The sequence below is a fragment of the Ambystoma mexicanum genome, chromosome 1p (assembly GCF_040938575.1).
Source record: "Ambystoma mexicanum isolate Mex_15411 chromosome 1p, UKY_AmexF1_1, whole genome shotgun sequence".
NCBI classification, from domain to species: Eukaryota; Metazoa; Chordata; class Amphibia; order Caudata; family Ambystomatidae; genus Ambystoma; species Ambystoma mexicanum.
Window position 1 is genome coordinate 1,452,209,927 of NC_090921.1, and position 546,991 is coordinate 1,452,756,917.

The 546,991-nt window shown below is 45.9% G+C and overlaps 1 protein-coding gene and 1 long non-coding RNA gene across 3 annotated transcripts; one reads left to right on the plus strand and one right to left on the minus strand.

The window, feature by feature from the left end:
• Positions 1 to 66,718: 66,718 nt before the first annotated feature.
• LOC138455172 (fatty acyl-CoA hydrolase precursor, medium chain-like) lies at positions 66,719 to 485,736 on the minus strand. Its single transcript, XM_069607090.1, has 13 exons — positions 485,327 to 485,736; positions 404,011 to 404,215; positions 400,767 to 400,905; positions 347,147 to 347,280; positions 303,774 to 303,927; positions 282,275 to 282,388; positions 251,858 to 251,962; positions 213,657 to 213,797; positions 167,348 to 167,434; positions 126,525 to 126,672; positions 86,673 to 86,822; positions 85,810 to 85,882; positions 66,719 to 67,162 (listed from the first exon to the last, which is right to left on the minus strand). Exons 1-13 carry the CDS (start codon positions 485,403 to 485,405, stop codon positions 66,985 to 66,987), a joined length of 1,707 nt encoding a protein of 568 aa, XP_069463191.1. The 5' UTR covers positions 485,406 to 485,736; the 3' UTR covers positions 66,719 to 66,984.
• Positions 316,672 to 320,386, plus strand: LOC138455156 (uncharacterized). Of its 2 annotated transcripts, XR_011261808.1 has the most exons (4): positions 316,672 to 316,927; positions 317,019 to 317,122; positions 317,231 to 317,451; positions 317,543 to 320,386. It is a non-coding gene; the product is annotated as an uncharacterized lncRNA (long non-coding RNA). The 2 variants fall into 2 exon arrangements; XR_011261802.1 differs by having other exon boundaries at positions 317,231 to 320,386.
• Positions 485,737 to 546,991: the final 61,255 nt, after the last annotated feature.

A 546,991-nucleotide genomic window follows, 5' to 3' on the forward strand; every position in this document is an offset into this window, starting at 1 on the left:
CATACACCAACACAGTACCAATAAGGTACACATTGCCATGTTAAAAATGTTCATTGGCATCAGACAATGATGCCTGACATGGAATCAGATGACATGACTGACCAACAATCTCCCACCCAAAATAAGTCATTCCCAAATGCATTACAAAAGTTGTAGACGTAAGATAACAATGAATGCCTGTCTACATGCACATTGTGCATTGCAAAATCAACACTGCAGCTTCTGTGTGCTGTGTCCAACTCCTGCAACACACTGCTCAGCGCACAGCAAAGTGAACAGCTATTGTGTGTGATGCACACCCTGAGCATCACATCTAAGCGACAAACCACATCAAAAAGCAAATTAGGCATGTACAGGATCCATAATTGGTCACAGAACATGTGCTGCAGGGACACAGTGGGCACCAGAAGGCAAACAGAGTGTACACGTGGATATCCAAGGGTGGTTGTACATGTAGTGCATCATAGTGCGAGTGTGTGGGTCAGTAAGGACATGCACTCAACATATGCATGTGCAATCAAGTGAACATCAGTGTCTTCTACACATCACATGTGAACATTCACCATGTCTACACCCCAGCATGTCAAACCACAACTATCCCCTCACACCTGAAAGGTGAACACAACACATGAACAGGCATTGATCAGCAGAACACAACATGTACATAGGATACCACAATTAAAATGTCAGGGTTCCCATCACACTGCAGGACAAGGCAACTATCAACAACAAAACACCCTCCCTCCCTTAAAAATTGACCATGACCCACTGAACAACTGCACCTGGGTCATGGAGCCTTTAACCCTCAATTTCATCTGGCCAAAGGATTACCCTTCCCCTTCGTCACCATCTCCCACCTTGTGTGTAAAAAGGTGCCTGCACCCTCAGAGTCCACCTTCATTTGCAAAATCACAAAATCCAAGGCAGAAAAACGAACCAGAACAGCCTCCAGTAGATGACTTGAAGTAGCAGACCCTCACAAAGGCCAAGTACTACCACAATGATGTAACAACCAAGGTAGCACAGTAAAACAATGTCACAACAGGATGTGAACCATGTGTGATACATAACATAGAATGATGCACCACAAACAAATGTGTACTGTCACAGGTCCCGTGTACAGGCGCAGGAGTGGCACGAACCAAACACCCCCACCGTGGCCCGGGTGCCTGCAAGGTCAAACTCACACAGGCCTCTGCGACCCTGGTGGGGAAGGAGGGTCAGGGATATGCAGTCGGGACAGGCGTTGGCACACTGGATAACTGGAATGAGTGGCAGGAGAGGGGAGGAGGAATGACACATGAATGCACGAAAATGTACTACCTGCATGAACACATACACAATCCGAACAAACTTGTACATCATTGTCAGGGCCTTCTGGAGTCCAAACTCAGGAGTGGCACGAACCAACCACCCCCTCTAGGGTTTCGGCGCCTGCAAGCTTGGGGCTTACACAGGCATCCGCAACCCCAGCAGGGAAAGAGGGTTAGGGAACGTTGCTTGGATAGGTATGGGAAGCAGGAACACCGGGTAGAGAGTACAGGGTTTAGAATTGGATAGGACTCCGGGTGATAAGGGGAAAAAAAACATACCAAATTGAATTACACATTCATCCATGCATTAGTGCACCCCCCAGCAAGCCTATGCAGAGCAGTTTGAAAGAAAAACAACAAGACACTTAGCTCTGGTTTTGAGTGCTGGCCTCCTGCCTGCGCACTCTCAGGTCCGGTTACAGGAGCATTTCAATGTTGCAAAGAGAGCCACAGTTAATAATCTGTGCGTGCCCATAACACAAAAACACACCACCAAATATGCCCCATAGCAACAAACTACTCTACAAACAGACAATCTGGTGTGGATGCTTCGTACCCATATGTAACATTACCCCTGTGATGGGTCATACACAGTCAATGCAGTAAGTCAGCCGCCGGTGGGTGCGTAGCAAATGGAACACCAATGTGTCAAAATTCACACAACATGCAATGTTCCCTGGGTAAGCAGACAGACCCATATAGCAAGGCATGACTTTAGAACAAATCGTGTTCCACCATGACCGAAACAAAGTAGGAAGTGCATGTTTCAAAATGTACATGGAAATGAAATGCACTGCACCCGAGTATGTCCCTTGCTGTATGTCCCTGTGAGCTGCTCCTTTCCATGTCTCGGAAGGCGACATGGGTGATACAAGTGCCTCACTGGACCTTGGTGTACCGGAGGGTATGTGCCACTGCCCCTGCAGGTGCCCCAGACAACCTTACAATCAACAGCCATCAGTCCACCAACACATCTGAGCTGTATTGTGTGCTTCAACACCAATATTCGTCCAAGCTCACCCTCAGTGCTGCTACTAAGCCTGCATGTGCAACTGGCCTGGTGGAAGCTTTGCTGTGTTGTGGCCCCCCTCTGCTGCTCACCTTGCCTGGAGTTCCTTGGAACACGTCAGCAGTTCTAGGATGTAGGTTTGCAATCCCTGTGCCTCTGCTTGCGCACACATGTGCATGTGGGCACCAACAAACGTGTCCAGAATCCAGACGTCCAATGGACCATGTCTGCTGACCAAGGTGGTCTGGAGGCTCATCCCCCTGCAGAAAGGGCATGAAACACATGATTAATGCTTTAAAGTCATCTGTGTGTGTCTCTTCAGGCATCTCATTACTGGACCATGTCAGAGACTTACATCAGAAATCACACCATCAGTCCGTCTTTCACATCCAAAGTGTGGAACACACTATCTACGGCATGAATTGCAACAAGCACGTGTACAGTACAGATAAGAAACATACTACACAATGCATGACAATGAATGTACACATTTATCATGAAACACCCCATCTAGCAAAAGCCGAACAGTGGTCAATAACACTGCAATCATCCCCACTAGGGGTGTTAACACAAGTTACACAGCACCAGACATGCCACAAATATGACAGTCCAAAGCCCTTGTGTAATAGGCTGTCACACCGAACCATCCTTGCGAGCCCATGTATAAGGGAGGCATGAGTGGCATATGTGAGTCAAGGACCCCAAGCAGCAAACACATACACAAGACAAGCCTGAAGGGCCCAGCTGGAACAGACAATGGATGCTTTCAAAAGCCACAAAGCACTGCACTGTCACATGAAAGCACAATAGACAAGCAATTTTAAACTATATTAACTAATTACACTAACTATGAAATACCTACATTACCTAATTAAACTAACTATCAAACAGAAACTTAACTAACTAAACTAAAAGAAAAATCAAAAATGGCCACATACGACCCGGGGGGGGAGGGGAGGCACCCAGGAAGGGGGAGGTACAGGATGCTGCTCAACACCCACATGCGATGATGCTGAGCCAAAAAAAAAACCTCCATGGGCTCAACGCCTGCACAGACCGACCTATGTGGGAGATAGATGTTCGTCCGAGTCTGGCTCATCCTGGAAAGGAGGACGTGGCACAGTAGCCTGGCCACGACTAGCCGCAGCTTGCCCCTCATCGGCAGCAAGTCTGCTGGACAGGTGAGCCTGGTTCTGTGTGGCGATGTGACGTACGTCTGCATGCAGAACCTCACGTGATACACGTGCTTCCTCTTGCAAGGTAGCATGTATAACACAGAGTTCCTCCTGCAAGGCCTGGCTGGACAACCGCTGCATCTCCTGGCAAGCCTGTAGTTCAGCCGAGATGGTACGCTCAAGCTGTGCAAACCTCTCCTCTGCCCGCTGCCTCTGGGACATCATAAGGACACCCAGAGTGGATTTGAGGGAAGCATACTCCTCCCTCAGGGCATCCATGTGCGCCTCTGCGTGAGCAGCAATTGCTTTACGCAGAGACGACATTTCAGCCTGGCGTGCCCTGTCTGAGGCCGCCAATGCCCAGCCTGAGCGAGCGGGCCGTGGACTGTGCCGCCTGCTGCTGGAGAAGCACCTGCCTAGCAGGGGGGAGCACAGATCGGGCCACACGCTCCATGCTCTCAGCGATGTTCTCCATTGCTGCCCCCTGCCGTTCTGAATTGGCAGTCATGTCTTGCTCCCACTCAGTATACTGCGGTTGCGTGCGGCGACCGCGTTGCTGGGCTTGACCCTGCGGGACCCAAGGACCGGGTGTCCTCGCTGTGTTGGCACCGCCCGCGGCTGCACGACTACATGCCCCTGTCGACGTGATGTCCCAGGCACATCAGTGACTGGCATGGAGGGTGACCCTGAGTCCCGATCCACCACGGGCGGAGGAACCAAGACTGTCTGATCCCTCAGTGCAGGTGTCGCGGACAGAGGAGTGCCCACATCAGAATCACTCACCCCTGACACATGGACTTTATGCTCATCCAACTCGATATGGATGTCAGAGTCGTCATCAAGGCTGGACTCATAGGCAGCCAGAGACAAGAAGGACTGTAGCACTTGGGGGTTTTCGTGGCCTACAACCCCACGACCCCCACTTGTGCCGGGTTGATGTAGTGGTAACAGCCCTGTGTCTGGCATGACAACACCATCCTCCGCCTCCATTGCGTCATCACCTGAAAAATAGAGAGAAAAAAGGTCACTACACAAGTCAGAAGCACACAACACACACACACACTGACAACAAACACATCAGGCAGACATGTGACACACAACATAGAACCTGGCATGCATGCTGGGTCAACTTTGAATTGCTTATATGATCAGACCTGTTGAAAGGTGGCAGTTTGCATGGAAGTGGGTCTATGCAGTGCAGAAAATGTGTATGTCACTCACTAACTACATGTACAAGGACTCCATGGTGTGTGTCAGGAAATGTGAAGGCAGTGCAAGGTCAAATTCAGGCATCACGTGCACTGTGCATTTAATGGGTAGCATATCTACAAGCAAAGCACCCCTCCACCCAAGTACAAACGCAGGGATGCCTAGCATGCTATCAAAAGGCTGACCATAGACCTGTGTATTGACACGCAGTGTTGACTGGCATCAACAGCTTAATGTGATTCAATTGACAACACTGCAAATGATGATGGGACAGTAAGCAGGACACATGATGAAAACTCTGGAGGCCGCCCACGTGTGAAGAAGACACTACAAAAGTCGGACAGAGTCATTGGCCATCAAACAGGCAGAGGTCTGTGAGCCACACAGATTGTCAGAACCTAAACATGTGTGCAACGCAGTACTGAGCCACAGTTGACATGGGAAGGCTGATGAGATGCCATGCAATGTATGTCACCCAGGACTTGTATTGCAGTGATCATCCAGTCAAGGACACATAGGGGCATGCGTCCAATGCACATGGAGCATGAATGGGCACTCATGTCCCTGCGGGACATCTGACCGATGCACAGTACAAGTGAGATACCCTGCATCAAGTACTAAGGCTGTACCACACGACATATGTCTGGCAGATTGTACGCTGGAAGTTAGCATGTACACAGGACGCATGAACAGGAAAGTACACAATGGCAAGATTGAAGCAGACCAGTGCAAAGGTGGAACTGGGGTGCAGAGTGGCGGAGGAGGGGCAAGGGAGCATGCCTACATGGAGTACCCGCATGCAGGCAGAGGACACATGCACGTCAGTCATGCAATGACATTGTGCCTGGGCTGAGAGGAAGGTCACCCCAGGCCACATTCAGAAGGGCCAGTGAGCTGGAACATGGACCGGAGGGGCATACTTGTAACCAGCATGTGAGTAGGGTGATGCGGACAGTCCCCGTCTGCTCCACATGTCCAGCATCCAGCTGAGCAGACATGCATCATGGAAGCATTGCATTACTTACACATCAGAACCATGTACACATCACATGTAGTGGCAATCATGCACAACACATCCCACAAGTGAAACGCACACGTCCTCAACAAACACGCATCAACACTCACTGGACTGGGCATCAAAGTCCAGGATCTCTCCCACTCCTTCGACCAATTCAGGTGGTATGAACTCTGCAATGAGTGCCTCATGCGGAGTGAGCTCTTCCTCCTCTGGTGCAGGCCCACCGCCAGTCACCAGAGTCAAGTTGTATTTTGAGGCACGCTTAGCCTTAGCGCTGCGTTTGAGGTCATTCAAATGCTTTTTGCACTCTTGCGCCATGCGCACCTCATGGCCGAATGAACTGACATGTTCCGCAACATGCTTCCAGTGGGTGTCACGGTGGGCAGCCGTAGTCTGACTATTGGCACCCACTACCATGTCACGGCTGTGGCCCCGCACGTAGTCCATGAGGAAGTCCAGTTCCTGCTTGCAGAAAGGCTTCTTCCTCGACGTGCAGGAGGTCGTGGCTGTGTGTGGGGTCCCAGCCTGTGCTGCAGGTGCAACCTTCCTCCTCTTGGACTGTGGCGCAGACCCTGGCTGGCTAATGCCGCCCTGACCAGTATGGCCAGTGGGTTCCGTGGATTGAGCCAAGGGAGTGGCAGGTGGAGGGACGACCAAAGGCCTGACTTGTGTCAGTGGCATCTGGGTGCCCTCTAATGGAACCTGCGCAGCAACATCCGCTGTGGCAGGGTCATTGACCACAACGGTCCTGGTTGGCAGACTCACAACCAGGATGTTGTTGGGTGCATATGCCCCTGCACTTGCCAACACCCGGCTGTTCGGGGCAGCAGATGACATAACTGCCCCAGGGACACATGTCTTGGTCAGAGCAGCCCTGCGTGCCCCTATGGTTTCCCTCCTGGCCTGTTGGAAATCTACCAAGGGCTCCTCAAGTGCCAACGCAGCCTTCGCTGGCAGACCCTGAGCCTGGGTGGCAGTGTCCACAGCTGCACCTGCAGCTACCACTACCCTTGGGCCCGAGGCAGTCGATGGAACGGACTGCCGGGTCACACAGGCGCCAGTGCCAAATGCAGAAGCTGCATCCCCCGGAACCACAGGGGGTGGTGGCATGACTGCACCAACACATGGCACAACATTGTGCTCAAGTGGTGCACCCCTGCCTCTTCCCCCTCTGTGGCCGCCCTGTACACCCTGGAGTCCCCCTACTCCCTGGTCACCACGGCCACGTCCCCGACCACACCCGCCACGAGGAGTACGCCCAGCTGAGGCGCCCCTCACCTTTGGTGTCCTCCCAACCATGGCACAGATGTAGTAGTGCCGGCACAAATGGAGTAGTGCCAATGGGAGGTGTACACCACAATTGACCTGGGCAATTGGGGTGAAGGGGGTGGGAAGCAAGATGTTAACAGCCCCCCTGCACCTGCAAGGCTGTATGTGACCCCGGTGATGTAGTGATGGGTCACGCAACGCTCAGGCACCCCAAAACTGCAGTAAAACCGTGTACGCAACCCTGCAGCCTATGTGCGTGGAATCAACCTCCCGCAGTACGCGGTGGCACCCAGTAACACGAATAACGCGTACGCGTGGGACACGCAGGCTACTATGACCTCAAAAATGGGTGCGATACACAGGGGCACCCGCAGTAGGAAAAATAGCGTGTGCGACTCACCGTCTGACTAGCGCAATGCAGAAAAACACGCGTAGCCAATACCCCCGCCAAAAGAAGAGATACGTCCTTGATAGCTATGAAGTTGTGATGGTGTGCGAAACAACAGGAAGCAGCAACACACGTCAGTCCCCACGAAAGGCACGTACAGCGAACTGCTGCCCCCGCTCACCTTTAACCCGTGCTGTGGGAAACGCCCGCGCGCATCACGTCACTTACGCGCATGGGCCCTTTCCTCGGATTACACGCATTCCCACGCGGACGTGCAGTTTTTCACGCACGCTGAAATGCCCATGCACGCCCGTGTGCGTCACGTCACAGAGGCGCTTACGCTTGAAGGGCCTTCAGTCCAATGAAATCGCGTCTGCGTGCAGACGCGCTTACGCGCTAAGGGTCTTTCCTCGAATTACACACTGACGTGCAGAATTTTCATGTGCCAAATCACTCCGTATCAAGCTGGCCATGCGTAAGCACACGGAAGACCATTCTCCTGCCCAAAAGGCCGAATTACTGCCCCCCAGAGCCCCGAGCAGCCTCCCACGAGCCATCTGCTGCTCCCTGCCTGCCTGCCTGCCTGCCTGCTGCCACTGTGCCCTGCCATTTGGTGCCTGCACATCAGCCATCTGCAGGGGTCCAGTTGCGGTGCCCACCCCTGCTGGAACAGAAGACTCCCGACTGGGATACCATCGCTCCACAGCCCAGCCCCAGGACCCAGTTGCCCACCCACGCTTGCCTCGTGGGTGGGCACCCGCAGTAGGAAAAATAGCGTGTGCGACTCACCGTCTGACTAGCGCGATGCAGAAAAACACGCGTAGCCAATACCCCCGCCAAAAGAAGAGATACGTCCTTGATAGCTATGAAGTTGTGATGGTGTGCGAAACAACAGGAAGCAGCAACACACGTCGGTCCCCACGAAAGGCACGTACAGCGAACTGCTGCCCCCGCTCACCTTTAACCCGTGCTGTGGGAAACGCCCGCACGCATCACGTCACTTACGCGCATGGGCCCTTTCCTCGGATTACACGCATTCCCACGCGGACGTGCAGTTTTTCACACACGCTGAAATGCCCGTGCACGCCCGCGTGCATCACGTCACAGAGGCGCTTACGCTTGAAGGGCCTTCAGTCCAATGAAATCGCGTCTGCGTGCAGACGCGCTTACGCGCTAAGGGTCTTTCCTCGAATTACACACTGACGTGCAGAATTTTCATGTGCCAAATCACTCCGTATCAAGCTGGCCATGCGTAAGCACACGGAAGACCATTCTCCTGCCCAAAAGGCCGAATTACTGCCCCCCAGAGCCCCGAGCAGCCTCCCACGAGCCATCTGCTGCTCCCTCCCGCCTGCCTGCCTGCTGCCACTGTGCCCTGCCATTTGGTGCCTGCACATCAGCCATCTGCAGGGGTCCAGTTGCGGTGCCCACCCCTGCTGGAACAGAAGACTCCCGACTGGGATACCATCGCTCCACAGCCCAGCCCCAGGACCCAGTTGCCCACCCACGCCTGCCTCGGGGGTCGCCATGTCGGGGCAAACACCATCTGAGACCACTGGCGACCCCCAGCCAGAGGGGCAGAGGGCCACCAGCTTCAGTCGGAAGGAAGTTGGTGTCCTGCTGGAGCTTGTCCTGGGGCATTATGATGCCCTCTTCGGATCATCACGCGCCGACAAGGAAGGACGGGACAGGATCTGGGACGACTTTGTGGTTGCCATCAACGCGGAGGGGGTGGCAACCCGCAACATCCAGCAAGTCAAGAAGCGCTGGGAGGACTTCAGGTCCAGGACCCTCATAAAGGCCCGGCACCTCGCGGAGGGGGGCCAGGGCAGCATGAGTACCATCCAGCTGAGGGTCCTGGAACGCGTACGCCCAGCGCTCCATGCCCAGATCCTTGAGATGCAGACCCGTCTGGAGTCGAGCGGTAAGTGGCCAAGCATTGCTGTGTGAGACAGGGCATGTTGCAGTGTGCTGGTTGTCTGATACTTGCCTGTATGTGTGACATAGGCCATGTACGCGTGTGTGTGTGCAGGGACATCATGGTCATGCATGTGAGACCAGTAATGTGTGAAGCACACAGTTGGTGTATGTGTTTAAATGCTACATGGGGAGCCCTATGCGGAATGGACACATGAGAGCATGCCAGTCTCTGTTCCTGGACATGGGTGGGGGTGAGGGATGGGTGCTGATGCCATGTACATGTATGGTGTCCATGTCTGTGTGTCTGACCTGCGTGTCTGTGACTTGTGAATGCCATGGATGCATGACACATGTCTGTGACAATGTTCAGATTCACTGATGCAGCCTAGTTATCCTTGCATCCACTGTGTCTGGGGTGTACGAGTCCAGATGGATGAAAGTACGGTGAAGTGTGTGCATGTGATAAGCATGACCCATGATGCATGTGAGTTCAAAAACAACATTGTATGTTTCAAGAGTCCCTTGGACATGTTTGCTAATGTCCATAGCATGCGCCATGCCTGTTACTGCATGTGTTTTGCCTGCACTGACCCATGTGTTGTGGAGGGACATGATGGAAGTGATCTTTGACAGTGCCACTCATCTGCTATTGCTTCCTGTCTAGGGGAGCATTGTACAGTACCCTGATGCTTGTGTTCTATGTCTCCCTCTACACAGCGCAAAGTGAAGAAGAGGGCGGAGACGGCGCTGTGGAGCAAAGCGGCGGGGATGCCCCCACGGCTGCAGCAGAAGGGTGAGCCCCCACAGGGGCTTGCAACGGCAAAAGACGGGGTGGAGCCATCCAGGTTGGTGGTTTCCACAGAGGAGGAGGAGGCCGCTACTGAGCCACACATGGGGCCTGGTGGGGGTATCCCTGCTGGTGCAAGTGGTGCAGTCCAGGGGCAGGAGGTAGCACCGGTCGCTGTGGAGGTGCCTGTGCATGTCACTGTCCCTGACACTGTGACTGCACCACCATGCACCAGCAGGGATGCCCCAGCCCAGGCCCGTCCGCAGGTAGGGGGGATGTCCATGTCATCTGACTCCCCTCCACCTGCGGACGAGGGGACCCCTGGCCATATGGAGAAGGTCCTGCTTGGTGTCGCGTTGCGCACAGGTGTCATTCATGATGAGGTGCGTGCTTCCCGGGGGGAGCACGTACGTCATCACGAAGAGCACCGTGCCAACGTGGCCCAGATGGGAGCAGCCGTGGTCGGGGGTTTCGTACATGTGTCGGGCACTCTGCCGACCCTCTCCTCCTCTGTGGAGGCTATGCGCCAGTCGTTCTCCATGCCGTCTTCCGGCCCAGATGCCACCAGAGCCCCTTGTGGACCTGCCCCGACCAACGCAGCCAACTCGGTGGGGATCCCATCCCTGCCACAGTCGGGAGTCGGAGGTCCAGCAGGGGTGGACACACCAGCAACTGGACCCCAGCAGATGGAGGATGTGAGGGCATCATCGGGCAGGGCACGTGCACGATGGTGTCGGTGGATTCCATCAGCCTGGATGGCGTCGTGCTGGCACAGGCAGCTGCGTCAGAGGCAGCAGCAGGCTCGACGTGGGAGGCATCATGGCTCGGGGCCATCAACATCATGGGGGCAGGCATCGGCCGGAGGGCAGGAGAACCCTGGAATGGGAGTGTCTTCCGTGTGGGAGCGGTTGGGCCAGCAGATAGGTGCGGAGCGGCAGCAGGCTGAGGAGGAACGGCTCACAATGGTCAGGGCGGAGAACTCCATGCAGAGGGAGCTGAGGCGGGCTGAGTGCCTCAAGGGTATTCGCAGGGAGTTGGAGCTGGACACTGCATTATCCCTGCGAGACCTCGGGGCCAGGGAACATGCCCACCTCCAAGCCATTGAACAGGAGTTCGATGATGCCCTCGCCCATGACAACAACCAGTGAGCCGTCGGACTAGCCCGTGGCCCTTGTAAATAGTTATGTAATTAGTGTTAGGTTTCCTTTGCTTTTTTATTTATTTTGGACCTTTTGGACAATGGACCACATTTTTGTATATAGTTTTTTTATTAGGTAGTATTTTTAGATAGGTTTCATTTCTTCAGTTGGGATCATGGACCCTGGATTGTTTATCTGTATATAGTTGACTGTTGGATTATAGTTTTTTTTTTTGGGATTTATCCATGGAGCAATGGTTTTCGGTTTCTAATTCCATTTATATTGCTTTTAATACATTTTTTTCATCAAACTTCAATGTGTAGTATCATCTCATTGGTTTCATGCATATCATGATATGGGTTTTGACATTCACTTACAACCATTGTGTGTATGTGAGGGACATGTGTTCATTTACATACTTGACATTGGGGTTGTATCATGTAATTGGCATTTCTAAGTGGGTGGATGCAATACTTGGGTGGGTGTTTGGAATGTGGAGGCTGCCCATAAGGGCCAGGGATCTAGATTGTGATGACGTGTTGGCTGGGGCTCATGTGTCAGGGCCTGCTGGCAGGTGCCCCACAATGCTGGGGGGTGGGGGTGCAGGGGGACATGAGTGGGACATGAGTGGGGGCCTGCTGGCAGGTGCCCCGCAATGCTGGGGGGTGGGGGTGCAGGGGGACATGAGTGGGACATGAATGGGGGCCTGCTGGCAGGTGCCCCGCAATGCTGGGAGGTGGGGGTGCAGGGGGACATGAGTGGGACATGAGTGGGGGCCTGCTGGCAGGTGCCCCGCAATGCTGGGGGGTGGGGGTGCAGGGGGACATGAGTGGGGGCCTGCTGGCAGGTGCCCCGCAATGGTGGGGGGTGGGGGTGCAGGGGGACATGAGTGGGGGCCCGCTGGCAGGTGCCCCGCAATGCTGGGGGGTGGGGGTGCAGGAGGACATGAGTGGGACATGAGTGGGGGCCTGCTGGCAGGTGCCCCGCAATGCTGGGGGGTGGGGGTGCAAGGGGACATGAGTGGGGGCCTGCTGGCAGGTGTCCCGCAATGCTGGGGGGTGGTGGTGCAGGGGGACATGAGTGGGACATGAATGGGGGCCTGCTGGCAATTGCCCCGCAATGCTGGGGGGTGGGGGTGCAGGGGGACATGAGTGGGACATGAATGGGGGCCTGCTGGCAGGTGCCCCACAATGCTGGGGATGGGGGTGCAGGGGGACATGAGTGGGACATGAATGGGGGCCTGCTGGCAGGTGCCCCGCAATGCTGGGGGGTGGGGGTGCAAGGGGACATGAGTTGGTGATCAGTAGTGCAAGGAGGCATGTGCCTTTGCTGGGGGGCATGCCCATGTTGGGTGGGCTGCCTGCGGGACATGACCAGGGATGCAGGGTAGTCCCCTGTGGTGTAGGCTGCCTGCAGGGGCCGTGAAGGGTGTACAGGGAACACCTGGGAGGACCCACACTGCCAAATCACGCGTGGGACTCCCTGGCACCCCCGAAATACACGTACCCTGCTGAAATCGCGCGTGAAACTTCCCGTGCACCCCAGTAATACACGTACCCTGCTGAAATTGCGTGTGAAACTTCCTGCGCACCCCAGTAATACACGTACCCTGCTGAAATTGCGTGTAAAACTTCCCGCGCACCCCAGTAATACATGTACCCTGCTGAAATCGCATGTAAAAGTTCTTGCGCACCCCAGTAATACACGTACCCCACTCGCACAGGGCCAATCGCGTGTAAAACTTCCTGCGCACCCCAGTAATACACGTACCCTGCTGAAATCGCGTGTAAAACTTCCCGCGCACCCCAGTAATACACGTACCCTGCTGAAATCGCATGTAAAACTTCCCGCGCACCCCAGTAATACACGTACCCTGCTGAAATCGCGTTTAAAACTTCCCGCGCACCCCAGTAATACACGTACCCCACTCGCACAGGGCCAATCGCGTGTAAAACTTCCTGCACACCCCAGTAATACACGTACCCTGCTGAAATTGCGTGTAAAACTTCCCGCGCACCCCAGTAATACACGTACCCTGCTGAAATCGCATGCAAAACTTCCCGCGCACCCCAGTAATACACGTACCCTGCTGAAATCGCGTTTAAAACTTCCCGCGCACCCCAGTAATACACGTACCCTGCTGAAATCACTTGTAAAACTTCCCGGGCACCCCAGTAATACACGTACCCTGCTGAAATCGCGTGTAAAACTTCCCGCGCACCCCAGTAATACACGTACCCTGCTGAAATCGCATGTAAAACTTCCCGCGCACCCCAGTAATACACGTACCCTGCTGAAATCGCGTTTAAAACTTCCCGCGCACCCCAGTAATACACGTACCCCACTCGCACAGGGCCAATCGCGTGTACAACTTCCTGCACACCCCAGTAATACACGTACCCTGCTGAAATCGCGTGTAAAACTTCCCGCGCACCCCAGTAATACACGTACCCTGCTGAAATCGCATGTAAAACTTCCCGCGCACCCCAGTAATACACGCACCCTGCTGAAATTGCGTGTGAAACTTCCCGCGCACCCCAGTAATACACGTACCCTGCTGAAATCGCGTGTGAAACTTCCTGCGCACCCCAGTAATACATGTACCCTGCTGAAATCGCGTGTAAAACTTCCTGCGCACCCCAGTAATACACGTACCCTGCTGAAATCGCATGTAAAACTTCCCGCGCAACCCAGTAATACACGTACCCTGCTGAAATCGCATGTAAAACTTCCCGCGCAACCCAGTAATACACGTACCCTGCTGAAATCGCATGTAAAACTTCCCGCGCACCCCAGTAATACACGTACCCCACTCGCACAGGGCCAATCGCGTGTAAAACTTTCCGCACACCCCAGTAATACACGTACCCTGCTGAAATCAGGTGTAAAACTTCCCGCGCACCCCAGTAATACACGTACCCCACTCGCACAGGGCCAATCACGTGTAAAACTTCCCGCGCACCCCAGTAATACACGTACCCTGCTGAAATCGTGTGTAAAACTTCCCGCGCACCCCAGTAATACACGTACCCCACTCGCACAGGGCCAATCGCGTGTAAAACTAAGCGCACCCCAGTAATACACATACCCTGATGAAATCGCGTGTGAAACTTCCCGCGCACCCCAGTAATACACGTACCCTGCTGAAATCGCGTGTGAAACTTCCCGCGCACCCCAGTAATACACGTACCCTGCTGAAATTGCGTGTGAAAGTTCACGCGCACCCCAGTAATACACGTACCCCGCTCGCACAGGGCCAATCGCATGTGAAACTTCCCGCGCACCCCAGTAATACACGTACCCTGCTGAAATCGCGTGTGAAACTTCCCACGCACCCCAGTAATACACGTACCCCGCTCGCACATGGCCAATCGCGTGTGAAACTTCCCGCACACCCCAGTAATACATGTACCCTGCTGAAATGGCATGTGAAACTTCCCGCGCACCCCAGTAATACACGTACCCCGCTCGCACAGGGCCAATTGTGTGTGAAACTTCCTGCGCACCCCAGTAATACATGTACCCCGCTCGCACAGGGCCAATCGCGTGTGAAACTTCCCGCGCACCCCAGTAATACACGTACCCCGCTCGCACAGGGCCAATCGCGTGTGAAACTTCCCGCGCACCCCAGTAATACACGTACCCCACTCGCACAGGGCCAATCACGTGTGAAACTTCCCACGCACCCCAGTAATACACGTACCCTGCTGAAATCGCGTGTAAAACTTCCCGCGCACCCCAGTAATACATGTACCCTGCTGAAATCGCATGTAAAACTTCCCGCGCACCCCAGTAATACACGTACCCTGCTGAAATCGCGTGTAAAACTTCCCGCGCACCCCAGTAATACATGTACCCCACTTGCACAGGGCCAATCGCGTGTAAAACTTCCCGCGCACCCCAGTAATACACGTACCTTGCTGAAATCGCGTGTAAAACTTGCCGCGCACCCCAGTAATACACGTACCCCACTCGCACAGGGCCAATCGTGTGTAAAACTTCCGGTGCACCCCAGTAATACACGTACCCTGCTGAAACCACGTGTAAAACTTCCCACACACCCCAGTAATACACGTACCCCACTCGCACAGGGCCAATCGCGTGTAAAACTTCCCGTGCACCCCAGTAATACACGTACCCTGCTGAAATCGCGTGTGAAACTTCCCGCGCACCCCAGTAATACACGTACCCTGCTGAAATCGCGTGTGAAACTTCCCGCGCACCCCAATAATACACGTACCCAGCTGAAATCACGTGTGAAACTTCCCACGCACCCCAGTAATACACGTGCCCCGCTTGCACAGGGTCAATTGCATGTGAAACTTCCCGTGATCCCCAGTGATACACTTTCCCCGCTTGCCATGCTGGTACAGGGTTAGCGCAGCCCTTTGCGGTTGATTGGGGATTTTGATGGCTTTTCCCTGCGCGAGGGGCATTCTTGGGGGCGTAACTGGCGCTGCTGCAGGGTCGCTGCGCCACTGTGCGCCATGGCTGGTTTTGGTAGCTGGAATCCATGAATACGCTGTGCGCGGAAATGTATTTTAGCGCACGCGGCTGGCGCAGGGATTCGCACGCGCACACTGTGCGCCAGCCGCGTGCGCCACTTGTGCGCTAAATTCTATGAATTACCCCCTAAGTGTGGTGCATGCTGAGAATCATATATGCTAATAATCACATTTCTGAGATTCCATCTATGTGTGGCATATGCTAACAATCACATTTCTGTCTAGATGCGACACAGGCTAAATTTGAGAAATTCCATCTAGGTGTGGCATATGCTAATAATCATATTTCTGTCTAGATGCGACGCAAGCTAGGTTAGGAATTCTAAGTGTGGTGCATGCTGAGAATCATATATGCTAGCAGTCACATTTCTGAGATTCCATCTAAGTGTGGCATATGCTAACAATCACATTTCTGTCTAGATGCGACGCAAGCAAGGTTAAGAATTCTAAGTGTGGTGCATGCTGAGAATCATACATGCTAGCAGTCACATTTCTGAGATTCCATCTAAGTGTGGCATATGCTAACAATCACATTTTGTCTAGATGTGACGCAGGCTAAATTTGAGAAATTCCATCTAAGTGTGGCATATGCTAATAATCATATTTCTGTCTAGATGCGACGCAGGCTAGGTTAAGAATTCTAAGTGTGGTGCATGCTGAGAATCATATATGCTAATAATCACATTCCAGTCTAGATCTGGCGCAGACTAGGCTTGAGAAATTCCATCTAAGTGTGGCATATGCTAATATTGCAGTTATGGGATTCCATCTAGGTGCGGCACATGCCGACTTTCAGACTTCCATCCAGAAGCGACAGAAGCCAAAGTTCAGAATTCCATACGAGTGTGGCACATGCTAACAGTCACATTTCTATCTAGATGCGACGCAAGTTAGGTTCAGAACTCTAAGTGTGGTGCATGCTGAGAAACATATATGCTAACAGTCACATTTCTGAGATTCCATCTAAGTGTGGCATATGCTAACAATCACAATTCCATCTAGATGCGACGCAGGCCAATGTTCACAATTCTATCTAAGTGTGGACATGCTAACATTCACAATTCCATCCAAGTGTGGACATGCTAACATTCACAATTCTATCTAAGAGTGGACATGCTAACATTCACAATTCCATCCAAGTGGGGACATGCTAACATTCACAATTCTATCTAAGCGTGGACATGCTAACATTCACAATTCTATCTAAGAGTGGACATGCTAACATTCACAATTCCATCTAGATGCGACGCAGGCCAATGTTCACAATTCTAAGAGTGGACATGCTAACATTCACAATTCTATCTAAGAATGGACATGCTAACATTCACAATTCCATCTAGATGCAACGCAGGCCAATGTTCACAATTCTATCTAAGAGTGGACATGCTAACATTCACAATTCTATCTAAGAGTTGACATGCTAACATTCACAATTCCATCTAGATGCGACGCAGGCCAATGTTCACAATTCTAAGAGTGGACATGCTAACATTCACAATTCTATCTAAGAGTGGACATGCTAACATTCACAATTCCATCTAGATGCAACGCAAGCCAATGTTCACAATTATATCCAAGAGTGGACATGCTAACATTCACAATTCCATCTACATGCGACGCAGGCCAATGTTCACAATTCTATCTAAGTGTGGACATGCTAACAATCACAAATCTATCTAAGAGTGGACATGCAAGTATTATGGCACTCTATGTTATTGGTAGGTAAAATAGAGTGGCTGGGGTTTTCTGGATTAGAGTGATTGCTCTACTCCCCACCCATGCCACACTCACGGTTTTTGTTGGTGTCTGTTGGCTGCTGGCTTCCTTGGCGTCCCCTGCAGACACCTGCAGACACATCTTGGAGCCGCCAATGTAGGAGCCGTCCTTGGCCTTGGGGTCCTTAGCCACAGGGGCTGCCGGGCAGAGGGCTGCCCTGGGAGGGTTTATGATATGTGGCCAGGAGACCAATCAGGGTGCCGGGGGAGGGCTGGGAGGCGGGATTGGGCTGGGGAAGGAGGGTGGGAGGGAGGAAGAGGACTGGAGCACCGAGCGCGCTGAAAGCCATTTTCAAACACTTTTACAGTGTTTGAAATGGTTGTGGGGCCATCTGGGGGCAAAACTCACTGTAGGCAGCATCTTCCAGTGTGATGGAGGTGGCGAGGACGCCACGCTTGTTTTGTTTCCGTTTTTTTTTTTAAAGAGTATCTATTAGTACATAAATTTAAAAAACCAACTTAATACCTACTATGCAAATAAGCCATCAACGTTGGCAGATCTTTGTTGGTATGAAGTAGCAGAACACTTCATATCGAAAAATTGAAGCAAACTAAGACAGAGGATGGTCTGAAGTATATGGATGTACTGGTTGCCTAGAAAGACATGAGAAGCCAAGTCTCATCAACCACATGAAGCTGTCTTGCCAAACTGCAGAAATAAAGGAATTCTTTTATTTTTGGTTTCTGCAAGTGTTCTTCCCATGGCAGGCAGAGAGTGATTTGCTTGGAAGGTTTCAAACATTTGACCAATCATTTTTTGCCACAAAATATTATTTACATATCCGAAGTTCAAACAGTACTTAGAGTTACTGTAAAAAGAACTACGCCAAGAAGAACTTTTTGCAGCTGAATTGGCAAAAGAGACTCCAGAGGTCAGTCTAGATTCTGCAGTAAGAAGTCAAAATGTCTTAGGCAAGACAATTATTCAGACTGATGTTGAGCTCATCATGGAAGAGGAAGAAAGTGCAAAGCAACAGATTAAAGTTGCACATGTAAATTATCATACATTAGTAAGTAAAGTTAATTTAGAGCAAAAGGAAGTTTATTGTAAAATCAAAGCTGGGCTCTTACACGGTTTACAACATGACAAGCATGAAGCTTCTTGTGTCCAATACAGACCTCTATTGATGTATGTTAGTGGGCAAGCAGGAACGCTAACATCTTTTTTAATTCATGCATTGTGAGCAATGATACAAAATGCTACTGATTGCTCTTTGCCATGTATTGTAACTGCTCCAACAGGTTTAGCAGCATTCAACATAGGTGGTGTTATTTTACATCGATTGTTGATGCTACCAGTGGAGCATGACAATAAACAACTTGAATATAGAAAACCTGTATCAAGTGCAGCAAAAGAAGCAGAGAAAGTTCTAAAAAAATGAAATACCTTGATTGTAGATGAAGTAAGCATGGTGTCTAACTTGATGCTATCTTTCATTCACTTGCAAATGCAAGAGCTCTTGAGGACTGATTATGATGTTTTGTTTGGAGGGATATCATTGTTTTTGGAGATGTGTTACAGTGAATTCCAGTGAAAGGTCAACCAGTCTTCAAGATGCTGTAATCTAAAGATAGGAACCTACCATTAATATGAGACAATCTGCACATGCAGAAATGCTAAATAAGATACTTATAGTATCAATGAAGAGAATATGAAAACAGTCTTAAATGGGAGACTGATTTCTAACATGTTTCATGCATGTTTTAATGGACCAGATGTCATGTTGTCTCTGGAAGAAAAGAGCATTTCATGTGTTGTTTTGATGTGTCATGAATCTTATACGCGGATGACATGATACTACTGGATCAGACGCTGATAGGTCTTCAGCGATAGCTAGACAACCTTGCCAAATACATGACAGCTAATAACCTTATGATAAATAACAGAGAGACCAAAATCATGATTTTTTCTAAACCTCAACAGTCTCGGAAAACGACCAAAACTTGGTCGGTGAACAAAACACAAATTGAAGTTGTCCAATACATTAAGTACCTTGGAGTCATCACCGACGGGTCATCGCATGAGAACAAAATGCAACCGTACCTATGGGACAAAACCAAAAATCTCACTTCACAAATGAGGCTGATCGATCAAAAGTTTGGCAAATTCTCGCTCCTACCAGCTATCAATTTCTATAAAGGCAAAATAGTACCGGCCTTAACATATTGTATGGAAGCAACAATCACCATGCCTAACTCTATCTGGTCGAAACTCGAAGGATATGTCTGGAAATCGGTACTTGGCCTCCCTAAATCAGTACCGGAGAGTGTCACAAGTTCAACTGTACAATGCTGCTATCTGAGAGCAAGACATTGTAGAGATACATTTGTGTGATGTTTCAGAGGGTCATCTTATGCCACTAAAGTTAGATAAAAAAAACAAAAGCATGATTAATTCAATTAGACAGTTCGATTTCTAAAATAGCAGGTCTAGAATTGGCTTTAAAACTGTGCATCAATGCACGGGCAGTGTTAAAGAGGAACTTGAATGTAGAAATGGGTCTATTCAATGGAGAAATGGGAAGAGTGGTTGCAATTCACACTTTTCCACACAGTACAAATATTGAACATATTCTTGTAAAGCTTGATTGTGTTGAGGAACCTCATTTGATTTCTCTGACCTCTGAAAAGTCGTGCTGTTTAAGGATACCTTTGTGAATTTAGTATACATAAATCATGAGGGATGACTTTAGAAGCAGCACTGATTGACATTGGTCATGCAGTGTTCAAAGAAGGAATGTCATACTTAGCCCTGTCATGCGTACACAATATTGCAGGTTTATTTTTAATGAACAGTGATGAATTGAAAGTGACAGCTGACACTTGATGCACTGCACTGAAGAATATAATAGATTATGTGTACTGTATGTTCCTCATCTTGAACTTGTACCTCTTCCTGCTAAGATTATAACAAGAAAAAATAAGCAACAGGTGAAGCTACAGACAAATAAAGTGGTTCCTCTTAACTCTGCAAAATAAGAAAATCTAGCAGCGTTGGAATGTCAAACAAATATGACACACTCCCACTGTAGAACTAGTAATCAAACAGGAGTGGAATGCTATTCAAATGCAGCTTTCTGTATGTTGTTTCAAATGTCACCACTGTAGCAAGAAATAGTTTAAACAGTAGAGAAACAGCTATGTGTGGAAGTTTCAATTCTTAATGTAGCTGTAATTGAAAGACCACACAACACACATTTGGCAATGTCAATCCGAAAATGTAGTAGCTGTTGCGAGTGGAAGGGAACATTTCTCTCATAATACACAGGAAGATAGTCTCAAGAGTTTTTATTGACTATGTTTGAGGTGCTGGTGCAGGAAACAGTTAGTGTAGATATCTATGCAGCAATGTCTTATGAGTGGAAACATGAGTGCCAACAATGTTAAAAACAGCAGTAAAAAAAGTAAACCATGATATGCGATGCAGCGACTTTGGTTGTAATTTACAGTCAACACTGAAAAATCTAGTTTTTAATAAGCACCTTTTAAAAATGTTTCAGCGATATAGCATAGCAAATTAGCACTCTGGTTTTGAATTTTGTAAACAGTCAAGTTTCTATTTGCAAGATAAGTTTTAAAGCATGCAAAATAGTTTTTCATGAGGGAGCAGCCATTCACTGTGGACATTTAACCACATGGGTGTGTACAGAAGTAGATTGGCTTGTCTGCAATGACTTTAGTCACACACCAAACTAGATTGCCAAATGGTTTAATGAATGCTTACTTAATGTTACTAAAACCTAAGTTAAAAAATATGCTGTATATTCTTTGTGAATATAAACATGCCATATGGACATTTAAAAGGGGAAAGTAGGTAATAAGTTACTTCTGTAAATAAAAGGATAGACATTTACTAGGGTGCAATATATAATCACTGCAAAACGAAAAGAGGATTCCACACTCCATGTTGGGCCTCTGGTGTTGTAAAAACATGTATGTGGATTTTGTTTACAGGTCATTTTTTCTCCTGAACAAACAAGCTAAGTGGTAGTTCTGATTGATTGCAAAGATGCCCATTTTACATGGCCCTTTCAGCTACCCTACTTGTGTAACACTGCAAGGTTTAAACATCTGTTGGTGGTGTTCCTGAGGTACTTCAAAAAAGTGTTTTACTATTTGGTTGAAGACTTGAGGGTGGTATTCCGCAGGTATAATCAAGCCAATGTGCAAAATCAAAGTATAAAAGAACAATAGAATTTTAAAGAAAAACTGTTAACGTTAAAGTGTATATTCGGAAGTGTCATTATTATTTTCTATTGTGTGTAGGTGGGCAAAACAAGGACATGCACAGATTTTACAAGAAGTATTGAAGTGACGTTTCAAAGATGTTGTAACTTGTAGTAAATATTAATGTATTGTAAATACACGGAACTTGTTACTGTCTACCTACTATTTAATATAATGGTACAACTTGACATTAAAAAGGTGTACACTCAAAATAATTGTACAATGTTGTACAATGTTGCCATGTCTCTATATTTTGTAAGCTGATGACATTGTTAGGTTATATGTCTCAGTTTCAAGATCATTCATATCAAAACAACATAACTGCAAATTCCCAGTTCACGCTACAGCTGGGAATTGTTACCCTGTTCACAGGCTTCTCATTCCCTTTAAAGTTCACTGTCTTCTGGCCTTTGCACATGCCTTCTCAATTTCATTACACTTCAGTATTCACAAACCGCTCCATTCATTAATTTCAGCCTTTACGTTAGTCGTTACTCATCTGTACTTTACATTTGGACCAGCAATCCCATTGCCTCTGCTGTCTTCTGCTCACTCGCAAGCGGTTCGTCCGGCATTCACAACGCGGCTCACACCACAGTGTCCCGGAGTCACTCAGGCTGAGTTGACTCACGCTGTCTTTGTGTGCTCTCCTCTCCTTCGGTCGGCTCTTTGTGGCTGATGCTGCTCCCGGCTCGACACTTCTCTCTTCCTGGGCCTCTGACACCTCAGGTTAATGGAGAGGGAGCCCTCTTGACTCCGGTAGGTCAGCAGCTAGACCCTGCCACCAGAGACCTTCAGAAAATGCCCACCACACTCTGCTTCCGCTGAAATGGCTCTGCAGCACCTCAGCGCTTCAGTCACACGTTCCCTGCCTTCACCTCTGGCTTCTCCATCTGCAAGAGTCCCACAGGGGATCTCCTGAGCCTCACCTCACCGGGCCACTTATACCACCCTTCTGGCTTCAGGTGCAGGCTATTCACTTTAATTGCACAACATTCTTGGTGCTCGGCATCCCTCTTCCTCGTCCCAATACCAGAGTTGTGTCTTTGTATGTCCGAGTCAATAAAAGATTGATGTATGTTTCTAAGTTATCTCTTCCATGTCTCAGTACAATAGTGATATGTATTGGGAGATGGTTTGCTAACACTATAGGAAAGGGATTGACAATACCCCATAAAAGCCTGGGATACATTTAATTCCTTATGAAAGGGAAATGGGGATACCATTTCTTACCCAAGGGCGCCACATCCCCATTTCCAAAGTCTCCTGCTCCCAGGTGACCCTCCCTCGCATATCAACCCCCAGGATCAGGATCCAAAAGCGACAGCCTTTCCCTGGCCACCTGGGGGGAGCATATTTTGAGGAAAGAAGTGAGGACACCCTCAGATTCCCCCCACAGTATATAATTACTTATTTTTATGATATTATTATTGTATATATTTTCTGTAAAAATAAATGTATATTAGTACCTTTGGCAGGTGCATGAACCAATGACATTGCTGCAAATCTATTTGCCCTACTCATGCAGTGTTGTTTTTTGTCTTTTACTGACTCTTCTCCCTAAAGCATCCTCTGCACATCCCTTCTCCTAACCTCCATTATTATTAAATGTAGGGAGCATAGTTTCCATGGCATTGCTAAAAATGTAAGTGGGGCTATTATCAAATGCCTTGTTTCTATTTCCATAGCTTTCCTGACTCTCTTAAGTTGCTGTTCAAAATATAGGATGCTAATATCAATAATAATTCATTCTATGTGCTACATTGATGAAGGGATAGAATGAAGAACTGAAGTTAGGGTTCTCCCTTTCCTTCGGCTTGTAATTTGTGGCGCATGTTGTTAATGGTCAATGTAAGCTTATAATGGGGATTTATTGGAAAGTTAACATATTCAATGAGTCTGCCATCCAGTGAAGTTTCTACAAACTCAGACACAACTTAATTTGCGTGTACATATTTATTTTATTAAGGATAATCATGTATAGAAAATTAACGTATTAGCAATACTTACTGTATATGTAGTAGTGATGTTTTTTTATGAAATGTTATACAATTAAGTCATGAGTTTTGATAATATTGTTTTAGATTATTAGTATCATACAAATAGGAAACAGTTTAGATGCAAAAGTAGGTTTTAACCACACATTTCAGTTGAGTGAGCAGAGTTTTTTTTTCTTTCTCCCATGAGAAGTTATTTTCGTCAACAAAAACATGATTAATAGGCACATCCTTTATGGAATGAGTACTATGAATAGATTTAGTATTCATAAAGGACTATTATGAAAAAACAACAGTTTTTTAATATTTCCTTTATGACATACATTCCATTTTCATTTACAGATGTTTTGGTGAGTAAGCAATTAAAATGGACAGAACACTGAAAAAGGTAAGTAACAAATATTTCAAAAACTACTTTGGTTTCTGAAGTGTTATCAATTATTTCTTTGCACAATAAGTATTGAATTCTTTTACAAAGTATTAAAAAAAATATATAACACATACAATATATTTGGTATGACATAAGAAAAACTTGAAATTCAAGGAGAAAAATGTAGTTGCAAGGGCGTTAAGGTTAGAACTTAACACAACAAACCCCTGAAATTCAGCTAAAGCCACCTTAACTTCACGGCCCCTTTTGCACAGTCTATGAGCACAGTGACGACATCACAGATGACATCCTGATGACATAATTGGTGACATCACTAATTACATCATCTATGATATCACTGATGGAATCACTGATAACATTACAACTCTAACCAGCCATGTCCAGTTGCCATAGCCTTCGGCCGTGCCCACAGTATATTTTACATATTAAGGGGTCACAAGCTATGACCTTTGGCCATGCTCACTGTATATTTTAAAACACTAACAAGCATTTGGTCATGCCTACTGTCTATTTTAACACGTTAAGGTGTCGAAATTGATATAATATTGTTTCGTCTCCATTGTATATGTTGGCCTATGCCCAGTCGCTTTGCGAGGAAATCCACATCGCAAGGTCGTGACCTTAAGTTAATCAAGCCTCCATTTTAGGTTAAAGCCGCCATTTTGGCTTGTCGTGCAAAGTCACCCTGTGGCCTAAAATGGCCGACCTGTGTTCTCTTGTTCTTACTTTAACCTCTTCAACCTCTGTAGGCGAGTTAATGTCCAACCTGCCTGCAGGCTACATGTTAGGGTCACGTACACCTTGTCCTTTGTTGACCTAGGGCTCAGGGGATTATTCGAATCGGCGATGTTAACCTACAAGTATGCTATTTAAACATCATATGCGAAACATCTGTTTGACCTGCATTGAAGTAAATGTGTAAAGAGTGTAAAGTCAAATCCAGAGAATAGTAGTACTTGTTAGTAAATGTATTAAGAAGTAAACCACATGCACAAGTTATGTAAATTAGGAATGAACCTGGCGCGAACCCTAGCCCAGTACATGATTAACTCGTAAGAGGCTGGACATCGTTACAAAGAAACTGTATAAATATGCTGATGTCCAGCTAGGAATTCCAGTTCACTGCTCACATTGAACCTGCTGGTGGTCTCTGTGAAGTACTGACGGCCAAATAGCTATTTGTGTACTTTGTTTTGTAAACTGTTCAGTGTTGCAATAAAGATTCTGGGAATCTTTACAAGCCTGTGTTGGTGTATTTCTCTTTGCATGGTGTAAAAGCCTTAATATTGTATTCTCTGATTCCACAAAGGGGCCACTAGCCATGGCTTTCATCCATAGCCAACAGTAGACTACATTTCAACACGCTGCATTCATGCAGCGGTCTATGCCTTGCAGATTTTGTTGAGACACTGTCACCTTCAGGCGGTTAGAGGGTGTGGGGGTAAACAAATCGCTCAAGTTACTCCATTCCATCATAGTGGTAGACTGCACTTATATAACGCACTTCGAATTGCGTTTAGCACTTGCACTAATTAGCTGGGATTCCATTGCACAGAGTTAAAGTGGGTAAATTCATTCTTAGCAGATTGCACCCAGAGAGTTGCTTAAGGGGCCCAGTGTTCTGAGGATATAAAGATAGTTTTGTACATAGCCCCTTTGACAGACCTGATACAATCGCTTGGCTATTCATTTTATACCTATACAGACAACAAGCAGCTAATTGTGCAAACAACCGGTGGACACAACACCAGACATGGTGCAATTACCGCATTTGTGAAAGCCTTTAGCTGGTGTGAGCCAATTGTTACTTGTCAAGGGTAATTGTTTATTAGTATCCAGATGTGATGGGTAAAGATAGTTTTTAATTGTTCTTGCCCTTGTATAGACACATGTAGGTTTATCGGACAGAAAGGGTGCGAGATCTTTGTCCAAAAGTAAAATCTGCCAGTGTTTGAGAACTAGTTTGTATAGTGAGTTTGTGTCTGATGAGCATTTAGTTATAATACTACGTTTCTGATCATTTATCTTCTTAGAAGATGCAGTGGTCAGTAAACTGACTCTCTCTATGCTCCTGTATTTATTCAAGGCTGCATGAATGACCTTGCGTCGATAACCTCGATTTAGAAATCTCGTATTGAGTGTCAAGCATTCATGATTGAAGTCATCTGCCAGACTACAATTATGTCTAGCTCGATAAACTTCCCTGCAAGAGATGTTGTCGATGGTCGATCTGAGGTGGCAGCTCCTAGCATGCAAAACAGAGTTAACCTCCATAGGTTTGCGAAAAGTATTTGTGTGGATTGTTTTGTTCTTAATGAAGATAAGCAAATCAAGAAAGTTTACACTGTTAGGATCGCAATGACCTTGTAGCTGGATACCAAAAATGTTATTATTCACACTGGTTACAAATTGCTCAAAAGAGTCTGGGGTCCCCTGCCAGATAATGAGTACGTCATCTAGAAAACGTTTCCACAACACGACATTTTTTGCTAAAGTTACATTACTCAAAACATGGGTTTCCTCAAAGAATGACATAAAGAGGTTTGCCAATGACGGCGCAAATTTAGCCCCATTGCAACGCCTCTTGTTTGGATATAATATGTGTTTTTAAAGATCCATGCATTATTTCTCAATGTAAATTTCAAACATCTTAAGCATTTCTATATGTTTGGCATGCGATGCTGAGGATTCCCGGAATGCATAGTCCACTGCCCTTAAAGCCAGATCATGATCGATGTTAGTATATAGGGTGACCACATTCAAAGTTGCAAGGAGAAAGTCATCCTGCCAGTCTTAGAGAGGTGTTCCAATACACTTGTAGTATCCCTGATATAGGAGGGATTTCTTTTTTAAGGACGTGTGGTTTGAATGCATTATCTAAATATTTAGAAATGCCCTTGGTTGCCGATCCTATCCCACTTAATATGGGTCTCACCTCTGGAAGCGTTGTATAAGGCTTATATATTTTGGGCAAAAAATACAGAGTCGGCATGATAGGGTACCTAATGTTTAAGCTTCTTTCATCTTCAGTAAGGTAGCCAGAGCATGCCAATCATTTACCAAAACTTGTAACTCTTTCACTACCCTCTTGGTAGGATTGCCTGTTAGTTTAACATAACAGCAAAGATGGATGAATTCCAAGCTCTGAATGCAGTTGTCGAATATCAAGATGATCCTCACTATTTAAGGAGAGAAGTAAGTTAATCTCCTCTACGTCTTTAATCGTTTGTCTGCTCAAAGGATTCAAAATTGGTTTAGAAAAAAACGTTCTGGTTTGAGTAGCAGAAGAAGGTGCAAACGACAAACCTTTATTAAGTGAGTCATGCTCAGGTTTGCTCAGAACTCTGTCCGAAAGATTAATGACTAGATCCTCTTCAATTATTTGGCCAGTCACATTTTGGCACTGGAACAAGTTAATATCCCTGTTAAACTATGCTCTTCGTCGAAGCTCCTGCTTCCCATTCATCCCCCTCCCCCTCCTGCCCCTGGCATGCTGTGTAGTGTTGGCATGTTGGAAACGAGAGGTTTTTGAAAGCGTACCTACTTGAAATGTACTGCTGAGCCTTTGCGATATCTGCGGATTTGTTCTAAAAAACCCTGCTTGTTCTAGAGAGCAGTTCCTGAGAGGTACCCCCTGTCTCTGTTCTGGATGAAGGCTCCCCTTCCGACTCCGGTTCGGAACTACCTGGAGTAGTATTGAGCGTGATAGTAGGTGTATTTCCATTTGATTTAGTCCCCATATTATCATATTTTGGTTGGAACGTATAAACTTTATCATTCCTGTTGTCCCTGTTGTCTCTGAAGTATTTTCTAGTCTTCCGCAACTTAATCTCATCCTGGTATACATTGAGAATTTCATTCATTTTGCCATAATTTTTCTGTTTAGTAGCATCAGGATTAGGCATGCTCACAATTTCATTTTTAAGTTCCTCAATTTGCTTAGTAACTCTGAGATGTTCCCTTTGAGCATGCATGATGAGAATCTCGATCCTGCCCTTTGAGCTCAAATTAAGGTTAGCTTCCCATTTATTTGCTAAATCCTCATCCTCTTGATTGTCAAAGTTTGGGAAGATCAGTATACGCAAACCTCTCAGAATGAAAAGATTGCCTTGGTAGTTAGTAAGGGATACCTGCTCCCAGAACGTATTATTTTCTTTTTTAGAAAGACATTCCAATCGAATACATTTTTGTTTGAGAGTCTCAGTGTTAGATGTTTGAAATGCATTTGTGGTGCTGCACCTGGGTAGGTACTTTTTGGCCCAATTCTAATCTATTGTGATTAATGATTTGGACATGAAGATGGTTGATCAAAGAATGCAATTTTCTGCTTTCTTTTTGTCTCTCTTCTGCTTCTTTACCAAAATCCCCCTCTTATCACCAATCGTATGTATTTTTTCTTTATTTTCATTGATTACTGCACTACCATACAAATGGACAATTGGCTTTTTTCTGTTGAATTGGTTTATGTTATGTACTGTTCTTTTATGTGTGATGATTATTTTTTCTTTGACTGTAATACCTGTGTCAATATATTCAACTTGAATTGTTTCCTTGTTTATAAATGATCGTCAATAGCCTTGAGGCTGACCAAGTGTTGGTCTAAACACGTGTTGGCTTTCTGGAACACCCATTAAATACGAACATACGTACTAGTGACTTAATGAACATATTTTGCACACAACGACGCAGTTAGAGCGCTGACAATACCAGACCTTACTCTAAGTCTTTGCTGCTACTATTTAAGAGGCTATACGGGTGGTTCTGTGGCTCTTGGTAGTCGCTGCCCCCCTTACCGATTAACATTGGTTAATTAACTGCTTATCAGCGTTTTAGCGCCTTCCCATCTTTTGGATCGCACCCGTTACCTGACTCTTTACCCTGAATGAACAAAAACTTTATGCACGGCTACAGGCCGAACAGCTGGACGGATTTTCACCAAATTTGTGGCAGAAGTGGGGGCTTGTGTCAGAAAGTGTGTTTTTATGTGTTTGGTGGAAATCCGAACATTATTTTGTTGCAAAGAACTGAAGAAATGTATGTCTCCAAAAATGTGTGATATCTGTGTCTGCTACGCGGACCCATTTCCCTGCTCGCTCGGCGGACCGAAGTCTCAGTGGCTTGTGGTACGCCGTTATGTCGGCGAACAGTGGACGCGGCCGGTGGTTGGCTGGAGGGAAGCGTGCTGTGCATCAAAGTTTTTGGGAAATGCCACCATGGTGTATCAGAGGATAGTGTTGCGGTGTGTGTGCCAAGGCTGTAAGAGATAGTGTGCATGGCTGGGCCCCTTTTACGTATCAGTGTTGCCACTAAAATTAGTCATATATCGCTGCGATCTGGCGTCCCATTTCCCTGTTCGCTGAGCGGTCAAAATTTTAATTGTACTGCAGTGTGCGGTGACGGGATGTGTCTGAAAATGTTTCCATGACACTGGCATGTTGTATTGGAAGAAAATGCTGTGACGAAAGGTGCTGAAGAACATAGTGCACTGCATCAGGTGGTGGGATGAAGGGATGGAAAGAGTGCGGGAGTGAGAAGTGCTTCATGTGATATATCTCTTTAGAAGAAGACGGCGGTGTACCAACAGTATCCGTGCATAGTGCCGCAATGCGCCATTACCTCAACAGGCAACAATCTTGTGTGGTCATTGCAGGCATCCTTCGGTATGGCATGCCAGCTGCAGCGGCGATGTGTTTCTGTGATGAGTGGTGGCAGGCACATTCGCAAAAGGGGAGTGCATTCTGCAAGACATGAGCATTTAAACATAGCGTGCACTATGGTGTGCTGTGTGAGTTAAGTCTGTAGCCCCTTCGATGCATGGCTGCAGTCCTAGCAAAGGAAAGTTTGTCCACTTGCTGAAAAGTTATGTCCACTGGTTGAAAATAGGTGCCATATTGTTGCTTTGTGTGTGTGGTTTGGCTGCATTGTACACATTGTTGGTTGCATGAGTGTGGTGATTGGTAGAACAACCTACAGTTGTATGCACATACTAGAGTGTTGGGAGCAGTCCCAATGTTGTGCAGATTCTGCTCCTTGGTTTCCATGCTTACAATGCTTTGTGATTGGAAGTGGGTAGCGGTGCCAAACACAGTGATATGTTTCTGCATTACGGTAAGTGGAACACGTGTCCTTGCATCCCTGCTTCATGGTGCGGCGGTTGGGTGGAAGTGCTCGTGCCTATGTTGCCTTTGTCATTTCTGGCACATGCGTACATGGTGGTCTGCATGGCTCTGTCAAGTTGTGGTGGGTGTGGCCAAGGCCTAGACTGTTGGGTGCATGGCTAAAGGCAGTAGGCCATGTACCCAGCAGCCTAGGCCTTCATCACAGCCACCACAACATACTGTAGCCATGCAGTTGTCACTCTGCATGCATTTCAATTAGTGAGGTGCACAGAATGGTTGCGGAGGAAATTGTACACTTGGTAGAAGAGCAGAAATGAGCTGCTATGCATACATTAGCATATGGTGTTCATGATATTGCATTTGCTATGGGTAGGCCCTTATAAGAGCCTTGCTTGAGGAAGTGTTTTAACACATTGCCCCATGAAAGGGCATCATCAGCATCAGAAAGTTGCAATATGGACAATGGACACAGCCACTCACATACAGTTTAGCACAGGCATCATGGAGCCATGCATGTACAGATGTGGCCAGGGTGAAAGTTGTCAGGTGCAATTGCAGTTGGGGAGTGCATTACACATGACATGAGGAGTAAAACATGGGTTGTGCTAGGGTGTGCTGTTTGTGATGATTCTCTAGTGGTCAATGATGGTAGAGCAATGGCAGAAGGGGAGTACTAAGAAACTTGAAACGTTCGATGAATGGGTCCCCATCTTGCAACGCCAAATCTGTGCACTGGGGTGAAGTAGATTTCACATTGTTGCTTTCGGTGTGTGGTTTGTGATCATTGCATAACATGTTGGTTTCATGGTTGTGGGGATTGGTTGAAATTCATACACTGTGTAGTCCATGGCTGGGCCTGATGGAGTGACTACTACTCTAGTGTGTCCTGGGGGTGCAGTGGTGAAGTAATGGATGCTTAGAGGTGGCTAGGGGTGACCGGCATATATCTGGCCACTTGTTCACCTGCATGATTCTGTTAGGTTGTGCTGGGTGTGTCCAAGGCCCACACTGTTGGGTCTGTGCCAAAAGGCCATAGGCCGTAGGCCAGGCACCGAAAAGCATAGGCCTGCCCAATAGCACGCCACCATAACAAAGACATCCAGTTTTAAGTATGCATGTCTCCGATGGTGGTGATGTTGAAAAAATGGTCCTGCAGGACCTTGTAGATGTGGTAGAACGGCACAAGTGACCTGATATGAGTCCAATACCATATGGTGTAGATTAATGCACCACCTTGGACATTTGGGAGCCATATGACACTATTTGCCCTTTGCACCACCCATCCTATGTCACGTTTGTGGATTGTGGTATGTGGCAAATGTTCCCCTTCCGGAGGCCATTATGTTGTGCCTGGTGTGGGCAAGGCCTAAACTATTGGGTGCATGGCCAAAGGTACCATACATTCCATGCTGCTGTTGGTGGCATATTTTTATGATTTATGTAGGCGGTGGGTTAGTGGGGAAAATATTTTGTGACATTGTCGGGAGGAAATCAGGGAGATCCTGTGTGGATATTAGAATGTATGATATGGGTAAATGATAATGTTGCACGCACATCTCATTGAAGTGCCACTTGATGGTAGGGGATGGGGAAAAAAGTATGCTTTTAAAGAACGTAATGGCCGCTCAGTGGCACGTTGCCAGTGGCACTTCTAACACAGTAATAAACATACTGCAGAAAATGTTTTCGTACCTCCATTTTGTGATGCTGGATGCTCATGTGGATGAATGTGGATGCACTAATCTTGCAATATTTTACTGAACTTTCTAATGGACATGCTGTCCAGTGACAGCACACTAGCATGCTGAATTTGTAACGGTACCATGAAGTGTTGTGCAGAACTGACACTGTTAGATGCTAACGTCTTTGATGTCATTGGTGGAATCGTGTGTGCCTATTTACTCATATCCAATGAGGTAGTGGTGGACAAAAGGTAGTGGAAAGGAAAGAAGGACTGCTCCTGCTTTACTGAGGTGTGGCCCTCACAGTACTTTGAGCACCGCACGTGCCACATTCTGTGCTTCTCACCATGCTGGCCAATGGCCATGGGACTTTCGGGATTATCCAATGAGGTACTGTGGGTGTGGTTCACAGGAAGGGGCAGTGAAACTGTTGTACATTATACTGTGAGAAGTGAGGATGGCTGACATGATGAAACGCATTGTGTTGTCTATAGGTGATGCCTTTCTGATAGATCTGCACAAGTATGCCCTGGAAAGAAACTTTGATGGCAATTTCAGCTTGGAAGGAGTGGACGCATTGTGGAACGGTGTATACGAGCACAGTTTTGCCGACATGAATGCACTTTGAAAGACTTGGCCGCTTTTGCTAGAGCTGATGTTATTGTCATCCACTACTGTGGCATGCATATGGGTTACGTGTCTTATTTGGGTTTGTTCCGTTGACTGAGGAGGTTTGCAAAATCTATTGAAGAGGCTTTTTCCTACTGGGAAGGTGCTTTTATCATCCATAACACTACGAAGAGTTTGGGACAATGCTCCTCAACGTTGTTCAGAGCCAGAGGCAGGAAGGTGTCTAATGAACAGAACCATGTACATTTTTTTATCTACTGCTGGGATATTCTTCTTCAACAATGACCTCATTAGTTGTAGCAGTCCGGAATTTTTCGAAGCAAATGGCATTTCTTTGTCGCCCATTGGCAATGCTGTTTTGTTTGCCCATCTACAAGATGCAGTGAAGAGTTTACTGTAACAATGTCCGCACAAGAAAACACAAAATCAAATAAAAAACTAAAAAAGGTGTTTCTCTAGAAGCATCTAAAAAAATGGCTCTTTTCAGAGCCGCCTCTTGAAACGACCTCCGCCAACCCTGGTTGCAAGTTATTCCCCCATGCCCGCACACAGCACGAAAGTCACATCCGGGGATTTTCAGGATGCTGGCCATGGAGCCACAAGGATTGCGCAACAACGTTTCTGGGTGTGGTGTGTACACAGAGGACTGTTGTACAGAACAGATACTGTTACATGGTGAGCTCTTCAATATCATTGGTCGAAGCGTGTGCAACTTTTTAACGGTACGCAATGACGGGGTGCTGCAAATAAGATACTTGAAAGGGAAGAAGGAATGTTTATGCTTCATTGGGACACGGCCCTCGCTGTCCTTGGGGAAACGCACATGTTCATACTCCCTTTTTCTGCAAGCTACCCATGACATTGGGACAATGGGGACTATCGCTGCTGCTGGTGCGGGTCACAGCAAGGCACGTTCATAATTTTCTCCATTACTGTGCGTACTCAGCCAGAGTGACACGGTTGCTATTAGTTGCAGATGCACTGTAGCACAGCAGATTTGGTGCACCATTACTTACAGGGCAAACCTAGGTGGCCTGCTACTCTGTTCAGAAAAGCTGCAAACATATTGCACAGCACCTATAGGGTGTGGCCTTTTGTAGGGCTGCTGTGGACATCTTTCACCCGGAAAGCAGGCCTACATTGTTCCAAAACATACATACATGTGCAACAGGACATTGTGGTGTGTTTGTAAGCATGTACTTTCCAAAGAATACTCTGTACATTGCTCAACCCTATACTTTGCCGCTGTTCGAGAGTCTGGCTCCTGTCCCTGAAACAAGGGCCCACGCGCAGCATGGGTGTGGTCACATGGTGATGTCGCCACTGTTCTCCTTTGGGACGACCTCACCGCTGGACACATTTTGAGCGGACTACGTTGTGCGCATGATCATGGGTGTACTATGCACACCGTTGCCAATTCTCTACTGAGTAATAGTAATGTATTCTAAACGTTGATGAACTCTTTAGCGAATCAGTGTAAGAATTAAACTTTATACAACGTGTGCGCTGTTTACGTCTCGTGCCACGTTGGTAAAACGCAGTGTCGTCCTAACAATTTCTGCTGCTGTGATAATGGTGGATACATAAAGAGTCCTGTGTTCTAGCACGGATGATGTAGACTGAAGAAAATGCGTGTATCACGTGACGCATACATACAGGTCGTTCACCATATGAATGAAGTTGAACTAGCCCCGTATATTTAGAAAATAGTAGTAGAATACCACGCACTATTTTTCTCAGTAATCTCTGTTGCTGAGATAATGTTGGTGACACAAATAGTTCTGTGCACCAACACAGATGGTGTAGACTAATGGTATTATGGAATGCATAGATATAGGTCTCTGACTAGAAAGATGAGGCTGAATTAACCCTGTATGCTTAGGAAACAACAATATAGTGGAGAATGATTAATTAGCGTCACAAGTATACAACTAAGAGATAAATAGAGCTATGAAGATTTTTTCTACTGCTATCACAGGACTATTACTACTATTATTACATCACAGATTGATTTTATTGATATGCTCTTTGTGTTACCACAGGACTATCATCATATTTTGACACAGAGGATGAGCTGCGCAAGCCAAGAGTACTTTTTAAGGTAGCGTATGACTAAATTCTAAAGCGTATGGTTGTAAGTATGATTATGTTATTCTAAATAGATCTCGAACTAAGGGTCTTTTTTATGAATAAGTTGGCTGATAAACTATCCTTATTACAGGATATCAAGTAATATACCAGAAGATGATGGCCCTGCGTTAATTCAGAGATTCAACTGGGCTATGGAGAACCCCTCTCAAATTTGTTAAAGATATTTTTGAGCGAGAAGATAAAGATAATAAAAATGCTGTGATTGGCGTTTGCTAGTAAGTATCTGTAGTATTTCAAATTTCTAAAGAGATTCAAGAGAATTTAGGTTTGAATAAAAAGTAATTTTGCTGTTTGTTTGCATTTCTTGTAGTAGGATGAGACCGGTTGATTCATATAAGGAGGTGCAAATAGGATTAATCCTAATATCTCTTTTTCTGTTATGTATAGTTATTACATCCAGAGATAGAGGCTTAATGATTACTAATCAGAATCATGTGTGTTTACAATCATAGTACAAATTAAATAAGTAGGGGATGGTTAAATGTGTATATCTCTCATATGGTGTATTATTTTTGTATCTTTTAGGTGGTGTAACTCACCCTACTTGGTTAAATGGGAATGATTTAATTCAAAAATTTGGTCGTGAAGAAGGTTGCTTTATCAAGTGGACGAATTTATGGCATTCCAAATAGTCAACCGAAACATATGTAGACTTTTTTGACTCTGTGGAATTGAATAAACACAGATAGTACCATCTGCTAGGGAGGTGGAGGACAATTCTACTGTGAATTAAATTGTATGTTGGCCAATGGGTTAACAAACCAAGTGTGATTTATACATGTTTTAAGATATTGAATGGATGGTAGGAGTGAATGTGTGTGAGTTGAATAGGAATAAGATTTTGAGATATGTTTTTAGAAATGGTATTTTATATTTGTATATGATAATAAATTAAATTGGAATTTAAAGAGTCACATTTATTGGTATTTATGAAAAGATAAATGTATCATATGTACCATTCCCTATCCCACTGGTCCCTTTTGTGATTTATTGTTGCATTAACATGCTGCCAGCAGTTTCACTATGTTGCACAGTTCTTCTTTACAAACTAAGGGTATCCTGCTAAAAACCAATGAAATTCACTGGCAAAAAACGTTGTTAAAGGAACGTTATGATTTAGTTGCACTAGTAAAAACCTCCAATCCAATGGACAAATGTTGTTAAAGGGATGTTATTGTTACAGGTAAAACCGAACAATTCCAGAAATTCGCCAGTTATTGTAAGCTAAGCAACCATAACTCGCGCCACCATGGTGCACTGCTACGACTCACAATCATGGCATCTAAGATGACATCACAAATGCCATTGTTCGACATCACTGATGACATCACATGTCTGACTCCCTCTTTTTTTGTGCACTGACTTATCTAGGCCAGGTGGTTTTCTGCCCTGACAGTCAGCAACTACACAGTCAAAAGGTACTGTATTTGTAGCAGCTACCCTTCTCATATGGTCTTGCACTACTTTCCTGATAGTTCAGTGACATCATTTGATACATATGTATAGGGGAAGAAGTAAGACTGAAACACAGCAATTATTTGTATTTTGTATACATGAAGACAATTAGTTAGGTTATATCCACTTTCTGGTAATAATGCTGCTTTTTTCCTGCCTTTAGTTTCCATGTGTTCTCATATTCAGTGTTAGGTACTTATTAAATATTCACAGTACGCAAAATTCTGAAACTAAAGCATTAATCATTTTACTATCGAACATGGCAAACATTGGATTATGGCCCCTGTATGGTGCATGCTGCAGAGAATGCCTACGTTTTTTCATGAGTTGTTTCCTATACTGGAAAGAACTCTTTACTGCAATGGTGTTTATAGCAATGGATTGTGTAATGAATTATGTATGTCGCAATAGTTCTCCAAATGACCTCTGACAGTGTTCTGACAACATTATATTGACAATCCCTTGTGGAGGCTTTTTGCCAGTGAATATAAATATATATGAGGTATTCATTGCAATTAAAGCAACTTGTCCAAACCAGAATCAAATTAATGGGCTAAATGTTGCCCCAAGTGGTTGCGATATGAAAACGTAAGTTGGTGGTAAACTGCCATCAAGTCTTCAGATGACAGAAATTCAATTAAATATGTTCCACCTGTTTTACATGCTATCATGACTAGCATGGAATGGAGCAGACTCAAAAGGCTTATTTTTGCATTTCTCATTTCATACAGAGAACTTAAAATATGACATGGAGTTCTACTGTGTGTCCTGTTAGAAAGTGACTCTCTGCATTACTTCGGTTGCAAAATAGAGAGAGTAATATTCAAGAACATGAAAGCAGTTTCGCAAATGCTAATTATATCTATACCTAGTCAGTCAGCCCCACTGCAGTCAGTCATTAGAGTTATGGAATAACATTAGAAATATTTTCTGGGCAGAGAGGACAGACTGGGGGAGTCCTGGTGACTTGCTACGGTGGTTAAGCGGGGAGTTTTATGGGGTCATCCTACTCCTGTACATGGTGTTTCATTATAGGGCAGCAGAAAAATGTAGCACCCAATTTGGCCCTAGTCTTTCTCTGACAGAACATTTTATTGCACAGAGTGAAGATTGTGAGATGCTTTCTAGCTTTATCCTGTAGTATGAAGAAATTGCAGACTTTGACCTTTTTGCCAGAGCAACAAGGCATGACTTCCCGTGCTCCACCGGAAAAGGAAATGCCACTCGAGGTGACAGAGATGGTTTTATGGCAGCTACATGCTAACACTGTGCACATTCATATCAGGCAGGTTTTCTTTGAAAGACCCCGTAAAAAGGTGGACGAGTAGCTTTCGTCTTCCTCTCTTCTCTATAACTGGCCTTTTTCCTCATCCTTTTAATCAATGGTTTTCAAAATGATGTGTTGTGGGGGCTTCAACTCAGGTAGTTGACTACATAAATCATGGTCATTATCATCACCATTACCCTCAGACTCTTCAGGGGATGGGGGTGGTGGTTGTGTAGAGCAGGAACATCACACAACCTGCATAACTGCATTTTTTCTGCCCAGCTCATTAACAGTCTATAACTCTGCTCCCTCTTCTGGCCTACAGAGAGTGGGCTGAGCAACCTCCACATGCCTCACTCTCCACTGGACACTTTGAGGAGCTGACATGTTGGCATTCAAAATGGTCACTTCTCTGTAGCCACAAGAAGATGGCACACTGAAGACTGGATTACAGCCACTCCACCCATTTACTAATAACTAGTATTAGGCTACTAGGACATACCTGGAAGTGTTTGAAGATCATGAGGAGATGTTGGACTATACCAGAAGGAGGATATGGGTGAATATAAGGACAATGGCGATTATCAGGAGCAATTGGGTAGGAAGTCGAAAAGTTTTCAGACATTGGAAAAGATAGTTTAGAGAGGAGAGAGGAGATGGGAAGGGAGAAAGAGGTGGGTGTAGAAGATAAGGAGCAGAATCCTCAGAAGTGGCAAGCAGAAATGAGAGGACAACCGAGAGTATCAGGAGGTGGTTCAGGAGAGGAAGGAGGAGGTTGAAGAAAGATAGGTAGAGGTAGCAGAACCAAGGATGCCAAGATATAGTCAGACTTCAAAGGGTTCAATGGGCCCAGGTGGGCCTAGGCAGCTGTTGGTGATGGGAGACACACCTCCTCAAACAATTGGGTAACATCACACACTCCATTTGATTTATATGAGTAGAGGTATAGTACCATGTGTAGAGAAACGTATATCCAATTCTTTCATTTGAACAATTCTGCTTGAAGCAGCAGTCCGGGATCGTTATTTCTCTGTTAGGTTCTTCCCTATGTCTATTTACCATCTTCTCACAAAGGACAGTTTTGCTGACTAACTTTAGTTCTGTAGATCACTTCATATAACATGCTAGCTGGTTTTGTTGTCCCATTTTGAGTGAAGAGACATGTTTCAAATGGAGTGGGTGGACAAAATATACCCTTGTTCGTCGCCAGACTCATCACCCATTGACAAATTTTCAAATAATAAAACATAGCTTAATCAAAGGCAAAATCTGATTTACATAGCAGGGAAGATTTTATGGTTCCACAAAATAGTAATTCATGCACTCTTTTGCAGCCTTCTTTCCCCCCATCGAGAAAATGCCCTATTGCCATTAGCGGGAGGAAAACTTGGATTTGAGAAAATTGGTGTACAGAACCATGAGACACAGGTTACGTCTGTTTTAACTGTTTTCACACCTCAAATCTCTAAAAACAAGTTATAGTGATAGGATTCTGGTATACGCTGATAGGTCTGTGAGACCTGGGAATCCACAGTACAAAGCCGGAGAGGAATCTATGAAATATAGGATTCCATATACCACTAACATTGCTGAGAGAAGGTTTTTTGCCATTCCCTTATAATACTTAATTGGGCAGCCCAATATTACTTAAAGGGAACGCCAAAACTCTTCTTATAACCGGGCAAGAAAGAACCTTCTAGCTATCCCAGTTTTTTCCCCACCCAAGCATATGACCAGATATCCTTTTGTAATAATTGTAGGTTCCCTTTTGAAATTTGAATAGGAAACAAATAAAACCATTGTTGTCACCTGCCAAGCCATTACAAAATGGAAAGGACTACATGCAAATTAGGTTTAGCCCACCTCAAAATGGGCAGTCCAGTCCAAACTGCTTGGTCACATCCCTTCTGGACGAGACCACAAGCATCCCCAGACATGTTTTGTCTTCATTTGGCATCATCAGTGAGGAGTAGCTTGGGCCTCTCGGCCCAGGACCCACGTCTGGTCATACCCGTCCCACTCAGGATGACTATAGTAAAACAAAAGAGGGGAGGCATGGCCGAGCTCATGTGGTAGGTCACGGCATATGAGGAGCTCCCGCTGCAATCCCTTCTACGATCCTTCCTGCAGCAGCAATATTGCACACCAGTACATTCTATCAGCCGTCTCAGACAGATAAACCTGTTGTCCACTCTCCGGATTACAACCCGGCTGCAATTAAGACCCTGTTTGGCTGTGATTTTGTGTCTGAAGCTGAACCCCGGCGTTCAAAGATGGGTGCTGTGATGGCCCTGTGACTTCCTGCGGGGGCCTGACATTGTGCTGCATGAGGGATAGAAGGACGACTGTGACACAGCCGGACGTGCCTGACTGTCTCTGATCCTGGAGCGAGCAGCAGCGAGACACCACTGCACGCACTGAAGCGAGTGGACCCAGTGGGGCACTCTGCTTGCCAGAGCAGCTACAAGGGGGCTGGGTTTGTGGATGCCCTGCTGCCGTGCTGTTGCTCCCCATCCATGACTCAGCTCCTGCACTGAAAGCTACTTGGTGGCGCGCCTGCTGAAGAAGCCGCTCTGACACCACTGACTACCGCTGTGCATAAGGTACGCATGCTACGGCACCCGGGTCGAAATGGCATACTAAATCCTTTGGCTCAGCTGAGAATGACGCATTATCCACGGCACGACGTCCTGGGAGAATATCCTCTGTGCCCTCAGGGAGCATACCTCGCCTGTTGCATTTCATTTCACATGGGGAGCCTGATTACACCTGGACTTTCCCCCCTGAGTAATATTGAGGTTTGGAATCTGCTAATAGCCACAAGACACAGATAAACATTCCCTTTGGCGCTGACTCCTGCTGGGAGTGACCTTGATCCACACATTTGTCACTTTGGCCCCAAGGGAATCTGAGCACTTCGAAATTGCGCATGACGGGTGGCCCAAGGAGTTCTGTTTTTAACTAATAACAGGATCGGAGTCTGTTGGATGCGGTGGAATGGGTATCTTGCCTGGCATTGACCATCATCCTATGTCATGTCACCCAGCAAAAATAAAGGGAAGCCAACAATCATGGACTTGGTTGCGCAAAGGTAAAGCAAGGCAACACTCTACAAGCCAGAAGTGAGGACCAACTGACAGAGGCCATACAGGACCCACGTGAAGATCAAGTCCTAGCGGTGATTGCAGCCCTGCGCTCCTCACTTGAAACTTGGATTGATGACGTCAAAGTGGATGTACAGCTGCTCAGATGGAATGTCAGACAATTAGCAGAATGGGTCACCACTGCAGAAGGCCTATTGAAGGAAACTACAACTACCACCAAGGACCTGAGGCAAGAGTCAAGTCACTAGAACAATGGAACGCATCACTGGAGCTTAGGGCAGAAGACGCTAAGGGCAGATCATGCAGAAACAACGTGAGGGTGCTAGGCTTACCCGAGGGTGCTGACGGCCATGATCCGACCACTTACATTGAGAATTGCTGCTACATGAAATCAGTCTTGGTAATCTGTCACAGAGATTTGCGGTTGAAAGGGCCCACCGGTCCTTACAAAAGAAACCTCTACCGTGGTCACACCCTATACCTGTGATCGCCAAGATCCTCAACTTCTGTGACACAGAGATGATACTGAAACACTCCAGAGAGGGTGGCGAGATACTGCAGGGCAGCTCCAGGATTGCCATATATCCGGACTACACTCCGGCGGGTCAATGTGCTAGGAAAACATATGTGCCTATAAAGTTGCGGCTCCGGCAATTGGGGGTCAAGTATATGCTCCTATACCCAGCGAGGTTGAAGATAATACACAATGGCAGGATGCAGTTCCTAAATAGACCGGAAGCTGAATCCATGTGGATGGACCATAATAACCTATTCAGCGAAAATGATCCTGACTAGTGGCCCTATTTGTGGTTACTGGTCCCCGCCATAAAGCCTGAGCCCCGACTACAGGCAACCACTCGTCACCTGGGGACTACACTAAGACAATGCAGATAATACTGCCAAACTATGCGTGGGGGAGGGCCGGGACCCCCCCGGGTTCTTATTTCAGTCACTACCGGATAAAGCACAAACTGCTGCAGACTGCATCTTATCAAGTACAGTGGGAGTTTGACCCAGCTGCCCACACTTGGTCTCTTGCCCGCTCACAGTTGATACTGGACACTGGCCTGTTGCCAGCACCCCTACCTGTTACACAATGATCGCCGATGTCCTTGGAGGTATGGGGTGACCCTAATGACTTACTGTTGTTGAGTCACAAGTTAACATTGGGTTGCCAACAACTAGAACAAAGTTATGGCAGAAAAAGTCACAAGTTCACAGCGCTTGTACAGTGATTAAGAAAATAAACATCAAGGCTGCGGGTATCTGGGCGGTGTGGGTGTACTGCCAATACATTTCCACAGGAATAGTTGAAGAAAAACAAAGATGTTCCCAGTCTCACTGCGCCAAGAAATTATAATTAGTTGTTTGTGCAAAGAAAAGCCTTTATTGTTTGTGCGAAGAGAAGCCTGACACGTGTTTCAAGCTGTGTACAGCTTTTCATCAGAGGCTTAGGTTGCAGCAATAAGAACTCCACATTTAGAGTAGGACAATGCCAAATACAGTTCTCAAAATGCCTCGCAGTTGCGGAAAGCTCAATGACCGCTTGTTTCAGTCTACTCGTGTTACCATTGCAATGGTAACGAGAACTGTATTTGGGATTGTCCTACTCTAAATGTGGAGTTCTTATTGCTGCAACCTAAGCTGTAGCACGGTGACATCTGCTGCACTGATGTGGAATTCACAGGGATTCCAGAAGGGAATGTGGAAGGAAAAGGGAGAACATTCAAGGGACTGTTGGAGAGACTGAGGATCCCCCTTCAGAGCCTCCCTATATATTTATCCCCTTTTTAATACCTATACTCCTACATATTTGTATTAATAAAATCCCAATTACATTTATACAACTGTCTCCTCCTCCTTGATGCTACATTGGCGACGAGGAGTTTTGGAGATCGAAGCTAAGCAATCTATGGTTCGAGGTGAGCGTGAAAGTGCCCTGCCTTCATGTGTTTTGAGGATATGATTGAATTGCCATTGCTGCGTTCAATAAGTTCGAAGTTGACCGTGTAGGAGTGCATTTATATTTTAATTGGACTCACGGTTGTGCCTGCCGTGCGCGCGTGTATCTTGAGCTGCATCTCGAGCTGCGCAACGGAAGTAAACATTCGCTGCTTGTCGCGAGCCTGTAGCAGTGGGGAAGGCTCCGCGCTTTAGAGTAAAGGACCCGCACGTTGTGACGCACGTCACGCTAGGACGGCCATCTTGAGTTAGGTCCCTCAGTTACAGTTACAGTTGCAAGCACGAACATTGTAAAGGCCCTGATTTCACGGAGAAAGTGTAGATGACCAACGATTTTCAATTATAAGGACAATGCAAGTGATGATGCATATTTACAAGTAAAAAAAAAAAAAAAAATTGAAAATGAGGATTGGGCGATCCATTGATGCTCCTACTCGTCCCAGTATCTACATAAAGCAATAAGAACCAACAATAGTTATATTATAGGGATATATGTGACACTCAAGAATCTGCGCACCAAACACACAAGGAATGTATTAGATGTGGAAGAAGAAGAGCCTTGCAATTAAATAACAAAGAGGTCTGCAGCAATCATTAGTAACAGAGGAGCAGGTGACCAGTCTGTAGCTGGCAATATGGCAATACACACTGTCCCACCACCAGCCATGTTTCTGCTTGAAGCTGGAGAACCGAACTTACCATGGAAAAGATGGTTGAAGTCGTTTGAGCACTATGCTTCAGTGGTTTGTGGAGCAAATTACAGTGTAGAGAGAAAGAAATCACTGTTACTTCACTGTTTGGGACCGGCAGGACAAGAGAAGTATGAGGACTTGTCGAACTTAACTGATGATGAAGGGGATATGAATGAATAAGAAAAATGCATTGCTAAATTGAATAAACACTATGAGAAGAAACTGAGTACAATATTGGAAAGGTATAAGTTTGGCAAGAGGTCGCAAGAGAGTGGAGAGAGTGTGGAACAATTTATAACTGTCCTGAGAAAATTAGCTAAGAATTGCAAATTCGGACCACAACTAGATGAAAGGCTCAGGGATCAGTTCATGCTGGAGTGTAACAGCGCTAAAATTAGAGAGAGACTATGGGCTGAAGACGACCCGGATTTGGAGGTGGTACTGCGCATAGCCAAAGAAGTTGAACACATGGAGAATTGTGTCAAGACGCTAGAGGACAGAGTGAAGAGTACCACTCTGAAGCCAGAAAACGCTATCAATGCTATTCAAATGACAAAAGTTGATAATGCGATCAGTCAAAATGCTGTGGCAAAACGGAAAGAGGAACCCAGGTTTCAAAATACGTATAGATACAGTAATGATGTAAGGAGTAGAGGATTTGCACGAGGATATGGGGCATACAACAGAGGACGGTTCGTAAGCAATAGACGACCTCAAATGAGTCAAATGAGCCAGAGGGGCAGAGGAAGGATCAGGACATGCTTCAGGTGTGACAGTTCCATGCACTTGGCTAACAGTCCTGATTGCCCAGCTATCCACATCATATGCAAAAACTGCAATGGAAAAGGCCATTTGGCCAGATGTTGTAGAGTTGATAAAGGAAGCATGAATTGGATTGGAGGTCCAGAAGAATATGAAGAAGAAGAATGCGTCTTTGCTGTGAGTGATTCTGCAAATGGTATGGAACTGGAGAGTCCCAAAACCATCATTATGATAAATGATGCTCCAGTAAGAATGATGACTGATTCAGGAGCAAAGTACACTTTGCTGCCCGAGAAGATATGGAGAAGAATGGGTCCAAGATGGCTTAATGAGTCAGACATTAATCCAAGTGCTTATGGGGGTGTGAAAATAGATATTGTTGGATAGTTCGAAGCGAAACTAGCCTTTAAGGATAGAATTGCCAAAGGAAAGGTCTATGTGTCAAGAAAAGGAACAATGCCTTTACTGAGCTGGATGCATCAGGCATGGCTGAAGGTCAGATTAGATGCCAGTGCTGAGGAGTCTATATATATGATTGAATCTAAAGAGATGTCTATAGAAACAGTGAAGAAGGAAGTGTTCAAAGACGAAATAGGCTGTGTGAAAGGGATTATGCACAGGATACAACTCAGAAATAATTGCAAACTATTTGCACAGAAACTGAGGAATGTGCCCTTGGCCATGAGAGATGACGTCAAAAGTGAATTGAAGAAACTAGAAGAACAAGGCATAATTGAAAGGATTGATGCTTCAGAATGGGTATCACCATTGGTAGTGGTGAGGAAGAGTTCTGTTAAGGTTCGAGTGTGTATTGATCTCCGAGAACTAAACAAGTGCATCATTCCTGAGAGACATCCACTTCCCAACATTCAAGAGTTGCTATCAACAATGGGGTCGGCAAAAGTGTTTTCGACTTTAGACCTTACCTCTGCATATCACCAAATCAGATTGCACAAAGACTCAAGGCATCTGACAGCATTTATAACCCCGGAGGGTTTATATCAGTATAGGAGGATGCCATTTGGTCTTATATCGGCAGCTTCAGTGTTTCAGAAGACCATGCATCGAATTTTTGATGGTGATGAGGGCATTATTTTCTTTCAAGATGATATTCTTGTATTTGCTAAAGACCAAGTAGAACATGATAGAATTCTGGATGGTGCGTTGAGAAAATTGCATAAGATGGGCATGACATTGAGCAGAGAGAAGTCGAAGATTCATAGGAAGGAAATTGAATATCTTGGTCATGTTATTTCAGAGCAAGGGATTACACCTAAGCCGGATTTGATGTCTGCAATCAATAATATGGCTACACCGGGCAATAAGGAACAATTGAGAACATTCCTAGGAATGGCCGAGTATTATTCTAAATATGTGAGAGGATTTGCAGATCACACAGCTGTATTGAGGGATCTCACCAGGATGAATATTAAATATGAATGGAATGAAAATTGTGAGAAGGAATTCAAATATATAAAGAATGCTCTGACGACTGCACCTGCATTGAAGAACTTTGTAAGAGGACAGCGTACGATAATCACAACGGATGCCAGTAATGTGGGTCTGGGTGCAGTATTGGCGCAACTACATGATGGAGAGGAAAAAGTAATTGCATTTGCTTCAAGGCTGTTAAAGGGAGCAGAAAAAGTGTATGCAACTATCGAAAAGGAGGCCTTGGCTATTGTGTGGGCAGTGGACAAATTCAGAAGTTTTGTCTGGGGGTCACAATTTGAGATAAACACAGATCACAAACCACTTGTGGAATTATTCATGAACAAAGGTTTGGACAAAGTGTCAGCAAGGATACGAAAATGGGTTCACAGAATGCAGGAGTTCAATGTAGTGGTGAAGTATATTCCAGGAGTGAGGAATTATGCTGCAAACTGTTTATCTAGGCTTACGAATGTCCAAGAGGAGAGTGGAAATGGAGGTGATGAGCATCAACAAGAAATGATATGTATGTTACAGGATACAGCCATTGCTAAGGAAGAATGGTTGGGTGCCATGAACAAAGATGTAAAATTGCAGTTTATGATGGAAAATATAAACAAGAGACATGTTCCTGTCAATAAAATCAAGGAGGCAGATGTGCAAGGATTATGGAGTGTCAGGGACGAGCTGAGTGTACAAGATGGATATTTGTTTAGAGGAGACAGATTGATTCCACCTGAAGATGTCAGGAATAAAATAATTGAGCTGGGACATGAAGGCCACCAAGGCATTTCCAAAACAAAGTGTCGGATAAGGAATACGTACTGGTGGCCTGGATGTGATGTGGAAATCGAGAGGAGCATAAGAAACTGTATCCTTTGCAATAAGTCTGATAAGAGTTGTGTGGGCAATGAGTATCCAATGGTTATGACTGATGTGCCGATTAGACCATGAATGAAAGTAGGGATTGATATAATGGGTCCGATATGGAGTGAAGGAAGTCAAACGTTTTGTGTGGTTATGATTGATATTTTAACAAGATGGGCAGAAGTGAAAATGATGCCTAGTGTTACGACTAAATATATTATCAACTTCATAGAATAGGTATGTGGTCGGGAAGGATATCCTGGAGTTATTCTATCTGACAATGGTCCACAATTTGTCTCGAGAGAGATGGAGGATTTTTTAGAGAAGAAATCGATTAAACATCTGACTAGTGCACTCTATCATCCAGAGACCAATGGTGTAGTAGAAAGATACAATAGGATTCTGAAAGATGCCATTAGATGGGCATGGGCTAATGGGATGAGTTGGAAAGAAGCTGTTAGAAATGTCATTACGGCACATAGGTTTACTCCGCACAGTTCTACAGGTGTATCACCATTTGAACTGAGCAGAGGTAGAAAAGCGATCACCAAATTGTGTCCTGGATGGATGGGTGAAGTGGTAAATATGGAAGTGGTAACCAGTAATGCTGTTGGTATGATTAGACTGAGACAAGGTAGAAATAAAGCATGGCATGACAAGAAAAGATTCAAGAGTAATGAGGCATTGGAAGTAGGTTGTTTTGTGAGAGTGAAGTTGCCAGAAGCTTTGAGAGTGAAAGGGATTAAGTGGTCAGATCCCATTCAAGTTATTGAAGTGTTTAAACATGCTGTACGAACAAGTGATGGAAGGGTTTGGAATAATGGAAGAGTGATGGGAGTGAATAGGCAAATTATTGGTGATAGTATGGATAGAAGTGATGTTGTTGAAAATAGAGAGAACCAGAACATTTCCTTACCAGCTAATTCCATATATGTACCAACTGTGATGAAGACTTATAAATCAAGGTTTGGAAGAAGGTACCAGAGACCAATGTACTTAACTGACTATGGAGAGTAATGACTTGTCTAGAAAGAAGAGGGATGTGTAGCATGGTGACATCTGCTGCACTGATGTGGAATCCACAGGGATTCCAGAAGGGAATGTGGAAGGAGAAGGGAGAACATTTAAGGGACGGTTGGAGAGACTGAGGATCCCCCTTCAGAGCCTCCCTATATATTTATCCCCTTTTTAATACCTATACTCCTACATATTTGTATTAATAAAATCCCAATTACATTTATACAACTGTCTCCTCCTCCTTGATGCTACATAAGCCTCTGATGAAAAGCTGTACACAGCTTGAAACACGTGTCAGGCTTCTCTTCGCACCAACAATAAAGGCTTTTCTTTGCACAAACAACTAATTATAATTTCTTGTCGCAGTGAGACTGGGAACATCTTTGTTTTTCGTTGCCAACAACTATGTTGCTGACCCTTAGTTTGGGACGCTGTTGTTTGATTGTGTTTGGTTACTGTTGAAAGGCTTATGATACACTATGGCTGCGAGGGGAGTAATGTGCCTGAGGGGGCACTGTATGTTAGTTTTGCATGCATTGTCTCCAATGGCAAGGTGGATGGGAGACTGGTGTTTCTGGTTGGTTTGTGGTCCCCATGGGGTGAGCCAAATTGGGACAAAAAGGATGTGACTCAAATCAAGGTATTAACTTGGAATGTGAGGGGCCTGGTGTCATCATGCGAAGGAATAGGGTAAAATCCTACCTGATCTGCAGGAAGATTAACATAGTCCTACTTCAAGAAAGGCACTTGCTGGCTGCAGACCAGGATGCTATTAATGCCGGCTGGGGAGTTCTGGTTATGGGGCTTCATACTCCAGGTTTGCCTGAGGTGTTTTTATATGGATAGACAAACCGTTACTATTTCAGCTGTTAGAGGTAGTAAGAGACACAGAAGGGAGATACTTGATCCTGCAAGGTCACCTTGAGCATAGAGAATTATGCATAGTTAATTCTTACTTCCCATACCAGAAGACACCAGACCACATATGTATGCTGTGCAGTCATATTGTGCCCAGAAAGGACACCTTTATTACAATGGGGTGGAGATTTTGATTGTGTGAAGGACCATGTGCTTGATAGAACCAACACTAGCCTCTCTGGTCCCTCACTGGCCTCTACTGCCTTGATTGAGGCACTGTCTGAACTTCACCTGGTGAACGTGTGGAAAGAATTGCACCCCAACACAAAGGTTTACTCCTTATGCTCATCCCCCCATAAATAGCACACCAGGTTAGATTAATTTTTTGGTCGGTGCTGAGCAACTGGCTGACTTTGTTAGCACAGAATACATGGGCTGCACAATTTCGGATCATTCTCCCTTGGTGGTACTATGGAAGTTTAGGGGACCACAGCCCCCCTTTCCCGATGTGGTGTATGCGACAGAGGCCCTGGGAGAGGTGCTCTTTAGGGACACTCTGCAGGATATTATAGTTAATTTCTTTAAAGAAAACATCGGCAGTGTGAGCAACTGGGGCACGGTCTGGGAAGCCATGAAGGTGGTTGTAAGGGACGAAATTATTGCTGGTGCAAGGGTAATCTGCAAACAACTGAAGGGGGAACTGGAAACCATGGAAAATATGATAAAGACGTTTAAGACCGTGCACCCTGAGCGTTAGCACATTCCCATATAGAAGGTGATACATCTGGGAAGACTCTGGCCTGGTTGTGCAGGCGCGACAGACCTAGGCTCCAGATAAAGCTGTTGAAAGATGATTGTGGTGAGCTATGGTGCACCCAAGCAGCGATTAATGAGGCCTTCATTACCTTTTATGCCCGGCTGTACACACACAACACTCAGGTGCCCCCAGATAGAATATTGGAGGTTATTGCCTTGATCCTTCTCCCAAAACTTACTGCAGATCAGAGCGATTTTGATTTGATTGTTTATTTGTATAGCGCCTATACACAAAGTGTTTCAAAGTGCTTCAAGGAGGGAGGGAACATGGGAGTAAAACAAAAACATTCCTAACAAGTCCTTGAAACAGATCAGAATGTGAAAAATAACTATCAATCATAACAGATAGTACAAGTGCATGGAACAATAAGGGAGAGGTGGGAGAGGAGAACAAAACTAGCAGTAACATTACTATGCGTGACGACAATTGTTGCAGTGCAAGATTGACAAGAGGTGGGGGAGGAGGGAGGTGAGGGGTAAAGGAATGGAGGCGGTAGGGAGAGGAACAAACAAGTGACTATCCAAATTAGTTAGACTATACGAGATAGTGCGGGGGGAGAGGGAGGATAAAACAATCAATTATCAGAGGTTACAGGGAACCAATAATAATAGTAAGTGCTACAAACAAGGAGGTAAGGAGGAGCTGTGGGGGGGGGCAGGAAGGGTTCAAAGACAAGCGGCTATGGATTACTATGCCTAACGGCAATTGGGATAGTGCCAGAATTTGACAGAGGAAGGAGAAGAGGGTGAGGGGAAGAAGGGATGAGAGAGATGGAGGAGAAAGGAGGGACAGGGAGTAAGGCAGGGAATGGAGTCAGGGGGAAAAGACAAACTAGCGGTGGTCAGGGGGTGACAAGAGGACAGTGGTGAGGGTCGGGGGGGCACAAGAACACACTGGCAGGGGGTAGGGGTGACATGAGGATGCTTGAAGGGGTGGGGTGACATGAGGATACTTGAAGGGGCCAGGGGGGCACAGGAACACACTGGTAGGGGTGACATGAGGACACTTGCGAGGGTCAGGGGGGCACAAGAACACACTGGCAGGGGTAGGGGTGACATGAGGACACTTGAAGGGGTCAGGGGGCACAGGAACACACTGGCGGGTGCAGGGGTGACATGAGGACACTTGCAGGGGTCAGGGGGACACAGGAACACACTGGCGGGGGTAGGGGTGATATGAGGACACTTGCAGGGCTCAGGGGGCACAGTAACACACTGGCGGTGGTAGGGGTGACATGTTGACACTTGCAGGAGTCAGGGGGCACAGGAACACACTGGCGGGGGTAGGGGTGACATGAAGACACTTACAGGGGTCAGGGGGGCACAGGAACACACTGGCGGGGGTAGGGGTGACATGAGGACACATGCGGGGGTCAGGGGGCACAGGAACACACTGGCAGGGGGAGGGGAGGGGAGGAGGAAAAACAAACTCACGGTACCGGAGAGGAGAGGCTAGTGGTGTACCGTGGTGGACAGGGGTAGACAGGGCCTTAGGAGTGGGCCTTGTGAGGTGGGCCGACCAAGTCTGCCGGCCTTCCCATTGGCCCAGATGAAGTAGGCCAGGCCCAATGACAGGGCCTTCGCAGCAAGGGAGAAGGCACACCAGTGCAAGAACGAAGAAAGAGCCATCATGGAATGGCCGTCCCTCAAGGAACAAGTGAAACCGGCACTATGAGCACGCACACAGCAGACCCACGAGTCTGCCAAATAGTTACACAAATTACATGTGCCGGATGGCAAACGCACAAAGTTCATATCTAGCAAATTTAGCAGTCAACTGTAGCGCAATCATGCACCGGGAACATCGAGCCCAGTAGGGTGCCTCCCTAGACCAACCTTTCACGGTGGCAGAAATTGGTAAAGCCTCCCTCTCCACTGGTAAAACGCCCCGAAGCGACAGCTTCACGGTGGAATTTTATAAAGAGCATAACTCTGCCTTGGCACCAGCCTTATTGAACATTTTTGAAGAGGCTTATGAAAATGGATTACTCCCACTTAGCATAAAGAAAACCTTAGTAATACCCATTCTTAGGCCAGGGAAACCCACAAAATGATGTGACTCCTATCGCACCTTGGCTATGCTAAACTGTGACGTCACACTGCTCAGGACAATACTGGCCACCCGGTTGCGTAGGATCATTAGCTCCCTAATACATGTGGACGAAACCGGGTTTGTACCTGGCTGCAACCCTGCCCTGAATCTCAGCTGCTTACAGCATTTCATAAACTAACAGTACCTGGAAGCAGGTATCCGAATCAGTGACACTACACACCTTATATCACTATACGCCAATGATGTACTGCTCTATCTGTGTGAACCCCAGCACAACCTGCCTGTTGTGCTCAACGTCTTAGAAGAGTTTGCTGCGTTGTCTGGGATTCTTTTTAATAAAAATAAATCCTGTCTCTTTCCCTTAGCCGGGGTGCGCTGGCTCGGTGAGGGGACTCCCCCTGATTTAGGATTGCCATGGGAGCAGTATTGCATTCGATATTTGGGTGTTCGCATCAGACACACTCTCCGAGAAACACACACCTGCAACACACTTAGAGCAGTAGATGGTGTTGTGAACTCTATGATTTTCTGGCCCAAATGACTACTCTCACTTATGGGCAGGGTAGCTATTGTTAAAATAATCATTCACCCCATGTTGCTGTATTTCTTCCCCATCGTCCACTATTACATTGAGGCTGCTTTCTTTTGCTCCCTGGACGCTCTACTGAGAGATTTCTTGTGGGCCGCAAGGCAACATAAATTGCTACTGAAGGTGTTGTGCTTGCACTATAGCGATGGTAGGGTGCAATTGCCAAAATTTGAACTCTACTACCTGGCCACTCAACTGAGCTTTGTCGCAAAATGGCTGTCTGACGACCTTACCACTGAATCCGAACTCCTACTACCACTAGTGAGACCCGCCTAGCTCAGGGAGGTCCATTGGATTCCCATGCACTATTCCACTCCCTACCCTCTACTGGTGGACCTGGGAAGCCGGGTTTGTGCCAGAGTGCTGAAGTTACAGGAGTCTGTCACCCCTATTCACCCAACGCCCCGATCATAGTGGGAGAAAGCTTGGATATGAGCGAGCTGAGGGTCGTGTGGTCCTGGGAGTCCTTGGGTATATCCATCTGGGGGGATATGTATGTTTACGGGAAGTTCAGAGAACTGGATAGCCTGCTCTGATTGGAAGGTCTCCCCGGGGGTCAGTTCTTGAGGTTCATGAGGGTGATGAGGATTTCTAAACGTCAGTGGGAATCACAGCCTTCTGAACCAGAGGTAAATCCACTCTTGTCCCTCCTGTACAGCATTGAAGATGTCTGAAGACCTGTCACTAGACTTTATGAGTGTTTGTTAAAGGGGACTAGCAAGAACCAACGCATTAAAATTGCACTGGGATGTCGATGTTGAGTCCGAAATATCTGACACGCAGTGGGACAAAGCGCTTATTTTTACCAAACATGTCTTGCGAAATGCTAGATTCCGACTGCTCCAGGTAAATGTGTTGCATCATACCTACATTACCCCTTGCAGGGTGATTAGATTTAATCTGAATACTACATCGTCTTACCCATGGTGCGAACGAGAGGGCGCTGACATGATCCATATGTTTTGGAAATGTGTGAAGGTGCAAGGGTTCTAGGCTCAGATCGGAGAGGCTTTCACTGCAGCTGGAGTCACTATGTACCACTGGAGCCCACTTGAATGCTTGCTGGGTTTGTATCCCAGGCCTAGTAAACATAAACATGTTGTTAAGTTTATGGACCTGGCGTGCGTCCTGGCAAAAAGACGCATAGGGCCTCATTACACGGATGGCGGAGAACCATGGCGCTATTAGCGCCATGGTTCATGCCGGTAAAATACCGGCACCGCCTTGGTGGAAAGGGGAATTACCACCCCATTCCAAGGTTGGCGGGGCGGTAATTCCCCCTTCCACCATTGCCCTTCCCCATTCCCATTTTTGCCCCATAGGGCATAATGGGAATGGGGAAGGCGCTAATTACGGTACCACAAATTGCGGTACCGTAATTAGCTCCCTGGGTCCCTTTGCGGGTTGGTTTTTAACGCCTGCAAAAAGCAGGCGTTAAATTCCCCAAGCCGCAAAGGGACCTCGTAGTAAGGCGGTAAGGATTTACCGGTACCGGTAAAATACCGGTACCGGTAAACGCTTACCACCATCCGAGTAATGAGGCCCATAGACATGGTTTCAAACTCAAAAAAGGGCCACAATATGCAATGTGGCTCCTTGATTTTCGTCTTTGAAGTAAGGCTAAAACACAGGTGTGGTTTAGTGCAGTGCAACTCCATGATAGCTCCACGGACACTCTGGAAGTCTGGAAGCAGCTCACCTTAACAATGTTCCATCCCTCCGATGATAAACCTCCCTGAATGCGATACCATATCTGTTTGAGATACTGTGCTTGATATGTATGTAGCAGAGCACTTGAGTTTTACCTCCCAATTAAGATCGGCTGAGGGGCTCTACCGCACCTCAGCCTCCCTGGCATTCCCCCCATACTGCAGAGATTATTTGTTAAAGTATCGTACATTCAAGCCTTAGTTACATGTTTATGTGTCATTGTTTGTATTAATTTTGTTCATGTGGAATAAGGTGCAATTTAATCCTGATGTAATGTGGTAACCAAAAATACCAATAAAGAGACTTTGTAATAAATAAATAGCAAAACAAAAGAGGTAATGCCTGGAACTTTTCAAATTTATCTTAACCTCTGGCATTGCTCTGGGAAACCCTCCAGACATTGTTCTTCACTTGCCAAGCCATTGCAAAAGGGGAAACACCATATGCAAATCAGGTATGGGTATGCCCAGAGTTGGGTCCTGTGCCTTCTGGTCCTGGAGACTCAAGCTTCTTCTCACTGGTGATGCCGGATGAGGCAGAAACATTGCTGGGGATGCTTGTGGTCTTGTGCAAAAGGGTGTGACCAACCTGTTTGGGCTGGACTGCACCTTTTGGGTTGAGACCAAGCCTGATGTGCATATGGTATTTCCCCTTTTGTAATGGCTTGGCAGGTGAAGAACAATAGTCTAAACGGTTGCCCAGAGCAACGGCAGATGTTAAGATTAATTTTAAACTTTCCAGTTACGACCTATTGTGTTTTGCTATAGTTATCCCGAGCAGGACTAGTGGGACGGGTGTGTCCAGATGTGGGTCCTGTGCCTGCTAGGCCTAGAGACCCAAGCTACTCCTCACTGATGATGCCCAATGAGGGAGAAACATGTCTGGAGATGCTTGTGGTCTCGTGCAAAAGTGGTGTGACCAGACAGTTACGGCAGGACTACACCCTTTGGGCTGGGACAAAGCCTGATGTGCATATGGTCTTTCTGCATCTGTAATGGACTGTCAGTCTGAAAAACGATGGCCTAGAGGGTTGCCCAGAGATGTGTCTGTGGTTATGATTGATTTAAAACTTTTCAGCTATCACATTTAGGTTATGCTGAAGTCACCCTGAGTGGGACGGGTATGACCAGGTGTGGGTTCAGAGCATTCTGGGCCTAGTGATCCAAGCGCCTCCACATTGATGATGCCCAATGAGGCCGAAACATGCCTGGGGATGTTTTTGGTCTCGTGCAAAAGGGATGTGGCCTATCAAGTTGGACTGGGTTCCCCCTTTTGGGGTGGGACCAATCCAGATTTGCATATGGCCTTTCCCTGTTTAGATGACTTGGCAGGCTGAGCAACTATGATCTGGACGGTTGCTCAGTGCTGTGCCAGTGGTTCTGTTTGATTCAAAACCTTTAATTTTTCCGATAAATGGACAGCCTGCCAGCCCAGTGAAAATCAGCTGTCAGAAGGTCCTTCCTCAGATACAGTATTCAGGTAAGGGGAAAACCCTCTGTTGCAGAAAACCCTCTCTTGAGATTGCAGGGTGTCATTGAGGTAGCAAGAAGATATGATTTCTGGTTTGGAATTGCCATAGAAGAGATGCAGGAATATAGGAAGTCAGTGGTGAACAGACAGTATCCACAAAAGAGGGCACCAAATAGGGGGAGACAAGAAGCAGTTTGGTGCTGGGAATATATGAATGAGGGTCAGGAAGAAGGGAGATCAGGACTGAGAGAGAGCTAGAAACAAGCAGAAAGATGACAGAGAAGGAATCAGTGAACTTAAAGGCTTTGGAGCATCTGCTGGCGGACATGAAAGCGTTGTAATGCAAGGTACCCAGAGTCATATTGGACTAAGGCTTCTCCGTTGTGATGTGATGATGCGCTGCATGAGAACGTAGCTTCCTTAGAATGCTAACGCAAGCTGCGCCAGAAAGCTAGCGGGAACACAGAAGTTCTCTATAATGGGTGTTAGGCAGAATTACATGTAGTACCTTTTGGGAACACTACAAACAATTAAGACTACAGGTGTAAGCACAATCACACCTTTGGTATAAGTCTGTACTACACAGTTTTGTGGAAGCAGGGCTGAGCAGCCAGGCTTATCTCAAGAGGGATGTGAGCAGTACAAGGTGTTACATAAAGGCCCTGCAATCACAGTGGTTCAGACAAACACTTACTCAAGGTTTCTTGGTAAAACAATATTAATTTATTTACACAGTCATTTAGAAAAAATTCCACTAGTAATAAGCACCTCAATATCACACTATAATACACTTCAGTACCAAACCAATAAGTTTCTGAAGAAGTTAGGCTCCCCGGAGGTGAGAGCAAAATGGCACTTCAGTAACTTTTAAATGGGAGTGGAAGACACAAGTTATAAGAATTAAACACAAATACTTTCTCAGGCAGGGCAAATAGTTTCAGTTCACTACAAGAGGCAGTTTAATTCAATAGGCCTGGGCCAAAGTCAATGAATCAGTGTCTTGGATAGGATAGCACAGTTCTGGTAGTAAACGATTAAGTCTTTGCCAATGTTCTTAGAAGTAGTTTGCACGAAAAAGAGTTATATGTCGGATTAGGAGTGAACAAGACTCCAAAGTTGGGAAAGTTTCACGAACTTTCACCGCAGCAGAGAGGATTTCTCAATCGCGTTTGCACAGTACCTTGGTAATGAAGAAAAGCTGTAGCTGAGGCAATTGTTCCTGGCAGTTCCTGCAGATCTCGCTGTTCCTGGGCCTCAGTCATGGGGACAAGAGGGAGGACGTCGGGAGGTTCCTGAACTGCACGGGGACAGATCCACAAGCTTGGCAAAACATCGGTTTAAGGTGTGAGTGCCTTCAAGTCCAAAAGCTGGTATCATTTTCACTGGCTATCCGGTTTTCAACAGCACTCTGAAGAAAATTCAACCAGTACGGCGATGGTTTCCAGGTGGCTTGTGAGTTGGACCTGCAGCAGGGCTTCATCGAGCAAACCAAGGGTCCAGGAGTTGCAGCAGTCGTCTCCCTTCAGCTCGTCTTTGGTTCTTTCGTTCCAGTGGCCGACTCTGCCTTCCAAGTCCCAGAGACCTGCCTTTTAAACAGTTTTCTCCAATTCATTCCAGCCTAGCTGCCACTCACTCAGCAGGGTGGCTGTCCTTGCCGGACAGTCAGCCAGCCAATCATGCCAAAGTGCATTCAGGTCTCCTCGGAGACTAATCACAGGGAGTTTCGGGCACCTCCCTCACTTCCTGCCCACCCCAGACACTCAGGGGCCAGAGGCGGTCTTCAGTACTGAAGTCAGCCAAAGGCAAATGAACAAAGTGACCAAACCTGGTTTGGCACGCAGAGACAAACACTAGAAGGACCTTTCAAAAAGAAATGACGAAAAAAGTCGGCCGAAACCTGATTTTACAGAGGGGGCTTAGGCGCCATCGTGCAAAACATGGCTCCAGTGGATTTTAGCTACCGGAGCGTTTAAACGGGTCGTGGTAAGGAAAATCATAGTAATACCACTGCCACCAGCCATTCTGAGAGGAAAGGGTAGCATTTGAGTGCTACATGAGTTTTCTAGGCATAGCGAATACTAGGTATTCCCTCCAGCACTCTGCTGTAAGGCAGGGTGTGCTGGGTCTAGAAATTTAAAAAGACTAGCAAAGTCAATTTAACTTTACATTCACTGGGAGACAGTAGTCAATCGCACAGAAGGTATTTAAACCTTAGGAAGTCTGAAAGACACCTGTGCCACTGCACTGAGGGTGCTGTGTGACACGCAAGAAATAATGATGCCTATGGAGTTGGCTAAAACTCCATATCCAAAGAACACAAAAGTAAAACACACATAAAAAGATATGAAATAGTGGGGGGAAAAAGGCTCACACTCTTGCCAGGTAAAAATGAAAGTCCTAAAAATCCAGCAAAGTTGCTGGGGGTCTCAAAAGGAAAGGGAAATTAGCACATTTATAAGAATTCTCCCTAACACCTGTCCCCCCAGACTAAGGGACAGGGGGATTTAATCCACTATTGGATGAATCTCCTTACTCCAGTCGGTCAAACATCCTGGAGAGACCATCAGCATTTTGGTGGTTACACCCTGACCTGTGTTCAATGGTTATATCAAACCCTTGCAGGCTGATTGACCATCTCAATAGTTTAGGATTTTCCCCTTTCATTTGCATCAACTATCTCAAGGGTTGGTGGTCAGTCTGAATCACAAAAGTAGATCCATAAAAGTATGACCTAAACTTCTTCAGTGACAACACAATGGCAAAACATTCTCTTTCAATGGTTGCCCACCTTGTTTCTGGTTCCTTCAGCTTCCTGCCGATGAAGCAAATGTGGTGCTCCCTACCTTTCTCATCCAGCTGACTCAGAACTGCACCTATACCTGTATTGGAAGCATCTGTTTGCACAATGAAGGTTTGGTTGTAGTCAGGAGCTCTTAAGACTGAAGCTTGACAAAGGGCTTTCTTAAGTCTTTCAAATGCTTGAGTGCACTCCTCATTCCACCTGACCTTTTTGGGAAATTTGGGTGAGGAGACTACAGTCCAGGGAGAAGCTATGGTCCCATAGTTCTCTATGACGTTCCTATAGTAACCAGTGAGGCCTAGGAAGGCTCTCACTTGAGTTTGAGTAGTAGGGGTGGTGCAGATTTGTACAGCATCTACCTTGCTAGGCACTAGCCTGATTTCACCTCCTCCTACCACATGTCTAAGGTAGACCACGTTACTCTGACCAATTTGACACTTGCTTGCCTTTATGGTCAGACAGGCCTGCTCCAGAGCCTGCAAAACATATCCTAAGTGGTCAACATGCTCTTTCCAAGTAGAGCTGAACACTGCAATGGCATCCAAGCACGCCATGCAGAAGTCCTCCATCCCATTCAGAACTTGATTAACCATCCTTTGGAATGTTTCAGGTCCATTCTTTAGTCCAAAAGGCATTACGTTAAACTAGTAGAGGCCTGCTGGGGTGGTGAATGCAGTTTTCTCCTTGGCATGGTCTGTCAGGGCTACTTGCCAAAAGACTGACGTGAGATCAAATGCACTGAGGTACTTGGCTGAACCAAGTTTGTCCACCAGTTCATCTGTCCTTGGTAAAGGATGGGCATCAGTTTTTTTTTGTGACTGCATTAAGAGCTCTATAGTCCACACAGAATCTCAACTCTTTGGATCCTGCCTTTGGCACTGGTACAACTGGACTAGACCATGGACTGGTAGATGGCTCTATTACCCAGAGATCAAGCATCTTGTTGACCCCTTCCTTTATGTGGGTTCTTACATGATCTGACATCCTGTAACCTCTGCTTTTAACAGGTAAACTGTAACCAGTGAGAATATAATGATGGTGTCATGATCTCTGCTTCCAAAAGATCAGGACTTGCCCGACTCCCTTGGAAGCAGACCCATAACCCCGGTTCCGAGTGCCAGCCAGTCCCAATTGGGACCTTTTGGACCCTGTCTTGGCGCCAGTGGCACCAGGCTCATAAAGATGCCCAGTCCCAGCGCTGGAAGCGCCGGGCTCATAATGCTTGGGTGGATTTACCTGCAGCAGACCATGCTGCTTACTTACCTGCCAGTTGAACCCCTGATCATCTTCTGTTTGGGACTACTTTTCCTGTTGGGTGGGGCAGGAGCCACTTCCTAGGTTCAGAACACTGGAACTCTTCTGGAAAGCAGGAACTCTTTTCTTACCTAGGCGTGGCTGTGGAAGGAGATACCTAAGCACTACAGGAGGCTATTTAAACCACACCCGATGGATGAATCTTGCTTTGCGTTATTCTGCATTCTCTGCAGCAGAACGCTCATCGTGTCTTCTGCTTCTGATCCTGGGCCTAAGGGAACAAAGGCTTACCATCCTGGAATCCAGTCTTCAGCAGCACCTGTAAAGACAAAGAAAGAACAGGTTAGCACTACGGTCTTCAGTGGCAGCGCATCTCTTACCTGGTCCATCGGCTGTCACCAACGCCTCGCGCTGCATTTCGGCATCTGAAAGACAAAGGCTTACCTACTCTTCGCATGCTCCGGAGGTCTTCGCACTGCATTCCGGCATCTGAAAGACAAAAGCTTACCAGCTCTTCGCACGCTCCGGAGGCCTTCGGCGCTGCATCCCGCATCTGAAAGACAAAAGAAGGTGCGTTTAAAGACATTGGGCAACTTTATTACTCACGTGCCATTACTCCTTCCCACGCCGAATCCAGTGGGTATTCCAGCACCCTTCAGCTTCTCTAAAGCTCCGAACTTGTACCTGCAAGATAAAAGGGACAGTTAGTGCGCATCGTGAAGCAGGCTACAAGCGCTTCCTTACGTGCTTCCAGGCGCTTCTATTCCTCACGCGGGTTCGATCCTCAACTCTCATCAGCCCGCCATCCGCCATCGCCGGAACCCTGCAAAACAAGATATATCATTACAAAAGACTTTTAAGACATTTGAAGTGCCCAGAACTTACCGTTCGTGCAGTTAACGACGGACAGCAGTCCTCTGAGGTCAAGAGGCCTGCACCCTTATCCAGTGAAGAAACTGGTTACGGCACCCTGCCCCGAGGCAGATGGAGAGCTGGGCGTTCACTTACCTAAGGTGAGGGCGTTAACCTTTGGGGTTCTACAGGAGAAGAGAAAGGGAAGAGGAGAGAGGCACCCAATAACCCCAGTTCATTAATCCCATATTTTCTATCTGCAGACATCTTACTCTTCGAGTCAGACATACAGTGCACAGAGGTCCAGCCCAAAGAGCCAACCGTGTGTTACACATCACCTTTGAAGATACGGCATTCACCCAGTCAAGACCGGCGCCTCTGCGGGAATCAGGTGAGCGTTACAGATGGCCCCAAGTGGTCAAGCCTGGTGATAGTGAAAACAGGGAGGCAAACTGATGTAACAGAAACTTGCACTCCTGTTGTTCCAGTGTCAGATTAGAAGAGAGATTGACTCCTTCTATCTTCTCATCTAAAGGCTGTCCTCTGAGTAGGTCAAGTAGAGGTTCACTCTCCTCCTCCTCTTGAGCTGAAGCTAGAAGCAAAGCTCCTACTTCTGGTCTTGAGCCATAAGCGTTTATACGGTTGGTGTGAAAGACTCTGGGAGCCTCCATAGGATTGCCTCAGTCCACCAGATAGTTGACTTCTCCAAGTTTTCCAACAACCTTGAAGGGTCATATCCATTTGTCCTGTAAGGCCCTCTGCCTTGTGGGTACCATAACTAAAACATGCTGGTCTTGAGTAAACTCAACCATGTTGGCCTTCTGGTCATGCCAATGCTTCACCAGAGCCTGACCTGCTTATAAGTTATCTGATGCTTCTGCCATCATGTGTGACATTCTCTTCCGGAGACCTATCACATAGTCAGTGACCCTCACTGGCTTGGGGGAAGGAGCACTCTCCAACCCCTCCTTAATTAGGGCCAGGGACCTCTAACTGGATGGCCATAGAGAAGCTCAAAGGGACTAAATCCAACTCCCTCCTGAGGGACTTCTCTACAAGCAAATAGAGGGCATGGCAGTAGAAGGTCCCACTTTCTCCTAAGGGGCTCCTCTAAAGCACCTATCATGCTCTTCATAGTACGGTTAAACCTCTCTAACAAAACATTTGTCTGGGGATGGTAGGCAGTTGAAAACTTGTAAATCACTCCAGAGTTCTTCCACATGGCCTGCATGTAGTAGGACATAAAATTGGATCCCCTATCAAAGATGACCTCCTTAGAAAAACCTACTCTGGTAAAAATAGCGAGTAGGGCCTTAGCAACAGCCTGAGCTGTAACAGTCCTCATAGGTATGGCTTCAGGGTATCTAGTAGCATGGTCTACAACAACCACGATAAACCTGTTGCCTGAAGAGGTTGGAGGGTTTAAGGGACCAACAATGTTGATTCCTACCCTCACAAAACAGACTCCCACCACTGGGAGAGGCAGCAAGGGTGCCACATTCTTGGCTCCACTCTTGCCAGATGTCTGACCAGTGTGATAGCTCCTACAGAATGTATCTACATCAGACCCTAACTTAGGCCAGTAGAAATAAAGAGAAAGTCTTTCCTTAGTCTTCTTGAAACTCAAGTGACCAGCCAAAGGAATCTTGTGGGCTAACTGTAGGATCTGGTGTCTAGTCTCTACAAGCACTAAACGTCTCATGTAGTCCCCTGGGATAGACTCAGTCGGTTCACTGTAGAAGAGGCCATCTTCCCAGTATAACCGATGCTTCCCTGGCTCTTGCCCTTCCAGCTGGGAAGCTGCCTGTTGGTGAAGGCCTTCAAGAGTAGGACACTATCTTAGACCTCTGCTGAAGTCTGCCCTACAGGGGCCACCTTCTGCCAGTAAAGACTGCAGCTCAGGGTGGTCTGCAGTATCCAGATCTCCAACAGAGGGAAGGTCTTCTTCCAGCTCTGAATCTTCTGCAGCTGATTCAACCAGTCGTGGTTGTTCCTCACACTCAGCCTCAGCTGGTGGAGGAGTCACAGGTGTGACTTTGGAAAGGCCTCTCGAGGATGTCCTTGTAGGTAGCACAGGAGTGTTTGCTGACTTTTTCTTGGAGTTTTTAGGTTTCCCCGTTTCCTCCTTATTCTTTGAAATAGCTGTCAGTAATTCCTCTGGACTGGGGGGTTATAGTTTCATCTATAATTTCCCCTAGATATCTTTTTAAGGTACTCTCTCTGGCCTCCCTTGTCTGCTCCTGTTTTCTTTTGTTGGGAGGCCTAGGGGTGCTTGATGCAACTCCAAGAGTTTTTAAGTCATTCCCCAACAAGACTCTCCCAGGTACTTCCCTCTGCACACTTACAGGTATCTTGCCAGTCATGTCATTGCACTGGATGAGAGCTGGTAACTGTGGAAGCATTTGGACAGGGCCTCCAGCAAGCTTAGTGAGGTATTTGGGTGCCTTAGCAACATCCTCAACCTTGAAAAAAGATTTATCCACTACATTAATGCTGGCCCCAGTGTCTCTAATGGCAGGGGTCTCCTGACCATTCACAAGTACACTGTCTATGAAATGTTCTTTGGTATTGTCTGGGAGGGAATTATAGACATCTAAGTTCTGTTGTTCCCACAGACGTAGGGACACTAAAGAAACACTGGCTGAGACTCTCATGGGTTACTCAGCCAGTAGGTGAATGTTTCCACTTGCCATTTGAACTTCTTCCTCTGGGGAGAAGGCTAAGGAGACAGTGTGGATCCCTGATGGTGTACCCTTACATATGGGATCCCATTTCACATGGTCAGTTGACCCACAAGCAAAACATTTCACAAATGGTTTGATAAATGGGGGTTTGGGCTGACCTCCCTCTGGTTTAGCACCAGATTTCACTAGCCTGATTCGGTTTCCCAGGTGGCTTACCCTTCTTATGTGTGTGGCCCTCTGTTGGATTAGAGGTATTGGAATTCTCTTTGTTATCTTTCTTGTTCTGTTTTCCCTCATCCTTCTTCTGAGTTGCCCCAGAATCCTTGTGAGTAGCCTTGTTGGCAATCCACAAGTCAGCAGCCTTTGCTAACTTTTTTGGATCAATTTCCTTGGAATCAGCCAAGTGCTGTCTGAGCTCAGGAGAGCAGTCATCATAAATAGACTCTAACATGAACAGATTTCTCATACCTTCATAAGTGTTAACTCTGGAACCCTTAAGCCAACCATCTATGTTTTTCAAACATTCACAGACCCAGGTAGCCCCAGGGGTAACATCATGCTTTTTGAGGGTTCTAAACCTCTTAAGATACTGGGAAGGAATTTTCCCCAACCTAGCTATCAAAGCCAGTTTCACATTTTCATACTCCATCCTGTCTATTTCCCCCACCTCCATTACAGTATCAGTTGCAACCTGGGGTAGCCTAGACAAAAGCCAAGCAATCAGCTGATTCCCTTTAATTTCCTGAATCCCATAGTTATATTCAAAAGCAGCCAACCAATCCAAAATATCAAGCTTACCCTCATACACACTTACTGCATCTTTGGGCATGCAAGTCCTCTTGGGACTGGTAGAATTAGAAGACTCTGGGAGAGAACCATTCTCAAGAGACAATTTCTTCATTTCAAGAGCATGTTGCAAATCCATTTCCCTTAGTTTAAGTTTTTGATGTTTAATTTCAGTTTGTGCTTGGAACCTTTTGAACTCTAACTCAAGTCTCATCTTCTGAAGAGAGACAAACTCTGGACTCAGTACTGGACCTTGTAGGGTCCCTGTGGCTAAAGGCTGAGGCCTAAGAGCTGGTAGAGGTGCCGTAGGGCCTACATCTTGAGACTCCTCTGCCTCTTCTAACTCATCAATAACATTTGAGTTGGACTCTGAAACATTATCATCCTCATCATCATTTTCCACATTTGCTCCAGTAGTAGGTGTAGCAGACCTACTTCTCAGACTTTGAAATTCCAGCAATCTTTCTATCAATTAATTATTTTTGCCTTTAACAGTGAGTTTCCTAGTTTTACAAATTTCCTTTAGTTGATCAACTGTTAAAATGACTAGGGCCTCTTGTCTGTAGTTATCCATACCAGGCATGATAAAACAATTGTTTCTCTAGTGGTGCTTAGCCTTGTGAAGGTTATTTGAACAACAGTAAGAACAGCACTCTCAATGTAACAACTGTACTTTATCCTCACCACTTGCCACCAGTGTTAGGCAGCATTACATGCAGTACCCTTTGGGAACACTACACACAATTAAGAATACAGGTGTAAGCACAATCTCACATTTGGTATAAGTCTGTACTACACAGTATTGTGGTAGCAGGGCTGAGCAGCCAGGCTTATCTCAAGAGGGATGTGAGCAGTACAAGGTGTTACACAGAGGACCTGCAATCACAGTGGTTCAAACAAATACTTACTCAAGGTTTCTTGGTAAAACCATATTCATTTATTTACACAGTCATTTAGAAAACATTCCACTAGCAATAAGCAGCTCAATATTACAATATAATACACTCCAGTACCAAACCAATACATTTCTGAACAAGTTAGGCTCCCCAGAGGTGAGAGCAAAATGGCACTTCAGTAACTTTTAAATGGGAGTAAAAGACACAAGTTATAAAACACAATACTTTCTTAGGCAGGGCAAATCATTTCAGTTCACTACAAGAGGCAGTTCAATTCAATAGGCCTAGGCCAAAGTCAGTGTCTTGAATAGGATAGCACATTTCTGGCAGTAAACAGTTAAGTCTTTGCCAATGTTCTTAGAAGTAGTTTGTGCGAAAAAGAGTTATATGTCGGATTAGGGCAAACAAGACTCCAAAGTTGGGAATGTTTTACAAACTTTCACCGCACCAGAGAGGATTTGTCAACCGCGTTTGCACAGTACCTTGGTAATGAAGAAAAGCTGTAGCTGAGGCAATTGTTCCTGGCAGTTCCGGCAGATCTCACTGTTCCTGGGCCTCAGTCGTGGGGACAAGAGGGAGGGCGTCTGGAGGTTCCTGGCCTGCACAGGGACGGATCCACAAGCTTGGCAAAATGTCGGTTTACAGTGTGGGTGCCTTAAAGTCCACACGCTGGTATCCTTCTCACTGGCTATCCGGTTTTCAACAGCACTCTGAACAAAATTGGACCAGTATGGCGATGGTTTCCAGGTGGCTTGCGAGTTGGTTGTTCCCACCAGCTCAAGCGAAGAAGTCGTCCTTGAAGAGGATTCTCTGTCGAGGGAGTTTCATGCTATTCAGACCTGCAGCGGGCTTCACCGGGCAAACCAATGGTCCAGGAGTTGCAGCAGTCGTCTTCCTTCAGCTCGTCTTTGGTTATTTCATTCCAGTGGTCGACTCTGCCTTTCATGTCCCAGAGACCTGCCTTTTAAACAGTTTTCTCCCATTCATTCCAAGCTAGCTGCCACTCACCCAGCAGGGTGGCAGTCCTTGCTGGACAGTCAGCCAGCCAATCATGCCAAAGTACATTCAGGACTCCTAGGACACTAAGCACAGGGAGTTTCGAGCACCTCCCTCACTTCCTGTCCACCCCAGACACTCAGGCGCCAGAGGCAGTCTTCAGTACTGAAGCCCGCCAAAGGCAAACGAACAAAGAGACCAAACCTGGTTTGGCGCGCAGAGATAAACACTAGAAGGACCTTTCCAAAAACAAATGGCGAAAAAAGTCCATCAGAACCTGTTTTTACAGAGGGGGCTCAGACGCCATCTTGAAAAACATGGCTCCGGTGGATTTTAGCTAACGGAGCTTTAGATGGGTCGCTGTCTGGAAAATCATGGTAATACCACTGCCACCAGCCATTTTGAGAGGAAAGGGTAGCATTTGAGTGTTCATGAGTTTTCTAGGCATAGGGAATACCTAGTGTGCTGGGTCTAGCAATTTAAAAAGACTAGCAATTTAATTTTACATTCACTGGGAGACAGTAGTCAGTCCCAGAGAAGGTATTTAAACCTTGGGAAGTCTGAAAGACATCCCTGTGCCACTGCACTGAGGGTGCTGTGTGACACACAAGAAAAGATGATGCCTATGGAGTTGTCTAAAACTCCATACCCAAAGAACACAAAAGTAAAACACACATCAAAATACAGAGTGGGAAAAAAAAGGCTCACATTCTTTCCAGGTAAAAATGAAAGTCCTAAAAATACAGCAAAGTTGTTAGGGGTCTCAAAAGGTAAAGGAAATTAGCACATTTATGAGAATTTTCCCTGACAATGGGGAATCACGACATCTGTAGTAGTGCAGTACCAAAATGATGGTCCATCCTATTTCAGTGTCTTACATGTCCTTCGACTAAACCCTATTTCGATGTTCTACTTGTCCCTCACAAAAAAAATGATTTCAATTTACAGCCTTTCCCGCAACGTAATCCTATTCTTTTCCTACCTCTCTCTCATCTAACATTTTTCGCTCAAGTAATCTAACAGCCTTCTTTCTCATTCTCTGCCTTCCAAGAGTAATCCCAAAATTGAACCATTCTACCCTATTAATACTATTTTACACAATACACCAAATCAGTGTACCGGAACCACTGACATTGTTTGGAACAACTCGATTTGCACGAAGTGCACAAAATTTAGGTGATTCATTTAATGTCCAAAATGTTAAACCCAGTATCTTTATTATCTGGGGTTTTAGTTTCACCTTAACAGCATCTTGCACAAGGTACATTTCTAATTCAAGCACTATTAAGTTTACCACTGTCATTGTATGAAATATATAAGAAATGGTAAGGGGTCACAGGGGACACAAGGAGTAAGAAAAAACAACATGTGTGTGTTAAACTATATCTGCATTATAACCATTCTTTATCTTTTTTAAGTGACACATTAACTTTTGCTAATGCGATTTTAGGAAGATCTGATGATTCCATGTAACCGGTATAGCACAACTCCTGTCCTGGGCTTTCTGACTTCAAATCATTAAGATGAATTGCTTCAGTCCAGTTGTTTGATTGAAGTGAACCAAGAGGAATAGTGTGTTGGAAAATGTGTGTCTGGGTAACGTGGAGTTGTCTGACCACTGTGATGTACTGTGATATAATGTTATTACAGTTTCCAGCATTTGGCTTTTGTCACATATTTAGGATGATCATCATTTCATGATATAATGTATGAGTTCTTTATTAGACTGGACTGTTTCTCTAATCCACATTATTACAGTACAATATTCTGTCTGAGGACAGATGCATTATTTATAATTTTTGTTACAGAATGATGCACGTCAAAGAACATGCTAGAATGTATCAGACATCAAAAACTATATTTTGTAAGAGCAAACAACAAATAAAACACTTTTTTTAAACTAGTTTAAAAAAAATTAGTCATTCAAAAAACAAACGACACTTTTGTCTATTTGATCAATTACAATTCTGCATGCTCTTCCTTTTGGGCATCAGATTTTTCAGAAAATATTTTGTTCAATAAAGTCATTCTTTGTTCCTTGAGATGTTTTCCTATCTTCGGTTCCAGGTTTATCTCAAGAAATTGTTCATCAACGTCATAAACTGGCCATATAGGCAAACCTTTGCTGTTAGGGTTTCTGTTCAAAGCAGAAAAGACATGAATATTTTTTTTAATTAGGTTTATAGTTAAATTCAGAACTTTTACCTATGCTTACAAGTAACTTCACACATGGTTTAAAAGAGCATAAAACAATAACACGGCATACAATAATGTGCAAAAGAGCAGAATAAAATTCTTCATGATTGTTACAGTGTAATAAGTGTAAATTCATCAAAACTACGATAAAAGCTTATCAAAAAGCTTACCAAGATTTAAGACCAGAACATATTTCACGGCCACTATTGTTAATGATACATATCAATCACTTAATAAAATATCAAGCCATTTGTCACAAGTCAGTAATAAGTGCTGAGATTTAAAAGTGTTGAAAACGGAAGCCCATAGGACTTTAAGTGCAGTGCAGTCCTCAAACAGATGGCTCAATGTTTCCAGAGCAAGCTGGCAGTATCTACATTTACAATCATATAAGGGATCTTTAGATCGACTTGCCAGAAGATCCAGAGTAGGGAGTAGATTCAATCTGATTCTTAGGAAAATATTTCAAATTTTCTGACTCTGGAATTTCCCTAAATAGTTTGGCAAAACATTGAGAGCTTAAACTTCTTGAGTAAGATTTTTATATGGTTTATAGTTTTCGCAATCTGCCTTAGTAGAGAGCCAATCTGCTACCCATAATTTAAACTTTGCTTTATTGGGATTAGACAGTAAAAGATCCACGGAAATGTCTGCCTAAGTCATAATCTGTACACAATCTCGATCAAGGAGTCTGCTATATTTTCCAAAGTGTTTTTGATTTCATAAAACCGCAAGCCCGGGGTAGCTGACCAGCATTTTCTAAAAAAAGCGTTGTTTCCAGCCAATTATGGCAGTCAAAGAAAGCAGACCTAGCTCATAACGAATTATAGGCACTTGAGTGCTCTTGGGAAGAGATAAAAGTTGCTTCCAGGACATGCCCTCTAGATAGTGCCACTTCACTAGCTTGTAGTTAATCAGGGCATCGGCTCCATAAGTAATAATTGGAACCACTTTTTGTTTGTAAAATAAAAGAAGGGGACATAATGAGTACGTTTCATATTTCTTGTTAATAATCGAGGCTTTAGCCACTAAAATTAATTCTGAGACCAACCTCTCGATATACAGCGAGTCTCCCATTTTGTTACTCTAGCAGATGCCCAGATATCGATAGTTTTGGACCACTAGCAGTGGCTTGCTGCTCAAAGACCAGCTAGACCCTTTAAAATGTCCCCTATTATTAGCTCAGATTTTCATTGCATTAGACCTAGTAATGTGGATGGTCAAGCCCTTAGTTAGGTATATGAGGAAAGAGCATCCAACTGCCTCTGAAGGCCAATGGGTGTTTGCTCTATCAAAACCAAATCATCCACACAAAGGAGCCATTGGATCTTGCTGGTACCAATTCTTGGAAGACAGGCTCGAGAGTATTGTAAATGCAAATTAAGATCAACTAAAAACAGATTTAAAAGTGCTGGGGCCAGTGGGCATCTGTGCTTTAGCGCCATGAAGGCAGGGATTTGGGCGACAGCTCACCCTGCTGATTAAGACGAATGGCAACCGTAGTATTAGTATACAGGGCTTGTATTCATTGCAATAGCTCTTCCCAACAAGCCCAAGATTTTCATTTTTTCCAAAGAGCACCTCTCGGGACGCTATCAAAAGCCAACTTAAAATCAATACAAGCGAGGTACCAAGGCAATTTAGATTTAAAGGCTCAAGCTTTAAAACCAGCTAATAAAAAACAATTCCGTGATGTACCCACCGATTCATAAAACCAGACCTGCTACGATTATAGATTTTAGAAGCTAAAATCCAGTTAATCAATTTAGCTAAAAGCAGTAAAGCCAAACTTCTCCCTGGCGGATCTAAAAGCACTATTGGGCGATAATTTGATGGTAAAAGATGATCCCTTTAAAAAGAAATAGTGATAATAATCGCTGCAGCCCATGAAGCTGGAATATGTTTAGCAATCATTATTTGTTTAAAAATCAAAGTTAAAATATTGGTCCATAATTCAGAGTGGGCTTTTAACATTACATTAGATAGACCGTCTGAGCCAGGTGCTCTTGAGGAAATGCTACAGTTAATTAACATTAAAATATCATCTTTATCTATTACCATAGACCATACAGCAGTTGCGGCCCAGCTATGCGATTTGCTTGCATTGATTTTGACCTTAAACAATTCAGTGAAGTGAGCTATCCAGACATCAGAAGGCACTAGATTAATTTGGAGGGCTATTTGTGGGAAATCTTGCAGTTTAAATAGTCTCCAAATGTCAACTTTGCTGCTGGACCCCATTGCTGCCAGCATCGCTTTAGCATCATGTTGGAGCAACATTGCCTTATGATCCCCCAACCATTGTGAGCATCTTTGTTTGATCTTTAACATTCGGGCCTGATAAGAGGGCCAGTTGCCTTTTGGAAGATTATTTATCTCCCTCCTATTAGTCGTTTTTGAGTCACTACTTCCTCATCATATACATGTTTATGGGAGAAAGTAGGTCTAAAAGCCCTAGGGACGGAGGAGGTAAACAAATACATAGCATTGACATAAATATCCTTCAGCCACACTCCTTGCCTCAATGCTAGGTGGTTTATTGAGGTCAGGGAGAGGTAAAAGGATTGCAATTTGGGAGGATCCCAACTCAAACGATTTCAACCTGAAGATAGTTGCAGATTATAAGAATACCATTCTCCCCTAATTCTTGGAAACTGCCAACTTAAAGACAATGGGGCATGATTACAACAAATAGAAAAACAGAAAAACAGCTTGACATATCCACCAGGTTTGATAGGCAAGTAGATGAAGCAAAAACAAAGTAATTTAATGTATTACGCCTCCAGGTAGGCTTCCCTGGAGTATCCCCATTAGTAGTGTCATTAATCATTGATAGGTCTCTAGAATCCCTTAAAACATCAAAGCTTCACTCAAGCTCTGGCAGTTAACCAACCCTTAGTTTGAGCAGGGAAGGCATCATCTAAATTCACTCAAGTGGCATTAAAATCACACTCCACAATGACAAATATAATAGATTCATCATGAAGGCAATTTTCTAGAACCGCTGCTAGGCCTTTTATTGAAGGCTCTGATAGAAAAGCAGAAGGATTCCAGTATACATTACAAAGTGCTATGAACATCTTTAAATTAGTTCCACCAATGTGCCAAGATAGTTTAAACAACTGGATGTACGGATTTGGAGCCTAAAGAATTTCAAACTGCAGTTAAAAGGCCTGAGGCCGGCCTACCTATAGACCCTTGTATTGCTGGAACCAAAGGCACCGAAAAAACATCCATCAAGGGAGGGTAGGTGAACTAGATCTCCAGGACTGGTGCAAGGTATTTTGCCACCCTAGGCAAACTGTCAGATTGGCGCCCCCCCCGACCCCCACTCCACTCCAGATCCTAACCATTCTCAACCAACCGTCCTCATTATTCCATATTTTAGACTAGCTCACAGCTGCTCTAAATGTTGGTGGATTTCCTACAAGCACTTTCAAACTAGTTTTCCATTTGGAGCTACCTGCTCCAGGGCACTGGGCATTATACACATGGGCCATGCCCCATCCTCACGTGCCCTGAACTGCCATTCCTCTTCTCGGGGTATTGGATGGAGTGCCTCGGTAGTGACGCTGACTTGGATGACGAGCTTTGAGAGGAGTAGGCAGTGCTGCCTTGGGCCGGAAGCGACTTTCAGGTGCGGAGGGTAGTTGTACCTCTTGGAGTTTTGCAGCAATTTTGGAAGGCAATCAGTGACTCAAAGGGGGAAGGGAGTGACTCTGGGGTTGTTCTGGGCAGGAGGTGGTTTTGGGCTGGTAGGTGGTGGACCGAATGTTGGTTGTAGCTGGGAAGAGCAAGGAAATTGTCAGGTGTAACTTGGGACGGGAGGGGCTATGGTTTCCCTGGGGAGCAGGAGGCTTCCGAGGGCCAGGTGGTGGCTTGGATTGTTGATGAATACCCTGGCGGTGTAGGTAAAGTGGTGGTGCAGAGAATCCAACTATTCTCTAGGAAGGTCATTAGTAGCTGCTACAGCTGGAGTTTGCGGGTAGGTAGCAGACAGCAGCAGGAACTGCGGCATAAAACTGGCCCGGGCACCAATGAAAAAGTGGGCCACAGTTGCAAATAGCAATGCATTCCTTTTGTGATGCACTGTTTCAGCAATAACTAATTGTTTGATAAAATATGTTGCAAATTCTACATTTGAAAGGATATTCTTTCAGTAACACTATTCAAAACTATTAGTCGCATACTGAACTAACTAATCAAAGTGGCCCACTCTGGCTAAAACACTATCCCATTTTGACCAATAGTATGTTGGACCTGCAATTCGGGCATTGCCATTTAGGCTAGTCCGAGCCTGGAAAGCAGCTCTGAGGGCAGATGATGTTTCTGAGGGGCATTTGGTGAATAGGTGGTGCATCTGGCTATGGAGGGGGCATGATGACGCTCTGTTTGAAGGGTAGTAGCCCTGAGGGACAGGTGGTGGCTTTGGGTGCAAGTGGTGACTTTGTCATGGAACAGGTGGTGATTTCGGGGGTGTAGGGCAGCAAGAAGCTCTCAAAGGGGGCAGGTATTTTTGTTGCATCCTACTCTTGCATTCCTCGGCGCATGGCAGGGGTGCTAGCAGTCTGTGGGTGGTATCCGCTGACGGCGTCTGCATTAAATGATCTGCAGACTGCAGGTTAATATTAAACCTCACCCTGGACAAACTCAGCGCAATGCCTTTCTTCAACCACATCCACCTGTAAGTACCCAAGGGGTCCCCCTGGGATTTTAAAAACAGAACTGGGGCTCCCTCTATCTGAAGCATTTCATTGAGGGTTGGGGTGCTTGTCACACGTGTGGGCAAGTGAGTGGCAGTGACCCTGGGGTCACACTTTTCAGTGGTGTTCAGTGGTCAAACACTCCGGAATACTGAGACACTGACAACTGGCTCTTTAATCATATCACATTTTATAGCGGCTTTATTAGCTGTCCCCTCCAGTTTATCCGCCGGGAATGATGCATTCTGCATTCAAGTGCACTGTTACTTCTACTTCTAAAAAGTAAACGTTTTATGAGGAATAAAATGTATCATTGTTTGATTTCAGCTGCATTCGTAAAGGTTCGGATCTCCCTGCTGTGACACAGCCCCCTGTGTCGCGGGTGCACTTCCTGGTGGCCCGGCAACTATTCTCTGTGTTTTTTGGGGCATATCATATGCTGCTGTGTAGTCTGGGTACAGTTACCGTTACAGTCCCATATATGTCTCAGGCAAACCCCACTGGGTGTCACAGGCACTACCTCCTAGGCGACAAAGGGCGCATTCTAGGTGTCGCCCTCTCCACCTCCTCCGTACCCGATCCCAGCTACGCCACACCGAGTATCTCAAGCACAGTTCTTAGCGGTGCTCAGTTTCCCGGTTATATTCAAACTGTGCTTCGGGTACGTTTCTTTTTGTGTATCTCAAGCATAGTCTGCTGGGTGACCTTGGAACAGCCCGATGGCCTGATACATTCATTTTCAGTGACCATGCAGAAAGTTCTAAATCACCACAACAGTAAGTGACAAAGTTACTAACTGTGATGGACTATATGCATTTTAAAGTAAGGTTCCCACTTGGCAGAAACCTGCAAGACCACAGACCCAAAAAAAACACAGAAGGTTAGGAGAGAGAATGCCCGCCCGTGCCGCAGAACGGCAGAGGCTGAGCCTCGGTCGCTGGCGCCCCATTTTTTGCCCTGACTGGTTGGTCATGGCCTTGGCAGCAGCCAGAGCCAGAGAGAGAACGAACATTGCATTTCATTAAGTGCCCAGTAGTCTGTACAACAACGAATTAGGTCGTCAGACTGGACATCTCCTCACTCACCTGCGTCGGTGTGTCTCGACTCGAGAACCGACCAAGGTCAGGACAAGGCCTGCCCTGGCCTTCTTGCTATGTACCACTCACGGAGGTAAGGATGACGAGTGCTCGGGTACTCAGTCCTCTAAAGCAGACTACGCAAGCACGCCTCCGCCCCTCGCTCGCAAACACGAGCGCCTAACACCCCACCCCCTCCCCCAAACCACTTCCCGCGTGACCCACCTTATGAAAACACAACATCTCACCAATGGAGCCACAACCACAGGCAGTGCAAAATGCCACAGAGCCAGAGCCCGGTGCAGTAGCTAACAGCTTAGGCAAGCACAGCAGTGCGCACAGAGCACTGGACGCCCCCTTCAGAGAAACAACCATAACTACTCCCGCCCCTCCCTTAAGAGACACAACCATTCACTTTATGGGAGCACCACCGTCCAATATAGCCTCTTTTAACCGCATGGCACCTTTCACAAACATACATAGACCCTCCAAGAAAAGCCTCCTCCCGCATCAGAGAGGTCCTCATCCCAAAAAAACAGCTGCATCCCTCTCTTGAAAAACACGCCCCATCGAAACAGCCACCCATAAAAAAAAAACATGCCAACGTCACAGGATTACGACAGCACCTCACATAAATGTGCATTCTTCCATGTGGACCACATCACTACAATAACCCCACTCCTCTCCGAACTCCCTAACAGCCCCATAACCATCCCACCGCAAAAGAGAAGCAACACAGCAGAAAAATACACCTGCTAAGGTACACCATCTACTTCCACTAGACTGTAAAATGTTTCACTGTTGGCCAAACCCATCCTACCTGCATTAGCCATATACCTATATATACCCCCGCCCTTCCTTGCCCTCAGAAATGCACCTATGCAAATGCCAGGCTCTTTCACTCCCCATCTCCATTCCAGCCCCATCCTCTTTGGCTGGGCATCTCCCGATAGGCCTTCTGATGCGGCCTACCTGACAGCAGCTTGGATTTTTTCCTCGTCCTCTGCCTACCATAAGGAAGGCTGTGCTGCTGCAGACAGACGTTATGTGGTGGTGGAGGCGCTAAAATGCCAGCTCGGCACGCAGCAGCGGCCTCCGCTGTCACAGTCAAACTGATCGACTCGTCTCACGCGAGCGGTCACGACGAGGGTCAATGGCACGCACTGCAGGTTCAATGTTAATGCGCAGGTGCGAGGCGAGCACCCGCCACACCCTGGCACTCGTACCCAGCCCGGCCAACCCCAACCTCCTCAGTCACGGTGCCTGCCTAACTTTGCCTGCTGCGGACTGTGAGTGACTGCTGCACAGAGTGCCCCGAGAGAATAGTAAACATAATTTATAAATATATTTATTTTTTATTTATACAAAATGATTTGGCGCCGGCGGAAATGCCGCCCCTAACATTTACACATTTAGGCAAGTCTCCTGCAGTAGCAGAATATTATAGCCCACCAACACAGTGGTCTCGGGTTGCAAGAGATCAGAAAAGCCTCCACAAACTCATGCTTATGAGCAAATCAGACGTGTGTGCCAGCTAAACTGCAGGATTACCATTCACCAGGACTCCTGGGAGCCAGGACCAAGCATTAGGTGCCTGTTGAAGCAAACGATGCATATCACAATCCAGTACGTGATTCCCCCCCCTCCCCCTTAGACAGTTTAGTAATCTGTAATGGAGGATAGTACCTTTGGTGAATTTGATCAGAAGAAGCCTTCACACAGTGATTAGTAGAGGCAACATTTCACTGTGGACCATCTTCTTAAAATCATAACCTATGGGCAAAAATAATGGGGCCATATCAAAGATTAATTTTAATATCATCCTTGAGTCAACAATGCCCAACCTGTCATTAGAAATACATTTCACCTGCTAAATGTTGGCTGATTGAATGTTACGTAATGAGGGGATAACCCCTATCAATATCAAAATATTTGAAGAATTTAGTGTCAATTGATCAGTCGAGATAGGTAGCCTTACAATTAACAGCCAATCTGGTTCCTCAATAACTTCAGAACTAGTATGAGGTACTGGTTGGACTTTACAGGCGAGCCATTTTGACTCAAGATGTAGACCCAGTCATTTTTGTTCCATGGTAAAAAACCATCAGCTGGAGCCGAAGCTTGAACCGTCAGTATAGGACGAGAATGAATAGACCTAGAACACACTGCCACAGGAACTTGAGGGGTCGATACAACTTGTACAGAGATAGGGACTCAGTGGAAATCAGTACTCATGAAAACTGGAGGAGGCGCTGCTGGAGGCTGAATAAGAGCCAATGTTGGTTAAATAGGAAATTGAGAGATCTTGGAAGATTGAGTAGAAATCGTGATTCTTGAGGAGTAGAGATCACAATCACTGCTGATATGATCACTGAATGTTAAGTAAGGTTCATTAGAACTTCCATATTCTCATCATAATGACTTTGAAGAGAAATTTCAGCCTGTGTTCGTGGCTGAATGCGGGGTTGCTGCTTTTTACAGTGATGTCTGGGTAAGATTGTAATAGGAGTAGTTAGAGTTTGTACAAACGTCCTGGAAGGATAGCTTAGGGGCAACATGCTCGCCTTGGAAGCAAGACGACACGGAGCAAGACAGGTTTGATCCCACAGGTTTGATCCCCGTGTCGGTGCTTAAAAGCCTCTGGGTATAAAGCATGTTATAAATAACCTATCATTCATATCATAACTAGTAACAGAGTATTTTGGAAGATTCTTTAATTTCTTCACCACCTGCTGCTGAGAGTTCCTATCTTGATTAAAAATAGAAAAAAATCATCAAATGAAGAGAATCCTCCTCCTGCACCATCAAAGGGCTGATCAGAGAGGTATGAGATGGATGGAGACTGAGATCTTGAACCTCATGGGCAGAAATAGTCAACTTTAGGGGAGATAGAACTCCTAATTGAAGTATCCAAGTCAATCACATCTCCCGTATTAAGACACAACAGGACCAATGGATTTGGCACAGAAACAGGAGGAGCAAATGGCAGAAAGTTTGCAGGGGGCTCTTTACTTTACAAGCAGGGCAAATTGTTGTGGCTAAAGGCAGTAAAATAGCCTTCAGAGAAGGAAACTTAGTGGTAAGTGTTGAAATAATTCCTGCGTGCTCAATAATTTTAGAATTGATACACTCATAAAGGCAACATAGGCAGGCATCCTGTCTTTTGTCCCATTTACTGAAATGCAGACAGTCAAGCTGCCTGAAATCCAAACATAATCTCATAGCTGTTCAAAGCTCACAGGGTGGTCACTGGTATGATTCCAATTTGGTGTAGCTTCAATAATCCTTTTCTATCAGTCACCATACTGAAGTCAGTTATAGATTCACCTGCCACAAAACTGATAGGTAGGATTATGATATTTTATATCAGATGTGCTGATGTTCATGCAGCCCCTACATGCCTTGTGCTCCAGCGGCTGTCAAAAAAACACATGTGACCTTTGAACCATCTCTGTGCCACTGGAGTGTAGGTGCTGATGCTCCAAAATCTATCCAGCTCATAGGCACATCTGGGGTGACACTGCTGTGGATCAAGGGCTCTCTGCTGCCTGTTCACTGGAACCAGGATCATGCTCACTGGAGGTGAAGGAACTCCTGTACCTGCCACACAGTCTTTCTGGAGTGAATGTGCAGTACAAAGGACTTACCCTGTCCCTGGTTACCCTGCACTGGGCCTCTCAGAAAACCAGTAGTGCAGAAGCAGCTCAATAACCTGTTTACTATTATGAGACATCTTTGGCTCAACTACTCTTGACTTACTTTGAGCCAATGGGGTGCTGCTTTTGGCACTATAAGCTCTTCAAACTGTGTATCTGCTTTTCACGACGCCCAGACTCGACCCACCAGGAGCCCACATCGCAGACTAAGAGTCTACACTGAGTTGCCAATGGTAAAAGTATTTGAAGTCTATTGAGGCAAGAGCCCAGCTCGGAGCGTAGTATTCAGGATTTACTATCGATAACCACTGTATTGAGGTAGTACTGAAAATGAAAACCTTAGGCGTCTTTTTCAAAGCCTCTATGAGGACGGATTCACATATAGATAAAGTAATGAAGAAGTCGCAATATCATCTGAGGATGCTGTTGTTGGGTAAGCCATACGTTTCTATAAATAATTGTACAACACTGGTAAGAGCAACTACAATGCTGAGGCTTGATTAATGCAATGCCTTGTTTACTGGTGCAGGTAAGGGCTGCATAAAAAACGTCTGATTTTACAGAATGGTGCCCGTTAAAGGAGTATTAAAACATATGTTTATACATAGAAGGGACCTGCGTTGGCTGCCAGTCGCAGCCAGAATCTTGTTCAAGGTCAATGTTTCGACACATACATGTCTCTACGGTCTGGCATATTTAAGTGTGAAATGTACACAGCAATATTGTACAGGAGTTACCCACTCTAGTGATGCTGTGTATCTAACTTGTCCTCAAAGCAAGTTTGCTAGAGGTAAAGGTCAAACCTTTCCAGTCCAAGCAGCTTCGGCCTGGAACAATTCGCCAGTTGACCTTCGCAGGGGAAAATAATCTGTGGGCGTTCTGTAAATGTTTGAAGACGCCATTATTCATTTGATTCTTCTGTGAGGTCCTTTTCTGATGTATTGTTTTGTTCTTGTGTACCTCCGGTTTTCGGTGCAAAATAAACAAATAAATAAAATGAAGACACCCCATCTCCCTGGTCTGCCTTAAAGGACCATACTGACTTTTGAGCCCTTGACATTGCTCCTGAAATCTTTTGCCCATGCACCGCTGTCTATCAAAGTACATTACCTTTTATTCTCAAAGCCTACATTCTCTGTGTATCCTCTTCAAGTTATGTTCATTGTTTATTGAATGACTTGATTGGACATTCATATATCTTTGTAGCATTGTTCTATTGTTTGTGTTGCAACTGTATCAACTTGCACCCCTCCTGACGAATATAGTTTGCCGTGAGCCTGATTTACCAAAAGATACGATGGAGGTGTACCTGTCGGGATGTGCCGACTTCACCACTATGATTGGGATCACTACTAGTTCAGTAGTAGTGTGGGTCTGATTAGGCGTTTTAGCTGCTACTCTTCTCTGTACTCTTGCAGAATAGTAGTCATTTCATCACAGGGGCCTTGTAATCCACGGAACGACAAGCATGAAATATTTACTACAGTGTGTGAAATTTCCACAATAGCTATGTTCACTGTTTGGGGCATATTCTGCACTCCTGGAATCTTCTCAATAATGTACAATTTTAAGGGTACCTGAGGGCAGACTGTCAAAACCTGTGCAAAGAAAATTGACCAAATAAATGTACCACCTGTTGTGCTGCTTAGATAATACAGAATGAAGCAAAAACCAATGTGTTTAAAAAATGTTTTGATGTGAGCTAAAATGAAAGAGGCTGCTTTATTTAGGATGTTGTTAAGCAGCAAACATAGTAAAAAAAACAGTCTGCTTTATTTTTTCCAAATGTGACAATTCCAGATTTGCAAAAATCTTACGTCCATCTGCACAATCGGGCGATAGTTCTTAGGGTCATTCCGCGGACCCTTTTTATAGTTAGGCAAAACATACGATGTACGCCAAGAATTCTGAAAAATATTTGTTTGCAGAATGTTCTTAATGAATATTTCCAGCGTAAATCATCACAATTAAAGCCCATTTCGCATTGACCCCCTATCTTCTGGCGCCATTTTTGTGGCTCAGCGTCAGGTGTTCTGATGGCCTTTAAGAAGGCAGCTCATTCCTTTTCTGAGATACAATTTGCCTGCATAATCACTTGACTTGTTCCCAAGCTAGTCACTGTATAAAAGAAACTAGAAACATCAATTTTGTGTACTATCTTTAACATATTTTCACTATCATTTTAAATCGATCTCCAACAATATGCTTTCAACCAATTATGATACTTTTGTTTAAACTTCTTGATAGTGATAGCCCTTGTTTTTAGCGTGCCCTCAAGTGTACGCCGGGACCTCAATTCTTGTTGCATTACCTTTTTCCTATCTTTTATCTGTTGATCATACACAGGGCAGTGCGTCTTTGGCCTAGTTATTATAAGGTTTCCCAACCTCTACAACAGAAATGTTTCTTCATCATCTCCTTTAAATTTGCGTGAAAACAATCATGTCCCACAAATTGCTGTATCCCTTCAGGACTCGTCCCACCACAACCTTCTGCAAACCTTTGTTAAACAACCTCATCTTGTTATTATCTCTTCCAGGGTTTGCAGTAAAAAAAACAGAATTTGCTCTCTTATCCCCACCATCAGTATTGCAATATCCACTGTCACAATATTATGATCACTAAGGCACGGGTTTCTGATACATTCAAAAACGTGGCTGATCTTTTCAACATCTGCAGGGAACTAGACAACCCTTCCGCAGTCTCCTCCTCCCATTTTCCTTCCCAGGCACTCTGCAATGCACTGGCCATACACTTCGCCACTAAAACTTTGGACTTCCCACCACAACCTTCTGCAAACCTTTGTTAAACAACCTCATCTTGTTATTATCTCTTCCAGGGTTTGCAGTAAAAAAAACAGAATTTGCTCTCTTATCCCCACCATCAGTATTGCAATATCCACTGTCACAATATTATGATCACTAAGGCACGGGTTTCTGATACATTCAAAAACGTGGCTGATCTTTTCAACATCTGCAGGGAACTAGACAACCCTTCCGCAGTCTCCTCCTCCCATTTTCCTTCCCAGGCACTCTGCAATGCACTGGCCATACACTTCGCCACTAAAACTTTGGACTTCCTGAACACCTTTGCTACCCACCTTCCCAACCCATTTTGCCTCCTTTGGCCCCTCACCCTCCTCTTTCCTCCTTCTCCCCTGTCACACCTGAAGAAGTTACCAGAGTGTCCGCTCCATGAAGGTCTCTTCTAAACAGGTTTCCCCTTGCTCATCAAGGTCCATCAAGGATAACATTGGCTCTCTTGCCCCTGCCCGCGCTGATTTCTGCAATCACTCTTTTGACATTGGATCTTAATCCTCCTCCTTTAAGCACTCCCTTGCACGCCCACTGCAGAAAAAACCTTCAGCAGACTCTACCTGCCCTACCAACTACTGCCCTATTTCCATTTCCCCTACTTCCTGGGGATGCTGCTGGAGAAGTTGGCATTGCCCCAACGCAACTCACACAGCAAACATGTTGATGGCCTCCACGATCATCAACCTGGATTCCAAGCATCCAGAGGCACAGAAACTGCTCTTCTGAACACCCGTGAAGAACTGCTTGAATCTCTGGACTCCAACTCCCCTGCTGTCCTCATTTGTCTCTCCTCTGCCTTCCCATCCTCATACAAAGGCTCCACAGTACCCTTGGTATCTCGGAATGAGAACTGGACTGGCTGGAATTCTTCCTTATAGACCGCTCTTTCCAAATCACCCTGGGTACCTTCTCCTCTCCTACTTCCTTCTTCAACTGTGGTGTCCCCCAGGGTTTTATCTTCTCCCCTTGACTCTCTACCTTGCTCTGCTTGCACGCCTCATCTCCTCCTACTCCTCCAACTTCCAGTGTTACACAGATGACACACAGCTCTTTTTCAAACTTCCTGCTGACCCTCTTGCACCCTCCATCATCCCAAACTGCCTATCTGCCATCCAGTCCTGGTGCACCTCCAATGATCTCTGCCTCAACGCCTGTAAAAGTGAGATCCTTCCCATTGGAACCCCTGTTCGCTCCTTCTTTCCTTCCCTCTGGCCTTCCTCCTTGGGTTCTCCCCCTGCTCCTTCTTTTGTAGCCGGAAACCTTGAAGTCATCTTCGACTCCTCTCTCTGCATCCTCCCTCACACTCAGGACATTGCCAAGAAGTCCCACTTTCAGCTCTTCCTTCTCAAAGGAATTCTCCCTTTTCTCACTTTTCCCCAGAGGCTCAATGTTACCCGAGCAATGGTTCTCACTAGGCTTTGCTATTGCAATAGCCTTCTCCTGAATCTACCTTATTTCACTCTGCGACCCCTCCAGCTAATCCAGAATAGGGCAGTGAGACTTATGCTTGGCCTTAAGCCCAGGGAACACATCTCTCCTGCCCTAAAATGTCTTCATTGGCTCCCGATTGCTGCACAGATTAAATTCAAATCCCTCTTCATCTTCCACAAGGCTGCCTGGTCCAAACGGACCACACTATCTTCAACTCTATATTACTAAATACTCTTGCTGTAGACCACTATGTTCTTCTGTCACCAACTCTTTGTGTGTAAAGCGTTTTGCTAAACAGAGGGTAGGTAGTCGATCGCTTTCCTCAGCTGTCTCCCTCCTATGGACAGCCCCCCCCTGCCTCTGCATCTTGAGCAGGTCTTTCTTAAATTCCAAAAGCTCCTCAAAACTTTCCTCTTTACCTCCACCTTCCCTGTTACGCTCACCTGGTGTCCACAGGGTCACCGAACAAAGCTGGACGGTAACTGTCTCCACCAGCGTCACACGTAGCAGAGTGATGAATGGCTCCACGTGCCTTCTCTGTTTTGCCCTTCCGCCACGAAAGAAGATTTGCCTAAAATGTTGAAATTAGATGTTAACTAGCCGTAAGGAGGAGGACCGACTCCCACCTCCCCTGATCTCCTTATGCACCCCTCTACTATGTCTCACCTTAGTGTTATGAATGGCGGACTCTCCATCCTGCGACTGTATGCAGAGGTGCGTAGCAGTTCAAGGATCTAGTTACTTCACTGATCCTGCAGATTACTGAAGAGTTCCAGACAACTATGACTCAGTGGGTAAGTCTTTATGCCAATACTCCTTGGTATCGATTACTTTAGAGTTCAAGTTGCTAAAAGTTCACCCCTGTGCCTTTTTCTTTGCAGGTTCCCCTTTGGTGCACCTAATGAAGAGTGACTCCTCTCCGAAAATGGTGAGCAGAATTCCAAGGTGAGTTTCCACGCTAACGCGATGCGATAATATCTTAACATACGGTATTGTTCTTCTGAGCAACTAACCTGCTGTTCCTTTTCTATTCTGCAGGTGCGGTGCCTCCGGAGTGGTGATCGTGTGATGGTGTCTCAAGGGACCGCAAGAGAGTGCAGCCTTCAGGCGAGTATTAGTGCTGCGTAAGATTGAAATGTCTTTAATGAGGTCTTTTCCCTTTTGCGCAGCTAACCTGATGCTTTCTTTTCTGTTCGGCAGGTGCAGCAGCTCCGGAGCGGCGATCGCATGATGGTGCTTCGATGGATCGCAAGAGTGAGCAGCCTTCTGGTGAGTATTAGCGGTGCGCAGTGTTGCAATGTCTTTAACGTGGTCCTTTGCTCTGCGCAGCTAACCTGGTGTTTTCCTTTTCTCTTCGGCAGATGCGAAGGCTCCAGTGTGATCGAGATGGAGCGTCAGGTAAGAGCATTGTTCTGTGTTCTCCTCTTTCTTCCTTTCCTTCCTTGCAGGCAGCGGTTCGTGAAGACCTGGACAGGCGTGGCTGAAGACCGGGCTGAAGCTAGCAGACACGGTGAGCGTTACACTGCAGGAGTGCAGATTAACGCTAAGCGTGTTCTGTTATGAGGGTGTGGTTTATATAACCTCAAGGAGTAGTCTCAAGGTGAAGTAGTCCCTCCAACCACACCCTATCAAAGTAGTCCAAGGTAAAGTAGTCCCTCCAGCATGCCTAAGACTGGGCTGCACGTGATTCCTCTACCCCTGCAAACTGCCTTGCTTGAGAGGGCAGTATGAGCCTGGTGCCAACAGCGCCAGGACTGAGTCCAGGAAGCCCTTAGGCAATTCTTTGGGGCCTTAAAGGTCCCCATAGGTGCCAGTACCTGGGGCAGGCTGGTCTGCTCCCGATGTCTGGGGCAAGCACCGTGACAGCACTCCCCCCCAAGGTCCCTCCCAAGATGGTTTGTCTCGCTGGTCCAGGCTTGGTCGGGTGGTTTCGATGGAACTGGTTTACTAGACGTGGCGCATGAACGTAGTCACTTGGCTCCCACGACCTTGCTTGTGGTCCATAGCCTTTCCAGTCAACTATATAGAAAAGTTTTGATTTGACAAACCTTGAGTCCAGAATTTCTTTAACCTCGAATTCTGGTTCACCATCTACCAAGATTGGTTTTGGTGGTTTCGTTATTCGAGTTCCAGGTTGTACTGGTTTCAAAAGAGAAACGTGAAATACGGGGTGGACTTGCATGTTCGGAGGTAACTCCAATTTTACTGCCACTGGATTAATGATGGCTTTAATGGTGTATGGTCCCAAATACCAGGGATTAAATGTGTGGGTTCCTTTAAGTGGTATGTTCCTTGAGGCTAGTCAAACCTCATCTCCAATCTGGTATTTTGGAGCTTCACTCCTATGTTGATATGCAGATTTTTTGTATCTTTCCTTAGCTTGCTTTAAATGTTCGGTCGCCTTCTTGAAGGCTTGTTTAATGGTAGTGTGCAGACTGCTTAAGGCTGGCATTTCAGTTAAATCGAATCACCTGTTTTCCTTTTGTATTCAGTAAAGAGAATGCAACATTATATTTTTGCTTTGAGCAGTCTTTTAATCACTGACCATGACAATAAATATACCTCAAGTGTTCGTGCCACAAATCACGTAGACACATACCCGCACGCAGAGCACATATGATTCTAATTTGCATGCATCAACACAAAAGAACAGAAATTCTGCATTTCTAAACTTTCTTTACAAACCAAATCCAGCCCCCTAATTTTGCAGATTCCATAGTGCCAAAAGATCCTCTAAACAGCAACAGTCAGCAGCATAAAACCCTATAGCATAACATAACATTGTGAGGAATTACCATCTGGTAAGGGTAACAATAATAAAATGATGGTAATTCCATCTGCTAATCAGACCCCCTTTCAGAAAGCTCCATGCCACAAAGCATAGTACACCAGTATCCTGATGTGCAGCTCCGGCTCTCCAATGGCACAGATCAGGTTCAGAGGTTACAGGACATTGTTTGACAGTCGCTGTGACAGTAAAGTCACTGCAGTGCAGAGGTTACTTTTAAAGTCTGCACCTCTGTTCCAAAACCTTAATAATTATGATAAACAATCACCTAGTGGCAGCATAATCTGGAAATATAAGCCCTGCTTCGGTTTTGGAACAGTGGTTGATAGTTCACATAATTAATACCACATCTGATTTGTTGCCTACCAGTGTCAACCCTCCGAGTTCCGACCAGCTATGATAGGCAAAGTGGATTCTAGACAAGTGACTGACTGCATTGCAGTGAATGGGACGCAAGGCAGGATGTCTGCCTCTGTTGAAACTCAGGGAGGATAGGTAAGTCCTCCCTGGAAGCTCACAGCAGGAGATCTCCTTGGATCCTAGCATCAAAGAGGCTATTCCATATCAAAGGCCTGCCTCACACTAAGCAATCGTACACCAGAGAGCCTTTGAAGCTGCAGAGTTTGCACACTCAGAGAGTGCTAGTGAGCTTGAACAAGGGTTCCTCCATCTTTATTTTCTATGGGTTTTTCTCTTTTTCCTTTCCCCTCCAACTCCTGTAATACAAGGCACTCTGGGTATGACATCAGGCGGCCAGGGTCACTTGTTTCAAGGATAGGGATTGAACCCCTTAAAGCAGACTTGCTTTCATCCATTCCCCTGTGTACTTTTGCCTATAAAAGAGGGTGTCTCTCACTCCTTAATGGATTAACTCTTGGACCGTCAATGACATCGGAAAGAAGGGACCCAGTTGGGAGAACAGTCATTTCCAAAGCCCTCTGGCCAGACGTGAAGACAGGTATCCCAAAGCAGAGGAAAGTTCTGCTCCTTACCCATCCCCAGTGCACATTAGAGTGACTCTGCTGTGGACCAAGGCCTACCACCCTGCTAGCAAACCTCTAGGCTGGCAGAGCAGAGACCGGCAAGGACTCACTTTTCCCTAGAGACCCCTGAAGTGCAACTCACAGCATCCTGAGAGTCAATGCAGCTAGCTCTCATGTTTTTGATTGTTTGAAACACATTTGAACAGGGTTTTGCTGCTTTCAAACCACTAGGACCAGCTTTGCTGCCTTTGGCACTCAGCTTCTAACCGCTGTTGCTGCATCTCCGAGTGGGCTTGATGCTGCATTCCTCCAGCAAAGCCTTGTCACCTGTCCAGCTGGAGCACCAGTGCACCGTGCATACAACTTCAAACAGCTGCATTGAAACAAGAATCAAACCGGCAGGACTTTGTATTGCATCTTGACTCAAACCGATGGATCATTGCATCTCTCATTGGCCCAAACCAGCAATAGTCAACATTTCAAACCATGTTCAATTGTCAAAACACTCCTGGTGATCCATAAACCTGCATTCAAACCACACGGAGTACTGCTCAAACCTACTCGATGCCAACTATCCACCTGAAATCAACATGACTTGCTACTCTTGAACCCGGGTTGACTCGCAAGTATCACATCTCGAAGCCCAGTTCCACCCTGTCGAACTGCCTAAGGTCTGGAATCAGGTAGTATTTTGAGAGGCAGTCCCCTCGGTCCATTGTTGGGGCGATAATGACTGGTTAAGCTGGGGGTCTCAAAAGGTAAGATACTGTAGCACATGTTGAGAATTCTCCCTAACAGTCAGTCAGCCTACACAGATTCAATGCAGTAAACACAGGTCTACTCATGGTTTGGATCTTCATTTCTGACCTAACAGAGTCATGCTGGAACGTGTTTCTGTGCAGAAAGCCCATGCATACTGCACATACCTAACATATGAGTTAAGCCTCACAGAGCAAAGAGTGAACACATTTCTATGGTACATCTTCTAAACTGGCAACACATGTTAAGGAATTTGAAGTTGAGATTCTATCGTTGTACGAGCATCATGGTGGATTCATTCGGCCACTGTATGATCATATGAAACATCACAAATACATTCTAGTTATTCTGTTACGTGGTAGCAAGATCCACTTACCCATTTCTTGCAAAGTTGGTCCAATATGTCATCATGGTTCTGCTCAGCTTCTTCTCCTCCTCTGTGACATTACCTGGAAGCGGGAAAAGCATCATATTTAATTACTGCTCAATACAATCGGATTCTGTAGGATTTCTATATGCATGCCTTGCGACCCATCCAAAATCAATAAAAGGGTCTAAGTGATACCTGAATACAAGGAATACATGAGCTGTATCAATGCCCCTCCCCAGACAAAGGCTAGCTCCAAACTCACTGAGCAATAAGGAGGTGCCCCATATCACAGCAGGTGGGGAAGTTCTGCTGATAAGACACCTTTTTTAGGCTTTGTGGTCCTGTTCACTCACAGACTGGTGTAACTAATGCACAAAAGAGTATGGGGCTTAGAGCTCGCTTAGAGTTTACGCTTCCAGGGTTCTTGTTGGCTGTAATTCCGCACTCACAACTGCAAGCCTCCCAGGATGGGATGTTGCCCTCACCTCAGAGTTGTAGATTGTCTCTTTGACAACAGTTTCTAGATTTATCAAGCTTGGGCAACTTTTAAAGAAATGAAACTTGTTGGCCCACACACAGTTTAGGTGCTTCAAAAAGCTAGCAGGAAGTTTCATTAAATGTTTAAACTGTTTCTATATCCTTTATGTCTCATGGGGCACATATTAATGACTAATAAGAACTGTCTCCTTTCATACTTACAAATGTTATAATCAAGTATTTCAGGTATTGTAGTAGTTCATGCTATTTTTAAAAGAAAATGATCCTGATTTTTAAAAGCCTGTTAAGCAACCCATGAATAATTAAATTGTTCCTGACAGCTGGGCTTTATACTGTATGTCCGCAAGATCTATATTAAATATAAAACTCACGCATAAAGCGTATGTCGCCATCCAGGAATGAAACACCAAATACATAACCAAGTTCATCCGCATGATCAGCTTTTACATAATCTGGTCTCAGGTCGCTATATTGGCTGGACCGGTGTTGGAATTCGTAAAAGTAGACTGGAAGGCCAGCATCTATAAGAAACAAAACCACATTTACGTTGAAAGCAAGCCTTCATTTTGTACAAACACTGCATTCTGCATTCTCAGGGCACCTTTATTATACATTGCGTTTTCATGTCATATGGGTATTGTGATTTCAAGCAAGCCAATTGCTCTGAAAGTTCATTAACATTGCAATGTCTGTCACAGGTCAGGCCCCGATGCTATAACTCGGTCCCTCTGAAGGCCCAGAGGAACTAAAGCTATGTGTAGTGTGGCGTTATTCCCCACACTGGTGGCCGGGCTTGGCCCTTACTACCGGCCTTCTAACCTGAGCCTACGGACCTATGTCTCATTCGTAGCCGGGCAAAGGGTACCCAATTAGGGGGCTGGAGGAGCAGGTGAGAATACACTGTATACTGCCCGCTCTTTCCAGTCACCGCAGGCTCGTCCCCGGGTGGTGCCATCTTGATTGTGGAGAGGCAATGCAGAGCCTCTCCCTGTAGTCTCCCCTCGGCCCCCAGAACAAATGATACAATTTCCCCACTCCCTCCTTCCCTCCACACTTACCTGCTGGACTGGAAATGTGTGCTCCGGTACCAGTGCTCCTTCCGCCCGTGACCACCACAGAAATGGAAAAGGGACTAATTTCCTATGGCTGCAGCCTATTTCCCGAAGAAAGAAAAATTAACCACTCACACCCTGGATGACTCCTGTGGTGAGAATGGCTATCACCCGCTTGACAGGGGGCGGACATGGCCTAGGCTCAGGCTGGTGGGCAGTAACCAGCCATGTCCACCCCCTGACACTGGAGTCTTTGCCATAATCATGCGGACATAAGAGCGGCACTGTGAAAGATTGATATCAGAAGTCCCGTCCACCAACAGGGTCGCTCTCTGCCAGCACATGATTTTCAGGACTTCCCACCTGCACCCTCTGTCCCTGCTGCGCAGCACTCCCATACAGCCTCCCACCCACCACATCCTCTCTGCAGCTCCACTGACGCGCTCCTCCTTTTGCCCTCCAGCGGCAGCCAGGGTGAATCGTGGTGTGCTTTTGCACGTCGGCCCCCACCCTATGCTATTTTGCCTGTTGGGCTTCACCCTTATGGCAACTGAACTGCAAACTGAGCCTACATAGGCCCGAATGAAGCGTGTGCCTCAATGAGGTCTGTGGCTCACTCTAGGGGGTTAGGTAAGTTGCCTCATGCATTTCAATACCATGCCTTGTTCTCTGGCATTGCCTCATCCTTGCAGGCATATCTTAGGCGGAGAGTGACCGAACACCGGGCCTGTTGCTGAAGAGCATAATGAACATATTTGCAAGTCTTGGTTAATGAGACAAGCAGCCGCCATTTGTTTTTCTTATTTTATGCAAGATACATTTGCGAAGAAAGTGTTCATATGATAGTGCCTCACAACTAGAAATGTCCATGATTTCCACAGACGGGTGCATACCTCTTAAGTGCATCTCAATAGCCGCTGTGCAAGTAGAACACAGTTTGCTGAAACACACTGGAGGAAAGGTCTTAATGCAAGTATTTGTATTTATTCACAGCCCTTGCATTAAAGCCTTTCCTCATTGCAGCTCTAAGAAGTCCAGAAAACGAGTACCTTTGAAATATTAACCAGAACATGGAATGGCTCTGGCATGTCTCAGGGTTAAATCATACTTTTTACCAACCTACTCTCTCAAAGAGGTTGTATGTATGATTGCTATATAAGTGCAGGTGTCACTATTTGAGGATAGAAATTTCGAGAGACCCGGAGATACTCTCTAGGGAGAATTATGAAAGGGCGGTAGATAAACTCATGGAACTATGAGAGATCTTCCTCGCTTTTGTTGCTGGGGCGGATTTCAATATTCAAAATGGTGATTTTCCCGAGATTTTGTACCTTTTTTTTAATATCGCTCTATGCCTCCTGATGCTATTTTTCACCCATTTTAGGGAGACTGTTTTGGGAATGTTTATGGGTGTGTAAACAACCAAGAATTAAATGGGAAAATGATCACAACATCTTGCAAATCGTGGCCTAGCACTCCTGGATTTTGAGAGATACTAACTTGCTGCACAAGCTAATTTTTGATCATTCTGGTACCCTACAAGATGATCTACATCTCATGTACACATTGAAAGGGCTATGGCGGCACCGGCTCTTCTCCGGACGGTGATAATGAACAAAGCTAAACACAGGGCCAAGACAAGGAGTACAGTCTCATGTACATGCGATTCCTGATAAAGGATAGCAGTTAAATTAGGAGTGGATGTTTTGAAGTCCCCCCACCCCACGATCTGGCCAGATATGTGTCTGGGATAGGAATAACGTTTGGGGACTTCTTTTTGGAGGGCTCCTTTCCGACCATAGAGGTCTTTAAATGGAAGGCAGGCAATACTAAGTTGGATATATTTATGTACTTCCGGATCAGGAATGTATTTATGGCACACTTTTCCTCCTTCCCTACACAACCGCCTACATTCTCACTATTACATGACGTCATCATGGCCCAAGGAGAGGGGAGATTGGCTTCGGGGATATACGAACTGCTCATGTTCGAGATTCCACATAAGAATGCATCCTTCAGAAAGAGGTGGGAAGACTTTTTAGATATGGATATTCCTGATGAAGATTCAGCAACATGTCACTGAATGCCTGATACAAACTGATCCATTTCAATTTTATACACCAACTGTACTACACCCTAGTCAAGTTGTATAAATACTATCTAGAGACATCATCGGAATGTACGCGTTGCAATGGGTCTCTTGCAAACTTTGTTCAATTGGCATGGTCCTGTCCCCAGATATCTGATTTCTGGAAGGAAGTGTTTAAGACTATATCCCTAGTGGTGAAAGAACAGGCGGGGATGGACCCGGTACTGACGTTGATGGAACTTACCCAGTGCATCCCGAAACAAGTGCATTGGTTAGCAGGGCTCCTTCTGGTCTTAGCTTGCAGAAGGGTTACAACAGCATGGAGGAGGGGACCGAGGCAGACGGTGACAACCTGGCTGGAAGACGTTGTGTACTGCTATGACATGGATATCGCGTACATACACACCACGCCGCAACAGGTCAGACCCCTCGATCTATGGGGACTGTACTTGCAATACCTGTTTTTGATGCTCCCCAACTGCACAGCCGCTCATGGGCCACTCAAGTGTTTTTGTTGTATGTTTTTTGTTAAACAAATACAATTAAAATATATAATAATAAGTGCAGGTGCTGAAGTAAATGTTGCCTTACTTTTCAGGGAACCCTGCAATTGTTCCCTTAGTGTTAGACACCAGGACTGCAAGGAAGGGCACCTTCTTTTTTTGTAACTTCTTCTCTACTGGGGATTTGAACCAGGGCACTGCCGGTAACATTTCATTGTGACATCCACAACGCAGTCGCTGGGTTGAGATTGTTTATGTCAGTGGTAAACAAAATACTTTTTCATACTAAGGGCCCTTCCCCTCTCCCTGCCTTGAGTAAAAATAATATTTGTTCTGCCCCCCCACCTAGGGGTTGGCTCCCTAAGGAGCTCAAAGGATGTGAAAAGACTGCTTGTGACCTTAAGACCATGGCCAGCCAAATAGCTCTGTTCCAGCCAAAAAGCCCCGCTCAGCAGTGCTCTTCCTTAGTCTCCTGTCATGAGGCATGAATTGCTGAAGGCACATCGGTCTAAGCCGTTAATGGGAGGGTGTGTGTGACTATAGTCCTGGACAGGTCCCTTAAGAAGAGGTGTGAATGGTGGGTGATTGGAAAGGGGAGGGTGCATGAAGCTGCATGCCGGGGGAGGCGGGAGCACAGTGACTGACACTAATGCTGGTAATTTCAATGTAGTATTTTATTTCACTGTGCTTTCTTTAGTCTTGATAGCAGTGCTGTAAAACAGTGTTGTGAGGTAGAGAGAAGGAAAGACAGGTATGGTGTTTGAATGGGGATGAGAGTGAGTATGGGGTCTGCGGGGAATAGGGCGGGTGGGTTTTTTCCCACTCCGACCCATGTATAAGTTTGATTGATTACCTGACAATTGGAGATTTCCTGTGCTAGCAGCATGTTTCGAACTGAAGTGTCAGGAATACTTTCCCCTTGCTTTTTTACCTGTAATATAATGTGTTTAGATTTTGAACTATAAATGCATGTACTTATTTATTAGCAATAACGTATGTGTTCATTCTTTACTTTGTGATGGTCGCCTCAAATGGAGCAAATCATTCCATGCACCAACATCTTGGGGGCATAAGAAGATTTTTGCAAAACACATAGTGGCCATTCCCTCCACTCTTTGGTCACCATATACAACACTAAGATAATTCCTCTTCAGTTATATGGTGTAGACGTTTTGGGGAACAGATTTATGAAAGAATTATATGAATTACAAAATGACTGTTTGCGCTGTATGAGTAGCAGGCCAACCAGTTTACCTGCAGATTGTCTATGGATAGACCTGGGTGTACAGACCATCCAATCTTTAGTCTTAAAAAGGCGTTTAAATCTATACTGGGAAATGGTAAAATCAGAGCCAAAAACTGGAATGAAGCCAGTGTTTCACGATCAAGAGGCCTTCGGATGCAATGAGGGTGTGAGTCTAGAAATTACCCTCCCATAGCATAGGCAATGTATTTTTTTGGCCCCAGACCAACCGCCTCATATATTCGGTATTAGTAATACATATTCATAAGCATGACCAGAGTACGTCCATTTTGATGGAATACAATTCACCATTTTGTCTAATTTTCGCTTCTTGCTTTCTGTTCAAACTGCTTTGCTGTAAGCTTATTCTATTCCATTATTTCATTGTTGCTCATGCATAGAGCAAGGCCACAAGATACATGTTGAAACACAACGCAGGCAATTCCGACAGCAATGCCCGGTCTCCTCCCTCACAAGTCCTTGGAAGTAAGCAACAAGGCATTTAATCACTATGCAGGTGCCAGCTAGTCTCGCTGATATGGTAGAAATGGTAGGAACGAACAATTAATGGCTTGAATTATGCTCTCTTTTACGGCCCCCCTTCACTGAGCCCTGTAGAGCAAGTTGACCCTTAGCACACAAATAGAAACTAGAAGATGGCAAGGCCTGGAATGTGTCTCTCCCCTGCACGTAGCTTGCTTGAAAGAACAGGAGCAGTGAGTTCCCTAAAACAAAGAATCACGTCTGCAAGTCTGCAGATTGCAAATTGTTGCTAAATGGATGTCTGAAGGTGTCATATTTGTCAAAATTGTCAATCATCAAATCCATTTCAAAGGAAATACATTATGGGCGGTATTGAACATGTCATTACTGATAGTCAGATGTTCTTTCTGTATATATGTAACTGTTGTAAAATGTTCTCGCTCTTGCGTCTTTCTGGGTCTGGAGACACACGTTGCGGGACGTGAGACCCAGTTGGCCAACTGAGACTATTTGCTTTGCAATGAACCCTAGCTTTTGGGAATTGAACCTCGTGTCTGGCATATCAGTTAGTGTGTGGTGATTGTGCCTTGTTTCCATACGCAAGGGTCCCCTAGGGGCCCCATCAAGGGTACTTATACTAGCGACAGCATTATAACAGAGGGGAGGATGTGGTGCCACGTCCTAAATATTGCTTCTACACAGATTTCAGTATTTAAATAAGAAGCAATGATCAAACGATATGTGGAGAAAAACAAAATTGTGTTAATCTTGCCACTATCTCACAAAGTAGGGGCTATATATATAACATATATTCCAACATATTACAACACCCTGGAATGTCTCAGAGCCTTCCCCAGCCATGCAGTTAGAAGAGAATATATGAGAATTATATTTAGTATTGCAGAGACTATGGAGATTGGGGGAGCAAAAGCCAGATTAAATACGGATCTGAGATGCTGTAGATTATGTGGCAGACATCAGAATGAAGCATGTAAACACTTAATTACAGCTTGTGAAGCTCTGATAGAATTACGGAGAGCACATCTGATGGACAATGGGCAGCAATACATTCCTCTGCCCAATACTTTATAACTTTGGGAGAGATTAATGCAGGGAAATGACTGCTTGTGGCAAGGATTTAGGATAGGGCTAGGTGAACACTAACGTTGGTACTTAGTGGGCTTAGTGAAGGTACAGGGACTGTGCAGAGGGTGTCCCGACTGGGATTGTTTTAAAGATAACTTAAGAAATGCAATGAATATTTTAATGAATTTAGAAATGAATACATTTGTATGTATCCAAGCCATGTGAGTGCTAGCCATTTATTTATTTGTATTTTTATTTATTGTATTTGTCTAACAGCGCAGAAATACAGTTGGTACAGTAAGTAAAAGGAGAAGGAGACACGAGTTTCTAGTCATATCTGTTAAAATGCCAGGTTTTTACCAGTTTTGTAAGGCTGTGTAAGATTGTTCAATTCTGATATGTGGTGACAGAGAGTTCCAAAGGGTGGGCCCTGTGACACAGAAGCTGAGCTCACCTGCTCTCTTCTTTCTGTCGCAGAAACAAATAGCGCTGTGCTGGATGTTGATCTTAATGAGCACAAATGCTGTTTCATGCTAATGGTCCTGTTCAGATATTCGGGGGCTTCTTTGTGTATGCAGCGATGTGCAATCGTCAGTGTTTTGTAGTCGGTACAGGCTTTAATGAGTAGCCAGTGTACTTCTCGTCTGGTCATGGAGTTGTGATCTGATCTGCGTAAGCCAAGTGGAGTGCGTAGAGCTTTGGTATGCGCCCATAAAGAGTACATTGCAATAGTCCAATTTGCTGATGATGAAAGCTCTAGCAAGTGTAAGGCAATTGTTAGGCGAGAGAAATTGCCTGCTAAGGGAGATGAGTTTGGAAGAGTGGTCCGTGGCTGATGCTAGTGCACTGATATATTTAGTCATGGACTGCTCAGCATCAAGGTGTGTACGCCTAATATTTTGACATGCTGAAGGACCGTTATGTCAGAGCCATCAATGCAGAAAGTAGAAAAGCTGTATTGAGGTTTCTTAGTTGGTGGGGAGAAGGTTGTGGATGGCCATCCAGTTTTGTATGATACTGTATGTACTGTTTATGGTCAAAGGGTCACATGAGTGATTGCCTGAGATGGAAATGAGGAGTTCTATGAGGCGTATCATCTGCAAAGTTTGTGTAGATGATACAAAGGCAGTCCAACAGATCGAAGAGTGGCTAAGTGCAGGTGTTGTTGATGGTGGGTGAGAGACAGGATCCTTGGGGAACACCGATGAGAACCAGGATGGGATCAGTGGCTGCCTATCCAATGAATACCCTTGATGTGCGTCACTGAGGAAGGATTTTATCCAAGATCTGGCCTGGAACGAGAAGTGAAAGTGGGAGCTGAGGTGCTGACAGAGTGTGTCATGATCTACGAGTTGAAACGCGGCAGAGAGATTCAGAAGGAGAAGTATTGCTAGACTGCCTGAGTCTCAGATGTTTTCCATTTGTATTTTTAAATCAAGCAGAGCTGTTTCAGTGCTATGTTTTGGCCGGAAGCCAAAAGTAATTGGTACTGTTTGAGGTGCAATTGTACTTGGGAATGGGCTGGCCTGTTTAGTATTTTGAGTAGGAAGGGGACTGTGGTGATGAGGCAATAGTTGGTGGGCATAGTCGGATTGAGTGAGGATTTTGTATGGAGTGGGGTGATCCAAGCTGAATTTATGCTGGCGGGGACCTCAATGGTAGTGAACAACATGTTCACAAATCGGTAATGATGGGGGTCAGAGAGGGTACACAAAGTTTGACTAAGTGTTCCGGGCAGGTGTAGCCATTACAGTTGGAGAGTTTGAAGGCTAGTAGGGTTTCTAGGACCTTCTCTTGGGTGACTTTGTCAAAGGTGAAGGGGGGGCACGGGGGCGGTGTGTTCATAAGTGGACACTCCTGTTTTGTGAAGCTGAAGTATTTAGTTGCAGGTAGTGCTTTTTTTGTAAAGATTTTCAAATGGAGTTGGTCATTATTTTTGGTAAGAGCGGATTGGACGGTGTAGTACTATGCCTTGTCGGTGTGGGTCAGGGTTGTCATGGGGCTGGGGTTTTCTAGCTCTCTCAGAATAGCAAAGAGCTCGTAGGAGTTGGTATGATATTAATTGGCTTTGTGTCGCACATCCGCTTTGTTATAAAACTTTGCTGCTTTGGAGAGTGCTTCCTGGTTATGTGGGGTGGGGTGTCTTCTGCAGAGATGCTTAAGAGCTCTTTTGTTCCTGCTAGGGTGATCAGTTCTTCCAAGAAACCAGATGTTGTGGGGTTTATGTACTTTAGGTACCTCAGATTTAGTTGGGGCATGCTAGTCCATAGTAAGGAGGAGGCACTGATGGTGGTGGTTTGCTAGTTATTGGGGGCTCATGGTGCAGGGAGTGGGAAGTGTAGTGAGCATGGTAGTGAGGGTAGTCTTAAGAGTTTCATGCGTCAGTTTGAGGGTTTTCCAGACTAGAACAGGCTGTAAGGGAGGGGAGGCTGTGGTGGCAGGTTTAGCGAGAGAGCAGTGAGGAAAGATATCTCAAAGGCAACGCATTTGTCTTGAAAGCAAGACAACGCAGCACAACACAGGTTTGAATCCCAATCCCACTATTAGAAACCACTCTCTGGTATTAAGTGCGTTAATAAAGAACAATTAATTATAATTACAACTCAATGAGGGAATGATCAGACCATGGAATCCTGATTACAGAACAGATGTTAATGATAGCATTGGCCGTTAGGATCCAATCCAAGGACCACCATTTCGCGCGAGAGTGTAGGGGATCAGTTGGGAGAAGTTCATGTCTTCAAGTGATTGCATGAGAGCATCAGCTTTAGGGTCTGGCAGGCCATTGTATCCATGATTTGAAATCACCAAAAACAATGAATTTGTTCAAGGGTTTCATCAGTAGGGTGATCAGGAAAGGAATATCTAAGTATGGTTGGCTAATGAAGTTAGGCTGGCAGTACAGGAGTAGAAAGTTGAAGGTGGACTGGGGATTGGAGGAGAGTACAAGTAGCAATATTTCATGGCCCAGCATGGGGGTGATGGAGATGGGTCTGATTTGAAGGGAGGATTTTGCAATGAAAGCAACACCACCCCCTGGGGTGTTAATGCTATCCTCTCTGTATATGGTGTGGTCAGGGGGATGGTTTGGGATAGCATAGGGCCTGAGGAGCTGTCTAGCCAAGATGTCAAGGTGGTGGTCGAGTAAGGTATCATGGATCTCAATTGAGTGGGCTTCCAATGAGCGCGCATTTATTAGGGCGCAGTTAAGTGCTGACGCCTGGATAGCTGGAGGTTAATGGACAGTGAGAACAGGAATGAAGGGGGCCTCACTAGAGGGGCATAATGGTGTGAGTAGTATGGGATGGAGGGCAGTGCGGGAGCTAGGTCTGGTAAGTCTGGGTTTGCCTAATATGGGAACAGAGGGGTTGACTAGCAGAGTTAGCAGGTGAGCCATTCTAGCATAGAGTTTGTGAAGTCTAGAAGTACCATTGCACGGGTAAGATAGGCCAGACTTTTTTCCTGTCAGTCTTTTTGGAACAGTATGCTTCCTGGTGAATTTGTCTGTGGATTGGCAACCTGTAAAGTAGTCAGGCAGGGTGTGCGATACAATGAGGGCTGGGATGGTCTGGAGGTATATGGTGGTGCTTCTGGTAAATAGGCTCAGGATGAAGGAAAATCCTACTTAGTCGAGTGCAGTATGGCTCGGAGGCTGATGGCTAGAGTAACAGCTAGGTTGTATAGGGCAGTGGGTGGTGGATCCAGTACTGCTGGTGGTAAAGACATTGGCCTATTTGGGTCATATTAGACTGCTTCTCAGTGTTGCATAGGTGCACAGACATGACTCTTGTAGAGAGAGCGGACATGCCTATGGGCTGCTCTTCGGCAGACATCTGGAGTAAATGATCTGGGTTCCTTTCCATTCATGTGTTCAAAGCATAGTCAGATTTGTAGCAGTATACAGTAAGCGGGCATAGATACTGATGCATTTGGTGCATATGCTGGAAACTGCATTGAGAGCAGTTACTTCAGATCTACATGATGTAGTGGTACAGCAGAGCTTTGGGAGGAAAGGAGTAGGGTTGGATAGGGCATGGCTGTGAGTAGGGCATCCAGTTGGGTGTTGGGGGGTTATGCAGTAAGCCAATATGTGGGTTGGCTGCGTCCGTCTCCTGGCGCTGTCTGATGGTTGGTGGGGATGCGCTTCTGGCAGGAATGGGTTAGGGGTGATGAGACAGTGAGGAAGGAGTAGACCGCTGGCAGAGAATAGGTGCTTGAGAGGCTTGAGAGCACTGGAACTAAGTGAGTCAGCACTGTGCTTGAAAAGAGGGTGATCATGGAAGCCTGGTAGGTTGAGGCAGGGGACTGATTTCATCGTCTTGGACCTGCGCATAGGAGTCCATATAAATTCCTGTTCGTGTTTCAGGCCTTTGTATTAGAGCTTTGTATGGGGTGGGCTTTGACTGCTGGCTCTGGGGATGTGAGGAAACATGAAGAGGTAATGGCCAATCCGCAGAGAGCGGAGGTGGGGCAGTTAGTTTGGTGCTGGTGTCTGCCTGATGGCATCCATATTAGAATGTAGAAGTCACTCTGAATTTGCAATTTAAAGCCCAACAAGGCTTACCTGTAATGTGGCATCGGGCAGAGACCTGCAGGGTGCAAGTGGGCGCTGTTGATCTTTTTTGGTGCAGGGATCCCAGACAGATAGGGGTTGCAGGCCTTTGTGTTAGGCCTTCCTGTGGGTCTGGCTTCGCCTGCTGACTCCGTGGATCTGGCCATACATCGTGAGGTAATGGCCAAACCGAAGCAAGCAGAGGCGGGCCAGCAGAGAGGCATCCAGTTGTGCTGCTGGACTCTGCATGATGGCATTCATATTAGAATGTAGAAGTCACTCTGAATTAGCAATGTAAAGCCCAACAGGGCTTACCTGTGGTGCAGCATCGGCCAGAGCCCTGCAGGGTGTAAGTGGGTGCTGGTGATGATCTTTGTGCGGAGATGTACACTGCAGCTCTGGGGTCCCAGCCAGACAGGGGTTGCAGGCCTTTGTGTTAGGCCTTCGTGAGTGGCTGGCTCTGGGACCTGGGGATACATGGTGATGTAATGGCCAATCCACAGCAAGTGGATGCAGGCCAGCAGAGAGGCATCCGAAGTGTGGTGCTGGCCTCTGGATGGTGGTGGCCATATTGCAATGTAGAAGTCACTCTGAACAAGCAATGTGAAGCCCAACAGGGCTTACCTGTAACACAGCATCATCCAGAGCCCCACAGGGTGCAAGTGGGTGCCAGTCATCTTCTTTTGTGCAGAGATGTGCACTGCAGCTCTGGGCTCCCAGCCAGATAGCTGTCATGAACCGTCACCTACGTCCTTTCTGGACTTCGTGGTGCCTGACCCATAGGGGATTGAATGCAGTAATCCTTCCAACATGGCCGCCTGATACGGAACGCTGCTTGCCAGTCCTTGCGCTCCACGCTCTGCGTTCTACTAAACAGACATGCCCCCGTGGCTCTGCGCGTCTCAATGCTACTGCTTGCTGTAGTTGGACGTGTGTTGCCGGAGTTCGCTCGGGGCTTTCTTCTGAATCCTGTTTCCCGGTTCCTTGAATCCCCCTTCCTTCCTTCCTTTCCTCAAAACTTACCTTTGAACTTCCTGGATTTTCGCCCGCGCTCGGGTCACCGCATTCCATGTCTCCGAGCTCAGACATTGTTCCTTCCTGGTCCCCGTCCTGGACATCTGAACGTATCATGGAGTAGGATTGTCATCCTCACACTGGAATCCGAAGACCAGCACACAGGTTTATACAAATCCCAGACCGTGCGAAAGAAGTCACCAAAGAAGGTCTCAAGCTAACAACAAAAACAGGTGAGAAGGGGAGAGACTTGTGACAACAGCGGTTGTAGGGCTTTGTGCTAGGCCTTAGTGAGTGGCTGGCTCTGGGATCTGGGGATACATGATGATGTAATGGCCAATCCACAGCAAGTGGATGCGGGCCAGCAGAGAGGCATCCGAAGTGTGGTGCTGGCCTCTGGATGGTGGTGGCCATATTGGAATGTAGAAGTCGCTCTGAACAAGCAATGTGAAGCCCAACAGGGCTTACCTGTAACACAGCATCATCCAGAGCCCCACAGGGTGCAAGTGGGTGCCAGCCATCTTCTTTTGTGCAGAGATGTGCACTGCAGCTCTGGGCTCCCAGCCAGACAGCGGTTGTAGGGCTTTTTTTGCAGGCCTTTTGCAATGACTGTACACTGGAGCAGAGCTAGAAGGGCAACATCAAGAAGTTTTTAAAGTTTTTGTAGATGTGTTGCATGATTCTGGAGGAACCATTATGCACACTTACAAGAGCGAAAAGTAACCTGAAGAAGAAAGCATTTATTTTAACAAGGGCTAATGTGATGGGCGCATCTTGATTATGGTAACAGAACTCTTCATTAGAGCCCAAGGCCCGAGCTGTACACAGGGAAATTATTTTCCAATGGGAAGGCAATTCAGGTGAACAAAATACAAACCTTCCGAGTTCAGAAAGAGTTTTTTTCCCATGTTAAAGCAAAACTGCTTCTTTCATTTAAGATTCATTTGTCGCATCATGCTATACCAGATGCACCATGATAGAAACCTGGCAGTCGTCGCCCTGATACTCTCAAGAATTGGGTCCACCTTTACCTAGGCCAACCAGACTGCCTGCTGCATTGTCTACAAAGAGTACAAAACTTAGCAGCAATTCCCCTCCTAAGATCCTGGCATTGTGGATCCCTCATTGTCTCTTCTTGAAATGTAGCAATCAGTTCAAAACTGTGTGTATTGCCCAATGTGCCTTGAAATGCACCAAGAAATGCACTCAATATGCGCCTGCCATAAAGAGCTATGATCCAGCTGACAGACTCTTTGGATTGTCCCACGCTTCTACAGGAAAGGCAGAGGAAGGTCCTACTTCTGCCAACTAACTTATGGAACTCCAAACACTAGTAACTCTGTACCTTGTGTTGTGTGTGGCCAGAATGCTCCTCTGGTCCCTGGGAGCCCCCGCAGCCAAAGAGCAGACCACAAGAGATGCTTTCTTTCCGGGCTCCACAATCGCACTGCTGTGGCCATGGCAACACCCCATTTATTACAAGCACACACAGCAGAGTTGCGTCACTGTGCTGCGTGTGTGCCCTTAAAGGGGCAAGCACCATACTTCTCCTTTTTCATAACAAACAAAAAAAGAGGTAAAGACAGACATTTCAAAACATTATACTGCACACGAGATAAACACCCCTTTAATTACTTCCTTCCCAGTCCCACAAGTCACTACACAGACTGTGGAATGGGCCCACCAGTTCAGGGGTCCAACACATAGTCACTGGGATGGACAGACTTCCCCCTCCCGACCCTTTGGGATATGTCCTGCCCGCCTCCCAGATGGGGCCCTCCTCACCTGTGTGCCCTCAACCTAGGGGACTTGGTGGATGGGCCTTGGCACAGTCTCTTCTCTGGATCCCCTCTGGCCTGGTCTTGCACACCTTCTTTAAAAAAAGGGCAATTCAGGTGACAGTGGCAGTCCCTTCAGATGCAGTCACCATTGAGCCACACACCTCCACCACGTCCATGGGATCAGGCTCATAAGTATGGGGGAGCTTGCCTTGTAGATGCCGGTTCTTCACGAGGACTTCATCCCACGAATCAGCTGCTGGGCCCAGAGCCCCCACCTGATACTCTTCCCCTCCGCTCACGCTCCACCAGGACATCATCAATCACGGCCGGTTCTTGCTCCCTCACCCCAGGGATTAGACCCCTTGGACACCGCCGAAACATTGCTTCCGCTGGTGCCACTCCAGTCTATGCATGAGGGCTGGCACTATATTCTCTCAGTACCTGGTACAGCGACCATTGCAGGCAGTGGCGCTGGCCATGAGCGATACAGAAAACCTTGTTCAGAGTCCTCATGAATCTCTCCGCTTCACCATTTGCCCGGGGCAAGACTGGCGTGATCTTCCGGTGTTGTATGCCATACTGCTCCATCAACTGGGCAAAGCTGTCCCCTTGGAACTGCGGTCCATTGTCAGAGCACAGAGTCTGAGGCAGGCCGTGGGTGGCAAAGATCATTTCTAGTGCAACAGCCACCTTGTCAAAAGACACTGATTCGATGAATTCGACCACAGAGTACCGTGGCCACTCGTCCACCACCACCAAGAAGTGAGTGTCACGGCCGGTGGACCCAAAGTAGGCAGGCACATTCTCCCAAGGCCCCGTTCCTCGGGGCATTGTCTCAATGATGGGCTCTCTCTGTGCTGGGGCAGCTGCCTGGCACCACACAGAGGCTGCCACAAACTCCTCCACCCATCTTTAGAGGTCAGGGAACCATACTTTCTGCCGTAGCCTTGCTTTCATCTTGGCAACTCACTGATGGCCCTGGTGCGCTAGCTCAATGACTTGGGGAATCTTGCACCTGGGTATCACGATATGGTCTCCCATGAGCAATAGTCCTGACTCAGCAAACTTCAACTCCTCTTTTACTCTCCACAGCTGTTCCAGCGCCACCCGCGCCTCTTGGGTCCTTTGTGCCAGCGTGTTTACCACCGACCTCCACGACCCTTGCCAAAGAGCCGTCTTAAGGATCAGGAAGCACTCATCCTCGGCCGCCGCCCTTTGTAGTTCTTGGAGCGCCACTGAGTTTGGGGTTGTTGCCTCCACAATTAGCCGCACATGCTCATCAGTCTCCTCCACACTGATGTCTCCACGTCCTTCCGCCCTGCCTCGGGGATGCCTAGACAGGTAGTCTGCGGCATTGTTGCTGCCGGGCCGATACACCAATGAGACCCCATATTCCAGGAGCGCCAGCATCCACCTTTCAATCCGGGCTGGAGGTTTGGATGACAAGCCCACAGTGATCGGCATCCGGGGTTTGTGGTCCGTCACCACTGTCACCAGCCATCCCAGCACGTAAAGTAGAAAGTGCTGACAGCCCCATAAGAATCCAGACATGGACCCCTTGCTCACTATTCTTAGAGAGGCACAGCTCCACCCTACTGATGAGGTTCAACCAGACCAAAACACGTGTCTGGGGTTGCTGTTGGTACTCTTGTTCAGAGGAGAATTGCCTAGCATTTCGGTGCGGGACTGCCCCATGGCAGGACAAAGACTGATATGTTTTGGATATTTCTCCTCTGTGAAATATAGTGTGCTTGAGAATCTGGGTAAGGCTCTTGTAACCAGGACTAATGTCTGGCAGAGGGACTCTCAGGACCCCGCCCTTGTTAATTTGCATAGTTTAAGTAACTTTGGGTCTCACCCTCAGTTACTAGGGGAATCCAGACGTGGACCCCTTGCTCACTATTCTTAGAGAGGCACAGCTCCACCCTACTGATGAGGTCCAACCAGACCGAAACACGTGTCTGGGGTTGCTGTTGGTACTCTTGTTCAGAGGAGAATTGCCGAGAATTTCGATGTTGGACTAAGACACTTTGGGCCTCATTACACGGTAGGCGGTGAGCCATGGCGCTATTAGCGCCATGGCTCATGCCGGTAAAATACCGGCACCGCCTTGGCGGAAAGGGGATTTACCGCCCCATTCCAAGGTTGGAGGGGCGGTAAATCCCCCTTCCACCATTGCCCTTCCCCATTCCCATTTCTGCCGCATAGGGCTCTATGGGAATGGGGAAGGCGCTAATTACGGTGCCGTAATTAGCTCCGAGGTCCCTTAGCGGGTTGGATTTTAACGCCTGCAAAAAGCAGGCGTTAAATCCCCCAACCCGCAAAGGGACTTCGTAGTAAGGCGGTAAGGATTTACCGGTACCGGTATTTTACCGATACCAGTAAATCCCTACCGCCATCCGTGTAATGAGGCCCAAAGACTCACATGTTTTGGATATTTCTCCTCTGTGAAAGATAGTGAGCTGAATAATCTGGGTAACCAGGAATAATGTCTGGCAGAGGGACTCCCAGGACCCCCCTTGTTAATTTACCCCCACAAGATTGCCAGGGCCTCCCTCTCAATCTATGAGCAGCGCTGCTTCATTTCTGACAGGGTCTCATCTCCCTATTATCGTCTGTTTGAGTGAGGATTGCACCCAGACCAAATGGGCTGGCGTCAACTACGATCTCAGATGTCAAGAACGGATCGAAGAATGCCATGGTGTGCTCAGCCGTCAGCGCTCCCTTCACATCTTCGAACGCGGCCTGTTCGAGCGGACCCCACTGCCATGTTGCCTCTTTCTTGCTAAGACTTCTCAGGGCTCAGACCTGGAAGCTAGGTTCGGGATGAACCGGCCACAGTTGGTGACCATCCCCAGGAAGCTTCAGACTTCAGATACATTCTCCGGGGGCCTCACCTCCACAATGTCTTTGACCTTTCGGGGGTTGGGTGACACGCCTCCTTCCTTGAATACGAACCCGAAAAACTCAATGTTTCTCTTGAGGAATTCTCATTTTTACTTATGCAAGGTCAGCTGCAACGCCTGCAACCGCTCCAGAGTCTTCACCAGCCACTCCATGTTTTCTGCCTCTGTCTTTGCAAACACCAGGATGTCTTCGCTGATGTTTACGACACCCTCTAGATCCGCCAGGGACCCACAAATGATGTTCTGGAACACCTTTGCTGCTGATGACACCCCGAAGCTCAGGTGCTTGTATCTGTATAGGCCTATGTGCGTGGTAAAGGTGATAATGTATCTTGAGTCCGGGTGCAACACCACTTGATGGTAGCCCGCCCATAGGTCAGGCTTTGAGAAGAATCGTGCCCCTGCAGTTCCACAATTATGTCATTGATCGTGGGTGTGAGGTGCTTTTCTCGCTTGATGGCATTATTCAGGAGCCTCATGTCCACCAAGATCCTCACTGAATCCAGTTGCTTTGGCTTCCTTGTGATGACTATTGGCGACACACACTTGTCAGTCCATCCACTTTCTCAATGATGTCCAACACCACCAAATTGTCCAGTTCTTTGTCTACCAGGTCCCGCAGATGAAATGGGACTCTGAAGTGCTTGAACGCAATTGGATGTATGGAGTCATCAATGTGCAGCCTCACAGGTTCGCCAGCCATATGGCCTATTCCTTCAAAGAGCTGACTGTACTTCACGAGAAGCCCCTGAACGTCTTCCACATACACTGAATAGGCAAAGCTCAAAATGCCCAACACTTCTGCTGCCGCACAGCTCAGGAGAGTGTTGCTGCTGACACTCGTCACATAGAATCGCGCCTTAATGGACGACTCTCCATGCTCAACCTTTGCCACAAATGCTCCGGCCAATGGAATGGGCTGCTCCCTGGCAGAAGTGAAGATTCACGCCCTGGGCTTCTGTAGTGTGGGTGGTGCCGCCATGGATCATAGTGCACCCTGGCCATTACGTTGACTGATTCCCGTGTCCACCAGCACCAGTACCGTCGACTCGTTGACCTTTACAAGGCACTGTGGCGGCCTTCTAGTGGAGGCACGTAGCACACTGATGCTGGAGATAAAGAAAATGTTCTCAACCTCATCCTCATCTTCTTCGTGAGTCACACCATCATCCCCCTGGTCTACTTGGGAAATATTGGGTGATCACTGTGGCCTGAAGAAACCTGCCCTTACCAGCTCCCTCTGCACCATAACCGGCACCGGGCACGCTGCAGGGTACGGAAGATCATACCCACCCTTGAGGCAGGACTCAAGGGTTCTGGCACCTCTGTCACGCTGGACCCCACTCGGACGTTGGGCTCCACTTCCTCCTTGACCTCGGCGCATGGCACACAACTCGTCTGTCTTCCCTGGCCGAATTGCTGCATCAATTTTTGACGCTTGCAACTCTGATACCTCATGACACTGGCCTAGCTCCAACATGGCGGGAAGCGTGAGTCCCGGTTCCCGCAGCACTTGCCTTCTCAGCTTTTCAGATGAACAGCCCTGTATGAGCTGGTTCCTGATCATGGTCTGGGGTTCTCCCAGGCACACAACAGTGACATCCGGTGCAGACGTCCATAGAATGTGTCCAGAGACTCATCGTCTTTCTGTCTGGCACTGCACATAACGAAGCAAGCATAGTCTCTGTTGGCCAGCGACATGAAGTGCTCGCACAGCGCATTCTTGGTCGCCGTGTACAATGCATCCGCTGGTGTCAGGGACTGAAAAACCTAATGCACTGCTCGTCCTGCCGAGTATAGGAGTATGGCCACTTTGCTGTCCTCATCTGTTTCACCTGTGGCCCGGAAGCACATGTCCAGCCGTACTATCGAAAGCCTCCATCTTGATCCAAGATATGACGGGGACCCAGAAATATCAAACTCAGGCATTGGTGTCAGTGTCCCTTGCTATCTCAGCGCACGCACACCCACTGGGCCTGCTGGTCCTGCCAGCACCACTGGAGCTCCTGCACCATCATCCTGGGCACCCATGGTGGTGAGCGCATGAGCACCCCACGTGAGTACTGGGGCCGCAACTGACAAGTGGCCCTCCTCCAGGCAGAATATACTGACATATTGAGCGTGCAGATGTTGGCCAACACTCCCCTTCGGGCTAGCTCGGGTGATTGCCCTTCCACCACTTCCACGCAGTCTTCTAGCGCCCAGTCCAGAATGACAAAGAAATTGGGCATGCAGTCACTAGCCACCACTCCACCCTAGGGCCTGCTTGTTGATAGCACCTCCACCAATGTCGAAATAGCCAGGAAAAATTGACTAGTGTCCCTAGGCTACGGGCCAGAAGTCCCCTAAATTGAGTGGGTAGGGGCCCAGGGGAAGAGAACAAACAGAAAAAAATGTAGGCCTCCCCTTTCTCCTCACCTCTCACTCGACGAGTAGAAAGTGTCCAAAACAATCCAGAATTATGAATCAGCAGCACAATGCTGCCCCCTGCACAAGGGGTTCCAAAGATTACAGGTGTGTGGCGCACAATCACTCCTAATAGGAGCCGCAAGTCTCACTACCCCGTAGACAATATGGCAGCCGACTTTCCCATGTTAAAACATTTTTGTAAATCATGCACTCGGTGTTGAAAAGACTAATTGAAAGTTTAATAAGACTGGTGATGAATGGCAGCGTTTTGTCACTTACTGTTACAGCCAGTTTACGATCATCTTTACTGTTCTACGTGGTTTCATCTACTTACTTTGTGGTAATTTACTGGTTTTAAGTGAATACATTGATTTTGTAAACTCGCTTTCTTCAAAGAGCGATTTAGAAAGACTGCTGGGAGACCGCTCTGAGCGGTCTTTGTAAATTTAACTGTCAACCTCTGCAACACAAACGAGTAATGTTTGGGGAGGGGGGTCAGGGAGCAGGTAACTGTAAGTGTGTGCGTGATTGGATGCCTGTTAGTGTGTCTGTGGTGGGAGGTGAGACAGGAGAACGTTTTTCAGCAGGGAAGGGGGGTGCAGAGGGTGAAAGGGGGATTGGGAGTGGGTGAAATCCCCCGTTTGATAAAAGGGGAGTGGAGGGGAGGGAAGGAGGGTGTTTTGGGGGTCATGTAATCTGATATTTCAGCATATTGAGGGCCGCACAAACTCGACCGAAAAAAAACGTGTTCGGTCTTCAATATGCGGAAATATCACATAGAACCAATTTACTTTGTGGGAAGTTACTCCCTTTGTTTTTTTCTACTAATCATGGTTCCCCACCTCATCACGCCAACCCCCCATCCTCCTCTCTTCTGCCCTTTAACACCCCAATATATCCTGCTACATAAATATATCTGTTTTGCCCCCACAAAGTAAATTACCACATAGAAAATTACCAAAAAGTTGTTTCCTTTCATCAGACCAGGGTACATGTATCTTTACAAATTCTAGGAAATGTGCTTCTGGTTATTGTTCAGGTATCTTCCATTTATATTATTCATCAGGGATTCTCGAGCACATATAATTGATCTTTTTTTTAATCCTGTATTGAATTATATTGATTGAAGGTTGATTCATGTTATGGTGTTGTACGCTCAAGGGAACAGACTCTTGACCAATAGTAACAAGACCGTTATATTACGGTTCTTCTCTCACCCAAATAACCCCTTTAAAATTACATGCACGGTAGATGGTCTTGCTGTGTCCCCTTCTTCAGAAATTAAATACCTAGGCATGATCTTAAAAGCCAACTCGAGGAAATCTGATAATGTGGGCCATCTTAAAGACAAGACAATAATGGGTGCTTCACAGCTAAAATGTTTGTACACAATGCATTGTAGATTTACCATCAGGCCTCGTTTACATTATGCCATCCCTGCTTTATGGGCAGGAGATTTCCTATTTGTCTCGAGAAATAAATGGTAATGCCATTGAAGGATTGGGTCTAACAACGTGCGTATCGATCGCAACTTTGCGGTTCAAATTGGTCCTCACTTCATTGGAAGGATGATATCACTGCAGAGTTCAATAATTCTTTGGGACTTTACACAAGCCCTCTAGGGGCTCACCGTTTGTAGACTTTCAGAGTGAAGTTCAGGCAAGGAATTTGTTGACCCCTATTGGGCGATTTTATTGTTATGCACTTAGCATTCTATACAAAATTCAAGCGAGCGTAGATTCGCTTATTGCAACCCCAATCCTGGTTAAGAAGCTACTCTTTAGAGTGGATTGGATCGGTACGATCCAAAAAAAGAGATCATGTACCGTGTATAAGGGTTTGACCTGTATTGATAAGCCAGTGAATGTGCTTCCAAATTATCTAGCACGATTTCCCCATCCATTTTGGTGTCAGCAGTTTCTGCGTTTCCGGATGAATCTGCTCCTGACCGGGGCAATCAGGTTGGGAGGGGTCCAACCTTTGAGGCCTGTGACCTATAACAGGTTTTGGGTACCAAGCAGACCAGACCACACTTGATTACAGGATGTATTGCTCTGCAGGAGTTAAGATCGAAGCACTTTGGTAGATTTGTCAAAGATGAATGTTGGATACAAAGAGTAATGTTTTCACAGAGTGGTTAGTTCTCATAAGGTGTCCTTGACTATTGCTGTGTTGAAGTTCCTCGGTGCAGTGGGTATAGTTCCAATGAAAGAACCACAGAATTCCTAAAAATATCATTTAAGGGATACACACTCTATCAAAGTAGAATTGGATATCATTCTGAAGCTTATTTTGCCTCATGGGAATGTACATATCAAAAGCGCTTACTTAATCCTTTGATTTAGCGTTTGAACAATGTTGGCGATGCTGCGATTTGCTGCACTTTGTTTTTAAAACATTCTTGATCAGATGAGGTATTTATAATCCAAGTCTAAAAGCGAAAGTCATAAGGTGCCTTAATACCGCTTTGCTTTGTAGTTTCTGTGAAATATTGCTTTGCCTAGTTGTTGAGATAGCTGGAGAAATCTAAATGAATCTGATTCATCTGGTTAGAGCGGGACATAACTTGGCTTATCACTTTAAGTACTGGAATGTATTTATAGTATATGATTTGTGGTTTTGATTTTGTGTTAATTATGTTATTGATTTAATGTATAATGCCAGGACTGGTCCATTTTTTATATAAGGCCGACTTCTTTTGGCTAATACATAAAAAAATGTAAAATAAATATTGATTTTGGGAGAGAAAATGTTTTGGATGCATACACTTTTCTTTATGCTTTGCATTGCTCTGGAGTGATCAGTTAGATTCTAATTTTCTTTGAGACGTTAAATCGATCTTCAACAGAGAATCCTGCATAATCTTTTAAATTAAGAGTACCATTTTTTTAGCATTTACTATTTGCAGGCTATATTTCTTTTTTAGATTTACCACAGAATTTCAAACCGATTGTTGGTTTCTAGCTCTAGTTCTTTACCACCAGTCTGTAGTTTGAATTTAGGGTGTGGTGCTCTGCTTTAAACAAATACCCTTTGAGGGTGTCTGCTTGTTCTGACTGTACCTAGGGGACACTGAGGGGTTAACATAGAGTCAAATTCCAAACTCTTTGTATTGATATGTACTGTGTCTTTTAATTCAAGATGCATTTACTTAAGACCGATATACAGGTGATACTTTGATTTTTCTTAGATATTCTTTGTTGCCCCGTGTTGTCTTTGCAACAGGGCATTATATACACAGAGCGTGGATACAAAGAATGAGGGCCCTGAAACAGGTGGTTCAAGAGAGAGCGGTGTAGAGCGGTGCATGCCCTCATAATGTCTGTGCCCACTCATGGGTAAATAGTCCAGACTGCGAGGCTGCAAGCATGCTCTCCTCGTATCTTGCTTTTCGGCAAAGTTGTAAATACTGAATTCCTGTGGTTCTGTTTGTAATTATGACATGATGCCCTTTCATTAGGATTGTGAGTTTGTTTTCTTCCCTCTTATTGATAAATTGTGAAATGCGTTTTAGAAATTTTCGAATAACAGATTGTAGACTGTCTTATTCATGTATTTATTATGATATTAGTATCTGTCCTCTATATCTTTACTTTTTGCGTACCCTGTGGAAATGTGTTTTTATATGTGTTTGCACTTGAAGGTTTTGAAAGTAATTTTACTGACTGGCCTCTCTAAGCTCCAGTGGTAAATCTTCAGACTGTTCTGGCCCCACCTTCCAGTTGAGACACACTTTAATTGGAGTTTTCACTATTAACCAATTCATTTCATTGGGCTCTCCATAGATGTGGATTTGGACAGGGCATGCTGGAATGCCTAAGTCATGTTCTGGTTCTACCTATCAGAGTCCTCTCACTAATAACACACATTCTCTATCTATTAATAAATGGTGATGCACAAATGTGGAGACCCTCACTCAACAGAGTGATAGTCACCCCACTGAAAATGCAGAGGTGACAGACACACACATCCTTTTGACTAAAGTATTGTAATAAAAGTCTTAACAAGCATTGGCATATATGATAGTTTGATTTTTGTAAAGGCAATGGATGGGCATTTACCAGGCTCTGGTCTTCAATGTCCAGAAACTGACACCATGTATCAATTGTTGCCATTTCATGGCCATGCAGTGGCACCTGGGAGACCTATGTGACCTGGGACTAGAAATGGAGTGTTACACTCCTAAGGACTGATGAAAGTGCAGAAAGAAGCAAAATAGAAGGCAACCAAGTACGAAACTTGAGACAACCAGTGCAACAAGGTGCCCATTGGGAGCCAGCATGAGCCACAGGGGAGCAACATGACAGCTGAGGAGCTTGTGCGGGTGAGTTGGTGTGCAGTGATCCATCATGCTTAAGGCCTGCTGGGTAACTGCCATACTCAGTTTTTCATAAACAGTGTTTTCCGCCCACACCAAAGATGTCCTATGCCCTCACTGAAGGCTGTGAAAAATTAATATATCTAGAAAGCATTTACTTTTTCAGACAAAACAAATAAAATAATACATGTATTTAATTGTTCTTCATGTAATGTTTCGTTTTTATTGTTTATATAAATTGCAATGTAAATGTTTGTACTGCTTAATCTTAGGTCTTGGGTCGCATTACTGGGATATTTTTAAATAGAGTCATAATTTGAAAATTGCACCAACGTTAGGTGGGAGAAAGCTAATTTCGAAAGTGGAAGGTTGGAGTGCAGAATAAAGATAAGTGAGGTGGTATTTATTGAGGAGCAGGACATAGTGTTTCACCAGGAAACACATAACTAGGAACAAACAGTAACCAGGTCAATCCCGCCAGCTTGTGCCTTACAAAAGCAATGAAAAGAAAAAAAAGGTTGATGTTAGTGGTAAGGTAGAATATGAACTGGGAACAAATCAAACAAACAGGGGTAGGAAAGGGATATTTGAAAGGGGATTTCCGTGTATGTAAAAAGATTGTGGGGGAGAGCGTGTTCATGGAATGGGAGAGGATATTCCTCAATAATAAAGGGCCACTTTTATTGCAAAGGGGATGGAGCTTGTGGACTGATTTGAATACTGGACATGGTATTTTATGGTTTAAAAGAAGAGAATGGTGAAAGAATGCACACGGTGGGGCAAGTGTTGGGGACTGAAAAGTAATTTAAGCAGTGAGGCAGTGTAGTGCTAGAAATAGTGATTAGCAGGGACGTGGTAGAGGCTGCAATGGAGGTCTTTGGAATGATGTTGGGCAAGCAGTAGTGCAGGCAATGGTGGCATGGTAGAAGCTAAGAAAAGAATTGGGAGAAACTGAGAGTAGTTTAGTGTTAGAGTAATCCATTCCTCGGAGCCGGAAGGTTAATGTGGTAAGGGAAGTGTCATGTTGAAGAATGGTGCATGTTGGGTAGTTCAGGAAGATAGCAGTGTTTGTTGAATAGAATTCAGTCAAAGTAGACACAAAGGGATATGGAAGCAAGACAGTAGGGAAGTATGAAGCGTAGTTACATATGAATTGTACAGACTGAGTGCAACCGTACAGTTCGTGGATATATGGTGTTAGTACAGTTTAAGGCATTGGCTAAAAGCAGCAGTAAAATAGAAGATGTGGAGTACAACATAGTAAGTGACGTGGGTTAAATGTAAAGAGTGCAGGGCATTAACCTTGACAATAGATACAGACTGAAACACATTCTACAGTAACAGGGGATGCATGGTACAGTTACTGAGTGAAGGGTATGGACTGCTGACAATGAGACAATCTAGAGTCAAGTTATAGTGTGCAGAATGCATTTATAAACCTGAGGGAAAAATAGGGCAACATGGCAGCAAGAGGTGTAGAGTGCATTCAGAGTGCAGAGCAAATTGATGCAGCTGGATACTAGGTAGGTGAATGCTCATAGAGTGGTGTGGCATGCATTTAGAATAAATGACACTGACGAATGGCCACAATGGAAGACACTTCTGCCATGACAAGAACAAGTACATCATAGAAATCAGCTGTGCCACCTTCACTCATACACACAGCTTAGCACAGACATCTGCAGTTCAATCTTCTTCAACAAACATGTGTAGCTTGGGAAGCAGAATTATACGCTTCTTTGATACACACAATACAGGTAAAGTGCTAGAAAAGGGCTTGCAAGATTCAGTCACATAGAACACAAACAATACAGGTTTGTAGTAAGGCATGGTTCACTAGCATCTTCAATCAAAAAACTCTTTCCGAAGTGCACAATCTGGTAAATGGTGCACAGAAAAAAGACATTCACAATCAGAATAAATTGGAAGATTGGACTGTCCACTACATAAATCTTCTGCAAAACCAGGCAAACGAGACAGTGCTTAATGTGGGACAATGTTTGCTAGGGCTGAGCCCCAGGACTTATTTTCCATCTATGACACCTGTCTCATTACTGTTATCATCACACAGCCTTGTTTGGACACTTTTCTGACAACGTCTGTAGACAACAATTAAGAAAAATAGAGACTGCTGAATCACAGCAAGTGGCGGGAGAAGTGTCTATTTATTCATGTACCAAGCACCCTAGTTTCTGCAAAATTTTAAATTAACAGTAAGACATGCTGAAAGCCACATTTCAATCAAAGCCCTCTTACAGAATGTATGTGTATGAAAGGCAAGGAAAAATATGACAGAACTGGTGCCTATTTCGACATATTATGGGAAATGTTGCCAACAACACAGAAACCCCAGCTTGTACCACTGTAATGTCTATTTTAAAAAAACCACACAAGCAAAGTATTTAAACTCTAATTTCATAACTCAACATGCCATGTGTTTTAAAGTGGAGCATAACATCCTTTTATACATAAATGGAATTACTTCTCTGAATCTTAAACTTCTTTCTGGAAGGATCGCTATATTTTTCAAAATTGACAAGTTTTAAATTCTGTAATGTATTTCAATGAAAGCATGTGAAATAATGTTGAATTTAAAAGTGATTCGTTCTCTGACATCAGTACAAATGCCCAGTACCCTGCCATTTTCTGTACAGAATTATGGGAGATAAATTGCTGTGATGCAGTTATAAAGAAGTATATATTTTAAAGCACACCAGCAATAAGTGGGTGTATTTAACATATGACATGATATGATATGATATGGCATTTATAACGCGCCTATACACAAGTGTATCAAGGCGCAACGCAGCAAGGGAGGGGGAACAGGGGGAAGACAGAGACAGCGGCCCTACTAGGCTGAGTGTCATTCAGATTGCGCAAGTTCAGGGGAAGCGGGAAGAGAAAAGTGCGGAGTGGGAGGTGGGAAGGGGACACTGCAGTTTAAGGGGTAATATAATAAATAACAATAAGAGAAGTAGGGCCAGCTGGTGGCAAGTGCAAGGGTAAGTATAGAACATCAGGAGGTGTCAAGTGCTGGTGGGGGACTGTAGGGATACAGAAAACAGTCCCCAAGTGCGGGGGTTCCCAGGGAGGCAGTGCACTTGTGTAGCTGGTGGGGGAGGGGACCTGGGCCCGAGATCAGAGGGTGGCCAGGTAACCAGTCCAGTTTCAGCCACAAATTCAGCAGGGGAGAGGAGGAGAGAAAACAGAAGCAAAGAGGAAGGTTTTGAGGTGCTTCCGGAACCGGAGATGGTTCTCCTCAAGTTTCAGAGAGGCAGGGAGACTGTTCCAGAGGTAGACCCCAGCTGAGGAAAGAGATGTACCACCAACTCGTTGGTTGGAGAAGCGACTGACCCTGAGGGAGTTGGAGGCGGATGAGCGAAGAGCTCGAGAAGGAAGATATTTAGGAAGAGAGAGTTAAAGGTATTGAGGCCCCAGGCCCCAGAAGGCCTTGTGGACACTGCAGAGGGTTTTGAACTTAATCCTCGCAGCCAGTGGGAGCCAGTGCAGAGATTTCAGTCCTGGAGGGATACGATCTCTGGGCTTGAGGCCAAGGACAGGTCTTGCAGTCCTGTTCTGGGTGAGTTGCAGAGGGCGCAGAGTACAAGCAGGCAGATTAAGAAAGAGGCTGTTGCAGTAGTCCAGCCTAGTAAGAACCAGAGCTCTGGAGACAGGGAGCTTCTGGGGGAAGGAGAGGAAAGGAAGTATACCTCTAAGGAGGTGCAGCTAGTAGTGTGACTTCCTAGAGACGTCCGAGATGTTAGGAGAGAAGGAGAGTGTGGAGTCGAAGATGACCCCGAGGTTTTTAGCCTGCAGGTGGGAGCAGGAATAGGGCCAAGAGAGGCCGGCCAGAGAGAGACCGGAAAGGAGGGAGCAGTGTGCCGATGAGGAGAATTTCAGTCTTACTGGCATTAAGGCAGAGATCATTGGCGGCACACCACTCCTGGATAGCAGACAGACAGTCAGAGATGAGAGACGAAGAAGAGGTGGCCAAAGGTAGCCTGAAAATGAACTGAGTGTCATCCGCATAGCACTGGAAGTTGGGGCAGAGAGAGGCAATGCAGTGGGCAAGAAGTGCCTGGTATTGGTTGAAAAGCCAGGTAGAGAGGTTAGACCCCTGGGGAACAACACAGGTAGAGATAAAGACAGAGGAGAGGAAGGACCCAAATTGGACCTTAGAGGGTCGATCAGAGAGGAAAGATGTCAGCCACACCAGGGCTTTCCCAGTGATACCCAGGTTATTACAGAGATGGTTGAGCAGGATGGCATGGTTGACCGTGTCAAAGGCAGAAGAGAGATCAAGCAAGATGAGGACACAGGGGGCGTTGGAATCAAGGTTTGAGAGCAGGTCTTCGCAGATGTTCAGGAGAGCAGTTTCCATGCTTCTGGCAGCTCTGAAGCCAGACAGATGGTCATGAAGACAACCAACAGATTCAGTGTGAAGATTAAGTTGGGGGATGGCCAGCTTTTCCAGGCGTTTGCCCAAGAAGGGAGTAATGGAGATTGGGCGATAGTTAGCCGGACAGGACGGGTCGGCATAGGATTTCTTAAGAAGAGGGTTCACAAGGGAGTGCTTCAGGGGAGATGGGAAGACTCCAGTGCTGAAGGAGTGGTGGCAGAAGTCGGCCAGAGCAGGAGCCAGGGAATCAATGTGGTCCTTGAGGCTTTTTGGAGGAACAGGGATGAACCTGTTTTGATGAGACTTTCATAGATCGGAATTGTCTAGAAACCTCGTCTGGGGAGAAGAGGGGGAAAGGCAGAGAAGGAGGGAGGGGATGTGGCCGAAGAGGGGCCAGAGGAAGAGCAGGGGATAAATGGGAGAGGGGGTGGTGAAGAGAGAGAGAGGACAGTATGTCCTGCGTTTTAGAGATGAAATGAGAAGCCCGATGCAGACGGCCTGGGAGGGGACAGGAGAGGTAGAGACTGCAGCAGGATTGGCCAGTTCCTTGCAGATTTTAAAGAGTTTGGCCGAGTTGTTAGATGCCGCAGAGACGTGGGCTTGGATGGGAGCTCTATTCTTGGTGCGTACAGAGAGCCAGTACTGCCTTTGGAGCAGGCAGAAGGCCAGTTTGTCAGAGGATGCACCAGAAGTATGCCATTTCTGCTCAGCAACCCTGCACTTGCATTTGTGGCAATGAGGTCTGAGTCGTACCAGGAATTGCACTTGGCTTTGGGCTTCAAGCGGATCCTCATGGCAGAGACAAGAACGTCGAGGGTATCAGATACAGCAGAGAGGAGCATGGAGAGGGTTGTGTCAGGGTGTGAGTCAGCCAGAGGGGGTGGGGGGTTGAGAAAGTGGCGGCAAAAGCCTCAACTGACACACGCTTCATGGGTCGGATAACCAAGAAGGTAGGTGGCAGTGCTGGAGTTGGCTTAGCCTGGGGGGAAGAGAGGGTGAGATGGGAAGAAAGGAGAAAGTGATCACTCCAGGAGAGAGGATTGGTGAGAGGGATAGAAAGGGGTAGGTCTGAGGAGATCAGAACATTCAGAGTGTGCCCTGCAGAGTGAGTCAGGTCAGGGGGGAGAATAGAGAGTGAGAGAGAGTCGCAGAGGTCGCAGAAGAGTCCAGCGGAAGGGCAGGGAGCATCCAGGTGGATGTTAAAGTCGCCAAGAAGGAAGAGTTGCATGGTCAAGACCAGGAGGGAAGAGGAAAGGTCCATTCAGAGAGGAAGGAGGAGATCTGACCAGGTGGCCGATATAGTTGCCACAGTAAGGGAATGGCTAAGAGAGAGAGATAGCCTGCAGACGAGGCATTCAAAAGAGGAGTAGGCCGAGTGTAGGAATGACAGAGGCAGGAATCCACTCAGGGAAGATTAGGGCTACACCCCCTCCGGAGCGGTTGGACCTTGAGGCAGAGAGGATCTTGTAGCCATCAGGGAGGAGAGTGTCAAAGCTTGTGACAGAGCTGGCCGTGAACCAAGTCTCGGTGAGACCGAGGACATTGAGGTCAAGTTCCTCCAGGAGACGGCAGATGTCATAGGAGTGTTTGACAGCTGAGTGAGAGTTAAGAGTGGCAATATGGAGAAGGTTGCCGTCCTTGAAAGACTTCCGGGGAGGGGTAAATCAGAGGTATGCCCTGCGGAGGTGTAGAACATATTAGCAGTTAGGCATATTTCAGTATTGGAGCACAAATACAAGTGTCCCAATGTTGGCTTTTGCTAAACTTATTTTACTGGCCCCTCAGAGTGTCTAATACAAGGTAAATCTCAGTCAAAATTGCATGGAAAAGACAATCGATACTGCCGGTCTGAGGGGATTAGCGTGGCCATCCGGAAAGCCAGTTCTCCATATCCAGTCATCAAAGAGACACATCAAGTCAAGTACAGCAAAGGGGTCATGTGGTCAAGGCTTTGCAAAATACCCATATACCGTACCCAAAATACCAATATATACATATATTGCATTCAAAATAAATTCAACAAATGGTCCCCAAGCTGATCAAATCTAAGGTGGTCACATAAGGAGAAAATCTTGTTCTTAGAATGACAGCATGATTTGATGCTTATAACAATATTGGCTCTAATGTTACAATGCACTCATTTTTTGAAAGGGGATAACTGTTCTGGCATTGTGTCTTCCCTTTGACGGGAGCCCAAACACAGTGTATTCATATTTATCATTATTTAGTTCATTATTTAAATATTAAAAATGTTCTCAAATTCCGTTGCACAAATTCATGCCGCATATGTATGGTTTCGGCTTGAGCATGGGAATCCTAAAATCCATATTTTATTGCTGGAAAAAATTCCTACCAGAAGATCTGGAACAAAATATGATTATGTGTCCAAACTGTACATAATGTGCCCTTGTAACATGCTAAAATATTTCTGACCTATTAAAAGAAAGGGTTTATTCTCTGGGAGTATCAATCTGTTAGGCCTGCCAATGGGCAGACTTAACCCATCAAAAACTGTATTGTCACATGACATTCTGTGGGAATAATTTGAGATTATATAAGCAGAAACGCATATGAAGTGGAGAGAGAGCTCTGGGATTCTGAAGGCTGCAGAAAGGGCAACTCCTCTCTAACTGGATGAGCACTAATGTGGGGTGGCTTCTTGAGGGTTGAGAGAGACTATGGGCCCTTTCAAAGAGGAACCATGAAGTAGGTTTTACCTGGATTGATACTTGATGTTCTTGATGCAGCACTGATTCCCAGTAGATCAAGTGGAGAGCTGAGGGGACTAGCTGACAGGGGAGATTAATTTGTGTCTGTGAGGGTCCATCCTGGCTCTGTGCCTTAACATCATTATCAAAAAGTGAGTATAAAAAGCCCTAATGCAGTTATATATATGCCTTCCAGAATCATTTCTCTGCCAAGTCCCTAAATGGGTGGAAGTGGGAGGGGGAGCAATTTGGAGAGGGGTGATTCCAAATAGAATGCTTTAGAATTTTAGTGTGAAATATACATTGCTTTCTCACTATATTAAACCCAAGAGAGATAGCCAAATAAATATGACCCTGCGTTTTCACAGCTATAGTCAACAACGGGGTCATGAACCAATGGTCAACTCTCCACAGCCTATCAGTGTATTTACAAATCAGGTCCTGTTAAAGCCGACTCATTTAAAAAGAGATATTGGAATGAAAGGGAGTTTAGCTGGGCCAATTACAATCACACATAATGATGTAATTTTAAATGAACAGTCAAATCTCCCCAATGACATTGGTTTGAAGTGAGAGGACTCTGAATTGGATACACCCAAATATCCAAAGGTAATTTGTGGGATATTGGTTGTTCGGTCAGAAAATCACAATTTTTGGTTAATACATAGGGTAAATTAACCAATATTCTGTGTGTTATTAATTCATAGCACAGCTTTTCTAAACCCAAGCCTGTAGAGTTAGTTACAACCCACCATTGCATGCATCTAACTTGTATGCACAAATGAGAGGAACTGAAAGTACCACACATACACAATTGGAGGAAATCCATATCGAGTGTATTTATATTAATGTTCATGTTTATGTAAACTTTCCCTTATACCAATACCTTTTATTGATATTGGATAAAATAAAGTGTTTTTAAGGATCTGTGATTCATAAAAAGAAAATAGTTTTTTTATGTATACACTGTGCAAGGTATTGAAAGACACTGGCCGACAAGAGGCAATGACACTTTGAATTACATTGTTCTACTTAGAAGTTGCATTGCATTATTTCAGATTGGAGATTTATAAATATAAATATTTGATTCATGCTAATGATTGTATGTGTTCAAAAGCTGAGTGAGATTTTTACAGGCATGCTGTATTTCTTCTGTAGACAACCTGCCTAGGTGTGTGAGCTACTGCAGAGACTTCCCCAGCATAAAGTTATGTGACCACCCTTGGTGGAAATAAAAAATTCTCCAATAAATAGGAGTTTTATCTCCAAATACAGCGCGTTTAATGTTCTGAAAATGTGGTGTGGGATTCGTACTAGGGGGTGTAAAATCAGAGGGTGTACCCTAGTGAAATAAAAACCTAAATTCATAGAAACTCTGACACTTGACTTAATGTATTTTTACTGTCACCGAAACTCAGTGTGTGCACCATCACTGCTGTGGCAGGCCCGCCAACATGGCAGCATGAATAGCATAGGAGCATATCTTCAATTTTCATTGACCCATTGAAGGTGACAGCATTAGTGGAAGCCATGCTTCAACATTGTACCAGTCAGCCTGCATCATTCAAGGTGCCACAGCTACTGCTTTAAAGCAACCAGTGACAATGAGGACAGTGCTGGGGGAGTGTCACATGTCACATGGCAGTCAGGCACATGGCAGTCAGGCAGACACAGTATCAGAGGAGTTTTTTCCAAGGGAAGGCATGGCTTGTGTGGATGTGACAGATGATGCCTACTATCACTCTTGTCCAGGTAGGGATGGGTCAGCTACCATTCATGCGCAGCAACTGACTGAGACTTTTCTCCTCCCCCGCAGTGTGGGATGATACTGGGGCACGTGCAAGGGCAATGCGAATGAATGTTAAAGATACTCTTGCATATTCAACATCACTGTTGGCCTGAGGGTGGCCAAGGAGAGGACATCTGCACCTTCATCACCAGGCAAGGCCAATTAAAAGGCCTCCTCCACTGAGGAGCATTAAAAGGCCATGCTCCTCAGTAGAAGGAGTGCAGAGTATGCGACCTACAATAATGGAACATAGAGTGCACTTTCTCTCTGACTCCAACCTGCATGGAACATGCTAAGATTGGGTACTTGGAACATTTGATTTTAAGTGACTCAACCAGAAGCCAAATACTGAGACTAAAAGCTGCTTTAAAATAGGAAATGTTCACAGATCACATTGACAGTATATGAGAGTTTGCATCACCTACACAGGAAGAATCCAGTGTGATATTTGTGGATTTATAGTGTAAGAATATGAAAGCATGTTTCACATACAGCTGGGAGCGCTAACAGTACATTGTAGGATTGCAGAGAAGAGGGTGATACTTTGATGTTGCTCAGAGCTGCCATCAGATTGGTTGGCATTCTCAAGCTTGGGTATTGTTAGTAATACAGGATCTGATCCATTCGTGTGACTCATGCCAAACCTCTTTATTGGCGAGAACTTCAAGCGCTAGTCTTGTTCCATTAATAATATAATAGGCTCACTGAGAAGTCCTAGCACTCTCCCATTAAAAACAGAGCAGTAGGTAGAAGTGCTCTTACATTCCCATTAAAAGCATTCAAACCCTGCTGAAAAGGCCATCTTTCTTTCTGAACAGTCAACATAACTTTATCAACAAATGTCTGATGATAATGAATGTATAAATTAGTCTTATTTACAAGTACTTAGAATAGTATTCCCTGTTTGCCTTTTGAGCTGGCAGTGGAAGGGCTGGTAACAGATGGAGCAAATGTGGGTGGGGCTGGCAGAAGTGTGATAGAAAATATTTGGGTCCTGGTACTTATTCTATGTGTACATTAAGCATTGGGTACTATGTTTAAAGGAGGGTTGTGGTTCCCTGTATTAGACACTCTGACAGGCAGTTAAAGCCCCATGTATGCAAGGGTTAAGCATCGGATGAAAAGGATTTTTTATTTTACATTTTTAAAGCGCTCACACATCCCATAGGCATCGAGGCGCTGTTACAGGAATTGTTTGTTTTTGGATGCGTAATTTTGTTTTTTTTTGTCTTAGTTGCGTATTTATAACGCGCTTAAACACCCAGAGGTTTCTAAGTGCGGACCCGGAGATGGAACCTGTGTTGCTTCGTGTCGTCTTCCTGCCAAGGCACGCACGTTGCCGCTGAGCTATCCTCCCAGGACGGAATGGCTCTTGGAACTAAAGTGTACCACCTGGTAGCAAAGAAGTCCCTGCACTGATAGTTCTACTACATTTAATCAATGTGTCTATTCCAAACATAGTCAGACTTCTGAACTAATACAAAAGATATGTTCTTATATTATCCATGGAGCATTACATCTAAACGGGGAAAGTGAATTCCATATTAAAAACAATATAATTCTTACCATGTTCCGATAAGTCCATGTAGACATCAGTTTAAATATGGAAACAGTAACTAAAACTATAAGTCAGCCCACACACAGACACACACACACAGACACACACACACACACACACACACACACACATGTCTCTTTGATCCCAAGTCAAGAGGGGCTGCAGCAGCCTGACAGAAGAAGACACAGGTGTTGAACAGGGAACCACTGTAATTTACCAAAGCAGCTCCTCAGCACACCAGACTGCTCAGTTATAGGCGACCCAGAGGGTGGCAAAGTGAAGCCATTCCCCCCTACCATCTGCTTTGCCTCCCTAATTGAGTCCCTTCCCTCACTCACTCAAAGAGTACTTTCAGTTATCTTAAAGGTGCTCCTTAGGACTGTAGTCATTCGTGCCTGAAGAAGACAGCATGGAAATAGATGGCCCTGACTATCATTAGGGCGGGGGCCATCTATGCTGGCAGCAGGCTTCCCACATGCTTCCCACATGCTGAGCACAACATTGTTTTCTAAATGTGCATCTTATAATGTCATAGAAACAAAATAAAAACCTGTCAAAAGTGAAACATGCTTCTAAGACTTAAATCCACCAGTTTGCTTTCAATTGTAGTTTTCTTTAAACTGTGTTTAGTTTTTAGTTGGACTACCCTATGACAAATCTAGCAATCTCGTCACTGATTCCCTGGAGGGAAGCTTGCCTTACATGGACAGTGAAGCTATCTGACTCTAACCCTGGGGGTGGCTATTGTGGGAGTAACAGGTGGAGGAGGACAAACTCCAGGGAGGCAAGAGAATATTATACTTAAATAACCCTTCAGTGATAAATCCTAATAACACCCAAGGATTTATATCACACTCCAGTATGGCGTATTGTACTGTAAAGCAAAACAAAAAAGGTGATGGCTGGAAGTTTTAAATTAATCTTGACCTCTGGCATTGCTCTGGACAAACCTTCAGACCATCATTCTTTGCCTGCCAAGACATTACAAAAGGTGAAAGACCATATGCAAATCAGGCTTCGTCCCACTCCAAAAGGGGTAGTCCAGAACAGGCTGATTGGTCACACCCCTTCTGCACGAGACCACACGCATCCCCAAACATGTTTCAGCCTTGTTGGCATCCTCAGTGAGGAGTAGCTTGGGTCTCTAGGCCCAGCAGGAATGGGAGCCACGTCTGGGCATACCCGTCCCTCTCGAAGTGATAAACCAAAACAAATAAGGTGATGGCTGGAAGGATTTGAATTAATCTTAACCTCTGGCATTGCTCTGCGCAACCCTCCAGACCATCGTTCTTCGCCTGCCAAGCCATTACAAAAGAAGAAAGACCATATGCAAATCAGGCTTGGTCCCACCGCAAAGTGGGTAGTCCAGCCCAAACTGCTTCGTCACATCCCTTCTGAACGAGACCACCAGCACCCTCAAACATGTTTCAGCCTTGTTGCGCCTCATCAGTGAGGGGTAGTTTGGGTCTCTAGGCCCAGCAGGCACGGGAGCCATGTCTGGGCATAACTATCCCACTCGTGGTGACAAAGCAACACCATTTAATTCTGCATATTACACATTGTGTGAAGATGCAGCAGTGGGTTAGTCCTGTGACTCGTATCCATTCCTCCAGACTGCTGTGATATTTCCAGGACTAAAAAGGTGTTGGAAAAAGGTGTCTCAGTGAAATGTAGTTATGTCGTCACTCTTGTCGACTGCACCCTTTAGTGATACACAACTACACACCTTTAAGGGCAGCCTGGGGCATAAAGGGCCTAGCAAACAAAAGATAATATTCATTACTTCAAAGGCAGGTATATAGCAATTGCTCACTAGAGAAAAATTAGGTTTAGTGAATCACATGCCGACTGAGTGCATGGGCAGCAGAAATGAAGGTTTTTCTCATGCAGAAGAGGTGCAGAATTGCAAGCTACATCTAAACCTACACCTTACCCGTCTCACCCTCCTTCTCCCCTTTCTCCCGCTGGCCAAAATCACCTCACCCAGCCAGCCAGCCCTCCAAATTAGGTGCATATTAGTACTTTCATTTTGTGGGTTCCAGTGTTATTAAAGCATCTTTAATCATGAAAATGCTTTTCACTTAGCTTAAGGACACAGGTAGTAAGTATTGTATGTAAAATGAAAATTGTCTTAAACAAGGGCTGTATTTCTGCTTAGTTGGCTTTAATTGAGGCAGCGCAGTTGCAGCAGGATGGGTATTTCATACTTTGTTTTCTTTTCATAACAGAAGCACACCAATTGGGTAGCTAGTCATGTGGTCTGAACTTTAACTCCCTTTCTGACCACCCACTCCAAGCAGGTATAATGGATACAGGTAGAAACAGTGCTGTATATATTTTCAGTGGCACAGATTGTACCTGTACCTCTCAATAGGACTGCTATATTCCGGCAAACTAGCCTAATTTATCAGCGGAGCTGCTATGCCATATGCATGTCATGGCACAACACCAAATATTCACAGCATGGCTGATTGCATAATGCCCACATTTCTTAGCAGGACTACAATGTTTTGGGACTGTATCTGAATTTCTTAACAGATCTGCTATTAAAGCACAAACATGTGTTGGCATTTTTAGCAGCGAGCTAAAGTACAGAGCAAGAAGAGTGTGCGAGGTCTTCCCACCAACCTCCGACAGTGTGGGAAGATGACATTGCTGTCATATACTTCAATGCCTTCTACTCGGTCTTGCGCTTTTCAAAATGTATGCTTCTCCAATGTCGGATTACTGAGTCCCACTGCCAAACATCTAGCCTCATTATGAAACTCCTGACTATTTTAGGATAGTCTAAACAGGCCATTTATGTCAGGCAAGCCTCACATGGAACTGCCAGTGCCGTAACCCTATTTGACTTTCAGTGTCAACAGCCTGTTGGGAAAGGCAGATCAGTGGGTCAATAACCCTGCTGCAGAGATTACGGTGTAACCTGTTAGTTCAAATCCTGTTAATAGGTGAGTTAATGAGTCTGCATCAGAGAAATACATTTAAGATGCAGGTAACATGCAATTGTAACACAGTTGGCTTAACTTTCAACTTATCAAAAGGACTACTAAATGTTCAATTATTCAAAACACACAATCCACGCCACCCTCAACTCCTCCATGCTGCTCACAAACAGAAACCACGCTGGGAGAGCTTCCTGGTTCCTGTATATGAGCCGCGAGGAAGTCGGAGAAGGGGTTGGAGCTGAACGTGGCATGTGGCACGTGCCACATGTCACGGTCAGCTCCAACCCATACAGAGAGCATCCATCTTGCACTACAAGCCTTCACCCTGATGGGTGCAGACTGGGCTAGGTCCCTCTAGACCTGGTGTGTCGGGGTCCCCGCACCACAAGTGGTGTGGTGGGCCCCGCTACCCCAGTACCCAGGAGCTTCCATTTAAAAATATATATTTTTTTTAATGCAGGGGTAGCAAGAGAGCCCACAGGGGTAGCAATGGAGACCACAGGGGTCACTGGAGCAAACCCTGGTGACCCCCAAATGACGTCCTTGTCTGCAACTCTGTCTCCTTACCCACACATCTGTGGACAATGAAGCTCCACTTTCTCACTAAACTTTACTCCTCTTTCGATTGCTCCTTCTCACCCTTCTTTCCTTCTCTACCCCTGTTTCTCTTGCCCTATCTTTCTCTCACCCCACCCCCCATGCCATTTCTCTTCACAGACCTGCTTGGCAATGCTTTTATCAAAGCCACAACTTGGTTTTGCCAATACGTGTTATAAATAGATGGTAGATAGAGAAACCCCTTTCTGTTGCACTTTTTAAGGGAGAGTGGAAGGAGAGGGAGGGCTATCTCTGTGCTGGCACAAAGATTAGTGTAAGACAGTGAGGGAGACACCATTGATCTTCTACGTGCTAGTTGATAATTACAGAAGAAGACAGCACGCTTTCTAGTGAAGACGACCTATGTTGCAAGGAGCAACTGCTGACGGCATCTTTAACCGTATTCCTAATGTTCAAAACAAAGAAAAGTGTTTAAACAAATTTGTTAACTAGAACAGCCTGATTCATCGTCTAACGGTTGGAAGGCCATTCCAATGATCCCTTCTATTTTCTTAATTTGACTATTGGAGTTTGTGGAAGAATCACTCTTCCCACTGAAAAAACTGCCCAATTATTGAGGCCACGTTTTTCCTCCCCTGAGGGATCACCTACACTTGGAAATTCAGGTAATTCATAAAACCTTGAATTTTTCCCTACACCTTAAGTGTGTTTAAAGAATATGAGCTAAATGCTGATTCTTTTCCTTTCTGGTCTTTGTCAACAGTTGCTCCTTTCACAGTGAACAAATGCTTCAACTAAAGAAGATTTTACTACTCTAATATTGTTAATAACTACTCATGAAGAAAGTCCCACCACCATCTAGTGGACTGAAACATGTTGAGTTCACAGTCCAGGAGTTACTCTAGACTGTTTAAAAGTATTTAGAGATCGTGATTGATCGAAAACCCTGACCTAATAGGATTTTTCCCTATAGGCAGATCCATCCATTAAAAATGTGAACATTTTTTAAGAAACATTGATTATGTGTTTTTGTCATTATTGTGGATTGTATTCTTAGAGTATTGTGATGAATATATGTAATATGTATTTATTTCTCTATTTTATGTGATATTTTATTCAGAAATTATCAAAAATAAATATATATTTTGTGAAGAAAGTATGAAATTCTCTTAATAGAGAGTAACTGTTGACATTTACCGTTGTCCTACCTTCCTCTGTAGTTAGATCAGATCTCAACAAAAACAGTAGACCTGGAGCCATTTGAATCAGATACCATTACAATTGATTGTGTTGTGCCACAGGGGTTGGATTTATTGTGGCTATTGTTTAACCTGTTCAATCTCTAGCTAAGCTTTTACATACTTTCTGTATGCATTGTTTTACCTATGCGAACAATACATAAATTCTACTTCGGCAGGATGATAGTTCCAGCTCCATCAACACATGTGCTAACTGCATGCCTGCAATCTGTGGCTGGTTGGACGCAACTAGATGAAACACTTATTCATGCCTCCAAGCAGAGGTAACGACGGGTCTTATTAAAAGTATGGCGATGCCATAGATGAAATTATCCCATCTTGTACGCCACCCACAAGAGTGGAGGTTAAGTGGAGGACGCAACTCCGGCGATTGGCTCAAGGTTTTCCCTAAAATATACCTCCAAGATATTGAAGAATTATCACTAGGGGAGCAATCACTGGAGATAACTTCTCCAAACTCCATAATAGGGAATAACACCAGCTCGGAATCCAGAAATATGCCTTCAGTTCCAAAGCAGTATTCCATTGGTAGCTGTAAATGAGTTTGAAAGATTTCCAAATGATAAATCCACCAAACGTGTGAGGTCAAATGCATTGGGATCCTACATAACATCTGGAAGGCCACCACCTTGTGATTAGCCATTCGATTTTCTCACACCGGAGCATGCAATGTTTGTGAGTGGTGGCACCATACTGCAATCAATCAGATCAAGCAATACAAGAATGCTTTGAGCAATTGTGCTATTCGAAATGATCATAATGTATGCTTACATGGATGCCATTCTTGATCACTGTAATACTGTTGATCTCGGATTTCAAAAATTCACTATAAAAAAACTCCAAAATGTGTAAAACTCAGAAGGCAAAGTGTCACTGAAGTTGTGAAAAGATCTCATGACTCCCTGCTGTTGATGTTGAGGCATTTGCGCTACTCCAGTGATGTAGCAAATTAGTAAAAACCTACAGGGAGTCCCTTGGGCCTTCCTTCAACCATGCTTGACAGCACATACATTTTCCAGGTATAATCTTTCTATAAGTTTACCCTTGCCAAAGGTTGTCTGGGATTCCATGAACCCGACTCTAATCTGACTGCTGCTTTTAGAATTCTCTACCTCAATATTGTAAGACTATTGATGCTCATCAATGCTGTAGAAAATCTCTTAAAACCTTCTTATTTATCATCGGCTCATCTCCATGGTGAATCTACGGGGCATATGCTGTGCTTTACAAGCTACACAGAACAGAAAACATACACATGAAACCACTATTTGCTGTGACTGGAGACACATCTGACACTGCAATACATACTTTTTAAAATTAAATTTGTATTCAGATTTTGGATTGCGTAACAACTCATAAGTAGCCACATTCAGAGTAAAAGCAAGAAGAACATGAGTCTAACCTATGTTAACACTAAAGCCTTCGCACCATCCTGCAAACTAATTCTGCACTAACATTGCCCAAATCCCAACCCAACCCCCGCCACTACCCCTTGAAAGCTACATAGGCTACATTAACATTAAGTGGCTGTAGACTCTAAAGTTGCTCTTTCTTGTCAGGAGACTTACCTCTGTGGAAGTTGGCCGTCCTCACAGATGGATAAACAAACATAATATCTCCAACCATGTCGAGGTAAGAGTCTCTGAGCTGGATTGGGTCCTCTGTGTCACCGAGATACTCCTCAATTATCAAAGGAAGAGAGTCTGACCTTGACCCCTGTGACAATGACAAAAGGAAATTCTCCATGCTTAACAATACTGGGGAGGAGTCTGACGACAGTATTATTTTAGTGAAATCCCACGAAGTTACACATTGGTGTGACGTCCTTTTGCCGACAGTAGTTTTTTTGATGGATTTTTTGACTGATAAAAATGTATCAAAAAACGAATTGAAATATATATGGGGGATGGGCAAGGGTATAAAAGGGGTGGGGAGGGATTTAGGGTGAGGTTAACAGCATAGGGAAATGGGGGGTTGGGGAGACTCCCCAATAAAAAAAAAAACATTATTTCAATTAGTTTTTCCAATGTATTTGTGTCCGTAAAGAATCAATCGAAAAAAACTACCATCGGTAAAATGACATAGAACCCACAAATTATAGTCTTTCACCGAAAGTTTATCTGTTCTGAACTGTCAAAACGACCAATGTCATCTTGTAGCCTATTGTTCAGATGTACTTGTGGTGTCTTACTTAAAAGTATTCACATTCAAAGACTGATAATGTAGAGAGACTATATTCAGGGTAATTTTATAAAAAATGAATTTTGCATGCAGTGGATCACCAACATTAGCACTTAGGAGTTGCAAGGTCGCACGCATGCAATTTTGAAGTTCACACGACAGATTAAATAGTTAAACGGGGCATTTTCCCATTTGCTCTTTAGTTTCGTCTCCCTTTTTGTAAAAAAAAAAAAAAACAGGCTACCTGCAAATTAAGCTTTGCAGGCAGCATTTATTAATGCATTCAATGGAATCCGGCAAGTCTTAGCAGGTGCTAAAGCAAGGCGTATTCCACTGGAGTCCATTAGTTTCACGTCTGCAGGATAATGTCATGAACGCACTGATAAGACAGTGAGGGAATGCACAGCAGAGGTCTGATCCCTGCTACGAGGCCCTCCTCCAACTTGCAGCCATTACGCCTTCCCTTCTTCCCTTTGCGCCCTGATGTACCACTCTGCCCCATGTGAAATTAGTCTGACTGTGTACATGCAGGCATTCTGTAAGATAAAGCTTCACAGCGTGTTGTGGTCGTGCCTTGAGCAGCTTAAATGACTGTTATTGTCTCACACTCTGAAAGGCAAGTGTTTTGATGGATCTCCTGAAGGATAGAAAAGCACAGCTTGAGTGACTAATATTCTGAGAGAGGGAATATCATAGATGATGAAAGGATTTGATAACACACTTGTACTTGTATATATAACTGCGCACAGTTGATAGATGCAAAAGACAACATTCTGGGTGTGGTAAGAATTGTTCAATTAACTGTATTCTTGGTTTTGGTGCATATGGTACCAACTGTGCCCTAAAAGACATGAAATAACGTGGGGTGTTGAGAAGCAGATATTTGGCAGGAAACGGGCATGGAAACTGGGAAGGCTGTGGCATGCACCTGCTGAAATACAATGGGCCTCATTATGAGTCACCCATGTCTGACCTGGCGGGTTTAACACCACCCGCCTGCAGGCGGACGTGGAAACACCGGAACAATCACGAGATAGTGCCGGTGTTTCCACTTCCCCATTCCCATTACTCAGTGAGAATGGGGATTTACAGAATTCCGCCTCTGGAATTCCCAGGTCACCGGGGTCGTTATGCCCTGGTAATTCCGGGAATCACGGAGGCGGAATGGTAATACGAGTCCGGCGGTAACCTGCCGGAATTTCAGACATGGTTACCGCCGGACTCGTAATGAGGCCCAGTGTGTTACTTTTCCGTTTTATCAGCATAGCAATAAAGGAGGGGTTGTAATACAAGATGGAGGCCAGTCAAGAGTTACTTTCCTAAATAATTATGTTTATCTCTGAATTAGCCCTAGACCTGTTGGCTTCTGCCTGGAGGTGGAGGACACAAATGTGGTCGTAAGGCAGTCTGGTGGGGGCGAGGATGTACACCTTCTAGTCGGTGGGGGAGTGCTTGGTATCGCCTTTGACTTGGGGTGCAAAGTTCCCATGTTCTGCTTCCTCCCGCTCTACCCATAGTCTATGGATTTATGAGAAAAAGCACCATTTGTACAGTCAAAATACATGTTTAACCTCATTTAATATCATTTGGAATCTAGGTTTTTGGCAGGTGTGAATGCATGCATTGCGTGTGTCGTAGGTTTCAAGGAAATGCTGAATGTTATTGCATCTAAAAGCAAGTTAGGCTGGATATTTGTAAAATTAATTTTAATTCACACTTGGGATTTTATTGTTATCCTCCCCATTGATAGTTAAGGAGTAGCAGGAAGGTTGCTAGTCCCCATTCACATATCCTATCATAGATTTCAGTGACTTTGCCAAGAATCACGGTATTCGCTTTAAATATTTTCAGGGAAATGCCTGCATTAATTACCAGCAATCTTCATTAATCTGAATCATTATCCTTGATTTCCCTCCCTCCACTCCACGCAGTATTGTACTATTTGACCGACTATAAAAGTCTGACCCCACCAAAAGACCTAAAACAAACACCACGAAAAGTTCGGAATACCAAAAGTCTGAACTTTTCGTCGTGTTTTTAGGTGTTTCGGTGGGGTCAGACTTGGTGCTGGGGGGGGTTGTCCGCCGCAACACCCCGCTCACTACAGTCAGCGGGGGTTGTGACGGACAACCCCCCAGACTCCTGCCAAATGAAGAAAAAATAAATAAATAAAATCCAGGGGCTGCGGGGGTGTCCCCCGCAATACCCCGCTCACTATGCTATACAGTATAGTGAGTGGGGTGTTGTGGGGGACAGCCCCGCAGCAAACCAGAAAATAAATAAATAAAATAAAACGGGGGCTGTATATAAAAAAAATAATTAAAGAAAGGTCCCTGTGATGCCGGTTCCTGTTAGGGAGAATTCTCCAGAAGGGCTAATTTCCCTTACCTACTGAGTCCCTCAGCAGCTTTGCTGGATTTCTATGATTTATTTTTTTCTCCTGGTAAGAGTGTGAGCCTATTGTTCCAATTCTTACATGTATTTTATTATGTGTGTTTAACATTTTCTTGTGTTCATAGACTGTCGAGCCTTACCTACTCCATAGGCATCATCTTTTTACTGTGTGTTACACAGCACCCTCAGTGCAGTGACACAGGGTTGTCTTTTAGACTTCCCAACTCCGACTCCATTTTTCTGGGACTGACTACTTCTCCCAGAAACATGTAAAGTTGCCATTGACTTTATTAGTCTCTTTAAAAATCCACAGACCCAGTACAAACAATCTTAAATAGAGGTCTGGAAAGGGTTAATACTTATCCCTTTTTATTAGTTTCTCTGGGAGCATTGTTTCGCTCCTTTTTCATTAAGACTTGGCTGGTGGCAGTGGTAACTACCCTATTTTTCCTACCGCGGTTATCTTAAATAGCCTTGGTATTGTTTTAGGCTGTCTTGGTAGCCTTGAACTTAAACCTGCTTGACCATATTGTTTTTAATGTGGTTTTGGCTTGGTTTATTCGCCATGTCTTTTTGAAAAAGTCTTTCTCATGTTTTACTTTGCGCGCCAAACCAGGTTTGGTTCCTTTGCTCACCGTCCTTTCACGGTCTTCTGCACAGAAGGCCTGCTTAGGCGCCTGTATGTCGGGGGGGACAGGATGTGAGGAAGGGGTTTAGGACTCCCTGCACAGGGTCTCCTTGGAGACCTATCTCGCACTCTGATCTGATTGGCTGTGGTTACCGTCCCGGCGGGACTGCCACCCTGCTGTGTGATTGACAGCCAGGCGGTGTGAATGGGGGAAAACTGCATAAAAAGCAGGTCTCTGGGGCTGGAAAGGCAGAGTCGCCACTGGAACTAGAGAACCGAAGAGGAGCTGACAGAAGAGGATGCCTACAACGACTGAACCACCCGGTGAAGCCCTGCTGCAGGTCCGCATCTTCATACTCCAATGACAGGGAAGATCTGCAAGGAATCTTCTCCCCTTGAGCTGGTTGGAACAACCAGTTCACCAATCTGCTCGCCAGGCCTCCCTTCTGTGGTCGAAATTGCAGTACAGAACTACAGTGAACCGAATAGCCCGGAGGAACGGACCCTGCTTCCGTTTTAAGGAGCGCACCTTTTATTCGTTGCTTTGCTCTGCTGCTGGTTTCTTCCCTGCGCAGTGCAGGACCCTCCAGTCTTCCTACTTTGTGTCAGTCCAATAGGTGCTTCAGGAACTGTGAGCCTGCAGGACCTGCCAGGAACGTCCGCCTCATCTACAGCCTTCTTCTCCATTTAAGGTACTGTTCAAATCTGGTTGTTCGTTTCGTCCAGCCGTGGTGAAGGTGTGTGAAGGTTCGCCAATCCGAGGGCTTGTCCTTCTCTAGTCTTTAAGTTACCTTTTCTACCGACCAACTTCGTTCTGAACTCTTGGCAAAGACTTAACCGCAAACTACCCTGAACAGTGTGATCATAAGCAAAAGACTTTGACCCATTGACTTTGGGCCAGGCCCTTTTTTAATTTGATTCCCACACTGTAGTTCCATTTTCTAGATTGCCCTGCTTACTTACTTGTTGGTGTTACTCAATTTCTGCCTAACTTTGTCTTTCCCTCTGTTTTAAATTACTGGGGTGCCATTTTGCTCACACTTCATTTTGAGCCTAACTTGTCCAGCATCTATTGGGTGTGGTGTAGTGTATTAAGAGTGTGATTTTTCAACTGCTTTACTTTAGTGAAATGTTCTACAACTGATGTGTAAATAAATGTATGTTCTTTTACTCAGAAACCTTGAGTAAGTGTTTGTTTGAATCACAGTAATTGTGGTCCTTTGTGTAACTATTGATACTGCTCACTTGAACTTGAGATAAGTCTGGCTGCTCAGCCATCGCTACCACTTTACTGTGTAGTACAGGCTTGTACCAAAGGTGAATCTGTGTTATCGCTTGTAGTCCTAATTGTGTGTGGTGTTCCCAAAGGGTACTGCATATAATTCTGCCTAACACCGGTGTACAGCGGTGAGGATCAAGTATAGTGATTACACTTAGAGTGCTGCTATTACCTTGGATCAACTAACCACAAGGCTAAACATCACTAAAAAGCAATATTAATCATTTCTGATATGGAAAGCTAGAGTCAGGAGGCCCTCCTTAGTTACACTGTGGATTACCCGAAACATCTGTGTAGAGAAAGGAATCTCTCTGTTAAAGGCAAAAAGTCTGAATTGATTGAAAGGTTGTTAGAGAAACAAAGTCTAGAGGGTGGGTCTGAAATACCTGACACCTCAGCAAATGTGGAAAATAATGAGGATGATAATGTGTTTATTATTGATGAGTTAGAGGAAGTAGATGTGTCTCACAATGTAGGCCCCACTGCTCTTTTAGCTGCTCAGCAACCTCAACCTTTGTCCACTGGGACCCCTACAGGTCCTACACTTAGTCCTGAGTTCATTGCTCTATAAAAGATGAGGCTTGAACTGGAATTTAAACGTATTAATGCTCAAACTGAACAAAAGCATCAAGAACTTAAGCTCAGCGAAATGGAGTTCAATCATGCATTAGAAATGAAGAAATTGTCCATTGAAAATGCTTCTCTCCCAAAGTCTTCTAGGTCTTCTAGTCCTAAGAGACCCAGTATGCCTAAAGAAATTGTGTGTATGTATGAGGTTAAGCTTCATATTTTGGATTGGTTGACAATGTTTGAATATAACCATGGGATTCAAGACCTTACAGGGAATCAGTTGCTTCCCTGGCTCTTCTCTAGGCTACCCACTGTTGCATCTGATGTTGTGATGGAGTTGGGGGAGGTGGATAGGATGGATTATGAGTGTGTGAAGCTAGCTTTACTTGCTAGATTTGGGAAGACCCCTTCCCAGTACCTTAGAGGTTTAGGACCTTCAAAAAGCATGATGGTACCCCCTTGGGCTACAAGGGTATGTGAATCTTTGAAAAACTTAGATGGGTGGGTTAAGGGTTACAAAGTAAACACTTATGAAGGAATGAGAAATCTTGTTATATTGGAGTCAATTCATGATGCCTGCTCTCCTGAGCTTAGACATCACTTGGCTGATTCTAAGGAGATAGATCCAAAGAAGTTAGCTAAAGCTGCTGACTTGTGGGTTGCCAACAGGGCTACTCACAAGGATTCCGGGCGACTCAGAAGAAGGAAGAGGGAAAGCAGCCAAAGAAAGATAACAAGGAGAATTCTAATACCTCCAATCCAAAAGAGGGCCACAAACAGCAACATAAGGATAAACCACAAGGGAAACCAAATCAGGCTTGTGTACCCTCTGGACCCAAACCAGATGGAGGTCAGAACAAACGCCCATTCATCAAGACATTTGGGAAATGTTATGTTTGTGGGTCAACTGACCATGTGAAAAGGGATCCCAGATCTTGTTGGGTGTCCTGACCCACGTTTAAGCTATCATGCTACAACATTTGGTGCTGTGGGCTTAGAAAATTCAAGATGGCGGAAAACCCACATGTGCGCCGAAATCCAGGAAAGCTGCGCAGTTTGTGCGCACACCAAAATGGTTGCCTCACTTGCCACCCACCAGTGCGAGAATGAAAGGCTGGGTTGCCATGAGGGAAATGGGTTTCCAAAGGAAAAACAGTAGCGCCGGTTAGCTTCAAAGCGCTTTAAAACCACCATTGGACTACCCGCACAGTAGTCTGAAACCATTGGGAATGGCAATGCTGATTGCCAAATGCAACCTAGAATTGTGGGGAATTCATTTCTTAAATCCCAAAAATGGGTGCAGTTCCAGTACTCACCACTATCCAAAAGCCGGCGTTTTAAAACCACCCTGTGTTTCTCTGAAGGCAGGCTCAAAATGCCTATTTTCAAACATTGCAATATGTGCAAAATATTCACTGAACACCAGCAGACATTTGGCAGAATGAGGTTTTGTGTGCTTACAAAATCTGGGAAATGAAGAGCCCAAAACAATGCTTATAACAAAACTGCTATGGAGTCAGCAGTTTAAGTTGCACTGGATTTAAAGACACTAAAATCGAAAATGTTTAGATTAAATGAGTGACCTATGTTTGGTGTCACATGCCTTTGTAACTGTTGAAATGTCATAGTTTTGCACTTAGAATCAGCATTCTAGCTGCATGTGTAAAATTGCAAGTTAATTTAAAAAGCAACAAAAAACATGACAGTTAGCTGAAAGTCTGGCTTAAGGAACTTGATTCTGCCTGGCAACTACCCCCATCAGGAGTGAAACTTGAGTCACAACTGTGTTCCCAGGCCCATCTGCCTTTTGCTGGCCACACTAAGGATATGCCATCTCTCTGATAATTGAATTAAGGGGAGCCCCACAGAATACAGGAGCTCTGAACAAAGCCTGTCTTGACTCAGGCAAAGGTTTTATTACAGCGGTCGTAAAATGTAGCTTCCTCTTGGCAGAAGCTGGGAGGGGCACTGCCTGTGAGAGCAAGCTGGCTTGGCAGAACTGGATAAACCCGTATTTCCACCATGTGACCTGGGAAACCACACCCCTTTGTAGCCAGAATATTGTTTAGAAAAAGATGAATAACTCATGGTGCGGACATGTGAAAATTTTATAAATGATACCATAATTCTTGTGATTTTTCTGCCCACAGTTTAAGAGGTTTTTAGAACCGGTGGTATGTTCAGGGGGTGTTAGCGGAAAAGTGGATATTACTCTAAATGTATGCATGTTAAAAATCTGAAACTTCATCAGTTAATGTCCATACTCCCTGCGCACATGTATGTAAAGTTGGGTCAATGTCAGAAATTGAAAAATCAGTTAAAAAGTCAATTATGTGCCATTTCTGAATGCAAGCTCTTAGAAACAGCAGATTTGGACAGAGACATGGCTAAATTCAGCCACACCATGTATATGTAATTTCAAACAACTGTGTAACTCTGAAATATGTATTTTGATCAAATATAGAATATGTGCAATCTGACAGGGGAGTGTCCTATCTGCAAGCCATAAAATGACATCACTCTGACTCACAGTTCCTTCCCCAATCAAGTGAGGAATGAAAGCTGGACCAATGACAAGTGAGAGGGGCAAGTTTAGTTATGACCAACACACACACCCACTTGCAGAACATATAAATGGACTACTGAAACTTAGGTAGAGACCTTCAAATCCATTTGCAGCTGGAAGCTCTGCCGGAAAAATCCATACTTACCTCCATCAAATTTCAAAGAGCCAACACTTAGACTCCAAGATAAACAGAGACTTCAGAACCTTAACCAGAAAGGCCACTGCCAGCAAGAGTATTTGTCAGCAGGCCTCAAAATATTTTTGCAACTGAACTCTTCAGACAGCCGGGCGAGCCGTCTGAATTTTGCCAAGAACTTTTGCAAGAACCCGGTGACAGAAATATCCAAAGAGAAGGCAGGACCCGACCCAGAGAACCGGTGCCTAGCAGAGACCAGGCCATTGTATCCAGAGTGCTGACCCCGATGCTGTGAGCAGTTCCAGAGACCAGACGCTGTGCCCAGAGACCGTCCGAAGTCCAGACCTGTTGACCAGATCGTGACAAAGCCGCCTTCCTGTTTAAAATCTCTTGTGAGTACCGCCAAACTGTACCAAACCAAAGCTCTTAGTTTAAATTCATTTAATTCAATCTATTTAACCTAAGTAGAACTGCCTGATAGCTCCAAATCTGTCACCTGTCATTTCTAGTAAAATCTGTCACTTGTCATTTTGAGCTTTTAAAATTTCAAATCTGAAAAACGACCTTCACAAAATCGCTCATATCTCCGCGACCGTTTGTCTTAGAGACTTGCAATAACTTCCATCTGAAAGCTTAGAATCATGGCTTTCCTACGTACCTAGAACCGCATTCCTACCCCCTATAGTTTTCCCGCAATCACGGAACATGCATCCGCAAATTTTACCGCGATTTGCAAATTTCTCCACGTGTAAAAACAGCTCCTGCTTGCCTTCCATTTGCCAGAAATTTGTTTAACCTGCTAATCATTCCTGAATCATTGCAAGAGTGAGCCTGAGCTAATATTAACTAGATACCACTCACCCTGAACCTCTAGAGGGAATCAAAAGCATTTTAGCATACTTTTCACTGAATTGCCAGCACATATCAAAGCATTTTGCCTGTGTTTTCAAACTTCTGTAGTCTAAGCTTGCTGGGGTGAACTGAATCACATTTGATTGCATTTCTGAGAACTGTGTGTTTTCCTTCCATTTCCTTGCATTGCATAAAGAGGGGGGAGTGAATAGCCAGAGAAAAGTGATTACATTGTTTGGGTGAAATCATATTGAGTATTTTCTGTACTGCATTCATTGAATATTGCATCCACCTGAGCTTACATAAAGCATTCTGTACCACCTTCTTCTTTTGTTCCTATTCACCTGTGTGCTACCTTATCCATTTCATGTCAACTCCTTATTGATTATAGAGAAGCGTGTTAGTGCCAGATGCTCCGTTGTTAATATTTATCATATTAGATTAAGTGTGATATTCAATTATTAATTTATTATAAAGTGTGATCTATATATCTATTGTTTAAATTATCAAATAAACCTTTTAACTTGCAAAACAGAACTACTTCTCGGCTCAGTGGGGTCAGGGGGATTCCAAGAGAGGGGTGTTATATAGGGGTAGTCATCCAGAACGCATGAACTGGACATAAAGATATATCAATAAGGGTTTTCATTCAGTATTATAGACTAGGCGTTGACTTAGCTGTAGTGTTGAATTGAATCCTCTTACAAATTGGGGGCTCGAGCCGAGACGTTGGGTTAGATTTACCATTTGTGCAGCTTAATACAGTGTGCTAACTGACGGGATACATACATCCGGTCGGATCACCACGCTGCATTACGCTGTGAAGCATTCCTCAAAAGGGACACTCCAAGAAAAGTTCTGTTCTGCAAAAATAAAATACTAACTTCTGTAAGTCAGGACAGAGACCAATCTCTAGAATGACGACCTTGGTAGATATGAAAATAGCCAGAGAGCACTTCTTTCATAAACTATTTGTGAGAGGTGAATGGGCTGAGCAGGGCCAGGATGCCTGGTTGCAGGCCATCACGCGACAGGTCACTGAAACAGGGTCAGACTTATGGAGAGATCAGGGTCCATTACATGTGGCCCTGAGTGAACTATATATGGCTCCTAAGGCCAAAGATGAACACGACAAGATTGTTAGGATAGCGGCATACCTGTACCTATACATGGGAGCCATACAGAATAAATGTGCTGAAGGCCATGATCTGGCAAAAAGGCAACAGATGGCGTTAGAGAAGGCCCAATCTGATCTGGACTCTTCTGAGCAAAGGCTGCACAGAAGCCAGGAGGCAGAAAATGAGACCAGGCAGTATATCATTAAAATAAAAGAAGACATGGATATACTGCAACAGGAAAAGACAGACCAGGATACCAGATTTCTGGCCTTGCAGAAGGAGCACCAAGACAATTTGAACTCCCTACTGCAGAGCCAGAAAAAGCTGGAGCAACAGATCAATTTCAACAGGGCATGCACAGAGCAGGTAGCCACCCTGCAAATCCAACTAGACAGAGAGAAAGAGGAGAGCAACAAACTAATTTTGAAAGACCTGGATACCCAGGCAGAGTTTGATGAGGAGCGCCAAAAAGCTGGTGCCTTTCAACGGCAAAGGGACGACCAGGCAGCACAGATGCAGGCTCTTAGTCAGGAAAGAGACACTTTAGGCCAGGAAGTCTGCCACTTAAAAAAGGAAATTGAAGAAAATCACCTGGCCCTCCAGGGGCTGGGTGATCTCCAAAAAGAAAACCAGAACTTGGTAGAGCACACCAGAAGGGTGGAAGATGCTCTAGCAAGAAAGGAGCAGGCCAATAGGGACACAGCTCAGGAGGTAAACCTCCTGCAGCAAAGACTGGCCCAGTTCTCCAGGACCAACCAGGAAGCACAGAGGGAAAATGAGGCCCTCTGTCAACACAATGATAGGCTCCGACAACAGGTAGCGATGCAGGAGAGACTGATAGAGTCTAGTAAGGCCTTAGCTGAGGAACTGAAGGCACAAATGCAGGCTCTTGCATTGCAACAGGGAGCAGGGGCGGATAGAGATGAGGTTCGCTGGGAAATGGAAACTCCGGAGCATAACCTCAGGAGCCCTAGTACCAGAGGCCCTCATACCTCTCAGTCCCTGGACTCTGCCACCCCCATGTCCCCTGGCGCACATGAGCACCGGGCCACAGGGATGGCAGATTACTATCCAGCCAGAAGCATGGGGCTCATAGGCCAGTACCTCCCAGGAATGGATGGGCGGGCATCTGGGCATGGGCACCCAAGCATGGTGCAATTCAGTGGGGAACCCCGGGAGAATAGGCCCATTAAGGGCATCCTGAAAACCTCTGCCCAGTTAGGTCAGTGGGGGGGGTACCCAGCAAATCCTGGCAGCAAGGAGGAATCTGAAGACTCCTCTGAACTGCGCAGGACACAGGAGACCAGGTCCCCACATTCTGCCAGCCATTCCCAGGCTCGCAGAATCCGGGAAAACCTGGAAGATCAGACAGGAACCTCAGGGAGCAGTGCCTCTGAGTCCGAGGACGAATGGACAAGGGTTACCCGAACCAAAAAGGCCAATAAGGCAAAAAGGGCCTTGCTTAAGGACCCCTTAAAGCAGATTAAGGCGATCAGGAGCGTCATCACGCCTTACCATAAGAACGCTAAGTATTCTGTTTGGGAGCACTTAGAGTTGTTTGAACAAATGATGGAGACTTTCCATTTGAAGGACAGCCAAAGCTGTATTCAATATGTAAAGTGGACCTTCTCCCCGGAATACTCCAGTTTCTTTGCGGGGCTGGAGGACCAAAATCATTTGAGATGGTCCACCTATAAGGCGGCCATCTTGAAACATTTTTCTGTTCACAGAAATCCTCAAGAGGCTCGCAAGGCAGCCTACAATTTGCAATGTGGGGAGGATCAGGCCCCACAAGAATTTGTGCAGGAGTTAAAGCGTGCTTTTGCACAGACCACAAGAAGGGTGCGCACGGATAGCAGAGAATTTATTAATACGTTTTTCCATGCCTTGCCCAAATATATCATGACCCAGCTCGTGAGGGATTTTCACGAGAAAAGATCTTTAGACTGGGTCATTGAACAGGCTACCCGGATCTATGAGGTGCAGAAACCGGTAGATAGCAAAAGTAATGCCCAGAAAAACCCCAAAGCCAACAGCACCCCTGCTGCTGCCAAGGTGGCAGAGGTAAAGGTCACCCCCGTTTTGGATTTGGAGATGGGGGGCCTAAAAACCTACCTGCACCTAATAATGCTAGGCCCAGAAGGTCCTCGGGCCAGTCACAGACAGGGAGCCAGGGAGGCAGCCCCAATGGGGTCCCTCGCTCTCCTGACTATGTAAGTCCTCGCTACAAAGGTAACAGTCCAATCCTGGGTTATGTGTGGACTCCCCCAGCCCAAGGGGGGGGGATCCAACCGAGCACCGAACCCAGGGAACTTCCCTCCAAACTTCCCACAGGAGGGCAGAAATTTACCAAACCCTGGGCAGAACTTTTTCCCCAGGTATCCACCCGACTTTCAGCCCCAAAACCATCCATCCTTCTTTCCCCAATTCCCTGAGCCCAGACCACTGAATCCGGGAGAGGGGAGGCCAAGGGTGGAGGGGTACCCAAATCTTCCCAACCCGGGGTATTACCAAAGGAGGGACAGCTGCCCTTCCCGGGATCAGCCCAGGGGAGAAAACAGGGCCCCGTATCAGCCTGAGTGGGTTTCCCAGTTAGAGCGCCAGGTTCAAAACATGGCGCGGGATCTGGGTCACATACTGAGGGCTCAGCATAACCCTCAGATGGGCGTGCCGGCGCAGAACGCACCCAACTCTGGACCTGGTGCTCCAGAACAATGACGGGGGCAGCACCCCGATAACTCACCGGTTCCCAGGGAGGAGGCACAAAGGGAAGGGGGGTGTAAAGCCTTGGAGGAAGCTTCCTTCCTCACTTGTAAACAGCCCCTGGAAACCCAGGAACCGGAAACAAAATCTCTTGCCCCTGAAAGTCTGCCTCCTAAGGAGCAGAGGGGGGGTAGGAGAAACAAAAGACCCAAACAGACTCAGTTTGAGGAGGAGGTACAGATCTTCCAATTTGAGGGAGAGGGATCCTCAGAAGATCCTGGGAAAAGGATCTTCTCCCAGGATCCTCAGAGGATCCTGGGAAAAGGATCTTCTCCTTCAGAGAGGGGGGAACTCCTCCCAAAGAAAAATGGGTCCCTAGGGATGCAAATCCAGACTGGGGAGATGTGGAGACTGAGCTACCGCCGCCCACCATCTCATCCCAGAACCAACAGCAAGAAAATCCCCTGGTTCGAACCCATCCTGGTGACTGCCTCCAAAAAGGGGGGGGCGGCCCAGAACCGGAGCCAGGGGAACCCACAATGGCTCTGATCTCCAGTTGCCAAATTTTTCTTTCAGATTTCCAAGGCTCTCCACAAGATTCTGCCCAAATCTCTTCGCTAGCGATGTCCAAAACCAGAAAATTAGCCCACCAGTTGTCCAAAAATGTACATTATCTGTGCCCCCTTGAGGAGAATGAGGGAAGATATTATGCCCCGGTACAAGTACAGGGGCAGGGTACAATCTCGGCTCTGGTGGACACTGGATCTCAAGCTACCCTTCTGTCCAGAAGGGCCTTTGACGAACTGAATGCAGGAAGGGGAGAGAATTACCAAATTCCTCTCACCTCTCTTCCTGGACAACTCCAGAACTTCGATGGGAAGGAAATTCCCGTTGAGGGGACTGCAGATTTGGACATTAAAATTGGGCGACACAAGTTGAAACACCCAGTCATAGTTGTGACTCCAGAGGGCACCCCTTGTTTACTAGGGAATGACCTCCTGAGAAGGTTGTCACCCCTAATAGATTGCGTAAACAAGGTCCTCTGGACCCAGACTAGCCGACCAATAAAATTAAAACGGAGTGTCAACCATGTTAGTTTAAACGGCACCTGCCACATGGTTGAACAAAAATCTGACCAAGTAGAATTTCACTTCCAGAATAGCCAAATTCCAGACGTGACAGTAATAACAGTAGGACAACAGACTGGTGATGGGGGGTCCTCTCTATTTCTGAAAATCAACTTGCCTTCCAGTCTAAAGTGGTACTCCACGCTGGAAGGAAACACTCTGAGATTCTATACTAATCCACAATCAGAAACTCCCACTCCAATAGTCCAGAAAGATGTGAAATCAGCTCAGAGCCTGGCTGATATTCAGCAAATTGGAGAGCAGTTGTTCATCCCTGTTCAGTTAAATGATGGGAAGGACTCTGTTCTCGCTCGAGTGTGTGTGAACAACGGTAAGAGCTTCATCAGCGAAGCCATGTTTCGCCAACTCCCAAAAGATCCAGCCATTCCCACCTTCAAACTGATAGACAAATGGGAAATGGACCTGGAAGCACCTAATTCCAAACATCTCCTGCCAAACAGGTGTATGCTCAAAATCTCCATTGGCAACAAGAGCATAGTCCATAATTGTTGGGTCGTGCGAGACGTCACTGCCGCCTTTTACTTAGGCAGTGACATTCTCAATCGCTTTGCCATTAGTTTGGACCTAATAAACTTCAAAGCTTGGTCCCGATTAGCGGATAATCCCATGAGCTTTGATGATCCAGAAAAAGCATTTAGGTCAGCTCAATTGCTACCTTATGCAGTTGAAATTCAGGTTAAAGAGGAAGTCACCATCCCAGAAAGGACCCAACAATTCTCCCTGGAAGTGAAAGCTAAAAGAGGACAATATTTGCAAAACCCTGATGCTTACATACATCTAAATGCTTCTCTCCAACAGCAAGGGTTGGGGGTAAACCCAACTCCATTAGTCAACATAGAACATGACACCATTCCAATAGAGGTGGGTAACAGCGACTTAAAGAGTATTACTCTAGCCGCAGGCACCATTATTGGAATGGCGGCTGATGACCGACATTTTTCCATCGACTTAGTAAATGAACTGTTAGGACCAATCCCCAAGGACTGTTTTGACAGTGACAGTGATGACAATACAACACCAGACAGGATCTTTACCCGGCATGGGGGGAACTTCCTGGTGTACACTTCCTGCCCCTATGGTAAGGAAGATGTGACTTGTGACTTCAGGAGGGATGAGGTGATTTTCCAGGTCCATGAGGGCTGCCTTTCCCACCTGAAGCCTCCGGTCCAAATCAGCACTCTGACCAGGGACTTCTCCACCCAGCTGGAGGAGGCAGCGGAGATAGCCAAACCAGAAGTCTTTCCAGGCTTCAGGCAGATGGTGGAAGAGAGAGTCAACCTAGCTGATGCCTGTGTGACTCTGGAACAAAAGCAAAAGTTGAAACAAGTTTTCTTGGATTTCCAAGATCTCTTTGCGGTAGACTCATATGACTGTGGTCGCACTGACATCCACACAACAACAATCCCCACGGACCCTGGCATGACTCTAGTGTTTGTGAAGCAATATCGCTTACCTCTCGCATCAATGGAGTCCCTTACTGAAATAATTAAGAACCTTGAGTCCCGGGGAATAATCCGTCCAGTCCACAGCACCTTCAATAATCCGGTGCTGGGAATATTGAAGCCAAACGGCCAGTGGAGACTCTGCGCCGACCTCAGGGAGCTCAACAAACGGGTCCATACTTCCCGATGGCCTCTTCCCTACATTGACCAAGGGCTGGCCCAGATTCAGGGGTCACAGGTATTCACTGCAATAGACCTGACCAATGGATACTGGACTGTGCCTGTCAGCAGGGAGGACCAATACAAACTGGCTTTTACCTTTGGGGGCCAGCAGTACACATGGACCCGGACTCCCTTCGGATACCTCAACTCCGGCAATGAATTCAACATTTTCCTACATAAGGCCATGCCCGACCTGGGTGCGAGGGGTAACCTGGCTTATGTAGATGATGTCCTCATCAAAAGTTCATCTGTGGAGGAACACATAGCGGAGATCCGTTATGTTCTGACACAGTTGAGGGCCGCCGGAGCAAAACTTTCCTTTCAGAAAGCACAGTGGTGTAGAACCCGTGTTAATTTCTTGGGGCATGAGATTACTCCTCAGGGTCTCTGTCCCCAGGAAAAGAAAGTGGAAGCACTTCAGAAACTGAAAGACCCCACAACTCTGCGAGAACTAAGGAGCCTCCTTGGACTGACTAATTACAGCAGGAAGTTCATTGAGGGCTACGCAGAGATCACCAGACCCCTGATTCATCTCCTGAAGGGGGGGGGTCAAGTGGGAATGGGGTCCAGAACAAGCCGAGGCAGTAAAACAACTCCAGAGAAGCCTCTCACAAGCGCCTTGCCTAGCTTACCCTGTCAGAAACAAGGAGTTCTTCCTGGAGACAGGGTTCTCTAATACGTGCTTGACGGCAGTATTATACCAAAAGCATGACAAGGTCAATAAAGTAATCTCCTATGCGAGCAAAACTTTATCCTCTGTGGAGGAGAAATTCAACGATTGTGAGAAGGCACTCCTGGCAACGGTGTGGGCATTGAAGAATTACCGCCCGTTTATCCAGGGGGAACACATCATAGTGGAGACTCCACACCAGCCTCTGCAATATCTCCAAAGTGACAGAATCCGGGCCGGAAATGTGAGTAATTCCCGAATTACTTCCTGGATTCTGTCAATGCAAGGCTTTCCTGTGGAGGTCCGATATGGCCAAAACAAGAAGAGTCCCCTCGCGCAAGGTCTGGCAGACTTGCATGATTGTGCCAGAGAAAACTGTCTCGAGGACGAAAGTCTAAAAATAAAGGACAACATGGAGGCATACCTTAATTCCCCCACAAAGTCTTTGAAGAAGACAAGTGTGAGGGAATGCCCACTGTCTATGTGGATGGATGCTCTTACCATGTTGACAACAACGGGGAGAAAGAACTGGTGGCCGGGGTAGGGAATGCATGGGTGAATGAGTCCCCAGAACCCTCCGCTGGATACAAAATTGGTCCCCGAAGTAGTCAGGTGGCAGAATTGATGGCTGTGCATCAGGCCATCCTCACTGCTGTCCAGCATCAACTCCACGAACTGGTCATAATCACAGATTCGGATTATGTACGGAACGGGTTCGTAGAGCACCTGGTTAATTGGAAAACCAGAGGCATGTTATGTGCTAACAACAAACCCTTGAAACATGGGAAGTTGATCCAAAACATTGATGATCTGGTCACCTCGAATGGGATGACCATCTATTGGAAAAAGATCAAGGGCCATTCCAAAGTAGAGGGACCAGACAAAACTGGAAATGACTTAGCTGATCAGCTGGCCAAAACCGGGGCCATCCAAGGGGATCTAATTGAGATTGAGTCCCTGTTGGGGGAAATCCAGGTCACTGCTATCACTAGGTCCCAGACAAATGCTCACAACGACCTTTCAATTGCACAATGGAGTAAGGAGACCCCTGATGCTGATTTGATTACAGCTCAGAAGGGGGATCCAATAATTGGTAAATTTTACCAGCACCTTGAGGACCCTGAGAACTTTCCCCTGACGGAAACCGATTACATTGGGAAAGAGGACCTAAGAGTGTTGATGAAATGTCCAAAAATGTTCCGGATCCAAGACGGTTTGTTGGTAAGGAAATCCAAAGCTGGCCACGACCAGTGGGTTGTTCCTACCTCATTCCGAAGGCTGATGTTAAGTCACGCCCATGATTCGGGCAACGCCGGTCATAGGGGGTTTCACACAACATTGGAAATCTTAAGAGAGGTTGCATACTGGCCACACATGGGGCAGGACCTCGACCAATACTTGAAGGGGTGTCTTGTGTGTGCACAGTTTCAGCCATCATCCCTCACGCACCGTGCGCCTCTCCAAAAGAGGGGGATGACACTGCCATGGTCAGATTTACAAATCGACTTTGTAGGCCCTGTGATTCGCTCGGCTAGGGGGAATAAGTACATGTTGACTGTGACATGCTTGTTTACCAAGTGGGTGGAATGTCTCCCAGCCCCAAATTGCAAGGCAGAAACTGCAGCTGCCTTGATGATTAACCACATCTTTTCCCGTTTTGGTCTACCTCAAAGGATTGAGTCAGATAGAGGTAGCCACTTCACCAATGAAGTAATGACAAAGATGTGGGAGATATTGGGGGTCAAGAGAAAGCTGCATATTGCTTATAGACCAGCTTCTTCTGGGGCAGTAGAGAGATATAACCGGACAATTGTGAGCATATTAAAGAAGTTTGTGGCAGATTCTGGGCCAAGTTGGGATATCCGATTACCTCTGGTCCTAATGGCCATCAGATCTACCCCTTCATCTGCAACCAAAATGTCACCATTTGAGTTGATGACTGGGCGCAAGATGGTGCTTCCCCAGCATTTGCTCTACAGGACCCAAGAGCAGACACTGATAAATGCCTCCACAACTCATGAGTATGTGGAGAATTTAAGGAAACACCTTCAACATGCTTTTGCTTATGCTCAGCGGAATCTAGAAAGATCAGCTGATAGCATGAAGACCCACTATGACCTGAAAACTTCCAGGAAGGAATATCAGGTGGGAGACCGGGTCTATCTATACAACTTCCAAAGGAACCAGGCCAAGCAGCGCAAATTTTTGCCTACATGGAAGGGACCCTTTGAGATCATCGACAAAATCTCCCCTGTGGCCTACAAAATCCACATCCCCAAAGGTCCTTTGGCAGCGGGGGAAGACAAGTGGGTCCACATAAACCAGTTGAAGTGTTGCCATCCCAGGCACGCTCTGCAACAACTGGAGGAATCCTCTGGAATCCTAGCGGGTACTGTCTCGGACTAATTCAGTTCCAATCATAAAACATACCACATCTAGTCTCTAAAATATTGTGATTTGCATGAAACTGTCTCTTAGTTATACTGTTTTTTATCAAAATAAGAATGTAATGTTTCGTCATGATGAAATGCATATGCTGTCCCACCATCTCAACAGTGGTGGAAAAACGTCTATGAGTAGGTATTGCCGCTCTTTCTTTGTCGTCCTAGGAGAAAGAAAGCCTGGAGACGGGCCAAGGAGGACGATCCGGAGACCGGGAGCAGAGACGCGATGGGCCCTGTGTACCGCCCAATACTCCCATCAGGACCGGCGAGGAGAACCGATCGATCAGTACCGGATGGAGAAGAAGATGCTGAACTGTGCCATCTACAGAGTAGGAAGAAGATTATGCGGACAGACCGGTGCGTGGGTCAAAACCCTTGGGCACGCGACTCCCCATCGACTCAAATTCAAAGTGCAGTCGCGTGGGGGGGCTTGTTGGGTGTCCTGACACACGTTTAAGCTATCATGCTACAACATTTGGTGCTGTGGGCTTAGAAAATTCAAGATGGCGGAAAACCCACATGTGCGCCGAAATCCAGGAAAGCTGCGCAGTTTGTGCGCACACCAAAATGGTTGCCTCACTTGCCACCCACCAGTGCGAGAATGAAAGGCCGGGTTGCCATGAGGGAAATGGGTTGCCAAAGGAAAAACAGTAGCGCCGGTTAGCTTCAAAGCGCTTTAAAACCACCATTGGACTACCCGCATAGTAGTCTGAAACCATTGGGAATGGCAATGCTGATTGCCAAATGCAACCTAGAATTGTGGGGAATTCATTTCTTAAATCCCAAAAATGGGTGCAGTACCAGTACTCACCACTATCCAAAAGCCGGCGTTTTAAAACCACCCTGTGTTTCTCTGAAGGCAGGCTCAAAATGCCTATTTTCAAACATTGCAATATGTGCAAAATATTCACTGAACACCAGCAGACATTTGGCAGAATGAGGTTTTGTGTGCTTACAAAATCTGGGAAATGAAGAGCCCAAAACAATGCTTATAACAAAACTGCTATGGAGTCAGCAGTTTAAGTTGCACTGGATTTAAAGACACTAAAATCGAAAATGTTTAGATTAAATGAGTGACCTATGTTTGGTGTCACATGCCTTTGTAACTGTTGAAATGTCATAGTTTTGCACTTAGAATCAGCATTCTAGCTGCATGTGTAAAATTGCAAGTTAATTTAAAAAGCAACAAAAAACATGACAGTTAGCTGAAAGTCTGGCTTAAGGAACTTGATTCTGCCTGGCAACTACCCCCATCAGGAGTGAAACTTGAGTCACAACTGTGTTCCCAGGCCCATCTGCCTTTTGCTGGCCACACTAAGGATATGCCATCTCTCTGATAATTGAATTAAGGGGAGCCCCTCAGAATACAGGAGCTCTGAACAAAGCCTGTCTTGACTCAGGCAAAGGTTTTATTACAGCGGTCGTAAAATGTAGCTTCCTCTTGGCAGAAGCTGGGAGGGGCACTGCCTGTGAGAGCAAGCTGGCTTGGCAGAACTGGATAAACCAGTATTTCCACCATGTGACCTGGGAAACCACACCCCTTTGTAGCCAGAATATTGTTTAGAAAAAGATGAATAACTCATGGTGCGGACATGTGAAAATTTTATAAATGATACCATAATTCTTGTGATTTTTCTGCCCACAGTTTAAGAGGTTTTTAGAACCGGTGGTATGTTCAGGGGGTGTTAGCGGAAAAGTGGATATTACTCTAAATGTATGCATGTTAAAAATCTGAAACTTCATCAGTTAATGTCCATACTCCCTGCACACATGTATGTAAAGTTGGGTCAATGTCAGAAATTGAAAAATCAGTTAAAAAGTCAATTATGTGCCATTTCTGAATGCAAGCTCTTAGAAACAGCAGATTTGGACAGAGACATGGCTAAATTCAGCCACACCATGTATATGTAATTTCAAACAACTGTGTAACTCTGAAATATGTATTTTGATCAAATATAGAATATGTGCAATCTGACAGGGGAGTGTCCTATCTGCAAGCCATAAAATGACATCACTCTGACTCACAGTTCCTTCCCCAATCAAGTGAGGAATGAAAGCTGGACCAATGACAAGTGAGAGGGGCAAGTTTAGTTATGACCAACACACACACCCACTTGCAGAACATATAAATGGACTACTGAAACTTAGGTAGAGACCTTCAAATCCATTTGCAGCTGGAAGCTCTGCCGGAAAAATCCATACTTACCTCCATCAAATTTCAAAGAGCCAACACTTAGACTCCAAGATAAACAGAGACTTCAGAACCTTAACCAGAAAGGCCACTGCCAGCAAGAGTATTTGTCAGCAGGCCTCAAAATATTTTTGCAACTGAACTCTTCAGACAGCCGGGCGAGCCGTCTGAATTTTGCCAAGAACTTTTGCAAGAACCCGGTGACAGAAATATCCAAAGAGAAGGCAGGACCCGACCCAGAGAACCGGTGCCTAGCAGAGACCAGGCCATTGTATCCAGAGTGCTGACCCCGATGCTGTGAGCAGTTCCAGAGACCAGACGCTGTGCCCAGAGACCGTCCGAAGTCCAGACCTGTTGACCAGATCGTGACAAAGCCGCCTTCCTGTTTAAAATCTCTTGTGAGTACCCCCAAACTGTACCAAACCAAAGCTCTTAGTTTAAATTCATTTAATTCAATCTATTTAACCTAAGTAGAACTGCCTGATAGCTCCAAATCTGTCACCTGTCATTTCTAGTAAAATCTGTCACTTGTCATTTTGAGCTTTTAAAATTTCAAATCTGAAAAACGACCTTCACAAAATCGCTCATATCTCCGCGACCGTTTGTCTTAGAGACTTGCAATAACTTCCATCTGAAAGCTTAGAATCGTGGCTTTCCTACGAACCTAGAACCACATTCCTACCCCCTATAGTTTTACCGCAATCGTGGAACACGCATCCGCGAATTTTACCGCGATTTGCAAATTTCTCCACGTGTAAAAACAGCTGCTGCTTGCCTTCCATTTGCCAGAAATTCGTTTAACCTGCTAATCATTCCTGAATCATTGCAAGAGTGAGCCTGAGCTAATATTAACTAGATACCACTCACCCTGAACCTCTAGAGGGAATCAAAAGCATTTTAGCATACTTTTCACTGAATTGCCAGCACATATCAAAGCATTTTGCCTGTGTTTTCAAACTTCTGTAGTCTAAGCTTGCTGGGGTGAACTGAATCACATTTGATTGCATTTCTGAGAACTGTGTGTTTTCCTTCCATTTCCTTGCATTGCATAAAGAGGGGGGAGTGAATAGCCAGAGAAAAGTGATTACATTGTTTGGGTGAAATCATATTGAGTATTTTCTGTACTGCATTCATTGAATATTGCATCCACCTGAGCTTACATAAAGCATTCTGTACCACCTTCTTCTTTTGTTCCTATTCACCTGTGTGCTACCTTATCCATTTCATGTCAACTCCTTATTGATTATAGAGAAGCGTGTTAGTGCCAGATTCTCCGTTGTTAATATTTATCATATTAGATTAAGTGTGATATTCAATTATTAATTTATTATAAAGTGTGATCTATATATCTATTGTTTAAATTATCAAATAAACCTTTTAACTTGCAAAACAGAACTACTTCTCGGCTCAGTGGGGTCAGGGGGATTCCAAGAGAGGGGTGTTATATAGGGGTAGTCATCCAGAACGCATGAACTGGACATAAAGATATATCAAAAAGGGTTTTCATTCAGTATTATAGACTAGGCGTTGACTTAGCTGTAGTGTTGAATTGAATCCTCTTACAATGTAAAGGTAAACCTTCAGCGGTCCAAACTGTCTCCTTAGCCTTCTCCTGAGAGGAAGAAGTACCTTTGGCAAGTGGAAACTTTCACCTACTGGCTGATAAACCCATGAGAGTCTCAGCTAGTGTTTCTTTAGTGTCCCTGGGTTTGTGGGAACAACAGAATTTAGATGTCCATAATTCCATCCCAGATAATACTAAAGAGTATTATAAAGATAGTGTTCTTGTGAATGGCTAGGAGACTCCTGCCATCAGAGACACTGGAGCCAGCATAACAGTAGTGGATGAATAATTTTTCAAAGTGGAGGATGTTGCCAAGGTACCCAAACACCTCACCAAGTTAGCTGGAGGCCCTGTGCAAATACTTCCCCAGTTACCAGCTTTCATCCAGTGTAATGATATGACTGTCAAGATACCTGTTAGTGTGCAGAGTGAAGTGCCTGGGAGAGTCCTGTTGGGTAATTATCTGAAAACTCTTGGAGTTATGTCAAGTACCCCCAGGCCTCCCAGTAAGAGGAGACAGGAGCCCACTAGGCCTGCACGGGAGAGGACCTTAAGAGGCTTTCCAGAGGACCTGATAGTGGAAACTATCACTCCCACTCCACATGAGTTGCTCACTGCTATTTCTGGAAAGAAAGAGGCAAAGGGGAAACCCAAGACCTCAAGGAAAAAGTCAGACAGCACCCCTGCGCTACTAACAAGGACATCCCCAAGATTGTCCAAGGTCACACCTGTGACTCCTCCACCTGCTGAGGCAGATTGTGAGTTACAACCTTGTGTGTTTGATCCAGTTTCTGAAGAGTCAGATCTGGAGGAAGACATTGTTTTGGTTGGAGATCTTGACCCTGTTGACAATCCTGAGCTGCAGTCTTTATTGGCAGAAGGTGGACCCAACAGGGCAGACTTCAGCAGAGGGCAAAGAGAGTGTCCTACTCTCGAAGGTCTTCGACAACAGGCTGCTAACCAACTTGATGGGCAAAAAGTTGAAAAACATAGGTTAAGCTGGGTAGATGGCCTCTTCTACAGTTAACTGAAAGAGTCTATGCCTGGGGACTGCAAAATAATTATAGTGCCCTTTGCCAACAGACTCCAGTTCCTACAGGTGGCCCATGAGATACCTTTGGCTGGTCACTTGAGTTTCAAAAAGACCAAGGAAAGGCTCTCCCTCTACTTTTACTGGCCTAAGATGGGTTCAGAAGTTGACAAATTCTGTAGGAGCTGTCACACTTGCCAAATCTCACAAGAGTGGAGCCAAGAATGTGGAACTCCAGGTGCCTCTCCCAGGGGTGGGAGTTCCTTTTGAGAGGGTGGGCATCGACACTGTTGGTCCCCTTTACCCTCCCACATCTTCAGGGAACAGGTTTATCCTGGTTGTAGTAGACCATGCTACTAGGTATCCTGAAGCAATACCTATGAGATCTGTTATGGCTCAGGCTGTGGCTAAGGCTCTACTTGGTATGTTTACCAGAGTAGGGTTTCCTAAGGAAATGATATCCGACAGGGGATCCAATGTTCTGTCCCACTAAATGCAAGCCTTGTGGAAAAAAACTGTGGTGTCACTTACAAGTTCTCTACAGCCTACCAGCCACAGACAAATGGACTGGTAGAGATGTTTAATCGAACTATGAAGAGATTGATAGGTGCTTTACAGGAACCCCTTAAAATAAAGTGGGACCTTCTACTGCCATGCCTTCTCTTTGATTATAGAGAAGTCCCTCAGGAGGGAGTTGGATACAATCCCTTTGAACTTCTCTATGGCCATCCAGTCAGAGGTCCATTGGCCCTGATTAAGGAGGGGTTGGAGAGTGCTCCTTTCCCCAAGCCAGTCAGAGTGACTGACTATGTGATAGGTCTCCAGAGGAGAATGTCACACATTATGGCAGAAGTTAGTGATAACTTAAAAGCAGGTCAGGCTCTGGTCAAACAAAACATAGGCATCAAACACTGGCATGACCAGAAGGCCAGCATGGTTGAGTTTACTCAAGAACATCTTGTATTAGTTATGGTGTCAACAAGGCAGAGGGCCTTGCAGGACAAGTGGATAGGACCCTTCAAGGTTGTGGGCAAACTTGGAGAGGTAAACTATTTGGTGGATTTAGGCAGACCTAAGGAGGATCGAAGAGTCCTTCACACCAACCGTTTGAAGGCATATGTCTCGAGACCAGAAGTGGGATCTTTGCTACTAGCTTCAGCTCAAGAGGAGGAGGAGAGTGAACCTCTACCTGACCTCCTCAGAGGCCAACCTTTGGATGAGAAAATAGCAGGAGTCAATCTCTCTTCTCAAATGACCTCTGAACAACAGGAGGAGTGCAAAGTTCTGTTAAATCAGTTTGCCTCCCTGTTTTCACTTTCACCAGGCCTGACCCCTTAGGGCCAGCACGATATTCTCACTGGTTTACCTGTGAAACCTCATACATAAAAACTAGAATCGGGGTAGTCCCTTAAAGCATACAGTGGATTGGGACTTGTGAAGAGTATGTATATTTTTGTTAAACCAACAGTATCCACTATGCTAATGTACAAAAATATTTGTTAATAAATTCAATCGACTTAATTTATTGTGTATCCTAAACAGCGGATATCACAATTATTCTTTGCCACTATATTTTTTCTGAAGACATTCCTTTTTGTTGTGCATTTTACAAAACTACATTTTAAAGAAAAACATGTTCAGATTTGAATACACAATCATAAATGATGAAAAAATATAAGACGGAAATACATTTGAAAAAGACTTTAACTCAATTCATATGGAAAAGGCTTGAAAAACAAGTGTCAAATTGTAAACAAGAGGTTTTAGAAACCAAAAGGGAACATTTCTTTAGAAAAATCCAAATCTTGCAAGTAAATAAATGCAGACAGTAAATGAACAAATAAATATGAATAATAAATAAACATATTAGGGAAAAAAACAGAAAAACAGAAAAAGACTATAGCAGCCCAAAATGTAGTATTGCAGGTTCCGCTATTTAATGAATGCAGGTTTACCTGTGAAAGCCAGAGGTTACAGAATGTCAGAACATGTGAGATCCCACATCAAAGGAGAGGTCAACAAGATGCTTGATCTCGGGGTTATAGAGGCCTCTACCAGTCCATGGTCTAGTCCAGTTGTTCTAATACCAAGGATCCAGGCAGGATCCAAGGAGTTGAGATTCTGTGTGGACTATAGAGCTCTTAATGCAGTCACAAAGACTGATGTCCATCCTTTGCCAAGGACAGATGAACTGGTGGATAGACTTGATTCAGCCAAGTACCTCAGTACATTTGATCTAATGTCAGGCTATTGGCAAATAGCCCTGACAGACCATGCCAAGGACAAAACTGCATTCTCAACCCCAGCAGGCCTCTACCAGTTTAGTATTATGCCTTTTGGACTAAAGAATGCACCTGCAACATTCCAAAGGATGGTCAATCAAGTTCTGAATTGGATAGATGACTTCTGCATGGCATACCTGGATGGCATTGCAGTGTTCAGCCCTATATGGAAAGAACATATTGATCACTTAGGATATGTTTTGCAGGCTCCTGAGCAGGCCCATCTGACCATAAAGGCAAGCAAATGTCAAATTCATGAGAAAAAAAGTCTACCTTGGTCATGAGCTAAGGGGGAGGTGAAATAATGCAATTGCCTAGCAAAGTACAAGCTGTACAAAACTGGGCCACCCCTACTACTCAAACCCAAGTGAGAGCCTTCCCAGGTCTCACTGGGTACTACAGGAATTTCATAGAGAACTATGGGACCATAGCTTCTCCCTTGAATGTTATCTCCTCTCCAAAGTTCCCTAAAAAGGCTAGATGGAATAAGGAGTGCACTCAAGCCTTTGAATCCGGAAGAAAGCCCTTTGTCAAGCTCCAGTCCTAAGAGCTCCTGATTATCATCAACCCTTCATTATGCAGACAGATGCATCCAATACAGGTATAGGTGCAGTCCTTAGTCAACTGGATGAGAAAGGTAGGGAGCACCCCATTTGCTTCATCAGTGGGAAACTGAAGGAACCAGAAACAAGGTGGGCAACCATAGAGCGTAAATGTTTAGCCATTGTGTGGTCTCTGAAGAAGTTTAGACCATACTTGTATGGATCTACTTTTGTGATTCAGACAGACCACCAACCCTTGAGATGGTTAATGCAAATGAAAGGGGAGAACCCAAAACATCTAAGATCGTCAATCTGCCTGCAAGGGTTTAAATTCACCATTGAGAACAGAGCAGGATGTCACCATCAAAATGCGGATGGTCTTTCTAGGATGTTTTTAACTGACAAGAGGTAGAGATTCATCCAGGAGTGGATTAAATCCTCCTGTCCCTTAGTCTGGGGACTGTGAGAGGGGGGCGATTGTTAAGGAGAACTCTCCAGAATGGCTAATTTCCCTTAGCTACTGAGTCTCTCAGCAGCTTTGCTGGATTACTAGGATTTATTTTTTCACCTGGTAAGAGTGTGAGCCTTTCTTTCCCACTCTTACATGTGTTTTGCTGTGTGTGTTTAACATTTTCTTGTGTTCATAGATTGTGGAGCCTCACCTACTCCATAGGCATCATCTTTTTACTGTGTGCTATACAGCACCCTCACTGCAGTGATGCAGGGTTTTCTTTTAGACTTCCCAACTGCGACTCCATTTTTCTGGGACTGACTACTGTCTCCCAGAAACCTGTAAAGTTGCCATTGACTTTATTAGTCTCTTTAAAAATCCACAGACCCAGTACAAACTATCTTACATAGAGTTCTGGAAAGGGTTAACACATCCCTTTTTGTCTGTTTCTCTTGGAGCATTGTTTCGCTCCCTTTTAATTAAGACTTGGCTGGTGGTAGTGGTAACTACCCTATTTTTCCTACCGCGGTTATCTTAAATAGCCTTGATATTGTTTTAGGCTATCTTGGTAGTGAGCCGCTTGACCATATTGTTTTTAATTTGGTACCGGCTGGGTTTATTCACCATTTCTTTTTGGAAAAGTCTTTCTCGCGTTTTACTTTGCGTGCCAAACCAGGTTTGGTTCCTTTGTTCACCGTCCTTTCGCGGGATTCTGCACATAAGCCCTCCTTAGGTGCCTGTATGTCTGGGGGGACAGGATGTGAGGGAGGGGTTTAGGTCTCCCTGCAGAGGGTCTCCTTGGAGACCTATGTCGCACTCTGATCTGCCACCCTGCTGTGTGATTGACAGCCAGGCGGCGTGAATGGGGAAAAACTTCATAAAAAGCAGGTCTCTTGGGCTGGAAAGGCAGAGTCACCACTGGAACGAGAGAATCGAAGAGGAGCTGACAGAAGAGGACCCCTACAATGACTGAACCGCCCGGTGAAGCCCTGCTGCAGGTCCAAATCTTCATATGACAGGGAAGATCTGCAAGGAATCTTCTCCCCTTGAGCTGGTGGGAACAACCAGTTCACCAAACTGCTCACCAGGCCTCCCTTCTCCGGTCAAATTTGCTGTACAGAGCTACAGTGAACCGGATAGATAGGAGGAACGGACCCTGCTCGCGTTTTAAGGAGAGCACCTTTCATTCGTTGCTTTGCTCTGCTGCTGGTTTTTTCCCTGCGCAGTGCAGGACCCTCCAGTCTTCCTACTTCGTGTCAGTCCGACAGGTGCTTCAGGAACCGTGAGCCTGCAGGACCTGCCAGGAATGTCCGACTCATCTATAGCCTTCTTCTCCATTTAAGGTACTGTTCAAATAGGGTTGTTCGTTTCGTCCAGCCGTGGTAAAGGTGTGTGAAACCTTTCGCCAATCCGAGGGCTTGTCCTTCTCTAATCTTTAAGTTAACTTTTCTGCCGACCAACTTCGTTCTGAACACTTGGCAAAGACTTAACCGCAAACTACCCTGAACTGTGTGATCATAAGCAAAAGACTTTGACCCATTGACTTTGGGCCAGGCCCTTTTTTAATTTGATTCCCACACTGTAGTTCCATTTTCTAGATTGCCCTGCTTACTTACTTGTTGGTGTTACTCAATTTCTGCCTAACTTTGTCTTTCCCTCCCTTTGAAATTACTAGAGTGCCATTTTGCTCACACTTAATTTTGAGCCTAACTTGTCCAGAATCTATTGGGTGTGGTGTAGTGTATTAAGAGTGTGGTTTTCAACTGCTTTACTTTAGTGAAAGTTCTACAACTGATGTGTTGTGTAAATAAATGTATATTCCTTTACTCAGAAACCTTGAGTCAGTGTTTGTTTGAATCATAGTAATTGCTGTCCTTTGTGTAACTATTTATACTGCTCACTTGCTCTTGAGATAAGTCTGGCTGCTCAGCCATCGCTACCACTTTACTGTGTAGTACAGGTTTGTACCAAAGGTGAATCTGTGCTATCACTTGCTGTCCTAATTGTGTGTGGTGTTCCCAAAGGGTACTGCATATAATTCTGCCTAACAGTTCCCGATCACTGAAGTGAAAGGGAACTGGCGCCGCAGGGACACAGCGTGAAGCAAAGGTAAGTAGGGTTTGGTTATGTTAGGGGTGTGGGTGGGGGTGTGTTAAGGGTGTGGTGGGGGTTAGTAGGGGTGTTAAATGCGTGTTTGCATGGGAAATGTACAAACCTTTTGTAGTTCGCACATTTCTCATGCAACTTTTCCGTTGCAGACTTTTCCGCGACGGAAAACTCACACAGATCCGCACACTCCATTCATCCTCTAATGTGAAGAAAGGGCCTGGCCAAACCACTTAGGCCACCTCTACATGGGTCACAGGACACCCAGACATCTTCTTAGACACCATGTCTGCAGCTCTACATCCACCGTCCATAGACAAGGGCACTCCTATAGCTCATGAGCAGAGCCAGCTATGACCCACAGAGATCTGATTCTGCTCTGGTACAAGCGGAAAGCTGTAACTCTCAGGCATTCCTGAACCTCTGGGAGTAAAATAGGCCAATCCATGAACACCTGTGAATGAAGAAGCCATGGGCCAGGGATTTACCCTTAGAGCAGAGACACTGCCATATACCACTAATGGGCAGGAAAAGCCAACCTGCTGGTAAGCGAGAGGCCAGAAGGACACCAAATTCACACCCACTGGGGTACCTTATGCATAACCACAACTGGTACAGATGGAAGGTGACTCAAATCCTGAGACTCATCACCAACAAAACAGGGAGGGGAGCACAATACACCCTCCACCTAAGACTGAGGTCAGCAGCTGGAGAAGGGCAGGAGGCAGAACCCAAAGAACACTCACGCCTGCCCCAACAAACCTTCTGCAACTCACAATAATGCCATGTGACTCAATCTGCTACAGCCACCATGGCAACAAAGAATGAGGCACAGCCGGGACATGCCAACAATCCAGCAGGCATCAAAACTTGGTGACAACTTAAAACTATGAAGCGGGAATCCAGCACCTACACTAGTCTGTGCACATCTCACGCAGTTTGCTCAAACCACAAACCCCAGATCCAGGGGGTCAAGGTACTACCCGAAAGGCTAACAGGGCTCGGACAAACCAACATCTTCACCCTAAGCCTTCACTAAGCAGGTTCTAACAACCAAGAGCCACACTGAGGAGGCTAGCAGACCCAGAGCTACACTCCTGGCCACAAGGCCCAGAACCAGACTACAGGCACTGTGAACCCAGAGAGCCACATACAGTAACCAACAAGAGAGGTCTGTCCTGTCAACCTCCGTGGTGCCATCAGAGTCCGTACCCTCTATGTTTCCAAGGAGATACTGCCATTTATTGGCCAACACACTACCATTCCTCCCCACTTCCAGAAGGATGGCAGCCTTACATAGATGCACCGCTCACATGATAGGTATGAAAAATAGTGAAACTAAACAGGTTTCTGTGACCTTTTTTTTTCTTTTTGTAATTTAAAGAAGCAGAATGCACAATTCCAAGATTCAACCCTGATTGGGAACTGAACGCCCAACTATGGGGCTCATAGGCCAATGCTGCAACCATCGTGCTATGCAGGTTTCACCCAAAACAGTAGCAGAATAATGACTTACATGGAGGTTTCACTCCAATTCCAATGTAACTGAGCAAACTTATTTTTTTTACTGAAAGCAAGACCTGTATTCCACATTCATGTTTGAATCGCAATAACCTTTTCCTTCGTAAAATACAGTATGTTTGTGGCCAAACAGATTTCTGCGAGAAGGAAAAAGGTAACACAAACACATGATTGGAAACCCCACTCCTGATTAGGATTCAAAACACATGGAAGGCGGTTGAATCACAAATTACTTTCAGCTGCCTGTTTGCAGAGTTACCATAGTAACCAGTGGAGAAAAGCAAGTCATTTGCAGGAACAGGCAGTTCTTACACCACATAGACAACAGCCTATCTCTGTTTATAGGAACCCAATTCCTTGTGCGGGCTGCACTGAAGAGAATCTCCACCTGCTTTCTGCTGTTATCCAGCTCAAACACGGAATGCCTGTAAAGAACTACAGGTACAAAAATAGGGGAGCGAGGGCGGGACAGAGGGAAGCCTACATGTAAGTATGCCTGTCAATCTCTTTCATTGGGTCAGCCCTGAAAGCCCCACCCACCTTGGGGGCATGGGAGGGGGATGGAACAGGAGACAGGGTTTTCACTATAGCACTGGGTGCCTGCCCTCTCTCCAGCCGAAGGGTTTACAGCAAAAATACCACTCACCTCCTATGACTGCCTCTTATTGATGCAACAGAGGGCAGCCAACCAGATCTGTGCCCAAATGAAAAGACTGGGAGCCTAGCAGACCTAAAAGAGATGTCAGTTTCAAACTTAAGATTTAGCAAACCTCAAGACCCATACACAGACTAGTGGCAACGATCATGAGACATGGAGAGTAACACAGTGATCGCGGTACAATTCTCTCCTACTCACTGTGACTTCAAGACTCCTTGGAGGGGCGTCTGCAATTCACAACTCACCATGCAGCACACCTTCCCTTAATTGGGGGATCTCTTTGGAGGGGTGTCTGCACTCCACAAATACTCATGCAGCATTCCTTCCTTAAGTCATGGCCAAGGTTTGAGTCTCTAGCGACCCTAGCGCTGATGATTTCAGGACCAGGGAGAGATGTCTGCAGTCACAAGCCTAAGCACCCCTTGCGCTCAGCCCATCAGAAAACTCCCAGGGTGCCCCATACTCACCAGACCTTGGACTTCCCTCCCCACCTAAATTCCAAGCTCAGCAGGAAGTGAGAGGGAAATCACAAACTAGCATTCTTAGGCCCAAACATCCTGTAATCGGCATCAATAGTTCTGGAAAACAAGAGACCAGCTCAGCTGGCCTCTCCAGGATACACTGTCCTGAAGGACAGAAAGCAAACAGTCCCTCTGCAGCCATCCACAAGCCTATGCATCCCAGATGCTCAGCCCAGCAAAAACTCCCGGGGTACTTCATACTCACGAGGGATGATGGGCCTTCCCCTCATGAAGTCCAAGCTCAGCTGGGACTGAGAGGGAAATCACCTAAAAACATTCTGAGACAACCAAAGCCGAGCAAAGGGGTCAAAACGTGAGGAAAACAAGGGAACAGCCCAGCTACCCTCTCCAGGGTTCACTCACTGTCCTGAAAGACACAAAGAAAACCAGGTGCTTTATACCCCAGGCTAGTGGCGGGGGGGCTAAAAGAACAAAAAGAACGGATTTTTGGGAAAGGGTTGTGTCAGATGGCAGAGTATCTTCATAGAGTATAGTACTGTGATGAGGAAGAATGCGGTAATGCATACTTTGGGCCTTACTTTAGGCCTTTCATATTGCACATTTTCACGCAAGGCAGCAGAAATCTTAGTTTCTCTACTTTAGAGGGTGCTCTGGTATTACAGATGGGATTTTGCAGCCCCTTCTGTGATACGGAATGTTATGATGAAATACAACACCAGTGCATTCTTAAATGACAATTTGGCCCCATGTCACCTTAAGCCAGTCGCGTTTTTTCACTTTGCATGTTATTTCATGTAGTTTTGTTTAACCCATTAGAAGAATAGGCCGACAAGCACCAGCATGAAAAGTGAAAATCCAGGGTTGCCTTGTTACACACGGCATCAGGCCATTTGGCAGTTATTTCCATTCTGAAAGGCAAGCACCCCCATTTCCATCAGTTTTTTTTGAGCACATGTGAAATTATGACAAATGCACCAATGGACGAGCAATACTGGGTCTAAGCGAATTCCACTGTGAAAAAACACTACTTGTGGCATTCCATTTGCCCACTTATACAGGAGGGCAAGGGGGTTGAAATATACAAAGGAGGATGATCAGGGTGGTAAAGATGGGTTGCCCCCTGTAAACAAGACAGAAAAAGGAAGCGGTGCTTTTGGTCTTTTTTAGCAGGGTCTATCAAATGCTGGCATCAACCTGCCTTCCTCTACCCCCCGCCTTCTGAAACTAATCTAGAATAGGACTGCAACACTTAACCTTGACCTCAAGAGGAGGGACCGCATCTCTCCAGCCCTGAAATCTCTCCATTGGCTCCTGGTGGATATAAGGATATAAGACCCTCTGCATCGTCCACAAGGCTTTCAAGGGGCTGGGCCTGAACTACATCCAACATTCTCTTCCAAAATGCCTTCCTTCTAGAGCCTTTTCCTCAGCTATCTCCAACTCTCTGAGGGTCTTTCGATTTTCCAGGCAGAGAATGGGCGGTAGATCTCTCTCCTCCACAGGTGCCTCCCTCTAGAACCACCTCCGTGCCCCCCTCAAAATTGAGCCGCACTACCTGAAATTCCAGCTACAACTAAAGGCCCTCCTTTTCTCCTCTGCTTTCTCTCTCTCACTCCCTTGCTGACCTACCTGTTCTGCTGCAACGACTGGTTGCTTGGTTACCATCAGAGTCTCACTCGGTACCAGGCACCTCCATGATCAGTCTCCCCTGCACTGCCTCTGGGCCTGCAGTGTGTGTAGGGGGCTGTAACTGTAACCCCTACAGTGCCCTGCCTCCATGCACTTACCCAGAGCCACACTGCCCGGCCACACCTAGGGCAATGCTGCCTGATTACACTCCCACTTCCCTATCCCTGGCACTGGCCACGCACTTATTCAGAGCTATGCCGCCCTGACTGAACTTGTTCCTTTCCCCCCGCACTTGCACGATCTGAATGACAGTAGGCCTAGTAAGATTGTTTGTCATGTCCTCCCTCTGTCCGCCCTCCCTCGTCTCATCGCGCCTAGAAACGCTTGTGTACAGGCGCGTTATAAATGACTTATCATATCACATGGACCCGGAAGAGCAGCATCCCTGGGAGAGCACAAACAATATGGTGTACCATGTCAAGGTTCTCAGAAGTTAACCTTTCCCGGGGTCCAGTAGGTCTCAGGGAGGAGACCTTTTATGGATATCCTCACCAAAGGGGACCCATTAAAGGGAGGTCAGAAAATACCAATGTATATATAGACAGCTGTTGGTAGAGAAAGGGTTGGGCACTATGTGCTGAATCTACTTGTGCAGCAGTAGGATAGATATGGCATGCTTTATGTGAGGGAGTTATAGATCTGCAGCAAGGTCACGGAAGAAGTGAAGTGTTGCCCTCTGGGTTAATATCAAGGCTATAGTAATCGGTTCAGTCATAGAGCAGGAGGATCCCCCATACTCAGACTACAAGCCCACAGGCCAGACATCTCAAGCCCAACCAGGCCCTGAAACTCCCTTTGGATAGTAGGGACAAAATTGAACCTCCCTTCAAACCCAACAAGAATGGATGAGAATCAATCCTCATCTGCCCAACATGGCAATCGAAATCCAACTACTATAGACTTGATAAGGACCTGGAGATGTGGAACCACGTATTGGCTGATCAAAACCTACTGGAAACCTGAAATATGTATTCTTTTGAGAGCTAGGTATGCAACTACCTACTATATACAGACCGCTTCAGCAGCTGCTAGAATGCCCACCCCCAAACCAGCAAGCAGAGCCCATGGACCACTCACGAGAATGGGTGCAGCTACACTTGGTAAAGCTAAACAGTGAATTTGGATTTAGTGATAAAAGTAATGTCAGCACAATCAGGGCACAGGGAGGATAAACTAATAGCATCCCATTTATACCTGAGGATCACTGGTAGGAATGGAATTAATGGTCTGCCGTGTATTTCTTTATGAAAGGTCCCGTGCTGAAAGCCTCTAAATCTGTTTTTCTTTATGATTTTTTTCTGCTATGTGTTGGAATACTAGTTCAACTAAAAATCATGAGTCACAGGAGATGGTTGGTGGGTATCCCTGTGTCAATATTCACCATCAATGCCGGACTTCCATTAGCCACTTAGTGTTCATACACAACTATTGATCGATATATGGATTCCACAATCGGGAGGAAATCAATCCGGACTGACGTACCTTATTACCTTTTCTGATAGGAATTATTGTGTGAGTGGCTTTTGACATCCACAACTTAATAATTTCAAGTTATTTTTTAAAATCTAATCACCATGGCAGAAACCAACCTTCTTTCACAGAATATCTTATAGGGAACCCTACATATTTAATTGGTGAATTCCTCATGTCTCTAGGCCCACACAGCATAATTCTCCTTAAAATAATGATGGGTAGCACATAGAAAGTTTCACACACAAACTAGTGGAATGGTCTTACAGGCCTGTAGATGTGAGAATTGGTCCAACTGCTGTTCATCTTGGGAAATGCAGTGCAGTGGTTCTCTTCTCCTTCGCCTGTCTTTGCCTCCCAGTCCCGTGGTGAAACAAAAGCAAGTTAACACCTTCCAGAAACATATGTCATCTCCATTCGGCCTTGGAAACCTGGGTAACAAGTCAGACTGTTTTTCCTTTGAAGAGCCCTCCAGTAAATTATATTTTCTCTCAGGATCCCATTCACGAAAAAGGAAATTTTGCGAGCACTGGATGAAGCCAATTCTCTGCAAGACAGGTGGACACAATAGGGACCACAGAGAGCAAATTGTCTAGGTGTTATATGGCCTCCCTGTGCATACGGAGAGTACCAGAACGTCATTACTGATTAAGGATCACACAAAACATACATTTTCTATCAAGTTTAAGTTAGCCTATATACTTTGTTGTTCATTCTTTTGGTAGCCGTATTCACTCTAAGATTCCCTCTGTGGTGTAGGCGCTGTTTATAAACTAAAGTGAGATTGCGCCACGCAAAAAAGTCATACTCTCGAGGCAGGCAGGCCCAAGAGGAACACAAGTAAATCCCAAGTAGATTGAAGGAACTATCTGTGCTTTTATTTTGTCCTCAAACACCATCTCAGTGACCACCTGACAATACAAGTGTTGACAATAATCAGAGATTTGTAAATGTAGAGGCTAAGACACAAAAAGCCTACCATTTGCAAAGTCAAACAAGTTTTAAAATTGTAGACCTGCCATTGAAGATACACGAATGCTTCCACTTCGTTATGTTCGCCTGATTGCTAAGAGCTGACATTCTCTTCCCAGCCGTGAAAAGAAAGGCTCCCCTAACACTTAAGATATAAATTGGCTAGCTGCCAAATGAGACTGGATGTCCATGTAAAAGAGGGATTTACATAAAGAGTGCTTACTGTTCTTCAACCGGTCATCTTTTAGCATATATCAGTGGGGTACGGAGAGCCCCGCACTGTATTTATATTCACCTTTTCATAGTTCAAAATCTTCTTTCTCCCAGCATCATTCTGAAGTTCTACTAGGCCCATCTAGAGGCCCTCCAATCTCCCACTTGTATTCTTAGGTGGGAGGCTGATGTTCTTCCGTCAGGGTATTTGTGTTCTTGCCTCCTTAGAATTCTCCTGCCATGCTACAGAGTGTAAAATACTTGAATTTAAGTTAATGTCCTTGTCTGGAATTGTGCTGCCTCAAACCCTGAAGTTCGAGGTTTGGCTTTGTTTTTCCAATCTTTCCACTTTAGTTTCAACCTACAGCTTTGGCACATGGTTGGAAGTTACTGGACTTTGGTAACGCAAAACTATCATCCCCACCAAACACACTAAATTGGCCTCCACTCGAGTTACCCTTACTTGTGCCACGGTTTTCTGGAGGTGAGGGCCTTTAATTTGGTTACCCTTGATAATAGTTTCCAATCAATAGCGTTTACTTTTTTCATGAAACACTTTAGTGATACCATGTGTGCGATTTAGTTTTTTATTTGTTTTCTGCCATCACTGCACCATTCTCCATTCAATGATATTGTGAAGTTTTAAGTCAATATTTTAAACAAGACTTCAATGGGGCTCAGAGGATAAGCATTTTTCTCCATGACTGTATTTTCACCTTGGATAACAGCCTCTTTTTTCATGGCAGTCTTCCCCAAATATTAATGTTTTCTGTAATCAATATCACCATGATCATTGTTTTGGTGACAGGGAATAATTTTTTTCTTTATAAAACCATTGTTATAAATGTTTACAAAACATTTCATCAGCAGCAGTTCTTACCAACATTTCCCTCCCCCCCTCTGGGTCTCCTCCCCCTCCTGTGCTCTCCATCCCGTATCATTGAACCCTCCTTTTCCAAGCCAAGCAGGCGGCTATTCTCGTGTCCCGCCCGTGTGGAGTCTCACTTCACCCACCAATTTTGCATTATAATTATTAAAATTATAATTGTTCTTTTATAACGCACTTAATACCAGAAATTGGTTTCTAAGGACAGAATCAGGATTCTGACCTGTGTTGCGCTGCGTTTTCTTGCTTCCAAGACAAACGTGTTGCCCCTGACCTATCCCTCCTCATCATTTTTGCCTCGTGTTAGTTTGGCAGATCCCATTTCTCCCATATTCGTTGAAATTTGCCTAAGCACCCCCTGTTCCTGTATATTATCTCCTCTAAAGCCCTATAGTGATCTATGCCTTCCTTCCATTTTGCCGCTATCGAGATCTCCATGGTACCCCATTTGGTCGCAAGATCTCTTTTGGTCTACTTACAGCGCTGTGTTTATTCGTTTTTTGTCCCCTTCCAAACTCACTACACCCCCCACTATGTTGAATAGGGTAATTTCTGGGGAAATGTGGTATCTTGTTACCCGTCACCTGGGTCACTGCTGTCAACACGCTTCCCCAGTAAGCTCTGGTTCTCGTGCAGTCCCATATCAGGTGGAAGAAAGTTCAGAATTCCCTTCGACATTTCAGACAGATATCATCCTCTGCCCTACCCATCCTGTGTAGTCCTACCCTTGTGTAGTACACTCTGTGTAGTATGTTGAGTTGTACCAGCCCTAGTCTTGTAGACATACTGGCTTCTCTCACAGCAATTTGCGTGTCTATCTATTCTTCATCTTCTAGCCTCCCTAGCTCCTGTTGAAATTTGGATTTAAATGATTCCAGCACTGAAGATGTATACTTATTTATTGTTTGATACATAATCAGTATAGCTTTCCTTTACAGCTTGTGTGTGAGAAGGATGGCTTCTAAGGGTGTATGAATCAGAATGTCAGTCTTCCTCCTAACCTGGATAAAAATGGCATAATTTAGGTGTATATGTGTGTAGAGGTCACCGTGTGCCAGCCCATATTTTTAAAAGAGTGCAGGAAAGATGCCTAATCTTTCCCCATCCAGGATGTCCCCATCTCTAACAATCCCTCTGGTTAACCATTGCGCTTGTTTCCTCAAATTGTTCACTTCCGGGATGTTCGGATACTCCCATAATGTTGATAGTTTTGTGATATTTCCCTTCCACCCCTGCCATTCATAACATCTTTCCTAATATCTATGATCCTTCGCCCCGCTGGTGGTAGTTTTTCCCCCTCTGGACTCGTAAAGTATTTGTAGTGGGGATCTGTCTCCCATTAGGGATATTTCCAACTTGTTGTGAGCTGCGTTCGTCCCTCCGAACTCCCATTAATGTGCTACAACCATTTGTGGCAATATCATTATGCTTTTGGCCCATAGGTCCATTATTAGAATGCATCTCCCTTGCTGATCCCTTTTAACGACTTCGCCCCTCAGAGGGGTGGTGTGTTTAATCAGAATAGCTACTCCTTTTGACTCCCAGTAGTATCCCGCATGTTCCACCCTCTTAAAGTGCCCCCTACCCAGGAATCCACATGAGGTGCCCATCAGGTATTTCTCTCATGGAAACACTACATCAGCTTTATGCCTGTTTAGATACTTAAAGACCAACAATAAAACGTAATTTTTCATTTAAGCCATTGACGTTCCACATGAGGCACTTTAACTCTCGCTTTCAATCACTATCACGCACACCCCATGTTTGCCATGCCCCAATGGTGCAAGCCTCCTGTTGTCACTGTTTATTTCGGGGCCCTGGGGAAGGTGAGACCTTTGTTTGCAGAGCAATTCCTGCCGCATGAACACAATCAATTAAGCACAAACCCTTTAAACCTCTGACAACTTGAAGGATCTCTCATCTCTGATTAAACAAAGCCTGACCCTCTCCATCCATGGGTGGGGGTCAAGCGTGATGGGGGCTGTGCAATTGCTTGCTCCACTGCAACTCTGCTGTGTCTGTGCTTGATTCCAGGAAAACGTCTTTTCCAATCAGTGGCAGGTTTTTTTCTACTCCATCAGTGCCTCCATTCTATGTCTCTCCCATTGCGACATGTATGTCTTCCTCAGGAAGCGGGTCCTCCCCTGTTGTCTGTCTGAATATTCTCCAGCCTTGTAATTTCTTTCCTCTCCCGTCTAGGCCCCTCAGTCTTCCGCCGTTGTTTGGGCTGATAGTCTTCACCCAGTCCAATGCCTCTGCAGGGTTTGTAAAGAAACAAACTTCTTGGGGGCCTACTTCTCTGACTGTCGCTGGATGTATTGTATCACATTTACATTTTTTTGCCCTCAGATTCTTTCGCACACCAGCAAATGATTTTGGGCTGAGTGCTGCCTTTCTGGGAGTCTTGTTGTCTTTCGTTGTCGTCTGGCCTAGGGTGCGCTTCTCTTTCTTGCACAGGCCTGATTGATGTCCACCACCGCTTTTCTTCCACCTCAATACCAGTGCTTACTATATTATCGCAGGAACGGGCGCTCTCGTCAACGTCCCTTTATCTTATTCCCCCTCTGTTAGCAGTTCAGGACTCGGGAGGAGGATGCACCTCACCCGACCTCAGTCACAAGGTGTCTTTCCTCCCCTTGCTGCTTTTTTTCTTTCTCGTCCACGTCCTGCGTGATGCAGTGCGGAGCTCCCATACCCTGGAACTGCATCTGCTTGTGTCAGCTCATTGTCCTCTTTTCAATCACCTTAGAGTGTCGTGTGCCATTTCACCATCTCGACTCCTGCTCCCGGTGCAGACTCTTCTCGAATTTCCACCCAATCTCTGAGTCCTCAGAGTCTCTTCCTCACTTTCTGGGTTCGCCCAGCTGGGGTGCCTCGTTGAACTGTTTGATATTTGGTGGTGGGGGTCGAAGGGCCTCTCATCCTTTACCCCTTCGAGGAGTTTGTTGGGATGCACACTGCCCCATCCCCAATCACCAGGTGTCATTCTACCTTCTGATCTTTTTCTCTGTCTGCCTCCTGTGCAATGCAGTGAGGGGCCCCTCGTCCCTGCAATGACCTCTGCGTATATTCTCATCCTACCCTCCATTCCACTTCTCTGGGAGGACGGTCGGCTTCACTGCCGTGCCGGCTACCAGCAGCTCTTCTCCCTACTTTTGTTCACCTTAGAGCATCATGGCTGCCATCTTGCCAATTCCCCTCCTCCTCCTGCCGTAGACGCTCCTCAATTTTGGCCCGATCTCGAGATCCTCTGAACCCCTTCCTCACACCAATATTATCTGTCTGGGTTCACCCAGCTGGACAGCCCTGTTGAATGTATCAAACCCATTTATGGACACTTTAATTTGCTTGCGGCCAGCTCCATAGGAGCAGAGAAAGTAGACTCTGTGTCTATTCCATTGCCCTACGCAACAGTGCCCCGGGGAATAGCTCTTACTCGTTTTTTTTCTTCATTGACCATGACCTTGGAATTGTTTGCTATTGATAAAACATAAATAAACACAGACACAGACACAAACACAATTTCATGTGTCTCCCACTCTACTGAGAGACTTATGGCCTCATTGGGAGTTTGCTGGTACGTAAAACAAGGGGGCTGGTAAGCTCACTGGCACCCTTGTTTCCGCATCAGCAATCTTTGTGTCTGCCTGAGGTGGCCGCTGTGGACAGGTCTGAGCCTGTCGGGCCCAGCAATTACGGTAGGCAGACTCTTCACAGGAGCACCAGCTAATGGTGCCAGTGCTCCTGTGTCTCCACGCCCAGGACTCTAAGGGAATGAGGACTAACTATTTACTGGCATCTGACTTTCCAGGCCACCAGACTCGTCATGAGCCGGTGGCACGGGAAGTAAGGCTCTGGTGAATTATTACGGGTCCGATGCAACCCGTAATGAGGCCCATAGACTGCCACAGATCTGAAAATGTTGCAAATGACAACTGGGACACAGTGCATAAACATATATGTGCGATATGAGGTTTTTACCAGTAGTAGTCCAATGCTCGGCATAAAAGACATCACCGATTCTTTGCTGAATCCTTCAATCAAGGTCGTTTTGGAAATATTCATTGCCTGCAAAATACAATGGGAAAACATATAAAAATATGGAATGTTCATGATTGAAGCAGTATAAGAACCTCTGAGCTCATGCTGTTAGAGTGTATTAACTATACAAGCTTGAATAAGCCTCTTTTTCCTGTTCAACTTTGTTCAGTGGAATGCCAAAGAGTATTATGATCTGTGGCCTTGGCTGAAAGGGGCTCTTTTGGAAAGATCTGTGTACAGAACTCATATTTCCTAAACTCAATATGGGAATGCCTTAATATTTTGTGGGACTTTTATCCAGAGCATATTCAGCATCACCTGCATCCTTGCAGTAAGGGAAACATCACTAACATGGTTGTTGTGGCGTTGTATGAATCCTGACCAACTGATATTAGAGAGAGTCAAGTCAAAGGGCCTCATTACACGGAATGCGGAAAGGGTTTACCGTTACGGGTAAGGGTACTGGTACCGGTAAATCCTTACCGCCTTACTACGAGGTCCCTTTGCGGGACCCGACCTCAATAGCTGGTTTTACCAGCCGTTAAGGAACGGGCCCGCAAAGGGACCTTGGAGGCCATTATGGTACCGCAATTTGCGGTACCGTAATTGCCGCCTTCCCCATTCCCATTGAGCCCTATAGGGGCTGAAATGGGAATGGGGAAGTGCCATGGTGAATGGGGAATTACCGCCCCCACACACCTTGGAATGTGGCGGTAATTCCGCCATTCACCATGGGTTCATTTGTATTCAAATATGTTTTTATGATGAAATTCAATCTTAATGCTCAAACTTGATAGACTTTTTTTGAGATATTTTCTACTTTGCATAGGAGTGCTGTATTTGATAATTTGAAGTTTGGAGAAAAACAATTCGATTATTTTTCGGTAATTCGGTGCAATAGCCGTATGTTAAGTTTTTGGACAATGCTTACTTTTTGGAGTTAGCTTTTTTCAAGTTTTATACTTTGCTTTTCTTTTTTTTCCTTTCAGGGGAGAAATATCCTATGACCCCTTTTTTTTAACATTTGTTCTTTCCATATGGTTGGTTTTCTCACTTCTTGCCTCAAATTTTCTTCGTTGTTTTAGTTAATCTTTTTTTTCTGAAAACAATGTTTTAAGAATACCAGCACTGAAACGGAATAGTTAAGATGAGTACAGCACTGTTGCAGGGTGAAAGCGAGCGTGCCACCTTAAATACTGGACCACCTTAAGTTAAAGAGGAAGGACCTGACACGAGGGACAGGGAGGAAGAGGAGGGGCTACTAGAGCCCGGGAAGGACAGATCCGTGTAGAGGGCAATAAAGGAGGTTGTTTCCTAAACTGTCTCCTGTGTGTCTTTGTACGAGAGGGCCCCCTCGGGGCTTGCAGGCGCAGAGGTGCATGTTGGCCCCACATGGTGGTCCCAGTGAGGAGTACAACAACTGGCGACGAAGCGATTCGAACCCTACGCTATGAGGCTGATGGAACTGGACTGATTGTGTGAAGCACAGTCGATGACGGAGGGTCACAGTGAGCCCAACAAGACGGGTGCGCAGAGCCCAGCAGCGTGACAGGCGAGGAGCGTCCAGCAGAGCCGAGCGGACAGGATAGCTACACGGGAGAGGAGGATTACTCTGCCGCGTGAGAGGTACCCCCGCAGGAGGAGAGGTGGGTTTGAGGAGCCCAGCAGCCCGTACCGCAACCCAGGAGCAGCCCACAAAGAGTGCCCGGCTATGCAGGCCACAGAGTACGTGAGGTGCAGGTGACGTCCCAGCGAAGAGTTGAGTGCGAGAGGAGCCCAGGGGACAGGATAAAGCAGTGAGCCCAACGTCGCAGGCTGCAGAGGAGGTGAGGTGCGCTTCCCGCACCAGCAGGCCGCAGAGCAGAAGCGGCGCAGAGACATTGGTACCGACGGGGACAAGAGCCCAGCAGCACGGCACCAAGGGGGGAACAACGGTCGGGGGGAGCACCCACTGAAGACCCTATGCGCAATGCGTGAAGACCCCCAGATGATGTGAGGATAGGAGCAGAGGGAAGGACACAGAGTGCCCAGCTGAGGAGAAACACACGACGCACTGGCCAGCGCGCCCGCCATCAAGAGTACGGGCCAAGCAGGCGAATAGATACACGTGTCTTCAAGGGACCCGGCACTGCACGTGCGACACCACTGGCCCTTGCATGAGAACCGAAACTACATGAGATGCAGCGCTGAGTGAGAGTCAGCCAAGCTTGGCAGAGCGCAGCGTGAGACCCAACACCGTGGGCGAGATCGACCCACAAGAGAGAGGCCACAGTATTGCAGGAGGGTCCACTGCACACATGTGATCCAGCGACCAGCGTTACGAGACAGAGGGAGAGACACCCGAATGGCATGAGGAGTAACACTATATGGCTGAGACACATCACAGTACCAGAGAAACCCGCACTACAAGTGAGGGAACACCACCTGAGTGAGACAGCACATCAGTGAACACCACTCTTTTAGGTGACAACACTGAAGGAGGCACTGCACCGTGCAAGCTAAAACGGCGCGAGAGGCAGAAGAGGCCCGTGTGCCACCAGTCAGAGCACGCAGGACCGGCGCAAGGAGAGGAGCGGCACAGGACGCTGCCAAGAAGAGGATCGTGTGCCCAGCAGAAGTGGCCACAAGGAGCAGGCATCGCTGCCTGTGGTAGAAGAGGGTAATCGGACCCTGCAGAGCCAAGGAAGGCTGTGGTCCCGGTGTGCCCAGCAGCGGAGGTGTAGCATGCGCTGCTACATCTAAGAGAGTCCATCGGGAGAGTAAGGGAGCCCAGCAGGCGGAAGAAGCACAGAGGAGCCCCACCGCAAAACGAAGACCGTAGCGGCCCAGAATGGGAGGCACCAGACACCGGTAAGGAGTCCACACCCCTCCCCCATCGGGGCATGTAGAACAAAGGCCTGCGCAAGCGTCGCAAAGAGGCCCGCGCCCCTCACCCACCGCCGCCTGCCAAACGAAGAGCAGCGCCAGCAGAAAGCACCACAAGCGCGCCAAAACACCCCTGTGAGCGTGAAAAAAAAAAAAAAAAAAAAAAAAAAACACAGAGCACACTAACTGGGACACCATCATCCCACCAGCCATGACGGCAGCGAACTGCCCGCAAAAGCGCCAAAACGCTCCCGCGAAGAAAGGAATGTTTCTATATATCAAAAGGGAACATACGAAACCAAACATACCGAGACACGACATTGTGCCAACCCAGGGGGTCCACATCATAAAACAGCACGAAACCGCAGAGCACGTGTCCAAGTGATAAAAGACACACACGACAAGTGCGTTACGACAAGACTCCGGAGGACACCGGCGCCATCAATCCTCAGGCTCACAGAGGGTTAACCAGAAGAAAGCCATAAGGGCCAATCACCGACCACCACTACAGCGTCCACCACACACCACGCAGACCACCGGTACTGCAAGTTGCCAAGCCCACAGAAGGACAATAACACGAGTGAGCAACACCACGAGGATAACCACAAGGTGGAAAGCCATCACGTCGCTCACACCACTGCTGAGGACCAAGGGCACGCATTTGTAGACTGCCAACAGCCCCAAAAGAGCAAAACCACGCCATAAGCCACAGCCCAGGGAACCATAGACACACGTAGCAGCCCATACAAACCACCTGCAATGGTGACAAGAACATGCTCACAACAGAGACTACCAGAGACTGCTCCTCTGAGTGCCACCAGCAACGCGGGAACGACTTGGGAGCTGGCAAGGGGAAAAGGCGGTCTGGCAACGCCACACACCACCCACTGAGGACCCAAAGGAGCATCAAGAGATCTCATGCAGAACTAAAACCCTGTGGAGGGATACCGCTTGAGACCTGCTGCTCTCAGCTGGCCAGCAGCTAGCCCAGTGAAACACAACATAGAGGGTCAAGCACGAACATTATAGTACAGCGTTGTCACAGAGGAACTAACACAGGGACGATTGCCACAGGAGATTTATGGCACATACAGCATGTAACAGACCACGGACGGGATGAGGACCAGGACGTAAAATGGCCGGCTACGAACCAGGAGCATACCGCCGGAGAACAAGGAGGAGAGCGGATTGACAGCGGGACTGGAGAACGACAGGATAGCAGTACCGCAAAGAGCAGGTGATGGAGGAAGATCTTGATGACCCTGAGGCAACAGCAAATGAGACAGCATCAAAAAAAAAAAAAAAAAAAAAAAATCACCCAAAAGGAGGGGGGCAAGGAAAAGCTAAGGGAAGAGGGGGAAGTCCACCCACAGTGGAAAGGGGACACTCCGCCCAACAGCAAGAAATGAGAGGAAGGCAGGGGGCAAGGAAAAGCTAAGGGAAGAGGGGGAAGTCCACCCACAGTGGAAAGGGGACACTCCGCCCAACAGCAAGAAATGAGAGGAAGGCAATTTGCCCACATAGATGGCAGCCCACTGCACAAGTAGCAGGAAGGCCCAAGAGACCCACAGCAGAAAATGGAGCCCAGAAAGGAGGGCAGCAGAAAATGGAGCCCAGAAAGGAGGGCAGCAGAAAAGGGAGCCCAAAAAGAGGGCAGCAGAAACAGCAGAAAATGGAGCCCAGAAAGGAGGGCAGCAGAAAAGGGAGCCCCCAAAGGAGGGCAGCAGAAAACGGAGCCCAGAAAAGAGGGCAGCAGAAAACGGAGCCCAAAAGGAGGGCAGCAGAAAAAGAAGCCCAGAAAGGAGGGCAGCAGAAAAAGAAGCCCAGAAGGAGGGCAGCAAAAAAAAGAAGCCCAGAAAGGAGGGCAGCAGAAAAGAGAGCCCAGAAAAGAGGGCAGCAAGAAAAGGAGGCACACAGGAAAGGAAGCCCAGGTGGAAGGGCCAGAGGACAGAACAGGAAGGAGTAGGACACCCGCAACAAAAGGAACCCAGAAAAGGGAGCCACCGGAAAGAACAAGACCGACTGCTGAATACCACAAAGGATAGCCCAAATACGCGACTACTGCACAGCAATCACATCAGCAAGGAGCACTGCAGGACAACAGTAGAAAAGGAGCGATCTGCGAGAACGGAGAGACCCAGGGAGGAGGACATAAGAGCAGCGGCTAACAAGACTAAAGCGCACACTGCAGCGACCACCAGAACGCAACACAAGTCACCGACCCCACAAAGATGTTAAGCAGGGGGGAGGTGTTGCAGGGTGAAAGCGAGCGTGCCACCTTAAATACTGGACCACCTTAAGTTAAAGAGGAAGGACCTGACACGAGGGACAGGGAGGAAGAGGAGGGGCTACTAGAGCCCGGGAAGGACAGATCCGTGTAGAGGGCAATAAAGGAGGTTGTTTCCTAAACTGTCTCCTGTGTGTCTTTGTACGAGAGGGCCCCCTCGGTGCTTGCAGGCGCAGAGGTGCATGTTGGCCCCACATGGTGGTCCCAGTGAGGAGTACAACAAGCACTTCGACGTGTGTTTATCAAATTGAGTACTCAAGCTGCTATTGCCTAACAGTAGGGCTCGCACCTGAACACTTCAACACTCAAACCATATGAAGAAAGAACTGTGCATATTCAATGTATTGATTCCCAAATGCTCGCATACACGTGTTTCACACTGTAAGGCGGACAATATTGCTTTAATTTGGTAACTTAAACCGTATATCTTGTGCTTCCAAGTCGATCCAAACAGGATGGACAGACCACCTCAGTTAATTCGTGTGCACAGCAGCATTATTATCTTGCCAACATCACGTTGATTATAATCAATATCACATTCATGAGCCAACATGCAGCCAGTGATTTCCGAAGAATGCTTGGATGACTATCTGGTTTAGTTAGATTATTACAGATGGTTTACAATCCATCAGAGTAGGCTCTGAAGCAGAATGCAATATAGCCAATATTGTCCAGCCTTTTAGTGTGAAACATGTGTATGCCAGCATTTAGAAATAAGTGTTGCATGTTTTAAGAACTTATTTGACGCCACGCCCTCCCCAAAGAAATTCCCATGTCCTAAATGATTTGGCTTTGGGGCATATGGTGGCGCTTGCATCCCATTTGTCAAAAATATTGCTAACGGAATGAGAAGAGAAGAAGGGGTGTTGAGAAGTATTGCAGTTGGCATGGCAACTGGCAATGCTTGTAGCATTCATCAGAAAACATGTCATATTGTGCCTATGTCCTCTGTATGAACCAGTAAGCTATCGTAATGCTACACAAGCACCAATCAGGATGTAAGTTGAGGGAAGGAGCTACTCCAAAGTCAGCTGGTGGCCTCTTGCAGTTGCATCTGCCCCTACCACATTCCGTACCTGCTTTAAACACCCTTTTCTATCATCTCAAAGCTTTTCAGTTTTTTGGAGGTTTCCAATATTAATATACCCACCCCCAGCCTCTTGTGGCTCCTCATTCCATTTTTTTATTTTTTTTAAAATTTCAAGTGTACTGACTTTTTGCCAAGAAAAAAAAGAAAGCACAGAACGGCCAAATGAAAAGACATCAGCAGAACATTACGGAAACTGCCAAAAAGAATGTATCCATTTGTACAAAAGACCGAAAAAGGCCTGTGCCATTTGTATGCATGGGAAAATACCGAACATGCGGAGCAGGGTTTGCAGGGGTGTCCCAAGCTCCCCATGTTTGGCATTTTCAGATTAAGGAAGTGCGGGGGTGACCCCTGCATAGGGGGCACCCCCTATGTAAAAAAAACGAGATGTAAAAGGAAAGTATCCTCCAGCGCCGGTTCCCGATCACGGAAGTGAAAGGGAACAGACGTTGCAGGGACACAGCAAGTCCACGGCACACAGCAAAATGTGCTGCCGCAATGTAAGCAGGTACGGGGTGGTCATGTATTTATTTTGGGTTATTTTACCTTGATGGAAAAAACGTATTTGCGGTCAAAACCGCTACAGTGTTTTTGGCCGCGTGATTTTCCGTCACTGTAAAATAACTCAAATCCGAACATTACAGGACCACTTTGGGAATGGCCTCCCGTATCACCCCCCATGGGTGTCATGCCCCTAGCCCCCCACACAAAGATGTTAATTCCGCCCTCTGACCCTGGGCAAACCCAAAATATTAAGGTCTGTCTCATCATCAGCATATGAAGACCTAGTTCTCCTCCAATCTCCTTTACCAAAGACCGTCTTCCCCCTTCCACACCGGTTGACACCGTGCCCATCCCCTTACTCTCCACAGCCTCCTCAATCTCCATCCGGGCCCCTTTTTTCATGATGTTTGATCACCCCGGCATGTATCCGGATTGGAATTCAGTCCTCTCAGAGTCGAGATTTCCCCCACTCTCATGTATCCCAGCTGTAATCCTTTCCATCACGTATATATTCCTGCCCACATTTATCCATTCACTCGTACCCGGGAACAATAGCCTTTTCCAGTGCATCGCTAAGCATGCCCTTCTAGCTAACAACAAACAATGAGGTAGATGCGGGAGGCTGACATAGTCCCCCTCATCGTTCTCGAAACCAAACAGCACCATTAACATCGGTTTAGCTCTGGAGATCCCGTCCAGCTCCCTGACCCACCCGGGGACCTCATCTCAGTAAATTTGGACCCTCACACATCCCCACCACATGTGCCAGTAATCAGCTCGCTCACCACATCCATGCCAGCAAAAGGGACTCAGATCTGAAAACATCCTGGAAAGGCGGACCGGGTCATACTGCCATCTGTGCAGCAATTTTATCGCATGGAGTTTGTATTAGTATGCAATGGAGACCCTAAATGTCCTATTACATATTTTGTACCATAGTGGATCATCAGGTTTGAGACCCAAGTCCCTGTGCCACCTGGTCCAGAGGTTTTCCGTACTCCATCCACCAACTTTCACCAAAGCCCTATACAGGGAAGAGATTGTACCTTTCATTTCCACCTGAGAATCTAAGACCTTTTCTAGGGGGGTTAAGTCTCTTTGCACCATTTCCCCCCATATTTCGGATGTGAGCACCCCTTTCAACTGTAGGTATGAGAAGACAGACAACTTCCCTATTCCCAGCTCCTTCCCTAAATCCACCATGGAGATGAATTGACCATTGCTACACAGCTGACCCACCCTCTTAAGCCCTGCCTCAAACCAGGTCAGAAATCTATCCAGATTCAGAATCCGGTCCATCACTCCCGGTGCCCTTACATGACTAAGGGGGAATGGCCAGGTTGTGATGCCCTTCATATCTGGGCCCTTCCACCATATATTCCAGATAACCCCCAAAACAGGATGTTCCCTTACTCTCTTTGGGAAGCGATCCCGCAGAACCCAAACCCATTCTCCATGGTCGCCTGTCTCCTATGGGCAATGTCCAACCCAACCCATTGACAAACCCCCAATTCTCTCAGGTGTGGGACTAGGAGCCTCAGTTGCATCGCCTTATAATACCGGTAGATGTCCGGGAAACCTACTCCACCCCTTTCCTTCAGGAGCACCAATGCCTCATACCTCATTCTCGATTTCTTCCCCTGCCATAAAAACCTCAGGAGGCGGGCCTTGACCTCGCAGAACATGGCATCTGGGATGTGAATAGGAAGCATCTGGAACAGATAAAGGATTCTGGGGAGTAAGTTCATCTAGATAGCATTTAGCTGCCCCAACCATGAGATCATTAATTTAGCTCATTTTTTCAAAGTCATGAAATAGTTTTTGCAGGAGTGGCAGAAAATTCACTTCATATCTATGTCTCTCATCATCTTTATACCCAGGTTTTGCAGCTGCTCTTCTTCAACCTTCATCCCCAAACTAGTCAAATTCTGTCTATCCTCCAAGCCCAGCTGTTCCAATGGGAAGAAAATAGATTTCCCTGTGTTTATCTTAAAGCACAAAAGGACCCCATACCGCTCTATTATCTCCAGCACCACCGAAGCTGAGGCAAGTGGATTCTTCAGATGCAGCAGAATGTCATTGGCATATATCGCCAGTTTGTATTCAACCCTTCCCACAGACATGCCTTCCACTCAGGGATCATTGCGTAATGTTTGAGCCAGAGGCTCCAGGGAGAGACCGAACAAGATCAGGGAGAGGGGACATCCCTGCCTTGTGCCTCCACTCAACTCAAACCAATGGGAGAAGTTGCCATTGGCAGAAACGCAGACACTTGGGCCCAAATCCGTAATTAGTAAGTTGCCTTCAGAAAATTCCAATGAACTCTGTCGAAGGCTTTTTTCCGCATTGACAGGTAAGAGCGTGGGGTTGCCCCGCTCGCCGGGACCCCATGATCAGATGCAGGGACTTACGCATTGTGTCAGAGCCGTGTCTCCCCCTTATAAATCCTATCTAGTCTGAGTGTACCAGTCGAGATATATTGGGTTCGAGACGTTAAGGAGAGTGATCGGACAATATGACCCGCAAGTTTGTGGATCACCAAATGAAGGCCTGTACAAAGGTCTTTGGGGCCCTACTAGTTTCTAGGATTACATTAAATAGTTTAACAAGGTTGGGGTCAGGACAGTGGCACACTTCTTGGAAAAGGTCACTGTATACCCGTCTTCCACTGGTGCCTTTCCTGGTTGCATATGGCATATTGCCTGTAATATCTCATCACCTCTGATGGGGCATCCATTTCCGTGACATTCTTCAGTGGTCAGTGCTGGTAGTGACATCCCCCCAGGTAGGCTACTATCTCTGCCATGTCTGTTCCCCCATCCCCTTTATATAGGCCTTTGAAGAAGTCCACAAATGTTTCAACCACACCTCTCACTGATGTCTCGAGGACTACCCCCGGCCCTGTACTCCAGATATCCATCTGTCGGGTCGCTGACTGCACAATTGCCCTGCCAGCAAGGCGTCTGCCTTGTCCCCTTTTCGTAGTTTTTCTGCTTCAGGAACTGAAGCTTTCGGGTTTTCTTACCTTCTTCCAACAATCTAAGTTCCTCCCTCTTACCCCTCACCACTTATCAAATCCTGACTTCTTCCTCTGTTTCGTGGACTCGCCTTCCCAACACCCTTATCTCTTCCTGCAGCTTGTTTTCCAGTAAGGTCCCCTCTCTTTTCCTTCCTGCTCCCTCTCTAATTAAGAGACCCCTCCATGCCGGCTTCCCTGCATCCCAGATGGTAGACTGAACCACTTCCCCTATATCATTCAAAGCAAAGTACTCCCATAGCACCTTCTCCAACTCCACCCCGAAAAACGGTATCCTTTCATAGAGACTCATTCATTCTCCACATTGTATTACGGGGGGCCAGGTCAGGCCAGGACAAGTCCAAGGATACCATGTAATGGCGGACCACAAGATTGGATGGATCTTTGCTCCCAGGGCCTCCTTAGAAGCTCTCTCGTGACACATAGGTAGTCTATACGAGTGTAGATCCCATGGGGTGCGGAGTAACAGGTGAACCCCCTATCATGAGGATGGAGGAAGCGCCATACATCGCACAGACCATGCAAGTCCAAGCATGCCTTTAGGCCCTCCCCTCCCAGCATAGGGGGTCCCGTCCAGGTCGGTTCTGTTGCCCTTCTATCAAGCTGTATGTTTGCCCACATACTGAGGTCACCACCCACCACTAAGTTTCCAGTGCCTTCCTTCAGGACCCTCACAAACATGCGTTGGAGAAAGCACAATTGAGCCTGATTAGGGGCATACAGCACCATAAAAGCTATCCGGACCCCTTTCATACAACAACAATAGTATAGCCCTTCCCGTGTCACACATCCATGTTTTCTCTAATTCCATTTTCTGTCTCTTGTGGATCAAAATACCAACGCCCCCTTTACGCGGTTTGCCCGATCCCCAATATGCCTGACCCAAAAGGCCGCACAGGATTCTCCTTTCCTCCCCCCATGAAAACCTAGCTTCCTGGAGAAAAAGGATATCTACCTCCAGTCTACGGAACTCCCTGACTATCAGGGACCTTTTGGTTGGTGAATTGAGCCCTTTCACATTTAGTGTGACCCTTCCCACCGTGTTCAGGTCAACCATAGGCTTATATCAAATCTCTCTGGCAGGACGGACCACCTGCTACACCAAACAATCTCCCCCTGGGGATTTCTGAGTAATTGCAAATGGAATAAACAAATGTAAAAATTCACCCTTACTTGCAAATATACTGTTCAAGCATTTCTAGGTTTAACAAAGAATTTGAAAGTTGACCTATTACCCCTTTATTGAAAATGTATAACCTTCAAGAAAGACAGGCAGCTGTATATGACTCTGAACTATAGGGCTATTGTAAATCAATTCTGGGATCTCTTACTGAGAATGGTTTTTTAAAGAAATCTGTAGGCCTATCTAAAAGCACTCCCAACTTGCCTTTACACAAGTTATACATCGAGACATGTTAATTAAACTTGCAGTTATCCTGCACTTTATAAATATAGAGAAGCCTTGCAGGATATTCTCTCACTGGATGGGGGGTTGTCTATTCCCTGATGCAAGCATGTTCAAAATCATTTTTACTCTGTTGACATGGATGAATTATGGTTGAATCCATCAAATATTGATATGACTTTGAAATCCAAGATTACATCTTCACTCATTAGATCGTATTGTTCATGAATGTCAGTGTTCTACATTGTCTCCAAACTTTTTCCAATATAAATACCTGTATATATATGAAGATTAGATTGACTTTGTTAAAGTTTCATTTACATGCTCGTTGTACATGAAATTTAGGCTGGGCATTCTACCATTGGCATGTTGGGGAATGTTTCAAATACTGAACATTGTTGTTATTGTATATATTACAGAGAATCCATTATGCATGTTATGTTTTTATGTCCTTTTATATTCTTTATATTGTAATTATACATTATACGGAGTTCCGGGCAGAGTTCCAGTCTGCTCCATCCCACACCACGAGAGGACGTGCGTGCTGCTTCTTCTGCTTTTTTTTTTTTTTTTTTTGCTTTGGCTGGGGCTGGGCTTTTGTAGAAAACAAGCCCAACCTCCATAAAAACCCTTCTTCCGCGCGGAGCTCCGGGCAGAGTTCCAGTCTGCTCCAGTCCGCTCCGGGAGCTGGGGCTGTCGGTCGGATTCACCAATACAAGAGAGCTGCATGAGAACTGCCAGGACACAGAGGTAGGCGTTCAGTGCCCATACCGCCCAGCGGAAACTCTCTCTTTGACCTGCATTGCCACTTATCTCTATCGGGTCTCCCTTATGTTCTGAACTTAATTTGAACTGAACGGAGCTGACATCAACAGAAACAGAAAACCGAAACGAGCGTGGGGTCTAAAAGTGAGCTCTGAGCCCCCCTTGGTCCTGCTTAGCCGACCGATCTTTGCTACCTGCTGACACTGACACCTTATCCTCCTGCTCCCCTACACCAGCCTCCCCATCCCACCCCACCCCATCCCGCCCCACCCGTTCCCTCCCTTCCCTTCCTCCCCTCCCCGGTCCTGCTCCTTCCCTTCTTCCCTTCCTCCGTTCCTTTTCCCCCTTCTCCTTTCCCCCTTCCCCCTTCTTCCCCTTCCAGCGTCCTTTATCTGAGATGGAGGAAGATCCAGATCAACGCTTATTAAGGAGCCACACGAAAAGGACCCCACTTACCTCGAGTCAGCCTCCAGCTTTCAACCACAAGGCCTCTTCAGTCTTAACTTATGGTCTTCTCCAAGACCAACGGCAAGGCCCGGTAGCACCACCCGGTGATGGCCGCCCCCCCCCACCGCTTCGGCGAGCGACCCATGCTGTGCGGGAGCCGGAGGGCCCCTGCCAGGGGGTCTGAGGGTGGCCACATCGCTGGCGGCTGCCGCGCACGACGTCCACTGCTCGACATCTTCGGTTACCACCTTAAAGCCGGCGGCCACCTTTGAAGCGCCTAGCACCCGAGATGAAACGGGCAGACGGGCATCAGCCCCGCTCGCTGCAGAAGCCGCGAACTCTACACTGCGGAACATCAATTCTCCTGATCTGGAGAATCCCTGCAACCGGCGGAAGAGCCCGTTCCTCCGGACCACTACGGCCCAGATCCACCTGGCTCAGGAAGCCCAACCGGGCAGACCTGGCACGGGTGACGCTACTCACTCACGGAACCTAACCACACCAAGGGACGCCGAAGAGACTACCCTACACCTGTCACCCAGTATATCTACGCCGCCTCTGATGCCAGTGACCACATCGCCCCCTTTAGACCCAACCGGATCTCCGGAAAACAGGGCCTATGATGTCACGCACTCTCACACCCATACTGACCCTTTGCTTGCGATTCCCCTGCATGAGGAGAGTCCGGATTCAGATTCCGACATCTCCCCTGACACACTGGATAACTCCAGCTCCAAACTTTCCACCAATCATCCTGCAAAAAGACCAACGCATAGGAATAAAAGCAAATTGACACTTAAGCCCACGGCGGTTGCAGCCACAAACTCCAAAGCTCTTTCGACAAAGAAACAGCAAAATCCAGCGCCCCGCTTTTATAAAGCTAGCAACCAGAATAAAAAGGTCGTTTCACAACAAATACAAAGGGCTATGCAAAACTTGCCCTTTCCACCCCGCGTTTGTCCAACGCTCTGATGAATTTTTTCAAGACACAAGGTAAAAGAAAATTATCCAATGACTCTGAACTATCAGATGCGGAAATCCCGGAAGTTTTTGACGAGATCCCTCCAGTGCCCAAATCCAGGAAAATTACAGCTTCAACCGGGCCTCATCTATCCTCAGTCGGGCAAACTCCGCCTCTGAGCACTCACCTCCTCGGATCCTTACCGGACGCACCAATTGATTCCCATCCGGGCTCTGACTGCCCGCCTATTGACATTTCGGCCACACCTTCAGACCTGCTGGCGAGGTCCCAACCATCACCCACCCCGGGACGGGTGGCATCCGCAAACGCAGATCCAATAAACACCACTAGATTGCCACATCAGGGCCTTACGGACATTCTAGACCTACTACAACCAATAGCTGGGCCACACAGAGAAACGCCCCCCCCACCTGCAGGTAAAGACCGTCTAAACCCCTGCCACGCCCAAGTCCAGTCACCTAGTCCCCGCACCCCAGTTCTCTTGTCGGGACGACCCCAACTTCCAAACGAGACCAGCAGCTTCAAGACCATCGTCTTCGCTGGATATTGGATCCACCAATCCCACTCGTAGACACTCTTTGGCGAACCCCTCCTCCTTAGGAACAAGAGACACGCCACTGAGGACGGGAAGAAGATGGGACCTTCCTTCATCGCCCCACAAAGAGTCCCCTAACAACAGAAAGGATCTGACCACAATTATGTCAGCCATAACCATTGCCATGGCCCCATTCTGCAAGCTGTATGAAACGTAAAGCGACGTCTCAAAGGGCAACACGGCCATTTTGGCGAACATACAGTCAAAGCTTACTGTGATGCTGGAAATGCATCAGAGGGACAGGGCCTCTGAATCCTTGTCCTTTTCTGCCTTTTATCGTGTGTTCTGTTATGTTTTCTGCCCAGGAGTCCATTTGGGACTCCTGGCAGTGCAGCTCTCTCTTTTGGTTTGGTGAACAGACCCATGGGATACCCTTATGGCACCCCTGGGTAGGGGTACAACCCTGTGCCCCTAGTGTATGTTTTTGGGCACCTGTGGGTGGCCCACAGAGCAGGGTATGGGCTGGTGGCAGCTCCATGCTGAATTGGACAGGTGCTCTGGGTGTCCTCCATTTTGGGATACCCAGGCCCTGCCATTGGGATCAGTTGATTCCTGATAGAAAACAAGATGGCCCCTGTGGCCTCTTGCTTTCTATTGCCTGTTGTCTTGTTTTTCCCAAAGTCCTGGGAAGCCCTGACTCTGTCCCTTCCCCCTGACTGGCTGTTGGGTGGAAGTTCCATATATGGTGTTGTTGTGAAGGCCCAGCTAGACTGACTGGAGCCTTCCCTTTGACTGTATGTTGTGGGTACCTCCTGTGGGTGGGACCTGGGTGAATGGAGTGTGTGACCAATATGCACTTCTTGTTGTGGTTGTCTGGTTTCTGGCATGTGAGACAAAGACTGAGACAGCCCTGCCCGAAACTGGCCTGAATGCAGTGTGTAGTGTTGAATGGCTGGGTACTTGTCCCAATCCACATTCCTTGTTGTGAGTGTCTGAAAGGGAGGAGTGTGGCCTGAATGCACTGTGTGCCTGATTGGCTGACTGACTGCATGAATGCCCTTCTGTGTGATTGGCTGCTGTGTGTGTGCCAGCAGTGTGGATGAGAGACAGAATAGTATATCTGGGGACCTCTCACCACTGGAAATTGTTCAGAAGCATTCAGAAGCTGAGTCTCCACTCAAGAGTAACTGGATTTGCTGATCCTCGACGTCCAACTGGAAGAAGAAGACTTGCTGTGGCATTTGCTTCGACAGAAACTGAAGGTTGTCGAAATCGTCGAGGACTGACCCGAGAGAGGACCTGGCTAGGCGCCCTCTTCCCGTGCTCCGAGGGACCATCGAGCACCGCTGAATCTTCGCCGAAGCGCCCTGGAAGTCAGACCCTCGAAAGGCTGCCGACCCGAGACGGGACCGCCGAGGAGATCGAAGTGAAGCACCCGGACCTCGACACTGTCGAAGTCCATTGCCGTCGACCAGGGTTCGCAGGTCTGTGTAACCGCTGGAGGCCCGTCGAAGTTGTGTTGCCCAGCCGTGGGAACCACTTGACGCCGTGCCGCCGACGACCGGAGCCGTCCGCTCCTTGCCTAAGAACATTTGAATCGAAGGACTCTCTCGTCCGCACCGTCGACCGCTTTTGTCCTGCCGGAGAAAGTCGAGGACGACCAACGCGCCGAGGAGAATCCGCCGGTGGGTTTCCCGCCACCTCACGACCCCAAAGACTCGAGCGACTCGACGCCCTTGCTGGGCCACCGTCATTCACAATCTTTGCGGTCCAGAACTAGTGTCGCCGAGGTGCCCCGCACGCCTCTTCCTCGCAGGACGCCGACGTCTCGACGCCGACGAGCACCGCTCGGATCGAAGCCTGCCGCCTCATCGACGCCGTTCTACCTCGTTTGTTGTCGGACGTTCGACGCCCCGTGTCTCCCGCTTGAAAGGGGAGGCATTCAAGAAGGGCCGTCGATTCCCCGACACCGAACACCGAGTTCTTCGACGCTTCTCGACGCCTCTCGACGATCCGTGACTCCTGCCTTAAAGGGGGTCATTCAAGAAGGATCTGTCGACGCCTCTTCGAAGAACTCGACTCCACCAGGTACATTGGGGGGGTAAAAACATTGTAGGAGAGAATAAGACTATTGGACAATATATGGACTGGGCTGGTGTTATATCTCTTTATTTTACAGGTTGCCCAGGTGGGGGGATCTCCACACAGAACTGTGTCCAGTAGCTAGGGCCAGTCTTCTGCCTATTGTTTCAACCATCTTTTATCTCTCCTCTCTCTATTGCTGGTTTCCTTCTTATTGATCTGTGTGCCATTTTGACAGTATTGTGAATGCACTTTAATGACGTCTAATATTAGTGGTACCACTTTAGAATTGTAGATATTTACCGTTATTGATTTTCCTGAGCACAAAGTGCGTTATTGTGATAAGTGTACATAACCCTTGAATATTAATTATGTAAAGACTGTGTTTTCAGTAATACAGTGTGTGGACATTCCTTTGTGGGGGCTTGGGGATACACTGTACTTAAGAACCAGCCTGCATCACCTCCTGAGAAGCTAGGCCTTGATTGCTCGGCCATTGCTACCAAATTAGAGAATCTTGGCTGGGGTCCTCTGTGCCTCTCCTCTACCATATAGAGAGCAGAAGTACAGACCCCCCCACCAGTCTTTACAAAGTCTGGTGGCCAGCGGTGGGATGCTTATGGTTTTAAGACTCAGTGTATAACCGTGCCACTTACAAAATATCCGCACTTTTATGAGATTAAGGTTCGGGTGTGTTCCAAATAACTGCATTACAAGCAATGGAGTCCATTGCAAATGGTAAATTGACTCGGATGAGCTTAGAGGCTCTCCAGAGTGCTTGTGAAGCCAGGGAGTTAGACTTTGTGGATAAGTCTAGGGCTGAGCTGATAGCTGCCCTGGTGGATTACCAGACTGATGGTGAAACTCTTGATGAAGGGGGGGATGCAACCAGTGAGGACTCTGCCCCTGGGGTTGTCGCTGAATCTGTTTCTGGGAATGCCACCATTCCTGCTGCCTCTGTTCCAAACCCCAGCAATTCCATGGAACTTGAGTTATTAAGGATGAAGTTAGCCTTTGAATATCGCAAGTTGGAAATAGAAGCTGAGCTTAAGAAAGAGGAGCTGGCACAGCAAGTGGAACTCAAGAATAGGGATCTTGCGCTCAAAGAAAAGGACACTGAATGTCAGAGAATCCAGTTAGAGAAAGCTCGAGTGGAGACTTCAGCTAGACCAATTGAGAGTGGCAGGTCCCCAGCCACCAAGTTTATGAAAGATTTGGTTGGTGTGTTTGTGGAGGGTTCAGATATCCTCCAATGGATTGAAGCGTTTGAAATGGCTTGTGCAATTCATGATGTAGATAAAAGAGATTGGGCTAAGTGTTTGTTAAGCAGAGTGCCTCAAACTGGATATGACTGTATTCTGAAGCTGAGTGTGGAAGAAAGGGGTCAGTATGAGTGTATGAAGTCTGCTTTGATTGCCAAGTTTGGCAAGACACCTGCCCAATACCTTAAAAGGTTCAGGGAATTTAAGAAAAGAGAGAATGTGTCTTGGGTTGACTGGGTGAGTACTGCGCACATGAACATGATGGGGTGGATTGATGGATACAAGGTGAAAACTTTTGCTGAGTTGTCCCACCTCTTGTTTTTTGAGCATTTTTCTGAAGCCTGTTCACCAGAGCTGCGTCAGTATGTGGCTGACCAGAACATTTTGGACCCCTTTAAGCTGGCTAGGTTGGCTGACAAGTGGGTCTCCCATCGGGTGTCCCCTAAGGACTCCAGTGGGAAGGACAAGGACAAAGAAAAGGGGGCCTCTCAGAAAGCTGAGGAGTCCCAAAAGCAGTCACAGTCGGGTAAACCAAAACCTTCCTCTCCTAAGACCCAAAAATCTAGTGGGGATAAGTCCTCTGTGGGTGGGAATAAGAGTAGTGGTCCACCTGCTGCAAAGCAGGTTCCCAGTGGTTCCAGTACCGTACCCCGCACTCCTGGCACTTGTTGGGATTGTGGGGCTCTGGATCACAAAAGGGGTGACCCCAAGTGTAAAGGTAAGGCACTTGGAGTACAGGCTGTCAGCCTGACCTACCCTTCCCCCGTGTCTGAGGTGGAGGCCACTGTCCTCCCCTCCTCTACCGGAATCACCTTTGGTGCTCTGGTAGAGATTTCCTTAGTGTCCCTTGGGGCCTGGGACCAGTACGCAGAAGTACTGGCGACTATCCCACAGAACACCCGTAGGTTTTTGAGAAGTGTCCTCTTGAATGGCCAGCCTTCTACTGGTTTGAGAGACACTGGGGCAAGCATGACAGTGGTGGACAGGACCCTGCTCAAGCCAGAGGACTATGAAGGTGCTCCTCTGCAAACCACCAGGTTAGCTGGTGGGCCTCCCAAATTATCACCTATAACCTTAGTCACACTCATGATTGGAGACAAGACAGCAAAGCTTCCTGTCCTGGTTCAGGACAATGTCCCTGCTAACATTCTGTTAGGTAATGATCTAGTGGAGTTGGGGTTGATCTCGGATGGTCTTCCCCTGACTGCTGCTGCGGTCACTAGGTCACAGGTGACACCGGGTCTGGCTGTGAGTCAGGTACCCGAGCCAAAGGCGAGGCCTAAGGCAAGAAGAAGGAAGACCAAGAAGGCCACCTCTGTGGAGGGAACACCTTCTCTTCCTGCTGTTCCGACAGCACCCATTGGGATCCATGCTCCGGACGGGCTGGGTCCAGTGGAAAACCCAAACTCAACTCCTGTGGGAGAAGAGACAGAAGACTCTCCTGTGGGAGAGGTTCTTAACCCGGAGGAGCACCCCGACCTTCAATGCTTGTTAGCTGAAGGGGGACCCTCCCGGGCAGACTTCTGTAAAGGACAGAGAGAGTGCCACTCTCTCGAGGGTCTGAGGAAACAGGCCCTGTCCCAGGCACAAGGTGAAGTGCCTAGGACATTCAAGATTTATTGGGAGGGTGAGCTCCTTGTTAGTGAGCCCACTAAGCCTGAACCTGGTGCCCGCAAGAGGTTGGTGGTACCCCAGGTTTACAGGCCCTTCCTACTGCAGTTGGCGCATGAGGTGCCCTTGGCTGGTCATCTTGGGACTAAGAAGACTAAGCAGAGGCTCTCTGCCCATTTCTACTGGCCAAGGATGGGGGTAGAAGTGGAGTCCCACTGCAGGACCTGCCCCACTTGTCAGTTGTCTGGCAAGACTGGAGGCAGGATCATTGCCCCACTGCAGCCATTACCAGTGGTTGGCACGCCATTTGAGAGGGTGGGCATCGACATCGTCGGTCCCCTTGACCCTCCCACTCCAGGTGGACATCGGTTCATCCTGGTCTTGGTAGATCATGCCACCAGGTACCCTGAGGCAATACCCCTTCGGACTGTTACTGCCAAGGTGGTTGCCAGGGCTCTCCTGGGCATTTTCACCCGTGTTGGATTCCCCAAGGAGGTTGTCTCTGACAGAGGATCCAACTTCATGTCTAGTTACATGAAAACCATGTGGAAAGAGTGCGGGGTAACCTACAAGTTCTCCACCTCTTACCACCCCCAGACCAATGGTCTGGTTGAGAGATTTAATAAAACTCTCAAGGGCATGCTAGGTGCTTTGGAAGAGCCCCTAAGGAGGAAATGGGATCTCCTCCTGCCATGCCTGCTGTTTGCTTACAGAGAGGTACCTCAAGAGGGTGTTGGTTTCAGCCCCTTTGAGTTACTCTTTGGACATCCCGTGAGGGGGCCCCTCGCCTTGATCCGAGAAGGCTTGGAAGCCACCCCTCCAGGTCCCGCCAAGCAAGTGGGGGACTATGTGTTAGGCCTCAGGCGGAGGATGACACAAATGATGGGTCAGGCAACAGCAAACCTCAAGGCCAGCCAGGAATTGAACAAGTACTGGCATGACCTTAAAGCTTCGCAAGTGGATTGGACTCCGGGACAGGAAATCCTTGTGATGGAGCCTACCAAGCCTAGAGCTTTGGCAGACAAGTGGACTGGACCCTTCAGGATCATCTCCAAGATGGGCGAAGTCAATTATCTGGTTGACATGGGAGCCTCTGGGGTAGCCCCCCAGGTATTCCATGTCAACAGGCTCAAGCCTTTCCACAGGCGAGCAGAGGTCTCATGTCTCTTGCTAGCTTCAGGGCAAGAAGAGGATGAGAGTGAGCCCCTTCCTGATTTGCTGCATAGCAACCCTCAGGATGGCTCAGTGGAGGGAGTACAACTCTCTCCCGATTTGACAACAGAGCAGCAGAGGGCCTGCAGGGCTTTGCTCCAGCAGTATGCCTCTCTGTTTTCACTGACACCGGGCCTTACACCGTGGTGTAAGCACGAAATTGACACTGGTGACAGTGTGCCTGTCAAGAGCAGGAGCTATCGTATGTCAGATACCGTCAAAAACCACATCCAGGCTGAGGTCGCCAAGATGTTGGATCTGGGTGTTATTGAACCCTCAACCAGTCCCTGGTCCAGTCCAGTGGTCCTTGTCCCCAAGGCAAGTTCCCAGGCGGGTACCAAGGATTGGAGATTCTGTGTGGACTACCGAGGAGTCAATGCCGTCACCAAAACTGACGCGCACCCGTTGCCCAGGGCTGATGAGCTCGTGGACACCATAGGTGCTGCCAAATTTGTGAGCACCTTTGACCTTACCTCAGGCTATTGGCAAATAGCTCTGACGGACCATGCCAAGGAAAAGACGGCGTTCTCCACACCTGAGGGACTCTACCAGTTTAGGGTCATGCCCTTTGGGTTGAAGAATGCCCCTGCCACCTTCCAGAGATTGGTCAACCATGCGCTCAGTGGGCTGGAAGCCTTTTGTGTGGCTTACTTAGACGACATTGCCGTCTACAGTTCCACCTGGGAAGAGCATTTGACACATCTGGATAGGGTGTTGCAGGCCTTGAAAAGGGCTAACCTCACTATCAAGGCCACCAAGTGCCAGATAGCTCAGGGGAAAGTTACCTATCTTGGTCATGAGGTAGGAGGGGGTAATATCCAACCTCTCTCCAGTAAAGTACAGGACGTACAGAACTGGGAGACTCCCACTACTCAAACCCAGGTGAGAGCCTTTTTGGGCCTCACTGGGTACTATCGCAATTTCATGGCAGACTATGGAACCATAGCTGCACCCCTGACAGCTCTAACTTCGCCCAAACAGCCTAGGAAGGTTAATTGGACTGAAGACTGTCAGAGGGCCTTTGATGGCTTGAAAGAAAGTCTGTGTAGGGCACCTGTGTTGTGTGCGCCTGACTACAGCCGACCCTTTATCGTCCAGACGGATGCCTGCGACACCGGAATTGGAGCTGTCTTGTCCCAGTTAGATGGCAAAGGGAGAGAACACCCTATCATATTCATCAGTAGACAACTCAAGGGTAGAGAACTTAGGTGGGCTACTGTTGAAAAGGAATGTTTTAGTATAGTTTGGAGCCTTAGGCGTTTTAGGCCCTACCTTACGGGGTCTACCTTCAAGGTCCAAACAGATCATAAGCCCCTGAAGTGGCTTATGCAGATGAAGGGTGAGAACCCGAAATTGCTCAGGTGGTCCATTAGCCTGCAAGGGCTAGACTTCACCATAGAGCACAGACCAGGGAAGAGTCACGATAATGCAGATGGCCTTTCCAGAAGGTATGTTGACCGTCTGGATGAGGGTGTCTATCCCGTGGGAGATTAGACACCCTCCACCTCAGTCTGGGGGGGGCGACTGTGATGCTGGAAATGCATCAGAGGGACAGGGCCTCTGAATCCTTGTCCTTTTCTGCCTTTTATCGTGTGTTCTGTTATGTTTTCTGCCCAGGAGTCCATTTGGGACTCCTGGCAGTGCAGCTCTCTCTTTTGGTTTGGTGAACAGACCCATGGGATACCCTTATGGCACCCCTGGGTAGGGGTACAACCCTGTGCCCCTAGTGTATGTTTTTGGGCACCTGTGGGTGGCCCACAGAGCAGGGTATGGGCTGGTGGCAGCTCCATGCTGAATTGGACAGGTGCTCTGGGTGTCCTCCATTTTGGGATACCCAGGCCCTGCCATTGGGATCAGTTGATTCCTGATAGAAAACAAGATGGCCCCTGTGGCCTCTTGCTTTCTATTGCCTGTTGTCTTGTTTTTCCCAAAGTCCTGGGAAGCCCTGACTCTGTCCCTTCCCCCTGACTGGCTGTTGGGTGGAAGTTCCATATATGGTGTTGTTGTGAAGGCCCAGCTAGACTGACTGGAGCCTTCCCTTTGACTGTATGTTGTGGGTACCTCCTGTGGGTGGGACCTGGGTGAATGGAGTGTGTGACCAATATGCACTTCTTGTTGTGGTTGTCTGGTTTCTGGCATGTGAGACAAAGACTGAGACAGCCCTGCCCGAAACTGGCCTGAATGCAGTGTGTAGTGTTGAATGGCTGGGTACTTGTCCCAATCCACATTCCTTGTTGTGAGTGTCTGAAAGGGAGGAGTGTGGCCTGAATGCACTGTGTGCCTGATTGGCTGACTGACTGCATGAATGCCCTTCTGTGTGATTGGCTGCTGTGTGTGTGCCAGCAGTGTGGATGAGAGACAGAATAGTATATCTGGGGACCTCTCACCACTGGAAATTGTTCAGAAGCATTCAGAAGCTGAGTCTCCACTCAAGAGTAACTGGATTTGCTGATCCTCGACGTCCAACTGGAAGAAGAAGACTTGCTGTGGCATTTGCTTCGACAGAAACTGAAGGTTGTCGAAATCGTCGAGGACTGACCCGAGAGAGGACCTGGCTAGGCGCCCTCTTCCCGTGCTCCGAGGGACCATCGAGCACCGCTGAATCTTCGCCGAAGCGCCCTGGAAGTCAGACCCTCGAAAGGCTGCCGACCCGAGACGGGACCGCCGAGGAGATCGAAGTGAAGCACCCGGACCTCGACGCTGTCGAAGTCCATTGCCGTCGACCAGGGTTCGCAGGTCTGTGTAACCGCTGGAGGCCCGTCGAAGTTGTGTTGCCCAGCCGTGGGAACCACTTGACGCCGTGCCGCCGACGACCGGAGCCGTCCGCTCCTTGCCTAAGAACATTTGAATCGAAGGACTCTCTCGTCCGCACCGTCGACCGCTTTTGTCCTGCCGGAGAAAGTCGAGGACGACCAACGCGCCGAGGAGAATCCGCCGGTGGGTTTCCCGCCACCTCACGACCCCAAAGACTCGAGCGACTCGACGCCCTTGCTGGGCCACCGTCATTCACAATCTTTGCGGTCCAGAACTAGTGTCGCCGAGGTGCCCCGCACGCCTCTTCCTCGCAGGACGCCGACGTCTCGACGCCGACGAGCACCGCTCGGATCGAAGCCTGCCGCCTCATCGACGCCGTTCTACCTCGTTTGTTGTCGGACGTTCGACGCCCCGTGTCTCCCGCTTGAAAGGGGAGGCATTCAAGAAGGGCCGTCGATTCCCCGACACCGAACACCGAGTTCTTCGACGCTTCTCGACGCCTCTCGACGATCCGTGACTCCTGCCTTAAAGGGGGTCATTCAAGAAGGATCTGTCGACGCCTCTTCGAAGAACTCGACTCCACCAGGTACATTGGGGGGGTAAAAACATTGTAGGAGAGAATAAGACTATTGGACAATATATGGACTGGGCTGGTGTTATATCTCTTTATTTTACAGGTTGCCCAGGTGGGGGGATCTCCACACAGAACTGTGTCCAGTAGCTAGGGCCAGTCTTCTGCCTATTGTTTCAACCATCTTTTATCTCTCCTCTCTCTATTGCTGGTTTCCTTCTTATTGATCTGTGTGCCATTTTGACAGTATTGTGAATGCACTTTAATGAGGTCTAATATTAGTGGTACCACTTTAGAATTGTAGATATTTACCGTTATTGATTTTCCTGAGCACAAAGTGCGTTATTGTGATAAGTGTACATAACCCTTGAATATTAATTATATAAAGACTGTGTTTTCAGTAATACAGTGTGTGGACATTCCTTTGTGGGGGCTTGGGGATACACTGTACTTAAGAACCAGCCTGCATCACCTCCTGAGAAGCTAGGCCTTGATTGCTCGCCCATTGCTACCAAATTAGAGAATCTTGGCTGGGGTCCTCTGTGCCTCTCCTCTACCATATAGAGAGCAGAAGTACAGACCCCCCCACCAGTCTTTACACTTACCTTCTTAGAAGGATATATAACAGCCATCGACCTGAAGTATGACCTAGCGTATACAACAAGACAGGAGGCAGTCCCTGTGTCGCCCATGGCCGCAGCTCCCTCCTGTTTGAAAAAAGGTTCTGCATCAGATATACCACTGCACAAATCAACTCAGACCTCCCACCCCAAAAACCTTAACGAATTCGCCACAATATTCACGAACAAGCTACAACCATCGTCAAGCACAAACACGGTCACAGCCAAGAAAGTTCTAAAATTAGCCATGACCGATCAATCACCTGCCCCACCCCACCAACGGCCCCAACGAAAGGATGAGTTTGGAGTGTTGACGCTCAACCATCACACCGATGGGGGACCTTCCGCTCGTGGCCCCATTCGAGCGAGTTGCATAACGGACCCATCCAAGGCCTCGGTCTTAACAGAAGACTCCCTAAACTCAAGTCTCATACTGATGGAATCATCTGACAACGCTCAAGCAGTGCCTGAGTCAGGTCCCTCCAAAGGCATTTTCTCACAATCATCGCCGTCTACCTCCAACCTCAAGCATTCAGAGGACCCCCAACTCCAATCACTGACGATTCAGAGTCCCCACAAGTCCACTCAGGGCGTTGGCAATACAGACCCTCCAAGACATGCGACGGCCACACAAAGAAGATCAAGACCAAGAACCAGATCAACGAGGTTGCCTATGTCAGGCGCCTGCCCTTCCCGACAGCAAGCACTACAATACGCTGACAATATGAGGGCCAACCCTACCCGCCTCTTCAAGCTAGAACAAATCTCTAGCAAAGACAAATACATCATCTTGAACAGAAGTACTGTCTTAAGGATAACATCGTCTATACCCTCCCTAAAGAACCTAAACTCGGCTGACTTTAAGTGGATTGAGCCTTATCACAGAGACAATAAGGCTAAAGCCTACCTCCACATCTACTCCTCCGCAATACAAGACATCTGCCGCCAAGCCGGTGAAGACTTAAAAGCTCAAGGCTTGTGGCTTTCGGAATTACCAACTCTGGATCCCAAGATCCCCATCAGAGAAACACACCATAATAAAGGAAGGTCAAGCGCCCACACTCCATCTAATCGACACGATAACCGAAGAATTGAATTGAAATCTCACTTCATACTTTCACCCGGGTCTCCGAAAACGCGCCCAGACTCCCCTGCCCGCTCGACACGCCCAGTCTGTGAACATTCCGAGCTAAACCGGTGACCACAGAAAAGCCACTATATTAGAAAACAAGATCCTGCTAAGACTCGCCCGCCCCATTCTCAAGTCCATAGACCACGTCGGGAGAACAGAAAGCCCAGCTGGAGAGAGCAGTCCCCGCGAAGAGTCCGGCTTAATTACAGTCCCCGGGCGCAACGTAAACCATCTTCGCCGACGGCCAGCACAAACTCGACAATTCCATCTGGCCCATGGGAATGGATAAAGGATGCTCTATCTTTAAAGCGCATTAGATAGCAATCATCAAAAGAAGCCGATACCCAATCTTATCAAAAGTCCTTATCGTTGGCATCTTGGAACACCAGAGGACACTCCCACCTAACTGATCACAATACAGTAGACCTGGGTCAATTTGACATATTTTGTCTCCAGGAAACATGGCACCAGGAAAAACCATCCATGGACGGATATAACATCGTGATCTCGCCAGCTGTTAAAGGTCGACTAGGCCGCCCTTCAGCAGGCCTTCTGATTGGAATTCGATCAGATCAAAACCTAAAACTTATCAAAACAACGGCAAGATCCTACGAGGTGCTGGCGGTCTTAATTGAATGGAACCCGGCACACGAATTCCCGACACCACACGCAAAGCAGTCCTCAGCCCTACCGCTCGCTCTGCTCACTACTTACTGGAATCCACAAAGGTCCTCGACACCACTCTTCTGTCAAACTATTGCTGAGGCAATCGACGAGATTCTTAATGAATGGAACACCCCTTATCTACTTATTTGCGGGGACCTCAACGCGAAATGCATTCAACCACAAAACATCCCCCTAAACTCGACCATCACCACAGCAGCGGAGCTCAGGGGCCAAGCCTGGATGACCCTGATGACATCCAGGAACCTGCATAACGCTGCCTGGATCTTGGAAGGCCAGCCACACCTACCGACCTGGCAGAGAGATCGGTCTTCAGCCACTCTAGATTACATCTTCGCCTCCCCGGCACTGTGTGCAATTATTCAAGATTTTCACGTAGTCAAAACTCTACCAAGCGACCATAATATGCTAACAGTATCCTGGCCTTCTACCGGCCGCACTGCACCGTGCTACCTGACATCGGTCGAAACGAACCCCCAACAAACGCGTCTCCGCTTGACATCGGCCAACATTAGAATGATCACTCATCAGTACGTCTCAGACATTAAGTCAGAAATGGTTCTCGATCCATCACCAAGGCCGAACTACCTACCTATGCTTCCAAGCACAAGCATCATGTGAAACAGGGGCTGGCGACCCCAAAAGCCCATATCCATCAGTACGACAAACAAATAGCATTGGAAAAAAAAGCACTGAGACTACTCAGAAGACGCGCCAAGGCTGATAACACCATTGCTGCATGGGACCAATGGAAAGATGAAAACAAAATCTATAAATCATGGATCAGAGCGCGCCGAGCCGCACTTTACCAACACGACGCTGAATTAATGACGAGAGTCTTAATGACAAAGAAAACTGCGGACTTCTGGTCCCTGGTAAACGCCTCCCATGGTATCACAACCTCAACTATGATCAACGCAGTCCCGGAACAAGTCTGGGTCACATTTTTTACCAATCTTTTCGCCAGTCCGTCCTCTGCCACTAACACGTCTTTTGATACTACGGCCGCCCCCTGGATCGACCTGTCAGCTCCAGCAGACATAAGTGCAGCTATTCAAAAACTAAAATCTTCATGAGCTCCGGGCCCAGACGGCCTGACGAACATAGACCTAAAGAAACACCACACGGAATGGTCCACCTTCATCAGTATTCTGTTTGACCATTGTCGATCCACCAGAAAGATTCCAGCATCATGGTCCAAAGCAATCATCATCCCAATCTTTAAACAAGGCAGCAGGGAAGCGCCTGAAAACTATCGCCCAATTGCCCTACTGGACATAATGGGCAAACTTTTTGCGTCCCTCCTCCTGAACCATTTCAACCGATGGGACGAAATTGGCCCCCTGCAGTGACCCATTTCAACTAGGCTTCAAGAAAAACGGCGGTACCGCTTTAAACATCCTCATACTCACCATCCTGAAAGCCAAAATAAAACAAGGGTCCCCCACAGTTTACGTGGCGTTCATCGACCTCTCTCAGGCATTCGACAAAGTTGAGAGATGTAAACTGTGGAGAAAGCTGGAAAACTGGAACTGCCTGAAAGACGTGCTACTACCAATAATAGCCCTCCATACCAACAATACACTCAGTGTCCAGTTGAACAGACAGGGAGCACTGTCTAAAGAAATCCACGCTCACAGAGGAGTAAAACAAGGCTGCCCTCTAGCCCCTGCTCTGTTCGTGGCTTTTCTGGGGGACTACAAAGACTCGGAAGCCCAGGTCCGAAGCTTCCCGCCGAAGTTTGGCAACAGTACCCTCTCACGCCTTCTCTACGCGGATGACCTGATTCTGTTTGACCAAACCCCGATCGGCCTCCAGCGGCAGCTGGACAATCTGGAAGCCTATATGACCACCAACAATCTTCAGATCAATCAGACGAAAACGAAAATCATGATCCTCTCAAGATCGGGCCGCTCCCAGAAAAAAACTCGACCCTGGTCAGTGTGTAAAACCAACATTGAAGTGGTCTCGCACTTCAAATATCTAGGAGTGATTTTCGATGGCTCCTCGCAGGAACTCACAATGCAACAACGTCTGTGGTCTAAAACCAAACAACTTACTTCTCAACTAAGAGCGATCGACAGAAAGTATGGCAAATTCTCGCTAGTGCCGGCCATTAATTTCTACATAGCCAAAATGGTACCGACCCTGACCTATGGCATGGACGCCATGTTCAGTGTTCCGTCCACACTTTGGCGGTCTCTGGAAGCCTACATTTGGAAATCGCTCCTAGGCCTACCCACCGCCATTCCAATTGAAGCCATCAGACGAGACCTGGGCCTCCTATCACTAAGTGCCTCCGTTAGTGGGTCCTCATTGGCCCTCTTCAGGAAGATTCTTACTAAGGACGGCCTGCCAATTTCAAACATCATCGGTCAAGAACTCGAGTCATCGAACTGTAAGGCTGTCCAAAAATGGACTCACCTCCAAAAAACCAAACTGGAGGACTTGCACTGTACATTAAACGACCTGATCTCAAACTCGCAAAGAGTCAGTGAAAAATTGAAACTACAAGACTGGATTAATACTTCTGACAAAGCGGCGGCAACCAAGTTCCTTAATCATCTTCCACCGACTTACAACAAATTGAAACTTCCCATGGCGTACTGTCTGAGATTCCCGGACAAAAAGCTTCGCTCTATATTTTTAAGAGCGCGCTTAAATCTGCTCCATACGCGTGAAAATCTTAGCGATGAGAAGGCTGTCGTTCGTCACCACATGCAGACTGTGTAAACTTCCGGACTCTACTGAGACCGTCCGCCACCTTCTCCTAAACTGCCCCGCTTTAACTCAAGTTCGTACAGCTTTTCTATCTCCACTATGGCTCGACTCGGTACTGATCGATGAGCAAACATGGTGGTACCGTTTGATATCTGGTGAAAAATCCCGCTGGGCTGCTGCGATGGCCAAAATAATGGAAGCTGCCTTCATCAAAATCAACGCTGCAACCTAGGCGCTCCCCTGGCCACTCACTTCCAGTGGCAAGGCTCCCAGCATCTGATGACCGTGTCACAGAAAACCTTTGAGACCACTACTGAACTCGACACGCTGAGATTTAGACCCCAAATCTCAAGATGCCCCCTTATTTCTTAGGTCGCATCCTTGTAAAAATCTTTCTCTTTGATTATATACAAGTAAATAAAAAAATTAAAAAAATATATATTGTAATTACGAGAGTCTTTATCTAAAAAAAATGTTTCAAAAATAGAGAGGGAACTGAGGCTTATGTGCTGGATATCTGTAAAGTGACAGATTACAAATTTGTAGTTTTATCTGTAGCTAAATTTATTATTAGAGCATGGCTTTATAGAAAATTTGTTTTAGATCTTTCTAAATAGCTTATGAGTGAATGTATATTGTCGCTTTTTCATTTATATTTACAATTGTATGATGATTTTTGGTAATTAAGGGGTTTATTTGATATGATGTTGTTATGCTGCATTTGTATTATTAATTTATATTGCACTATGTATGTTGTGCTGTATTGCTTAATGATGTAATATTAAATAAGAAGAAGGTTATGGTTAGGTAGAGGTACACTCGTCTCCCTTAGCACACCCCTGAATCCATCCTATCTGATAAGGATTGCAAGAACCAAACTCATTACAGGATATATTGCTGAGGTTCTTTGCAGGGGGAAGAAAGGCTCTGACCCGAACAGCCCAAGGGAGAAAAACAAGGTCAGATCAGTCACTGTCTGAAACCAAAGTAATCTAATTTGCAGTCTGTTGGAGAAAACAGAGTTCAAAAGCCCTTAAATTGATTGTAAGTGATATAAACGTTTAAAAAAAATGTTTATATCAAAGAGCAATTTAGAAAGACAACAAACTGTCACGCCCCTTCCACACATGAGTGCACGCAGTGGCTGACAGGCTGACCAGGACCCGGAAGCAGCGTCGGAAGAGAATGGTTAAATGTATGTGCGCGTGTCTATCTGTGTGTGTGTTGTGTGTCTGTTTTGTTTTGTGGGAGTCTTGGGTGGGGAGGAAAGGGTGGAGTTATCACACAAATCCAGCAAGAGATGGTGGCAGTGTGGTGGGGTTTAGTGGGGTGAAGCAACATAGTCTTTTTGCTTTTTGTAGGCTACCTAAAATCAGCTGAAAAGAATCTGTCTTTTGGTTAGGCGACCTACAAAATGTGAAAAATAAGACATAGAAGGGAAATCCAATATTCTGTTTGTTGGATGAGCAGAGTTGAACGGCCTAGAATCAAATAACATCAGTTCAATACAACAGAAGGAAGTACAATACTTTTTAGACTGAATGCAGGTGCTAGTCAGAAAAAAAGAGGACAAAGGAACAAAACACCACTCCATAGCAGAGCAAAATTGAGAAGCACAGTACTCTTATTTGCAAACCATTTCTTGCCAGGTATGTGAAGCAAAACAGTGGCAGATGCCATGCTGACGTTGAAGACGCAAGGCACCTCAAGCTATGCTTCTGCCTAGGTGATCAATGAACAATGTGGTGATGGGAAATGTAGATCCAACTGAAGTGTTGGTTCTTCAGTTGCTGTGTGAGTATCTTCGGATATATCAACAACTACCCTACTTCATTTACCACGCCTTCTGGGATGATATTGTGATAGTCTCTCCAGGCAGGGCCCATGCACCACACAGGTGGCCAGGATGTTTTCTAATAAATTGAGTGATCAAACAAATGACATGGATGTGATGGGCAGCTTCTCACATTCTTTCCTCTGGAATATATGCTTTCCAATTAATGAGCTGGAATGACCTACATTCTTGAAGCCATGCATCAAGTATTTTGTTTACCTCATATTCTTGCGCCACCCCCTCAAACATATTCAGGCCATGGTAAGACCAGTGAGGTATGCCTGCAAGGTTTTAGCATGGATACATGAAAGACAGGATTGATTTTCCATCCTTTGGGAAGAGCTAGTTGGGTTAATGATCTTGAGTCTTTATGTGGACTTACAAAATGGGGTACCAGCTTCTGTATACTTGGTATATGTAGATGGCTAGTGGACAACCAGACTAGAATACCCATTTAGTATTGCAGGGTGGGTCATCTATCCTGGTCAGCATAACATCTGGTTTGCTCTTCAGCTTGCTGTAAATGTTGTATGACAGAAGTAGACACAAGGGCCTGCAGCGGGCAAGTGAGTGATGGATGGTAAATCAAAAGGTATATGAGGGGATGCTGCTGATAAGACTCCATAAAAGGGCAACACTGATCAATGTGTGCGTGTGTGGAGGTATTATAGGCAAAATCAGCCATCCCTGGAAGAGGTACCCAACTCTCTGGATTTTGTAAGCAGAGACACCACAGGAATTGCTCTACATTCTTAATTTCTCTTTCAGTTTGAGTATCCATTTGCATGTGGTAGGCAGACAAAACAATCGTCAATCCACCTTAAAGAAGTTAATGCTCAACAGAACTGTGATGTGAATTGCATACATCAGTCAGAAATGATGACAGAAGATAAACCAAAGTGGTGAAAATCATGTCGGAAGAAAAGTTCAGCTGCCCTGGGGACTGACAGACTACTGCCACAAAGAATGAATGTCACAATTTTATAGAATGAGTTCACCAATACTCATATGATGTTGGGCTATGATGGTGGGCCCTTGGTTTTCAGGAATGTCCATAATAATGTCCATGGTGATCATGAAACACAGTTTATGTGGGATCAGCATCTTTAGCAACATGCCTTGTGGGATGTCTGTGTTGGGTCTTACATTGGGAACATACCGCACAATGCACATATCGCACAATCTCTGATGTATTCAATCACACTTTTTCTCATGGATGGCTACCAACACCACTTAAGTAATATAAGGGTTTTCTGATGTTATAGGTGCTGTGACGAATCAAGGGTATTTGTCCCCTCTCCCCAAGGGGGAGCCAGCCCGTTTGAGGCTAGGGAGGTGAGACCGCTCCATGATACCCTTCCTAGGGGTATGGGCAAATGGCAGCTCACTGGGAGTCACTCCACTCTAATGGAGAAGGACTCCTGTTTCTATGAGGAACTCCCTAGATTGCCAACATATGCGACTGGCTGCTGGGAAGGAGAATATAACATCTTTATATTTGGCTAAAGGCAAGGTTGAAGTGAATCTATCAGAAACAAGAAAAGGGAGGATGTCTCTTTTAGACCAGATGTGTATTTTACTGAGACGAGTGGGGGAAAGAGGAGGAGAGAGTGTGGTATGCAGGGAAAGTCGCCTGACATGATCGAACCTTGGAGGGATGGAGTAGAGTAAAGCCGCCAAGCGCACGAAACTTGAATCGGTGAGGAACACTGCAGTGAGACAACAGTAGGCCGGTGAGAACTGCAACGGGGAAACCCGAGAAGAGAGAAGTATCCAGGACCTGGTGGTGGAATGACCACAAATGCTTCATGGTGGGTGAGACACCTGCTGAACAACACTGAGACGGTCACAGCTGGGAACACTAGAAGCTCCCTGTCACCCGTAACTGGGGGAAGCCGAGAATGAGACCTGACTAAGAATCCAGAATGAGAAAACCAACAACAGAGAGAATACCTGAGTGTGAGTCAAGCCCTACAAAGTTCCCCACATGCAGATGAAGATACCGGGGAGAGTCCGAAAAGCAGGGCGTTGCCGGGGCAAGAACACATGAAGAGTGCAACTCGTCCCAGTCATAAAGGCGATATAAGAGGAATAAAGTCGTGTGAACCTTTTATGTTATGTTATATTCATTTATATAGCGTACGGTCGCCCGAAGGCATCATGATGCTAGAGAAGGAGAGCAGACCAATCAGTGTAGAAACCACAGTAAAGGGGCCTAGAAAAGGGTTGTTTTAAGTGCTCTTCTAAAAGCTAAATGATTAGACATTTTCCTCATTACAGAGGGCAGGCCGTTCCATAGGTTGGCCTCAACTATGGAAAAGGCCCACCTATCCTGGTACGCCGAAACATCGGAACGACCAGGAGGTCGGCGGTAGAAGAGCTGAGATCCCGTGCACGGTAGTAGTGCAGAAATTTATCCTGCAGAAACTCAGCCCCTTGGCCGTGAATAGCCCTATGGACAATGCACATAGCCTCAAAACGGATATGCTTGTTTACCGGCAGCCAGTGAAGCGAGCGCAGCACCGGGGAAATATGAGCTCCATATGGGGTGCCCGTACCCAGCCTAGCCGCCAGGTTCTGTATCCGTTGTAACCGTTGTATCAGGCCGATTGGCTGGCACAGGTACACAGAGTTACAATAATCCAAGCGAGATAGGACCAGTGCAGCAACTACCGGAGGAGGAAGAGGTTCGGGTTCGGAGGACCTTCTTCAAGATCTTAAGTTGATAGTGGCCTGCTTGACACACAGCCGCAACTTGGTTTGTCATGGAGAGAGAGTCAGAGAGAATAACCCCAAGATTTGTTTACCTTTCTGACTGGGCAAGGAAGGGGACCCAGAGTAGAGGGCCAGAAGGCAGACACCCACAGTGAGGGATCAGGGGGACATCCCACCACCAACACCTCAGTCTTATCCCTGTTAAGCTTGAGCCAGTTGTGGTCCATCCAGTCGCCCACAGCCCTCAAACAGTTATGAAGGCACGCCGACACAGCTGCCTGATCCTGATCTAGCCGGATCAGGATTTAGGTGTCATCTGCATACGAATAACAGTTGAGGCCGTGGGCGCGGATGAGGCACACCAGAGCCCAGATGTAAATGTTAAACAAGATCGGGGACAAAGGTGACCCCTGAAGGACACCACAAGTGAGAGGGCAGGATCGGGAGAGGAAAGGAGGCATGGCAAGGGTCTGTGTGCGGTCCACCAGGAAAGAGGTGAACCAGGCGAGAACCTGGCCAGATATTTCAATCTGGGCCCGGCGAGACAACAGGATGGGGTGTTTGACAATATCGAACGCCGCTGAAAGATCTAACAAAATCAGGGATCCAACCAACCCCCCCTGAGTCAACCAGTCTGGACATATCATCCTGCATGGACACCAGCACACTCTCAGTGACTCTGCCTGGTCTGAAACCTGCCTGAGCTGGTTTAAGGATATTAGTAGATTCCAGAAAAGACGATAATAAGGGAGCAATTAATGATTCCAAAAGTTTGAATTCCAATGTGAAAGGCTCATAAAGCAATTAACAAATAACCATGTGAGAAGAACTAAAAGGGACTCGAGACAATTGCCTTAGTAAGAAGGGAAAATGTCTAATGAACAAAGAGACAACATGTGGATAAAGCAAAGTCCAAGCAGGGCTTCTGAGGTATATGATAAAAAACTATCAGAATCAATAGAGAACACAGGAGTGGGGAAATTTAAAGGGGGATCAAGTCCTATCTTAAATAGCCACAGATGAATTGAGAGACTGTAAAAGGCTCACAAGTGAAGGCAGAATTGTGAGAGACTTTCTCAGAACAAGCTATAAGCAGATTAGCCTTAAGGAGAGCACCAGACTCAGAAGTATTTTACTAGAGCTACAAAAGCTCATGGAGGAAATATCAGAGCATACTAAAGAAGGCTGTATTAAGTGTGGGGTGTAATGAAAGGCCCCAAACTGAAGAGCCCACTAAAAATGACTTGCCGGCATGTATAACAAAAACTTCACACTGACACGGGCCTATTAAGGCAGACTGTGTGGTTTCCGCAAGTAACGCAAGGAAGGGCCATGTGAAAAAGGCCTACCTGTCATTACCAAAGGAAAAGCAGCATTTTAATTTACAAAGGCAGAGGAAATTCAAAGCTCCCTTTCACATGAAAAACAGGATTTTTAAACACTGACACCAAAACGGCTTTGCATGTGTGTTTGCAGTTTAAAACAAGAGAAACATTTTCGCCTACCAACATAAAGATTTCAGGGAAAAGACATGGTTGGTGTAAACAAGATATAATGTATATTATGCTTCACATGCAAAATACTGGCAACAAGGGAAAAGAACAACCTTGTTCCATGGGTCACATGGAGATTTCTTTTAGGCCCACGGCAGACCCTTTTGGCTTGTTGGTGGGCAAACTTCACAAAGAGCTCCCCCACTTCAAGCTTGGCTTTCACATACCCCCAGCTATTTACAACTACAATAAAGTTTGTCCTGCTAAGGGTTTCGAAAACAAAGTGTCCGCTAGACTTGCTGTCTCTGAAAGTCTACTTTGGGGCAGGACAAATAGCACTAGCCGGTTCCTCTCATGTATTTACAAGCTGCAACCAACTTCAGGCAACCAACTTCAAAGAGACTAATAAAAAAACTCACAGGCTGGCACAGAGTGCCAAATGGTGAATGGCGAATGGCTTGGAGGAAGCAGAGTTCCTATTTGAATTAACCTAAAGATGTATTATTAATTTAAAAAGACTATTATTACTTTAGCCTTTTTCTCAGACCACAAGTCGCACTGATTACATGTATGTTTCATTTTTTCTAGATAATTTCCAGGCAAGTTTGGTGATATAAAATGCATCCACCTGCGACTCAGGGAACTTTAATGGCCATCTAAAATGGGTTTCTGGCTGCTTTTGACATGTCCTGAATGTGAGATTCGGTGTTCTGGTAGAGTGTAGAATTAGGAATATGGGTAATAAGTTACATGTTCCTAACTATCATGCATTTTGTAAAAATGACGGAACATTGCCAAACGTCGTGCAACATGGTGCAGACCTGGCTGTTTTATTAAATTCCCCTTCATTAGCAGAAGCAACATATATATAAATGATGGCAGTTACTAGTGAATCCCAAAGGTTTTGACACATAACTCATTTTTGAAAAAAATTGACATGAGAACAAATGGGGATTGCAAATGGGAATTGCCATATGTCTGCTCCAGACTCCTAAACCAATACTTGGAGAGTGAATGTATTTGGGAGGAGAGAGAAAGGTAACTGTCCATTCCTATTTGCGAGAACTCTTGCTGGGTACTCCCCAAGATTGTAAACTTGACGGTGTCATTGCTGCTATATGAAGTGGATGCCCTATGAGAGAAAAGGACAGCTCCTAAAATTATCATCAGAAAGAGCTGATGAAATGTATAATCTGACAGCCACCAGGAAACACAAAAAGGAGAGTTTGCTGTAATTACCTCTGGGTGGAGCTGTCTCTTGCTGCTGTCTCTTGCTGGGGAGGCCATAAAGCTGACGGGGTCCTATGGTGGGGAGCTTGAGGCCATCCTTGAGAGTGGAGTGACCAGGCCCCGGCACTGTCCTTCCAGATGAAGCTGGCTTTCCTGAACTTTAAACAGAGGATTTCTATGCAAGTAGAATTGAGCTCTGTGAGACCAAAAGGCAGGGGGATCTGCTTGCCTCAAATTATTTCCCTTTATAGTCAGTGGGGGGCAGAACTATGTAGATCCTAATTAACTAAAAATATTAATTGAATGAATTCCCCATGGCGGAACACCACAGGATTATTTTTGTTAAAATTCAAAATTAACAAACCTTGTTTTCAGTGTGCACAGCAAACTATAGCCTGTAATGGAGTGGATAATCCTATTTTGCCTGTTAACCCCAAATTAGGAAGAGGGGTGTCTTTGTCCAGCTTCCCCAACAAAGGCCTTTAAGTGGAGGAGTGTCTGAAATCCAAAATTCTCAAATCATCCCAATTTTTACCATCCAGCTACACAGACACAAGCTTTTAAGTGGATGTGGGTCTGAAATACCAAACTGTTAAATCATCCCAATGTTTCTGTCCGACTTCCCCAATGCAGACCAAAGTTGGGGGTGGGGGGTTGGTTCTGGAAAACCCACTGCTAAATCACTGTGTGTCTATTTACTGCTAGCCTTTTAAGCATGCAGGAAGACTAAAATTGTACAGCATCACAAATGTAAAGTGATGTTTTTGAGGGACCAGTGTTGATGATCATTTATTTTTAAATTTGTATAAAGTCAAATATTGTGATTTTTATGTGGAGAGCAGTTTATTGTGTTGTGCCATGGATAAAGTGGTGTGTGACATTTTAGTGTGATTTTCTGTTACATATCATCCAGATAAATACAAATATATTTCCTATAACCCAGTCTGGTTCTTGGGTCATTTGTAGCTTAGGGGAAGGGATCCAAGGGGCATGATATGAGGCTGAGATAGAGCCAAATAAAATAATTGACATGAACCATTTATTCTGTGACACTTAGCTTATGGAGAAATGAACTCCCTGTGTTGAGGGTGGCCTCTCAATAAACCGTTACATAAGAAACACAAGTATAAGAGAGAGACATTTCTATCCAGAGAATATCAAACTACGAGAAGCCCAGGAGAAGAAAGATCTCTTGGCTGAATTTAAGTTGGTTAAACAAGGGGTAGGGTCAGGTAGAGTTAGGTTTGGATCGAGGACATTTTTACTTTGGGATTTCAGATGACAGACAAGCACCCTTTGTTTCTTTAGATAGGCAGGGTGATCCTTTTAGCAATAGGGAAAGTTAGACCTTTTCATATAATTTCATTAAATATAATTAAAAATGCCCTTAATGTGTTTGACTGATTTAGACGCACCACAGTGCCCAGTTGCTTCGGTATCATCACACCAATTTAACTTTAGCCACTGAAATTCAGAAGTAGGTAGAAAAATCCTACATTGTTTAATAGGGAGACAATTGATTAAAGCAAGGTTAAAAGGAAAGAACTATTCCTGATACCGATCAAACAAAGCCTGGAGTTCAACCAAAAAGGAAACCAGTGGGGTACAAATGCATATACATTAGCCTGGGTCTATTATGTTACAGTTAGGATTAGTTTCAAGTTCTCCAGCAGATGGATGGGACAAGACATCAGTCTTACTTTGTCGCCCATTTGGGTCATAGTTATCAGTGAAGTCGAGTAATGTACAAAATAAATGCCACCCGCTTGACATACATTGGTGCTTTTGACAGATGCCAGAGCTTGGTGATTATAGTGGTCTGCAAACACCATAACAGTATGTTTAGCCCCCAATGTAAGTAATGCCTCCATTCTTCGAAAGCAGACTTTATAGTTAAACATTCACGCTCTGTAATGGTAACATTTTCTTCAGCTGGTAAATGTTTTGCAGGAATAGTAGCAACATAGTGTAAACGGTGGGTTTTGTTGCATCGTTGTGAGAAGACAGCCCTGAGTGCTACAGAGATATAATAATCTCTGTAGCCTCCTTGCAATTCAATCCTGGATGTCGGTTCACTACCTCCACCTCAATCCTTCAAGAACAGAGGTTTTCTTCCCTGCTTTGACTTTTCCTCTCTCCCCACCCTTGTCTGTTCCCCCTCTGCCGCCAATCTTGGCATCATCCTTGTTATCCCTTCTATTGAGGAGTCTGGGCGTTTGTTCTCTAGTCTGAATAAAGGTTTTATTCAGAAAAAAACAATAGCTTGAATAAAGGAACAGAATACCACTTTCAGGAAAAGCACAATTGAGAAGCTTCGTGCTCTAATGCAACTAGCTTTTCTTTTTGGATATGTGAAGCAAGATATGATATGATATGATATGGCATTTATAACGCGCCTATACACAAGTGTTTCAAGGCACGACGAGGCAAGGAGGGAAAAGAAAAGGGGGACAGACAGCGATCGTACTAGGCCAGGTGTCATTCAGATCGCACAAGTGCATGGGAAGAGGGGAAAAGAAAAGTGCGAGGGGGAAGGGAGAGGGAAGAGTGCAGTACATGGGAAAGTGGAATAAATAAGATAAATAACAGCGAGCTGGTGGCAAGTGCAAGGAAGTGCAGGCGTAAGTGCTGGTAGGGGGACTGAAAGGGTACAGAAAACAGTCCCCCAGTGCAGAGGTTGCCAGGGGGGCAGTCCGGGTGGGCAATTGACGGGGCCTGGCCAGAGTTCAGAAAGGGGGGGCTAGGTAACCAGTGCAGTTTCAGTAGGGAGTTCAGCAGGGGAGAGGGGGAGAGAAAGCAGAAGCAACAAGGAAGGTTTTGAGGTGCTTCCGGAACCTGAGATGGTTCTCCTCGAGTTTCAGGGAGGCAGGAAGGCTGTTCCAGAGAGAGGCCCCTGCTGAGGAGAGTGATCTGTCACCAACTCGTTGCTTGGAGAAGCGACTGACCCTGAGGGAGTTGGCGGCGGATGAGCGAAGAGCGCGAGAAGGAAGATATTTAGGAAGAGAGAGATGAAGGTATTGCAGCCCCAGACCCCAGAAGGTCTTGTGTACAATGCAGAGGTTTTGAACTTAATCCTCGCAGCCACTGGGAGCCAGTGCAGAGATTTCAGTCCTGGAGAGATGCGGTCACTGGGCTTGAGGCCAAGGACAAGTCTCGCAGTCCTGTTCTGGATAAGTTGCAGAGGGCGGAGAGTCGAGGCAGGCAGATTTAGATAGAGACTGTTACAGTAGTCCAGCTTAGAGAGGACAAGAGCTCTGGAGACATTGAGCTTCTGGGGGAAGGTGAGGAAAGGAAGAATACCTCTGAGGAGGTGTAGCTGGTAGTGTGACTTCTTAGAGACGTCAGAGATGTGAGGGGAGAAGGAGAGTGCAGAGTCGAAGATGATCCCAAGGTTTTTAGCCTTGCAGATGGGAGTAGGAAGAGGGCCAAGAGAGGCCGGCCAGAGAGCTGCAGGGAAGGAAGGAGTGGGTGTGCCGATGAGTAGAATCTCAGTCTTACTGGCATTAAGGCAGAGGTTGTTGGCTGCACACCACTCCTAGATGGCAGACAGACAGTCAGAGATGAGGGAAGGAGAGGAGGAGGCCGAGGGTAGCCTGAAAATGAGCTGCGTATCATCCGCATAGCACTGAAAGTTGGGACCAAGAGCTGTTATACGGTGGGCAGGAGTGCCAAGTATTGGTTGAAGAGCCAGGGAGAGAGGTTAGATCCCTGGGGGACACCACAGGTAGAGAAAAGGATGTCGGAGAGGAAGGACCCAAGTTGGACCAGGGAGGGTCAGTTGGAGAGGAAAGAAGTCAGCCATGCCAGAGCCTGACCAGTGATACCCAGGTTATCACAGAGACGGTTGAGCTTGATGGCATGGTTGACAGTGTCAAAGGCAGAAGAGAGATCAAGAAAGATGAGAACGCAAGGGGGTGTTAGAGTCAAGGTTGGTGACCAGGTCTTCACAGCTGTTCAGAGCAGTTTCTGTGCTTCTGGCAGCTCTGAAGCCAGACTGATGGTCATGAAGACAACCAACAGATTCAGTGTGGAGATTGAGCTGGGAGATGGCCTGTTTCTCAAGGAGCTTGCCCAGGAAGGGAGTGATGGAGATTGGGCGATAGTTAGCCGGGCAGGAGGGGTCGGCAGAGGGTTTCTTAAGAAGAGGGTGCACAAGGGAGTGCTTCAGGGGGGAAGGGAAGACTCCAGTGGTGAAGGAGTGATTGCAGAAGTCAGCCAGGGCAGGAGCCAGGGAGCCGACGTGGTCCTTGATAGTTTTGGAGGCACAGGGGAGAACCTGCTTCGACGAGACTTTCATAGATCAGACTTGTCTAGAAACTTTGTCTGTACAGAAAAGGGGAAAGGAAGAGAAGGAGGGAAGAGGGATGGCTGCAGAAGGGCCAGAGGAAGAGCAGGGAAAAGCGGGAGGGAGGGGAAAGGAGGAGAGTGAGGACAAGATGAAGTGAGAAGCCACTTCTCCTTCATCTTGTCCTTGTCAGAGGGCCTGGGAAGGGACAGGAGAGGTGGAGACTGCGGCAGGATTGGCCAGTTCCTTGCAGATTTTAAAGAGTTCAGCCGAGTTGTTAGATGTAGCAGAGACCCAGGCTTCTATATGAGCTCTCTTCTTGGAGAGGATGGGGAGCCGGTATTGCCTTTGCAGCAGGCGGCAGGCCAGTTTGTCAGAGGATGAGCTTGATGCATGCCATTTCCTCTCGGCCACCCTACTCTTGCCTTTTAGGGTGACAAGGTCTTAGTCATACCAGGAGTGACACTTGACTTTGGGCTGCAGGCGGATTCTCATGACAGGGGCAAGGATATCAAGAGTATCAGATATAGAAGAGTGGAGCATGGAGAGGGCTGTGTCAGGGTGAGAGTCAGCCAGAGGGGGAGGAGGGAGTGAGAAGGTGGCAGCGAAAGCCGAACTGACACGCGCTTCATGGGTCGGATGACCGAGAAGGTGGGTGGCAGTGACGGAGGTGGCTTGGCCAGCGGGGTAAGGAGGGTGAGGTGGGAGGATAGGAGAAAGTGATCACTCCAGGAGAGAGGACTGGAGAGAGGGGCAGAGAGTGGAAGGTCTGAGGAAATCAGAACATCGAGAGTGTGCCCTGCAGAATGAGTCGGGCCAGAGGGGAGAATGAAGAGCGAGAGAGAGTCACAGAGGTTGTGAAAGAGTCCAGAGGGGGGACAGGAGGCGTCCAGGTGGATGTTGAAGTCTCCAAGAAGGAGGAGTTGAGTGGTTGAGGCCAGGAGTGAGGAGGAGAGGTCCGCCCACTAAGAGATGAAGGAAGAGATCTGACCAGATGGCCGATAGATAGTAGCCACAGTTAGGGAATGGCTAGGGGAGAGAGAGAGAGCCTGCAGACGAGGCATTCAAAACAGGAGTAGGCCTGCGTAGGAGTGACAGAGGCAGAAATCCACTCAGGGAAGATAAGGGCTACTCCCCCACCAGAGCGGTCGGGCCTGGGCACGGAGAGGATCTTGTAGCCATCTGGAAGGAGCGAGTCAAAGCTGGTGACAGAGCTGGCCGTAAACCATGTCTCAGTGAGACCGAGGACATCGAGGTTAAGTTCTTCAAGAAGGCGGCAGATATCAGAGGAATGTTTGACAGCGGAGCGGGAGTTAAGAGTGGCAATGTAGAGAAGGTTGCCATCCAAGAAGGACTTCCTGGGAGGGGTACAGATCAAAGGTACACCCTGCGGAAGTGTAGAGAGAGCCCGAGAGGGGGCAGAGAGGGAGGGGGAAGGCAAGGTAGCCAAGGAAAGGGGAGAGGGGACAGCAGGAAAAGAAAGGAAGTTGATGAGGCGCGGAAAGCGTCTATCAAAGAGATGGAGGTTGGCCTGAGGGCCGTGGACCAAGATGGTCCCATTAGAGTAGACATTAATGATGACCTTAGAGGATAGGAAGGAGGACAGGAGGGCGTCCGAACGGGTGCCACCATTAATGGGAGAAGAGGAGAAAGGAGAGAGCACAGAGACCATATGAGGGGTCCATAGATCTGGTGAAGGAACAACAAAGAGGATGTCGTTGAGAGTTTCCTTGGAGGAGGTACTGGTGTAGGTGTCGGCGATAGGGAGGCCTGGGTTGTAGACCAGGATGTCCTTTTTAAACTTCTTCCTACCAGACTTAGTGAGGAGAGCAGGATAGTCAATAGAGAAGCAGTTAGAAAAGGTAGGGGAGACAGAGAGCACCATAGAGTAGGTGGGAGAGGAGGGGTCCCAGGGGTAGACAGACAAGACAGCGAGAGGCAAGTGAGTAGAGCTATGGGACAAGACGACGGCACTCGGGATGCAGGTGCAGAAAAGCACAGGACATTCTAAGACAGGGGAGAAGACATACCTAAATTTGGAGAATCCTAAAGAGGGAGAAAAGGCCTAGGTTTCACAGTGCAATTTTAGTGGTGCAGATGCAAGCAAATTAAAACAATGCAATGTTAGTGGCCAGGTACAGGCCAAATTAAAACCAATGGGAAACCACCTAAATTAGAGAGTCCTAAAGAGGGAAAAAAGGCCTAGGTTTCACAGTGCAATTTTTAGTGGTGCAGATGCAAGCAAATTAAAAATGCAATTTTAGTGGTCAGGTACAAGCAAATTAAAACCAATGGGAAACCACCTAAATTAGAGTGTCCCAAAGAGGGAAAAAAAGCCTAGGTTTCACAGTGCAATTTTTAGTGGTGCAGATGCAAGCAAATTAAAACAATGCAATAAATAATAAAGGCTTGTGGTTTATGGCAGTAAAACTGCAGAGGAAATGTGAGTTCCGCTAGTGAGTGGAGGGGGGTAAGCAGGAGGAATGAAGGGAGCTGGCTGGCAGCCGGCGTCCCCAGCGGACACCTGCAGACACAGGGGAGCCACCACTAGGTGCCACCTACATAGGGGAGAATTGGGTACATTGCACATTACCCTGGAAGATGCAGGGTGGCTCTGGCTATACACCTGCCTGAAGTGACAAATGAACACATGAGGTGATAGAAAATGTAGTTCCTACTCATGCGTTGGTCCTTCAGTTGCCATGGGAGTTTCCACCATGGATTACAATGACCACTGTACTTCTTTTTCCATGTCTTCTGGGGTGAGATTGTACAAAGTCCTCATCCCACGCCTGCCACTGTTCTTTCTGTGCTCCTACTCTTTCTTGTTGTCAGCAGGTGCCCCACTCTTTCCCCACTTTTTAGTTTGGGCTATTGGGTGGGTAAGTTGGAACTAATGCATTAGAGTACATAGGGAGACATGGCATATGGGGAGGGACACACAGCCTGTAGGTGTTTGGTTATTTAGCCACCCATTTACTGCCCATGGTCATGCTAAACCCTTTGACCATTCTCACCCAGTTCCTGCCTCTCCCTGCCCAAAACACCTCCTCATGTGGGGAACGCTTTGAGCTTGCTTTACTCAATACTTACCATAAAACTTTGCAATCAAAGTGCCTGCTTGTGTTTTTTTAAAGCAGTCTTCTGAGAGGCTGTTAAAACCTTCAAAGTACATGTTATAGGTTATACATTATTCGCCATTGTTTAAAAGTATAGAAAATAAGTAGCAGGTAAAACATTAAAAGAGATACAAAGTAGCTAAATTACACCAGAGGTTACTTTATCACTTTTGTTAAATGTTCTCGTTGCCCTGAGCCATGCCCTGTACAGATAATTTGCCACACTTGCGAGAGGCTCACTAGTTATTGTTTAGAAATGTAGTGCGTCTGCCACCCTGCGTATATCGTTTACATCTAAACATGGGTAGTAGGTGTCTGGATCTGAGTTAGATCATCCTCAGGTGATTCAAATCCTACCTTGCTAATCTCCTCCAGTTTCTACAAATAGATTCCTCAAGATTACAAACTCTACAGATCACCTCTCCCCAAGCTCTTTAATCTTGGCATGGAACCGCTTGGAATCCTCGTCACTCAACACAACATCCACATCCACAAATATGCAGGTGGCACACAATGCAACTCAAGATATACTCCATCGCAGATATTCAGAGGTTCAAGGCCTCCCTCTCTTTGATCCAGTCGAGATGTCTAGTGCCTAAATGAAGCTTAACCCCGCAAGACTGAATTCCTACTGCTAAACAACCACACTGAATACCCTGACATCCAAACCTGGCTCTCTGCTATGCATTTCAAGGTCTTCACACCCTAGCTGGTCACCTGCGCCAAGTCCCTTAAGATTGACATTGACAGACACCTCTCCTTCAAAGAGCACATAGCAAGGAAGACACAAACGGCTTGGCACCAACTTTGTGTCGTGTGGAAAATCAAGCCCTTCATCTGAGAAAACAACTTCAGAACTGCAGTCCTAACCCAGGTCCTCTCCCACCTGGAGGGTGGCAATATCCTTTAGGAAGGCCTTATAGTGATTACCATGGCACCCCTGAGATGTCTCCTGCATCCTGCAGCATGACACAAATGAATCCACAAATCAATCACATCACTGCAACTCTCAACGAACCGCAGTGGGTCCTGCTGCAAGCCTGTATCACCTTCAAATCTTGCTGCATCATCTAGAAGGCTGTCACCCTGCAGCCCCCAAGCTACCTCAATGACAAAACTCAATCTCTGAAGGCCAATGATCTCCCAGAAGTAAGGACATGCACAGACCTGGGTTCAGCTTTTGCAGGAAGGCAAGAACTGTCTATGCCCGAAGACTCTGGAACCTCCACCCAATCAACATTAGACTCGCCCCATGGTTTCTAAAATTCAGGAAGGAGCTTAAGACCTTCATCTTCAATGAATTGCTCCTTCCAAACACCTGGGTCCACACACCTTTCACTCCCCAAACTTCCTGAGACTGGGTGACTTGATTCCCACCATAAACTCACCTGGTTGCTTCTAGACCTTTTGTTGACAAATCTCTTGCTCTCCTCTCTCCTGTTCTCCTGTTAGATCTTCGCTCCCTTGTTTCTCTGCTTCCTTCACCATGTTATTCCCCCTATGATTGCAAAGTACTCTGTTGCTTCCTAAAGATAGGTCTGCACTCAATAAAAACTCCAATCATAACGAAAATAATAATTTGATGGGAGATCAGGTGATTCAAATGAGATGAATAAATGGTTCTGCGCTTTTGACATTTCTCGATGTTTTGGTTAGAGATACAGCTGTGGGAGCATGTTAGCACTCCCACAAGTGTTCATGCCATTAAAGAAGTTGTTGTACTATAACCCATGATTCCACAACTAACGAGTTAGATTAAAACAAAAAGCTTAATGTTTTATTCAGAAACAATGTCAGCTAACTCTGACCCAGGGTTGCACATCCAAATAATGAATCTATCGTAACTCTCTATTTCATGTCACATTTATTTCATGTTCTTTAATGATACTAGGTGGCTGTGGTGTACCGTATATTGCCCTACCAGAATGTGGCCACTTGTGGTGCCTGGTCTGGCCATTTCTGTTGTATGACCCCTGGACTAAAGCAGCTATGCAGAGGCTCCTATGTGCATAGGTTGCTTTGGGAGGGGGTGGCACAGAGACAGGTGTTTGTCCTATCATTTATCTTCTAACTCATCCATTTCACCATGCTTTTTCTGTGCCCTGACCCCAGTACCTTCCTTGTCCCTTCCTCCTTACCATGCCTGGCACTGTGTGCTGCCATCCCTTTCCTCCCTCTCTTTTCCACATGCATTTTCCTTTGGCCCACTTCAGGTTCCCATACTTTCCTTTTCCCTTTTCTCCATGTCCAGCAATTCTTGTCCTCCTCTCTGTGCCCCATGCCCAGCCCATCGTCCCCTTTTGCCCAGCATATCTCCACCCCTCTGCACCCAATGTTGGGCACTAGGTGATCCCATCCTCCTCTAAGTGCCCCACACAGTGTGTGAGGTACATTGCGCAGAGCGCCGGGCTGTGGATGTTCTGTGAGCTGCATTGTGACTAGTAGGCAGGGCTTACACAGACATCCTTTGCCTTTGATATATAGAATAGTGCTTTATGCAGGAACCCTCCTAATTCTAGGATCTGTAGTAATTGATGTTGGTATACTATTACCCATATCTCAGGGTATTCATTATATTCAGCATGCCAGGAGGAAGGCCTCAGTTGTGAAGCACAGGTTGTGCTGAGATGTTTGCTTAACTTGTGAGCTATGCTCCTGTGCTAAGCTAATTGTCTATGGTTCATGCTAAATGTTCACATTTCTGGACAGCAGCAAAGCAGCAGTGCTGTATAAAACTAATAAACAAATACAAAATGGAGCCGAGGGTTGCATCTACATTCAGGTTGTATTTGACATGATCATTGATAACAGATAGACAAGTCCAACCTAACCGGAGATTATCACCTATCACCTGACCAAAAATACATTACTGAGAAGCGTTGGAGCAAAGCAATCAGTCAGCAGGCTTGAATGCAGAGAGCATTAGAGTAATTTTCAGTGATATGCGAAGGTGTGATTTCCCTAGCAAATAACACTACATGTGGTGCGGAAGTCAATCAAAACTTACAAGGGGTATTACCCATCCCATCTCGTGGGTGTTGACTCCAATTAAGAAGGGGACACGATTGGACTCCATTGCAGCCAGAATCTCCTCTGGGCTTTTGGGGAAAAACACACCATCAATAACAGCAGGGACGACCGCGATTTGCTGAAAAAGACACACAAGAAAACAAGCATTTTAATTTCTCCTTCTAGATTGATAGTATGGTAACATAACCAAAGCACACATATTTTAGTAAATGATATATTAAATGAAACATCTCTTTATTCCCCCAATGTCATACCATTTTAAGCAGCATTTCTCTTACACTCCATCCAATACCAAACACATTTAAAAAGCAGGAACACAAGCACTGAGCCGATTTTAGAGTTCCATCCATATCAAGTTTTTAAGTTACCCACTGAATACATGGATAGCTCTCATTTAGGTTCAGAGTAAGCAAAGGTATTTTGTATGGATATCCTGAAACATAGGCCCTTCAGGACCTGACTTGAGGACCCCTCAGATAATCATTCGTTCACCGAAAAGATGCAGATGAATGCATTGATTTGACTCATGAGGATTCATTTAGAACAATAGTCATTAAAAGTGCATTCTGAAAACAATGAAATGTCATTCACCAGAACATATGAAAGTTGATCTAACATTCCCTAAACAGCACATACACTAGTTCTGCAACTTGACTTGAAAGAAGCATAAAACACCACAATTAAAATGAGAAGGGCCCAAACATATAATCCACAATCAAACACTAATACAATTCAGGAAACATAAACATAAACACATTCGTCTGGCATATTCTCTCTAGGATAACATGCTGTTTTATATTCCCAGAAAGAGATTTTAGATATCGCTGAGCCTCTTATTGATTTTGAATTCTCTAGGTTGTTCACTCAAATGGACCGGATGCTGCTGACATTGAGGCATGAGTCTATTCAGAAGTGAAATGTGTCCACCCTATGTTGTTGGGTTATTTATTTGCTACTAAAAGACCATTCTCCTTCCAGAGTTTTATATGTAGATTGAGTTCAGTCGCCCAGTGTGGTTTGTCCTTTACAAAGTGCCGAAACTCATCTTCTACATAACACTTCATGATGTGTAGGCCCTTACACCCCCGGAAGCAAGATGTTGATCCATTTCGCCCCAATCCGCCACCCCTGTGTATTGAAAAAAGATGCACAAAGTTTCTTGTGCCACTGTATGAACCTAGCCTGGATCGAAAAAGAGCTCCCCATAGTTTCTCATGCCGCTGCAATAATCAAAAAGAGTCGCACGAAGTTTCTTGTACCGTTGCACAAACCTAGTCGGAATCGAACAAAAAGCACGCACAAAATTTCTCATGCCGCTGCATGAAACTAGCACAAATTGCATAGAGCTGCATGAAGTTTCTCGTGCAGCAGTGCAAACCTAGTATGGATTGAACAAAAAGTTTTTCATGCCGCTGTGCGAACCTAGCACAGTTTGAAAAAACCATGCAATGTTTCTAGTACTACATCACGAATATTGTAGATGGAAAATAAGCCAGTGCATAGTTTCTCGTGTCGCTTTGCGAAACTAGCATGGATCGGGAAAACCGTGCATAGTTTCTCATGCTGCTGTGCAAATCCACCATAGATGGAAAAAGAACCGCACAAAGTTTCTCATGTAGCAGCATCAAATTAGTATGGATCAAAAAAAGACCTGCACAGAGTTTCTCGTGTGGCAAAACTAGCATGGTTCAAAAAAAGGGACCTGCACGAAGTTGCTCATGTTGCTGCACGAACCTATCACAAATCGAAAAGTTTCTGGTGGCAGTGCGCAAAACTATTACGGTTTGAAAAAATAAGCATGTGCAAAGTTTCTTATCGGGCTACATAAAACCAACATGGGAACAAAGTACAACTCTCGACACGAAACCACACAAAACAGGGCAGTGGAACCTTAATGCGATTTCTTGGATTCCAGTGTCAATTCCACACTTTTCGCTTCGCAGGCAGAAATTTTGCTCACTATAACATCATATCAAACACTTTTTCAGCATCTAAACGTATTGTAATTCCCACTTCTGCTTTGTTTTAAGACATAAACATTGTATTTATTTACGACCTGCTCATGTTTTTAGAGCCATTCATGCCTTTTATAACGTCTGTTTCCTGTGGGTTATGAGCATCTTTACAACAGAATTGAGACTTGTGGACAAAATCGCATTGAGAATTTTGTAATCCATATTGATTAAAGAGATCAGTCTATATTTGCAGCACTCATCAGTAATAGTGTTATTTGAGACATTTTTATTGTCTGCGGAAATTCTCTGGTTGGTATGGCTTCATTTTAAATTGTGCGCAGTTGTAGCAAAGTCCAGCTGGGAAGTTTTGTAAAAGTCTGCCGTTAGACTGGCAAAACCTGGACAAAGAACCACAATATGCTTCTTAACCTCCTCAATTGTCATTCTAGCTCCTTGGTTGACTTTCTTTTTTAACCACAATTAGTTTTGGAAAATGTGAGCTTTTTCAGATATTCCCTGCAGTCTGATTTGGGTGGATTTGCAGAGTATTATTTAAACACTTTATTGATGTTACATTTTGAGGAAGTGCACTTTTGCTGACCTCGGCTTCTTTTGCTTTCTGGGACAGTAATTTGCCACTTAGATCTCCTAATTTCCATCAGCTTTGGTTCGAATAGATGAGAACAAACTCTGCCTTCTTTGTATAAAATGGATTAAGTTAGTATTTTAATTTTGCGCTTATTAGTCAGAGACAACATTTCTCCTCCTATCTTAGTTTTGTCCACACTCTCGATCAGATTTGTGTTCAATATTAATCATTTGTCTTTGTATATATTCTTTACTCCTGTCTGATTCAGTTATGTAAACACTCCACACGTAGGACTTCCCATTTTCCTACTCAGTCCCTTTGTGTTCAATACTATCTAGATTGGCCTTTGGGAAATCTACAATGTTTCCTTTTCATTGAGTGTACCAAGCGAATGATCTTCCAGACAAAATACTTCCCAGTAAATATGCTTGTTTTGATGGTGAGTTCAAGTGATCCATCCTCAACAATATGCTACCTAGTCTCGGATCCATGGGCAAGTGAGTTGCTGCTTTGTCAGAAAAAAAGTTCTATTCTTGAATAGGTACTTTGTTTTAATTGGTAACATGGGAGGCCACAAATTGTTTGTTCAGCAGTATTCAAATGTTAACAAATCTCTAAGGCGTCATAGAGAACGGTAAGGACTGTTGCAGTTCCTAAGTGCTTAGTGCAGTCGTCCTTCTATCTAGGTTGTGGTGTGGTGCCAAATTGGAGTGCCCACCTAGGATCAGGTTTTCATGTTTCCACAGGGTCTTTTCAATGTCTTTCCATACAGGTTCGAGTTTGCCACCTAGTAAACACATTGTACAGTGCAAATGTGGGCCTCTCAAGGTCTGCTTTTATCAGGGAACATTGTCCCGGGAGGATAGCTCAGCGGCAACGTGCTCAGCTTGGAAGCAAAAAGGCACAGAGCAACACAGGTTTCGAAACCCAGGTGCGCGCTTAGAAACCTCTGGATATTAAGCACATTTTAAATGTCCTATCATATCATATCATGATTGAACAGTCCACTTTATCCTTTTTTGTAATAGACATGTGGTTGGCTTAAAGTTTCTTTCGCAGCAAGATGTTTACCCTTTTGTATTGACTACTGTGTGAGTAGTGCTATTCAGTTCGAACTGACCCTCTGAGAAATTTACTAGGTTCTTCTTCCATCGGGTGTTTTTATTCAAGAAAAAACACGTCAGCTTCAGATATTTCAAATGTGTTGAATCGTTTGTGTTTTTGCAGGAATAGATGAGATAATTAATATTCCATGTGACCATCTTCAAAAGACTTTCCATGTACACCTCCAGTAGTCATCTTGTAGGCTCAAATGTATAGCAGCAACACTTAAACTACTGTACTGCTAACAAATTAGTCCATACTGGTATTATAAAATCTACAAAAACCTTAAAAAAGGCACAACAGAAATAGTGATACAAAGTGACAATAAAGCCTTATAGACTGAGTGAGGGGTCATTAACGCAGAATATTGACCAACAACCAAGTTATGGTCTGAGGCAAAGCCGAGGGCCATAAATTGGGGAAGGGGCAATTCTCCCAAGCGATAATTACCCCTTCCGAGGTCTATAAGGCTATTAGCACATGGTGGTAGTAGCAATAAATGTTTTGCAGTTCTCATGCTGAAGTAAACAAAAATGCGGTTTAAGAGTGGTTAAAGTAGACAAAAGGTTAGTTAATGAAATGTGGTTTTGTTTTGTAGTATTTAAATAACATGGCTGTCTTCAAGTTAAGAATTTAAATAGCAACTAGGTTGAAATGCAACAGGTTTCACATGAGCAAGCAAAAGAAAATGAAGGTATTTCCCAATGTTTTCTGTTCCTCTTTCGTGTGTTAATTAGCATGTTGCAGGGAAACATGGTCCTCTCAAAGAGGATGTCTTGTTCAAACAAAATATTGACAGGAAATTGCATTACTGTTTCCGTGTCTGCTTCTGAAAACAGAATGTTCAGAAGGCAGTTAGTACAACCGTTTTTGACTGCATTCTAAACATTCTGATTAGCCGCGAGAAGGCCAATACCAATGCCAATATGCTAACAGGTTGTAGTAACTGCCCTTGTATCTTATGTGATGTAACATAAAGTTGTCTTGAAAAGCGCACCTCTGCCATATTTTCTGCCTCATTTTGTGTTGCTCTTCAAGAAAAGAGCGGGCGAGGTTATTAGGTATTAGGGTACAGGGATAGAACGGTGCAAAACTTATATTGTTGAGTGCAAGCAGAAAATCCTTTAACTCTGAAGGCAAGTATGTGTATGTGGTTTGTGGCAGAGATAATTGGGTATATGTTTTAACTGGAAGGAAAAAAGCTTGTGTATTCGGGGCCCTGGGACACAGGGAGAGCCGCAAGCCCAAAACTTTGTGTGATAGGGTTAAAGATGCAACGGGTCATGTAATGAGATCTAACTGTCGCCACCGATGCCAAAGTAGTGGGCGTGGTGCAAGTAATGTATTGTCTGTGGATATCTAAGGTGCAAAATGCAAAGCACAGATTGCACGCATCAGCGTTCTAAATCACTAACTGCAGACATCAGCCATTATTGGCAAAATGGCCCCCATGCTGCCTCCTCTCATTCCTGAGTGAGTTGCGCACCGGCGCCTATAGATCGACAAGCCCCCAAGAAATCCTGTTTGATTCATTTGCATCACACACCGGATGCTGAGTTACTAGCAGAATCATCTCAAACCAACCTAAAACAGGATATCGTCCCATTGACGAAATGTGCCACTATTAAAAATTGTAATGAAGCCCTTGGTCTTAAACTTACTGCAACAACAGATGCATTAATCCACTCAATAGATTCCACCCAAGTACAGATCGTGCACTCTCAAGTTGCAAAAATAACATCTAAAGGAGTTATCTATCAACAAGCATGTGCACAGCTAACTGAAAATCAAATATCTTGTTCTATACCATGTGACACTGCTTTTATGGTTGTACCTATAGTGCTAAATAACTCACAGATAGTTCAGGAAACTCAACTGGGAGAGCTTCCACGTATACAATGTTCACATTTATCTCATTCACCTATTTTATATCCTGACTCAATGATTAATCTTTCAACTCGTCGTCAAGTTCACCTATATCTTTTGTCAACTCTGAGACCTTCAATTGGGTTAAATACGATGGTAAACCCTTTATATGAGATTACACTAGTTGCAATGAATAATGGGCTTGCAAGTCTAACTAAATTGTTTGAAGCACTATGAAAAGAAGCGGATGCGCAAACGGTACTTCTCAGTGCACTGTTACAGAAAGTTGATTTGTTGACACCCCAATCTGAAATACTTTCACAAGACAAGCTACTTTTACATCTAACTCGCCATTGCGTGAGATGCATTTTAACACCGCCCAGCCCCAAGTAATGATTGGAGTTGGTTCACAGTATACAGAGGACATTGTCATCATTGAGGAACCCTGTTCTATATCCATCCAGGATCCTAGACCCTCTACATCTTCTGCCTTGTTTAAAGTTCTACAAGGCGTAGATGAGCCATTATTCGACTTATTTAAGAACCAAAAACGTTGAAAAATAAATAAATTGACTGGTAACACTAAATAAAAATTCTAAAAATCAATCTGCCACACTTCGATCTGTAACAAGTAACTGCAGAAAATTCTTAGATTCCCTGACTACCCATCAGCGGAAGGTTAAGATTCTATCCCAAACTAATGTCCAGCAAAAGACCAACCTTCAAAATCAAAAGGGAAAAAACCTATTATACAAACCCCTCCTGCTCCATCTGACTTGGACAAGACTTTGCATATTCCTGCTGAATATGTGGAACTTATGAATGTACCTACTTACTCCATCACATCCCTCCCGTTCTGTCCGTTGAACCATGATCCATTGGAGCCCCTGTCATCTATTTATGAGAAATTGGCTCCTAAATATCATCACAATAACATTGTAGCAAGAGGTAGGGCTGCTAATGGAGATAGTGAGTTTTTCACCTTGGAGCAGAGAAGGAGCGATCACTGAATACAAATAAAATTGACACTACACCCTCTATCCCGGAAAGAGATAATAAAATTACTCCCAGATTTCGGGGATCCTCAGTTAGACATGGTCCCTAATTTTCCTGAACTGTTAATGATGTGATTTAGAATCTGATTTTATGATTTGTCTGCGCCCTAATGCCTAGGGGTCCATGGATTGCGCATTATAAATATTAAACTAAACATGGACAGCGTGGCTACTTTGTGTTCTGAATCATTCAATCTAGGGTAGCGCGATTGCTTACATCTAACAGTGAAAGATAAACAAAGAGATGATGCTTATCCCAATAGGACTACGATCCTAATCGTATTTAAAACTATTCCAAACTTAAAAGCGGTTCAATCGCAAGATATTAAATACATTACATTTCTGAATTACCATAGATTTGATAAAGTCAAATTGACAATCCCCTCAAAGATAGTGAGGGAACCACTATGGGATGCTAAAGAACAATGTAGACATCATGGCTTTAAAATAGAAAGTAATAAAGAGGTATACCCTTCTAGATCTACTGCAAGATCCTAATCAAGGCAATTCTCGCCTAAATCGACTACAGCATCCATTCTTTAACCCTTATTCGTCATTTGTCACGGTAATAAGGGGGATCTTAGAAGAGAAGTAGCATTTAGAGATTCTGCCCAAGCTCCCAGAGTTACAACTTGGACGTGGTTTCAGAATGCCATTAATGGCAACCAGACTTGCCACAAACATTAGTACCAGGGGGAGCTTAAGACCCACAAGCAATACAAGAGGATTCAAACATTTAATGATACACTCCGAAACCTATCCTCTATCCTCCTTTGACATAATCCTCTTACAAGAGACATGGCTAACAGCTCAGCCCACTTGGCCTGGTCATGAGGTTTGCTGGATCCCCAAGGGGCGACCATCAGCAGGCCTTTTAACTGCAGTAAAACTAGTTCTTGGCTGTATGTTATCACCTTGGGCATCGCCACATGCGTTCATCCAGTTAATCAAACTTTGCTCCTCTAAAATCTAGCGCCCGCATCTCAAAGATACAGTTGTATCTTTGTATCAAGTTATCTTGAATCTTTATTGGAATTACACCATCATCTCCGATGATGATTGGTTTTCGTTAGTTGGCAATATGCTATATTTAAGCATGGGAGACTACACTATTGATACCATTCTAATCACTGGTGATCTTAATATAAAATGTTTAAATATTAACCACGCTTCTCTCTCCCCGCAAGCTAGACGGTGGATGGACCTTATGCATGACAGTGGTTTATAATGCACAATGGTGCCCTCCAAGGGGATATTCCGCTGCAACCTACCTGGCATCGGGATGCACTATCTGCTATAATTGATTATGGTTTTGTCACCACCCACTCTATTAATAGTGTATAAATATTTGAGATCCTTCCAACTCAAGAGTGACCACAGCATCTTAGGGGTAACTTGGACCCAAATCGACCAGACGCATCGCGATTACTTTAAATCTACTATTCAACTTGAAGGAGGAAGAAATAGATGGAAATGGACAGATTCTAAGCTTCCTTGCCCAAACTAATGCTTGCTTGCTTGCTTACTGCCTTGCAACCCACAGATTCGCATGACACTATATCTTACACTGCAACTTTAAAGCTCTTTCTTGAAAAAGCACAAGCAGGCTTTCGCCTTTATTTTTTCATAAACATCCCTATGATCAAGAAATTCATGACATGAAGGCCACATCTAGGAGAGAATGAAGGCAAATTATTCTAGGGAATTTACCAGACAAAGCTGTAGCATTAACGACAAGCAAAACAAAGTATCAAAATTGGTCTAAACAGCTAAAAGCCAAAAAGGTCCAGCAAGATGGAGAAATGGAGAAACAATGTTAGCGGCTTTGACATCTAAGTCGAGTGCCCAGATTTGTTCGCTCCTCAAGACTGGTAGTAATGACACAGCTTCCTCCTCATGATTAATGTGATCAATGAACGTACTTCACTTTACTACTTTGCTGAGTGTAGTCCCTCAATGTTTTCTCCTGATCTCTCCAAGGATGATCTTCATCTCCTGACCTGACTATGAGGATGTTCATTGTCAGATTAAGAGATTGAGTGTGTCAAGTGCAACAGGCTTTCCACCTTGATATTGAAGTCCCATCCGGCCCTATAGGCATCTAGTCTTCTCCTAATATTTTGCCAAGTGATAAACAACGGCCTCATTCCTCTCTCTTGGAAGCATTGAATAATCATTCCTATTTTCAAGAAGGGAAACCGAACCATTCCATCCAACTATCGGCCGATAGGCCGCCTGAATATTCCTGGAAAGATTTTTTGCTCACTTAGTGTTAAAATAACTCCTTAAATGTCTGACAGCCACACACCAGCCAGACAGCCACCCATCTGGATTTGCTCTAGGTCTGGGAACATACGTTAATTGACTAATCCTGACAGCCATTAAAAAGTGTGATTTTCAAACTGAACAACCAATCTATTTAGCCTTTATAGACTTTAAACAGGCTTTTGATTCTGTCCCAAGAGACCTGTTGTGGTCAAGCGCTCTAAAGCTGGCTGCCCATCTTTTATTCTTAACTTACTATTTCAATTGTACTCTGACACTTTAATTTGTGTCAAATTAAATCATCAGGGCCTCTAATACCAGGTGATCCCAACATTCAGAGGCCTTAAACAAGGGTGCATTTTGGCATCTGTTTTATTCAAATTCTTCATTAAAGATCTCAATATGCCACTAGATAATTTCCTCCCAAATTAGGAAAAGCCTGCATTCCCTGGTTGCTCTATGCAGACGACCTAGTCTTGCTAGCCAAGACGCCAATAGGGCTTCAACTAAAATGATGTGCTTTAGAACAATATACACTAGCCAATTCATTGTCCATTAAAGTAGAAAAATCAAATATTCTTATCATGTCTCCACCTAAATCTGTAAGGAGAACTCTCTTCAAATGGTCAATAGGGATCCAAAAATTGAACATTATTCAGGAATATAGATAGTTAGGTCAGAACAATAATTGCAATAAACATGGCATCCCATATAAGGCTGAAATCAAGTACAAAATGGAGACTATGTCAGCTCAGGCTACTATAATCCATCGCAAATATGGACATTTTCATGCATCCTGATTATAACATTTCATAAACAAAAAGCTGTCCCCATTGACACCTATGGAGCCCAAGCCAAAATGTCTGAATATCAGCCAAGTTGGGACTTCGTAGAGGGCCTTTATTGGAAAAAAGGCACACCCTATCGCTTTATAGGAAATGCTTATTAAGTTGACCATATGCCTCAAATCTCTTACCAGCTCTTGCCTACATTTTAGAAGAGAAACATGACATATCTCTGACATCTTGGAAAGCACATTGCACAACCTTAATGACAAGAGCTGACGTTGATGAAAATGTACTTCTTTTCAATCCTGACCGTGCCAAAAGAAAATTGTGGCACTATGACTGAGGAACTACCTGGGATGATTCTAACCAATATAAATTCTTAATAAAGGGACATTTCAAAATAAAGCCGCTTTATCAAATACCTATATACTTACCAAAATTCCCTGACCAAAAATATTGCACTAGTTTTATGAGATTTTAATTTAATTCATGGCCAACAAATGAACTTTTAGCTACCCGTTTTAAAGTCTCGGGTCTTCTGAACACTTGTAGGTTTTGTTACACTCCTAACCAGGTAGAAACGTTAGAACACTTGGTTATACATTGCACTAATCTGGCACCTTTGAGTAAATCAGGGAAACTTGCCCTAACTCTACAATGGATACAACTCTAGACAAAGTAATACATTCTATATGCGGTTAAAAGGTTATACATTAAGAAGCAGTATTGATTCATCTACTGCCTGTCGCGGTTGGTCAAGCAGTTCACGTGGGACTATAAGTCAGGAGGACAATTTATTTGCCCTCTGTCAAGTATGCCTGTTCCAATCGAGAGTGTATTGAGAAAAAGTAAGTGTATGAAAAAATATATAAAGAAATATATGTATAAGGATTTACACTGAAGGATTTTTTTACAATAATCTGTAGAAGCTGGGACTCCAAACTGGGAGAGAGAGCCCAGAAGGAGAATCCTGTAGGATTGCACCTACTAGTCTTCCAAGGCAGCCTGAAGGGTGGAGAATTCTGTTTGGTGCACTACTCTGAAAGTGTTTTTAATAGTTTACATAATTTCCTGTGATCTCCTCAGTCTTAATACTCAAGGGTATATTGTTCCACCATGCAGTCCCATTTGATACAATAGACCTCACACCAAGCTTATTTTTTCTAAAGGTTAACAAAGATATGCTTCTGTTCCATGCAGTTTTAAGAATGTGGCCCAGTTTCCTAGAGCTTGACATACGGTTTGAGATATGTGGGTCTGTCAGGTGTCTTGACCCACGTTTGAACTATTATGCTAAACATTTGGTGCTGTGGGCTTAGAAAATCCAAGATGGCCGAAAAGCCCACATTTGCGCCAGAATCCAGGAAAACCGTGCAGTTGTGCGCACACCAAAATGGTCGCCTTACCTGCCACCCACCAGTGCGAGCGTGATGGGCCAGAAGCGCCATGAGTGAAACGTGGTGCCAAAGGAAAAACAGCAGTGCCTATTAGCTCAAAAAGCGCTTTGAAATCACCTTTGTTTCTCTGAATGCAAGCTTAAAATGCCTATTTCAAACATTGCAAGATATTCAAAAATCTTACTGAACACCAGCAGACGTCTGGTAGAATGAAGTCTTGTGTGCATACCAAATCTGGAAAGATGAAGAGCCTAAAATAATGTTCATAACAAAACCGGCTGAGCTGTGGATGTCAGCAGCTTAAGTTAAATGGGATTTAAAGCCACTAAAATCGAAATGTTTAAAATAAATGAGTGGCCTACTGTTGAGTTGCACATAGGTTGCAACTGTTTAAATGTCATAGTTTTGAACTTAAAATCAGCGTTCTAGCTGCATGTGTAAAAATTGTAAGTTTGATTTGAATGAAGAAAAACTGGGAACAAAAGTGACATTTAGCTGAAGCCTGGCTTAAGGAGATTGAATTCTGCCTGACAACTACCCCCGACAAGAGTGGAAACTTGCCCAGCAACTGCATTCCCAGGCCTGGCCTCCCTTCTGCTGCATCACCAAAAGGAGATCATACCTCTCTGATTGAATCAGAGGAGGGGCACCTGAAACTGCAAGGGAAACAGAACAATTAACTTCCCTTGGCTCAGGCAAATGTTAAATTGGGGCTTCGTAAATGGCTTCCTCTTGGAAGAAATTGGGGGAGCAGTGCCTCTGTGAGCCAGCAGAGCTGGAGGCGGGGACAGACAGAAATTCCCCCATGTGCTTTGGAACCTAAACCACACCCATCTGAGCCAGAGCATAATTTTAAAAAGATGGATAATTCATAGTACATAACTGTCAAAATGATATAAATAATATAATTATTCCTGTGATTTTTCTGTGCACATTTTAAAAGGTGTTAGGACTCTGTGGTATGTTCTGGGGGTAGTAGCGGAAAATAAGGTATTACTCTGAATGTCTGTATGTTACAAATCTGACGCTTTAACATCTAATGCCCATATTCCTTGCGCACGTTTGTGTAAATTCTGGAAAAGTTTAGAGGTTGTGTTCTGGATGAAAAGGGCAGAGATCTGTCAGAAGTGGACACGACATCTTACAAAGACAGGGATCGGATGGTTTGGTGCTACAGAAAATATGTTAACTGGACATATCATATTAGAAAAATTGTACATAGATAAATCTGCATTTGGATCAAAAATAGATTTGTGTGCAAAGTGACAAGGGGAGTGTTCTTTCTGTATGCCATAAAATTGATGCCCGCTGACACTCCATTGCCTTCACCAATCAAGGGAGAGAGGAGAACTTGGCCATTGATAAGTTGTGAGGGGCAGGCTTAGTTATGCCCACGCACACACCCATTTTGAAAAGACATAAAAAGGAGTCATTAAGACCCAGGAAGGGACATTCACTTTCCAATTCAAACTGATCTCTTGCGAGGCATTTTGCCGGACCAGACAATATCCAGAAGACTCCAGAACCAGAACTTAGAATCCAGACTTCAGAACTTGCAGCAGAGAGGCCTAGTCCAAAAGCTGAATCCTTCTCAGCAGGCCTCAGAATCCAGCAACCTAACCAAACTATTCAACTGCCGGGCAAGCTGTTTGATTCTGGCTAGAACCCTGTGCCGGAACCCAGAAAGCAGTGCTGTATCCAGAGAGACCCAGACCAGACTGCTGTGCAGTGCCAAGAACTTTTGCCAGAACCAGAGATCCAGACCAGCAGAGCAGAGAGAACCGCAGCTAAACCTGTTGACCAGATCTTGACGGCCTATTTCAAATTTATAGTGTGAGTAGCCAGCCAGAACTGTGCATAGTCATCTATTAGTTTAAAATAAGCTTATCCCATCCAATTCCGCCTACCTAGAACTGCATCATAGAAATTGTGTGTCCATTCTGTGATTTTAAAGCTGCAAAAGTGTCATTTGCCATTCTGAATCATTATTTCATTTCTGAAAATCTACCTCCACAAAATCGTCCGTATCTTTTGGAACGTGTGCTAGGAACCCGATTTAACTTTCATTTTAAAGCTAAGAATCTGAGCTTTCCAACAAGCTCAAAACCGACTTTCTACTCATTATAGTTTTTCCGTGATCGCGCTCGAAGCACTCGGAAAAAGTGCCGCGAATTGAAAACTAGCTCAAACTTCTTCACCTGTCAAAAAAATAGCTGTCTTTTGCTTGCAACTGCAGAAATCCTTTTTCAACCTGATAATCCCTCATGAATCACTGATAGTGTTGACCTGAACCAATCTTAAGTAGCTATCGCCTACCCTGAATCTCCTCTGGGGAATTAAAATCATTTTTAGCATATTTTCACTTCATTGTAAATCACATTAAAAGTATTTCTGCATGTTTTAAAAGCATACCGGTTGCTCTAAGCTTGCTAGGTGGGGGGGGGGACTTAATTGGTATTGCATTTGATGGTATTCATGAAAATTGTGTGCTCTTCTTCCATCTCCTTATATTGCATAGGGGGGAGTGAATTGTCAAAAGAAAAGGTGATCATATTATCTCCTGTTGAAACCATATCAGTTTATTCCTGCGCTGCATTATTTTCCATCTTTGCATTTCTTGAAACCATAAAAGTATTCTCTGCTACCTTATCCTTTCTATACCAACTCCTAAGTGATTAAAAGAGCGTACCATTGTAATATTATCCATTGTTGATCATTGTCATATTCTTAAGTGTGCTCTCAAATATTAATTTATTTATAAAAGTGTGACATATATCGTGTTTAATTTTTCAATAAATCTTTTAATTTGCAAAGCAAACCTACTTCTTGACTCAGTGAGGTCAGGGGGATTCAAAGAGAGGGGCGTTATACAAGGGTTTATCATCCAGATCTATGAACTTGTCCTAAAAATATATAAATAAGGGCTTCCCTTGGGCATCCCAGACTAGGCACTGACTTAGTTGGAGTACTGAATTGAAGTCCCTTAACAGGTCTGCCATGTGTGTAGGCCCAAAGGGCCTTGAAGTCAAACCTCTCCTTTAGGGGGAGACATTCTGTGTGGAGGTGATATGGCCCCAGAATTTAAGCCTCGTGATAAGTCTTCCCTCCTTGTTCTGAATCAAATGTATGACGTGGATCTGATGCTTAGGAAGACCCAAGTAAAGGCTATTTCAGTAGTCGGTTCTAGCCAATACAATCGCTCTTAATACTTCAACTTTGTGCTGCATACTCAGGAAAGACATGATGTGTTTGAGCATGTGCAAGTGGAAGAGACAGGATTTAAAAGCTCCCTCATTTGTCTATTGAAGGTGACCTTCTTGGCAAAGTAAAAGCCCAGGCTCTCGGCCTACATGACAGGGGTAGGAAATCAAAGGAAAAAGCTGGGACTGTCCATACCTGGGAAGATGATTTCTGATCTTGAGGCATGCATGTAAAGATGACTGCCAATCATTAAGTTTTGGAAGGTTACTAGCCAGAACTTGGTGTGAGTAGAAGTGGCAGGATTAGGTATTCTAAACGTGATTTGTGTTATATCCACATACATCTGGAAACGAGATGGGAAAGGCTAGAGCACCTTTGTCAACAGTATCATTTAGCAGCTGAACAGCCATGATGAAAGGCCGATCCTTGGAGAAGCCCATCCCTGATGGCGAAAGGGCCCAACTGTAAGTTCCTGATCTTTCTGTTGCAAGTCTGTCCTGTAGGAAGGAAGAGATCCATTTCACTTTTTTAGAAATATTTAGTGATGAATTGTGTCAAATGTTGCAGATAGGTTGAACAAGAATGGGACTGTACTCCGATTGTCATATAAATTTGCCATGAAGACATCCTTCATGTGGAGCAGAGCAGTTTCAGAACAATGTGAGGAGTAGGAACCAGATCGGTTGCCATGCAGCAAGATTTTAGATTCTTTATAGTCCAAGAGTTGTTGAATTGCAACTCTTTCTAATTTCTTCACAACAAAGAGGTTGATGAAAATGGGCTGGAAGTTAGCCAGCACATTAGGGTCAGTCATTGAACGACCTCTTTAGCAGAGGAAAGATGGTAGCTTTCTTAGTTTTATAGGCACTTTGCTTGACACCAGGGAATTGCTGAATGCTGAAAATGCTGGCACAGGCTAATAATAGTCTCCTGGATGGTGGCTGTAAGGCAGGCGAAAAGGCATTCAATTCATCACCTGTCTTGAGGAGGTCTTTGAGAGTGATGAGTCTGAAGGAGCAGAAAGGGCTGTGGCAGGGTGTTGTAAAGCAGGTAGATTGGTCAAATCTGGTGTGTGATGCAATGTTTTTGGGGATTTCTCTCATCATGTTTTGTAAAAAAGGTTGTCAAGTTGTCTACTAGTTTCTGTGATGTGGGAGTAGCAGAAGAACATTGTGCTGGCGGTCTCATTTCTTTGCACATCTTGACGAGTGTGGGCAAGGGCAATGCAGGTTTGGAGGAATGTTTTTTTCTTTAACTGGCATAGTTGTAGCTTCTTTGGTGCCTGATGCAACAAGCTTATATCTTTGAGTTTTGGATTCAAGTCACTTACATGTGAGAGTTTTATTTGTCCATTTGAGAAGGGACGTTTTGAATGACTTGGGCCAGAGTATCCAGAACTTCGGTAATGTCATGTACTAGACATAGGCTGTCATTTTTCTCCAAGTAAAGAGGAGACATCCATAAGTTCTGAAAACTGATCCCTTTCATTGGGTGGATGGTGAGGGGGGTCATCAGAGGTTTTGGAAAGAGACAATACTGTGGCAATGTTTCTAGCAATCTTGGAGAGGGAGAGAGTAAATGTGGTCTGGACGATAGAAGCTCCAACCATCCGCATTAGTCACTGTTGTGGAAAAGATAGAAAGGTTTAGGCTGTTGGCATAATCAAGGATGGTGCTTTTGGTGCTGTTCTAAGGGCAGTGCAGCGGTATGCTCATATCACCTATGAGCAGAGTTTTGCACGAGAAGGCCTTTATGCTAGTGCTACGTGTACACATTCTTTGAGAAACGATGGTGCATTCCCTGGAGGTCTGTAAATGACCAAAATGAAAGTTGCTGTGTTGGGGTTTAGTGAACCTTTGTATACAACACTCCCCAAGGAGGTCATGGGGTGGGTGGGCTTCACCACCATCTGGGTGTATGCAGAGTGGATGAGGGCCAACCCTCTGCTAGGCGATTAGGTATGTGGGTAGTTTGCATTTTGCAACCGTCTGGTGGGAGTGTTCCAATGAACATAGTGCAATTTGACAGGCCCCAGGTCTATGTCATGGCAAGGATGTTGATGTCACAATCATCCAGAAGATTGATATTGGAAACTTTTTTAGTGGTTGATCTGGTGTTGAGAGTTTAAACATTCAGGTATTATTTTAGTTTGATACTCCTTGCTGGACATAGTGGGATGAGGGGTGCAGCAGTGTCACTCTGAGAATTCACTGAAGGCATACTCTTGATCACAGAAGGACTGTGCGATAGATCAGGCCATGCCCCAAATATGGTATCTGACCAGGCATGGTGTGTTGGGTGGTGAGAGTGGCTGGCTCCATGTTTTGATGTTAATTGAGTGTAAGGAGGGAAGCAGTGAGGAGGGGATCATGGTGGGGATCATGGTATAGAAGGCCAGGCATTTTTTGTGATTCCCTTGCCCCATGATGTTTCCGTTAAAAAAAATGTTGATGACCAGCAAGGTGTCAGGGAAACCAGTAAGGCTAATCTTTCAACTAGATCATCAATTATCACAACAAAAGTCAGAGATCAGACCTTTGCTTAATGAAGGACACCGTGTCCTATGGGTTGTGAGAAATAAAGAATATCAGTAATTCTTTCTTTGGAGGTAAAGTTCATATAGGTGTCTGCCACAGTCATGCCAGAGTTGTACCTTTCAGCAAGCTTTTTGGCCATGTCTATAGTGGTCTTGACTGGCCACATGACATCTGTCTGCCTAAAGTCCTCCTATGGCAAAGGTTGCATGGCCTGGATATGTAACCCACAGCCTTGATTAGGGCTTGAAGTAGGGTGGGATCCTATGGTGTTAGCCAAAGAGGTCCTCAGGGAGAGGGAGAGCTGGTGGAAGACCTTTTTGTGCTGTTGGCCTAAATATTACAAAAGTTCCAGCACAAAGCACTTTGTCTTAGCTTTTACACTGCTAGATTGGTGGCTTTACTGGATATCCCTGGTTGCATTGCTGGATATACGCTGTGGGGAGGATGGGGTGAAGGCTTGGAAGCTCTAGGTTGGCAGAAAATGCTAGCAGCCATAAAGCTGATACGTGGATGTGTGTACATGTGTGTAGTGTATCCTCGTGTGCTCTGGAGCAACCTTCTTGATAACATCAGGTTGGCTCCCTCTCTCTTGCAATTCCGCAAAGATCTGAAAACTCTGCTCTTCAGGGAACACTTCATAGACAAATGAGGACCACAGACTGAGAAGACAATCTCCCCACTAATGTACAACTCTCTATTGTACAGGGCTCAGTTGCTTTCTAGTTAGATTTGCATTATATAAACAACCTACATACATGGTGTATGGTTGTAATACTGAGTAGTGAGTGCTTTAGTTATAGAAGGAGATGTGGTTGCATATAAGAGAACACTAGGATGCATCTCGAGGTTGGGGCGGGGTCTGATTGGAAGGGCAAAATGATGGCTCTGTATGGCTTGAAATGAAAAGAAACTGTCACAGAGAATCAAAAAAAGCAACAATTGGGAATGATGGTCATTAATATTCTGTGGAGTAAGATTTTATTGCGATTGTGGTTGAGAGTTACTAAATGACCTGATGCAATCTCCGAACAGTGAACTAAAGAAGAGGAAGAAGGTTGGATTAAGCAAGGTTCTCCTGTGGGTGACATGCACATGACTGAACTTACTCCCCATTGTGAAATCTGGTCATCTCTTCAGAGACGTTGACCCCACCCAATCCATTTTCCCATATACGATCCCTATTGCCATGATCCTCGCCAAGATGCTTTTTTCACACAATGCTTCTGCATATGTAACTCTCAGTTATTATTCTATCAATATAACTGCAAATATGTGACCAGTGCGCAGATAAGTCAAGCAACCATGCCAGTACAGTGAAAGGGTACTCAAGCTGATAGTGCACCTCGGGTTGGCCATTGTTTTTCCATGGATTATAACATGTCACAAAATGACATCATCCCCTATAGTTTCCTGTATGGGCACACAATCTGATTCAACTATGTTCATAGAGTCATTTCCCCCATGCCCTGACTCAGGGGAGGCTAGTGTTCAGGTGTGTTTATTTTGCATACCTTAGAACTAGATCAGGTTGGTGGACGCTGGGCCCAAAGCTTCTCCCTTGCTAGGCTAGGCATGAGAAGTGACAGGATTGTGTTCTGCCCATCTTGTGTTGTATAAAGTTCTATTTGCCTTGTAGATCGCTTTTTTATTCCCCCACCAGGCAGCAGGATCTAGCTGGTGATACAGGGTGAGCCCACAGGGGGCAAGAGAGTTGCTCTCCCCTGGGCAGCCCCCTTTCACGGAGTCTCACTGTTGCAACCCTGCACTTTCACCTGTTACACCACAGATCCATCTGTCACATCTGTCATGCCTAGTGTAGTAGTACAATCTCCACAGCATGGCATGGCAGGCCATCTGCAGTGTACAAACGAGAAGGCGTTGGGGGCATTGCACAAGTGTTCTACCCCAGGCCGACACAAAGGAGGCAATGGTCATTTTCAATCTGCACTATACTTACTGAGTGTGTACAAACCATTTTTCAAAATGTACGTGCTTGTCTATGACAATGTTTTTCATATCCTTACATTAGATTGCATCTAGCCCGGAACCTACCAGCCTAAGATTTCTTAGGCTCCCGCACGTCTGATATATACTTTCAGACACTAATTGCATGATGATGGTCACTGGGAAGGTGTATGCTTTCTCTTCTTTAAGTTATTTAATATACGTAAGGCCTTCTCAGGTGGCACAGTTGTTTTTGATGCTGTTGAAGTGTGTACTTTGAAAGAGCAGATGGTCACAAATACAGATTTACATCTATGGCCATTTTCCTTAGTCGGACATGCTTTTTCTGCTATCATGTCTGCTGGAAAATCCTGGGAGATTGCAATTTGATTGCTATGTCATTTGCTTATACAAATTGCTTATTTTGTATGGTTTCCCGAAGTACCAAGTCTCTAGCTTTCAGTTGATGAAATCTCGCCAAACGTTCCGTGGGATATTTTGATTGTTCCCTCTTTTCCCTACTCTGAAAACAGCTTTGTTCTCGCTTTGATAGTCAAGCTTGTTTTTTACCGCTTCAGTGAAAAGCTCCGTTATTGTTTGAATTGGATCAATTACTGGGAAGCACCCCTCATTTTCAGAGACCTTTATGTTTGCACTAAAGAACCACATTTATTCCTTGAACCTCTCTTTATCTACGCTTATGCCCTTAATGGCCCTATAAATGCATATTAAAAGCTAAATCACAACTGGCCATTCTACCTTCAACATGGACAGCCTTGTCTCAATGGCTGCCATTCACCACCCAAACATTGGTCACTGGCCTTTTCACCACAGGACAATCTTGAGGGATTTGTTGCTTCAGTTGGAAAATGTTAGAGTTTCAGGCATCCCCTCCTGTCCCTGTTTACAGCTCTTGCAAATGGAACCTCTGAGCATTTGCCATGGTGTTTGGATTTTTGGGGTGATGGTGGCCGTTTCTCCTCTTTGGGATTGCAATTATGTTGGGGTTCCGAGCCTAAACATCCATCTCTAGCAGACCCAATTCTCGTATTGTGATTGCACATCCTAACTACTGTCAACGTTTTTTGGAATCACTAATTTTACAATTCTCTTTGTGGTGACATATTAAGAGTAATATGCACACCACTGGCATTAGGTGATACATTCTAACCCGGAATGACTTGGTACAGGAGAGGTTACATTTTCGCTAAGCTTCACCACTGTAGTACTTATGGGAACATTGAGAGTTACATTTCAAGTTGCAGATGGCCCTGGGGTCCGTTTACATGGGACCAACGTCTACTACCCCGACTGGACCACATACTTAATAGAGGTGGTCAACTGGTGAGGATTGGAGAGAACTGGTAAAAGGTAAGCTAACCACACAGTATATTTACCACAGGCATAGTCAGAAAAGTCTAGAGCGTGGAGCTAATGTAGTTGGGCCTACCCTGCCGGGAGCCTGCAGGATGAAGCGGGTTTGTTCTTTCCCCGGCCAAATTTGCAGGAGCAATAGAATGTAGAGAGTAAGCCTGAACCAACCAAGTGGAGTTCGAATTATTTTGAAATAATGGGTTAAAATGGTGCATTTTAGAGTACACTTTCTGTGACAGATAAGACAAAAAAGCACAGTGTACAATCAGTTTTGTAAGGTAAGACATGAAAAACATCCATTAGATGCGAAGCAATCAACATTTTACAGCAACACTTGATATATGCCAGTATTCACACATAAGAACATACCAAGGTTTGCTTTGCCTATAATTCCAGTAATGATACCATAATAACACATGCCCATGCTGGCTCTGCCAATATATGCCAGTATCGCTATATATATAAACATACTCTTGTTGACATTGCCTTAATGCCAATAAAAAACATGCCATAGTAAGAATGCATTTCCTTGCTGGCTACACAAATGCCCCCACATATCAGAAGACTCATGGTGTATTTCTCCCCAATACCAGTAAAAAAACACTATGCCACAAAAAGAAAACACTGCCACCCGTATAAGAACACTCATGCTGCCTTTGACCTCGACACCAATAAAAGAAATCAATGCTGCAGTAAAGAAGCATGTCCTCATCTCCCCATGTACGAACATTCATCATGTTGGTTAGGACCTTAATGAGAGTACATAATTCCATACCTCAGTATTGTACCTCTCACACCTCAACCACTCTGCCAAGGAAATATCCCTCATAAAGCTGGCTTTGCTAACAAATGGCAGTAAAACATGCCATGCCCCTGTAATAATATGTCCATGCTGTAATGCACCCTGTGCCCCAACCTCATATACACACACTTTCATACACATTCACCCAACAGCCACGCACCAATACATCTTCTCTGCGATTCACACAAGCACCTAGATCATGCACACTCCATTCTCGTGCACACAGTTCACACATGCACACCATTCACACTGCATTCATTCATATGCACACATTCAAACAGACACTCCCTGGCATACACAAATATGTTTAGTTACACAGAAACCCTCTCACATTTATGCACTTATACATTCAAACATACAATCCCTGAGCACGCAAATACACAGACAAAAATGTGTTTTTTCTTAACTGTTTCCCACTAGACACAACACAACACTGCCTCCTCAGCTGCTCTATAGGCCTCTGGCTCCCCCACTGCACACAGACAGGAACTAAGTAGCAGAGAGAGCTTTCTGGTTCCTAAAATGTGCATAGGGGCCGAAGAGCTACACCTGCTGCTCAGCTGCGACACTGACATCTGTAAATGCCTACTCTGTGCTGCTCAGTCGGCATTAACAGATTTTGGGTGGGCCTTGCCCACTCGGGCCGTACCCTGCCTACTCCTCTGATATTCACTAAAACAAAATACTCTTAATTATCTAGTGAACCGTTAAAAAATACCCACAGATAGGTAAGCAATATAAAACCAGAAGTTTGAATACAAATAGTAAAGGCTCCAGAAAATCCCTAACTCACATATAGAACTAGTAGGAAAAACAAGGCACCATCTTGTACAATTTTAACTACTTTACAGACTTTAAAGAATACATTTAATGTATTATCCACACAGAAATGCAAAGAAAGTTTCAGGAAAGTATCCAAAATAGATTGAGTACTTTAAAGACCCCAGACTTAAGTAAGTGTATCAAGTACATTTAGAGATTTTTAGAAGTGTGTCCATAGAAAGCAACAGGATAAAGTCAATAGTTTGCTTGTGGTTATATAAACAATGTAGGTAAGTATTACATACAGGTCTCAGGAGTTAGGAAAGCAGCAACTACTATGCTGGAGACTCATGGGCACCGGACCAGAAGTGGTCCAGGCCCTGATTCGACAACCAGAGGCTCGGGAGCAGACAGTGGAAAAGCACTAATACCAGCCCACTAAAGATAATCATTCAGGCAGGTGGGCATGGAAGAACTGTGCACAGCTCCAGACTCTGAAGATGAAGACCAGAGTAACGGGGGAGGTCATAGGAAAGCTACCATGGATGATTGATGCTGTGGAGAAAACCCAGGATTTAGAGCTGCAGAAGTACCTTTAGGTGTCAGGTTTGGGTTGGGCTAGACACCAGTTCAAGACTGGTTCTGTTAGCTGAGTGCCAGGAGGAAGCTGGGCCAGAACAACATGATTGATGACATTGAAGGACCCCACTCAGCAACTCATGGAAAGGAGGGTATGGCAGAAGCAGTGAGGAGGCATTGTCCCCATCTGTGTGGCTTTTGGCAAGGCTCGGCAAAGGAGTAGTGTCAGAAGTGCAGCATTTGGTTGGTGTTGTCTGGAAACCAAGCAGAAGATGAGCACTGGGAAGTGGTGACTTGCTGAGCTGAATGGGATCCAACTGACTTGGGCAATCAATCAGCAGAGTGAGCTGCCCAAAATCACAGAAGTTTTTGCGCACAGGACTCAGAGAAACAGCTCATAATATGGCACATGAAGTAACTCCCGAAGGGAGTGGAGGAAGGGACAGAGTGATATGTCCCAGCGAAGTGTCCTTTGCCAGTGAAGCCATACACAGTGCATTATACGCTAATCCCGCTCTCCTGCCTAAATCACCCATACTTGCACACACCATGACAACCACCTCTGCCCTCACCAGCATTCCTCCATGTTTCACCACCAGAAACCACTGACTCCAACCCGCACCAGGAGACCCGCCACACCCAACCCACTACCCCATCCACAGCTCCTCCCCCAGCCATTCCAGAAACAAGTTCCTCCGTATGCGCACATGGCCAACCCTTCACCCACATCATCCAGCCCAAAAAATAACCTGCCGCCCCACCACCCCTAACAATACCATTCCCCTAGGCTCCATCGCTTCTTTCGAGGAAGATCTCTTACAAGTCATCAATCCCTCATTAAAACCGAGCTCCAAACTCATCATCTGAGGTGAGATCAACTTGGGCCTCAACAACCCCTCTGACATACACTCCAAAAGTGTAGCCATGTCTCTTGATCACGCTGGCTTCCTTCAGCGAATCACTGACCTTACCCACATCCATGGCCGCACCCTTTATTGGATTGCTGGTCTCAACTGTAACATCTCCTACCCGACTATCTCGACCTGCCCATCTCACCACACCATCACGTTTGACATCCCGAAGGGCCAACAGCCCTCCTCCTGCCACACAATGAAACCTAATGGCCTAGCCCACTGCACCAAGAACCTAACCACGGACCACCTCCTACCATTCCTCTCAGACCTCAAGAACCCAACTAACAGAACAATGAAACCTGTGGCCCTAGTCAATCTCTACAACGCCACGATTGCTCAAGCAGTTGACATACTCGCCCACTCAAACAGCGTAAAGCCAAACCTGCTCTATAGAAAATCTCATGGTTCACCCATGAGCTCCTTGGACTCTGAAAAGTGCTGCAGAAATGACTTGAAGCAAAAACCCTTCTTTAGCTTCACTTCTCTCGCGAAAAAGTACAAAAAGGCCATACACACCGCCAAAGCCAACAGCTACAATAAGAGAACAGAAAGCGCCAATTCTAATTCTCGTGAACTCTTCACTATCTTGCGCGAACTTGAGTCTCCAGTCACCCCTCCCACCGTTCACACAGTAGACGATAACTGGTGCACCAAGAAACAAGAATCTCTTACAGGAAAATTCTGCACACTCCAGAAAATTAAATCTGCTCCAAGCAACAAGCCATCCAAGCCAAACCTCTCACCCTGCGGCACCACACTCCCCATCCTCCATGCATTTTGACTTTTACTGCCTCAGAACTGAAAGTAGCCAACATAATCAAAAGCCTCAGCCCATCCCGATATAAAGGTGACATTTGCCCGGCCCCCATCATCAACGACTGTGCAGAGTCACTCACACCATTCATCACAGCCATAATCAATGCCTCCTTCTCCACAAAAACTGTTCCAGCATCCCTGAAAGAAGCATGGATCCTCCCGCTGACCCATCACAACAGTGCCCTTCATCCTAAAGATCCTCAACCATGCAGCCAACATCCAAGTGCAACAGCACCTTGAAGCCAACCACATCCTCGCCACCCATCAATCAGGCTTCTGTGGAGGTTATGGCATGGAAACTGCCCTGCTTGATCTGAAAAATCAACTAGACGGCATCAAAGACACAGGTAAACCTGCCTTGCTCCTTATGCTGGATCTCTCAGCTGCGTTTGATCTTGTCGACCATCAATTTCTCTGCAATCACCTCACCACCACAGCAAACTTCTCTCCTCCAGCCACTGACTGGATCAAATCCTTCCTAGCTGGCAGATCCTCTTGCGTCTTCATAGACGATCAAGCCTTCTCACCCATGCTAGTTACCTGCGGCGTCCCCCAAATCTCTTGCCTTTCGCCAACTCTGTATAACATCTATACAAAACCCCATCTTCGATCACCTGGATGTCCTCGGCATCTCCTGCACGAACTACGCTGATAACACCCAAATTCCCCTCCCCCTCTCAGGCTCTTACTACCACCAAGACACTGCTACCATCAACTCAGTCTACAACATCGTCCAGAACTGGATGGCAACACACATGCTATGCCTAAATGACAATAAAACAGAGATTCCCATTGCTGGCTTCCTCACCACTCTCTGCAACTTGGATCCGGCCTACAATTCCTTCAACATTGGCGGCAACCTAATCCCCATCTCACCTGCTGCCAAAACTATGGGTATCTATCTAGACGCCTCTCTCGAACGCTCACGTCAAGTTAATGCCATCTCCTCCGCTTCCACCAACACAGCCAAACTGATCAACACCAGTAAGCCTTTCCTCTCCATACCCAACAGCCTCACAATTGCCAGAGCCATCACTGGGGCCAAGTTGGACTACTGCAACGCCCTCTTCGCTGGCACTACAGAACGCAACCTGAGAAGGTTACAAATCATCCAAAACAATGCCCTGCAAGCTGCCCTAAAACTTATAAAAAACACCCATGTCTCAGAAGCCAGAAAAGACACCCATTGGCTGCCGATCCGAGAGCGGATCAACTTCAAGATCCTCTCCATCATTCACAAGTGCCTCTCCGAAACTGCACCTGCCTACCTTTCTCAGCGTGTGGAAAAATACACTGCCTCTCACCCACTAAGTTCCTCACACGACCACTTGCTCGAAGTGCCCAGCTTCAATCGCCATTCTGCAGGAGGCTCAAGCTTCCCTGTTGTCGCCGACAAGCTGTGGAACAATCTCCCCTTGTTCTTGAGAATGGAACCCTCCTACTGGTCCTTTTAGGAAAAACCTGAAAACCTGGCTTTTCGCCTAAGCTCCTCGGAGCCAAGACACTATATTACTAAACCTCCTGAACATATGCTTCCTATCTTCCCTGTACACCTTTACCTGTACACCCCTTACCCTTTCCCTAATATAACTAGCACCTAGATACCTGAGGGTTCAGCGTGCTACTATAAATGTAAAAATAAATAAATACATAAAAGTGGCACTTTACCTCAGATCACAGGCAGTTCAGGTGGAGTTAAAGTACACAGCAAAGGAATTAGAAATGGTCCCACAATGAGAGGCAGCTGCAGGAATGGGAGGCCATATGTCCCAAGATGGAGCATGCTGTTTGGGGGTGCAGCAACAAACCACTCAGGATTCAGTCAGGTGTAAGCGAGATAGGGAGTTTTCACAAGAGCTTCAGAGGCTGCAGACAATGATGTTCCAACACAAGATTCCAGATAGAAGTGAAGGAAGAGACTGAGAAAAAGATTCAACCACATAGAGAGGCAGAGGTTCACAGATAATAGAATCAGGTGTCAGTGTTTTAATCCTCCAGAAGTATGCCCAGGCATGCTCCATCTCTCAGGATTCTTCCAAGTTAGGTTTTACAGCAAAATACAATCTGTAGAAAGGTCCAGGGGCTCCCTACTCTCTGACACAGGCACACACACACAAAATCTGAAACGAGCCTACTTGGGCAAAACAGTGATTTTGGCATTTCTTCGTGGTCCTAATAAACAAAAAAGGACCAGAGAACAAAACGGTTGCTGTTTAGGACTTTTAGAATGGATTGGTAGTTATTTTTCTCAATTATAGGGGCAAATTGCTAAAAAACATGGTTAAAAGGCTGATAAGTCATGTAGCCAAAAATAAAAGAAATAAGGCTGCTGACAGCATACTCCTCCACACACCTTTTGGGTGAGAGGAATTCTCTAGGGACAAAGTGGGGTGCTCTGTGAGGATCCCTGCCTAGGTAGCCATATGGGCAACTTACAGTAGCACACCATCTGCATCTGGTTGGGGGCTTCAGTAGAAGTCTTTCTGACAGCAAAAAACAGAGACGCAAAGGAAACTAAAGAGTCCTTACTGATTGAGTTCCATCTCAGAGCAACAGGACTTGGCAGGTGTTTTATTTTTTTTTAAACAGTGTTGTTATACATCCCCTTTGCAGAGTTATAAATGTTCCAATACCTTCTACTAATTTAAGCCTCCATTAATGCCAAGATTGTGCCATTGCAGATTATGATAAAACTTGCCTCCTCCATTGGCACAGGTAAAAGTGTAGGTAAGTTTCCTAAATGAAAGTATGTCCACGGCTTCAATGTTGTAGGCCTGCTGGTGGGGACCTCTCATGTACTTGAATGCCTTATATACCGTCTCAAAGAGACCTTTCTATTTGGGGAAGGGCAGTATTTGGGGTTAAAAATGTACTGTTGTGTGGTACGCGACCTTGATTTTATTGTGAGCCCTTCATTGGAATTGCCCCCATTTGCTTCCCTGATTGTCAAGTGGTTGTGGGCTGCAGAGTGCATGCTTATTTGCTGGAGGGATTTCCCCAGTTCACTATTAAGTTGCATGCTTGGAGGTGGGTTAGGATGCTGCAGCAGGTGGCACCATCATCACAGGTAGGTGTCAGCAGCCTACATTGCACATGCCCTCGTGGCTTCCTCTGCGCTGCTGGTGAAAGGATGGCAAACCTGGCCCTCGCTGCAGATCTCTGTGGACAACTTGCCGCTCCAGTTTCACATCCCAGCTGGGCTAACACTGCGCTTCATCTTGTGGAACTTGTTATTGAAAGGCTTCTAGGAAGGAGGAGCCTCGGATGAACACAATCTATAAAGGTGATATTTAATAAGTCACTACAGTGGCATAATGAGGCAGTAAACATTTAGAGAGAGAATATTCTCAGCGCCTCTCTGCACTTCTAAGAACAATTTTCATAACATTAAAATTTGTAGTTTGGTCTCAAGAGAACATTTAATAGTTAATTTGGTTAATGTGTGGCAGGGTCCTTATAAGAACAGACAAGACATCCATTAGTACCGTGGGAGCACAATGTGTGTTCAAATTGAAGATCCCTAGTCCTTGCAGATCCCAAAGATAGATCAATATTCCAAAACATATTGGGTCTCTTTATGAGTCTGGAGGTATTTCAGAGGTAAAATTGATTCACAGTTACCAACATTTGGTCCTGTGATTACAAGTGGTGGTAGGTGATGTAAATCCCCATTTTCTGGAGTCAGTAGGACTCCATTGGGGTTTTTGTAGGAATTATCACCGGTGGAATTTCGAGTGCTAATTCTGCCAATTTTTGCGAGGAATAGTGGAGGATTCACCTCCAGCATCATACTGGAGGTACATCCTCCACTTTTCCTCCAGAAATCGTCGAAATTACCACTCATTATTCCACCAGTGGTAATTCCGCTAAAACCTGTAATTTGGTGATGTGGGAAAAATTGAGGTAACCGAATTACCTCCACTTTTTTCCCACACTGTCAAACTCATAATGAGGCCCATTTTTGTCCTGTAAAGAGGATTTAAATCTAGTTCTTGAAAGCATCAGAATTTAATAATCAATTCTCTCTACCTCCTCCAGTGGAAAAGGCATTTAGGCAGAAAAATATAAAAGAGCCAACATGTCCAAATGCTAACAATCTGATTGGCTAGCTTAATTTGCCCAAGCAAGCAGATTTTTGTATACCACATCAACCGGTCAATGGAGATAGACTTGAAGAGACTCTTCTCTGCCATTATTCCTATTATATTTGGTTCAGTCTTGTGAGAAACCTAAGGGTATTCTCACTCCTATTCCCCCTGGCTCCTCTGTGCAGGTGGCCAGGGAAAGGCCATCGCTTTTGGATCCGAACCCTGGGGGTGAACAAGCGAGGGAGGATCACATGGGTGAAGGGTCCTTGGGGACTAGGAGTGGGATGCCCTTGGGCGAGATATGGTATCCCGTTTCCCTAACGACGAACAACCCAACTCTTCACCAGTCATCATGGGCTATTGTGAGTTAACTCCCCTGACTGCTTCGTATGTGATCATTGACAGTACTGGGACGAAGAAGAGGCAAGCAAGAGTAATTAAGACTGGGTACTTTTACCACTCCGGTACTGGGACGAGGAAAGAAATATCAGGGTCAGGCATGTCCCTTTGATTGCAGTCAGGCAAGCTCAATTGGATACTCACACCTGCAGCCTGTCAAGGAGCTGCAGGTTCACAAAGGGAACTTCAATCAAGTAACAGAGAGAGAGAGGCGGTGGCAGCATCAAAGCAGCAGCAGAGAGGCCAAGAGAAGCAGCTGGGAGCCGTGCTTGTGTAGCATGCTGCCGGTTCAGGGAAGTGTAACCTGGGAGATGGAGCTCTGTAAAACCGACTGAACGCTGCGATGGAAGCCGTGCTTGGAGGCTGTCCCTTTCCATCGTGTTCAGAGTGCTTGTTCTCCTGTGGGCAGAAGCCAACACCGGAGTGCCTGAGGGGTAGGAGGTGAACCCCTGATACAGAGAACTGAAAGCCGAGCAATCTGCTTTGCTGGAGAATCCTTGGACGCAATAAGCGAGTTTCAATCAGAGGAGAAACCCGGTATGCGAGTGTTTGAACAGTTTGTAACGATTAATTTGTATCTGAGTGGACAGGTGTTTAAAAGAGCACGTTTTCGAAAGGTCTCCGAGTGGAATCCTTGTTAAAGAGTGAATAATTGAGAATACTTTGTAGTGGAGTGGTCGCGTGTATAAGAAAGCATGTTTTCGAAAGTCTCTGTGTACTAGACATTTCACAAAAGGCAATCCTATGGTTACTGAGTACCGAACTGAATGAACCAGACCTATAATAAACACAACAAAACCTTAACCAAGGCATTCTCATGGTCTTGAGTGTCAAAATGAATGAAATCTTTAACAAATACGGCAAAAACCTTAATCCTTGCAATCTCATGGTTACCGAATGCCAAACTGAATGAAACCTTTAATAAATACGAAGAAAACCATAACCAGGACAATGCTATGATTATTGAATGCCGAACTGAATAAATCTGCTACCAAATACAATGAAGGTTTTAACAAACGCAACCTCAATACTTATTGAACACTGCACTGAATGAAACCTTAACAAAATAAGCATAACTGCTACATATGAGGATCAAAAGTCAATGAAGCTTTAAATTCAAATCAAAGCCATATATACTGAACTTCCAAGTGAACAGAACTTTTGATTTAACTGAGTCCAACAGACATTGAACTTAAGTAAGTGGAAGTTACACAAAGCCAACAAACCCACTACATGCCGAACGTTAGGGTGAATGGAACCTTGAAGGTAAACTCTAAGAGTAAATCAGAGAAAGGCATATTGAATAATAAAGTGAGAGAAACTTGTACTTTATAACTACTTTGAAAGCTGAATGAACTACAACTCTGTTTAATTATCAACCAAGACATTGTACAGAGATGAATCTCTTCAAGAGGGCGCAGGTGTAGCGCAGATATGTAAAAGAGTTGAAGACATTATTGTGACATTGAACTGCATCTTGGGGAATGAAACCCCGAGTATTGGTCACAACTGCATTATTCTAAGACTCTTTGTTGGAACTGTACAAAAAAGAAGTTGGGTGAGGCGCGCACTCCCAGTCCTGGTCAATTAAACTTGTTGCAAAAAGTAAGTAGCTGGGTCACATCCCAAAACGGACAAATATTCACAGGGTTAGATCCCTTCTGCTGCAAATCAGGTACTCAGTATTAACAGGGTTAGATCCCTGGGCTGCAGCTCTGTGGTCTGTAGTTGTTCTCCTCCTAGCACTTTCTTATCTCAAATAATCATCAGGGAGGCTGTTAAGCAGGTGTGTCTTATTAGACTCAAAGGATTCTGGTAGCTGTAGTGAAAAACGTTTTTTTCTGTTCAGGTGACCAGCAACCGACACCCCTCCAAAGCACAAGTCCTTCCCAAATTTGGGGGAGGGGAGAGAACCATCTATATGATTCTCCAAAGTGGGGCACAGTCACCACGTGGCGCTGCCTCTGGAGCCCGGGACTCCCATAACATTCAGTACAAAAAGAAGGTGGGTGAGGCGCGCACTCCCGGTCCTGGTCAATTAAACCTATTGCAAAAAGTAAGTAGCTGGGTCACATCCCAAATCGGACAAATATTCACAGGGTTAGATCCCTTCTGCTGCAAATCAGGTACTCAGTATTAACAGGGTTAGATCCCTTGGCTGCATTTCTGTGGTCTGTAGTTGTTCTCCTCCTAGCGCTTTCTTATGTCAAATAATCATCAGGGAGGCTGTTAAGCAGGTGTGTCTTATTAGACTCAAAGGATTCTGGTAGCTGTAGTGAAAAACATTTTTTCTGTTCAGGTGACCAGCAACCAATACCCCTCCAAAGCACAAGTCCTTCCCAAATTTGGGGGGGGGAGAGAACCATCTATATGATTCTCCAAAGTGGGGCACAGTCACCCCGTGGCGCTGCCTCAGGAGCCCGGGACTCCCATAACATTCAGTACAAAAAAGAAGGTGGGTGAGACGCGCACTCCCAGTCCTGGTCAATTAAACCTGTTGCAAAAAGTAAGTAGCTGGGTCACATCCCAAAACGGACAAATATTCACAGGGTTAGATCCCTTCTGCTGCAAATCAGGTACTCAGTATTAACAGGGTTAGATCCCTCGGCTGCAGCTCTGTGGTCTGTAGTTGTTCTCCTCCTAGCACTTTCTTATCACAAATAATCATCAGGGAGGCTGTTAAGCAGGTGTGTCTTATTAGATTCAAAGGATTCTGGTAGCTGTAGTGAAAAACGTTTTTTTCTGTTCAGGTGACCAGTAACCGACACCCCTCCAAAGCACAAGTCATTCCCAAATTTGTGGGAGGGGAGAGAACCATCTATATGATTCTCCAAAGTGGGGCACAGTCACCTCGTGGCGCTGCCTCAGGAGCCCGGGACTCCCATAACATTCAGTACAAAAAAGAAGGTGGGTGAGGCGCGCACTCCCGGTCCTGGTCAATTAAACCTGTTGCAAAAAGTAAGTAGCTGGGTCACATCCCAAAACGGACAAATATTCACAGGGTTAGATCCCTTCTGCTGCAAATCAGGTACTCAGTATTAACAGGGTTAGATCCCTCGGCTGTAGTTCTGTGGTCTGTAGTTGTTCTCCTCCTAGCGCTTTCTTATCTCAAATAATCATCAGGGAGGCTGTTAAGCAGGTGTGTCTTATTAGACTCAAAGGATTCTGGTAGCTGTAGTGAAAAACTTTTTTTCTGTTCAGGTGACCAGCAACCGACACCCCTCCAAAGCACAAGTCCTTCCCAAATTTGGGGGAGGGGAGAGAACCATCTATATGATTCTCCAAAGTGGGGCACAGTCACCCCGTGGCGCTGCCTCTGGAGCCTGGGACTCCCATAACATTCAGTACAAAAAAGAAGGTGGGTGAGGCGCGCACTCCCGGTCCTGGTCAATTAAACCTGTTGCAAAAAGTAAGTAGCTGGGTGACATCCCAAAACGGACAAATATTCACTGGGTTAGACTGTGCCCCACCTGCTTAACAGCCTCCCTGGTGATTATTTGAGATAAGAAAGCACTAGGAGGAGAACAACTACAGACCACAGAACTGCAGCCGAGGGATCTAACCCTGTTAATACTGAGTACCTGATTTGCAGCAGAAGGGATCTAACCCTGTGAATATTTGTTCGTTTTGGGATGTGATATTGTGGAACACCTAGAGACTTCTAAACTGGGCAATAAATATACTTTAGTCATTGTAGATTATGCCACACGTTATCCAGAGGCCTTTCCCTTGACAGCTAATACGACAGAACAGATTTTGAAGCATCTAGTCCCCTTTTTTTCTAGAGTGGGGTTTCCAAAGCAAATCTTAATGGATCAGGGATCATGTTTCATGAGCAAGCTTGTGGGTGAAGTTAAAGAACTGTTGCACATTGCTACCCTTAGAACATCAGTGTATCACGCCGAGACAGATGGCCTACTGGAAAGATTTAACAAGACTTTGAAAACCATACTCCGAAAGTTAGTTGAGCAAGATGGGAAAAATTGGGATGAAATTATACCCTGGGCCTTATTTGCAGTACTGAAACCCCTTCAGGCCTCAACAGGATTTTGCCTGTTCAAACTCCTTTATGTTCAAGAACCACAGGATGTCCTAGATATTGAAAATGAGCTATAGTCTAGCCACATCACCCAGGTGACCTAGCAAACAAATTGGACTCATGAACTTCGTGCGCAACCCCCACCTGCACTGCACTTTGGACTACTTACTGCATTAAATCCTCACTTGTAATGCATATGTATTATCTGTTGTATTCGTACTAATCTGCATTTTGTCTATGTATCCTGTAACCTATAAGCAACTTGTAAGCCTAAAGCATTCTTGATCCCGCGCCCTGATACCTTAGGGTCTGGTGCGTGCTACAAATAAATAAACAAACAAACATATGTTGAGGGAACCTTGGGAGGAGAGAGAAGCAGCTCCAATTCCACTCTCCCACACTGCGATTCGGTTAAATGAACATATGAGGGTTGTTAGATCTTTGGTACAGACTCACATGGTTAAGGCACAAGAACAACAAAAGACTTTTTATGACAAAAAGATTTCACTCAGATCCTTTTTGATAGAGCAAAAGGTACTTGTACTTTTGCCAACTTCAGAAAACAAACTTGTGTCCAAGTGGCATGGTCCCTATGAGGTAATAGAGCGGAGGGGTCCATGTACTAAAATCTCACAACTCTACCGCCGATTTAAAACCCAAATGTATCATATCAATTTATTAAAGAAGTGAAAGGAACATCCCACGGATTCACCGGCCATAATATTATCTTGTCTCTTGCCCGAAGACCCTGAAAGTAAGACCCTCATTTCATCTGACCTTAGCAATAATCAGATATAAAATCTGTTGGAGCTTCTAAGGCAATATAGTGATGTATTCATGAAAGAACCTGGGAGAGTGAAGGGTATTTAAGCGCTGGGTATTAAGCACGTTATAAATAACCTATCATATCATATCATATTTATCATCATATCCTCATTCCCGTAGATAAAGTTGTACATCTCAAACCATATCGGCTACCCGAGGCTACGAAGGAAACCATAACTGAAGAAGTTTTAACCATGTTAGACGCTAACATCATCAAACCTTATATTAGCCTGTGGTCCTCCCCCCATCATGTTGGTGGCCAAACCTGATGGAAGCTGGAGATTCTGTATAGATTTTAGCAAATTGAATGCCATCTCTGCTTTTGATGCTTACCCAATGCCCCGTATCGATTATCTGATAGATCGGCTGGGTAATGCTGTATATTTGTCAACATTTGATCTTACCAAGGGGTATTAGCAAGTTCCTTTACATGGGCCTGATAAAGAAAAGACTGATTTTGCTACCCCATAGGGTTGTTTCAATGTAAAGTTCAACGTTTTGGACTACATAGGCTCCTGCAACATTTCAGAGACTTTTGGATAAGATCTTGCAACCATACTAGGAATTCTGCAGAGCCTATATAGATGATATTATAAGTCATAGCAAGACCTGGGAAGATCATTTGTACCACCTCTATACTTTTATGAGAATGGTGACAAACGCAGGGTTAACCGCTAATCCAAGAAATATCTGGGTTTTCTGTGGGTAATGGCACCATCCAACCACAACAGGAGAAGGTGAGGGCTGTAGTGGAAACTCCCTCTCCCAAATCAAAGAAAAATGTAAGATCTTTCTGGTATTAATCATTTATTACCGCAGATTCATTCCACATTTTCCAGTAAACGTCCCGATTGACAGACAAATTGAAAAATGCCGAGCCCCAAAAGATCAGGTGGGAGGAAGAGGATGAAATCGGTTATACAACCTTGAAGCAGGCCTTATGCCTGAGCCCCGTTTTAGGTGTAGCCGACTTCTCCAAAGAATTCATTCTGCAGACTGAAGCTTCTCTAACAGGATCAGGAGCTGTTTTGTCACAAAATGATGAATGGTTAAAACAGCCTATCTTGTACATCAGTAGAAAGCTCTTTCCCAGAGAGAAAAAATATTCAGCCGTAGTGTTAGAGGCACCAGCGATAAAATGGGCCATACTTCACCTAAAATACTATTTCACTTAATAACAGATCACTCTCCTTTAGTTTGGATTGGCAGAACAAAGAGCACAATCCTCGAGTAATGCAGTGGTTCTTGGACCTGCAGCCATACTGTTTCACAGTGGAGCACCCGAAAGGTCGAGAGCAAGGTAATGTGGACATTCTCTTTCAATTTCCATGTGAAGCACCTCTGTCCAACCCGCACTGGGGAAGGGTATGTGAGAAACCTAATGCTATTCTCACTCCTATTCCCCCTGGATCCTCCGTGCAGGTGGCCAGAGAAAGGTCTTCGCTTTTGGATCCTGACCCTGGGGGTGCACAGGTAAGGGAAGTTCACATGGGTGTAGAGTCCTTGGGGACTAGGAGTGGGATGCCCTTGGGTGAGATATGATATCTCCTTTTCCCTACTGATGAAAAACCCAACCCTTCCCCAGCCTTCATGGGCTATTGTGAGTCAACTCCTTATTCATATGTGATAATTGACAGTACTGGGACGAAGAAGAGGCAACAGAGAGTAATGAGGACTGGGTACGAGGAAGATGCCTGCTAGGAATTATGAAGATCAGGCATGTCCCTTTGATTGTGGTCAGGTAAGCTCAATTGGATCTCACTAAGTGGCCACTGCAATGCATTCAAAATCACTGCTTACCCTCTTCTGTTCTTGTGGCAAGCTATTGCTTAGGATTCCCCTATGTGGCCATTGTTATGCCTTCAGAATACCTGCTTACTCTCTTCTGTTCATGTGGCAAGCTATTGCTCTGCCCATCATGGCTGCCTACAACTTGCACTACACACATTCTGCACGAAATCTGCTGGATGTCTGAGTGTATCCTCACAGACATTGATACAAAAGGAGTGATAAAGTGCTGCCTTTGGGTGTTGGGTATCACAACTAGGTTTCTCCAGATGGGTTGGAGAAAACATTCGCATCTTTTTCATCACTGGGTTACTTAAAGGGATATAGCCACATATATATGGCATGTGACGAGGTCCTTCCATATGCGTAGGGTGAGGTGAAGTAAGCTAGGGTCTCCAACAGGTACCATCCTTGGGCCAAGGACTACTGAGCAGGTGGCACTCAGCCCACATGGCTGCTCCACCTCACACGCCATGGCCATGGAGGGGTCTTATACTTATGAGCATTCCCTCTGGACTCCATAGGAAGCAGGACCTGGCTGTACAGGTTCTACACAACCCAGGTCTGTTAGGAGGCAGACCAGTCAGCAATGGCACAGCGAAAAGACAATTATATGGCTGCATTCTGCCAACATGCTTTCCTGGGAGAAGTCTCTTGCCTCGCTATCATATTAAGTAACATTTTGCTAATGACAGAAAATGACACATATTTCTATAAAGTAAGCTATTCCTAGACACGATATGTACTGGTGGTGGGTTTACTGAGCGTGCCTATAACCCTGCTTTGCTTGTACACCATACTGTGTTTGGTCTACATATTTACTTTTGTACTCTTTTTGGGCGGTCAGAGATAGAACTAATGTAAGTGCATCTCTAGACCAACTGTGTTTATATCCTGAGAACAGTTAGATGTAATTGTGGGTTTTTCCATTAGATCTTGTAGTATTGCACGCACTTGTATATTTGTTTTGTTGGATTTTTGATAATTGAGGATCTTTGTCCTCTGCTTTACTCTGGGAAACAAATAGGGACTGGATTTCAGGGGAATTATTGAGAATACTCTCCCTGTGCTGATGATGAGTACATGTTCGCATAACGGAATACAGTATTATAGGCCAGCACAGAAGCTTACAAGGCCCACTGGCCCAAGCAGACCTGATGGCTTCAGGTTAGTGTGTGCAATACTTTCAGATACATATAGACATGAGCAAGAGAAACAGGGACAACCAAAATGGCAAGGCACCAACCCACTCCCGAACAATGTCCATTTAACCGCAAATTAAGTCACTACTGCTTTGTTGTTTGTATAAAATGGAGGAACGAGATGCTTCAGAAGAATATATAAGTGGTCGAACACAGTTTCACCCTCCACCTGTGTGTAGGCACTAGGTGTATATTCAGAGGTTCATCACCTAGTTCAGACGAAGCAGCCACTCCCATTCAATCTCAAATTGAGCCGCCTGGGGTGCAAATCTAGAGGTGTTTTGGTGCAGGTATGCATGACACAGCTATACACTAGGGAATTGGATTTAGTGGGTATATAACGGATCAGCACCGCCTCAGAAATAAACATTCTGGTATGTCATGCTGTGGTGGTAATGTGTATATCGCAAAGTTATGGTGGGTTTATTAAAACTCGAAGAAAACTCTTCCACTTGGAATGTGTAAGTAGAACAAGCCATTTCACTAAGTCACACATGCCACTGCCCTGCCCAGTAGCCAGCACTGGAAGTGTACCCACAGTTCAGACAAACATGCGCAATGCATTGTGTGTAGGACAATTCGCTCAAATGCAGGTTTTTAAAGTAAAGAAATCGTCTTTATCCTAAAGGTCACTGCTATTTAAACATAGCATTTTCAACTTAAGCAAGACAGTCCTCCCATAACGTTGTAGGTGTTTTCTAAACATACCCCAATGTTCCAACCAACAGGGTGCCAAACTATACCACAGTGATGATTCCTAGTACGAGTGAAATATCTTTGCAATTGTCTGCATCCTTGAACGCTGTCTGTCTTGAGTTATGAATGTTGTTTAAAAATAGCAGTGTCCTACAAGATAACAACAATACTCTGGGGCGAAAAGGTTGCATTTGAGCGAATTAACCACCATAAATAAGTTTCAAATAAATATATTCATTATGCAAATATATATAATTGTCAACTACAAAATACAAAGAATTTGGTGCATTTTTGACCAATGTAACGTGGCCTTATACAGCACAACCTTTGCCCTGAGTTCTGTATGAGAAGTGGGGAAGGGGTAATTAGTGGGAGGAGAGGGAGAGGCAAGGTGAAAATCCTGAAGCCTTGGTGAGTGCAGATCGGAAGTATATTTCAGCAGGTTTGTATGGCGTTGCGGTGCTAGCACTTGGGCTCTGTGTATCCTGAGGGGAGGGTGGAGGTGACATGCTGGGTTTGTTTGCTACTAATGAGGTCTGCCCTAAGGGTGAGGAGTTGCTGGAGGGCGGTACGCGGTGGGTTGGTGGAAGAGGTATAGAGTTCAGATGGTGTTGTCGTGAGCAGGAGTGGGCAGTACTAGCAGGTGTTGCGTTGAAGTGTAGGGTGGGTGTCCGATGTGTTTTAGGAAAGGCAACACGAAGAACGATGAGCTTCTTAGTGAGAAATCAAGAGATCATTCCCAATAGCAAAATAATAGAATCAAAGGCTTTTATTTGTATGTCATTGGGAGAACAAAATATGATGAAAATAAAGAACCCTGCGGTTTGTTTTGGGAAATGTTTCACTTTGTCATAGGCACATCGGCTTGCTTGTTTTCCATGAAACATATTGCAACACTTGTGGAACAGAGGGTAGACATTGGATCATTGAAATATACCTACGTTCACCCTGGGAACATTTGGCGGTGAACTTTTAGACATACACATCACAACCAGAGGCATGCATCCTGCTGCAGCATATTAGTAATAGTGAGCTCAGAAGTGAGCAGCATCAATAGGTAACACTGAGTATTGTACAATGCTTCTTGCATAAGGTCCTCTACTCTGCCACTGATACACACACACATACCCACATATTGTGAAATGTATGTGAGTTCTGTGTGCTCAGTCCAATGTTCAGTGAGTGCCACCTACCGCACTGATGATCAGTTTCAAGATCTCTTCCTCTGTTTTCTGCTTCATGCATGTCACGATTGCAGCGGAATCAGTTGTTTCACAACCAGTAACATTGGCAACCATCTGCAGAGGATTATGGAAACAAACAGAATTAATTTCTGCGTGCAGGAACCGGTTCCCTTTGGTATTGCTGTTATCAAAACAATTAAATGGGATCCACATATGGGCCAACAGTTAACAGGTTCACATTGCAAATGAAAGAGCAATTGTGGGTTGGATGGTGAGACAGTTAGTCTCACTATCCAACCCACATGATCCCACTCCTCCCCCATCAGCCCAAAACATTAATGTTTGTTTAAGGTTACTCCTGCTATGCTATGTTCTACTGCACCCCAGCTACTATCTGGCCAATAGTCTACTATGACTACTCTCAAGTGAAGCGCAGAATCACAGAACTGCACTGACCTCTATTGTGACCTATTGGAAAGTGTTTCTTATTGGAAGAACATGTCTATTATCAATAAAAACAATACAATAAAATACAAATACAAACATGTGTATGCATTCAGTAGTTCATTACATTTATCTCTGAAAGGACTTTGATTTGTCTAGCATCAATTACATATACACATCTTCATTTTCAAAATGTACACCTTCTGACTTTAACACTCACAAGATCATTTCTCAAAGGAGAATATTGTTCATTTATTCTTTTGTCAAAAGTCTTTGAAGTATCATCAAAATCACATAAAATGCACATTCCAAAGGTAAGTAATGTGTTTGTTCTGTTCTGCATGAAGGCAGGATTCCAAAGTTAGTCCTGTTTGGGATAGTCACTCCATGTTTGTATGAGAATTACCATGGACGTACTTGTCGGCCCACAATATAAAGGTCACAAAAGTGGCATCCACTTTCACGAAAAAGAGTACAAAATTACTTGCATTAGTGTCTCCCACAAGTAACCTATTGACAACAGTCTGGGAGCCAGGGAAGTAGCTTGTCAAGCGGAACCATCTACGATTGAATGCATCTATCTACATATGCCTTCTCAAAAGAATTGTGAAAGTGTGGGTGCTCTGCCCATAGGAGGTATAACTGTTCAATCTAAATATCTGCAGGACCTTGCTATCTCAACTGTCGAACCATCAAGTCTAAAAATTCTCCACCAAAATTAAAGGTCATATATGTGCACCCAGGGGGGAGAACCCTTACAAGATCAACATAGAAGAGATTCCAGGGTGAGTGATGGAAATAGGGGGGCAAAAGTTCAAGGGTCAGTAGTACAAAGATTGGGTCAACAGAGGAGCACCGTGAAAGATGTGGAGAAGAGTAATCGGTTTAGAATGGAAAATGTGTTCCACGATGAGGAAGATCTAATCATGATCAGAAATACTGTTCTGCCTCTAATGCATGATATTCCGGCATTAAGAATTATCACTTCTAGTGACATTTCATGTGTTTGAGTTCATATCGGACAATAGTTTGGATATGGATGTGATAGATATCCCATCTATTGTAGTTCAAAACCATTTGCTGTCATAGATCGATGACGTAAGATTGAGGGATATTGATGTAAGTAGATATAGTGACGCACAATGGGAGCTTTTGGATTTGGAATGTAGTCCAGGTGCAGGGAGTAGTGGACTTCAATACCTGTCAAATAACAAGGAAAGGGGAAACTGAATTGGGTTACAGAACCTCAGATGAGTGGTGATGCAGAGGCTTGCCACAAAACAATGAGTTTTAACATTGTTAGTTGGACCTCTCGAGGCTTCGAGCACCTCACCTGTCAATGCCATTATAAAATTTGGCAACATAGAATTCATTTAAATCCAGGAATCCTCTTTGACAGAGGAGGGTATCATCGATGGATTTGTCGTATGTCAACAGGGGGCTCTAGGAAATCTGCTTGGTAGGTCTCCAGGGAGATTGCTGGTCGCTGTAAAACAAGAGTTGCTCTTTACCCCTTCTGTATTCTGCTTGTGCATCTTATAACAGAATGTCATGTGTGCTCTAGTCGGATTATTAACCTACTAGTGTGAAAGCCCCTGTACAAGGGCCAAATTGCAGGTTTTTCATTTACACAGTATGACCACTATATATCCTAAGGCAACCTTTAGCGATGACAACAGGTGCAGCTATGCAAATTGGCATTGGGCCTCATTACAACTCAGGCGGTAAGGGTTTTACGGCGGCGTAAACAGCGTCGACCCTTACCGCCTGAGTACGAGGTCCCTTAGCGCCATGGCGGACTTAACACCTGCTTTTAGCAGGTGTTAAAATCCATGGCGCTAAGGGACCATGGAGTTAATTACGCCACCGTAATTTACGGTGGCGTAATTAACGCCTTCCCCACTCCCATTATGCCCTATCGGGCAAAATGGGAATGGGGAAGGGTAAATGGGTAAATGGGGATTTACCGCCCCGCCAAGGTTGGAATGGGGCGGTAAATCCGCCAACCACCATGGCGTAAACGTAGTTTACGCCATGGTGGTAAAGTCACGGCCCAGGCGGTAACTTACCGCCTGGGTCGTAATGAGGCCCATTGTCTCTATATATCTTAAGGCAACAGCTCCCTCTAGTGGTGTCAACAGGTGATGACTGTATCACACAAACATACAAGACACACATACATCCGACCTTTTATTATAGGTTGTGATCCTTGAATGGCTAAAGATGATTCTAATGCAAAACCAGACTGATGAAAGCACGTTTCACATGCTAATAGCAGGGGATTTATGCAGACTGCCTCACAGATGGAACATGCTCATCCGACGCCAGGGTTGCAATGGACTTAAGGTGGGAAACCTTTATTTATTTATTATGTATTACATTTATATAGTGCACCTAACCCTGAGGTATCTGGGCGCTTGTGCTTAAGAATATGGTTACAGACAAAAGCAAACAGACTTGAGCAAAAGGAAGATGGTTACATCCAGTTACTTTCTAGCTTACTTATTCTTATGTGCCTAAGGAATTGGTTACATCCAGTTACTTTCAACTGAGTCTTAATCTTATAAATAGGAGTTTGGTTACAACCAGTTACATTGAAGCTTACGCATACTTTGGTGCTTAAGGAATTGGTTACATCCACTGAGACTTTTGGGTGAGTGAACGCGCTATATAAGAAATTCTTTAGTTAATCCAGATACTTTCGGGCTTAGTCAAATGCAACATGCGAGTGCAACAAGTTACACGCAGAATTGGCAGGATCTTGGTCCCACATCAGATGTTCGTGTAGTGACAGATGTGTAGTTCGGTAGTCTCTAGGACGCTTTGGGTTGGCACGTCTAATGGGGCTGGAGTGGATCAGGCTGGGATTAGAGGTTATTCTTGATGTCTTGTTTGAAGAGCCAGGTTTTGAGTTTTTTGCCGAACGACCAAAGAGAGGGGTCAGTCCAGAGCTCTGGGGGCATGGCGTTCCAAGAGTTAGCAGCGATAACCGGGAAACTAGAGCCTCCTGCTTTTTGTCTTTTGAATCTTTGAATGGGTAGCTGACCCAGATAGGGTGATCTGGTAGGTCTGGATGGCTGAGTTTTGGTTATTTGACTGGAGAGATAGCGGGGGCTATTTATGAGACAGTGATATCTTGTCCCCTTGAATGGTGACGTGCATGGAGATTAAGAGGGCAGGACCACTTGGCATTGGGGTAAGCAAGCCTTAATGATCGACTTTATTTTTGTTTCACTGGGCCTTTTTCAACAGTGTGAGCGATTCAGTGTTATTAAATGTGGACCGAGTGATCATGCATTATTGTGGGGCAGATTTCCAAGTGTGTATCAGGATGAAAGATGAGGCAAGATACCAAGAATTACTGTAAATAATACAAAAAGCAGGTTAACCTGGAACGGAGTACGTTCATGAAGATATTTATTAATGCAGGGTATGACACTACTATGCAGGAAAGCAATCCTATAACTCTATATGCCATGTCTGATAGTGTACTGCAGGAGGTCATAGCGAGTATTAAGACCGGGGCCGTTTGTGCCACTACAAAAAGGGTTAACTATCTGCCCAAAATACAGAAACTACAGAGTGAGATGCGATGGAAAATTAGAAACCTTAGAAATCTAAAGCTGAGTCCCTCAGAATGCATACTGGGTGTAAAGAAGGAAAAGAAGAAGTCCAGGAATAAAAAATTACCAGCAGAAAGCAGGGGAGACAAATGTGTCCACCATTTTGAAAAATATCGGACAAGAAATGTTGGCAGATTGTAAATGAGAAAGAATCCCCACAGAAATCATTACACCACGAATGTCTGGTCTTGGAGGATTCCTGGGTGACACACTTCACACAGAGCTTTATAGCTTGAGTTTACAAACATGTAAAATAGAAGGTGGGGCAGGATCCTGAGATTTTGATTTCAAACATGGGTAAAATGAAGCTCTTATTCAGAAGCTTAGTTGCTCGAGAGGACCAGGTGGACTTTGTGATGAAGTGTTAAAGATCGACCCACCTTTCTGGGTCGTCTTGTTACATGGTGTTTTTAAATCGACCCGGCTCCATCAAACTTTTCCACACTCCTGACATACAGCCACGATTGTTCCAATTTTTCAAAGAGGTGACAAGTATAGTCCCCTTCATTACAGGCCAATAGCCCTCGTGGACTCTGACTCCAACATCTTTGCTTTCCTAGTTCTGCAGAACTCTTCTCTCTTGCAGTTAATAAAGGCATCCTGAAACCCAACCAAATTGGTTTTCTCTAAGGGGTCGGAACCACCACAGCAGGCTTTATTACCAACCATCTGCAGCAGACAGTTTGGCAAAAGTTGGTTCCTGATATCTATTTAATTTCCATCAATCTAGAAACTTGCTTTAGACGAAATTAAGAAGGTAGAGTATACCCAATAATTCATTGTCTATTTTGGTCAGATACAACACTATGGGTGAGATTAAATCAGAGGGGCAATGTACTTCTATTATTCAAACATCTAATGGGTTGTACCAGGGCTGGTGCCCTTATTATTTGATATCTGTTTGTCAGTAATGAGAATTGAACTTGCCGACGTAGTGTTTGGCTCCGCTTCTGTACTGGGGTGCAGGTTGTTCTGGGTTACATACAGATGGTATTTTGTTGCTAGACCACTCTAAGATTGGTATCCAATGCCTCCTAAAAGCTTTTGCCCAATATGCAATGAAGAATGCTCTAATTGTTAATTCCATTAAATCAAAAATGGTGGTGTTTCACGCCGGCCGTAGAAAGCCATCAACGTGCTGACGCTTCTGTTTGTCTAGGGGCCTTGAGTGCCATGCCTTCTTCTACCAAGCCCTCCCCGTAGTCTGAGACAGTTCTGGCATGGTGATAATTGTGCACGCTCTCTTGCTAGATCAGTAAGTGCCTATTCCAACATGGTTCGTCAGGCAAGGTGAACAGACCAATCTGGACCAAAATATCAGGATTTCACTTGTGGTTTGAGGGGACAGGTCTGGCCTTCTGAAGCATAAATGTCTGTGAGGCCTTCACTGTGGAGTGTCAAAGTTCTTTGTGCCTGCACATTTGTCACATTACACATCCAAAAGCCTGCAATCCCTCATTTCTTGATGATGTGATTACTTAGATCCTAGATTTTCTTTCTTCTTCCCCCTTCCCTCTTCTCTAATATTCAACTTTACCTTCTATGGCACCACTTTTGTCTGCTGTTCTCCTCTACTTTGGTTCGGTTTCCTTCATTCCAGATGTGTGTGTTTTTTTTTAATGCCTTCTGGCTTTTCTCCACTTTGGACTCTTCCCTTTAGTCACCTTGCCTCTTGTCTCAATTCCAGGCGCAAGTTGTCAGGAGAGATGGGACACCCATGTTCTCTACTTTACAGACGGATAAAGCTAAAATAGTAGCTTGTTTCACAATTGACATGCACCACAGGTGAGAGTTGTCATGGAATCCCTAAACTGAACCCTGCCAGTGTACAGTATGAGTGTGCATTTAGTGCTATGGTGGCTTTTTATTCTGCCCCAGGAGAAAGCTGGAAGACTGAACAAACCAGCATTTCCTTCAGAAATAATATAACAAGACATCTAGCAATAGCGAATAAATCAGCTTCAATGATGATTTGTTGTCTGCTTCAAGTTACACACCAAACAGTGGAGTGGGGTCAGTTAGTGGAGCTTGTGGTGGTGAAACAGATAGCTCTAGTGATTGACTGCTGGTGTACGTGACGTACAACTGTCACATCATGACAATGACATTAGCGATTGTGCTTCAATTCTTATATTCTTAAACCATGCTCCTAGCCTGCTTCTGTTATTTTAACTAATCAGTAGTTTAGGTGAGAGCTACCTTTCAAAACTGATGAGAGCCACCCACATACAAATTATTTCGGTTCTCATCCTTCCTGTAAGTCATCAACATGAGATTTCTTGGGGTTCACCTCACTCTCTAAGAGCTGACAACATGAGCATTGTTCAGGTTCTCTACAGGCTACACGAGACGAGTGAGACCCAGTCATATCATTTCTCTCACAGTCTCCCTGGTGACGGTGGGTGAAAGGCAGCTCTGGGGGCAGAGAGCAGACCATTAGGATAACAAAGAGGAGAATTTACTAGAAAATGTCAGGAAGCATATAAACAGTAGTGGTCGTGCTGGGGGACCCAAGGGGACAAGAATGTTCATGGGAATGTCTGGGAGTGTCGCCCAAGTGTAGGCGATGAGTTGGAGGGATTACATGAGAGTAAATATATTGGTGGTGTTCTTGAGGTCAGGGGGTGTTTCAATGGTGGGACAGTGCACGGAGGGAGAAGAAGCAGAAGCATGAGGATGGACTGGGTGTGCAAGGGACAGAGACTGAGGATGGTGCTAGATGATCAGTTGAAAAGAGAAGAGTTGTGAGCGATAGATGCTGTGATGTGAGGCACCAGTCCATGTATCAATCTTTCCTTCTTGGTATTTTTAATGGGGATATTGTTATGATGGGCACACAAGTGAGCTCCCGCCAGCTGATCAGTTCTGCAGTTACCACTTTTTGATTGACCTTTTACCATCGATATTCCAGTCCACTGTAATGTTTCTGGATTGCAGCAATGTTATTCTGTGATATATAGTGTGACTTGATGGATTGTTTTTTATCAAGATTCTTGATCAAGCATACATGATCTAATGTAAGCTTTATGCTTTGCACCGCAACTATATAGAAAGTTAAGGCGAACAAATTCAATGCAACACAATCTACAAAATGTGGCTTCTGTTGGGAGCAATGACAACCTTGAGGCTGTTCCTTGATGTCATACATGACGTCCGCTATAATGTCAACGCTCCAAGTTTAGCTTGTCGTCACTCCAAACATCATCTGAATTTCAGAGGTTTGTTGAATTAACTTGGTTCACCTAAAATGCTAAAATGTGTCTCAACTAAGGTTTTTTTCGGGGGGGGGGGCACTAGCGAGCCTGACCAAGATGGCAGCGGGCCCCTTGAAGCTCTACAGCACCTGCACTTTCTGGTCCTATATTTGTAAGGTTTCCAGTCTAGCAACTCTTGCTAAGCTGCAGACTGAGGTGGAGAGCAATGACGTGACACGGCAGGCCAGCACCTCACCGGACCACTCCAGAGGAGCATCACGCAATGTTGCCTCACCAAAGGAGCCATGCGATAACCTGGCAGATCTGCTGTACGGACCCCGGGAGGACCCCGGGAGGAACACCAGTGATCCTGTGGGTACTGTGGGTATCCTGTGGGTACCAGCAGGGACCAGTCGACACTGCCCACCGGGGAGCAACCTGCATCACTGCCACCCCGGCTGACACGAATGAGAGCGGAGAGGTGGTGTGCTGACACCACTCTAAACAGGCGGAGCAGGAACTGCTGATAAACCTCAAATGCCCTAATGGACGCCTAGTCAGCCCGACAGGCGGTACGATACAATTGGGGCCCCCTCCAGCAATACACATTCTGCATACGAGCGGTGTAGCAAGGGGGAGAGTGAGGTGGAACCCTGAATTATACAAGGCAGCTGAACAGCGCTGGGCCGAGTCAACACCGCCGCCCACCGGGCTGAACCGCAGGAGGGGGTCTGCTCCACACAAACAGGCATTACCCGGGGGCCAAAGAGGGACCAACACAGATGGTGAAAGTTGCAGAGGGCATATGGAACAATAGACATATCACCACAGGCCTCACAGAAATAAACAAACCACTATCCACAACACCAGCGGCATACAAGAATCAAAGGGGTTAGAAAGTCCCTAGAGAGGACCGGGGAGGGAAGCGGAACCCAAGGTGGTAACCCAAGCGAAGACTGGATAGCGAAGCTGCTGGAGGCCACGCAGGTCCGAAGAGTCCCCACCCGCGGAGGCACACTAAAACCAACTAACCCGACCGGCCCAACCCCCGCAGTTCACGGGGAAACTCAAACGTAAGGAACCCATCAACTAGACAGCATGGAGGGAATAATTGCACAGCACCTCGGATGGCAGATCCCAGTTAGCCATTGCAACAACGAACCGGAAAGGGGGCCCAGAAAGCAGACGTGATCATACTCCCTGACTTACTGTACAGTTGTGGAGGAAATTAACAGAACTGAATCCTGACCCAAATGGGGCACCAAATCACCCTCAGGTCCAGATCCAACAACATGTCCAAATCCAGTAAGGGATGAAAGTAACAGGCGAAACTTAACTTGAAACTGCTCCACAGACAAAGAACACCAGAACAATGGAGGACTCACAAGAGCCACAGTCTGTGATGCTCATCCCGGACCCGGCGGCAGCGTTCCAGGACATCAAGACCATGTTCACACAACTGCAATAAGGCATACAATCACTGGGTGGGAAGCTGGACACTCTGACCTGCAAGGTGGATCACAATTGTCCCCAAAACCCCTGTGAATGTGAAGATGCTTCAAATTTACACTGGAACGTCCAAGGTGTAACTTTTGGGTCTGGGGTTTGGAAGTCTATGTAAATGTGCAGAATAGGAAGAGATGTGTGTTGGAAACGTCTATCCGAGTGACAAGAAGCTTGTGCCATTGTTTTGTGTTGCCTTCCAATGCAAATACCGGCAACTGGGAATCCACATGGCATCCTCGTTGATATGCTGCCGATGCCACACAAAGCTGCCTCCATCCACAAACTCAGGCAGTGCACAGTGCCCACAGCACAAAGGGTGCGTCGGCACTTAGAGAAAAAGCAAATGTTTATGATACTTGCCTGTGCACGCTGTGTCGCTGCCCCCCGTGTTGCTGCCCCCCTTTTGTGTTGCAGTCCTCATCAGTCCATGGAGACATGGGTTAAGGGTTTCAAAATTAGTTTCCTGATGCTGCTTAAGGATCTGATGAATTCTGAAATGGGATTTATTTTCTTTTTGCAGATTAAACTGAGTGCTCTTTCAAAATGGATTCATTGGCACACACGGAAATCAAGCACGTGTGTCTAACCTTTGCACATTTCCAAGTGACTGAAATGCCACGTTATTAAAAATGTGTAATTCTAACCTCTTGCATGGCGTTATAACCTTGAAGCAGCATGATGCATGCGTGCCTTTAGAACAGCAAGAACATCACAAAAGGAACTTCCGCGGCACAAAGTGATTTTGTTAAAATAACGTTAATCCTTCTACTTCTTCTCCACGCTTCACTAAGCCAGGTCCGCTTTGACAAACATGGGGAGTGATTGGATGAGGCGGAAGGCAGGGTGTCAAGAATAGAAGACGAATCGGCTTCTGTTATGATATGGCATTTATAACGCGCCTATACACAAGTGTTTCAAGACGTGACCTGTTTCCAGAGAAATGACAGAGGTGAAGAGGGCCCTTAAGGAGCTCACTGAGAAGCAGGTGGACCTGGAGTCGAGGTCAAGATGGAATAATATTAGAATTGATGGTCTGTCCGAATCATGTGACCAGAGGAACATGGAGGCCCTGGTGGAAGGGATACTGCGAGAGGTGCTGGGCCCTGAGGAGTTCTCACCACTATGCATCGTTGAGAGGGCGCACAGAATACTTTATGGAAGGAAACCAGGTGCACTGCCCCACCCACTGATAGCTCGCCTGTGGAACTATCGAGACAAGGACACAGCTCTCCGGAAAGCAAGGGAAAGGGGAACAGTCTACTACAAGGGAGATACGATTAGGCTTTTTCCAGATTTCTCAGACAAGCTAGAGGCGTCGAGGAGAACATTTATCGCCATCAAGAAATGACTGTGGGTGAAAGGCATAAAATACGCCATGATGTTCCCGGCCAAACTAAGGGTCAAACACGAGGGAAGAACTATCTTTTTCCAAATCCCAGATGAAGCTGTATCCTTTCTTGATATGCTGCCAAGAGTCCCATGTTCACTGGAGAACAATATCTGAAGCAGCGCATGGGTGTACCGGAAACACTAAGGTAGCATGATAATAAGCAAGGGATAAATCTAACTTCAAGCTCTGGAAACAGCACACACATAGAGTGCAATGGGGGGTCGGTCTACTAGCTGCCCCTCAAGCGGAAGCTAAGTAATACAAAGGTTTTGGGATGTTGGGGAGCTAGAATGTTGGGGTATTCAGCGGGGGATGGGGGGAGTGGGAGTGACTGGGATGAGAGGGGTCGGGAGCGGGAAGCGAAGGGAGGTATATCACTGACGAGTAGGGGTGTAACGGTATAATGGTATACCGTTATAGATCCCGTGAACAGCTTAATGGAACTATAATAACCATCACGTTGTTTATACCGGTATACCGTTTTAGGGCCTGCAGCTATTAAGTGAGCTTTTCAATCTGATTTGGAAAGGCTGCAGTATTGAAAGTGCTGCGCATTCTGGATCTTGCACCGTAGGATGTGGCGTTTGGCAGACAAGAGCATAGGGAAAGTGAGGCCACATCGGTAAATGCAGCTTTGATGCTGGGACCGCTCTTTCTCTGTGATCAGTAGAGTTGGGTTAAAGATCAGCCGATTTGTAGTTTTCCCACCAATTTGAAAGATGGGGAACTACACATCACAGAATTCAAAGGGGGGTGAACTAGATGCCCTTCTGATGCATGTCCACAAAAAAGTTAGCTCTGTAGACTGTATGAACACTGGGCCTATCAGTGCTTTGTGTTAGTGTTCAAACTGCCTGCCGCCCCCGCACTGTCCTCTGTGTAGATTTACACATTGGCACTAGAGTTGTTGCTTAGCTTGATCCTTCACCTGCCTTCTGCATATGGTACTGGACTCAAGCAGGCAGGACAGATTCTACTTTCAATTTGAAGTATCCAGAGCAATGGGGGTGAGATATTTCTCAGGTCTATCCTCAATTTGTGACACCACCATGAAAGCATTCATCCATCTCAACTCACATGACAATGGACCTAATGCGCTCAGACCTGGGGAAAATGGTAATGATGGGGCTGTGGTGATATTGTGGGCTAGGCCATATTTGCGCCGAGATGTATTTTAACTTTGTCACTTTCTAAGTTTTTGTGCCACTATCTTTAAGAAGGTAAATGAACATATATTGCAACGCTGTTCTGTTAGGATTACATGGCCAGTGTTGACTCCAACTTCAGACCTTTAGAATACACCAGGCAGATGGTAAACAAGCTACAGTGATTTGATCAATATGCAACCTTTTGGTGAGTGCGTGTTGGTTATGACATTTTGACAAAAGAAACACAATGACATGAGCTTTTAGACCTCACATGAGTGACTTTTCTCCCTTTAATAGCATAAAGCGTTATCAAAACAAACTTTTATGACTGATCAGAGCAAGGGGCCATGATGCCCATGCCGTGTGGTTCCAAAATAATGCAGGTCGAGGCGGAATTTTGACCTGTGACTGAGCAGCAAGATCATTGCTCAAAATGTGCATTTTAACACTTACACTAGGCACTCTTTCATTCAAAGCGATCAACGAGTGAGTGCCATGAAAGACCAAATCTGCAGCCACCTTAGATTCCTGAAGGATCAGCTGAAAATGTGCATAGACAAGTTTCAAAATGCTGACAATTTATGACCTTCAAGAAAATATTTGTTAAGATTAGTTAACTCCACCTGCTATACTGCGATAACCATGATATACCATCATTTGGCAAGAAGGTTATCATACCGCCATAAAACCAAAACCGTGACAACCCTACTGACGAGTTGGAGCTGTCGGTAGGAGAGGTAGGGAGGGGAGTCACCGGCACAGGTGGAAGGGAACACATGAACAGATGGGAGCGGCTCACACGCACACCACAGAGTATGGTGTCGTCATTGCCATGAATAGTCTTCCTGCCGAAGCGAGAACGGATTACACAGACCTATCATGGCAATACTTAAACTTCTAACATGGAATGTAAGAGGGCTCAACTGCCCTTCTAAGAGCCGGAAAGTCTTGCAATACATGAGACCTCATCTGGTGGGAGTTGCCCTCCTACAGGAAACTCACTTGACGGCGGAATCAGAGGCCAAATACGGGACGAGCTGATGTTGCCACAGGTATTTCTCCTCATATGCAAGAGGGGTGTGCATTCTAATACACAATTCAGTGGGATTTTGGCTAACAAGGGTCCTGAAGGACCAGGAGGGCAGAGCACTAATGGTTCAAGGTATCATCCAGGGAAGAAAGGGTACCCTGGTTAGATATTAAGGCCCCAATCAAGATACAACAGAATCTCTGGAGGTGGACTGAGAGACAGCTGGGGGACATACACAAAGGGGAAATAATATGGGCAGGAGACTTCAATGTGGTATTAGATCCCACCTGAGACAGCACGGGAAGGACCATACACCCAAACACCAAAAGGACCAGCAAGCTCCAAGGTATGCTCTTATTATGGGTTATAGAAGATGTGTAGAGGGTAAGGAACCCGGAGACACGCCAATTCACGCATCACTATGCCCTCATAATTCAGCATCAAGGTTAGACTTCTTTCTGATATCCCAAACAACCCTGGGCCAAACCGCCGGCGTGGACATATTAGCTCGAACACTGTTGGATCATGCCCCCGTCCTATTAACTATTACCCTAGTCGGACACCGAGGGGCGAGGCCTCCCTGGAGGTTTTGGGAGACAGCTGGGGGACATACCCGAAGGGGAAATAATATGGGCAGAAGACTTCAATGCGGTATTAGATCCCACCCGAGACCGCCTCGGTTGGACCTTACGCCCGACCACCAAAGGGACCAGCAAGCTTCAAGGTATGCTCTTAGTATGGGGGATAGAAGATGTGTGGAGGGTAAGGAACCCGGAGACACACCAATTCACGCATCACTCCGCCACTCATAATTCAGCATCAAGGTTAGATTTCTTTCTGATATCCTAAACAACCCTGGGCCAAACCACTGGCGTGGACAAATTAGCTCGAACACTGTCGGATCATGCCCCCAGTCCTATTAACTATTACCCTAGTCGGACATGAAGGGGCGAGGCTTCCCTGGAGGTTTAAAAGCAAAGCACTCACAGACACAGTTTTCAGAGAAGGGCTGACAGCAGCAATAGACTCATATTTCGAAATTGACGAGGGGTCTGTGGACTCACTGGGAACTCTGTGGGAGGGGTTTAAGTGTGTGATCTGAAGGGAATGAGGGGCGACCAGGATGAGAGGCCAGGAGGGCAGGATAGTTGCAATAGCCGATGAGAATGGGGAAGACCAGTTCAAAAGACCTCAAAATAGTCTGGGAGTTTCAAAGATTATATACGCACCTGTATTCTGCCCAAACACACGCTGCCCAGGCAGAACCAGGTGGGACTATACTGTTGCACGGATGAGCAGCGGGAGTGACTGAACCGACCGCTGACACTGACGGTGGTTACAGAAGCGATCAAAGCCCTGCCGTCGGGGAAATCCCCTGGCCCAGATGGGTTCACAGCTGAATTTTATAAATATTACATCGACAAATTAGCACCCTACCTGCTGCAGGTACACCAAAAGGCCATGGATCTGGGTCACTTACCAGATTCCCTTAGAGAAGCAGTGGTGGTGGTACTGCCGAAGCCTGCTCATCCTACCACCCAATATCGCTCATAAACCTCGACAACAAGATATTGGCCAAGATGCTTTCACCGCTAATGTCAACAATGGTTAGAGCGAATCAAGCAGGATTCATCCTGGGATGATCAACGTAGTATAGGCTGTGGAGAACGTTTGGCCTAATGGCGGCACTAGCGCGAGATGAACCCGCGGTGGCAGCCTTGCTTGATGCTACCAAACCGTTCGACTCAGTCGATTGGCCATTCATGTTAACGATCCTACGTCGATTAGGGGAACTGTTTATCTCCATAATTTCTTTACTATATAAAGATCAGTTGGCAAAAGTCCGAGTAAATGGACAGATGACACGACAGATATTACTTGAGCGAAGAACACATTGTCTCCCCTGCTGTTAGCCCTGGCGATCAAACAGCTCACTGAACAGATAAGGGAAATACATATACACAGAGGGATTTGGCTTCACAGCCACAGAGTTGTGATGTCGTTATACGCTGACGACCTGGTGCTATTTATACGAGATCCCGACAACAACCTAGACCCAATTATGCTGGAAGCTCAGAAATACAGTGACCTATCAGGCCTTAAGGTGAATGCCAGTAAATTTACCATATTACCTCTAACAGGCATAGTGAAACAGTTCCAGGATAACTGGGGGTTCCAATGGGATCTAGTACAAACTCGCTATCTAGGGATCAGCATAGCCAGGGACGAGGAAACTGTATACCGTAGCAACTACGTAAACACCCTAGAAATAGCTAAAACGGCAATGCTTAGATAGAACTCCCTGCCACTCAACCTCTATGGCAGGATATCGGTGGTTAAGATGACCATACACGCTAGCTTTCTTTGTATATTCCTGAACGCACCTACGACAGTAGCAGCCAGATCCTTACGAGAATTGAGGTCGGCTGTGACAGTTCATTTGGGCAGGAAAATTAGCTAGAATATCCTGGGGCAAACTCACGGCACCTGTACGGACGGGAGGCCTAGCGCTACCAGAATTTGAACTATACTACCAGGTGGCACAGGCCGGGTTCCTCTTATACTGGTATGGGGCGAATAGCGATAGGCAGCATGTAGAGATCGAGAGAGCACTAGCGGCTCTGGCAATGCCAAGATCAATAATTCTTACCGCCCCAAACCGACCACACAGGAATAGACATATGGTAGATCTAACATGCAGAGCGTAAAACCAGGGGGTGATATACTCTTTTCGCCTGAGCTTCCGGTCATCCACATTCCAGATGTCCCCCTGTCCAGTGAGAAAGGATTTGTATCCCTGATGAAAAGACTGGGAGTGGCTACATTTGGCCAACTATTCCCCAATGGGATGTTTATAACGATGGAACAGTTAAAAGAAAAGGGGGGCACTGTGAGCACTAGACGTTTTTTTATACTACAGGCAACGAATAACCTTACACAGCGACTATTCCCTTCTTTCGCCAACCAACCACAGATCATGAACACACAGGATAGTATGGTGTAGGGGACCTTGGGAAGCTGAGTGACGTCCGTTTTATATGCAAAAACGTTGGCTGCTAGACCCAAAAGCATAGCCAACCCGAAGGTGGTCTGGGAACGGGCACTGGGGAGAGAAATACCATACACAGTGTGAGGATACTGCTGCGTGATGACCAGGAAGGGAGCCATCTGCACCAGATTCAAACTGATTCATTTTAAATATTTACATCAATAATACTACACTTTTGCCCGAATGAGGGAAATCTTTCCGCAAAACCACTGGAGATGCGCTAGATGTGGACAGCATGCAACAGGCTTTCTCCATGCAGCATCGGAATGCGGAGCAATCAGAACGTTCTGGGAACAAGTCTTTGAGGTGATTGGGTGTACCACGGGACATGAGATGACGCCTGATCCAGTGATGGCTCTGTTGGGCTATACCAAGCCAGTACCCAAGAGTATGAGGAAACTGGTGGGTCTTATTTTGATACTGGCTAAACAGAGGGTGCCAATGATGTGGGGAGGGAGACAATGCCTGATGGTTGCCCAATGGTCAAAGGACATTTTGTATTGCAGGGCAACCAGTGGGGGGGATAGACAAATGTGGGATGCGTACACACTATACTTGATCAATCAACCCAGTAGCGAAAATGAGGAACCTCCGTCGCCACAGGATGCACCCCGACAGAGCCAGCATGAAGGATAGTACCTGCTGCTAACCAGCCATCCCTCTCAGGGAATGGTGGGAGTATGCTCGGATGGCACATACCCCCATCAAATCAACCCGAGGAAAGACTTAATGGACATTGTGGTAACCCCACATGACCGGCTATTGGACTCTGCCTACCAGTCGCCAGTAGTCTACACATCGTGGCACAATGACCACTACAGGAATGCATCCAACTGAAATGCTGCTGGAAACTTAGAATATGGGGGGAATGTTTCTGACTGAATGTACCGGGGGAGGGAAGGGGAAGAAGGGGGATAGTGTTACTGTTACTTTGTGTTGTTTTAAAAACCAATAAAAATATATTTTTTTAAACTAACGTTTTTTCACAGAATGTCAGGTTTTTTAATGCTATAAACGACCCTTGCAGTAGTAAATAACAATGCCCCATAGGCCGTAGCCACTAGCCCCACTGTACCAATTCAGGTAAAAGAGCATGGCCCTCTTTGCCCAAATTTGTGGAATTCGGCCATTCCCAATGCCACTTTGCACCATAGTACACTCACTGTACATTGCCTTTCGCCGTGGCCAGTGTCCCGTTAGTAGCAGTGGTCGAAATGTACGAAAAGAAGTAGTGGACGCTTCCCTACTAGCCTGCCCCCCTGCCCTACAAACCTCTTCGTCACACCCCCTTGCATGCACAATACAAACTCCTAACCCCAGGCACATGCTGTTTAAGGGAACATTCAGTGCACTGCACTGAAAGTGCAAGTGTCAACTTCTTCCTACATTTTTATTTGAAAACAAAACCATTCCAGAACGATTTATTTTTAAGATAAAAGCATAGGAACAAATGTCATTAAAAAAGTAGAGGAACACCGCTCCCAGCTGCTCCCGCCCACTTCGACCACTGGACCCTGCGACATTGGAGCCCTTATCCTGTACCACCTTGTGCCGATTAGGCCACTTTGGCTGTGGTTGCTTGCAGTACCTTTCGGCCATTAGGGTAAAAGTCTGGGAAGTGTTACCTTTTTTTGTTTCTTTTCTGGCAATGTCCTGTGGTAACATACGAGTGTTACTGGATACAGCCTTGTTTTTCTAAAGTAATAATTCCATATAATCCATCCCACAGCAAATGCATTGTTTCAAGATGACAGCAGAAATGGAAAAACACTCAACATTTAAATGACTTGTCCATCCCCACTGATACTCCTCGTGTGCATGATTTGCTTCGCTCATCCTTTCTCAGAACCCCCATCTGCCCTACTATGTGTAAATCCTCTGTGACTCTCTCCTATTATTCGCATTCACTCACAGGTTCCTGTGACACATTTTATTTTCTGTACGCACCTTGTAACATTTCCACATGAATCCCACAGGAGTCCACTAGGATTCCTGTGGTAAAAACATTCTGCCACAAAATGACCTCTCCAGCAGTCTCCAAACTCTTCAACTACACGTGTAGTCAGTCTTCTTACCCCTTCCCCCTCTTTCCTAATATGGAACTACCCTTTTCCTCCTATCAAATCACGTTTAGAGCTCTTTTCTTTTTCGGCCTCTTGAGGGATTGCTGTAGTCATTTCTCAGATTGAGACACTGCTGCAATGCACGATGACAGATAATGACATTTGTTTGGACCGTGGACACCCCTTCTCCGTTGAATTCTTTAAAAACTACTTGACAGATTTACAGTGTCCAACTTGATCTCTATGGGATAATGAATGGGGGTAGCATGAAAACAGCTTTTTGTTTTCTTAATAACTTTTGAAACGCTCAACACATTGGCCCTCATTACGACCCTGGCGGAGATCATGGTGCAATTTGCACCATGGAGCATGGCGGAAAGATGCCAGCACCGCCATGGGGGTTGGCGGATTTACCGCCCCATTCCGACCTTGGCGGGGCGGTAAATCCCCAATCCCCATTTTGCCCTTCCCCATTCCCATTTTTGCCCCATAGGGTATAATGGGAGTGGGGAAGGAGTTAATTACGCCACCGTAAATTACGGTGGCGTAATTAACAACAAGGTCCCGTAGCGCCATGGATTTTTCCGCCCAGAAAAATCAGGCGTAAAAGGCTCCATGGCGCTACGGAATCTCGTAGTAAGGCGGAAGGGTACGCCATGATTTACGCTGGCGTAAACCCTCTCCGCCAGGGTCGTAATGAGGGCCATTGTCTCCAATATGTCCAGTTTGTAGAGGCCCATATCTGACAATTTATTTCGAAAGTCAATCCAAATCAGTTTTATCTTCAAAATAGGGCAGCAGCAGATCCCCTATAATATATATTAAGACCCTGGTGATGTGCTGCCCCTTTAAGGGCATAAGCGCACGGCGGAGTGACGTTGCACTCCGCCACATGCAGAATAAATAAAGGAGGCGGGACATAGTTACCAGGGAGCCCAGACCTAACACACGTGTGCATGTGACTATGTGTGAGGTAGGGGGCTCACGAGGGCAGCTGGATTTGACTGGACCAATTACAGCAGTGGCGACAAAGCGGGACACTAGTAAACCCGAAAGCAGGACACTAGTAAACCCGGGCACAGGTGGTGAGGCCCAGCGATTTCTTTTTTTTGTTTTCGCTGATCGCGAATGCCACGGAGACGGTGGTTTCCATGTGGTCTGGTCGCCTTTTTGAGCACATGTTCGGAAGGGTTGCAGCTCTGATTCAAAGTGCCGGTGCACCCATCTGAACATAAGTTTTGGATTCCCTGACGGGGAGCAGCTGATGCTGTGCAATCTTCATGCTTGAGATGTTTTTAAACACTTTTTCACATCGAGTGTGAGTTGAGGAGCTGGGGGAGGTCTACCATCTCTTTTCTCCCTCTCCCCTAGGCCCACCCAACTCAATTTCTGGAGCCACTGGCGTGGCAAGGAAGTCCCATTTGTGCAATTCTTACCTGCCCTGAACTTTCTTGCACTGGGGTTTTCTAGGTGCATGCCTGGTGCCCCATTTTCACAATTTTGGACATTTCCAAGAGGTGCCTGGGAGGGCATTTTGGCTGTTTGTATGCTGGGGAGGAGATCATCAGAAGATTAAGGTAGCAGTGCCTGATCAACATCGTCACACTCATTATCTGAGTGCAGCTTTCAACAAAGGAGTGGACCAGTGCACAACAGTGAGTTGCGGCCCCAGTTGCCTTCGTGTTGGGTGCCTGTGCGCTCGCTGCAATGAAGGATAATGACCAGGGTATGGCATCGCTTCCTGTTACCCAAGCACCGCTGGTGATGAGACAGCAGGGGGCACTGACACCAATGCCTGAATTTGACATCTCGGATGCCCCATCGAGTCTGGGTCCGAGGTGGAGGATGTGGATATACAGACTAGACATGTACTTCAGGGCCACAGGAGAAACCAACAATAACAGCAAGGTGGCGACGCTTTTGTATTCCGCAGGTCCGGCAGTGCATGAAGTATTTCAGTCTCTGCAGCCTGCCAACGCCACTTATGATGCAGCCAAGAATGCACTATGGGAGTACTTTATACCACTGCCCAATGCTGACTATGAGCGGTTCATTATGTGCACCGCCCGCCAGAAGGATGACAGGTCGTTGGGCAACTTCTACGACAGGTTGCGCCGAATGGCTCTGCCATGTGCTTCGAACAATGTGGACACAATGATTCGAAACCAGTTGATTCATGGGTGGTCGTCCGGCAAGCTGCGCAGGCAGATTGTGCGTGAACCCGGGATCACGCTGCCTCGCATATTGGAACCTGGATGCTTCCAGGAGGTATCTGAGGTGAGGGCATCTCGAATGGAGGCGGCTGTGCACCCGGGGAAGGTGGAAGTGTGCGCAATAGGCCGTGGCCAAGGAGGCAGAGGGGCGAGACGTCCAAGCGGCAGTCAATGAGATTGTGGCACAAGAGTGATGGACTCTTGCCATGCATGAAATGTGGGTATGATCTCCCACACCCTGCTGTATGTCCAGCACAAGGGAAGTCATGTGGCCGATGCGAGGGGTCAGATCATTATGCCTGGAAATACAGGGCTCTGAGGCCGGTGGTGGTCCCAAGGGGGACAGTGAGAGTGGGGTTTTTCAAACAAGAGCGCCCGCCCAACGTTGCACAAGTTGATCAAGGTGAAGACCCTCAGTAGAACGACGACGAGGAAGAGGAGGAAAATGTCTTCTTCATTTTGAGTGTCAGCGCTCTGCGGCCCAAGAACAGGAGACAGCCACAGTGTCTAGTAAAGGTGAACAAGTCCACAGTCCCGCTGTTGGTCGACACAGGGGCATCTGTCAATATCATGGCGCGGGGACACTATGATGCCATGGATGACCCACCAAAGTTACAGAAACGTAAAGCACGAATCTTCACGTTTGGCGGTGAACGGCCTAGCCCACTGGATGGGGGGGGTGTTTGTGGCCAACGTGGAGAAGGAAGGGTCGTATATCAGGGCCCGTTTTTATGTAACAATATATTTTTTTTATTTATTTGAATTTGTATAGCGCACATCTGCCGTGGGCATCGTGGCGCATTTACAGTATGCTCACTTGGTACAGGAATATGTTACAGCAGGTAAATACATACAACACATTAATTGGTACAGGAATACACTACAGCAGGTAAGTACATTCAATACATTATTACAGTACATATGTATTGGAAAGGTAAAGATACAGGTTAGTTGAACAGAAGAGTTTTCAGCTGTTTGCGGAATGTGGTGTATGATTTTTCGTTTCTTAATGCAGTGGGTAGAGCGTGCCAGCTTTTTGGTGCTAAGTGTTGGAAGCAGGACCCGCCCGCTTTGCTTCTTTTGAATGTGGGTACATAGATCTGGTTGGTCAGATGGGATCTAGTGGGTCTCTTGGATGAGTTATGGGAGATCATCTCGGATAAGTAAGGAGGGGTGTCATAGGATAGGCATCTATGTGTGATGGCCATGGTTTTGAAAAGGATGCAATCTTTTACTAGTAGCCAATGGGCCTCTTTCCTGGCCTGCGAGATGTGTTTCCTTTTGGGGATACTCAATGCAGCTCTCAATGCATTGTTCTGTGTGATTTGCATTTTGTTTATATTTTTGGCAGAGGTGCCCAGGAGTAGGGCATTGCAGTAGTCCAGTTTAGTGCCTACTGTGGCTCTGGCTATTGATAGGCAGTTTTTGTTTAAGAGGAACGGTTTAACCGCATTGATTACCTTAGTGGCGAGTGTGGCAGAGGAAGCTATGGCGTTGACCTGGCGTGACATTAACATCGTAGAGTCAAGCCATCCTCCTAAGGTTTTTACTGATGAGGAGACAGTGATGGTGGAGTTGTCAATATAGAAGGTTTTGTATTGAGGTAGGAGTTTGTTTAAGGTTTCCTTGGTGCCTATTATGAGGATCTCTGTTTTGTCTCCGTTTAAAGAGAGGCCGTTGGCTGCCATCCAAGTTTGGATGGCTGTGTAGATCTTGGTTAGCGCCGCAGCGTCTTGTTCATAGATGCCTGTGAGTCGGAGCAGGACTTGGGTATCGTCAGCATAGTTGGTGTAAGCTATGTCGCGACTATCAAGATCATTGAAGAGAGAGAGGGTGAATATATTGTACAGTGTAGGAGCTGTACATGAGCCATGTGGGACTCCACAGTGGATGGTAGTCGGGGTGGCGCATGCAGAGTCTGAGAAAACGTTCATGAGTCGACCCTTGAGAAAGGAGGTAACGCAGGCGATGGCTTGGGGAGAGAAGTGGGCTTCGTTTTTCAGTTGCAAGACTAGGATGTCGTGGTTGACGAGGTCAAAGGCAGTGGACAGGTCCAACAGGAGCAGGAGTACCAGTTTACCTTTTTCCATGATGTCGCTGAGTTGTATTTTGAGATCGAGTAGGGTGGACTCAGTTCCGTGTCCCACTTAATCCAGGATCTTGAGAAGGAAGGGGACAGTGGTGATGGGTCTGTAGTTGTTGGCGTTTTCTGGGTCTAGGGTTGGTTTTTTGAGAAGTGTGCGCACTCATGCTTCTTTTAGGCTGTCTGGGACTGAGTTAGAGTTGAAAGAGGCATTGATAAAAGACTTTAGGAATGGTGCAAGTGTTTCTGCACAGTCTTTGAATAATTTGGCGGGGCAGGCGTCGCCTTTACAATTGGAGGGCTTGATTTTGTTCACAATTTCTATTACTTCTAGTTGTGAGATTTCTCTGAATTTGCAAGGTGTGATTGGGTCTTTAATAGCCTCTGTTTCAGTCTCAACGTGGGAGGCTGCTTTGAGGTGCTGAGTGAGATTTTTGTGGTGGTCGAGAATTTTCTTCTGCAGGAGCTCTATTTGCTTTCAGAAGGGCGGACTGTATGGTGTGGCACCACATTTAATCTTTGACGATCTATTTGGTCTTGGTGACTGGTGTGGATAGTTCTTTGCAAATGGTGAAGAGTTCTTTTGATTCGGAGCTGGCATTGGCGATTCTCTCATTGTATGAGGTGGATTTGGCTGTAATAATGGCATTTTTTTATTGTGTGTCTATAGATTTGTACAGGGATAGTGAGGCAGCAGTGGGTGAGCTTTGCCATTTGTTGAATGCTTGGTGTTTTTTGATGTGCAGATCCCGATGAGAACCAAGTTTTGGAGTGTTTGATGTTTTTGGCTTTTTTGTTTTGGAGAGAGGCGATAATGTCTATCGCTGTGCTGTGCTGATTGTGGATTTATAGCTGTCCGCCAGGGGAGGTTAGTGGTGAGTGTGTCTACGTAGGGGATAATCCTTTCTTTGGTGAGGTTCCTGGCTCTCCTAGCCATAGCTGGTAGTGTTGGGCTGAGTTTTTTAACTGTGGTTGCAAGTGTAGGGATGATGAAGTGTACAAGTGAGTGGTCGGGCCATGGGGTGGGTGTGGTGGAGCTGATTTTGATGTTGCGGTTGTGGTCCACTTCCCAGTCAAGGGTGCGTCCTTTGCAGTGTGTGGGTGTGTGGATTTTTTGATCCAAGCCTAGATCTTGGAGTGCTAGGTTTTCTGCTAGGAGGTGTGTAAGGTTGTAGTGAAAGTCAGATATAGGGCCTGGTGGGTGGTATGCTAGATTGATGATGATGGTGGTGTTGGAGGATAATGAGATCTTGGCTGCGAGGGAGTCGATATTCGCTCCAAGTTTGGAGGGTGTTTGTCTTATTTCTAGGTGGTCCTTGACTAGGAGGGCTACGCCCCCACCTGTGGTAAGGGTCTGTCCTGTCTAATGATGGTGTATCCTGGTGGTATGGCTAGCGAGAGGGCAGGGCCAGCAGCATTGTGTTACCAGGTTTCAGTGATGGCTAGGATATCAAGGTTAGTAAAGAGGTCACGGATTTCAATGGCGCGTGCAGGAAGGTATCTGGCATTGATCAGTGCACAGTGCATGTTAGGGGGTGTCATAGGGGTAGGTTTTTCTTTGTTTGTCTTTGTGGTTGCTTCCATTGTGGTAGAGGTGGGTGGATCATAGGGCATGATGTGTGTGGTTAGGTTAGTCATTTGTTTAGTGTGGCCTGTGATCTGTGAGTTGCCGTGGTTGGCTTGTGAGGTTTTAGGCGGGTGTCTTGAGCGGGGGCTTAGTAGTTGGTTTCTTGAGCTAGTGGTTCTAGGACGAGTTGTTTGGATGGTGGGTTTTGTGTGTGTAGCTTGGCGGTTGGGTTTGGTGGAGTAAGATGGTAGGAAGGGAGTGGGAGGGATATAGGAAGGTGTGGTGTGTGCAAAGTTGGCCATATTGGAAGGACAGGCTGGCACAGGAGCAGCAGTGATCAATGTGGGCAGTACTAGGCAGCAAAAAAATCATGTGCAATACTGGCAGCAGCAATCAATTGTCGGCAGTACTAGGCAGCAAAACAATCATGGGCAATGCTGAGCAGCAGCAATAAATTGTGGGCAGTACTAGGCAGCAAAACAATCATGGGCAATGTTGAGCAGCAGCAATCAATTGTGGGCAGTACTAGGCAGCAAAACAATCAAGGGCAATGCTGAGCAGCAGCAATACATTGTGGGCAGTAATAGGCAGCAAAACAATCATGGGCAATGCTGAGCAGCAGCAATCAATTGTGGGCAGTACTAGGCAGCAAAACAATCATGGGCAATGTTGAGCAGCAGCAATCAATTGTGGGCAGTACTAGGCAGCAAAATAATCATGGGCAATGCTGAGCAGAAGCAATCAATTGTGGGCAGTACTAGGCAGCAAAACAATCAAGGGCAATGCTGAGCAGCAGCAATACATTGTGGGCAGTACTAGGCAGCAAAACAATCATGGGCAATGCTGAGCAGCAGCAATCAATTGTGGGCAGTACTAGGCAGCAAAACAATCATGGGCAATGTTGAGCAGCAGCAATCAATTGTGGGCAGTACTAGGCAGCAAAACAATCAAGGGCAATGCTGAGCAGCAGCAATACATTGTGGGCAGTAATAGGCAGCAAAACAATCATGGGCAATGCTGAGCAGCAGCAATCAATTGTGGGCAGTACTAGGCAGCAGAACAATCATGGGCAATGTTGAGCAGCAGCAATCAATTGTGGGCAGTACTAGGCAGCAAAATAATCATGGGCAATGCTGAGCAGCAGCAATCAATTGTGGGCAGTACTAGGCAGCAAAACAATCAAGGGCAATGCTGAGCAGCAGCAATACATTGTGGGCAGTACTAGGCAGCAAAACAATCATGGGCAATGCTGAGCAGCAGCAATCAATTGTGGGCAGTACTAGGCAGCAAAACAATCATGGGCAATGCTGAGCAGCAGCAATCAATTGTGGGCAGTACTAGGCAGCAAAACAATCATGGGCAATGCTGAGCAGCAGCAATCAATTGTGGGCAGTACTAGGCAGCAAAACAATCATGGGCAATGTTGAGCAGCAGCAATCAATTGTGGGCAGTACTAGGCAGCAAAATAATCATGGGCAATGCTGAGCAGAAGCAATCAATTGTGGGCAGTACTAGGCAGCAAAACAATCAAGGGCAATGCTGAGCAGCAGCAATACATTGTGGGCAGTACTAAGCAGCAAAACAATCATGGGCAATGCTGAGCAGCAGCAATCAATTGTGGGCAGTACTAGGCAGCAAAACAATCATGGGCAATGTTGAGCAGCAGCAATCAATTGTGGGCAGTACTAGGCAGCAAAACAATCAAGGGCAATGCTGAGCAGCAGCAATACATTGTGGGCAGTAATAGGCAGCAAAACAATCATGGGCAATGCTGAGCAGCAGCAATCAATTGTGGGCAGTACTAGGCAGCAAAACAATCATGGGCAATGTTGAGCAGCAGCAATCAATTGTGGGCAGTACTAGGCAGCAAAATAATCATGGGCAATGCTGAGCAGAAGCAATCAATTGTGGGCAGTACTAGGCAGCAAAACAATCAAGGGCAATGCTGAGCAGCAGCAATACATTGTGGGCAGTACTAGGCAGCAAAACAATCATGGGCAATGCTGAGCAGCAGCAATCAATTGTGGGCAGTACTAGGCAGCAAAACAATCATGGGCAATGCTGAGCAGCAGCAATCAATTGAGGGCAGTACTAGGCAGCAAAACAATCATGGGCAATGCTGAGCAGCAGCAACCAATTGTGGGCAGTACTAGGCAGCAAAACAATCATGGGCAATGCTGAGCAGCAGCAATCAATTGTGGGCAGTACTAGGCAGCAAAAACAATCATGGGCACAGGCAAGGTTTTAGGCATATCAAACTGCACGGTTACCTTTAGCAGGAAGTAGCATTGAGCGTCTGTTGTGGGGTGAGTTACGGAGTGCCGAGGTCCTGTGATAGGCACAGCTGTAAGGCAGTCAGTGAATGTGTAGATCGATGGTAGGATAGGTGTTCAAGTCTTTCAGACTAGAAGATGGGCTAGTGTTTTGGCCGCGTGCTCAGGCGCAAACAGGGCCCTTTTCTGGCCTTCATCAGCCCGCCAGCTTTCTGCCTGCCGGCGGATGTTGTGGATTAAGAAATCAACACATTGCTTAGCAACGCTGAGGAAGCCAGGCCTAGGTTTCTGGCCATGAAACGCCCAACATTTTGTTTCTTGAAAATGCAGACGGAGACCGGGATTCCGCTTCTTGTGGCTTCGGAGAGCAGGTATGGGCACAAGTGGTCCACAAATGCAGCAATACACAGATGGGCAATGCGATCCTCACCAAAATAGGATCAGCTGTTGAAGCGGGTCCGCGGGGTTGTTCTGACACTGAGTTGCTTCGTGTAGTTCTCTCTGTTAGGGCAGGGGGATGGTGGGGGCTCCTACCCACTCCACCTCACTGGTTAGTGGCAAAAAGCTGTTGAGCTGTGCAGCTGCAGTGGCACTGGGCATTGTGAGCTTTGCCTACTCCGTCTGCGTGGAAGACGTGCAGGATCTCCTAGCAAGGTACAGTCAGCTGTTTGAGGGCATCGGCCGCATGGCAGGGGATCCAGTGAGGCTCCACATTGACGAGTCTATTCAACCGATCGATCTGAAGCACCGCCGGGACCCATTCCACCTGCAGCACCTGGTCGATAAAGAACTGGACAGCCTGGACGAGTTGGATATCATTGAGAAGATGGCGAGCCCTGGGTATCTCCCATGGTCATCGCCAGTAAACCCAAGCAACCAGACTATGTGCGTATATGCGTGGAAATTCGGCTCCCAAACAAGGCAATCAAGAGGGAGCGGCACATTACCCCCAAGATAGACGATATCATTGCTGAGCTGCAAGGAGACTGGTTCTTCTCTAAGCTTGACTTGAGGGCCAGATACCATCAGCTGGTGCTGAACCCTGAGTCGTGGTATATAACAACGTTTACCACCCACAGGGCCTCTACCACTAGAAGCACATGAGCTTTGGGGTGTCGTCAGTGGCTGAAGTCTTCCAGAACATTATTCGCGCTGCCCTCTGTGACTTGGATGGCATATTAAACATAACAAAGACATCCTGGCACTGTTTGCGTGGTCAGAGGCGGAGCACCTGAGCAGACTAGCCAGGACACTTGAGCGACAATCACTTGGGCTGACACTGCACAGGGACAAATGTGAATTCCTGTAGAAGAAGATCGAGTTCTTTGGCTTTGTGTTCAAGGAAGGAGGTGTGTCACCGGATCCTCAGAAAGTAAAGGACATCATGAAAGCACGTCCACTTGAGAACGTGTCGGAAGTCGGGAGTTTCTTAGGAATGGTCACGTATCATGGCCGGTTCATCAAGAAAAGTGCATCCCGGTCGGAGCCGCTGCAGGCTCTGACTAAAAAAGATGTTGCCTGGCAGTGGGGACCCCTGAAGCAATCAGCTTTTGAAGATGTAAAGAGGGCTTTAACAGCGGAGGACCCCATGGTGTCCTTTGACCCATCCCTAAAATCAGAAATTGTGTTCGATACCAGCCCGTTTGGCCTAGGTGCAGTTCTCACGCAGACGGATGCCAACGGTGAGGTCCAGCTGGTTGCCTATGCCAGCAAGGCGCTGTCCAAGACGGAAAAACAATGCTCACAAATCGAAATAGAGGCCGTGGAAGTCCTATGGGGCTGTGGTCACTTCCGTCTCTATGTGCTTGGAAAAGCGGTAACAGTGGTCACGGATCACAAGCCATTGCTGCCCATATAGGCGGGATCGTCTTCCAAGCCGCCTGCAAAGATTGAAAGGTGGATGCTAGCACTGCTCGAGTATGGTGTTTCCCTCATATATCGGCCCATCAACAACAATGCGTCCAACTTCTTGTCCAGACATCTGCAAGGTGATCCGGAGGGGCGGAATAACATCAGTGCAGCAGAGGCAGATGAGCATTTCAGACTGGTGGTGGAAGCGGCCACTCCCAACTCAGTGCCAATTCATGAGCTAGAACAGGCAGCGGCCGAGGATGAGTGCTTCATCATCTTGAAGGGAGCCCTGCCATAGGGCTCCTGGAAGTATGCAGTAGAGACGTTGGCCCTGGGGACTTAAGAAGCAAAGTCAGCACTGGAGCATTTATGGAGAGTTAAGGATGAGCTGGCGTTCGCAGAGTCAGGGCTGTTGCTCCGAGGTGACCGGATCGTGATCCCACAGTGTAAGGTCACACAGGTGATTAAGTTGGTGAACCAAGGACATCAAGAAACCGCCAAGACCAAGGCCCGCCTGCAACAGAAGGTGTGGTTTCCGGACCTGGAGAGGTGGGTCAAAGAGTTCACTGCGGCCTGTGTGTGGTGCCAGGTGGCGTCTCCTGCTCAGAGGGAACACATCATCAAGACCATACTGAGAAAGACCAAGCCCTGGGAGATGGTTCACGCACACTTCGGGTCCACAGGCTGGTAAAAACACTTCCTGGTGGTCGTGGATGAATGGTTCAGGTATCCGGAAGTGGAGTTCATCGAGTCGGTGTTCTTTAAGAAGGTGGCTGTCGCGATGGAGAAAATATTAGCCACGCTCGGCCTGCCCCAGGTGCTATGCTCGGACAATGGCCCGCCCTTCCAAGGGGATAGTTTCGGCCAGCTAATGGAGGAGGATGGCGTACACCACCGTAAAAATCCTGTGTGGCCTCGGGTGAACCGTGAAGCAAAGCGTTTAAGAGAACACTGAACAAGGTCTTCCGTATCACTCATGGTCGGGGGCATAGCCTGCAGAGGGCCCTAAACTAGTTCCTATGGGAGTACCGCGCCACCCCATTTACATCCACCGGCGTGGCCCCAGCTTAAGCAATGTTGAGGCCGTGTCCCAGGGGCCTCATCCCAGAGGTGGGAGAGAGAGAGCCGGCGGTCATCGACAACGAGCAGGTGGAGAGGGGGGGAGCATCAGGATGGAGCAAGACAATATTAGAAAAGACTCCGCCCCCACGCTTCGTCCCTGACGATGAAGTACTTGTAAAGAACAGACATCCACAAGGAAAGTTGTTTTTGACATATGGGCCTAGTCCGTTGGACGTGGTGGCAGTGCATGGCTCCATGGTCACAGCATCAGATGGGACTACCTCTGTCACCCGCATCGCCAGTTTTTTAAAAAGAGTTGGAGAAGCCAGGTCGCAGGTGTTGCAGAGAAGGGACATGAATGATGTGCTGGAAGAGGGCGGCAGTCAGGCCCATCCGCCAAGCTCCCCAACTCGGGGGAGCTCAGGTGAGGAGGGCCCGATCCAGGAGGCGGCAGGAGGTATCCCCTGAAGGTCGGGAGGGGAGGCCTGCTCACCTGAGTGACTACGTTTTGGAACCCTGAACTGGTGGGACCAGCACCTGGACTGGAAGTGACTCATGGGACTGGGGAGGTTGTGATTAAAGGGGTTGTTTATTTGTGTGCAGTGTGTTGTCATATCGTGTGTGTATTTTACCTCCTTTATTTGTTTGTTATGAAAAAGGAGGAGTGTGGTGCTGTCCCTTTAAGGACATATGCACGCGGTGGAGTGACATTGCACTCCGCCGCGTGCAGTATAAATAAAGCGACTGCGGATCCTGAACCTAACACATGTGTTCGTATGACTCTGAGTGAGGTAGGCGGCTCACGAGGGTGCCGGGGGGCCGCCGGATGTGACAGAGCCAATTACAACACCTGGGGAGTGACAAGGCACTCCCCCATTGGTCCATTTCTGGCCAAAACGAGCTGGTATGCCCCGGAAACCTAATAAAAGGCTCAGAAATCGGCCATTGAGAGGGGGAGCCACTACACTGTCCAGGCCACAGGAGCGCTGCCCTGAGATTCCCGCCAGCACTTCTCACCTCTTCACCCAGGCAGCTCCTGATAGATGTGGTCAAGCACTAGAAATCCCTGCCCCACACCGCCCGTTTCTTACCTTGTGGGTGATGGCCACTGCAATCTTGTCCAGGCCTTACCTGGCAGATGCAGCCGGGCTCTTCACCAACCGTCCCCAAACCACCATCCCATTGCTTTGCCGCAATACACCCGTTGGCATGGCCCAGCTGTTTATCAAGCCCCCTCCCCTCTCCACCCTCAGCAGGTTTCTATGTGATCTCAGAGTCTTAGCAGTATCATCCTTTGCTATAGAACACCTGCAGCCAGTAGCAGCAAGCATCACAAATAAACTTAATGTGGACTAGTAAATTATGCCATGTGCCTGCTGAAATACAGTGGAGGTGAAGTGACTGAAGTGCTAAGGTTCGGGAAAATCACCCTGTGTGAAGGCTCTTGCTTTGGTGAGAGGGGTTATATTACAGAGTCGGATCATGTAAATGTGAACTTCTCACGTTATGCTGTGGATATTTTCTGTCAGGGACAAATTAACCGACTGAAAGCATTTAAATCCATTGTATGCTTTTTTCTGTCTCTCTGCCTCTATTCGTGGGAGAAATAACTACAACATATCAGTTCCAGGACTGGGCTATGTATTAGCCCTACGCTTGTATCTACTGCCTCATCTGTGAAGCCGTTGACATCATTCCCTTGACTCGAGCGATTGCCATTTAAGGATGCACTGCCCTGAAACCTAATGTACTGATCTACACTCTAGAGGCACTGACATTTCAGCTGAAACTGTCCCTCAGCTGCAAGTAGATAATGATTACATACATTTCAGAACAAGATAAATACTCTGCCACTGTTTGATGAATTCAAACATGAAGCAAGCTGAACTATGTAAAGCACAATTTTGATAGAATGCAGAGTGGAACTTACATGATTAATGGCCAAGAGCGTTGACTTATCGGTGCAGACGATAGAAGGAAGGATAGCCACCCCACTTTCAGAAATAGCTTTGTGGAATAAGCCCTTGGATAAGGGGGATAAAACCTGGAAAAAACAGTCAAAATGACAACCATAAATACCAAGTTGTTGATAAACCTCAATTTAGCATAACATCAGATCTATTGGCGCTTGGAGATCGATATTGACCTCCTGTCAGCCAATCAAACATCTTAAGAATGCAGTCAATAACTACTGTTATTGACTCTGTTATGAACGTTCTGTCTTTGAAAGCAGACAGGGAAACAACACATTTCCAGGCAGGATTTCTTTCAACACGATACTTCGTCTACGAGAGGACTTTCGTGCTGCAACATCCTATTTAATACATCAAAAAGAAAGCTAAAACATGGGAAAATGCTTTTGCTGTCTTATAGAGAAACTGTTTACTTTTATGTGACACCAAATTCATGTTCATGTTAAACTGGTTTCAGTTCAACCAAGTTAAATTGATTAATTTATAAAGAAAATCATGTTATTTAAATAATATAACACTACATTTCTCAATTCCCTATTTACTTTAACAAATACTTTACCAACATATCTCCAAAACGTGTATTGCTACTACCACTATGTGTGATAATTACTCCTCGCATTGACTATAAGGCTATATTGATAAAAGCATTGTTGTTGTCGTTAGGATCACTGAACACGGTTATTGATGTTTAATGCTTCATTTTAACAGCTGCCCAGAACTTGAGAAACCAATTAAATACTGCAGTCACTATCAAGGGTGCAATTCATAGGTGAGATTCCCAAAAATCAGAGGCGGCGGCTATAAGGTCACCAGCAACAAGATATGGACCCCAGAGTACACTAGCCTTTTTCCACCAATTTGGACTTATAAATCTAAACATTCCGTTTGAGTTTGGGCTGAAGCTCTTCCCAGTAAATCAATGTTTGTAGACGTTATTCTGGGCCCTTATCCACCATTTTATGAGTGCCTTTAATGGCCAGGTTTTAAAGACTGATCATCCCTTTCTGTGACTCTCAGAATGTTATATATCCTCCTTCTCCCTGTCTTCTCCAGTCCCTGCTGACCACTGGTTCACATTCTTTTCTCTTTCTCTCTTCTCCTTCTTTTTACTCTCCTTCCTCACGTGTGATGTTCTTCCCCCTGCTCTGCTTTCTACCATCTCTATTGATTTTTCACTTCCTGCTTCACTCCTTACCCTGCCCTGTCCTCTCCTTCTCATCTCTAATCCTCCAATATTGTTCCCCTGTGCTTCTCCAATCTCCCACACCTCTCTTCTTCTCTTCTCCTCTTCTCACCAATTTCTCCCCTTCTTTTCATTTTATCTGTGCTCTCGAACCGTCTCCTAACTCCCATACCTTCCTCTCGTTTGGCCCTGCTTTTACACCATGTGTTATCGAGATCATAAGTGGGTGACCCGCTGCAGGTCTGCATTACTTATGAACAGGCTTTCAGGTTGTTATGGTCTGGGTCTGCTTCCAACTCTCCCCCCCGAGCCCCCACCGGGTGAATCTACTTCAGTTGCAGTCAGTAGCGTGGCTCCCCACAAAACTAAATTCCCATAAGATAGCATTGTGATTTATGACCAATGTGATTCCACACACTATATCCCTTAGAAGACAAAACCATGGTGGAGGGTATAGTTAAGCCTGGTGAAATACTCTGGTGCTGTTACCCACAGCCCCAGCGGTCCAGCAAAGGCAGATAAATGTACAGTGTGGGGGCAGGAGGTCAAACTTACAAGACATGGAGAGGTCAAACTTACAAGATATGGAGCGCCCATCATGGATCCCAGTGTCGCTGCACCCTATCAAGAAAACATCCACCTGAGGCCAAAAGTAAATCAGTGGTGTGCAGGAATGGGATGCAATGCCCTATAGAAATCTCTTTAATCAGATTCTAATAGTTCAAATCCTTATTGCATGGTTACAAACCTTCACAAATCGGATTCAATTACATGGTACCTTCAGTGACGAAGTTAAAACAAATATTGTAATAAAATATATATCCTTTTATTATAGTTCCATTATTTATGCCTTGTGTCAATTATTTGGTGGGTATGTCCTTTACGAAACCATGTCTTTCCATCTTACCTTGCTATTATGCTCCACTGCGTTTCTGTTTCTTGTTCTTATTTTGCAATGTGTGCTCCTATGCTGTGCATCTCAGTCATTAGCTTCAAGGTTCTCTGACCACTGCCTATTTACAGGCTTTGTAGGGCTTCCTATGGAATTGCAGCATACTAGTGTACTTGGGAAAGAACGCATCATATTCCAAGATAGATGATGGCTTTTTGGCCAAATCATTGCTGTGGATCATTAGGTTTGTGAGTGGGATGTCTCTTCCGACCCTGACCTCCATGTCCTGCCTTCTGGATTTTTTGGTGTTATATATAGCAGCATCAGACATGTAGTTTCGGGGTGATTATCCCCACTATTACCGTGTGTGTGTGTGTGTGTGTGTGTGTGTGTGTGTGTGTGTGTGTGTGTGTGTGTGTGTGTGTGTGTGTGTGTGTGTGTGTGTGTGTGTGTGTGTGTGTGTGTGTGTGTGTGTGTGTGTGTGTGTGTGTGTGTGTGTGTGTGTGTGTGTGTGTGTGTGTGTGTGTGTGTGTGTGTGTGTGTGTGTGTGTGTGCGTGCGCGTGCGTGCGTGTGTGTGTGTGTGTGTGCCATCCTGCTCCCCTTTTACCAATATCATGTTACATTCTCTTGACCTTTCCTAACCTAAATCAATATGAATCAAATGCCACAGTCAATGAGGTTCACCAACAACCCCACCCTACGATTACCATTTAGAAATATTCTGCTTCAGATGTCTGTAAAGTGACTGAACATTCGTACCTCATCATGACAATGGCCACCTTCATGATCTCCCTTTTCAACATGTTGTTTGCCAAATCCTCATTCCATGTTTCACCTTTTAACTACCTTGATTTACTTTGGTGTTCTCTGTACCAGCATTTCCAATTTACCTTTATTATTCCGGCCTTAAGCATGCATTATCCAGCTCTTTGCCAATTATCAAAAATGTTTGCCATATGCAATACAATGTTTAACAGGCTAACAAGTGGCTAAACATTGCATTAGCCCCACATGAAAGCTCTGTAGGCTGCCTGTTCTGCAGACTTTGCCCTACAGGCTGGCAGAATAGCTTTAATTGGCATACTCCCAGTATTTCCAGCAGAATAAAACAGGGTCCCATTGGACTGGCCCACCCAAGGGAGCTTGAAAACGAAATGCCCAAGAAATGATAACACGAGACCCACTCCATTTTGACCTCCTTGCATGTTGTACTACAGTTGTGTGTCTTTCTGACACACAACTGCCAACACCTTAGATTTGGATGTTTGTAGACAGAGCTCTTACATCTGTAAATTAAGTATAAATATTGACTAGTCTTTGTAGGGCTTTTGGAGCTCGCGTAAGCAACACTACATCATCTGCATGTAGTAAAACTGGATAGCGACGTCCAGAAATAATAGGAACCTTTTGAACACAACTAAGGTCATCCTCAAAGTCTTTAATGCAAGGATTAAAGAGGCGGGTGCCAGGACCTCAGGGTTCATTAGTCATTTCAAGTCCTCCAGCAGCTTCCCCTCTGTTTCTTATGCCCAGGAAGTAGGGCGAACTGTGTAAATGCATAGACTATCGACTGATGAATGCAATAAACATTAATAATATGTACTCACTTCCCTTGATAAATGTGCTCCTAGGCCAAGTGAAGTCCACAACCATCTTAACTAACATGGATCTTCAGATGGCTTATCAACTGGTGTGAGCCAGAACTATTGACGGGTGGAAGAGGGCACTCTGTGCACAGTATGTTCTTTTTTAGTACAATATGTCTATGCAATGTGCCAGCTACGGAGTGTGATGGGGTGTCTTGGTGGATGGTGGATGGCCTTTGAAGTTGGTGCAATAACTACTTCCCCGAGCTGACGAGCCATGCCCCTGAGTACATTGTCCAGGATGCCAATTTGACTTCCATTGCCTGAGGAGGAGGGCAGGTTACGTTTCAGCCGAGGAAGACCTTACCAAAAGTGTACGAGGCTGTTGGTCAGTGCAGAAGTGAGCCTGGTTAATTTGGGCCCGGCTCCCCCGAGTCAAGTGTGAAAGTCTGATGTAGCCCAGACTGGGGCAGTTGCTATCTGGTCCGGACTGTTTGACTCAGGCTTGGTATTTGTTTCCAGGTGGCGCTCTATCAGATTTTATTAACTTTATCAACAGAATTGGGAGTGTCATAGCAGGTTACTAATAGCAGGAGTCAGGTCTTGTTCCTTATTGTGCCGAAATTCCCAATTTTTTTGGGCACATAGCCTGGATTATGAAACCTAATATGGTCCAGCGGCAAGGCTTGTGCAGTGATGCATTGTTGAGAGGGAAGTGAGTACACAGTCCCACGCATTCAAAGAAAGCACAGAAAGAGGCTCTGAGATGAAAGAAGGGGAAAAGGACGAGGGGTCTAATGAGGGGAGCCTATTTATATGCCAACCTAGGATTTCTGCATTCTTTTCTGGTGTGGGGAATATCTCTATGCAGATTGCTGGCCAAACTTTTACTCCCTGACCCGATAGGATTGAACCCAGGGCCAATACCTCTTGAAGTTGTTTCCCCGATAAAGAATCCTTGGGCTCCACCCTTGAGTGTAGAGGGTGACACATGTCCTCAGCTTTCATGCTTCCTGCAGTCGTTGGATAACAATGGGTCGCTGCTTAACCTATGCAGGACCCTGCAGCGCAACACACAAAGCAGATCTTGCTCAGATGGGATTGGTAATCTGACAAAAATGTTGGCTAGCCCTAACGTGGTCGACCTCGCCATTGAAATGGAGGAAGTTGAAGCCTCTATCTACGAGTCTATGACTGCTGGGCTAGAGCCAAAAAAGGGAGCTATGGTGAAAAATGATGGTTTTGTACCTTTGCTAAATGAGCTAACCTCCAAACTTGACGCCCTATTGGCACTTTGCTCAGTTATCGCCTCGGACCAATGTGAGTTGAAGCAAAAATTGAAGCATACTAATAGGGGCCTGAATTCCCCCAGCTTGATTGATTTGTAGCCTGTACTATGAAGGTGGGTAGCACTAGGTGTGCATATAAAGGAGTTGACAAGTGAGAATCCTGGTGTCACCTCACAGGAGGCTGAAGGTGGGCCAGTTACATTAATAGCTGACTCCCCGGACACATCAGAAGCATCTTGGAATTCTCAAGACTCTGTTAACATTGCAGTTGGGAATGAGGAGGATGCACTAGATGCTCTATGTGTGGAAATCTCTATGGTAGAGCATTCACCCCATCCCCTCGATAAGATGCACACTCTGGTCAGAGCCAGGGCCGAGCTGGGGCCTATTTCTTTTAGGTTACCCATATACCCTGTCAATCTTGAAGGGTCAGGGACTGTGGATAGGGACACAAGTAATAAAACATCTGATAAAGGTTGGAAAGTGACCAGACCTCAGGCTGATGTGACTAAGCAAACAGTGACGTTAAATGGACCACTGGATCAATGGACTGTCTCTAACAGCAATTCAGTATCATATCCCCTACAAGTGCACATTAAACCTGGCGCAGTAAAAGATATCGTGAGGAAGGGAGCATGCCAATTTGAGGGTAGTAAACCTGACTTTTATCCCCCACTCAGGTTGAGTCGGGCAGCCCAAACCCATTAAAACCTATTTCCACAGCACCATTGCCCTCAACCTCAGGAGAGCAATACCATTGCATAGCGAAAGGAAATGGGGTTTTAAGATAAGGAACGGCACAGAGTATCAGGGCGCTTACTCCTACTTTATGCAGCCCCATTAACTTTATTATAGGAAACAGGGTTCAGAGTCCTATAAGGCCCGGAAACTCTGTAAAACTGAAGGAGCTGCAGCACGCAGATAGCTGTCCCTTTTTGAATAGAACAACTTTAATCCGCCTCTGGGCAACTGCAACATGGTTATCTTCGATTGCTTCTCTGACATGGCCCAATTGGAATTACCCACATGTGAGAGTCCAACTAATTGGTTCTTGTTTCGGTTTGTCTCTACTTCTATTGTGTGCAAATGCAGGGGTTTTTCTGTCCCTTTGGCTGAAATTAATATTTTATGATGAACTGTACCCCCTTCCAAGGTGTAGTGATTCGTTTAGAGATGGTTCTCACATGGCTGGGAAAGATAGCCACCAGGATGGTAGGCTGTCAAACAATCTTGGTGGCAAGATCTCGCCCCATGCTCCTCCAGAGCCGCCTCTGGACGGTACAAAGCTGTACAATGGGCTATGTTGCCCCACAATAAGGTAACTCTGGATGAAAATCAGCTAGGGACATTCTGCCCTCTGAAGATTGCTAGTTGGAACACCAGGGGGTTTAGCCATCTATTGGCTGAAGAGTGGTCTTGTGTGACCTTAGCTGGTTATGATATATTCATGCTACAGGAAACTTGGTTGGACTGTGCTCTGTTGGTAGATGGCTTCCAAGTGTTGGCAAACAAAGGGCCAAGGGCCGCCTGTTACAGGACTTGTCATTGGTGTAAGTCATAACATTTGCTCTCATAGAGTCCCTTTAGTGACCAGAGGAGTAAATGTGTTGGCTGTTGAAATGTGGGTAGACTCCTGTGGAGGAAAGTGGAAGATGCTCCTTATAAATGTACACAATCCTCCTTTTTTGGGTAATACAGAAATGCTGTTTGAGCAGGTTGAAGAGGTCATCGCTGAGTGCAGCAGGATTGGTACGGATCATTATGTGTTGTTGGGTGGCGACCTCAACGCTAAATGTAAAGACAAACTATTGTGTGCCCCTTGTAAAAACGTAGTTGGGCGGAGAATTATACTCTAAGAAAAGGGTAATGAAAAGGGTAAGAGTTGGGCTAAGTTTTTGACATCTTGGGATTTGACGATGTGTACTGGTCGGACTAAGAGTGACCTCCCTGGGAATTATACGGTTCCATGTGTTAAAATCACCGCAAAAATGCCCGTTTACACAACAAAATCGTGGCAAAAAGGCTGTGGTTTTGCCGCTGCAATACATGTAAAGGATGCGGGGGACACCCCTGCAACCCCAAGACCCACTATACCATTTAAGGGGAGCAGGGGACACCCCCACAACCCCTGCTCCCCTTAAATGATATAATGGGGTACACCTTTACTGGGTCAAACCACTGCATTTTTGCTGCGATTTTTTGTAAAGGCGACATTTTTGCCGCAATTTTATTACTGCATACCAATTATACGTGGAAAGAGAATCTACGCCATTCGCTGTTAGATTACTATTTCGGGAATAATCAATGTTTAATGCATGCTACTGATCTTAGGGTGATCCATAACGATCATAGTGACCACAACATTTTGGCTATCAATCTCAATATCGAATCCCCTTATGTGAGGCTCCAGGGAGGTGCAGGCATATCGATTATCCATGGTGGAAATAGTATCCACTGGGCCACTCGAAAAATGCACAAGGTGGGTGAGTATATTAGTGGACTCACTAATGAATCAGTTGAAAGTCTGGCTCTTCTTGGACACAATGAAACTGAGGACTGGATGAGGGATATAGCAGTCAAGACTGGCTCTTGTGTTAGGGCTGCCATTATTGGCTGCGTTAAACATATGCATATGTTTGAAAGCGTCATTAAAGACGCAAAGAGGGGGATGTGGCATAACATTAGGCAGGCCTGCTACTCCTCGTCTTCTGACGAGGAGAGGACTTGTTGGGTGAAATTGATTAAAAGTAATTACAAACGATGGTTGAAAAACTGGAAACATTCAGCATTAAATACCCAATGGCAACACATGTGTATGTTGCTGTGTGGAGGTCACCCAAAGAATATATGGGCAGAATTAACTAAAACCCGAGCTGGCCCTAGAATCAAGGCTCTAAACCCTATACAGGAAGGTAGGTGGATGGAGTATATTGGGCATAGTGGGGGTGAGCATGTGGCTGCCGGTGCCCCAGGTTTCCTGTTGAATGGATAGGGTCTGGAAATAGGGGAAGATGATATAGAAGAGGTAATCTGGAGGCTCAAGGACTCGAGGGCAACCAGGTGTAATGACTTTGCCAATGTGGCATTGAAGGAAAGCCCTGGGAGGTGGGCACGAATACTTAAGATCTTATTCGATAAAGTGTGCAGTGCACAATCTATCCCTACCTCATGGCAGCAGTCGGTTCTTGTGCCAGTGTACAAGAAAGGGAATTGGTTAATACTGGACAACTACTGACTTCTGTCTCTCCCGGCTGTCTCTGGGAAGTTTCTTTCTACATTCATTATGAGGGCCCTACAGAGTTCAGCTGTAAGCACTAACTTATTGCACTTTACCCAAACAGCTATTCGCCCTGAAAGTTGTACAGTTCATAATTTGAGGGTATTTGATGTAATTTCCCGGGGAGCCTTGGCTGCAGATGGGGCAACCATTTATGTTATTTTTGTAGACTTCTGAACAGCATTTGATGAGGTCAACCAGGAGAACTTGTAGGACAAAATCAAAAGATGAGGCTGCTTTTGAATATTCTTTGGTATTTACATTTAAATACCCACGAGTGTGTACGATTAGACAAAAAGGACATATGTCTCAAAAGGTGCAAACATTCAGGGGAGTGAAAAAGGGGTGCTCTTTGGCTCCTTTTCTGTATAATTTATATATGGCAGATTAACCAAAATGTTTTAAGGAGGAAAGACTAAGGTTATGTCTATTTCCCCTAAAATAATTAAGCATATGAGCTTTGACACCAATCTAGGTAGGATTGATTACGTGGACTCTTATCCCTACCTGGGTCTGGAGATGAGCGCAAGGAGGTCCTAAAAGGAAATTAAAGAGGCTAAGAGTATAAAGGCTCAGCAATTGACTGCATTAATAAGTATTTTTGTGGCTAAAACAGCAGGTTACACACTGGACGGACTTACTGCACTCTATTCATAGTGCTTCTGCCCAACTGTATTGTATGGGTTGGAGGCACTTTGCATGGTCGATTACAAGTGGCTAGATGGCATTGAGGGTTATTTCTGGAAATAGGTATTAAAACTGGGCCCCTCAACCCCGACTCAGTATCGGCGATTAGAACTGGGGTGGGTTTCCCTGAAAGGCCAATTGATGGGGAGACAGGTCTTACTGCATATAAAAACTAGTTCTCACCCATTGTGTAAATTATTAACCACTTTAAGTGGTTGCCTTAATAGACAGTGTGAAACACAATATGGCAACCAAATGGTAAGGACATATGAGTGGATAGGATGGCACCCTGATTTTAAACTAGGGATGAGGGTCCACTCATTGAACCTACTGTACAAAAATAGAGTAAGGAAGTGGGACTGGACCAACAATTATGCACATTTGTCTACCCTTACCAACTACAAGTATGGGGTGAATGTGACCCAAACCCATTTACAAACCCAAAGATATCTAAGGCAATGTCCATCCTATGCAATGCAGTTGTTTTTTTTTAAAACTATGAATAAACCTATTGCCTTTGTTGATTTTCCTTGGCGCAAGTTGTACGATTCGAGAAGGGGAATGGATATGTCTTATGTGTAGGGTACCTGGGGCTCTGGAAACTCCCCTGACACGTCCTTACACAGTGTAGAAAGTTAGGCGATGTGTATATAACAACGCTGGGGTGCTTCGTCCATGAGTATGTAGCAATAAAGGATGATGATTTTTGGAACTACTGTTAACTCAGAATCTGAAAGAATTAAGTTTGAGTTATTTAGTGCCTGAGGCACAGTGGTTAAAATCCTCACGGAAGAGAATAGCTAAATGTTCATTAACAAACTTAGGCTGGGTGCCAAGAAAGGAAGAAGAGTTGCAGGGGATGATGGTTATTTAGCTTATCGGAGTGAATTGACTATTGTATATGTATGCCCACCTTTGTTTTATTATGTATTTATTTAGTGTCCCTTTATGGAAAACCTTGTGGATTTTATTCCCCCCACGATTAGATGGGATTGGATTTTAGCTGTTTTAATTAGGGGTATACAGTTTGGATGCCCACTGGTTCAATGGACCCATGGTATGCACTGCAACCGAGGTTGGTTAGGGCAAGGAAAAGTGTCCAATGTGGCCCCTGATGTAGACGAAAATTCAATGATAAGAAATGTTAAATCTTTTGGATTCTTTGAAAGTGTACAATACAATGTAAAGTAAAGGGCAAGGAATTTTTAGAAACTGTCCTATGTGATCTGTCTGTCACACTTGTGTGCATATTCGTAGCCATACTTGTACTTGTATTTGTATTGCTATCTGTATTTGCATCTGCACTTGGATTTGATTTGATTGGTTTTAACTTTTAATCTTGTGTTTGTAAAGGTTCTTCGAACTGTAACTAAATAAATGAAATAAAAAAATGTGCCCACTGCCATACAACATTTTATGAATAATATGTTCAGAGACAGTGTAGACCATTTTGTCATTGTGTTCCTCAACAACATCTTGTTATGTTCTCCTTCCCTGATACAACATATTACACATATTTATTTCTTCTGCCTTTGACATGGTCAATCCCGCCATCTTCATAAATCGTCTCTATGATACCCTTGGGATAACGTACCCGGGCACTGGGGTGGCTGAATTACTTCCTTTCAAACCGAACCTCTCAAGTGAAATTGGGCCCTTTCCTTTCCTCCACCTCGCTCTCTCTACCGGTGTTGTTCCTCTGGGCTCTATCCTATTGCCATGGCTCTTTAACATCTACCTTACCCCCTTGGCCCACCTGATCTACACCTTCTCTCCTGACTTCCAGCATTATGCTGATGGCACTCAGCTTTCTTCAAGTTTCCATCCTGTACGTGTTCCCCTTACTCTCTCATGCCTGACTGACTGACTAACTGACTGCTATTCAGGCGTGGTGCTCCACTAACGATCTCTGCCTTAATGCCAGTAAGACAGAGATCCTTCTCAATGGCACACCTGCTGCTGCCGTGCCACTCACTCTCTGGCCTCCCTCCTTGGGACCCTCCCCTCAGCCTCTTGTGAGGCTAAACATCCTGGGGTCATCTTTGACATCTCTCTCTCCTTCTCTCCACACATCACAGACCTTTCCAAGCAGGTCATCTTTCAGTTTCACCTCCTCAGAGGCATTCTCTGTTTCCTCACCTTCCCCAGAATGTGGGATATATGGACCCACTCAACAGTATTTCACCACATCACCAAGCTGCCTGTCTGCAAGAAACAGCAATATGGCTGTGCTGGCTCCGGGTGCACCAGGACCTCAAAACTGCATTTGGCAACAACAAATGAAAATGGCTGCACCGTCCTGCCAATCACACATCAAGCAGGATGGAATCAGGGGACACACTGTAAAAGCATGCCAGTGTGTTCTGAAACATAGAAATGGAATAAAGTGAAAAGGCAGCACTGCTTTGCTGACAACCCAAAATTCGCCTTCAAAACGAAACGTTTTCACCCTTTAAAAATGCTGCTTTGATGCTAATTCCATCTGTTCTGTCTTAAAAACTACTGTCATTAAAAAGGCCTTGCCATGCCCAGCATATCGCATTGTGCTTCACCAAAACCAGGCACAACCCCTGAATAACAGGCCCTATCAAACCAACTTTGAGAAAAATCAACAAGAAACTTCACTATGTGCTGTGCACGGGAAAACATGTTAATTTTCTTCACAATGTATAAAAGCTCAGTAGTTCAAAAGAAACTCCAGCTATCTGAGCCCTGTCTATTTCAAGGCATCTGTTCTTCAAAACAAAACTCCTGCTTTCAAGAAAATGACTTTGGATGCAAATACAGTTTGGGAATCCAGGATCTGCCAAACTGAATTTAAAGAAGGAAATGCTAGCTGTTTTCAACACAGGTGTAAAAAATGGGCTTTTGCAAAACTAAAGGAGAAAAATGCCCATTTAAAAAGTAAACTGTTGAAGGAAAGCCTGCCATTACCTAGCAATGTGAAGGGGTTTGTGGCTGGTGAAAATGCATACAGAGGATATTATTATTCCACAGGTTTGTTTTAATTCCGGACCCAAAATAAGAAAATAAAGATTTAAAAAACATGGGCTGAATTTACAAGCTCCCAAAAAACCCAGTTACTCCAGTTGCCAGCCCTAAAAACTTCCCCCTAGGAAGGGAGACACAGCATAAACTTCCAGGACACGAAAGTGATAATTGCCAGCTTGAAAAACTTTGAATGGGCCAGGACAAAGAAAGTTCACACGCTCGTCAGACGTTAGTCTGTGCTCCAGGCTGGCACAATAGAAGTCCTGGGACACTAACCTTTGAAGTGTGAAGGGGCAATAAAACCTTCAATTAAGCTGAGAAACCCCCACCTTGCTTTGAAGGAAATGACAGTTGGTAACAGTTGAAGGAAGGAAAACAAATGATCCAGTGAAAGGGACTGTCATTTGCTTCCAAAGACTATTTTATAAATAAACGTTAAAGAATGTTTATCTCTACAGCAAGACATTGTAAAAATGTAAGATTTTCACAGTGTAAAAGTGATTTTTTGGGCTTTCTTTTAAGACTTGGTAGAATTCATTGACACCTTGGGGACAGAAATGGCAAAATATGGCAGATTATGATAAAAGCATCCATGTTGCAAATGCAAATTTTTGTACATACACCCCTTATGATAATCCACACCCATGTATAAAGTTTTAGAATTTTGAGTAATATAAATCCCATTGAAAAACGTGAAAAACTGGTAGAAGAGGGAAACAAGGTCTCACAGACTGGAGTATTGGACTGTACGTGCTGCACAAAATATGTAACCTGTTGTCATGATCTCTGCTTCCAAAAGGTCAGGGTTTTCCCAACTCCCTTGGAAGCAGATCCATAACCCAGGTTCCGAGTGCCAACCAGTCCCAATTGGGACCTTTTGGACCCAGTCCTGGCGCCAGTGGCACCAGGCTCATAAATATGCCCAGTCCCAGCGCTGGAAGCGCCGGGCTCATAATGCTTGGGTGGACTTACCTGCAGCAGACCATGCTGCTTACTTGCCTGCCAGTTGAGCCTCTGATCCTCTTCTGTTTGGAACTACTTTTCCTGTTGGGTGGGGCAGGAGCCACTCCCTAGATTCAGAACACTGGAACTCTTCTGGAAAGCAGGAACTCTTTTCTTACCTAGGCGTGGCTGTGGAAGGAGACACCTAAGCACTACAGGAGGCTATTTAAACCACACCCGATGGATGAATCTTGCTTTGCGTTATTCTGCATCCTCTGCAGCAGAACGCTCATCGTGTCTTCTGCATCTGATCCTGGGCCTAAGGAAAAAGGCTTACCATCCTGAATCCAGTCTTCAGCAACACCTATAAAGACAAGAAAGAACAGGTTAGCATTATGGTCTTCAGTGACAGCTCTTCACTTACCTGGTCCATCGGCTGTCACCAACGCCTCGCGCTGCATTCCGGCATCTGAAAGACAAAGGCTTACCTACTCTTCGTGCGCTCCGGAGGTCTTCACACTGCATTCTGGCATCTGAAAGACAAAAGCTTACCAACTCTTCGCACGCTCCGGAGGCCTTCGCGCTGCATCCCGCATCTGAAAGACAAAACAAGGTGCGTTTAAAGACATTGGGGAACTTTAATACTCACGTGCCATTACTCCTTTCCACATCTAACCCAGTGGGTATTCCGGCGCCCTGCAGCCGCTCCGAACTTGTACCTGCAAAATAAAAAGACAGTTAGAGCGCATTGCGAAGCAGGCAACAAGCGCTTACTTACGTGCTTCCAGGCGCTTCTATTCATCACACGGGCTCCATCTTCAACTCACTTCAGCCCATCATCCGCCATCGCTGGAACCCTGCAAAACAAGAAACATCATTACTAAAGACTTTAAAGACATTAGAATTACTCGAAACTTCCCGTTCGTGCAGTAAACGACGGACAGCAGTCCTCTGAAGTCAAGAGGCCTGCTCCCCTTATCCAGTGAAGAAACTGGTTACAGCACCCTGCCCCGAGGCAGATGGAGAGCACGGCGTTCACTTACCTAAGGTGAGAGCGTTAACCTTTGGGGTTCTACAGGAGAAGAGAAAGGGAAGAAGTGAGAGACATTCAATAACCCAGTTCCTTAATCCCATATTTTCTATCTGCAGACATCTTACCCTTCGAGTCAGACATACAGTGCACAGAGGTCCAGCCCAAAGAGCCAGCCGTGTGTTACACATCACCTTTGAAGATAAGGTATACGCCCAGTCAAGACCGGCGCCTCTACGGGAATCAGGTGAGCGTTACACCTGTGTATATAATTTGCTAAGAGATTGCAATTGTATAAATGTTTGTTTGTGGCAAAATCGGATTTTAGTTAAAGTAACTATGGGAGGTTTTTGGACATTATAAAACTCACCTCATGAATCTGACATCATTTTCCTGAAATCCAACCAGCTGAGAGCGAGGTGGAGACTATCACCCTTGTCCTATCTCGTTGTTAGAGGCGTGTTTAGTTAAGCCTGCCCCAGTCATATACTTTGATGATGTAACTAGGCATTATAAATAAGAGTCCCTAACAAGACTCTAGACACACACGCTTCCTGATTTTCATGCACCAGCATCCTGTTCCTGTTCCATCCATCCAGATTCCAGATCCCAACTGCAAGGCCAAAACATTGCTGATTCTACTCCAGGGCCCACTGCAAAACCCAAGCATTGCTGATCCTGCTCCAGTAAGGCCTCAATTCTGAAAACCCACTAAAATTCCCACATAACCAAAGGGGAAAGCTGTGGTGTTTTTGGGAAGCATCCTGATACCACTAACTGCATGCTTGCTGCAAACCTGCCATCCAGCTGATATTTAGTATCCAGTGACCGGAATTGCCAGTCCAGAAGTGCCATCCGGTGACCAGAACTGCCCATCTGTTTGCCAGGACCTGCCGTGTAGTGACCAGAACCCTTGACAGGCCAAAATACCAAACTAAAAGTGGATTGTAAGTATTGCCACCCCCTCTAAACCCATAGCATACCTTGTCTCTGTCCTTATCCCATTCTCTCAGTCATCCTATCCTTATCCTGATAACGTCTTCAAACTGTCAGAATCATTCTTGCAACTTGCTCTTGATTTCTAGTGCTAGCGCCATCTCTTTAGTAATATTTGCCTTTTGTAAACCTAAGCCATTAGTCCTATTTCGAGTGATCGGACTGGTTCCACCAGGGAGGGTGCTGGGGTGAAAGGGTTGAACTTGCAAATCAACCCTGGAGCTTACTGTGTCCTTCTTTGGTGGCCTAGCCTGAATACTATAGTGTAAAGTAAAACTGTTCTTGTCACAACTGATTTCCTTTCCTATTTCGCGCCTTCATTTTCCTCAAAGTGCACCTTTCTAAATCTTTCATAACTCATCCAATTTACCAGCTAGAGACTTACTTCCACTTCCATAGTGCACCTCTGATCTATGGCTACCCCGCACTTCAAATCAGTGTATTTCACCAATTTTGATTAAAAAACCTTTTGGGTAATTTCAGGTGGGAATTGTAAATATGCAGTTTCCAACGTGTCATTTTGCTGCAATCTGCTTTAAACTTGCCACTCATTATCGAACTGTATGCCTTTGGTAATCCATTCTTTGTGATTGTTAGTGTCTTTGCACTGTTGCTTTAGAGAGGAATTATTTGGGCTTCAAGGTTTTCAACACACATTCAGTATTCATTTGTCCATTTCCGAGTATCATTTCCTAACATTGCAAGCGGTTTGAAATCCGTTTTTCTCTCTTATTTGGGGAGGGAAGGTCTGATTTAGATTCAATTTCTTGCTTCTTATTCCTGATTACCAGCTGCTTCTCTTCATCCACTCAGAATTGATTATTGGTGGGTTGAGGGACTTGGGTGCTATCTTTCCTAAATCAAAAAGTGCTCCTATTCCGCTGTGCTGTGTATATGTTTCACTAGAAGGTTAAACCCAGTGCATTGCTCACATTCTCATTGTAATCATCACCCCATTGGTGATTGCTGCCCCTTATTAAAAGTGTACGATTTCTTTTGAATTTCAAAATAAATAAATGAAAATTGTATTTTACCAACCAGCCTGGTTCATGGTCCATTGTGACACGGGGTATTTGAAAAGGGGGTGTGATATGAGTGGTGTACCATCTCAATATTGAATCAATATAAAAAGATAAGCATTTCAGTTGTGCGCTGCATACTAGGCCGAGACCAAGGTGTGTGTCGCCTTACTGAAATCCTTAACAAGAAACTCAATGTCTCCAAAGCTCTGGTTATCTCTAGGCTGGACTACTGCAACAGCCTCTTCCTCAATCTGCCTCTCTCTTCCTTTCGCCCTCTTCAACTAATCCACAATAAGGCTGCAAGACTTATCCTTATCCTCAAGCCCAAGGACTAAATCTCTCCAGCCCTTAAATCTCTCCACTGGTTTCCGGTGACCAAAAGGATGAAATTCAAGACCCTGTGCATCATCCATTAGGCTGTTTGGGGCCTGGGACCTCTCTACATTCAGCTTTTTCTCCATAAATACCTACCTGCTAGTGTTCTTCGGGCCTCTAGCTCTAACTCTCTGCAGGCCAGATGCTTCTCCAAGCAGAGAGCAGGAGAAATAATCCTTTCCTTGGCAGGAGCCTCCCTCTGGAATGGCCTTCCTGGACCCCTCAGACTTGAGCTGGATCGTCTTAAGTTCTGGAAACTTTTCAAGACTTTCCTTTTCCCCTCACTTGCTAATTGTCTCTCTGCAGTTATGACTGGTGCCTGGTTCCCATATGAGTCTCACAGGAGCTAGGCCCTCTTTGTCCAGTCCTACAGCATCCCTACCAGCACTTACCACCGGGCACCCTTCCTGGGATATCCTGACACCTCATCCATTGCACTTTTCCTATTCCCACTTCCTCTGCACTAGCCCTTCTGGCCCCCCTCAGCACCTGCTAAGCCCTCTGTGCCCCCCGCTCCTGCCCTTCTCCCCTATCCCCTCTGTACCCTCTTCAGCCCTGCCCCCTTCCTCCGTCCTCCCTTGCACGTTTTATGTCCGCTTTCACAGTAAGAACGCCACAAGACCTAGTATAACTGTTGTTTTCCCTATGTCTGACCATTCCCCCCTTTATTTGTCTTGTGGCATCTGGAAACATTTGTGTAAAGGTGCCATACAAATGTCCAATAAATAAATAGATACATGTTAAGACTGTGTTGCGTTGTTTATATGACAACAGGTTGTTTGCCAAAGCTGAGAAGTGTGCCTTCCGTAGTTAGTGCATGACATTTCTAGGATTTGTCTTAACACCACAAGGCATAGTGCTAAAGGAAGGGGACTATTTCTAGTCTACATCCTGGCAGCCAGGACAGGCATGAGTCCAGGGGAAGGGGACTATTTATGTCTGACTCCTGCCATTCAGGACAACAAATTAGTCTAAAGGGAGGGTACTATTTTTGGTCTGCATCCTGGCAGCCAGAAAATGCCATGGGTCTAAACAAATGAGGCACTTTCTGGTCTGCATCCATGAAGTTGGGACATCCCATGAGTTTAAAGGAACGGGACTGTATTTGTTCTTTTCCAGACAGCCAAGACACCCCATGAGTCTGAAGGAAGGGGACTTATACTGGTCAGGAACAGGCAGAAAGAACATCCCACAAGTCTAAAGGAAGGAGTCTGTTCTTTGTCTTTGTCTCTGCAGCAGGCCATCCAATAAGTCTAAAGGAAGAGGGCTATTTCCGGTCTGTGTCCTGACAGCCTGTACATCCCATGAGTGTAAAGGAAGGTGACTGTTTCTGGTCTATGTTATGGTAGCCAGGACATCGCAAGATTTTAAAGGAAGGAGACTATTGGCTACTGAAACAAGAACACAACAATGATGTGAACAGTGTTGAATAAAATTAAACTGAGGGGACTGTCACATCTTAAGTAACTAAGTGTGCTGAGGTTTCCTTCCTGCTGCCCTCCTCCCCTATGCCCACGTTCTCCTCACCTGAGATGTTGGATTCGCTGGTTTCCTGGAGGTGTTGCCGGGTGAGGTAGTCTCTTTTCATTTTGGGATGCACTTGCTTGTCACGGAGAGAAGCCACAGTGACAGCTAAGGAACAGCTGTCCTGTGGCTCCCCTTCCGGAATCAAGCCGGAAAGGGAAAAAACCCCGGAGGGAAAAACCCTTGATGAAAGACAGGCTCTTCTTTAGAAGTCAAAATCCCCAATGGTGCTGACTGGAGGAGGTGGAGAAAGTTCCAGCCGGAGGAAGTAAGGAGCGATGTCACAGAAGGTAAATTGCAGTCCAGTAGATGGAGATTCTGGACGAGTGAAAAGGAGTAGGAGACTCCGCCGGAAGAAGCAGCCGTCCTTACTGTGCAGGGAGGAGAAGGAGGCGGTGAATGCACCAGGTCCAGGAGCGCCGGGAGCAGGTAAGGGCACTACGGAGACCCGGGTAAAAGGGAAAGACCCTGAGGGTGAGAGAAAAGAGAGAGCGAGCGAGAGAGAGATAGCGAGAGAGAGAGAAAGAGAGAGAGAGAGAGAAAGAGAGGCTCCGTGGAGCCGGAACTGAACACGAGAGAAAAAATATGTAAGCCAGGCACAGCAGAGAGCCGTAGAGAGAGGAGAAGCAGAGGAGGGAGGAAAGCACACAAGTGCAAAGTATCGCCGAAGCGAAATGGCTAAGTAACTGGCAGAACCGAAGGAAGCCAGAAACATGAAGCGAGAGGGACCCGGAAACAGGAAGCGTCCTGAATCGAGGGTTGCAACGCAACGCATCTCCTGTGGGTGGAGATTAAATACTGCACGGAGCTGTGTGTAAGGAAACAAAAGAGTGACTAAAACCCTCTATGTCGGTTTCGCCAATTCCAATGAGCAAGAATCCACCAATCTCGTCCTCTGCCATAACTGCGGATGACACTAAGAGGCAGTTTTTTGGATCCCTGAATGTATTTCATACTCTGTGGGAGCCGTGTCTGTTTGTAACACTTTGTCAAACTAATTAATGTCCAGCTTAAAGGCTCTCCAACTTTCTACCAAACCAACCAGTCATCCAGATATTTTGCTGATGTAACCCGGACGGAAACACATGAGGGATACATGTGTAGATGAAAAGCTTTCAACCCCTTCTTAATCATCCAGCCCCACTAGGTGAAATGCTGTTTTACTATTTGCCAAAATATATCCCAGAAACACATATTTTCAAAGAGAACATCATGTTGGCAGAAGAAATACATATACTGGGGCATTATTACATAAAAAAAGATTGGTGTTGGACACATGCACGATAAACAACCCAATGGACAAGGGGACCTAAAAATAAAATGTCATGCTGAAAATACTGAGTCAGATTGTGACAACACGTTGACAAGGAAAAACATCTTTAGGGAAGCCCGACCCAGTCCATATCTTCTGGCTATGAAACCCAGGAGGGGAAAGCTCCTCTGTCCTACTTTCCCACCGTCTTCGATCTCTTTCACCAATATGCCACTATTTATTTCCAGTTAGAAGGAAAGAGATATAGAATTACTATTATTTACCCTAGGACCAGAAGCAATCTCCCCTATTAAAAGTGTACCCATGACTGCTCAGAAGATCCTACATTGCAGGCCCACATCTAAATCTCTCTGGGAGCAAGAACAAAGAGGATCACTCTCTGGGTCTCCTAATACCTCCATAGTGGAGTCAAAATCCTCCTACTAAGAGTAAGGTCTATTCTGTGGTGTTTGGGCCATGACATGATACCTCCCGGGACTTAGAAGACCTCAACATTCCATCCGATAGGGATAGCTTCATTGGTGTGACCATTCCGGCACCTACACCATCAAGTATTCCAGAAAATAGACTGATTTCTTTATGGGAAGAAAGGGAAGACCTCTTGGGACAATGTTCTCTGGGCCCAGAAGAACAGGGACCGTCCTCCCCAGAGATATCTTCCCAGGATTCACTAGAATCAAAATCCTCTTGTGATTCGAAAGGGGGCAAATGTAAACTAGACCTTGAAAGGAGAAGTTGGAGTGAGAGTCCCCCTTCTCCACCAGCCTCTTTAGAAATGGGGGGTCCCTGAAGTTCCTGTAAATAGATCCTGTAAAGAAATCCACCACTTAGAGGAACCAGGTCCCCTAGATATCCCTATGTCTCTCAATTTTGAGCAAAGGGGAAATGGAAATAAACTCACTATTTCCTCAGAGAGGGGCCTGGTACATCCTGGGAAATAATCCAGAGTGAAAGAGGACAGAAGAGGAAAAGGTGCTGGAGAATAAGGAGAGGGGTTAAAGGTTAGTGTGGTCACACCTGGGAGGAGCAAAGAATCTGGCGTTCTCTAAAGTCTCTGCAACTACCCCCATGAAAGAGCTGTACATTGAAAAGTGCATCCTGACAAGAGGAACTTGTTGTTTGTTTGTTGAATGTCATAAAGAGGGGCCTAGGCTTTCGGAAGGGAACCCTAAGAGGCCCAAAAGATACATTGGTGAACTTTGTTAAGAGGGGCCTAAGCTTAGGGAAGAGAACTCTAAGGGGCCGCTAAAGATATTGTTGAACTTTGTGAAGAGAGGCCTAGACTTGTGGAAGGGAACCCTGAGAGGACGGAAAAGAGCTGTGTATTTTTTTGTTTGGAACCTGAAGAGTCGGAGATTAAGGAAAGGAACCCCAACAGACCCAGAGAGATTGTGAACATTATTGACTTGCTGATAGAAACCTACGTGGAAGGTTCCAAGGGCAAACATTTGAGTTGAACTATTTTGAACTGGCAGAACTACACCTATTGGTAAGACTACCTGAAACCAGCCATGGTTTATATTTCTTTTTGAACCACTATTGTTCCTTTAAGAAGTCTTCCTATCACATTTTGTCTAAGAGTGAGGGCAAGCATAGGTTTGGACACAGACAAACTTTGGATTTGGATCTACGGACATCGACGGCCCTGAGAAACATCAGTTAGGAGAACAACACCTTTGGAGTTAGGGCAAGATAGGCATTACAGCAACCCCAGAACTTTATTAAATAAAGGTTGGTTTTGAAACTGTTACTTTTGCGTCTGTGTCTCTTTTGGATACCATGCCTGTCTCACAGGAGACATGAGACTTCTCTTGATCCATGGAAAAGCGTAATTTGTTTGTGAATCATGGATTCATTTTACTATGCGAGTTACAGCCCAAGATGGCCATCTTATTGTGCGCATTAGAAATTGCAAAGGGATTTAGTTGGTGGGCATCACAGATTTCCAATTTCTGATAACCTTTGTGAATCGCCGTTGACTTTTTCCTGCAAGTAAATAGTGTTGCGCTCATCTCTAGATTACAATAATTTAACCACAATTGAAATTTAATTTATGGGTACATTCTTAGTCCTCATTGTACACATCCAGAAAACTTTACTAAGTTTAGGATTATGCAGGTGCCCAATTTCTAGTCTAGTATACATGAACAGTGTCCTTAAGGCGTGTGTGGCAAAATTCTAATGACATTGTTTTTTTTTAAATTAGTTTTACTTTTCTAACCTTACTAGGCACTACCCACTAACATTTTCTATCCTCTAAGTCTTTCTTTTTAGATAGATTAACAAATGGGTACTGGGATGTTGTTGCATACTTCAGAAACCATATGCTGTTGAGGTTTTTAACTTACACAAAAAGGTACAATGGGGAAAAAAGTGACAGATACTTGCCAGTGCAGAAACGCTGATTCCGCCAGCAGATTCTCCAAATATGGTGACAGAATCTGGATCCCCACCAAAGCTTTCAATGTTCTCCTGCACCCACTGCAGCGCAGCCACCTGATCCAGGAATCCCCAGTTTCCAGGAGCGTGTTCATCACCGGTACTGAAAGAGAAAGCGTGTGTTATACAAGTGAGATCCTCATGCCGTTTCCCAGTTTAAGGGATGCTTGTCTTTATGGTGCTAACTAGATAACATGATATCTTTCAATGCAGCACTTAGACAATGGATTTAAAATTAGCTTGGCATATGCTGATTTTTATCTACTACAAAATTATTGGTTTTAGGCTGATAGTATGAGCATATAAAATGACATACTGGGAAGTCAATTTAGTTTGTAATGTTTCATCTTCCTATTAATGGTTCATCTTTCTATTAGAATGTTTTTAGGCTGATGAAATGTCAATGTCTAAGCTTGCTGAGACAGTGCAGTGGGCTCAGCCTTCTATGCAGTGATATCTATTCAAACTGCAGGCCACATTTTCGAAACCTGGCAGAGACCACTCTGCCATTCAACCTTCTGAGATCAGAAAACAAGCATTGGCAATGTCAACAGTTGGGGCCTTTGTGTAAGCATGGCAAAGGCACTTGCCAGACACAGCTGTAGTGGTATTAACTGTCCATTGATGGTAGCACGTGCACAATGCTGTGAGTACCTGGGCATCTAATAGCAGTGCCTGGTAAATGCCACATACTTGTACACAAGCCAAAACTTTTGAGTTTGCCAATGCTTGTTTTTAACAGGACTTCTCTGAAGGACATGCAGAGTGCTTATGAATCAAGTGGCTGACAGCAGACCTGTAGGAACTGGGAGGGAATGGCCATAGGGATGGATTAGCATGGTCATTGACAGCCAATGGGTGGGCAAATAAACAAACACCTACAAGCTATGTGTCCCTCCTCATATGCCACTTCTCCTTATCTGTATTTTAATGCAATAGTTTCGGCTTATGAGTGTCGCTAGGCCACATTAATGAGTGGCATTACACTTGCTAATAGTGACTTATTTTAGATATAGAGCGACAACATAGCAAATGTGTCTGCAGGTGCTATGTAATCATGTTATTATGACATTGCCAGTATGTTCATGGCAGGTTGAGTCCGCCCCTAAACACAATGGACCCGGTGAAGTGCAGCAAAGTGCATGCAGAAGTCCTGCAAAGAAGTTCACTGGAAAACAGTTTATGTAGCACGCTGTGACGGGGGATTGACTAACATAGAAGCTGTCCACCATTGCAAACCTCCATCCCGTCACCACAATCTGTAACTATAGCCAAACCTAGGAAAGAAACATCATAGATAGCACTTGGGATAAAAGAGCACACGTGTATGAACTAACCAAGAACTGTAGGGGAAGTGGAAGAGACAGCAGATGCACTTTGATCAGCCAATGACATTGCATGATCTTTAACCCTGTTGCTGCCACTAGGAACGTTACCCCATGTCCTTTACTGGTGACAACTTTACATGAAGTAAATTCACATGGCTATTCATCCTGATGACATCACTTGAAGCAAATTACAAAATCTTAAATGAAGTGTAAAATCGTCAGGTTTGTGTCAACATGTATTTAAAGCAGATACAAATAACCAAACTCACACTGAACTTATTCCCAAATAAAGTGTCAGGGTGGATGTTCCTGTGACAAGGTCACATTTGACATGACGTCTGGGAAGGTTAAGGGGAGTATTGTGGCTGGGGACTTCCACAAGCATCGTGAAGAGCTACTTAGCAGAGGTACACAGTGGATCTCGCAGGGTATTTCCTTGCTGAACCTTCATTGGCAGAAAGTGTCCAAAGTAGATGGCGATGAGAACAGGAACAGACCTGTGTCTTCTGTGGCCTTCACTGACACAATCTAAAAACCCAGTGTTCAACTATTTACCTAAAGGAGAATGGACCCTTCCCACATTCAGATGGAGAGCTGAGTGTTCCCAACTTTCGACTGTCACTGGAATGGAGCAGGCATAATCCTTGATGTTTTAGGCAAATGGCAGATCACTCCTGTAGAGGTAGGAAAGCACTCACCAATACTTTTCAAAGCAGGGCATGCCTTGGTCCAGCATACATCCCTTACACATGCATATAGTCCGGAGGTGCTCACCCATACAACTTACAACAATCTCTAAGGTAAGCTGTAGAGCGAAGAGGCGTTAAGCGCTGCAACCACTTCCACATGACCCTTCAATGGTGGACGGAGGATTTAAGCACTCAGTGCCCATACAAGAAGGTAATAAGCTGGTAAATTGGGGCCACGGGGAACTAAATGCACGTCACCTCAAAATAACAGTAAGCGAGAAAGAAACTTGCAAGGGAGAAGGGGAAACTAGTGCAGATGCAATACCATTAACCAAAAGGAAAGCGCTGAACCAATTTTAGAGGTTATTGGGCAATGAAAGTGGCAGAGAGAGGGCACGGAGGATGTGGAGAACCAGAGAAGAGGAGATGCCGGAGCTTGTTGAGGCGTGCCATTCATCTGCTGGGGAGATCCAACACAGAATAAGAGAGGAGGGGCATCAGCCTTCGGAGGGCTTTATCTCAGACAATACTACAGGTCAGAGAACTAGATCAATTTGCCACATGTATACTATGGACTATAACCAAGCCTTTGGAAGGAGCTAGCAATCAGAAAGAGAAGCCAGAGCCTGTTAAACAATCTTGCCAGGGACGCGGACCTGGTTGGTTGGTGATAATTCAAGCATGGCAACAACTCTGGCAAAAAGAGAGACACGCTTGCTGGTAACCTAACTGTAATGTACAGGCAAGGGAGGTGCAAATGTTTGCTCATAATGTTATCCCCTAAGGCAAGGAGGAAGTCAGAATACTTTCTGGTAGGTCTCTGCAATATAAAGGAGACTAGGCAGAAACTCTACTGGCAGAGGATGACAATATGAATAGCAAGAAGAAATCCAAGGAAACAATGAAGCATATTAGGCACCGAATCTTAGCACAGTAAGTCAATCAAGAAGCATGCTGGGTGCTATATCTCTGGGACTGTAGATATTGGTTTATGTACCCCCAACTAGGGCTCTAGGGCCTGTAGAGAAGGCTCCTGCATGTGTTCAGTTCTCCACCCTGATACCTTTAGAACAGTTGATGCCTTTTTGGGTTCAAGTGTAAACCTAGGTCCTTGAGACATTCTTCCCGACCCATACATGTTAAGATACCTGTAGCATATGAAGGACAGGGCAACCACAAAAGGCTGAACCATGGCCCAAAAGGGCTGGAGAAATGCAGGAGGATCAGTTTCTCCAACTACCACAAGTAAAGGGAGAGCTTTAAGTAGACCAAGTACCTTATCCACTATGGTCTGTACCAGGAATGTCTGCTAATGTACCCCTAAGCCTTAGTTGTGCCACCTATGCTGGTATCTGCATTTAAAGATATCATGATACCAGAGCTTAAATCAGGAATGACCCACGTCTCTGCAAATATGAGGTGGTTTGGCAATCATTTTTCCAGGTGAAGAATCAAGGTGAACCTAATCATCATTGGACCCAGACTCCATGATAGTGCTAGTTTAACACTTGTGATTCTGACTGGAAAATACTACTTATCCCCAACACGGAATGGCACTGCTCCCCTAGAGCAACCATTTTCAGAAAGAATGTGACTTCAGGCTTATATTGGCTAACTGCCACGCAGCGCTTCCTGGTTGTTCAAGTTCAAAACACAGTAGATGCGAGACCCTGTAGCCCAGGCATTTTCTCTGCCTACCTCATGTCTCTGTAGAACAGAGGGAGCCAGAGAAAGCCATGTGCCCCGGCTGATTCAATTCATGAGCCCCCTAAAAGTGCTGGGGCTATGATTCTAAAAGTCTGTGAGCACTGCAGCTTCTGTGATGACTGGGATCTCACACACTATCAGACTCAGACTCATAACTCCTGCTTTGTCAGGGAAACATGCCATTAGGGAGGCAACTGGTAGATGATGGAGGGTGGCGCAATATGAGGAATCAAAGGTTTTGGTTTGGGGCTGACAATCGAAAAGAAGAAGAGGGTGGGTGGCAGTGTGCCAGTTATAAGTTTTCTTTATTGTAATGGGTTACTACATGTCCCCATTCACCCTATACTTCAGTACCCTTGCATAATAACATCACTGAGGGATGACAAATAGATGCAGAGGGGTCCATGCAGAGTATAACATTACAGATGTGTAGCTTTCACCTACAGGGTGCATTGCATCTGAGGCTTCTGAGTGCCATAAATACAAACTTGAGCTTCCATCTCATTGTCTATTAGATGTCACTTGGAACCCTTCAATAGAATATATCATCAAGGTACAAAGATAAACGTATATCATTCTATATCTTGTACTTAGGAACTCTCAGGGAGTTGAGACATGCTCTTTGCTTTCAAGCTAATGATTTGTGTGGCTCCCTGCCTTCGCTTTTTTTATTATTATTTAGTCATCTGTTTAGTGGACTGCTTTCCTGTTGCGGCTCTGCATTATGCTCAGCAGCCGCTTCTCCCACATCCACACATTGAAGGGTCATGGGCTACCTCCATGTATGTCTTCTGCATGCTTCCAGGACTGCAGACACATAGCTGTGGTCTTTGGACCAGACTCCGGACGCAAGATTTACCTTGGTTGCTGCAAATATGGTGGGTAACACTTCCCTCATTTCATTGACAATGGCCCTGTGAAGCTCAATGTAGTCTATCTTAAATATTTCCTCAACAATTATGCACAGTTGAACATCCCCAAATTCCACCTAGGGTGAAGGTCAGGAGATTGGTACACAGATTAATAAAAAAGGTGTTTAATCTTCCCTCGTGTACTACCCTGCGGTGCTCAATGTTAGTGCTTTGCAGACATGTGTTAGGGGGTATTTGGGTTCCTTGCTACCTCTGGGTAGCAGGTTTTCAGCTTTGGACACCATTGGGCATTTGGGAGCCTTGCAGATAGAAGCAAACCCGAGTGTTCTGAAGACCTGAAACGTTATGCTGCAGATGTGTCAGTTGTACAAGTTTTGCCCTCTTTGTATGACCCCTGTGTGAGAATGGCCCTCTCTAGCTTACAAATAAATATAGAGAGTGTTATCTTTTGCTTATGAAACAACTTTTATTAAGGTTAACTTAATGATAATCTTTCTCATTCTTTCTCTTAGGAAAAGGATACAAGTCTTGACTCCCGGTGAGCACTCTTCGTCCGAGGGAAAACACCTTCAAATAACTTCGGAAATGTCGCCACTCAGGTAAGTCTCTGAATGATGTTTGACTTTTTTATACAAGTCACTAGTCAGTTCACTTTTAGTCTCTCAGTACCCTCCTTGGTATACGTTCTCTGTTTCTCTGTATATTTTTTTAATGATATGGGTTATAAACTCATTCTTCACTTGCTTATCCTCCTTCTTGTAACCCAAAAAAAAACGTGTCTGTATCTTTAACACTTTTATAGGGATAAGTCCTTCCTTCTTTCCCTTGACTCAATATTATATATTCTTCCTTTCTATTCTTAAACGTTCCACAGGTCTTTCGGTAATGACTCCATTCACATCCTTTATTTGCCTTAAAAGGAAGTATATTACATGTGCTACTTCGCCTTCTGACGGTGCTCTTTCTATACGTCGCTCTCCACACTCTCGTACGTTTACTCTGTCAGCTGTTCACTGGTTTCCGGGTATTCGACTCTTCCCTCAGACAGCTGATCGTCCCTCGGATAAGGCTGCGGGGAGAACTGTCCCCTCTTAACAGCTTCCAGGCCGTGAAGTTCGGTCGTCCACTTTGCTATACTTCTCCCTCTTTGGGCGTTTCGCAAAAATCTTCCTGATCTGCTCCTTCCCCACACACGGAGCCTTGTTTCTTTACCTTCTAAAACAGCTCCGGGAGCTCCGTTGCCGTAACAGACTTCAGCGTCTCCCTTCAGGGCCTCCTCCGCACACGGGCCTCAGCTTCTTCAAGATGTAACTAATTAGCGATTTATACGTTCGCTCAAAAGGAACGGGGCACAAACTGGGTTAAAGCGCAACGGCGCACTGAATTTCGTTTTAAATTCACGTAACTTTCTCCTTCATTTAAGGCCGTCAGTAAGCCCACCCGTAACCGTCGGATTTCAACTCCCCGGACTCCGTCTCCTGGCAACCAGACAAAAAAAACACCATTTGTTGACATCAGCATGCCTCCGGACAAGGAAGTGTCTCCCTGATTGGCCAAGTGAACTGTCAATTACCCTTCTTTCTCTGACAACCTAATTAACCCTTCATGTGGGCATGTTGCCTAGTATTGCCAGAGCCCAAGCTAAATGGTAGCCTCTCTAAAGCCATTACTTTGGATTTCTCACACCCCGATGACACAGATTGGCCACATGGCACACACCGGTTGTAGTGTCAAGCAAAATGTGCATACATCAAGGTGTCTTCATCCCTGCAGCACATATGGCCTTGACAGGAGGCATTCTTACTTCATGCCCAGCCCAAGTGCCCAATCCTGTTTTAATTGACATTTACATTGTTTAGCCATGATTTCATTCATGACCTATTGAGGCTTTCCTCAGTGTGGCATCGACACACTTTCCACCAACGCTTTTAAGACTTTGGCATCCAGTGACACTCCAGTCTGGCATATGAAATTCCCAGCACATAGCACCTCAAGGGTGCAAAATGTGCACTCGCCACCAGCCATTGGATTGCGATATTTGGCTTTCATGTATAGAATTGAGGCAGCAAGTGATTTTCTTATGGATAGCTAGCAGCGTGCAACTTATAGTTTTGCCCCCTGATATCCCTAATTGTGTGCTCAATGTACTGCTATGACAAATGATGTGCTCTGCATAGATAATATATAACCCTTTCCAAATGGTATTAGTAAAAGCAACACATGAGTGTATAAAAAAAACAACACACATTAGTATGAAGGGGCAGCTCTAAGCCATAATGCACTTTAGTAAATCAGACATCAGATTGGAATCTAAATGGGAATTCTGCATTACATGATAACATCCTATTGAAATCCATTGCTTGGTGATACTGAAAGTGTACAAAACATGGCAGTGAACAAACCAATGGACAAGCTAGTAGCTCTACATTGATCAACAGGCAGCATGTGCACTGACAAACTGGACCCAAGTATGCTATAAGAAATGACAGACAAGGTACATTCCCACTGCACCAGCTGATGCTTACCAAGTGTGTTTATGCCAGCGGGGACATATCTGTGTAGGATGAAAGCCATTGTTGTCAGCTTCTTTGCCTTTGAAGCTGGCACTTTGCCCAAGGTGTGTCACTACATTTACCCTCTATTTAACAGAGACCCCTAAATGCCAAGCATGAAGTGTCCCATCCATAAAGTGAAATGACTGTGCCCTCACCATCAACTCTAATAACAAAAGCAATGAGATGATCTAGTGCCGCCATTGAAATCGGATGGCGTAAACCAACTCAAACTATTTGTAACCCCAGCAAGGCCCAGCCCTGTACCCAAACTGGTGTCCATTTTTCAAAGGAGCCTACACGACCTAGGAAAACACCAAACACTAATTTCCGGCTCTCAGATCACCTGGCACTAAACAACAACTCAATAAATGGCTGCTGTGACTGTGGCCATCAGATACCTATATGCCCATTGACTGTCCCCAGCTGCAACCCACCTACAAATGGCACAGGCATGCACACATATGACCTCCTGCATCACTACCTCAATTCATCTTGTTCCTCAGATCACCACCCCCAGGTTAAGAGTGTTATCAGCATCCCCAACCCTTGGAACTCCATGTGACACTTGCCCTATCCAGAGTACTCATCAACATCTGATCTGCAGTCACGAGGGGTACAAATATCCATGACAACATATTGGACAACTCACTGCACCTCCTTGTATCACTGAGGCATGGTTCTCCTATTTCACCTCCATGAGGCACTCCAAGCTGCTTCTCCGAAATGGATAAATCCTCACCTGAAATTAATGTACTAGCGTGAAAGTAGTGTGGTGCCAATATTCCTGAAATCCATTACCTCCAAGGAGTTACCTAAACCCTGCAATCTCTCCTTCATGCATATTGTGCTTAAGTGCCCTTTTTATTCTGTGGTGGCAATCATATATGATATGATATGGGATGATATGGCATTTATATCACGCCTGTACACAAGTGTATCTAGGCTCCACAAGACAAGGAAGGAAAGACAGAGGGAATACAAGACAAATTATCCTACTAGGCCTTGTGTCATTCGGATCGTGCAAGTGCGACAACGAGCAGTGCAGGGGGAAGGGAGAGGGGGCATGCAAGCGAGAGTGTAGGGGGAAGTGCGATCAGCATGGCTCTGGGTAAGTGCAAGGATGCAGGGGGGCTGTAGGCATTACAGTCACAGCCCCTAAGTGTGCGGTAGACCAGGAGGCAGTGAAGGGAAGACTGGTGATGGAAGAGCCTGGTATCCAGTGAGACTCTGAGGGTACCAAGCAACCAGTTGGAACAGCAGACAGGTGAGGTAGCAAGGAAGCAAGAGAGAGAGGGCAGAGGAGTAAAATAGGGTCTTGAGCTGCTTCGGGAACTTTAGGTGGTCTAACTCAAGTCTGAGAAGGCCAGGGAGGCTGTTCCAGAGGAAGGCACCTGCAGAGAAGATAGATCTACCCCCCAGGTCTCTGCCTAGAGAAACGTCTGATCCTCAGAGTGTTGGAGATTGCTGAGTGAAGGGCTCTAGGAGGAAGGTATTTCGGGAGAGCGAGTTGGTTGTAGTGGGGGCCCCAGAAAGCCTTGTGGACGATGCAGAGGATCTCGAACCTGATCCTTGCAGCTACCAAGAGCCAGTGTAGAGATTTCAGGGTTGGCGATATACGGTCCCTGGGCTTGAGGCCAAGGATAAGTCTTGCAGTCCTGTTCTGGATTAGTTGAAGGGGGCGAAGAGTAGAGGGAGGTAGATTAAGTAAGAGGCTGCTGCAGTAGTCCAGCCTAGAGAGAACCAGGGCTCTGGTGAAAGTGATCTTCTGGGGGAAATTTAGAAAAGGTACAATACCTCTGATGAGGTGCAGCTGGGAGTGGGCCTTTTTGACAAGGTGCGTGATGTGAGGAGAGAAGGAGAGAGTGGAGAAAGAAGATGACACCAAGGTTTTTTGCCTCACAGGAAGGCGAAGGTTGAGGGCCCAGGCAGAGCAACCAGAGTGAGAGACGGAAAACAGAAGCAGGGGTCCCAATGAGAAGGATCTAGCTCTAACTGGCATTAAGGCAAAGATCATTGGAGGCGAACCAATCCTGAATCCCGGATAAAAAGCCAGGAATGAGCGATGGGAGGAAAGGCAGCTGAGGGAAGCCTGAAGGAGAGCATAACACTGAAAGTTACAGGAGAAGGTGGAGACAGGGTGGGCCAAAGGAGCCAGGAAGACATTGAAGAGCCAGGGTGAGAGGATAGAGCACTGAAGATACCACAAGTGGAGAGAGAGGTGGTGGAGAGAAAGGACCCAAGTTGGACCTGGGAGTGTCGGTCCAGAAGGAAGGAGGTCAGCCACACCGGGGCCTGATCTGTGATGCCTAGGTTCACAGGGAGTCAGTTGATAAGGGCGGCATGATTGAACATGTCAAAGGCAGAGGAACAGACAAGGAGGATGAGGACAGAGGGATAGCTGGAGTCAAGATTAGGGAGCAGATCTTCAAGGGTGATAAGGAGAACAGTTTCCATGCCTTTGGCTGCTCTGAAGCCAGACTGATGGTCATAGAAACAACCAACAGATCCAGTATGAAGAATAAACTGGGAGATGGCCAGCTTTTTCAGACATTTGCCCAGGAAAGGAGTGATAGAAATCAGACAATAGTTTGTCGGACATGTAGGATCGGCAGACAGCTTTTTCAGGAGCGGGTGCACTAGGGAGTGCTTGAGGAGAGAGGGGAAAGATCCAGTGGCAAAAGAGTGATTTCAGAAATCGGCCAAGGCTGGATCGAGGGTTGCAATGTGGTCCTTGATGGTTCTGGAAGAGCTGAGGACCACCTGTTTGGACAATACTTTCATAGATCGGATTTGTCTAGAAACATTGTCATGTGTTGTCACACAGAAGGAGGGATAAGGAAGAGGAGAGGAAGGCGAGGACTGACTGTCCTGAGTTTTAGTGGTGAAATGAGAAGCCAGAGCCGTAGAGAGGGTCTGGCAGGGAACAGAAGAGGTGGAGACTGCAGTAGGATTGGTGAGCTCCATGCAGATTTTAAAGACCTTGGCCATGTTATTAGAGGCCGCAGAGATGCAGGCTTGGATATGAACTCTCTTCTTGGAGGGGACAGAGAGTCTGTATTGCCTTTTGAGCAGACGGGAGGCCAGTTTGTCAAAGGGTGTGCCGAGGCCCTATACTTCCTCTCAGCCATCCTGTACTTGCATTTCAGGACAGCGAGGTCGGTGTCATACCAAGGTTTGCACTTGGAGGTATTCTTCAGACGGATTCTCATGACAGGTGCAAGGATGTCCAGAGTGTTGTAGATAGAAACATGGAGATAGAAACATGTAGGTTGGAGAGTGCTGTGTCAGAGTGTAAGTCATCCGCAGGTGTAGGTGGAGCAAAGAAAGTAGAGGCAAAGGCATCTACTGACACTCACTTCATGGGCCGAATGACCGAGAAGGAGGGCGGCAGTGCTGGTGCAGGCTTTGCAGAGAGCAGAAAGGGGTCAGTCCAAGAGAGAGGAGTAGTGAGAGGGTTATAAAGGGGGATGTCTGAGGAGATGAGAACATCCAAGGTGTGTCCGGCAGAGTGTGTCGGACCAGAGGGTTGAATGGAAAGAGAGAGAGAGTTGCAAAGGTTGCGGAAGAGCCCAGAGGAGGGATTAAAAGCATCCAGGTTTATGTTGAGGTCGCTGAGGAGGAACTGTTGAGGGCAGGAGAGAAGAAAGGAGGTCAGTCCCCTCTGAGAGGAATAGGGCGACCTGGCCAGGTGGCCTGTAGATGGTGTCGACAGTCAGAGAGAGGCCAGGAGAGATAATGAGCATGCATTCCAGGCATTCAAATGAGGAGTAGACCTTTGTAGGAATGGCAGAAGCAGAGACCCACTCTGGAAATATCAGGGCCACTCCACCTCCGGGCCGGGTGGTTCTGGGTTAGGAGAGGATCTTGTAGCCCTCAGAGATGAGAGTTTCAAAACTCTTGACAGAGCTGGCCATGAACCATGTCTCGGTGAGAGCGAGGACATCCAGGTCAAGGTCTTCGAGGAGGTGGCAGATGTCAGAGAAGTGTTTGACAGCAGAGCGAAAGTTGAGAGTAGGGACGTGGAGCAGATTGCCACATTTGAAAGACTTGCAGGGTGGGGTGCAGGAGGGAGGTACACCCTGTGGAGGTGGTAGAAGGGCAGGAGAGTAGGAAGAGGCAGTTAATGGAGGTGGCAAAGGGATCCGAGCGGAGGAAGAGGGGGGTGCCAGAGAGAGAGCAGAAGAGGAAGGAGGTGGCAGGATAGCCAGAGAGGTTTTATAAGGGGTAGCAGGAGAAGATGAGGGAGATGCCTATCAAGAAGAAGGAGTTTGGGCTGAGAGACATGGACCATGACGGTACCATTTAGATAGACAAGAATGATGTTGAGGAATGGAAGTAGGCCAAGAGGAGCTCCCATCAGGCGCCACCATTAATGGGAGAGGAGGAGAAAGACACGAGAACTGAGACCCTTTGAGGGGTCCAAAGGTCTGGGGAGGGAACGACAAAGAGGATGTCGGTGAGAGGCTGTCTGGGGGAAGCGCTGATGTAGGTATGTAGGTATCAGCGATAGGAAGGCCTGGGTTGCAGACCAGGATATCCCTCTTGAACCTTTCCCTTCCAGACTTAGTGAGAGGGATAGGATAGAAGATAGAGTAGCAGTTTGAGAAGATGGGAGAGACTGAGAGACCCATAGAGGGTGTGAAGAGGAAAGAGGGGAGAGTGCGAGAGGAAAAAGAAGCACAGCACAGAGCTGCACACCATAGGAAGCACCCGGAGGGGGAGGGTTTACACAGAGGGAGGCACACAGGAAGCACAAACAGATAACACACCCCAAGGGGAAAGCAGGAAACAGTGTAGATCATAGCTCTCAACCATTTATGTCGCAAAAGCGGGTGAAAACACCCGATTTTACTTTTGGCGGGTGAGAGGCCCATTGAAATGAATGGGCGTGCATGAGGTTTGGCGGGTGAGTCCGCTGTTTACAAGGCGGGTGACACCGGCCAAAAGCGTGTGAGTTGGGAGCTATGGTAGATGGAGACCAGAGGGGTGATGCAACAGAGGTCAACAGCCGGGGGGGGGGGGGGCAGTGGCCAAAGCAGAAAACAATAGGCCCAACAGCATAGCTCCCAACCTAGGTGAAAACACCCGATTTTCTTTGTGGCGGGTGAGAGGCCCATTGAAGTGAATGGGCGTATGAGGGACTTGGCGGGTGTTTCGTCTGCTTTGAAGGCGGGTGACACCCGCCAAAAGCGGGTGAGTTGAGAGCTATGCCAACAGTAGTCAGCAGTAGGGTGTGCAGAGACGGAGCAAGTTAAGCTATTTAAGTTGAAGTATGCGAACTGCAGAAAACACCCAGATTCAACTTTCCTAGAAAGAGGGAAAAAGGTCTTGTTTTTACAAGAAAATAACATTCCGTATCTCTCAATAACACCCCTTTTTTTTACAAAAGACTTCTTTGAAATACATTTTTGAGAATTTTTATGGTGTGATATCGCATACAAAATTGTATGAAAGATTTACCTTATAAATAAATTAAAAATCACTTTGAATTGTTAGGATTCACCATTGAAAACTGCAAAGTTTACATGTGGCCTATGGTTGAATAAATTGAGTTGGATACATTATGATGTGGATCACGCACCACATAGCATTGGAACACATGTATGTCCAAGATGGCCGCCGTTTTTTCAAGTGTTTGGCCGCCTCGATGGGTTGCCTAGGAAACACACGGCTCCAAACTAAACAAGAACGCCAGGTCTCTGCACTGCCTGTAATGGCAGTATCCGGCGGCTCGATCAGACCACGTCATAGAGTAATAATCGGTAAGCATGAATCGACTCCAGTATAGGGCAGATGCGATTAAGTAGAGAGGTCTAGTAATAGCCAAAAGGCTATTTTTTAAATTTAATTTGTTCATTTAGTTAATGACAGAAACGATCAACAACGAACCCTTCATGATGGACATTCAACATGAAGAAGTATTACAATAATACACAACTGCAGCGCGTGGTGGTAAGATATCCCCCCTCTTTGATTAATAAATCCTTGAAACATGCAGGCAGTTTCTACAATTTAGTTTTTCTCTTTTAATATGGAAATACAGATTCATTAACACAGTGAAGAGAAGGCAGACGCACCACCCAGACCTACGCTATTCAGTAGCAAATTAAACCTCGCCATCCAGAATAATTGCATGGATACACAGAGGTAAGCTTCACAGAGAACCACTTAATTGTTATGGTTAATTGGCAGATGTGATCCACCTCAAGTGGAAGATTGTGGAGTTCCATTCTTCTTCTTTGTTTTATCATTTAGAAAGAAGATGGTTAGAGGGAAGACATGCTCCGATACCCAGTAATATAGCAGCCACTTCAATTTTCTCGTGGACGATCAACATTGACACAAGACTCCATTACTCGTTTGGATTCTGTCTTCGTGCACTTATGTGCAGTCCCTGGAGAAGTCTCAAATACACTGTGTCTCAGTCATATGACATGGCAGGCTTGTTTAAGCAACAACCCCACCTCCACTTGGTGGTAATACTTAGCTATTTAATAGCCTAAAAATTATGAATTATTTTCTGTATAGTGAACAATTATTTGATTAAATGTTTAATTTTGATTGTAGATCTACACCACAGGCAGTGAGGTAACACTTGCACCCCTCCCCGTCCTGATAAAGGCCAGCATAATTGGAGCAACTGAAATTCCATAAACTGAAAAACTGTAGTGTCGACTTGTTATTTGTGAAAGTTTGTTCAAAATAGATAATTGCTGCATTGTATGTTTTTTCATTGGTAAACCTTGACAACACAAGTTTTTTTTACATAGTTCGTAAAATGTTACTCTTCTATGCGATAAACCGTGCCAAATATGTATGTTTTGTAACAGAAGGTGTGAGACTCATTATACCCAAATGGTGAAGGTCAGAAATATTTTTTGTGAAACAATTTATAAAAATCACGAATTTTGATTGGGATAAAAACAAGTGTGGGTATATATTTATTTCACCATTGTGTTGTTCAAATCCAGATATGCCCTGACCAATTGTGTTAGATACATTGTAGAATACCTGGAGTGTTCAGGGAAAAGCCGGGTGGCCCCTGTTTTTTACATACGGGCACACATACAGGTCAATACATACTACATAGCAATATCAAGGGAGAGATCACACATAGATGGCCTGTGTACAGAGAATGAATGAAGAGGCATTCGAAAGTCGACACCCTATATGACATATCGGAGGGAGGGCACACCATAACACGGATATACGACCTCCTACTAACTAATGGGCCTCTCTCCCCTTGGTAGTAAGGAGCAAATGGGAAGAAGACCTGGGGGCAACTTTCACGGATGCACAGTGGGCAGAGATACTAGGATATAATAAGAGGGTGTCATGGAATGCGAGAATGCAGCTTATACAACTGCAGGTAACACATATGGCATACATGACGCCTCAGCGGAGCTAAACGTTTTTTAGCACAATGGCACAGGTATGCCCCAGGTGCAAAGCGACAAATCCTGGGATGCTACACATGTTCTGGGCCTGCCCGGTGGTGGGGCAATACCGGCAGGAAGTGGCGCGTAGACTACATATCAGGGGGTTGGGATTGGATGTACTTTCCCAGGGAGCATGCCTGCTGGGCCGCTTTCCACGCCCCAAAAGCATAAAACACATCAATGAAATGAAAGACTTGACGTGCATACTAGCCACACACAGAATCACTATGGCATGGAAATCCCCCAAAGGCCCGGCAGTAGAGGAATGTTGGAGAGATCTGAAGAGGTGGGCTTTGGCTGAAAAGGCAGTATGGAGGAGGGCGGTCGGAGGCAGTCACATGGAGACCACTGGGGGAATCAAAGAATGGGAGGTCCTGCTACAAACACTCTTCGCTAAAGAAATTCCAGACATAGAAGAGGCGGATAAACCCCAATAAGAGAGAGAGGTGTTCCAATCATAAAAAAAATTGTGCATTGTTAGGACAATGGTGATTTGGCCAATGTTGGGGCGTGGGAGTTCCAGGGGAGTCGGAGGGGTTGTTGTGGGAAGAATCTATTATGTGATATAATGAGACTGATGTAGACACTGCACAACGCAGTACAGTGAAATGTTTTCATTCATGTTTCAGTAAAAACCAATAAACAAATTAAAAGAAGAAAAAAAGCCTGCAATGCTAAAATCCGGCTTCTTGGAAATCGCCATTAACAGCTGCCTAACTGAATGCCACTTAGTCATTAAATAAAACAATTGTCTTGTTGCTAATTTATCACAGTGAAATAAAAATGATTTAGACGCACATGATTAATTTATTCTGTAAATAAAAATGTATTTCTTTTATTTTCTTACTGTTACTAACATGGAAGCCACATGTTTAAAGGCGCAACCTATCAATACAGGGATAGATTGGGGTCCAACAACTACTATACCAGAAGCAACATGCTATATATGCGAAAATGAAATATTATAAATGCAGAAAACATAATGAAGGGGAAAGAAACTTTGATGATCGAAATCTGTGAAGAAAAATAAGGTGAAGCTGTTCAAAATTCCCAAATATGGTAGATCTCTTTCTTCGGCTGGGGCCTCCCTCTAGAACAGCCTCCCTGCCTCTCTGGAACTTGAGGAGAACCATCTCCGGTTCTGGAAGCACCTCAAGAACTTCCTCTCTGCTTCTGCCTTCTCCCTTCCTCTCCCCTGCTGATTTCCTGTCTGATACTGCACTGGTAACCTGGCTACCCTCTGATTTGGCCCCAGGCCCCTGCTCGTACAGTTGCACACCCGCACTGCCTCCCGGCAACCCTTGCACTTGGGTCTTTATCTGTAACCCTACAGTCCCCCTACCTGCACTTTTGGACAACTGCTGTCTGCACTTACCCTTGCACCTGCCACCTGCTGGCCGCACTTCTTGTTATTGTTTTGATCCGTGTACAGCACTGCCCCCCTTCCCTTTCCCCTGGCACTTTTCCCCTCCGTCTCCCCTGCACTTCTATGCTCTCAATGTCACTTGGCCTAGTAAGATCTTTGTCTCTGTCCTCCCTCTGTTCCCCCTTCCTTGCCTCGTCGCGCCTTGAAACACTTGTGTATAGGCACGTTTCAAATGCCATATCATATCATATCAAATATGAATAGTGGTTGATCAAAACCCATGCGTAGCAATAAAAAAAGCATACTGTGCATCAGATGTGATACTACAAATGAGGAGTGAATGGAAGGAGAAACATTGAAGGAGAACAAAAATGATTATGGTAAAAAGGTTTGGTACATCTGCCAAAAAAGGGGTCTGTAACGTCTGACTCGCCAAATGTTTTGGACTACAACCCCCATGATCCCTCTCTGCTGACTATACTGGGCAGCCATAATGGGAAATATAATACAAAACATCTGGCAAGCCAAAGGATGCAGAACCCTATGACAAAACAAAGGGAATATAGGGATAATTGAAGGTGTACAATTATACGTTGAGAAATATGAGATGGCACATGATTACATATTGGGCCTCATTACGACCCAGGCGTTAAGGGTTAACGCCGTCGTTAACCCTTAACGCCTATTCTGATTTTAATGGCTGCATTTAGCAGCCGTTAAAATCCATGGCGCTAACCTGCCATGATGCTAATTACGCCACCGTAATTTACGGTGGCGTAATTAGCGCCTTCCCCACTCCCGTTATGCCCTATGGGGCAAAAATGGGAATGGGGAAGGGAAAATGGGAAATGGGGATTTACCGCCCCACTCACCTTGGAATGGGGCGGTAAATCCGCCATCCACCATGGTGTAAACATAGTTTACACCATGGTGGTAAAGTTGGCGCAATTAGCGCCTGGGTTGTAATGACCCCCATTGTCATGAATCTCAATACATGTGGAATGTTTGCCACGTGTAACACTCAATCCAGAGTTTATTTAATTGCAGTGAAAGTGCTGATACAGTGCTGTCCAAGGGGCACACTTACCAGTTGTGAGAATGATGGGAACGAGAGGGGGACACCCCAGGCAGGGGACAGGGCTTCATTGACAGCTGCACACAAAGTGCCCCAAGCACAACCGCAGCCTGAGGCGCCAGGGGAGTGAAAGGGGGTGGAGGTGCTCGAGGGGGGAACTGGGGGAATTCAATGAATACGATTGCATAAGCATATAGGGTGCTGCTGCACCATCCCAATGAGGTGAAAATGAAAGGTAAACACACTGCAGGGGGAGGACCCAGACAGGTCAGGTATGGTAGGTCACCTGGAAAAATTGGACAGAATCGTCCTGGTAGCAGGATGGAGGAAGAGTCACCCAGACAGGCTATTCCCAGGAGACAGCAGTCACCAGCTGATACGCACAGAGTCAGCAAGCAAAATTAAGCTCACAGAAATATGTCTGGAACGTTTCAGTCAGTGTGTCCAGCATTTTGAAGTTGCCCATTGACAGGTGGGCCTGGGAAGCAGGATGAGGGGCAAGGTAAAGGCACTGAGGAGACAATCAGAAATTAAGTTTTGGTGTCCTTGAAAACCAACAAGCATCTTGTACTCTCGCTGATGAACATGAGGCGCCTCATTGGTCAGATGCCGTGTGAATGTCTCCCTTCCCACTAGCTCAAGATTTCTCATGTTTGTTCAATGTGTGCTGGCCATCGCCAGATGATTCAAATTCTGGAGATCAGCACATTAAGCAGTATGTGATAAAAAATACTAATCACAGGGATGGTCTGGGAAGCAATGTGGCACCACGAGGGAGGTGATGAACCAGGGGGTAGCAGGATTGTTTGCTCCAATCATTTCTGACTAACCTATATTTAGCCATAATGGACTGACATTGCCCCACCAATCAGCTTCGCGGGACCCTTCATAACTCGTAGTACGAATTTCAACAGTTTTTCACTATGCCACTATTGTTTTCGCAGTATAAAAGATCAGGGTGCAGTGGGCGGGTTTGTCGGCTCTCATCAACCAGTTCTGTTCCACTGTACTGCAGCTTTATTTGTGCTTTCCCAGCTGTAATAAATAGCATTACTTCTTGCCTGGTGTACGCTCCTTTTTGGAATATTCATGGTGAATTCTTCATTATGTGTTTAGAGAGGACCCCTAATACATTTTGGGGGCCCCAGCGACATCATCAGTTCCCTCGGCCAATTGGGGGTATTCTGGCTGCCTTCCTGGGGGGCACAGGTCCAGCAATCGGGGCAGTTCTACGTGCACCACCGAGAAGGCCCTGCAGACACCAGGTTAGCAAAGGTCCTCCTGGTCCCGACCACTGCCGCTCTCAGGATGAAGGGCAAGCCTGCAAGGACACGTGCCCAGGACACGTGAGTATACCCGTGCATGAATGTGCTGCATCTTGGTCGCATTCCCACAAGGGGGAGGAATATTTCTATGGTGTTTAGGATCCATCCCCAAGGTGGGAGGACGATCGGCTGTAGTAGTCGTAGATTATAGTACACTCTACCCCATAGGGATTATAAGTGTGTGAATGAGCACAACTGCATTAGAGCAGGGAGAGTGCATAGCGAGAGGCGGACTCGGTTAGCCAGGAGTTACACGTAGGGCAGGCGATTGTATAGTTGCGCCATTCAGGGAATAAGGGTGTTGCTCGGTTCTGAAGTTGTTGAAGTGGTGATTTGTTGTTAAGGAGTAAGGGGAGAGTGCCCCAGTTGTTCGTCTTGTAGCATGGCCTAAGGTAAAAGAGTCGACGCCAAAGGGTACCCACTGAATGATATCGTTTTGAGGGGAGAGCGTCAACACGGAGCAGGGGTGCGATTCGACGATTGCCTATGCTAACATAAGTAAAGGTGAGCCTGTGGAGAGGGCCGATGATATACTAACACAGGGTGCTTGAGGGAGCCCGAAGGGAGGGCCAGTGTGTACAGAGAAGAAGTGTCTAGGTGGGCCTGTGTAGAAGGCCAGAATGAGAGAGCGTGCAGAGTGGGAAGTGTGTGGGGCTGAAGAGTGAGAGAGGGTGTGGGGTGAATACAAGAAAGAGAGGAGTAAAGGGGAAAAAAGGGAGGGGAAAAATAGAGAAAAGGGGAGAATGGGGCTAGAAGGGTACAATATAGGGAGAGGGGAAGGGGTGAATAGTGGCTTTTTGGGACAGCCCCCTGCATCACATGTGTGAAAAATGTCCCCAATATCACGATAAAATAATACAATATAATTTCAATGTGTTCAGCTCACTGCAGCACAGTGTTGTTCTGATTGCTAAGGGGAGGGAACGCTTGATAATAGGATAATAGAACTATTGGTTTCATTCTTAAAAACTAAGTATAGGGGCTCCAAATTGAAGAGTAGTTCTAATATTTTGGGCCTCTGGAAGTTATACACGGAGAAAGGATGAGCAAATATAGCGGGAGGTTAAAAAAGAAGAAGTAGTAGACAAACAAAGTACACCACCCCGAGCGTATTGAATATTCCCAGCCTTAACACAGTAGGGTATACAAACCAGCAGCGGGTATCCCCAGAAAGGGCACAAGCAGCACAGGGGGAAAAAAAGTGAAGGGCATTGAACAGCAGAGGAGGAGACACATGACAGGAGGGAGAGGAAGTTTCTAGCGGCCATAGCGAAGACCACATGACAAGAAGTGGACTTGTTGTTTAATGAAGCAGAAAGAGTTGTTGAAAGGAGGTCGGGAGAAAGACAAAGGGGGCGAATGGGGGACAACAAAGGATGGACTTCAGGGAGGATAAAGTTTAAAATGGATGATGAAGAACAAGACGAGGGAGAGGAGAGTGAAGGAGGCGACGAGGACAGTTTTCTATCAGAAGAGGAAGAATAGGAGGAGTAATGAGTGACTTGGGAGGATAAGCAAAAGAGAAAAGGGCAAATGCGGAGGAGGAGAAAAGGACAGGAGGAGCTGAGACGGGATTGGTTAAGTGCCCTCCGCAATAGGAATGGGAAGGCACAGGCCGGAGGGATACACGCGACAAGGGGGGGGACTAGAGACAGGGCCATGAGTGACACAGTTGCCATTGTTATAGAAAGGGAGAAGGGACGCACACTACATACCATGGCAGACAATAGACAGGGATAACCTTATTTTCAGTTTGCCCTCCGTCATGGTAGGGGTTAGCAAATGGATATATGCACTCAAAAAAGAGGCTGCAGGAGTTACGTTATCAATAGGGGATATGAAAAGTTTATTTGCAGCAACAATAGGTGAACAAGGAGACAAGATATGGGAACAGGCAGGATACAAAGTGGTGAGATTAAACACAAATGCACACAAAGGGGCGCCATTCAATAACTGTCGGGCTCACGTGTGGAAGGTGTTGAAGAGCATGTATCCGAGCAGTCATGTCTTGTAAGATTAAGCCAGAGGAAGACCCAGCAGAGTATATAAAACAGGTCCAGGAAATCTGGATGCAGGAAATGCAGAAACCAAGGGATGAGTACATACTGTTACTTTACCAAATATTGGCCAAAGGATTGCCAGGCATCTTTAGATAAAATAGAGGGACTAGAAGCAAAAGGATTGCCAGAGATAAAGGCTACCATAGTACACTATTGCAAAAGAAACCAGGAAAATGAGAGGCAGGTGGCAGAAGACGCTGCTAAGGCAGAGAACCAGCTAGTTCCAAAGAAATTTGCAAGGTATACAATGAAGGGTGCTATGTTCATACCTGATGCTGCTGCAGTAGTTCTTCCCAATAGGGAGGTTTCCAGTAGGGAACGTGCCCCCACCGGGGGGACAGGTGCCATTACTGTACACCCCACAATGGGGGGTTCAGCAGCCAGGGGCTATCCTCAAGGGGAATGTACCAAATAGGAAGAGGGTACTTGCAGCGAGGGAGAGGAGGAGAAGGTGGATATAGGGGGGTAGGATACAGGTTTCTGGGACTGTGCTTCATATGCGGGAACTTCGCGTGGATGTGCCCATTTGGGCAACAAGCACAGCCATACCAAGTGGCACAACAGCAAAATCCCTATATGCCACAGGTCCAGCCCCAGCAGGCATTGACCTTCCAAGCACAAATGCAACAGGGACAGCACCCACCCTCAAAAGTGCAGTCACGCACAGTAGCAGGGCAGATAGAGAGCAGAGAAGCATCCCAAGTGGAGCCTGCAGCACCAGCCCAGACACAAGGGAATGCAATGGTGCTGGAACAGAATGTGGTACCCCAGTACACAGCGGTCAGTGTTATAGGGGGAATTCCTTTTGCATTCCTGGAAAACACAACTCCCCAATAGAACAGCCTACAGTGAGTGCATGTGTGTCCACTCCTAGCAGTAATTGATGTCCCTTTTAAGGAACTCGAGGTAGCAGTGAAGATATGAGCAGAGAATTTTCATCTTTTCTTTGATAGACAATGGGGACACAAAGTTGTGCATGAAGGAGGGTGGATTCCCATAGTGGAACAAAGTTATGGACATGCAGGGCTTTTCTGGGCTATCATCAAGGTTCTACTAAGAAAGATTTGCCATTAACGATAGGGACGCTGCAAGTAGTGGCGCCCTACTGTACTCAAAGGGCACCCCAATGACACATTCTGGGGAGTGACTTATTGAGTAGACTCAATGTAACAATATCATTCACATAAAAGGGGATGGTGTGCTCGACACAGGACATGTACTACACCCGGGTAGCAGCACTACTCCTGGCAGCAAATGCGCAGAGCACGCAGCGAAGACCGGCCTTGTGCCCAGAGCAATTCATGTATGGAGTTCAGATACTGTTGGGCTGGGTACCGGGGATAGAGGGGAAGGTGTTCAGACTAGCATCAGAATGTTTCTTTCTACTGCAGTGTCAGAGAGAGGGAGCTATGGTCACCACCATAGTGGTACAGCTTGAAGAAGTTGTGCTCTGCAAAGAGATTGTGATATTGAATGGGACAGATGATGAGGACACAGAATGGCGCACAGTTCTCTGCATTGACCCGACATTGAAAATTACATTTGTGACAGGTGAACACATCTTGGTGGAGCAGGAAGAAGGAGAGATGGTATTCCACCTACAGATTCCCTGTCCAATAAGGGTATTAGAAAAGTTGCTACCACTGATGACACAAGTAGTGAGAAAAGAGAGCAGGTACACACAAGAGGACCTAAAAAAGGTCCCAACGAAATTGTGGACCACAGGGCTCAATGATGTAGGGGTACTGAAGGGAGCATGAGCACTAAAAATAAAAATTGAAAGAAGAAGCTTTCCTACCGCAAGCAAATCAATATCTCTTATCCCGTGAGGCAGAGAAAGGGATTTACTCCACTCTTCAAGCATGTGGCAGCAAGGCATATTACAGACATCAACGTCCCCATGCAATACTGCCATATACCTGATAGAGAAGCCAAAAGGGAGGTCCATGAGATTTATACAGGATCTATGTCCCCTAAACAACATTGTGGAATCAGAATTCCCACTTGTACCGAACCCCACCATGATTTATGTAACATCCCGACCACAGAAAAGTACTTCACGGTCATCGACTTGAATAATGCTGTTTTCTCCATAACTCTTCACCCCAAATGCAAATTCCTTACCGCGGTCACATATCGGGGCACCAGATTTGAACACACTAGGCTCCCACAAGGGACTGTGAATCACCAAGTATTTTTAACATAGTGATGCAGATGGATCTGAGCAATTTGCAGACGACGAGCACAGTAATCCAGTACATTGACGATTTACTAGTGTGCAGTGAAACAGAGGAGCAGTGCAGGGCAGACTCCTAACTTTGCTAGCAGAAAAGCGGTACAAAGAGGACAAGGAAGAATTACAAAACTGTCAGGAGGAGGTAGTGAATTTGGGGCAAATCATATCCACAGAAGGCTGCAACATAACACCAGAAAGAGCAGAATCAATACTTTACTTTTATTGTTTTATTTCGACAAAATAGTCATAAAAGCAGTTCACAGAAGTTAAAAAACACATTAGTTACATTGACACAATTGCTTAGCTCTTAATTACTCCACTAAAATTACATAAGCAGTGCTTTACCGTAAAACCAAATAAAAACAGATCAACATTATATAGACAATAGCAGCTCATACAGAAATATGTCTTTATCCCATTGCACTGTTCAGCAATTTAGCCTTCCTCATATACATTTTTATTGCCCAGCTCATATAACTTGTAGTGGCAAGCTCAGCCTCCTTATCCAAGGCGTCCAGACAAATTGCCATAGCACCAATTAGGGACCTACATCCATGGCTTAAAAACAGAGGTTTCAGGGAGTGCTTCGTCAGAGGCATGGTGGCTGGACAAAGTAAGAAATGGTTATCAATACACAAGACACAGCGCCCGTGCACAGTGAAAGAAATGCAACAGTTTCTAGGATTATGCAATTACTGCAGGGCCTGGGTATTTCACTACTCCACCTACACAAACCCTTTATTACAGGCCCTTTAGGAGGTCCAGAAGGAAAAAAGGGGAATAAAGTGGACGGCAGAGATGAATGACAATTTTGTTGACCTAAAAGAGACACTGACCCATGTGCTAGTGTTGGTCACCCCCAACTACACAGGGAAGTTCTATCTGTTTTCACACTCAGACGGTCCTCATGCAGAAGAAACTGTTGGAGCACAAGCCCCTGGCCTATTACAGTGACCCGGTAATGCTGGGACACTTCCCCTGCAAGCAGGCACTTGCGGATAAAGTGCCTGCAATAGAAAAGGCAGCAACTATTGCCATGGGTTGCCCCGTAGTCCGATAAATGGAGCACCATCTTTTTGCCATCCTAGAGAAATCGAAGAGCGTGCTCACCACGAAGAGGGCTTCCGGTTATGAAGTGATCCTGACAAACCCAGTACTTGAGGTTGTAAGGTGCTGTGTAAGGTGCTGTGTAGTAAATCTGGTGATATTCACAGCAGAACCAGCAGAGGAAGGGGTCTACATGCATGACTGTGCAGCATGTATGGACCGCATTGAAGGAAACATACAGGTAAAGGAGATAGTGGGGGGAGATATGGTCTTCTGTGATGGGTCGTCAAGTATAGATCCAAATACAGGGGGAATACATACTGGTGCTGCAGTAGTAATGTTGCAAGGATGGACCGTTCCAGATACAATTCCAAGTGATGCTGCCCCCACATTATTCAGCACAGGTAGCAGAATTGGGTACCATGATTCATGCACTAAGCATGATGGAGTGACATATGGGCAACATATTCACAGACTTTGCTTATGTCACGTCCACCATACATTCGGTATTTGGACAATGGGAAAAAAGGGCATTCAGGAGTAGTAAGGGGTCCCCAATACAACATGCTAAACTGCTGCATGAACTAATAGAGGCATTGAGGTCACCAGTAGAAGTGCCTATCATAAAGTGCACCGCCCACACAGAGTGGCAGGACTTGATTTCTCAAGAAAACGATATGGCCAAGCAAGCAGCAAAAGAAGCGGCCTATCTACCTGAGGGGACCACACAGTTATACCCAGGAATTAAAAAGAGAGAGCGCCAATGATGGTTGCAGGGGCAAAGAGAACTAGAGAATTAGAAAGGGTGGATCCCTTCAGTTTCCTACCAATTGTACAGATAATTGATTTATAGAGGGAGGTTCTGCAGGAGCAAAAAGAATTATGGATACAGAGGGGATGCTCACTTCCACCCACCAACTTAGTTTGGAGACAAAATAGCACAGGGGAACAAGTAATGCCCAGGAAACTGTTCGCTACTGCACTGGACCAGTTGCACTTTCCCACCCATGTCTCTAAAGAGCATGTGGCAGCAGAGATAAATGAAGAGTGGTATGGCCCTAAACTACATGAGCTTGTTGCAGAATATATAGGGGACTGTGAGGTCTACCAACGATTTTTGTCTGGTCATACACTGAAAACAATACATGCCACATTACTGCGACTAAAAGGGCCTTTCCAGCACTTGCATATCGACTATGTCGACATGCAAGAGAGTTGTACCTCTTAAAGGTATGTGCTTGTAGTAGTATGCCCATTTTCGCTTTGGCTTGAAACGGGACCCTGTCCCCACAATGATGCTATGTTGGCTGCAAACATTTTGGTGCGGGAGGTGTTTCCGAGGTGGGAAATGTGTGATGAAATAAGTTTGGATAATGGGCATTGCAAACAACGGCCCTCATTACGACCCTGGCAGAAAGGGGTTTACGCCGGCGTAAAGCATGGCGTACCTTTCCGCCTGACTACGAGTTCCCGTAGCGCCATGGTGATTTTTACGCCTGCTTTTTGCAGGCGGAAAAATCCATGGCGCTACGGGACTTGTTGTTAATTACGCCACCGTAATTTACGGTGGCGTAATTAACGCCTTCCCCACTCCCATTATACCCTATGGGGCAAAAATGGGAATGGGGAAGGGTAAATGGGGATTGGGGACTTACCGCCCCGCCAAGGTCGGAATGGGGCGGTAAATCCGCCAACCACCATGGCGGAGTTGGCAGCTTAGCGCCATGGACCATGGTGCAAATTGCACCATGGATCTCCGCCAGGGTCGTAATGAGGGCCAACCTCTTTAATGAAATTACAACCTTACTGGGAATAAAGCACTGACTACGCACAGTGTATCGGCTGCAAGTGAACAGAGTTGTTGAAAGACTAATTGGCTTACTTAAGGAGCACTTAGTGCAACTAACAACTTTGTGCATGAACTGGCTTTATTGCCTCTCTTTTGCCCTTTTTGCTTTGTGCAATTCTCCACGTGCGGGTCACCATTTTTCACTCTGCACTAAATTGATACTGGCATGAGGATGCACGCGCCTGTTTCTCCTGTCTGTACAATTTTGAATGCTCATACAGTGGCACAGGTTCTGGGGATGAAATAGAAAGTATACTTGACTGAATTAACACAAGCCTTAAAATAAGTGTATCACCTGGTCCAACGCTCAACAAGTAAGCAACTCAACGACGACACGTCCATAACTGCACAAGATAGAGAGACTTTTCCGATACGAGAAATGGGAAAGAGGGATGGTGCAGTGTCATGTAGAGGGGCTAGTGGGATTTGGAAGAGAGGTAGCCAGAACAATAAATGAAAGTTGCAGAGAGGTTTGGAATACCAATGCACATGGTTTGACCTGGATAGATGGGAGACATCAACCAGTCCACATAAAACTTCTTACATACCTTTCTTTGTGTTTCAGAACAAGGCTACTACGATGCTAGTGGTGAACACTGGCTGTCGGAGGACGATGCACATCTTGGTGCTGCAGACCGGGATGGCAGGGATGATGAACTGGTGGTAGGCCTGTGGGTCCAAGGCATATGCCCAGTTACCTCCAGAATGGGAAGGAGTTTGTGCTCTGGTCATACTTCACAACCCTGCTTTGGTCGTGCCTCAAGCTGACCTCTGCCATTCAATGACCCTTCCATATTGCGGCAAAGAAGGATGGTGAATGAGAAGAGAAAAGAAGGAGAGGAAGACATAATGACAAGAAGGAAAAGAAGTAGCAAGTACATCTCAAAAGTGTCCTCGCAAAGTCTAGATGCCATCCTGTAGCAGTTAAGGTTGTTCAGTAAGGCATCCGTGTTCTTCACATCGTTATTGCTACCTGGGGTGCAAGCATCCCCAAATGGTTGCGGATCACCAGGTATGAAGTACTACAGCTGGCAAACGTGACAGGAAAAGGACTCAATGCAAGAACTCCGGGCACTGTGTTTGGTAGCACATCAGAATTGTTTCATCCTAGATTTAATTAATGCAATGGAAAGAGGGGTCTGCCATAAGATGGGCAGCAGTTGCTGCATGGTGGTTCCCACTAATGATGACACTAATGGGACACATACAGAAGCGGTCAAGGAGATTCGAAGACTGCATGAGAAAATGATCACAGAGACACAGGACACAACATCGGACAGTTGGCTGAACTCATTGTTTGCCTGGGTGACTGATTGGCTATCAACCTTGTTTAAAATAACTGTCCCCATGCTCGTCGGGCTGCTCGTCGCCATCTGTGCAGGACAGTGGATTATCAAAATCTGTAATTGAGCTGAAAATAAAGTTTGATATATGATGCTTGCTAAAGAGGTGGGGAAGGAGGGCAGCAAAAGGGAGACTCTGCAGTCCGGAATGAATGAGGATGGCATAAAGGTGGTCTTTGTGGCGCCACCAGTGAACACAGAGGATTATGACACCTTTTGGGTAGCATGTTCACAAGATGGGCAGGATTACCTGTAATAGGGGACATACTGGAAGGGTATGAGGAAGATGGAGGGAGCATGGATAAGGGAACAAAAATATGGATGCCCAAGATAATGAGGAAGGAAATGGTGGGAAAGAGAGGGTTGATCGATAGATCGATTGAAGTGGGGAATGCAATGAACATGCTGATACAGTGCTGTCGAGGGGGCACACTTACTAGTTTTGGGAATGATGGGAACGGGAGGGGGACACCCCTGGCAGGGGACAGGGCACCATTGATGGATGCACACTAGGTGCCTCGAGCACACCCGCAGCCTGAGGCACTAAAGGAGTGACGAGGGGTGGAGGTGCTCGTGGGGGGGGAAATGTGGATGCACAATGAATATGATTGCGTACCATATAGGGTGCTGCTGCACCTTCCAAATTAGGTGAAAATGACAGGTGAACACACTGCGGGGGAAGGACCCAGACAGTTCATGGACGGTAGGTCACCTGGAAAAATTGTGTGGACTCATCGCGGCAGCTCGGTGGGGTAGAGTCAATCAGACCATTCCCAGGAGACAGCAGTCGCTGGGAATGGAACTAGCTGATACATACAAGGTTGGCGAGCTGAGCATGGGGGAGCTCGCTGAGACCAGGGCAAAATTAAGCTCACAAAAATATGTCTGGGAAGGTACAGTCGAAGTATGTGCAGCAGTTTCAAATTGCCCTTTGGCAGGTGGGCCTTGGAAACAGGATGAGGGGGAAGGGGTGATACGCAGAGGAGCCAATCAGAAAGCATGTTTCGGTGTCCCTGAAAAGCAACAAGTATCTTGTGCTCTCGCTGATGCCCGCGAGGCGCCTCATTGGTCGGATGTTGTGTGAATGTCTCCCTTCCCACGAGTTCAAGATGTCTTATGTGTGCTGGCCATCGGCAGGTGATCAAAGTTCTGGAGGTCAGCAAGTTTACGCAGTATGTGATAAAAAAGGTAATCAATGGGGTGGAGCGGAATGGAATGTGGTGCCACGAGGGAGGTCATGAACCAGGCAGTGGCAGGATTGTTAGCTCCAATAATTTCGGACTCACTTGGTTTAGCCATAAGGGACTGACGTATCCCCACCAACCAGCTGAAGTGGGAGAATGGAAGACCAGGCTCCCGTCCTTCACCTCTCGCGCTTGGCCTAGAGGGTCACGGCCCAGACACCCGCCGCGAGAAGAGTTTGTCCAGTTACCAGACGACCAGGTACCCTGGTACAGGAACATACGGATGTGTCCACCTGTTTGCCCAGCAGCCCGCACTGGCCATGCCGACACCTGCGGCTCGGATCAGCTAGACTAAAAACCACACGTCGTTAGAGATGCCATGACGACCTAGACAACGGGAAGCACATCAGTACAAATATACACGCCTAACATTTCCACACCAATCTACACGAAGAACATACTCAGTGCTCTGACGTAGGCGACAGGCATACTCACGGACGTGCATCTTTATTATTTTTACATAGGCTTTCAGAATGCAGAAACGCAAGATGCATCATGAACTCATCTATAACGCCGCTTGCTCACGCTTCTCTTGAAACCCGTTACCACCATGAGAGGTATAATAGAAACACGATACTGGTCATGGAAATATATGCCACTATAACCTAAAGCACCCATGCCCGAAATGGATCACTTATACACCAGGCCAAGTAGGCCTCAGGCAAGAGTTCCCGTGGACATTAACAAAGCAAAAGTCAGGTTGCTGATTCCGCAGAATGAGCCTGGTGGAGCAACCAGCCAAGGTCGCAATGTTGCAAACCCACATCCAAGAACAAATCATCAAAGGCACGATGTTGCAACCTCGCACTCCGCGTACCAACGTTAAAGTCATATCTACAAATTAAACCAGACACACAGTGGAAAAGCAATATTAATTGTGCAGGATTCTGCCTCAAACACGGTCCCGCCTCACGTGACCAAGCCGAACCTGACGAGATGCCAAAGCCCAGGAGGAAAAGGCGTCTGGGTCCCTCGCTACGAGACATAAGCCGATACACTTGAAAGGCTCAATGGACATCTGCTACAGTGGGAGCGGTCAGCCTTCCACCTATGAATAAATCCTCACATTGTCTGCACGTACCCATATTGAAACATTGTTGCAAACACAGGTACACCGAGAGCTGGGAACAACGGTGGTCCCAGGCTGGGGAGCTCACGGATGCACCAATCAGAACATGGGGCTCTTATCTCAGACGTCAGTAACATTAGCCAATCCTCAGGGGTCTTCATGTAACAATTGTTATGTATCTAATTATAGGGACAACCCAGATATACCACCTGACTACACCTTGACCACTAATATCATTCTCTATATGTGTACTATACTAACCCTACCACTCGAGCAACCAATTAAGAGTGGCGATAGGTTTTTTGTTAACTTTCTGAAGTGACGCAAGTAGCGCGTCATATTACAGTAAAAAGGGCCTGCGAGCCCCACGATTGTGTGTGTGTCAGGACGAACGCGTACGCTCCTTGACCCATCCCTGCCGTTTGCATAATAAACAGCAGAAGTTGCCTTGCTCCTTGTGTGTGCCTCATACTCTGTCTCGATCCGAGATATACACGGGAGGAGTTGGGGCCTCCCTGCCCGGAGGTCTGCGGACGGCCCGGCCGACCCCGGCAGAATTTCCCCCCCGACAAGTTGGAGGCACTGCTGAGATCTGTTTAAGATCGACTTTTATTTTTAATTTTTCCAGGCACTCCCGTTGCGAGGAGGCCCGGCGGCGCGGCCCCCTCTGCCGTTGCCCCCTTCTGAGGACTACAGGACCATCGCGGAGCTGCGAGAGGACCGGACAGCGCAATCCGGATATTGGCCCTCGGGAGCCGGTTGAGAAGTATCCCGCCCGCGGTCGGCGAGTGTCCAGACGTGGTCCAGACGAGGGGAGGTGGCGAGCCGCTTGGAGGGGTGCACGCAGTCGAGCGGCCCTGCATCGAGAGAACTTGGTGAGCATGACACGCACAACAAGCAATGTGAAATTGTGAGGGAGGGGGAGGAAGTAAATAAGGGAGGAGGGAGGTATTGTAAAGCGGCGAAGGTTTAACTGAGTGTTGCTAATGGAATGAATGGTAGCGAAACGAGTGCGAGAGCAGGCGGCTAACGTTATGCGAAAGAGGGGGGCGGGGCACGAAAAACATCACGTGCAGCCGCTCGTAACAGTGGGCTAACGTTACGCGAAAGAGGGGGGCGGGGCACGAAAAACATCACGTGCAGCCGCTCGTAACAGTGAGCTAACGTTACGCGAAAGAGGGGGGCGGGGCACGAAAACATCACGTGCAGCTGCTCGTAAGACACTGATTGGCCTAAATCGCGACTACGTGTGAGGGTGGGTGTGTGGTTTCCTACGATTTGATATTTATTATTCAATGAGTAGATGAGGTTCCCTATTGTTCGAGCAAGAAACTCGATAGGTAGATGACGTTTCCCTGTGGGCAGTGGCTAGTTACGTAGTTGCCCAAAACGGAAGATAATTGGCTGGTTAAGCCCTCCTGTTGAGGGGCGTATCACACGCGAGGCGACGCAGCGTGCGCAGTCCGGTTATAGTATTGATGAGATTACCTTGTTCCAGGAGAGACAGGAAGACAGCTGTAGGGTTAGCGGGGTAGATTGCAAGTGTATTTTAAATTTAAAGAACATAACACGAATATACCAGTAGCTCGAAGAAATCGGTGACGTCACCAGTAGGGATTTAATAGGATATCGCGAGCACAAGGAACCTTGGGTTTGAGAGTGGTGGGGAAGAGAAGCATGATAAAGGAGCTGATACGGAGATAAACTATAAACCAGTGGATCGAAAGAAGAAGGGGAAAGGGGCGTGGCTGCGCACGGAGAACGCCGGCCACGGCAAGTGTAAAAGGGGGAGGAGAACGGAGAAACAGGACGACTGTATAAGATCGTCGTAAGGGGTACGCAGCCGCAGGGGGCTGCGTGCGCTTCGGCCGCAGGGGGCCGTAGGGGAAGGAATATAATATAACATCATATTTATTATTATTGCATAATTTGTCAAAGGATTGTCGTAAGTCCCCACACTTGCGGGGCGAGGTAAGCAATACAAGGTTGTATAGTGTAAACTGCTAGTAAGGGGGAGGGTAACAAGGGGAGTGCAACCATGTCATACGGGAGAGGGTCGGGAGGGTGGGGGAACACCCTCACTACCCCACTACAGCACATATGCACCACACTGCCACCATACAGGGAGAAGTTAATTAAGTACAGCATAGAGTGGACCCAGGGGACAGACAACAAAATGTTAACACCATGGCCGCCTAATGGTAGTTTCGATCCATATGCCCAACATTCACTACTGAACCATCTGCACAATACATACAAGGGGAAGAAGTTGGCAAACCACGTGGAGGTGTTTAACTTATGGAGGATGTTCCAGGGGTCTCGACCAGGACCAAATGGGATGTTCACTATGGGGGAAACACCGGAAGAAAAGGAGATTAAGAAAGAAGGAACGGGTGGGGAAAAGGAGTGCGAAAGCACAAGGAATACGGGGAACGAAAGACAGGGAGGAGAAAAGGTTGATAAATCAGACGACATAAAAAAGGAACCGAGCAATGAGATACCCATAACACCGGGAGTGAAAACGGAGGGAGGAGGGTTGTACCCTTTAAGAGAATTAGGAGAAATAGAAGGACAGTTAAGGGCGGCTGAAGGATACTCAAACCCGGCATACAGCCCTCCACCATATGTGGCTCATGGGAAGATACCAATGGGGGAAGGGAGGATTAGAGAAGAGCAGACTGTAGAGATAGGAAACGATGAGTGGGTAGCTGCACAGATATTGTTGAAATTACGAGGCTCACTAACTGGAGAAGAAAGGGAGGCGGTAAGGAGAACAAACGAGGATAGTGCCAGAGAGAGTGAAATGAGGGGAGAGGAGCTACTACGGCAGAAGGAAGAGATTTTGGAGGAAAGATTAGCAAAACTAAGGGATGAGCAGAATGAACTGATCAAACAACTTGAGAGGGAGGAAAGAGAGAGAGTGAGGAAAAGGAAAGAAGGAAAGGACGAATTGGAAAGATTAAGGGAACGAAGTGAGGAGCAAAAGAGAGAAGTTGAAAGGGTAAAAGCAGCAGCAGATAGGGTATCAAGAGTAGTGCTGAGAGAGAAGAAGAAGGAAGAAGAAGAAAAGGAAAAAGAAATGGAAATATGGAGGAGGAGGATAATATCTGAGACAGCTAAAAAATATGAAGAGGAGAAGGTAATAGAGAGTATAGTAGAAAGAGAAAGGGTGAAATGGGAAAGGAAGAGGGAGGATGAAAGGATATTGGAACAGATGAGCAACGAAGTAATGGAGGAATTAAAAAGGAAAAGGGAGGAAAATAGTAGGGAAATGGAGGAGAGAAGTGAAGAAGGAAGAGAAGGGAGGGGTAGGGAGAGTGAAAGATGGGGAGATGTATATAAAAGTAGGGAGGTAGCAACGACATCAGCACTAGGGGGGACAGTTGGTGACAACGAAAGGGGAGAAAGAGACCTAATAGATTTGAAAACAGTAACAATAAGAGGAAAAAAGGCAGAGTGGGGGGTGAGATTTATAAATGATTTTTGCAGTGAGGAGGAAGAAGGAGTGGAGAAGGATGGAAGAAAGAGTGAAAGGGAAAGCTTAGATAAACTGTACCTCACTAGAACAAACATAGATTCGCCCTGGATAAGTAGAAGAGGGGAGGAGCTGGAGAGAAGTAAGGAGGAAACGAAAAGAATAGAGGAAACACAAACTAATGAAACCACGCCACCCACATCCCCATCACGCCGCCCTCCCACGTCACTACCTACATGTTCAACCACCGCACGCTCTCTGCACAGAATAAAGCTCGCGCCCTTCATGAACGAACTTACACCTTATGCATGTCGGCTTAGGGACCTCCCTAGTCGCAGGCAAGATAGACAAATAAACATACCCATATTGAACACAGGAAATGATGAAAGAAGGGGAGAGGAAGAAGAGGGAGGTAGGGGCAGAGGTAGTAAGGAAGAATTTGAAGTAGTAAAAGAAATGGGGGAAGAGGAGGGGTGTGAAGACTCAATATCATGGAGCGTAAAGGGTGACACAAGACAGAATTTAATGCCACTGCTGGAGAGAGGAGGGGTTAGACCACAGTATGTACCTTGGAAACATACGGATAAGGAAAATATAAAATGTAGGCTCCCATCACTAAGTGGAGGTGCGGGTAAGTGGATATATGAAATGGAAAAACACACCGCAGGACAGAAACTAGCAGTAGGAGATGTGAAGGGCCTGTTAATATCAATATTAGGGGATAGAGCGGATGACATTTGGAAAAGAGCGGGATTCCATGGGGTAACAATAACAAACACATCACATGATGGGGCACCATTTGCAAACTGCAGACATGCGCTATGGCAGGCACTGAGAGTGCAGTACCCAGACACATCAGACATAGGAGCCATTACTTCCCGTAAGATGGGTGAAAATGAGGATCCTGTTGATTATATCCAGGATATTCAAGAGAAGTGGCGCATGGAAACTAGAGAACAATGGGACAAAACACCAGCCATATTTTATCATATACTAGTACAAGGGCTCCCAGAAGGAGTTCAGAAACAGCTAAAGAAAGTAGTGGGAATGGAAGCAAAACCATGGCCAGAAATACAACTGACTATAGTACATCACTGCAGGACATGGCAAGGGAAAATGAAACAAAAGGAGGAGGACAGGAAAACAGAAGAGGCCAAATTAGTACAGAAAAAACTTACTAAATATACAATGGAAGGGGCACTAATAACTACGCCCACACCAATGGCCCAAAGCCCAATGCAAGTAGTGGCTGCACAAGATCCAGCTCAAATAGCGCCCCCACAAGGTGTAATACAGCAAGTGCCGCCTCTGCAATCACACACACCGAACATGGGAGGAGGGTACCCAATGCAAGGAACTGGGTATTATAGTTATAACAGAGGGAGAGGAGGGTTTATGAGAGGGAGAGGATATGGATATAATACCCAGCAACAGGCTGGGGGACTCAGAAATTACTACCCCACAGGGCAACCCGTATACCAGGACAACACAGGGAGCTTCCCATGGCAAAACAGGGAACCACCCGTGTGTTGGAGCTGCGGACTATTAGGACACATGTCACGTACATGTAGGGTCAGGCCAGGAACACCAGCATGGAATGAACAAGCACAACCTAGGACCTCACAAGAACAGCAGGGCATGCAACAACAGCAGATGTCACAACAAGGGAGTGACCAACAACAACAAACACGACAGCCACAAACCTATTCACTGCCACAACAACAAATAACACAGCAACTGACGCAGCAACAACAACAAGTGGCGTTAATACAACCACCACCCCAAACTGAACGAACACAATTGGGTGGGGTGTCGGTGTTGGGACACAACCCTTACACAGGGAATGGCCAATCATTGTACCCCCAATAGGCCAGCCCACAGACGGCCTTGGTGTGTCCCATCCTGTCAGTAACACCTAATAGTGCGGAGGAGCCACGCATAGAGGTAACGATAGGTGACAAAAAATTATCATTTCTTGTTGACACCGGGGCAACTCGGTCTTGCATAAGGGAAGGTAAATTTAAGATGTCAGGCGAAGCCATGAACACCCAAGGATTTTCTGGGGCTAAAGGGTTGGTTCCATTTACTGATAACGTTCCCTTATCTATTGGAGATTATGATCTGTCAGTCCCACTTTTGTATTATAGTGCCTCGCCAGTAAATATACTGGGGAGAGACATAATGAACAGGTTGAATATGACGATCTCCTTTACAGAGGATGGCATAATTTGCTCTACTCCAGGGATTAACATGCTCGCAGCACGACAGATTTTGCAAGCATACTGTGGACAGACAGCGATTAGGGCGGAGCCACTGGATGGCGAGATATTCCAATATGGCACAGACATGGCATTTGCATGGATGCCAGGGATAGAAGGGAAAATATGGAGGAGACCAGCAGCCTATCTATTCCGACCAGAAACACCAGTTAATGAACTAGAAGGGAAGGTGTTTGTAGTGGACATTGAGAGCATTATTGCAACGGCTGATTATGTTGCTGTGCACGCCCAAGATAAAGAAGGGAGAGCATGGAGGGCGGTGATAGCACTAGCAGAAGGGTGTAGGCTGACCCAGGTGTCAGATGAAGAGCTGTTCTCAGAAGAAAAGGAAGAAAATGAAATGGTGTTCATGATGAGTGTAGAAATATGGCTAAGAGTGGCTCACAAACAAGTAGCACAGAAAATTGCAATGGCACTTGAGGCACCCGCAGGCACCCCAGTCCCATTTTTTAAGGAGGATATGTCAAAGGTGCCCAAATCATTATGGACTATTAGCCCTTATGACGTGGGATGCATAAAAAGCATAGGGGGTGTAAGGATAAAATTGAAAAAAGGTGCCATACTACCAAGAGTGAAACAGTACCCATTGTCAAAAGAGGCAGATGAGGGCATATATGAAACCATAACGGCCCTTATAAACAATGGCATATTGGTCCCCTCAGAATCACCATGTAACACAGCTGTGTACCCGGTGCGCAAGGCTAAAGGGGGGTCTTGGCGCTTCATACAGGACCTCAGACCCTTGAACAACATAGTAGAAGCAGAGTATCCAGTAACAGCAAACCCGGCCACAATATTGTGTGGCATTCCAGCAGAAGCATCACGATTTACAGTGATTGACCTTAAAAATGCTTTTTTCTCAATACCATTACACCCAGACTCACAAGATTTGACAAGCTTCACTTACCGAAATACAAAGTGGAAACATACCAGATTACCACAGGGGTATTGTGAATCACCCTCAATTTTCAATAGAGTAATACAGATGGATTTGGGTAACATTGAGGTGGAAAGCACAGTGTTACAGTATGTGGATGACATAATAATTTGCAGTACAAACGAAAGCAAATGTAGAGAGGACTCCTTAAAAATGTTGACAATATTGGCTGAAAAGGGGTACAAGGTAGACATGGAAAAGATACAATACTGTCAGGAACAGGTACTTTACATTGGCCAACTGATATCCCAACATGGAAGAAGGATTGCACCACAAAGGGCACAGGCCATCTCAAGCACTCCCGTGCCACAGACTGTGAGAGAACTGCAGCAATTTCTGGGGCTGTGCAACTACTGTAGAGCATGGGTATTTGATTATAGCTCATACATAGGACCCCTGCTTGAGGGTTTGAAGGAAGCAAATAAAGGGGAGAAAAAGTTGGGATGGACTATGGAAATGAGGGAGGCATTTGACGAATTAAAGGACGCGATATCAACTGCTCCAGTACTGGCATCCCCAGACTATGAGCGGCGCTTCTTTATATTTTCACATTGCGACTCAGCAGTGATGAAAGCAGTGTTGGCCCAAAAAACTAGCATGGGCTATAAACCAGTAGCATTTTACAGCGGTCACTTAGACCCTATAATGTTAGGCCACTTCTCTTGTGAACAAGGTCTTGCTGCAGCTGCTTTTGCAGTAGAAAAAGCATCAGCAATAACTATGGGGTGTCCAACTACACTATTTGTGGAACATGCATTATTTGCAATATTGAACAAACCTAAGTCCACACTAACAACACAGAGGGCATCAGGTTATGAGATTATTTTGTCTAAAGCTGAACTAGCAATTGTTAGATGTAGCACGGTTAACCCTGCAAGGTTCCTAGCAGAAGTAATTGAAGAGGGCGATTACGCCCACGACTGCACCCAAGTAACTGAAATGTACTCATGTACTAGGAAAGTTGAAGAAAACGCACTAGAGGGAGGTGAGCTTTTGTTTATTGATGGGTCATCAACTATTGATCAAGGAGATGGGATACGAAGGACTGGGGCAGCAGTAGTAAAAATGATGGAGGCGCCGGTGTGTGTGGCTATGAAGTGTGTACAATTACCACAGCATTACTCTGCTCAAGCCGCGGAACTGGTTGCACTAATATTGGCATTAAAGGAAAGTTTTAATAAAAGAGTAACTATATATTCCGACAGTGCATATGTTACATCCACTGTCCACTCAGGGCTATCAAAATGGAGAAGAAGAGGGTTTAGGAGAGCTGATGGCACTCCAGTACAACATGCCCTCTTGTTGGCTGAACTAATTGAAGTAATAAACGACCCCCAAGAACTAGCCCTAGTAAAATGCACCGCACACACCAATGGAGAAGACTACGTCTCAAAAGGAAATGCAGCAGCAGACGCACATGCGAAATATGCTGCATATTTTGGTGAGATATGGAACCCCACAGACTCACAGAGAGGGAGAGGGAGGGGAATAGCTAGGGAGATGTTAATAAGAGAAGGGTACACCCATCTCCCAGCCACACAGATTATGGAACTACAAGCGGCTGCATCAATGGCCGAAAAAGAAGTATGGGTGAAAAGAGGATGCACAATGTCACCAACTGACGCACTATGGCGCCAGGGTGGCACTGGGAAAGTTGTAATACCGTTGGCACTGTTAAATACCGCCCTGAGCCAATTACATCACCCTGCCCATACAGGCAAGGAAATAATTGCAGCACGAATTAGAGAAGATTGGTTTTGTCCCGAGTTAACCTCTCATGTGTCAAATTTTATCAGCAATTGCCTCACATGTCAACAGTTTACGGCCGGTCATACTTTAAAAGTGATAAGAGGTACCATACCCCGGCCAGAAGGACCTTTTCGGCACCTTCACATTGACTATGTTGATATGATCAACATATGTCAAGGTAATAGGTATATGATTGTAGTAGTATGCCCATTTTCTAGGTGGATTGAAGCAGGGCCCTGTTCACACCCTGATGCGTTTAGAGCAGCCAAATTCATAGTAAGGGAGGTCTTCCCCAGGTGGGGAGTGTGCGAGGTGTTAAGATCAGACAACGGCCCCCATTTCGCAAATGAAATGTTCCAGCATATCACATCCCTGCTGAACATTAAACACAAATTTGCATGTGCATACCACCCACAGGCTAATGGTGTATGTGAACGCCTGAATGGCTTATTGAAGGAAGCAATTGCTAAAATACAACAAACAACAAAGAAAAGTTGGTTGTATTGCCTTCCGTTAGCATTGTTTGAACTTAGAAACAGGCCAGGGTCCGACCACCACCTCACCCCTCACGAAGTGGTCACTGGACGTCAAATGCGCCTTCCCCTAACACCAACATCAAGGGCATTCACCGACCACGAAAGTTCAGCGAATGTGTTAGGTGATGAAATGTATCAATATGTGTCTTCTTTGATTACTAGTGTTGTGTTTGTGTCTCAACAGCTCGAGCGCACACGGGGCGGGTCTACCAGCAATAAAGAAAAAGACGAAAGTACGGAATTGGGAAAGGAGAACTCGTGCAAACTTGCCAAAGGTGACCACGTACTACTTCGCAATTTCAATAGAAAGTGGAACCAGAAGAGGTTCACTGGCCCCCATCTGGTAGAGGACGTATCAACAAGAGCAGTAAAACTAAAGGATAAGCGGGCCTGGAACCACCTACATGACGTAAAGATCTACAAACTGCAGACCCGCCCCAGCGCCAACGACAGGTCCATTGGAAGAACAGCAACCACATCCCCTACAGCGGAAGAAAGTTCCACCACAGACAACGACCCAATTGTTCCCTCGGAGACAATAACTGACGAAGAAGGGGGTGATCCCCATACTGCCCACCCCATGATCACTCGCTCAAAGAGAAAAAAAATACTTCCGCCATTTGAGCACAAACCCCCCCCCATTGACTGCTAAGTACAGTTGTAACTAAAACTGAAGGACATGCTTGCACTAATACACATGTAAACACGTGAATGTTCTCCTTTTTCTCTCGCACATACAGGAACCGCGTAATATTGTATTGTTAAGACAGCTAATTAACAAATTCAGTGTGCAGGTGTAGATGGTGCTGCCAGACGATAACTACCCAGAAGAATTGTCACACCAGTTCGTATACGAAATAAAGAGGCCAACATACTTAAAAAGGAGAAGGGTACGTGTCTACTACACAGCCTTCCTCCTGGCCATAGAATATCACATGCCCCACCTCCACCCATACTTGCCGGTCTTAAGAGACCCATCACTTAGAGTAGCGTGGGAGCAGCTCTTCGCCTGGGCACTGAATGACTACTTGATAGGGAGAGCTTAAAACTAACATTTAATAACGAGCACTTTTGAGAATTTTTAGGCGGGCAACTGTAACGTCGCAAGAATAAGCTGCCAGGACTGCAGCAAGGTAAGAGCAAAATGCCGGTGAAATTAGCATATGTAATAAAAATAATAGGGATTTTTATGATCACCGGGTTCTTGGCTGCCTCTGTCTGGCAGTACAGCTATGCTATCGATTTTATTGCTGCACCCAAACTTAATATACCCCCGCCCTCTGCTGCAACAGGTGTTACGTCAGGTGGTAATAGTAACATTGCACCCAAGCAAAATAGAGTTAAACGCAGCACATACTCAGACAATAAAGGTATTGATAATTATGTACAAGATTCAGCACACGTCACAAACAACATATGGTACCAGCACATGACCCGCATTGGTAAGCAGACAACTGAGGATAGCTGTTACGTTTGCTCATTAATACCATACGCCATGAGCGCTTCACGAACATTTGTTGCCACAGAAATAGATGAAAAAACAGCACAGTGCATAATATATTTGGCCCTGTTCCAAACGAAAGGAAGATTTCAAGGAACAGTAGTGCACATGACATGGAAAACGCGAGACTCATACCCATATGAAAACAACTTCCTCAAGACCTATCTGAGTTATCACAAGACCAGTTTACATGCTGAAGCATTCAGGTACATAACAAGTGGCCCTGCAAAAGGAGAAACAAAGAAGGTAACACTGCAGTACCTACCATGTGATTGGTACGCCACTGAAGTTCCGGGTAAACAAGGATGCTGGGAAAGGCCGCTACTGACGATAACAGGAAAGGTGTATCTGGACAACAGCTGGGAGATAGGAGTAATTGGCAGCAACATGGTAACAAAAGAAACTATCTCAACCATCGAGACACACAATCATCGATGTTGGACGACGTGGATCAAGTACGTACCAATGCTCACGTGGGTAGAAGAAGATGAAGACCCAATAACAATATTACCATTGACTGCGCCCAAAGTATGCTACCAGCATAAAGGAGAGGTGGACGTAGGCTATAACACCAATTGTGCAAGTGTGATGGAGTTACCTGAGGGGGGTGCGGGAACAGCAGTAATAATGGACCATTATTGGGCCTGTGGAGAAAAGGCATATCATACACTGCCTCCCCTGTGGAATGGTGTGTGCACAATGGTACACGTCAATGTACCATCACTAGTGGTACCTAAGAAGCATGTCAATGTGGCGAAATTTCCTAAAATGGATGAAGGGGATAAGAGACGAAAGAGATCTGCACCACTCCAGAAGGAGCAAGAGAACAAGACCAACAGCGAAGATACTGTCCTAAATAGGAGAAAACGACAAGGAGAGCCACTGACAGGAAATTACCTGTGGGGAAGGTCGGAAACGGAACTAACGTCAATACCGCCAGAACACAGACTATTCAGCAGAGCAGCAATGTTTTTCTCCTCAATAATACATCCGGGACTGCAGGCATACGCAAACGCAAAATGGCTCCAAATAACCAGATGGGAACTAATGATGACCATCAATTCAACAGTAAATGGGTTCAACGCAATTAAAGAGGAGCTGCGAGCTGTAAGGATGGTAGCACTACAGAACAGATATGTACTGGACCTTCTCACAGCAATGGAAGGAGGAGTTTGTGCAAAGATAGGACAATCTTGCTGCACGTTCATACCTGCCAACGATGCTGACAATGGTACACTGACAGAAGCAGTTTCACAATTGGCCCAGATGCACTCTAAAATGATGGACGAGAGTAACGGTGTAAACAAGGATAAGAGCTGGTTTTCACTATTATGGTCATGGATGCCATCTTGGCTGTCAGATGGACTGAAAATAATAGTGGGGTGTACTATTTTGGCTGGAGCTATTTTGATCATAATTAGATTTTGGAAAGCCCGGAAGGCACGCACGACTGACGAGTTGCTGGAAATGGTGGGAATGCACCCCTTGATGCAAGCAGATGATGGCCAGCATACAGGGGTGATAATACAAGAGAGGGAGAAGCTGCGCACACAAATCATCACCAACCATCTAGACCCACCATCAGTGAAGATCGAGAACCCAAGGAACCCCAGGAGCTACATAGGAAGATGGGTATACTGTACTCCTGGAGGAACATGTGAATACATGTATTGGTTATTTGAAGATCATGTAAACCATTATGGACATCTCGGAGGGATAACTAAGATATGGAGGGTAAGAGGAGATAACGAGAAGGATATGTTTGTGGTCGACAAGTCGACCAGAGGGGGGACTGAAGTGGGAGAATGGAAGACCAGGCTCCCGTCCTTCACCTCTCGCGCTTGGCCTAGAGGGTCACGGCCCAGACACCCGCCGCGAGAAGAGTTTGTCCAGTTACCAGACGACCAGGTACCCTGGTACAGGAACATACGGATGTGTCCACCTGTTTGCCCAGCAGCCCGCACTGGCCATGCCGACACCTGCGGCTCGGATCAGCTAGACTAAAAACCACACGTCGTTAGAGATGCCATGACGACCTAGACAACGGGAAGCACATCAGTACAAATATACACGCCTAACATTTCCACACCAATCTACACGAAGAACATACTCAGTGCTCTGACGTAGGCGACAGGCATACTCACGGACGTGCATCTTTATTATTTTTACATAGGCTTTCAGAATGCAGAAACGCAAGATGCATCATGAACTCATCTATAACGCCGCTTGCTCACGCTTCTCTTGAAACCCGTTACCACCATGAGAGGTATAATAGAAACACGATACTGGTCATGGAAATATATGCCACTATAACCTAAAGCACCCATGCCCGAAATGGATCACTTATACACCAGGCCAAGTAGGCCTCAGGCAAGAGTTCCCGTGGACATTAACAAAGCAAAAGTCAGGTTGCTGATTCCGCAGAATGAGCCTGGTGGAGCAACCAGCCAAGGTCGCAATGTTGCAAACCCACATCCAAGAACAAATCATCAAAGGCACGATGTTGCAACCTCGCACTCCGCGTACCAACGTTAAAGTCATATCTACAAATTAAACCAGACACACAGTGGAAAAGCAATATTAATTGTGCAGGATTCTGCCTCAAACACGGTCCCGCCTCACGTGACCAAGCCGAACCTGACGAGATGCCAAAGCCCAGGAGGAAAAGGCGTCTGGGTCCCTCGCTACGAGACATAGGCCGATACACTTGAAAGGCTCAATGGACATCTGCTACAGTGGGAGCGGTCAGCCTTCCACCTATGAATAAATCCTCACATTGTCTGCACGTACCCATATTGAAACATTGTTGCAAACACAGGTACACCGAGAGCTGGGAACAACGGTGGTCCCAGGCTGGGGAGCTCACGGATGCACCAATCAGAACATGGGGCTCTTATCTCAGACGTCAGTAACATTAGCCAATCCTCAGGGGTCTTCATGTAACAATTCTTATGTATCTAATTATAGGGACAACCCAGATATACCACCTGACTACACCTTGACCACTAATATCATTCTCTATATGTGTACTATACTAACCCTACCACTCGAGCAACCAATTAAGAGTGGCGATAGGTTTTTTGTTAACTTTCTGAAGTGACGCAAGTAGCGCGTCATATTACAGTAAAAAGGGCCTGCGAGCCCCACGATTGTGTGTGTGTCAGGACGAACGCGTACGCTCCTTGACCCATCCCTGCCGTTTGCATAATAAACAGCAGAAGTTGCCTTGCTCCTTGTGTGTGCCTCATACTCTGTCTCGATCCGAGATATACACGGGAGGAGTTGGGGCCTCCCTGCCCGGAGGTCTGCGGACGGCCCGGCCGACCCCGGCAGAATTTCCCCCCCGACACAGCTTTGTGGGACACTTGATACCTGGTATTACGAATTGCATCTGTTTTCTCACTATGCCACTATTGTTTTTGCTGTATAAAAGGTCGGGCAGCAGTGGGCAGGTTCACCGGCTCTCATAAACCAGTTCTGTTCCACTGTGCTGTTTAATTTGTGCTTCCCCAGCTGTAAAAAACAGTGTTACTTCTTGCCTGTGTATGCTCCTTTTTAGAAAAACGATGGTAAATGCTTGATCGCATTTTCAGAGAGGACCCCTTATACAGAATAATGGATTCTAAACACATGTATCTTACCTGAAAAATCCAAAAACGCCAAGTCGGTACTGAATTGCGACTATTATCACATTTTCATATGCTGTTAATGCCGAGCCATCAAACATTGATGCTCCTCCAACAACCAGACCTCCTCCATGGATCCACACCATTACCTGAAGAAAAGAGTGAAGATTTAGCCTTGACATCTTTTCCTACTTGTCTTGAATGTACCCACACACACAAGATTATCACCTTCGATAATGGACACTTCTTATCGGTTATTTACAGCAGTCAGAAGATCAGCATCTTAACTGGCAACAACTACTCTAGACTGGTGTATTTTACGTTTCTATACTTTAGAAATCAAGGGAAACTCATGCAAACAATTTTCCAAGTTTTTTTTACACCAAATTCATTGAAGAGTTACCATCGACGACCAACCACTGAAATCGAGTTATTGGTTACAACTTTCATTTTAAGATGGAGACGCTCCAGATAGTAACATCTCTAAATTCTCAAAGCAGCATATTCCATTCCGTTCTCCAGTCATGCAATACTATTTGTGATTTCGGATCAGTTCATCCATAAAATGCCATCTGTTTTAAGAAAAGTCCAAGTGATGTGCCATTGTATTCACTACACAAAGCATTCATCACAAAAGGATTATCTTGCAAACAGTAGGGGTGATTCAGCAATCCCATGTACATAGCTAGATCAAATGTTCTAAAGTACACCCAAAAAAAGAGACAAAACTAGTCATGTTTTTCATGTGTCTTTTGGCTAATTTCGGGTGGATTAACTGTAGCATTTGTTGGGCAAAAATAGTTCTTACACTCCTGAGCCATGTATACTACTGTGCACTTTCTCTCCCACCAGCGATTACTGGGGCATACAACTGCAAGAAGGATAGAGCAAGAATGGCACATTAACCCTGCCCCCATGCCACCAACTGTTTTGACATGGATCAATTATGTTGTCATGCCCAGAGACGTTTTTATGGGAGGGCAAAAGGGGCACTTACCCAAGGCCCCCACCTAGGAGGGGGCCCCACAAGGCTAGCTGATCTGAAGAAGATTCCATTGTTCACCAGTCTTAAATAGCACACATCAGGATATTTTATGGGATGCTGCTGAGGCTCTAAACCTATTGCCTTTCTGTTTTGGCAAGTGTATTATGCCTTGATCAATTCATCATGTATTGCTTTCTGTGTTCACTGTGGTATACATAATTTGTATGTTCCTTATGGCACAACTCTGTAGCATTCTTTCATTCCTGTGGGAATTATGTTGATCATGTGCAGTAGGCAATGGTGAAATGTATGTTGATAAATTGAGTTCCACAATGGTTCAGAAGTTAGCTCGGTGTGTGACTCACCCATTGCAGATATTTGTGTTCATATGCAAAATTAGAATATCACATTCCAGCAAGGCTTGCTGAACCTTTCCTATGTCTGAAGTTTATAAACCTGCCTGCATATGTACTTGGTTTTGCAGAACAACATCTGCTATTATCAGCAATGTACTTGCACCAGATAGGGGTTGCTTTTAAAACTAACATATCATCCGTATGGTGAAGGTCTAGAAATTGGTTTGTTCAGATGAGGTGTTGTAAAACCTAGCCAATCGACTCCAACGATGGCATGAACTGTTAGTCGAAGAGGTGAATAAGTATCCAAATTCAAGACTTTGGAACAACCGTGTTCATGTCTGTATCCTGCATTTGCCAGCAGACGATAGTGATCCTGGTCAAATCATCTAATATATCTTACATTTACTGTGAGGTGTGCCTTCTTACATGCTGCTGGTATTGTTTAGCCCATTGGTGGATCTTTCTTCTTATGTAGGCCATTTGGGTGGAAGGGTTGGTAGACAGAAGAAAGCGGACCACATGTTTCAGGCCTCAGCCAAGCATATTTTAAGGTCTGCTTGTTTGACACAAAAAACGGTTTGCTTTTTGGTAAAAGTCAAACGTTTTTATGCACGTTTATAAATGAAAATGTCACAAGCCATTGTTTTGGAAGTATTTAAAGCTTTAAAATACAAAAGACAAACCCAGATTAAATTTGTTAAATCACATCGATTGGTATGCTGGTTCTTATATACTTCCATTGATGATGGAGAGAATGAAGCTAGAATCATTCCGATTTTGCATAAGAACCTTCTATAATATTTTGTTTAAAAATGGTCATGTTTGGTAATGTGATTTGTGTACATTCCAAGTCCGTTTTGTTTATAAAAATGAGATTGTTTTAGTTCATGGTAAGAACTGGAAAAGGTGCTCAAATGCAGAAATTGCAGAGTTGGCACAAATCCCAGCTTCACCCCTTAACCAATCTTGTATTGCCTAACATCTCAATATTGAGTCTCGGGAGGATAGCCCAGGGGCAATGTGCTTGCCTTGGAAGCAAGACCACACGGAGCAACTCAGGTTTCGATCCCCGGGTCCACGCTTTGAAACCTCTGGGTATTTAGCGTGTTATAAATAACCTATCATATCATTACCAGTCCCTAAACCTTTCAAAATTGTCATCCCTTCCCAGTGATTTCCTTCTCATTGTATGATCTTCATAAAAGGCTTATTCATGGTTTCACTGTGTTAATAGTGAGCATATTTATTTCACACACCACAGGCATTTGTTCCTTTGATATCTAATGGCAACACGAATGTCAGTCTGTCTGGATAAAGACACCTTCCTGGTAGCTTCTAATCTGCCTCCACTATCCATGTTACTGTATGTGTAGCGGTCTTCTTCCTTCCAATTGGTGGTCTCTATCCATGCATGAGCACTTTTGTATTCTGTGAGGCATCTAATGTGAGTTCTCTGTCTATTATGGGTTACATGTACCTTTTACATACGATCCTGCATTAATACTACATCTACCTTCCTGGATGTTATTGATCAAAAGTATCCTGTTTGTACTAGAACAGTAACCCCTTTGTAGACTGCTAATGTTGGTCTTCAAATGCTACTTATCTATCATTCTGATTAGAGCAAAAATGAAGAGGGCAAGGGGACTTAAAGAGAGTAAACGTGCTTATTGTGCTGAGAGACAGCATATCAACCTAATGGTTGGGAGCACAACAGGTGGGCGGTGGGGGACGCAACCAGTATTCTTGATCCCTTATTTCCTTTGGGTTGGTGGAGGGGGAGCCCCAAACATGCCTGTGCCCAGGGCCCCAAAAGTGTTTAAAATGGCTCTGGTCATGCCTCCAGATGTTTTCAGATTTTGGCTAGAGGAGTGTGCCAGGCTGGAGTGTCCCTTTCCTACTTCGTATGATTTAACTGTCTTTGCCTGGGGCTGCAATGTTTATACCCTTCTGTACTTGTCTCTTTCTCATTTTTTCCAGGCCTGCAGTGCCCAAAGTTTGACGGATCACACTTTCTATTTACTGCTCCTTGGGATGCAGTGCCCCTCTCCAAATTTACCAACTGACCCCTCTCTTTTTGTTGATTGCATCTCTCTGCCACTCTTCCCCTGCATGCACCCCCACCTCTATGCACATGGATGTAATACCACTTTTCTTCTACACTCTTGTTTTAGTGTGTTCTACTGTTTCAGGTTTGCCTTTGAATATTGCTCTTATACCTAAACTATATATCACTGCAAACATGAAGGCATCCAGACAGGCCTATTCCTATGGTATCAAAGAGTCCGCACCACAGCACGGCACAAGTGGGATACATGGCCTGAAGAACCGGACACGGATCCATTCTTAGCGATGCTATATAACCTGGGCGAGGGCAGCAGACCAATATCCCAAATATATGGCCATTTGAGTGACATACCCAACCCCCGGAGCAATTAAATGAAAAACAAATGAGAAATGGACATAGGCAGAGAAATGACAGAGGGGGAATGGAGCAGAGCGCTCACATTTCCCAAAGAAGTCTCAAGAAACCACAGATTCATACAGATACAGATGAACGTACTGCACCGAACTTACCTGTCCCCAAACCGAAAAGCCAAATTTAAAAAGCAAGCTCAACCGAACTGCACCTGGTGTATGGGGGAAAAGGCCAATCTGATACACATGCTGTGGGAATGCCCCAAAACAAGGTCGCTGTGCGGCAAAGTAAAACAGACGTGCAAGAAAGCAGGCATGACCAAATACAAATGGACACCAGAGGAGTGCCTACTAGGAACTTACCCCAGATTGGCCAAGCTCAATGGACTTAGCGTGCATATTGGCCAAAAGAACCATTGCCATGTCCTGGAAAAAACCTCCGGGACCACAATACAAAATATGGCACAGCGAAACGGAATGGTGGGTGTTAGCTGAGACCAAAGCTTGGGAGGAATGCGTCGCCAGGTCCACTGATGAATCTAGCAGGGCACTCGAGGCATGGAGAGAACTCACCAGACATATGTTCGACCCCTCTGATGATGAGCCCCCATAAACCAAATGCCTCGGACTAAGCATACCCGCAGGATAAACAAGGGCAATCCAGGTGAAAGCCACTGAAGATAAAGCTGGCCCTCTGAGGACACCCCCCCCCCGCCCCTTTGAACCACCTGACTACCTCCCCTCATCTCCCCCCGGGACAAGAGACACGGAACTGTAAGAACAAAGCAAGGAGACAGTTGTTGTTGTTTATAATAATGTTTAAAGTTAAGTTAAGATGCATTGCAATTTTATATGTGTAAGGCACATACGAATGTCATGTGACTGATATTACTGAAAAATGCCAATAAACACATTTAAAAATAAATCACTGCAAACATGTGGTGTGGACCAGACTCATAAAAGAAACATTTTGAATACTCTCCGGTATCTGACTGCTGACAATAGAACATAACATATACATTGCCTGTTGGATGTAAGGTCAGCCAAACCCCCAAATTCCTTGCTTCTTAATGCAGCAGTACATTTGACATTAATATTAGGCTAGCGAGTCTGCCGCTTCAAGCGTTTATAGACTACTAGTGTAATAGCCTGTATACACAGACCAAAGAGCAGGTTTTCTTAAACACAGTAGGACCACTATAAATCCTAAGGCAACATCTCCCTCTAGCGGTGACAACAGGTGAAGCTACTGCATCGGACAAATTGTTAGATTCATGATTACCAAACTCGTGCAGTCTACAAAGTTGCAGGTGAAAGGCTATGTGACCATTCCCTTCCACTCTTTCTCCGGACAGAAAGCCTCATGCCAACAGGGCTTAGAAACACTCCTCGGATGCTCATGCTTTCCCACTACCCCCTGCTTGAAATTAGTGCCTTTAGGGTCAACACATAAGTGAGACTCTTGAAGCACCCAAATCGCCTACTACTCCTCTCCTTAATGACCCCTCCCCCCATTCTCGGGATCATCAAATGACCAAAATGCAAAGCAATCATGTACATGCAAGAAACCTACACTTACACAGTCTCCTGTCTTATTCCCATTCAAAATAATAAAATAAAAATAAAAAATACATTCTTACCCAGTCACCCACTACCCATTCATGCATAGTTACCATGTATTTAGCACAGAAAAGCTAACCAAGATATCTCCTGCACATACATTCCAAAATGATGGCCATATAGTGCAAATAGGTTTTTCCACACAACTATTGTACCCATGCAGGATGGAGGGAGACTAGCCATCAATGGTAACCCAATTAAAATCTGGCAATTTATCCTAGAACCATAGAAAATAAAGGAAGGATACCCCAATTCACAAAAAGGGGTGAAGAATGATCTCTAAACCATCATTGGAGTTTGCCCATTCTCATGTGACCACCCCTTAGGAAAAATATTATAAGTTACTCACTGTAGTGACTAATGAACTCTTAGTCCATAGGCCCCTTTCCTCCATACTGCATGGGCGTCCCTTGAGAAGGACGGGAGACGGAACCTTTTTCACCAGAAAAAACCTTCTTCCCCTTTAAATTTAGAGGCGCGCTGGGGTGCGGCCGTGGGAGCTTGCGCTGCCCTGACTCCGCCCTTTGGCGCCAAACCTCAGTCCCCATAGACACGTAGACAATAGATTTACCATTGCCTAACGACACCAGTATTATTAGGGGGGAGGATGGTAGGATGTATGGAGGAAAGGGGACTATGGGCTAAGAGTACGTTAGTCACTACAGTGAGTAACTTATAATTATTCTTACGTGCCGTAACCTTTCCTCCATACTGCATAGGCGATTACACTGAATGTAGCCCCAGAGTGGAGAGGAGACACTCCTTAAGCAAACAGATTCCTGAGAACTGCCTGTCCGAAAGCTGCATCCAACCTGGATCCTGCATCCAAACAGTAATGCTTGCAGAAAGCCGAGGGAGTGGCCATGTGTCCGCCCAGCTTATGACCTGCCAAGGGACATGGCGCTGAAAGGCGATGGCCGTTGCCTTCGCCGGAAGGGGCTTATGCTGGCCCTCGTATGCTTCTTTGATGGCCAAGACCATCCAGCAGGATATGGAGGCCTTCGAGGCCTGACAACCTGGTCTTGCACCTCCAAAAGTGACAAATAGGGCGTCTGATCTGACTTGCGGATGCCCTTGGTCCTGTCAAGGTAGAATTTCAGGGCACGCCTGACATCTAGGCAGTGTAGGACTCTCTGTGCCTTGTCCTTAGGATCGGCGAAAAATATAGGGAGGATAATTTCTTCTTTCAAATGGAAAGCAGGTGGCACCTTAGACAGAAATGCTGGGTGTGTCCACAGGACCACCTTGCCATTGTGAAAGGTAGTATATGGTTCTGAGGCGACCAGCGCCTGGATTTCGCTGACTCTGCGAGCCGAGGTGAAGCCGACTAGTAAGGCAGTCTTAATGGTGACCAGCCTGATATCTGCGGACGCCATTGGCTCAAAAGGTTTGTGCGCCAGGGTGCCCAAGACTATGTTCAGGTCCCACACAGGGTGTGGCCTCTTGATGGGCGGATAGAGCCTTGCGAGCTCAGCCAAATGCTTCTTGACAATCGGACTGGAGGAAGAGAAGACCCCCTCCTCCAAGTTCCTGTAGGCCCCGATGGCTGACAGGTAAGTGTGGCAGGTGTTAACCTGCACGCCTGAGTGGGCGAGTTGCGCCGAGAAGGAGAGCATGTCGTCCAAGGTACATGCCAGGGAGTCAATTTCCTTGGAGTCTGCCCAGTGGCAGAACCTGGTCCATTTACCTTTACACTGGGCCCTGGTAGCTTTGCTCTTGGCACTCTGTATGATCTCCAGATTAGCCTGGGATAGGTTGAGAGCACTGAGCATTACCTGTTCTGGAACCACGCTGCGAGGGCTAGTTTCTGTGGTGCGGGGTGTATGACCCTGCCCCCCTGCTGCGCTAGAGGAGGCGCTGGGCCCGTCGGGAGGTGAATCAGAGGCATCTCCGAGAGGCCGAGCAGCTCCGAGAACCATGGCGCGGCCGGCCACATGGAGCTATCAGAATGAGACTCCTTGATGTTGCAAATCACTCTGTGAATCAGCAGAGTGGGCGGGAAGTCATACGCTGTCATGCCCTTCCACTGAATCCGAAATGCATCCCCCAGGGAGCCGGGGCCTTGTCCCTGCCAGGAGGCGAACTGAGGGCACTTCTTATTGCGCCAGTTGGCGAAGAGATCTACCTGGGGGAGACCTTATCTGTGGAAGATCTCCTGAATAACAAGGTCGTTTAGCTGCCACTCGTAGTTGTCCGCTTCCAACCTGCTGAGTCTGTCTGCCTCCAGGTTGGAAACCCACGGAAGGTGGACTGCCGTGAGGTAGATGCCATTTTTCCGGGCCCATTCCCATATGCTGATCGTCAGTCTGCACAGTGGAGGGGATCTTGTTCCTCCCTGCTTGTTGACATAGTACATGCTGGTCTAGTTGTCTGTCTGGATGTGGACAACCCTGCCCCTGAGATGTTGAAGGAAAGCTCTGAACGCTAGGCCGATGGCGTTCAGTTGCAACCAATTGATGTGGTATTCCTGCTCCTGTCGAGTCCAGGTGCCATGGACCGAGAGATCCTCCAGGGTGGCTCCCCAGCCCTCGAGAGAGGAGTCCGTGGTGATGGTCACCTGTGGGTTGGGAGGCCAGAAGGGCTTGCCCGTGCGTAGGGTGCAGTCCCTGGACCACCATGTGAGGTCTCTGTGGAGCGACGGAGGAACGTTAATTATCTCGGATTGAGAGCCCCCGCTCCTGTTTCCATGATGCCGCAAAGTGCAGCTGTATCCTCCTCATCCCGAGTCTTGTGTGGAGGACGGCCAATAGGACCGCTGCTAGAAGACCCATGAGATGTTGGTACCACGAGGCCAAGGTCGCCGCTCTGCCGAGGAAGTGGGACGTGGCCCTCTTGATGGTTGTGATCTTGTCCTCTGAGGGGAACACCTTCTCGGAGCGTGTGTCCCAGATGAGGCCCAAGAAGGTCAGAGTCTGCGTGGGTTGCAGCTGAGACTTCTTGAGATTAAGTGAAAAGCCCAGATCGTGCAGCATGTTCATCAGAGCATGGGAGGAGTGGTGAACTGCTTCTGGATATGTAGCCCTGACGAGCCAGTCGTCGAGGTATGGGTAGATGTGGAGGCCCTGAGGAGGGCAGCTACTGAATTCATGAGCCTGGTAAAGACCCTGGAGGCCGAGTTGAGGCCAAAAGGAAGGACCTTGTACTGGAAATGGTAGCCCATGATCCTGAACTGGAGGAAAGAACGATGGAGTTACCAAATCGGGACGTGTAGGTACGCGTCTTTCAGATCCAGGGAAAACACCCAGTCTCCCCTGCAGAGTGTCTCTGTAATAAAAGCTGGCATAACCATCTTAAATCTTTGGAGAGGTATGGAGAGGTTTAGGGTGGAAAGGTCCAGAACCACTCTCAGGCCAGCCTGGTTCCTTTTCTGAATGGCAAACATCCTGGAGTAAAAGCCAAAGCCTCGAAGGGAGGCTGGGACTTCCTCCACGGCCTGGCTCAGTACGAACGACCGAATCTCCGCCAAAAGAGTTGCTGTCCCAACTTCAGGGAGTAGAGGGGATGAGTGTTACGGAGAATTCTCAAAATGTGCTAATTTCCCTTACCTTTTGAGATCCCCAGCAACTTTGCTGGATTTCTAGGATTTGATTTTTCTACCTGGGAAGAGTGAGAGCCTGTTTTTCCCCACTCTTCCATGTATTTTGATGTGTGTTTTACTTTTGTGTTGTTTGGTTATGGAGTTATAAATCAACTCCAGTGGCATCATCTTTTTCTGTGTGTCAAACAGCACCTTCAGTGCAATGGCACAGGGATTTCTTTCAGACTTCCCAAGGTTTTAATACCTTCTCTGGGACTGAATACTATCTCCCAGAGCATGTAAAGTTAAATGGACTTTACTAGTCTTTTTAAAGGTACTGACCGAGCACACACTGTCTTCCTATAGAGTGCTGGAAGGGTTGCCTAGTTCCCCTGAGTCAAAACACTCATGTAACAGTCAAATGTTACCTTTTCCTACATTAAATGGCTGGTGGCATTGGTTTAGATCAACTGCCGTGATTTTTCCCGACAGCTAAGAACGGTAGCTAAAAATCAGGTCAGCTATGTTTTTCAATATGGCGCCCCAGACGCCATATTTTACGCCGTAAAAACAAACTCTGGTCATCTTTTTTTTGCCATTTCTTTTAGGGAAAAGACCTTCTTGTGTTTGTCTCTGCACGCCAAACCAGGTTTGGTCCCTTTGTTCGTTGGCCTTTGGCGGGCTTCAGTGCTGGAGCCCTCCTCTGGTGTCCGAGTGTCTGGGGTGGACAGGATGTGAGGGAGGTGCCCAAAACCTCCCTGTGCTTAGACTCCTATGAGACCTGAATGCACTCTGGCGTGATTGGCCGGCTGGCTGTCCGGCAAGGACAGCCACCCTGCTGTGTGAGTGACAGACAGGCTGGAATGAATGGGAGAAACCTGTTTAAAAGCAGGTCTCTGGGACTTGGAAAGCAGAGTCGACCACTGGAACAAAAGAACTGAAGACGAGCTGAAGGAAGAGGACTGCTGCAATTCCTGGACAACTGGTGAAGCCCTGCTGCAGGTCCGAATTGCCTGAAACTCCATCGACAGAGAAGCCCTTTAAGGTTAACTGCTTCCCTTGAGTTTGGTGGGAACAACCAACTCGCAAGCCACCTGGACACTGTCCCCATCTGGTTGAATTTTCATCAGAGTGCTGTTGAAAACCGGATAGCCAGAGGGAAGGAAACTAGCTTGTGGACTTTAAGGCACTCACACCTTAAACCGACATCTTGCCAAGCTTTTGGCCTCATCCCTGGGCAGTGCAGGAACCTCCCGACGTCCTCCTTCTTGTCCCCCACGACTGAAGCTCAGGAACAGCGAGATCTGCTCAAACTGCCAGGAACAAGGGCCTCAGCTACTGCTCTTCTTCATTAACAACGTACTGTGCAAACGCGGTCCGTAAATCTTTTCGGCCATCGAGAAAGTGTGTGAAACTTTCCTCAACTTCGAAGGCTTGTCCTTCCCTAAACATTCGTCAAACTTTTCACCTAGCCAAATTCTTCTAAACTCTGCGGCAAAGACGTAACCGTTATCTACCAGAACTGTGCTATCCTATACAAAGACTCTGAACCATTGACTTTGGCCCAGGCCTATTGAGAAGAATTGCTGGTTGTAGTTAACTGAAACCCTTTGTCCAATCTATGAATGTATTTAGGCTGTCTATTCTTATAACCTTGTCTTTTTACCCCTTTATTAAGTATCTAAAGTGCCATTTTGCTCCCACTTCAGGGGAGCTAAACTTGTTCATTTACTTACCGGTTGTGTATTTGTGGTTTATTAGTGTGTGATATTGAGGTGCTCTTGCTAGTGTAATGTTTTCAAACTGACTGAGTAAATAAATGTATATTCTTTTACCAAGAAACCTTGAGTAAGTGTTTGTTTGAATCACTGTATTGGTTTGGTCCTTTGTGTAACTTGTTCTACTGCTCACTTAAACTCTTGAGATAAGTCTGGATGCTCAGCCATCGCTACCACTTTACTGTGTAGTACAGTCTTGTACCAAAGGTGAAATTGTGCTTACACTTGTAGCCTTAATTGCATGTAGTGTTCCCAAAGGGTACTGCATGTGATTCTGCCTAACAAGGAGGGAGGAGAGGCAGGGATAGGTAGATGGTACCCCATGGAGACTACCAAGAAGATCCAAGGGTCCGCAAATGTCTGGTGCCAAAAATGCGTGTGGAGAGCAAGCCTGCCCCACACCGCAGACACGTGGACCCGGAGGGGCATGTCATGCCTTCTTTCCCTCAGAGGATGTTGCGGAGGAGAGGGACTAGAAAAAGCCCCTAACCCCTCCCCCTTTTTTGTTGCTTGCGCCGATGTGGAGTTGGCAAGCATTCCGGCTGCTTAGGCCTCCGTTCCTGGAAGTCACGGAAGCCACCGGACGAGCGCCACTTGTCAGATCGCTGCTGTGACTGGGTGTAAGATTTGGGCGTGGTCTTTGTTAGGATGGATAAAGACTTGGCAGTTTGCGAGCTGTTTTTCTTCTTGTCCAGCTCCTCGTCTGTGGTGGAGTGAAAGAGGTCGCTCCCCTCAAACGGTAGGACCAATATGCGATCCTGGATGTCCTGGTTGAACTTTGTTGCCCAGAGCCAGGCTGTCCTTCTTATGTCCGTGGCAATACAGATGGCACGGCCAGAGGTATCAATGTGAGCCACCGTGGATTCCATGATGTCCTGCGCCACAAGCTTGGCCTCGTCTAGCCTTGCCTTAAAGCGTGATTGGCTCTGCATGGGGATTTCTGGGACGAAATCCGAGATTTCCCACCATGATCTCTGGTTAGCGGTCGCCAGCATGGCGTCTACATTGGCCTAACGAAGTTGCAAGGAAGCGTTGGAATACAGCTTCTTCCCGTATGCCTCCAAGGTCTTCTCCTCCTTGCCTAGCAGCACCGCAGATGACGAAGATGAGGACGACTGGGGCTTGGAGTACAGTGATGCCGCGGCTTTCACCGAGGAGTGTGGTTGAATATGAGAGGAGAGCAAGAGTGTATCCCCCTCCATCTGCCTGTACTTGGCGTCCAGGTGACGATTGATTGGTTGGACGGAGTGAGGCCTCAGCCAACTCTTTTTGGCCATGGAGACCACGTCAGTCTTCAGTGGAATCCCCGTTTTAGCAGAGGGGCGCCTCGTGAGTACTTCTGCGAGGACCCCCTCTGCTGGCAGTTCTGCCTCGGGCTGTGGCAGACCTAGGTACTCTGCTAGTCCAGCCAGACGTTCGTGGAAGGCCTTGGCCGACAAAGGAGTGTCTGGGTCCTCATCCGTGTCCTGGGGGTCAGGAGAATCCTGCGCTGGAGGAGGGGGAGTGTTACTTGCCGGAGGCTGAGGTGCGGAGACCGGAGCGGGAGGCTGTGGAAGTGGTTGTAGAACGGCCTGGGCAATGGGTTGAGCGGCCGGACTAGGCGGCTGAGGCTGTGCCGGGGCCAGGGACATCAGCAGAGGTGTTTGTGGTGCCACTAGCATCATAGGGAGGACTTCCCTCACAGCGTCCCTAACGATATCCCCCATCTGGGACGATTTCATGAACCTGAGGTTCTTCAAGAAGAACCTGTCCTCGGACACTAAAGACGTGGTAGACGACATAGACGGTGTAGTGGCGGGCTTCTGGGCCCAGAGCATACTCTGCCCATATGGACGCACGGGAAAGCTGCCCTGCACAAATGAAGGGTAGGCCGTAGGCCACGTACCTGGTTGATGCCAGTCCCACCTTGACACTCGTTCTTCACCGAATTCGTGGAATGGCGTTGGACGGGTGCTGATGTCTTGCTCGGCGGCCATCTTGTCGAGATGCCTGCCACGTGCCTACGACTTGTTGCTCGGCTTGCTGGGCCCGGCCTCCTCCAGGACTCTTGAGTGTGGATCATGAGGCCTACCCCGCTCCTCGGGCCTAGACCCGGTAGGTGTGGCACCCTCAGCCCAGAGGCCGGTAGAGCTTTGTTTAGGCGCCCCCTCGGCCGAATTGCCGGTATTAGGGTTTGGCCCCTTGGACATAATGCTGGTAAAAGGGCGTAGCCCCTCGGGTGTAGACCCGGTAAGAGAACTTTCTGGTCCCTCAACACTTTCACCGGAAGGATCCGAGGATCCCTCGGCCCGTAGGCCAGTAGCTGGAGCAGCCTCGGTGCACATGTTGGTACAAGAACCTGAACGGTCCCTCCCGCGTGGTTGAGTCCCTGGGAAGGAGTCTCCCTTGCGGGGTGCGATGGAAAACAAGGGCCCTAACTTGGGCCTGGATCGATGGTATACAAAGACTTTGACGTCCCCTGAAGGCGTTCTTCGGAAAAGCTCCCTCCACCTGGCAAGTCTGTTCTTTAGCACCTTAGATGATAGTGCGCCACATGAACAAGCTTGTCAACTTTGGTCAGGACCAGGCAAAGGGCACAGCGGAAATGCGCCAGGGAGAAGCATGACGCCTGACGACCGAGTACCTGTGATAAAAAGAAAAAAAAGACAGAAGACAGAAGAAGAAGAAGTATCCGCGCATTGAATTACAAAGCTAAAGCCAAACCCAGGAGTGCTGGTGAATTCGGCCCGTTCCCGTCGATGCAGAAAAGGGGACTGAGGTGTGGTGCCGGAGGGCGGAGTCAGGGCAGTGCATGCTCCCAGGGCCGCCATCTCAAGCACCTCTAAATTTAGAGGAGAAGTTTTTTTCTGGTGAAAAAGATTCCGTCTCCCGTCCCTCGCAAGGCACACCCAAGCAGTATGGAGGAAAGGGGACGGGACCTAAGAGTAAGAAAAGTTGACACACACATCAAACCTAGACTCTAGATCTCATTAGGGGACATTAATCCTCCAATCAGCTTACATCTGATGCTTCCCAGAAACCTCTCCTGCCTCTCTGAGAAAATTAGAAGAGGTATAGCCGGGTCTATGACACAGTGGACTAATGCATCCACTGCAGGGTCCTGTCTTTGACCTCATGGTCACATGTTCAATGCCAGGAAGATTCCCTCGTCTTCTGAGGTTGAATAAATGAGTACCATTCAGTTGGGTAAAAACAAACACCTGCTATCTGTGCCAAGATGCCCAAATGGGTTGAACTTAAGCTCTATACATTATATTCAGATAAATACCAATTAAAAATGTCAACAGAATTACTGAAAAACTCAAACTAGATGATGTTGAGCACACAAGCAATTTCATCACCATCCTTGATAATGAGGAACTGGTCTGAATGTAACAGCCAGTCTGAACACGTGGCCCAACCACACCGTGGGACGTGGCCAACAGCCCACAACATGGCCTTCTAATTCAAATCTTCCTCATATACTCCTTTTTACGTTTATTTTTTAAGTGGTTCAACCTCATCTAAGCTTTTAACCTCTGGGCCCCCACATTTAACTAACCTTTCATGGAGAGTTGTTTTTTTAACTAAGTTTTTACACACTCTATCTATCAAATGACTTACCTCAGAGCACTGCTGGCAATATTCGATGCTGAGGGATGCTGATGCTGATGCAGCATGACCTCCGCAGAAGTGAATCCGTGTGGAGTCCTTTTCAGTAATGGGTTGGGGGCGTCACCTAAACCAGGGCATTGCAACAGCTTTGGATGTTGTTGACTTTGGCATGCCTTTGTGGTTAGTTGAAGTGCCTGTGTGTTGTCGTGAGAGAATGGGGCAGCTATGACGGACTTTGGATGTGTATATTTGGCATGGAGTCCTTTCTGGTTGACGCAAACGTGTGAGATCATCAACAAATCAGGTTGGTCCTATCGCAAGCAAAACAAATGATGCTCAATTTTTCATGCAGGTACTAAGATTGTCTTTGCCCCTGACTTTTCAAGAGGCAGCCAGAACAAATGGAAAACATTTCTAGATACTGGACCTTGTCTCAAGAAGTTAGGGTTGATATATCGGTTGTAAGATGCAGCTAAAATGATTGTGACTGTTTCAAATGGCCCTACGATTAAATATTTAAACCAGAAGATCTTGCCACATTTCTTCATGAAATGGACCCTAATCCAATGGAAATCCTTGTTCCAAAACCTACATCACATGATGTTGGCGGTACATTGTGTCTTACTCAAAAATTCCCAAAAAAGTAGAGCTTAATCAAGCACAAAACAATCCACATCAGGCAGATCAGACTTATCATTGTCTTCTCCAATCTCTGAACAGTTAGAGAAATCCATTGACACATCGTGTTCACTGATTAAACCTACAGAAGCTATATTGAATCAAGTGGCGGGTTGAATCACTTCCCACGTATGCATAGTTGCCATCTTATCTCTTGCATCTTAACCTTCATTGCTAATGGCTAACGGTTAATTGCATTATGCCCAAGGTCTTTACAGTAGGTCAAGGGTTTTTTCTTGTATTATTGATACATTGAACCACTTTTCATTAATTGTTCTCCAACAATGAGAGTCATTGGATGACGTGACAGTCACTTGGATTCATGTATTTTTTCCACCCAGTTTTGGATCATGTTATGAGTGTTGATTGTCTATCTGTTTTTTGGTCATACTATTAATTATCTTGTCTATATGTGTAATTACCTTTCTTTTCATTCCTGTACTGTGTTTTCTCCTCTTGTGTCTTGCCCCTTAAGCATAAAATTAGTATTTGGAAAGATATAATACCTTTATTAACTTCTCGTGCACTTTGCAAATGTGTTTAGCGATGTGTTTGCAAGTCGTTACTACTGTTATTAGAATTGTTATGATCCATCATAATATTATCATTCTGCTTGTCTGCATCTGAGAATTGCTAACTGGAATGTTAAAGGCATCAATCATCCCATTAAGAGACAAAAGATAATTTCCCACCTGGTTAAATTGAAACTTGACATTGCTTGTTTACAGGAAACACATTTGGTCTATGCTGAGGAAAACAAGAAGTTGAATAAACAATGGATTGGACAAGTTTACTAGCCTATAGCTTTTCATAAAAAAGTAGGATTGCTATTCTGATTGCTAAGAAACCAAAGCATCAAAAGTTAGCAGAAGAAATGTATTCTGATGGTTGTTTGATGATTATTGATTTGTTAATTAATGATATCCCAGTTAGTATAGTTAATTTATATGGTCCTATTAATCCGGATGCCCATTTTTGGGATTCTTTAAGCATCAAAATCCCTTCCCATAACCATGAAAGAATCATATGCTGTGAATACTTTAATCAAATTAGAGACTTTACCATGGATCGCAGACCCTCAGCAAGATTTACTGGTACTAAAACAGACAATAGTTGATTGACAATCATACAAAACATGAATTTATGTGCTTCTTGGTAACCCTAATCTTAAGACTTTACTTTTTATTAACATCCACATTCAACGTGTTCTAGGTCAGATTACATATTTGTTGACCCACGGCTGACTTCTGCTATATAATTATCTCTCATTGGTGCCATAACTATTTCTGATCCTGCACCAGTAATAACTATTTTTGATTGGGTTTCAGATCCCTTTAAATCCAATAGATGGCACCTTAATCCATCAATGCTAAAGAGATGAATTCATAGAAGATGTTTGTCTGTTTACCACTGAATTCTTCAAAACCAACTTAACTACAGATACTTCCATTCATAACAACTGGGACACTTATAAAGCCACATTAAGGAGTTATATTCTTCATTTTGTTGCAGATAAAAAGACATATTTTGAAAAAAGCATACTTCGGATTTACTTAAGTCAATCAAACATTTGGAAATGTCCTACTTTAATTATTCTGATGAACTGGTCCTGAGAGAACCTTTGAGGAAATGATAGAATGCAATACATTCTCTAGAGAGAAGGTATGTAATACTATTCTTCAAAAAAAGTGTAAATATAGTGGGGCATCAAATAGAGTAAGCAAATTATTATCTTCCTATTTAAAGCATAAAAGTTATAAAGACAATGTCATTCTTATCTAGAAAGATGATGGCACTTGCATTGCCAATGATATTAACATAGCAAAAGCTTTCCTACATGTTTACATGTTTATTCTAAGCTATATAAAGAAGTTCAGCTCATTAATATTTATTCTTTTAAAGATTACTTGTCTAAAATCCAAAATCGTAAGAAACAATTTAACAAATTCATGCCATACCTGGTCAACATGGATCAAACAGGATTTATTAAAGGCATGTATGACTCTACCAATACTCATCTTTTATTTAATGTTCCTGATTCTCAAAGTTATAATAGATTACCCATATCATTTTATGACTCTTTCTCAAATATCCTAGGCCCATTATTACTTCAACTATTCTCACATTTTATAGATCAGGGTTTAAGCACAGGATATCTCCCTGAAGAAACATGTGTAGTATTTCCCAAACGGATAAAGACTCTTCATTAATTCAAAACTATTGACTCATCTCATTAATCAACACTGAAACAAAGATCTTTGCTAAAATGTTGGTGAATAGATGGAGAATATCATGCCATACTTGGTCAACATGGATCAAACAGGATTTATTAAAGGCAGGTATGACTCTCCCAATGCTCGTGTTTTTTTTATGTTCTTGCTTCTCAAAAGTCATCTTCTGATCATGGCTTACTCATTATGCTTGGCACCAAAAAAGTGTTTGATCGTGTTCATTGGAAATATATGTTTCAAACTTTTCAATGGCATGGACTCCCTATGCACTTTATAAACATCATAACATTGTTATATTCTGCTTCCGCCACTAAGATTTGTATTTATGGTACCTTGTTCGCATCCACACCTATTTTGAGAAATACATGTCAAAGAAGTCCCTTTTACCCCTTTTCTTTTTGTTTTAGCTATGGAACCTTTCCTTGAGAATGTTAGAATGAATGAGACTATTATAAGAATTCAAGTTAATTCAACAATGGTTACATTATCTGCATATGCAGATGATATTTTACTTTATGTGTCTAATCTATGCATTTCAATATCTAATAAACTTGAAACATTTAGTAGTTTTTCAATAGTATTGGGGTATAAGCTCAATTTAGATAAATCTGAGATTCTTCCCCTAGATGAATGGTGTATACCTACCCCAATACATTTGGGAGGTATTGGTGTTCCAAATGTTTAAAATATCTTGGTGTTATAATCTCTAGAGATGTTTTGTCCCCTATAAAAAGGAATATTGAAATGCTGTTCAGAAAAGTTGAAACAATGTTTACGAAATGGTCACCTCTTTTTTTAACTTGGTGGGGAAGGTTGAATACAATTAAAATGATAACGGCACCCGTCATTTTATGCCCTTTATCGATGATTCCCCTTTCTTTACTAAAACTTTCTTTAAGAAGATGGACTCAGCTCCTTACATTTTTATGCAATAAAAAACACCATAAATAGTCTTAAGTAAACTTAAAACTGGCTAAAGAATGTGTTGGATTTTTTTAATCATATCATAATTCCTTCATGCTATGCCACCTAGCTCTCTGTTTACTATCTAAGAATATATATGATATGCATCCCTCATGGTGTAAAATAGAATTGGATTTAATAGCCCGCTTTCAAATTTTGGAATTCTTAAATATGACTTCTTGTCCTTTAAAGTATGTCCTACTCTTCAGTGTTTAAAAATTGCCTGAAAAGATTGTATGCCCTGTCCTAAGCTGATTGAGCGTGATGATATTTTCTTATGGTTTAACAAAGACTTACAATTTAAAATTAGCTTGCATGCTTTTTACAGATGGTATAATAATAGGATCTTGCACTAACAACATATGATTTATTGTTATGTGTTAATACCCTTTCATATTCTAATTTATATATCAGTTTGATTATGAGATATACAAAGAAGTTGCTAACGTTATCAGCATAGCAGTACCTCATTTTGCACAAACTATATCTTCCAATGATACATATCAACTTTTGGAAGGGGAATCAACAAAAGCAGCACTTTTTATGTTATATTTAAATTTTGGAAAGTGTGTCCATAATGAATGTTCCTAGCATTATAGGTTGCGAGGCAGATCTTGTGTATTGCTATTACCCTGAAATTTGGCAAAAATATGGTTATAAGCATTTAAAATGTCTAAAGATCCTAATGTTACTCAAACTGCCATTTCTATCCTGAGTCAGGCATATTTTACACCGAAGCACATTATGAGGTTTTCATCTAATGCACAGAATTTCTGTTGGTCATGTAAACAATCAAATTATGACTTTAAACATTGTATTTTTTATGTAAGTTTGTTAATGAACTTTAGGAGAAGACAGGGCAACATTACAAAGAATATTTAATTTCATGTACAACATCATTTGTGTAATTATTGGATCTTTTGGGAATTCTGAATCCTCACCTAAGTTATTTAACTTGTTTGTCATTATTGAATTTCACCCTATCTCAACTAATTGTAAATGTTTGGATACGTTATTGCACTTGACTTGGTGGAATTATATTTGTTATGTTCACAGGATTGAACAATATTGTACAAATGTGTTAAATGAACTGAAAAGATATAAGTATAAATATAATTGTTCTTTTATAATGTGCTTAATACCAGACATAGGTTTGTTTCCAAGCAAGAGATCAGGATTTAAACCTGTGTTGTGCTGTGTTGTCTTGCTTCCAAGATAACATAACAATTGATCAATTAGATCTGATAAGGATCTTAGTTTAAAATGTGGACTATCTTTTAAGAATATTTTTGGGAATTTGAATAATTATATTAAATAATATTATAATGTGTATATCACTTACATTTTTTCTTTTTAACTCTGTGACATGTTATGTGTTAAGGTTTATTTTTAAGACAAATACATTTAAATAAAAACATATAATATTTGTTATATTTCTTAAATTCGAATCCGATCTGAGTAACACATATCTAATCCATTTTTCATCTTGTTACACTGATTTATTATTTGATAATGTATTGCTGAACAGTTCATTATTCCAAGATTAATTGTTGCTATTTTTTATATAATAACATTATTGTATTTTTACTACTGTTTGTATTTTAAATAAATAGCTAATACAAATTATTTATCCTCCTTTGGGCATGCCAGACTGCAAACGACTCAATATCCACCTTATACTCAATCATCTAACCAGCTTTTCCTTCCTGCTCATGAAAAACTTCCCTTTTACAACCTTAGCTTCAAAGAAAGTCTGTCTGACACTGAGCTCAACCTCATGGTTAAACAACAGTGCCTAATCATTGTTGGAGATATAAATATCTGGTTTGAAGAATAAAAATACTTTTCTGTCAAAATACTTGAGCTCCTGCATGGTCAGATTTCACCTCGGCTTGAGTGCCTTTGCTTGTAGAACGCTTCAAGTGCATCACAATTGAGCACCCACGCCGACCCAGGGGAACAAGCAGAGAGCCATTTAAGGTGAATGAAAAATAAGCAAGTTAGCTTTAGCAGCAGTAAGCCCCAGGTGAATGAGAGGTGATGGCATCACTTGGTAGCACTGTGTTGTTGCTGGATTGGGTTATATACACACACCGGCCATGACGTGACAAATATGGAACAGTTGATGTTTTAATATTTCAAACACTAAAGGCTGACCCCAATTTATTGATACACCCTAAGTGTAATATGGCCACAGCCCCTTCCGTACATGTTTTGTGAAGTGACCACCTCATGGTGCCTTTTGATATCAATGCACCAGATCTCAGATGCAAGACTCACAAAGAGCAAGCCACATTTGGCAGGATAAGCTGGAGAACACTCAGCCCAAAGGAACTTGGAACAGTAATGTAGGGCACCACACCCAATTCATGAGCATCATACATTTTGCTCAGAGATGAAAAAAATAGAGACGCTCCAGAATTGGATTTGTGAAATACTGAAATACTGGACATCCTTACAGCTTTGAAACAAACAAACTGAAAACTATGACAAGATCAGATTAAACATTACCATCAGCAAGTCAAAAAAGCGCATTAGTGACAGATGCAACACTACAAAGCAGCAATATCACAGGCTAAGAAACTACACTACATCAAACACATCGGAACAGAAACTCATCCAGAGAAATATATTAAAAATTAAAAATCATAAAGGAAATGTGAAACCATACCTCTGTTATGATGCAGGTGCAATGCCTTAAACATGAAGATAAGTACGTGCTGCGAGAATTCTATTAGCATGAAGATTTGGTCATTTTTAGTGTCGGAGCATTTCAGGACATTTTCAAATTGGATTTAGTTTTGCCACATTTTAGAGAGCACTAGGCTATTCATTATGTGGTACAATGATGGGCAGCAAAAGATAATGTTGCTGGTTTTCATTAGCTTAATTGCCTCTTGCCCATTAACCAAGTCCTATCATATGGACTAGGCCCCATCAGAGTTGTAGATTTCTGCCATTCAGGGCACTAGGCCACAGATCTGAGCCTCTGTCCTTCCAATTAATTAAACGTTGTTTCTGCTTCCCCCAGCAAGCGTACAGCCTGCCAAGGTCCATGGAGAAAGAGCGAATTGCAGCACACATTAATTACTGTTGCAGAGCTTAGCTGTTCTCAGGAGCTTTGAATGAAATGTGGAATGAACGGTTTGTGTTATCGACGATAGATAAGTACAATAATTGTAAAGGGCATATTTTGGTGTGAACTAGTCGGACTCGACAGGCAGGAACACATAACACTAATCTTTAGTGCTCTCAACTGCCCATTAGACACAACAGAATCCAATTCAAGGCGCTCAGCTTTGCCCCTGGAACAAACCAGAGCTGTGGAGTTTAATTCATCCAAAGAAAGATCATCCACTACTAAGAAGGACACTATACCTCCACAATGATGTACTAGAGACCAAACACTACAATACAAAGGTGCATGGAGGATCAGCCTTCTCCCACATGGCGGCCATCTCTGGAGCATTCTGCCAAACTAGATCCACATAATCCAGAATCACCTAAATTTCAGTGAAACCCGAATGACCTGGCTTTTCAAGGGCTAACTGACTATTGCATTTCGACGCAGCATGATGCCCTTTGCCGTTTTGCACTAACCAAAAAGTGAGAGTAACCCCATCACAAAACAAGCAGGAATGCCATTCTGGCTTCTCTACAACAGAACATAATTTTGCTCCTGGTGATCCCATAGAATGCCATCTGTGCTGAAGCACTGTCATGTATGACATCCTATCTTTACCCTAGAGTCACACATGGGCCTCACCCCAGGTGCCACACCATGTACCACCCGACATTGTGCCTGGTGCCTAGGTATCTAAGCAACATGAGCAATTAAAGTATATCTGCTTGTTATTGTGTCTCTGTAGTCTATGCTAGCCCTGCCCACTAAATAATCAACTTATGCACTCAAACAGACTGAAATCCAACCAAGTCACTCACAAATGACTTCTTAATTACCTACCCAGTCAGTGACAAACAACTAAGCACAAGGGACCTTATTACATAAGAAATACCACGATTGGTAAATTACTGCTCTGCCAAGATTACCACTCTGCTGCCCAATACTACTGGTGGTACTGCATTTATACATTACTACTGGTGGAATGACATTACCACTGGTTTTAAATCGGGCTATGGGTAATTAAAGCCAACTGTACCAAAAAACTGCCCACAGAACACGTTTCGAGCATGGTCATAAGTAACAGCGGGAGTAAATACCTCCAGCAGGATTGTACACTGGCAGTAAAAATATAGCCAGTCATACATTTTAATTTCTGGTTCCGGCAAGTGAACCCCTAAAGCACAAACAATTACTCTGTCATCACATGTGCGTGTATTGTTTACTTACAACACGTTTGACATATTGCAGCAACAATTTACAGATGCTACCTTTCTTTAAGACCACTTAAAAGCTGGTGTTATTTTGGGCTGTAAAGTGAGCCATTGCCTGGCTGCATTTACTTCCATAAAATGGGTAATCAAATGTTGCTGGTTGTTTATTTATTCCTGGCAGTAATTGCACCTAGCGGTATATACACCTTGCGGTAAGCTGGTAGAGTGGGTTTTACTGGCAGAAAATATTTCACCTTTTGCAATGAGTATTCAACTGGAGGCGGCAATGATTGGCATTTACGGCCGGCAGTATTGTTAACGCCCATTCTGTGATGAGGCCCGACACCTATACAAAGAAAGTACATAAAACCGCCACAGCCAATGCATCCTAGCACTCTGACCAATCAAGGTCTTATTTGGATACAAACCTCTCAATACTCCTGATGTAATATACCTAGAAACTCACGCCCATACAGGGAACTTTCGGTCTGCATACATCAACATAACAGCAAAGCTCATTTGCATTTTCCATCTCCCTTTGTTAACCAAACTCTCCCCAATTCCTTTCAGATCTGCTACAGAGCCTGGAGGCCAAGTACATGGCAATGGTGCACAGTATAAATTCCAATAACATAACATAATATTTCCTCATGCCATTGGGCTTAGACATTCTATCACAAAGCAAGAAAGGCAGAGGGAATGGTTCTCGTTCATCCAACCAGAACACCTTTATTGTGCATGCATTATATTTAGGCCCCAATTCTCTGAAGCACTTTCTGCTAAACATATACTGCATGCCTACTTGAGTATCTTTATTTATTTTTAATGAAAATTACAGCCAAAAACAGTGCATTCGTGGCACAAAAATGCTTACTAAACCTTTCAACTTTGCTTTACAGAGGGGAGGGCCAGTGTCCTTAACAATGGATGTGAGGATGAAGATGCAAGACCAGATGATGCAGGGCAGGTAGAAACATGAACCAGGCATACGTACAGTCGAGCATGATATAGAATCAGGTTAGTGGAGGAAGTGCTGAGTTTTAGGATGAAGGGGTGAGGGATAAGTGCTGTGTGTTTGTCATGGAGAGGTAAGGGAGAGGGGAACAGGGAGATGTGGTGCGTAGAATGCTATGCAAGTGTTTCTTCAGAAAGGAGCAGAGTTAGGAAGTTGGATTTAGATAGAGATAGAGTTGGAGTAGTGCAGAGAGGAAGAACACTCCACAGTGAGGAAGTGAGGAGAGGGAGAGAGCAGACATGAGAGTGGCTGCAAGGGGCATGGTGGTGGCAAGGAGTTGAGCTGAGGATATTATCGTACAGAGCAGGGGGCAGAGTCAGGAGTGAGATGGGCTGAAAGGTAGGGTGGGGCAAGTCTGTGTATAGATTTGAAGATGATGAGAATGAGTTTATACTTTGCTCTCTGTCTCATAGATAACCATCTTAACTGACGGCGGGCTGGTGAGGCGACAGTGAAGGTTGAAGAGTGTATGAAGAGCAAAGTAGAACACTTTCGAGTTATGAAAAATCATAGTTGGGAAGGCCATAGAGTAGACTTGCACAGTGGTCAGATCAAGAGTACTAAATAGGATCTTAGGTGCTTAGCAGTGTTGAAGGGAAGAAGATGTCTTATTTTTCTGATGTTGAGGAGATTAAGTCTCGCTGCAGTGGCAGTTTTGGAGATGAAGAGTAAGAAGTCGTGAGATGGGTTAAAGACGACACCAAGGCTATGAGCAGAAGCAGAGTAGGGAAAGTATTCAGGATAAAAGAATAGAAGAGGGGCAGAGGAAGAGGTACCATGTTTGGATGGGAAATAGAGAACTTCATTCTTAGTGGAGTTGGGCATGAGCGAGATGCCATCTAGTATTTAATGGCAGAGAGACAGTTAGACACTTTAGACCGTAGCTTATGAGATAAGGAGGCAAAGGATAAGAAGATCTGAGTGTCATCAGTGAAGAGTGGATAGGAAAAGCCATAGGAGGAGATCACTGTTCCAAGAACAGTGGTATAGAGAATGAAGAGAAGTGGAGCCAGGACTGACAGTTAGAGAACAACAACAGTAAGGGGAATGAGTGGGGAGGTAAGGCTGTTCAAGGATTTTGAAAGTGAGGTAAATGATAGACAGGATAAAAGTTGCTCGGAGAGTTAGGATTTTGGCCATGTTTCTTAAGTATAGGTATGACAGTAGTCAACTTGTAGGATCATTGGAAATGTGGCACTCTTTTTAAGGATTTCAATGAGGCAATACACCTTGGTCTGCACCTAGTATGCAGTGCGCACATGAAATACTTATTTTATTATGTCTATAGGTTCAATATTCTGAGTGATAAACCACTCATATCACACCCCTTCTCAAACAAACTCCCAGGTCACAATGGCCCAGGAATCAGGCTGGTTGGTAAAGGTAATATGTATTTATTTAATTAAAATTCAAATCAAACATATGTTTTAATATATGGGGCAGCAATCACCAATGTGGTGACAATACAAATAAGAAAGTAGGTAAGGAAGTTGAATTCACTTTTAGCAACACAGAATATAAAACACAGAGAAAAGAACAGTTTTGGCTTGTATGAAAGATAGCGCTTAAGTTAAGCTTTCTCCCTGCAAATTTCTCAACTCACAAATAAGCAATTCTACACAGATGTAAGTAAGCAGCAGGTATTCAGGAATAAAGAACAGTGTACAGGATTTGAATACAACCTTCCCTCCCCAAACAAAAGAGAAAAGAGGTTTGGAAATCTTACACTTTTAAAATGACATTCGAAAATGGCTGATCAAAACAATGAAAAATGTGAAAAAGTACTTAAATTAATATAAATCACTATGGGAGCAACATTGAAAGGATGCTAACAATGATAAGCTATAGGATGAGCAACAGTAAACACTTTGAATCTTAATAGAAGTTGGGAAATAATTAAAATTGAAAATCACACCTGTAAACTTTTGCAGAAATGCGAATGCCCGCCTAAATTTGCTAAATGGTTTTTAAGAAAAATGGGTGAAATACACTGTTTTAGGATGCGGTTTTTGTGTTGGGATGTAGCTACAGGTATTATGTTTAAGTCGGAGTTGAAATGAAGTCTCTAGCTATTAAATTGAGGAAGTTATGAGAGGCGTTTTTTAAAAAAATAGAACAGAGAAAAACAGAAAATCGGTTTTAAAATGACAGGTTCATTTTACTTAAACTAGATTTAATGGCTAAGAAAATGAGAATGCCACCCGTGAATCTCCACAGTTACACGACAGCTTGTAACCCTTCACATGGCGGATACCCCGTTTTCTTTATGGGAATTAATTTATTTAATCAAAATCACTAATGGCTTATGGTCTAGTAAAACAAATGAGAAGAAAAGTGTGTATTACACTTCAAAGCTTGCGCCTCGATGGAAAGATCTCAACAACTATAGCAAGTACTGCTGCTTCTTTCCATTGCTCCATGTTGAATGTTGCAGAGCACACTGGCACATTCCTGCAGTGATTACTCTTGTTTTACCCCAACTGAAATGGGGTTGGCAGGGCGGTGCAGCCATTTTCTGGTTATTAGAAAACACAGTTTCAAGATTCTGGCGTGCACAGGAGTCAGGTGTATGTTCTTCTTCCATAAGCGAATGATGTGACACACTCTCCTCGCCGGCTCTGGTTGGAATAGGATCGATACCCCCGCCTTCTCTCATGCTTCTTTTCTGGTATGGAGTGACACTCCGGATTTCTTTGGGTTTTTCCTTCCGGGTCCTCGAGGAGGTCCTCCTTGGTTGCTAGTTATAATCAGTGCAATTCTATAAAATAGAACACAAGCCAGTTATGGCCATTTCCCCCCCCCTACTGTCCTCCAATTGGGAATTCACGCATGCATTCAGTGACAATTTGAAATATTCCTATGTTTCAGACTTCTCACCCAATGTGCTTTCTTTGGACTCCTCTATTTGCCGCAAAGTATGCCTGGGCTGGCAACTCTTTAGCTAATTGATGTGGACCCACTTTTCTTCTTCTGTCAAGTCGCCCTTGGCGATGCGGATTCTGTAGGCGACTGGTGAGATTTTGTCCACAATTTGAAAAGGTCCCCGCCAGCTAGGCAAAAATGTGCACTCTTTGGCTTGGATCCTTTGGAAATTGTACAAGTAGACCCTGTCTCCTACTTGATATTCCTTTTTGGGTGTCTTAAGGTCATCGTGGTTCTTCATGCTATCTGCAGATCTTTCTAGATTGCACTGAGCATACGCAAAAGCATGTTGAAGGTGTTTTCTCAAATTCGCAACATACTCATGAGTTGTGGAGGCATTTATCAATGTCTGCTCTTGGGTTCTATAGAGCAGATTCTGGGCTAGCACCATCCTTCGTCCAGTCATCAGCTCAAATGGAGACATTTTAGTTGCAGAAGAAGAGGTAGATCTGATGGCTCTCAGGACAACGGGTTATCGAATATCCCAACTTGGCCCAGAGTCTGCCACAAACTTTTTTAGTATGCTCACAATGGTTTTATTGTACCTCTCAACTCCACCACTAGAGGACTGGTGGTATGCAATGTGTAGTTTCCTTTTTACCCCAAGTATCTCCCACATCTTTGTCATCACTTCGCCGCTGAAGTGACTACCTCGGTCTGACTCAATCCTGTGGGGTAGTCCAAAACGCGAGAAGATGTGATTGATCATCAGGGCAGCTGCTGTTTCTGCCTTGCAATTTGGGGCCAGGAGACATTCCACCCATTTAGTAAACAAGCATGTTACGGTTAACATGTACTTGTACCCCCTAGAGGAGCAAATCACGGGCCCGATGAAATCTACTTGTAAATCCAACCAAGGCAGTGTCATCCCCCTCTTTTGGAGGGGAGCATGGTGTGTGAGTGATGTTGGCGGGAATTGCACACACACAAGACACCCCTTCAAGTATTGGTTGAGGTCCTGTCCCATGTGTGGCCAGTATGCAAACTCTCACAAGATTTCTAAGGTAGTATGAAACCCCCAATGACAGGCTGTGGCCGCATCATGGGCGTAACTTAGCAACAGGCTTCGGAATGAGGTAGGGTCCACCCACTGGTCACAGCCAGATATGGATCTCCTCACCAACAAACCTTCTTGGATTCGGAACATTTTTGGACATTTCATTAACACTCTGAGGTCCTCTTTCCCAATGCAATCGGTATCCATCAGGGGAAAGTTCTCAGGGTCCTCAATGTGTTGATAAAACGTACCAATGATTGGATCCCCTTTTTAAGCTGTGATTAAATCAGCATCTGGGGTCCCTTTAATCCACTGGCAGTTGAGAGTTCATTGTGAGCATTTGTTTGGCACCTAGTGATAGCAGTGAACTGGATTTCCCCCAACAGGGTCTCAATCTCAAGGAGATCCCCTTGGATGGCTCTGGTTTTGGCCAGTTGATCAGCTAAGTCATTTCCAGTTTTGTCTGGTGCCTCTATTCTGGAATGACCCTTGATCTTTTTCCAGTAGATGGTCATCCCGCTAGAGGTGACCAGATCATCAATATTTTGTATTAGCTTGTCATGTTTGAGTGGTTTGTTGTTAGCACATAGCATGCCTCTGGTTTTCCAATTAACCAGGTGTTCCACGAACCCGTTCCGGACATAATCTGAATCAGTGATTATGACCAGTTTGTGGAGTTGGTGTTGGAACAACAGTGAGGATGGCTTGATGAACTGCCATCAGCTCTGCCACCTGACTACTATGGGACCGATTTTGTACCCAGCAGTGTTTTCCAGGGCATCATTCACCCAGGCATTCCCCATGCCGACCACCAGTTCCTTTTCCCCGTTGTTATCAACATGGTAGGAACACCCATCCACATAGACAGTGGGCATTCCCTCTCACTTGTCTTCTTCATAGACCTTGTGCGGGGAATTCAGGTACGCCTCCATGTTGTCCTGGATTTTAAGACTTCCGTCCTCGAAACAGTTTTCTCTGGCACAATCATGCAAGTCAGCCAGACCTTGTGCGAGGAGACTCTTCTTGTCTGACCTCCACAGGAAAGCTTTGCAATGACAGAATCCAGGAAGTAATTCTGGAATTACTCACATTTCCGGCCTGGATTCTGTCACTTTGAACATATTGCAGAGGCTGGTGTGGAGTCTCCAATATGATGTGTTCCCCCTGGATGAACGGGCGGTAATGTTTCAATGCCCACACAGTTGCCAGGAGTGCTTTCTCACAATCGTTGAATTTTTCCTCCACAGAGGATAAAGTCTTGCTTGCATAGGAGATGAGTCTATTGACCTTGTCATGCTTTTGGTATAATACTGCGGTGAAGCATGTATTTGAGAACCCTGTCTCCAAGAAGAACTCCTTGTTTTTGACAGGGTAAGCTAGGCAAGGTGCTTTTGAGAGGCTTCTTTTGAGTCGCTTTACTGCCTCGGCTTGTTCTGGACGCCACTCCCACTTGACCCCCCTTCAACAGATGGATTAGGGGTCTTGTGATCTCTGAGTAATCCTCAATGTACTTTCTAATGTAATTAGTCAGTCCACGGAGGCTCCTTAGCTCACGCAGAGTTGTGGGGTCTTTTAGTTTCAGGAGTGCTTCCACTTTCTTTTCCTGGGGACAGAGACCCTCAGGAGTTATCTCATGCGCCAAGAAATTGACACGGGTTCTACACCACTGTGCCTTTTGGAAAGATAGTTTTGCTCCGGCAACCCTCAGCTGGGTCAGAACATAACGGATTTCCACTATGTGTTCCTCCACAGTTGAACTTTTGATCAGAACATCATCTACATAGGCCAGGTTACCCCTTTCACCCAAGTCGGGAATAGCCTTGTGTAAGAAGATATTAAATTAATTGCCAGAGTTGTTATATCCGAAGGGAGTCCGGGTCCATGTGTACGGCTGCCCCCCGAAGGTAAAGGCCATCTTGTATTGGTCCTCCCTACTGAGAGGTATGGTCCAGTAACCATTGGTCAAGTCAATGGCAGTGTATACTTTTGACCCCTGGATCTCGGCCAGCCCCATGTCAATGTAGGGGAGGGGCCATCAGGACATATGGACCCGTTTGTTTAGCTCCCTTAGGTCAGTACAGTGTCTCCACTGGCCGTTTGATTTTAAAATCCCCAGCATCGGATTATTAAAGGTGCTGTGGACTGGAATAATTATCCCAAGGGACTCAAGTTTTTTAATTATTTCTATGAGGAACTCCATGGATGCGAGAGGCAAGCAGTATTGCTTCACAAACACTGGAGTCATACCCGGGTCAGTGGGAATTGTTGTTGTATGGATTTCAGTGCAACCACAGTCATATGAGTCCACAGCAAAGAGATCTTGAAAATCTAAGAAAACTTGCTTCAACTTTTGCTTTTTCTCCAGAGTCTCACAGGCGATAGCTAGGTTGACTCTCTCTTCAACTATTTGCCTGAAACACGGAAACACTTCTGGTTTGGCTATCGCAGCAATCTCCTCCAGCTGGGTGGAGAAGTCCCTGGTTAAAGTATTGACCTGGACAGAGGGTTTCAGGCAGGGAAGGCAGTCCTCGTGGACTTGGAAAATCACTTCATCCCTCCTGAAGTCACAGGTTACCTCTTCCTTGCCATAAGGGCAGGAAGAGTACACCATGAAATTCCCCCCATGCCGGGTGAATATCCTGTCTGGTGTTATGTCATTGTCGCCATCACTGTCAAAACAGTCATTGGGGATTTGTCCTATCAGTTAATTACCTAAATCTATGGAAAAATGTCAGTCATCAACTGCCATTCCAATGGTGCTTGCACCCAGAGTGATACTCCTAAGGTCGCTGTTATCCACCAATATTAGAATGGTGTTGTGTTCTATATTGACAAATGGTGTTGGGTTTAACCCCAACCCTTGCTGTTGGAGATGTGCGTTGAGGTGAACATATGCGTCAGGATTTTGCAGTCTCTGTCCTCTTTTAATTTTTACTTTAAGTGGGGTTAGTCGTGTCCGTCCTGGGATGGTGACTTCCTCTCCAATTTGAACTTCAACTGCATACGGCAGCAATTGAGCTGACCGAAATGCTGTTTCTGAATCATCAAAGTCAGTGGGATTACCCCCTAATCAGGACCAGGTTTTGTAGTTTATCATGTCCAAATTAATGGCAAAGCGATTGAGAATGTCACTGCCTAAATAGAATGCAGCAGGGACATCTCGCACGACCCAACAGTTATGTACAATGCTTTTGTTGCCTATAGAAATTTTGAGCATACACCTGCTAGGCAGGAGATGTTTGGAATTGGGAGTTTCCAGGTCCATTTCCCATTTGTCTATCAATTTAAATGTGGGAATGGCTGGATCTTTTGGGAGTTTTCGGAACATGGCTTCGCTGATGAAGCTCTTACCGTTGCTCACGCACACTCGGGCAAGAACAGAGTCCTTCCCCTCATTTAACTGAATAGGGATAAATAACTGTTCTCTAATTTTCTGAATGTCAGCTAAACTTTGAGCTTGTTTCTCATCATTTTGGACTATGGAAGTGGGATTTTCTGATTGTGAATTAGTATAGAATTTCAGAGTATTTCCTTTCAGTGTGGAATGCCACTTGAAACTGGAAGGAAGGTTGATTTTCAGAAATAGAGAGGAATTCCCATCACCAGTTTGTCCTACAGAAATGTCTGTCACATCAGGAATTTGGTTGTTTTGAAAATAGAACTCAATATGATCCTGTTTTTGTTCAACCATGTGGCATGTGCCATTTAAAATAACATGGTTCACACTATGTTTTAATTTTATTGGCCAGTTAGTCTGGGTCCAGAGGACTTTGTTCACGCAGTCTATTAGGGGAGACAACCTTCGCAGATGTCATTCCCTAGTAGACAGGGTGTGCCCTCTGGCGTAATAACTATGACCAGATGTTTCACCTTGTGTCGCCCAATTTTAATTTCAAGATTCGCAGTCCCCTCGACATGAATTTAATTCCCATCGAAGTTCTGAAGTTATCCATGAAGAGGGGTGAGAGGGATCTGGTATCTATCCCCCCTTCCTGAATTCAGCTGATCAAAGGCTCTCTTTGACAGAAGAGCGGCTTGGGATCCAATCTCCACCAGTGCCGAAAATGTACATTGACCTTGTACTTGGACGGGGCATAAAATCTTCCCTCCTTCTCCTCAAGGGGGCAAAAATAATGTGCATTTTGGGCCAGTTGGTGGGTTAGTTTCTTGATTCTTGATTCCGACACAGGGGTAGTTTGGGCAGGATTCTGTGTGGAAGCTTGGGGAGCTGCAAGAAAAATGTGACAGTTGGATATTGGAGGAGTTTTGGGCTCCCCTGGTTCTGATCCCTCCCTTTTTGGAGGCAGTCCCCAGAATAGGTTTGGGCAAGGTGATTTTCTGGATTATCATTCTGAGGTTCAATTATGGGCGACCCTAACTCAGTACCCACATTCACCCAGTCTTCATAAGGATCTCTCGGGACCCATTTTTCTTTGGGAGGAGTTCCCCCGTCCTTGAAGGAGAAGATCCTTTTTCCAGAATCCTCTGAGGAACCCTATCCTTTAAATTGGAGGACACTAACCTCCTCCACAAAATGGGTCTTTTTAGGTCCTTTATTTCTCCTACCCACCCTCTGTTCCTTGGGTTGCAGACTTACGGGGGCAGGAGATTTTGGTTCCAGTTCCTGGGTTTCCAGGGGCTTTTCACAACGGGGAAGGAAGCTTCCTCTAAGGCTTTACACCCCCCTCCCACGTGCCTCCTCATTTGGAACTGGTGAGTTGTCGGGGTTCTCTCCCTGTCATTGTTCTGGAGTACCAGACCCTTGGTTTTTGGAGTTCTGAACTGCCATGTTCATCTGAGGGTTCTGCTGAGCCCTCAACATGCCTTCTGGAGCTGGCTCTCCAGTTGTGACACCAGCTCTGGCTGGTACAGGGGTCTCTGGTCAATCCTAGGTGGATCACAGGAAGGGTAACTGTCCCTTCACCCATAGTACCCTGGGTTTGAATAATTTGGGTAACCCTACACCCTTGGCCTCCCGGATTGGGCTGTCTGTGCTCAGGAAAGTGGGAAAAGAAAGGGGGGTTGTTTTGTAAGTTGAGGTTCTGAGGGTACCGGGGAAAGAAACTCAACCCGGCATTTGGGGGATTACTGCCCTCCTGGGGAAAGTTAGGAGGGAAGTTTTCTGGGTTGGTAACTACCTGGTTGGATCCCCCCCTTGTGCTGGGGGAGTCCACACATACCCCAGGATGGGTTTGTTACCCTTGTATCGGGGGCTAATGTAATCAGGGGAGTTAGGGGTCTCATTTGTGGGATTACCTGTTACGCTCACCTGGTTACCACAGGGGCGCCGAACGAAGCTGGACTGCAGCAGTCTCCACCAGCGTGACTCATAGCGAAGTGATGAGTGGCTGCACCTGCCCACTTAGTTTCGTCTGTCTGGCAAGAAGGAAGATTTTCCTAGAGTGGTGAAAATGGTAAATTAGCTAACTGTTAGGAGGGAGGTCTAACTTCCACTGCCATGACCCCCTTGTGTCCCCTTTACTGTGTCTCACCTTAATGTTATGAAGGATGGGCTCTCCATCCTGCATCTGTATGCAGGGGTGCGTTGAGATTTGGGTATTCAGTTAACTTCAGTGATCCCGTAATCTTATAGCAGAGTTCCAGACAACAAGGACTCAGAGGTAAATCTTATGCCAATCCTAATTAGCATCAATTGCTTTAGAGTTCTGGTTGTTTTACAGTTCACTCCTGTACCATTTCTTGGTATTTCCCCCTTTGAGGTATTCCCGAAAGAAAGGTGGCTCATTTCCGGAAAAAAACAAATTAAATGCCAAGGTAAGTTTCAGTACTTGCACGAAGCAAAAATGTCTTATCATGCGATATTGTTCATTTGCGCGATTAATCTGTTGTCCCTTCTATTTTCTGCAGATGCGGTGCCTCCGGAGCAAAGATCGTGTGATGGTGACTTGCGAAACCGCAAGTGAATACTGCTTCGGGTAAGTATCTTGCTGCGTGAGATTGAATGTCTTTTAGCGAGGCGCAGCTCACCTGTTGTCTTTTTCTGCAGATGCGACTGCTCCGGACAGCGATCGCGATGGAGTGCCTCGTTGGATTGCATGGACGAACTGAGCATCAGTGAGTATCACGCTGCGCTATGCTAATTGTTCTTAAGATGCTTTTTTGTATAGCGCGGGTAAATGGTGTTCCTTTTCCTGCAGGTGTGGAGACTCCCGGATGATTGCGATGGAGAATCTGGTAAGGCTCTTGTTCTAATCTGTCCTCTCTTCTTCCTTTGCAGGCTCGGATTGTGATGAACAGGGCGGACGTGGCTAAAGACTGGACTGGAGCTACAGGCAGGGTGAGCGTTACGCTGCAGGAGTGCAGAATAATGCAAAGCGTGTTCTGTTCTCCGGCCGTGGTTTAAATAGCCTCCCAGAAGTAAAGTAGTCCCTGCACCACACCTAATGAAATAGTCTCTAAATAAAGTAGTCCCTTCAACCAACCTCAAGGTGGGCAGTACATGGTTTCATCACTTGATAACCTGACTTGCCTGAAACGGCAATATGAGCCTGGCACCAACTGCGCCAGGACTGAGTCCAGGAAGCCCTTAGGCAATCCTTTGGGGCCTTACAGGTCCCCATGGGTGCCAGTACTCTGGGCAGACTGGTCTGCTCCTGATGTCTGCGGGCAGGCACCGTGACAGCACCTCCCTGACTACCTGTCTGGGATTTGCCCGAGGACCCTCTGGTTCTTTGGCTGGATGGATTCTGTACAGGTATATTTTTAGGCCCCCCATCTCCAGATGTAAAATGGGGGCAACCTTCACCTCCGCCACCTTTGCAGCAGCAGGGGTGTTGGCTGGTTTGGGGTTTTTATTGGTGTTCTTGTTACCTACAGGTTTCTGCACCTCATAAATACGGATCGCCTGTTCTATGACACAGTCCAGTGATCTCTTCTCATGAAAGTCCCTCACCAGCTGGGTCATTATACATTTGGGGAGAGCATGGAAGAAGGTGTTGATGAACTCCCTACTATCTGTGCGCACCCTCTTGGTGGTCTGTGCAAAGGAACGTTTGAGTTCCTGCACAAAATCTCGTGGGGCCTGGTCTTCCCCACACTGCAGATTGTAGGCCGCCTTGCGGGCCTCTTGGGGGTTTCTATGGACAGAGAAGTGTTTTAAGATGGCCGCCCTGTAGGTGGGCCATCTTGAGTTATTCTGATCCCCCTTTCCACCCCCCTCCATGCTCCGTGTTGGTCCCCTGCAACTCCACCCCCCCTCCATGCTCTGTGTTGCTCCCCTGTTCCCCCTCCCCCCTCCATGCTCTGTGTTGCTCCCCCTTTCCACCCCCTCCATGCTCCATGTTGCTCCCCTGCTCCCCTCCATGCTCCGTGTTGCTCCCCCTTTCCACCCCCCCTCCATGCTCCGTGTTGCTCCCCTGTCCCCCCACCTCCCTCCATGCTCCGTGTTGCTCTGTTGTCCCCCCACCCCCTCCATGCTCCATGTTGCTCCGCTGTCCTCCTCCCCTCCATGCTCCGTGTTGCTCCCCCTTTCCACATCCCCTCCATGCTTCGTGTTGCTCCCCTGTCCCCCCACTTCCCCCTCCATGCTCCGTGTTGCTCCCCTCTTCCCCCCTCCCCACCTGAATTGTCCCCTTGCCCCCTATCCTCCTCTCTCCCTTTTCTTCTCCTACCCCTCCATATCCCATGCCCCTCCCCTTTTATTTGTCTTCGACCCTCTTGCCCTCTCTCCCCTGTTCTCCTTTGGTGTGGTCTCTCTCCCTCTCTTCACTCTGATACCTCATATCCTTGCTTAGACATGCTTGATGGCTGCATGTCTTGTCCCCCTCTATATCACCCCTCTCCCCCTCTTCCCCCCTCTTTCTGTCCCTCATGCCATTGGCACTTACTCCTATCATGTGTCCCTTGACCTTTGATAGTAGCCTGTCTGTCCATCCTCCCCTTCCTCTTGTTTTTCACTTGCACTACATCAATTGTCATCATGCATTAATGTGGTTTATAGTCATAATGTCGAAAAAAAAATGTCGACAGACAAAAATTTCGAAAAAAAAATGTCTAAAATAATAATGTCGACATCCTATACTTATAATGTAAAAAGTCATTTTTTTGAAAAAAAAATGTCGACATTTTTTTTTTTGACATTATGACTATAAACCCTTAAAACTATCAACACCTCACCCAACACCCCCTGCCACCCCCCCCCACACCCCCCAACCACCCTTTCACCCCTCATACTCAACACATACCATTTATTTATTTATTTATTTATTTATTTATTCAATAAATAAATAACCTAAAAAAGGATCATTTACTATGGGGGGGTCCCCCCCCAACCCCCCCTCGCCCAACACCCCCCTGCCACCCCCCCACACCCCCCCAACGACCCTTTCACCCCTCATACTCAACACATTACAATTATATATTTATTTATTTAGTCAATAATTAAATAAATAAAAATAGTATTTACTATGGGGGGGTTCCCCCCCAACCCCCCCTGCCACCCCCCCACACCCCCCAACCACCCCTCATACTCAACACATCATGTATATATATATTTATTTATTTATTCAAACAATAAATTAAATTTCGAAAAAATATCGAAAAATGTCGACATTTTTGTTTGTCGACATTATTGTTTTTCGACATTAATTTGTCGACATTTTGACTGTCGACATTATTGATGTCGACATTATGACTGCACACCCATTAATGTTACTGCTTGTTTGTTCTCATGATCTTTCCCTCCCCCTCCCCTCCATAAATGTTTCAGCACTTGCACTATAAGAAATGTCGCCAGGCTTAGTGCGATAGTTATTTTCACATTCTGAATTGTTTCAAGGACTTGTAAGAATGTAATTTTGTTTCTCCCATGTTCCCTCCCTCCTTGAAGTGCTTTGAAACACATTGTGTATAGGCGCTATACAAATAAACAATCAATCAATCAATCCTCCAGTCCCGCAACGGAACTGGAGTACTCATGGAAGAATGTCCATTTCACATACTGGATGCAATTCTGACTATCTTTCAGATGAAAAGTGTCCATCCTCTATTCATATAATTCAAGGTGTTCCCGGACTGAATACTTTGCATGTTTATGATAGTGAGTTATAACACTCCTAATGGCCTTGATCTGCTTCAGGGGATATTTTTGCATAGCTCTCTTGATTTTGTTTGCCTTTTTGGTCTTAGTCACCCGATTCCACTCGTCCTCTGACTCAGAGTCACTACTACTGGAGGTGGCTTCTGGATCCTCTAGGGACTCCCTGATTCTGCAAGCTTGAGAAGGACTGGCAGAATGTGGGGGCCTAGTTTCCCTATGCCTGTAGTGCTCAGAAGAGTCTTCTGACTCCCCCCTGCTCCCAGGATTACACCCCCTGCCACTGCCCTACCTGGGAAGAGGTATTTAGGATACTCTTTTTGGGCTTTATTTCCTGTAGTTCCCCACCAAATTGAAAAAACTGATCTTTTGGAAGGTGGTAGTTTTGTGGATCCAGTTCCCTGACTCTCCCTTCATAGGAGTCTTCTTGATCAGAGATGCTAGCCCTAACATTTGAGGATCTGTACAAAGACGCCCGTATTGACGCCCATCCATCAATTTCTGGGAGGCGCTGATCTGTCAGTCCCATCTTACCAATTCTGTTGAAGTCTACCATCCCCATGGCCCCTGGTTCATATGAGCCAGCGGACATGAAGCTGGCAGAGTTCATTGCATTGAAGGTGTTAGAGTCCATGAGTACACGGGTCCTGACGCTAGAATCAGGGGTTGCTCTGTCCCTCTCTACCTTTTCTCTTTCAGCCCCTATTCCTTGGTGATATGCAAAAATCTGAGCCTTTTGTTCCTCTATCAAGGCCTTACTGGTCTCAATGATTCACTCATGCATTGCTATCGGTTGGTGGAGCACATCATTCTTTACACAGGGAGCCTCATTGTCTCTCTGTGTTTCCTGCCTGGTCTGGGAATACTGGGCCGATTTCTGCTGCAGGAACTCACCTCCTGAGTTTTAGCATCATTGGTCTGGGTGTTCTTTTCCAGAGCATCCTCCACCGGTCTGGTGTGCTCCAGTAGCTTCTCATATTCTGTTTTTAACTCATTGAGCTCCTGGAGGGCCAGCTTTCTTCCCTGTAGCTTGGTTTTTAATTGGCTTACTTCCTGGCCTAAGGCGTCCCTCTCCTGACTCAGGGTGCCCCTTTGTTCAGCCAGGTCATCCCTTTGTTTTTTGAATGCATGGGATTTCTGGCACTCCTCATCAAATTCCTCTTGAGAGTGAAGGTCTTCAATAATTAATTTATTATTTTCCTCTTTCAATGTTTCTATCTGGTTTTGTAGGGTGACTATCTGTTCTGTTCAGACTCTATTATAATTTAATTGATGCACCAGTTTCTGTTGACTCTGTTGTAAAGAGTCCACCCTTTCCTGACACTCCTCTTTTAGTGTCTGTAATGGGGTATCTTGCTCTGCCTTTCTCTTGCTGTAGGAGAGCCAGATCTTCTTTTAATTTTGTGACATACTGTCTAGATTCTGTCTCTAATTCTTGGCTCTTCTGTAGCCTTTGTCCTGCAGAGTCTAGATCATTCTGGATTTCCTCTAGTGTTTCCACTTGATTATTTGCCAGAACTATGTTTTCAGCATGCGTTTCCTGCATTACTCCTATGTGGAGGTATAGGTAGGCTGCTATTCTGGCAATTTTACTCTGCTCCTCTTTCAATTTTGGGGCCATGTACAATTCACTAAGAGCTTGTGCAGGAGGTGTTCCCTAACCATATTGATTTCTACTGGGATCACCATTTTGGAAATATCAATTTCTTTATGAATTATTTCAGGGTTGATTTACTTTTACAAACAGGCCTAGTTTTGGAGTATTTATTTTGAGAGGTGTTTGTACAGTGTATCACAGTACACCAACCAAACAAGGTGTCTCTACCCTGCAGGTTAGTCTGCTATGTTAGACTGTCACGAGTTGTAACTCAAACTCAAAATCACAGCACGAGCCCCCAAATCTGTTAAGGATTTTAATCAGGCAATACACCCTGGTCTCTGCCTAGTATGCAGTGTGCAAATGAAATACTTATTTTATTATGTCTATAGGTTCAATATTCTGAGTGATATACCACTCATATCACATCCCTTCTCAAAATACCACCAGGTCACAATGGACCAGGAATCAGGCTGGTTGGTAAAGGTAATATTTATTTATTTAATTAAAATTCAAATCAAACATATGTTTTAATATATGGGGCAGCAATCATCAATGTGGTGACAATACAAATAAGAAAGTAGGTAAGGCACTTGAATTTACTTTTAGCAACACAGAATATAAAACACAGAGAAAAGAACAGTTTTGGCTTGTTTGAAAGATAGCGCTTAAATTAAGATTCCCCAATGCAAATTTCTCAACTCACAAATCAGCCATTCTACACAGATGTAAGTAAGCAGCAGGTATTCAGCAATAAAGAACAGTGTACAGGATTTGAATACAACCTTCCCTCCCCAAACAAGAGAGAAAAGCGGTTTGGAAATCTTACACATTTAAAATGACATTCGAAAATGGCTGATCAAAACAATGAAAAGTGTGCAAAAGTCCTTAAATCACTATAAATCTCTATGGGAGCTACATTGAAAGGATGCTAACAATTATAAGCTATAGGATGAGCAACAGTAAACACTTGGAATCTTAATGGAAGTTGGGAAATAATAAAAATTGAAAATCACACGTGTAAACCTTTGCAAAAATGCGAATGCCCGCCTAAATTCACTAAACGGTTTTTAAGACAAACAGGTTTTGGGATGTAGCTACAGGTTTTATGTTTAAGTCAGAGTTGAAATGAAGTCTCTAGCTATTAAATTGGGGAAGTTATGCAAGGTTGAATGAGAGGCGTTTTTAGAGAAATAGAAAAGAGAAAAACAGAAAATCGGTTTTAAAATGACAGGTTAATTTTACTGAAACTAGATTTAATGGCTAAGAAAAAGAGAATGCCACCCGTGAATCTCCACAATTACACGGCCGCTTGTAACCCTTCACATGGTGGATACCCCGTTTTCGTTATGGGAATTACTTTATTTAATCAAAATCACTAATGGATTATGATCTAGTAAAACAAATCTGCGCTAACACTCAGAATCACAGACAGGGTTGCAAGAATGATTGAAACAGTATTATAGGTTCTTAAGGTAATGATAGGATGGTTGAGAGATTGAGATAGGACAAGGCAAGGCAAAATATGCTATGATTTACTATGATTCCTATTAATACTTACAGTCCACTTTAATTTAAGATTTGGACCATTAGGGGTTCTGGTCATCACACAGATCGGGTCTAAAGGACAGCAGGGCACATCTGGTGTAATTTGGTCAGCTGGGCGGTTCTGGTCACCTGGAATGGCACCTCGGACTGGTCTGATTACTGGTCTGGTTACTGGAGACCGGAGATCAGTGGGATGGCGAGTTTGGAGCAGGCAAGCATTTAGTGGTAGCAAGCCAAACTGGATCAAAAATGCTTCCCTTAGGTTTTGGGATGGTTTCAGAATTTGGGGCTAGCTGAACAAGGAGTTCAGCAATGCAGAGGCCTTGGCTTTGCAAAGAAATCTGGAATCAGGAACAAAGATGAAGAATTCAGGAACAGGGCGCCACGCAGAAATCAGGATGGAGTCAGGAGTTATTGTGTCTGTGTGTTGTGAGGTTCCCTTATTTATCATGCCAAAGGACATCACCAAGTTTATGGTAGGGGCAGACTTACTACCAACACCCACAAGGCTATGATTGGGCAAGAGCACAGTTCCCGCCTTGCTCTTTGCTGGTTGGATGAAAGAAAGGGCTGTCATATTTTATGAGATGATCTGGAAACCTCCTATAGCTATTGGAACCAAAATCTAACTTTCCCACAAATACATATGTATGTAGTTATGCCCTCTAAGAAAATCGAATACATAAATTACATATTTTGTGGGTCACATTCCAACCCAACTCCCAAGTCGGTGGGATCTGATTTAGTCTTTCTGTTGAATTTTGGCACTTTTAACCATGAAAAGTTTGGCCTAACTTTTCCCAATTATGTACATATATGCACAATTGCCCCTAGAATATGGATACACAATATTATGTTTGCAGCATTAATAGTTTCTGCACAATTGGTCATTCTTTATAACTTCTGTTCCTTACGCAGTAAGAAATTCTACCAAGTTTTCAAATGAATAGCAGAAATTCAGATTTAGATGTATGCACTTTTCACCCTTTTTCTTATTCTTGCTGCCAAATTAAATGTCTTGAGGTTCAGTGACAAAATAAGCATTTTAAACCCAAAAGTCACATGTCAGGTTTTTTTCTACGCAAGTGTGAGCAAATGGCAAATCCTTTGAAGTTGAATGAGGGGCCTCTCCCTGGGGAGTGGAGCTTCCTGCCACTCCCCTGGAAGGGTGAGTGTCCAAGCCTGCTTTTGTCTTCACCTGGAACACAGACGAATGTCTATTGAAGTCCCTTTGTCATGTGTATGCAAGGCCTTCCAGCAGCAATTACAAGGAAATGGAAAATAAGAAAGCCCCAGAAATTCAAAATGTGCCTGGATTAAACCCATTTACCTGAAACAAAGGCAGCAAACCAATGGGAGAGGCAAGCTGGCTGCTCACCAACCAAAGCCCAAAGCTCATACATAAATTCAAATCTCAGTCAGCCTCTCCCGATATTTTGGAACTTAATGAAGAGATGAGGCTGGCAAGTAAGGACCGTGAGGGCAATGAAAGGGACCAGCACTAAAAACAGAAGGGTTTGAGTGGCCATGGTGGGCAGAAGACTGGGGGTCTGGGCATGGGGGACCACCAAAAGAAGAAGGGTTCCGGCGGGAACCAGGCTGATGAGAGATGTAGAATTAGCAATTGGTGGGATGAAGGTATGTATTATGGAGACTTTAGGGTTTGGAACTGCCTGATTATAAGAGGGACAGCCCTAAAGGAAAGGGAGATGCAGTAAAATTGGCCTTATTTTGGAACAGCCTAAAACAGGCAATAAAAAGACCTAGAACCAACTGCAAAGGTCTGTGGGATAACCATCCTTGAGTTACCATACTCTTAACCCGTCAAGACACCACACACCCCTAGAAACCTAAACCACTAGAAAGAATGAAAATGACATTCAAAATGTACAAAGAAATGGTGAAATTCAGAGTTGGATACTATGATGAGAGGGGGTACGAAACTAGGAAGGAAGTTGTAAAAAATAAATGATACAGGTGAAATTATAGTGTGCAGCATCCACACACACAGATATACCAATTGCCAAAAATGGAGGACGAAATAGCTTCTCTCAAATCAGCTGGCAGAGGCCACAAATAAAACCAAGGATCATTGTAACAAAAATAGGAAACCAAGTCACCCCCCACCAAGCTAATGTGGTGGTCCCAGTTCCACACAGAGAATCTCCCAGCTTTCTTTCGAGAAATAAATTGAAAAAGACATCCAGATTGAAAGTAAAATCACCCTAACCCACCACAATGAACCAAGATTACAAGAAAACGCTGCCACCTTCAAACCTCCGAAGTTGACAGTCCAAAACAGGTAAAAAGGTAAGAAAACTGTCTTCAGTACTTTGTCACACAAGCCACGCCACAGTGATGAAGAAGCAAATGTATACCCTACTGACATGCATCACTAAATTCTGCAACATATTGTTATAGTAAGTTGAGTTCCCCATGTCTTCAAACAAGGCCTGCCTCACACTGCTCCTAAAGAAACCGAATGTTGATGCACGTCACCGTGCAAATCTTGAATTTGCCCTTCCTGGCAGATATCCTTAGAAGAATCATTATAACCCAACTCCACTGCCATAGTGACAATCAAAGAGTCTTCTGTGATAGCCAATTAGGGTTCTGACCAAATTGGAGCAATGTTTGCACTTACTCTGCTACGTGCCAACCAAGTGATTGTCCTGATACTACTTGTCAAGACCATCTGATGCCCCAAGATTCTGATCACCAGACTGAAGACCACAATGGGACTGAACAGCCCTCCTCACAAATGAATAGAATCCTTGACCAGCTAGCCCAAGTTAAATTTGGCCAATTCCTATTCAGTATAATCGTAGGTGGACACTGCACACTTGGTGAAAAAGGTACTTGAAAAAAAACAATAGAGATAACTCAAATTCAAGATATTCTGTTATCTTCAGGTTCAGAGAAGAAAATGTGGTCCTGGCACATGAACCATACAATATACAGAAAACCAAACAAAGTTCCCACAATAGGGAAACTCCCATCCCCTGCACACTATCTTGTGGCTAGAAAAGTAATAACTTCACTCAATATTGGATCATGTTTAGTACAAAAACAATTCCGCATGATTACATAATGGAATTATATATAGCATGTAGTTGTTAAGACTTGTAGTGATTCTTCACTGCTCCAGCTTAAACGATGCAATTCTTAATCAGTCCCAACCTGCTCAGCTGCCGATGAGTTGGCTGTCAATGTTTATTATCTGATGGAATGGAATGCACGCCACTCAATAATGGAAACCCAGAATGGCTTTGCATTGAAATACCAATACATACATTTTAGTTTTTTTTTATTAAGGCATTTAGTTAGTCGCAAACCTTTGCCATTCGGAAATTCCAAAACAAAAAATCTTCAACAAGTAAAACATCCAGGTTACTTCATTTCAGCCATTGCTTTACATTTTATTTAAAACAGCATCTCCAAAAACTTCACCAATGAGTATGTCACTCTCACATTTTCTCCACCAATCAAGGTCTCCTGCCATGCATCTGCATCAACCCCATGTTTTTTGAACAGATGACTATGGAGGTGCAGTGTCCTGTAAGTTCTTAACTCATGGCAGAACAAGATAAGATGATTTAAGGTTTCTGTTTCTGTTGTTAAGGATTCCAATCGGGCGTCAAACACTGGACCAGGACACTTGGTTTTAGCCTGGGATGTGGTGCTCAATAGGAATGCTTTTTCTTTTATTTCAATGAATTCAAATTGAGCGGTACCCGACCCGTTTCACACCCCCTTTTACAAATACCCCGGGTCACAATGGACCATGAACCAGGCCGGTTGGTGAAAATACAATATTTATTTATTTTAAAATTCACAAAAATCACACACATTTTATTATTGGGCAGCAAACACCAATGGGGTGATAATAACAATGAAAATGGAAGCAATGCACTTGGTTAACCTTATAGTAGAACATATCCAACGCACAATTGATAAGGAGCACTTTTTGAATTAGGATAGATAGCACCCAAGTTAAGGTTTCCCCCTGCAATGTTCCCTCAATCCACAAATAATCAAATTCCGAGCGGATAGAAAGAAGCAACAGGTAGTCAGGGATAAGAGGCAACAAACAGATTCAAAATCCGACTCACAAAAATAAGAGACCAAAACTGATTTTAAACTCTTTATAAAGGCCTAAAATGACACTCAGATTTTGACAAATAATTAATTATATGTGTGTTTAAATAATGATAAACATATGTTTTACAACAGTAGTAGGTATGTTGTATCACTAGCAACCAGAAGGTAAGATATCACAAAGGCATACAGTTCACAGAGCAGGTTGAAATTGAAAACCCAGGGCAGTCAAATCACACATGGAAAAGTTGATTTTTTTCTAGTTTGCAGTTTTAAATGCAAAAACGTTTTTTTCAAAAAACGGGTGAAAAACACTGAATCGGAATACAGGGGAAGACATGCACAAATCAGTGATAATGTAGAGGTAAAAGGAGGGGTATAGCTGGTGAATTGAGAGAGATCTCGAAGGTAGAATGAGGTTCGTTTTTAGGAAAATAGAGCAGTTAAAAAGAGAAAATCGGGTTTAAAATGAATGGCACATTTTACTTAAACTAAATTATTTAGACTATATTGTTAAAGAGGGACACAGTAAGATCCAAGGTTGATTTGCGATGTCAACCTCGTCACCCCAGCATACAACTTTATGTGGAAATTTGTTTGATTATTCAAAATATGACGAAGGAGTTACACAAGAAGATGAATGAAAGAATTGCGTTAACACTAGAAAACAAAGACAGGGCGCACAGAGAATTAGAACAGTCTATACAAGTTATCATGGTATGGATAGGGTTGCTTAGAGAGTGGAACAAATACAAAAGTCAAGATGGGGTAGACTATGGCTCATGGGATGTGGGATACTCACAGTCCACTTTTGAATCTGGGATTGTGGACAGTCAAACCGGTTCTGGTCCCAAAGGATTTTGGTCACCGGATAGCGGACTCTCCTGGTAAAAGATGGCTGGGCAAAGGTCTGGTCACTGGATAATCAGGCCAGCTGGATGGCAGGGTTGCAGCGGGCATGCAGTTAGTGGGAAAGAAGCCGGTCTGACTTCAGGATGCTCCCCAAAAGAATACCACAGCTTCTCCCTTTGGATATTGGGATTTTTAGTGGGGTTTCAAGATTGAGGCCTTGCTAGGATGGTCAGCAATGTTTTGGCCTTACAGTGGGACCTGCAATCAGCTATGCTTTGGCTTTGGAGTTGGATCTGGATTCTGGCAAGATGAAGGTAGAAGATCTGGAACGCAGACGCAGGAAATTCAGGAAAAAATCTGTCCAGAGTTCTGTCAGGGACCCTTTTTATAGAACGTGGTGACATCATCAAATTATATGGCAGGGCAGGCTTAGCTAAGCTCGCCTCTAAACAACTGGACTGGTCAGGGGTAATGGTTGACGCCTTGCTCTCAACAGGAGATTTTGCACAAAGCGCTCTGCTTCAGCGTATGTATTCTTTTTGTGCACTTTATTCATGGTTTACCATTTGTCACAGATGCTTTCTCAACATAAAGAAAAGTGAATGATTAGTGAATAGCCATGTTCATGGGAGATCTTGATCTGCGCATTTTCACAATGTGCATTTGCGACTATTCATATATGATCTATCAACACATGATCAATTCACATGCAGCATCACATGTATCCCTACCACGTGATTATGTGTAAGTATTAGACATGTGCCAGGCACTGATATTAGATGCCCATGTACTTGCACTATTTTGTAACTGCTACCATCAATGGCAGTTAATACCACTACGGAAGGGCCTAGAAAATCCCATTCCCATGCCCCATGCCTACACAAAAGCCCAAAACATTGGCATTGACAATGCTTGTTAATAATGGCTTCCAATAAAGGACCACTCCCTTTTTAAGAATGTGCTGCTATAGGCCCTTGTTGGATTAGTGCAGGCATGCGCTCACATACGTGATTCTCCATGGAAACAGGCCCTTCCTTCATATTTGTAAAGTACTGACTCGGTCCAAATTGAAAAGACTTGCAAAACACACTCCGCAGGGCAACAAAAGACTCACTTAAGATACAACCACATCCTCCCCCCAAAAACATATACAACACAACAACCAACTTACCAAGATTTTTTTTGAAATATCTCTACATACTCAGGAAATATATATCAACAATGGGGAAGAATAAAAATCGAATACATGGCATGCAAACTTGCTCAGATAGAGGCTGCAATCAAAAGCAGCTCCTTCAGTGAGCTCTGGGGAAAGTTATTAATAATGTCCATATATGGACAGACCGCTATAGAAACTTATATAAAGACGTCCCCACAGAAAACCTCTCAGACAATAGAACAATGTCCTGACTAAGTGGAATCTCACAGAGGGCATTATTAAAGACCTACAAAACCCCATAGGAAAGCCTATAGCATTTCGAGGAATTAAAAGAAGTCGACAAAAAACTAAAAGCAATCGGGTCCTGTGTCCCACCTAAAATACTAAAGGAGATGCTCAAGCAAAGCTCAGACCAAAATAAATAAAAGCACTGCTGAAACTATTCCATATCATTCTACAATGTGGGCACTTCCCCGACAGCGGATCTGAAAGACTCCTTACTCCGAGCTATAAAGACGGTGACGCCCTAGTCCCAAGCTCCTACAGGGGAATCTGTGTGAATAGTAACCTCAGCAAACCTTTTTGCAGCCTCGCTAACCAAAAAATCCTGAACTTCCTAAGTGACAGTAACAGCTTAAATAAGAGTCAGGTAGGAGGAGTCTTACGCAAACACGGAACCCCAGACCCCATTTTCATCTCGCTGTCCCTCATTAGCAAATATGGAAAGTACAAAATCAGGGGGTAATATTTGCTTGCTTCACCGATTTACAAAAAGGGTTTGATCTGATCTGGCAGCTTAAATGACTGCATGCTGGACTAGTTGGGAAGACCTATGTCATAATACAATCATTGTACAACTCAATTAGCTACAAGGTAATTAACTATATGCAAAAGGGGTATTTTAAACAGAAATGAGGCATAGACAAGGGTGCATCCTCAGCCCAGTTCAACCACTAATGAACGACTGCACTGCATTACTAGAGAAATCCCAGGCTACAGGTCTGAGACTGAATGGCTCTGAAACAAAATGCCTGATATATGCAGATGACCTGGCCATAATAGCACCCATCCAGGAAGGACTTGCTTAATGTCCTTGAAGAATACTGCAGGACCTGGGCTCTAGAGGTGAACATACAAAAAGACCTAGATAATTGTATTCAAGAATAAAGCAACAAAAATAACAAAGACAAATTCAAACTAATAATAGTTCAGCATGTTAAAAAAAATAACTTCAAGGAAAAACCATACCTGCATTCTGGCTATCAAGCAGCAACGGCCCCACTTCAATCCACCTTTAAAAGTAATTCTAAGGTTTTTTGGCAGCACCATTAACTCCGACTTTACGAGAGTGAGCTGTGAGGTTCATCAGTAAAAACGTGACATACAGAATGGGACAAACCTCCCCCAGAAAATGCACACCTCGAGCTCTGCAAACAGGTTCTTTATGTGCATAGAAACTGCCCGAAACATAGGTTTCCAGGAGAACTGTGGAGATTACTCCTACGGCTCAACATCTAAAAGTGCATTTTTAAATTCTGGCCCCTTATCAAGCGCAGTAACTCAAACTGATTGTGAGTGGCAGTAATAGTAAACAAGTTTAGATGAAGTTCGGCAGCACATACCACCAGACTTGTAATGAGGCCTCAAGTTCCCCTCCCTTACCTCACACCATCCTGAAGCAGAAAACACAACAGTCTGGCAGAGAAAATGGTGTTTACCCCTTCCCTGATATCACAGCAGTGGATTATGACTTTCAGAAGCATCTGCTATGAAGTCCCAGCAGGAAGATACAGCATTTTGAAGTGGAAATAGATGCATATTCTCAAAATGATTTGACAATTCAAATGTGCAATTATTGCTGATGGCTTTCGATGGAAGCCATACACAGCAATATGATTTTTGCAATTAGGAGGGAATGAAAGGTAGAGACTTGGTTTAAGCACTCGGATTTGAATTTGATTGGGGCTGTGCAATGCTTGGGGTGGCAAAAGGCTAAAGAGCACACCCGGGCTGCACTTTGGGGCCTCAATTAGATAGCAGATTTTCATACTGATGTTACTGCCCCTGTAACCAAGATAGCAGTGTTTTGTGACTGTCTCAGGAACAGCACCCATTATTCAGCACAAAATCCCCTCTGTGTCATATCGTTCATCCGCAGGGCATACATGCCTTCTCCCGCACCACCCACATGTATTTGGCTTTATGTGTTTTATGTGTTTGGTACCCCTCGAGGTACTATGCAACAGTGCAATTCTAATTCCACACCTCCCTGTGTCGCTGCCAGGACGGAGGTGATACCTCAAGGGAGTGGAATGGCAGAGGAGGACTGCATCTGCCTTTGTGGCACAAAAGCGGCCCACTCAAGAAGTCACAAGGGCTAGCCCCGCCCCTTCCAGGAAAAGGAGCAGCGGGCAGACCTTACATCTCAACTACAGTGATACGATCCCGCAGCTGCGAAACAGGAGGCCCGGACCAAAGGATGTGAGTGGTGTCCCGCCACATAGCCTCACTTTGTCCAGACAAAAGGGTGAGAGCACAACCCAGCAGGGCCTGGGAGGAAAGGGCCCTAGGCTCAGCACCAAGGTGACAGCGATACTGCCAAGCACCCAGCACAGCATCCTGATCCTGACAACACAAACCAGGCACACTATACTTCACATATACCCAGAGGGAGGGGCATATCCTGTACCAGTAAACACAGGGCGTGTGTGGGTTTGCAGCTATGTCATCAGAAGACTTCCCTGCTACGGGTCTGCACGCCCCTCAGAAACATTCCATTTGGCACAGGGTGACACCATCCTGTGGCAAGTCCTGGTGGTGTTTGATTTAACTGACACAAGTAACCCAGGCCCCTGGTAGGCCATCTGGGTGAAGGACTTCAAGGTCTATGTAGGAGCCATGCGGTACGTCAATGATGAAAGAAAAAAGAAGCAGTTGACCCTGGCAGTAGGTGCGGCAGTCCGAGACATCCTGTATGAACAGATAGACGAAGAGAAGGTGATGTTCCACGAAATCCACAAGGCCCTAGCTACATACTTTGCTCCACACACGAATGTCGACTACGAATGATACATATTCCATTCTACAACCCAGGAACTATTGAAGACCCTTGATACTTCGTCATGCGGCTAGGCATCAGCATGAAACACTGTGCTTTTAACCAATACTCCAACGATGAGGCGCTCAGTTCCTAAGTAATCTCAGAATGTGAGTCACCTGCGTTGACTACAGAAACAAAGATCACTGGACGAAATTCTGGCCATGGCCAGATCAGCCTCAGCCATCTCCCTACAAGTCAAAAACATGGGTATAATTCAAATTGGGACCTCAACAAAAGATCTTGAGACGGTCCAAAAAGGGTCACAGACACAATGGGAGGTGCCAGGAAACCCAGCATGACATGCTATCAGTGCAGCTACGAATACCCACATGATGGCACGTCTCCAGCCCTGGGGCAGAAGTGCGCAGCGTGCAGGGGAGAGGACCACTTCACAATCCGAGAGCGACTGATCAGGTTCATCTGCAAACCAACAAAAAGAGAGGGGCTACGTGTGCGCCCTGCATAACACCACAGCCACAGAACACAGCCCAATGTTCACCTTGCAAGTCCTCAGTAAGCCCACATTTCTCATTGACACTGGGGTGACAGTAAATGTCATGAGTGAATAAACTTACAAGCTCCCGCAACCCCCAAAGCTGAAGCCATCAATACTGGACATTTACCCATATGGGTCCGATACCATGCTGCCATGCAACCACGGTGTGTGCACACAAATTTCACACAGCCCGCATCCAACTGCACGTCTCATCCATGGCAGCCAACAGTGGGTGTATATTGAGCTTAAAAATAGCACTGGACATGTGCCTGGTCCACATCTTATATCGCATGATGTGCACAAATATCTGGCACCGGACGGCAATATGCTCAAAATGTTCCCCAACCTATTCAAGGGCTTAGGGAAATTGCAAGGTCCGACTGCACACAGACCCCACTGTCAAGCCAGTTGCCCAACACTACAGCGGAATCCCCATTAATATCCAGACACAGGTCGAAGAAGAACTCTGACGCCTGCTGGAACTCAACATTATTGAGCGGGCGAGTGGCCCGACACTGTGGGTCTCCCCAATAGTCCCTGTGCCAAAGAAATCAGCAGAGGGATCCATTCGACTATGTGTGGACATGCCCAGACCAAACTAAGTCATCCAAAGAGAGAGATGTCAGGAGCCCAGGATCACCAACATGATACACCTGTTGAATGGCACCACTGTCTTCTCCAAGCTCGATCTGAACAAAGGCTACCACCAGCTGGAACTGGCACCCGAATCCCGCTACATCACGGCTTTTGTAACACACATGGGTTTGTTACACTACAAAAGACTCAATTTTGGTATCTCATCGGTGGCAGAAGTTTTCCAGGGTGAGTTACACCAGATTATAAAGCATATACCAAATTGCCTGAATTACAGTGACAACATCCTTGTCTTCGGCAAATCCCTGAGTGAACATGATGACACCCTATACTGTGTCTGTCTAGCACTGGAATCTGCCCAAGTCTTGCTGAATAAGGACAAATGCGAGCTCCGGAAACACACCCTGATATTTTCTGGACACATCTTTTCGGAACAAGGGATGAGACCTGACCCGGAGAAAGTGGTAGTCCTGACTGAAACATCTAGGCCATCCACCATCTCAGACCTTAGATCTTTTCTGGGATTGGCAAGTTACTGTGCCAGATACTTGGAAAACTATGCCACCATCAGTGCACCCCTCTGCGACCTCACCAGAGAGGGTCAGGAATTCATCTGATCACCCGAGTGACAGGCCAGTTTCGAGAACCTATGCGTGAAAATCGCAGTAGTGGCAGACATGGCCTACTTTAGCTCGACAAAAGAAATGGAAGTTACGGTAGATGAGAGTCCAGCAGGACTCAGTGCTATACTATCTCAATTTGACCCGAAGAAGCCTTACGTTAAACATGTGGTTGCATATGCCAGCCGCAGTCGCACTGATACCGAACAGAGGTATTCCCAGGCTGAGAAGGAGAACCTGGCAGTGGTCTGGGCATGTAAATATTTCCATGTCTTTCTGTATGACAAGGCCTTTCACCATCATCACGGATCACCAGGCCCTCCTCACAATTTATGGCAGCCCAAGGGCACGGATCCCGCCACGCATCGCCAGATGTGGACTCTGGCTGTAGGACTATACATGTACTATTCAAGACAGGCCAGGGAAGGACAAAAAGCCAGCTGACTACCTGTTGTGGCCCCCACGGGGGGCAGAACGGCAAGGCCACTCTATCGCAGAAGAATACCTGAGCTATGTCATCCACCAAATGAAACCATTCCCGATCGCCTGGACGACGCTCCAGTAGGAATCGGAGGCTGACCAGACTCTCGCCATTGTTGCCCATTGCCTCCAGGGGGAAGGATGAGACACGCCAAAGACATGGTCAAACATATGGATCAAGGTGTCGGGGAGGACGTACAAAACCCGTGTTTAGTCCAAGAAGAACTTACAGTCACAGGAAGATAACATCATCCTCAAAGGTTGCAAGATTGTACTACCGAGATCCCTCTGCAAAAGGGTCATGGACCTTGCCCATGGAGGCCATCCGGGTACTGCCTCGACTAAGGATATGCCTTACCAGAAAGTATGGTTTCATCAACTCAATAGCAGGGTGGAAAGCACTCTGCAGAACTGTGCCATATGCAGGGTCATTACCCCCCCTAAAGCCTCACCTGTTGTAGATGTCCTGTCTGCCTGATGGTAACTGAGAGGAATTGGCGATCGACTTCTTTGGACCTTTCAGTGATGGCTCCCATGTAATTGTGCTAATAGATGAATACTCGCGATTCCCAGAGGTCCAGATCATACCCTCCACCTCTGCTACAGCAGTCAAACCTATGCTGTGGAAAGGATGCTCACAGCCTACGGCATCCTGAAGGTCATCAGGTGGGACAATGGACCGCCATTCATGAGTCATGACTTTGCAAACTTTGCAAACTATATGGGCTTTAAACATCACAAGATAACACCCCTATGGCCACAGGCCGACGGCATGGTGGAACGATTCATGTCCAGCATCAAGAGAACTTTACAGATTGCTTATGTTATGGGCAAACCATTCAAGAAAGTATTAAAACAATTTTTGAGAGATTACAGACACACCCCGCATTGCTCTAGAGGCGAGTGTCCGGCTGACCTTATGTTTGGCCGACGGATCCATACACGACTCCCGCACAATCCCAACAAAAAAATGGACCAGCCGGATGACGGTGAGGTGAGGGCATGAGAAGCCACAACAAAGCAGGCAATGAAAGAGACAGTGGATACCCGGAGAAGGGCCAAAGAGTTTGGGCTGGATATCGGAGATGGTGTATTGGGTAAGCAGGTGTAGCAGAGGAAAGAGGTCTTGACATTCATTCCCAAGACACTCTCTGTCTCTCACCGGAAGCATGATCACTGCAAGTGATGGTGAGGGATGGTCCATAAAGTGCAACGTGTCCCACTTCAAGAAAATAGGAGATGGAATGTTCCGAGGCAGGGACACAGAAAAAGAGATGCTAGGAGACTCTGACTAGTCATATCTGGGGTATAGTGAGGCGTCGGAGGAGGAGTGGGACGTGACAGAGGAGTCTCAACACTCCTCGCTCAGGATGAATCCTGTATGCCGGTCATCAGGATGCCCTGTGAGAGTTAAGATAAAGCCCACGAGACTAACAGAAGAAATGGAGTGAGCCTCCATTGAGTTCACGGAGGGGGGAGGAGTCACATTGTTATGAAGCCTGTTAGCCTCGTTATGTGGCAGGGGCCGTTGGGTTGCGGGGCAGGGGGAAGGAATTGATGGGGACAGAAAGGAAGCAGTTAGTGAATACCAAATAAAGAGACGTGTAAGGACGTGTTCTCTGGTCTCCTTGATTGCAGGTCCGACTCGGTATATGGTTGGCAGGCCGACTAAGGTTCCTGGCGAGGATCAGCGGTGCCCTGCTGATCGGGACACCACCCACCCCACTCACCTACAACAAATGCAGAACAGCAGGGGGCTCAGTTCTGTTGTTCATCTGATAATCAGCCGAACAACAGAAGTGAGCCCCCTGTGGTTCTTGTAAAGTGTGCTTGCGCGGGTGATTCTTTAACAGGCACTGGCCAGGCCAGACCTATATTAAAGTTTACATGACACTAAGCTCAAGTCTCTGGCTCGGTGTCATGTAAACTGGAGGCAGGGTGCCTTAATTTGCTGCACCAGGGTGCGCCCTCGTGCAGCCGCACCCCCCAAGCACACCTTGAGCAGGCGCTGCCCTGAGCCAGCAAGAAGTAATGTAGCCATCTGAAGGAAAAATGTAGCAATGCACTTGTGGCATGCTAACATTACACACCATAGTGTCAGTAAAATCAGGTAAGCAGAGTCTGCTGTGCAAATGGCCAATTCAAATCTGGCCATCTGATTAACTTCTTCTTGTAGCCACAGATTAGTCAGAGATGAACATGCTGCACGCATGACCTGTAATGGGTATGTTTTGAAGAAGCATGAGTGGAAAAGTACAGGTGCAAAATGCAGAACTCAGAAAGAGACAGTACATTTTTGTACATTTAAATTTGAGATTTCAAGAGGTTTTTTCAACAATTGCATTACAAAAAAGAGCTATTTTTAATTTTAACGATTTTACCATTCTGATCACTACAAGGACATCCTTGTGTATACGCTGTGTGGAGAAATACATGAGGTTTATTTTGGGAACTTATGTGATGGTCTAAAAGGGAATATCTAAAGCTTATGTGAAAGCCATAATGCATACACAGGGGGTCTGATGCCCGTATTGTTCCGCCATGCTATCTCACATAATGTATTGAACATTTTAACATTTAGCTTTTCATTGAAATTAAACATTCAGCAGACATTGTTTACTTACAGGCAACTTGCCACCCTTCCTCCTCTCGGATGGCGTATATATGTTCAAGTACAAGCAATCCTCAGATATTGAAAATGTGGGTAGTGTGGACTGAAAAACCTCCTTCAGCAGTTCAATTGCCTTCAAATTTTGTAAGCACCTTCAAATGAAAAGAGACATTTGTTAATAATTCGCTTAGTAATCTTAACAATAATAGAGATAGCAGCTGTGCACAAAGGTGTTGGAAAATGTAATGCCATCATTTTTCTGCGGAATAACTACCAAAACTCATTTACCATTACCACCACTCAGTCTGGCATGCAGTGTTAATGCCTGTTTTTGGAGTCCATAAAATTCCTTTGGAATGTTTGTAATTAGCAGTGAGCCGTTGATCTGCCTTGGTAAATTCACTGATTTTTGGTTGCGAAAGTGGACTTTTTACCTCCAGCTACAAACTCGGATGTGTTGGTGCAGTAAAATCAGCAGTAATTACGTTACTTCAATAAAAAAAATAGTGGTACAGAATTACTACCACAAATTGGTCACCCACCTAACTCCTTATGAGGCCCATTGGTTTTTCATTCTTCTTCCATGTATTTAATGAATGATTAAATTGTGATATTTTTAACATATTGCTATGGCTGCATTGTCCAAGGTGTGGCATGCGTTTATATCACTACTTTAGCATATGTAAAAGAAAACACGAACCGGAACACAACACAGGAATGACTGAAAAGATATTTTTAAAAAAACTACAGTATTTAAAATGGAATTGTTTAGAACAAACGACATTGTTCAACACATTTTCAAGCTCTATCGCAAAGCAGGCAGAGGAAAGGGTTTTGAATCGAGAGAGGAATACAGAAAGACCGAGAACGTGGCAATGATTTTGAAGGCGAGGGAACTATTAGAACAGTGAAAGATGGAGAGCAAAGAGAATGAGGCTCTGGTCGCCCAACGCCAATTAATACACAGATAACAGAACTAGCATATTTGTATTCTAAATGTAGTGCTTTCAAGACACTAAACCAAAGGGGAAGCTGATGGCAGTGAGTTAATGGCACAGAAGGAGATGTGTCATAATGGCAGTGGTGATGTGACCTGTATAATAGGACTGAAAAGAAATACAGATAGCCTGGCATGTACTGGCCTACAGGGCATTTCTCCAAGGGCTACTGCTGGCCCTTTTTTTTATAGCAAATGTGTTTTTCTTTCCCTTCCTATAATTATTTATTGCATACTGTGTTGTTTAATTCCATCCATATTTCTGGTTGGGGTAACATGTATGTTTCTTGGGGGATTTTCATGATGTATTAATTTGTTGGTGATATATGTTTGTGAAGTACGATGAATGCTTTCTAGGATATGGTAGCATGATGGTTGCTGTATGTGATCCTCATGTGCATTGAACATGTCTTTGGCCCTGAGAAAGCTCCGTTTTGGACTGAAACACTGGTAGGATGTTCGAAACTGTGCAATGTTATGTGATCGGAATAGTGTGTAATAATAAGATCTAACCATTATGGTCTTTGTTCATTAGGGGTTGCGCAACGATACAAGATTTGTATAATATATGCTATTTTACAAAATGTCATTGGGGGTTGTGTTTTAAATTAATCTTTATAGACCTAGCACAAAGGCAGTGCCAGGAGTTGTGGACCCCGAAGACAGAGTTAAAGGCCTGAGTGCAGCAAGGTGAGTGACTGGTGGTGGAGAAGCCATCTTCCAGGTGCAGCACAAAAAGATTTGGTAAGGTGGCAGGGCAATCCTCCCCCAGCTTAAGGTAAGGAGGAGGACGTGGAGGACAGGGTATTCACTGTGTCTGGCTGCGTACAGTGTGCCATATACTGAACACTGACAACATGAAAAACATGGTTTACAGTGTTAATATAGGTATATGTTGGACACTGGCAGCATAGAAATGGGTTTTCCAGGGCAATGCTAGCACATATTGGGCTGAACCAGCATGGACACATGTTTTACATTAGCAATGTTGGCATATGTTGGGCACTGGCAGCATGAAAATGTCTTTTCCAGGGCAATGCCGGCAAATATTCATGTGCACTGGCAGTATGATAGTGCAGTAGGATTGGCCTGTTGTGTTGTGAGGGCTTTTGATCTGCATTGGGCACAGACAGTATGAAAATGTGTTATGCAGGGCAGTTCTGGCATATCTTGGTCAGACTGGCAGCTTGAGGTTTTGTTTCATAGGGCAATGCTGGCATATATTGGTGAGACAGATCACATGTTGTTGGTCACCTTACCTGGCATGTATTGTAATTTTTCATGTGCTCCTCTGCAGAACCAAATGAAAATGCTATGGCTTTTTATTGATGACATTTATTGTAATTTTTCATGTGCTCCACTTCAGAACCAAATGAACATTGTATGGCTTTTTAAACCAATTATTCTGACCTCTACGCTGCAAAATTATCAATTTTAAATGGTTATTTTAAAAAAAACATCTCAGAGAGAAACCACCAGGAGCCTCCTGAATGCATTTGTCAGTTAAGGTTGATTTGTGGAAACCATTTACACACTTCAACTTGAAAAATTAATTAGGCACTCATTTTAAGTGTGCAGGGGGAAAAGCCAATCTTGCCACTACTTTATAATTAGCTGTATTACATTGAAGACACAAGAAAACACAGAGCAGTTATTCCAGTAGCATGTTTCTTGGATAAGGTCTCTAAGAAGAACGCCCTCAATGCTTTCCCTTCCGGTGAGTAACAAATAATTTCAATGAAGGGAACTGGCACTTACGAATCTGTTTGCTGCGCCTGAGGGAAGCCAGTAGTTAATTATTTAATCTTTCATAACGCAATTATACCAGAGACCATTCTCTAAGAGCAGGACATGGATTCAAACCTGCGTTGATCTGCATTGTCTTGCCTCTAAGACAATCACTTTGCCCCTGAGCTATCCTCCCACCCAGGTAGATAGTTTGTTGCAGTCATTGGGAAAGAGGAGTCTTTCCCTCTCTCAACGTATGTCCTCTACCTGAAACAGAGCACTTTAGTTGGAGAGAGTTGGCATAAGAGGGCCAATCGATGTAGGAGAACAATCCAAAGTCAATCGAAAACAATGAATGCCTAATCAGTTTTTAAGATTTTCTTTTTATTGAAAATGAAAAATGCGTATGTGTTTTTGTTTGATACTGTGTATAGTTGCATCATGTATTTTTGGGCACTTCCAGTGCCTCATGCCACCACTGTCAAAAGTGCTTTGAGTGATTCAATACATAGATCAGAATTAGCTTCCTTACATAGAGGGGTAAGATGTTGCCTCCCTGACGTCTCCCCAGGGCTCAGCAGGTTCAGGAGGAGCGTATCTCAGTTCGCCAATTGGCGGCTTTGCAAAAGGAATTCCATAGAATACGTCAATAGCTCGGTCTGTTCCTATAACTCTGAGTTGTTTCCCTTGAAGTTGGCCAAACTTTGTTGATACTAGTGGGTGAGAATCTTCTTGTCCTGTGTAAAAAGGAATGAGACAAGTGTTAAACTGATATGCACATTTTGTTAAACTGATATACACATTTCTTGACTACTTTTTAAAGCACACCTGCAGGGCTGCTCGGCATAGGTTTTAGTGTACCTTGCATGGATAATTGTTCATTATTTGTATTGCTCTGAATAATGCACTATGCTTGAATGTGTATATCAGACATCTTCTACATATTCAGGAATGTGTGTGAGACCTCTAGCTTCATTATACCAAATCACATAATTTAAAGTACATTTGTCCTTATAGTTGTGGATTCTATGTAATGATACATATGTGTTTTCAGGTTTTGTGTTTGTTTAATTGTTTGTGCAACCCCTGTGACTTTCTATCACCCCCCAGTCTAGTGCTACAGTGATATTTGCAGATCCTCGTTGACATCCAAGATTGGTGCTCTGCAAAGACAGAGCTCATGTAACCGAGGGATCGCGACTCAATCATTACGTAGAGAAATTTGGTTAACTAATTTAAACAAGCATTGCCAAACCCAATAGTGTTGGCTTAGTTATACTCCGCTTGAGAGCGGAATATGGACATATCTCTCTTTTATCAACCTAAATGGCCTTTCCATCAAACACATCACCTCTCTTTGACCCCAAAATATCCCCAAAACTCGAACAATACAGCTGTGTGAGATGCTGTGTATCATTTTGCTGCTAGGTGTAGAGTCAACATACAGCAGGCATATGCACATCCAGTACACTATGCCTGTAGTTGTACAGGACTGAAAGTATGCTCATATGTGCTCAGGTGCACATCCATGCCAGAGCTTTTGTAGCTAGCGGTTAGAAGTCTAGACTTGAAATCGAGCAGCTTTAGTAGTTGTGTGTAACTTCCGCCCAACAAATGATCTCCTATTATTCATTTTGCCTCTGCCATTATTATATAAGAATACTTCTTTGTGCAATATAGACAGCTGTTTGCTTGCTAGATTGTAGTCTAGTTTTCTAGATTTTTTCCCAGTGTAAACTAGGAGAACGTTTGGTACTCTAGGAGAACTGCCTAAGACCTGAACCCATTAATTTATCTAGTTCAATCCTAAAGAGCTGAATAGGGGGAACTGGCAAGCCATCACACTATAATGTATTTATGAGACAAATGGGAGTGTCCTAGACAACCAATGATCTTTTTCTTTGATTGTATGCAGGTCTGCCTGTCTGCCCATTGTTAATAATAATAATGTTATGTTTGTTTTGTATCAGTTATTAGGAACTACAATGGCATTTGAACAGTTTCAGGGTGCTGTTCTGTGTCTTTTCAAGTGACTCCTGATTCAGTCATGTAACAAGATATAAAACAAGGGCCTCTTTACAGTGAATGATGTTTTTCTCTGAGAATAAGCTCTACACAGTAGGCAACTAAAATCTGAGGTGCAGATTCGGGAATGAAATCCATAGTGTTGGTGAACTCCAAGGGGCCTACCCTCTTACATTTGCACAGTATAGAGGTGGATTGCTAGTAGGCAAACACTGCTAATAGGGGAACTAGTGAATTCAGCAACTCTACTATCTCCAACTGTTGAAATGCATCATCATTCAGTCAAAATAAACCACACAAATTTCACACCACCTAGATGATCAAAAGCTTTTTTCCTTTCTTAGAACTCTGCCTCTCCATCAAGTGTTAATAAAAGCTTTGTTTCTGCATTTAGCATTTTGTTATGCTTGTGATTGCACAAGACTGTAAGAGGTATGTTTCCCTGGCACATGCACAGTAACTCGGCCAATCCCACGATATTATTTCTGTCTCTAGCCCTGCCACCTGCTCACCAGCGCTGCATCGCAGTAGTGTGTCCACATGCTGCACTTTGCCCCTCCTCCATAGCAATCATCAAGGGTACGCTGCCATTGACATGCAACCCAAAGGAAAGGAATGGCTGCCCTCGAAGGAGTTAATCGACACCTCGACAGTGAATCCCCCAGTGCATACCAAGTTACAGGATTGCCTCATGATGGGGAAAGGGCAAAAAGGTGAACCACATGATCTGACCAATAAGATCTTTTCAGCATTCTCCAACACAGGGGGTGACTTCACAGGAATGATCGAGTATTTTACAGCAGGCCTAAATAAACATTGCAGAACACAGTCCTGGCACAATTTTTTCACGGAAATGGTACCAAGAATCAAAAACGAAACTTAGATGGACAAGCAACAGAAATATACAAATATATAATTCAGAATATGAGTTTATGCAATATCATACTTTCTCGATTTTCACAACAACCACAAGGACTACAATAACCATTGAGGTGTCATTTTAAAGCATATCCCAAAGCATTTCTGATGTCAGAACTTTCATAACAAAGCGACATTGGGAACAAAAGTTATAATGTAGAATTTGATCACAGCTCTCCAGAAAGTGTGATGAAGCTGAAACTCAGGGAGACGTTAGCCTCATGAACCAAGTAACTGTGTACCAGATAGTGGATTTTTTCATGTTTTAAAAAACAGGGAAAAACTACCATTCGCGTGTGCAACATTTGTGAACATGGGAGTTATTTTATTAAGTCTGCCATGATTATGAGAACACAAATATATCTATATTATAATGCTTATTTGTAAATTGCAAACTTGTGCCATGTTGTAACTTTTTGGGTGACACACATCTGCAAAGTTAAAATGACCACTCTAGTTGGTGTGTTCCTCCCTACCATCAATTCAACTTCATAATTCCAGGGGGCCTATTGTCAGAGAGGTGTTGGATCTTGGGAGGAGGAAGAGAGGATAATCTTCCAATGAAAATGTTAGAACTAATAAACTGACAGCTCCTAATTTTAAAAAGTGGAGGTGTGGCTTATAGAGTAAAAAGCCTTTGCTCTATGGACAGGGGACAGACAGACAAGAAGAGAGGAAAAGAAAACCTGCCTAAAAACGATCTTGCAGGGAGAGCTGCTAAATCATCTTGAATGAGACTTGCTTATAATCCACCTGGGGGAATCCTGAGACATTTGCCTGACCGTACTTGGGAGGAGAGGCTTTAACATTAATGGAGCCTTAACCTTGCATGAGAGGCAAAAGTTGACTAGGGCCCTTTTCTTAAGGAGGGCCATATGAGGGATGGATGCTGGGGCTATCTTTGACAGCAGTCTGTGACCAGACCCAAGATGTTCCCCCAGAGGAGCCTGGCTGTCTATCCCAGGTGCCCCAAAACAGAGGTCCAATGTGTAAGTAGAATTGATCCATTTGAAACCAAAGTGTGTGGGCATCCGCCTGTTACTATCTCCCCTTCAAAATGTGGGGGAGGTGTCAAATTGTTTAGACCCTTAGCATAGTTCCCTGAATCTTAATTTAATAAACTCGCAAATAGATTGATGTAGGTGGGAGCTTGAAGGAGTTCAAAACGTCCACCTTCTTTCCTAGCAGGAATTAAGTTATAGTCACATAAGTAATTGGGTGCCTTTATTTTTCCTGTCCACCCCAGAATTCACTAATGAACAGGTGTGTCCTTGCCACAAACCCAATTCCGAAGTACTTTTTGTCCCAAACGAAATTCCCAATTGTCACCACTCCTTAAACATTGTATTTAAACAAAGGGGTGCCCTTGGCCAAAAACAAAATTCCTAAACTGTCCCCACTCCCTAGACCTAGCCTTTAAATATAAGGGTGCTGCATATAACTGATGGCTGGGTTTTTGGGGAGAGAAGTACTACTCAAAAGTGAAACCCAGTGTAATTCTACATTGCAAAAGATACACTCCTGAGAGTGAGGAAGTGACCCTGATAGCAGAACGATTGTTGCATTGCTTTTGGGGTGAAGAAAGAAAGATGCTATAAATAAAGAAAATATTCACAGTCTGTGTAATTGCAAACTGCTCGCATTTTCATGTGCACAGAGAACGCCCATGTATCCAACACTGCGTGTGTAATATGTGTAATGTGTAACTTGTTTTAAAATCAAAACTATACTTTTCTTTTCAAACTCAATTTTAACAAGTAATATTTGCCTATTTATAACTAAAAGGAAAGTGAATGTTTCGTGTTGAAGCTTTGTTTTGTGCCACAAAGAGGGTGGCATGCGTAACCATTAAAAGATGTATTGACCATATATGTTAAATACATATATATATATATGTATATACTCTCTATACATATATATATATATATATATATATATATATATATATACTCTATATACCTCGGCCTGGTTATTGGCTCATTGTTGGCACAGTTGGAGGGATATCCATGGCTCTATATGAATCATATATAGGGCTTATTGAATCCAAAATCAATGACTTATTGTGAGCCTGATTAAAAGGGGGTAGGGCAGGAACTCCCTATGTTAAGCATGATCTCCCAGTATATCATTATAAAGTGGAGGCTTGTGCTGGGATTGTGCTTACTGTCTTTTGACTCATGACAAGTGCATTATGACAGACTATTTATTCTGGTGTAATTGCATTGAGGTGGATAGAAAGTTGTTTTTGCTTTGTTAAAGTACCAATGGGACTTGAATCCTGAGTTCCAGGGAGGTGTGTAGGTGAAATATTAAGATTGTGCGAGTACCAATACAAAAAGGATATTGATTAGAATTGATTTTTGATTCAGCATTGAGAGTGGAAATCACGCAGGAACAAGGTGATTTTGCCCCTGCCCAAATAAAGTTTTATAAACTTGCAAAAAGCCATTTTAAAAAATGACCACCGTAGAATCGAGTGATGCCAGGCAGCATCTCCTGACTAAGCTATTCATTCGAGGAGAATGGATTGAGAGTGAAGCCGGGTGCTGTCAAACCAGAATGGTCTAGGAGGTTACCTCAGTGATCACTGACATCTGGCTTGAAGTTGGGAATGAGACTGAGGTTTTGAAAGAAGCCGAGAAAGAACTAAAACAGTTAGAAGATAATGCACAAAAGCCATATTTCTGAAGTAAAACAACAAATCCTCATTGAACAATTACAAAATGAGGTGAAAACCCACCTACAGACCAGTGTAGAGCGAGAGATAGACATTGCTGATCTGAAAGACACATGCAAAGAGAGTGCAGAGACTGTGAGCCATCTCCAATGCAAATCGAATTACCAGATTGAACACAATGGAGGGCTGTTAGATTATATTATGCCCTCTCAAACAACAAATCAAGTAATTAGAATGGGATAACAGTCCGTTCATCATCAAAGAGATAAACTCACAACAGGAGTTAGAGAAATTGCTTCAGGATTTAAATATTTTGAAGGAACAGAAATTACAAATGAGCAAAGATCAAGATGCATTAAAATTGAAAATGGATGCAGAAAATGGTCAGTCAGTTTTTCAGGAAATTAGCAGAATTAGGGAAGAGAACGTGGAATGTGAAGATTGTGGAGTGCGTGAAGCAAGCAGAAGCTGACCTGTCAGAGGCAGCGAATTATAGGGGCACATTAGAGAAAGCGATTAGTTTCTTGAAACACAAGCACCTGGAAAATGCATGCATAATGCAGGACTCCCATAGAGAAAATGAAACATTTCAGAAGGAAGTAAGGGAAATGAAGAGCTGATTAGTTGCTCAGAGCAGGATGCCTGAGTCTAGTCAAGCCTTGGTGTCAGAGTTAAAAGTCAGCTCTCTGAATACCACCAGGAAATAAGGACAGAGAGAAGCAGGTGTGAGAGTCTCACAAGGGAAATTGAGGGATATAAACAGGCCCTGAGGCAACCTGACCAACCCTCCGATCAAGGAGAGACGTCCCTCCCGTCAGGGATCTCAGGCCAGGTATCCACAATTCCCCATGTGCAAATGGAACTGTCATCTTGCAAGCCACCTATAAGGAACAGGGGAACATGAGGCAATTGGACTTACCCAGGCCTAGCCAAACAGATCCAGAAAGCTGTTCCTTGTCTGACATTAATGAGTATTCATCTTTACCACACAAAAGGGAATTGGGGTGGACCGGCCTGTCCTGGGAGACTAAAAACAATGTTGTGAGTGCTTCAGACAATGAAAACTCCTATGATGAGAAAATCAGGGAGTAGGCAGGGCATACTAAAAACCTCCATATATTCAGGGGAAGGGCGGATTTCCCCAGACTTCCTGGAAGGAGGGATGAAGAAATTGTGTTTTGTCCTGGGCCTAAAAGTGACAACAGGGAAAGTGACCTGAAGAGTTCAGCCTATTGAGTATTGTGGCATACCCTGTGATTTTTAGCATGCATTGACTGGTGAACCACCTATTGAGTATTGTGGCATACCCTGTGATTTTTAGCATGTATTGACTGGTGAACCAGCCTATTGAGTATTGTGGCATACCCTGTGATTTTTAGCATGCATTGACTGGTGAACCACCTATTGAGTATTGTGGCATACCCTGTGATGTTTAGCATGCATTGACTGGTGAACTAGCCTATTGAGTATTGTGGTATACCCGGCACTATACGCCAACTAATCACCACGTATAACTAGGCACCCTTGGTCTAGAATCATCCCTCAGTACCTATCCAGCTAGACTGTTGTAGATTATAATGCTTGTCATCATCCTCTACCTAACTCCTCCCTGGATTACAACATCTTTAACGAGCCCATCACCACAACATATGACCACAAAAATGCTGAATAGTAATACTAGGCTGTCCACCACCACCCTAGGTATGGAATGTTTCCTAGGAAAGTCACTCTCTCCTAACTACCTATCCATCCCACCTAGAACTAACATCCCGTGCACCCTTTCTTATAGGAATACCAAACTACGAGCAAGACTACCCAAAATATTCGAACCACCCGCCAGGTACCACACCGCCTGTGTCTATCAGAGGAATAAACTTGTAACTACCTCTACCAAAACTAATTGCTCCCAACCAAGCGCCACCACTAATCACAACCTTAGGACAGACAAACACAACAAACCACTAATTACTCCAGCTGAACGCAGTAGTTCTGCCCACTCTACTCAACCTAAAGCAACTCCAGCCCTCAAAGTAGCCCTCATTAATGCCAGGTCATTAGTAGCCCATGCTACTGAAATTGCTGACCTTCTACAAATAAGTAACTAAGACTTCTTAGCATCACCGAAACTTGGTTACACCAAGCAGCTGGCCCTGCCTTGACGCTTGCTGTGCCAGCCGACTATACCATCTTCAGAGAAGATAGAACTAACACCCGTGGAGGAGGTCTAGCTATCATAGCTAAAGCTACCTTGTCAATGAGAATAGCACGCGAAATCCTGTGAGTCCTAAACAGTTAAGTTACTCACCTCTAACTCACAAACTATCACCATACACCTTTTTTTTTAAATATATTTTTATTTTATTTTTTAAGGTCAAACAAACACACTACAACTGTTTCAAAAGATAGAAAGCATCATATTTGAACACATTTTCAAACTCCCCAACCCCCCCGTCACCCTTAAACTAGAGCCAGTTCTCACATATCATTTACGGGAACATCACTGGGTGGCACACTACCTAGACTGCCATCAACCGGGTCCTCTGTTTCGTTGTCACCCTGGTGAGGGTTTGCCAACGAGGCCACCAATTGCTGCCAGGCCAGCAAGGGCCCTACTTCTTCTTCGCCCCCCCTGGTGACCGCTACAAACCAGACTACAAATTCAGCTTCCGCCCATCTCAAGAGGTCTGTCCACCACAACTCCACCCTGGGTCTATGGGCCGCCTTCCAGCCCATGGTGATCCTACGTTTGGCCAAGACATAGGACAGGTCCTTCATCTTGCTTATGTGTTTCAAATGCCGGGGTCTAGGGAATAGTCCAAGCAAGCATGACCAGGCCGATTCCACATCCAGCACTACCCCCCCGCCAGCCAGTTTCGTCTTGACCTCATTCCAAAATCTATGCACCTCCGGGCAAGCCCAAAACATGTGTAGCAGTCCCGCGTTCACCTCCCCACACCTGGGGCATTGCTGTATAGCTGATCCCCCAAACTTTACAATCTTCCCGGGGTTAAATAAGCCCTATGGGTAACATACAACTGAAGCTGTTGGAATCTCGTGTTACGGGACACCTTTTTATGGTACCTCTGGGCCCGTTCCCACTGCCCATCCGTCATGGGTCCTCCCACCTCCTCCTCCCAATCTTGTCTCAATTGGAGCAACTCCTTCCCTGCCCTTGCCCGCAGGAGCTCATATATCCTCGATATTTCGTGCCCGCCCTCCGATACATTGTACATGGTTTCCAGGGAGGCATCTGGATCCTCCGCGAGCACTGTCTCCGGCCATCTTTCTCTAGTCTTTTTCACCAGCCTAGTGTAGGTTATATATTGGCCACCATGTACTCCCGTCTCTTCCTGCAGCCGCTGAAAGTCCACCGCCTCCCCTTCCTGCTATATGTCCCTGAGGGTGTCTAGGCCTACCTGTTCCCAGTATCTGCGGACCGATTCAAGTAGTTGGGAGTCGCTCCCACACAGAGCCGCCAAAGGGGCCTGCTGGGAGTATGGTTCTGAGTCCCCACCAATCTTCCATGTCCTGTGCCAGATCTCCCAGCCCAACCTCAGTAACCGACCCTTGCCCACCAGTTTATCTCTGCCCAACCACACCACTTTCATCAGAAAGTATGGGGCTGTATCTTCGCGCAGGAGCCTGGCTTCCGCCAAATCTTCAGTCGAGAGCCACCTGGCGACGTACTGCAGCTGCCCCGCCAGGTAATAGAGTTCGAAGTTAGGCAGGCCTATCCCCCCCTGTCGCACGGGTTCTGGAGCTTCCACAGAGCCACCCTATTCCTAGAGCTGCCCCACACAAAACCCCTACACACGCTGTGAAGTTTCGCGAATAGGCTTCTTGGTATCAGAAACGGGACATTTGTAAAAAAGTGCAAGAGTCTAGTCAGGACCACCATCTTGAGCAAGGCCGCCCTCCCCATCATGGTCAGGGGCAGTCTGGACCAAAATACCATACTGTTCCTAATCCCCTCTATCGCCTTTTCCGTGTTGTGCTAGTGTTCTGTCTCGATCTTGTGGTAAATGTTTATTCCCAGAAACCTAAATGTTACGGGCTGCCATGGTATTGGCAGAACAGGCAGCCTCTGCACCGGGACATTCCTATATCTACCCAAAGGGAACAGGCTGGACTTTCCAGGGTTCACCGATATACCGGAGAGGATGGCGAACCGTTCTATCACCTCTAGGACGCACTGTAGGTTTTCTTCTGGATAGCGTAAATAAAGGAGCATATCATCCGCATATAATGATATCAAATGCTCTCCACTGGCCGTGTTTATGCCCACCTCCCCATATTGTTGATGCAGACATATTGCCAGCGGCTCCAATGCCAGTATATATAGCATCGGTGACCAGGGACATCCCTGTCTGGTCCCGCTGCCCAGTTGCCAAGAATCTGAGACCGTGGACCCTGTCTTGACCCTCGCCATCGGGATGCTGTAAAACAACTGTACCCATCTGAGGTATCTGGGTCCCACTCCATACCCCTTCAGGACCGCTTTCAGCCAGGGCCATCGTACCGAGTCGAAGGCCTTGACCGCGTCTAACGACACTATGGCCAGCTCGCCCGTGTCCTCCTCAGTTTGGTCCATGACATGGTGTAGCCTCCGGTGGTTATCGGTGATGTTCCTGCCCGGAACATATCCCGTCTGATCTGGGTGTATCAGTTTCTTAATCACCCTCTTCAGTCTATTAGCCAGCACTGCCGTGAGTATTTTGCTGTCCTGGTTGAGCATGGACAACGGTCTGTAAGACCCGCGCTCCACGGCCGGCTTGCCTGGTTTCAAGAGTGGGATGATTACGGCCTCACGGAGAGACAACGGGAGTTCTCCCTTCTCATAGGCCTCATTGAAAGTGGCAAGCAGTGGATGGAGCAACTCTTGCTGGTATGTTTTGTAGAACTCGCTGGGCAGCCCATCCGAACCCGGCGCCTTACAAGTGGGCAAGTTCCGAATCACTACCTCCAGCTCATCCGCGGTGACGGGTGCGTCCAACTCAGAGCGTTCTAGATCATCTAAGGTGGGCAGCTCAATGTCCCCCAATGTGTCTAGTATGTCTTGGCCCATATCCTCCCCCGTGTCCTCATACAAGTGTCTGTAAAACTTAAGGAATTCCTCATTTACCTCTTTCTGGCTGTTGCATATGCTACCTCCTTCGCCCTGAATCTCGCTAATCACCGAGCGGGGGGTCTCACTCTTGTACAGCCAAGCCAGCAATCTGCCCGGTTTATCGCCCCCTGCGTGTATCCGCTCTGTATATTTCCTGTAGCTGAGTCTGCACAGTCTATCCCAGAGTGCACTACAGGACAACTGTAGCTCCTCTACTTTGGTTCTGTTATCATGAGCGGTGCTCACGCAACGCGTTAGCTCCTCTAGCTTCCTTTCCGCCTCCCGGAGCTCCCTTTCGACCCCCCCCTGTAGCCCTTTAATTTGGGAAATAGCTACCCCACGCACCACCACCTTAAACGCTTCCCACAGTGTGCCCACAGAGCTTACGCTTCCTGTGTTTTTATCAAAATATTCTTCAATGGCGTCCCTCAGGCCCTCCCGAAACCCCTCATCCTGCAGAGCCTCGGCCCTAAGTCTCCACGTAGGGATCTGCGGGCGTGGGGGCTGGTGTCTCCAGTCTACCACCAAGGGCGAGTGGTCCGACAGCACTCGGGCCTTGTATTCTGCTCCTTCTATTTCTCTCACTATCCCGGCTGTTACAAACATGTAGTCTAACCTTGTGTACAAATCATGTGGCGCTGTGTAGTGTGAGTACTGTCTATCCGTGGGATGCAGCCCCCTCCACGCATCCTCTAGGCCTAGGTCTTTCAGTAGGGTACTCAGCGCTTTAGCCGCCGGTGCCATTTTTCCTGCCCTATCCTTGGACCTATCCATACTGGGGTCTACGGTACAGTTAAAGTCCCCCACCCCACACTACCGTACCACCCGCCAGGGGGCCAAGTTTACTGTAGAGGGTCCTAAAGTAAGCCGCTGTATCGTTATTGGGGGCGTACAAATTTATGATGTGTATTTCTCTGTTTTCCAAGAGACCCGTTACCACCACCATTCTACCCTCCGGGTCCACCGTAGAATCAAGCACTCGAAACGGCACGTGGGGCGCCACCCAAGTGACGACCCCTCTGGCATACGCTGAGTACGCCGCCCCCACAACGGTGCCCTTCCATTTCCTCCCGACCACCTCCAGCCTTTCCCTAGTGAGGTGGGTCTCTTGCAGCAGGGCTATGTCTACGCGCATCCTCTTTAAATACATCATCACTTTGTTGCGTTTAAGGTAGCTGTTGAGGCCCCGTACATTCCAGGTCACAATTCTGAGATTACCCGATGCCATCTAGTCGGTCTATCTCCGTCCCATCCCTCCCCATAATGTTCCCCATGTAGGGTCGTTTCCTGGCTCCTTCCCTTCTGTTAATGAACCGTGCCCCCCTCCCCCCTTCCCCAACCTCACACCACTGCACACAACTACCCCGCCCCCCCTCCCCACCAACCCCCAACAATAGCCCAGCTTCATCCCTGGATCTCAGGCCTCGTCTGGACCCGTCTCGTGACCAAGAACAAGGACCCGGCGGGGTGTCACCAATCTAACAGTGACCTAACTAAGTGTACTACTATCTGGTGCAGAGGTTGCTCCCCAGGAGCTCCCAGTCATCTATTTAGGAGAAGTGAATTCAACGGGACCCGCCGGCAGATGCCGTGACTTCCCCCACACAAGCACAATATCAAACTATATTCTAGTCCCAATGTCATAGCTATGGCATCACGGGTGCCTCTGCAGCGTGCTACTTATCTCCATCCGCTTCTGTCTGGGCATCCGATTCCTGTGGTCGACCTTGCATATCCAGCCATTCCATCGCGTCGCTCTGCGTCTCAAAGAAGAGGGATCTTTTCTTATGGATCACCTTTAACCTAGCGGGGTAAAGCAACATGTAGCGGTGACCTGCCTCTCTGAGCCTCCTCTTCACCGTTCCAAAGTTCATTCGACTCCGTTGTACAAGCAGCATGTAATCCGGATACGCTGTTATATTTGCTGACCCCCTTTCTATCGTGCCCCCTTTCTGGAAAAATTCGAGAATCTTCTCGCGGTCACGATAGTTCAAGATCTTCGCAATCAACGGCCGCGGGGGGCTCCTGGGGCCGGTCGCCTGTCAGGGCCCTGTGCGCCCTTTCGACCGCGAACCCCTGGGTCAGCTCTCCGCCTGTAATCTCCTGCAAAAGCATGGTTTCAACGAAATCCGTGGAGTTCGATCCTTCCATTCCCTCCGGTACCCCCACTATGCGAATGTTATTGTGCCTGGCGCGCCCCTCCGCCTGCTCTGCTCTGTCCTCCAAATTGCCCACTCGCTGCACGAGGGCATGAAGTTCCTTGGCATGTGTATTGCATGCCTCCACGGTCGGGGCCAACTCCTGCTCCAGTTCCCCAGTGCGCTCCGCGATCGTTCGCACATCCTGGCGCAACAAGTTCACTTCTTCTCGGACCGCTCCTATCTTGAGGTTTAGGCCCTCTTGCAACTCTTTCATGGCCAGGCCCAGCTTCGTCTCCCAGGCCACCTTCAGGTCAGCAATTGCTGCCAGCACCTCCTGGATGGTACCCGGTGGGTCCGTCGCCGCCGCAGGGGTTTCTTTGCTCTTGCCCCCTTCCGCGCCCGAGGGCAACCTAGCATAGGTCTCCATCGTAGGCTGCTTGATCCGGGGTCGCACCACCTTGGAAGACATCCTGTTGCGCCGATTGGGCCCACGCGCCCAGCTGTATCCTTGCGGGTTCACTCTGCTAGCCCGCCACAACCCATGGCCTCTGCAGTAGGGGCTCGCCCTTATGTTCTTGCTTTCAGCCCGAGGCGCATGCGACCCGTCTATCTGGTTGGGCTTGCCCAGGTTCCGACCAACCTTGTCTTCCTCAGCTCGTCGGACCTTTTATGGCCCTTTGTCCACAGGCGGCCATCTTGGGTGCTCCCCTTCCTTTGCGCGACCGGCAACTTCTTCAGGGTCTAGTTCCGTGAATATGCAGTCTCGCCGTTGGGGAGGGCACGCACCGTATGCCCCCCACTTTCATACGCCTTTAGATGCACCGTGGGCTCGAAAGTCCGCCAAAAACCATCACTTTTTTCCCAGGATCAGGATCGGATCATCGGGAGCTCCTCCAAGGAACGTCCTCTCACGTAGCCATCAAGCCACGCCCCCCTATCACCATACACCTTATCTACAGGCCACCAGGTCCCATTGGCTCCTTCGAAGAGGACATATCTATGATCCTCTCGGATAACATAAAAAATACCTCACAAGCCCTCTTACTAGGAGACCTGAATTTGGGCTTCAACGATTATAAAGATGCCCAAGCTACAAACATAGCCAACGTCCTCTCGGAGCTCGGCTTTACCCAAAAAGTGACTCAGCCTACCCACGAGAAGGGCAGAACACTCGACTGGGTGGCCGACTATAATTGTAATAGCACCATCACCACCATCAGTCCACACATATGGACAGACCACGCTCTTATAGCCTTCACTATAGATACTAAAATCCACCTGACCCAAAACAACCCTTTAGCGCCTCCTAAGCTAACAAGGAATAAAAAGAATATAACTACCGACAAACTACTACCGCTAAAACTCATTGTCAGACACACTAGGTCCATCTACACTAGTTAATGAATTTAACACAGTTATGGCCAATGCCCTTGACACTATCGCCCCTTTAAAAATGAGGAAAAGTAAACCAAGAGCACAACCTAAAATCTCTAGGGAAAGAAAAACGCAAGTGTAAATCCACCTGGAGACCAGCACCATCTGAGGCTAATAAAGTTATCCTTATTAATACTTCTACCAGATACAAAACCGAAATACGGCGACCCAAAAAGGAAAGCTTTGACAACAGATTGCAGCTAAATCATGTACCAAAGAGCTCTTTACAATATTAAAGGAACTGGAGAACCCTATCACGGTACCTGACAACTGTGTCAAAAACAAAATGTGGTGCTCTAACATACAAAAGGCTCTCAGTGACGAAATTGCCACTCTCCAAGTTAAAATCAATAAGAAAAAAAACAAACATTTCCCCGGCCACCGTCCAAGCCGACAAACTACGCACTGCAGCTAAACCAGAACAGCAATTCAACCTCACTAAAGTATCCATACTGGAGGTTGAAAAAATAATACTCTCGCTTAAACCGTCAAATTGTCGAGGCGATAGTTGCCCTGCTCAAATTATAAAAGATGCTGCAAGGGACTTATCTCCCTTCATCTACAAACTTATCAATGCGTCATTTACCTCAGGTACCATACCAAGTAATCTCAAGAAATCATGGGTCCTCCCTCTCCTTAAGAAGCAATCGTTGGACCTGGCTATACGCACAAATTACAGGCAGATCACCACGGTGCCATTTCTACTAAAGATATTAGAGTGGCCTATTTACAGATTCAGACATTCTAGGAGATAAACCAACTACTTGGCACCCGGCAATCAGGTTTCAGACGACAGCACAGCACTGAAACAGCACTTATTGATCTTAAGGCCCAGGTCGATGAGCTCAGAGACCAGGGAAAAACTGCCTTACTTCTCCTCCTGGATCTATCAGCAGCGTTTGACTTGGTGGACCACAAGGTACTTTGTAACCACTTAGAGTCAGCTGCGCATTTCTCGCATCAAGCCATTGCATTGATCAAATCATTTTTAAGTGAGAGAACTGAGGGTCTTCTCCACTTCAGCAGACGCAGACCATGCCCCTATCACGTGCGGTGTACCTCAGGGATCTTGTGTCTCCCCCACCATGTATAACATTTTTACCAAGCCCTTGTTTGATGAGCTGGACACTAGGTGTCACCTACACTAGCTACGCAGATGACACCCAGATTCTCATGCCACTTTCGGGGTATTAAAATCAGGATTTGGCCTTGATGAATAGGATATACCTCATCATCCAGGCATGGAAGGTGCTTCACAGTCTATGCCTGAATGATGACAAAACAGAACTCATCATCCATGGGACTACATCTAACATCAAGAAACTCAGCCTTGCCTACACTTCCTTTGATATTGATGGCCACACAATCAAGGTCGCTAAGGAGGTAAAAACACTAGGTTTTTACCTTGATTCCACACTTACCTTGGCTAAACAGGTGAATGCTATAGCATCTTATACATCCTACACATGTAAGTTGATTAGATCAGCGAAACCCTACCTCTCTACAAACAGTTGCACCACTTTGGCAAGAGCACTTGTGCTGTCCAAATTGGATTATTGCAATGCCCTCTATTTGGGATCTAATAAATACATCACAAACAAAATTCAAATACTTCAAAATAATGCCCTAAGAGCAGCCCTACGAATGACCAGAAGAGATCACATCTCTACGACTAGAAGACAATCTAACTGGCTCACAACTGTTGACAAAATCAAACTAAAAACTGCCTCCCTAACTTTCAAGTGCCTCAACAATGCAGCATCTACTTACCTAACGGAGAGGTTCAAAAGAAGAATCACATCTAGACCTACCACAGTTGCTTATACAAACTGCCTATCAGTTCCCTCCTTCAAAATGACCTCAATCGGGGGGGATTGCTTCCCGGTCAAAGCTGCCCAACTGTGGAACTCCCTCCCACCAACCTTAAGGACCGACCAATCCTACCTACACTTTAGATTCAATACCATCACCTGGCTTAAAGAAAATTACCTGTAGCTCTTGCATATCTTGCTTTTCCTGGTATCAGACCTGTGTAACCCGGACTGAATCTGCTTTGCTTTTGTGGAACTATGCCTGTAACTTAACATGTATCATACGTTCTATTGCTTTATTACATCTGTAACAAGGTAACTTGATATGTTAACACTGTAAATACGCAACCTGTAATATTGTAACTATGTAAGCTTAAAGTATTCTTGTTCTCGCGCCCTGATACCTTCGGGTCTGGTGCGCGCTATAAATAAATAAACAAACAAACAAACACTGCGGTCCCGATGAGAGGAGTCCAGATCATATGAGTCTGGGAGGTATTCCCAATCTTACAGAGATAGGGAGCACCTAGAAGACAGGAAATGGAGTACAAATAGCAACTCTGAGTCAGAAAATGAAGGTACTCAGTTGCAGAGGATGAAAAAGACAGCAACATGGAAAAAGGGCTTTGTGAAAGACCCAATCAGACAAATCAAGGCCATAAAGAGCTACCTTGCCACATAAGAATGCCATGTAAACGGGTGTGAGCACTTGGAACTTTATGAGACGATAATGCCATCATTCAGATCAGAAATTATGTGAATTGTATAGCATTTGCTAAATGGACATACTCCAGTTTCTTCATAGAAATGGAGGATAGGATCATTCTAAATGGTCCACCTAGAAAGCAGCCATTTTGAAACATTTATCTACACATAGGAACCCACAAGAAGCCCATAAGGCTGCACATAATTTGCAATGTGGAGAAGATCAGGCGGCTAGGGAGTTTGTGCAGGAGTTAAAGCGTGCATTTGTTCAGACTTACCGGCGGGTGAACCCAAATAGTAGGGCGTTTGTGACCACATATTTCCATGCACTCCCAAAATACATTATGACTCAGTTGGTGCATGATTTTCATGAGCACCGGACCCTGGATTGGGTAACTGAGCAAGCCAACAGGATCTATTAGGTCCAGAATCCCACTGAGATTAAAAACAATCCCAAAACCCCCAAACCATCTAACAAAATACTCCTCCTGCCAACAGGCAAAATGGAAGGCAGAAAGGCCCCCCTGCCCCGGCCAAATCGAATGGTAGTCAGGAAGGCGTCCAGAACAATGATCCCTCTGAACCTGCCACCTATGTAAGACCTGGATGTAAGGGTACCAAACCAATCCTGGGCTATATATACACTCCCACAGCCAGGGGGGACCCAACCAGGTAATAACTCCCCCGGGCACCTTTCCTCCAAACATCCCTTAGGAGAGGCGTATTACTGCACTTCCGTACCTGACATTTTCCCCAGATACCCCCTGAATCAAAACTTCCAGAATAATCCTCATCTTTCTCCACGGTTCCTGGACATTAGGTCCCTGAACCCGGGAGAAGGAAGGAACAGGATGGAAAATTATGGGGGAAATTTCCAGTACCCGAGCTACTGTGAGAGAAGAGACAGTTACCCTTTGCCGGAGCTGCAGACGTATGACTCGAGACCTCCCTAGAACCCAGAAAAGGTCTTGTAGCTGGAGCGACAGGTCCAGCACCTGATGGACAATCTCAGGTGCAGGCTGAACCCTCAACATAACCCTGCTTCCCGGAATTCCCCAATACATGGGTCTGATGCCCTATGGGGGAAATGATGGGAGGAAATGTCTGACAAGCCACAGGTTCCTGAGGTGGTGGGATGCCCAAGCCCTAGAAGAAGCTTCCTTTCTCACCCAGACAGAACCCCTGGAAACCTGAGCCTGAAAGTGACTCTTCTACCCCAGGAAGTTAGAACCCAAAGAGCAAAGGGACTGTAGGCGAGGCCAAAGAAGAACCCACTTTGTGGAGGAGCTAAAGATAAATCCTTTGAAAGAGAAGTGTCTTTGGAGGATTCAGGTAAGAGAAACCTGCTCTTTCAGGAACAGAGGGATCCCGCCCAAAGAAAAAGGGATCTCAAAAGACCCTTAGTTGGACCTGGTATGTATGGAAACTGACCAGATCAAGAAACTCTTTAACCCCAAACATGCAAGCCAAATAAGGTAGACACAGAAGAGGTACCCTCCACACAAACAGGTTCTGAGAGCTGTTGTTAGTACAGGGGGACAGCGAAGAATCTGGGGAGAAAGAGGATACTTCAATGAAGCACATTGCTCGATGCAAACATTTTCTCACAGATTCCCGATCTTCGACATAGAAAATCGCCCAAGATCACATAGTGTCAGAGTTCAATATCAAGGAAATTATCGCTGAGCTGGCCAATAACTCACACTTTCTTTGCACCCTGAAGGAGAGAGGACAGCTTGTATGCACCAGTCACGGTGCAGGGTCAGTGTGAATTATCAGTTCTGATGGATTTATCGCAAGCCACCCTCCTGTCCAAAAAGGCCTTTGACCAACTCAGCGCAGGAAGGGGGAGTGTGAACAAATGTCCTACACACCTCTTCACGGACAACTGCAAAATTCCGATGGGAATGAGTTTTCCATAGTAGGGATTGCAGATCTAAAAATAAAAATTGGACAACATCGGTTGAAACACACAGAGATAGCTGTGACTCCAGAGGGCACACCTTGTTTACTGGGGAATTATCTCCTGAGAAGGTTATTACCCCTGATGGACTGTGTGAACAAGGTCCTCTGGACCCTTATTAACTGCCCTATAAAACTAAAAATTAGTACCAATTATGTCAGTATGAATTTAACTGACCAACGCTCCTAGAAAGTAGAATTCCATTTCAAGAATAACCAGGTACCAGACATCACCATCATCTCAGTAGGAGAACAAACTGGTGGTGGGAACCCTTCTCCATTCTTGAAAATCAACCTTCCTCCCAGTTTTAAGTGGCATTCTACGCTGCAAGGGAATACTCTGAAATGTTACACCAGTCCAAAGTCAGAATAAACATTGAGTATTGTGAAAAAAAGACAATGAAGAACAAGATCAAAGTCTGACGGACATTCAGAAAAAGGGCGAACAGTTGTTTTTTACCATTCAGATAAATGATGGGGCGAAGTCTGTGCTCGCCAGAGTATGTCATACATGCCAAAATTCTAATGCATCTGGTAGGGAGGTTTCTTCAGAGAAATCGGGAGACAACAATTCCCCCATACGGATGCATTGGGGAAAGAATTATTTTTAGGTGTGAGAATGTGAATAATAGTATTATTTTTCACAGAAAAATCAGGAGTCTACCACCTAAATCGGGAGGGTTGACATGTACAGTATGCCTGAACAATGGGAAACGCTTCCTTACCGAAGGGTTATCCAGGAAACTCCCAAAAGATCAGACCATTCCTACATTTAAATTGATTGATAAATGGGAAGAAGCTCTACAAACCCCAAATTCTCAACATTTCCTGCCTAGCAGGTGTATGCTTAAAGTTTCCATTGGCCACAAAAGCATGGAACATAATTGTTGGGCTGTGAGAGTTGTCCCTTACACTTTTTATTTGGGTAGTGACATTCTCAACCGATTCTCAATCAATGCGGATTTAATTATTAATAAATCCTGGTCACAACCAGGGGGTAATCCCATGGGCCTTGTCAACACTGAAAAAGCATTCCAGTCAGCTCATTTGCTGCCTTACGTGGTTGAAGTTCAGAGCCGAGAGGAGGTTACCAACCAAGGACAGGTGCGACAATTAACTATCCCCCTCCAAATTAAGCGAGGACAGGACCTCAAACATCAGGCTGGCTACATACATTTGAATTCCCATCTCCAGCAACAATGTTTGTATTAAAATCTGACACCTCTAGTGGATCTAGAACACAACACCATTTGAATATTGGTGGGTAACTGTGACTCTCAAAGTATTACTTTGGGTGCAGACACCTTGTTTGGAATGGCAGATGATGCCCAACATTATTCTATTGATTTAAGTAACAAAATCATTGGGCCAATCCTAAGCGACTGCTTTGACATCAGCGACGGTATTCCTCCAGAAAAGATATTTACCAGGCCGGAGGGTTGGGGGGTCATTTCTTGGTGTACTCTTCCTGCCCTTACGGGGTGGAGGAGATAACCTGTGATATCAGGAGGGATGAGATAGTATTCAGAGTCAATAATCACTACCTCGAATCCCTGGAACCTCCTGTCCAGGACAACACCATTAAAAGAGATATTTCCACCCAACTGGAGGATACCGCTGAAATTGCAAAGTCAGAAGTCTTTCCAGGCTTCTAGCAGATGGTCAAAGAACAGATCAATCTTGCTGATGCATGTGAGATGGACGAGCCAAAACAAAAGCTGAATGAAATAGGTCTTCCTGGAATGCCAGACTATCTTTTCAGTGGACTCATATGATTGTGAACGCACACCTAGTCATTCAACCACCATATCCACAGACCCCAACATGATTACAGTATTTGTGAAACAATACTGGTTGCCTCTAACGTCCCAGGAGTCACTGACAGAGATTATTAAGACTCTAGAATCGTGTGGGATAATTTGTCCGATCCCCAGTACGTTTAGTAACTCGGGCTACTCAAACCAAACAGCCAATGGAGGCTGTGTGTAGACCTGAGGAAGTAGAACAAACGGGCACACAAGTCAAGATGGCCACTTCCCTACATCAATCAAGGACTGGCACAGATTCAAGGGTCAAAGGTGTACACAGCCATTGATCTGACCAATGGCTACTGGACAGTACGCGTAAGTAGGGAAGACAAATACAAGCTTGCCTTTAACTTGAGGGGGGCAGCAATACACATGGGCCCAAACCCCCACTGAATACATAAACTCCAGCAATGAGTCCAACATCTTTCTGCATAAGGCCATTTCTGATTTGGGCAAAAGTGGAAACCTGGCCTATGCAGAGAATGTTCTGATAAAGAGCTCAACTGTGGAGGAACATATTGCAGAAATCTGGGCATATCTCCCATATACCTCCCCCATTAGCAGATCAGATTGGCTTTGTGCTTCCTCTGAAAGTCCATTTCTTTGAGGCCTAGCAGGAAGATTCAGCTCTTGCGTGAAATGAATGTGACCATCTGGGTATAACGATACTATCGATGCCGTATAAATGAGCTCAGCTACGACTCCACTAGAATGATTGATCATTTTTTTTTTTTTTTTTTTTATTTACTTGTGTATAATCAAAGAAAAAGAAAATGATTTTTACAAGAAGTTGATGGTTACAGTAGATGAAAATCAAAAGAAAATCAAAAGAAAGGTTCGCCAAGTTAAGACCCAGCGACTCAGCTGCACAGTAGTTTTCAAAAGTAGCAGAAAAACCATCAGTTAAACAGCCATGGTCGGCATGCCACTAGCTATGCCGCCAATTTTAGTGAAGGCTGCTTCCAATATTTTGGCCGTGATCATTTTATTGCAGGCTAAATCAACATTCACCCAGTGACTGCAGATGTTCTGAACCATGTGGTTTCAATGAAATATGGCCATTGACTTACATTACAAATATCATTTTTTTAATAATATTTAGACCGTGATACTTACAGGGTTGTGACAAATGTCATTTTATAGCTAATTTCAAGGCAATGGTGTTAATGTGACTTTCATTCAAGCGTGATTTGGAGTTTTTTAGTTACATCGAAAAAGGTGTTTCTAGCTACCCAAAACATGTTAGAAATCTGAAAGTTGGGAAGCTAATGACTTATTACATTAGATATCTGATTAGGAAGGTTCATATTGCCAACTATGTTCGTTTTCGCAAAAAGGGTGAAAAACATAGTGCGCCCGTGCAACAATGTGCCGAAATGAAAGTAAGCTCCACCTATCAGTCATGATTAGGGGAACATTAATATCTATATATTATGCCATTTATTGGTAAATTACTACATTTTGCCATGTAGGCACTTTTTGAGTGAAAAGGTTGTCATGTAAATAATTGTAAATGATACAGGGTTTGTACCTCTCCTCTTCACTTCAATCATGGATCTCCCAGGGCCTATTGGCAGACAAGGGTGGAACTTTGGGAGAAGGAGAGAACTGCAGTGGTCCGATGACAATTTGAGGCTAATAAGTTGACACTTCCTGATTTTAATATTTCGTGGGTGGGACTTATTGATTAAAAAGCACTTGTTCTATGCAGACAAGGAAGACAAACCGACAAGAGGACAATGAAAAACCTACCTAAAAAACTATCTTGAAGGGAAAGCTGCTTAACATCATCAAGGACTTGCCTGTAATCCACCTGGGTGAATTCTTTCTTGGTTGGTGAGTCCTTAACATTGCAAGGAAGGGTGAAACTGGGAAAGCCAAAAGCTGACTGGGGCCCTGTTCTTAAGGAGAACCATATGAGGGATGGATAATGGGACTATCTTTGATGGTTCTATGTGATTTTAACAAATGAAATTACAGAGAATGAATTTTCAACAAAACTTTAATAACGAAGAAAAAAATGCATTTTTTTATTTTCTATTTCAGGCCCCTCAATCTCCTCTTTCTCCATGCATTTAAAGCCACCCCAACTACCCTCCCTACCCATTCTAACCCCTTACCCCACACCCATATATATATATTTTATTTCAAATTGATATGTTTTCCTTGTAAATGTTTTCACTGTAAATACTCTGCTTTGTGTTCGTTATAATTACTGGATACCATCTTTGACAGCAGCCTGTGACCAGATGTGAGCTGTTCCCCCAGAGGAGTCTGTCCGCCTTTCCTGAGTGCCTCAAAACAGAGGTCTAATGTAAGTAGAAATGATCCATTTGAAACCAAAGTGTGTGGGGGGATCTGCCTATCTTCCCTTCATAGTGGCTGGAGGGGCAAATTGTGTAGACCCTTAGCATATTTGACTGAATTACAATTTAATTAACTCCCAAATAGACTGACGCAGAGAGGAATTTGGAGGGGTTTGAAACGTCAACCCTCTTTCCTAGCAGGAATTAAGTTATAGTCACATAAAGTAATTGGGTGCCTTTATTTTTCCTGTCCCCTCCGGAATTCTCTAATGAACAGGGGTGTACTTGCCACAAAATTCAATTCCCAACTTATACCACTTCCCAAAACCTTGCCATCTTAATTGTAGGGGGGGCACCCTATGTTAGGATTACCACTCCACTTAGTCAATCTGTGGCTTTAAAAATTTCAATTTTTTCTTTCAGCAGATTGTTAAGTAGTTCTCATAATGCTTCTCAATTCTTTCCAATACGTCTCACACAGAATTTCTTGTTATTGCCATTACCTGCTGTTCTGCGTTTGAGTTCAGTTTGATGTCAAATTGTCCTTGTTGTGGCAACCCAAGAAGCGAATCCGCTTTGTCTATCGCATGTACTTTTCATCTTATTTTCATGACTTTAAATTGAATATATGTCTTTATGTGTAAGTTAAGTTGTATTTCTTGGTATAGGCCGATTTTACTGAGAAAATAAATGGTCGCAATGACCAAAAGTTCTAAAAATGCTACCACCAAAGGTTCAAACACCAAAAGTTCGAACCTTTGGTGGTAGCATTGTAAAAAAAAAACCAGGGGCTGCGGGTTTGACCCCCACATCGCCCCGCTCACTATACTTCATGGTATAGTGAGCAGGGGTTGCGGGGGGACACCCCCGCAGCCGTCTGTTTAAAAAAAAAAAGAAAAGGACACTGTGTGCCGGTTCCCGATCACGGAAGTGAAAGGGAACTGGCGCTGCAGGAACCCAGTGTGAAGATGAAGGTAAGTGGGGTTTGTTTATGTTGGGGGTGTGGGCGTGCTGTGGGTGTGGGTGGTGCGGTGTTATGGGTGTATTGTGTGTGTGGGTGTGAGTATGTATGTGTGTTTGCATGCGAAAGGTGCAAACTTTTGGTAGTTCGGTCCTTTCTCATGCAAACGTTTTGCCCGCGGTAGTTTCAGCCGCGGGCAAATCACTTAGATTAGTATTTCTTTGCCTCCATATCGTCCTGGGTTGATTTTGTTATTTCCCAGTCAATTTTCTTCATCACCCTAATATTCTATGGGACTCATCAGGAGTCTGGCAGTACTCCGGCGGTAACAGCGCAGAAAACGGCTGAAAACTTGTGCAAAAAGCTGGAGGTAATACAGCCCATTTAGTGTCCAACTCGTGATCGGGCCAGCTCTTAAATGCAGCAGTAATAGCGTTACCGCCGCATTTTAGGGCTACAGCCCAACTCGTGATGAGGCCCTTGTATGTTTCTTCCTACAGCAGTGTAATGGCTGATCTAGAGTCTGCCATCATACTAATGGTTTTCTAACAGCCACAAATTTGCAGTATGGTTACCTATTCCCACTTCACTCAGAGCAACCAAACTCACTCTGCCCCCTTCTGGACAGCATATTCCGGTCCATCCGTTGCATCCTGTATACAGCATTGCCGTCATTTCTCATTCCTGTACAGCACAGTGCAGGCCACTCTACCGTCCTCCTCTGTACAGGTCAGCACTGATAACTTACATCATGGGTACTCATGGCAATATATGTGGAAATGTGCCATGCAACATTTGCCTCTTAATTCCTTGGTAGAAAACTTGCACGCCCTCGTGTTAATTGGTCTTAAGAACCTTTCAGGTGTTGGCCAAAATCACGGGTCTAAGGTACTTTAAAATGCACTGTTAATTCTGTTTGTTTTTTTTTTTTAAAAAACACATTCCTTTGTGTAGAGCGCCTAATACCTAGTGAACTACTGTTAAACCGTTTACGTGTGTTTACAGTTAATGGTCCAACAGGCTTTAAAGCACAACAAAGTAAATTTTACTGGCAGATACTTTAACAGCAAGTGCAATAAGCGACCACTTTAATGGAATGTGCATTTCATGTTGCTAAGCTAGGCAGGTCTTTAGGCCTTTAAAGAAAGTACAATGGAAGGTGCTTCAATGGCAGTCCCTTTACACACAAAGACAGCGACTGACTCTTTACTGGGCAGAAAGTTCAGGAAACGTGAACTGAAGGGCATTTCAGCGGGCAAGGCTTGCAAACATGTAGAAAATGATACTTGGCATGCCCTCTTATGCTATGAACTGCACTTCACTAAACAAGCCGCATATATAGAAGCAAAATAGCATCACTTTGCTATTGAAAAGCACGAGGTAGTGCAGCCACTAACACTTCAATTGAAGAAAAATGCAATCTCTGATTTTGGCTGATTAGGCCCTTTGATAATTATTAACACGCACTGTACTATCCTACAGCAAACACATGTCACAGTCATATCCAGTGCACTGCCCCTTCCCCACCACACACAATCGTACAAGACCATTCGAAAAAACCTCAATATGCTAACAACAAACACACATTTTGCAAGTTCAGAAATGCAACACAGTTGACATGGTTCGTCACCACTGCTTGCATTGTAGGCTACCTCTTTGTGTGTGTGCCAAAAATTCAAACATGCGTTATCAGTTCCCATAGTAAAAAGGCAGATTTCCCATCGTAAAGTCAGGTGCTTGGCCGTAGAATGCCAAAATCTGACCTTGATTCTATCAGTCGGTATGACTCACTACAAAGTCCAAGGGCACACGTGTCGACTTTGATTAAATTGCAAAATGCACTCATGTATACCTAATCTATGTGGAGTACGCCATTAGTATGAGGTTTTAGCAACGTCAGGCCACAAGTGATCCTAAACTTAAAATGTCTGCCTCTCAAAGACAGGAGAGCATGCTGGGCACGGCAGCTGGAACAGAGTGGATCGGCTCTGCCTGGACATGACAAGCATATCAGCAGAATATCTTGGGAGGGAACACGTGAGCTTGGTTGTAAAAGTGTAGATAAAATCCAGTTGTAACTGCTTCAGGGACGTTGGCGTGGGATTTGGAAAGACGTGGCAAGGGCAGGAATACTTGCGGAAGCAGCAATTAATTTGGCCTTGGTGAAAAGGATCTAAGAAAAGAGTTCACTCTGAACAATTGAATCTCTGTAGCCTAACAGTTCAGATTTCCTTGTGTTTAAATGGGATGGTAGACTTCTGCTCCCCTGCAGATCTGTAACAGGGCCCAACTGCCTCATCCCTAAACCTTTCTTCCTCCTGTACTGCAATACCAAAAGGCTTGTGCCATATGTATGGGATTGATACATTTCTAACTTAGCTGGGAAGAAACAGAGCCCTGTACACAGGGGGACAGACGCAAGGGGTGAGAAGCAAGGGTGTGGGGTTAACAGAAGATTTGGGAGGGATCCGGGAGCGAGCGAAGAGGGATACCCCCAGAGGGTGAGAATTAGGGTAGAATCAAGTCATCTGCGAATGCAAAGATGTTCTTTGAAGGGTAGGAGTGTCAGATCCTTCCTGAAGTGTAGTGTCAGATGGAGGGCGCCAGCCCTATCTGCGTTGGTAACTTGTTCCAGAAACAGAATACACAGCATACAAAAAAGGTTTACTACTTTTCCCATTTGCAGTTCTTAAAATCAGGCGATCTTGTGGCTTGTATTTGGCCTTTGGAGATGGTGTGTTTGTCCACCAAGTGGAGTGGTGCTTTTGTGTGACTGCTTTGGAGTTCATGCAGACTGTCTTAAACATAATGAGTGTTCAAACGTTGAATATGGTTGAATTTCTTTAGTTCTGTGATGAGGCGCTTTACAGCATGCTAGACGGCTTTCAGAGGAGCCAATGCGTCATAATAGCCAAGTTGCCTCATGGCATGCATGACACCTTGAGCAAGTCCTGGATTTTCACTGTGCATGCTGGGAATTGTATGCTCGTACAGACCCACATGTATAAAGGGGAAAACAATACCTCTCCTGGTGTCTTGCAAGCCATGAGGCAACCTGGTGGCTATATTGTGCAGCTTTACTTATAAATAGAGCACTTGCCGGGGTTCTAATGTTTATGGCCAGACTAGCTACCCACATTGATTGGGACATTCCACAACATATGCGCCCCCATCAACTATTGTTGTCATTTCACTTAAATTATAGGGTTTGTGAACATTTGCTCAGTCACTGAAGAAGTGATGGCACCAAGCGAGACACCCTTTTAAAAGGCACATTGAGGGATAACCTCTCCAAGATGATTTTTTTTTAAAATGTGACAAATGGTTCATCGTACAGCATATTATTCAAAATAACGTTCACAGCTTGTTATGAAAAAGAGTTGATCAAACAATTCAAAACTCATAGTGTGCCACAATAACTCATTTTTTAAGAATCAACAATTACCACTCTGCAGTTACTATCTTTCCCCTGTCTGGCCCGGTCTTTCCTCAGCAGCACCTACTCTGGACTGGTCTGTTCTAGTAGTTCCTACTCTCCCTGCCTGACTACTTTCTCTCCACTCATCAGAGCTCCTCTTCTTTTACCCAACACATCCTAGTTTGTAAATGTTTGTTCTTCCTCCCTCTGATTTTTTCTTCTCCATTAAACCTCCAATTTTCGATGTTTTGGCTCCCCGTGATTTTTCCTCAGCTGACCTCGGCGCATGCATTGCTAATCTGCCCTCTGACAGCTTTCTTAGTCATTTTGACCAACTTTCCAAATCTGTGGGTAAACACTGTCCACCATCTTCTCTTTCTCTCCAGGACCTTCTTCAGGTTGTTGCTCTAGTTGATGTGTGTGCGCTGTTTTCAATGCCCATGAACTATGTATTGGAGCATCTAAAAACGGGCAGCAAGCTTTGCTGTCTGGCAAGCATTAAACTGCTGTTACTAATGACCCCTCCCTCCCAGCGTTTAGTGAGTGACCTCCCTGAGCACAAAGACCCTTGGGAGAAGAGACAGTGTTGAAACAGAGACCAGTTACTGATAACACTAAACCAGTCATAATACTGGTGTCACGATTCATTCCCTTCGCTCGCGTTCCCACCACTTGGGGGCATGATTTGGGGTTTATACCCAAATGGACTTTCCTTCTGAACCCTTTGCGACAGTGCCATGGTGAATTGGGAGCGCTAAATCTTTATTTTCCATGCTACTTCCCTTCCGGATCCATTCCAGGTTTTTGAAAGCTAGCATGCTGCTTTAATCAAAAGACTATGCTTCCCAGAAGGCCTGGCCCACGGCTTCATCTCCACCCTTGCAAGACAAGGTTGGGTGGAGGATAAACAACACCAGTGGCTGGCAGGTGCAGCAAGCAGCACACCTGAGGCGTGTGCTCATTAAGCAGCTTTAAAAGCCTCAGTTTGGTTCATCCAGTGCTGATCATTGATGCAGTGTTCCTGTTTGTGACTGGTCCCTTGTTCCTGGTTCTTGGCTTAGTGTGTAGTTCCTGGTTTCTATTTTCTTGTTCCTTTTCCCTGGATGTTGAATTTAATGTGCTTATTTGTGATTTCTGCTTCCTGGATTGCCTTTCTGTCTTCCTCTGTTTTGCAGGCAGCACTTCCCAGTGCCTTACCTTTTCTGTGCAGCCCAGTTTGCCTGTGTTCTATATTTCTTTGACTTAGCCCTATTCTGCTGTGAAACCTTGTACCTTTAGTCTCTCCACATTCATAGATTTAGCATTTTGCCTTTCCTTACCTGGATGGGTAGGGGGAGGTTTTGCCTTTGTAATTTCATGTTCCCTGCTCCTGTTCCTTTACTTTCTCTTGGAATACATTCCAGGTTATCCGTTGCACTTCACCCTTTGTTCCCTGTTGATTATTAGGTGTGGTGTGCTGTTGTAGCTAGCTCCTGTGTAAATTCCTATGTTTTCCTCACCATTCTGTAATCACTATTCCTACTTGTCCCTTGTCATGAGTCTCATGTATTAAGTTATCCCATTGCTGTTATAGCCTTTCTGAGTCCCTGTTTGATCAACAGGGTTTATGGGCTTCGCTGAAATGTTTGTAGTATTTCTCATCCTCGTGAGTTTGGCCTTTAAATTACCTTATACAATACCACCAAAGGTGTTGTTAGCTCACAGATCCTGATGTTGCTTGCCCTATATGTGGGCTTAACGCTGACCGTACCTGTAACAGCAATTGTGGGTAAGGTGCTTGCCACTTTCTTTGTTATCATATGAAGCTCTAAGTGCTTATCCCCACATCGCTTTTCACATATTTGTATTGTTATCATGCTCTACCTGCACATCCTGGGTTTTAGTGTACATGTGGCTTGGTTCCTGTGTGCATGTTGTTTGACTCAAAGCTATTCACTGTGTGATCTTATGCACATTTCCCTAGCCATATTAACTGCCTTTGTCCTGTCATGACAACTGGGCCCTTAATGATGACAGAGCCATTTTCAATACTGAGACAATGAATCTAATTTGTAGATGTTACCTAGCCATTGATGCTGTGCCACTGATGATGATGGTACTGCTTATTATACAAATACATTAATAACAACAAACCACTCACAAAATATTTAGATATTAATAATACCAAGACTTCAAGCCACTGATAATACATTTCCAGTGATGATAATGAGCCACCGATAACAACAAACCACTGATGATAGTGGACCACAAACGATGGACAACCGCTGTGGATATTGAGATCAGCGGGTGATATGTTTTCACATACAGCATCACTGTGGCTTGGTGTTATGGAGAAAAAAAGGTGGACAAATTGAATGGCAATCAAAGGCAGAAGGAAAAAAGAGCAGGTGGCAGAATAGAGTAAGTAGCGCCTAAGTGGTAAAGAGGCAGGTTTTGAACATCTTTCTGAAGGTCCGATGATGGGTATCATGAAATAGGTACAGTTCTGTGGTATTCCAAGACTGAGCTCGGATACTGATCTTCCAATGATTCTGAGCCACCGAAGATGCTGTGTTGATCCCGAGCTACTGACAATCCTACCAACTTGATTATATTGGGATCATAATGATATTAATCCACTAACACAAAGGAGCCATTGATGCATTATTCAGAGCCACTGCTGATCATCAACCTGACAACTTTGAGGGCCTCTTGTAGCACTTAGGGCATTCGTTTCTGATGCTGGCGAGAAATGATCTCGGCTACGAGGATAAGCATGTTTGCACATTTCAGCAATTAATGAGGACATGTTAAGTTGATTTTTAAACCAATAACTATTGATTTCAGTCAAGAAAGTTCAGTATGTTGAGCATCTGCTGTTGAATCCCAGGCAGGGTTAGCAGTTTTTCATCCTTGCCAGATTAATATTAAAGGCTCCATTGAGCTGGGTGACAAAACGTATTTCAGTTTGTTGTATAAATGGCCATGTCGCTATTTTTATAAAATTCACAGAGGCACAGGCGCAAATTGTGAGCTATTTTCATCATTTCCTGCCTGAATTTCGGAACAAGCTCAAGGTGCTTTCAAAATTCACCATTTTGCTTTTTAGAAATGTTATTTTGTATCTTAACTCTAATCCGTGTGTGGCAATAGCTACACGAAAAAAAAGGTCCAACATCAGCTGCATATGGATCAGTACAGAAATCCTTAAAAGCCTCTACAAAAATCATAGTGCAGTACCTCTAAGTTCTAATCTGTTTTGAGCAGTCTCTGAGCATACTACCTTGGAGACAACCCACAATTTGAATCCAATTGTTCCCCCGAAACGTGATTTGGTTTTATCAATACATTGGATCAGAAGTGATGTAAAGTGAGTCTTTAATACCTTTTTGTAAAATTATTTAGAGGGGAAATTAAAATTCATGTGGATTGTTCTGTACACAATAACACTATCTATAAAAAAGTGTTTGCCTTACAGACGCTCTTGATCAATGCGTTCTCAAACATAGATTACTATGTGTGGGAGCAGAGCTGATGCACCTGGCAGCCTGCTTTGAACATATTAGCATTAAGGGTACTACTTATGTCAGCAACTTGAAAACCTAACTATTTCCGGACTACCCCTCGGCCTCTAAGCTCTTGACAAAGGTACCTAAAGTTCCTCCACTTCTCCGGACATCCCCAGGTTGTAAGACCTCCAAATCACAATCCAGTGTGGGCCAGTGGCCTATCAGGGCTGAGGAGGACCACAGTGCAAGCAATGAAAATACCCTCCAACCCCCCCCACACGCTTACCAGTCATTTTGGCTCCTCATGGTGACAACACAACATCTCTGTCGGCATACATAACATCATATTGTATACTGTCTTATGTATGTATTATAATACAAAGGCACAGGCAAAGCGGTTGCCAGACATTTGGTCGAAAAAAATTGGTCGACCAGACAAATGGTCGAACCAATTTGGTCGAAAACCAAATGGTCGAATTTTTTTTTTTTTTATTTTCACCCCTTTTTTTTATTTTTTTGGGGGGTCCCCCCCAACCCCCTTTTTTTCTCTAAAACCCCCTTTTTTTTAAAAACGAAAACCCGAAAAATAAATATATAAATAAAGAAAAAATTCGACCATTTGGTTTTCGACCAAATTGCGTCGACCAAATGTCATTCGACCAGTTTTCAGTCGACCAAATGACTGGACACCAGGCAAAGCCAATAGGTTTAGCCTGTCATATGCAATGTGTTACCTCAAATACCCTAATGATGCTATCATATGCCAGGCATAGTCACATCAATTTAGGATTTAACTCCATGTGTGCAGCCGCTGCCATCATATACTGTGCTCAGTCTCCCATGGTCCAATATTGCTATGCAATGTCTGGTACATAACCATGTGGGAGGTTCCCACATTCCAGGTGCTACAATCATACCCAAGTGTAGCCTCAATGCCCCAAACATGCCATCATAGTCCTGGTTCATTATCATCTGTATTCTATAGTTTCACAGGTGCTGTCATCATATGTCAAGTGCAGCCTTAAATGATCCAGTAAAGACATTGGGCTTCATTAGGAGTTTGGAGGTAACCATGGCGCCAATAGCGCCATGGCTGCATCCAAACCCTTAACGACTCTGCCCTGGTGAATGGAGCTATTACCGCCCCATTCCAAGGTTGGCGGGGGCGGTAATTCCCCATTCACCAGAGCTCTTCCCCATTCCCATTTGAGCCCCCATAGGGCCCAATGGGAATGGGAAGGCGCTAATAACGGTAAAACCAGGTGTTAAGGGAGGACCCACAAAGGGAACTCGTAATAGGGCGGTAAGGGATTACCGGTACCGGTGCCCTTATCGGTACCGGTAATCCCTTACCGCCCGGGTCGTAATGAGGCCCATTGTTTTCCTGGTACATCGCCATATTTTAGATATATCCTCACATGTGCAGTTGCACTCACCTGGAGCCTACAAAGCCAGATAATGCTATCATATGCCTGGTGCAATCATCATACATAAACCCACATGACCTGAGGTGCACCTTTCACTTGCCACCCATGGCCCAGCAGTTCCATCACATTCCTCCTAAGTCACTGTATGCAAAGGTTTATAACAATGTATTTGTAATTTATCTGTATTCGGTGTGAGATTTATAATGGTTTTGTGCATTTATTTTTTGGAAACGTACCTCCCATTCTTTATCTAAATTGCACATAACAGTATGCTTGAGTCAACATGGTAATGAAGGTGAAAGGGCCAATCTGAGGCAGCTGCTGGCGAAGTTGTGTCCAGGGGAATCCTGTCTTGGTTATTCCTAAGCCTTAAAGCCAGGTACTGACATTGGTGCCTTGTACCATATTTGACACGCTCTGTAAAAGTATTCTTCATAATAGCAAAACTATATATTGTGTGCAGACATATATTCCGAAATCTAGTTCCAAGACTCTACACAAAAATGCAAACAGGACAATAAGTCACTATACAAATGTATGATAACACATAACACAGCAATACTTTGCACAGCAGGTGATGCCCTGCACTGAGCCTGGCAGAATGCAAGGAACACAGCAAGAATCTGTCCAAGTAGCCAATGTTACTCAAAAAGACGGATGGGGTTCATCTACTCCACAAGGCTTAGATCTGGCTCCTATCCAATGTTTGTCAAATGCCAGACAATGCGGTCATTTGGATTTCACATTGTACTCCTTTTATTTTGCTCATGGCCATGGTGCTTGGTATAGCTTTCAATTGAAAAGAGTCTTCTCTTTACAGTGGAGACAAAGGTATTACATCTCAGCCTCAGAAGTTTTTCGTGAGACATACAGGAAGTAACAAGACACATCAATTATACAAACAAGCTGAATTCCAGCCAAGCATTCTGCACGTGTACACCTTGCACTTGCTAAATCTAACTGACAGGATATACAACCCAATGCCATGTTGTTTTGTGGACTGGGCAAGCAATGCCCACAATGCATTGATTGAGGAGAGGACTTGGGCATAACCACAGCATTGGCATAGCTGTGTCAACCTGAAAAGGTCTCATTCCTCTCTTTTCACTCATAGCATGATGTGACACTTAGGAGCAAAAACCTAAAAATCGACATCTTGCTTAGAAGGCATACAGTTCTCTCTGTCGGGAGGTGGAGATATCATTAAGAAAGGCCCAGGTTGATTTTACAGACACACTGCGCGCACACACAAGATAAATTGCAGTTGGTATGTGTTTAATTCCCAGGAAGGTAGCCTGACACGTGTTTCGAGCACTTGCTCTTCTACTGAGGCTACAGATTAATGTACATGCAAAATAGGCCAGTACATGGAATTACAGGATAATGTATTATACATGAAAACGACCCAAACAACAAAGCAAAAAGAAGGTGGCAAGTCACCATACAATTGCACATCAGGCATATGAGATCAAAAGCAATCATATTAAACATAAAGAAGCAATCAAATACATAAAAAGGTAATTCAATTGCCAAATAAATTGTGCCAGTGCATATGGAGCCAAAAAGAACAAAAAACAATTCAAGAGATGGCAAATAGATTAGCACACGGAAGAAGGAATGGGGGTAGAGAAAAACAAAAATAACAAAAAATACGTTAGCATGTTTCATCTGAGTTGACCATCCAGTTAGTTAATATATTTCCGAAAAGTTGAAGCAATTTACCTGAGTAGTGGGAAGTCTTTGTTAATAACACTAAAGAAGACAAAAATTTGGAAGGGAAGAAGAGCGTGAAGAAAAATAATAGCTCAGTTGAGGACATGGTAAAAGGAGAAAACAAGAAAAGTTTAACTTACCAATGTGTCAGGTAAGCAACAAAAAATAGAAGGATCATGGGCTCCACTGTAAAAAATAGCATAACATACACCATGTTAATGGTGAATTGTACAATTACACAGATTTGATAGAAGTGAAAAGGCGCAAGCCTGCATACCTTAAAATGCAGTTGCAAAGCCAATTGAAAGCTTAATCGCGTGAAACTGCAGATGTGGCAGTGAGTGGAGATACACACGGAACAGCGAGCCAAGTCGCGGACAGGAAGGGAGAGAAGCAGACAGAACAACATAATTAGTGATTAAGCGGCGGTGCGCGTCTGGCCACAGATTGGATGTACGCGTAGCCCCTTTGTCAGGTTAGGGGTCTACGCGAAGTAGCTGGTTTTACCAGCGTCTCGGCTGTAACAGTGAACAGGAGCCAGGCGTGCGCGACTCCTCCGAGTAATTAAATACGTAGCCCGACTGCCGAGTGAAGGCGCTGGTGGCAAAAAAGGACGCCATCTTGAGTGAGGACTGGTTACTGAGCGGTAATGCTTGGTGATGCAAGGGTCAGCTGCCCAAATGCAAGGATAAACTTAAAACACACTGAATGTGACGAACTCTGATAAATCAGTATGCTGAAATAGTGATAAATACAATTAGTGAGAATGAAATAAGAAAGGAGAAGGAAATTAAGGAGGAGACAAACTTGAAACGAAAAGAGAGGGAGGGAGTGAAAAGGAAGGACTGACCTGGAGTGGAGATGACCAGGTTGTGTGTGCACATGGCATCAGAGAATGAGGAAGGTAGTAGGAATGAAAATTAGTATTAAGGATTGGGACAAAAAGCGAGCCAATGTTAGGGGTTAGATGCAAAAATCACCTATGGCGGTGGGCAGGGGCGAGTTAAGCCCCATACGTCTGCCTCAGGGGTTCCCGCCTCAGTTAGGCTGGTAACGAAAATGGATAATTATATATTAAATAAGTACTAAATGGATGGCCACCGATGAATCAAGGTTGTCCGTCTAACAACAAGGTTACTGGAAGGTACAATATGAGAGCAATTGCTCATAAAAATACAGATAATTCATGGTTTGTATTGAGACCTTGTGTGACAGTGCGGTATTGACAAATGAGGCGAGCCTCTAATTGTCTCAATTTAAGGACAAGGTTACCCCCACGTTGTGGCAGAGTCACTTTCACCATCCCAGTGAATTTAATTTGTGCCTTATTGTCCATTTGATGGGCTTGTTGCCAGTGTACCGACAATGGGTACTTTGAGTCAACCTGGGAGATGGATGCAAGATGTTCCCTTATCCTAATTTTTAATGGTCGAATGGTACTGCCAATATAGCACTGTCCACAAACACAAATGATACAATATACACAAAATGTAGTGTTACAATTAATGATAGATTGGATTCTATGAGTGCCCAGTTGGCCAAATTCAATTGTGCTGGTTTTGTATGCATAAGCACACATAGAGCATCCCCTACACTTGCGAAAACCTTTGTTTTCTGGTTGGTGTAACCAAGTAGTTGTATGTTGTGGGTTCGACATAAAGGAGGGTGAAAGGATGCCCTTGAGATTATTGGCCCTAGTGTAGATGAAGTTGGGCGAGTCATCTACCCAGGAGCCGATGTCTCTGTCAAGCTGAAGGATATGCCAATGTTTATTGCCGATTTTATACAGACTGGAACTATCTGCATTATATCTCCTAATAAATTTCAGTTTATTACTATGCGTACTTTGAGAGCGTACTTTAGGAGTAAGCAAATCCTCTCTCTTCATGGATTTAACCTCACGTTGTGCTTTGTCTAGGAGGCTGCTGCTCTAGCCTCTAACCAGGAACCGATTGCGATTTAACGCACATTCCGTGATAAAATCCTTGCTTAAAGAGCAGTTGAATCTGGCACGTACAAATTCCCCTTTAGGGATATTTTGTGAAACTGATTTCTTATGGCAGCTGCTCGCATGTAGTACTGCATTAACTGATGTGGATTTGCGATAAGTCTTTGTAACAAATTTGTTGACAGAAATGCTGATCAAAAGGCCCAAAAAATCAATACTAGTAAAGCTAGAAGTATGGGTAAATTTAATACCCCATGTGTTGGAATTTACGTATGACACAAAATCATTAAGAGAATCACAAGAGCCTGTCCAAATCAGAAACACGTCATCTATGTATCTTTTCCATATATAGATGTATGGTAAGAACAAATCATTAGTAAAGACAAACATTTGCTCATAATGATGCATAAATATATTAGCGAGGGCTGGGGCATAGCTGGCTCCCCTTTCTATGCCTATCAGTTGTCTGTAGTAAGTATTGTTAAACAGAAACACATTGTTGGAGAGTGCACATAATAAAAGTTCTTTAACCAATTCTATATGCTCAAAAAAGGAGGCCAAATGTTCTCGAAAAATATAATCAACACTGGCAATTGCCCTCTGATGGTTAATAGAAGTGTATAGTCCCTTCACATCAAGTGTCACTAATAACATGTTTGGTAATACAGAAAGTGAATCTAAGATGTGTAAAACATGCATAGTGTCTCGAATAAAACTTGGAATGGAGGTTACCAGAGGTGCAAGACATTCATTGATGTAGATGGAGATTGGCTCAAAAATGCCACCACCCCCACTCAAGATAGGTCTCCCTTCTGGTATATTAACAAAATCTTTATTTCTCTTGGGTAGGAAGTAGGCTGTGGGCATGACTGGGCCATACTAAACCTGCTGTGGCCTATTGAATACCCGGTCCTTGGTGAAACACACTATAGATATACACAATTATATTTTGGAATATAAAGTGGATATCATGTGCCTCACAGAGACCTGGCTCACTGAGGCGCATGGCCCTACTATTGAACAAGTGACCCCCCTCCCCCGGCTACGTGTTCTTTGGGAAACATCAGGAGGGGAGGCCATGAGGGGGGTGGCCATTATATGCAAGAAACAGCCTGGCCTTTATGAGACTAAGATTGAGTGCGAAGGCTGCAACATTGTTCATGTAAAATTGATTCCTAATCATAGCATAAACTTGGTGTTGCTTTATCGACCACCCGGTGACTCCCCAAGTTTTATTAACGATTTTGTTAACACTGTTGTGCCTATGCTGACAATTAACTCAGCACTGTTCATACTGGGAGATTTTAACCTTTGGAAAAATGATTGTAAAGACAAAAAAGCACTGGAACTGAAGTAAATGTTAAAGAGCCATTATATTACTATCCATAATTCAGAACCAACACATAATACTGGTCATACCCTTGACTGGGTTGGCATTGGAAACATCCCAATTGAGAGTGTTACTACCACCTCTTTTATCTGGTCGGACCACTCCGTTGTGTCTTGTTTGATAGAACTCCCCGGCAAACCGCACAGGACGCATGAACCAGTACGAAAAATAGTGACTAGGCACTTTAAAGCCATTACCTCCTCTATTTTGGCCGAATGCATGAGGAGTTTGATGACAAAAACAAGCGCTTCTCATGGTCCAGAAACTCTAATTAACTGTTATAATGAAGAAATCTCAGGCATGTTACAACAGTTTGCCCTATTAAAAGCCAAAACTGTCAGAGACTCGCCAAACCATCAGAAATGGTTCTCTCCACCCTTAGCAGTCTTTAAAGCTAGTAAAAGACAGGTGGAGCAAGCATGGCAGAGAGAAAAAACTCTCTGGAAAATATGACAGCTTGGAAAATTAAAGATAGATATTATGAAGCCAAGATTGTGGAAGCTAAAAAAAGCTTCTACAATGATCAAATCAATCTCGCCGGGGATCAAACAAAGGAGCTTTTCTGACTTTTCAGGTCCTGAGAAAAAACTGCTGTCACTAGCCCCTCTGTTGAACCAACAAGTGATGACTGCAATAGAGTGCACAAAGCATTCGCTGATAAACTGCAAAAGGCCCAAAACAAAATCATGGAAGAGTCTATTTAAAAACCCTCTCTCCCCTAGGCTACCATATTCAATCATCATCAGAATATGGAAAATGATATTGTCAGCCCTCAAAAGGGTCCTATTAGTACAGAACTTGATCCTTCAATCAGTCGGATCCATATATTGGCTTTAGGTTTAAAGACTCGTCCATGGCGGAGATACATGACACACTCAAAACCATGCATCCCACAAACGCCCCCAGAGAATTCCCCCCTTTCAAATACATATTAAAGCACAGGGACTTGTTTGTCCCCTTCCTCCGTAGGTACGTCAACTCCTCTTTTCAATCTTGTCATATTCCACAGCCTATTAAGAATTTTGCAGTCACCCCATTGCTAAAAAAGGTGGGCTTAGACCCAAACGATGCAGCCAACCTTAGGCCCATTACTAACACCTTATTTCTTTTTAAACTAATTGAAAAGGTTGCTACAGTACAGCTTCAATCCTATGTCTTGGGTGCTGGTATCCTACATAGGAAAGAGTCTGGCTTTCGGAGCTATCACGGCACCGAGAGCGCACTGCTTGATCTACAGACCCACATGCTCTCCAACCTGGAACATAGCAAGTCAGGGCTGCTGATGCTGCTGGATTTATCAGCAGCCTTTGACTTGCTGGACCACCGAATCCTTCTGGACCGAATGGCCACAGTTGGGGGTATTTCCTCAGAGGCAATTTGTTGGCTTAGGTCATTTCTTGAGGGTCGTCACTCGTGAGTTCACTGGGGCGATAGTGCCTCCAAAGTTGAAATTATTATTTGCGGAGTGCCACAGGGGGCTTGTCTCTGCCCCCTGTTATTTTACATTTACATCATCCCACTGTGTAAAGACCTGGAGTCGTTGGACCTATTCTTCTGTAACTATGCTGACGACTTCCAACTTGTCTTAGAAATCAGTGGGATTACAAGAAGGACCAATCGATGCTGGACTCAGTGTACCAGACCATCAAGTGTTGGATGTCAACGAACTGGCTTTGTCTGATTGCGACCAAGACCAAGCTCATGTTGATCGATCCTCGGCAAATCAAAGACGGCCTAGGCCAAGTGTATGCTAGCTTTGAAATTGATGGTAGTCAGATCATGGTAGTGCATAAAGTCAAGACTTTGGGCACCTACTTGGAGGAAAGCCCACATAGCAGCCATTACCAAAAGTAAAAATTACCATCTAAAGATGCTACGGCAAGTGGCTCCACTGGTCTCCGTAGACAATCGCACAAAACTCATCAGAGCAGTGATCCTCCCTCGGGTAGATTAGTGCAATGCCCTGATGGGGGGTGCCAACAGGGCTGATATTCAAGGACTACAAATTATACAAAATGCTGCCAATCGCATCATTTGTCAGATGAAGTGTTTTGAACCAACATCCGCAGCACGAAAAACATTGGACTGGTTACCTATTACAGCACAGATTCAGTTCAAACTATTGTCTATCTGCCACAAGCGTGTCTTTGGAAGTGCTCCAGCCTACTTGAAAGATAGGGTGAGCATTTAACAACCCACTAGAAACATGCAATCATCCAATGACTGTCTGCTAAAAGTACACCACGTCAGGTGAGCCTATGGCCGTGCTTTCATGTGCAGGGAACACATGCTTGGAACGCCCTACCTGCACAGTTGCGCAAAACAGAGAATTACCTGGCTTTTAGAAAGCAGCTAAAAAACACCCTTTTTTCAGCTTAAAGAATAATTTGTCATAGCTCTTACCTTTCTGGCCCCCCTCCTTCTGCTTTTGGCGCCTGGATGCCCTCGGGCTCGGGCGCGGTACAAATACAAAAACATAACATACTAAAAACTGGTGATTAAAACATATAGACAAATTCCAGATAGTAGTTCAGGTCCATGTCACTCTGAAAAAGACATTATCTAATGTTTTTTTGTCTTTAATGTGTATTAGATGACTTGTATATGACCTTTTAGTTGTGAATAATACACACCTGTTGGATAGGGAGATTCTTTCTGCTATCCCTTTTAGATAGGCGGTGCACCATCCAATCCCTAGTGAGAGATTTTTTGGGATAGGGAGAGGGCGTTCTTCATACAGGGACAGTCTGTTTGTGTGTATTGCTCAACGATAAGAGGACTGGCACTGTTCCTCCATCCTAATTGTGTACTCCTAACACTATTTTCTTGTGTTCCTACTGAGGTAACTACCACATGCCACTGGTGGAGTGTGTGTACATAATTCTGAACAAACTTGTTTACCAAACAGATGGAAACAATTTTATCTCACCGAACATGGCTTGGACATCTCACTAAATGGGATTATTATTATTTGATTGTCCAAATATTGTATTTCTTTTTCCTTTCTCTCTAATCAACTTCCACTCTTCTTACCACTCTTGCCTTTCCTCTAAACACCTTTTCTCCTCCTTTAGCCATTTCTTCTCTCTATCGTTCTGTTCCATCTACCATCATATTTCCCCCATTCACTTGAACATCACATCTGTCCTCTTGTCTCCATCACTTGTCCCATCTCTTGTCCACCCTTTCTCTTGCATCCTCCTTTGCCCTGAATTCCCTGCCCCTTTCTTTTCCTCTCAGATCAAGATTAAAGCCAATATGTTTCGGACCATGTGCAATCCTACAATTTCCATTGGCCCCTTCAAAGATACTACAGTTGAAAATCCACTCTGAATAAACCCAGATGAATGAAACACAGAAAACAGCAGATTATACCCTAGTTTTGCTTGAACATGATGCTGGTCAGTTACCACAGATATTGATGAGAGAAGGTTATGTAAGACATCCATTAGATATATTAAGTTAATATATTTCCAAAGGGCAATGAGTCCAACTTGCAAGTCAGGAGTTCATATCTCTGCAAGGGTGACCCAGTCTTACATATATGATGAATTAAGTGTCCTTGAGTTTGGCAATGAGTCATTGTACAGTAGGGTATGTTATCAACACTTTCCCACGTTGATGAGTAAGCACTATCAAATGTCATTAACCTTTGCAACCCCTTAAATTAATAAATATCCAATATAGATGACATGAAAAATGTAATCTAGTGAAGGGAAAATACAGCAGGCTAAATGTTTCTCTAAATGTAATGCTAGGGACTTTTTCACTCCCTCTCGCCCCTTCCTCTCTCTTTCTCTCTCTCTCTCACTCACTCTCTTTCTCCCCTTTTTCTCTCTCAAACCATGCTTTTCCCATTTACTCAATGGGGGTAATTACAAGTTTAGTGGTATCCAGCTTGTAAATCCGGTGGGATACCACCAAACAGTAATACCAGATTACAAGTGGCAACAAGAGTAGGTTAATCCCCATTCCATGAAGTCCCATAGAACTCCCTGGGGGGAGCCTCACACTATTTGATTTAGCATTTAAACCTCAACATCCTCCCCAGTTACTATTCCAAGTTCTACCAGAGGACAAAGCATTCATATTGATATTCTGAACAACTCGGCTATCCAAGAGCTGTAAAATTGTAGGATGTGTATCTGCAATCTGGCAGTACATGCTGGTGGATAGTGCTGCTCTTGAATACTTGGAAAACCATACCCTGTTGGATTATAAGACCTCTGGCTGAAGCCCCGCTTCCTGGGCTCTCAAAACGAGAGTGAAAGCGCAAATTGTGGAGCTGTGTGTATTTGCAGCCCAGCAGTACAGGATGCTGGATCGCACTGTTCTTGGATACTTTTGAAACCTTACCCGTTGAATTACTAGTCTCTTGACTGAAGCCCCACCTCCTGGGATTTCAAAACCTGAGAAAATGTGCAAAACACGTGCAAAGTGTGTGGCTGTGTCTATCTGCAGTCTGGCAGTACACACTGGTGTATAGCACTGCTCTTGGATACTTTGGAAATCTTACCTGTTAGATTACAAGTCCTGTGGCTGAAACCCCCACACTAGGGCTTTCAAAACCTGAGTGAACGCACAAAGCATGTGCAAAGTGTGCAGCTGTGTGTATTGCACTCCGGCGGTCCACAGTTGACGCTCAGTGGAGGTTGTTGTGAGAAATTGGGTTTTTCTGTGTATTCTTTTGTTTTACTTGTATTTTGTCATCATGTACTATATAAGAAGCAAGTCAGTCCCATATGACTGCTTACTAGTCTTAGAGTGTTACAGCACATCTACGAAAATTGTTAAAGACGCTGGAAAAAATAGCTCTTTGGAGATTGAGCAAATTGATCTGAGCCGGTATAAAAAACGTAATGAGGTATCCGATGACGACTTAGAAGAAACCCTGTGACCGAATCTGCTTCATCAGTAACCTCTAAAGTGATATCATTGCTTGCTATGACCTCTAGTTTGCTGGGAGATATCAATAACAAAAATAAAAATGTGTTGTGTGTACCTCTTACTCCAGTGTTGATGGGGGTTGAAAAAACAAGTTAAAATATTAGTAAATGCTAAAAATCAAGAAACCACCCAAAAGTAGATTAAAGACTTGTTTCCTTCCACAGGCTTGAGTACAGAATTGCATTTAAATTAAAAAAAGAGCACATTTACAAGAATGTAACTTGACAAATGACCAACGAGAGGAACTAATTAATTCTCCAAAAATGTATGCTATAATAAAAGGGAGCTCTTATAAGAGAGTGAATTAAAACTTGTATCTGAATATCTTCCCTCCTTTATGACTGAACATCATACTTCGCTACACAGTGAATCATATTCTTTGGGTAGCCAACCCCCCCAACAGGGTCTCCATCATACACTCCAGGACCTAGAACAAAAAGTGAAATTAACAGCTCCCTCAATACCTGCCCTAAATATGGTCCTCAGTTAATTTGTCAACTTGTACAATAACATACAATTGGAACTTGCTGCGCACACACACTACAATTGAGTTAAATAAAAATGGTATTACAATTGATGCTGGGACTTTTGGAACATTGATGAGTTTGTCCCTTAGGCTCTAGAAATTTGAAAGGTCACTCAACGTCACACTCCAGAGGGGTTTGTCCCTCAAGCTCTAGAAATTCAGAGCACTTGACGTCGCTCTGCAGGGTTTCACAGGAGTCATGTGGGCAAAATAATGGGGACAGCAGCACTTTAGATGTACAATCAATCCCATCAAGTCTGACACCTCAAAAAGCCACAAAAAAGAAAATCAAAGTATGGTCAGAGAAACAACAATAGGAAAAGCTCTAGAAAATTCTTGCAGAACCTACGTGCAATGGAATGTAACTATGAGCCCCGGGGCTTTACCTGACTTGGTAATGGCCCCGCAACATGGGGCATATTGCTTAAATATCCTCCCCAGTTACTAGTTCAAGTAATACCAGAGCACAAAGCATTCATATTGATATTCTGAACAGCACGGTTATCCAAGAGCTGTAACATTGTAGGACAATATGTATGTGTAGATAATGTCAAAGTTGGCTTCTTATCTGGTCAATTAATTAGAAGCACATAATTAAAAGTGACTTCTATGCCTAAATAAATTAGTTATTGCAACCAGCTTTAAAAATCAGCATTCATTTTCTTATCCTTATTGTGACACATTTTTTTATTTTTTTGAGCAGACATAGAGACTTTGTTGATTGTTGCCCGGAAGAAGATGCAGCCTTTGGAAACCAGAGGCTCTGCATTGAAACTAGATGGAGTTGGCTGTGTTCTGAAAATAATACATCTCTTGCTGTTGTTCTCTACAATATTTCTTTTTGCATTTTATGTTACCGAAAATATATTACTTTTTTAAATAAAAAATGTTGATTGGAATGTATATAGTTTGGCCCACATATACATATTTATAAAATTATTGTAAAATAAAACCCTTCTGATTTATACTTTCTTTTATTACTTTTTCTTTCAAGTTGTACACTTCGTCGTATTTTATTTGTGTTTAACCCCAGCAAATGTAAAAGCTGTTTCTCTTTGAAAAAAAATGGCATGTCCTAAATTGTGATTTAGGAATCATATCTAAAATCATTGATTGTTTTTGATTAGTTTAAAATAAAGACAAATAGTTTGCATGAAGGAATGCTGGGGTTCCTTATTTCGTGTTTTGTTGTGAACTTAATAATCTTGAGTGATACAACAAATGCAGAAGCATCCCTGTCCTCTGTCCAGGATGGATGGCAACCCTATGCAAGATCGTACATTGGTAGATGGCTGGTCAAGAGCATACTCCCCTTTAAAAGTCATCCCTGCTATGCCCCAAAGTGGTTGCACAGTTTTACCAATAGTTCCTATGCCTTTGGTGTTCACCTAAATTGGATGCCTATATCTTATTCCTTGGCACCAATTGGCAACACCATCCATTTTCAGGCTGCTAGTCATGAATTCCCCATTTGCCACCCCCTACACTCCTTCATGATCCCCAAAGAAACATATTAAGTTGACTATCCACTGCTACAAACCATCAGGCCTATTCCAGGCTCATCATTCACCTAAGAAGCAAATGGCAGGAACATTCCTTATATTGTTTAAGCTCCTTTCTTCTACTTAACCCTGTATTTAGTCATAGGAATTACGACTAGCTTTTGACTGTGCCCATTGTCACAAAATCACGTGTGAGAGTTACAAAGAGGGTGTCCAGAGCCAGCACTGTGCTTTATGCTACAACCCCTTGATGCCCAATTGATCCCCAAGAGCGTCTCCTCCCTCCCCAAACTCTTGTGCAGGATGAAGGGCAATAAGCAAGCATGGAAGACCATATAAATATGTCCACATTGTACAGCATTGAAATTCTGTTGAACAATCGTTGACCACATTAAAATGATTTTGAACCAACAGAATCCCCGGTGCTGCCTTTGGCACTTCTCGAACAGCAGTTGATGCTCCTCAAGCCAGTTTGCCAGCTGGGTGCGTGATTGCCCCAGTTTGTACACAAAGCTGACTGATGTGGAAGCCTTTGAACCTCAACAGTTTAAATCAGGCCATAAACCACCAGCATCTTATTTGTTTTTTATTGACCATGAGCCTGATCGACAAGCGACCCATATCTCGAATGCGGCAAGGAACATCATTCAGCGCCAATTCATACCCAACTCAATGCCTTCTCCCCATCTGGATCAATGGGACTTGCTTCATCCGAACCTGGTTTGACCTACTTGCAGAACATGAAAAAGTCTGCTACTACATCATATCTCCACCAAAAACTCATAAAGGTACTGTTGGGAAGCCCTAAACTCCCTGTTCCATTTGTTGGACACTAGAAACATGTTATTACTAGTTTTGCACCTTTGTTCAAATACATATCCTTTTTTGACAACATTGAAGCAATGATTCCTTTTCCTCCCTGCAAGTATCCAGAGTGCTTGCATCATTACATTATGCAATTGTTGAGAGTTGTGACTACACTCTCTGATAGTAGCTGCATCACCCTGTCTAAAGCCCTCATCCTGTCGCGCCTGGACTACTACTGTAATGCCCTCTATCTAGGATCGACTAAAGCCACTATTAAAAGAATTCAAACCCTACAAAATAATGCCCTTAGAGCGGCCCTAGGCATTTCTAGAAGAGACCATATTTCAGAGATCTGTCAACAGAACAATTGGCTTCCAACCCACGACAAAGTACTCCTAAAAACCTTGTTGCTTACCTACAAATCACTCAACAATGCCGCACCTATTTACTTAAGGGAGAGATTCCACAAACAAACCTCTTTGAGACCAGCAAGACTAGCTAACAGAGACCGTCTCTCCATACCAGGCTTCAAACGTGCAACAATTGGTGGCATTAGCTTCCCAGTGAAAGCGGCCAAACTATGGAACTCGCTGCCTCCTAGTCTAAGAATAGACCAGTCTTACCACAAGTTTAGATCCAACATTATCTTATGGCTGAAAACTAATAACCAGCATTAATAACCTTGCTTAGGACACAGTTAGAACTGATCAGACAATTTCCGGTATGACATGATACCTGAACTACTTTGTTAACCTCCCTGCACTGATCTCCTTTCTTTTAAACTTTCTTTTTTTTCTTTTTTTTAATTTATTTATTTATAATATATACAGGAATACAGAAACATCAAACAAGTCAGCAGGCAAAACTACAGAACAAGAATGCGTGAAAACAAAAACTAAAAAAAAAACTAAAAAAAAAAAACTAAACGAAATCATTAAACATGTTCCAGATCTTCTCATATGTAGACAATTTACATTTCAGTTTGTATATCAATTTTTCTGTCCTCGACAGACAGTGCATTTCTTGGATCCATTCCTCGAAGGACGGAGGGACCCGACCTTTCCATCCACTGAGAATCAATTTCTTGGCCACAATGAATGCCCTAAAGATCCACTTTTTCAGGGCGGAGCTGACATCATCCAACCCTGAATCATCACATAGGACTACCGTCCTAAAATCAAGAACAGACCCTCCACCAGTAATCCTTCCACACACATCACAGACATTATTCCAAAAATCTCTGACCCTCACACAGCTCCACAGCATGTGTTCCAGTGACCCAACTTCCTGAACACAACCCCAATAATCTGCACTGTCAGACATGCCTCTTTTATGAAGTCTTTCAGGGCACCAATACACATGATTCAAAATCTTAATCTGGCGAGACCTTTCACTCAGGTTCAGCGAACACAGAGAGACATTACCACACATATTCTGCCAAGCATCGACATCTATCTCAGACCCAATTCTCTCACTCCAAACTCTCCGCAAATTGTCATTACTCTGATAATGTGACACGATTAGCTTGTACAATCTACTGGCCAGACCACCTCCCTTCTCATCTGATTCAGTCAGAAAAGCCCTCACATCCCAAGAGTCAGACCAGTCCACCTCACCTACCGCCCTCTTCAGGCGTCTATGTGAGTGTCTGTTTGCCCCCCCCTGAGATTCTGTTTGCCCCCCCGTGAGTATCTGTGTGCCCTCACCCTGCTTGCGCCCCCTCTTGCTCTGCGCTCCACCCCTCCTCCTCTTTTCCATCCTCTTCAACTTCCCTCCTACTCCCCCCTCCTTTTCTCCCCCCTCTTAGACTTCCGCCTCCTAGCACTTACTCCTATCATCTGTTCTGTGACTCTTGATAGCAGCTTGTCTCCCCCTCCCCCTCCCCTACTTTTCAATTTGTCACTGACTTTTTGCTCAGTAGCGTGTCTTGTTCTCCTTCCCCCCTCCGTCCACTTGCCCCCCCCCTCCCACCCCGCCTCTTGTTACCACCTGCACTGAGTAAATTGTAGTCGGACTTAGTAATGTTACTGCTTGCTCTGTTTTCCTTCCTTTCCATCACCTCTTGCCTTACTTGTTCTATGCACTTGCACTATCAGAAATGTCGACAGGCCTATTATGATAGTTATTTTCACATTCTGTATTGTTTCAAGGACTTTTGCTGAATGTAACTGTATTTTTCCTATGTCCCCTCCCTCCTTGAAGCGCTTTGAAACACATTGTGTATAGGCGCTATATAAATAAACTATCATATCATATCATATGCCGAATCTGATAGTCCAACAAAATTCCATCTCTCTCTCATCTCAGCAGCAGTCAACCGCCGATCTTCATTCCCCAAATCAGAAACCAGTTTAATATCCATCAAAAACCATTCAGGCCAAAAAACTGTCCTCGAATTATCCCTAATCCTAGGATTCAGCCAGATCGAGGCACTTCTTCACTTAAATGCGTCACGACCCAGCAATGACAAGACTTCAATCCATGAATTGCGCAAAAATGACGTTGTCAACAGACTGCCACCAGGAATCTTTGTATTAGTGGTCAACAAGGCTTCCGGGCCCAGCGGCCCATGTGCACTCGACTCTGAAACCGCCCAGCTATCCAACTCACCTGTCAAAAATGGAACAAAAGAATAAGCAGAAAAGGCCAAATGGTAGGCCCTACAATTTGGAACACCTAAACCACCTAAATGGACTGGAAGCTGTAACTTCCAAAGAATAAGTCTCAGAGGTTTTCGGTCCCATAAAAATTCTTGAACCAGACGATCCAAATCTCTCCAGTAACCACTCTTAATTTTAAACTTTCTGTATTCTATGCCTGTTTATATAAACCCTCACATATACACTCTGTAATGTAATTATTGTAATTATTTACCTGTAATGTAAAACCGAATACTTTGTTGTGTAACCAAGCTTCGCATATACTTGTAACTGCTGCGCCCTGTTGCCCGAGGGTATAATGCGCATTATAATTAATAAACAAACAAACAAACTCTGCGCTCACCATTCTTATTCCATACTGATTCCTGGTGGTTGCTGACAGGGTAGACTAAGGTAATCCCAAACCTTATTGTGTAGTATGTAGACATTTCTTGTTGACCTACACCCAATCGAGGGTTATACTATTGTGCACCAGATTTAATGTATGTGATCATTAATTAATTTAGAGGTGGACATATTTGAAAAATAGGATCACGTAAGGGTGAACCGTTATTCAGTTTCAAACTGGTATATGGACTAATAGGGTATGATGGACTAACACCATTGAAATAGGATCATGGATTATATAATTAAGTATTGTATCACTAGTGACCCTGCAATTAAGAGGTAACACCTAATTTTCCTATTCATGAATATGTTTGGTACCGAACTGCACAGTTTGGTGATTGATTAGTGGATGGTTGATACCGAATAGATTGTGAAATTTACACTTATCATGCATTTTTATATACCTTTTCTTACCTGTTCATTCCTCCCTTTCTCCACCCCCCCATTCTCTGTCTTCTATGATCATAATTATAAACTTTTGTCTCATTAATCAAATTGAATGTTTTCTGCTCCGGAATAATAACCAATTACTTCTTGGATTTTGTTATGTATTTTAAATATGTGCTTTATTAATTAAGAACCTAGCCCTGGATTGAGGAGGACCGAATTGTCAAAACACGTGTAACAAAGGGGCATTCAATAAATATGATTACTTTCACATTACAACCATCGTATTTTTATCATCATTGATGTTTGGAGGCCTAGGTGCCGTGTGCGGGTCGGCAAGAATTGTCTACATTCCTTTGTATACATTGTATGCATTCCTAGGTCTTCCTTTAAATGGGTAGTTTTTTTAGTGCTTTCTAGTACGTTTTTCATTGCATATTGGCTGGTTTCATTATATATATATTTTTATAGAACCTTGATTTTCCTTTATTTTGCACTGTTGTACTTTTGCCATTCTAGTTACAACTGTCTCATATTCACACCACTCTTCTAGGTATACCCTGCCCTTGGTCCCAGGTACGACAAACATTTTATCTTTGTATCTCTTGTCTGTGCCTGTTTCGCCTTTATGATTGGGATCACTGTTGCTTTGTACAAGTGTGAGGGCTGCTAGGTGGTTTAGCCACAACTCATCCTTGTTCTCCTGAGGGGCAATTGTCATTTCCTCACAGCTAGTTACATATTTAATAATTGAGTTATTATAATTATGGCATATTGAAATTTCCAGGGCAAAGGAATTATCAGGGTAATTCATAGAATTTCGCACAAAAGTGGCGCACGCGGCTGGAGCACAGTGTCCCGTGCGATACACTGCGCCAGCCACGTGCGATAAAATCCATTTCATCGCACAGCGTATTCATGGATTTTAGCCTCCAAAACCAGCCGTGGCACAGAGTGGCGCAGCGACCCTGCAGCAGCGCCAGTTACGCCCCCAAGAACGCCCTCGCGCAAGGAAAATCCATCAAAATCCCCAATTCATCGCAAATGTCTGCGCTAACCCTGGACCAGTTTACAGGGCTGCCAAACAGCAAACACCAAGCGGGGAACGTGTATTTCAGGGGTTCGCAGGAAGTTTCACACGTGATCCCAACAGGGTACGTGTATTTCAGGGGTGCGCGTGAAGTTTCACACGCGATTCCATCAGGGCATGTGTATTTCGGGGTGCGCGGGAAGATCCACACGTGATTGGCCTGGGTACGTGTATTTCGGGGTGCGCGTGAATTTTCACACGCGATTCCAGCAGGGTACGTGGATCTCAAGGTGCGCGGAAATTTCCATAAGCGAATTCAGCAGGGTACGTGTATTTCAGGGGTGCGCGGGAAGTTCCACACGCGATTGTCCTGGGTACGTGTATTTCGGTGTACGCGTGAAGTTTCACACGCAAATCCTGCAGGGTACGTGTATTTCGGGGTGCGCGGGAAGTTTCACACGGGATTCCATCAGGGCATGTGTATTTCAGGGGTTCCGGGGAGTACTACACGTGAATTGGCCGTGTGGGTCCTCCCAGGTGTTCCCTCTACACCCTCCACAGCCCCTGCAGGCAGCCCACACCACAGGGGACTACCCTGCACCCCTGCTCATGTCCCGCAGGCAGCCCATCCACCATGGACATGCCCCCCAGCCAAGCCACATGTCACCTTGCACTACTGATCAACAACGCATATCTCCCAGCACCCCCACCCCCCAGCACTGTGGGGCACCTGCCAGCAGACCCCACTCATGTCCAACTCATGTCCCCCTGCACCCCCACCCCCCAGCAGTCAGGGGCACCCTCCACCAGGCCCCCACTCATGTCTCCCAGCACCCCCACCCCTGAGCAGTGCAGGGCACCAACCAGCAGGCCCCCACTCATGTCCAACTCATGTCCCCCTGAACCCCCACCCCCCAGCAGTCAGGGGCACCCTCCACCATGCCCCCACACATATCTCCCAGCACCCCCACCCCCCAGCAGTGCAAGGGCACCCTCCACCAGCCCCCCACTCATGTCCCCCTGCATCCCCACCCCCCAGCAGTCAGGGGCACCCTCCACCAGGCCCCCACACATGTCTCCCAGCACCCCCACCCCCCAGCAGTGCAGGGCACCCTCCATATGGCCCCCACTCATGTCCCCCTGCACCCCCATCCCCCAGCACTGTGGGGCACCTGCCAGCAGGCCCCCACTCATGTCCAACTCATGTCCCCCTGCACCCCCACCCCCCAGCATCCAGGGGCACCCTCCACCAGGCCCCCACTCATGTCCAACTCATGTCCCACTGCACCCCCAGCATCCAGGGGCACCCTCCACCAGGCCCCCACTCATGTCCCCCTGCACCCCCACACCCCAGCAGTGCAGGGCACCTGCCAGCAGGCCCCCACTCATGTCCAACCCATGTCCCCCTGCACCCCCACCCCCCAGCAGTCAGGGGCACCCTCCACTAGGCCCCCACACATGTCTCCCAGCACCCCCACCCCCCAGCAGTGCAGGGCACCCTCCACCAGGCCCCCACTCATGTCCCCCTACACCCCCACCCCCAGCACTGTGGGGCACCTGCCAGCAGGCCCCCACTCATGTCCAACTAATGTCTCCCTGCACCCCCACCCCCCAGCAGTCAGGGGCACCCTCCACCAGGCCCCCACTCATGTCTCCCAGCACCCACACCCCCCAGCAGTGCAGGGCACCTGCCAGCAGGCCCCAACTCATGTCCAACTCATGTCCCCTTGCACCCCCACCCCCCAGCAGTCAGGGGCACCCTCCACCAGGCCCCCATACATGTCTCCCAGCACCCCCACCCCCAGCAGTGCAGGGCACCCTCCACCAGGCCCCCACTCATGTCCCCCTGCACCCCCAGCCCCCAGCACTGTGGGGCACCTGCCAGCAGGCCCCCACTCATGTCCAACTCATGTCCCCCTGCACCCCCACCCCCCAGCATCCAGGGGCACCCTCCACCAGGCCCCCACACATGTCCAACTCATGTCCCCCTGCACCCCCACCCCCCAGCACTGTGGGGCACCTGCCAGCAGGCCCCCACTCATGTCCAACTCATGTCTCCCTGCACCCCTACCCCCCAGCAGTCAGGGGCACCCTCCACCAGGCCCCCACTCATGTCTCCCAGTGCCCCCACCCCCCAGTAGTGCAGGGCACCTGCCAGCAGGCCTCCACTCATGTCCAACTCATGTCCCCCTGCACCCCTACCCCCAAGCAGTCAGGGGCACCCTCCACCAGGCCCCCACACATGTCTTCCAGCACCCCCATCCCCCAGCAGTGCAGGGCACCCTCCACCAGGCCCCCACTCATGTCCCCCTGCAGCCCCACCCCGCAGCACTGTGGGGCACCTGCCAGCAGGCCCCCACTCATGTCCAACTCATGTCCCCCTGCACCCCCACCCCCCAGCATCCAGGGGCACCCTCCACCAGGCCCCCACACATGTCCAACCCATGTCCCCCTGCACCCCCACCCCCCAGCACTGTGGGGCACCTGCCAGCAGGCCCCCACTCACGTCCAACTCATGTCTCCCTGCACCCCCACCCCCCAGCAGTCAGGGGCACCCTCCACCAGGCCCCCACTCATGTCTCCCAGCACCCCCACCCCCCAGCAGTGCAGGGCACCTGCCAGCAGGACCCCACTCATGTCCAACTCATGCCCCCCTGCACCCCCACCCCCCAGCAGTCAGGGGCACCCTCCACCAGGCCCCCACACATGTCTCCCAGCACCCCCAACCCCCAGCAGTGCAGGGCACCCTCCACCAGGCCCCCACTCATGTCCCCCTGCACCCCCACCCCCCAGCACTGTGGGGCACCTGCCAGCAGGCCCCCATACATGTCCCCCCAACACTTCATGACGATCCATAATCATGGCCCCCATTCCCCCTCAATACACTGCCTATGCCACCCCAGTCCGAACACACCACCAGGTATGACATCCACCCCACAAAGAAATCACCAGCACATGATGCATCCCAAATGGCTAGTCTGCACATCAACATATATCCGTCAAACCCACACAATGACAGCATGTGAATGATAAAACACACATTGTGAAATGCATGAAACCAAAGAGAGAATACCACACATTGAAGTACCAAATGATAATGTATTAAACAGAAAAGCAAGGCAATGAAATGGAACAGAAGAAAATGGAAATAATAAATGAAATCCAGCATGTCCAATAAATGAAAAAGATGCATGAAATCCAAATGAAAAGCAATCCAAAAGCAAGTCTCCAAAGTGTCAGTCTGAGAAAATAAATCCAAGGTGCAAAAATAATAAAAAACCATTGATCCATGGGAAAAAAAGATCAACAATCCAAATCCATTGTCAAACTATGTACAAAGTGAATATCCAGGGTCCATGTGCCCAATCCTTTAAATGAAACCTATAAAACAAAATCCTACCTAATGAAGAACTATATACAAGAAGTTGGGGCATTGTCCAAGCGCCCCAAAACAAAACAAAACCGAAAGGAAACTTAACACTAAAGAACTATTTACAAGGGCAGCGGGCTAGTCCGACAGCTCACTTTTGGATGTTCCGGGCCAGGGCATCATCGAACTCCTGCTCAATGTCCCAGAGGCAGTCTTCTTCCATAGCCCGAGGGTCCGCAGGGATGACGACATGTTCTCCTCCAACTCCCTGCGGATTGCCTCGAGGCACTCGGCCCGCCTCAGGGCCCTCTGCATGGAGTTCTCCGCCCTGACCATCGTGAGCCGTGCCTCTTCCGCCCGCTGCCGCTCCGCATCTATGGCGTGGCCCAACCGCTGCCACACGGAAGACACTTCCTGTCCTGGGTCCTCCTGCCCTCCGGCCGATGTCTGTCCCTCCGATGTCGAAGGCCCCGAGCCATCATGGCTCCCACCTCGTTGCTGCTGTGCCTGTGCCTGTGCCCGTGCCCTGGCTCCTGCTGCCTGCACATCCTCCACCGGCCGGGGTGCAGTCGTTGATGTGGCCACCCCTGCTGGACGTCCGACTCTCGACTGTGGCAGGGATGTGTCCTCCACCAGCCTGGCCGCACCGTCAGAGGCAGCTCCACAGGGCACCCAGGTGACAAATGGGTGGAAAGATGGCACGGAGGACGACTGGTGCATAGGGTGTTCAGTTGAGGAGGGGGTCGGAACAAGCTCCAGCAAACGGAGGAATCCGGCCTGGGTGACCTGTCCCAGTAGGCCGATGCGGTCAACAAGCCATTCGAGAGGACGTGCAGTCTCCTCATGAAAAGACTGCAGGTCACCTCACATGGCCCGTTGACGCAACGCCACACCAGTCAGGACAGGCTCAACCCGTACCTTGATAGCCACGTCCGCAGGCAGAGGAAGGCCAGTTGTTGTAAGCTCATCCCCTGCCTGAAAACGGGTCTGGGCGTAGGCATCCCTGCTGGTGCAAGATGATGCAGTGACAGGATCAGGGACAGGATTGCACACAGGCACCTCCGCAGCGGCCTGTGCTGCCTCCTGTCCCTGGTCCTGCACTGCACCACTAGCACCAGTGGAATCCCCACCTCCAGACCCCGTCTCTGTCGCTTGCATGGCCTCCTCCTCCACCAAACCCCCCACCAACCTGGATGACTCTGTGCCATCTTCCCCCGTTGGGCCCTGTGGGGTGCCAGCTGCCCCTTCTGCTGCCGAGGAGTCCAACTCCGACCTCCGCCTCTTGGACCTCCCCCCGGCAGCTGCGGCCTGGGACGCGGCACCAGACTCCTCACTCCCCGACGAGATGACAACCTGGGAGGGGAGCCAGGCCTTGCGTCTCCGGCTGGCGGTGCGATCCCTGCCGCTGTGCTCCACAGCACCTTCTCCGCCATCTTCATCAGTTGATGCTGCAGACAGGGAGAAATAAAACACAGGCATCAGGGCACTGTACAATGGACACATACACACATGACAGTTGTACATGAGTGGCATTGGCAAACCTCAGACATGGCATCACAATCGCCAACACACATGTCATTTCAACTCGCACACATGAGCCATATCGCAACAGCCAGCACCATCCATACACATACAACAGCATGAGCAGGCAAAGGTGAGCCAGACATCACATGCAACACAGGGAGTGCACTACACATGCACACACACCACCACACTTGCATGCATGTGTACACCTCTGCCAACTGTCGCAGTGTTGAGGTCGGCATCCATGTCACATCTGCCAATCAGTCTTCCACATCCCGGTGTCACATGCATCCATGTTGCATCACTGTTGCACCCTTGTCAAATACACACACATGCACATGTACACAGTGCAGATACATGCAGCTGAAACCAACATCCATGTGTGACATCACGAACATGCCTACTTACATACACATTCATTCAAACATGTGTGCCCACACATCTGCATTTGGCATGCAAGCCTACACAGACAAGCACCATCCATGTCTCACACATGAGAGCCCTCGCATGTGTTAGCGTCACGGCCCTGTACACCCCCCCATACTTGGCCCCATAAAAACACATGTGCAACCTGCACACTACTGGCACACCGCCACATGCACAGCTTACAATCAGGATGCATGTACACTTACCGCTCGACTTCAGACGGGTCTGCCTCTCAAGGACCTGGATGTGGAGCGCTGGGGATATGCATTCCAGGACCCTCGTCTGATCTTCCGACAAGTGGCCCGTGTTGAGGGTCCTGGACCTGAAGTCCTCCCAGCGCTTCTTGACATGAGGGAATAGTCGGACTGCCACCCCCTCCACGTTGATGGCAGTCACGATGTCCGTCCAGATCCGAGTCCGTCCTTCCTTGTCGGCGCGCAAACTTCCGAAGAGGGCATCATACTGCCCCAGGACTTGCTCCACCAGGACACCAACTTTGGAGGCAGTGAAGCTGGTGCCCCTCTGCCTCTCTGGCCGGGGGTTGCCAGTGGTGCCAGATGTTGCAGTGCCCGACATGACAACCCCAGAGGCAGGAGTGGGTGGGCAACTGGGTCCTGGGGCTGGTCTGTGGAGCGATGGAATCCCAGTCGGGAGTCTTCGGTTCCAGCAGGGGTGGTCACAGCAACAACACCCCTGGCTGATGTGCAGGCAGCAAATGGCAGGGCACGTGGGCAGCAGGCAGTCAGGCAGCAGCAGATGGCATGTGGGAGCGTGCTCGGGGCTCTGGGGGGCAGTAATTCGGCCTTCTGGGCAGGAGCATGGTCTTCTGTGTGCTTGCACGTGGCCAGCTTGATACGGAGTGATTTGGCACGTGAAAATCCAGCACATCTGCGTGTAATTCGAGGAAAGGGCCTTAGCCCGTAAGCGCGTTAGCACACATATGCAAATTCATTGGCCCAAAGGCCCCCAGCGTGTAGGCGCGTCTATGACGTTACGCGCACATGCGTTTTCCATGGCGCGTAGGAAAAATAAGCACGTCAGAGTGTCATAGCGTGTAATTGGTGGAACGGGCCTCAGCGCGTATGCGTGTCTGTGACGTGCGTGCACGGGCGTTTCCCTGTACACGGATGCATGTTACACATCCAATGACTGCACGTCACAGTGTCAGTTCGTGTAATTGGAGGATAGGGCTTTAGCGCGTACACGCGGAAGTGACGCTGGACGTGTGGGCATGTTTAAAAGGTACGTGTAGAACGCCATTTCCTTGTAGGTGCTTTTCGTGGAGAGCGAGTGGGTGAAATCTGTACTTCTTGTCGGTTCACACGCGATTTACTTCACGGCGTTCCAAGTTCGTACTCCCTGTTACCTCTGACAGATTTTTCTATTTTTGTCTTTTTCCTGGGCCTGTTTCCTCAAACAGCGTTCACTTCTTCTGTTATCCTGTCTCCTCAGACAGCGTACAATTCTTCTTTTGGCGGGGGTGTTGCCAACGCGCACACGCGCGTCTTTTTCACGCTATTTTTCCAGGCAGACGGTGAGTCGCGCACGTATTTAACATCTGTGCTTGCCCCGTGTGTCGCGTACCCCTTCAGAGGTCATTCTAGGCTGCGTGTGACACGCATACATTCATTTTTATGTTTCTGGGTGCCACAGCGTAGTGCAGGTTTCTTTTTCCAAGCACGTGGTCTAGGAGGGGTTGCCTGTGCGTTGCGTGACCCGTCATCTTCCCCCAGGGGTCACATACAGCCTTGCTAGAGCACTAGGGTACGAATTCCATCTAGTACCCTACCCCTTTGACCCCCAATTGCCCAGGACAATAGTTTACTGCAACTCCCATACGCACAACAACATCAGTGCCATGGTTGGGAGGTGAGCACGCGGTAAGGGTGGCAAAGGTGGCCGAGCCTCAAGAGGTGGGCGTGGTGGATACAGTAGGGGACGTGGCCGGGACTTGCAGGGTGCCCCTAGCCCCCCATGTGTGGATGACCAGTCAGGGACACCCATGCCCCCCCCCCGGTTGAGGGTAACGTGGCTGACACCATCTCTGCTCAGCCCTTGTTGGACCAGCCCATTGTGGCACCAGACCTGGCACAGGGTGACTCCATGGCTGACTTCCAGGTCAGCAGGTCTAGGCCACGTGTGGTGGTGCACGTTGGTGTCACCAGGCCACGTGGATCAGGGGCAGCTATGTCATCTGCTGCCCCGAGTAGGCAGGGTGGGGAGGCTGCAGGGGCAGCTGCGGCTCCATCCACCCCAGCTCTGAGTCTCCCAGCCAGGACAGTGTTGGTCCCAGTCCATCCTGCTGACGTTCCCCCTGACTACATCACACTTCAGCTAATGCCTGCACCAAGTCCCATGGTGAGTGTTCATTCCCACACTCCTAGTACACAGTCCACCGGGGCTCCTGCCCCTAGTGTCCAGAGCGGCGTAGGATCCCCACCACCTTCCAAGCGGAAGAGGAAGAGTGCTCGTCCAGTACAGGCCGAACTTGATGCACTTGTGGAGTATGTATCCGCACATGACAGCGAAATGGTGATTACTGCAGGATGCAAGACCACACCTGCACAACGTCTGGCACACGGGCAGACCATCGCGGACATCATAAGTGCCCTTGGATTTGTTAGGTGCACAGCTAATGATTGCTACAAGCGCTGGAATGACCTGAAGCGCAGGGCAAAGAAAAAGCTGGCCTCAAGTCAGGCCGCTACTCTAGTGACTGGAGGTGGGTCTCCAGCAGAGGACATTGAACTCACTCCACATGAGTATGTTGCTGGGACCTACGTCACGGAGGGACAGATCCAAGGCATGGGAGACCTGCCAGATTACGAGGCATTGTCCGTTGAGTGCACAAGCATGTGTGTGTCATCCATGTGCATGGTGTGTGTGTGAGGGCTTCTGATTGAGTGCCAGGTGAGGGTGTGTGTGCCTGAGTGGTTTGGGTCACCCATGCGCTTCATCCAATACATTCTGCGCACCAGGATTTGAGTATTGCAGTATCCCTTCTGGCAACAGTAGACATTTAGCTCAACCTCACGCCATTTGGCCTTGAAGTGTCATCTTGCCACAACATTGGTGCATATTATTCTGTGTTCATTCAGGCTGATAGTTTGCATTCCACCACTTTCACTAGGCATTTCTCAGTCCTATTGTCACATGTGTGACATGGCTATGGTACATGCCATCTGTGTGATGGCATGTGTCATGTATGTGTATTGGACATGCCAATCACAGGCCAATGTGTGATGGCACTGCTAGCCAGCATGCAGCAAATGTGTTGGTCTTCCATCTTGGTGTCATCAATGTGTGCCATTTGCCTCCCCTTCATACGCAATGACGGTGCATGCATGGGAGGGTTATAGTCATGTGGGACATGTGTCAATGAAGTACTGGTTCTGTTGCTTCTCAGCCCTAATTGTGTGCCATGGTGCTAATGCCTGTTCCCATTTCTTTTCTTTCATGTCTTTGCAGGGGATGACGCACTTTGTACTGCTGGGGTTGTGGAGATGGTGCAGACCCAGGAGGGGTCTCAAGCCCGACCGGGCACAAGTGAGGGACGTGGTGTGGTGGTGGGTGAGAACCCACACTTGCTGCAGACCATTCTCTCAAGGGGTGTCTCTGGGTGCACCTCCCCCAAGCTCTATTCAGGTGTCGATTCGGATGATGAGACCTATGTGCCGTCGCAGGTAAGTGTTTCTGGGAGGGATTCTGTACTGTCCAACCCACCTGCACCAGGGTTAGAACCCTCTATGGGGATGTCAGTGTTGGTAGGTCCGCCTTTGGTGGTTACGGATGCAGGGTCACACTCCGCAACATCTGATCCTGTTCCCGGGCCAGCAGATCAGAGGGGGAATGCAGTCCTGCAGCCTCAGGCAGTGCCGGCACAGCAAGGCGCAGTTCGCCTTGCCCCAGACAGGTGTGGTGCCCGCCGACGCAGTGGCCGTACGCCACCTGGCAATACCGCATGGGAGCAATCCATATACTGCATGGCAAACCAACAGGCAGCATCATCTGAGATGATGGCTCAGGCCATGGATAGGGTGGCCACTTCCATTGTCCCCCAAGAAAGGCTGATGGAACAACTACAGCAGGCAACAGACTCCATTTGCCAGTCACACAGGGAGGACATGTTGGCGTCCAACAGGGACAGACGGGCGGCACTGGAGACTCTGCGGGAAGCCATTTCTATTGAGTCCCAGGGCCACAGGGAATCCCTGAGGGTGGAACTCCGTCAGCTCAGGGTGACTCCTGTTGAGCTTGAGGCTTCAACTGACACAAGGACAGAACAGCAGCTGGATCGGCTCACACGTACGCTCTCAGCTGAGATGCAGGCAACTCGGGAGGAGGTCCGGGCATCCCGTGAGTTGTTGCATGGGGACCTCCGCACGATTATCCTCCAGAAACAGACTTTCCACAACCGCATCCTTGCTGCCATGGAGGACCAGACTAGGGCTTTGCGTGGGCTGCCTCCCATTGTACCACCACCTCCTGATGCAGCTGAAGAGGGTGAGGAGAGCGACAGCAGCGATTCTCTCACAATAGGCAATAGGGTAGCCGTGCAGGCCATGAGCCCATGGAGGTGTTTTTTTTTCCCAAAATCCACACAGGTGGGTTTTGGTGTGCACCCTGCCCTCGGACCTCCTGGGTGGCCTCCCCCACACCCCCTGGCCCATACATGGCCATTTTTGATTTTTGATTTTTGATTTTTGAATTTTGAATTTTTAATTTTTAATTTTTAATTTTGATTTTTGATTTTTTTTACAGTGTGTTGCCTTGTGTGGCTCCCGTGGGCATACGCTGTATTGTGGCTGGGCACATGCAGGCTTGTCCTGAATTTGTGTTAGATGCTTGGGTTTGTGTGACACACACCCCTCCTGCTTCCCGTTTCCATGGGCTTGCAAAGGGTGTGCCCAAGTGACATTGACTTACACAGTGACGTTGGACTCCCATTTGCTGTGTGGGCAGTCTGTAGTCAATACTGTGTATACATTCCTAGTGCATATTGTTGTTGTATTGTACAATGCATGGTGTATTGATATGTGCATCTGCATCCATCTCATCCTCCAAATGTGCAGGTCCATTACTCATGTCTTCACAAGGCAGTCTACTTTGGAAATGGAGTCCATGTTGTAAGCAGTGCACCTACACTTTTGCGTGGCGCTAACACTGTACAGTTGGAAGTGGTCGAAGTGCTGGCATTATCAGGTAGTGAGAGTACCAATTTTTTAAATCCGTACTGTCATGTTTATGGTAGGTTTGAGGTTGTGTAGGTGATTTGTATGATTGCTAAATATTTGGTAATGTGTGTTGTTGGTCCTGCATTACTGTGAGCATTTCATGTGTGGCCAGTTTCCATTAGGGACACTGTACTTTGTGACACTTGTGTCATGTTGTGGGGATTACTTTGTTTGCTCTCACATAGCATGACATGCCATGGTGTGTTGTGTGGCGGTGCCGGGGAGGGGTTGGGTGACATGGCACTGTTCTCATGTTGTATTTTGCAAGTGGGTATTCATTTTTGCTGCATAGAAGCGTGTCTTTTGATGACACTGCATTGGTGGTGTTTGTGTAGGTAGGGATGCACACATTGTGACACTTCCAGGTGAACAATCTCAGTTTGCTATGGTTCTGACAGTTGACTGTCCCTTCATTCATCATAATTGTCAGATTGAGTCATCATTGATTGTCAGATGGTATGTGCCAGGGCTGTGTGCACACCACAGGGGTGTGATTTTAGGTGAATTAATTAGCCACCAGCTGCGTACGGGCTGCCTCACCCCGTGCCCTTTCCCCTCCCATGCGCAGTGGGCGTGCATGTGGTTGGGGATGTGGGGGCACCACCATGTCCACAGTCAGGCCCCGGCGTGTTGCAACATTGTGCAGGACACATGCTGCCACTATGATCCTGCACACTACTGGGGGAGCGTATAACAGCTGCCCCGCCAGAACGGTCAAGGGAGCGAAAGCGTGACTTGAGCACTCCAAATGTGCGCTCCACTATGCCCCGGGTTGCAATATGGGCTGTGTTGTATTTTACCTGGGGAGGCTTGATGGGGTTCCGAAGTGGCGTCATCATGTGGGTGCTCTGTCCCCTGGGGAGGTGGTGATGGGTATCATCAGTGGGGTAGTGACATTACTCTGTATCTGACATGCATGCGTGTGCTGTGGCATTTACACTCACCAAGCAGCCATGGATCGCCATGCTGCCCAGATTCCATGTCCCGGTTTAGGGTTGACATCCTGTAATGAAGCGGTCATGGGTGGACCCTGGATAGTTGGCATATACTGAGGTGATGATTCCCTTGGCATCACATACTACCTGGACGTTGATGGAATGCCAGTACTTGCGGTTTCTATAGATGTGCTCAGATGCCCTGGGGGGACGTATAGCCACATGGGTGCAATCAATGGTACCTAGCACTTTGGTGAATTGTGCCACCCCGTAGAAATCCTGGATGACAGCCTGCCTTTCTGCAGGTGTTCTGGGCAGGTATATGTGCCTGCGGACTGATGGGCGTGCAGTGATGATGGCCAACACCTGGTGTAGGCACCGTGACTGCGTGGCCTGTGACACCCCCCACCCACTATGGCACTTGTCCGCTGAAATGATCCGGTAGCCAAGAAGTGCAGTACATTGAGGATCTTCTCCAGGGGGCTGAGTGCTTGGGAGCACAGGGTGGGTGATGTGAGGTCATCCTCCCAATCACTGACCAGGTCAAGTATTATGTGAGGTGGAAACCTGTACCTCCCATACACCTGGTCATCAGGCATACCAAAAAGGCTGGTTCTGGGTGTAAAGATTCTGGCCCTGACTATCCTCCTCCTGCGGTATCCCACGGCCACTGCTGCTAGGAACGGCATATTCATCCTGGCGTCTGAGCTTTTTTGTTGTTTGCGCACACTTTTATGCTGCGCGGGTCGACGTACGCCTGCTTCCTGCGAGTCGACGTGCGCCTGCTTCATGCTGGCGTACGTGTTTCCGGATTGGACCGTCCTTTTTGGCGCGTTGTAGGTGACCGTGTAAATCTTCCCGCCCACCCCAGGAATACACGTATCCCACTCTCCCAGGCCCAGTCGCGTGTGGAAGTTCACGCGAACCCCGTAATACACGTACCCTGCTGATATCGTGTGTGGAAGTTCACGAGAACCCGTAATACACGTGCCCTGCCGATATCGCGTGTGGAAGTTCACGAGAACCCGTAATACACGTACCCTGCTGATATCGCGTGTGGAAGTTCACGAGAACCCGTAATACACGTACCCTGCTGATATCGTGTGTGGAAGTTCACGAGAACCCGTAAAACACGTACCCTGCTGAAATCGCGTGTAAAACTACCCGTGCACCCCTGAAATACACGTACCCAGGCCAATCGCACTGCTGGGGGGTGAGGGTGCTGGGAGACATGAGTGGGGGCCTGGTGGAGGGTGCCCCTGACTGCTGGGGGGTGGAGGTGCAGGGGGACATGAGTTGGACATGGGTGGGGGCCTGCTGGCAGGTGCCCTGCACTGCTGGGGGTGTGGGTGCTGGGAGACATGAGTGGGGGCCTGGTGGAGGGTGCCCCTGACTGCTGGGGGGTGGGGGTGCAGGGGGACATGAGTTGGACATGAGTGGGGGCCTGCTGGCAGGTGCCCTGCACTGCTGGGGGGTGGGGGTGCTGGGAGACATGAGTGGGGGCCTGGTGGAGGGTGCCCCTGACTGCTGGGGGGGCGGGGATGCAGGGAGACATGAGTTGGACATGAGGGCCTGGTGGAGGGTGCCCCTGACTGCTGGTGGGCGGGGGTGCACGGAGACATGAGTTGGACATGAGTGGGGGCCTGGTGGAGGGTGCCCCTGGATGTTGGAGGGTGGGGGTGCAGGAGGACATGAGTGGGGGCCTGGTGGAGGGTGCCCCTGGATGCTGGGGGTTGGGGGTGCTGGGAGACATGAGTGGGGGCCTGGTGGAGGGTGCCCCTGGATGCTGGGGGGTGGAGGGGCTGGGAGACATGAGTGGGGGCCTGGTGGAGGGTGCCCCTGGATGCTGGGGGGTGGAGGTGCTGGGAGACATGAGTGGGGGCCTGTGGAGGGTGCCCCTGACTGCTGGGGGGTGGGAGTGCTGGGAGACATGCGTTGGTGGGCAGTAGTGCAAGGTGACATGTGGGTTGGCTGGGGGGCATGGCCATGGTGGATGGGCTGCCTGCGGGACATGTGCAGGGGTGCAGGGTAGTCACCTGTGGTGTGGGCTGCCTGCAGGGGCCGTGGAGGGTGTAGAGGGAACACCTGGGAGGACCCACACGGCCAATTCACGTGTAGTACTCCCCGGCACCCACGAAATACAGGTAGGCTGCTGGATTCGCGTGTGGAACTTCCCGCGCACCCGAAGTGCACGTACCCTGCTGATATCGCATGTGGAAGTTCACGAGAACCCGTAATACACGTACCCTGCTGAAATCACGTGTAAAACTACCCGCGCACCCCTGAAATACACGTAACCAGGCCAATCGCACTGCTGGGGGGTGGGGGTGCTGGGAGACATGACTGGGGGCCTGGTGGAGGGTGCCCCTGACTGCTGGGTGGTGGGGGTGCAGGGGGACATGAGTTGGACATGAGTGGGGGCCTGCTGGCAGGTGCCCTGCACTGCTGGGGGTGGAGTTGCTGGGAGACATGAGTGGGGGCCTGGTGGAGGGTGCCCCTGGATGCTGGGGGGTGGGGGTGCTGGGAGACATGAGTGGGGGCCTGGTGGAGGGTGCCCCTGACTGCTGGGGGGTGGGGGTGCTGGGAGACATGCGTTGGTGGGCAGTACTGCAAGGTGACATGTGGGTTGGCTGGGGGGCATGGCCGTGGTGGATGGGCTCCCTGCGGGACATGTGCAGGGGTGCAGAGTAGTCCCCTGTGGTGTGGGTTGCCTGCAGGGGCCATGGAGGGTGTAGAGGGAACACCTGGGAGGACCCACACAGCCATTTCACGTGTAGTACTCCCCGGCACCCACTAAATACACGTAGGCTGCTGGATTCGCGTGTGTTACTTCCCGCGCACCCGAAGTGCATGTACCCTGCTGATATCGCGTGTGGAACTTCACGCGCACCCCGAAATACACGTACCCTGCAAATTCGCGTGTGAAATTTCCTGTGCACCTTGGAATACACGTACCCTGCGGAAATCGCGTGTGAAACTTCACGGGCACCCCGGAATACACATACCAAGCACAATCCCGTGTGGAACTTCCCGCGCACCCCGAAATACATGCACATGCTATTTTTCACAGAGCGGGTGTCCGTGTTTGTTGCGTACCCCTTTGCACCTCATTTGTCCTAGAGGGCCACAGTATGCATCTTTCATCATAGTTGTATATAGGTGCTTTTTGTTAGCGCACATTTTGGCGCACATTTATTTCAGGCGCAGGGACGCTACCGCCTGCTTTCTTGTGGTGGACTTGTTTGGCCCTGTGCGCGTCTTTGTCCGTGCGCTGGTTTGCCCTATTCGATTCCATGAATACAAGTTGTAGGCGAGCGTGTGGGCGTTCCGCGCACTTGCCTCCTGTACTTCCCCCGTGACGCCCATATTATCACGCGTTGTTCCCCATTCCGAGTGTTATGCCCCGTGTTCCGCCTACTTTTGTTATGTGCGCCACGCTATGTGCGATTTTGCTGTGGCCGAGGCGCACACCGTTGGATGACCTGTGCGCCGGCGTGCGCCGCGCACTTTTTCAGCGCACATCCAATATTTTTCTCACACACGGACTTCCATGAATCGATGTGCGCTGGTTTCCCTGCAATTTTCGCACTTGCACTGCGATTCGCACGTTTTGGCACCTCTGCGCCGGAATTTTCGGCGCACATTAATTCCATGAATCGGCCTGTATATGTCTGAAGGACACATGATAGGGCAATGGTCTTCACTATATAGTGAACATAAAGCAGTTGTACGTATACCTTTTGCAACATTCTATTGCTAATAACTTTGAGACCGCTTCCCAGATAAGCATGGGTCTTTCCAGTGGTTGTGTAGCTAAATGTCTGGAAAGATTGGTGCAATTCTGACTAACTATTTAAAAGTTGTAAAGCGCTAAAAAAGGAGTTAGTTGGGCTTTTTTCTAAATTGTTTTCCCTTTGGGAAAATGCAGTTTCGCCTTGGATGTAAATGTACCAATAATTTTTTTTAGCAGGAAATGCGTCAGGAGTATTCTTTTTAGTAGGTTTGGTGAAAAATTGGCCCATATTTGTTTTAAGCTTGCAATGTGACCCTTCCCTCAAAACATTGTATCTCTCAGGATGCTTTGCATTAGCTAAGGCTTGTGATAAATGAAACATCAGCATTTAACTTCATAACGTTTCGCTAATGACTGGTGGAGGCTGTGAGAGGTCCGGCAACCAGCCGGCTCTGATTTCTCCATGAAGATGACACGTGAAAAGCAGATACATTGGATTCTTTTCACATGATTTCCCTGACTTTCATTGTGGCCACTGCCTGTAACCTGAACAAGAGTAGCCAACGGAGGGAGGCCTGCCCGGCAGTCATCATGCATTCCTCAAAGAGATCATTATGCCACCATATAACACCCCTACACACAGCCTTTGAATGCTGGTGCCCTGCTGATCAGAGATCACAGAGGCCTCCTGCTATCGTTCCTACTTCAGGGCAAAATGATTCCCTGAGATTCCCCCATGTCACAGCTAGACACCAATGTAAGTTAAAGTGACTAAAAGTCAAAGAGTGTGTGTGTGGTGTGAATGCAATGTGTGACTGTGTGTGTTTATGTGTCTGTGCAAGACATTTGGAATTGAGAGACCTTAGTGTGCACCTGTGTGAGTGATTGAGACTTTTTGCATCTGTGATTGGATAACTGTGTGTGTGTGTGTGTGTGTGTGTGTGTGTGTGTGTGTGTGTGTGTGTGTGTGTGTGTGTGTGTGTCTGTGTGTGTGTGTGTGTGTGTGTGTGTGTGTGTCTGTGTGTGTGTGTGTGTGTGAACAGCTGTGCGCACAAGAGTGTTGGAATGAGTGAATGTGCATAGGTGAGTGATTGAGCCTACTTGCATATATGAATGACTGAATATGTGTGTGTGTGTGTGTGGGCACAAGACATTTGAATGATTGAATGTGAAAGTGAGAGTTATAGGATCTTTTAATGTGTGTGCTTCTGGGGAGGAGGTGAAGCAGCATGTTGAGTGTGTGAGGGCTAAGAGTATGAAAGGCATTTATATGGGTTAGCGGGCATATAATGTGGGCACCGTGTTACAGAGGTAAGCCACTCTGGATAATGTGCAACACAAATTATGTATTATCCACTAAGTATACAAGTAGAAAGACCACAGGCCCCCAGCTTCACTGCATCCTCCCTTCTGCTTGTTCAGCTGGCAACTGACTCGATGCCATGTTCAACTTATTCACTGTCTCTTTTAGAAGGTGAATAAGAAGAACTGGAAGAGCTGGAATAGCTGCCAATTCAATACATCCTTACTGAGGCTCGAGAGAGAGAGAGGCGGCTAGTGCTTGCCTATAATGACACTCAACTATGTACAAGTAACTATAAACTATGTACAAGTAAACTATATAACACACTGTCAAGAGAATGTTTGACAGGTATTTACTGGGAAATCAAGAATACACATGTCTTATTGCAGGGGAATAAAGGCAACTTGGGTGTGTTCTTACCTGGGACCACTGGCATATGTCGGTGCTGGCAGCATGGCCATTTCTTCTTACATGGGTATTACTAGTATTATAGGCAAAACCTACATGTTCTTAGGAGGGAATGCAGATATGTGTTGGCCTATCTCCCCATTGGAGAACAACCCAAGGTAACTCAGGAAATGTGGAAATGTGGAACTTCAGGTAAGGTAAACATATTTAACTGAATACCCAGTGATCCAGATAAGATTTTGAAATGTGAGTAATTTACTCCCTATTTTGTAATATTGGGAATAAAAATATTTTTGGGGGAGTAAAGATGTAGTCCATTTCCCAATTAGAGCATGTTCTGAGTGAGTAAAAATGTTTTAACTCGACACGTTTTTGTAATTATTATTTCTTTGCACCTAGGTATTCATGAACATTAAAATATGCATATTTACTTCTTCCAATCATGCAGTAGTAATCATTTTCTCCTCTGTTTCTACGTGCAGTACTGGTCCAAACATATCCATTGAGCTGTTTGGGTGAAAGCAGGTCACAAAGTCATAGGGGGTCATTAGGAGTATGGTGGTAGGGGCTTAACGGCACCGTTAAGGATGGCGGTGCCGTTAGGCCCCTACTGCCATATTCCGAGGTCCCTTTGCGGGTCCCAGCAGGAACAGCTGGCCTGACCTGCTGTTCTTTGCGGGACCCGTTAAGAGACCTTGGAGCTAACAATGGGCCCGCAATTTGCGGGCCCGTTATTAGCACCTTCCCCATTCCCATTGAGCCCTATGGGGGCTCAAATGGGAATGGTTTACTGAATGGGGACTTACCACGTCCACATAGGTCGGAATGTCCCAGTAAGTCCCCATTAAGTGAGACCCGACCCGGACCCGGGTTTGGAGGCAGCCATGGCGCTAATAGTAATGACCCCCATAGTGTCCATTTTCTATTTTTTGTTGGGAGTATTTTTAATCTCTACTTATTGTATTTGTCTATTTCTACAGAGCAAAAGTGGCTGATACACCCCTTATCTGTAGGGCTCTGAATACCCCCTGTTGCTTAGCTCTTAAGTACACTGATGACATCACAAAAGATATCATAATATAAGCAGTGGGAGGAATATAACAAAATTCTACACATTTAATGAAAAACCTTAGTTAAAGGGACACAACAGATCCCCAGACATTCGGTATCAGTGGAAAGGTATTACACCTTAACTGTAAGCCACCTATTGCATTGCCTATGAGCATGCTGATGACATCACATATAACAAATTATGACATCACTGACTATGGGCCTGATCACGACCTCAGCGGTAACCCTTAAATCCGGCGGTAGCGCTATTACCGCTGGATTTAACGGTCCGCCGAATCAGGGCTTCGGCAGATTTCGCCCCAGCTCTTGGCTGGGGGGAAATCCCCCGAAAATTTGCGCTATTACCGCCGGCGGGAAATCCGCCGGCGGTAAGAGCGTGAATTTTCCCCATTGAGCCCAATGGGGAATGGGGCATTCCCGTATGGGTCCAATGGGGAATGGGGACATCCAAGTCCGCCCAACTCGTGATCCCGCGCTATTAGCGCCGGGGGCTATGGCGGTCGCGCTAATAGCCCCCGCGCTAATAGCGTTAGCGTTACCGCCGCGGTCGTGATCAGGCCCTATGTCACTGACAACTAGAACACACTGTTGACATCACAGATGATATTGCATATCGCTTCACTGATTGCCTCTTCAATGACATCACTGGTAGAGCAGATCACAGTTGAAAGTGGGAAAGATGCCTTATTTAAATAAAACTCACTACTTCACTCTGAAAACAATGATAAAAATTAAGTTAAGGGCATTGTTTGTCCTATCTTCACATCAAACACTAGATACTTTAAAATACAGTCACATATCATAGTCTGTCATTTTTTAGACAGACAGTAAAGGATGAGTATTTACAAAGAAAAAATGTTCTAGCCCATTTAGATTATTTGAATCTGTCTATTATACATTGATAGATTATACATGAAAGCACTGTCCACAAAGTTGGGAACTGAAAGTAGTGACTATTCCATTGAACATATGTCAAAAAGTAGTTAGTGTGGATACAAGCACATGTTAAATGGTCCACACTGCAGTGTTGCAAGGCACATTTATGAGATAAATAGAGTTGTTGAATAGTATAATTATGACTTTGCATCAACAGAGAGAAGGATAGCAACATAAATCAAAGGGAACTGTTTTTCAATTGCATTTGATTTTCATAAAACAACAAACTGACTGTCATTTTTACCAAGGAAAAGTTAAGCACCAACCATGTAAAAAGATTATGCTTATGTAAAATGGCGTGTAACTGTCAGTATGTTGGAAATATGGTTCCAGGTTAAGGAGGAGAAGGGTTATTAGAACAAATGAAGATGATTTACTCCACTGCTTAAATTCATGATATTTCCAGTGTATAAGAAATTGTACAAATCTGGAAATTGAACTATATTTATATGGTATTTGTTCATTATTTTTGTTGCTGGTTAAATACTTTTCTGCATTCAATTAAATATTTCTGACATACCAACAGAGGCTATACAATCTCTTTTAACACACAATATATGTATACATATAGAATAGGTTTCCCATTTGTCTTGAAATAAAGCATACAAATTTTCCATTCTGGCAGGTTTTTTTGAGAGATGTTATTGATGATGTCCTAAGTCTTGTGTGACAGCACCTGTGAAGTTATCTGTGTTTCCATCTATGTACCCTAATTTCTAGTGTTGTTATTGGGGATGCTATACATGATGTAAGTGATGTCATAAGTGTTGTCCGCATTGATGTCATCAATGTGCTTTTGGGCTGTACAACACAGGGGACAGAATTAAGGTGGCATAGCTTTTAACAACTACAGAATGTCTGGGGTTTTGTTATTTTAAACTAGAACATTAATGTTACTTTGACTGAAGTGTAATCACTGAATGTATAGATGGATATTATTCAAATGCATCAGGAATGACTTAAATTGTAAAACATATGTTGAATGTAACCTCGCCTTGAAGATATCTGAAATCAGTCTCGGAGCTGTACCCAATACAGTTTGAAGCACGTTAATCTTAACACATATACGTTTTTCTCTTTAATGCCTACATGTCTAAACCTTGTGAAGGTGGATTAGCAAAACAAGTGCACATTTTTAAATTGCATTTACTGACAGAATAGTGTTCACTACTGTGCAATATAAAAAAATTCAGTTCTACAAAGGCATTTCCAATTCCTAGAATATAGCGAACTCTGATTCATATTTGGACGGACATGCTAAAGGCCACTTCACTTCATTTTTTAGATTGTGCTTGGCATTGGCATAAGGGATATATTAATAGGAATTTGGTTATCTAATGTGATGTATCTATATATCCGATATTATGAATTTGTGCATTTTGATCTGCACTTTTGTATCTGAGATTATGTATTCATACATTTTGAAATGTATTGTCTGTGCTGGAGTTTTAGTGTATTTTAACTATGTATATAATGATATTGTAGATGTATGTATGTATACATTAGTATCATGTTGTGATGCTGTGCTTTTATGGATATGTATTTACTATCTGAATAAAGCGTAATAAAGCAAAATATTAATCAGTACTGGCCGCATGCTACATCAAAATCAATTCTGATCCTTTAGTCTCTTAAATGTGTCCCTTCCATTGTGTGGTGTGAAGAGGAAGAGGAAGGCCCTTGTGACCCCCACCTGAATCCTGAGAGATGCACATCACTCCTGTGCCCTTCCTCACCTTTGTCGATGTATCGTAGATTTGAAAAGTACTCTTCGCTCAAACAGCTATTCAAACAGTACCCAACTGACAATATGGAGGAGATACAGTTGTCATCGATCGAACAAGTTAACTGAATATGGCTTTGAAGAAGCTGATGATGTCATCATGACATAGATATGTTAGACATGAAGCACATATGCATACATAAATGAAGTTATGAAGACATTTTAGTTTATTGCAGTTAGACACAAAGGATATACCTATGATTCATATAGGCAGGGAACCGGCACAATTACTCAAGTATATTCCCAGCTATGCTGAAATAGCAAGACGCCACGAATGTATACGTCTAGCTTGATAGTGCATAATTGCTACTAACGTTGATGGCCATAAAGCAAAGATGGAAACCATAGGTGCATTGAAGGGAATGGGGAAGGCAAGACGAACTCCAGAATACAGCGAGAGGCTGGCAGCGTGATTCGGTTGAAGCAGACAGAGTTTCCAGTGGAGACACAGTGCACGGCCTCACCAAGAATGAGCAGAGATTGAAAGTTTCCAGTTACCAAGACACCTGCAAGGAATATAGCCTAAAATCCTTATAATTACATGCAATAGAGCTTCATTTTGTGGTCCATACAGATGTGACCTGGAAGACCAGGACAGTGCCAATTCATTCAAGAGAGACGGGGGAAAAGCTGTTCCCATCGAACCAAAGGTAGAAAGATACAACTACTATACAGCTTCAAAGCCAAATTCTGTGTATCAGGGCCTTGGTGATCAGAGATGGCAACTTGTTGGGAACACACAGCATCTTTGTGATCGTTCCCATTGCCTTGAGCAGGTTCATGAGTCCTGGTAGCTGTCAAAGGTCCCAAGATAGAGAAGACCTGTTCTGCCCAATCCCGAGCTACCTTTCAAATTTCCAAGCTAACCTGCAACTTTATATTTGTTACATTAGAGGTGGGCCTAGGAGGAGCCACCAGAGATGGCTATCCAATGGTTATACTAACCCCATATACTACATATATAGTCTTTCTTAATTAACCAATCCCCTCCCTCAATAGGTTTTCTGCGATGCAGCTCATTTTGTGATATCACTAACAGTTAAATGGTGTGACACCTGTTTGGAGGATGAGAACTCTTGGAATTACATGCTTTTCAAGTGTGATCCCTCTCATTTTGATGAATTATAAAAACAGTAAACATTGCCCTATGGTGGAGTCTTCCATTTATGTGCCTGTGATATTGTTGGGGCCCAGGTACCCTCTTGCTGGTAATCAGGGTAGCTGCTTAGAGCGCCCATGCCACTCCTTTGCAGGTGCATGGGATAAGTCAGCAATTCACAGTCTTTACGCAGAGAACTCTGCGGTGGTCGGCTGGAGCCAAGAAGGAAGCACTTCCCGTAGTATTGCTATACAGAACGGAGCCCGCCAGGGATGTGTGTTGGCGCCAAGGCTGTTCTGCATTTTCATTAATGAAGTTTTGAAGAGGTTGTCGGCTGCCCAGACTGATGCCCCTTTGCTAGCAGATGACAAGTTTCATGCATTGTTGTTTGCCAATGATGCTGTGCTCTTCTTTCTCACATGGCTGGTGTGTACAAACAGCTGGAGATTTTTGTGTCTTTCGCAAAGAATGGGCTTGCCTTGAATATCACAAAAAACAAGTCTATGATCTTCAATGCCAATTCCAAGAAGAAGCACAATCCCTTATCTCTCTTTGTAGAAGGGGTGCAATTGAGCAGGTTCAGTCCTATGATTATCTAGGTCTGAGAGTTATGGCATCATGCAGTGGAAAATGCAGGTTAAGAAGGCCAACCTCACCTTGGCTAGATGTAGTGGGGCCCTCACTAGATTTATCAACGAACATGGGAATCGGGCAGTGCGGGTTTTGCTGCAGACCTACAAAAGCACAAGCATGCCAGGCAGAAATGTCTGGGGCGGAACACTGGGGGCACGTGGAGACCAAGTCCCTTGCAGTGGCTGGGACAACATTTCTGAAGAATATCCTTGGTTTTCCCACTGCGGCCCTAAACATGGTATCTGGATTGGAGGGGTTTCAGATGATATTTAAGTTACGCCCGGTCCTTTACTGAGCTCGCCTGTGGTCTAATCCACACCTTCGTGAATGCAAAAAGGCTGTTACAGATGTGTTGTCCCAGCAGGGGGGCAGCTCCTTAAAGTGGGATGCCCATGTGAAAGGATATCTGGGTTTGCGAGGTCTGGAGGATTATTGGTCAAATCCCTCACTCATCACACCGGTTGCAAGGAAGCAATCAAGAGTGGAGTAGCAGCAAAGGTGCGGGAGGACACCCGGGGGAGATCCAGGGCTTCTGAGCAGCTGGCAGATATCTTTCAATAAAGACGAGGGTGGGCTGTGAAGATTACCTGGACTATCTCTCGCCCAGCTGTGAAAGAGCATTATATTTAAAGTTCTGTGTTGGAATCTTGCCGACTGCTGTATTTCGGCATAGATGTAATATTGCAGTTTCCACGTCATGTATCCTTTGTGGTGAGTCTGAAGAGGCGATACAGCACCATTTGTTACTCTGTCCGGCCACCATGTCTCTGAGGAAGCGCTCCCTGAAGCCTCTGTTCTTAAGCCGTGGATGTAGGTCCCTAGCTGGTGCTATGGTAATTTGCCTGGACGCCTCGGATAAGGAGGCTGTGCTTGCCACTACAAGTTATCTGAGCTGGGCAAGAAAAATGTATATGAGGAAGGCTAAGTTACTGAACAGTGCTATGGGGTAAAGGCATCTTTCAGTACAAACTGCTATTTGTATGTATAATGTTTATCTGTTTTTATTTGGTTTTAAGGTAAAGCACTGATTGTGTAGTTTTAGTGGAGTAATTATGAGCTAAGCGATTGTGACAATGTAACTAATGTGTTTTTTAACTTTTATGTGAACTGCTTTTATGACGATTCGTTTTACTTTCCCCCTCCATTGTGGGATTAAACAAAGTATGTGGGCTTTACTTACCTTGTGTTAGCTGTGTGCCATCCAAAATAAGTTAAAAGAATTACTGCTTACCTCAATCTGGGGCTCCCTGATTTCAATAGTAACTGTAATTGTATAGTACATCTTTAGGTTTTACTCACCTAGTATAACTGTGTGTTATGACAAAAGTAGTTATAGGTTTTTACTGCACCTAGAATAAGTGTTTCACTATTCATCAAAAGTATACTGTCGGCGGGCGTGGCCAGCGAGCGCGCAAAGAAGACGTAAATCTTCGGCGCTCCCGTGGCCGCCTGAAACATCCTGCTAAATCCTGCCATATGGATCGTGTAAAAGCAAAATAAAGATAACTCCGGGTGGCGGAACCTCGGAGCAATACCCGGCAGAGAACAGAGCCAAGTTTGTAAAGGGAAACGCGAGATATCGGCGTTGGAAGTTTCGCCTGGGAATTCCCCGAGCCCGAACAACATGGCCGCCTCCAAGACCCGCTGAAGCGTGACGGGGACCAGCGAAGGCAGCCCACGAGCCCCGACTGCTGAACGCAGCAGCCGCGCCAGCATCCCCGGGGCGATCCGAGGGCGTGCCACCACCGAATCCTGTCATCTGTCCCCTGGGCGGGGAAGAGCAGTGTGGGCGAGCCCCCGGCCTGCGACATCGGCTGGAACTGCTGCCGGAGCCGCGTGGTGCAGCCAGGGGACGGGGTGCGGACGTCTCGACCCGCCCCCGGAGGCGGAGAGCAGATCCCCCCAGAGGGGGAACCCGACACAGGCGGTGACAGCTCGGAGTCTACCCCTCCACCCCCCGGATCCCAGGACTAAAGTGAACGGCCTAGGGTAGGCCGCTACGCGGGACCTGCCAACCCGAATCCAATGTGCCCATAGGGAGTGCCCCTGGGGGAAACAGCAACATACGCACGTACACGCAATAAGGGCAGAAGCATAACGACACCTCCAGTGCGCAAAAGAAGCCGATCCTGACGAACGGGGCCTCCTCCACTGGCACTGACAGATATACGGGGCCCTGCACAAAGCAACACCATGGGCAAAGAAAAAAGCAGAAAGACCTCGACACAAAGCACCATGGACCAATATGCCACAAGCACATCCACCATACAGAGCACCGAGGACCGTGGGTTGACCCCCCCTCCGCCAGACGAGACCCTGTCACTCAAGGATGTGCTGGCCGCCATCGCCAGCTCGCGCTCCTCGGTGGAGCAAAAAATGGACGCCATCTCTACCGAGGTCTCCTTCCTCCGCCATGACCTCCATAAACTGTCATCCCGAACTGGGGAGGCGGAACAACGTATCTCCGGTGTGGAGGATGGCCTCGGTGGGGTGCACCAACAATTGGCGCAAGCACTGACCAGATTGAAAACCCTGAAGGCCCGAGTGGATGAGGGAGAAAGCAGGTCCCGCCGCAACAATATTCGCATCCTGGGACTGCCGGAACGCGAAGAGGGACCCAGCATGGAGCTTTTTCTGGAGGAGTGGTTGGCGGACCTTTACGCGCCAAAGACTCTCTCGAACTTCTTCTCGGTGGAACGTGCACTCCTCATACCCTCAGGCCGCCAGACCCCGGGCGCACCCCCAAGGACAATCATCACGAGGCTCCTCAATTATCGCGACAGGGCCGCCATTTTACAATTGGCCCGAACTAAAGGGCAATGACATATAACGGAGCCAGAATTGCATTCTATCCAGATTATACCCGCGAGGTCCAGAAAGCCACACAATCTTTCGAGCACCTTAAAAGGAAGCTCCACTCTATGAACGTGAGATACGGGCTGCTGTTCCCGGCCCAGTTGAAAATCCAGCATGAAGGTAAAACCGTCCACTTCACCGATCCTCAGGAAGCCTGGAAATGGGCCGAGACCCATATCGCAGGGGACTGGACTGCACCCATTCAAAACCACAGAGGTAGACCAAGACCCCGACCACGGGGAGATGGACCCGCCCAACGACCCATACCGGAGATCCCAGCGGACCCGGACGAAGACTGCGATCCCTGATAAGGTTCCTGGAACAGACATGTTGGCCAGAGAGGGGAATTCACTGTACCATCAGTGCGCTCAACGATCAATCCTTTTCTTGGCAACCACTTGCAATGCAACGCTCCTCCCGGGACGACACCTGTGATGGGATGCCGTCGCTCCCACACAATTGATCAGAGAGTCACGCGCTCCCATCGCTAACACACCATGCCATCGGCGGACACCACGCCCCTGACCCGAGACACCAGACCCGCAAGCGAGTAGTAAGTTGGTGGGAAGGTGACCACAGTTCATATTAAGTTAATCTGGCGACACAGTTTTGAGCACCAGTAGAGTTTGGGTGACAGATACTTCATGTTGGGGAGGAGTATGGGGAGGGGGGAAGGGATACAGTTCTATGTTAGTTACTTTCCGTGAAATCACACCATATCCACATTGATCAAGATGCCACCGAACACACCATGTCCGCTGCTAACGCCTCCACCTCACACATGCGCCACATCTCCACAGCCAAACGCACCATGCACCCACCTGGCACAACCTTCCAGATCTCTAGACAGTAATGACCACACAGCACCAAGATGACCCCACTTATGAAAACGCACTAGCCCCAATGACACCCAACGAACGCCACAGGTCTCTCAAAATCATCACTTGGAACGTAAATGGCATGGGCTCAAGTATAAAACGCCGACTAGTCACGCAATTCCTTAACAGATGCTCTCCCGACATAGCCCTCCTAACCGAGACCCACATAGGGGGGCTCAACCTGCCAGTTCTTTCACAGAACTAATTACCGACTAGCATACCATGCAGGGTACACGATAGGATACCAGGGCGCCCTGATCCTTTTACATAAGCGACTCCCTTTTGATCTATCTGCTGTGGTACAGGACCCCTCGGGCCGTTTTGTGATGATCCGGGGCGCGCTGAGGGGAGAGACAGTGGCCATTCTAGCGATATATTCCCCGCCGGGGTTGGGGGAGGGTCTCCTGAGGGAGGTGACGGCCCTGATGGCACAACAGCAAGCAGAGGTGTGGATCGTGGGGGGGGATTTTAATGATGTTATGTGCAACACACTTGACCGGACCCACATCTGCAGCCGGAACCCAGACCAGCCCACGCGGCTGGTGACCTTCACATCAGCGCTTGGTCTGAGCGACGTGTGGAGAGAACTCCACCCTACAGACCAAGGATTTTCCTTCCACTCGGGGGTCCATGCATCCTTATCCAGATTGGATTACCTCTTCCTCCCGGCCCCAGAAGCATATAGGGTTATAACGGCAGATTTCCTTCTCCGGGGCATATCAGACCACCATCCCCTGAAGGTGACGCTCCGTACGGATCATCCCCTGCCACCCAAAACATGGCGGCTAAATGGCTACTACCTGGGCTTCCCCCAGTTCGTGGAGCACATTACGGACAAATCCAACAAATTATTTGAGATCAATACGGGCTCGGTAGAGGACCCCGTGATATTATGGGAGGCACATAAGACAGTGCTGAGTGGGGAAATGACAGCCTGGATCTGTAACCAAAAGAGAGAACATCACAGGAAGGTGACGGAGGCAGAGGAGGAAGTAAAGAAATGGAAAACTAGATTTATATATCTAACGCTTCCCCGGAAATACACCGCTCACTCCTGAAGGCTAGAGCATCCCTCCATAACACGGCGGTTGATAACGCACAGCAGGCGCATTGGGAATCAAAGACCAGAATTTATGAGCAAGGGGACAAAGCTGGCAAACTATTGGCATGGCTGGAAAGACGGAAGGAGGGGCACAGACACGTCAGACAGATTACCGGCGGCCCGAACGGGCCGGCCCAAACAGACCCAGAAATAGCGGGGGCCTTTGCCAAATTCTATACTACGCTTTACGCCGCCCCAACGGTCCCCACAGACGCTTCCCTCCTGGATGAGATTGCGCTTCTGCAGTTATCAGAATTGCAAAGGACTCACTTAGACAGGGGATTAGACGAAACCGAAATAACGGAGGCCATGACCCGGCTACAACCTGGGAAGACACCTGGCCCGAATGGCTTCCCGGCCGAGACCTGGAAGAAATTGGGCAACAACAAGATGGCCGCCCCCCTCCGGGACCTATTCCTCGCTGCCAAAGAACAGGGCACCCTCCCACCGGATCTACGAACGGCCAGCATAGTGGTCATTCCCAAAAAAGGCAAACCCCCCCGACCAGTGCACATCGTATAGACCGATATCGCTTCTCAACAGTGAAACTAAAATCCTTGCCAAAGTACTGGCCAACAGGCTCCAAGGGGTAATATCCTCACTGGTCCATCAAGATCAATGCGGCTTCATGCCGCAAAGATCGACCAGAATGAACCTACGTCGTTTACACCTGCTATTGGAAGAGGCCCCAACCCTTAACACTCCACTCGCGCTCCTCGCATCGAAATTGATTTCAATAAAGCGTTTGATTCGGTGGTGTGGGCAAGCCTCTGGGCAACAATGAGGTGCATGGGCATCGGCGAAACTTTCCTTAGCTGGATTCAACTCCTATACGAAACCCCAGTAGCCACAGTTAGGGTGAACAGCTGGACCTCCGGGACCTTCCCGCTGGGCAGAGGCACCCGGCAGGGCTGTCCTCTATCTCCCCTCCTCTTCACCCTAGCAATCGAGCCACTGGCCCGATGGCTCTGACAAGTCACCACGTGGTCCGGATTCCATTGGCCAAATGGATGGGAGGACAAGCTTTCCCTTAACGCGGACGACTTATTACTCTACCTGAGCAATCCAGACCAAGCATGCCCAATCATAACCCAAATGTTAAAGACCTATGGGGACTTCAGTGGCCTTAGAGTAAACTGGGGGAAATCAGTTCTCTTCCCAGTAAAAGGGGATGATCTAGCAATCCCCCGGGACTCCCCGTACCGAATAGAAAGAGAAGGCTTCCGCTACCTGGGCATATGAGTTTCCGGGGCTCTCTAAGACTATGTGCGTCACAACCTGCACCCACTAACGGCCCGCTTCGCGGGGGACGTACGACATTGGATGCACCTCCCCCTCACACTCATGGGAAGGGCGGCCCTCTTCAAAATGATGGCACTTCCACGGTTTCTCTACGTACTGCAGAGCGCCTCACTGGCCATACCAAACTCGGAATTTGTCCTGGTGGAACGCCTCCTCAGGGAATTGATATGGAAGGGGGGCAACCTCGAATTGCACTGACCACGCTGCAGCGATCGATCTGGGAGGGGGGTATCGGAGTCCCACACCTGAAGTCCTACTACTGGGCCAGTCAACTAAACATAGTGAATGACCTCCTCCATGGGGACCGCGACCTACCACACATTAGAGCAGAACTACCCTTCAGGCAGGACACCCCACCACTCGCAACAATGTATCAACGCCTATCCAGACCCCCCGCACAGACAATGTCCTCTCACATCGCAATCGTTTGGAAGCAGACACACAAGCACATAGGCTGGGGGAACAAGATTACCATGACACAACCACTATGGAATAACCACATGCGGACGGAAGTATGGAAGCTGCCCGCCTGGACCCGGTGGGTGAGGGCTGGAATAACCACGATAGGAAATATCTTAACAGAGGGCTCTATTCTTTCATTTGAAATGCCCCAGCAGGAATATGGTATTTCGGCAGCAGAACACTACCACTACACACAATTATCACATGCACTCAGTGGCCACAGGCAAGCACTTGCCGACGCCCCAGATTACACGCCCCTGGAACGCAACTTACTCCCACAACACATCCCCACCAAGGTAACTACCACTCTATATAAAGCTATGAATGCATTCACCACCCCAGAGCTGACCAGCCTCAAAGCCAGATGGGAACGGGATGTCGGGAACATTGAACCTGAGGACTGGATCCAGGTTCTCATGCATCCACGTGAAATCTCTATAGACTCCAGAATAAGACTGATACATCTAAAGATACTTCACAGGGTATACTACCCTCGAGTGGCCCTTTTTGGTTGGGGAAAGGCAACAGATCCCAACTGTTTGAAATGCCGGGGGGAAGAGGGCACCTTCATCCATCTCCTCTGGGACTGCCCTAAAATCAAGACCTTCTGGACACAATGCTTTCAAATTTTGGCAAGAGCACTGGGTCGCACGTAGAATTGCGACCCGCAATAATGTTACTGGGGGTCCCAGATGAGAACATCTCGAACAAATGGGAGGGCATTCTTCTCTCCACAGCAATGGGCCTGATAAAACGTGACATTGCACAGAAATGGGGAGCCCCGGAGTGGCCGACAGCGGCTCAGTGGTCCAACGAAATGGGCATCTGCGCGGAGAAAGAACTCAGAATTTATACAGCACGGGGATGCCCGGCAAAGGCCACAAAAATCTGGGGAAAGTAGGAAGAACGTGTGACCTGAGATCGGTCAGAGGGGTGGGAGAGCGGGAAGCGCACGAGCACAACATGGACACTGCAAAGAGCATATTACTGGAAAGGTGATGTACAGAGTGGCAGAGACAAACAGATCGATGATCGACCCGGCAAAGGGAGAGGGAAGGTGGGGGGGAAAAGTTGGTATGTTGCATGAATGTTCAAAACCATCAATAAAATATGTTTATAAAAAATATAAAAAAATAATTAAAAAAAAAAAGTATACTGTCCAGTTGACTGACTGTGTGATTTGTGCTAAGAATCATTATACAACTGGAAGGGTCTACTGCCCTTGCATTACTGAAGGTAATTGTAAAAAGTAACCATTGGTTTTTACTCACCAGGAATAGGCTTGACCTATACTAAATGTGTATGAAAAGATTTTGACTTCCCTAGAACTACTGTTAGGTACTTCAAATAAGGTCTATACTTGGGTCTGTGTACTTTCAAGTATAGTGTTGTGCTTTTATACTGTGATTTCATATAATGTTTTAGTGCTTACTTACCCCTAGATTTATCTGGGCCTACTTGCATTTAAATACATTTTTACATACTTAGGGCCTCATTACACGGTAGGCGGTAAGGGTTAACGGTCACCGGTAATGGTACCGGTGACCGTTAACCCTTACCGCCTTACTACGAGGTCCCTTAGCGGGTTGGAGAATTTAACGCCTGCTTTTTGCAGGTGTTAAAAACCAACCCGCTAAGGGACCTTGGTGCTAATTACGGCACCGCAAATTTGCGGTGCCGTAATTAGCACCTTCCCCATTCCCATTATGCCCTATGGGGCAAAAAGGGGAATGGGGAAGGGCAATGGTGGAAGGGGGAATTACCGCCCCACCAACCTTGGAATAGGGCAGTAATTCCCCTTTCCACCAAGGCGGTGCCGGTATTTTACCGGCATGGACCAAGGTGCTATTAGCTCATAGTGTTCAGTGTTCAGTGTTTCTTTGGATCATTTGTATGACAATTTCACTCGTACTGATTCTACAGCCCTCTCTCCCTCCTAAAATATGCCTGGCTGCTCTGTCCACGCTACCATGAACTCAGGTGGTACAGCCTTATATTAAGAGTGGAGTCTTATACTGCCTCAGCTGAATGGTTTTACTAAGCCCTTAGTTGGACTTGCCAATAGGGAACTCTGGAGATTTCCCGGTAGGCCTCTGTACCCTGGGCCGCTTTTGTGTGGTAACCTATTTTATTTCCACATTTTCTCATAAGAAAAGGGTTGGGCTTACTGAAAATGTGTAATATGGGGCCACTTTGAACATTATTTCCAGGGCCTCTTTTGGTTCCCAGTCTACCCCTGCCCTTCGGCACAATAAATATCTCTCTCTCTTCAGAAGACCTTAGCGCGTCAAGGGCACTATAAAAATTAGCAACAGCACAGAAAATCATACACCACCATCCCATCTCCCCCTGCCTCACTCCTGCATGCTGTTCCACTCCTTCCCGGTGTGCTACCCTTCCTTCCATCTTCCGGTTTGAGTTGCTGCCTTGCAGTGGAGGCCCTACAGCAAACAGCTCTACACAAGCAACTAAAATGGCAGGACATAATGTACCCACTCCCTTGAATTCTCATGTTTCCTCTTCTCCTGTTCCTCCCTTATGTCTCCGTGTTGCCCTCTCCACTCCCTCTTCTGTTTACTCAAAGCAAATTGAAGTAGCTGAGTAGCACGAAAGCGCATTATGTAAGAAACTAACAGTACATGACATGTTGCTGCAGTGTGCAGGCTCCACATTCATCCATCTTTACATTCATTGGGCCTCATTACACGGTAGGAGGTAACCATGGCGCTACCCCCTTACCGCATTCCGGGTCCGTATTCCCGGAATAGGGACTTACCGGGTCATTCCAACCTTGGAGGACCCGGTTAGTCCCCATTGTAAAAGCCATTCCCCATTCCCATTTGAGCCCCCATAGGGCTCAATGGGAATGGGGATGGAGCTAATAACGGTACCGCAATTTGCGGTACCGTTATTGGCTGTGAAGTCCCTTAGCGGGTCCCGTCCTTAAAGCATGGTAAAACCAGGCGTTAAGGACGGGACCCGCTAAGGGACCTCGTAGTAGGGCGGTAAGGGATTACCGGCACCCGTGCCCTTACCGGTGCCGGTAATCGCTTACCGCCTGCCGTGTAATGAGGCCCATTGTCACTTATTTGATATTGGGACGAATTTGTCTAAATGTTACAAGATTTGCAGGCATTGCAAAGGGTTGAAAATGAGAATTGGCAGGAACAATTATCACAAAAAGATGTTTAAAAGACCAAGGGCCTGATTCACAAAGCGTTTTTCAATGGGTGCATTGTTGTATTCCCATTGATGGGATATACTATTAGAATAACAGTTAAATGAATTTTTGACAGCGCTGATCTTACCTTGATAGGCACCAGACAACCTCCAAACATTGACAGCCAGGCAGAAGAGAACGATCGTGGGTCCATCGCACGGCCACATAGCGCCAGCGAAACGTATAGATGAGAAGCGGGGTCTATGTTTCCTTTAATCACTTAAAATATCTGGATAAAGCTGTATCCCGGAAATGGCAGGCGTCCTGCAAAGTGAAGCAACACAGAGTTATGAAGAAGCAACGCAGGCCTGGGCCTTCCCGCTAATGCTCTAATTTTAAAGGGAAAGCGTCTCTCCAGATGAAGACCGTCTCACAGCCCAGCCGTGTGCGCGAGAAAAGCAAAGCTACGTCCAAGCAGCTTCGCTACAGACTTCATAAGCAATATTCTCTAAAGGAAGCCTTGCATAATGGCGAAAGGCGAGTGGCAGCGGGGCATTTCTTATGAGGAACACCTCGGACGTGATTGCCTCACTTTCACACGCAATACTTTGAAATGCAATACCGCTCAAGGCGGGGTCTAATTTCTTCAGGCAATGAACCTCACTTGTGTTACAATCATATCTGGCTTCCGTCCAGGATTCAGAGTTAACGCCTACTATTTTCCTGTTACTAAACTGTGACAAGGAGGGATGTAGCTGTGTTAGATTACTTGAAGCACTTCCCAAACATAGGTTGTAATACTGTGCAACTGCCCTAAACATTTTGGAAATTAATTAGCTTGAAAAAGTCATACTAGCAGTGCAGTCACATACCGTCTCAGCTGCTGTTTGTTTCGGGACAAAAGGCGCAGCACCAAGGCGTGCGTTTTTATAGCGACTTCTCAGGTCAAAGTCTCCGGCTACCGCCTGCCCCACTGGTATCTGTTGCAAAGTTTGATAACTAAAAGAACTGCACAATTCACATACTTGCAAACTACACTTGAAGGCAGAGTGCATGTACTTCTCTTCTCAGCAGGGAAAGCATTCTTTCAATGGGAGAATGCCAGCGTTTCTCAGTAGTTATGTATTTATTTATTCGTTTATGACACATTTTTTAAAATAATACATTACTTTTCAGATTTTCATCTGGAAAATAATACTCAATTTTTCGGATCATAGGAGTCATACATGAGCGTTACATTAGGCAATGGAAGAATCTTTTCACTGGGTCCCTGGCGTCTTTAGGATGTCTTTTCTTAACAATCTGTCTATTAGCGCTAGGAAGAATATCAGAGCGTAACTCAATTTATTGTCAGATCCATTAGCAAACAAGGACCACCAGCAATATTTTGTTCTCAAGTTTTTTAGAGCGGAACAGTGCAGTTAAATGTTTTATGGTTTCTTCGGCAATGTTACAAAATCTGCATTCAAGGTCAGATGTTGGCAGTCTATTTCTCATGTATAAAGATTCCTTTGTTCCAAACAGATGAAGCCGAAGTTTCATAAATATGGCTCTTTGACTTCAAAAGGCCTTTGTTTCCACTGACATTCTTCATCAATCTATGTTGAGCTCTTTGAACAGTAGTATTAGTCCCAATCTTGTACCCATAGTTTCGTTTTGACCAAGTTTGGGTTGGTCTGCAAAATACTATTATCAGTATTGAGCTCCCGAAGAAGAAGAAGGTCTTCGCATCGATCAGCCCATTGCCATAAAACTGTTTTATGTGAACTACCTTTTGGATTGCAAAGAATGTCGAATTATGGGGGTCGATCCTCAGCAGCAGTTTTTCTATAAATCGACAACATGTTCCATGCGACTCTCGCGTTTATAGAAGTGAGCCCCAGCTCGTAGCGAATACACGCGGTACGGACCCCCCTACGAATCTGTAATACTCTGCGCCAGAATGTGTTGTCGAACGATGACCATAATAAGTGCGAACATCCCAAGGCACATTGGGCTCCGTTTATCAGGGCTGGTGCAACCTTCTGATTGTAAAAGACAACCACTGGCTTCAATGAAAATTTGCCATATTTCATGTTAATAACTGAGCCTTGGGCTGATAGTGGTCGACATTTTGTTTTTGCCTTTTTTATCCAAGGAGCATCGTTGATACTGCTGTTGATGCACATGCCAAGGTACTACGTTTGGTTTACGCATCTTACAGGTTTCTTTCCCAAGTACCACTGAGGCTTCTTTTTAGATGTTTGTTTCCTCCCTATGAGGTTTTGGAGAATTAGAATCTCAGATTTAGCTGGATTTATTTCTAGGTCATTTGCATCAACATACTTTTCTAATGCAGCCAATTTTTCGCTGCAAACCAATGGGCGTTATGTCTATCAAAACCACATTGTCTACGCAGAGCATCCATCCGATGTGGTTTCCATTGATTTTAGCGTGAAAAGCCGGTACTTCTTCTAGAGCCTCACCAATATCTGAAATGAACAGATTCAACAAAGTGGACGCTAAGGGGCATCCCTCTTGGACTGCTCTATGGGTCCTAATGGGGGCGTACAGGGAGCCAGCCTGATCAAGTTGGATTTTTACTTGTGTTTCTGACTGCAGTTCTTTTAGTGCACCAAACAGGGCACTTCCATTTTATCAATTTAGCCCACAAAAGCTCTCTGTTCACGCTATCAAACGCATGAGCCAAGTCAACAAAGGCCATATAAATTTTGTTCCCTTGTCTTATAGCCTCCATCTTCAACACATTGATGATGAGTAGGTTTAATCCACAGCCAACGCCTTTAGCGAAACCAGATTGTCTTTGGTCATATCTGCAAAAGGCTTTGGACCATTCTGTTAACTGATGTTGAATTTGTGTATCAAATATTTTACCAACTACATCGAGGAGTGCAATCGGGCGATAGTTCTTAGACTCCGTTCTGTGGCCTTTTTGAAATGTTGGCACAATGATTGCACTCCTCCATGACGCTGGAATGGTACAGTTGCTCATATTGGAATTAAACAACATGGTACAGAAGTCTGCCCACTTCTCCGGATTCTCTGTTAGGATATAATTCGTAAAACCATCGGGTCCAGGGGCCGAGATGAGATAATATTTGTCAAAATGTCTTCTCGCTATATGTGTATGTCCCAACTCGTAAGTGCAGGTAGCTTTGTATCTACAAATTCACTGTGTCTTGCAAATAAAGAGTTATAATGGACTATGCACTGACATTCTGAAACCATGTTGCTCATGATTGCTTGTTGTGGCATGGCAATGAAGAAAAAAGACCAAGACTATTAAGTCTTCGGTGTGGGCAGCACACACTTAATACCCACTTCGAGTTCAGCAATTTTGTTAAATTTTGTCAATACATTTTCATTCCAGTGTAGTTTTGGTGAGATCCTTTATTTTTCTCAGGTTTTTCTTTTAGTTTCGTATATCCACATTTTTAGAATTACAGCTTCACCAATTAGGCTAATGCTGTATCAGGGGCAAACAACAATTCAACCCTATGTGGCTAAAGCATTTCGGAATGATATCCTTCTTCAAAGCCGAGTTATAAATTCAGACTAAGTTATAAAACCAAATGATACATATTATGTTGAAAAATTCGAATCAATTATTTGTAAAAAACGTTGGCAAAGAGCGTTAATGTAACACATTTCGTCGATTAAAATATACAGGGCGCCCACAGTTACAGACATACATTCAACAAATAGGAGAAAACATAAACAAAAGTGTATCATGAGTTCATTCGTTTCGGTAACTCTTAATTTCCATTTGTTATGACATTTATAAATCCTCATTATTTGTTCTGCCCAGTGCAAATATTATTATCCAATATCTTCGTGGTTGTGATTGTGTTATCACTATATTTTGCTGTGTGTGTTAGACTATATCAATGTCCACTTTCTACTGGCGTTGCCCATGCAGTGCGCCCAGTGCAGTTATAAGTATTATCTGTGCTGCCCTCAAAAAGTATCCTATAATTGATAGTGAATTGCTTTTATGGCCGTGTGCACCGTGTAAAGGCCACAGACCTCTTTGCCGTTTTCATTCTCTATATGACGAGATTATCAATCTTGTAATTTTCACTGTGGAATAGTAGGTAAAGCTCGTATTAGCAAGAAACTATATGCTAAAGCAAAATAAGCTTAGCGTTTACTGAAGCGATCACTGATCGCTTTCCATTTGAAGCGTCTTACCTTTCACAAGCGTACGATCCTCCTATCTTGCACGCCGTCAGCAAATGCTGGCTGCATTACCAAGCGTTGCTATGTCAACGCTTGGTACCAACATGGCCGCACGCAGCTGTGCGCGTCGGCCATCTTGGTGGGGGCAGTTGTGCTCCTTTGTTTATATCTTCAACTTCTAATGCTTGTAACAGATTCTTGCTGTTTGTAATATCTGTAAGTAGGTGAGTCAACGGTAAACTATAATATATATAGCCTAAGTTTATGAAAAAACGCAGAGAGCTAGCGTGAACATTTATAGATACAAAGATAATAATGAATACATGAAGAAAAGTGTTTGCACGTTCGTGGGGGCGGTTATGTGTCTTTGTTGCATGTAACAGATTTCTTTTGTTTGTGAGGACTACACGATGTTAAGTCATTTGTAAACTATAGTGTATATAACCTTAATGTTTGAAAAAATGCAGAGAGCAAGTGCAAACGTTTTCAGATGCAAAAATAATAATAAATACACGTAGAAAATGCAGATCAAAATAATACGTGAAAATCAGTATGCTGTTGATTGCACATTCATACTGCTGATATTTAAATATTTTTAGTCTAAGGTTGTTTTGATTAGTTGTGCAAACATAGATCGCACCAGGATTACTGTTCATAGCATCACATTCTGATTGCGGAAAGCAGTCAAGAACCCGTTAAATCTCAATGTTATTTTAAAAAGCAGTTGAGATCCAATTCTTCATTGAGTCCTCTTTGGGACAGTGCCTTTAGTCGGTCTATCCAGTAAGCTTCTTTCTGTTGTCTTCTTTTTTCATGTCCACATAGGAACCTTGTGTTTCCATAGTTTCCAGAACTTGAAACTTTAGCTGTGAAATGTTATGTTTCTTTTCATTGAAGTGTCGATCAACAGCTGAGTTTGTGTTGTGGTTGCGTATACATGACTTGTGCTCATTCATGCAGGTTTTTATTTTTCTGCCTGTTTCTCCTACATAGTACTGTCCACACGGGCATCGTATGCAATAAATACAATTTTCTGTGTCACAAGTGGCGTAACATTTAATTGTGATCTTCTCTCTGGTATATGGTTGGGGAACCAGTTCTCCTTTGATGATGTTATTGCAGTTACTGCAGTTCAAGCAAGGGAAAGTTCCTGTTCTTTTGGGTTTGTTCTTTTTCTTTGTTGTGTCTCTGGTATTGACTAACAGGTCTCTCAAGTTACTGGATCTCTGGTAGGCGAAAGTAGGGACATCTGAGAAGAGGTTTTTTGTTCTTTCATCATTTTTCAGTATTGTCCGATGCATCTTTTAATTTGCATACACTGTGATGAAAATTTCGACACATAAACAAGGGTTGGTGATTGTTTCTTCTCTTTAGGTATAAGTGTCTTTCTCTGGTTTTTGCAGCTACCTTATCTTTTGCTGCTTGCAAATCTTCATTGGGATATCCACTTTCTTTCAGTTTTTCTCTCAATTTTTCAAGCTCTTGTTCACATTCTTGATGCTCACTGATGATCCTTTTCAAACGTAACATCTGTCCATAGGGTAGGTTCTTCAAGGTGTTCTGAGGGTGAAAACTCATACGGTGTAATAAGTTATTTCTGTCGGTTGGTTTTGTAAACAGAGAAGTTGTAATCTGATTGTTGTGTACATTTACTTTAATGTCCAGGTAATGTATGCCAGGAGTTCCAATTTCTGAAGTGAATTGGATGCGTGGATCTATACTGTTAATATAGACCATGAATTCATCAAGTGATTCTTTTGTGCCTCGCCAAATGCCAAAAATGTCGTCGATATATCGTACCCATTTTATTAGTTGGTTTTTCCATTCGGGTTTCTGTAATATGTGTGTTTTTCAAATCTATGCATAAATGCATTCGCATACGCAGGTGCCATCGTTGCGCCCATAGCAGTTCCTGAAGTTTGTATGTAAAACTCCTTCTTGTATTCAAAATAAGAGTTCATTGATATAAATGTAAGTAAAGTAAGGATGAATTCTTTTACTGCTCCTATCTCTCCTTCTTGTAGAAGTAGCCACTCCACTGTTTCTTGCCCCAGTTCATGAGGAATGCTTGTGTATAGAATGGTTACATCAACGGTGAAAAGGATGTCTTGTTCTGTTAAGTGTATTTCTTCCAGAATATTCAAAAAATGAGTACTGTCTTTTCCATAAGTAGATGTTTTTTGTATCAATGGCTGAAGAAAATAGTCAATATAAGTCCTTAATGGTTGTAGAATGCCGCCTGTGGCGGCCACTATCGGTCTCCCGGGTGGGTTGTTAAGACTTTTATGAATCTTTGGCAGGAGGTAGAACTGAGGGGTCTTAGGATTCAAATTGAGTAGAAATGTTTTAGTTTTCTTTGTTATCATTTCTCTTTCTGCTGCTTTAGTAAGCAGTTCTTCCAAATTTTTTTGTATTTCTATGATTGGGTTGTGATCTATTTTGGAGTAGACGTTGTGATTATCGAGTTGTCTTTTACATTCATTCTCATAATCTTCTGTGTTTTGTAACACTAAAGCTCCACCTTTGTCTGCCGGTCTTATAGTTATTGCGTCGTCTGAATATAAGTTCTGGATTATAGTCATTTCTCCTCTACTCAGATTTCTATTTTTTGATGTATTATACTTAATTTTCTTGAGGTCTGCTGTGACCATTTTTTCAAAGATGTCTATTGCTGGAACATTGATGGGAGGTACAAAAGTACTTTTAGGTTTAAACTCAACTAAATCTGGTGATTCCTGTGTAGACTCTGTGCTTTCCATTTCCGAGAAGAAAACTTTTAATTTCAACTTTCTGGTGAGTTTATTTAACTCAACTTTGGTGTTGAATAAGTTAGTATTATAAGTGGGAACAAACTTAAGGCCTTTTTGCAGAACCCTGCAGGGGTTAGGTACAGGATCCATAATTGGTCACAGAACATGTTCTGCAGGGACACAGTGGGCACCAGAAGGCAAACAGTGTACACGTGGATATGCAAGGGTGGGAGTACATGTAGTGCATCAGAGTGCAAGTGTGTGGGTCAGCAAGGACATGCACTCAACATATGCATGTGTGATCAAGTGACCATCAGTGTTCTCTACACATCACATGTGAACATTCACCATGTGTACACCCCAGCATGTCAAACCATAACTATCCCCTCGCACCTGAAAGGTAAACACAACACATGAACAGGCATTGATCAGCAGAACACAACATGTACATAGGATACCACCATTACATTGTCAGGGTTCCCATCACACTGCAGGGCAAGGCAACTATCAACAACAACCCCCCCCTCCCTCACAAATTACCATGACCCACTGAACAACTGCACCTGGGTCATGGAGCCTTCAACCCTCAATTCCACCTGGCCACAGGATCACCTTTACCCTTCGTCACCATCTCCCACCTTGTGTGTAAAAAGGTGCCTGCACCCTCAGAATCCACACTCATTTCCAAAATCACAAAATCCAAGGCATAAAAACGAACCAGAACACCCTCCAGTAGATGACTTGACGTAGCAGTACCTCACAAAGGCCAAGTACTACCACAATGATGCAACAACCAAGGTAGCACAGTAAAACAATGTCACAACAGGATGTGAACCATGTGTGGTACGTAACATAGGATGATGCACCATGAATGGATGTGTAATGTCACAGGTCCCGTGTACAGGCGCGGGAGTGTCACGAAACAACCACCCCCACTGTGTCCCGGGTGCCTGCAAGGTCAAACTAACACAGGCCCCTGAGACCCTGGTGGGGAAGGAGGGTCAGGGATATGCAGTCGGGACAGGTGTTGGCACACTGGATAACTGGAATGAGTGGCAGGAGAGGGGAGGAGGAATGACACATGAAAGTAGGGAATGCACGAAAAATGTACTACCTGCACGAACACATACACAATCCAAACAAACTTGGACATCATTGTCATGGCCTTCTGTAGTCCAGGCTTAGGAGTGGTACGAACCAACCACCCCCTCTAGGGTTTTAGCGCCTGCAAGTTCGGGGCTTACACAGGGATCCGCAACCCCAGCGGGGAAAGAGGGTTAGGGAACGTTGCTTGGATAGGTACGGGAAGCAGGAACACTGGGTAGAGGGTACAGGGTTCAAAATCGTATTAGGGGGAAAAAAACATACCAAATTGAATCACACATACATCCATGCATTAGTGCACCCCCCAGCCAGCCTATGCAGAGCAGTATGAAAGAAAAACAACAAGACACTTAGCTCTGGTTTTGAGTGCTGGCCTCCTGCCTGCGCACTCTCAGGTCCGGTTACAGGAGCACTGCAATGCTGCAAAGAGAGCCACTGTCAACAACCTGTACGTGCCAATTACACAAAAACACACCACCAAACATGCCCCATAGCAACAAACTACTCTACAAACAGACAATCTGGTGTTAATGCTTCGTACCCATATATAACATTACCCATGTGACGGGTCATACACAGTCAATGCAGTAAGTCAGCCGCCGGTGGGTGCGTGGAAAATGGAACACCAATGTGTCACAATTCACACAACATGCAATGTTCCCTGGGTAAGCAGACAGACCCATGCAGCAAGCCATGACTTCAGAGCAAGTTGCGTACCACCATGACCGAAACAAAGTTGGCAGTGCATTCATCATAAAGTACACGGAAATGAAATGCACTGCACCCGAGTATGTCCCTTGCTGTATGTCCCTGTGAGCTGCCCCTTTCCATGTCTCGGAAGGCTACATGGTTGATACAAGTGCCTCGATGGACCTTGGTGTACCGGAGGGTATGTGCCACTGCCCCTGCAGGTGTCCCAGACAACCTTACAATCAACAGCCATCAGTCCACCAACACATCTGAGCTGCATTGTGTGCTTCAACACCAATATTCGTCCAAGCTCACCCTCAGTGCTGTCACTAAGCCTGCATGTGCAACTCGCCTGGTGCAAGCTTTGCTATGTTGTGGCCCTCCTGTGCTGCTCACCTTGCCTGGAGTTCCTTGGAATACATCAGCAGTTCTAGGATGTAGGTCTGCAATCCCTGTGCCTCTGCTTGTGCACACATGTGCATGTGGGCACCAACAAACGTGTCCAGAATTCTGTCGTCCAATGGGCCATGTCTGCTGGCAAAGGTGCTCTGGAGGCTCATCTCCCTGCAGAAAGGGCATGAAACACATGATTAATGCTTCAAAGTCATCTGTGTGTGTCTCTTCAGGCATCTCATTACTTGACCATGTCAGAGAGTCACATCATAAATCACACCATCCGTCCGTCTTTCACATCCAAAGTGTGGAACACTATCTACAGTATGAATTGCAACAAGCACGTGTACACTAAAGATAAGAAACATACTACACAATGCATAGAAATTAATGTACACATTAATCATGAAACACCCCATCTAGCAAAAGCTGAACAGTGGACAATAACACCAAAATCATCCCCACTAGGGGTGTAAACACAAGTCACACAGCACCAGACATGCCACAGATATGACAGTCCAAAGCCCTTGTGTAAAAGTTTGTGACACCGAACCATCCTTGCGAGCCCATGGGTAAGGGAGGCAGGAGTGGCATATGTGAGTCAAGGACCCCAAGCAGCAAACACATACAGAAGACAAGCCTGAAGGGCCCAGCTGGAACAGACAGTGGATGCCTTCAAAAGCCACAAAGCACCGCACCGTCACATGAAAGCACAATAGACAAGCAATTTTAAACTATATTAACTAATTACACTAACTATGGAAAACCTACATTATCTAATTAAACTAACTATCAAACAGAAACTTAACTAACTAAACTAAAAGAAAAATCAAAAATGGCCACATACGACCCAGGGGGGAGGGGAGGCACCCAGGAGGGGGGAGGTACAGGGTGCTGCTCAACATCCACATGTGATGATGCTGAGCCAAAAAAAAAACCTCCATGGGCTCAACGCCTGCACAGCCCGACCTATGTGGGAGATAGATGGTTGTCCGAGTCTGGCTCATCCTGGAAAGGAGGACGTGGCACAGTAGCCTGGCCACGCCTAGCCGCAGCTTGCCCCTCGTCGGCAGCAAGTCTGCCGGACGGGTGAGCCTGGTTCTGTGTGGTGATGTGACGTAGGTCTGCATGCAGAACCTCACGTGATACACGTGCTTCCTCTTGCAAGGTAGCGCGTGTAACACAGAGTTCCTCCTGCAAGGCCTGGCTGGACAACCGCTGCACCTCCCGGCAAGCCTGTAGCTCAGCCGAGATGGTACGCTCAAGCTGTACAAACCTCTCCTCTGCCTGCTGCCTCTGGGACATCATAAGGACACCCAGAGTGGATCTGAGGGAAGCATACTCCTCCCTCAGGGCATCCATGTGCGCCTCTGCGTGAGCAGCAATTGCTTGACGCAGAGATGACATTTCAGCCTGGCGTGCCCTGTCTGAGGCCGCCATGCCCAGCCTGAGTGAGCGGGCCGTGGACCGTGCCGCCTGCTGCTAGAGAAGCACCTGCCTAGCAGGGGGGAGCACAGATCGGGCCACACGCTCCATGCTCTCAGCGATGTTCTCCATTGCTGCCCCCTGCCGTTCTGAATTGGCAGTCATGTCTTGCTCCCACTCAGTATACTGCGGTTGCGCGCGGCGACCGCGTTGCCGGGCTTGACCCCTGCGGGACCCAAGGACCGGGGGTCCTCGCTGTGTTGGCACCGCCCGCGGCTGCACGACTACATGCCCCCGTCGACGTGATGTCCCAGGCACATCAGTGACTGGTGTGGAGGGTGACCCTGCGTCCCGATCCACCACAGGCGGAGGAACCTGTCTGATCCCTCAGTGCAGGTGTCGCAGACAGAGGAGTGTCCACATCAGAATCACTCACCCCTGACACATGGACTTGATGCTCATCCAACTCAACATGGACGTCAGAGTCGTCATCAAGGCTGGACTCATAGGCAGCCAGAGACAAGATGGACTGTAGCACTTGGGGGTTTTCGTGGCCTACCACCCCACAACCCCCACTAGTGCCGGGTTGATGATGTGGTAACAACCCTGTGTCTGGCATGACAACACCATCCTCCGCCTCCATTGCGTCATCACCTGAAAAATAGAGAGAAAAAAGGTCACTACACATGTCAGAAGCACACAACACACACACACACCGACAGCAAACGCATCAGGCAGACATGTGACACACAACATATAACCTGGCATGCATGCTGGGTCAACTTTGAATTGCTTCTGTGATCAGACCTGTTGAAAGGTGGCAGTTTCCATGGAAGTGGGTCTATGCAGTGCAGAAAATGTGTACGCCACTCACTACCTACATGTGCAAGGACTCCATGGTGCGTGCCAGGAAATGTGAAGGCAGTGCAAAGTCAAATTCAGACATCACGTGCATTGTGCATTCAATGTGTACCATATCTAGAAGCCAAGCACCCCTCCACCCCAGTACCAAAGCAGGGATGCCTAGCATGGTATCAAAAGGCTGACCATACACCTGTGTATTGACAGGCAGTGTTGACTGGCATCAACAGCTTAATGTGATTCAAGTGACAACGCTGCAAATGATGCTGGGACAGTAAGCAGGACACATGATGAAAACTCTGGATTCCGCCCATGTGTGAAGAAGACACAACAACAGTTGGACAGAATCATTGGCCATTGAACAGGCTGAGGCCTGTGAGCCACACAGATTGTCAGACCCTAAACATGTGTGCAATGCAGGACTGAGCCACAGTTGACATGGGAAGGCTGATGAGATGGCAGGCAATGTATGTAACCAAGGACTTGTATTAAAGTGATCATCCAGTCAAGGACACATAGGGGCATGCATGCAATGCACATAGAGCATGAATGGGCACTCATGTCCCTGCGGGACATCTGACCTATGCACAGTACAAGTGAGATACCCTGCATCAAGTACTAAGGCTGTACCACACGGCATATGTTGGGCAGATTCTACGCTGGAAGTTAGCATCTACATAGGACGCATGCACAAGAAAGTACACATTGGCAAGATTGAAGAACACCAGTGCAAAGGTGGAACTGGGGTGCAGAGTGGCGGAGGAGGGGCAAGGGAGCATGCCTACATGGAGTCCCCGCATGCAGGCAGAGGAGACATGCATGACGGAAGCATTGCATTACTTACACATCAGAACCACGTACATGTCACATGTAGCGGCAATCATGCACAACACATCCCACAAGTGAAACACACACGTCCTCAACAAACACGCATCAACACTCACTGGACTGGGCATCAAAGTCCAGCATCCCTCCCACTCCTTCGACCAATTCAGGTGTTATGAACTCCGCAACGAGTGCCTCATGCGGAGTGAGCTCTTCCTCCTCTGGTGCAGGCCCACCGCCAGTCACCAGAGTCAAGTTGTAATTAGAGGCACGCTTAGCCTTAGTGCTGCGTTTGATGTCATTCAAACGCTTTTTGCACTCTTGCGCCATGCGCACCTCAAGGCCAAATTAACTGACATGTTCCGCAACATGCTTCCAGTGGGTGTCACGTTGGGCAGCCGTAGTCTGACTATTGGCACCCACTAGCATGTCACAGCTGTGGCCCCGCACGTAGTCCATGAGGAAGTCCAGTTCCTGCTTAAGAAATGCTTCTTCCTCGATTTGCAGGAGGTTGTGGCTGTGTGTGGGGTCCCAGCCTGTGCTGCAGGTGCAACCTTCCTCCTCTTGGACTGTGGCGCAGATCCTGGCTGGCTAATGCCGCCCTGACCAGTATGGCCAGTGGGTTCGGTGGATTGAGCCAAGGGAGTGACAGGTGGAGGGATGACCAAAGGCCTGACTTGTGTCAGTGCCAGCTGGGTGCCCACTAATGGACCCTGCGCAGCAGCATCAGCTGTGGCAGGGTCATTGACCGCAACGGTCCTGGTTGGCAGACTCACAACCGGGGTGCTGTTGGGTGCATCTGCCCCTGCACTTGCCAACACCCGGCAGTTCGGGGCAGCAGATGACATGACTGCCCCAGGGACACATGTCTTGGTCTGAGCAGCCCAGCCTGCCCCTATGGTTTCCGTCCTGGCCTGTTGGAGATCTACCAAGGGCTCCTCAAGTGCCAACGCAGCCTGCGCTGGCAGACCCTGAGCCTGGGTGGGGGTGTCCACAGCTGCACCTGCAGCTACCACTACCCTTGGGCCCGTGGCAGTCGATGAAACGGACTGCCGGGTCACACGGGCGCCAGTGCCAGATGCAGAAGCTGCATCCCCCGGAACCACAGGGGGTGGTGGCATGACTGCACCGACACATGGCACAACATTGTGCTCAAGTGGCGCACCCCCGCCTCTTCCCCCTCTGTGACCGCCCTGGACACCCTGGAGTCCCCCTACTCCCTGGTCACCACAGCCACGTCCCCGACCACGCCCGCCACGAGGAGGACACCCAGCTGAGGCACCCCTCACCTTTGGTGGCCTCCCAACCATGGCACAGATGTAGTAGTGCCGGCACAGATGGAGTGGTGCCAATGGGAGGTGTACACCACAATTGACCTGGGCAATTGGGGTGAAGGGGGTGGGAAGCAAGATGTTAACAGCCCCCCTGCACCTGCAAGGCTGTATGTGACCCCGGTGATGTAGTGACGGGTCACGCAACGCTCAGGCACCACAAAACTGCAGTAAAACCGTGCATGCAACCCTGCAGCCTACGTGCGTGGATTCAACCTCCCGCAGTACGCGGTGGCACCCAGTAACACGAATAACGCGTACGCGTGGGACACGCAGGCTACTATGACATCAAAAATGGGTGCGATACACAGGGGCACCCGCAGTGGGAAAAAAGGCGTGTGCGACTCACCGTCTGACTAGCGCGATGCAGAAAAACACGCGTAGCCAATACCCCCGCCAAAAGAAGAGATACGTCCTTGATAGCTGTGAAGTTGTGATGGCGCGCGAAACAACAGGAAGCAGCAACACACGTCGGTCTCCACGAAAGGCACGTATAGCAAACTGCTGGGCCCGCTCACCTTTAACCCGTGCTGAGGGAAACGCACGCGCGCGTCACGTCACTTAAGCGCACGGGCCCTTTCCTCGTATTACACGCGGACGTGCAGTTTTTCACGCGTGCTGAAATGCCCATGCACGCCTGTGCGCGTCACATCACAGGGGCGCTTGCGCTTGAGGGGCCTTCTGTCCAATGAAATTGCGTATGCGTGCAGACGCGCTTACGCGCTAAGTGCCTTTCCTCGAATTACACGCTGACGTGCAGTATTTTCACGTGCCAAATCACTCCGTATCAAGCTGGCCACGCATAAGCACACGGAAGACCACGCTCCTGCCCAGAAGGTCAAATTACTGCCCCCCAGAGCCCCGAGCACGCTCCCACCTGCCATCTGCTGCTGCCTGACTGCCTGCTGCCCAGGTGCCCTGCCATTTGCTGCCTGCACATCAGCCAGGGGTGCTGTTGCTGTGACCACCCGTGCTGGAACCGAAGACTCCCGACTGGGATGCCATCGCTCCACAGCCCAGCCCCAGGACCCAGTTGCCCACCCACTCCTGCCTCTGGGGTTGTCATGTCGGGCACTGCAACATCTGGCACCACTGACAACACTCGGCCAGAGAGGCAGAGGGGCACCAGCTTCAGTGCCAGGGAAGTTGGTGTCCTGGTGGAGCAAGTCCTGGGGCAGTATGATGCCCTCTTCGGAAGTTCCCGCGCCGACAAGGAAGGACGGACTCGGATCTGGACTGACATCGTGACTGCCATCAACGTGGAGCGGGTGGCAGTCCGCGACTTACAACATGTCAAGAAGCGCTGGGAGGACTTCAGGTCCACGACCCTGAACAAGGCCCGGCGCCTCTTGAAGGCAGCGGATGCTAAGGGGCGCCGGGGCCACTTGTCGGAAGATCAGATGAGGGTCCTGGAACGCATATCCCCAGCGCTCCACGTCCAGGTCCTTGAGAGGCAGACCCATCTGGAGTCGAGCGGTAAGTGTACATGCATCCTGATTGTGAGCTGTGCGTGTGGTAATGTTTCAGTAGTGTGCAGGTTGCACATCTGTTTGTATGGGGTCGAGTATGGGTGGGAGTGTACAGGGCCGTGAGGCTAACACATGCGAGGGCTGTAATGTGTGAGACATGGATGGTGCTTGTGTGTGTAGGCTTGCATGCCAAATGCAGTTGTGTGGGCACACATGTTTGGATGAATGTGTATGTAAGTAGAAATGTTCGTGATGGCACGCATGTATGTTGTTTTCAGCTGCATGTATCAGCACTGTGTACATGTGCATTTGTGTGTATTTGACAAGGGTGCAACAGTGATGCAACATGGATGCATGTGACAGCGGGATGTGGAAGCCTGATTGGCAGATGTGACATGGATGTCCATCTGAACACTGCGACACTTGGCAGAGGTGTACACATGCATGCAAGTGTGGTGGTGTGTGTACATGTGTAGTGCACTTCCTGTGTTGCATGTGATGTCTGGCTCAGCTTTGCCTGCTCATGCTGTTGTATGTGTATGGATGGTGCTGGCAGTTGCGATATGGCTGTGGTGTGGCTCATGTGTGCGAGTTGAAATGACATGTGTGTTGGGGATTGTGATGGCATGTCTGAGGTTTGCCAATGCCACTCATGTACAACTGTCATGTGTGTATGTGTCCATTGTACAGTGCCCTGATGCCTGTGTTTTATTTCTCCCTGTCTGCAGCGTCAACTGATGAAGAGGGCGGAGAAGGTGCTGTGGAGCACAGCGGCGGGGATCCCACCGCCAGCCGGAGACGCAAAGCCCGGCTCCCCTCCCATGTTGTCATCTCGTCGGGGAGTGAGGAGTCCGGTGCCGCGTCCCAGGCCGCAGCTGCCGGTGGGAGGTCCAAGAGGTGGAGGTTGGAGTTGGACTCCTCGGCAGCAGAATGGGCAGCTGGGACCCCACAGGGCCCAACGGCGGAAGATGGCACGGAGACATCCAGGTTGGTGGGGGTTTTGGTGGAGGAGGAGGCCGTGCAAGCAACAGAGACGGGGTCTGGAGGTGGGGATCCCACTGGTGCTAGTGGTGCAGTGCAGGACAAGGGACAGGAGGCAGCACAGGCCGCCGCGGAGGTGCCTGTGTGCAATCCTGTCCCTGATCCTGTCCCTGCATCATCTTGCACCAGCAGGGATGCCTACGTCCAGACCCGTTTTCAGGCAGGGGATGAGCTAACGACAACTGGCCTTCCTCTGCCTGTGGACGTGGCTATCCGGGTCCGGGTTGAGCCTGTCCTGACTGGTGTGGCGTTGCATCAACGGGCCATGCGAGGTGACCTGCAGTCTTTTCATGAGGAGACTGCACGTCATCTCGAACGGCTCATTGACCGCGTCGGCCTACTGGGACAGGTCACCCAGGCCGGATTCCTCCGTTTGATGGGGCTTGCTACGACCCCCTCCTCAACTGAACCCCCTACGCGCCAGTCGTCCTCCATGCCATCTTCCCACCCATCAGTCACCTGGGTGCCCTGTGGAGCTGCCTCTGACGGTGCGGCCAGGCTGGTGGAGGAGGCATCCCTGCCACAGTCGGGAGTCGGACGTCCAACAGGGGTGGCCACATCAACAACTGCACCCCAGCCAGCGGAGGATGTGCAGGCAGCAGGAGGCAGTGCACGGGCAGAGGCACAGCAGCAGCAGCAACATGGTGGGAGCCATGAAGGCTCGGGGCCTTCAACATCGGAGGGGCAGGCATCGGCCGGAGGGCAGGAGGACCCAGGACAGAGAGTGTCTTCCGTGTGGCAGCGGTTGGGCCACGCCATAGATGCGGAGCGGCAGCGGGCGGAAGAGGTACGTCTCACAATGGTCAGGGCGGAGAACTCCATGCGGAGGGCCCTGAGGCGGGCCGAGCGCCTCAAGGCAATCCACAGGGGGTTGGAGGTGGACACGTCGACGGCCCTGCGGACCCTCGGGGCCATGGAGGAGGACCGCCTCCGGGACATTGAGCAGGAGTTTGATGATGCCCTGGCCCGGGACATCCAAAAGTGAGCCGTCAGACTAGCCCGCTGCCCTTGTACATAGTTATGTAGTTAGTGTTAGGTTTCCTTTGTTTTTGAATTTATTTTGGACCTTTTAGACAATGGGCCACATTTTTGTATATAGTTTTTTTTATTAGTTAGTGTTGTTAGATAGGTTTCATTTCTTTTGTTGGGATAATGGACCCTGGCTTGTTCGTCTGTACATAGTTCACTGTTGGATTTTCTTTTTCTTTCACAATTTACCCATGGAGCAATGGCTTTCAATTATAATTTTCCATTGGATTTTCTTTTGTGGACTGTGACTTTGGACACCATTCCTTTGGATTATGATTTTTGGTTTTGCTTTTTTTCACGGACATGCTTCTTTTCATTTTTGTACATTCCCATTTCTGCTTCTTTATTTTTGATTCTATTTATGTTTCCTTTAATACATATTTTTTGATCGAACTTCAATGTGTAGTATCATCTCATTGGTTTAATGCATATCATGATATGGGTTTTGAGATACACTGACACCCATTGGGTGTATGTGAGGGACATTTGTTTGTTTCCAAACTTGCAATTGGTGTTCTGTCATGTAATTGCCATTTCTGAGTGGGTGGATGCAATACTCGGGTGGGTGTTTTGCATTCGGAGGCTGACCATAGGGACCAGGGATCTAGATTGTGATGACATGTTGGCTGGGGTACATGAGTTGGGGCCTGCTGGCAGGTGCCCCACAGTGCTGGGGGATGGGGGTGGTGGGGAACATGAGTTGGACATGGGTGGGGGCCTGCTGGCAGGTGCCCCACAGTGCTGGGGGGTGGGGGTACAGGGGAACATGAGTTGGACATGGGTGGGGGCCTGGTGGAGGCTGCCCCTGCACTGCTGGGGGGTGGGGGTGCAGGGGAACATGAGTTGGACATGGGTGGGGGCCTGCTGGCAGGTGCCCCACAGTGCCGGGGGGTGGGGGTGGTGGGGAACATGAGTTGGACATGGGTGGGGGTCTGCTGGCAGGTGCCCCACAGTGCTGGGGGGTGGGGGTGCAGGGGAACATGAGTTGGACATGGGTGGGGGCCTGCTGGCAGGTGCCCCACAGTGCTGGGGGGTGGGGGTGCTGGGGAACATGAGTTGGACATGGGTGGGGGCCTGGTGGAGGCTGCCCCTGCACTGCTGGGGGGTGGGGGTGGTGGGGAACATGAGTTGGACATGGGTGGGGGCCTGGTGGAGGCTGCCCCTGCACTGCTGGGGGTGGGGGTGCAGGGGAACATGAGTTGGACATGTGTGGGGGCCTGCTGGCAGGTGCCCCACAGTGCTGGGGGGTGGGGGTGCAGGGGAACATGAGTTGGACATGGGTGGGGGCCTGGTGGAGGCTGCCCCTGCACTGCTGGGGGGTGGGGGTGGTGGGAGACATGGTTGGGGGCCTGGTGGAGGCTGCCCCTGGTGGCTGGGGGGTGGGGGTGGTGGGAGACATGGGTGGGGGCCTGGTGGAGGCTGCCCCTGCACTGCTGGGGGGTGGGGGTGGTGGGAGACATGGGTGGGGGCCTGGTGGAGGCTGCCCCTGCACTGCTGAGGGGTGCGGGTGGGGGTGGTGGGAGACATGGGTGGGGGCCTGGTGAGGCTGCCCCTGGTGGCTGGGGGGTGGGGGTGGTGGGAGACATGGGTGGGGGCCTGGTGGAGGCTGCCCCTGGTGGCTGGGGGCTGGGGGTGGTGGGAGACATGGGTGGGGGCCTGGTGGAGGCGGCCCCTGCACTGCTGGGGGGTGGGGGTGGTGGGAGACATGGGTGGGGGCCTGGTGGAGGCTGCCCCTGCACTGCTGGGGGGTGGGGGTGGTGGGAGACATGGGTGGGGGCTTGGTGGAGGCTGCCCCTGGTGGCTGGGGGGTGGGGTGGTGGGAGACATGGGTGGGGGCCTGGTGGAGGCTGCCCTGCACTGCTGGGGGGTGGGGGTGATAGGGGACGTGAGTGGGGGCCTGGTGGAGGCTGCCCCTGCACTGCTGGGGGTGGTGGGAGACATGGGTGGGGGCCTGGTGGAGGCTGCCCCTGGTGGCTGGGGGGTGGGGTGGTGGGAGACATGGGTGGGGACCTGGTGGAGGCTGCCCCTGGTGGCTGGGGGGTGGGGGTGATGGGAGACATGGGTGGGGGCCTGGTGGAGGCTGCCCCTGCACTGCTGGGGGGTGGGGGTGGTGGGAGACATGGGTGGGGGCCTGGTGGAGGCTGCCCCTGGTGGCTGGGGGGTGGGGGTGATGGGAGGCATGGGTGTGGGCCTGGTGGAGGCTGCCCCTGCACTGCTGGGGGGTGAGGGTGATGGGGGACATGAGTGGGGGCCTGGTGGAGGCTGCCCCTGCACTGCTGGGGGGTGGGGGTGATAGGGGACATGGGTGGGGGCCTGGTGGACGCTGCCCCTGGTGGCTGGGGGTGCAGGGGGACATGCGTTGTGGGCAGTAGTGCAAGTTGACATGTGGGTTGGCTGGGGGGCATGGCCATGGTGGATGGGGTGCCTGCAGGACATGTGCAGGGTAGGCCCCTGTGGTGTGGGCCACCTGCAGGGGCCGTGGAGGGTGTAGAGGGAACACCTGGGAGGACCCACACGTGCAATTCACGTGTGGTGCTCCCCGCGCACCCCTGTAATACACGTACCCTGATGGAATCGGGTGTGATACTTTCGGCGCACCCCTGAAATACACGTACCCTGGTGATATCGCGTGTGAAACTTCCCGCGCACCCCAAGATACACGTAGCCAGGACATCCGCGTGTGGAACTTCCTGCGCACCCCTGATATACATGTACCCTGCTGATTTTGCGTGTGAAACTTCCCGCGCACCCCAAGGTACACGTAGCCAGGACATTTGCGTGTGTAACTTCCCGCGCACCCCGGAATACACGTAGCCAGGACATTCGCGTGTGGAACTTCCCGCGCACCCCTGGAATACACATAACCTGCTGATATCGCGTGTGAAACTTCCCACGCACCCCGAAATACACGTAGCCAGGACATTCGCATGTGGAACTTCCAGCGCACCCATGAAATACACGTACCCTGCTGATATCGCGTGTGGAACTTCCAGCGCACCCCGAAATACACATAGCCAGGACATTCGCGTGTGGAACTTCCCACGCACCCCTGATATACACGTACCCTGCTGAATTCATGGGTGAAAATTCCCGCGCACCCCTGATGTACACGTACCCTGATGGAATCGCGTGTGGATTTCCAGCGCACCCCTGAAATACACGTACCCAGCTGAAATGACGTGAGGTACTTCCCGCGCACCCCAGTGATACACGTAGCCCGCTTGCCGTGCTGATACAGGGTTAGCGCAGCCCTTTGCGCTGGATTGGGGATTTTGATGGCTTTTCCCTGCACGAGAGGCGTTCTTGGGGGCGTAACTGGCGCTGCTGCAGGGTCGCTGCGCCACTGTGCGCCGCGGCTGGTTTTGGTAGCTGGAATCCATGAATACGCTGTGCGCGGAAATGGGTTTTGGCGCACGCGGCTGGCGCAGGGATTCGCACGCGCACACTGTGCGCCAGCCGCGTGCGCCACTTGTGCGCTAAAGTCTATGAATTACCCCCATAGTGTCTTGCTAATACGATCTTTACCTACTATTCCACAGTGAAAATTACGAGATTGAGAATCTCGTCATATAGAGAATGAAAACGGCAAACAGGTCAGTGGCCTTTACACGGTGCACACGGCCATAAATGGAATCGCGTGTGATACTTTCAGCGCACCCCTGAAATACACGTACCCTGGTGATATCGCCTGTGAAACTTCCCGCGCACCCCAAGATACACGTAGCCAGGACATTCGCGTGTGGAACTTCCCACACACCCCTGGAATACACGTACCCTGCTGATATCGCGTGTGAAACTTCCCGCGCACCCCGAAATACACGTAGCCAGGACATCCGCGTGTGGAACTTCCTGCGCACCGCTGATATACATGTACCCTGCTGATTTTGCGTGTGAAACTTCCCGCGCACCCCAAGATACACGTAGCCAGGACATTTGCGTGTGTAACTTCCCGCGCACCCCGGAATACACGTAGCCAGGACATTCGCGTGTGGAACTTCCCGCGCACCCCTGGAATACACATACCCTGCTGATATCGCGTGTGAAACTTCCCGCGCACCCCGAAATACACGTAGCCAGGACATTCGCATGCGGAACTTCCAGCGCACCCATGAAATACACGTACCCTGCTGATATCGCGTGTGGAACCTCCCACGCACCCCGAAATACACGTAGCCAGGACATTCGCGTGTGGAACTTCCCACGCACCCCTGATATACACGTACCCTGCTGAATTCATGTGTGAAAATTCCTGCGCACCCCTGATGCACACGTACCCTGATGGAATCGCGTGTGGATTTCCAGCGCACCCCTGAAATACACGTACCCAGCTGAAATGACGTGAGGTACTTCCCGCGCACCCCAGTGATACACGTAGCCCGCTTGCCGTGCTAATACAGGGTTAGCGCAGCCCTTTGCGCTGGATTGGGGATTTTGATGGCTTTTCCCTGCACGAGAGGCGTTCTTGGGGGCGTAACTGGCGCTGCTGCAGGGTCGCTGCGCCACTGTGCGCCGCGGCTGGTTTTGGTAGCTGGAATCCATGAATACGCTGTGCGCGGAAATGGGTTTTGGCGCACGCGGCTGGCGCAGGGATTCGCACGCGCACACTGTGCGCCAGCCGCGTGCGCCACTTGTGCGCTAAATTCTATGAATTACCCCCATAGTGTCTTGCTAATACGATCTTTACCTACTATTCCACAGTGAAAATTACGAGATTGAGAATCTCGTCATATAGAGAATGAAAACGGCAAACAGGTCAGTGGCCTTTACACGGTGCACACGGCCATAAAAGTAATTCACTATCAATTATAGGATACTTTTTGAGGGCAGCACAGATAATACTTATAACTGCACTGGGCGCACTGCATGGGCAACGCCAGTAGAAAGTGGACATGGATATAGTCTAACACACACGGCAAAATATAGTGATAACACAATCACAACCACGAAGATATTGGATAATAATATTTGCACTGGGCAGAACAAATAATGAAGATTTATAAATGACATAACAAATGGAAATTAAGAGTTACCGAAACAAATGAACTCATGAGACACTTTTGTTTATGTTTTCTCCTATTTGTTGAATGTATGTCTGTAACTGTGGGCATCCTGTATATTTTAATGGACCAAATGTGTTACATTAACGCTCTTTGCCAATGTTTTTTTACAAATAATTGATTTGAATATTTCAACATACTATGTATCATTTGGTTTTATAACTTAGTCTGAATTTATAACCCGGCTCTGAAGAAGGATATCATTCCGAAATGCATTAGCCACATAGGGTTGAATTGTTGTTTGCCCCTGATGCAGCATTAGCCTAATTGGTGAAGTTGTAATTCTAAAAATTTGGATATTCGAAACTAAAAGAAAAACCTGAGAAAAATAATGGATCTCAACAAAACTACACTGGAATGAACATTTATTGACAAAATTTAACAAAATTGCTGAATCCGAAGTGGGTATTAAGGGTGTGCGGCTCACACTGAAGACTTAATAGTCTTGGGGGGTCATTACGACCCAGGCACTAATTGCGCCATCATCACCACCATGGTGTAAACTAAACTATGTTTACACCATGGTGGATGGCGGATTTACCGCCCCATTCCAAGGTGAGTGGGGCGGTAAATCCCCATTTCCCATTTTCCCTTCCCCATTCCCATTTTTGCCCCATAGGGCATAATGGGAGTGGGGAAGGCGCTAATTACGCCACTGTAAATTATGGTGGCGTAATTAGCATCATGGCAGGTTAGCGCCATGGATTTTAACGGCTGCTAAAAGCAGCCGTTAAAATCAGAATCAGGCGTTAAGGGTTAACGACGGCGTTAACCCTTAACGCCTGGGTCGTAATGAGGCCCTTGGTCTTTTTTCTTCAGTTTACTTGTAGTGCCCTACACAGTGGCACTTGACAGTGGGCTGCACCCTACTAATGAACTTCTAATCAGGAATATAAATACATAAAATCAGTAGATAACGACGAAAAAAACAACAGCTTTGCACTCTCGCCCTCTCTTTTTGTGGCATGGCAATGTCATTTTACAGTTTCCAGAAATCCCTTGAATTTTTGGTTGACAGGGTTTTCATCACAGACTCTGCATCGCGTTGGACTAAAATGTGTTTATGGGAGATCATCCAATTATTGTATTGTTGTTTGATTTTTTTGTCTCTTTGTGTTTTCTCTAAGCCATGTTTCATCATATTTCTTATATTTGTTTGCAGATCTCATTTCTTGGCTAGCACTTTGCTGTCAAATGAATGTAGATTTTTATAAGTTGCTTTTTTCAAGTCTTTAGAGCTTTCTCTATATTGGTCAAACAAAACACAGTAGTCATTTGTAGATCTGTTAGTATCATCCAGCACAATTTGTACGGCACTTATGATGTCGTCCACATTTTTACTATTCAGCCTCAGCCTGTTTCTGCTGGGTTCTATATTGATGACATACAACCAGATATCCCTTCTGCCATTTAAGCATCCTTGGAGGCTTATTTCGACCAAATTATGCTCACTCTGTTTCATGTGAAAGACATTCAAAGATGCCGTTCAATGGGCTATTCGATCTGGGACAAAGAAATAGTCTAATATAGACTTGTGTTGGTTCCTTTCCCACGTTGCTCTAGGTGGAATATTGCCACCTGTGTTGCTATTTAGCAAGCAAATATTTCTTCCCTCAATTTCTTCTAGCCATCGTGAGGCTGCTTGCGTATTACTATTAGATCTTCCGTTTTGGGATTTTCCTTTTGTGGTAAGGTGCAAACATTCAATATTTAAGTCTCCACATAAAAGAATATTTGCACATGCGTCTGTTGAGTTGATATTATCAATTATTTGCAAAATTTGATTGATAAACAGGATGGAACCTACAGCTGCGTGTTGTCAATATACATTTAGCAAGTGTATTTCCTTGCCAATACACTTCAATTCAGTCAGTAATGAGATTATGCTCAACTGTAAGTAGGGCTAGTGATTTGTTGTACTGACCATCCTACATCCACTTGCTTTTTTAACCAGGGTCAGGAGACCCGGCATTGGTGTCCCTTTTGTTCTTTTTATCGCTGGATTTATAGAAATCTCGTAACCTTCTACAACTGGTGTCTCTGCCAACCAAGTTTCCTGCAAGCACAGGATATCCATCTCTTTTAGTTTAAGAGGGTTTTGGTTGAACACATTAATATGCCCCCTTGTATTCCACATGCTAATATGATTTGTGTTTACTTGAGATGTTCTCTGGCGTTAGCTGTAGTTACAGCCGCCAAGAGCCCCTGCAATCCACGTCCAGTCATCCAGGTTTTCCTTTCCAGGCTCCTTGGTCATGCTTTTTTCTTTTGCATCACTTTCTTTGTTAGTGTGTGCTATTGTAATCACTATTCGATCGTCCACCGGCATGTGATTTGTTACTGTATCAGATCTGGGTTTGAATAGATCTTCGTTCTTCGATTTGTCATTTTGGCGACTCTAATCGAGTTCGTTTGTGGTTTAGCTGGTATATTCATTTTAATGTTTGCACACAGACTAGATTCCTCACCGCCTGATGAGATGTAGTATTCCTCTTTATTTTCGTCGTCCCCAATAATTCCCTGTATATCAAACCCAAGAGGGTTGATGAAAGGAATGGCATTTATTATCATGTCTCGATTCAGAGACGACTGAATATGTAGAGCTACGCAGTCATGCGTATCTTCCTCCAGAAATTGCACCGTTTTTATGTCGTCGGACACAATTGTTCTAAGATTTTGCACATGGTGTAAGAGCCGTAGCACGTTCTTTCTGTTTAGAATTAGACCATCCATTGCAGGCAGAATACGTTCTAGTCTCAGAGAAAAGTTACATTGCACATTCTGTTTTCCTTTGTTATTTGCGATCCAGTCGTATTGGGAGCATTGTTTTCCAACATGGCTTTGAAATTTAACACTGGATTGGTCAGCCCTTGAAAGATTTTCACTTTCTTTCCCCTTGCTTTGTGAGTTGTGATTTGTTTCTTTCTTGATTTTTACTTACAGTTTCAGTAGTTTCCCTCACAACCGTTGGGCACTGGTTTTGTTTGAGAAGCAGGGCCTTTAAAAGGGCTTGAGCTTCCAATTTGGCCCTCTTTTCATCGAGGGTATAGAATTCTTGACCATTCATCTCAATGCTATTCAGATCACCTTCTTTCCCCTCTTATATATCTGATTTTGCGATAAATTCACATACCCTCCTTTGTTCACCTTCAATACACACCCTGAGGGCACTATGACGTGATTATGATGCAGGTTTCTCGGATTCAATACAGATAACCTTGTTTATAATTTTTTCTGGTACATCTACCACTTCTTCTTCATCTGTATCGTGAGATGACAGATTTAAGAGTTCAACCAAACTGTTGTCGCCTGGTGGATCTCGTTCTTTTGGTGGGTACAGCTGTGGAGCTCCCACCTTGCTAGATGTTGCTTGCACCTCCACAGTTTTCTTGGGGTTTCTTTGCTCCTTGGGCGGGTTGACTATAATATTCAGTAACTTAATGTTGCGAAAAAATCTGTGAGATATATTAGAATTATGATTCTTGCCTTTTGGTTGATTTTTTTTCTTTTTCTCAAGGAGATATAAGTTCCTCGTATCATACTTGGTCCTGTCTTATCAGAGGGGAAGATTGCAAAATTTCCCTTGTTTTTATTGTGCACTGACGCTCTTTCATTTTGAGGGCTCTTAGATGGATCACTTGGGCCATCCATCGCATCCGCCTCTCGTCTTGAGGCGGAGAGCCAACACTGTCAGCCACCACTTTAACATTCAGAGAGCTGGCTGGGATGGAGCTGAGGGGATTGCCAATCTGACCTTCTGCATTATCCGAGGTAGAGGGCAAGATGGAAGGACCACCCACTCTGCTGCCATGGCTTGGGAATTGTTCTCCGATCATCTGATTGTGACTTTGAGTTCCTGACTTTGACGGATCTTCAGATGTTAAATTTTGGCCACTAGTCTGTTTTGACACCTCAGGTTCTCTAGTAGTTTCTTCCAGAACTAGCCCCAGGGTTGCAACTTTGCCATTATCAAGATGCAGTGTAGTAAATGGGTATGGAAGCATCTGAATGTTTACAGGCGCTTTTTTTGTGTGCTAACATCACTCCTTACACTGTTCTCTTGACTTCGTTTTAGTAAGACCAATGCTTCTCGAGCCACTTCCACAAGAATTGTTTTGTCCTAAGCATTGTTTTTCAGTTGATCCATTAATGATTTCAGAGAATGCTCGATTTTATCGTTCTGGTTAGCTGACTTGGAATTATTTGTGAATGTTTCCCTTTCCATATTCACAATTTTAGAATTCAGCAATGCCAGTAACGTGCATTGGTCTTTCAAGTTATCATTTAGATGTTCATACATCTTTAGAAAGGGGGCAACAGCAATTGTTAATGCTGACATAATGTTTGGATTTAATTCACTAATCACATTTTCAACAATGTTTTTGATTGTATTAGTCGTTGCTGAATAGTTGGTGATCACAACTTTGGTGCTCCGTCTTATTTCTGGGAAATCTTGTGCCATAAATGAGGAATTAAGCGACGAGTCGTCCGAAGACTTAGTCGAATTTTTGATCGGAAACTTGTTCTTAGCTCTTGCCCCCTTCATTTTCCAATGTGGGTTCTTCAGTTTTTTTTGTGTTCATACCGCCTTTGCTCGCAGTAGCTGTGGCTCTACATTGAGAGCATACAATATGAGGAGAGCTAGTAGATTGTACTCTCCTTCATTTTTTTTGTTTTGGTTGGGCATTAGCGATAACAATCAGATCGATATCACAAAGTTGCTTTGCAGTGTTTTCATTGCAAATTGTAATCAGATTTGAATGAAAATCCTTTACAATTTCTTTTTTGCGGTCTGCTACTAACAGTGTAGTTTATTTGTCGAAGGTCTTGAAGGAGTTTATCAGCCACCGTAAGAGAGTTGTGCCAGAGCGTCCTATCAATATCTTTATTTGCTTCTAATATTTCTGATGATTCGTTTTTCTCAAAATGTTCAGTTTCAAAAACGGAGTCTAAAACTTCTTCCGTGGGAGTATGTGATAAATGTGGCACTCAGGAGCCATCTATTTGAATAAAGGTAGCCTCAGCATTAAGGAATATTTCACTTTCCTCCACATGAGGGGAGACGTTTTGGTTCTTTGCAATTGTTGTTGCACCGTATGTAGATTTAGTAGCTGACTTTATCGTACTCACGGGACTCCCAATACTCATAAATGAGCTTTTTTTGCAAGTGATCAAGCTTTTGTCATTCATTTTGGTTTGTGTAGATTTAGGGTGTAAGCACCTATCATAAGTGTAAGCGTGAGCATGATCGAATATGCCTGTTTCACTATATTTGTTTGTTTGTTTGTTTGTTTATTTAGTATGGGGCGCAAAGCCCAGAGGTAACAGGGTGCAACAGAGGGCAGGAAGATAGGATTACATAAAAACTTAGATGCAGGATAAGGCACACATGAGAGAAAAACAAAAAGGAGGCATAGCATTACATTGCGTGGAATGTGCATATATACATATAGTTAGACAAATGCTTACATATTTACATATTTAGTGCTGCGCATAGTGGCAGTTCGGTTGCACTTACATATTTAAATATTTAAAACTGTGCATGGCAGTCAGGTTAGAACAACGGCATGGGCAGATGAGATGGCAGGGTTAGTCGTGAGGATCATTGGCCCGCAACCAGGTGCGGGTGTTTTGCCTGAAGCTATAGTAGTATTGGTCTGTCCTAATGTTGAGTGGGAGGGCGTTCCAGTGTTGGGCTGCCAAGACAGGCAAGCTACTGCCGCCGGTTTTCTTTTGTCTGAAATTGGGTACTTGCAGGCAGTAAGAGTTAATCGATCTGGTGGGGCGGGTGGAGGTTTTTTTCTTTATTCTGGTTGCGAGGTAGGGGGGGCTGCGTTTTTTAAGCATTTGTAAGTGAGGGATGCCGTTTTGAGAGAGATGCGGTCAGAGATTTTGAGCCATTTGTGTTCTCTCCTTTTGTTGGAGATGTGTTCCTTAGAGGGTAGGTTGAGGGCTGTTCTGATAGCGTTATTTTGTAGTGTCTGTAGTTTGTTGGTTATGTATTTGTTGGCTCCAAGGTACATGGCGTTACAATAGTCCAGTCTGGATAGTATTAGGGCGTTGGCTATGATGATGCAGCTAGCTTGGGTGAGGAAAGCTCTACTTGCCCTGATTAGCTTGCATGTGTAGGCGGTGGAGGATGCTAGTGAGTTGACTTGTTTTTTTAGTGACATGGTTGCATCAAGGTGAAAGCCTAGCGTTTTCACTGTTTTGGCCACTGTGATGGTGTTGCCATCAATGTTGAAGGCCTTATAGTTGGAACTGAGGTTTTTTAGATTGGTATTGGATCCGAGGAGCAGGATTTCAGTTTTCTCATCATTCAGGCATAAGCTGTGTGTGGCCATCCATGCCTGAATGATGAGATATGTTTTGTTTACCACGGCCGTATCTGAAACAAAGTTGCCCGAAAGGGGTATGAGGATCTGGGTGTCATCTGCATAATTGGTATATGAGACACCCAGTCTGTCCAACTTGTCAAATAGGGGCTTGGTAAAGATGTTGTAGAGGGTGGGAGAGACGCAGCAGCCCTGGGGTACCCCACAAGTTATTTTAATGGGGTCTGCTGAGCCTAGGGTAGAGAAGACCCTCATAGTTCGGTTGCCCAAAAATGATTGGATCCAGGCTATGGCCTCTTTCGAGAAGTGGGCAGCTGAGGCTAGGTGTTCGCACAGGACTGCGTGATCCACCAGGTCGAATGCTGCTGACAGGTCGAGGAGGAGTAACATGGCGGTGTTCCCTTTGTCGTTAATCTCATTGATCTGGGTTTTAAGATCGATTAGGGCTGTCTCGGTACCGTGCTGCGGTCTGAAGCCTGATTGGCGGGTGCCTAATAGTTTGTGAGTTTCAAGATATTGCTGAATTTGCAGGTATGCTACTCTGTCTATTATCTTTAACAGGAATGGCACCGTGGTGATGGGCCTATAATTGGTGGGAATAGTAGGGTCTAGGGTTTGCTTCTTGAGGAGAGGCAGGACCCAAGATTCTTTGAGGTTACTTGGTATGGTGTTGGAGTAAAAGGATGCATTGATCAGCTTGGTTATAAAGGGGGCTAGATCCCTAGCAGCATCCTTGATTATCTGGGGAGGGCAGTTGTCACCTTTGCAGTTCGATGGTTTAAGAGAGGCTATAACTCTTTCTGTTTCTGGGATAGATATTTTGGTGAACCTGAAGAGATTGTGGCCTGGAGGGTTGGTTATTTTGGCGTGGTTGCTGGGAGATGCTTCATTGGTGGTGAGGGAGTCTTTTATCAATGCGATTTTAGTTTGGAGAGTTTTGATTTTATTAGTTAGGGCGTTTTGGATGCTGGTGCACCATACTTTGTCCTTAATTATATTGGCCCTCATTACGACCCTGGCGGAAAGGGGTTTACGCCAGCGTAATGCATGGCGTACCTCTCCGCCAGATTACGAGTTCCCGTAGCGCCATGGTGATTTTTACGCCTGCTTTTTGCAGGCGGAAAAATCCATGGCGCTACGGGACTTGTTGTTAATTACGCCACCATAATTTACGGTGGCGTAATTAACGCCTTCCCCACTCCCATTATACCCTATGGGGCAAAAATGGGAATGGGGAAGGGTAAATGGGGATTGGGGATTTACCGCCCCGCCAACCTCGGAATGGGGCGGTAAGTCCGCCAACCCCCATGGCGGAGTTGGCAGCTCAGCGCCATGGTCCATGGTGCAAATTGCACCATGGATCTCCGCCAGGGTCGTAATGAGGGCCATTGTCTGGTGGGGGTATGGGGGATTCTAGTTCCCTTAGTATGGCGAATAGTTCTCTGGTGTTGGAGCTAGATTTTTCGATTCTTTCATTGAAGAGATTCTTTTTTGTGAGAAGAATTTCTTTTTTATAGTTTAAGTTGTGATTTGTTCTCTTCTGTAGGGGAATTGCGCCATTGGCTTTCGAGCTTCCTTTTGTGCAATCTAAGTTCTTTCAGATGTCGGGTTAACCAGGTGTTCAGGTGGGCTTGCTGTTTGCTCTTTTGCAGTTTAAGAGGGGCAATGGTGTCTAGTCCTTTCTTTATGGCATTGTTATAGTTTTCTACTAGACACTCTGGATTTAGGTTATCGGGAAGAGCATTGAGGGTTGGCAGTAGTAGTGGTAGGAGGTTGTCAGGGGGTATGTTTTTTTTTTGCTCTAGTCGCAGTGGTGGTGCCATGATTTTTTCTTTGTTGACTTCTTTATTGAGAGATAAGGTGAAGTCAATAAGGTGATGGTCTGTCCAGTGTTGGGGAGCGGTTTTGGTGATGACGGTGTCGCAGTTCAGAGTGGCGATCCAGTCCAAGGTCCTACCTTTATTATGGGTGGGGATAAGCACTCTTTGGATTAGGCCGTGTTCATCTAGCATGTTAGCTATAGTTTGTGCTGGTTTGTCGTCAGGGTCGTTTAATCCTAGATTCAAGTCACCTACCAATAATATTTGGGTGGTGTCTTTTATGTTGTTGGCTAGGAGGCTGGATAGGTCTGCTTCGAATGAGCCAATGGGCCAGGTGGCCTATATATTAGATAAATGGTTAAGGTGCGACAGTTGGAGATGGGTAGTTTGGCTACTAGGAGTTCGCAGGATTTGAGAGGTGCTTGAGGCAGTGGTCTTAGCTCGAGATTTGTTTTAGCTATAATGGCTAGGCCACCTCCTCTGTTGTTGGGCCTGTCCATTCTGATTATTTGGTAATTTTCTGGAATGGTTATTGAAAGTGCTGGGCCTGCTGCTTCATGCAGCCATGATTCAGTGATAGCTAGGAGGCTGAGGTTGTTTGAGGATAAGGTGTCTGCTATTTCTGTGGTGTGGGCCACTAGCGATCTAGCGTTGATCAAAGCTCCGGATAAAGTGGTAGTATTAGGTGTGTCCTGGATTGTTATAGGGATGAGTTTGGGTTGGGTGGAGTTGTAGCAGGGTGTGGTGTGGTTTGGACGGATTTTAGTGTGTTGCAAGGTGGGTCTCTTGTTGTGGTAGATGGGCTCACAGAGGCGGGGTAGTCTGGCTCGAAGTCTGGTGTTTCTTTCAGGGGTTGGACAGGGTGCATTTTCTATAGGGTACATGGTTATGGCAGCAGTAAAGATGGTAAGGTGTAATAAAGGTATGAGGAGGTACGGTAGGGTGGCTGTTTGGCTCTTACTAAGGTACATTGTGCGGTTTGGCATGTGCAAATAGACAAAGGGGTTCACCTAAATTCAGAGATCACACTCAGGCTAGAAATGGCATGTGCAAATAAGCAAGGGGGTTCACCTAAATTCAGAAATCACATTCAGGCTAAAATTGGTATGTGCAGATAGACAAGGGGGTTCACCTAAGTTCAGAAATCACACTCAGGCTAAAAATGGCATGTGCAAATAGACAAGGGGGTTCACCTAAATTCAGAAATCACACTTAGGCTAAAAATGGCATGTGCAAATAGATAAAGGGGTTCATCTAAATTCAGAAATCACACTTAGGATAAAAATGGCATGTGCAAATAGACAAGGGGGTTCACCTAAATTCAGAAATCACACTTAGGCTAAAAATGGCATGTGCAAATAGATAAAGGGGTTCATCTAGGGGGCGTGGCTTGGCGCCGAGGCAAGATGGCTGCCTAGAAGACCGGCTCCACCCCACATCAAATTTAATAAAGCATTTAGGTATAATATAAGCTCTTAAAACTTACCTTAATCTTCCTCCCGAGCGCTGCCGACATCCCGCTTTCACTCGGCGACTTCTTCCGCGGCTCCGGCATGCTGTCAGCTCTTCATACAGGATTCCACATCGGAGGCACGCGGCATGCGAACCGCCCCTCGTGAGGAGAGGAGCGGCGTGCAACATCATCTGACATCCTGGTTTTGGCCTAGACGTGCGGCACCTCCTTACGATTGTGCCATCTGCTGGAAAACAAAGAAAACAAAAAAAAATACAGTAAGAAGCAATTCTAAAGCATAACTCTTACTGTACATGAATAAATACTGAAGCAGAAAGTTTATTTAAAAAAATAAAATGTATTTAAGAGGACTATTTGGATATAAAAGAAAAGAAGTAATACAGGATGAATGATAGCTGCAACGCAAGTCTTAAGTCTTATTAAGGAGTTTGAAAAAAAAAAAAAACAGTGAAGGGGCTAGCAGGCCACATCTAAAAGGTATACCAAGCTCTAAAAGTATAATACTGAACACGTTATTCAGTCTCCCATCTGCATAATCTCCTCTCTCCTTTTAAATTTCATACCACTGCCATACATTATTGCTGCAACTGTCTTATACGGTACAAACAGACTGGTTTACAAGTAACCCACCGCAGTACTCCTACAACTCCACTGGTACAAACCTCTCCTTTTGCATAACAGCTCTAATCAACATATCTCTTTCTATCTCCAGTAGTATATGTCTTATTATTCTGGGTTTTTCCATTTTTTGGTCTCTCTAGCTCATAGTAAAGCCTGAAGAATAATATGGAAGTAATAATTATATACTACTAACCATCATAAATAACAAAGAATCAGACGCCACAACAAATCATATTGGTTAACATTTGCTCAAATATGGCAACCAGTAAAGCCAACCAGAAAAATGGCGCCTCTATCAAAGACACTACCTCCTCCTCAACTACTCTGAAAAGACCCAAACGTGACTCTCCACCTCCAATTGGACTCTCAGACCCAGCTATTGAAGCCATTCTTGCTGAAATCAGTGCACTCAAACCCTTCATTGAAACCACAAATATTAAGTTACAACAACTAGATGAAAGGTGGATGGGAGTTAACAGCAGAGTGGAAGAGGCAGAGAAAAGAATTGGCGCGCTTGAAGATATATCGCCTAAGGTGGCACAAATGGAGAAATCCATTAAAGAACTTCAAAAGCATAATGAAGATTTGGAAAATAGTAGTAGGCGCAATAACCTACGCATCGCTGGCCTTCCTGAAGGAGCTGAGGGTACTGACCCCATTGTCTTCCTACAACAATTCTTACCGGCCATACTACATTTGCCTTTGGAAACTAGTTTTAATATACAACGAGCCCATAGGATTGGCCAACCCTCAATCTCTCCCTCATCTCGTCAGTCACCAAGAACGCTCATATTTTACCTTTTGGAATACTCTCAACTGCAACAAATTATCTCCACAGTTAAAGAACGTAAATCTCTAATTTGGCATGGCAGTAAGTTATATATATCACAGGATGTGGCTAGAAGTACAGCACAAAGAAGAAAAGTCTTTTTGGCATTCCGGCCTGCTCTTAAACAACTTAATGTCCGATATGGCTTGTTCCATCCTTGCTCCTTTAAAGTTACATACGAAGGATGCTCTGCAGTCTTTGATGATCCCGCTGACTTAAGGCTCTTCATACAATCCATCAAAAATGAAAATATGGACACCTCTTCTCCAGCGGCGGCCTCAACTTCACCTACTACTTGAAACCGGATCTCCATCACCTGACTTTTATACTCATAAGTATCTAGTTACCTAATGCTATGATTTTACATTGATATTTACTATGTGGGGTGGGCGCTCTTTTGGGTCCATCTTCCACAGGTAGTCGCTTTTTCCTAGTTAGCGACCCGGTAGGCGTTTCCTATCCCCATATAGATCTCCCTTTAACTCCTTTTCCCATGTCCTGTTTGATCTCCAAAATCATCCATTCTACATGGTATACTCCCCGCCAAGGTTTGATCGAACCCCTCTCTCCCCTCCCTGACCTCCTATGTTCCTTCCTTCTGTACAAATATTGGTGTAAACATAATTTCAATCTAATGACAATGGTATATGCTTATTACTGTACTATAGCTACAAGGTGTACGAATATCAAATCTCCTCCAGCTAAATGATCTTTAAATGCATAACATGGAATATCAAGGGTTGCAAGAATCCAATGAAAAGATGTAAAGTCTTATCTCAATTGAATAAATTTAAACCAACAGTAGCTTGACTACAAGAGACACACTTTCCCTCAAAGAAACAATGAAACTCAAGTCTCTTTGGGTGGAGGAGGTTGTTACTAGTCCAGCTATATCCAAGAAAAATGGTGTTGCTTATTAGTAAAAAACAACCCTACAAAATTCTTGCCCAAGATGCAGATACAAATGGCAGATGGGTTTGGGTAAAACTGCAAATTGACACGACACAAGTATCAATTCTCAATATTTATGGACCTACACTACCAGATCCCTTCTTTTGGAACAATATCAAATAAATGATTTTGAAAAATGACTTCACCAATTTGATAATGTGTGGTGATGTCAATCAGGTTCTTGACCCTTTTTTAGATCGAAAATCCAGCTGCATGGTTAAACCCAACAAAACTCACAAATCCTTTATAAAATGTTTAGGAGAAACAGGACTAATGGATTTGTGGAGGATATCTCATCCTTCACATTTGGATTATACCTTCCATTCCCCCCCACATAACACATTATCACGTATTGACTATATTTTTGCTACAAAGACCGTATCTGGATCCATTATAGACTCCAAAATCTCCAATATTATTATTTCTGACCACGCTCCAGTCATCACTTCCTTCTCCCTTACAGATATGAACAAAGGTGCTTCCAGATGGAAACTTAATAATTTTCTTTTAAATTATCCTAAATCTATTCAATCCATCAACACTTTCATTCAACAATACTTTAACGAAAACCAAGATCAAGATACCTCCACTGTCAATAATTGGGAAAAATAAAAAAATCAGGAAAAAACATCTTGATGATCTTTATTCTAAACTCACTATTGCAGAACAACACTGCTATACTGACACTAACTCAGCTAACCTACGACAGGTCATTAAGATACGCTTTGAAATCAATAAAGAAATCACTGAGTTAGCTGTAAATATAAAACAAAGATCTATCAAACCTCTAATAAAGCAGGTAAAATGCTTGCTTCTTATTCAAAAACCAAAAAAGAAAAAGTTCAAATCTCTCACATTCAAGACAAATTGGGCAAAATGCATCATAGGTCTGATGAAATATTGGAATGCTTTAGAACATTTTATACTGATCTATATACTCCAGAATGTGCAATTCCCAGAGAAAACAATGATTCCTTTTGAACAACATCAGTAGAACCACCTACCCTGAAACTGATCTCTCTCATCTAGAAAAGGACATCACCTCTATCGAGATTACCAAAGCCATCCATAGCCTCGGAAAAGGTAAAGCACCCGGCCCTGATGGACTATCCACAGAATTCTACAACACATTTTCTCAAATCTTAACACCTAAGCTTAAAAAACATTTTTCATATTTTATTTCACAAAATGCTCCTCCGGATCTTTTTCTGAAGCGTTACTTATCATTTTCCCAACACCTGAGAAGGACCCTACTCTTCCTAGCAACTATCGACCCATTTCCCTTATCAATATTGAAAGCAACATTTTTGCCAAAATACTTGCCAACAGAATCGAATCCTCACTCCCAAATCTAGTTAAACCAGACCAAACAGGTTATGTAAAAGGACGTAATATATCCTCTAACGCAAGACTCCTACTAAACGCCATCAACCTAGCAGCCAATGACAAAAAAGACACTCAAGGCTATGCGGCCATTGCATTAGATGCGGAAAAAGCTTTCGATCGTGTTGACTGGAATTGTATGTTTCAAACTCTACGTTGGCATGGGTGTGGTGAAAAATGTATTTCACTGGTTAAACTTCTTTATTCTGCCCCCAAATCCGCTATTTACTTAAATGGTCAAACTTTCTCCTCTTTTCCCTTACTAAGAGGAACGCGTCAAGGTTGTCCCTTCTCACCATTACTATATATCCTCTCTCTTGAACCACTACTAGAATTAATAAGATCCAACAAAAACATCCCGGGAATTCAAGTCGGTGCCTCAATAAATAAAATAGCCGCATATGCGGATGATATTCTTATATTAATTAAAAACCCCAAACTTCACATTCCCAACCTCTTGAGTGTATTAGCGCAATTTGGTCATGTCTCAGGATATAAATTAAATACACAGAAATCAGAAATTATGCCCCTAAATCCACACTGCCTTAAACACGATATTGTCACGTTTGGCCTCAAATGGTGCAGTAGCTCTGTCAAATATTTAGGTCTTCGTTTTGTCCCAACTATCCCAAATATGATCAAACTCAATACTGAAACTCTACTGGGCACCCTCAAGGATCTAACATCCAAATGGTCTCCACTATACCTCTCCTGGTGGGGGCGCTTAGATACTATCAAGATGAGGCTTACTCCCATAATACTATACTATTTGCAACTTCTCTCCGTCCCATTATCCCTTTCCTTTTTCAAATCCATTTACTCTATACTACTTAATTTTCTTTGGGGAAAAGGAAAAAGTAAAAGAATTGCTCTAGCGAAACGGAAAGCCACCTATGATATGGGGGGAGTTAGATTCCCTGACTTTAAGTCATATCACTCTGCATTTCTTATAAAACAATCTTGTCAATGGTTCATGGATCCTATATCCGCTGATATCCCGACCTGGTGTACATTAGAAAAACAAATAGTTCTACCACACGACATCACTGACTATATATACATATTTAAACATTTGTCTAAAAAGATTTTAGACCCTATTAAAGCTTCAATCTCAGCTCTACAAACTTTTTCTTTTTCCCCATACTATAACCCCCAATGAGCATCTTTCCCCAGTATTATGGCATAATAAGAACATAGTAATTAATAATAAGATCATCAACCGCAAATCATGGATTCAAAAAGGTATCAGATTCATCCAACACATTATAGATGACCCGTAGACTTCCAGCAACTCTCTATCACGTTTAATATTCCTAAGAAGGACTTTCAATTTTATAACAACTTAATTAATTCCTGATTAATTCCTGCCTTGATGCACTTGCCCAATTTTCCAATGAAATTCTTACTCCAGATACTCTTAGACTAATGCACCTTACCACAGTTAGTGAAGTTCGAGCCTCCAAAATATACAATATGCTCACCTCAACTTTTAAGATTTGCCCTATACGTCTGAAATGGGAACTTGATTTGGGCTACATGTTTGAAGATGATATTTGGCTTCGTCTGTTTTCTAAAATCAAACAAATATCGGTGTCAGCAAATATTTCACAACACTATTATTTCTTCATGCATAGAGCATTCATTACTCCGGCCAAATTGGCTAAGTCTAATCCGAATTATAATGCAAATGTTGGTCATGTGGCATATCTCCTGCCTCGTATATGCATATGTTTTTTGAATGTTAATATATTGTTAAATTTGGCAGGAAATTTGGAAACTTCTTAAGTGTATCTTCTGTGTTGATGTGCCCTTTTCCTTTGTTAACATATTTTTAGGATGTATATCCATTACAATTTATATCCCATCTTACTCTGCTAGACTTTATGATCTATTCATCTGTATAGCTTTAAAATGCATCACTGCTAACTGGAAAGACTTTAGTTTGCTTTCTACCAAAATCTGGTGGAATACTATTTGTAACACTCATAAACTGGAAATGTGCATGGCCAATAATCATAACACAATTACTAAATATAATGCTAAATGGTATTATTTCACCAGGTATCTTAACTGTTTTAATGCAACTGCTCATGGTACATGAATCTATACCCATATATTTGCATCATTACCCATATTTCCATACTCATACTGAAATGCTAGAACTTAACAATGTTTGAAATGGTTAGTTTATCTTGATGAAATAATCCAATATACCCATTCTCCCCTCCTATCCTCTACCCTCCTGATTCTTGTATGTCTCTTGTCTGTCTCCCTGTACGTCTCCCCCTAATCTTTATATTCACTACATATAAGTCACTCTTTGCAGACTAGTGCTACTATCAATTTTATACTACTTGTTATATTAATGCGGTTTATATCTACTATAGTTCATATTATATTCGTAAATGATTTAAACAAATGATTTAGCTATATAGAAATACTATTACAAATGACCTGAATCATTTACTATGTTATTTCTATATGGTTCTTCTTTATTCAAAGTCTGTAACTTGTTGATATCTGTATCAAACTCAATATTTAAACAATAAAAATCATTAAAATAAAAAAAGGGGTTCATCTAAATTCAGAAATCACACTTAGGCTAAAAATGGCATGTGCAAATGGACAAAGGGGTTCACCTGAAATCAGAAATCACACTTAGGCTAAAAATGGCATGTGCAAATAGACAAGCGGGTTCTGTGCACTGTTGATGTTTTCGTGTGGATTTTTACAAATGTCCAGCTTCTTGACGGGCGCGAGAGGATATGTAGCAGTTTCCTTCTCTGCACCCGTCAATCTTTGCGTACTCTGCTTTCCTACCTCCTCCGCACTGACCAAGATCGCACCACTGGTCGGTCACTCGAGGACCCCGGCCGCACGCCAAACAAGGATGCGCAGAGGAGGAAGGGTGTGGACACGATTCGCTAAAGCTGAAACCGGCTCCAACACCGACACAGCCCGTATGAAGGACAACGCAGTACTTACGTGCTCAGATCGATTCAATGGAGTTTCGAGCCGCTTCACTCTTGCATTCCAATCACTACACAAGGCAGAGGCAGGCAGTTCATTGATAATGTTTGCTTCGCTAATAGTACTTACAAGGCTTTGGGAGGGCTGCATAGTGCGCTCCTGCCACATTCACTTCTCAGACCCTCTGTCAGCATGGATTTACATCTTCGAATTGAGCTTTTGTCAGGGGTTGGTTACATTGTTCCAGGGGGGCTCAGGAGGCTCTAATAACTTTCAAGTGAATCTCTGTGGCAGCCATTCCATGTATCGCTCAAACCCGGCAAACACTGGATACACTCAGCCTCACTCCGCCGAGATAGCAATATTTTATGGGCTCCTCCTCCTGGATTGAACAGCTACAAGGAAAAACAGACTCCGGTCTGTTTCAGCACAGCAATCATCTCCCAGTCAAATCAACCAGCAAGGTTGAAAAATGAAATGAGCAGCAGAAGCACACTGCTCCGCCGGGGCAGCAAGATTTTATGGGCCCCTCCTCCTGGATTGAACAGCTACAAGGAAAAACAGACTCCGGTCTGTTTCAGCACAGCAATTGTCTCCCACTCAAATCAACCAGCAAGGTTGAAAATTGAAATGAGCAGTAGAAGCTGTAAGAAGCTAGCACTCGGCTGTCCATCCCCCAGAGGGATGCGCTAGAGGGGCAGCCTGCATAGTGGGCCGCCCTATGCAGGCCCTCCCCCCGGGGTCACCTCTCACCTCGCCTACTCCCTCTGAGGGGAAGGGGTGTCCCCGGGCCCAGCCACATCCGGCTTGGGCTCCAGGCAGCACTTGTAAGGCAGAGGGCTGCCTGGCTCCCTCACTTTCTCGCAGCCCCCGCCTGACGACCCGCTCTCCTCCTCGCCTTATGTAGTATAGGATGAGCAGAGAGCTGATATCCATCTGGTAGGTTAAAGGGATTTTGTCATTTGTATGATATTGAAGTTGTTGCTGGCTTTTTCTTTTTCAGTGGATTTCGAAGGCGGTAGGATCTCGAGCATGTTTTGTTCATGAAGGTGTGTACTAATTGCTAACTTTTCTAATTTTTCAGAGGATTTGAAAGGGGGTAAGATCATGAGCAGGTTTCATTCATAAATTAGTGTACTGTTTGCAAACTTTTCTTTTTCTGTCACAGGCGGAGTTACTGGGCGGTTCTAGCCAGGGAGGATTTTGACACTGCGGTTTCAGTCATGGGCGGTTCCCGGTGGCCGCACCCGAGCCAAATTCAGATGACGAGAACTGAGTCCGTTACGGACAGTTGTGAGTCCACGTCAACGAGATTCAGAGGCGCCAGGAAATGACAGTTAAAATCTGAAGCGGACGTCCGCTACTTTGCAAACTAGAAGTGACAAGTGTCCCCGGAAACTATTATATGATGACAAGCCTGACAAACCATCGGGCTACCTTAGAAGTCTAAGAAAATGTGACTTTACTTAGTTGGCTGGGACCACCCCCAAATTGTTGTATGAATATACACCAATTGTCCTTGTGATTATTAGGTAAAATGTAACCATTGCATGATATCTTAGACACCCTGAAAAGGGGTGGCAGTGGGGGCTGGCCCCGCTATGGGATCAATTCTGGATTTTCATGTGACGCATGGATTGGCCAAACACTAAGGTGCCCTGCCTTTCCGCTTGTTGGAAACTTTCTTTTCTATATGTAAAAGTCTTCATAGTTTTCTTGTGAGGTGAGAAGACAGAAATTCCAGATATATCCCCTGAAAGCAAAAACTTTCCATTTCAAGAGTGCATTGATTCCAGGACATCCTTCTTAATCTACTTCAATGCACCAGGCCATAAAATGCTTATGTGTCTTCCCTGCATGCTTGACAAGTTCACTGATGCAAAAAGTGTTTTGTAGCTTTGTCTTGCTCTTTACACAATACATAACTATTATTATGGCGAATGAAATCAAAGGGACAGTCACTGTAACCTAATATGCATCTTCTACCCTAATGGTTCAGGTAATGGACAACATTGCCACACCTAGAACTGTTCAGGAGAAATTATGCTAGAAATTGTTCTTTATAAAAGACTGTGTCACTACAAGAGGGAAGGTCTTTAATGGAACTGTTAGGGAGATGTGTCCTTGTTATGCTTCATCCCCTCTCCTAGTGAGACCCCCAGCACTTTTTGCTGGACTTCTGGACCTTTTTCTTTCTATCCTGAATGAGTGCAGCCTTTTTCCACTCATTCATTCTTATGGGCTCTTCCTTTTGGAAATCTGTTCTGTGTTTTACCTTTACCATAGAATATTCCTCCATATCTCTTTTAAAGCATCTGTATTTTACTTTTGCAGCACACCACGCCTTATGGGTAGTGTTGCTGGGAACCCTTTGGTTTCTCCTTTTAGATTATTTTCATGTATCCTTACTTTCTACTGTTCTTAAGGATACAGAGGTACTTAATATCTCTCCTAAAACTTTATATTCTGAGAGATTGGCACACACCACCATATGTGGAGTGCCAAGGGGATACTTAGTATCCCCCTTCTCTCAGCTCCTGTGACTTTTTAGTCACATGGACAACCCTCTAGTTATGGCTGGTGGCAGTGGAAATGTTCTACCAACTATTGTGTGGTTTTTCTACCACAGGCTATGTCCATAGCCCTGGTAGTGCACACTAGGGGCACCCAAGTACTAACTTGGGGGCTTCCATCTTTTTTTGCCATTTCTATCCTGCTTTTTCTTTCTTAGCCCTCCCTATACCATTCTGGGAGGGGGAGGTCTTTATGTGTGTGTTTGCCTTCGGTGGCAACCCTTGGGTGCCACTGCCTAGGCTCCAGAGTGTCTGTGTAGGCAGGAAATGGGGGAGGAGTGTTCTACCCCCATGTGCTTTGTCTGCCAGTGTGCCTGAATTGGACCAGCTCCCACTGGGGGTCTGGCTGTCCTGATTGGACAGCCATACAATCCTTTCTGTAAACTGCTGAGGAAGATTGCAGAGGTGTGTGTTCGGGAACTGTGTAAAAGGTGAGGCTCCTGGCGTGGAAAAGCAAGTCGACCACAGGGAACTGAAGTAACTGAAGAAGAAGACAACCACAGACACCAGCAGACCCTTTGCAACACCGTGAAGCAACCACTGCTGTCCTGACCACGTTATCCATGCGACAGAGGAACTCCGAAGATGACTCCTGTGACTCATGCAAACAACCAGTCGCAAGACAATCTTTAATTTGAGCTATCTCCCGGGGTCCTGTGAATTTCCAGAACTGCGGAAACCTCAATACCAGGAGACCAGGGACCCATTTTAATTGTATCATCGTGGAAAACCCAAATCTGTCCAAGTCTTTGCTCAGCTCTCAAGGAAACTCCACAGACACAATCCAACTCTTCCAAGTCCCCTCGCTAGAGTGCAGGACTGCAGGAACCAAAAAAGATTGACTGGATGAATCAAATCCTTTGTTGGTGCTGCTGAAAAGGTGCCAAAACTGCAGTGTTGGGGAGGACTCCCAGGTATGCCATAGGGACACTGGAAGTCCACGGACTTGGAGGGCCCAACTCCCTCCCCCAGGATACATGCAGGACTCAGTAAACGGGAAGTTCAAACTGCGGTTTCTTACAGGCAAAATTGACAGGGATCAGCACAAGAACAGAGAATATCCATGCACATCTCGCTCTTCCTCGGCTTGCAGGCCGGTTTACTTTCAAATGTCATCAGCACTACGTTACAAACTGGGCCCTTCTCCAGAAAACCTAGTGGACCAAATGATTTGGTATTGAGTATTCTACAACCTGTAGTGGACATTATAGATGTTATTCTACGGGACCTCGCATGTCAAGTTGCTGGCTTGTTCCATCCCCAAGTCACTAACTATAACATTGTTGCAGTGTTGTGGATTTACCATTGGTTCTTGCACGTTGCTCCAACCCCTAGGGTACTAACTGTGATTGGCTAGAGCTTGTGTCCCCAGGACTGGGATCCACAATGGTTCTCTGCTCACTGTGTACCTCTTCAAGGTAATGAGAATGATTGTGTGTCTAGTATTGTAACTTGTGTATGCCACCTTAGCTTATGTGAGTGCTCTCCTGATCAGCGCAGCACATAGTACATATTGTTGTATATTTGTTTCGGTCTGTGTCTGGCTGCCTGGGACAAGCTCTCCTTTCCCACCACTGATCGATGTCCATTGTCTGCTTCGGCTGCGTCACATGTTCAGAGACCACGGATTTGAGCTGTACAAATCTGAATGATGAGGATGTATTAGTATTTTCTGCAGCTGTTCCCTTTGTCGTCTGGGGATTGGAATGCCATCCGTATCTCTTGACCTCTTGACCTTGGCTGCAGGTCCTATCTCACTGTTAGGGAAAATTCTCCAGAATGGCTAATTTCCCTTACCTACTGAGTCCCTCAGCAGCTTTGCTGGATTTCTAGGATTTATTTTCTCACCTGGTAAGAGTGTGAGCCTCTTCTTCGACCCTTACATGTGTTTTGCTGTGTGTGTTTAACATTTTTGTGTTCATAGACTTTGGAGCCTCACCTACTCCAGAGGCATCATCTTTTTACTATGTGTTGCACAGCACCTTCAGTGTAGTGACACAGGGTTGTCTTTTAGACTTCCCAACTCGGACTCCATTTTCTGGGACTGACGACTGTTTCCCAGAACATAGAAGTTGCCATTAACTTTATTAGCCTCTGTAAAACCACAGACCCAGTACAAACCATCTTACATGGACTACTGGAAAGGGTTAATACTTATCCCTTTTTGTCTGTTGCTCTTGGAGCATTGTTTCGCTCCCTTTCATCAAGTCTTGGCCGGTGGCAGTGGTAACCACCCTATTTTTCCTCCCGCGGTTATCTTAAATAACCTTGGTATTGTTTTAGGCTATCTTGGTAGCCTCGAACTTAAAGCCGCTAGACCATGTATGTTTTATTACGGTTCCAGCTGGGTTTATTCACCATTTCTTTTTGTAAAAGTCTTTTTTGTGTTTTACTCTGCGCGCCAAACCAGGTTTTATTCTTTTGTTGACCGTCTTTTCGCTGGCTTCTACGCAGAAGCCGTCCTTAGGTGCTTGTATGTCTGGGGGGGACAGGATGTGAGGGAGGGTTTTAGGACTCCCTGCACAGGGTCTCCCTGGAGACCCATGTCGCAGTCTGAAATGCTGTGTGAATGGGGGAAAACTGCATAAAAAGCAGGTCTCTGGGTCTGGAAAGGCAGAGTCGCCACTGGATCGAAAGAACTGACGAGGAGCTGACGGAAGAGGACCACTACCACGACTGAACCGCCCGGTGAAGCCCTGCTGCAGGTCCGAATCCTTGAACTCCCATGACAGAGAAGATCCTCCAGGAATCTTCTTCCCCTGAGCTGGTGGTACCAACCAGTTTGCCCAAACTGCAAGCCAGGACTACCTCCTCTGGTCGAATTCACTGTACAGAGCTACAGTGAGCCGGATAGCAAGGAAGGTCGGACCCTGCTTGGGTTTTAAGGAGCGCACCTTTTATTCATTGCTTTGCTCTGCTGCTGGTTTCTTCCCTGGGTAGTGCAGGACCCTCCAGTCTTCCTACTTCGTGTCATTCTGACAGTCGCTTCAGGAACCATGAGCCTGCAGGAAATACCAGGAACGTCCACCTCAGCTACAGCTTCTTCTCCGTTGAAAGGTACTGCTCAAATCCGGTTGTTAGTTTCGTTCAGCCGTCGGGAAAGTGTGTGAAATCTTTCTCCAATCCGAGGGCTCGTCCTTCTCTACTCTTTAACCTAACTTTTCTGCTGACCAACTTCATCCGGAACTCTTGGCAAAGACTTAACCACAAACTACCCTGAGCTGTGTGATCTGGAGCAAAAGACTTTTGTCCTATTGACTTTGGCCCTAAGCCTTTTTGATTTGATTCTATCACTGTAGTTCCTCTTTCTAGATTGCCCTGCTTACTTACCTGTTGGTGCTGTTCAATTTCTGCCTAACTTTGTCTTTACCTCCCTTTTAAATTTCTGGAGTGCCATTTAGCTCCCACTTCATTTTGTGAGCTTAACTTGTCTGGAACCTATTGGGAGTGGTGTGGTGTATTAAGAGTGTGATTTTTAAACTGCTTTACTTTAGTGAAATGTTACACAACTGATGTGTAAATAAATGTATATTCTTTTACTCAGAAACCTTGAGTCAGTGTTTGTTTGAATCGTAGTAATTGCTGTCCTTTGTGTAACTATTGATACTGCTCCCGTGCTCTTGAGATAAGTCTGGCTGCTCTGCCATCGCTACCACTTTTACTATGTAGTACAGTCTTGTACCAAAGGTGAATTTGCACAGTCACTTGTAGTCTTAATTGTGTGTGGTGTTCCCAAAGGGTACTGCATATAATTCTGCCTAACACTCACAAGTCTTGCTCTTTGTTCAGCCTGAATCGGCTCAGCTCGTCTCTTGCCTGAGGCCTGCTGTAATCCTCCTAAACCTTATAATGCGGTTTTTACAGAGTTCATGCTCTGCTATATTTCCATAGGTTAGTCACAGTTGGCTCTGTCAGGTCCCAAAGCTGCTCCTGCAGTTCCATAGGGTTATTTGCGTTTAAGCATCTGCAAGCTCTGCTCAGGATCCCTTATCTCTTGTGGTTTCTGCATTGCTGCGTTTGGCTAACGGCAGTGTATCTTTCCACTAACTACAGAACGGTATGTTCGTGTTATTCATGTATTCAAATGCGTGTTTATGTCCCAAAGTGCAGATGGTGTGCTTCATGTCTAATACTGATATGTCGCAGTGTCTCTAATGATGTCAGCAACATGGCCTCTTTGGCCTTTTAGTCCAAGCTGTCCAAGCAGGTGTCCTTGATCATAGCCTGTGGCTCTGCATCCATGCATGGATAGACCTGTATGTCCTTCGATCAGTATGGTTGGCTGTGGGGATACCTCTTGACATATTTGTCAATCATATGTCCATTGGGAATTTGTCCAAAATAGAATGGGTGTTTGCAGTGTTTTCTGGCTTTCTTCCTTGTCATGAATTTGGTAGGGGGGGTGCTTCCCCATCCCTCCCCAGTCCCCCCTCTGGTCGACCTGTTGACCACATCCTTATATGACAGTCCTTTTGCTCTTGGCTGCCATATCTTCGTTATTCCTCCAAGGTGCACATAGTAGTTTGTGGATCATCAATCGACCAGTTCATGTAACAGCACACTCCTTTAGGGTTACGCCAAACCTACTTCCCTTCATAGTACTTTGCATCAAATGGGTTGTCCAGCTTCATTGCTCCAAGTGGGAATAGTTCACATTGTGCAATCCTTTCTCTTGACTTGTTCCTTGCTGCCACAATCTCGTCCTTCGCTCCTCCTATCTGCACATCCATCAGGACCTTCATCCCGATAGCTTTCCTCTGCTGTTTCCTTGCATCTGGCCATGCAGACTTTAATCCCACACATTGACATTGCTGCCAGTATTGATGTGCTCATTTTCACCTTCAGACCATCTGACAGACATGATGGCATCCATTACCATATATACATTATCCAGCTCTGGTCTTTTCCTGTCCCTCTTGCTTGCTCTTCCATTTTGGCATGCATCTGCACCAGCTGCGCCACTGCATCTGATAGTGTTCCATTATCTTCGTTGTTGGGAGGTTTGAATGTGCACCAGGAACTCCCTATCGTTGTGCAAACTCCTCCTTCTATGGCTGTGAGGAGGTCCAGAACATATCTATTCTGGAGAGCCACCAATCGTATGGCTCTGAGGTCTTCCTTTATTGCGTTGAACCCATTCACAGTGGAATTGATCGTCACCATCAGCTCCCAGGAGGTGATCTGTAACCACATTGTGTTTGTATATGTCTGTACAGATGGTATTATGATGCAAAGAACATTTGTGTCCTGCTGATCAGCATGTGTACTGCTGGAATTTCATCTAGTGCTTTCTCTGATGCTTCTGAGAAGTAATTCCCTCCTCTCTTTACTCATCTCAGTTCAGCTTGCTTCTCTGCCTTCTCTACCTTGGCTGTTGACGCCACTTGGATCGACATCTTCTTTCTATTATTATTTTCCATCTTCGGGAACTCATCGAGCTTCACATCCTTCTTGGGCACGACCAACGAGGGCATGTTGATATGTACCAATGAGCAAACTCCTCCTGAGTCGGGTGGTAGCTTCTTGTATGCCTTCGATCCGCAAGCCCAATAGTGATCCATCAGTACTGCTGTTCTTGCCTTCATAGCTGGGTGTTGTTCAATGCTTCTGCATCCAAGATTATCTCCAACTTCAACTTCGCCATTGTTCTGGTAGCATAGTGCTGGTGTCTTCAGGGGTATTATTAGCAGCAGACTCGCTTCATTTTCCACCCATGTCAGTACTTCACACTTGCGTCCCACTCCTTCAGGCACTTGCCATTTTTGTCTTGTACTTTTTTCACTGGAGATTGCACTAAGGTGAGCGCTGTGCTTCCCTCCACTCCATCCTTCCATCCATCCTCTGTGTAAACTTGACCATACATCAGTATCTGTGGGCGGTCCCAGCACCCAGGTTCTCCTCCTATCTCCTTCACTCTTGTCCATGGACAAGGCAATTCTTTCAGTGTTATAGTCTTTGTCTCTCCCTTCTTGGGCCCATCAGTGATGTATTGTATTGCTTCATTTAACTGCCAATAATTGTTCATCATGTCTAAAGTTTTTATGTAATTATCTTGTATGGGAACATTGTTCCCAATGTTGCTGTCTTCCCTGGAAATCTTCCTCGAGTTGTTACCATCGACAGGTGCACCTTGTCGCTGGTATTTCAGTTGCTATGAATGTTCTGGAGGCACTCATGGCATAGGGGATTAATGGGCAGACATAACAGCTCTCTGCAGTGGTTTCCTTACCTACTTTTGTCATGTGTTTGCACCATATGTTGGTAGACGCTCGAGCAGTGTGGCTGTGAGATAGAGGTTTAGCCCTTTCATGTCTGTGTCAGCACTGCGCTTACCTCTCCTTACCGTGTCTGCAGTGCTCTCTCCTGTCCAGCTGACATGGTCGTTCCACCTGCTTGGGTCAGGGGAATGTCAGTAGAGGATACAGCAGTAGCACTAGCAGCAAATGAAATCCTCCAAAATAAAAATGCAACTACCCCACTTGGAATAATGAGGCACAACAATATAATCACATTCTTTATTATTTCCCCCTTCTTTACCTCTGCTGCTTGATTCTCATGCAGCCTGAAGATATAGTTGCCCGCCTGAAATGTGCAAAAGTGTGCGTTATTTGTTAGTATCTAGTTAATTCTTTGATCCCCACAAACTAGATCATCATTAATAGCAAAACTGAACACTTGCTCCAACACTGCCCTTACTGCTTGGTCTCTCAGTGTGGTGAGAATAGGAGGGTTGCCTTGTTCGAGTTGTGAGTAAGCTTGGACCAAATATTCTACAAAGGCGAGATAATACACTCTGGGTGATCGTGCTCGGAAACTACTGGTTCTTCTCACAGTGTGGACAAATTGGTTCGAGAAAGTATCAGGGTGACAGTGAGCGGGCAACATGAACAAACTTAGCTTTGCCCTATTGGCTGCACTGTGTTGTATACTTTGTGCTAATTTAAAACTTAGCTGTACCACATTGCACTATGTTCATTGTGTTCAGCTAAACTCAAACTTAGCTGTGCGCTTTTGGCTGCACTATGTTCATTGTGTTCTGCTTAATTCAAACGTAGCCGTGCCCTTTTGGTTGCACTGTGTTCATTGTGTTCTGCTAATTCTGAGTTAGATGTGCCCTACTGTCCGCATTGTGTTTCATTCTGTTGTACTAAACTCAAACTTAGCTGTTCCCAATTGTTGCACTGTGCTACCTTGTCCTGCTGTTCTTGCTTGTTGCGTCTTTTCTGCTTGCACCTCCCTTGTGTTCTTCCCCATTGTCTCCACCCCCCTTTCTGCTCTTCTCCCAAACATTGTCTTAATGTCAACAAGACTGAAATCCTCCTCATCGACACACCTTCATCATCCTTTCCCCTTACTCTCTGGATGGCTTCCCTTGGACCTCTTCCTATCCCTACCTGTGAGGCTAAGAACCCCAGGGTCATCTTTGACTCTACACTTTCCTTTTCCGCTCCGCTCTGACGTCTCTAAAAATTCAAACTTCCTACTGCACCTCCTCAGAGGTACTCTGCCCTTCCTCTTCTTCCCACAGAAGCTCACTGTCTCCCAAGCTCTGGTTCTCTCTAGTTTGGACTATTGTAACAGCCTCTGTTTAAATCTACCTGCCTCTACTCTCCGCCTTCTACAAATAATCCAGAACAGGACTGCAATACTTGTCCTTGGCCTCAAGCCCTGGGATCGCATCTCTCCAGCTCTGAAATCCCTTCATTGGATCCTAGATGATGCAAGGATTGAATTCAAAATCATTTGCATTGTCCACCAGGCTTTCTGGGGCCTGAGTCCAAAATACCTTGAACTATCCATCCGTCAATACCCCCCCTCTCGAGCTCTTTGCTCCTCTTCTCGTTTTTCAAAGAAATGAGCTGAGGGTATATCTCTGCCCTCGGCTGGGGCCTCCCTTTGGAACAGCCACCCTGCCACTCTGAAACTTGAGGAGAACCATTTCTGGTTCCAGAAGCCCCTCAAGACCTTCCTCTTTTCTTCGGCCTTTGCCCCTTCATCCCAGCTGATCTGTTTTTCTCTGAGCACTGTGCACCTGCCACCCTCCTGCACTGCCTCTGGGCCACCCCTTGCACTGGGGTATGTATCTGTACCCATACAGTCCCCCACCCCTGTCTTTTCTTCTGCACTTATCCGACATACCATGTTGGCTATACTCAGCACTTGCCACTTGCTGGCTACACTACCACCATTTATTCCCTTTATTATTTCTGTATTTTATTTATTTATTATTATGTATCTGTTTCTCTTCTGCTCTGCACTTTTCCACTTCTCCCCGCTTCCATGCTCTTTTCCCCTTTTCCCTTTCCCATGCACTTGCGTGTTTTCTATGTCACTGGGCGTAGTAAGGCATTGTTTGTTCTCCTCTGTTCCCCTCCTTTGCATTGTTGCGCTCTGAAACACTTGTTTACGAGCGCAATAAAAATAAAATATCAATTCAATTCACCACCAACCATCTCCTCTCTCTCCTCTTCCCCCTCCTCCACATCTCTTATGGCACTCTCTATTTCTCCTATCTTCTCCAATTGTTTCACTGTCGACTATTCTACCCTTCTCACTAAGTCTGGCAGGAAGAAGTTAAAAAAGGATATCCTGGTCTCCAACCCTGGCCTCCCTATCTCTGAAACCTACACCAGCGCTTCCTCCAGACAGACCCTCACTGACATCCTCTTTGTCGTTCTTTCGACTGGCTTATGGACTCTTCATATGGTCTCTGTGCTCTTTCCTTTCTCTTTCTCTCCCATTAATGGTGGCCCCCGTTCAGAGGCCCTCCTTGCTTCCTTCCACTCCTCTAAGGTCATCATTAATGTATACCTTAATGGCACCGTGCTGGTCCAAGGCCCTCAGGCCAACCTCCTCCTATTCGACAGATGTTTCCCGCGACTCATCAATTTCCTTTGCTCTCCTGCTGTCCCTTTTCTCCCTTCTTCAGCTTCCTTACCTCCTCTCTCTACCACTTCTCTGGTGCCCTATCCTCCTACTTCTTCCGCCCTCCCTCTGGCTCCTTCTCTGCTTCCGCAGGTAGTACCTCTGACTTCTGCCCTTCCCCGGAAGTCTTTGAAGGATGGCAACCTTCTCCACCTTGCCCATCTTAATTCTCACTCTGCTGTCAAACACTCGTCTGACATCTGCTGTCTCCTGGAAGAACTTGACCTTGATGTCCTAGGTCTAACCGAGACATGGTTCAGGGCCAGCTCTGTCACAAGCTTTGACGCTTTCCTCCCTGATGGCTACAAGATCCTCTCCATGCCCAGATCCAACCGCTCCGGTGGGGGTGTAACCTTGGTCTTCCTGGAATTGATCCCTGCCTCTACCATTCCTATGCAGGCCTACTCCTCCTTTGAATGCCTGATCTGTAGGCTTTCTCTCTCTCCTGGCCACTCTCTCACAGTGGCTTCTATCTACAGGCCACCTGGTGCGATCACCTCCTTCCTCTCTCAGTAGGCAGACCTCTCTTGCTCCGTCCTGGCCTCTACCTTTCAACTCCTCCTCCTTGGAGACTTCAACATCCATCTGGATGCTTCCTGTCCCGCCAAGGGACTCTTTCGCGACCTCAGCGACTCCCTCTCTCTCTCTCCCTCTTTCTCTCTCTCTCTCTCTCTCTCTCTCTCTCTATCTCTCCCTATCTCTATTCTTCACTCTGGCCTGACTCACTCTGCAGGGCACACTCTTGATGCTCAGATCTCCTCAGACCTCTCCTGCACTAACCCTCTCACCACTCCTCTCTCCCGGAGTGACCACTCTCTGCTCTCATCTCTCTCTCACTACCCTCAGGCCAATCCTACACCCAAACTGCCACCCACCTTCTCAGTCATTCCACCCATGAAGCGTGTGTCAGTTGAGGCTTTTGACGCATCTTTCTCTCCCCCTCCTGCACCTCTGGCTTACTCTCAACCTGACATAGCCCTACAGCCCTCTCCATGCTCCACTCCGCTATCTCTGATACTCTTGATGTTCTTGCCCCTGTCATGAGGATCCGCATGAAGCCTAAAATCAAGTGCAACTCCTGGTACGAATCTGACCTTGTCACCCTTAAACGCAAGTGTAGGGTGGCCGAGAGGAAATGAGTGGCATCTTGTACATCCTCAGACAAACTGGCCTGCCGCCTGCTCCAGAGGTAATACCGACTCTCTATCCTCATTAAGAAGAGATCCAACATCCAATTCTGCATCTCTGCGGCATCTAACGATTCGTCCGAACTCTTTATAATCTGCAAGGAACTGGCCAATCCTACCACAGTCTCTAGTTCCCCTGTGCCTTCACAGGCCCTCTGCACGGCACAGGCTTCTCACTACCTCTCAAAAACCCAGGACATCCTGTCCACCCTCTCGGCTTCTCCTGCCTCCCCCTCCACCCTCTCCTCTTCCTTTGGCCCTGTCGTGGCCACCTCCCCTCCCTTCTCTGCCCTCTCTCTCATCTCCACTGACAAGGTTTCCAGACAAGTCTGATCTATGAAAATCTCATCTAAGCAGGTCCTTCCCTGCTCTTCCAAAATCTTCTAGGACCACATTTACACCCTCGCTCCACCCTTGGCTGACTTCTGAAACCATTCTTTCACCTCTGGAACCTTCCCTCATCCCTTAAACACTCTCTTGTGCACCCTCTTCTCAAAAAAAAGAAAGCCGACCCCTCCCTTTCCGGCTAATTATCGCCCTATCTCTATCACTCCTTTCCTGGGAAAACTTCTGCAAAAGCTGGCTATCTCCCATCTTAATCTTCGCACTGAATCTGTTAGTTGTCTGCATGACCACCTGTCTGGCTTCAGAGCAGCCAGAAGCACGGAAACTGCTCTCCTGAACATCCGTGAAGACCTGCTCACTAACCTTGATTCTAATCTACCCTCTATCCAAATCCTACTTGATCTCTCTTCTCCCTGTCACATGGTCGACCATGCCATCCTGCTCAACCATCTCTGTGACAACCTGGGTATCACTGATCAGTCTCTGGCCTGGCTGACTTCTTCCCTCTCTGATCGCCCCTCCAGATCCAACTTGGATCCTTCCTCTCCTCTATCTCTCTCTCCACCTGTGGTGTTTGCCAGGGGTCTAACCTTTCTCCCTGGTTGTTCAACAAATACCTGGCACCTCTCGCCCAGCGCATTGCTGCTCTCTGCTCCAACTTCCAGTGCTATGCGGATGACACCCAGCTCGCCTTCAGGCTCCCCTCTGCCACCTCTTCTCCTTCTCTCATCCAAGACTGTCTATTTGCAATCCAAGAGTGGTGCACCACCAATGATCTGTGCCTGAATGCCAGTAATACAGAGATCCTCCTTTTCGGCACACCTGCACCTCTTTTTTCTGACACTCTTTGGCCAGCCTCCCTTGGGCCTCTCCCTGCTCCCACCTGTGAAGCTAAGAACCTCAGAGTGATTATCAACTCCACACTCTCATTCCCTCGTCACATCTCTGACATCTCTAAGAAGTCAAACTAACAACTGCACCTCCTCAGAGCTATTATTCCTTTACTCTCCTTCACCCATAAGCTCACTGTTTCGAGGGCTCTGGTTCTTTCCAGGCTTCAATACTGTAACAGCCTCTTTTTAAATCTACCTGCCTCTACTCTCTGTCCTCTGCAACTTATTCAGAACATGACTGTGAGACTTGTCCTTGGCCTCAAGCCCAAAGATCGTATCTCTCCAGCACTGACATCTCTCCATTGGCTCCCAGTGGCTGCAAGGATCAAATTCAAGACCATTTGCATTATCCACAAGGCCCTCTGGGGCCTGGGACCAAAATATCTCCAGCTTTCTCTTCAGAAATATCTTCCTTCTTGAACTCTTCGCTCCTCCAGCTCAAACTCCCTGAGGGTCAGTCGCTTTTCTAAGCAACGAGTTGGTGGCAGATCTCTCTCTTCGGCCGGTGCCTCCCTCTGGTACAGCCTCACTGCGTCTCTAAAACATGAGCAGAACCATCTCCGGTTCCAGGAGCAGCTCAAGACTTTCCTCTTTGCTTCTGCCTTCTACCTTCCACTTCCTTGCTGATCTTCTGTCTGATACCGCACTGGTTACCTGGCTACCCTCTGAACCACAGACCCAGGACCCAAACCTCCCAGTTGCGCACCTGCACTGCCTCTGAAAACCCTGCACTTGGGGTTGTATCTGCAACCCTACAGTCTTGCTACTTACACTCATCCAACACCTGTTGTCCGCACTTAACCCCTGCACTGCCACCTGCTGGCTGCACTTTTTCTATGTCTTGCTCCTATGTCTCGCACTTCTCCTTCTCCCCTTCCCCTTGCACTTTTCCCCTTACCTCTCCCCTGCACTTCAACATTCTCAATGTCACTTGGGCTAGTAAGATAGTTGTCTTGTCCCCCTTAATCCCCTCCCTTGCCTTGTTGCGACTTGAAACACTTGTTTATGGGTGTGCTACAAATAAAATATCATTTCATAATCATCAATTATTGCAGTCGGCTTTCACAAAGATTGTATGTAGAGAATAAAATAACCAACAGACAGTGTATTCTCCTAAGTCGATCAATAGTCCAGTCCCTAACTCTGCGGCGCTTGAACAAGTAACCATTGGGTGTCCTCCCTCGGCAGTGTATGTTCAGAATCGTTTGGTTGCTCTTTTTGCTGCTGGTCATTGGCCCTGTTGAACTCGTTGCCAGGCGAGGCTGCTGCTTTGTAGGGCTTGATGTCAGACAAGTGGTTCCACACTGTCTTCCCCTCCAGTCGGACAGCTTTATTTGCTACTGCTACAGTGGTGTGGGGGCCAGTAAATCGGGATGCATCCCCCTTTCAGATACAATTTCATAGCAGGACCACGTCCCCAACGTTAACCTGTATTTTTTGCTTCAGAGTCTTTTTGTCCATTGTCACAATTGCTTTCTCTGTTGTCTTCTGGGCCTGCCCAAATCTGTTGTATCTTGTATCTAGTGCAAGATAAAAGAGGCACTAGAAATCAAGGAAGTAATGTAATCATACATCTCCTGACCTAACACATCTGCACTACTCTCAGCATCTTTCAAAGTTCTAGTGGGAAGAGCCAGTGGGAGTTGCATGCACCGTCCTTTCACCACCTCATGGGTCGTTAAATGAATGTCGCACCCAGGCTTGTTGCACAGTGGTAGGCAGTGAAGCCAGTTTTTCTTGGTGCTCTGCTTTGTCTTAGCTATTGCCTCCTTCAGGAGGCCATTCAGACGTTCACACATCCCATTTGCTTGTGGGTGGTACACACAGGAGAACTTGTGTTGAATGCCCAGCCACATGGTCATGTGCTTGAACAGCGCATTGGCGAAGTGAGGGCCGTTGTCAGACCGCAGGACCTTACACATACCCAATCGTGGGAATACTTCCCTGATCAGAAACTTGGCTGTCCTGAGGGCATGGATGAGAGCAGGGGCCTGCCTCAATCCACCTAGAGAATGGGCATACAACCACTATCATGTAGCGGTACCCTTGGCACACTTGGATCATTTCAAGGTAATCAACATGGAGATGTTGGAATGGACCTGCTGGATGTGGTATGACTCCTCTCACAACTCTTAATGTATGTCCTGCTGTGTTCTGTTTGCATACATGATAATTGTTCACAAATTCAGCCACGTGTTCCACCACATTAAAACAGAACCATGTTTCTCCAATATAGGCAGCAAGGACCTCTTTCCCTGTGTGCATGGGATAGTGTAACTGTGTCAATGCTGTGTTCAATAGTGCCAGAGGCATCACCACCTTCCCTGTGTTGTTTTGCCGCCATAGGGCATCTGTTGGAGATACTGTGCATCCCTTTTTGTCCACAAGTCCTTCTCTTCCCTGGGTGCAACTCCCTGCACCTCCATGATATTTGCTTCTGGCAGTACATTGTACCCTTCCTTTAGTATCATTGTCCTTGCATTACAGACATGTGATGCTGCCTCATCTCTAGTTACTCTCCAAAATATGCTGCACGCTTTACTTCAGGGTTTGCTGCTTCGTTTCCTCTTGAACATGTATCTTCCCCTCGTGTGTGTTCCTGCACTTCACTATAGCTACTTGTGTAGGATAATCAATTTCTTCAATCAGTTTGCCCAATAAAAGTGCATGCTGTATTGGTGTCCCATTTGCCCTCCTGAATTGTCTCCAGATCCATCGTGGCATTACTGAATGTAATGTTGATGTCCAAATACACTGTCACCCCCTTCTCCCTGCTGTTTTCTAATGCTAGTATTAAGGCCATTCATTCTGCTGCTTGTGATGAGTAATGTGGTGGTAATCGCGCACATGCCACTACCTAACTTGTTCCATCCTCCCTCAATCTCACCGCTGATGTCCCTGTATGTCTGACCCCATCTGTCTGGTCAATTGTTGAAGACCCGTTAATGTACTGCACGTCTCTCCCCTCAAGTGCGTCCTCATGTACTTTGCGGGTGTCACTGAACATCTGTATGTTTACTGTACAGTTGTGTGCATGCAGAGCCATCTTAACAGTTTTGGGGGCCTTGCCCCCCCGAAACCCATGTGGCCCCCCATGTCCTACTCCCACCCCCCGCCAAACCCATGTTGCCCCCTGCGACACCCATGCCCCCTCCCAATGTGAAAAATGAAAGGATTACATGTCTCAAGTCCAATTCAACAGATACTCCTCTAAGCTTTAAATGGATTATCTAGTTGTTAATAAAATATAAACATTATAAATCTATGATCTGTTTCCCCAAGAGGATGCTATAATAAGGACATTTCACGGAGGAGGTTGTCATGATGCCTACCCCCGGAGTACCAGGCCAGGCCCAGCACCCCCGGGAGCAGGCATCACACCCGCCGGTAAAAGCCCAGCGGCCCTTTATAGGGGCTCTTTGGACTCATGTTGGACATCAGTCCTGGTGCCATAGGCGTCAGGCTCATAAGGGGAAGTGTTTGGTGCACTTACCTGAAGCAGACCATGCTGCACACTCACCTGATGCAGACCATGCTGCATGATGTACCAAGCCAAATGAAGCTTAGGAGGGACTATTTTTCTGAGGGAACTATTTTGTTACTTGGGTGGGGCTGTGGAATAATACTCACCTGGAACTTCTTCCAAGGCTATTTAAGCCACGCCCGGACAGCCACACGTGCTTCGCGTTGTTCTGCATCCCAGCAGCTGAACGCTCACCGTGTCAGCTCCTGCACCTGGACTCCAGCCACGCCCTCCTCGAACCTGGAACACCTGTAAGGAAAGAAGAGAAGAGAAAGGTGAAAACCAAGAACTTATTCAACCTTCTTACCTGCATCCGGAATCTTCACGCCGGCATTCCTGAAGGAGGACTTCCATTTAAAAGCACCACGTTGCTCGCTGCAGCGCCGCGCTTCACTCACCTGTTCCCGAGACGCCGCCCGGCTCCATCGCGGCTCTCAGCACCAGTCGCCACATTTCTGCACCTAGGGGAGAGAAGAAGAGACAAAAGGTGAGCAAGGGAACACAAGAGAAAGACCGAATTTTCAGCCATATTACTTACCGGCTTTTCTTGGTGAACCATTCCACATCTCGGGTCGGCGCCGCATCTTTGGCAGGTACCGCACCCCGGCCCCTATGGGGAAAGGACAAAAGACATTACTGGGGAATTATAAAGACATTTAGAGGGGTTGCCCTCATCACTAACTCACCTGATTTTACCACCGGCAATTTAACCCCTCAACGCATCGCCTTGGTTCTGCACCTGAAATAAAGGACAGATCACAGGTTAGGAGAAACCACATAAAAGGAGGCTCACACTTGAACTTTAGCATCTTCATACTTACGGTGTATCGCTCAGAAAAGTCAAGTGGATTTGCCAGCGCCATTCTGAAAACCAGTGAAGTAACTGGACGAACGCGCGCCCCTGCACCAGAAGCAGGATGGAGAGTTCATCCTTTCAAACCATAAGGTGAGCTTAAACCGGGGGGTTTTGGAGGAAGTCAGAGGAGAACGAAGGGGGAAAGGGGGGAGCAAGCACACTATTCAGCAGACAGTTAATCCCCTTTCTCATCTGCAGAAGGATATTCCTACGGGCCAGACAAGCAAGATTTGGGGGTCCTGTTCAATCGGTGGTCCGAATTCTGTGCATCACGCTTGAAGAGGCCACAGCAACCCAGACCGGACCAGCGCCTCTGTGGGAGCCAGGTGAGCGTTACAGAGGTGGACGTCGACCAAGAGGAAGGCGAGAGTGGCAGATTGTGGGGAAGAGTTTTGGGGCAAGTGAGGTATTGGTTTAAGAGTGTTAGTGGTTATGTAGTGTGAGTGTGCGTGTTTGTGAGGCGTGTGTGTAGTAAGGACAGTGTAAGGTATGAATGTGAGAAGAATGGTAATGAGTGAAAGGAGAGTGTCTGAATAGTAGAGTGGGTGGAGGAGAGGTGGTAGTAGTGGGAAGTGGTGGAGTGGTAGTAGTGAGAGGAGGAGGAGTGGTAATAGTAGCAGGAGGAGGTGCAGGACTAGCACGAGGGGAGTAATAGAGTGAAATGGTTAATAGTAGTTGAAGGATTGGTAGTAGTAGTAGTGGAAGAATGGAGGTGTAACAAAGAATGCAGGAGAGTAGTAGAAAGGAGAAATGGTTAACATGAAATGGTGGAGGCAGGAGGAAGGAGGAGCAGAACATCAGAGTGACAGGAAGTCGGTGTGGAGAAGACAGGGAAGGAGCAGGCAGAGTAGAATGGAGAGGTAACTGTGGACATGAGTGGTGAACCAGGTGAATCATATCAAGCGTGTGTAAGGCACAATCCCTAATTTCCCATCAGAACACTAACATCTGGTGAGAGTAGGGACAGTTAGGAAGTAATTGGCCCACTGCTCACCCGTCTTCATTTACTGATTGCGGCTTCATTCAATGATGCCAAAGCTGTATTCCCTGCTCCCTGCCTCATTTCTACCACTACCTTTTAGATGACCTTCTGGTCCGGCGGTCAGGGGTGGAATGCTACGAAATGAACAGAGTTAGAAAAGAGCTCTGTTCATCTTATGAGGAGAAGACCGCCAAAGTTCACAAAGGTAATTTCAGAGAAACATGAAGGCAAGGGGGCTTAAATACTTAACAAATTATGAAGTGCAGAATGGTGGTAATTTTCCTTGATGTGCAAATTGCATGGAGCGGGCGACCAATGTGAACAGGGCATTTTTGTTGTTTGCTAAACCTTGTGCAATATATTAATGCAAACCCAGACTGCCTTGGGTTTCGTGCATTAATTGTACCTCAATGTTATTTTCTCCTGCCATTTACACATTTCAGAAAGGGTTAACATGGATTCTGTAAGCATCCAATACATTAACCCCAACATCAACATCAGATGCTGGCACAGATGCCTTCTTTTTTTGGCAGGCACCGTGCATGGGGAGGAGCAAACTGTCATTTATGTATGTGCACTGACTCCCGCTTCCAAAACATGGAGAATGCCCCAGAGGTTTAAAATGGATGCAAAACCATTAAAAAAAACATTTTAGCGCTGTTTTGACACTTGGGGATTTGCAAAATTACCCCCACCGTCAACGTGTTTTAATTACAATATCTTGATCTGTGTCAAGGAGTTGTGGTGTTAATGGTACACTGGTCAAAGCTCAAAGTATATCCAGAGTAGCAATGTTTACAGTTAAACGTGTGCAATGAGAGCAGGGAAGCAACTAGAAGTGACATGATGGCGACTCCCTGACGGGGGAAATGTGGTACCATGCAAAAGTACCACCTTTGCTTTTTAAGCGGTACCTTGTGAATATTTGATTACATCAATTCCAAACCACAAATCACCCTAAACAATTATGAATCATATTTTCTAAATATGACCAAATAAACCGTCATAGTCATAAATTCAATGATCAAAACTTGGGGGAAATGAAGCTGGAAAATAAAACATAACCAAATCGTAAATGGCACAACTTTCTCAACAAAACCTATCCTCCCTTAGGAGGGAAGGGTAGAGTGTAAACGTGACACAGCAGAATATGAAACCCGGCCTATCATGATGAGGAAACTGTTTATACAACACATCTGGGCTACAAGTAGTTTTCAAGACGTGCATGTCGAAAATATAAACAAAGTTTTGTACTTCATTAGGGTGGCCTTTTGCAGCTAGAGGCGAGCTGGGAGTCCTGTGCAGACACTGTACATGCAAATCCCACTGTGCCAGTAGCGAAAGGTCAATAAACATTTGCAATGCACTGACATCCCGGCCAGCACCACGGGCCATGCATCGAACTCTCACAAAGCAGCACTCTCCTGATGTGCACACTGACTGCGCAGCAGCGCAGTACCATAACGATCCTCGCCTGCAATGCTAGCTCACAATGCTATTTTTCAAGAAGTGCATGTCGAAAATATAAATTATGTTTTGTATTACACTAGGTCAGCCATTTGCAGCTAGAGGTGAGCCGGGAGTCCTTCTGTGCAGACACTATACATGCAAATCCCACTGTGCCAGTAGTGAAAGGTCAATAAACATTTGCAATGCACCGACATCCTGGCCTGCACCCCAGGCCATGCACCGAACTCTCACAAAGCAGCTCTCTCCTGACAAGCCGCGCACTGACTGCGCAGTACAATAACGATCCTCACCTGCACTGCCAGCTCACAATGCATTTCTACCCAGAAAGGTGCTGTGCTGCGCGGCGCCACAACAAACATGAACACCAACAGCGTCATTGAGCCCGAGAATGGCTCGCGCCCGCCTTCGTCCATTTCAGCGCCCATCAGCGCTGCGCACCAGGGCCCCAGCCAGGCCCAGCCTCAGGCTCAGGCCCAGCCAGAGAAAAGAGAACTCACCTTAGGGCTGAACACTGCTGCATTGACTGGACACACGTGCGCCACCGGGGTACGAATACTAGGCCCACGCACTGCCTTTTCAATGGCCTTCCCAGTTCCCTGGTGGATGGACCCTCGACGACGAGAAGAGCAGCACATGGGGCCTCGTGCTCCAGTCCAGTGCTGCTCGTGCAGAGCTTGATTCAGGCCCTCATTACGACCCTTGCGGAAATCGAAAAACGATGGCGGAAATGCAATACCGCCATCGAATAGCGCTCGGTGCGATCATGACCCGTCACCGTAAAGTACGATGCCATTAGCGACACCGTAGTGAACGCCAACGCTAACTGCACCAAGTACGCGCACGCGCGCCATGCCAAACCGTAATTACCGCCATGGCGCAACGGTACGCGAATTCTGACCCTAGCGGACATGCACCTAACGCCATCAAGCATGGCGGAAAGTACCATTCCGCCATGGTGAGAAGTACGGCATCGCGAACCAACCGTAAACGGCCCTACTGAGTGCCTGTACACCACTCCCTGGCCACATTGCACAACTCCTCGTAGGTGCAATGAAGTCACACAATGCAACCAGTGAAATGTACAAGTCATCCATGCCTGCCAACGAACAAATGAATCTAGGGGCTCCAAGTGCCTTGTGAGTGGCCATCCATATTTGCCATGGCACCATTGCCGCACTGATGCAGCACAGGCATGTGAAGGGTCAAGTCCAGCAACATGAACAGAAAAATGAGACAAACAAAAACAGGCCCCCCCATCGACTGACACCAGTGTAAGGCAACATTCAAAGCAGTATCCTGAGTGAGACTGCACCAGCCCTGTACTCCTGCCAGTAAACAAACCAACCATCAGCATAAGCATGTACCACACAAGTTGGCAGAGTGACTGAGCAGCCAGGCTCATCTCAAGAGGGGCCAATGGGAGCTGCAGGACACAGATGGCACAAATACAGAAGCCATTAAAATGGACATGACCTCAGTCTCCCTCCAAGAAACGCACGCAAACACAGGCACCTGTGACCAGCCATATTCTGATAATCACATCATTCCACCAATCCACCTGGCTGACCGGCATCTGTTACACAAAAGCTAATCCCCCGCCCCTGAGCATGACATCATTAAAACAGTCATAATGGCAGCCCCTATCCCTGACCTCACTGGGCTTCGTAGGCAAACGCGCCCAGTACAGTACCACGCAACTATACTCAGAAGCTGGAACCCATGCAGATCTCCTCACAATACATCGCTCCACAAATAGGAATATGCTACATCACTTGCAAAGAAGAACGCTACACGGTTCATATCAGAATAGAAATTTAATGCACAACAAAATCACCAAGCCCATACAGCCATTAGGTCATGAACTCCAAAATATATTTCATCATTGTGGGCTGCATCCGCAATAAATGACCAGCTTCTTCTTGTGTGACGCCCTGTTCCTTCATGGTACACAGGGGCTACATTCACGTTCAAAAAGGCAACATGGAAGCGCCTAGAACCGCAGGGCCGTCCCATTAGGTAGGCACTAGTCCAGCTGAAAGGCCGAAATGTTGCTCCTAGCCACTAGTACTGCGTAAGGGCATGTGGCCCATTGGCGATCGTCCCATAAGATCGTAATGGTGCTCCACTGATTAACACGAAGCAGCAGGTGTCGGGAGTAAAATCCATCTGCAGGAGTGGCATACAGATGGCAGTGGCAAAAGGGGAGGAGATACCTGTCACCCAAATGAAATGAAAAAGAATAGTATGGGCATCCGAACTTCATTTGAATTACTCACTTCAATGATCACACCAAATCCACAGCCATATGCATGCTAGCCCACTCCAAAGGATTATTTCCACCCAAAAACCACTTGCGAATCATAACTATATATATCGAGGTGAAAACACTATTACAAACGAGTGTTTTTGTGCATGCGTCTGTTAAAACAGAATCCATTAGATGGGATCAGTAACGTGCATAGACACAAGTGTATGAAGGCGCGTCGAGACAGGGACGGTTCAACAAGGGCAGATAGACGATG

What these genes read in the sequence shown, in the direction of transcription:
- LOC138455172 (XM_069607090.1), bottom strand. Translation starts at nt 485,405, where the DNA reads ATGTGGCCGTGCGATGGACCCACGATCGTTCTCTTCTGCCTGGCTGTC. An exon ending in GTTGTCTGGTGCCTATCAAG is followed by an intron (nt 404,216 to 485,326) that starts GTAAGATCAGCG and finishes CTTTTTACACAG; the next exon opens with GACAAGAAGATTCTCACCCA. An exon ending in GGAAGGGTGGCAAGTTGCCT is followed by an intron (nt 347,281 to 400,766) that starts GTAAGTAAACAA and finishes TCTTTTCTTCAG; the next exon opens with GTAATGGTGTGGATCCATGG.